General features: G+C 43.8%; 1 protein-coding gene across 7 annotated transcripts; it reads right to left on the reverse strand.

Annotated features, from left to right (window-relative positions):
• On the reverse strand, positions 19,957-481,345 carry LDB2 (LIM domain binding 2). 7 transcript variants are annotated; one of them, XM_005681920.3, is made up of 8 exons: positions 480,963-481,345; positions 309,748-309,850; positions 103,775-103,947; positions 93,614-93,736; positions 91,180-91,263; positions 31,526-31,649; positions 27,252-27,394; positions 19,957-21,319 (listed from the first exon to the last, which is right to left on the reverse strand). In XM_005681920.3, the coding sequence occupies exons 1-8, from the start codon at positions 481,092-481,094 to the stop codon at positions 21,089-21,091; spliced, it is 1,113 nt and encodes a 370-aa protein (XP_005681977.2). In that variant the 5' UTR covers positions 481,095-481,345; the 3' UTR covers positions 19,957-21,088. The 7 variants fall into 7 exon arrangements, with proteins under 7 accessions (XP_005681977.2, XP_005681975.2, XP_005681976.2 ...); XM_005681918.3 differs by having other exon boundaries at positions 27,246-27,394; XM_005681919.3 differs by having other exon boundaries at positions 27,252-27,397.

The raw sequence follows: 576,716 nt of genomic DNA on the forward strand, positions 1-576,716 counted from the left end.
ATATATAAAAAATAAAAACAAAAATTCTTGTATATATAAAAAAAATAAACTGGTCAACTTAAGTGTAACAATACACATTAAAATGCAAAAAAAAAATACAGAGGGATTTTGGTATGTTTTCTTTTCTTGTATAAAGAACTGGTGAAGTCACTGGACGAGTTGTGAATCAAAGAATCATCTGCATTTGCTCTGGTCCCACTTTCTCTTTACTCAGATTCTCTTAGTTCTCACCAGTTTGCCCTCTGCACCTTTTGACTTAGGTCAGTTGCCAGGGTGCGTGCTTTCCCTTGAGTACTTACATAACGTAAGACTGCAGACCAAACTCTTAGCTTCTGCATACTGTGATTAAAAAATAAGATTTTAAATACATGCACTTAATGGAAAACATTTCTGAAAAAGCTTCATCCCAGGAAGGGCTTCCACATGGCCCTGCCCATCTCAGTCTCTGAGAGCATCCATAGTTGCCTTTCTTCCTTCTGAGTCTGATGGCAGTGGGTTTATAGTCCCCTCTTCTCAGCAGCGAGAGAATCCTTTTGATTGGGGTGTGATCTGAAAACGGATTCCTTCTTTGAGCAGAAACTCAGAGGCTATTACATCAGCTGTAAAAATGATTGAATATGTTTCTTTTTCTCAGACGCGGTAGATGGTGTTTTATTGCTTAGCCAATCCAAGCCCACCATGATGGGGTTTACATTTTCCCCTCCTTGAGCCTCAGACTCTCCATCCTTGAGGAACCAAATATTGGTCCTCTGGCTTCTGATCCTCTCATCTCTAAGGGAGTCAGGTATCCATGGAGACAACGGAAGATTCATACTCAAAATAGACAACATTCATTTCTCTCTGAACAATACAACAGGAAAAAAGGTTGTGTTAGGTACCATCTGAATTCTTATAACGAATTATGACGGCCAGTTGCAGAATAGAATTGGAAGGGAAGAAGCCACCCCCGTAAACATTTTCTTGAGCATTTAAATGTAAAACTCATGGAATGACTGAGGTAATGCATTTATCATACAAGGGAGCATCAACTCTTCCTGAGCACTGGTGAATTTCTCCTACAACTGGGTCCTGCTGGACTTCAGTAGAACGGAGGTGCCTTTCATATTTTTGTGATAGTGACTCAGGCCGAGCCTGTCCTACTGCGTGTGACCTCACTCCCTAGCTGAGGAAGCTGAAGGTAGGGCCTAGCCCACTCTTTCATTTCGTGTTTTTCATGCCCCCCAAGGCCATCTAAGATTGTTTAGTCATTTTCTTTCTCCCTCAACTTGATTCCCTGGGAGCAATACTCTGAATGGTCTATCTGGAAGCCACATCCTTGGCTAGAGAAGAGCAGAACAGCTTGATTTGCAGCCCTACCAATATTTCACCTAGTTAAGAAGAAGTAAAGGTCCATACAGAGTGAAGTGAATCGAAAGAGAGGAACAAACGTCATACATTAATGCATGTATGTGGAGTCTAGAAAAATTGTGCAGATGATATTACCTGCAAAGCAGAAATAGAGACACAGAAGTAGAGAAAAAAATGTATGGATACCAAGGGGGAGAAAGAGAAGGTGGGATAAATTAGGAGATTGGGATGACATAGATACACACACTACTATGTATAAAATGGACAAGTAACGAGAACCTACTGTGTAGCACAGGAAACTCAATCAAATTCTCCGTGGTGACCTATGCGGGAAAGAAATCTCCAAAAGAAGGGATACATGTAGAGAAAGAGCTGATCCACTTTGCTGCTCAGCAGAAACTAACACATTGTAAAGCAGCTATTGCTGTTCACTTGCTCAGTCGTGTCTGACTCTTTGTGACCCCATGGACTGCAGTGCACCAGGCTTCCCGGTCCTTCACCATCTCTGAGAATTTGCTCAAACTCATGTCTATTGAGTCGGTGATGCCATCCAACCATCTCATCCTCTGTCGTCCCCTTCTCCTCCTGCCTTCAGCCTTTCCCAGCATCAGGGTCTTTTCTAATGAGTCAGTTCTTCACATCAGATGGCCAAAGTATTGGAGTTTCAGCTTCAGCATCAGTCCTTCCAATGAATATTCAGGACTGATTTCCTTTAAGATGGACTGGTTGGATCTCCTTGCAGTCCAAGGGCCTCTCAAGAGTCTTCTCCAACACCACAGTTCAAAAGCATCAATTCTTCGGCACTCAGCCTTTTTTATTGTCCAGCTCTCCATCCGTACATGATTATTGGACCTTTGTAGGCAAAGTAACGTCTCTGGTTTTTAATACGCTGTCTAGGTTTGTCAATAGCTTTTCCTCCAGGGAGCAAGCGTCTTTTAACTTTATGGCTGCAGTCACCATCCTCAGTAGTTTTGGAGCCCAAGAATTCCACAACTGGTTTTAGAAGCAACGGTTTAATTTCTTTAGTTCAAAATAGTGTGGGCATATTAACTACATTTTCTCTTTGACTCAATATTTATTTAGGAAAACTTTAAAAATTTTTAAGTGGTTAAGAATATTTGTCTAGGTTCCTGTTAAACATTTCTTATTATTATATTGCAATTAAAGCAAGCAACTCATACAAATTACTGCATTAGTAATTATCTTTTTTTGGATCTGTTATTTGAAACAATTTTGTGTATGTTGTTGTTGTTTAGTCCCTATGTCCTGTCCAATTCTTTTCAACCCCATGGAATGCAGCACTCCAGGATTCCCTGTCCTTTACTATCTCCTGAAGCCCAAGAAAATGAATCTGTCTAAAGATAAAAATGTATGTATTATTCCAATCTAATTACATTAATTTTCTGTTTCCAGTTTTTCTTGTTTAATCTCTGAAAAACTAAAGTGATATGTTGCCACTGTGCTTTAATCAAATTCTTAAGTTCTAATAGTCTTTTGCTTTATATTTTGATGCTTTATTGCTTGGAACATAATGGCGCTTTTAGTTAATATAAAATTTAATATTTTTTATCATAAATTTTAACTTGTCTAAAATTAACATGTATCTTGATTTCTTTTTGTTTATGTATAGTTGATAATTTCCCATCTGCTTAATTTAATCATTCTATGTCATTTTCTTCATATATGTGTTTTCTTAATGGCTGAATACTGATTTTTTTTTGCGTCTGTCTCTGTTTTGTGTTTTGCCTTTTAACGGGGAGTTTAAGCCAGTTAGGCTTATTATCATGGCCCTTAGTTTGACCTTATTCCTATTGCATTTTCTAAGTTTTATATGTTCTTATATGTAAAATACTAATACAAATAATTTATAATGTTAATTGTGGCAGATGTTTTATGTATGATATTTTATTTAATTTGCGACACAACTTTTTGAGTAGAAACTACTGACACGTCTGTTTTATAGATAAGACTACAGAAATCAGAGGAGTTTAGGCATTTGTAAGGTCATCCAGCCAGAGCATGCCACAGTCAGGATTTGCACCCAGGTCTGACCCTCCAGAGTTCAGACGTTTCACCACGCTTATACACATGTCCTTCTAAACACATGCATTAAAAAAAAAGATGTCTAGTCTTGGTATTTAGAGAAGAGAGCTTGTTTTTCAGCTCCCAATATTAGTACGATTTCTTGTTTTCTTCTAGTGTTTTGTAGTTTTAGCTTGAGTCTCTAATCCATCTGAAAATTTTATTTGCAGGCTAAGGTAAGGATGTAAAATTATGATTTAAAAATGTATAGCCAACAGTTTAAATATTAGTTTATTTCATGCTTTGCTCATAGATACAAAATGCCGTAAATGGAGATTCAGGCGTCGGTGTGTGTCTGAACCCTTGCCTGGTGTGCCTGCTACGGGGCTGAGGCTTCACCACCTTACACTCTGCTCTGGCGTCTCCGGGAGTCAGGTTCCCCCCATTGTTCATTTTCAAAAATGTTTCAGGCTGTACCTTCCAGTATTTGTTTTTGATGGAAGTAACATCAGTTGTCCTCTGTTTTAAGGGCAACTGCTAGGGGCAATTTTTAACTGGGTCTCGTTTTAAATCAGAAGTTATCCACAAACCTCTTTCCTAGGAATAGAAAACAGTAATGAACCTATCGACAGAACAGAAACAGCCTCACAGACACATGGAAAGGACTGGTGGCTGCCAAGGGGGCGGAGAAGTGAGAAGGATGGACTGAAAGTTTCGGCTTAGCAGATGCAGACTCTTATATTCAGAATGGATAAGCAACAGGTCCTTGTGTAAAGCACAAGGAACTCTATTCAAGATCCTGGGATAAACCACAGTGGAGAGTAATATACACATGGTGTCTAATCACTTTGCTGTGCAGCAGAAATTATCACAACATTGTAAATTGACTACACTTCAATAAAAAAATTGAAAGCAAAGCCACAAACCACAGTGTGAGACACAGTTATCTCTTGGTGGTGGTAATATAGGTGGTTTCAACTTTATTTTATTATTATTGTTACAATAATTATTATTACTGCTTATCAGTACTTTAAAAAATTTTCTACATGGACCAAGCTAATAAAATAATAGAAATATATTTAAAATATTAATATTGAGTATTAATATTTAAAACATTCCTTGAAACAAAATAAACAAATAAGCAATCTTGCTGGAGAGAAAAAATAATTCATCTGGATCTTTAAAAGTGATGTCAACTTTGTGCACCTATTTGAAAGAAAGGAGAGAATAAAGGATGCCTGGGCTTTGCCACTGTTGAGATTAAATTTGCTAACAGAGACAATCTTCTGTCTTTTAAAAGGTACTGTGTCTTTCCATTCAAAATTGCAGACTGAAGGACTTCCCCGATGGCTCAGTGGTAAAGAGTCCTGCTGCCAGTGCAAGAGTCAGGGGTTCGATCCCTGGTCCAGGAAGATCCGACGTGCCATGGAGCAACTGAGCCCCTGGGCCCATGTGCCACAACTACGGAGCCCACGTGACACAACTACGGAGCCCACGTGACACAACTACGGAGCCCGTGCTCTCGAGCCCGGGAACCACAAGCGCTGCAGCCCAACCTCCGCAGAGCATGTGCTCTCCAACAAGGGAAGCCGCCAGAATGAGGGTCGCGGGCGCCACAACTAGAGAGCAGCCTTCGCTCACTGCAACTAGGAGAAAGCCCACGAGCAGCAATGAAGACCCAGCGCCGCCAAAATTAAAAAAAACAAATTTGTATAAAAACATACTGCCTGGAGACTCTGTACCCTCATTATCTGAGTTCAGCAGTGACAGGTAAGCCGCACTGACCCTCCCGGGTGGCGACAGAAGGGCAGACTCCGTGGCTGACTTACACAAATGTCCACCCGGGAGATTTCTCCCCTCACTCCAGACAACAGCTTCCACTTTTGAATTTTTGCCAAGAATCTCCCAGGGTGCCCCTAGCAAAGGCAAACTCCCCAGACCCAGCTGCAGAGGTAACTGAAAGAATGTGCAAAGTAGCTACAGATGTTTCTAGCTGTTCTCTTGCCTTGAGCAAAACCACGGGTGAGTCCTTAAGACAGGCTAGGTTGGCCTCGTTTACACAGAAAGGGAGGTTTTCAGTGGGCCAGATGGGATAATTCTTTGCCTGCCTGTTGTATGTTCCTGATGTCATTTGTCTGAATGCTTTCTAATTGGCCAGATTCAACCTAGAGTCTGCCATAGAGTGAAGTATTGAATATTAGTGCATACATATGGAATCTAGAAAAATGGTGGTGATGAACCTATTTTCAGGGCAGGAATAGAGACACAGACCTAGAGAATGGGCTTGTGGAAGGAGAGGGTGGGGCGGATTGAGAGGGGAGCAATGACATAGATACAGTATCCTGTTGAATTAGATGCCAGTGGGAGGCTGCTCTATACCGAAGGGAGCTCAGCTTAGTGCTCTGTGATAACCCAGAGGAGTAGGAGGGAGGCTCAAAAGGCTCAAGAAGGCATACGACATACGTAAACATGCAGCGGATTCACTCTGCTCTATAGCAGAGACCAACACGATGTTGCAAAGCAATTATGCTCCAGTAAAAATAATAGTGCATGGTGGATTTTTTTCTGAACCAGGGGGGTTCTTCTGTAACTGAAGGAGGAGGGGATGGTGTGAGAGGCAGCTGTGTTCCTGGCTTGCCCGGCCAGGACTTTGGTTCCTGGAGAATTTTTCTGCATCTCACAGTCTCTGATGTTTGATTGTTCCTCATAGACAGCTTACATATGGCACTTATCTTGGTCTTATTTAGAATAAAAGTTCCAGGAGTTCCCTGGTGGCCCAGTGGTTGAGATTCTGGGCTTTCCCTGCCATGGCCCTGGTTCAATTCCTGGTTAGAAAACTGAGATCCTGCAAGCAGGCCTGGCCAAAAAAAAGAGAGTTCAAAGCCAAGGACATAGAAGAGAAAGCACAGGCTGGAAGCCAGTCACCTTGAGGGCTGGATCTTGGCTTTGTTGCTGTTTAGCTGGAATATCTTGGGCATCTTCCTTCATGTTTCTTCGCTTCAGCTTTCTTACCTGTAAAATGATAATATTAAGGGCTCCCCACCCAGGGGTGGGTGTATTAGAATCAATACATGCCAAATGTCTGGAATGAAAAAGACGCTAAATAAGTAGCAACGGTTGTGATTTTGCATATGTCTGTGTAGTTACAAAGCAAAGGAGAAGAAGAAAGATATAAGCATCTGAATGCAGAGTTCCAAAGAATAGCAAGGAGAGATAAGAAAGCCTTCTTTAGCGATCAATGCAAAGAAATACAGGAAAACAACAGAATGGGAAAGACTAGAGATCTCTTCAAGAAAATTAGAGATACCCAGGGAACATTTCATGCAAAGATGGGCTCGATAAAGGACAGAAATGGTCTGGACCTAACAGAAGCAGAAGATATTAAGAAGAGGTGGCAAGAATACACAGAAGAACTGTACAAAAAAGATCTTCACGACCCACATAATCATGGTGGTGTGATCACTCATCTAGAGCCAGACATCTTGGAATGTGAAGTCAAGTGGGCCTTAGAAAGCATCACTATGAACAAAGCTAGTGGAGGTGATGGAATTCCAGTTGAGCTATTTCAAATCCTGAAGGATGATGCTGTGAAAGTGCTGCACTCAATATGCCAGAAAATTTGGAAAACTCACCAGTGGCCACAGGACTGGAAAAGGTCAGTTTCCATTCCAATCCCAAAGAAAGGCAATGCCAAAGAATGTTCAAACTACCGCATAATTGCACTCATCTCACATGCTAGTAAAGTAATCCTCAAAATTCTGCAAGCCAGGCTTCAGCAATATGTGAACCGTGAACTCCCTGATGTTCAAGCTGGTTTTAGAAAAGGCAGAGGAACCAGAGATCAAATTGCCAACATCCGCTGGATCATGGAAAAAGCAAGAGAGTTCCAGAAAAACATCTATTTCTGCTTTATTGACTATGCCAAAGCCTTTGACTGTGTGGATCACAATAAACTGTGGAAAATTCTGAAAAAGATGGGAATACCAGACCACCTGACCTGCCTCTTGAGAAAACTGTATGCAGGCCAGGAAGCAACAGTTAGAACTGGACATGGAACAACAGACTGGTTCCAAATGGGAAAAGGAGTGCATCAAGGCTGTATATTGTCACCCTGCTTATTTAACTTCTATGCAGAGTACATCATGAGAAACGCTGGACTGGAAGAAGCACAAGCTGGAATCAAGATTGCCAGGAGAAATATCAACAACCTCAGATATGCAGATGACACCACCCTTATGGCAGAAAGTGAAGAGGAATGCAAAAGCCTCTTGATGAAAGTGAAAGAGGAGAGTGAAAAAATTGGCTTAAAGCTCAACATTCAGAAAACGAAGATCATGGCATCTGGTCCCATCACTTCATGGGAAATAGATAGGGAAACAGTGGAAACAGTGTCAGACTTTATTTTTTGGGGCTCCAAAATCACTGCAGATGGTGACTGCAGCCATGAAATTAAAAGATGTTTACTCCTTGGAAGAAAGTTATGACCAACCTAGATAGTATATTCAAAAGCAGAGACATTACTTTGCCGACTAAGGTCCGTCTAGTCAAGGCTATGGTTTTTCCAGTGGTCATGTATGGATGTGAGAGTTGGACTGTGAAGAAGGCTGAGCGCCGAAGAATTGATGCTTTTGAACTGTGGTGTTGGAGAAGACTCTTGAGAGTCCCTTGGACTGCAAGGAGATCCAACCAGTCCATTCTGAAGGAGATCAGCCCTGGGATTTCTTTGGAAGGAATGATGCTAAAGCGGAAGCTCCAGTACTTTGGCAACCTGATGCGAAGAGTTGACTCATTAGAAAAGGCTCTGATGTTGGAAGAGATTGGGGGCAGGAGGAGAAGGGGACGACCGAGGATGAGATGGCTGGATGGCATCATGGGCTCGATGGACGTGAGTCTGAGTGAACTCCGGGAGATGGTGATGGACAGGGAGGCCTGGCGTGCTGCAATTCATGGGGTCGCAAAGAGTCGGACATGACTGAGTGACTGAACTGAACTGAACTGAACTGTGTAGTTACAGGTGTGGGCAGGTTTGCCTGGGATGGAGGAGTTTCCCAGGAAGAGAGATGTTCAGTGTTACAACTGGGGTGGATCCAGGAAAGTGGATTTAGTCACTCTCTTGTGGGAGACAATTGCCAGGGTCCAGCCCCAGTGGATCCAGGGAATACGAAGTTGGGGACAGTGTCGGCGTCCTTGGAAAAATACATATTTAATTACAGATATAGAGAGAGATTAGAAATGGATAGTGCAGTAGGAGAATTAGTGGAGAAAAGGAGGCTGAATCTAGATGGGAATTCAGCCAGAGAAATGGGAGCAAGAAAGAAGCGACATGGGGGAATCAGTCTTTTTGGAAACTGATCCGATTTCTTTATTTTTGGGTTTGCTTATATACCTTTTGTTACATATAGGGATGAATATAGAGTCACGCGGGGGTCAGCAGTCCTGACCTTTATCAAAATCAGGTGCTTCACATAAAAAGGTCTTAGGGATTTTATGATCCTTTCTTTCTGATAACCAAAAAACTTATTTTTTCTAAGAGTGTTTTTTCTTAAACCAGGCACCACCCTCCAAATGAAGTTACATTCCTATAGGATGAGGGTGTAGTGAGTTACAATCAACAAAGGAATTTATTTAACCCAAGGTTAACGTGATTAATCTTAAAGGTTAATACTTATTTCTCCTATATGTTAGTTATATTCATTATAAGGGCAGGGAATATGGAGATTTAGCAGCAAACATCAGCCCAACAAATGAAAATCCTTTCACCAATGTTCCCCTTAAGATCTATTTAGTCTTAAGATAGTGATAAAGTTACATTTTTACATAGCAAGGACACAGTAATTTATAAAAGTACAGTGATCTACTACAAAAGAGAAAATTTACTAACTCAAAAAGTCTAGTATTGCTAACCTTAAAAACTACTATATTTCCTTTTCTATGTTCCAAATACATTGATTAATATATTCCCAGGTGCCTAAGGATATGGAGGCCTGGTGGTAATCATTAACTCAACAATGAGAAAAGCCCTATGCTAATTAAGACTTTCAAAATACTCCAAAACTCTCTGTGCTATTTATGGTTAAGAGGTAGTAAACAATCATGTGGCAGGAGTATGGATAATCCTGTCACACAAGCTAGTCTGTCAGCAGAAAGGTTTGACCTGAGACATCCTTGTCCCACCCAGAGCAGGGAATTAGCAGCAGTTATTGACACAACAAATGAAAAACCCTTCACCAATATAATTCCTAACCAACCCACTATACTAATAATTTGTAACTCCCCAAAAGAATTTGCCTTTAGTAAGTCTAAAACATCTCGTGCCTCTCAGATTGGGAGGCTGTAAACAATCACATGTGGCCGGACGAACCTGTACAGGCAGGCTAGATAACCTTCAGAGGAGTCCGTAAGCTGAAACACTCTTGTCATGCCCAGGAATTTTTATTGCCTTGGAGCTGCACGTTTACTCCTTCTCCAAGAGAAACGGTTATGGGGGAGAACATAAAACAGACTCTGGTTTTGGGGTAGATGCTCGGGAACAGGGGGTTTCCTGAGGCTTGATCACGCCTTTGCGTATGCCAAGCCCCCTTCCTCATGACTTTTGCCATGGGCGGAGTTCCTCACGCTGGCCCCCGGCAGACAATCATGATGAATTTTGTGTCAAGCATGCTAATCCGGTTCATGTCAATCTTTCCCTGAGTGAGGGCTCCTCAGAAGCTTTCCCAACACAAGGTCCAAGTTGCCATGATCAACAAATAGGGTTCGATCCCTTAGACAGTGCCTCAGTTTTCCAAAACTCCCTCTCTCTACCTTGGACTCCAAGGAGATCAAACCTGTTAATTCTAAAGGAAATCTGTCCTAAATATTAATTGGAAGGACTGATGCTGAAGCTGAAGCTCCAATATTCTGCCACCTGATGCAAAGAGGCGACTCGTTGGAAAAGACCCTGATGCTGGGAAAGATTTAAGGCAGGAGAAGAAGGGGGCAGCAAGAGGATAAGATGGTTGGATTGCATCACAGACTCAGTGGACATGAATTTGAGCAAACTCCGGGAGATAGTGGAGGACAGCAGAGCCTGTTGTGCTGCAGTCCAATGGGTCACAAAGAGGTGGTCAGACGTGACTTAGCGACTGAAAAACAATACTAACCAAATGTAAGTTTTTAAAGTTTCATTTTTGTGACAATCGACTTCAGTTAGGTCTCAGGAGTTCTATTAATTTCACATTCATTTGTGAATTTTTACAGTTTACACTTAAAGCATTAACACCTTCATTAGAACATAACAGAAGAATTTGCAACCCCCCAAAAGTGGACTTAACTCTCCCAACAAGAATGAAAAAGGAGAGAATGACTTATCTTTGGAAAAGGGCTCAAGATACAGCCTGTCAGCTCTGAAAGAGATTTCTCCCAAGAGATTCCTCCCAATAACTTCCTGCCAAACAGGTTTCCCTAACTCAGGAAGAAACACAGTCAGCCTGGAATAGCAAGGATTTCCTTTTCTGCAAATTCAATGAACTGCAGATCAAAAATATTTGGGAAAAAAGTTCCAGAAAGTTCCATAAAGCAAAATTTGAATTTGCCCACTGGCAACAATTTAACATAGCATTTACATTGTATTAGGTATTGTAAGTAATCTAGAAATGCTTTAAAGTATGCAGGAGGATGTGCGAAGATTGTATGAAAATTCCACGCTGTTTAATGTAAGGGGCTTGAGCATCCAGGATTTTGGTAAGGGAAGGTTGAGGGGGTGGGGGTGGGAGGTTAAAGGAAAGTAGGGGGGGCAGTTCTGGAACCAGTCACCTACAGATGATGAGGGGTGACTGTATTTTATGGAGATTCACTGAAGGCCATTGGAAAACAAGAAAATATTTCTTTCTCCAAGGATGGTAAAGTTCTGGAATGAATAGGAACTGAAAATAAAACAGGAACGAGCAAGGCCATAGCCATTGCTTCACTAGTTTCCTTAATTTATAGTTTTAATTATCTTTCCCTGATTCTCCTAGCTCAATGGCTTCCAGTGGAAAAACACACCTTTGTATACACACCAACAGTGCTGATACGGTAGGTTTTGTTTCAACGCAAAGTCCCCGGCATTCCCGATGATCAGAGGCACTGAGCTGACAGCAGTGATGGATCAAAGGAGGCGAAGCCAGAGAGCAGCTTCAGAGCAGCCACCAGACACTCAGATGCGCACGTGTGCATCAAGGCATCACCCCTCTGGGTGGAGTCTTTGCCACCAACACACAGTCACGGCACTTGTGTCTGCCCAGGGATTTCCTGTGGCTCACCAAAGAACAGACCTTGGCGGCAGGCGCTGATGCAAATCTGACCTTGCTGGATTTGACCTTGGGCAAGTGATTCAACCTCTCTGATCTTCTTGTACAAAACACCTGCATCCCTGCTTATGAGATGCAGGGCAAACATAGGAAGGGGGAATGAACGTGAGTGCCATTCTCATAACTGCTTGGAGTTTTATTCCTGATGCTTTGTGGACACTTTGTGTATACTCAGACTCACTTGGTTGGGTAGCATTTTATGCACTTGTCTTCTATCCCAGTTGTGAGCGCCTTGAAGGCAGGACCAGGTGAAGGAATCCCTTATAATGCCCAGCATCATGCTGGGCAAATAGCCAGTAAGTGAACTTCAACTTAATACACGCTCATCAACCTTCAACCCGCTTATTCTTCATGATTATGGAATTCTAATGGGGTGTAAAAAGGGAGTTGACCAGTCATAAATAATTGGCTTAATGCATTATGGTAATATTCCATTAGTGGATCATTATATTGAAATTAAAATCATGTTTTTAAAGAATAGTTAATGAGGTAGCTCATGATATAATATATGAAAAGGGTGGGATAGGTAATTATCTATTCTGTATATTACCAACATTGTAGTGTAGATGAACCTAGAAAAAAAAAAAAAACAGAATCAGAATATTAGCATTGGTTATATCAGGATAGGGGGATTACTCTATTTTCTTCTTGTCCCCATTTTCTCAAATGGTCTACATGAGCATGTGTTGTTTAACCATTAGAAAAAAAGCCTAGTAATTTTTTATGGCAGATGGAGGGGATATCCCACTACACAATGAATTTCTCAAGGAGGCTGCCAATCCTGCTTAAGAGAAATTGACCTTGTTGGCCTGGCTCTCATGGTGCCCATCCCCAAGTTGTATCAGTGTGAGCTGTGTTTTCCTGTTGTACTAAATGTTCATCTCAAAGTAAAAGGGAGATGGAGAAAGAGAGAGGATTTCCCTAAGGGACTGGGCCACTTATTTATAAATCCCTTGTTAGATGTCCCTGTGATTTCATTGCCCTCAAAGGATCTGCTTTGCTTTATTATCAGGTGAGTGACAATTTGTGGCTTCTGGTCAAACTCTCTGACACCCCCTGAAACATAAAGTCAGTGGCAGAAGGTGGATGCCAGGACCCTTCTCCCAGGCTGGACTCTTCTCTCTCCAAACCCCCCATCTATGGACTGTACACTTGACAATGAGTCTAACAGAGTGGGTCAGGGTCAAGGTGACATGATGGTGTCCTTCGTGAGCTCTGTGACCTTGGACAAACTGTTTAAGTGCTCTATACTCCATCTGCAAAATAGGGGGGAAATAACCTCATCTCATCACCAAAGATATTGCAAAGACTCAATGAGATCATGCTTATCTCATTTCTATCCTAATCCACCAAAGGTCAAACTACCACTGTGGTTCCTAAACCAGCCTGGTTTGGTGGAGCCCAGGCTTTTACCCCGAGGACCCAGTTTCAAAGCCCATCTTACCATTTATGAGCTGTGCAATCAACAGTGTTAACTAAACTGCTCACGCATCAATCTTCACATCTGCAAAATGGGCCCTTAATGCCTCCAAATGAGGATTTAAGGAGTAGAGAGAATGAGGAACACAGGCAGAGCAGCTAATGACTAAAGCTGGGCAGGTCGAGTGAGTCAGAAAAATGGTGTCAGGGTGACAGGCTGGAGCATCTAAGAAGGGCATCCATGACCAGACACCAGCCAAGTGTCACCATCCAGGAATTCAGAAGTGTGAGTCTATGGTTGTTAGATCCTGTTGGTTAAGAGAAGCAAGGAATTCTAGCGGATATACATGGAATCTAGAAAAATGGTACTGATGAGCTGATGTACAGGGCAGGAAAAGAGATGCAGACCTAGAGAATGGATTTTTGGACGTAAGCAGGGGAGAGGGTGGGATGAATTGAGGGGGTGGCATTGACGTATACGCACTGTGTACGCGTGTAAGCTCAGCTACTCGCTCATGCCAACTCTTCTGTGACCCCACAGACTGTAGCCTGCCAGTCTCCTCTGTTCATGGAATTTTCAAGGCAAGAATATTGGAGTGGGTTGCTATTTCCTACTCCACATGTATACACTACCATATGTAAAATGGGGCTTCCCTGGTGGCTCAGACAGGAAAAGAATCTGCCTACAATGCAGGAGACCTGGGTTCAGTCCCTGGGTAGGGAAGATCCCCTGGAGAAGGGAATGGCTACCCATTCCTGTATTCTTGCCCGGGAAATCCCATGGATGGAGGAGCCTGACAGGCTACAGTCCATGGGGTTGCAAAGAGTCAGACATGACTGAGGGACTGCTGCTGCTGCTGCTAAGTCGCTTCAGTCGTGTCCGACTCTGTGTGACCTCACAGACGGCAGCCCACCAGGCTCTGCCATCCCTGGGATTCTCCAGGCAAGGACACTGGAGTGGGTTGCCATTTCCTTCTCTAATGCATGAAAGTGAAAAGTGAAAGTGAAGTCGCTCAGTAAGTGTCCAACTCTTTGTGACCCCATGGACTGCAGCCTACCAGGCTCCTCCATCCATGGGATTTTCCAGGCAAGAGTACTGGAGTGGGGTGCCATTGCCTTCTCTGGACTGAGGGACTAACACTATATATAAGATAGACAGCTAGTGGGAAACTGCTGTACAACACAAGGAGCCCTGCCTGGTGTTCTGGGATGACTGCGAGGGATGGGAAGAGGAGGGTAGGAGGTGGGAGGTCCAGAAGGCAGGGGAGACACCTACACATTTAGCTGAATCGCACTGTTGTACAGCAGAAACAATATTATAAAACAATTATCCTCCAGTTTAAAAAAAATATTAATCCTTAAAAAACTGGAAATAGAACTGCCATATGACCCAGCAATCCCACTGCTGGGCATATACACCAAGGAAACCAGAATTGAAAGAGACACATGTACCCCAATGTTCATCGCAGCACTGTTTATAATAGCCAGGACATGGAAGCAACCTAGATGTCCATCGGCAGATGAATGGATGAGAAAGCTGTGGTACATATACACAATGGAGTATTACTCAGCCATTAAAAAGAATACATTTGAATCAGTTCTAGTGAGGTGAATGAAACTGGAGCCTATTATACAGAGTGAAGTAAGCCAGAAAGAAAAACACCAGTACAGTATACTAATGCATATATATGGGATTTAGAAAGATGGTAACGACAACCCTGTATGCAAGACAGCAAAAGAGACAGATGTATAGAACAGTCTTTTGGACTCTGTGGGCGAGGGCGAGGGTGGGATGATTTGGGAGAATGGCGTTGAAACATACATAATATCGTATGTGAAACGAATCGCCAGTCCAGGTTACATGCATGATACAGGATGCTCAGGGCTGGTGCACTGGGATGACCCAGAGGGATGGTAGAGGAAGGGAGGTTCAGGATGGGGAACATGTGTATACCCGTGGTGGATTCATGTTGATGTATGGAAAACCAATACAATATTGTAAAGTAATTAGCCTCCAATTATAATAAATAAACTTATATTAAACTAATAATAATAATAATAAATAAAAATATTAAAAGCCAAAACATTTGAATTTTTATTGAAAATTCATCCATTTTTCCCCTTTATTTTTAACTGAAGGATAATTACAATATTGTGTTGGTTTCTACCACACATCAACATGAATCAGCCATATCCATACATATATCCCCTCCCTCTTGAACCTCCCTCTCACTTCCCACCCCAACCCCTCTAGGTTGTCACAGAGCCCCAGTTTGAGTTCCCTGGGTCATACAGCAAATTCCCATTGGCTATTTTTTCTTCAGTCCAGTTTTATCACGCTTTTGTTGATCAATCTGTGCCCAATTTAAAAATAAACAACCAAAAAATACCCTTATCTAAAAGCAAACTTCAGGATGAGAATTAAGGAATCTCTGATGTCTCTGAGGACAAGGGTCTCTGAAGTGGTGGATTGATAGCACTTGCAATTTGAAGGTTTCCTCCAGAGGGGACTTCACGGTGTCACACAGAGGTGTGATCTTAATTTGGACTATTGATGCTTTTGAACTGTGGGGTTGGAGAAGACTCTTGAGAGTCCCTTGGACTGCAAGGAGATCCAACCAGTCCATTCTGAAGGAGATCAACCCTGGGATTTCTTTGGAAGGAATGATGCTAAAGCTGAAACTCCAGTACTTTGGCCACCTCATGCGAAGAGTTGACTCATTGGAAAAGCCCCTGATGCTGGGAGGGATTGGGGGCAGGAGGAGAAGGGGACAACAGAGGATGAGATGGCTGGATGGCATCACTGACTCGATGGATGTGAGTCTGAGTGAACTCCGGGAGTTGGTGATGGACAGGGAGGCCTGGCATGCTGCGATTCATGGGGTCGCAAAGAGTCGGACATGACTGAGCGACTGAACTGAACTGAACTGATGTTTTCTTTTTTTTAAAATTTTGACTATTTATATTCTTTATGTTAACTATTTCCCATTGACTGTTTACAAATGGCAGTGTATACGCTTCCACGCTATTCTTCCCGTTTGTCCACCCTTTCCTTCCTATCTCCTCCCTAGCCACACTATCCCTCTCCTTCCTCCACACTATCCATAAGTGTGTCCTCTACGTCTGCGTCCTCAAAGCTGCCCTGTGAGTAGACTCATCAGTACCAGCTTTCTAGATTCCACATATGAGTATTAATATGATATTTTGAAAACTCATCAGTTTTTAAATGTTAACAAATAACTAGAAGTTTTCCAGACATCTTTGTGCAGGCTGCCAGGGGTAGGTTGGGTTCCCAGTTGTTTGCTCACACCCTTGAGTCTGCAAGATGTAGAGTTTATTTCCCCACTCCACTGATGCTGGTTTGTCCTGGAGACTTGTGTTGGCCAGTGGATGCAGTGTGAGCAAGCGTGTGTCTGTGTGATTTGGCTTGACTTCTTTTACTTCTTTCAGAATCTGCCAAGAAAGTGTGTGCTCCGAAGACTGCCTGTTCTAGAGAGAGACCCGAGGGGCAGACCTGAGATACATTTGTTCCAGGGGATCCACAGTCCCATCCGGGAGAAAAATAAAATCTTTCTGGTCACTGGCTGCTGAGATTTGGAGGTTATTACAGAGCAAAACCCAACTGTGCACCACCATTGGGTTCCCATCATCATGAAACCACTCAGGCAAAGGACCTAGCAAGTGGCTGACACGTAGTGTGTACTTGAGAAATGGTTGCCCTTGGAATTATTCTGGGCCTGACAAATCATTAAAGTTAGGTTTAAGCCAGTGTTTTGTGGAATGTCTGTTTTGTGCCGACTTGCCCCCTGAGAAGCTTGAACACGCCCCTCTCTGCTACCTCGCATCTCTTATGTGCCCACAGGGGTAAATGTCACTTTGTGTTCTGCCATAGAATGACAGATTGCAAGATAAAGGGAAAATGCACGGTAAGCAGTGGTTTCATGATTTCTTGCTTGGGAGTTTTTAACTCTGTCTATTTCGGTATATATGATAGAGTTTAGATATTAAGGATTCAGATGGAAATGATTAAACCACTCAGTCCTAGAAAAGTCTAGCAGGACCGTGAAAGGTATTTAACAACAGAAACAAAAACTCGTCAGGACAGAGCCAAGGCAGAAGCAAGAACCAAGTACTCTTGGATCCCAGAGGGGACTACGGCCGCTGACCAGAGTTGGGGAGTCATCTCAGGGGCCAGGAGAACCAAACTGGGCCTTTAAGAGTGAATAGCTTTGGGGACGTTCCTGGTGGTCCAGTGGTTAAGAAGCCACCTGCCAAGGCAGGGAACATGGGTTTGATCCCTGATCTGGGAAGATCTCACATGCCAGGGAGCAACTAAGCCCAAGCACCTCAACTACTGAGCCTGCACGCCTGGAGCCCACACGCTGCAACAAGAGAAACCACTACAGGGAAAAGCCCACCCACCATGACAAAGGCCCAGGGCAGCCAAAAATAAATTGATTAAGAAAAAAAAGGATTGAGTAGCTCTGGTTATGTAAAAAGGTGGGGGTGGCATTCTAAGAGGGAGAAACATATGCAAAGACGTGTCTGACGTGAGCACTTAGTGTATTCAGACAACGGAAAGGAGTGTAGGTAGATGGTGGTAGGGCACCAGTGGGAAGAGGCTAAGGACACAACGTCAGGGAAGCAAGGACCAGCCTATGAACTGTGTTGGATGCCGTAGAGGTTTGTTTCCGAACAAGGCCGCCTGCAGTCTCTCCCCTTGTTGGAGGCACGTGCTACTTACCCACCACAGAGGGAAGTCTGGGCCTCTGCACCTTGATTCTGGGCTGCCTTGGTGGACAGCGCAGAGAAGGATGGTGTCTCAGTTCTAGGCACTGGCAGTTTGCTTCTTCTCCCCGGGAACCCAACCATCATTCTGTGAAAGCCTCATGGAGAGGCTGTATTCAACAGCCCTAAATTCCATCCTAATCGCCAGCTAGGTGATTGCGTCATCTTGAATGTCCAGCCCAGCCCAACCTCTGATGACACCATCCCCAACCAACGTCTCTGCCCCTAAGTGCAGACCGCCTGACCACTGAGCTCTCAGAATGTTAACTGATAATAATAAATTGCTTCTTCAGCCTCTGACTTTGGGGTCGATCATCTGTGCAGCAATAGATAAGTGGAACAGACGTCAAACAAATTGTCCCAGAAATCATCAGTGATGACTGCAGGTGGGTGACTTTAAAAAACGGATAAAAGAAAACCTGAAATGATGAGGTGGGCGGAGGATAAGCTGGCAGTCCTCTTGCTCTAGTGGGGAAGTTTCACTTACAGTAGCTGTTTCCCTCAATTTCCTTTGGTTGTGTTGCTACAGTACCACACATTTCCCTCCCCATGCTAATGTTCTAAGGAAACAGCGTGATGCTCTAGAGAGAAGCCAGGCTTTGTAGTCAAGGGAGCTGCAGAAACAAATTCCACCGACGTCACCGTGAGCTGAGAGATGGAGCAAGTCGCTTACTGAAGCAGACGGTTGGTCCCCTGCCCAGACGCCCTTTCTGGGACTAACCTACCCATGCCGAGATGCTAAGACTGTTGCCTTCCAGTTGATCTCTCCTCTGAAGGACAGCCCTTGGCTGATGGGGGCCCATCTTATTCTGAAGTTACTGTCTCCCAGACGCCCTTTCTGGGACTAACCTACCCATGCCGAGATGCTAAGACTGTTGCCTTCCAGTTGATCTCTCCTCTGAAGGACAGCCCTTGGCTGATGGGGGCCCATCTTATTCTGAAGTTACTGTCTCCCACACCCCCTCGGGGTGGCCCCAGCCAATGACTGACCAGTACAGGTGTACAGAAATCTTGCAGCTGAGTTGCGAGGGTTAGATAGCTCTGTGCCCCAAGCCTTCCCCTGCACCACGGACCAGGCTCAGGAAGTAAGCTTCCTGAGTTCGCAGCTTTCCTAGCTCTTTCCTCTTCTCCATCTTCCCCTCTCCACTCCCTTAAAGATTTTTTTTTTTTTTTAACTGAAGAAGACCCCCTTAGTAACTCTGTGCTCTGAATTCTGGTGCCAGGTTCTGCTTCTGGGAATCTCAACCTAAGAGACACACTCTCCCTTCTCTTGTCTTTTTCAAGCCCCTCTTTTCCAGAACTGGCTGAGATGATCTATTACTATGGCCTGGCACTTTATACACACCCAAATGAATGCTAACAGATTTCTTCTCTCATCTTCCTCATTCGAACAGAGTAGACAGATGCGACGAAAGTTCTTGAAACCCAAAGTCCTCAAATGAGTTTTCCATAATCTTTGTATTATAAGCTTTTTAGAAAAATAGGCAAGTGGGAGCACTGATTTATAAAAAAATGGGGAGATGAAGGCCTACTTGGTGGAGCTGTGAGGATTAGCTGAAAAAAAGGCTCCTCTGTCCATGGAATTCTCCAGGCAAGAATACTGGAGTGGGTTGCCATTCCCTTTTCCAGGGGATCTTCTTGACCCAGGGATAGAATCTGGGTATCCTGCATTACAGACAGATTCTTCACTGTCTGAGCTCTCAGGGAAGCCCGAAGTAATGTCTGTGGACCTTAAACTGAGATGTTTGGTACAGAGTAAGCACTCAGTGAGTGGAAGCTGCTGCCCTTGTAATTGACCAGCCATCGGGAGCCAGGCCAACCCTTGCTTTCCAATCCCTGTGTCTGTGGCCAGCAGAGTGCCCAGCACAGAGAAGGCATCCCTGTGTTTGCCCAAGTCAACTGCAGTGAGTGTGGAAGGAACTGTACTTTATAAAGATGAGCCGTTTCACAGTCCCGCTCCATGTGGGATTTGGGTCATAAATCCATGCTCAGTACTTCTCATCATCGTGGGCAGATTTCTCTCCCAGGATCACAGATACGCAGACTCATTTGCTTTGGTCGTTAACACAGTTTTATTATTGGCACACTTATCAGTAAAGCATACATAAAATACAGCTGTTTTATAACACACGAGCCACTGTGTCTTTACATGTATAGAGGAACATATTAATATGCGAATGGAAAAATTAGTTCTTTTATAAAGTTTCACATAAATACACTGGGATTGCCCCCAAAGAAAAGTCCCCATAAAAGAACCAGGTGAAGGCTTTACAAAATATTATACAGGAAATATACTATGAAGAGAAACAACAGTCAACTCAGATACACTAAAAAACAAGAAACCCAGAAGTTTCAGATTTATTAAACTGCCCACAAAATTAATGGATTACATGGCTTGAAAATATTTGGATCAACAGCAATTTTACAAACGAATACATTCTCAAGGGGCCAGGTGCCTTTCTTTACGTAAAAATCTGCCTTGGTGTCTCTGATGACAAAAAGACATTTCTTGTTTCTGCACTCGGGCTCGACTGAACCAACTCGGGCTCGAGGACCAATTGACATTAGCTTGGCCATAAATTACCCTGCTGGGCCCTCTTCGCTGTTACCCAAAGAAAGAAAAGGTGAAGGAGAGAGAGAGAAAAAAAAAAGGTACGTTTAAATTACTTTTCAAAAGCGGATTTTTTTTCCTTTTCTTTTTTTACTGAAACAAGAAACTCTCAGATGCAAGTCAAAAAGCAGAAAATATTTTACAATATTAAAAAGTCATCTGTAGTTGGATTCGGCATAGAATGGGATCCTGAGCACTGAGGGTTTACTGACAATCTGGCCTTCGTTGGATGGTTGGATGCGGGGTTGGCGAAAGGAAATTAACAAACATGGCTCAAACGGAGCCAGGAGAAGCGCTAGCATTTGCTCTTGTTTTAGTTATGATCAGTGCCAGTATCTGTGTTACCTGCGAAGGCCTCCAGGGAGGGGTCATGGAAGTTTATTTGGAACGGTCCTCTCAATTTAAAATAAAAAAAAAAAAGGAAGAAAGAAACTCAGATCATTGTGGTTTAGAAATCGGTATTTGCGTGGCAAAGTTTTAACGTCTTGCTCCTTCCTCTCCTGCAAGTAAGGATCTGAAATAGTGAGCGTGACCCACGGGGGCTATGGACAGTGGATTCTGGAGCCGGTCACTCTTACTGGGAAGCCTGGGGCGGGGGGTTCTCTGATTTGGTCTCTTGAGTGGCCGGAGGTTTACTGTTCCATGGGCTGCTGTTCCCCAGGGCGGGTGAATTGGTGAAGTCTTCCTCGTCGTCCATGCCGTTGGCCGCATCATACTGCGTGTTTTCTAATCTAGTGATTAGCCTTTCGTCCTCGTCCCCAAACTCACCTCCCATCAGAGTTGGCTCTCCTACCACCATCACATCCTGTGAACAGCAGCTGACATTATTACAGGGAACCTTGGGAGAGAGAAGCCCCTTAAAACACTAGCGGGAGGAGGCGCTGGGGGACCTGGGTCAGACACACCGTGTCCTGTACACCGGGGTCAAGTCTCAGTGTCGGGGGGGCCAAGACGCATATTGGATTTCTACAGGAAATAAACATCGCCTCCTGACGGGAAACAACCACGCGAGTTTATGTCCTTAGTGTGCAGCCTGACACCGGAGAACGAGCAATGCTAGCAATCTGCAGAAATAAAAAAATGGATTTTTCAAAATTAAAAAAATCCACGCTTTGCAACCTGCCGACACTGGGGACTCTTGAGAGGGCAGTGGGCGCTGTGCGAGGCCTCGGAAACGCCACCACTTTTACTGAGGGTCTCGGGACGGCTTTGCCAACTACTGAGAATAGTGGCCAACGCCGGGGAGGAGGCGGTTCTGCCGCCTTCACGCAACTCATTCCAAACGGCATCTTCTCTGTCCCAAGGACGGTATACGTTTTAATTGAAGACAGATCTCTCTTTTTTCCTACTCAGCCAGGCCCTTTTATGCAGCCAACATCCTTGACATTCTGCTACTTAATTATGGTAATTAATTTAGGTAAAGTTTTCGATAAAAACAATGTTCACACTGATTTGACAATTTGCATAGCTAATTAAGTCATTAGCAAAAACCTGCTGATTGCCAACAAGCCCTGAATTTACCATCTGTTATTCCATGGTGCCTGTCACCTATCCCCACACAGGCAACCCCACCACCAATCTGGGCAGTAAAGAGAACTAGTCTGTCCAGCTGGTGCCATTAAAGGAAGATGAAGAGAACTAATGATAATTATATCGATGAAGCTGGTCATCATCAGAGATGGAAGCGTGCAGGAAGAATCCATCTAATCACTCCTTTAAGTACAAACTGTCCTTCCATGCAAACAAGGAAGGCACCTCCTAGAGCTGGGAGCTTGGCAGAGGCCACTGCTGCAGAGGCTTGAGGACAGGGGAGAGAAAGCCTACCCAAGGCATGGCTCTGGCCTCTGTATTCCAAGGGGGCGCTATGGGCCCAGTGGCTGACCTGGGCACGGCACAGGGCATCCGTCAGGTGGATCCTGCTCTGCTAACTCTGAGCAACAATCTACTTAAGAGTGCTTGACTGCCCTCGACCTCGGCTGAAGCTGAAACATCAGGGCCAGCCAGATGCTTTTGGAGATGTAAGTAAGCATTTGCTGATACAGGTGCGAATTTGCCTTGACAACTGGGCAAACGCTCTTTCCACTGGGGCAAGAGAGGCTGCCTGGGGCAGTCTATGAGTGGAACACTGCCTGTGGTTGGGAGAAAGGTCCAGCTGTCCCTCCAGGACCCTTCTCAAATTTTGAAGGTGCCCACTGAACTAATCCCTTCGTGACCATCTGGTTTGTTTTGGAATGGAAAACCTTGTTTGTCTGATAGATCGATTCCCCTCAAATTAGAGGGAAGATAATCAATAGGTTTCACGATGTGTTTTCAGACTAATCACTCTTGTGAATTGATAACAAGGATGTTAAAGAGAAATGTCTCAGATGAAGTAAATGGCTCAAAGGTGACCTGAGTAGACTCAGCCATCGAGGTGCCGGCGGGGTATTCAACTGTGAGTCCCTAAGAACGTCCTTATGATGCCACCAGGAGCTAGATGTTACACTGATTTCTAAGAGCCTCACAAGGACTCTTGAAATGAGATGTAAAATAGACACAGACTTCGAGTGTCAAGAAAGCCGATGGGACGTTAAATGGAATGGGGCTTCCACCCGACCCCTTTGGGTGTTGGGGATACCAAAAGGGCCCCTTCATTGCAGGCCCTCAGGAGACTGTGCTTACAGTCAGGAGCAAAGGCAGGAGGCAAGGCCAGGTTAAGATGTGGCAAAGTGCCACACGAGGGTGAATCCCAGCTCGTGATCTGTGTGCAGTGCCCTTTGAAGGACTGGGAAAACACATGTATTTGGTGTCACAGGGCAGGAGAAGAATGTTAGAACCGACGCGTGCGTCTGCATTAGTACTGTGAGTCCAAGGTCAGCGAGAGAGGCTGGGGGAATGGGAGGAAGTAAGCACAATTTGGAAACAGAAGAAGCCGATTTAAACGTGATATTAGCCAAGAAGTTCCCAACACTCCAGATGCCTTCACTGTATCAGCAAACAACAGCCATTCCAGAGAAGTCCTCCGAAAATAGTGATTTGAATCTCTTCAAATGGGGCTCATACAGGCTCATAGTATGTTTGGGGTATCTCTGTTCCAGGAACAACTGGAAAAGATGCCCAGGCATAGATATTTTTGAGCATCTGAAATTTCAGAGAGATGCCACGTTTGCCTTACTGATTATAAAACATATCTTTAGCCAGATGCATAATTGTGGGTGTACGTATGTGAGTGTGTGTGCACACGTGTGCATGTGTGAGTGATGACTAGATGGCAAGTTATAATTAAACAGATGTGTGCTAAGGACTTTGTATGCACCTAGAGGCTTGAGGACAGTTACACAGTTATGCACAGGACTCTAGCTGGCTCTGCTAAACCTCCAGGCTAGCACATGGGCTCTCCACTCAGGTGGGCTTGCCTTGCTATCTTCACAAAATGGATGGAGACATAAGGCACGTTTTGCGTGCATGCTCAGTCGCTTCACTTGCGTCTGACTCTTTGCAACCCCATGGACTAGAGCCCACCAGGCTCCTCTGTCCATGGAATTCTCCAGGCAAGAATACTGGAGTGGGTTGCCATGCCCACCTCCAGGGGATCTTCCCAACCCAAGGATCAAAGCTTCATCTCTCTTGTCTCCCGCATAGTCAGCTGAGTTCTTTACCACTAGCACCACCTGGGAAGCCCAATGCACATTTGGGGCTTCTTCTAACGGGGTGTGTGGCATCGTTTTCCCCACACCCCCACATCTTTAAAAATCCCCCTGACCCCACATCATTCAACATCCACAGTGAGAGCTGAACTTCCTGCCTTGTCTTGTGGGACCCCCCCAAGGCGATATGGGTCCACCTGAGAGTAACCCGTGTGTCTCAACTCCCCACGAGGCAGACCCCTCTGCTCCTTGCTGGAGACCCTGGGATGCCACCAGCTGGTGCCCGTGTTACCTCTTCTCCCTAAGCCCCCGAGCAAGGACCACCAACCTCTGAGGACGGGGAGGGACTCCTTTCAGGGCCCCTCAATGCTTCTCCTTAAACTGGCCAGCAGGGGTCACTGCTGTGGACTGACACAGGTCTCCATCCCTCCCAGGGTTGAGGCTGCGGTTCAGGGTCGCTCCTAGCCCCTGCTCATGGAGTGAGAAGCAGAAGCCGAACATTAAACCTGAGCCCTTGCTGGACATACACGCTGCCGTCCTGCGCTGGGCGGACCACAGCCGTGGCCGCGGTAACACGCCCCCCTGTCCGTGCCTTCAGACAGGGCAGCTAAGGCCAACAAGCGGCATTTCTAGTTAAACAGGAAGGGGGTGTGGGTGATTCAGGACACACAGAAGGTGTGATCCTTACAAGCCAGTCAGTGCTTATCATCTGACATCCAACCAGCTGGGGGACCTGCTGAAATGGACACGTTTGCCTAAACTGGATGACTTCCCTGTTTCTCTCAGCCATTTGTAAGTTTCACTTAATGAAAACATCCTTCATTGCATGGTGAGGATACTGCTAACATTCTTCTTGCACTTTCTAATGGTGCCTTGCTTTTGTCAGAAGGGTCTTAACTCATTAAAGACCCACTCAACACAGGCATCTTCCAGCAAAATGCAATGGTTGGTTGGGAGGACAAGAATGTAATGGAGTAGAAAAAGTTAGGTGTTCTTTAAAAAACATTGCAATGCTTCTGACTAGGCCAGGTATGTGAAAATACACGGACAGGTAGCTGCTATTCTGTACCCCTGGCAGACATCACTAATGGATGGCCAACCACACCTAGTTCAGGCTCGGAATCTTTCTGGACACTCTACACTGTGAGTTGACCCCAGGAGACTGAGTTGGCAGGAGAGAAGCAACCTCTTCATCGTCCCTCCTTTAGACAGTGAGCTCGTCAATGACGGAGTTTGGGCATCTTTTGGTCTTTTTTTTTTTTTTTAATTTGTATCTTGGGATTATCACTGCCTGGTGTAGTATAGGGCACACAATAGGAGCTCAGAAAATGCCTGATGAACCACTCTGAATTCTTGCAGTCCTGTGCCTTTAAGTAGCTACGTCAGAGTTCCAGAAATCTCTGGAATGTACTTTCAATTGTTTATGGAAATTAACAACCTTTAGTTTCTAAAACTCTTGGATTAAATGAATGAATAGGCTACTTATGTATGCTTTGGGGGCTGGTTTATTTACATCTGGCCATTTCTTTTTCTATGCATTTTCCATTTAACTAAGCAGCGGTAGGTATAACTTATTGGCACCTTAATAAGAAGACTGCTTTTCTCCTTTGATTTCCACCCCCCTCACTCTTCAGGGATGAAAGCCCAGTTAAAAACAGAGGTGGCTCTGGTATTATCTAAAGACTGAAATTCCTAATGCTCTTAAAATTAAAACGACATCTATCCCACAGGCTGGCCACTCTCTCATGACCCTTTCTTTTCAAGGTACTGGGGAATGGCAACCGTATCCTCTGTCTGTGGAGGACAGGAGGAGAGGCCAGGTAATTCTCCGATACACTGATGGGGTTGGGTTTAGCCGAAGAGAACTGACCAATGGGACGTGGGGGCAAGTGGGTGGGGGGGCAGATTTGAAAGCCACACTTAGAAGTAAGCAGAGAACCTTCTGGAAAGGATGGTCCACTGTCACATGGACAGGAGACACAGCAGGATCAGAGCCTGAAGGAGAAGGACCACAGCCCAAGAGGGGAGACGAGTGAGAAAGAGGGGAAAGGTAAAACAAAACAAAACGAAACAAAAAAAACTGCATTGGAGGTGGAGGGAGCCTCCGAGAAAGGACACACTCTCAAAGACACAGGATCCAGAGGGCGCCTCTGAGGCACCACGAGAATCCCCGGGTTGGAAGGAAGGACAGTCGAGAGCCTGCTGGGGTGATGTACCAAGGGCCGCAGAGAAGGAAAACCCGCAGGCCACTGAAGAGGCAAGACGTGCTTCAAGGAACGTGGGAACTTATCGGTAAAAGCGGCAAGTGGTCTTTTTCTGGGATGAGGAATTCAATGTCCAGAAGGAATCAGGAAAAAGGGAGAGGACTGGGGAAGAAATCAAGAGGAGAGGAAGAAAGGTCCCATCTGCCAGGTTTGCCCTTCTGGGGACACCTTCGGCTTTCAGTCTCAGAGTTCAAAGAAGCCCCCTTCTGAGAGGCCCATTTCCTTTGTCAAGACCCAGAACTGAGAGAAAAGGGTCAAGACGTCAAGAGAGTTCAGACCAAACCTGGGGCTGAACCTCCCTCTAAGCTAATGAAACAAGGAAAGAGAAATCCAGTGAGCTGCACTGGCCTTGAGTTAATTACCTGAGTCTTAAAATAAGAGGAGATGCCCACGTCTCGGGGTGGGGGGGCAGTTTGGGGACAATCAAATGACAATCTGGAGTCTGAGTGCCCGGAGCTAGCTTTCCAGCGGAACACAGGGTCCCAGCGATGGTGCCCAGAGCCGCTTATCTGCCACAAGGCTCATCGCTCAGTGATATTTTAATTAAACCTTAGGTGACATATCTCCTGTCTGCGACTCTGATGGCATTTTCATTCCTGTCCCGCTGCAGCACAGACTCTGTGTATTGCTTTCTAGTTCCCAGTTTGCAGGGGCTGGTTTTCAGGACAGAGTCCTCCCCCTTCCCCCCAATTCCTGTCCCTGCCTTCCCCTTCCCCCACCCCACCTCCCGCCCCGCAGGGCCCAGAAGGTCTTTGCAGCTAAGAGTCTTTTCCGAGGGCCCCCCTGGAATTGGGAGACGGTAAAGGCAGGAATTGCCGCCTAAAAGGAAAGCGAGACTTACAGGTACCTGACTGGACAGACTCAGGTTGGCGGCCGTGGTCTTCTTCTTGCTGCTGGTGCTGTTGGCGGCGTTCCCCGCGCTGCTGTTGGAGGTGCTGCTTGTGGAGTTTTTCCTTTTCCTCCTTTTGGTTGTCGGTTGCCTTGTGGGTTCTGCTGCAATATGGAGAATGCAAAGAGGATCAGTTCCCGGGTGACCCACCAGGGTCCCTCCAGTGACGCCGCTTTTGTAAACTGAAAAGAGTAGGCTATTGACATTTTTTCCCCCATTTCTTTTAACTTGACAAAACCCAAAAGGAGAAAACTGATGCTCTAGTTTCAGCACGAAATGATGGAAACTCTTCTTTAACGTGTCTATAAAGCGATTTGCATTTAATTGTTCTTTCTGATTTCATCTCTATGTCGTGCACTCAGTTGTATCCCACTCTTTGCACATGGACTGTAGCCCGCCAGGCTCCTCTGTCCCTGGGACTCTCCAGGCAAGAACACTGGAGTGAGTTGCCATTTCCTACCCCAGGGGATCTTTCTGCCCCAGGGATTGAACCTGAGTCTCCCTCTTCTGCGTTGGCAGGTGGATTCTTTACCGCCAGCACCACCTTGGAAGCCCCTCTATATGTCTGGACTCTATCAGTAAGTCTTAGGGGTGAGTTATACCACTATCACAATTTGAACTTAAAATATTATTACCATTATGAATTTTGAGAAAAATATTTTATGGCCTACCTTCTTTTTATAATAAAAAGAGAGCTCTGAGAATCTGCCTGCAGTGCAGGAGACCTGGGTTTGATCCCTGGGTTGGAAAGATCCTCTGGAGAAGGAAATGGCAACCCACTCCAGTATTCTGGCCTGGAGAATTCCATGGAATGTACAGTCCATGGGGTTGCAAAGAGTTGGACACGACTGAGCGACTTTCAAACTATTCACACTAAGATTCCTAGGGAGACTCCAAGGCCTGAGAAAAGTGTGTTTGTGTGTGTATGTGTGTGTGCACACACACATATGTGCACTCAGTTGTGTCTGAGCCTTTGTGACCCCTTGGGCTGAAGCCCACCAGGCTCCTCTGGAATTTTCCAGAATACTGGAATACTGGAGTGGGTTGCTATTTCCTACTCCAGGGATCTTCCCCACCTGGAGATGAAACTTGTAACTCTTGCATTGGCGGGTGGATTCTTTACCACTAGCAGCGCCACCTGTATGAAATTAGTTAAATTAGGGACCCAGTGAGTAACAGCAGCACCTACTGGCCAAGTGTCATATTGCAGCCAAGGTCTATTACACCTTGAAATAAATGCTGGAGTGAAAAGAAGTGTCCATCCAACCAGCCATTGATGTGGAACTTATGGATTCCCAAGCTCAGGAGAAATGCCCATGGTTTGCACCCTGGTGTTTAAAGGATGCAGCTAACTTGAAAATTCCTGGGGGGAAATGTCTTAATATGCTATAATCAATATTTTAATGAAAGGAAACTAGACCTCTTCCAGAAGGTTTAGAAATAGAAAAAAAAAAATTTTTTTTTTTGAACATGAAGGATGAGGCAAGATCTTATTGGAAGTGTACAGACTTATGGAAATGTGTAGTAAGAAGAATTTCATTTATTTATTATGCATTATGAGCATGACTCAATGTTTTCATATTTCTGATATTTTCGGTCATTATTTTATATTCATAGCAACTCTATTAGTTAGGTGCTATATAATCTTTGTTTTGAGAATGAGAAACTTCCAGAAGCCTGTTCCAGGCACTTACTAAATGAATTGGAAATGGTATGTAAGAGCTAACCCTATTCTAGGTCCAACACTGATGGGAAGAGGGTAAGCTAGGGCTGTACTGGAACTAAGTGAGGTGACCTTTGGCATTTTCTTGAAACATTTTTGCTGCTTCTATTGGATGATGGGGTGAGCTTGTTTTAAGGCTCATTTCAAAGACTACTGGGTCCATCATGTTATTCCTGACTTTTGATGAAGAAGTAGAAGGTTTCTATTTATACACTATTTTTTCTTTCATAAATATTTTCGTCTTAATGTCTGAAGATATTCGTCGACAGAGGCCTAACATCCCTATCCATGGAGAATTATGGTGCTTATTCTGAAGGTTATGGAAACGGGAAACAGAATTGTTCCAACTTAGGCAGCTGGAGGTGAGTTGAGTGGTACAATCTAAAGTTAAGCGAATACCCCAGTTTCCCCTGACCAGCGTCTTCTTCCTTTGAGTTGAAATCTGCTGCTTTTTATTTAAAAAAGATAAATTGTATTTTTTAATGGAATTTTGGGAAAATATGCCTAAAATGTTTGCTCTGTGTTGCTCCTACTGCCTGTACGTAGCTGTAGGAATGCAGTCATGAACTGAAGACATAAAAACTTACTGTGACATAGGTCTCCACTGATTAGTCTTGCACTAACTCTGGCAAGCTCTACTTTAAATCTCAGGCCTATTATATCAAATGGGAATAACAAGAAATATCTCACACCTCACAATAACCCTAGTGAAGATTCAATAAAAAAATAAAGAAAGGTCTGAGAGACTGTGATTTGTGACTGTTTTCATACAGTGCTGTAAGCAGAGTGGCTTGGCCAGTGCCTGGCATCTTGTAGGGGCTCAATAAATAGTTGTTGAGTTAATGACTGAATTAATGTATAATATATGAATTATGGGGCTTCCCTGGTGGCTCAGATGGTAAAGAATCTGCCTGCAATGCAGGAGACCCCTGTTCAATCCCTGGGTCAGGAAGATCCCCTGGAGAAGGGAAAGGCAACCCACTCCAGTATTCTTGCCTGGAGAATTCCATGGACGGAGGAGCCTGGTGGGTGACAGTCCAAGGGGTCTCAAAGAGTTAGAGATGACTGAATGACTAACACACACACACACACACGTCATATGAATTATATGTGCATACATCAGGAAATAGACGTTTTCAAGATCTGTAGTGAGTTAAATTTTTTCCCCATAAAACCCTATTGATATTGAAAGAGAAAATAAGGCCAATTTAAGTACATTTAATATCTTTGAAAAATAATGTTCTAAATGTTGAAAATTCCCCTAAGATGGGGATGCAACTATTCTATGTAAAGTAATGCTCATTTCCCCAGCTTTCTAAACATGTACTTGATTATATTGACTATGTCCTCTTTATTTAAAACCCCTGGCCAATTACCAGTGGAAGGTGACCATTATATTTCATGATTCAGAAAGCTATGTGCCTCATGTTAATAATTACTCTTCATAAAAACAATTTTTAGCGAACGGATACATTTTGCTTTTATGATCAATGAGGCTCAGCACACGCCTGGGAGTGAAATGTATTAGATAGAAAGACAATTAATGATGACTTGAAGCAGTAATTTCAGAACCCCAGCAGGAGACTACAGTATCTAAACTGCATCCTAGGGAAGTGAGAGAAACGGGGTCTTTTATGTATTTTCATGATCAGAGTACCCTTTGATATTATGTATCTTTAAAAATAGGGCAAAACTTTCTCCCTCCTTCCTTCCCTTTTTTCTTCCATCTATTCCTTCCCCCCCCCTTCCTTGTTTTTTCTCTTCTGCCCATCCCCCCATTCTTCCTTTCTTCTTCCTTGTCCCCCTTTCTTTTAGTAATTTCTGCTGCTGCTGCTGCTAAGTCACTTCAGTCATGTCCGACTCTGTGTGACCCCATAGACGGCAGCCCACCAGGCTCCCCCATCCCTGGGATTCTCCAGGCAACAGCACTGGAGTGGGTTGCCATTTCCTTCTCCAGTGCATGAAAGGAAAAAGTGAAAGTGAAGTCGCTCAGTCATGTCCGACTCTTCACGACCCCATGGACTGTAGCCTACCAGGCTCCTCCGTCCATGAGATTTTCCAGGCAAGAGTACTGGAGTGGGGTGCCATTGCCTTCTCTGTAGTAATTTCTACCATTCCTCAAAGGACAAAGAAAACTAAAGTAAGCCATCAGGGGTCACCAGTCTTGTCCAGTGGAATGACCACTGGCCTGGGAGAGAGTGAACCTTGATTCTTATCTTGGCTTTACCAACATCTTCTCAGTAACATTAAAGAAATCAATTTCCTTCTGTGAGTTTCAGGTTCTCCTAAATCTAGCAAGTGAGGAGACTGTGGAGCATGGCCACCACATAGAGGAAGGATGCTTGCCCTTCACCAACTCAGTGTCTTCGGATCCAACACCAGGGTCAGAACATCCCTTATAAACTACTTTGCCTGATACGTTTATAATCGCTCCCTTTTCCTATCCCTTCATCCCCAGAAGAAGCCTCGGAAAAAGTACGTAGATGGAGAGTGAAGAGTGAGGTCGTACCTGGCGGTGCCACCATCCGCTGCCACTTCTGAAACAAGCAGGTCTTCAGGCAGTCCCGCGGACTGAGGTTGTAAGTTTTATGTCTGGACATCAGTTCTTGCATTGGCTCCAGTATTACACACAACTGTAAGGAGTTCAAAGACAGGTGTTTCACTGCTTGATAATATTATTTGCAATAAATAATATTAACAGTCAGAATCCATTTCGAAGCTTAAAGACACTTTTCTTCCCTCCTGCCCCCTCCAACACCATTTTAAATTTTTTTTCTGTATAAGTGTGGAGGAAAAGAAATATTACCAACACTTGATAATGCTCACTCTCTTTACTATCATTTATAATATCATATTACAGCTGAGTGTGATTTATATATACACACACACACATTTCCCCACATATTCTATACTGATGGTTGGGTGGATACATGCAGTACTATTCTGAAATGACATGATTTTCTCTGGTTAAAGAAAAAAGCTCCTTCATATTAGCACAGCATGCTCAGATTTCTACTCTAGCTTCTGTTGTTTTTCCCGTTTGCATAACCACACACTGTGAGTTACAATGGCAGTTTATGTAGATTTTGTGGCAGTGAAGGCATCATTCAAGCATTTGAGAACAAAGTGGTAACTTCAGGTACGTTTTTTAATCCTAATTTTTATAAAAAACCGTGATGAACATGACTTCATTTTTATCCATGGACTCATTTGTATTTTACACAAGATGTGAAAATTGGTAATGTATACTCCCACATATATTCAGTGTGGAGTTTTTGCTCTGGTTCTGTACGTAGTCACCCTTCTTGCTTCCTTGAGTTAGACCTTTCAGCTCTACTGCAGTCCAAGACATCTGATGACAAAGATTAATGAATGAAACAAGAAGGTAAATCCAGTTAGGATTGCCCTGGGCTTTTCTGAATTCCTTCTCAGCTGGAAGCTTATCAGAACACTGCTGCACTGAGAGGGCTGTTGCTAAGAAGGCAAAGACCACCACCTGGAACGACGCATCCACGGCTGTTGCAACAATAGCAATGTGAACATTGGCAATGCACCTGTGCATGCCTGCGAAGTCGCTTCGGTCGTGTTCGACTCTTCGTGACCCCAAGGCCTGCAGCCCGCCAGGCTCCTCTGTCCATGGGATTCTCCGGGCAAGAATACTGCAGTGGGTTGCCACGCCCTCCTCCAGGGGATCTTTCCCGCCCAGGGATTGAACCTGCAGCTCTTGCATCTCCTGCAGTGGCAGGCGGGTTCTCTACTACTAGCGCCACCCAGAAAGCCCTGGCAATGTACCTGCCTGTGTGAAAAGACATCATTTTATTATGAAAGACAGACATTCACTCTCTGCCTTCATCCGCCCATCTTTTTTACTACCCCTTTCCCTTCTGCCCTGTCTCATCTGAGTATTTCCCTAGAGGCCACACTTCTTATTGCCCACTGGGTTCCCTCAACCCGGAATTCTTCCCTCCTCTCTTCCTGGTTTATGCCCACTCATCCTTGAAGGCAGAATCCCTTCTTCTGTTTCGCCTTCCTCCCCAGGACTGTGCACTTCTTCCCATGTGGGCTGAGCTGAATACCTCTCTAGCTCTCCATAAGCACACAGCTCTTTCTGCTCTATGAACTTATTTACATTTTGTAACCACAGCTTCCAAGTCTCTTCTCCACTTGACTTTGAACTCTTTGAATGCTGAAATGAGACTATGCCTTTTATCTCTGTGTTCCTAGACTTGGCTCAAATGAATGGATGTATTGAAAGAGCGTTTCTCAGAAAGACTGGAGGACCTTTCTATGCCAATGTTCCTCAAAGTCTAAGGCACACTTCTATCAAAATCAGATGAGTTGATTGTTAAAAATGCAGACTTCTGGGCTCTGCCCTTTCTGTTTTATTGATTCTGGAGGTGGGTCCCTGAATCTGCATTTAAAAAAAGCATTCCCTCATCTAATTCTGATAAGTATTATCCAAAGCTGAGAGCACTGCCCTGCAAATGCTGGGTTTTAGCAGAGATAAATACAGAAGCAAGCCATGCACAGATCTCCAAGGGTTTTCTGCTCAAATTTCCCTCTCTTTTCACCACCCCCACCCCACTTTCCCTCTTCTCAAGTCTAAGCATGATAATAAAAATTGTCATCATCTAGAAAAATACCTTGGCCCTTCCTAGCTATCAATGATCTAAGCCAAAACCATTAACCCCACTCAAGGGCCAACTGTAATCTCCTTGCATTTGCAGTTTCTTCAGGAAAAGAGACTAAGATTTCAAAGCTTGAGCAACACAGGTACAGTGTGATTCAAAGAGTCAAAGTCACTAGTGCATCAGGCTGCAAAGTAACGAGATCTGGGTTAGTTCCGATCCATCTTCAATTTGCCTATCTTCTTGTTTACTTGAGAGTCCTTTTTGAAAACTTTTTGAAACAACAGACTGGTTCCAAATTGGGACAGGAGTACATCAAGGCTGTATATTGTCACCCTGCTTATTTAACTTATATGCAGAGTACATCATGAGAAATGCCTGGCTGGATGAAGCACAAGCTGGAATCAAGATTGCCAGGAGAAATATCAATAACCTCAGATATGTAGATGACACCACACTTATGGCAAAAAGTGAAGAAGAACTAAAGAGCCTCTTGATGAAAATCAAAGAGGAGAGTGAAAATGTTGACTTAAAACACAACATTCAAAAAACCAAGATCATGGCATCTGGTCCCATCACTTCATGGCAAATATATGGGAAAACAATGGAAACAGTAAGAAACTTTATTTTCTTGGGCTCCAAAATCACTGCAGATGGTGACTGTAGTCATGAAATTAAAAGATGCTTGCTTCTTGGAAGAAAAGTTATGACCAACCTAAACAGCATATTAAAAAGCAGAGACATTACTTTGCCAACAAAGGTCCATCTAGTCAAAGGTATGGTTTTTCCAGTGGTCCTGTATAGATGTGAGAGCTGGACTATAAAGAAAGCTTAGCGCTGAAGAATTGATACTTTTGAACTGTGGTGTTGAAGAGTCTTGAGAGTCCGTTGAACTACAAAGAGGTCAAACCAGTCCATCCTAAAGGAAATCAGTCCTGAACATTCATTGGAGGGACTGACGCTGAGGCTGAAACTCCAATACTTTGACCACCTGATGGAAAGAACTGACTCACTGGAGAAAACTCTGATGCTGGGAAAGATTGGAGGGAGGAGAAGGGGACGACAGAGGATGAGATGTTTAGATGGCATCACTGACTCGATGGACATGATTTGAGCAAGCTCCAAGAGTTGGTGATGGACAGGGAGGCCTGATGTGCTGCAGTCCATAGGGTCACAAAGAGTCAGATATGACTGAGTGACTGAACTGAACTGAAATGAACACCTAAAATGTTAATAAAGAAAAACCTGTGAAAGAGGGAGGGTTCCTATACATTTAAGTCCATATTCCAGTGTGTTTTCCTCTATTAAGAATTCTTTACTGGAAATCAAAATATGTGTGCAAATTACAGACACTCTCAGGTCTTCCCTTGTCACTCATAGCAAACACAGTGAAAGGTTCCACATCCTCTCTCCACACAGAGATAAGACTGCATTATCCATCAAAGAACTACTATTAGCTTCAGACAGGGTCAGAAGATATTTGGATCTATTATTAAGTTAGAACAGTTAAGAAAAGCTTTCAGAGAAATTCTAAGGACTGGGGAAACTTTTTCTTTTCATTAAAAAATGTTGTAAAGATTTTAAAACCATTTCCTTGTGGTCAGTTCCCATTCTCGAGAAACTGATTTACAGTGGTTATAAAATTTCATGGATGGAGTGGAAAAAACATGGACTTAAAAACGGAGAGGTCTAGCTATAATCTTATCCTTGGCTGAAACACGTAATAATGCTGGCACTCGGTTTCATCTGTAAAACCATACATATCTCGGATATCTGAAAAAGTTGAGATGATATGCCTTGACACGTAAGCTCAACAAACAGTAGATATTATGATCAAATATTAACAAGCACAGCACACGTTGCAAACAAAGCACATTTCTATTACGTTAAATCAGCAATTTATTGAGTTTCCTCCTAAATTTCAGGCACTCTGCTTAGGACATAACTATGAGAATGATTGGAGAAGGCAATGACACCTCACTCCAGTACTCTTGCCTGGAAAATCCCACGGACAGAGGAGCCTGGTAGGCTGCAGTCCATGGGGTCGTTAAGCGTAGGACATGGCTGAAGCGACTTAGCAGCAGCAGCAGCAGCATGAGGATAATACAATCTCGGTCCCCAAAATTCAGTCCCTTGAAAATGATTTTTAGTATATTAAGAACACTGTCCTATGTTTGCACTTCAAGCTGCTTAGAAAATCACATCTTCCTGAAGCAGATAGTTTCACGATTACAAATTAGATGGCAAATATTTTTATTATATGACCAGTTACCTATCTGGACCTAGAATGGGTTGTCAGCGTTGAACATGCTAAGAAATGGAAGAGTTGCATTTATCGTGAGAACTCAGGAGCTCATTTTCTTTCTTTCCCTCCCTTTCCTCCTGGGTTTTTGGGCAACACTTCTTTCAGGTGCTAATCCTCAGGATTTATCCCTTCCCCTTTCATGTAAAAATATCTTCCCATCGCTGTAACTCACCCCAAAGGAATTTGCATCTCTGAATACTAATCAGGAATCCCCAAAGCCATTTTTCTTCTAGCGGAGGAGTACCAGGCTGGAGAGGCAGCGCGGACCGCCCCTTATTCATGTATGCAAATGAGCCTCCCGCTCTGGGAGCCTAGCGGCGCCTCTGCCCGGCTGCGTGCTGTAGGTGGCAGAACTAACTCAGACAAAAGCCTCCCTCTCAGGCAGCAAGCCAGTGCATCTTGGCAACAGCAGAAGCCTGAGGCCTTATGGAATGAGATCGGGAAGATGGTTCGTTGAGTAGGTTGCGGCAGTCACTCGCTAAATCCTTCCGGAGCCAGGATTCCTATTCTCCTTGAGGTCTCAGACCCCCTTGAGTATCTGGTGAAGGCTATGCAGCCCGTCTTCCAAATTTTGCCCAAAATATTTGGAGGTTTATAAACTCTCTTATATTCCCATCCGTTGTCTGTAGGTAAAGAGTCCCCTGTTAGTAATATACACTTAGAGACTATATAAGAGACTATACAAGAAGAGACAGATTTCAAAGGTGCCTTTGCCCCCACCTTCCACCCCCCCCCCCCCCACACACACACGCACACACACACCCCACTCCAACCTCAAATGCATATTAATGGAACTGAGCAGAATAGCAAAGAATTCTCTGATTTTAAAGAACAACGTTATCTGCCAAGTTGTGTCTGCTATAAAGTTCCCAGTCCCGGTCCCTCTGCTTGGAAAGAAAAAATTCAGACAATGACATTTGCAACACTGCCTTAGCCTGCCTGAGTCTGGTCTCCACCTGCGAGGCTGCTGGAGGGGTGAAAGGATCTAAAATAGAAGCAGAGGCTAGGAAACAGACTCGACGCCAGCGCTCAGAAGAAGGCAACTTAAGAGCAGAGAGACTAGTTTCCCCTACAGAGATGACAATAAACTGATTTCTTGACCAATGAACGGCCACCCAGAATCTACCTCCATCCTCGAGCCAATGAACTTGTGCCTGGGATGCTGGCTACACCCCTGCCTCCTTTGCACTCCTTGTCCACAAACACAGCCCGCCTCAAACCCTTAACCGATTTGCTGGAGCTGGCTACCGCATACAGCTCCCTAGTTGCAGTTTCTCTGCTATTCCTAAATGCACTCAATTTCTGGTCTTTTGAGCTTGCCTCAGTTTACCTCTTTTTTGTTTTTTTTTTAAGGTTTCTCGAGGATACCAGGGGAAACCCAGGGCATTGTGTGAGGGAACAGGAATCAGCAAGGCCTGAGATCTCTCTGAACAGGAAGCCCTCAAACTGGTATTCATTGCTTGGTCCAGTTAAGATCCCAAAGAAAACCACTGGCCAGCCTGGCAAAGCTCTGAGGATGGCTTGGGCAGACTTAGTGAGAGTTTTAGGCTGGGCTTGAGCCCTCGATGCTTCCAATTTCATTTTCTGGGATTATGGCCACAACGATGACTTGCTGACGGAATGAATGAATGGGTGGATGGATGAAAGAATGTTGAACAGATATCGTGGCCAGATTTATAGCAAAGAGTCATTTGCTAGTGCCAGACAAATTAGGCATTGTCCTCTCGGCTTAGAGGTGATGAATTTGTCCATTTAATAGAAAACTGATCGCCCTGTCTGTGCAGAATGCTTTGCACATGTATACATGCATATATGCAATTACTACATGTCCTGGTTGAGCCAGGTGACCTTAGCTCAGCCCCAGACTCCTGCCTTTTCATAGTAACAAAGAGCCTGGCAAATCTAGTCAGCATGCCATTTTGTTCTGTTTAAATATAACAGTTCTCCCAGAGAAATTTGATTCTCTTTATCCGTACATAACTATACACCCATACTCTTTCTTTTGGCTTATCTCCTGATCTGAACCTGGGAACGGGTGGTGCTTATTGAGTTAAAAAATGAAATGAAATATTAGTCACTCAGTCATGTTGGACTCTTTGCAACCCCAATACTGTAGCCCACCAGGCTCTTCCATCCATGGGATTCTCTAGGCAAGAATACTGGAGTGGGTTGCCATTCCCTTCTCCAGGGGGATCTTCCTGACCCAGGGACTGAACCAGGATCTCCTGCATTGCAGAGAGATTCTTTACCGTCTGAGCCACCAGGGAATCCCTGGTGAGTTGGCGCTGGCTTAAAAATTTGATACCTTTGGATTGGCCTTTGGCTAACTCCCAAGAATGGGTCCTGACCACCAACATTTTAATTCAGTCTTTCTGGGTGATGGATGACATGCTCTGAGCTTGAACCTCCCACTCTTCATATATAGGTTCATCCAGGATCATGGTGATCACAGCAGCTCAGGCCATTGCTCATGTTGTTCTTGCCTTAAAGACCTTCTTCCCTCCTTCTCAGTCATCTTAATGGGATATTGGCAAGCTGCAGCCAGTGGGTTTACTGTGACCAAGCCTTTGTATTGTCCTGAGCTGCTCCTATGTTGCAACATCACTGCTGAATAAGTACAACAGAGTCTATGTGACCCATAAACTCCCAAAATATGTACTATCTGGCCATTCACAGAAAGGTTGCTAACTTCTGTCCTAAACCAATGCCACTCAAAGGAGGTGCTGTGTCCTCGAAGGGATAAGGAGCTCGAGGCAGAGCATAACTCAGTGCATTGCTTCCTTCATTAAGAAAGTCTTGTGTCAAAAAGTAAGTCAGATGAACTAAACAATGTATTCAATAAGGTGGTCGATTCACATTCTAGAGCGAGCTCCTCCTTTTGGTGTGGATCACTAAGAGTTTGCAGTCTGGCCCTGGTGGGCAAACCATATTCGATTCACACAGTATGACTGTTGAGGTTCTCCAGGGTCCAGCCCAGAGCTAATATCTGTCTCTGACCATCCTCACTCGCAAAGGACTCTTACATTTGCAGCGCTTATTACTAATCTGTGTACATCCCACAGTTTATATTTGCATTGGGAATTTTCCCGTCTTGTGGATTTTTTTCATTGCCTTATCTCTAGCAAGCCCTATTCTACTTTTCTCTCCCTTTTATTTAACATGGTATGAGGTATACTCAAATATTTGTTGAGTCACACCTTAATAATCACCGTGGAGTATCTAACCTATGTCTGTCTCTGGAGTATGCACCTGCCATATATTATATCATTAACCCTCACCACTTCCTGCTCCATTTTAACAGGTGACAAAACTCAAAGGCTCAAAGCCATTAAGTCACTCTTGATATTAAAGAGTGTGATTCTTATAATGTATCCAAGCTTATATAACCATCTGAAGGGTAGAAAAGAGGTTCATGGTCAAGTCTGCCTGACTCCAGCCCTGCACTCTTAACCCCTTACTGCTCTGCTGTCCACCTCTCTGACTACGAATGGCCTAAGTCTCTGCCAAGATACCAAGTTCCAAGGCTTTCTCTGTCTTTTATATTGTTCCTTGTTATTGTGCAAGGAATAATGCACATAGAGAGGTGTGTCTATACGGAGACAAGGGTGATACAGAGGGGTGCAGACTTTGGCGCCAGATTCATATGGATTCAAACCCACATGTCTGCCATTTACTACTAGCTGTGTGTTCTTGGCCAAGAATTTCAGCCTCTCTGAACTGCAGTTTCCTCATCTGTAAAATGGGGACACTGATGCTTATCTCTGAAGATTTGTAAGAATACATGTAAATCCTTAATGCAATGCCTAGACTGAGGTCGGTACTCAAGAGATGGAAATTGACATTATGATAAATACTGGCTGCATCTATGGTGCAGTCCCACTGAGCCAACAGATCAATGTGTGATGTGACTGGTTAGCTAGTTGGGGAAGTAAATCACCTTGTTTCCCTGAGACTTAGGAGCTCCAGATGCTCCAAGGGATGGTAATCAGGCCAATGGTACGTGGAAATTTAGTCGCTAATGTCTCTGATAATTGGGCTTCCCTGGTGGCTTAGACAGTAAAGAATCCATCTGCAATGCAGGAGACTCGGGTTCAATTCCTGGGTCTGGAAGATGCCCTAGAGAAGGGAATGGCCACCCACTCCAGGATGCTTAGGGCATCCCTGGTGACTCAGATGGTAGAGAATCTGCCTGCAGTGCAGGAGACCCAGGGCTCTGATAATAACCCATTTTTAGCAATAAATACAAAATGTTCAAATCCACAGACCAGAGTCCTTTTTTTCTTTTCTGTTTCCCCCAGTAACTTACTCTTCTGGGTAACTCTGAATTAGAAAAATATCAGCGGATGGGGGAGGGCTGGTTAAGAACAAGTTCTTATCTAAGGGTGAAGGAGCCTCTCCTAATTAAGAAACACAGCACAAAAAGAGATCTCATATAAACAATAGAAAAAAATATAACTTACAGAATCTAGAAGGAAACAAAACAAGCGGATAATTCCCTTAGAAACAGATAAGAATGAATAACAGGTACCCACAGGGGTAAAACCCGCTCTGCCTTCAAGGATGAAAACCAGGGGAGAGGGGGGAAAGGCTTTCCCTGAGAAGCTGCGCAATTCCAGAACATCAGATTATGATTCGGGTTTATTTCCTGATAGGATTAAAGGTAGATTGATTGTCAAATTCAAAACATCCTCTCTTTTTATCTGAAGATTCAACCAGGGGAGCCTTTGCCTTTTCTCAATTGTTTTGCAAATTGATTACTCAGGGAAGTTATCACGTCCCTCCGCCAGAGATGGACACCTCTCTGCACACTCTGCTCCGTCAGCGAAGGGGGTGCAGTGGACCCCCTCCGGTCGTGGAGGGATGCGAGGGACGGTCCTCTGCCGGAGCAAGGACTCACGCATGCGCATTTCAAAATCTGTGCCTTGACCTCAATTTTGAGGCCACGAGGAAGGTTGCCTCTACGTGACGACGGAGGCCACTGGTTTTCTGACCCACCAGGGGAGAAGCGCTGGGTTATTTTCCTGAGCTGCAGAGCCACGCTCAGGGCTGGTTTATGCTGTACCAGTCAGGCCCATGATGAGATGGGCCAAGATTTCGAATGTTTATTCTCTTTCCTTCCGACCCATGGACTGAATGCCCCCGCCCGGTCATTCGGCACAGGCACCCCTTCCACGTTGCTCTGGTCATTTGTCTTCTTGTCCTTAGATCCACCCCTTCCTCCCTGCTCTCCTGCAGAGGACAGACCCCTGCATATTATTTCCCAGCTGCCTTTATCAACTGGCCTCGGGTGAGGTTGGGCCAGTTGAAGGAACCAGGGCAGACTAGGGGGAAGTGGGTTGAGCTATTTGAGTGGGGCTGCCATAACCAGGGAAGGCAAACCGGGTGGCTTGAAACAACTGAAACTTATTCCTTCTCGGTTCTGGAGGACGAAAGTCTGAAATCAAGGTGCTAGCAGGGCTGTGCTCCCTCTGAGCTTTCTAGGGAAGAAGCTCTCCTCGCATCTTCCACCTTCCGCTGGCCCTGGCTAGCCTCGGTGCTCTTCAGCTTCAGGTTGCATCACCGCAACATCTGCTTCTGTCTTCGCCTCGCCTTCCCCCACCTTGTGTCTCTGTGTTCTTTCTTCTCCTTACAAAGGCAGTAGTCGTTGGGTGTCCAAACAGGCACATCCTGAGGTTAGAGATTAACATGGATATTGGAGGAACAGCACTCACGGTACGGCATGGGTAAAGGTAAGTAAGGGTGTTTCTTGTCCTTTCTGTGGTTCAGATGGCCTCTCCAGCAACTGTCACCAAGGTCCACGATGGTCCCAACTTCTACCAGGTGGCCTGCCAGGAAGCCTCTTGCCTTTCTTTCGAGGAGGGCAGTAAATAGACTCAACGGCTGTCTCATCTTCCCCTGGTGGCTTTTCTAGCTCTAACACTTCTATCAATAGCTTGCCGTATTATATCTCTATTAAATTGCCTGCTGTGAGTTTTGTTTTTTTGGATAGACTCCGATTGGCGTTCATGGTTTGTCAGACATTAGGCCATGTCTAAAAGGTGTGTTCTTGCCTGGAAAATTCCATGGACAGAGGAGCCCGGCGGGCTGCAGTCCGCGGGGCCCCTGAGTGGAACATGACTGAGTGACTGAGCACAGAAAGGTGTGTGGAAGCGTCCTGGGTAGGGGCTAGGCACACAGCTGTGTCTCTGGTTCAAATGGCAGCTACTTAGTAGTTGGATGACCTCGGGTGGGTTACTTAAGCTCTTGGTGTTTGAACTTCTCCATCGGCAAAGTCAGGGTAACAGTGGTATCTAATGGTATCTGATTAGCATGTTAGGAGAAACACGAAAATCCACATAAATTGTGTCCCTAGGTTCTAACATATGGAAAGTGTTCTCTATACATGTTCATTGTGATGGGGCTGATCACCAATCTGTGAGGCAGGGGCTTCATGGAAGACATCTGGAAACTTGTCAGAACACACCTAGTAAAATTTAATGGGCACTCCTTGCTCAGTATATTAGGCTGGCCGAAAAGTTTGTTTGGGTTTCTCTGTACTATCTTACAGAAAAACTTGAACAGACTTTTTGGCCAGCTCAGTGTATACACATATATACACACACAGGTTAATTATTAGATCTTGGTGATACAGGGATGTGTAAAACGCTCAGTCCGCATGCCTCTCCTGTAAATAACCTGCTTTGACCACTGAGCCTTTGCCACACGTATCATATTCATGTGTTCCAGCTCTAAATCTGAGAGCACAGGAGCTGGAATGTTTCCAAGGGAAAAAGATGGCACCAGCCTGGAACTACCCTATGATCATTAATAAATATCTAATGAGGGGTGTCGGTTACCTAGAGGGCTCTGAGCAAAATTTAGGTACATTTAAAAAAATTCTTGCTGAGCAATTATTGTGCCCTCAGATGAACCAGGGGGCCTCCCAGGTGGCTCAGTAGAATCACCTGCCAATGCAGGAGACTTTCCCTGCGTCAGAAAGATGTCCTGGAGAAGGAAATGGCAACCCACTCCAATATTCTTGTCAGGAGAATTCCATGGACAGAGGAGCCTGGTGGGCTACTGTCCACGGGGTCACAAAGAGTTGGACACGACTGAGCAACTGAACACGTACACATACACACAAGCCCTGAAAATAAAGGTCAGCGGCTCAGAATTCCTCTAAGAGCCTCTTTATTGTCTGTCACTACATTAGGGTTCCCCAGAAAAAGACACAGAACTAATAGGAGATAAGGGTGAGTGTGTGCATGTATTTTAAGGAACTGGCTCACGTGACTGTGGTGGTTAGCAAGTCTGAAATCCATAGTTTCCAGAGATGAAATCTTAGGCAGTAGTTAAAGCTTCAGTCTCGAGATGGAATTCCCTCTTCTCCAGGAAACTGCAGTTTTGTTTTTAAAAACTTCGACTGATTGGATGAAGCTCACCCAACAGTAATGTATTTCACTTAAAGTCACCTGAGGGCGGCTGTCGTTCAGTCGCTAAGCTGTGTCAGACCCTTTGTGACCCCGTGGACTGCAGCACGTCAGGCTTCCCTGTCCTTCGCTATCTCCTGGAGCCTGCTCAGACTCATGTCGATTGAGACAGTGATGCCATCCAACCATCTCATCCTCTGTTGCCCCCTCCTCCTGCCTTCAGTCTGAGGGCTAGATGATCACCAATGCCAACCAGACGCAAATAACTTTACAGCAAGCCCTAGATTAGCCTTTGATTAAAAACTGGTACCCTAGCTAACCTGAGCTGAAATGTGACCCCTTCAAATTCCTACACTGACATCTTAACCCCCACTGTGACTATATTTGGAGATAGGGCTTAAGGAGGTCAACAAGGTTCAATGAGCTCATAAGAGCGGGGTTCAAAACGGACATATTGGTGGCCTTGTAAGAGGAGGAAGAGACATCACAGATATCTTTCTCTCTCCACGTCCACCATGGACAATAAAGTGAGAGAAGTCCTCTGCAAACCAGGAAGAGAGCTTTCAGCAGCAAGACCTTGATCTTGGGCTTCCCAGATTCTAGAACTGTAAGAAAATAGATTTCTATTGTTCAAACCACGTAGTCTGTGGTATTTTGTTAAGGCAGCGTGACGGTCTTAGGTCTGCCTGAAAGACACAGAGAACTATCATAGCCTCCCCACTACCCTGCAAGAAGTGGAGACCTGGGAAAAGATAAAATAAAAATCATTTTATTTTAAAAAATAATACCCAGTACCAAGCAATGAGTGTAATGTCTGTGGATGGAATGACTCCTTGAATCCATGAATACCATTGAATGAAAAACAAAAAGGCAATCAGATATGAGGAAATGAGTCCGATAATTTTTTAGTCTATTTTTTATCAGAGTGCAGAAGCCCCACAATGTGTTAGTTTCTGCTGCAGCAAAGCGAATCAGCTACGTGCAAACCTATATCCCCTCTTTTTTGGATTTCCTTCCCATTTATGTCTCCACAGAGCACTGAGTTCCCTGAGCGATCCAGCAGGTTCTCATCAGTCATCTATTTTATACATAGCGTCAGCAGTGTATCTATGGGTCAGATCTTGCTTCATCCACTTGGTAGTTATAGTAACCGGGGTACCAGGGGTGTGGTGGTGAAACAGCAGATACAGCCTCCCTCCCTGGAAGCTTACTGTCTCGATGGGAGACAGATGATAAACAGGAATCCCAAACGGGCTGCACATTATAGAGGAGAGGGGCAGGTGACACCAGGAAAGATTGCCGGGAGGCACTAATATTTAAGTTGAGGTGAGTCAGGAGCCAGCCAAGTGAGAGAGAATGCAGCCAGGACAAAGGTTAAGGTGAGCATCTGAGGCTGAGGGAATGCACATGGGAATGCAAGAGAGGACACAGAATCAGAGACCGCGGAACGGCGGCATCTGGGCTGACACGTGTGAGCTGCAGTGCAGAGGCAGGCAGGGGCCAGACTCATCAAGGCCCCAGTTTCTGCCCCACAGACAAGCCGGGACGGGCAACTGATGTGGCCTCCACGAATGCCACTTGGCTGAACCCTGAACCACGATATGGTAAACATCACGCTGTTCTTTCACCCGTGATTCCTGAGCCTGAGGAGGGCCTCATAGACATTGGGATGTGGCTGGTAAAACAAAAGCACCAAATGTCCCCAAAGGGAATCACTGGCTGCTCGGGCTCCAGGCAGTGGAGACTGCCCGCGCCCCAACCCCCAACTGAGCCAATCCGTGTTGATTGCCGCACTGGGAGCATTTGCACTGGTCCATGCGGTTCCTCATTGGAAAGACTGATGCTGAAGCTGAAGCGCCAATATTTTGACCATCTGATGGGAAGAACTGACCCATTGCAAAAGTCCCTGATGCTTGGAAAGATTGAAGGCAGGAGAAGAAGGGGACGACAGAAGATGAGATGGTTGGATGGCATCACCAACTCGATGGACATGAGTTTGAGCAAGCTCTGGGAGTTGGTAATGGACAGGGAGGCCTGGCGTGCTGCAGTCCACGGGATCACAAAGAGTCGGACACGGCTGAGAGACTGAACTGACTGACGCAGTCCCTCATCGGAAGGACGTAGTTTTTGTCACATGTTGGTTATTTTTTCCTGGGAACTGAGAAACTGTGTAGTTGTGCTGAAGCAATGTTTACGCACTGGCATTTATGAATGAGTCCTTATAATCTCAATACTGTGGGTGGGAGAAGTCAGATTTGGTCCTTGGGAGTTGTCAGTCACAGGTTGCAAGGAACACAGCTATCTGCTTGTGCAGTTGAAAGCCCGCTGGAGCATTAACTGCGTGCATACCCTTCCCTCCTGCCCTGCTGTAAATGCCCAGGAGGCTGTTAAAGACAGTGTTGCATCGTGGGGTTTGGGGTAGCACTCCCACGGCCACTGTCTGGAAGGGCGGCTGGGCTCCCTCTGATCGGGTTGGGCATGCGGACTTGTCTCTCTCGGTTCTGGGCACCCAGAGCACAGCTGTCTGTGCAGTGCCTGCCTGCCTGCCTGGGAGCTTCTGCCAGGCAACAGAACCTGACGCAAAGGGGAGGAGTGATTTCTTAGCTGCCTGACTGCTCCTCAGGCACCTCCATCATCACTCCTGTGGAACCTTGAATCAGCAGCCATTTCCCTGCCCAATGATGAAGAGGGATGGGTGGAAACCAACATTCATGTTGACAGTGGCAATGGTTTATGAAAATGGAGCTGGAAGAGGCTGGAGTTCACTCACTCAGCACTTACGTATTGAAGGCATACTATGCGCCCCATGTTGCAGTAGGTGTTGGGAATGCAGTAAAGAGGAATAAAGAAAATCACTCCCCTTAAGTCAGTCAGTCAGCTCGGTCGTGTCTGACTCTTTGCAACCCCATGGACTGCAGCACGCCAGGCCTCCTGGTCTACCACCAACTCCCGGGGTTCACTCAAACTCATGTCCATTGAGTCAGTGGTGCCATCCAGCCATCTCATCCTCTGTCGTCCCCTTCTCCTCCTGCCCCTAATCCCTCCCAGCATCAGAGTCTTTTCCAAAGAGTCAACTCTTCGCATGAGGTGGCCAAAGTATTGGAGTTTCAGCTTCAACATCAGTCCTTCCAATGAACACCCGGGGCTGATCTCCTTCAGAATGGACTGGTTGGATCTCCTTGCAGTCCAAGGACTCTCAAGAGTCTTCTCCAACACCACAGTTCAAAAGCATCGATTCTTCAGTGTTCGGCTTTCTTTATAGTCCAACTCTCACATCTATACATGACTACTAGGAAAACCATAGCCTTGACTAGATGGACCTTAGTTGGCAAAGTAATGTCTCTGCTTTTTAATAGGCTGCCTAGGTTGGTCATAACTTTCCTTCCAAGGAGTAAGCGTCTTTTAATTTCATGGCTGCAATCACCATCTGCTGTGATTTTGGAGCCCACTCCTCTTAAGGAACTACATTCTAGTGAAGGAGATGGATACATTTTAAAAGCAAAAGATATATGTTAGTGAGGCGTACCAAAGAGGGAAAAAAATCAAGGAGGGTGGAAAATTTGGACATTTTGGCTAAAGTCACTGTGCTTGGAAGATTCATAGCTCTGCAGAGTCTAATGGCTCAAACTCTTGGGTGTGTGACTATGTCAGGTTGTGGCAAAGGGAATTAAAATTGCTAATCAGCTGATGTTGAGATGGAGAGAGTAGTCTGGATTATCTAGATGGGTCCAAATATTGAAAAAAATTTTTTTTTAATTTATTGGAGTATAGTTCCTTTGGGCTTCCCAGGTGGCACTAGATTAAGAACCCACCCGCCAATGCAGGAGACATAAGACATGCGAGTTCAACACCCTGGGAAGCTCTCCTGGAGAAGGAAATGGCAACCCATTCCAGTACTCTTGCCTGGAGAATCCCACGGTCAGAGGAGACTGGCGGGCTGCAGTCCGTGGGTCAGAGTCTGACACGACTGAGCGAACAAACCATCGCCACCCATTCTCTTCATTTGCATCTCTGCTCCTGCCCTGCAGATGGGCTCATCTGTACCGCTTTTCTAGATTCCACGTATATGCAGTAATATACCATGTTGGTTTTTCTCTTTCTCACTCCTTTATTCCTAGACTCTGACAGGATCGCAGCCAATAGCAGTCGCTCGATAAACATCTAACTGAAGACAGGGATTATTCCGAAGCCCACATTCCTTCTACCACCCTCCTCTGCTGTTGCGAAGTTACGTCTTCCTTGAGCACACCGGTTTTGAAATCAAGATTGATTTAAAAAGAATCCTGCCAAGAGCGCTCTCCTGGGGCCGTCCTTGGGCTCCCCGTGCCTCTGTGACCTCCCTGGAACCCACGGCTCCCAGCGGTATCTTTCGGAAGCAGCCTGGGAAGTGACGGTTTCCTGGTCTCCCGTCTCTCTTTGCTATTTGGCGTGAAGTTTCAGAATGACATTTCCTTCCTCTTAATTTCTCCAAAAGGCCAACAACACGTTATTCAGGAGTCCTGCGTCCAATCCTAACACCCGATGCATCTGATAGGCAAGCTGCTCACTTTTTCTATTTGTGCAGCGGAGACATCTTATCGCTCCTCCCGCACCTCGAGTTTCCATTATGAAATGCATCTCCTATCACTCTTCACCTGTGTCCTTGGCAGCGCCCTCAGGTTCATGTGCCTTCTCAAACACTATTCGTCTTGTTCAAGTTCTTCGGGGTCCAAAATAAATCATCGCCCTGTCGCCCAGAGTTGCACGTGCCCCACTGGAGTGCGGCTGAGTAGACAGGTGGACGTAGGCAAACCAGGGATGTGGTTTAGGAAAGCCATACTATTGGAATAACTTTTATCTGGGAGTCTTCTGTCCAAAAGTACCCCAAAAGAATGCAGTTTTGCATCACCTAAGGAAACATGCCAACGGATCGTTTTTCCTGCAGACAGTTGGCAGCTCAAACTATGAGGGAAAGCAGAAGAGTGCCTAAAGGTGAGCACGGCACAGTTTTCATTTAGGAATGACAGGCTCTAATAAAAGGTTGTTTTTAAGGTTTCATGCTGGCTTAGCGTGATCCTCTTGGGCACTAAAAATAAACAGATTATACAGAGCTAGGGTTCTGGGGAAAAAAATCAGCTTCCTTTACTACCCTCCTCTTTATCCGCCCAACTTTCCTTTTTAATTTGTTTCTTTTAATTTTCAGTATGCCAAAAATAAGGTTTTCAGAAGCATAACAAATTATGGATTTCAGGCATCACAATACTTTCTCCAGGTACACACACAATGCACACTTATGCACAGGCATACCCACACGCACACACATGCATACGCTGAAATATGGAATATGCACACATACAATGCACACTTAATGCAAACACACATGCACACACATGTACACATGTATGCGATACACACACACACACCTTCTTTTCGGTTTCTATACCACGGCTAAAGCACAAATGCAGTGTTTTTCACAGAACTGGTGCTATTTTTAGACTAAATTGTAGGAAGTCTGCAGCTCTAATAAATGGACAAGAAGCACAGAAGCCGAGCGCATGGTAATACACCAACGTGAAAGCTAGCCTGGCCTTCAGCCAATGAACTGTGGTTAGACGCTGTAGCAATGGAGTAAGAACACCGCTTACAAAGGACTGATTAATAAGCTGACAAACGTCCAGGCATTTATTTCCTATTCTTTAGTGCCAGCGAGATTCACAGTAGCATGTTTCCAACTTTATTAGTAAAATCTCCCAGCCTGATACTCTATGGCATGTTCATGGAGGGCTTCTTAAATCTGCTGCAAATTATCTGGAAAGGTGAACATTTGATAAACATTCCTTTTTCTCTGTCACCCTAGCAGAACTTGTGTGTTTCTCTGACTCCATGACAGGTGGCATCGAACAATACCGTTATGTTTTCCCAAACTTGACACGTGCGGAAATTTTTTCCGACAGAGGGATTAGCATCTGCTGGTAACTGACTCGTGGCCACTGAGTGCAACTTCCTGGGTCATGTTTGTTTCAGGGAAGTTCTGTCCTTCTTGGTGGCATCTGCCCACTCTGTGCTCACTTTGACTTTCTTTGGGGGTCGGCCACTTTTGGGGGCTTCCCAGGTGGAGGTAGTGCCAGTGCAGGAGATGTAAAAGGCAAGGATTGACCCCTGGGTCAGAAGATCCCCTGGAGGAGGGCATGGCAACCCACTCCAGGATTTCTGCCTGGAGAGTCCCATGGACAGAGGAGCCTGGAGGGCTACAGTCCATGAGGTTGCAAAAGAGTCGGACACGACTGAGCACTGAGCACCAGCTGGTTAATGGTTCCCAACCCCCTCTTTGGGATAAACTGATGATATTAGTCATCAGGGAAGATGGTGTAAAATGATGTAATGTAAAATTATGGGATGGAATGAGGGTGATCAACTTCTTCACCTGAGACAGCCCCAGATTTTAAAATCAGAAGTCCTGCATCCCAGGAAACTGCTCAGTCCCACTCAAAGTGGGGTGTTGGTTACCCTAGATGGTAGACTCACCAGCTTGAGTGAAGGAAACTCGGAGGGGCTAGGGTGTAGGGTCAGACCCAGTTCCAAATTCCAGTGGCCCCTGTCAGCTCTGTGACCCTGGGTGACCCGTTAACCTCTTCAAGCTGCTGTGTTATCAAAATGGGGTGAATGCCTAGTCTTAGTGTGCTGTGAGGTTTAAGTAACGTAAGATATTTAAGTTGTAGAACACCATGCCCTGGCCCATTCCCACTGCCACGGTCGTTTCTGAAGTTATAAAAGCATCACGTGGGCAAAAATAAAAATAACTGCTACCTCATCTCTTGAATGAGACAAGGCAAAATCTGCATATATAGGGAATAATGAACTGTATTTATCTAAAATAGATAGCTAATAAGGACCTGCCGTCTAACACAAAGGACTCTACTCGATATTCTGCAATGATCTATATGGGGAAAGAACCTAAAAAAGAGTGGATATATGTGTATGTATCACCAGTTCACTTTGCTTGAAACTAACACACACACACACAGAAAGAAATAAACTTTAGAGCCGGGGTTGAGGGGCTCTTAGGTGGTCTGTGATGGGCTCTTGGAAGTGGGTTCTAGAAACGTGACGGCTAATGACACAGTCAAATCCTGCCGTCCATGGTGGTCCCTTCCTCTTAACTCCCATGCGATTTCCCCAGGAAAGCAAGACTTCAACTGACAAGTCCGCCTCCTTCACCATCTCCTGGCTGGACAGATGGTGCTTGAATAAAAGACCCTGCCCTCCACTGAAATTCTATTTTGGGGCTACATAAAAATGACAATGACTGGGAAGTCACAATTTTTAATTAAATGTATTCAGAGAGAGTACAGATTAATGCCTCTAACCAAGAGAGTATTTAATGCTCAGAGGCCAGCTCATGCCTGCTGAAGCAAAAATCTCCCTAGCAGTGGAGCTTTTAAGAATTGCTATTTCCTGCCTTAATAATACTCAAAACCACATTCATAACAATATAATTAGCAACACAGTTCCTATCATACAGCACGTGAGGACTCTGCATTATTAATTACACCAACAGAGCCTTCGCGCAGAGAGCCAAGCTCTAATTTTAGCTTTCAAGGTAAATGAACCTAAACGTGGGGGTTAGGGGAGCCCCGCAGAGCAGGGTGCCCGGCGCATAGCTTCCGTCTCTCTGGAGATCACTAAATAACAGCGACTGCCCTGTCCACAGCGCCTTAGGGAATGACATAGGTTTTAAAGTCCAAGCTTGAGTGAATTTGGCTGCACTCCCAAATTTTGTACACGGGAAAATATGACGAATATCCGAGCAGTGCTTATTCTGTCTAAGGCTCCATCTTTAAATCCACAGGACATCATGATACTTGTCGACAGATGAGCTGAGCAGGAAGGCCTTCCTGAGGGTCTTAGAGACCAAGTCTTACCCCAGTGGGCTTGGCCCACTATTTCCAGCCCCTCCTTCAACACTCCGGGTGACTTTGTAAGACTCTCGCCTCTAGCACCAGAAGCACTCGGGTAAGGAAGGCGCGCGTTTTGTCATCTCTGGTTTTGCTAAAGGCCTGTGCCGCTCCTGAGAAAGGAAATAAAATGCTGAAACAGTTGTTTGTTTAGTTGCTATGCCGTGTCTCTTTTGTGAGCCCGTGGCCTGCAGCCTGCCAGGCTCCTCTGTCCATGGGATTCTCCAGGCGAGAATACTGGAGTGGGTTGCCCTGCCCTCCTCCAGGGCATCTTTCCAACACAAGGATTGAACCCGAGTCTCCTGTGTTGCAGATGGATTCTTTACCACTGAGCCATCAGGGAAGCCCATTGAAACAGAGTAGCTCTAACTTATATTCCTTGTGCAGCTTATAAGGGCACCCATTTCTATATATCTTCACAAATGTCTTACCCTTGAAAAAATAAGTTTGCCAATTGGATAGACACAAAATGATCGGAAATTGTTATTTTCATTTGCCATCATGGATTATGAAGAGCACAGCTCAGCTGAGATGGCAACATGGAGGAGCACGTTAGACGAAGAACGAACTAGGGCAGGATCAGATGATGCTTCTGGGGGGTGCCCTGGCTCTCCATCTGTCTGCAAGGTACCCGGCCGCCCTCATCAGCACCTTCCCCACACTGCTCTTTACCGTGAGATCTCTCTGCTCAGAATGCCCAGAGTAGGCATTCCTCCACCAGAATCTAGCCCTTTGGTGTTCTCTTACTCTTTGTGCCTCCATTAAAAAGGCAGTAACAATTTAAAAAGACTTTCCCAAGGATCTACCAGAGATTAGATGGACACTAGGCTAGCTTCTGAGGATGCTGAAAAAAATAAGCCCTGTTCTTTAACTCAGAGGATCTCAAAGCCCAGTGAGGAAGATGGACAAGTGAAAACAAAACCGCTGAATATAATTCATTGTGAAAAACAAGAACATAAAAGAGACCTCTGTAGAGTCATAAGGGGCTTATTCTCTCTAACCCACTCCTGCCTGACAATGCACAAGCAGGTTGAGGAAAAGCAGCATCTCCCACTGTAGCTTTATGTTCCCACCCAGCATGAAGAGGAGCATCCGGTCTGGGTCTGGGTCTTACTCACTGGGTGAAACTGCGGTGACCTGACTCCCAGCACTTCGGTCCCCCTTAACACTCAGGATGGGCGTGGCTGAGATGCCTTGGCTCGGAGAAGGGAGTTGCTCTCTTTTCTGTGTGAGGGTCGGAAAGGAATGCCCACAGGAATGGAGGTGCCGAATGGACTTGTGGGCACGGCAGGGGAAGGAAAGGGTGCGCTGAACTGACAGCGTAGCGCTGACGTCCGTGCACTGCCACGTGTAACATGGGGTTTCCGGGGCCTCGGGGGCAAAGACGCCGCCTGCCGTTGCAAGAGACAGAAGAGGCAAGGGTCGTGGGTCAGTAAGATCCCCTGGAGGAGGGCATGGCAACCCACTCCAGCATTCTCTCCTGGAGAATCCCATGGACAGAGGAGCCTCGAGGGCTACAGTCCACGGGGTTGGAAAAGAGTCAGACATGACTGAGCACTGAGTACCAGCTGGTTAATCATCTCCAACCCCCTCTTCGGGATAAACTGATGATATTAGTCATCAGGGAAGATGATGCAAAATGATGTGATGTAAAATTATGGGATGGAATGAGGGTGATCAACTTCTTCACCTGGGAGAACCTCAGATTTTAAAACCAGACTGTCTGTTGTGTGCGGTAACGCTATGCGAAGGGCTAAGGATACGAGAAACAGTTACTTCTCTGGAGGAAGTTACCTCTCAGGAAGACAGACTAGCGAACAACAATGAAGTTACACTGTGAGAAATAATACAGAAATAGGTTTAGGGTGTAGAATTGTTGGGAGCTTCCCAGGTGGTAAAGAATCTGCCAGCCAATGCCGGAGACTCAAAAGACAAAGATTTGATCCCTGGGTTGGGAAGATCCCCTGGAGGCGGAAATGGCAACCCAGTCCAATATGGTTGCCTGGAAAATCCCATGGACAGAGGAGCCTGGTGGGCTACAGTCCATGGGGTCGCAAAGAGCACGCCAGCATGCATTCATGTGTGAAATAGATGGCTAGTGGGAGCTCAGCTCTGTGATGACCTAGAGGGTTGGGATGTGGGGGGCGGCAGGCAGGCTCGAGAAGGAGGGGATACATGTATCATATAGTTGATTCACGTTGTTGGATAGCAGAAACCAGTGAAACATTGCAAAGCAATTATCCTCCAATTAACAAAAATAAAGGAGATCCCAACAAAGAAGGTCCATTGAGCTAGGTTTTGAATGTGAAAAGGAATTTTCCAGACAGAAAAGAGGGAAAATCACATGCAGACACATAGGACATCAGGCCATAATATTAACAGTATATTTGAAGAGCGTCTGACATGACTTAGTGGTGGGGAGCTGGGGGAGCAAGACTGACGGAAAATGAAGCCCAGGGCCTATAACAGGTGTATTATCAGTATTTACTATTATATATTTTGCAGATATTAACAAGTATTTGGCAAAAGAATTAAAAATATCCCAGGTTGAAGTCATTTGGAATAAAGTATTGAATGAATTACGAAGAAGGAAATTTTCTGCAGGAATTCTCAGAGCCATCAGCTGAATTCCCAAGAGAAGGTGACAGGCTTTCCCAAATTTATTACTAGGTTGAACCTTTTAAAGCAAAAATCAAATTTGCCATTTTTGTACATAAGAAACAGTCAAATAGTGGTAATTTTATATGATTCAAACTAGCATTTTACCACCCAGCTCTTTGATCAGGGACTTCTGTTTTGGAGAACAGTTTGCAAAATATGAATAGAAGTGTTTTCCCATCCGTTTTCCCTTATGAAAACGGAATATGTCATATTTTCCTTGCATACCATCCCTACTTCCAGACTAATTGCTGTTTAATAAAAACTTTTGAAATCAGGCTGTCTGATGGACTTTTCTCCAGGACAAGAAGATCTACCTATAAATAGCAGAAATGTTTCCAAGTCACCCCTTAGGTACTTGAGGGCGTAATATGCAAAAAGGAGACTCAGATCAACAGACAGCCCAAGGTCAACAGACTGGACTTAGTGTTTGCTGTATCACAGGCCTCACCCCTGAATATTCATTGGAAGAACTGATGCTGATGAGGAAGCTCCAATACTCTGGTCACCTGATGCGAAGAGCTGACTCATTGGAAAAGACCCTGATGCTGGGAAAGATTGAAGGAGGGAGGAGAAGAGGACAGAGGATGAGATGTTTAGATAGTATCACCGACTCAATGGACATGAGTTTGAGCAAACCCCAGGAGACAGTGAAGGACAGAGGAGTCTGGCAGGCTACCGTCCATGGGGTCACAAAGAGTCAGACATGACTCAGGATGGAACAACAACAAGAAAGGCCTCACCCCATCCTGAAGACCAGAGCCAAGTAACAGACTGAGAAACTGTGTGATCCACCTGGACCACACAAGCTGGGTGCTCAGGGGAGCTGGGCTGCTGGTCAGATGCCCAGGTGGCCTCCACCACTGGGCAGAGAAGACAGAACGTTTTAAAGATGCATTTGCCTCCAGTGACACAAAAATCCCTGCCCCCGGGTGAGAAGGCAGAGCAGCGATGTGAAGCACAGGCACCCGTGTGACCCCACACAGGCCTGGGTAAGGACGTGTGTCCTCATGGAAAAGGAGACGGTCCAAGGGTCTGTCCGGGCTCCTGTCCGCCAGCCTCTGGAATCACGGGCCACCGATGGCTCGGGTGACGGACAGTGGCTAGACGAGGGGGTGGCAAGGCAGCTGAACACCCTCCTGGGGGCTTGAGGGGGCGGCAGGAAGGCCTAGATGGTGAGCACAGGTCAGGAGTCAAACATGTCTGCTTGTTAATCCTGTGCCCCGGCTTATCGCTGTGTGGCCTTAGGCCAGTTCCTCAGTCTCTCTGTGCTCAAAATGCAGCCTGCTTCTCAGGGATGCTCTGGAATTTAAACAAGACGGCGCATGTAAGGCGCCAGGCCCAGTCCTGAGCTGGCGCGTAGCCGGTGCTGGGCCACCAATTGTGTTACTCCAGGCTTGTTTTGTTTTTTCTTCTGAAGTCATATTTATACATTGCCTTTTTGGAGATTTTTAAAAAGTTGATTTTTTTTCATTGTTATATGACATGAAAAATCATGTTCGCATGACCATGGGTATTTTTTTTTTTAAGGACAGAGAGACTATCTTCCTTTTGATTCCTAGAAATATCAGTTTTTTAAATTTTTTTTTCACCTGAATGACAATATAAGAAAACCCCAGGAGACTTTGTCAGGGACAATACAGTTTACTTTTCACTGAGTAACAACTAGTTTCTCTTGATCTTCCCTCTTTTAGAAGGAAAAGGGTAGATTTCCTTAGCTGCTTCTTCCTGCATGAAGACCTCGATACAGAAGCGCTGCAACCCGAGAAGGCATAACTCCGGGGGGAAAATGTATTTCAAGCAAAAATTCTTTTAAATCCATGACAGCCTGGTCTGTTTTTCCTTCTTTGCTTCTTTACTGAGAAAACTGAGTCTGTGACTGATAGCACAGAGGGTGTTGGGAATTCGGCATATCAGTGTCTGAGGTCAACACTAGCCATTCTTGGGATTTCCTGGTGGTCCAGGGGCTAAGACTCCATGTGCCCAATGCAGAGGGCCTGGGTTCGATCCCTGGTCGGGGAAGCACACGTCCCGTAACTGGAACAAGAAAAAGGTCCTGTGTGCCACAATTAAGACTGAGTGCAGCCTAATAAAAAAAATTTTTTTTAAAGAATAAAACAAAACAAAAACCCTCTAGTCCCTCTTCCTGTTTTCCGTGGTTATTGTGCTGTGCTTAGCTGCTCTGTCCTGTCCAACTCTGTGAAATCATAGACTGTAGCCCACCAGGCTCCTCTGTCCATGGGGATTCTCCAGGCAAGAATACTGGACTGGGTAGCCAGTTCCCTTCCCCAGGGGATCTCCCAATCCAGGAATTGAACCCAGGTCTCCTGCACTGCAGGTGGATTCTTTACCGACTCCGCCACCAGGGAAGCCCTTATGTGGTTACAGATCACAGCAGTTTGCAAAGAGCTTTTGTGGAGGGTGGATTACTGTTCCTAATGTTCCCCTAACCATCCAGAGAGGAGGGTCAACGAAGATCCCTCCTCCTTTTTAACGGCAGTCAAAGCAAGACGATGATGTTATGTGCAATGCCCTGACCAGTGGCAATCAGGACTGGAGTGGGATTCGAGTCCGGGTCTTTTCCTGTCTGTCCCTGGCTGCCCTCGGTTTCTGAAGCCCCTGCTCCACTGAGTTGCCTTCAGCATAGTGCAGGGAGTTACTTATTACAGAGGTCACCCCCACGGTAAGAAAGGAAGTCCAACTGTTGAGGGAGGAAGCCCTCTTTCATTTATATCATGTCGCTTATTCCCTTTAACATCAGGGCTGGGACAAGGGACTTGGGCATGGGCGATATAGCATCTTGGTAACTGAGGAGGCCGGGTATGAATGTGACTTTGTGGGCACCTCCCCGTGAGTCACCCCCAACCCTCGCACTTGCTGATCTCAAGTCCTGGGATGTCTCATCTGCTTTCTTAACACAGCAGCAGAAGAAAGAGGGGTTATTCTCTGATGGTCTTGGACTGCATTTCTAAGCAACAAACTCTGTTTTGCTTTCTCCCAGCATCAAGGAGGCATTAAGAATAAAGATGTGCCTGGATAAAGAAGATGTGTAAATGGAATATTACTCAGCCATTATAAGGAATGAAGCAACATGGAGGAACCTACAGATTGTCATGCTGGGTGAAGAAAATCAGAGAAGGACAGGCATCATATGATGTCACTTATACGTGGAATCTAAAAGAAATTCTGCAAATGAACACACTTACAAAACAGAAACTCACAGACTTAGAGAATAAACCTATGTTACTGGCAGGAAGGGTCAGGGGAGGGACAGTTAGGGAGTTTGGGATGGACATGTGCACACTGCTGCATTTAAAATGGATAATCAAAAAAAAAAAGATAATCGACAAGGACCTACTGCATAGCACAAGGCACTCTGCTCAATATTATGTAACAACCTAATTGGAAAAATAATTTGAAAAAAGAATAGATACATATGTATATATAACTGAATCACTTTATTGTATAACTGAAACACATTTTTAATCAGTTATGCTATAATGTAATATAAAATGTGAAAAAGAATGTATATGTATAATTCACAGGGATAAATTAGGAGTTTGGGGTTAACAGATACACACAGAAGCGAAAGTGAGAGTTGCTCAGTCGTGACCGACTCTTTGCAACCCCGTGGACTATACAGTCCAGAATTCTCTAGGCCAGAATACTGGAGTGTGTAGCTTTTCCCTTCTGCAGGGGATCTTCCCGACCCAGGGATCGAACCCAGGTTTCCTGCATTGCAGGCAGATTCCCAGCTGAACCACCAGAGAAGCCCAACAGATACAAACAGCTATACATAAAGTAGATAAAAAAACAAAGTGCTACTGTATAGCACAGGGAACTATATCCAACATCCTATAATAAACCACAGTAGAAAAGAATCTTCCAAAGAATACATATATCTATATAACTGGCTTACTTTTCTGTTCACCAGAAATGAACACAACATTGAAAACCAACTATATTCCAATTAAAAAGAAATGATGGAAGACTGACTTTGTGAGCTGGGCTGCTGAGCATTGCATATGACTAAGAAATGAAAAATCCCTGCTCTGCACCCAGAGCCTTCCAATCCTGCTGCCCGGACTGCTTCTCTTTGCTATTCACTAGAATGAAATCAGGCAAGTCTGAGAAGGAAAAGCTATCATAATAGCAAAGATTCAGTGAGAGAGGAGGCGTGCTATCCTGAAGCTTCGCTCAACGTGCCCTTTCCTTTTCCCTTTCCACCATTCCCATCCAGGTCGGCATGGATGTTTATCCCACCCATTTGAGAAGCAGCAGCCGTGCACACATACGGCATCAAAAGTGGATTTTCTAGAATCAGCCCGCTCAAAGCAGCTGTGCGGCCTTGAGCACAAAGACTTCTTGAAGCCTCAGTCGCAGTTTCCTCGTCTGAGAAGTACCAGCTTGTGAGACTGAGTCGGTTAATCACTCACTCATTCATTCATTTACTGCTTCACTCACTACCTGGGTACTGAGTACCTGCCACGCGCCAGACATTGTTATTTCTTTGCTCACTAAACATTTACTGAGCTACCTACTCTGTTTACTGGGCACCTACTGCATGCCAGGCATTATTATTATTAAACACTGCGGGGTGTATTTTTTATTTGACCGTCAAGACAACCCTGTGGCAGTTCCTTTCATTATCTTCATGTTACAGAGGATGAAATGGCAGCAAAGACAGGTGCAATAACTCAGGGTCACATCCCCAGTGAGCGGCTGAACTGGGATGGGAATTCACACTCAGTCGTCCTGTGCTGGTCCTGGGGGATAAAGCGCACCACTCGGTCCCTAATCTGAAGATGCTCACAGCTTAGTAGCGAGACAGGCGTGAAAGTGGTTGTGATATGTAGGCACGGGTTCACAACAGAGCTATGACATATGGAGGGAACTCAACCCATCTTAGAGGTGGAGGTCAAGGAAACCTTAACAGATAGGGGATTTCAAGTGAAATCTTGAAGGACGTGTGTACTTTCTCGATGAAGGAAAGGAGGGGAGGAGGGGCAAGGCATTTCGGGTAGAGAGAGACAGGGGTACAAAGCACAGAAAAAATCAGACGTGTTTGGGAAACTGTCAGGAGTTCAGCAGGGTTGGAATGCAGGATATTTACAAGAAAAAGGAGGGACATGAAGCTAAAAGGATGAGCAGGGGCTTTAATTTTCTCTGGTCACATACACAGACTGGAGCAGTCGCTGCCCTCCTCCACGCCGGTAACCATGGTGATGATAGTGGTGATGATGATAATAGATTAGATTTGCACAACACCTAGCAGTTTATGAAACACAACCACATACGTTACAGTATATCATTTGATCCCATGAAGAAGGCAACACAGGGAGTATTTTTAATCCCCCTGTTACACAAAAATAGTTTGACCTCTAGTTGCTTACAAAAGTTTGTCCCAGATGTACTCAGCCACGCCCAAAGGTAGTGATCAAACTGCTTTTTATTTGTTTGCTTTGCATTTGCAGTCTAAGAGTCTACTGTTATTTTTCTTATAAAGCAAGAGCAAAAAAAAAAAAATCAATCAGATCCACTAAAAGTTCAGAGTTAATGTTCACCAAATAACCACGTGCTCCCTTGAATCTCCTAATCCCTGCCCCACTCCCCCATCCCAACTTCCAGTTGAGCCAAAGTCACATGACTGATTCTGACCGATAGGCTGGGACAAGAAGTGAGGTGTCATTTCAGGTTAAAGTAGTTACTTCCTTTCTTTTAATTGCTTTTCACCTGACACACGGACATCTTATCTTCTAGATGTGATAGCTTCAAGATGGCAGAGAGTGGCCAGCTCAAGCTAGAAATAAGTCTTTATTGGGTCAAGCCAGCTGCAATTTTGGGTCTTATCTTTACTCTGACATAGCCTAACCTGTCCTTCCTACAACAGTTTTCCAGTGTTGGCATTTATTCCTTACCTTCTATTAGTCTTTATCTCAGGTTGACACATATCTCCTAGAGAACAGAGACAAATGGAAGTATTTGAGAAAACATGCTATTGCTAATCCCATAACAGGGTTCGCTGAGCTCACTTCTCTTTCTTGCTCAAAAGTCTTCAAAGATTTTCCACTGCTCCGGCTGATGTCTGAATTCCTGAGCCTGGCAGGTAAGATATTTTGTGATCTACTCATCTTTGTATTTTATTTCCCACCAGAATTTCCTCCCCAATTTAATTTCCTGCCTCAGTGCACCACGTAGATTCCCTGCATATGTCCTTCAAGGATTATTTACAGTCCTCCTTCTCCTACTGGATTATAAGTTCCTTGAAAGCAGAGCTGTGGTGATTGTTTGGAAAAAGAAATACTTCCCAGGAAGAACTTGGCACAAAAGGAATGTGCGTGGAACTGAATGCCTTGGAAAAATGAATCTGTGAGAAAGGACCACTTTGCTCGGGACACTTTAAGACTCCCAAAGCAGTCTAGCTGATTTTTAAAATAAGGTCGTTTAGGTACTGATGAACCTATTTGCAGGGCAGGAGTACAGACACAGACATAGAGAACAGACTTATTTATGGACATGGTGGTAGTAGGGGAAGGAGAGAGAGGGATGGATTGAGAGAGTAGCATTGAAATGGTGGCTCAGAGATTAAAGCATCTGCCTGGAATGTGGGAGACCCGAGTTCAATCCCTGGGTTGGGAAGATCCCCTGGAGAAGGAAATGGCAACCCACGCCAGTACTTTCGCCTGGCGAATCCCATGGAGGGAGGAGCCTGGTAGGCTACAGTCCATGTGGTCGCAAAGAGTCAGACTAAGCGACTTCACTTTCACTTTCACGTGTGAAATAGATAGCTAAAGGGAAGGTGCTGTACGACACAGGGGTCTCAGCCTGGTACTCTGTGACCATCTAGACGGGTGGGATGGGATAGGACGTGTGGATATCTATGGCTGATTCGTGTTAATGTATGGCAGAATACTACAAAATACTGTAAGGCAATTATCATTCAATTTAAAAAAAAAAAAAAGAAGAGAAGGAACCCATCCTCCTTTCCTCTCTTCCTTCCTTCCCCAGTTAGTCTGAGATCCGGGCAGGCTTTATATTCTCTGGGCCTCATCATAGAACTGAGGACTCTTGTCTTCTCCTGATACCTCCCAAGGCATGCAAAGACCTAGTGGATAAAGATATCTCAGTACAAAATAGATAAAATCATATTCAAGTACAAAAAGCATCCCTTGCACTCTGTTATTATAATGATAGCATGGCTGGTAACTTTCCTCCCAACTTCCCCCGTGGAGAACTGAAAAGGCACTCCACGTGAAGGTTCAGCATCATCAGAAGGCATACAAGATCAGCATAAACGTCTCATTCTAGATGAATCCACTTCAATTATATATTTAATTCAGCTGGGCACTCCCCAGTGAAGGCTTATTCTGTATTCACCTGCCAAAGTATTTCCAATAACCTCATGGGGACAAGGATTTGCCAAAATTCATGCAACCTTTCTTACATTAATGCAGAAGAACTTGAAGGTTATTAAGTCCATGCTTCTGACAGCCCCGGCAGTTACAAATAAAGCAGCTAATGAGAAGAAAAACTGCCTCTACTGCCTTATTTTCTAATCCCCAGCCATCTTTACGCAAGAGTGCTGTGACAAATGGTACTTTTCACCTTTTTAGCACGCCCCCTTCTCCGATTACAGATTTAGATGGATAGCATGACCACAAGAGTTAAACTCCCCGAAGCAAATGATTGCCTCTAGCACCCACCATATGCAATTCGGGTGAAATTTCCAAGTGCCAAATGAAATAATTGCAACAGGGAAGTCTAACTCAGCAAGTGAATTTATAAAAATTAAAAGGTCTGTGAGGTGATGCTCATGGACCCATTTGTCACATTTTTCCTCATTAAGATTTAATTGAAATGAACTCTGGTAACTGTAAGAAAAGTTTACATTCTTATTTTAGACTAGCCGATACAAGAAGGTAATTTTTTAAGCATCCAGTTTCCACTTGGGGTCAGCTCCATGCCCTGCTGTTTCACAATGGACACTTGCATGATCGTACCAGTGAAATTCAAAATATAAGAAATATCATTATCGCAACCCAAAATGCAGTCGAGTTTTGACATCTCAGGAGCCTGGGTGTCTGTGTTTGAAGGCACAATTAAAACAACTTCTGAACCAACTCGAAAATGTGAATTGGCCCCCTACCATGTAAAACTAATTTAAAGGAAATGGAGAGTCAAAATATTGTCAGCTAACATAATTACCTTATATAGACGAAGTCATTCATTTATCTGTACTTCAGTGTAATTGTAGAAGTGAGTGTTAGTGTAAAACACACTCTTATGTCCACATAAGGGGTGGGGGAGGGTTAGAATATGAGAGTATCCTTGTCTGGACCCTGCTAAGCTGCTGATGCGTGGAATGTCATTGAACAGCTTGCAAGTCGCGTGATAGTGCTGCCTACCAGGAATCTCAGCTCCACGCCGCTGTCTTTCCCACCAACACTGCTGATTGAAAAAATAAATTCCCAAATGGTCCATGTCAAGGTCACCATCCCCGCCCCCACTGCTAACCCACTGTCTGGGTGCCACACAGCTCAGGGCTGTCTGACACTGCTGCCACGCCGTCCTTTTTATACATGATATACTTTCTTTGGGTTTCTAGGTCTTTCTCCTGATTGCCTCCCTCCATCTCTGATGACTTCTCCTGGGTCTCCTTTCAGGGTTCTCTCCCTCCAGTGCCGGTCCTTCTCCAACTTTTCTGCTCCAAGTCTTCCTGCCTCCTTGCTCAAGACCTTCCCACTGGAGTGCGTTGGATAATGTCCCCCAAGGGAATGTAAGTTACTGCAGCCACTATGGAAAACAGTGTGGAGAGTCCCTAAAAAACTAAAACTTGAACTACCATATGATCCAGAAATCCCACTCCTGGGCATACATACCTAGGAAAAACTATAATTCAGAAAGATACATGCATCCCAGCGTTCACTGCAGCACTATTTATAATAGCCAACACATGGAAGTAACCTAAACGTCCATCGACAGATGAATGGATAAAGAAGATGTGGTGTATATATATATAAAATGCAATATTAGTCATCAAAAGGAAATGAAGCAATGCCATTTTCAGCAACGTGGATGAACCTAGAGATTATCATACTGAGTCAGAGAGAGATGAATACCATATGATATCACTTATATGTGGAATCAAAATATGATACAAATAAACTTATCTATGAAACAGCAACAGACTCACAGACAGAGAGAACAGACGTGCAGTTGCCACAGGGCAGGGGGCTAGAGAGGGATGGATTGGGAGCCTGGAGTTAGCAGCTGCAAACTACTATACGTAGAATGAATAGAAAGCAAGGCCCTCCTCTACAGCTCAATATCCCGTGATAAACTGTAATGGAAGATAATATAAAAAAGGATGTATGTGTATGTATAACTGAAACACTTGGCTGTACAGCAGAACTCAACACATTGTGAATCAACTATACCTTAATTTTTAAAAAAGAAATATTAATACACGCACATTTGTGTGAGATTCAATGGACATGAATTTGAGCAAACTCTAGGAGATCAGGGCTTCCCTGTTGCCTCAGATGGTAAAGCATCTGCCTGCAATGCAGGAGACCTGGGTTTGATCCCCGGGTTGAGAAGATCCCCTGGAGAAGGAAATGGCAACCCACTTCAGTACTCTTGCCTGGAATATTCCATGGACTGAGAAGCCTGGTAGGCTACCGTTTACCTACCAGGCTTCTCAGTCCATGCGGTCGCAAAGAGTCGGACGTGACTGAGTGACTTCACTTTCACTTTCGGGGAGATAGTGGAGGACAAAGGAGCCTTGCACGCTGGAGTCCATGGGGTTGCAAAGAGACACAGCTTAGCGTCCGAACAACAACTGAGTAAATGTCTCTCCACTCCACCGTGAGCGTATGAAAGCTTGAATACCACTTTCCCTGCTCATCTCTGTTTCCAGCACCCCACACCATGCCTGGCACCTAGCAGGCTTCCTAAACATTTGCTACCAGAGTCGATGAATGCTCAGCACATAATAAGTGATCAGGATATTCTGGTCATTAATGCTAAGCTTGGTGAGAGCAGCAACACACCTTCATTTTTATAATCCCCAGGTTTTGGAATACAGTGAGCATAAGAGATTATCTTGTGTATTATCAAAAGTAATAACTATTCTTTTGACTTCATCTAATAATCAGCATTTTAAGTATATCAAAGGTATTTTTCTCTATCATAAAACCAGTGACAGTAAAGACTGTTTATACACACAGTCATTGCCACAGCTAGAGATTGCCTAAAGCCACTGGGAAATTAATAAGGAAATAACAGTTTTCAGAGGGGTGAAAGACCTCTAATAAGAAAAAGCTAAGTGAACACATGTAGTTCAAAGTTGAATCAACTGTATGTAAATGTAGTTATTGAAAGCACGGTTATAACTACTTTTTAAAAAATGAGGCAGTCCCCTTATCAATTTCTAGCTATGCCTAATGAAGTAAGCATGCCTGGTACTTTTAAGAACGAAGGAATAACATAAGAATATTCCTTAGACTCAGATTGGGGGTAAGGCAAACTCTAGAGTTTTCTAGAAAATTCTACATCTAGAAAAACCAAAGTTAACCTTTATTACATTTTAAAAAAGTAACTTTATGTGCTAATATGATCATATCCAGAGATTATTCCAGAGAGTCACATTAAAACTGTGAAAATACTTCCTTTTCTTAAAGAATTTATAGAATTTTCATGAGTAGACAAATCTCCCTCAGGATTCCAGACATTGGTTTCTACGTGTGCCTCTGAACATTAGAATATTTTTGTATTAAAAACCTCTATGTCATGTTTTAAGAGGCTCTTTGGGTGTATGTACTGAATTACAAACCACAGTGTTATTAAAAACATTTAAAAACATCTGCTCAGAGAGTCTAAAACAACACAACAGAAAGACTAGAAGGCAGTCACAACACTTTAGACCTGATCTTGTGAAGGATGAAACCAAATATCTCCTTAAACACCGGCACCTGTGTATTCCCTGAGACCCCCCTGAGTCAGTGATGTTCTTTTGGAAGCTCTCCAGATTCCTTCCTCCTAGAATTCACAGACTCCCTGACAAAGAGTCTTGGTGGGTGGCAAAATGGACCGAATGCTCAATGGACGAAATGGTCCAAGAATTAACATCTGTGAGCTTTGGCTCCAGGCTCCCTGTTTCTTCCTGGGCTTCATCCTGCACAGTGATCTTCAAGGTTGTAATTGCCAGGTAGTCAGATGTTAAGAAGACTCCCAGCTTGTATTCAATCCCTTTTTGCCAATATACCTGTCTCAAATACCTTCTAATCCAAAACATCAAAAAACAAACATGCAAACAAAAAACCAACTCGTGACTCTCTGCACTCAGCCCCTACCCTGACACCCACCCTACACAAAATCTTCATCCAGTCCCTACTCAGTACAGGTGTCCAGCACCCAGCCTGTTTTGACAACCAGACACAGAGCGGATACCTCCTTCTCCCTCACACCTTTTATCCTATCTACTCACTAACTTTTCTTCCTCAGACCTTTCAGATGCACTCATTTCTCTGTGTTCTTCACCTTCAACAGCTTTGCACTGATTTAGGGTAAAATTTTGAACATCATAGGGGTCCAGCCTCAGGTTGAACCATGCTCTCTATTTGGCTGTTTGGGTTCCAGCCACATTCAAATTTTTTAGTCCCTGAAATATCACTATATAAAAGCCCCCTGCCCATACCGGGTTTTTACTCATTTTGGGAGAATTTCCCCTCCATTCCCCGCCTACCTCCAACCTCCATGACTTTTACTTTCTCTCTTCTGACATGTGATTTCTTTCCTAGACCTTACTGTGATTATAATTTTACATTCATGAGTTTTATTCATTCAGTGAGTATCATCCCCATATGTCAAACTGTACTGACCTCAGGACCAATTAAATAGACCAATTACCTAGAACAAATTTAAAAATTTATCAGGACGTTACCCCTCAAAAAAAAAAAAAAAAAAAAAGCCCCAAGCCCAGATTTTTTCATGGGGGAATTTGTCCAAGGTAGTTTCATAGAGAACTTCTGCAATAGCTCTAAAAGACAAGTAACTTCAATGCCACATAGATATTCCTGGAAAAAGAAAAAAGAGAAATATTTCCTAAACATTTATGAGGCCAGGTTACCAACAAGACTCGGCACTGAGGACAAACATCATAAAAGGAGAACTTTAGTTGGATTTTTTTAAGACTGATGCAGAAACTGTAAATAAATATTAACACATGGAACCTGGGACACACCAAAAGCATCTGTGGCAAGTGGAATTTGTTCCAAGAATGAAATGATATTTTACTAAGAAACTTATCAAGGAAAATAGGTTTGCACACAGAAGAACTGCCCTGAATCCACTCTCAGCTCTGCCACTGATTGCTTGTCTGATCTTATTCAAGTTATTTAACCTCTGTAAATGTGAGGGTTTGTTTTTCACTTTAGAGTGAAATTACTAATAATACTGAGTTCTAGACTGGGTAAGGATTAAGTGAGTTGATACATGTAAAGATCTTAAAATACCACTTTGGATAACAACTGCACCAAGTTAGTACCAATTACTTTTATTAATATATCTAATCGCAATAATAAAAAGAGAAAAATAATATCATCTCCTTGGACACTATAAATACATTAGATAAAATTCAATGTCCATCTGTCTCTTTAAAGAGCTCTTCATAAAATAAGAATAGATATTACTCTAACATGAGAAATATGTCTATCTCAAATCATAAGCCATCATCCTGCTTAATGGAAAAAATCTAGAAGCATTCCCATTAAAGTCAGACACAAGATAAGGATGTCAATTATCCTATTATTTAATACTTTTCTGATGGTACTAGCCAATATAATTAGAAAAAGAAAAGAAAATATAAAAATTGGACAAGGCTTTGTAAAATCACCATAATCTGCAAATGAGATAACTTAGCTGGAACACCCACCGAAGAAGACAAACTGAAAAAAAAGTTCCTGAAACTATTAAGAAGATTCTCTATGATGCTTAGGAATAAAATTAATATATAGAACTCAATAACTTTTATAAATACAGTGAAACCAATTAAACTATAAAATAAATGGAAAGACCATATTTATGATAATGAACCCAAAACAGACAGAGCCAAAACCAGATGCAGATGCAGTTATCAAGAGATGTAAGATAAAATACATGTCTGTATCTATATACAAAATACAAATACATGTGCACATACATGCAAAAAAAAAAAAACCCTCAATACTTTACCAGGGGACACAAAAAGGACGTTAATATTGGAAAGGCTATCCAAAATTATGGATAGAAAGACCAAAGGTCATAATGACAGCAATTTCTCCAATGTTAATTTAATTAACTCCAATGTAAATTTAGTTTCCGTCTAGTCAAAGCTATGTTTTTTCCAGTAGCCATGTATGGATGTGACAGTTGGATTACAAAGAAAGCTGAGAGCCAAAGAATTGATGCTTTTGAACTGTGGTGTTGGAGAAGACTCTTGAGAGTCCCTTGGACTGCAAGGAGATCCAACCAGTCCATCCTAAAGGAGATCAGTCCTGGGTGTTCATTAGAAGGACTGATGTTGAAGCTGAGACTCCAAAGTTTGGCCACCTGATGTGAAGAACTGATTCACTGGAAAAGACCCTAATGCTGGAAAAGACTGAAGGCAGGAGGAGAAGGGGACGACAAAGGATGAGATGGTTGGATGTCATCACTGACTCAATGGACACCTCCCTTATGGCCGAAAGCAAAGGGGAACTAAAGAATCTATTAATGAAGGTGAAAGAGGAGAATGAAAAAGCTGGTTTAAAACTCAACATTCAGAAAACTAAGATCATGGCATCTGGTCCCATCACTTCATGGTAAATAGATGATGAAACAATGCAAACAGTGACAGATTATTTTCTTGGGCTCCAAAATCAGTGCGGATGGTGACTGCAGCCATGAAATTAAAAGACACTACTTGCTCCTTGGAAGAAAAGCTATGACCAACCTAGAGAGCATATTAAAAAGAAGTCAGTCCTAACAGAAATCAACCCTGAATATTCAATGGAAAGACTCATCCTGAAACTGAAGCTCCAATACTTCCGCCATGTGGATCAAAGAGCCGATTCATTGGTAAAGACCCTGATGGTGGGAAGGATTGAAGGCAGGAGGAGAAGGGGAAGACAGAGGATGAGATGGTTGGATGGCATCAACAACACAATGGACACGAGTTTGAGCAAGCTCCAGGAGATGGTGAAGGACAGGGAAGCCTGGCATGCTGTAGTCCATGGGGTCACAAAGAGTTGGACATGACTGAGTGACTGAACAACAACAAATACACTTTTTAAGTTTAGATGAAAAATATAAAAACTTTAAGAATTCTATAAAGAAAAATAATGATATAATCTTAATTCTACTAGATGCTAAAGTATGTTGTAATGGAAAGGTAATTTTTAAAACTTCCTTTGGGGGGACTTCCTGGTGATCCAGGGGTTAAGACTCTGCTTTCACTGCAGGGGGTGAATTTTTGATCCCTAGTGGGGGAATTAAGACCCCACATACTGTGAGGCACAGCTTAAATAAATGAATAAATGTGGTTCGGGATAAAGAAGATAAAGACAGGTTAACAGAACAAAAATTAGAGTTCATAAGTAGGCTCAAATAGTTAGGGCAAAGAAGAAAATGCCAAATTGAAATTTCAAATCAGTGGAGAAAATATGCATTAACTAACAGAGAGTGTTTAGACAACTGACTAATTAAATGGTAAAGAAATCTGCCTAGGATCCTACATACAGGATACCCAGGTTCAATCCCTGAGTCAGTAAGATCCCTTGGAAAATGGAATGGCTACCCATTCCGGTATTCTTGCCTGGAGAACTCCAAGGACAGAGGAGCCTGGTGGGCTACAGTCCATGGAGTTGCAAAGAGTCAGACATGACTGAGTGATTAACATTTTCACTGTCACATTGTATACCCCCCAAATTCCATGTGGATCAATTATTTAAGCATGAAAAGTGAAAGTGAAAGTGAAGTCGCTCAGTCATGTCCAACTCTTAGCGACCCTGTGGACTGCAGCCTACCAGGCTCCTCCATCCATGGGATTTTCGTGGCAAGAGTACTGGAGTGGTTGCCATTGCCTTCTCCAACATGAAAAAGTCCTCCAACTTTTAAAAGTGGCATTAGAAAGCATAGACTATATTTTAATTACTACTAGCTCAGAGGACTAATGCTAAATACGAAACACAAAACAAAGGAATAGGGGAAATACTGCTTCATTTGACATGTCAAAAACATTAGGACAAAACAACTTTATAGAAAAATTTAAAAATCCCCCAAACTTGTAATGTAATTTCAATTATCATAAAAAGTGTAGACTTCTTTAAATTATAAGAAAGGAACAAGCCAAAAGAAAAAGGGGTAAATTATATGAACAAATAATTCACAAGAAAGGAAATACAAATGGCTCGTAAGTATATGAGAAGATAATAAATCTCTCTTGTAATAAGAGAAAGGCATATTACAATGAAAATGAGATACCATTTTTCACCTACAATATTGGAACATAGAAAAATTTGATAACCTTTAGTTGTTGAAAAGTGTGGAAAATAGTCATTTTATATGCTGCTGGGGAAATGGAAACTTGGGACAACCTCTATGTTGAACAGCTTGACAATATCTATCAAAATTGCAATGTACGTGTCTTTTGACCTGGAAATTTTACTTCCAAGAATTTCTTCTATGAATTTAGTCTTTTAGTTGCTCTTGATTAAAATCAAATATGAGAAGACATTTGCACATCATTGTTAATAATAGAAAAAGATTAGAAATAACCCAAATGTCCATCAACAAAGTACTTGCAAAATAAATTATATCTCTAAAGTGATATACCTCTTTAGACTATATCTCTGCTGCTTTTATAAACAGGACCACTGCTCAGCTCTTAAAACAGTATGAACATTATATTACCATTTGTGCATACACGCATGTGTGTGTCTGTGCGTGTTTAAAACAGTATATATTTAAAGTATATGCAGAGAATATTCCAGGAAGAAAATGCAAGAAACTGATAATGTTGGCTGCTTCTAGGGAGGTGAACTGAGAGGTTGAAACTAGGTGTAAAAGGTGTATATTTAAAAATATTTTTACATTTAAAAAATTTTACAATATATATGAATATATTATCTATTCAAAATATAAATAATTAAGTCTTTAATGAGGTAATGAGGACTAGTTAAAAGACTTACAATGCCTGACACAGGGTCAGCACGCAATAAATGGCTGTTACATTTGCTATTATTATGTTAAATAGCAATTGAAAAATGGTGGTGGAAAATGGAAAAATCATGGAGTCAAGTGATTGTCTATCTTGGATATGAGGTGCCCTGTCCCTAAGTATTTGGAGAAGGCAATGGCAACCCACTCCAGTACTCTTGCCTGGAAAATCCCATGGATGGGAGAGCCTGGTAGGATGCAGTCCATGGGGTCGCTAAGAGCTGGACATTCACTTTTCACTTTCATGCATTGGAGAAGGAAATGACAACCCACTTCACTGTCTTGCCTGAGAATCCCAGGGACTGGGGAGCCTGGTGGGCTGCCGTCTATGGGGTCGCACAGAGTCGGACACGACTGAAGCAACTTAGCAGCAGCAGCAGTCCCTAAGTATTAGAATGAACCATATGAAATAGCCAATATTTAACAGCATTTGACATGCAAAAATTACAATTTCATATAATTCAACCCCAAATTACTTTATTCTTTGTAAATTAGACTGTAGGTGATCATGAGAATCATGGAGACCATTAGTTCAATGATTCCTCACCATTGAAACTTACCTGGTTTCCAGTTTGGAGAGTGAGAATTCAGAGTGAGTTAGAATAATGGGGAAACTGAACTACATGGATTCATTTGGTTCCTGCATTTTGGATAGCGGTGGTGGTGAAGTCGCTCAGTCGTGTCTGACTCTTTGCGACCCTGTGGACTGTAGCCTACCAGGCTCCTCTGTCCATGGGATTCTCCAGGCAAGAATACTGGAGTGGGTTGCCATTTCCTTCTCCAGGGGATCTTCCCGACCCAGGGATCGAACCCAGGTCTCCCACATTGGAGGCAGACGCTTTAACCTCTGAGCCACCAGGGAAGCTTGATACTTTGGATAGTGAGTATCTTGAATTGGATAAGGAAGAATTTATTTAAACTTTTATTAAAAAAAAAAAAACTCATTGCTGCTGCTGCTGCCAAGTTGCTTCAGTTGTGTCTGACCCTGTGTGACCCCATAGACGGCAGCCCACCAGGCTCCCCCGTCCCTGGGAGTCTCCAGGCAAGAACACTGGAGTGGGTTGCCATTGCTTCTCCGAAAACTCATTGATTCCTGAATTAAGAGAACAAGTTTGGACATTGAGGGTTTCGATAGTCAATGAGGGGTACCTATTTTGCAGAAGAATCTCATAGCTTTCAAAGCATTTTATTATAAGTGACCTCACATATTTCTTAACCTATGCAGGTGTTATCCCAATGCCCATCCCATTTAACAAAAGGGGAACTGTTTCTGCTTTCAACTGCAAGCCAGTGCCAACCAATGCAACACAACTGGTGTTGAGGGACCTGACAAGAAACTAGACCTACTGTAGGACAGGGCGCCTGTTCAGTGGGAAGACTACAGGTCACGTCTCTTCTAAAGCAAACACTTGTCCTTCCTGCCTTCCATCTGTTAGTGAGCTATCAAAAGCCCGGAAGCTCAGAAGTTACGTGTCAGCGGTAGGAGCAGCATGGATGGCTCAGATGTGTCTGAGTCTTTGTGGCCCTATAGACTGTAGCCTGCCCGGCTCCTCTGTCTATGGAATTCTCCAGGCAAAAATACTGGCGTGGGTTGCCATTCCCTTCTCCAGGGGATCTTCCTGACCCAGGGACTGAACCTGGGTTTCCTGCCTTGCAGGCAGATTCTGGACCACCTGGACCACCAGGGAAGCCCGCAGGGGACAGTAACAGCACTGGTCAGGGTGGCTACCATTTTGCATATGTTTGTAAATTCTGTTAACCAACATCAAGAAAACTCTAATTTTTCTACCTAAGTTTCCCTCTCATGGTAAAACCACTGAAGAATATGATAGGTGACCACAAACTCCTTCTGTAGGTAAAACGTAGGCAGACTCCCAAAGGGACATCAAAAAGGGAAGAAGGAAGACAACCGCTTTGATCAATTCCTACGGCTACAGACATTTATTCTACAAAAGCCACATTGTGAAGCTTCTGGAGTTGAGGCTGTTCTTATGCCTGAAGTTTCCATAATGATCTAAGGCTGTATTGAACCCAAAAGGGGTCAGTTTATCCCTCCCAAATCTTGGGAACAGGCAGGAAGAGAGGAGGGGGAAATGAGTTGCCTTCTCAGGTAGACTTCTAGTCTTATCCTATGACTGACCTAGGAAAAGTTTTAAGGAAATCAGAAGCAACATAGATGAGATTCTCATGAGCACAGAAAAATTCAGTATCAAATAAGGAATCTGTTGGCTAGAGACCACAGTAGACCCAGGGATACAACAGGTGCTCAGAGAACATTTGTAGACTGGATGGGACCAGGGTAGACCCTGGTATACAATAGGTGCTCAGTAAACACTTGTAGACTGGATGGGACCAGAGTAGACCCAGGGATACAACAGAAAGTGAAAGTGAAGTCGCTCAGTTGTGTCCAACCCTTTGAGACCCCATGGACTGTAGCCCACCAGGCTCCTCCGTCCATGGGATTCTCCAGGCAGGAATACTGGAGTGGGTTGCCATTTCCTTCTCCGATACAATAGGGTCTCAGTAAACGTTTGTAGACTGAATAGGACCAGAGTAAACCCAGGGATACAACAGGGGCTCAGTAAACACTTGTAGATTGAATAGGACCAGAGTAACTCCAGTACTTTGGCCACCTCATGTGAAGAGTTGACTCATTGGAAAAGACCCTGATGCTGTGAGGGATTGGGGGGAGGAGGAAAAGGAGATGACAGAGGATGAGATGGCTGGATGGCATCACCGACTCAATGGACGTGAGTTTGAGTGAACTCCGGGAGTTGGTGGTGGGTAAGGAGGCCTGGTGTGCTGCAATTCATGGGGTCGCAAAGAGTCGGACACGACGGAGCGACTGAACTGAACTGAAACCAGGTATATAAAAGGGGCTCAGTAAACACTTGTAGATTGAATAGGACCCGAGTAAACCCAGGGATACAGTAGGGGCTTAGTAACCACTTGTAGATTGAATAGGACCAGAGTAAACCCAGGGATACAGTAGGGGTTCAGTACATGTTTGTGAACTGAATGGATGTGAATGCGTCCTGAAAATGGGGAACCAAGACAGAAAGCAAACCATAAACCATGCTATACTAATAAGACAGCAGACCTGGGCCAACCTGCAACCTCCTGAGTGTAGTTTCCTCATTTCCAGCACAGATTCTTTAACATTTTATTTGTTGTATGTGTTAATATTTCTACTCTGTGCTCCTCCTTTTTAGAAGGCTTGAGTAGAAGTCCTTGGAAGTCACGCTCATCTCCTGTGTTTTATAGATGAGGCACATTCATCAGATAAAGTTAATGACATCCCTCCCTCGCCATCCCGACAGGATTGTTGATAATTACAAATAAGAACATCAGATCCATGGAGGAAAATGCTGCAGGCGCTCAGTTGGTAGTGTCAGGATGGTAACAGCCTTCACACAAGTGTCCTTGATATTCCAAGGCAACACTTGGATTTGGGATTTTATAAGTGGTTTCCTCTTTAAAACTTCCAGCTGATCAAGAAGCAAGTTGAGGAGACTTACCGTTACAGCTCTCTATTCAGGGGTGAAGAGACAAGATAGCTGCTCTCAAAACACCTGCATTTCAGTGACAGGTATGAGGGGGGAACAGAAAAGTGAAACTGATGGTTATGCAGGACAATCCAACTGATGAAAACTGCTTCGAGGAAAAGAAGCCAGGTAAAGGGGCGACAGAAGATAACTAGGCGGGGAGTCCTCTTTAGATTGGCTGACCAGGTGAGACCTTTTGGAGGAGCAGACGCGTCCTGAGACCTGACTAATAGGGAGAAGTGAAAGTGTTAGTTGCTCAGTCGTGTCCAACCCTTTGAGACCCCATGGATTGCAGCCTGCCAGGTTCCTCTGTCTATGGAATTCTCCAGGCAAGAATACTGGAGTGGGGAGCCATTCCCTTCTCCAGGGGATCTTCCCGACTCAGAGATCAAACCCAGGTCTCCTGCATTGCAGGCATTCTTTACCATCTGAGCCACCAGGGAAGCCCAAGCAAAAATCTGGCTGAAGAACCCCAGGCAGTAGGGTTGATGATGATGACATTGACGACAATGGTATTTACTGAGGACTCATTACATTCCAGGCTTTATTCTAAGCACCAGTGCCATTTTATTCAACCTTCTCGATGACTCACTGAGGTAAGGGACTATTATTATCCCCATTTTCTTGATGGGAAAATCGAGGCACAGAAAGGACAGAGAGTTGCCTGTGGTTCTATAGCTAAATGATCTGATAGAGCAAGTTAGAGCCCCTGCTATGTGGGGAGGAACTTAGCAGGTTGGAAAAGCAAAAGTTAGGCCGGGGCACTGGAGCTAGCTCTGAGATGAACTTGGGAAGGGCAGATCCTATAGAGCCTTGCAGGCCAGTGTCTGTTCTGTGAAAGTGTTTGCCATCCAAGGCATCTGTTGATAGTTATCTGTTGACAGTCTGGCAAAACAGCCTGGAGATCTCAGCGGAAGTGGCTGACCTAATCTTCAACCCAGCTCATGTTAGCAGGTGATATTTCTGCAACATGAGAGTGGGTGGGGTACCAGGCCCACACAGGATCCCACCCAGCCTGGCAGTTTACCCACTGAATGACCTTAGATGAGCCCCAGAACGGGAAGAGTGTCAGTTTCTTCTGTAAAATGAGGCCATGCACACCCACCTCCCAAACCAGTTATGACGATTAAACAAAACTAGAGAGAGAAGAACAAAAAGGTGAAAGTGGTAGTCACTCAGTCATGTCTGATTCTTTAAGACCCTATGGACTATAGCCCGCCAGGCTCCTCTGTCCATGGAATTCTCCAGGCAAGAATACTGGAGTGAGTAGCCATTCCCTTCTCCAGGGGATCCTCCCAACCCAGGGATCGAACCGCGGTCTCCCGCATGGCAGGCAGATTCTCTACCATCTGAGCTACCCAGGCAAGTTTCTGTCTAGCGCCCACTGTAGGCACTCAACAATCCTAGTTCTCTGCCTTCCCTTTCTCCTTAATTATGGTGCACACCCTCCATCCACTCCCAAGCTGCTGGTGAAGATCAGGACTGGGGGGTTTAACCTCCCTGCCTTCCCTCCTTTCCACATGCTTGTTTATTCCCTGCCTCCTCTGCTTCCTGAACTCTGCTGGGGACAGACAGTGAGGTCCTGCAGCCTAACAACCACAACTGCTCTCTCTAAGGAATGGGCGTTTTCTGTGGGTAGTGACACGGTGCCCATGCAAAGTTGGACAACAACAGAGACCCCGGAGAAAGGTCTCGAGCCTCAGAGCGATGCAGGGAAACCCCTCTTCATATCCAGGCTCCCTCCCTGGATGTGTGCGTGTGCTCAGTCAACTCTTTGTGACCCCATGGACTGTAGCCCGCCAGGCTCCTCTGTCCATGGGATTCTCCTCGCAAGAGCACTCGAGTGGGGTGCCATGCCCTCCTCCAGGGGATCTTCCCGACCCAGGGATCAAACCCACGTCTCCTTCATCTCTTGCACTGGCAAGCAAGTTATTTACCACTGAGCCACCTGGGAAGTCAGCCCTGGCTGTGCTCTTAAGATAAATTCAAACAGCTCTCCTCTGGTTGCCTGTCCTACATTTTCCTGACATATCTGTGACCCATTCTAGACAATTAGAAGCTGAAGCTTCAATACTTTGGCCACCTGATGCGAAGAACTGACTCACTGGAAAAGACCCTGATGCTGGGAAAGATGGAAAGCAGGAGGAGAAGGGGGCGACAGAGAATGAGAGGGTTGGATGGCATCACCAACTCAGTGGACATGAGTTTGAGTGAACTCTGGGAGTTGGTGATGGGCAGGGAGGCCTGGCGTGCTGGTGCCCACGGGATCGCAAAGTGTTCAGACACGACTGAGACAGTTAGGAAGGCTGTTTCTCAGGACCCGGAACTCTGGGCTCTGTCCTGCATTTCACTTTGCAGTCCCTCATCCATTTCCGACTAGAATCTCACTGCCCACCTTCCTATCTCCTCTGATTTTCGGTGTCTTGTTAAATGACAATTTCTTTCTCTTTCTCTAGTACCTGAGACTGGGAAATTACTTTCTTTAATCCCAGCCCTATTCGTACCTTTAAGGCCAAGCATTTTAGAAGCATGCGTGGCTCTAAAATAGTTTTCAGTTAAGACTGCCCTGTTAAAATACTCTATGTGTGTGTGTGTGTGTGTTCCTTTAATGTTCTGGTAGCCATTGCCTATGCCTGACTTTAGGAATTCGTGTTTTCTGGACACTGGGCTCTCTCTGCTGCTGCTAAGTCACTTCAGTCGTGTCCGACTCCGTGTGACCCTGTAGACGGCAGCCCACCAGGCTCCCCCGTCCCTGGGATTCTCCAGGCAAGAACACTGGAGTGGGTTGCCATTTCCTTCTCTAATGCATGAAAGTGAAAAGTAAAAGTGAAGTCGCTCAGTCATGTCTGACTCTTTGCAATCCCATAGTCCACGGCCTACCAGGCTCCTCTGTCCATGGGATTTTCCAGGCAAGAGGACTGGAGCGGGGTTATGATTATTTTAGCTCTTTAAGAGTGAACTGCTTTAATCCCCTGATCACGCAGTCATGTGAGCTACTTTTCCATCTCAAAACGCAATTAAAAGTGCCCTTTGGGTGTTCCAAGTTTTAATCATTCCACGTGTGCAGCGTTCCCGGGCTCAGAAGGCCTTTCTTGGCCTCCTCTCGGATGGAACTTTCCTCCAAGGAGAAGAAGGTGGAGCAGCGGAAAGTAAGAATGAGGTGGGAGGCCAGACCCCTCAGTCTTAAGGCACCACCTCTCCTGCAGGGGCTAGAAGCCGGTCCCCCACAGCAGTGGGTGGGGTGGGACGAAGGCTTGGGGCCAAGCCAGGAAGCATTGCCTCCAGGACCAGCTTAGCAACGTTAGGCATGGACTGACTTTCATCTGTAAAATGTGTATAATAATTGCTGTCTCATCCTTTTGCTGAGAGCACAGAGCAGTTCCTGCCTCACTAATGGTGTTATGATGGTCCAGATGGTGCTGAAAGGTGTCTGAATCCGTTCCATGTCTGACGCTCTAGTCAGTGCTTGTCCAACTGTGGGTCACGTGCCCTTGACTTGTGACCACGTGCTCCATGAGTCAGACAACACCCGTACCCCTTCATAGCCTGGTCAGTGGGTTGAGTCCACTGCATGAACTTGGATGAACTTGGACGTCCTGGCGATGTCCAACTGCTGTAGTAATTTTAAAGCTTTTAATTCTCGTTTTCTGAACTTATCACAAACTGATGATGAACTGCAAGCCTGCAGTGATCCATGCTTTAGGCTGTGAGCCCTTAGAGGATCCATATGGTGCAGGTGCTGTGGGGAGCCCAGGAGATTTGCTGGGATGGTCGCCCCCCCCCCACCATACCCCCACACTTCAGTGCTTAGGAAGCCTGTGCTGCTGGTATGCCCACAAGAACAGTGAACAGTCTGCCCAGGTGCCAGCCCATCACCATGGTGACCGCCATAGTTCATCTTGGTCTCTGAGCAAGGATCCTGTTCCGCCCTCAGGTTTGGCTTGGCATGTAGACAGGAAAGGGGGTTGGATTGCCATCCTTTCTCGTGCCATAAAACCAAGGAAAACATCCTGGCTGGCAGTCAAGCCTCACAAAACAACAACTCTTGGCAGGATTTCAAAGGGCTGACTCCTGCCACAGTCACTCTCCCTCTAAAAAGCCACTTGGTGTCATTCAGTTGAAGGTCATTTTCCAAAGCAAATTGCCTAGTTCTTCCAGGCACTGGACGATACTCCTTTGGTATCAGTACAAGCTACATGCAGGCACCAGTGCTCTTTAGGGCCTAAGAATCACAAAAAAAGTTTCATTCACTTGGGAAATTAAAGGTACAGGGTCAGAAAACATTAACCAAAAACTCAACGCTTTCAAGGCCAGTTGAGGATACTGTGTTTTTGAAGGGATACACTTCTTTAACAACAACAAAAGGTTATAAATAGCATTGAAAACACCCAGCGATGACGGTGATATGTTTGTAATAACATTTCTATTGAAAAGGGAGTTTCAAATATTTGGCACATGCCTCAGACTCTCTCCTGCCCCCCTTCTTGGCAGCTGTCATTTGCAAATCCCTTCTCTTTTTTTTTTCCCCCTATCATCTGGCTTCAGAATGTCAGTGTAGAATTCAAGGCCGTGACCTTTGTACAGGAGATGATACATGGAATGGGAGTTCTTTGGCTTCCTGGTGTAGTCATTTCAAGTAACACGTGCTCTTCACATGCATTATCGTTTTAACCCTCGCCAGAGGTGTGATTCTTGCTAGTCACAGTGTACGTAATCACTCACAAGTGAGAAAACTGGAGATCTGAGAAATTAAGGCAGTCAATCAGTAGTGACCTTGGAGCCCTGACCCACCGCTCTGGACAACACAGGAGGGGAGTAGGGTTTATTATGCTCCTTCTGTATGCTGTGTGCACGCGTGCTCAGTCACTTTAGTCATGTCCGACTCTTTGTGACCCCGTGGACTATAGACCGCCAGGATCCTCTGCCCATGGGATGCTCCAGGCAAGGATCCTGGAGTGGGTTGCCACGTCCACTTCCTCCAGTGTATCTTCCTAACCCAAGGATCGAATCCAAATCTCCTGTGTTTGCCATATTGAAGGTGGGCAGAGGAGCCAGGTAGGCTGCAGTCCATGGGGCCACGAAGAGTCGGACACGACTGAGCGACTTCACTTTCACTTTTCACTTTCATGCATTGGAGAAGGAAATGGCAACCCACTCCAGTGTTCTTGCCTGGAGAATCCCAGGGACGGGGGAGCCTGGTGGGCTGCCATCTATGAGGTCGCACAGAGTCAGACATGACTGAAGCGACTCAGCAGCAGCAGCAGCAGCAGGTGGATTCTTTACCCACTGAGCCGCCTGTGCCAGGCTCTTATAGTTTGTAGCTGATCTAATCTTATAAATCGTAATTTGCTCCAACCTGTGAGACATTATTCTTCTTGATTTTCAGATGACGAGAGTGGGGTTCAGAGAATTTAAACTTGTTCAAGACTGATATAGGTCATAAGGGGACCAGGATCTGGACCCACATTGCTCTGAATCTGAAGCACATTTGTTTTACTCACTATGTGGCCTCAACAGTTCAGCCTCTTCAGAGAATAGCACTGAGAGCAGGACATGGCTAGGGCATTTAGAGGAATGGTATTAATGACAGCAACAACGTGCATATGACTCAGTTTTCAACATTTAGAGAAATGATTAATTTACCCTCACACTGGTATTTGCAGCTATTATAAATGGTTAATATGATGACTATGTAGAAACAGGCAAAAGTGTTTACCAAATAACATTAAGAAATCGTATGTGTACTGATTACATTTATGCAGAAATTATGCATATAGATGGATAAAGTGTAAGACCCACAAAGAAAATAGCTTTTGGCTGGGATACAGGACAATAAGATGCTTTAGCGTTATTCGTTGCTCAGTCATGTCCAACTCTTTGTGACCCCATGGACGGTGGCCCACCAGGCTCCTCTGTCCATGGCATTCTCCAGGCAAGAATATTGGAGTGTGTAGCCATTCCCTTCTCCAGGAGGTTTTCCTGACCCATGGATTGAACCCGAGTTTCCTGCATTGCAGGCAGATTCTTTACCATTTGAGCCACCAGAGAAGCTCAAGATGTTTTAAAGCTGCATTAAACAAAACAAAATGCTTAAAGAAGTGTGTGCATCCAGGCATCAGGAAAAGCTGGCCAAAGAAAATAGGCAAAAATAATCACCCACTAAGAAATGTGTCCTCCAGAATTTAAAGAAGATATTTCCAAAATGATGAGATGGCCATAATGGCACTTAGGGCAAAAATTACATACTGATTCAGAGCGGTTTTAAAGTAAAAGCTTGACATTGGGAAGTCTGAGTATTTTAAGTGGAGATTTTGTACACTAGAGTGATCCAAAGGCCATGTTTCTTTCATTTCCTCAATGCATTCAACTCTACTTCTTTTTAGATTTCATGGTAAAGTTCTAGGTAGCGACTTTGAAAATGAATCACACATTGTTTTTAGATGCTGTAGGGCAAGTGAATTCATCTGAGACCTATTATTTTGTGTGTGTGTATGTCATTCAAAATCCAGCTTTCCATTCACCAAATTCCCATCCACCAATCATTCATTCAAGAGGCATTTACTGGGTGCCTACCAATTTCCCTGGTGGCTCAGACAGTAAAGAATCCCCCTGCAATGCAGGAGACCTGGGTTCGATCCCTGGGTGAGGAAGATCCCCTGGAAAAGGGAATGGATACCCACTCCAGTATTCTTGCCTGGAGAATCCCATGGATAAAGGAGCCTGGTGGGCTACAGTCCATGGGGTCGCAAAGAGTCTGACACGACTGAGTGAATCACTTATCGTGATCTAGACCTTGTGAGGCCCTAGAAATACAAGACAGTCAACTTGTCCTCGGGTTCCTCTGAGTCTCACACAGGAAACAAGGAAAGACTAAACATGGAGACAAAGAGGCACATGGAGAGACGATTCCTATGCAGGATCTGCCGAGAGGTAAGAAGTATCATGTGTGCAGGACACCAGGGGCACAGGGCAGGGGCAGGTGCCCCCACTGAGAGTCAGAAAGAGATGCTCAGAAGAGGTGATGGACGGTGGGTCCTGAAAGATGCGGAGAAGCTAGACTGGGGAAATCGGATGGAAGGGGAGGGTAGGGACCACGGTCCAGGCAGTAAGCCACACTGTGCCAAGGCGTGTAGGTAAAAGAGCATGGCCAGTTTGGGGATGGGCAGGTGGTCTGTGTGGCTACAGGATGACACACGACGTGGGGAAGGGAGGTGGACCAAGGCTGGGAAACGCAAAGGCCCCACCGTGGAGGGCTTTGAGAGCCACAGTCAGGAGCAGAGCACCTGATGGGTGGACTAGAAACTGCACAAGCGCAGCTTAAGCCATCTGCTGAGGCCCACACGGGTGCATAGTAGGAGCAGTGGGACATTTGGGGATGATCTGAGGGCCCCAGCTGAGGTTGGGCAGTGTGAACTGTGAACAGACCTACCTAATACAGTGTCTTCAACTCCTCACAAAAGGGAATGTGCCTTATCCATCCTTATTAACACCACACCGCGTTCCTTTTGTGCCCGGGGCCTAGTAGATGCCATCCAAAACGTCTCTTGGCCAGATGATTGACTTAAAATCTAAACACAAAGCCAAATTACCCCACCTTGTCAAGGGATAAAGCGGTGTCATCCTGCGGTATCCAGTGGGCAGAGATTGTCTGTTTCTACTGTTGACAGCAGATGAGTGAAAATGGCACATCCCACTTACGGCCAAGGCAGAAATTCGCGGGGGTTTCCTTTAAATGCTTACGGACAGGGTTTCTGCATTACCAACCTTCATTCTTTTTATGGGATAGGAAATGAAACAGACGTCAGTTATTTCAGTTTCAATTTTAAAGTCTTATCTTTGAAGCTATTTAAAGAAAATAAATCCTCCACACAGTAAACATTCACATATAAGAAGTGCATATAAGAAATCTGGGATGGTGGCAATTTCAAACCCTGAGTTAGAAAGGGTTTTCACTTTGATGAAATGGAAAAAAAGAAGGATAGGACTTCTGGGTGTTCTGACCAACTGGAGCTCTTCTCGTAAGCTCTGAACACAGGGGGATCTGATGAATGACTTGGTCCCACCGAGAAGAAAGGACCAGAGACCCTACAAGAGCGTGCTTGCAAAGAGAAGGGAGCTCCACATGAATGTCTCTCTCTGGAAATCAGTTAAGGGGGGGTTACACGCCATTTCCCAAATAGGGAAACAGGCTCAGAAAGGTCAAGTAACTTTTCCAAGGTCACACAGCTAGCAAGCAGCAGTCCTCATATATATACTCTTGTCTGTCTGACCCTTACGCCCAAGTTAAACAAGCTTAAAATTTACATTCCAGTCATGTGAAGCCAACTTTTTGGAAAATACCCTGATGCTGGAAAAGATTGCGGGCAGGAGGGGAAGGGGGCAGCAGAGGATGAGGTGGTTGGATGGATCACCCATGCAATGGACATGAACTTGAGCAAACTCCGGGAGATAGAGGAGGACAGGGAGACCTGGTGGCGTGCTGCAGTCTAGGGGGTTCTCAAAGAGTCGGACACGACTTAGTGACTGAACAAGTGAAACTGCCTTGAGTCCATCCATACCCCCAGTTTTCTCCACCCTCCTCTGATGCTACTCCTGGATGGGACCACCTACTCATCTTTCAGAATCAATTCAAGAGCCGGTTCCTCCTTCGAAACTTGGCCTTCCACCCCCACTGTCCAAGAACCTCTCTGTTCTTTGTGCCTGGAGTCAGACTGTGGGTTCTAATTCCTTCTCAGCCACTCACCAGCCCTGCGACCTTGGGGAAGTACCTCCCTAAGCCTCAGTTTCCTCACCTGCAAAATAGGGCCAACAAGAATACCATAAAGTTGTTGTGAGCATTAAAAAATAAAATAACTCCTTGCCTAGAGCACAGCAGTGTGCCTGGCATGCAGGAAACACTTGGTGATGTTAGCTAGCATTTTGTGCATTGCTGTGGCCAGGCAGATGTCTCTCCCAGCAGAGTCTTTTTTCTTTCTCCCTTACTAGACAGTGATCTCCGTAAGGATGATGGCTACGTAGTGTCTCATAGATGCTTGTGGGAACAACCATGAATAATGGCCGAAGGAGGATCTGGCGTGGTGAGGGGGTGGGGAGTACTGATGAACTCCACAGGCAGGTCTCATTGACCTGGACCCCCCATGCCTCTCCAAGGGCGCCTGGCCTTCCGTGGACCAAGGTCTTCAGGAGATTGGAAGGACAGCCTGTCTGATGCTGTGTCCAGCAAACATGGCACAGAACACATGCCTGAAATCCCACCTGCTTCTCCCCATTCTATATCTAGTGTTCCCTCCCCAGAACACACTGGTTGAGGGGCGCCATCACCCCCAAGATAGTAAATTTCTCCACTTCCAGGAGACGGTGGACACCTTCCTGAAACACACCACCCAGTTTCCGGGACTGCTAACAACCGCTCACTCTGCAGGCCTGTTTCTAGCCCGGCCGCAGCCAGGAGAACTACCCCTGGGACACAAGGTCAGCAAGCCCTGGCCTCCTGGAGGTCAGCAGGGGCATCCTGGGCATCCAGGGGAAGCGAGGCCGCACATGGTCAGGACGCCATCCCTGCTCTGCCTCCTCAAGCCTCCGCTCTGCTCTGCGGGGACCAGCGAGCCGGCCAGTGTGCCCCCGGGCACCACGCCCCTCCGGCCTTGACGTGCTGGAGGTGGCCGAGGGAACGCAGGCAACCTGACAACTCAAATTAAAGGATAACAGCCGGTCTGTGGCCACTTCAAAAGCATCAGGTCAACAGAGTCCCTAGCAGCGCGCTGCCAGCTGCTCCAGCAACGTCATCTGTGTTCACATCTCCGGAGCTGGGCCCTGTGCTTTGCCAGCTCCTTCCGCTAACTGGGGAGCCGGCTCCTTGTAACCCCTCCCACAGGCCGCCCGGAGAGCGATTGGGAATTTCAGGCAAAGCTGGGTGATCATAACTGCTTACCTCCTGTATTGCTTAATTTTGTTTCCTGAAAGACAAAGCTTATTGAAATTTCAGATGCCTGAAGTATTTAAAAATCTCCTATATCCCTCCTTTCCAAAGCAGGGTGCATTGATGTTTAAAATTCTTCCTCTGATTTAGAAGGCCCTGGATTAGTGTTTGCCCAGATAAAATGTCTGACTTCTTCCGATGCTGGGTGTGGCTAGTGAAATTTCTGGCTAACTCTGTTGAAACAACTCTTCAGGTGACTTTCTGAGGCTGGAGCCAAAAGCCCATTTCCTCAGAAGGATGGGAGAGCTTTTAAAGTAGTTTTTATAAATAAAATTATTTTGTTTCCTCTTTTTTTTAAATTTTTTTTGCTGCCCGGCATGTGGAGTCTAGTTCTCTGACCAGGGATTGAGCCTGTACCGTTTGCACTGAAAGTGTGAAGTTGTAATCACTCTGGACCATCAAGGAAATCCCAGTAAATGTGTTTTCTTATTGCTCAACTATATTGCAAATATTAGGTGATAAGAGTACTAGGAAAATGTTAGAGCCTGGTTCTAAAATGAAGAAATTAAGCTTTATTTCTCATTCTTGGTGACCACTGACGAGGCCAGGTCTTGTCATGCAAGCCCTGTGCACTGGTTTTGCTCTGAGTTTGAGATTCTGCTCAGCCATGACCTGCCAAGTGGTCCTCAGCTGCCCCGAGGGGTTGTGGATGGGAGGTTGGCTTCTACGTTGACCATCTTCCCCGCGAGACCCACGGGTCCCTCCCCAGGCTCTTCTCAAGGGCCTTGCACACCCCTCCAAGCCAGCACACCTCTCCCTGCCAGTTTCGCCCACCAGCCTGTGACCACTACCCGAGGAAGGGGGCCACAGCTCCATGATGGAGGTCCATCGCCTGGCACACTGTCAGGAAGACAGAGTGGGCTCAGAAAGTGCCCTGAACCAATCAATAGGTGAATGAGGGGTCGGGTGAGTGGAGGCAAGAAAGGCAAATGGCCACCAAACGAGGATGCATGAGCTTGGGAAGCCAAGTGGTGTTAGGAGGACTGTGAGTGAGAGGAGAAAGCCAGATGCCATGTTGCTCCAAGGCTGGAGGACAAAGATGGACACATAGCGGGCGCTCGGTAAACTATGACAACAAACACTGACTGGGCACTTTCTGGCCGAGACCTTGGGCTAAGCCCTTTGTGTGGGTTACCTCTCTTAATCCTCACACTGGGCTTCCCAGGTGGCTCAGTGGTGAAGAATTCACCTGCAGTGCAGGAGAGGCCAGAGACACGGGTTTGATCCCTGAGTTGGGAAGATCCCCTGGAGGAAGAAATGGCAACCCACTCCAGTATCCTTGCCTGGGAAGTCCCATGGATGGAGGAACTTGGTGGGCTCTAGTCCTTGAGGTCAGAAAGAGCTGGACATGACTTAGCGACTAAACAACAACGAATCCTTACATTAAACCCTACAAGGACCTGACATAACTTTTGGTGAAGGAGATTAAGGATCCAGTGAGAAACACTGACTTCTCTGTCAAGGCAGGAAAGGCATGATCCAATTCCTATCCATATCATCATTCTATGAGACAATACTGTTTGCAGCACCATGGATGGACCCAGAGAGGGTTATCCTAAGTGAAGCAGGTCAGACAGACAAAACTAAATATCATAGGCTGTCACTCTTTTGTGGAATCTAAAAAAACATGGTGCAAATGAACTTATTTACAAAACAGAAACAGACTCACAGACATAGGACACAAACTTACAATGGCCAAAGGGGAAGGGGTTAGGTTTGAGATGAACAGACCCACACCACCGTATACAAAATAGATAAACAACAGGAACCCATTGCACAGCACACGGAACTATATTCAATATCTTGCAATAACCTAGAATGGAAAAGAATCTGAAAAAAAAATATATGCATATACCATATATATTTATGAATCACTTAGCTGTACACTTGAAACTAACACAAACTGTAAATCAACTATATGTCATTACAAAAATAATTTTTAAATTATCACTGTACATTCTTACTAGAAAGACAGTGTTTTGCCATGGAGCACATAGGTTCTAGAGTTCAAGTTCCAGTTCTGCCATTTGGGGGCATGAAGCTGGGTGGCTGATTTTCTTTCTGTCCCCTGTGCCAGCTCCTTTATGGGAAAGTGAAAGTGTGCATGGTTTCACACGGGCCATTGTGGAGTCCAGCTGCATCAGGACAGCCTGCAGGACTTCACTGTAGGCGGTAGCCTTGGAAATGCATCTCTCTGTTGCCCCAAACCATACATGGTTCCCTATGTCATTATCACCAGAGGGCTTGATGCCATTCCCTCTCTGCTGGTATGATGTCCTTACTCTTTGCAGTTCAGTTCAGTTCAGTCACTCAGTCGTGTCCGACTCTTTGCGACCCCATGAATCGCAGCACGCCAGGCCTCCCTGTCCATCACCATCTCCCGGAGTTCACTCAGACTCATGTCCATAGAGTCAGTGATGCCATCCAGCCATCTCATCCTCTGTCATCCCCTTCTCCTCCTGCCCTCATTCCCTCCCAGCATCAGGGGCTTTTCCAATGAGTCAACTCTTCGCATGAGGTGGCCAAAGTACTGGAGTTTCAGCTTTAGCATCATTCCTTCCAAAGAACACTTGGGGCTGATCTCCTTTAGAATTGACTGGTTGGATCTCCTTGCAGTCCAAGGGACTCTCAAGAGTCTTCTCCAACACCACAGTTCAAAAGCATCAGTTCTTCGGCACTCAGCTTTCTTCACAGTCCAACGCTCACATCCATACATGACCACTGGAAAAACCATAGCCTTGACTAGACAGACCTTTGTTGGCAAAGTAATGTCTCTGCTCTTGAATATGCTATCTAGGTTGGTCATAACTTTCCTTCCAAGGAGTAAGCGTCTTTTAATTTTATGGCTGCAATCACCATCTGCAGTGATTTTGGAGCCCCCAAAAAATAAAGTCTGACACTGTTTCCAGTGTTTCCCCATCTATTTCCCATGAAGTGATGGGACCAGATGCCATGATCTTCATTTTCTGAATGGTGAGCTTTAAGCCAACTTTTTCACTCTCCTCTTTCACTTTCATCAAGAGGCTTTTTAGTTCCTCTTCACTTTCTGCCATAAGCGTGGTGTCATTTGCATATCTGAGGATATTGATATTTCTCCTGGCAATCTTGATTCCAGCTTGTGCTTCTTCCAGCCCAGCATTTCTCATGATGTACTCTGCATAGAAGTTAAATAAGCAGGGTGACAATATACAGCCTTGATGCACTCCTTTTCCCATTTGGAACCAGTCTGTTGTTCCATGTCCAGTTCTAACTTTTGCTTCCTGACCTGCATATAGGTTTCTCAAGAGGCAGGTCAAGTGGTCTGGAATTCCCATCTGTTTCAGAATTTTCCACAGGTTATTGTGATCCACACAGTCAAAGGCTTTGGCATAGTCAATAAAGCAGAAATAGATGTTTTTCTGGAACTCTCTTGCTTTTTCCATGATCCAGCAGATGTTGGCCATTTGATCTCTGGTTCCTCTGCCTTTTCTAAAACCAGCTTGAACAGATGGAATTTCACGGTTTACGTACTGCTGAAGCCTGGCTTGGAGAATTTTGAGCATTACTTTACTAGCGTGTGAGATGAGTGCAATTGTGCAGTAGTTTGAGCATTCTTTGGCATTGCCTTTCTTTGGGATTGGAATGGAAACTGACCTTTTCCAGTCCTGTGGTCACTGCTGAGTTTTCCAAATTTGCTGGCATATTGAGTGCAGCACTTTAACAGCATCATCTTTCAGGATTTGAGATAGTTCAACTGGAATTCTATCACCTCCACTAGCTGTGTTCATAGTGATACTTTCTAAGGCCCACTTGACTTCACATTCCAGGACGTCTGGCTCTAGGTGAGTGATCATACCATCGTGATTATCTGGGTCATGAAGATCTTTTTTGTAGAGTTCTTCTGTGTATTCTTGCCACCTCTTCTTAATATCTTCTGCTTCTGTTAGGTCCATACCATTTCTTTCCTTTATTGAGACCATTTTTGCATGAAATGTTCCCTTGGTGTCTCTAATTTTCTACAAGAGATCTCTAGTCTTTCCCATCAAAAGACTGCAGATGTGGGGACCAGTGAACCTTGCTGATCCCACAGTGAAGGTCACCATTTTACTGATGACAACAGAGGAGCTGGGTGGATGGGGGAGGAGGGAAATTCAGCATTTATTGCTCTGTGTTAAATGCAGCTGAAATATGTAATAGTCTGTTCAAAATCTCATCAGAGACTGAGCGACCGAGTCTAGGATGGACACCAAAGTCCCAGATTCCTTGGAGGTGTCAGCTGAGGACATGTAGTATGGGACTTCTCTATCTGCCTAAGGAGAGGCATCGTTAGATGGGTCAAAGGAAATCTCTCCCAGCCCCTGACAAGACGCAATGCCGCGCGGTGTGGGGCTGCCTTCTGAAATCCTGTGGCTGGAACAGCACTGAATACCCCCATGTCCTACCCACTCTGTGCCAGCAGCCCTTACGGGAGCCGGTGCTGAATGCAGAGCCTGGAGGTTGGGGAGAACACAGCCTCATCTATCCCGCTGAGAGCTCTCTCCTCCTACCCAGCCTCCTGGGCAGACCCTGGTTTCCCTCTGAGCAGGAGCCAGGGGGCCGTTTAGTGGAGAGCGACCTGGCTGAGGGCATCCAAGATGGCAGGCGTGTTGGCGTGAAGTGGCGGGGAGTGAAGCTGACTCTGGGTCTTGCTGGATTTGGTTCTGGGGCATCTAAACTGAATAGAAGACTCTTTTTCCTTTACTCAGGACGGAGGCCCTGCTATCCTCATGTTTAATCCTTTCGGGGTTCCTGGTCCCGGTAGCCTGGCCAGCCAGTTGCTCTAAGACCTGGTTCTCAGCTAACTCTCTCCCTCTTCTCCTCGGCCGCTCCCTTCACATCTCAGCATCACCAAACTGCTCGGTGTCCCATTCCCTAACCTGTGCCCCTTCCGCTCCCTCTGATGGAAAAGGCCTTCCTCCTCCTTCCTTTGGCTTTTCCTTATTCATTCTTTCACACTCTATGCAGGCATCACCTCCTCCATGAAACCTTCTCTGGTTGATTCACCAGAGGTGTCTATCTTGTACTCCCGTAACTCAGTCTGGAGACTTCTATCACGATATTCACCCTTTCATATACAGGGATCTCTCTTTATAAACCCTCATAGGGGAGGGTTTCTTCGTAACGGGTGCCATGACGTTTGTCTTTGAATCTTCAGCATCTAGTTCAGCGCCCGTCACATTGCAATGAGGGCACAATTTGGAAACATTTGTGAAAATCATTCTTCATTTACAGAAGTATTACCAAAGCATTTCAACATGTAGAAGTATGCAAACGAGACTGAACCTAGAGGACAGCGAATGCAAAGTAAGATTCACAAGCCTGCCCTTGAGGATAAAGAAACAATCGTATATTATTTTCTAGCCTTCAGATTTGCTAATATCAACCATTTTACTATTTTTGAGCTGAACAGATCCTACAGCAGAGCTGTTGTCCTTCTTGTTTAATTGACATTTTTAAAAGCTTAAATGTGAATTTACTATGAATCTGATTCTTTCCACTTCTCAGAATCAAGTGCCAAATAAATGAACACGTTCCAATGCTTTCATCTAATAGTAAACATAAGTTTTCAGGTAGATAAAAAGGAAAAAAAACAATGGCATAAACACTCCAATAGGGCGGGCCCCTGGAGAAGCAGGGTGATGTGGAAGCCAGCAACTCAGAGGCAAAGGGATGTGGCCCGTGGCCACTGCCTTCCTGTTGGTTCTGGAAGGCAGTGCTGGCTTTATGAAGGAGACCGTATCCTCTGCTTGCAGCGTGATGACTGCCACTCCACACTGAAAACCAGCGCTGACATATAGACACCGTGCACGTGTATGTGCAAGGTCACTTCAGTCGTGTCTGACTCTGTGCAACCCTGTGGACCGCAGCCCGCCAGGCTCCTCTGTCCATGGGATTCTCCAGGCAAGAATACCGGCGTGGGTTGCCATGCCCTCCTCCAGGCGATCATATACATACCACCCCATGTAAAACAGACCATTAGTGGACCTCTGCTGTGCAGCACTCAGTGCTCAGTAATGCCCTAGAGGGGTGGGGGTGGGTGGGAGGGGGGCTCAAGAAGGAGGGGGTATATGTACACACACAACTGATTCACTTTGTTGCATAACAGAAATCAACGCAACATTGTAAAGCAATTATACTCTGATCAAAAAGTGAATTTAAAAATATAAGTAACACTGATTTATAAAAATGAGTATAGAATATTTAAAAAAGAAGCAGTGTGATGTTTGTTACCCTGACCAACTATGTTACTGTAGTTGTTACCGTAGACCAATATAAAGATGTTTGTTACCAGAGACCAACTCTGGAGGCTGCATTACGTGAGCAGAGAGTTTTCCCTAACATTTAATTTTTTAAAAATAAAAATTCACGCTGTATCTAAACCAGAAAACTGATTACATGTTACACAGAGAGTCCCCAACAAGCCTTAGAAATAAATGTCTGTGTTCCAGCACCGAGGTGAGTTTTTTCAGGGGACCCTCTCTGGAAGGCACACTGAACCTCCTTAGGAGTGAGGAGTCCCTGGACGTAGACACAGAGACTATGAACTCAGAAACAGTACATTGGCGACTTGAGATAATCAGGAGGGACACAGCACCGAGGAATTTGATGAGAGAGACATTGCCAGCCTTTGAATAATTCATTCCGGGAGTCACACAAACGTAGAGAAGATGCTCAACCCTGACAAAGTCTTGGTTCAATCTTTTAGCTTTTTGTTAGTTAAATCCAGTCATCCATTGATCACGCACACACATGCACAGACAGTGGTATAAGACATACACACTGTGCTACTGTTCACAACTGCCAAGGCCTGAGTACAGCCTAAATGTCTATCAGTAGATAAACGGATAAATAAGATGCAGTACGCATATACAGTGGAATATTGCTCAGCCACAGAAAAGAATGAAATAGTATCATTTGCAGCAACACAGATGGAGCTGGAGATGATCGTACTAAGTGAAGTATGTTAGAAGAAGAAAGACAATACTTCTCAGAATAGAAATAATATCACATACAGGTGGAATCTAAAATGAGACACAATGAACTTATTTACAAAACAGACTGACAGCTCTAGAGAACAGCCTTGTGGTTGCCAAAGGAGAGATGAATTGGGAGTTTTGGATCTGGAGATGCAAACTACCATACACAGAATGGATAAACGACAAACTCCTACTATACAGCACAGAGAACTGTATCAATATCCTGTGATAACTATAATGGGAAAGAATACGAAATGAAAGAGAATGTATACATATGTATAACTGAATCACTTTACTGTGCAGTAGAAATTAACACAACATTGTAAATGAACAATGCTTGAATAAGATACATTTTAAAAAGACATATGTATTGTGCTATATTATCTCATTTTAATTCCTTGATTCAAGATACACATAAATCTCTAAAACACTTTTTAAACTCAATGGGAAATATCTTCAGCCCATTGGTCTTACCCTGAGGTAGTTGAGGGTGAAATTTGTCAGCCCCATCCTGGTGATGTTTTTGGACAGCTGATCCAAGACCTGAGGATCTTGTGCCTAAACAGGAAAAAAAAATCAAATATTTTATCCCTGCAAGACAGTATCAAGGAAGTCCTGACTGTGCCACTGCTGCTAAGACATGCATCTTGTCAGTTTTTCTCAGAGGGTAGGTTGCTGCAGATAATTTGTTTTACATTTTGAAGAAACGTGCATATAACGCTCAAGGTCACCTTTGGTTCAATGGTGCAAGACTCATTGCCAGGGAGAACTGAACTGAGTCAGATGGGAGAAAGGACTTTACATCCTCTGTGAGAGGCCCTGTGTCTTCCAGAGGAGGGTTATTAAGCCCGATCAGGACACCTCCAGGTCCCTGGCACCCCCTTAACCCTGAGGGGAGGTGGGGTCTGGGTTTGGCAGAACCATGTTTTAGGGTTACCCAGGTGGTGCTAGCGGTAAAGAACCTGCCTGCCGATGCTAATCCAGAAGATGTGAGAGACTTGGGTTCAGTCCCTGGGTGGAGAAGATTCCCTGGAGAAGGAAATGACAACCTACTCCAGTTTTCTTGCCTGAAAATTACCATGGAGAGAGGAGCCTGGCCAGGCTACAGTCCATGGGGTCACAAAGAGTTGGACATGACTGGAGTGACTTAGCACACAGGTGCACATGCTTTAGGACTGGCCTTTGCTGGGTGTTATGATAATAGTGTTTTTAAAAAAAGATCTTCAAATTTCTTATTCTAATCTCTATTAATTATTTACTGACATTATTTATGGGGGAAGGACACATTTTTATTTTATTTTTGACCACATCATGAGGCATGGGGGATCTTTGTTCCTAGACTAGGGATCGAACCTGAGACCCCTGCAGTGGAAATGTGGATTCTTAACCACTGGACCACCAAGGAAATCTCATGACAGTGTTTGTAGCAGCTTGGCGTTGAGTCCTATATTTGAAAATTTTGGAACTGCCATGAAATATATTAATACATATATATTAAAAATGTCTAACTCTCCTCCCCATTAAGCTGAGGCTAGAAATAGATGTCCTCAACAACTTTCATCCAGAAGGACTGTAAAGGTATGCATTCTATTTTCAGAAATACCAGCCACATTAAAAATATCAAGATGTCATGTTTTATGGGCCAACCCCCATGTTCTGTTTGGCGAGAAAAGAAAATAAATTCTTTCTGGATTCCATTGTAAGGTGAGTCTCTTAGTCATTGCTCTTTCTTTCTGTTTGTTTTTCCTTCTTTCTTGATGGATATAAACTATTGTTAAACAGAGGAAGTCTTAAGTAAACATCTCCTTGCCTCCTGTTCTGCATTCATGAGACTATCTAGGTTATACCAACATCTTAATTTGTTCTTTTTCTGTACTTAATGCAACCAATTGGCTTTGTGTATATAAATTTAAAAAAAAATCGAATGTAGGTGAAAATAGCTTGCCACTTTTCATCTCAATTTCTGAAATGAGGGTCCTCTGTAGACATACATGCGTGCATGCTAAGTCACTTCAGTTGTGTCGGACTCTGCGACTCTATGGACTGTAGCCCACCAGGCTCCTCTGTCCATTGGATTCTCTAGGCAAGAATACTGGAGCGGGTTGTCATTCAGTACTGGAGTGGGTTGCAGTTACAACTGTAATTGTGTTCTCTTTTCACCACATAGGGTCTTAAAAATCAGGCTCAAATCTCATTTTGCTCCAAAGCATTTTCCCAGAAACTGCTGGATCGTGTATTCTGGAAGAAGCATTTATTAACTCAATGCCTGCTGATTCCTTCTTAAGGGACTGATCTGATGAGTTTCTCTCAAGTCTTACCATTAAAACATCTCTCTAGATTGGCATCGAATCCACCCTTGCACCTTCCTGATGTCCAACCCATTTGATATGATTTACAGCCAAATGCAATCAAGAGGAACCCAGGTCTTCCTCCGGTTTCCAGCGCCGTGGTTAGGAGGCGTGTGGACACACACCCGAGGTATGTGAGCCCCACATCTTGTCAGATGGTTCCAATAAAAACTGGAGACTGTTTTTCCTACTCCTTGTTTTGTTTCTCTCATTTATACACAACAAGTTTATTAGCCCAGGCCGAGTGGTACTTGATAACAAATGCATGGAATTTAAGAAAAGTACAGACTGTTTATTGAGGTAACCTCCATTTGGAGTTTAAAATAATAAAGTAGGAAAGGAAATAGTCTCACAACTTACCAAACTCAGAAACAAAGGAGGGAAAAAGGGGCCTGTGGATGAAAATGATTGAAGGGAAAACTCAAAATTTAGAGTTAATTGTCTAAAGTGTGAAAGTTTCTGGGAGCTTTTCCATAGTGAGAAAACAGAGCTTCTCTTTTCTGGGTGAGATGAGGAGGGGATGAAAGGGAAGAAAGTGAAATAGAAATTAAGGTACTTACGTGCATGGCTAGAATGCTTCTTGGGACTAACTCTCTGTATTGTCTAATGGTAAAGTGCCACGTTTTTATTCTCATGAGGTCGTCAAAGGTGAACTCCAAGATCAGTCTGCCTTCTGTACACACCTGGAAGGGACAAACAGGGGGCTCAATGGTTATGCACTTGGTGATCACGACGTTTTTGTAATTCACATGTCAGCCACTCAATGCGGTCTCCCTGACTCCTCTTGGGAGGTGCTCGATCTTAGCAAAAACGTGGCACAGGGAAGGTGTCAGCTCTGAAATTAATGGGGTCAAAGGTCAGCACAGCAGCTCACCAGCCATGAGCTACTGGTAACTCAACTAGTTTTGGCAGAAACTCCATGAGCCCCTATTTCTTCATTTGTAAATATGCAGACAAAACCCATCTTATAGCAATGCTATGTCAAACACTCCTGGTAAACTGTGTCCCCCATAACACTAACATGCTTTCACCTCCTTTTTCCTCCACTTTCATCATCCTTCTAGAATAAGCGTTTGAGCTCTGTTCTAATCTCGGTTATCCTACTCTGGGAGAAAGTACCTAATAAAAGTATTCCTGTGTAAGTATGAGTTACTTCAAGGCCATCCAGGCAGGAGGAGAAGGGGATGACAGAGGATGAGATGGTTGGACGGCATCACCGACTTGATGGACATGAGTTTGAGCGAGCTCCAGGAGTTGGTGATGGACAGGGAAGCCTGGCGTGCTGCAGGCTGTGGGGGCACAAGGAGCCAGACAGGACTGAGTGACTGAACTGAGCTGAACTGAAGCAGAGGAAATTTTCGTTTCCAAAGAGAAATGTCAGAGGGTGGTGCTTAACCCAAGGCTGTGGGTTATCAGTTATGGATGTTTGGAAAGAAAGGCATTTTAGAGTAAATTCCTTGAATCACATTCTATTAGATATGACGAATTCTCCTTGTATAAAGGGCCAGGCTTTGGGGAACCAAATTAATCTAAGATAAATGTATATTATTAATGAGATATAGTGAGTCTTATAGACTGATCAGTGACAGGGTAGCATTTTTATCTGCTCTTGAAAGTCAGATGATTTTTGGCATGCAGTTCATTTTTCTTTTTTTTTGGCAGCTTACAGGATCTTAGTTCCCTGACTAGGGATCGAACCTGGGCTCATGGCCGTGAAATGGCCAAGTCCTAACCACTGGGCTGTCAGAAAATTCCGCAGTTTCTATTTTATTCACATTTCTCCTCACTGTTGTGCTGTGTGCTGAGTTGCTCAGTCATGTCCAACTCTTGAGCAACTCACTGGACTGCAGCCCGCCAGGCTCCTCGGTCCATGAGACTTTTCAGGCAAGAATACTGAAGTGGGTTGCCATGTCCTTCTGCAGGGGATCTTTCCGACCCAGGGACTGAACTTGCATCTCCTGTGTCTCCTGCACTGTAGGCAGATTCTTTACCTACTAAGCCATTGGGGAAGTCTTTTTTCACTGTTAATGACTTTGAAATGAAAGAAAATGTGGGAAGGCTTACGCCGCTCATTCTGTCTCACCTCTAAGATGGGAAGCAGTGACCGTACATTGGTCCAGTTTAAACAATTGCAGCTCGATATTCAGCCCACGTTTGCCTAGAGAGGCAGTACAAAAATGGGAGGCTTTTGCACCAGAAAGTCCTAGATTCAAATCTTGACTCTGTTTTCCACTTATTTTGCAACAGATTCCCCAAGTTTCAGTTTCCTCATCTGCAGAATGAGGATCAGAATACCCTTAGGTAGGGATGTTGGGAAAGCATATGAAGTGCAGTTTTGTGTATAGATTGCCGAGTATTGTTGCTGTTTAGTTGCTAAGCCATGTCCAACTCTTCGTGACCCCATGGACTGTAGCCCGCCAGGCTCCTCTGTCCACGGACTTCTCCAGGCAAGAATCCTGGAGTGGGTTGCATTTCCTTCTCCAGGGGATCTTCTTGACCCAGGGATTGAACCCATGTCTGCTGCACTGGCAGGTGGATTCTTTACAGCTGAGACACCACCGAAGCCCGCCTGGTATTGCACTTGACAGTAAATGATAGTTTAAAGATGGAAGACGTGCAACCGAGGAACCCAGAGCCTTGGAGCAGGGGTTGTTGTAATGTCCTGTCTGAGACCTGGGGGCTTATGAGCAGGGCATCGCGGGCTCTTCTGGGAAGAGCTAAGCCTCCACCTAACCCTGAGATTCCCACTCACTTTCTTGATTCAACCAGAACAGCTTCAGTTTTATCTGTTTTAAGTAGTGGACCTCTGATCAAGCCTGTCTGGAGAAAGATTGTTTAGACTAAAAAAAATTACAACACTTTGGAAATCATTGCACTTACACTTAAAGAAAAAATAACAGTCAACTGAATAGGGAATACGATCATTTTAGAAATAGTCTAAACTATAGTCCATGAAGATAATGCGCAATGCAAATCGTTCTTTTGAGCTTCCCAAGGCAGCGGTAGTGGTAAAGAATCTGCCTGCCAGTGCAGGAGACATAAGAGACACGGGTTCAATCCCCGAGTCAGGAAGATCCCCTGGAGCAGGGCACAGCAACCCTCTCCAGTATTCTTGCCTGGAGAATCCCATGGACAGAGGAGCCTGGTGGGCTACAGTCCACAGGGTCACAAAGAGTTGGACATTACTGAAGTGACATAGCACAGCACATCAACCTTTTATGAAATCTTAATAATCACTTCAAATGTCTTTTCTAATGAGTCAGTTCTTCGCATCAGGTGGCCAAAGTATTGGAGTTTCAGCTTCGGCATCAGTCCTGCCAATGAATATTAGCATCAGTCCTTCCAATGAATATTAGCATCAGTCCTTCCAATGAATATTCAGGACTGATTTCCTTTAGGATGGACTGGTTGGATCTCCTTGCAGTCCAAGGGACTCATTTGAAAAGACCCTGATTCTGGGAAAGAATGAAGGTGGGAGGGGAAGGGGACAACAGAGGATGAGATGGTTGGATGGCATCACTGACTCAATGGACATGAGTTTGAGTAAAATCCGGGAGTTGGTGATGGACAGGGAGCCCTAGCATGCTGCAGTCCATGGGGTCTCAAACAGTCGGACAGGACTGAGCGACTGAACTGAACTGAATAATGACTTCCTTCTTTGGGAATTTTATACCCATAACCATCATTTGTTGAATTCCGACTATGCCCTAGGCACTGGGTTAGGTGCTTTTGAATCTCTCTAATTTAAAGAACTATTTTTTTTAAACAAGAAAAACACCAAGTGGAGAAGAGTTAGGAACCTGTTGACAGAGCACCACTTAAGAAAGATGCTTAAAAAAAAAGAAAGAAAGATGCTAATAACACCTGCCATTTCCATTTCATCAAAGGTCTCAGAAGCACTGTCAGATAATTATTGATAATCTGGGTGAAGGCCTCTGACTCAGATCCAGTTGGCACAAGCTGTGGGTAATTCCAGGCATTTGGGCTCCCTGCCCTCAAACTCCTCGACTGAGTGGTCTTCAGGGCCTCATTTCTGGATCTTTGCCATGAGAGTCGAGCACAGTGAAAAGGGGGAAGACTTCAGTGTCCCCACACCACTCCTCCAGAGCCTTGCCTATCAGCATCAGACTTAATTTACCAAGATTTTCCAAAGAGTTACATAGAGATTAAGCCACACAATTCTTCCCTGTGTGTTAATAGGACAGAAGCCACCGGCAGGGGAGGCTTTCCCAGAAGAGGGGTGACTATAGCCAGACATGGGCAGAGAAGTGTCTTGACAAGGCAGGACAGGGATATAGGGGTGCCATAATCCTGTTTCTTTTAAAGAGAGGGGGTTATTGGCTGTTTAAGCAAATATTAGCCCAGTTGAAATGTCATGCTTTTTTTAAATTACCTAATCTATTTGTTTTGTGTTTATGAGACACAAACCCAAGGCAGAGAGAGTTTCTGGTTTACTTCTACAGGAATAGAATTTCATAAAGGGAAGGCCTGGATGGACCTCTTCTGATGAATTACTCAGTTGGAGAATCTCTAAGGCCATGTTCAACTGTGTTCTTTGTTTACTGTGATGTAGCAAACCAGCTGAGGACTCTTTTTGCCATCAAACTGCTAAGGGCCTACGAAAAGAAACAATGCAACAGCCTTGGGCTCCTCCTTTCTCAGCTAAAACCAAGGACTCAGGTTTATCTGGGACATAGCATGGGCAAGAGAGGAATCCTGAGAATTGAATCTAAGTCACTTGTGTTGAGTGTTTTCTTTAAGGGAAACTAAATGACTGAAGTGGCCTGAAAGTCACTTAGTCGTGTCCGACTCTTTGTGACCCCATGGACTGTAGCCTGCAAGGCTCCTCTGTCCATGGAATTCTCCAGGCAAGGACACTGGAGTATGTATCCATTTCCTTCTCCAGGGGTCTTCCCAACTTGGGGATTGAACCCAGGTCTCTGGCATTGCAGGCGGATTCTTTAGCATCTGAGAAGCCCTGGTGACTTCTTTGAATGAAAGGATGGGAGACAATTTGATCAATGCTGACTTTCCCCAAGCAGTTCTCCCCACAGCCTCCTCCCAACCCCTGCCCCCCTCATGGAGGTCAAAGGAAACTAAAGGTTTTGTGATTTATTTTATTTTACATGCAACAATCAGAAAATGAAATAGAGATGCTTAAGAAAAAATGTATATACATATATATATTCCTTGTTTGGAATAGTTAAAAAAAATGAGCATAGCTTACGAAGAGGAATTAATGTTTCTTCTTTTCAGAAAAACTCTGCACATTCCTCGTAATCAATACAATTAATGTAGCTTTTATCTAAAGTTGGCCTTTTTTAAAAAAAAAAAAGCTGCCTTTCACTTGGAATCCAAATTCAAAAGGGTCCCCAATTAAGAAAACATTTTCTGTTGTGCTGAATTCATGTTACTGTGAGCTCTGACATTTTGTTTCTGTGGTAACCAAAATCAGCTGATTAGTTGGCATGGCAACAGAAAAGATGTAATCCCAGCAGACACACTCTAATCAATGCCCCCAGCACAGATGGTCTCCGGAGGATCAACAAGAAAGAGGCTGGCAGGCATTCAGTGCGTCACGTGTTGGCTTGAGAGTAGGCCAGGAACAAGAGAACTAAAAAAGAACATTTCTCAAACTAACCCGGAGCTTTTTAACCCTTTTCTTTCTTTGCATAATAGTAAGGCAATACTGACCATGTCGTTGTATAACAAAATGATTCTCATGCAGTTTTTATGAAATATAATATGTTTGTTAGATGGGAGTGTTCATTTAATTTTTCTTGGTCTTTATGCTTAGAACAGTATGCATGGACTAAGGCTTTTAGATTAACAGTTGCATAAAGCTCAGTGTATCTTACTTGGAAATGCTGCACATGTAAATCCATAGTGGTTTAATTGCTAAGTTGTGTCCAACTCTTTGTGATCGCATGGACACCTTTGCCCCTCAGGCTCTACTGTCCATGGAATTTCCCAGGCAAGAATACTGGAGTGGGTTACTATTTACTTCTCCAGGGGATCTTCCTGACTCAGGGATTGAACCCGGGTCTCCCGCATTGCAGGAAGATTCTTTACCTACTTAGCCACCAAGGAAGCTCATATGTAAATACACATATATACATTTATTAGAGTGATATACTCATTGATGATATAGTAATTCCATTAGAGTCAGGATGAGAGCATAAAGGGCTTTCCAGGTGGTGCTAATGATAAAGAACTTGCCTGCCAATGCAGCTGGATTTAAGAGGCACAGGTTCAATCCCTGGGTTGGAAAGATCCCCTGGAGTAGGGCATGGCAACCCACTCCAGTAGTCCTGTCTGGAAAATCCCATGGACAGAGTAGCCTGGGGAGCTATATTCCATGGGGTCACAGTCAGACACGACTGAGGGCTGAGCACACACCCAAGAGTATAACATAATAAGAATCGTGAACCAACTGTCAGAGACATCAGTGAGGGTTCATACTGGAAAAAAGTCAAAGTTACTCATGTTCGACTCTTTGCGGCCCCGTGGACTGTAGCTCGCCAGACTCCTCTGTCCATGGGATTCTCCAGGCAAGAATACTGGAGTGAGTATCCATTCCCTTCTCCAGGGGATCCTCTTAACCCAAGGATTGAACCCAGGTCTTCTGCATTACGGGTGGATTCTTTGCCGTCTGAGCCACCAGGGGAGTCCAGGAATACTGGAGAGGGTAGCCTATCCCTTCTCCAGGGCATCTTTCCAACCCAGGAATAGACCTGGGGTTTCCTGCATTGCAGACGGATTCTTTACCAGCTGAGCTACCAGGGAGACCCACACTGGTTGGTATTTCCACGGTACTTTTCCACAGTAGCAAATAATTTCACAGTTAATAATTGAGATAAGGAAAGACCATAGCCTGTGTTTATAGAAATGATAAGATGTCCAATAATGGCTGTAATTATGGTTCCAGTTTGTGAAACCCAAAATGATGCAACATGTATCTCAGAGAGGGTCCTTTCAGTATTGGCCAGAATTCACATCCTCAAATATAATTCAAGGGTCTTTAATTCTGAAAACCTTGGGGATTGCTCTTCTGATTATTAAGCTTTGTTTCCAGTTTTATTCAAAGTTGAATACAGAAAAGAAAGCTTTCAGAATATATGTGTAAAAACTCTCATTACAGCATCTATAGTGTTCCTAGGGTCAGGAAATTGCAAAACATGCTTTGTGGTCCTGAGGAATATTAAGTATTACTGTTGATTAAGGCTGTGGCTGATTTTTGATTCACCAGTTGACCACATTTTCATAAAAGCAACTCAGAAATGCAGAGTCAAACGCTATTTGGAGAATTAGAGTTTATTGATAGTCTAAATTAGAACAATGTGAAAATGCCTACACATAATGTGCTAAGTGATACCATGTACTAATAGCAGGCTCCCCTTTAAAAAAAAATAAAGCATCAGCTACCAAACTGTTTTTCTTTGTGATACTGAAAGGTCATTAGCTTTCTGATTTCTACTAAATCACCATATTATTTCATTACACAAAGATGAGTTATTTTTAATTAATATAAGAACAAAAGAAAAATTGGAAAGATTCTTTGGGTAGTATAATAATCACCCACGGAGCAAAAAAAAAAAAAAAAAAAAAAGAGAGAGAGAGAGAGAAAATGAAACGCTTTGGAATATTCTAAAAATAAATGTGCATAATTAGCATCTGGACGAAGGCCACACAGCTAAGCTACATTTCCCAGAAAGTGATATTTTTCATCACAGTATAGAAATATTCATTACCGGAGCTGGCAAATGTATTGCCACAGAGTAGAGTCAGATGGGTGATCTAAATAATTAAAGCTTGAAACCCAGAGAGCTGAGTTCAGGATAATGTCCCCGTGTGGGAGGGGGTGCCATGTGAGAGGGAGTGCTCCAGCAGGGAGGAGGAGGCAACGGAGGAGAACCTTGGTTTCTTAATTTGAATAGTAAAAAAAAAAACAAACACCTTATCAATTCATAGGAAGAATGGGATTCTTTTTGATTTAAAACCAATCTGGCATGCACAGCATGATATCTTCAGAGCAACTGACTATGTTCACTTCTGAAAAAAGTTTCGGTCTGAGAAAGAAATGGAGGAAATATATGAAAGGCTCCTTGCAATATGCATTTTTATTTTCAGTGGCTACAGGCTTGGGAAGTAGCTCCTTCATTACAGCCAAGCTTAATTATCACGGGTTTCTTTTTTCTCTGAAAGCATAAGGAACTGGTGCGTTTTTCTTGAATGACCTAAAAGTAACAGGAGCTCACTTGTGTCCGACTCTTTGCAGCCCCATGGACTGTAGCCCGCCGGGCTCCTCTGTCCGTGGGATTTTCCAGGCAAGAGTACTGGAACGGGGTGCCATCTCCTTCTCCAGGGGATCTTCCTGACCCAGGGATCGGACCCGTGTCTCCTATGTCTCTTGCATCAGCAGGCGGATTCTTTATCGCTAGCGCCACGTGGAAAGCCCAAAAGTAGCACCGTGTATGTGTGTGTGTTAGTTGCTCAGTCGCAGAATACTGGAGTGGGTTGCCATTCCCTTTTCCGGGGAAAGTAACACTAAGCCTACACAAAGGACACTGAGGCAACAGAAAAAGGCTTTCCCTGCAGCGCTCGGGCTTTATAATGCTAGAAATGGCTCCTGTATCCACAAGGTGATGTAAAAGTTTGGTGTCTTCAAAAATAAGTGAGTCATGGGCAGAGTAAACCATCACCCAGGTGACCATTCCTTTCCACAGAGCAAAACTCTCAAGACCAGCACGCTCCAACACATGCAGTGGGAATCTTCCTTATCCCAGACTGACAGCTTTTCTCTCCGCTCAATGGTTAAAAAGGGAAAGTGGGAAAAACCCTCCTCCTGTTCCACATTTAAAATGTCTGTGGATGATAATCAAGACACCATAAACTCAATGGCATTGGATGATTCGTTTTTGCATTTATATAAGCATTTTCTTTGCCTGTGGTTTTTAACACCCCTGTGGGCACCAGAAAGGTGAAATTGCACCAAGATCAAAGAATACTTTAAATAATAAATGTTTTATATCTACTCTTTCAGCAAAATAGTGTGTAAGTAGCAGACACATCTTCAGTTTTATAATTTAGGCTTCCACAATTAACCCTGATAATTCAGCTTCTCTTAACTATAAAGAGAAGGATGTCATTTGTGTTTTCGGCTAAAAGAAAGAACTGGTCTTGTTGATGTTACAAATTAGTTTCACACTGAGTCTTAGTCAAAATGCAGTGAACTAGTGTTCACTAAAATAAACTTCCATTTGCCAGATTCTTTGACTAAATATTTATTCTTACTAATTTTTCTGCTTGGGAGATGATATAAAGGGATTGTCTATAGTGTTCCTTTTATACTTTTGTATTCCTTAAAGATTATGACTAGTTGAATTGTGGTTTGTTGATTTTCCCCCTGCTTCTTAATATTTGAATTCAGCTTTAAAAACTTTAACTTCAGTAACAAAGCACAAATACTGACTTCACAATAATAGAAGAATGTTCTTTTAGTTGTAGGATATCCCTGAGTATCAAAACCAAAGTTCTATGTAATGTATATCATCATGGGCTAGAGTGAATTACACATAGTATCTTTCGAGTGGTGTATATTTGAAAGTTACTAATAGTCTTTAACACATTACTGACCAGAGACATATTAACACCACAGGCATTAGTTTCTAAAAAAAATCCCCCAGACAATAATGTGTTAAGGGGCTTGTCACAAGAAAGAGATTTGAAGCATGTGTAGCGGCTGGATGGCATCACCGACTCGATGTACATGAGTTTGGGTGAACTCTGGGAGTTGGTGATGGACAGGGAGGCCTGGTGTGCTGTGGTTCATGGGGTCGTAAAGAGTCAGAAACCACTGAGCAACTGAACTGAAGTGAGTGATGGATGGCGGTCTTCCCTGGTGGTGCAGACAGTAAAGAATCCGCCTGCAATGTGGGAGAGCTGGGTTCGATCCCTGGGTCAGGAAGATCCCCTGGAGGAGGGCATGGCAACCCACTCCAGTATTTTTGCATGGGAAATCCCATGGACAGAGGAGCTTGGGGGGCTACAGTCCATGGGGTCGCAAAGAGTTGGATACAACTGAGTGACTAAGCATAGTGATGGATGTTAACTAAACTTATTAGTAATCACCTCACAATATGTATATATATCAAATCAACATGTTATAAACGTAACACAAATACACTGTTACGTATAAGTGGTGTAAGTGTTAGTCGCTCAGTGGTGTCCGACACTCTGTGAATCCATGGACTGTAGCCCTCCAGACCCCTCAGTCCCCAGAATTCTCCAGGCAAGAATAATGGAGTGGGTTGTCATTCCCTTCTCCAGGGGATCTTCCCAACCCAGGGATAAAACCTGTGTCTCCCACCTAACAGGTAGAGTCTTTACCAGAGAAGTCTGTTAAATGTCAATTATATCTCAATTAAAAAAAAAAGAAAAAAACACCTAAATTGTAATTTTGTAGCCTAAGTTTGATAGGCAGCCAAAACTCTCTTCTCTTTCTTGAAGGTTTATCCTGTTTGACTTTCTTGGGGTCTGTATCAAATGAACAGGGCTCCCCCAGAGAGTCTTGCTGGGTTACAAACCAAAAAGATGACCTCACAGGGCTGCTCGTATCTGACATGTGAGAGGTCAGCTTAAAGTTCCAGAAGAAAACCCTAATCAGCATCCTGCAGCACACCCAGAGAAGAGCAAGCCTTGTCGCCGAGCCCAGCCCGTACCTTGGTAAACATGGGCTTCCCATGCTGGGTGACCATCACGCACTGGTCGCAGTCCACGGTGATGGATGAGTTGTGGTAGGACTCTTTCGAGTGTTTGAGAATGTAATACAGGTCGGTCACCCCTCCTTCAAACACAGTGCTAAAATAACGAGGGATGAGGGTCCTGCCGATAGCTGGAAGAGACACAAAGAGAAACAAACCATCAACACTAATGTCCGGATCGTCCCATATACCCCACGCCACGGCCAGACCTCCAACTGGATACAGATCATAGCAAGAGGCAAAGTTTTTCTCCTTACCAACTGCCATATCCCTTACAGCTTACAGCTAATAAAATCGAATCTATTCACGAAGAATCTATGCAGTCATCTCTCCAGATCTGGCATCCATCAATAATGTAAGAGTTAGTACTTTAAACATAAAGGGGGAAATGCTGATGACTTTTGACCTCATGGATATTCTCTAAGTTAAGATATTTTCAAAAAATAAAACATATCCAATCCACTTGGACTTTTCAATGGATTGCACGCCAGTTACTCAATCATGTTTTATCAGTAGTAGTAGTCATAATAATATAAGTTTTGATAATGTAATGCTTTGTGGGCTATGAATTATTTTGGGGCTTCACTCGCTCACTGGATCTTTAGCACAAAGTCAAAAGACTAGGGAACTGTAGGAAGCACAACGATTATCATAAAAGAAAAAGTTATTAGGAATGTTTGAAAGTCACGTGACTTATGAGGAGATAACTGGGGTCTCTAATGTCAAATCTGCAAACGCCCATAGGAGTTTGGGATGGACATGTACACACTGTTATATTTAAAACGAGTAACCAGCAAGGACCTACTGTATGGCACAGGGAACTCTGTTCAACGTTATGTGGCAGTCTGGATGGGAAGGGAGTTTGGGGGTGAATGGATATTATGTATATGTATGGTTGAATCCCTTTGCAGTTCACCTGAAACTATCACAATATTGTTAATCAGATATACTCCAATATAAAATAAAAACTTAAAAAAAATCTATCTACATTGAAACACTTTCCAACACCATGTCTCAAGCTGCTTTAATGAATGGATATCTTTAACAAGTGATCCCTATCTGTATACAAAGAAATCCATACCTACGTGAATGCACACTGCTCTATCTGCTTCTGGAGTTGAAAGAAAATCTCTTTCCAGAATCAAAGGGCCATCTTAAGAAAACTTGATACCTTCTACTTGGTCTAAATTGGTCTCTTTCATTCTGCGTGTCCTATCCTGTCCCATTTTAGTCTGAGGGATTCGTAAGTAGCTGGGTCTCTCTGATATATGATGCTTAGAAACAGCTAACAAGCCCTTGCTTTAGCAGAGATTTTAAATCCTCTTACACTGAAAATCCCAACTCATAATATCAGGAATTTTGCCTATGTGCAGATTTTGAGGCAAAGTACTAAAGCACTCTCAAGTGATTCAAGATTTTAATACATCTCTTACATTTACTATATAAGGCTTCCTGAAAGACAAAAATAATGTTTAAGATAAATACATTACCAAAGAGTGCTTTAGTAGGAAAGATCATTCAATCATCACTTGAATGTTTAAAAGTGTTTAATTTCATTTTAAAAGAATCAGTATTAATCCATTTTGTATGAATCTATATCTCTTTTGTACACGGATTTGGAAAAAATACTATAAAAAGAATACTCTGCCAAATGTTTTCTGAAGTGATCGCTAAAGAATCCCAATGTGAATGCCTAGTCTCTGAATAATTTATATAGTTGTTATTGCTTCATATTTACTGCAGTGAAATCAATCAACAAGTGTGTGCTGAATATTCCAGGATCTTTGGCAATTTCATCCTAAATAATCCTTATACATACACTTCCTAAATACTGCCTAATCCCCAATAGTGCATGTTTATCTGCTAAATATAAAATTCAAAGAAGAGTCATTTGAGTCCGTCATATCCTTAAACATATGCATAGCTGATATGTCATAAAGAAAACTTTGCTAATATGAAAAACCTTATTGTACTTTGCTAAACAGCTAAAATTAATTAAACGCATTTCAAATATTCCAAGTTAAAACTAATTACCATAAATCAGCTCTAGCAATTTGACATTTTGGGATCTGTACTGTGGAAAGTAAACACACACCATAAAAATATAGATGTAGGGTGAAAATATTTCACTACAATATCCAAGGAATTGTCACATTAAAAAGGTTGTGCAAATAAACATCATTGGATTAGCCACATTATCATTTATTCATGAATCATGCACAATTTAATTTCTCTGTAGTAGTGTTTGCTATATGTAAGCATTATTTTCATTCATAGTTTAAGGAAATTCAAATGGGAAAAACCTTCAAAATTCCTTAACTTTCAATTGAAATTTTTCAATCTTTTTTTGTGTGATGAAAGTCACATAAAACAAAGCGTACTATTTTAAAAGTATGCTTACTTTGCTGGGCAACTCTCACCATCACCCACCTCCTGAAGTTTTCACCTTCCTAAACTGAAACTCCGTCCCCTTTAAATACTAGCTCCCCCTCCCTGCCTCCTGACCCCCTGTTCCCTGGCATCTAACAATCTGCTTTCTGACTCTATGAATGTGACTACTCTAGGTGACGTGTATAAGGGGAATTATAGGGTATCTGTGTGCGTCTGGTATGGCCTCTCTGACTCCAGATAATGCACAGGCTCTATACTCAATAGACGTAGAGGGTGGCGACTTTGCTTCACTGAATCTGCTCCATCACTGAAGGAGATGATTGTTAAGGATACCTGAGGGTTGTTTTCAGTCCCGTGTCCTTTGTGGGACTACATCTACCATTTTCCCGCTGTCTGACCTGGACCGTCATGCACGAAGCTCTGTTATCCTCTGTGGTAGACTAGCTACTCTGATGACCCCACTGCATCACAGCAGTGGGGTTCACAACCTTCCATATGTAGCCTCCTCTTTTCAGATCGGCCTGGATCCTGTGATCTGCTTTCATAAATAGAAGGTGGCTTACTTCACTCTGTATAAGCTCTAGGTTCATCTACCTCATTAGAACTGAGTCAAGCCCATTCCTTTTTATGGCTGAGTAATATTCCACTGGAGCTTCCTAGGAGGCTAGTGGTAAAGAATCTGGCTGTCAATGCAGGAACACATAAGAGGTTCAGGTTCAATTCCTGGGTCGGGACAATCTCCTGGAGGAGGGCATGGCAACCCACTCCAGTATTCTTGTCTGGAGAATCCCCATGGACAGAGGAGCCTGGTGACTTCAGTCCACAGGGTTGCAAACAGTGGGACATGACTGAAGTGACTTAGCAATCACACATGCAATATTCCACTGTGTCTGTGCATCACAACTTCTTCATCCATCCATCTGTTGACGGACACCTAGGTTGCTTCCATGTCCTAGCTATTGTAAATCATGCTGCGGTGAACACTGGGGTACATGTGTCTTTTTCAATTACAGTTTTCTCAGGATATCTGCCCAGCCTTGGGAATGCTGGGTCATAGTGTAGTTTCATTCCTAGTTTTTCAAGCAATCTCTGCACCATTCTCCATAGTGGTTGTATCAATTTGCAGTCCCACCAACAGGGCAAGAGGGATCCCCTTTCTTAGCACTGTCTCCAGCATCTGGTTTTTGAAGATTACACAGAGTGAAATAAATCCAGAAGAAAAAGACAAATATCCTATATTAACGTATTTATATAGAGTCTAGAAAGAGGGTACTGATGAACCTACCCGCGGGGCAGAAATGGAAAGGCAGACACAGAGAACTGACTTGTGGACACAGTCGGGGAACCAGAGAGGGGGACGAATGGAGAGAGGGCACTGACGTGTGTGCAGTACCCTGTGTAAAACAGTCAGTGGAAACTTGCTGCATGATGCAGGGAGCTCAAATCCGAATTCTGTGACAACCTAGAGGGGTGGGAAATTAAAATACACTCGCTCCCTCGGAAGAAAAGCTATAAGCAATGTAGACGGCATGTTAAAAAGCTGCGACATTACTTTGTTGACAAAGGTCCATCTAGTCAAAGCTATGGTTTTTTCCAGTAGTCAAGTATGGATGTGAGAGTTGGACTATAAAGAAAGCTGAGCACCGAAGAATTGATGCTTTTGAACTGTGGTCTTGGAGAAGACTCTTGAGAGTCCCTTGGACTGCAAGGAGATCCAACCAGTCCATTCTAAAGGAAATCAGCCCTTAATATTCATTGGAAGGACTGATGCTGAAGCTGAAGCTCCAATACTTTGGTCACCTGATGCAAAGAGCTGACTCATTAGAAAAGGCCCTAATGCTGAGAAAGATTGAAGGCAGGGGGAGAAGGGAATGACAGAGGATGGAGATGGCTGGATGGAAATCACTGTCTCAAAGGACATGAGTTTGAGCAAGCTGTGGGAGATGGTGAAGGACAGGGAAGCCTGGCGTGCGGCAGTCCATGGGGGCGCAAAGAATCGGACATGACTGAGTGACTGAACAACAGAGAGGCGGGATGGAGTGGGGGGAGGGCGGGAGGTTCAAGGGGGAGGAGACATGCCTATACCTGTGGCTGATTCATGTTGACATATGGTAGAAACCAACACAATATTGTAAAGTGATTATCCTCCAATTAAAAATAAATAAATAAAAAAAATATATAAGGTGGCACAAGTAACCTTGTGTCTATTGGGGCCCAAACCTGGGAAGGCCTAGATGCTTCCACCTTGAGCTTAAGGGAAAAACCGGTTGCTATGTGCAAAGTCCAACTACTCTTAAAACTGCCATCCTGCAAGAAGCCCAACCTAGCCACGTGGAACAGTCGCACGAAGGGGAGTACAAAGGACAACATCCCCAGTTGAGCATCCAGCCAACAGCCAGCAGTAGCTTGCATGAGGAAGGACGTTCTGGACACTTGAGCCCCCAAAGAGCTGCCTTGAGCATGTCTCACATGGATCAGAAGCGAGCTGCCTTCCAGAGACTTTGCCCAAACTGCAGAATCATGGGTCAATAAAACAAGCATCTTGGGGCATTTCTAAATACAGCAAAGGTTAATCACAGCAGACTTTCAATCTCTTAGGCTACAAAGATGGGCGAATTGGAATTCTTCCCTGGAAGAGGATAGTTTTGCCACGAAAAGCATGTGAATTGTAGAAATTCTGTACAGAGGAAGCAGATCAGAGAGACTGACTCTGTGGACTGATGCGGGTCTCATCTTAGCTGGGACAGAAGCCAACTCCATCTCTTGGAGTTTTCGCTTATGCGAAATATGTACCCCTACTTTTTTGCTCGAGTTTGTGTTAGATTTCTGTGATTAGTGAACAGAGATATCTTGATTCATGTTGTCCTGTTTCAGCATGGAATAAAGAGCGGACACACAAAATAAAGAGAAAGTGATAAGAAAAAGTTGTCAAAGACTATACCTGTATTTTAATCGTTGCTCCTACAAACTTGGGTTTCCCTGACGGCTCAGTGGTAAACAATCCACCTGCCAATGCTGGAGACGCAGGTTCGATCTTTGGGTTGGGAAGATCCCTGGAGAAGGAGATGACAAGCCACTCTAATTTTCCTGCCTGGGAAATCCCTTGGACAGAGGAGCCTGGGGGGCCACGGCCCATGGGGCCGCAGAGCTGGACATGATTCAGCAACTAAAACACAGCAACAAACTTAGAGCCTTAAAGTCCACCTGTCTATCTACCCTCTATCATTTATCTATCATCTATTACTTATCTTATAGTTCTGACAGTCTGACGTGGGTCTTGCTGGGCCCAAATTAAGGTGTCAGCAGGGCTGTGCTCCTTTCTAGAGGCTCTAGGGGAGACTCACTTTTCCTGCTCTTCCAGCATCCACAGGCTCTCTCTTACTGCCTGACTGTGGCCACTTCCTCCATCTTCAGAGTCAGCAGTGGTGGGCGGGCTCTACGTGGTCTTATCCTCGCCTCCTCCTCTGCCTCCCTCTCCCACTGTGAAGGGCCCTCGTGAGTGCAGCGTGCCTGTACGTGTGCTCGGTTGCTTCAGGCGTGTCTGACTCCTTGCGACCCCACAGACTGTAGCCCGCCAGGCTCCTCTGCCCGTGGGACTCTCCAGGCACAAATACTGAAGTGGGCTGCCGTGGCCCCCTCCGTGGGGGTCTTCCTGAGCCAGGGATTGAACCCAGGTTTCCTGCATCTCCTTCCCTGCAGGCAGGTTCTTTACCCACTGAGTCACCTGGGAGGCCCCCCCCCCCCCCGAGCACACTGGGCCCACCCAAATAATCCAAGATCATTGCCCACCTCGAGATCCTTCATTTAATCGCATCTGCAAAGTTCATTTTGCCGAAAGGTAACGTCTTCATAGGTTCCAGGGGTTAGGACTGAACTTTTCTGGGAGGCTGTTATTCTGCCTGCCATCAAAGAGCTTCTGTTCTACAAGGGAGTGGAGTCAGAAACACAGCACACATATGCACAGCAGACGCAGCATTTAACGCGCAATGAATGGGAAGAGAAACCAGACAAAAGAATTGCATGTGTTTGAGGAGCCCGCTCGATAGCGCGTTCATTGATTTCCTCTATAAACCTGTACAGAGCAGGTGCAACGCTCCTTGGCAGGTGCTGGAAACAAAGATAGATTTTTGTCCTTGTCTCAACACCTCATTTCTAATAACAAATATCTAAGTATCTGTAACATAATGTAAAAATAAGGTTTAAAAATAGATTCGTGATTTTGAACTTTGCCGTTTTCTCCTGAATCCTGAATTTGATGTACGATTTTATTACTTTTGAGGCACTAAGATTAAAATGTCCTTTTAATTTAATAAATGGTGCATCCACACCACCAAGCCTAATATAAATGACTTTAAAGTGAACATTTCAGATTTAGACCCTGTGGACCCCTAATTCATCAGCCATACCAATTCTGAATCTATTTAAGTTGCATACTGTCCCACTCATAAGCTACACCTATGCTTTACATTGATACATTAATCCTTGGAATAAAAAATAATTTTAAGTATTGATATGATAAATCTACATTTGTGCCTCCATGAAAGGGATTGTATCTTTCAAATATACTTGAAAAGAGATTAAGATTCTAATAATTATAAAAGTGATTCTATTTTTCTAACACATTTAGGTCAAAGCTCCAAAAAACTGGAAAGAGGGAGTGTGGAGAGTCAGATAGCATGAGAAGATTTTCTGTGATATTATGTGAGTGGAATACTGTATATGTTATTTATCCATGTGTTTATGAAACAGAAAAGATCACAGATTAAATTATTCAGGAGTCTGAAATGTGTATAAAGAATGTTTAAACAATGCTCTACCTTGTAGGTAAACACGATTAGTTCAGAATAGCTAACAATTTGTGTGTGTGTGTGTGTGTGTGTCTGTGTGTGTGTGTGTATGCTATTTGCTAAGTTGTGTCTGACTCTGCAATCGCATGGACTATAGCCCACCAGTTCCTCAGTCCATAGGAATTCCCAGGCAAGAATACTGGAGTGAGTTGCCATTTCCTTCCTCAGGGAATCTTCCCAACCCAGGGACTGAACCCTGGTCTCCTGCATTGCAGACAGATTCTTTACCATCTGAGCCACCAGGAAAGCCCATTATCCAAAGGGAATTTGGTGCTGAGCTCTGAATTCCAGTTCCTCGGGAAGTTTTCCCTTGTTGTTCTGTTTGTCCCCAACTATTGGCCCCACTTCCCCAGAAATTCTTGCTGGGAAAATTGGAGGGCTGATGGAACTGTGGAGGCAAGATCTAGCTTCTCTTTTTTCTCATAAGGGTTACTTGTAGACATTGAGCTGTCTACAGGATACCTGTAGATATTAGCTGATTTCCCCCCTATTTAGAAACCAAATGGTACACATTGGTAGCTCTTAATCACTGAGAAGATATAAGCATCCGCCTTTTGGAGCAGTTTGTCTCTGCTAATAATTATGAAATGCTTTTCTTAAACTCTTGAGGATGTTTAGAAGGAATTCACATGAAGGAAATTGCAAGAAGAAAATAATCACATGAGAAAACGTTCAAACTAGTAACCAAAATACATATTAGAATAAAATTAAAAAGATTAATTTTTAATTAATCTCACCACCTGATGAGGCTGTGGTGAAATGAGCATACTCAGATACTTCTAGGGAAATCAATGTAACAATTACTCCTAGTGTGGGGAGTGTCTAACTCTCAGATAGCTTATTAGACGTGAGGCTAAGCTCTTGGTAAAGATCCTGGCCAAACTGAGGTTCTAGTGTTCAGATCTTACGTGCCCCCAAAACCATTGTCCATTGTGAAGACCTTTTGGTTCGGGGTCATCCCTTATATTCTAAATGCCTATAACTTCACCTTTCAAAGAAAATTCACTCCAAAAAATGTAAAAGGTTGAGGGAATTAAATGAAAATGGGGAATAAGAACAATGCATAACTAACAATATATTAGGACCACTTCACTCTTGACAATTATTTAACTAGTGATTTTCTACCTCATTGGAAAAGGAAATCATACTACCATACTGTGCATTAGTGCTTTTAATTAGGCATAGTTAATTATTATAAAGCAATTGATAACTATGATTTTTAAACTTTTTTTTTCATAAACATGACAATGGATAAACCGGTTGCCTAAATCTGAGTAGTTTTTGTAGAGTTGTTCTAAAGCTGCAGTACCTCAAAAATTCAAAAGGAAATTCTACGAGAGATACCACTACGTCATATGTACAAAATTCTACTCATAATACATGTGAAGATTCAGTCAACTTTAGACTTCTCTGAATTCAGAAATTAGTAAATGCATTATGCTAACATAATGGGAATGCTCCTAGTACTGAAATAAACAATACTGATGTTTTTATTTATGGTCCTTGTGACATCATACACAGTAGCTCAGCTGTGTGTGACTCTGCAGCCCCATGGACTGTGGCCCACGGGAGCCTCTGTCCATGGGATTCTCCAGGCAAGAATGCTGGAGTGGGTTGCCGGCTGCTCCTCCAGAGGAACTTCCTGTCCCTGGGATTGAACTTGCATATCCTGCGGCTTCCGCATTGACAGGAAGATTCTTTACTACTGAGCCACCAAATATAACTATATAATGAAAACGATGGAATTAAAACATGCTTGAACTTTGATGGCGGTGATACAGGATTAAGGCAGATTTCTTTGTCTTGATGAAGGTAAAGCAAGCCCAAATCACTTGACTTTCATAAATTATTTTCATTGTCATGTACCTTTAACTACTTTTTGTAAACAGAGAGATCTGATTTAAACAGTCTTCTTTCTTGCTATTTCAAAGATTCTTTCATTCAATATACGTTTATTAAGTACCTGCTATGGGCCCAACATTGTTCTAGGTGCTGGAGATAAATAGCAGACAAGTGGGAAGACAGAATAAAACTGGTAGGGAAGGAAGGCAGGCTGGTTTAGGTTGGCTGGTCTGCAACGCTGCAGTGGTGAGGTTTTGATGGAGCTGAGTCTAGGCTGGACAGGTCATGTGAGCATCTGGGAACGAAAAGGTCCTATAAGGCAAAAGCCCTAAGACAGAAATGAGCTGGAATTGAATGAGCCTGGTGTGTCCCAGGGTCAGAAAGAAGGAAGTGTGGCGGGACCACAGTCCCGGAGAGTGAGATGACAGGAGAGTTCAGAAAAGGAGGTGGGGCCAGACTATCCAGAAACTTCTTGGCTGCTGCAAAGACTGGCAGCTCAATCTCAGTGCAGATCAACAGCACTTTCAGGCTTTAGCCAATGATGTGATCAGACAGACTTACTCTGTTTTTCAATGTATTATATTATATTACGATCTGATGAAGTTGCTGCTTTTAAATGTGTCATCCATCTGTCAACACGGTTCCAAAATGCCACAAAATTTTTTGTTCCTCCCAGAAATCTAATAGGCATTTTTCTTCCGTTTTCTACCAGAAGACTTCTATTCGACACCACTTAGCAGAGATGCTGGAAGTACAGTGAAGACTGTGATAAATCTCATCCCGCTCTTAGGGAGCTTCTGGTCAAGTGATTCTTAGAGCTGTGAGTTCATTAATTAAGGACAAATATAATAGGATGCAACTCACGGCTTGTTCTTGTTCTCCATTGTTTATTCATTCTGGACACACAAATGGAACCCATACGTATTTGCTGAATGAGTGAGTGCAATCCATGAATGGATTTACAGTTTAAAAGTTCCAAGAATTTACGTGTAAGACTTCCCTCATTTCACCTTATTTAATTCACCCAGTGATTGGGCATAATCAGATAACTTTGGTCCGTGATTTTTTTTCAGCTATACCACAGAGTGTTTTTCTCACTTATGTGCCTCTCATGATGGGCAAAATTCTTTATTTCTTTGACCCACAGTTTTGATAACGACATTGTGCAAGGGAAGTCTACAGCCACTGTGCACCTCTCACCACGAATCAGTACCCTATAGGTATGAAATTGAAACCCTTGAGTAACTTCCAGATCAAATCCATGTCCTAGTTACTGTACCTAATGACACGAGCCAGTGTTGATGAGAAGAGTGAGGCGTCAGAGAAACCCCCGAGCTGAAGGATGAAAGTGAAAGTCACTCAGTTGTATCTGACTCTTTGCGACCCCATGGAATATACAGTCCATGGGATTCTCCAGGCCAGAATACTGGAGTGGGTAGCCTTTCCCTTCTCCAGGGGATCTTCCCAACCTGAGAACTGAACCTATGTCTCCCACATTGCAGGTGGATTCTTTATCAGCTGAGTCACAAGGGAAACCCAAGAATTCTGGAGTAAGTAGCTTATCCCTTCTCCAGCGGATCTTCCTGAGCCAGGAATCGAGCTGGGGCCTCTTGCATCGCAGGTGTATTCTTTACCAACTGAGCCATCATGGAAACGTAGACACCAATCAGACACAAGGGACTGGAGGGAGGCCAAGGAGACAGCATGTGTATAAGGAGCGTGTGCATTTCCCATGGTTTGGGCTGAGGCCTTTTTTTAATCTTTAAAAATTAAAAAAAATTAAAGTTTTCTCTTTAATGTAAGCTGTTTTAAAAATCTTTATTGATTTTGCTTCTGTTGTACATTTTGTGGCTGTGGGGCATATGGGATCTTAGTTCCCCGACCAGGGATTGAACTGGCACCCTCTGCATTGGAAGGCAAAGTCTTAACTATTGGGCCACAAAGGAAGTAGCAACCAGAACTTATATATTTGTACTTTAGAAGAGTTTGTCTGGATGAACAATTACATAACCATGACATTTTCTCACTCTTTCCTTAGGACAGTATGATATTCTTTTAGTTATCCAAATTTTATAAAGTAGTTTACATCTGGCAGATTTATTTCTGCTCTATTATTTTTATTTAAATATTTTCATAACTGATACAGATACTGTTTATTCTTCTAGATAAACTTTAAGATAATTTTGCAAGTCCTGTCCCTCTACCAAGAAAAACTGGAAGGAGGTTTGTTTAAATTAAATGTGCTAAAAAAAATTTGACATCTTTAGAATACCCAATCATCCCGTAAAAGAAGATAAAATGTCCATTTGTTTAAATCTTTATTTCCACCTCACAATAATTCTGTAGCTTTCTATAAGTAGATAGCTAACAGTGCTTGAATATTTTAGTTATGCTGAATGGTTAATGTAATTTTTTTCATTATTTTTCTGTTTGGAACACAGACACTTACTTGAATGCTCTTACTATTTTAATAGTCTTTTGGAAGATTGCTTTTTCTAGGTGAAGAAATCTATGTATTTCCTTCTTTTCAATATATTTATATCATTAATTTCTCATTTTACTACACTAGTTGGAATAGCTCTTCCAGGACAAAAGGGAAAATAATGAGGTAAGTAGTAGGCTTTCTTTTTTTCCCCTGATTTTTTTGAGCATTTCCTCTAAGAGTAAGGGAAGTACTTTTTGTTGATTTGAGATCTGATCGTTTAACTTACTATGGAAAGAGAAACAAATTATTTTTGTAACTCTTGTGTTTATGATTTTGTCCTTTTTAATCCTGATGAATGTCTAATTTGATCAAGTGCTTCCTCACTTATTATTGAGTTGGCTGTCTAAGTTCCTTTAGAAAATTACCTATTAATATATTTGCAGTTATTAAATAATTTTTGCACTTGGTATAAACCTTTTTCTTGTGCACACATATATTTTTAAATAAAGTTTTGTATAAATCCGTGATTTTATTAGTTTCTTTAACAAAGACCCATGAAAGCAGTGCTTTATATGAGGCGTTAGTCTAGGTACTAACTTAGAATGGTGGGGCAAGAGACCACCTCACATTTAGTCCAGGGACTCCGGTATTTTCTAATTCCAGTGCGTTTCTGAAGATCTTAAGAAGCACCCCTAGCTAGTTCCATACTTCAAAAATACTATTAAAAAAGAAAATGTTTAGCATGCTTCTCTGATTTGAGTAAAGTGAACTCAACTCATGGTGATACTGATTAGCTCCTGATTAGTGATTATGAATAACACTTAACATATGTGGGAAAAATATGATACCGTATACTAATAATTATTTAATAATGTAATAAGATTATCCATGATTATATTTCACACCCTCACTTTATAGCAGAAGAATCTGATGGCTAGAGAAGAATACTGCATAGCTACTTGGAGCCAGGGTAATATAAAGTAGAATGCTTATTCTTTTTTTTTTTTTTTTTTACTTTATTTTACTTTATAATACTGTATTGGTTTTGCCATACATTGACATGAATCCACCACGGGTGTACATGTGATCCCAAACATGAACCCCCCTCCCACCTCCCTCCCCACAACATCCCTCTGAGTCATCCCCGTGCACCAGCCCCAAGCATGCGGTATCCTGCATCGGACATAGGCTGCTTATTCTTTTTAACTGACCAAACCTTGTTTGTTTCTATGCCTGAATTTAATTTTTATTAATTTTTTAGTTACATGAGTGATCCACATGCAAAAAGTTAATACAGTGCGGTTGCAGAGACTCACTAACTGTTCACTAGATCTGATTTTTTTTTTCTAGGCGTAGAGTAGACCTCACTTCCTAAACTCCCTTATGGCTGGGAGGCTGCCTTATGATGGCGTTGAAACCAATGTCCAATGGATGTTTCTATTCTTTTCATTTTTTCCCACCAAGCAGACATCAAGGAAAACTATTCAACTTTCAGAAATAATGGATGAAATCATTCTATGTGTAACTGATAAGCTCTTTCCCAGCTGTAACAGCCAGGTGTTGAAGACCCAGGAGGGGATTCCATGGATCCCTGATAGCACACACTTTCTCCACAACTTCACCAGCACTGAATATTGTCAACTTTTGCATTTTTTCTGCCATTTAGATCACAAAGCATTTCCCTCACAATGTGATGACCCTCAACTATGCAGTTTTATGTATGTGTAGATGATGAAATTAAGTAATTAACCACAGACTTCCAACTCATGGGGTTAATGTTCCAAGTGAGTTATCCATATCTGACATTTTCAGATGGTTTGCCATTTTCTGGAACTTTTTTTTACCCCAAACCCCTTCATTTTACTAAAAGAAAAATAACTCCTCTAGGCTAGAGAAGCAAAAAAAAAAAAAAAAAATTCCATTCCTTGATTTTTCAAAGGTGCCAAACATCAAGAATTCTTATGAAATTATTTCAATATGATGATTTATTGGAACTGCTCAAGCTCAGACCCGTGGGGACACCATAAGTCATTCAATTCTGTGTTTTAATATCAGCACAGTTCAACTGAGTTAGAGGAAGGCTGCCAGAGAAACAGACATATGTGTATGATTTCAAACTTAATCGAAACCAGGGCTCGGCAACCTTTAGCAATGCCAAGAGTGGCGAAAGAGACCATTTCCTCTCTGTAGAGACAGGCAGACACGGGGAAACTGGGCCCGTCCCCAGGACTGGATATTACACAAGACGTTCCCTGTAAGGTGTTAAGTGGTCACTAAAATAGAAGCTAATAAAACATGACCCTTTAAAGTGGATTTTGAAGTCACGGGAAAGGTTTGTAGAATTAAAATAATAAACTGGCTGTCCCCACTGTTCTCCCAACTCCATTTCAGTCTCACCCATTCCCTTAATGTTTCCAGGCTCAGCACACCTTGAAACCATCATTCACGCAGCATCCTTTGCCTGTGACCCCCTAATCTTCCCTCTTCTGCTTCATCCTAAGGCCTAGGCAACCTTCAGTCTCAGCTCAAGGACCACATCCTATAGTGGAGCGTCCCTTTTCCCTTCTAGTTTTCCTCTCTGTCCTTAGTCCTCTTCTTTAAAATTATTACTATAATTTCGGCTGTGCCCGAGGTAAGTGAGATCTTATTTCTCAGACCAGGGATCAAACCTGTACCCCCTGCGGTGAAAGGGCAGAGTCCCAACCACTGGCTCGCCAGGGGAGCTCCTCTCCTTGGTACCCTTCAAGTGATTTTAAGCTTGAATGCTGTGGTCAAAGTTCTAAATTCATTGACTTTCTTGGTGACCTTGAACAAACCATTTATGCCCTTCACATCCCAGTTTCTTCATCTGTAGAAATGGGAGCAGCAGATCCACGCATTCAGTGAGCAGTTAGAGGTATTACTAGCATCATACGTGTAAAATATTTGGCACAGAGTTGGACTCTGTGAGCATTTAATGCATGTCATTGTTCCCATAACACTCCGTGTGTGCACGGACCATGCAGCTTTTACCCTGCAGCCCTGGCATCCTCCACTTTATTCTCTCTCCATCACTGACGGAGGTTCCCTGAAGGCAGAGAACATTTCTCCATCATCTTAGTATCACAGCACATTCGGGATGTGAATAGCTACTTAGGAGACGTTTGGCAAGTGGATGAAGGTAGATTTGGCATGTCTGCATAGAGAGGCTGCCAGCCCCAGCCTGGTTACGTGTACACGTGGGGTTTTAATGCAGAGGTGAAGCCACTTTCAGAGTTCAGGGCTGGAGGACCAACATCACAAGGAGAAGAAAGGAAGGTTTTAAGGTCCCATGTCTGGAATTTTCATATCTGGATGTTCTGGTCCAGATAATTAAGGATCAAAGATTAGTCATTTTGAAAGATTCATCTTGGGATTAAAGCTAATTTTGCATTTTATAAGTTTAAAAGTGTCTCAACTGAGACTCCTTAGTTTGAAGGGGCTTCCCCCTTACTGTATCTGTGGGACTGATTTACAAACATCCAAACTCCATAAACAAGAGCAGGCCTCTTTAAGAAAGACACTAAAGGGAAAGAACCCTGGAGAATGGGAACGACAACTCATTCCAGCCTTCTTGCCTGGACAATGCCATGGACAGAGGAGTCTCGTGGGCTACGGTCCACAGGGCTGCAAAGAGTTGGACATGACTGAAGCGACTTAGCATGCACGCATGAAAAGGGAAAGAAAGAGAGAAGGAAAGGAAGGAAAGAATGGAATGAAGGCAGAGAGAGAGAGAAAAAGAAAGACGGAAAGAAAGAAAGAAAGGCACCATCTGCAGGCCAAGTCGGCATTCCAGGGGCGTTTTACAGGGATGTAAAAATCCTTGGAAATGAGAAGCAGTAAAAGAGGTCAGCTTCGCATTCCACAGAAGTCCACTGGGGGCTGTGCTTCTGACCCTTAAACGGTGTCTACAAGCAAAGGAACAGCGATTCCGACAGTGAGTTCAATGTTGCGTAGGCTTTCTGGCAGCAGCGCTTAACAGCCCCACTGCACCCACCCGCATCTGGTGAAACCGCGTGGGTGCCAGCTGTTGGAGTCTGACACGCCGAGTGCAGGTTTCAGAGAAACCCGAGGATTCAGGCACGAGAAGGCAGCTTCTGAGTGCTCTGTGGGTTCTGGGATGGGTCTGGTTTGCCTGAGCCTTGGTACCCGGTTACCAGCATGATGCTAACATCTCTTGTGCGTTAAAAAGCAATTAAAAAAAAAAAAAAATCCCCTCACTACCCAGCATCATCCAATAGCCCCTCCCTGGCTGCCCAGCTCCTCTCAGTAAACAGACTGTGACTCGCCTCCCCTATCCCCAAGCTGAAAGGACGCTTTTGAGGGGAGGTGCCACCTCACAGGGAGGCGAGGGTCCTTGGACCGCAGGATCTGGAGCCGGGCCACTGCCTCCTGACAGGCACACGAGTCTGTCCTCACCCTCACTCCTCCCTTTCTCTTCTGTCACTATCAAGAACTGACAAAAAGGCCCAGGGACGCTCCTGGCCTTGTTGCTCCGAGGTCTCACTAGCCCTGACCTCGTTCGAGGAGTGGGCCATGAGGTCAAGAGTGTGCACTCAGAGCCTCCTGGCCTGAACTTGAATCCCATCTCCGCTGCTGTGTGACCTCGGGCAAGCTCAGTCACCCTGAACTCAGGTTCCTCATTTGTCAGATAAGGATGCGGACAGGGCCAGCCCCACAGGGGTGCTGTGCAGAGCACGTAAAAGCAACCACAGAATGTTCTCCCCTCTGGCTATTAAGTAATTATTAATCATATCCTAATTAATTTTCCTTCATAGAATTGATCACATGTAATATTTGTGTATTATCTGCTCCTTCGCTGGAATACAAGCTCCAAGAAGGGCGGAGCTGTGTCTGTTTGCTTCTGGCTGTATTGTCTCAGAACCCAGAGCAATATGGAACAAAGACTAGGAATTTACTATTTATAGAATGGCTGAATTTTGCATGGGTGAACAAAAAGACATCAGGCTTCCCAGACTGTGCTAGTGGTAAAAAAAAAAAAATCAAACCTGCCTGCTAATGCAGGATGAGACACAGGTTTGATCCCTGGGTTAGGAAGAACCCCTGGAGGAGGGCACGGCAACGCATTCCAGTATTCTTGCCTGGAGAATCCCATAGAGAGAGGAGCCTGGAGGGCTATAGTCCATGGGGTCACAAGGAGTTGGACTTGACTGAAGCAATTTAGCTTGCACACACGTTAAGACATTACTATCATTATTACTATTATTAGCATGCCATACCGATTAAATAGCATGGAGCATGCCTGCGTATTGAGGTTGTGTTCAACACACAGCGAATAAAGGCTAGAAAGAAAAAAGGAAGGAGGTGGTGGGCAAATGCAAGGAAGAGGAGCAAACACGTTCCCGAACAACTTCTGCATGGGAGGCAATGAGGCGAACGTGAGGCCAGCATTAGGGGAACGGGTGGGAGGGCCAGTGCCATTGAAATCCTTGGGTAAACACCCACATGTGAGCAGTGCTTGAGGACCAAGGAGACAAGGAGGACTCGTGTTGGGTGGGAGTTACTCCGGCTGCACAGGAGCGGCAGCAAGTTGGCTGCGTTTGGGATCTCGAGGCATCTCCTGAGCTATTTCCCAGGCTAGGCAATCAGGGGTGCAACTGCCTGCTTAGTAAAAGGTGCCCAGACCTTCCCATGAAGTGAGCTGGTGCTCGCCTCATCCTCTCCCTCATAGGTGGTTAGAGAAGAATCAGCTTGGGGTAGCATGAGAGACACAGCCATGAAACCAGATAGAACAGGGCCAAACCTACTTGCGCTGCTACAGGGAGCCACGGTGTAAGACAGTTAATGAGAATGGATCCATTTGCTCCTTGTCTCTGTAGACCCCTGCCCCTCCCCATCACGGTAGTTGTTCAGTTGCTGAGTTGTGTCTGGCTCTTCGCGACCCCATGGACTGCATGCAGACTGCCAGGCTCCACTGTCCTCCACTATTTCCCAGAGTTTGCTCAAATTCATGTTCATTGAGTCAGTGATGCTATCTAACTATCTCATCCTCTGCCATGCCCTTCTCCTTTTGCCTTCAATCGTTCACATCATCAAGGTCTTTTCCGTTGAGTTGACTCTTTGCATCATGTGGCCAAAGTACCGGACCTTCAGCTTTAGCATCAGTCCATGTCCCTACACATGTGTTATGTACCTTGGTGGCTGGTTATAAGCTAGTTCCATGGAGATAGTATTACTTACTTTCTAGATGACCTTAAGGATTAACTGAAATAGAAAAAGGCATTGACTATCTAGCTGAGCTCCCAGGACTCAATAGACTGTGGCAGGTAGGGGTACACAGTTGGGACCTCACACTCAGCAAGTCCTCAATAATTACTGAAAATGAGAACAAAGGTTGAAATCCAGATAGCTCATTAAAAATCATATAAATCTCTCACCATCAACATAATACTTTGGTCCCTTGATGCAAAGAGCCAACTCATTGGAAAAGACCCTGATGGTGGGAAAGATTGAAGGCAAAAAGAGAAGGGGGCGGCAGAGGATGAGAAGGTTAGGTAACAGACATGAATTTGAGCAAACTGCAGGAGAACAGGGGAGTGTGGTGTGTTGCAGTCTGTGGAGTCACAGAGAGTCAGACACGGCTTAGTGACTGAACAACAACAACCACCACAACCATCTACACACACACAAAAGATGATTCTAAGTGTTTTCACGAAAGGAACTTGCAAGACGGCTGCTTTTAAGGACAGAGGGGCTCAGGGTCTGTTCCCACCTTGCTCTCTCCTTTTCTAGCAAACGCAGAGCTAACTGCACTCACTGGTCTGCACTTCCAAACCTGTCCAAGATCCCAAAGATTAAAACCAGCAGAGCACAGTAACATGGGCACATTTTTCTTGCCTGCCTACCATTACTTTCTCAGTCTTTGGCAGCTCTTTGTATTCTTTTCATGGTTTACGTTGGAATGACAGCTGGCCGGAATGACAGAATGTACCTGGCTACTTTAATAGCATCTCTACAAAATTCTTCCTCCCTCCAGCTCCCCTTTTCTCCTTCCCCTCTTCCTCCCTCTCCCTTTCTTTCCTTTCCTCCAAGGTTTGTGTTTGCAGAATTTCACCCCCTTCCCCCAGAGGGACCATTTTAGCAGCATGGGTTTATGACTACTGTAAAGAAGAAAGTTTGAAAGGCAAAGTCAGAGACGTGATTCCCCAAGCTTTATAACAAACTCCTGTAAAACCTAACAAAAAACCACAGCCAGACATGAGCCGTGATGACAGAATGCAAGCCCATAAAGATGATGGAGATCAGACGGGACAGGCACTTTAGAGAAGCAAACACCTTCCTCGCAAACAGACAGAGCAGGCCTAACGCTGGAAAACCCTTCCCGGAAAGAAAAAAAAAAAAAAAAGAAGGTCTGAAGAAATAAGGACAAAAACATAAAATTCAAATGACAGCCCAGCCCAAGGAGATAAACCCAAGGCAGAAAGAATCCAATTTTACTAAATCAAACCGACATCTTTTCCTGACTTTAATTGACCTCAGTAAGCTGGATCCTAAACAAACATAAAATTAAGAAGTCGGTAGCATCCAGGGGGAGAAATGGACCATTCATGTGTAGACAATTGAAGTTTCGCTTTCTCGGAACTTTCTTGGTTCTGCACAGAAACGTGAACTCATTCACTCCATGGAGGTGGTGGTCGCAGTGCCCAGCGTGAGCTCGATTCAGGGTTCCTGAGCGTGCCCGTGGAAGGGTCAGAGCTGAGGCCTGGCTCCAGCCATCACGTATCAGTTCAGGCTTCCGTGGCGCTGTCATCATTGGAAAGAAATGTGCGCCGGAAGGGGAAGGGCAGCTAAGGGATGCAGCTTAGCAAGACGCCAAGGAAAGTTCTGTCCCCTGTTAACCTGGAAGCATTACCGTGGAGGAGGCGCCACAGTGACCTCTGTCACCCGAAGTCCCTTAGTCATCAAGGCATGCATGCTTTGAAAAAAATCTCCCCATAATCTGTCTGGTTTTCTTTTGCTGGACATTCTTGCTGACGCTTCTTCCTTCCTTTATTTTTTTTTCTGGGTAACTCTTCCTCTTCTTTAGCTTCTGACTTGGGAACTATTTCTTCCAAGGAGGAACTACTTCTCTGATTTCCACAGGTCAAGCTGCTTCGGTCTATTTCTTGCAAATTCTTTTGACAGCCTCCCCTTCTCTGTCATAGGATTTATCGTATCACAGTGGTTCTCCAACAGACTGCAACTTGGGGAGCTTGTTGAGATAAAGATTTCCAAACCTCACCTCCAAAAGCATTTGTTTCAGCAGGAGAGGGATGGGGCCAGGGTCTGGTATTTTTTAACAAGTATTCCAGATGCTTTGGTCACAGAGAATCCCTAGAGCATAATCAGAGACTCTGGTTTATCTAACTTCTCTCTGAGTCCTCTTCCTACGTCGGGTCCATGAGAACAGAAACCAAATCTGCGGAGGACTGATCTGAGCAATCGGCATTCAATAACAGCCACTCCCTGTTTTGTTTCTGTTCAGTTGCTAAGTCGTGTCTGACTCTCTGAGACCCCACGCATGGCAGCATGCAGGCTTCTCTGTTCATCACCAGCTCCCAGAGGCTGCTGAAACTCATGTCCATCGAGCCAGTGATGCCATCCAACCATCTCATCCTCTGCCGTCCCTTTCTCATCCTGCCTTCAATCTTTCCCCGCATCGGAGGCTTTTCCAATAAGTCGGCTGTTTGTATCAGGTAACCAAAGTATTGGAGCTTCAGCTTCAGCACCAGTCCTTCCAATGAATATGCAGGGTTGATTTCCTTTAGGATTCACTTTTTTGATTTTCTTGCAGTCCCAGGGACTCTCAAGAGTCTTCTCCAGCACCACAGTTTGAAAGCATCTATTCTTTGGCTCTCAGCCTTCTTTATGTTCCATCTCTCATAACTATACATGACTACTGGAAAAACCATAGCTTTGACTATATGGACCTTTGTCAGCAAAGTGACGTCTTTGCTTTTAAATAGGTTTACCATAGCTAGACTCCCTATATGTGTATGTAGGCATGTAGATGGCTGTGTATCTGTATATGTACATGTATACATCTGTATGTGCATATGTACACACACACACACACACACACACACACACACAGTCACAGAGTGAATATGGTATGGAGCTTTGTTTGGTAGGTTAGGTAGGTGGTAGGTAGGTTACCATTCCTCCGTTTGTTTGGTAGGTATGGTACGGAGCTGTGTCTGGCAGTCCTCCGTGTTTGACAGAGATGAGAATGATGTTGGCACGGAGCACTGAGGAGCAGAATCTCACAGCCTCTGGGCATGGAGCACTGAGGAGCAGAATCCCACAGCCTCTGGTTGTCATCACTGATTCTTCCATCATGTGTTGCCAAGAGAATGGACAGGATTCTCAGAAAGCAAAACCTTCACTTACTGGTGACTAGGTAAGAATGGCCACCTCTGTCCTGCCAGACACTCCACTGGGCTCCCCCTGCTGAGTCTTCCTGGGTGCAGACCCTGCCCAAGGAACCTCAGCACCACCCGGTGGGAGCGTTCCCCGGTGGCACTTCTGCTGAGAAAACAAATACTTCAGTTCCGAACAACCAAGACTGCGGTGGGGCCACGTGTCAAGATAATTCTAGGAAACATTGGAAAGACGAAGTCTCTTTTCTATCAGTCACACCCCCAAACTGTTATAAATCTGAGACTGCCCACACTCCACTTAACATGTTAGAATACAATTGAGTGCTGAGCTTTCCTCCAGGTTCATTATAGTGGGGACTTCGCTTGATGAATGTGCTGGAGATGAGGGACTTGCAGTAATCCAAGAAGGCAATTCCCAGAGCCAACAGGCCATTGTGAGCGTGTATGAATTGATAACCAGAGTGATCACTCGTGCAATTTCAGGCTGTGGAGATATGAACAATATCTCACTAGTGGATAATATCAGTTGTCAAGCATATGTTTTATAACCCCCAGGACTCCCTCTTGTTTTTGCAAGCTGCTGGTGGATATCTTCGATTTTTTTTTTTCCTAGCTGCATAAGACGTTGGAAAGGTTAGATTTCTTTTTTTCCCCTTCCTTGACCAGCGAGGTCAATAGTAGAAAAAATGTAAGCAGAAAAAAGTAGTGAAGACAGAAAAATAAAATTATGAAGAACCATTTCATCAGCCCTTTAAACACCACTGAAAACATTTCAAGTGCGTATTTTAGTATCTGTAGTTACTGTGACAAGAAACCTGCATATGTCAGAGGCACTTCTTTCTCTGCCTGAAAGATTATGAGGGTGAGATTTAATTGTCATGACATCTTTTAGCCCCAGTGTCTCAGGCTTCTGTAAGAAAGGAACCATGTCTGTTCACCTCCACATCTTGAATGCCCAAACCAGCACCCTCCACAGTTGCTAAATAATTGATGTGTTCATTCATCACCTTGGGTTTCTTTTTTTTTTTTTTTTAAATTTATTTATTTTAATTGGAGCCTAATTACTTTACAATATTGTAGGGTTTTCGCCATACATTGACATGAATCAGCCATGGGTGTACATGTGTCTCCCCTTCTGAAACCCCCTCCCACCTCCCTCCCCATCCCATCCCTTAGGGTCATCCCAGTGCACCAGCCCTGAGCACCCTGTCTCATGCATCAAACCTGGACTGGCGATCTATTTCACATATGATAATATACACGTTTCAATGCTACTCTCTCAAATCATCCCACCCTCGCCTCTCCCACAGAGTCCAAAAGACTGTTCTTTACATCTGTGTCTCTTTTGCTGTCTCACATATAGGGTCATCGTTACCATCTTTCTAAATTCCTTATATATGCGTTAGTATACAGTATTGGTGTTTTTCTTTCTGGCTTACTTCACTCTGTATAATAGGCTCCAGTTTCATCCATCTCATTAGAACTGGTTCAAATGCAGTCTTTTTAATGGCTGAGTAATATTCCATTGTGTATATGTACCACAGCCTTCTTATCCATTCATCTGCCGATGGACATCTAGGTTGCTTCCATGTCCTGGCTATTATAAACAGTGCTGCGATGAACACTGGGGTACACGTGTCACTTTCAATTCTGGTTTCCTTGGCGTCACCTTGGGTTTCTAAGAGTTGGAAGACAGGAACTGATCAGGTAGACTGGGATTAGGAAGCAACCCAGACAGATATGACCCAGGAAATGGGGTGATTCTCTGGGGATATGACCCAGGAAACAGGGTGAGTCTCTGGGGAAGGGGACAGTGAGAGATACGAGGCAAGGAGGAAGGAAGTTCTCTTAAGTCTGTGCTTCTGTCTCTGCTTTAAAAATAAAAGACTTAGAGAATAAAATGTAAGATAAAGACTTAGAGAATAAAATATAAAAGACTTAGAGAATGACCATATGGTTACCAGGACGGAAGAATCAAGAGGCAGGATAGCTAGGGAGTTGGGGATGGACATGCACACACTGCTATATTTAAAATGAATAACTAACAAAGTCCTGCTGTGCAACACAGGGAAGTTTGCTCAATGCTATTTGGCAGCCTGGATGGAGGGGAGTTTGGATACACAAACCTACACAGGATATTAACAAGCAGAGACATCACCTTGATGACAAAGGCGCATATCATCAAAGCGACGGCTTTTCCAGTGGTCATGTATGGATGTTAGAGCTGGACCATGAGAAAGTCTGAGTGCTGAAGAATTGATGCTTTCGAACTATGGTCCTGGAGAAGACTCTTGAGAGTCCCTTGGACTGCAAGGAGATCCAACCAGTCAACTCTAAAGGAAATCAACTGTGAATCTTCACTGGAAGGACTGATGGTGAAGCTCCAACTCTGTGGCCACCTGATGCGAAGAGCTGACTCATTGGAAAAGACCCTGATGCTGGGAAAGATTGAAGGCTGGAGAAGAAGGGGACGGCAGAGGATGAGATGGCTGTATGGCATCACCAACTCAACAGGCATGAATCTATGTAAACGTCAGGAGATAGTGAAGGACAGGGAAGCCTAGTGTGTTGTACTCTATGGGGTCACAAAGAGTTGGACATGACATACAACTGAATAAGAACAACAAATATATATGGCTGAGTCCCTCTGCTGTCCACCTGACACAACATTGTTAGCTGCAACCTAGCTGCAACATTGCTAACTGGCTATACTCTGATATAAAACAAAAAATTTAAAAAAAAAAAAAGAGGAAGGAAATTCTGGGTTGGCATTAAAAGACTCAAATGGTGTGGAAGAGGAAACCAATAGCTGCCTCAGACTAATACAAAAATACAGGCAGGGAATAGGTAAGGAGGGCTTTCTGAATCAACAGGGAATTGGCATTGCCAGGGAATGTTCTAGACTCTTGAGGGTTCTTCTTTGTGGAGGAATCTTCATTAAAGTGATACGCCTCACCTCTCTTTGCCTCTTTGCTTACTGCACCTGGGTGATAAGAAATCTTACCAAAGAGCTGACAGTTCAGAAGGCAAAATTAGGCATGTGTAGTCCTCGTCATTCTGCTTCCTTCTCTTGGATACAAGCTCTACAGGGAATGTGTGTTCCACTCAGCTTCTGTAGCGCCAGAATCTGCCCTCTAGGGTGACACGCAACGCTGGTGATGGCGTGAGTAAGTCTACTTGTTCTTGGACTTAATTTTAGGAAATCCATTTGCCTGGGGATATACGGTATGTTCTCCAAAGAGTATCTGTACCAGAATTATAAAGTCACCTGCATCTGGCATCTCCTTTGTTTTCTCAATTGGTTTAGAACTTTTAAGTGTTTAGAAAAAATGTGCCACTTATTGGAATCTCAATTCACTGGACAAATAGTTGGCAGGTAGCAAACATCTCAACCCAATTCAATTTCACAAATGCTTTTCACACACCTACTATGTGTACAGCCCCATGTTGCCTTTTGGAATGTTTACAGCAGTAACCAAGACAAGATTTCAGGCCAGGGTACCATACAACATTCTAGACTTGAGGCGGGGAGCAGATATCATGACCGCTGACTTAATGGCAAAACCCATTGCCCAGTGCCCCTGATTAGATATACAAGCTCTTTGATTGACCTAGGTTTCACATTACAAGGCGCATTTGCAGTCCCAAGTGTGTCTTGTAATGTGAGGCCCTTGAAATCAAGAACTCTGCCTTAGTCTTCACCTTGGTCTCAGTGTCTGGAACATGGATTAACCTAGAACATCATAATGGAATTGTTGGCTAGATGGATGGATGGATAAGTTCTACTGGTTATGGAAAGACTTGTGTTGTGAAGAAGGTAAAACTCATCTCCACCTCAAGTGATCAAAGTGACAAGTCAGAGAGAGAGAGAGAGAGTTTGAGCTCTTGTAACAGTTGCACACTAAATAAATCACACACATTTAGAAGATGTTTTTCAAAAATAGTAGAGTAGAGATTCTTTCTAGATGAAGAATCGTGTTTCAACAGTAAGATGCTTTGAAACAAAAATGAAGGCTGCTAGGTAGGTGGATAAAGAATGTGTGCAAAGATCTCCTGCTTCTTCCTTCCGTGAGTCTTTTCTTTTGGTCAGATGGTTAGGAAAGAATTAGTGGAACCATGACATTTGCTTGTTGATGGGGAAGATTATTTTTGATTCTCTAAATGACTGAGTCAAGTGTCAGTTGGAGAATGCCAACAGTGAATGCTTATTTAAATTCAGAGGAACCACAGATTGGATTGTATGTTTCAAGGGGAACAAATAAAGAGAAAAAACAAAAACAATGACTATCTGGCATATAGTGTGCCTTTGATATCTCTTGGCTGAATGACATAAGTGAAATACACACATGCTTAGAAAAAGAAAGCCCAGACAAGTAGAAACCGCAAAACACTGAGAGGAGGCAGTGGTTCAAGTTACAGGCAATAGCTTTGGGGTATCTTCTCCTGCACACCCAAAGTCCCCAGCATCTTCAGGAAGCCTTGGGAATTAAAGACAAAATAGCAAGAAGAGCAACAGCTGCTGGCTAACTTCCTAAGGCAGTTTTGAAAGAAAGCTTTCGAGTTCAGCTTTTGCTCTGCAGACAGAAGTTATGAAGGGTTTTGAACCTTGGAATGGATCTGTATTTAAATATTTCCCGGCTTTAAATTTCCATGACTGCTTTTGGTAACAGCCCAGTAATGCTTAATTTTCTCTGTTAATACGTGCATCAAATCACGGAGGAACTAAGAAGGAATTTTAATGGATCTGGTATGGGGTGAAAGCATGTTGTAGTTAGTGAGGAGAATGTACAAATCTCTGTGTGCAAAAGGAGTCATTTGTGTCATTTTCGAGACTTAATAAAAACCTCTACAAAAACAAGGTCAAATAAAAGCTATTGTCCTGAGTCTATAACCCTGTGTAATGATCTAAAGTCTGATAAACCTATCATTCTACCAATCTCCCATTTTAGCACGTTTATTTTTCGACGCCTACCTCTAGACAGTTCTAACCACCTCCCAAAGATGATAACTGCTCCACTCCCAAGCCAAATATATGACCAGAATGCAAGTTCCAAGAGGGAAGACTTGTACTTCTTATTCCTTCTGTATCTCTAGGGCCCAGACTATTTCCTGGCACAGGGCAGGGACTCAATAAATATTTGTTGAATAAATAAATAAATGATGATAGCTATGAATTTAGCAAAAACAACACTCACTGAAAGCAACCAGAGGAAAGCAAGGGGAAGAAAGCCATGCCAAATAATAAAAAGGACAAAATGTTCTGCAAAGAAATGCCATTTTATTGCTTTTAAACATGCTCTTTAAAATCAATGGCTATCAAGTGCTACCAATTAATGTGATACTTAGAGATATTAATACTTGCATAGATCAGTAAGGCCACATTTATAATTATCATGTTGCATATATACCTAGAAGTGGCTTAACGTACTGGAAATATTTTTTTAAGAGTTTAACACCCCAATCTAAAGAGTCTCTTGATGCAAATGAAAGAAAGTGAAAAAGTTAGCTTAAAACTCAACATTCAAAAAACTAAGATCATGACATCCGGTCTCATCACTACATCGCAAATAAGTGGGGAAACAATGGAAACAGTGACAGACTTTATTTTTGGAGGGTGGCTCCAAAATCACTGCAGATGGTGACTGCAGCCATGAAATTAAAAGACACTTGCTGCTTGGAAGGAAAGCTATGGCCAACCTAGAAAGCATTTTAAAAAGCAGAGACATTACTTTGCCAACAAAGGTCCATCAAGTCAAAGCTATGGTTTTTCAAGTAGTCATTTATGGATCTGAGAGGTGGACTATAAAGAAGGCTGAGTGTCAAAGAATTGATGCTTTTGAACTGTGGTGTTGGAGAAGACTCTTGGGAGTCCCTTGGACTGCAAGGAGATCCAACCAGTCCATCCCAAAGGAAATCAGTACTGAATATTCATTGGAAGGACTGATGCTGAAGCTGAAACTCCAATACTTGTGCCATCTGATGTGAAGAACTGACTCATTGGAAAAGACCCTGATGCTGGGAAAGATTGAAGGCAGGGGGAGAAGGGAACGACAGAGGATGAGATGATTAGATTGCATCACTGACTTGATAAACATGAGTTTGAGCAAGCTCTGGGAGCTGGTGATGGACAGGAAGACCTGGCATGCTGCAGTCCATGGGTTGCCAAGAGTCGGACACGACTGAGTGACTGAACTGAACCGAACACCCCAACCTCCTCTACCATGGCATATACAAAGGCAAAATTGGAAATAGTGACCAATTTTATTTTCTTGGGCTCCAAAATCACTGCAGTGGATGGTCACTTCAGCCATGAAATTAAAGGATGCTTGCTCCTTGGAAGGAAAGCTATGACAAACCTAGGCAGCATATTAAAAAGCAGAGACATTACTTTGCCAACAAAAGTCCATATAGTCAAAGCTATGATCTTTCCAGTAGTCATGTGTGGATGTGAGAGTTGGACCATAAGGAAGGCTGAGTGCTGAAGAACTGATGCTTTTGAAAGTGTTGGAGAAGACTCTTGACAGTCCCTTGAACTGCAAGGAGATCAAACCAGTTAATCCTAAAGGAAATCAAACATGAATATTCATTAGAAGGAATAATATTGAAGCTCCAATACTTTGGCCACCTGGTGCAAAGAGCCGACGCATTGGAAAAGACCCTTATGCTGGGTAAGACTGAAGGCAAGAGGAGAAGGAGATGGCAGAAGATGAGATGGTTAGATAGCTCCATTGACTCAATGGATATGAATCTGAGCAAACTCCAGGAGATAGCGGAGGACAGAGAGCCTGGTGTGATGTAGTCCGTGGGGTCATAAAGAGATAGACAGGATTTAGTGACTGAAGGATAACAGTCTTCTCTACAATTGCCAGACTTTCCTTTGTTTATTTTAAAGCAAATGGGTTTTAGTCTCGTGGAGAAAAGAACTTCACACTACATCAAATCAACAGGATCCTGAATTTGAGGTGTTTAAATGGATTATATTGCCGCTGGTAATGTGATGGTAGTAACTTAACTGTTGTTATCCAAACCCTTTCTGCCAGTTTTAGCTTCCCCAAAATATCAGTCCTACTGCTACCTAGAAGGCTGTTAATAGCTAACTAAATTTAAGTTCTTCTCAGGTGCTGGTCATTGGATTAAGTTTGTTTGTTTTAATTCAATTATTTCCCCTAATACTCTCAATGACATGACATCGTAGTTACGACTATTATCTGAATGTTATACATAAAGGGGCCCAGGCTCAGAGAGGAATGAGAGCCTAGAATGTCTGACCCCCAAATCGACCAATCAATAATGTTAACCCATCTCATGCCCCCTCTTTTATTGTGTAGGAAGGTTATGTGTCTCTCGTGTTTTTATTTAACTTTATGCACAAATGAAACCTCCCAGTACACCCAGAATGGTGTCAGCCGCATAACGGATGAAGAGTGAAAGTTTTGCTAGATTGATGCCACTGGAGAAGGAAACGGCAACCCACTCCAGTGTTCTTGTCTGGAGAATCCCAGGGACGGGGGAGCCTGGTGGGCTGCCATCTATGGGGTTGCACAGAGTCGGACACGACTGAAGTGACTTAGCAGCAGTAGCAGTGTGAATAAAGGGTGTGATAGTATAGTTGACTATTTTTTAAATATTAAAGAATCTATTTATTTGGAAAGCATCTCAAAGAGAATACAATAGTATCTTTTGGAGATGGCACAAATCTACAGGGATCTTAAAGATCGCCTAGTGTAACCATTTGCCAAAAGTGTCTGGCCAATTCACTAGTCTTTAAAATCTTTCAGTGGCTCTCCCATTGTTTGCAAGGCGAGGCTGTTGTCGTTCAGTTGCTAGGTCATGTCCAACTCTTTGTATCCCCATGGACTGTAGCATGCCAGGTTTTCCTGTCCTTCACTATCTCCTGGACTTTGCTCAAATTCAGGTCCACTGGGTCGGTGATGCTATCTAACCTTCTCACCCTCTGCCGCCTCCTTCTTCCTTTGCCTTCAATCTTACCCCACACCAGGGTCTTTTCCAGTGAGCTGGCTCTTCACATTAGGGTGAAGTGCAGACTCTTTAATATGATTTCCAAGGGTCTTTCATGACGGGGTCCCTGCTTATCTCTTTGATCTTATTTCTCACAAGTTCCCTTCATCCCCTGTTCCTCCTCATCCTCTCCTTCCTCCTCCTGTGTCCCTACTATTCACCCCACATCACAGAAAGATGCACAGTGTCTGGTCTAAAGTTCCACACCGGCTAGAACATCTAGTGCCTGGTCCCCATCCCCTTCTCCAAACCACTGCCTTCCAATCAGAATACACATCAGTTACCAGACCACCTAGAGAATGTGAGATTTAAGCCTCAGCAGCAATCCAAGCCCCTGGGTTTCATTTGCCCCATGGAACAACAGACTGGTTCCAAATAGGAAAAGGAGTACGTCAAGGCTGTATATCGTCACCCTGCTTATTTAACTTCTATGCAGAGTACATCATGAGAAACGCTGGACTGGAAGAAACACAAGCTGGAATCAAGACTGCCAGGAGAAATATCAATAACCTCAGATATGCAGATGACAGCACCCTTATGGTAGAAAGTGAAGAGGAACTAAGAAGCCTCTTGATGAAAGTGAAAGAGGAGAGTAAAAAAGTTGGCTTAAAGCTCAACATTCAGAAAACGAAGATCATGGCATCCAGTCCCATCACTTCATGGGAAATAGATGGGGAAGCAGTGGAAACAGTGTCAGACTTTATTTTTTTGGGCTCCAAAATCACTGTAGATGGTGACTGCAGCCACGAAATTAAAAGACGCTTACTCCTTGGAAGAAAAGTTATGAGTAACCTAGATAGTATATTCAAAAGCAGAGACATTACTTTGCCAACTAAGGTCCATCTAGTCAAGGCTATGGTTTTTCCAGTAGTCATGTATGGATGTGAGAGTTGGACTGTGAAGAAGGCTGAGCGTTGAAGAATTGATGCTTTTGAACTGTGGTCTTGGAGAAGACTCTTGAGAGTCCCTTGGACTGCAAGGAGATCCAACCAGTCCATTCTGAAGGAGATCAGCCCTGGGATTTCTTTGGAAGGAATGATTCTAAAGCTGAAACTCCAGTACTTTGGCCACCTCATGCAAAGAGTTGACTCATTGGAAAAGACCCTGATGCTGGGAGGGATTGGGGGCAGGAGAAGAAGGGGACGACAGAGGATGAGACGGCTGGATGTCATCACTGACTCGATGGACGCAAGTCTGAGTGAAACCCAGGAGTTGGTGATGGACAGGGATGCCTGGCGTGCTGCGATTCATGGGGTCGCAAAGAGTCGGACACGACTGAGTGACTGAACTGAACTGATCCTTTCTCTGTTTTGCATTAGAACAGGGTCACTGAACTTACTCTCAATGTACTGCCTTGGGAGACATGTCACCATAAACCCTAAAGTATGAAGTTGGTCAGGAGTGACCAGCTTATGTCGACAGCTTTGACAAGCCTTGATTTCAAAATTCTGCTAGCTCTGTGCCCCAATCCAGTGCTTGGAACCAAGGCAGATTCTCAGGAAAAGATCAAGCAAATACAGCTTGGACCCTTTTCCAGTGGCGCTCGGGGCAAAACTGCAGTTGGTTGCAGACTCTCACAAACATCTTTTCATGTCCTAGCTCTGTGACATGAGACAGGCTGTTTCTCCTCATGGGGCCAGTTTCCTCATCTATAAAATGGGAATGATAACAGCCCTCCTCTCGAGTGTAGTGAGTTTTCGATGAGGTCTTTGGAAGACAGACCATCAGTGGAGGTCCAGTTAACCATGTATTTAACGCACAGGAGCTTCAGTGCAAGGCCTCTCCTGCCTTCTACTCTGAACAGACGCCCACACCTGGAAGAAAACGCTGCAGAAAACAGGTCCCCTTGGATGGCCGCAAAGGGAGAACCAGATTACACACAGGACTCAGCAAGAACTGCAAGGAGGATGGGCACAGAGAGCGGCGTCTTAGCCTTGTTAAAGGCTGCTGCTGCTGTCTAAAGAGAGCTTCCCGGGTGGCGCTAGTGCTAAAGAACCCGCCTGCTAATGCAGGAGAACTCAGAGACACGAGTTCAATCTCTGGGTCGGGAGGATTCCCTGGAGGGGGGCATGGCAACCCACGCCAGTATTCTTGCCTGGAGAATCCCATGGACAGAAGAGCCTTCTAGGCTATACAGTCCATGGGTTTGCAAAGAGTCAGACACGACTGAGCCCCTGAGCACATGCTTTTAAAAGAAACTCTCCTGGGGAGGCTCTCCGAAATAAAAAAACACCCACTCTCCTCAATGTCTCCCTCCCTGAGGGCTGCGTATTTGTAGTCATGAGGGCTTCCTGGCAGCGAGACAAGCCCATGAGTCACGTTGAGAGCCCAGTGCCTAAAGGATTATTCCCTTCGGTGTCATGCCCACAGCACATAATTCCGCGTTCCATTTGCTACTTCATGTTTTTAAAGCTTCTGGAAAATAAATAATCATTGAGAGGACTAGAAATGGGTATGGATGTCGTGGGTGTGGTTCCTATTCCTAAGGCAATGTGCTTCTGGTCTCCCCCAGCCTAGCAGAAAATGGGTGGTTAATGTTTTCAGCATTAGGCGCATCCATCCATCCCATCCTTCCACACAAATGACTGCTCCACTAGGAACTCACTGGGACCTTCCTCTACCTTCTGGAAACAAGGGAAAAAAACCACAAAAACTAACATTCATCGTCATCATCATCACTACTGTTATCACTATCATGATTATTTTTAGCTGCTACTTATTATTACATATCAAGTCATTTACATGAATTATCTCCATTTGATTGATGGAGAAATCAGTGAAGATTTCTGGTGGAGAAAGATTAGATGAACTGTTCAAGTTCACGCAGATACTAAGTGTCCGAGAGTTAGGATTCCCAGTGCAGTAGGTTGCTTCCCAGGGGGCTCAGACAGTGAAGAACCTGCCCACAGCGCAGGAGACCCAGGTTTGATCCCTGGGTGGGGAAGATCCCCTGCAGAAGGGAATGGCAATCCACTCCAGTATTCTTGCCGGAGAATCCCATAGACAGAGGAGTCTGGCGCGGTCCCAAAGAGTCGTACACGACTGAGTGACTAACACACTTTTGCACAGGGTGCCTCCAAGATGGCACCCAGCTATCCTGGCCTTCTGGTATTTGAACCTGTGGGCAATCCTCTTCCCTTTAGTGTGGGCTGGATTTAGTGGCTTGCTTCTGGCAATACACCAGATTGTGGCAGAGGGGACGCGGCATCACTTCCGAGCTTAGGTGACTAAAGGACCATGACTTTCGTCACGGCTGGCCTGAATTGCCTGCTCACCCCGAGGAAGCCAGTGGCCAGGTGTGAGCTGCACTATGGCAGGACGTCTCTGGCTTGCAGACACCAAGGACGTAAATCTGCCAGTAGTCATGAGAGTGAGCCTGGAACAGATTCCCCCCAGTTGAGTGCTGAGATGAACGCAGGCCCAGCTGACATCTGGATTCAAGCTTTGTGAGGAACACTGGTCCAGAGGCACCCAGCAGAGACACACTGGGATCCCTAAACTACAGAGACTGTGGGATAATAAATGTTCACTCTTTCAACTGCTGTGTTTTGTGCTAATGGACTACACGTGTGCTACGTGCTAACTCGCTTCAATCTTGTCCGGCTCTTTGCAATCCTATGGACCATAGTCCGCCAGGCTCCTCTGTCCATGGGATTCGCCAGGCAAAAATACTGGAGTGGGTTGCCATGCCCTCCTCCAACTCAGGGACTGAACCCACATCTCTTATGCCTCCTGCATTGGCAGGTGGGTTCTTTACCATTAGCATCACCTTAGCAAAAGTCGAACTCTTACACCAACTTAGTTTGGTTGGAAAGGAAAGTGAAGTCCCTCAGTCGTGTCTGACTCTTTGAGACCCCATGGACTTACCAGGCTCCTCCATCCATGGGATTTTCCAGGCAAGAGTACTGGAGTGGACTGCAATTTCCTTCTCCAGGGGATCTTCCTGACCCAGGGATCGAACCCAGATCTCCCGCATTGCGGGCAGATGCTTTACCCTCTGAGCCACCAGGGAAGCTAGCATGGCTGGCCTCAAAGCTAAAGTGTTGGGCTCTTTCTCTGTGTCACTGTGTCCTTAGGACACCTGCCTTCGCATTGTAATGTTGCAAGTCAGTGCTCTGGGGACCTCATCCTAAGGATGACCCGCAATGGAGCAAAATACAGAAAGATTGGGAGTTGAGAAGGAGAGAAGAGAGAGTAGAGGGAAGCTGGTTAAGAAATCCCAAAGTCTGACCTTCTCACGCTCCACCATTGCTGGGCTCTAAGAAGGAGCTGAGGTGTGCACAGTTCAAGAACTGAGATACGCTGGGGCTACACTGTAGACAGGGCATCATATACAGTTGTAGTATATGGGCACTGCTCAGAGGCGGAAAAAAAAGTGAAAATGATGTGTTAGTCACCCAGTCATGTCCAACTTTTTTCGACCCATAGACTGTAGCCTGCCAGGCTGCCCTGTCCACGGAATTATCCAGACAAGAATACTGGAGTAGGCTGTCATTCCCTTCTCCAGGTGATCTTCCTGACCCAGGGATTGAACCAGGGTCTCCCACATTGCAGGCAGACTCTTTACCATCTGAGCCACCAGGGAAACCCATAGGTACTACAGTCGGCAAGAGTGAACTGAAATTGGCTATATCCTCCTGAAGGGGATTACCCTCCAACTCATACATGGGCTTCCATTGGCTGTGGTCATAACCATGTCTTATTAATAACAAGTGGACTAAGACAGGACTTGTGGAGCCTAGGAATAGCCCCAGGAAGCTGCATGGTGTCACTCAACAGGGTTTCTCTTTGTTTATCTTCCCTTTGAGTTTTCTTGTTGATTGGGAAAGTCTTTGTGAACATCCCAGGCAATCTCAAAGATGGTAATGATCTAACCAGAGGCAAGACAGAGGTGACTTTTGTTATTGGTGGTGGTGTTTCAGAAGCTTTACTTGGATCTGAAGCTTCAAAGCGGGAACTGGGTGGCATTCCTTTGCGGAGCCTGATAATAGCTGTAGGTGGGAGTCAATGAGAGAGGCCCACTGAGAGTACTCGAGGGTCACAAAGGGGACCGCTTTCAGAGCTCCCTGCACGGTATGTCTTTCCAGCGCCTGCAGACTCCTCCTCCAGGGCCAGAGTCCTGACGACTCTGTGTCCTTCCAAGAAGAGGGTCATGTTTTGTTTCCTTCAGGGGCAGAGAGGATCTGGAAATGTGTGAGGCTCTTCCTCTGGGGCACTGGCTTGGGGTGCAGGGCAAGTTGGGTTGTGCATTTGGACATAAGCTGGAGGAGGCAGGCCCATTGCAGGGTCTCAAGAAAACGCAGGGGCAGTGGTTAGACACAGAAAGACTGAAAAGTGTTGGATATCTGCAGCTGCTGCTCAGTAGCTCAGTCACATCTGACTCTTTGAGACCCCATGGGTGGTAGCCCACAGGCTCCTCTGTCGATGGGATTCTCCAGGAAAGAATACTGGAGCAGATTGCCATTCCCTTCTCCAGGGGATCTTCCCAACCTGGGGACTGAACTTATGTCTCCTGCATTGCAAACAGATTCCTTACTACTGAGCCATCTGGGCACTTCTATATCCTCCACCCAAGTTCTTCTCTCTACATCCTGAATCTATATTCAAGACCCACTTCAGCTCTCAGCCTTTAGGGGCTCTCACATAATGGACCTCACCAGCCATGTGGGACTCAAGGGGACTCCATTTCACTGCCCGGGGGTGACCTGAGTGACATCGCCTGCTTAGCAGCACCGCCAGGCATCGTCCCATGCTTCCTCAGGCCTCGGTGCTTACCCGTGCTGCTCCTCCCACCAGGACTGCTCTCTCTTCCATCTCCCTTTTATCCTCCTCACGATTATTTATCATTCTGGTGAACTCCTACACATACTTCAAAACCCAATTCACAGACCATTTCTTGCAGGACATCTTTCCTGACATCTGGTGACCTTCCCCCATCCCAGTATCCCCGGCTCTGTCAGAAGAGCCACTGTGTCCTCCCATAACAGCAGGTATTTCCTCTCACACAGCATGCATTGTGCTGTATTACAAGGATCTGTATTTATGATTGCTCTTTCCTATTCACTGAGAATTATAGCTGATAGCAGGCATTTCAGTATCCCAAATGCACACTCCAGGGGGTCAAAAATATTCTTTAAATGAATATATACATGTAACGGGAAAGCATGGGAGGAAGAGCAACCCCATGAAGAAGGTTGAAATGGTTTGTCCCTGAAATGTGCCTGCACGTGGAGGCACAGTGCTCTGCACTTTTTAATGAATTACTCCTGAAACCGTGTACAAGCCCCTGCGTCCTTGTCTTTTGAAGTAATGTGCTGCCTCCAGAGTTAATAGTTAGGAAATATGAAGATGTAGAAGCAAAGAATTGGTGTTGGGCTGGGGAACTGGCAGCAATTTAGACTAATTCTGCCACACAGCAGAATCACTGAACTCCAGGTTTCCTGAAGGACACAGATAAAGGCCTGACACACATTCTTAAGTTAGTTTTACAGGAAGCAGACCCCTCCTGAAGAAAATTGTTGACCACAGGAACATAGACTCTGGCTGCTTAAAACTAGAAGGTTAGTGATGCTTGAAATTCCACCTTGATGCCAACCAATCAGAGAACTGTCCACAAGCTGATTCCACCCTGCTCTCTAAATGCTGTAAGACTCCTCACTACATCCTTTGGGGTGGGTCACACAGTCTTAATGGCATTAGCCCACTGTGGCCTCCTGTGCCTGGCAAAGAGATAAAAGGTACTCTTTTCTACTTCATCCCAAACTCTGTCTCCATGTTTCTATTTGGAACCTGGTGAACAGAGGCTGAGTTTCAACATCTCTACACATTCCACTGAGGGTTCAGAGAACTGGCATCTGAGGACTGGCCCGATCACCCAGGCCCTGCAGACAGGAGGGCCAAGCAACTGATGTGAAATGAACACATGCCAGCAATTTACTGTTTGGATAATGTCCCTTCACTGTGCGTCTGTGCATGTATCACTAAAGAAACACACCTTGGTCCCCAGGTGGGTCATAAAAGCCCAGGGCAGCTTAGAAAGGTTCCTGAACGGGCCAGAAAGTCCCTGAGCTTTGGGTTAAACGCAAGGAAAGGAAGAGGAGGCTCTGTTCACAGTGTTTGGGGCTTAGTGAAATTGGACGCTACGTCTTGCCTGGCACCCTCTCCTTCTAACTTCTAAACCCTCATAAACTTCACAAGAATCAGAAACAGACGGTTGCATTCCTCTGATTCAAGTCATCAAAATATTGTATTGTAAGGATTATGTGAATTCCAGAGAACCTTACAGAAAAGCATTTCTTTATCTCATGCCCCCTAAACTCCAAATAGGATCCTCACAGCAGGGGAGAGTGTCATCTGACTTAGAATGTCTCGGGGCGGTTCGCCACGCCTTTAGCTACAATGGGAGCTCTGGCCCAAAGTAATTGATTCTAACCCAAATTAACAGCCAGCGAATTTGGTTCAGATTGATTTGCCATGCTCCATCTTCCTAATAATCATAGGAAGAGAAAAATAACTTCAGGGGAGGCCTTTCTCAACTTTCTCGCTTGACAAAATCCTACACATCCTGCAATGAGTCAAACATTTTTTTACCCTCTCCCCCAACATCAGAAAGAAAAAGAAAAAAACTCTCTCAAATGTGGCTACTCATGTTCCTATCCTTTCAAATGGCCATCACATGGAGCGTGAATAAATGTCAGCTCGTGGACTTCACTCAGAGGCTTGTAGGCAGTGCCTGAGTAAGACGGAGAAAAGGTTCTGGAGCCAGTGTAGGATCTCATGTACTAGCTTTAGTTGAGAGTATGAGATTGACTTGTGATGTTTGCTCTGGACACAGGTGGGTGGAGTGATGGGAAGCTTGCCGTGAGTGTACTGGTTAGTGCTGGAACGCAGTCATGCCCTGAAATGTTCCCGAAAACACGTGGGAATATTTATATCTACGTCAGCCATGCTTTCCAGTCCTGGTGTTGAAGGAAAAGGAAGGTGGAACAAAAAGCGATTCTTTTAGTGACATGTGCCCTTGCCCAAAACACAACAACGAAGTGTTCTGTGTGCTAACAACATAGCTCTTTAAAAAGTAAGACAAAATTCTGCATTTGTATAAAGCTTGATAAAAAAAAATTAAGGACAGAAAAGGTATGGATGTAACAGAAGCAGAAGATATTAAGAAGAGGTGGCAAAAATACACAGAAGAATTATACCAAAAAGATCTTCACAACTCAGATAATCACGATGGTGTGATCACTCATCTAGAGCCTGACATCCTGGAATGTGAAGTCAAGTGGGCCTTAGGAAGCATCACTATAAACAGAGCTAGAGGAGGTGATGGAATTCTAGTTGAGCTATTTCAAATCCTAAAAGATGATGCTGTGAAAGTGCTGCACTCAATATGCCAGCAAATTTGGAAAACTCAGCAGTGGCCACAGGACTGGGAAAGGTCAGTTTTTATTCCAACCCCCCCAAAAGGCAATGCTAAAGAATGTTCAAACTACCACACAATTGCAGTCATCTCACAAACTAGCAAAGTAATGCTCAAAATTCTCCAAGCCAGGCTTCAGCAGTATATGAACCGTGAACTTCCAGATGTTCAAGCTGGTTTTAGAAAAGGCAGAGGAGCCAGAGATCAAATTGCCAACACCTGTTGGATCATCGAAAAAGCAAGAGACTTTCAGAAAAACATCTATGTCTGCTTTATTGATTATACTAAAGCCTTTGACTGTGTGGATAACAATAAACTGTGGAAAGTTCTTTAAGAAATGAGAATACTAGACCACCTTAACTGCCTCCTGAGAAATCTGTATGTAGGTCAAGAAGCAACAGTTAGAATTGGACACGGAACAACAGACTGATTCTAAATTGGGAAAGGAGTATGTCGAGGCTGTATATTGTCACCCTGCTTATTTAACTTATATGCAGAGTACATCATGAGAAACGCTGGGCTGGAAGAAGTACAAGCTGGAATCAAGATTGCCGGGAGAAATATCAATAACCTCCAATATGCAGATGACACCACCCTTATGGCAGAAAGTGAGGAAGAACTAAAGAGCCTCTTGATGAAAGTGAAAGAGGAGAGTGAAAAAGTTAGCTTAAAACTTAACATTCAAAAAACGAAGATCATGGCATCTGGTTTCATCACTTCATGGCAAATAGATGGAGAAACAATGGAGACAGTGATAGAGTTTATTTTCTTGGATTCCAAAATCACTGCAGATGGTGACTGTGGTCATGAATTTAAAATATGCTTGCTTCTTGAAAGAAAAGCTATGACCAACCTAGATAGCATGTTAAAAATCAGAGACACTTTGCTGACAAAGTTCCATCTAGTCAAAGCAATGGTTTTTCCAGTAGTCATGTATGGATGTGAGAGTTGGACCATAAAGAAGGCTGAGCACCAAAGAACTTATGCTTTTGAACTGTGGTGTTTGGAGAAGACTCTTGAGAGTCCCTTGGACTACAAGGAGATCCAACCAGTCCATCCTAAAGGAAATCAGTCTTGAATATTCATTGGAAGGACTGATGCTGAAGCTCCAATACTTTGGCCACCTGATGTGAAGAGCCAACTCATTAGAAAAGACCTTGATGCTGGGAAAGATTGAAGGCTAGGAAAGAAGGGGATGACAGAGGATGAGATGGTTGGATGGCATCACTGACTGGATGGACATGAGTTTAAGCAAGCTCTGGGAGTTGGTGATGGACAGGGAAGCCTGGTGTGCTGCAGTCCATGGGTTTGCAAAAAGCCAGACACGACTGAAGGACTGAATGGACTGACTGAATGATAGAAAACTATTTCTGCACAGTCAGCAGAAGCACACAGTCATCACACGTGCACATACTTCACTTGGCGTGTCCAGCCCCTTCAGCTTTCTGCACCGAGACTGTTTTGGCATCTCCATTTTCTGCCAGGTTACACCTATCCTTGCCAGCATCAGGTTTCCCCCTTTTCCCTTCGGGTAACTTCTCTTCCTTCTTTGCAGGAACTGCTTTAGAATTAAATGTTCATGTCCTGCTTAAAATACCATGATTGTTTATGAAAAGTATCTGTAATAAAGCTGGACACAATTAAAAGAAAAAGAGAAATCTTGCCTCGTCTTTGCTGTATTATCATCTGACTCTGCTTTGCTCATTCAACTTTGTAGCAACCCTTCTGTTTTAATTGTTGTTCCTACTCGCCCATCAATTAGAAAACCAAGAAAGCCATTTGGAAATGTGTAGAAAAAGTAAATATGGTTTCAAATCTGGGCTCACGGGTTCTGCTATCAGTGAAATTCAAGAGCTTTGCTGCATGGGATTTATCATTCCCATATAGGGGGCTCTGGTTATCATTTGTCATGTCTTAGCTTCACAGATATGTTCCAGATAAACAGATGCTCTTACTAAGAAGTGGCTCCTTAAGACTGGAAGAAGAATGAAGGTGCTTAGTCATCCAGAACTTTTGTAGGGTTGAGGGTTGTTTTATATGGGAGCACATGTAGCATAAAGAGCCATTATAAATTATTAAAGTTCCCATTGACTTACACTGAAGGTCAAATCCTGAACATCGTGAGCATGTTATTCCCATTTCACAGATGAGAACACTGAGTCTCAGGGAGTGTTTAGGATCATACTACCATATCAAAGACAGAGCTGAGATCCCAGTCTGCCTGGGTCCACAGCAATGTAGACAATCCTCTGTCATTACCTGCTGCCCCAGCCATCCTACATTTGCTTCTTTTCTCCCAAAGTTACCAGATCAGAGAAATTGCAAGTGGAGAGACAGAGAGATCATGCTTAGCAGCCAAGAGGCCCATGGTAGCCAGCCCATGGGAGCAGGCTGTGGCCAGCCCACCAGTGTTACGTTTCTGGTAATCACTCTCTGATTATTTAGGAGATAAGCTGATCCCTGGACAATGCTGCTGCTGCAAAGTCACTTCAGTCATGTCCGACTCTGTGCAACCCCATAGATGGTGGCCCACCAGGCTCTGCCATCCCTAGGATTCTCCAGGCAAGAACACTGGAGTGGGTTGCCATTTCCTTCTCCAATGCATAAAAGTGAAACGTGAAAGTGAAGTCGCTCAGTCGTGTCTGACTCTTAGAGACTCCATGGACTGCAGCCTACCAGGCTCCTCCATCCATGGGATTTTCCAGGCAAAAGTACTGGAGTGGGGTGCCATTGCCTTCTCCATCCCTGGACAATAAGATGCTATAATTTATCTGATGATGCTTCCTGCTATATGACAACTTCTATTTGTGTATTTTGTTTTCAACTCTGTATCTTTATTCTTGGAGATTAATAAGACGAATCACTTTATTATAGCAAATCCTCTTACATTTTGACAAGGGGAGTGCAGAGTGGGGGTGGGGGGAAGCGGACAAGAGCGGCAGTTAGAACTGGGGAGAAGCCTAGACCCTACAATGATTTTAGAGAGAGATGACATTTCTCTTTAATTAATTTATAAATTATCTGTCAGCTCAAACAAGAACAAAAGGCTCTCAAGTAGCTTGGAGTATTACAGCTCATATATGTCAAAGTGGTTTAAACGGGATTTGCACAAAAGAGAGTGGAGAAGCCTTTTAGAAGGAAAAGCGATGTAATTGCACTAAGACTTCAGGAAGCACTATCTGGTTGCAGTCAAGTTTATTCCGCAAGTTGCACTCCCTGATAACAAAGAATTTCCAGATAGAAGTCCAGTTGGATCTGCTTTAATTGAAATCGGAAACCCCCTACTGATCACCAGCAATTTGGGTGCTGAGATTCCTCAAAACCACTTTGCTCTAGAATAAACAAAAGTGCCTTCTGCTTGTTGCTGTAAATCATCTGGGTTTGGAAACACTTTCACAGCCCAGCCCAGGCCAGGTAAAATATTCCCAGACTCTATATTTGTGGAGTTTAAATGCAGGAAGTTTCAGTCACAAAACCTGAGTTGTTTCTCAACCTCACATAAGGAATCCCAGTTCTCTGTGAGAAAGATTTGAATGCTCCATGGAAATTCTTTCCTGAGTAATTCCTTTTTGCAGCATCCCCTGCCATTACAGAAAGGAAGTTTGTTTGTTTGTTTTTTCCGCTAAAATTTTTTTAAACTTTTTATTTTGTACTGGGGTATAGCTGGTAAGCAGACAATGTTGTGGTAACTTCAGGTGAACAGCAAAGGGACTCAACGATACGCATACATGTACCCGTTCTCCCTGAAGGCTCAGATGGTGAAGAATCTGCCTACAATGCAGGACACCCAAGTTTGATCCCTGGGTCAGGAAGATCCTCTGGAGGAGGTCATGGCAACCCATCCCAGTACTCTTGCCTGGAGAATTCCATAAACAGAGGAGCCTGGAGGGCTACAGTCCATGAGCTCACAAAGAGTCAGACACAACTAACACTTCCTTATGGTCTAATACACATACACGCACACACATGCACACACACACACACACACACATATGTCCTTTTTAAGATTCTTTTCCATTATAGGTGATTACAGAATATTGAACAGAGTTCCCTGTGCTATACAGTAGGTCCTTTTTGGTTATCTGCTTTATATATAGCAGTGTACATATGTGAATCCCAGACTCCTAATTTATCTCCCGCTTTCCTCTTTGGGAGCCATAAGCATGTTTTCTATCTCTGTGAGTCTGGTTTGTAAATAAATTCATATAAGTGATGTCATATGGTATTTGTCTTTCCTTGATTTTCAAATTAACGTTCCCTGTTTCCGTGTCTTGGGAACCCCACGCACACTGCACTTTGAAAGTCTGCGTGTTCCCTCAGCTATCTGGCAAACATTAATCCACTGAGCTCCTCTGGCCAAGCACCTTGCTGGCTATCAGAGCACAGAGGCAGGCATGTTCTACTTTCTGCACGCAAGTCCATCATTTGATGCTCAACACACGTAAGGGAAGACTGTTTCAAGAAGACAAGGATGTGCGCTCTGTGACAGAAGCCAGCACAGGATGTTATGGGAGCAGAGACAATCTCCTGTTCGGAATTTGTAAGATAACCATTTAAATGCCTTATTCTTTTGTGATGTAAAAAACAGCAGTAAACTCAAGCTTGGATCTTCAACTTTGGAATGTTTCAGAGAAGAGTTTGAGAAAAACTTGAAAAAGACTGCAGAAGGAGGAAGAGACTAAAGAAGAATTATAATCCTCACTTAGTTTCACAGTTCTCACCCTGAATAATTCCACATAGAATTAGTTCTAGGGAAAAGGTTTCTAACATTGTCTGGCCAAACCAACCAAAGAAAAATAACAACACGAACCACCTCCCAAATTTCTGTTGCCATGTGAAATAGTTTAGAGGTTAAAAAGTTAATTGTGCTAAATTGGGTAAATAGAAATTTGGTGTAGGCACTCCTTGGCTTCAGAGAGAACTATAAGACAAAACTCAAGGGTAAGTGTAACATTCTAAATACAACCCTGGCAAAACAAAGCTTTTAATGAGAACAAGATAGCTATTATGATGGAAAAAAGAGAGAAATATACATAAAGTTAGAACCAAATAATTTTTTTTCAAATATTGAATGTAGCTTACATTTTACATTCAATTCACGCTTTCAACGAATGTGTAACTGGAGACTCAGAGGCGGTAGAACAGAAAGCACACAGAAAGGTGCTTTCAAGGTGCACACAGCCTGTTAAAATATCAGTAGGTGCAAAGATGACCGAACGCATCCATTATCCATCCGTCTCCAAAGGACGCTACAGTCGCCTCACTTTGTACAGTTAGTTAAACCTCAAGTTTTTATCTACGTATCTACCCATATAGTCATTAATTATTTGTTAACATCCATTACGTGCCAGCCTATTTTATACTTTCGTAGCACCCTATACTTTGGCCACCTAATGTGAAAAGCTAGCCCCCTGGGAAAGACCCTGATGTTGGGAAAGACTGAGGGCAGGAGGAGAAGGAAGTGGCAGAGGATGAGATGGTTGGATGGCATCACTGACTCAATGGACATGAGTTTGAACAAACTCCGGGAGATAGTGAAGGACAGGGAAGCCTGGCATGCTGCAGTCCACGGGGTCGCAAAGAGTTGGACACAACTTAGTGATTGAACAACAACAAATTTCTCTTTTACAAGTACTTATCACAATTGGAATATGCTAACTACTAGTATAATCAGCCATTTGGCATCTTAAGACTCTTTTATTCTATAAGGAATATGAGAGTTTAGCATCTCACCTTGTGGGTCTGCAAAAAATGCAGAATAAACAAAGAGATGAACACACAGAATAGTGAAGAAAAATCAGAGAGAACAGTAATATGGCCAAGTAAACGCAGTAATGGGAACTCTCTAGATGGTTAAGGGATTTTAAATAGTTAACTGAAATGATAAAAATCTCCTAAGTGTGCTGAGTTGTTAGAAAGGCTCCAGAGATGGTCCTGACTCTTTAAGGAGAAGGAAGAAGCCACAAGAACAATGCTAGGGATGTGCACTCATCCCTTTTCCTTCCCTATTGTTTCTCAGATCCCATGGGATAAAGGAAGATATTAGTAATATTTTTGGATTATTTACTACCAGTCAGGTGTTATTAAAACCACTTGTTATTTGTGAATTAATTTAATTCTAAAACAGAGTCTATGAAAATGATATTACTATGATCTCAGGCTACATATATTGAAGCTAACCAATAAAGAGGTGTAGTAACTTGGCTCAGATCTTGTAGCTGGCAATTGACAGACACAGGATTCAAACCTAAATGGTCTTGCTTCCAATGTTTCTCTGGACAGTGCAGATTCTACTTTAAAGGGCTCCTAATGAATGGCTTGTCTAACATTTTGTACCTAAGATGCGCATTTGAAACTGGTTCTTCTTAGGAAATATTGCCATTTTATTTAAAATTCAGCCATGACGTCTAGATAATAATATTGCTTTAAGCTGAGTCTATTTCCACTTGAGGCTCGGAGTGGTCTATGCAATGAAGCCAACCCACACTACATCACTGTTCTACCTGGTAGAGTCCAGCTATAGTTCTCAATATCAGGAAGTTAGCACAGAGCATAGTCGACACCATTGTCTTAAAGTGTGTGTGTGTGTGTGTGTGTTGCACACACAGGCGTGCATTTAGTTTACTTCCTATCCCAGCACTGCATATTTGGGGCAGACGGAATACCAGTCCCACACGACAAAGAAATCAAAATTATGATGCAGATCGCAATAAATCTAGAGAAAAGAAGATACAGATTAAAGTAATGAATAATCCTTATACCAGAGCGTGTGTGTGTGTCTAGATATGTGAACGGGTAGTGCAGGTGAGGGAACACGGAAAACTGATAGGAAAGTAATATTTAAAACAGTAACCAGAGAACAGAGAGCTTTCTTGGGGTTAAGACTATGCGCAACCAGAGAGTGAAGGGACGCGAGGTAATGAAATTTACGAACAGGCAATTCTCGAGTGGAAGGAAGGAAGAGTGCATCACGACCTGACTGCCAGAGCTAGTCTCAGCCCCGGAAATCAAATGGCCTCAGAAAAGAGAGTTTCTTAGAGGGAAAATCATAGCAGTTTCAGTACAGAGGAGAGCAAAGAGGTCGTCCCTACTCCATCAGGACACCTGGAAAGTCTGCATCGCCTAGCAAGACCAATACGACCGTAAACTACACAGTAACCTTGGAGATAACCCACAGAAAAATAATCTTTGTAAATAGAAGAGGGGAGAAAAGAGAGCAAAGAAGGTAAAAGATGAAAGAAAAATGCACTTCTAAGAAAAAGTAAATAAGAAGGAGAAAATGTCCCATACAAATTCATGAATTACAACAGCTTGTTAAGATTATGAATTTAGTAAATTAAAAATTCAGAAGCAAGATGAAAAAATTTCAGATGGAGATGAATTAAAAATTAAAAAGAAAATACAACAAAACAAAATAGATTCAAGGGATTAGATCTGACAGACAGAGTGCCTGAAGAACTATGGATGGAGGTTCATGACATTGTATGGGAGGCAGGGATCAAGATCATTTCCAAGAAAAAGAAAAGCAAAAATGCAAAACGGTGGTCTGAGGAGTCCTTAAAGATAGCTGAGAAAATAAAAGAAGCAAAGGCAAAGGAGAAAAGGAAAGATATACCCATCTGAATGCAGAGTTCCAAAGAATAGCAAGGAGAGATTTAAAAAGCCTTCCTCAGTGATCAATGCAAAGAGATAGAGGAAAACAATAGAATGGGAAAGACTAGAGATCTCTTTAAGAAAATTAGAGATCCCAAGGGAACATTTCATGGAAAGATGGGCACAATAAAGGACAGATATGTTATGGACCTAACAGAAGCAGAAGATATTAAGAAGAGGTGGTAAGAATACACAGAAGAACTGTACAAAAAAGATCTTCACAACCCAGATAATCACAAAGGTGTGATCACTCACCTAGAGCCAGACATCCTGGAATGTGAAGTCAAGTGGGCCTTAGGAAGCATCACTACAAACAAAGCTAGTGGAGGTGATGGAATTCCAGTTGAGATATTGCAAATCATAAAAGATGATGCTGTGAAAATGCTGCACTCAATATGTTAGCAAATTTGGAAAACTCAGCAGTGGCCACAGGACTGGAAAAGGTCAGTTTTCATTTCAGTCCCAAAGAAAGGCAATACCAAAGAATGTTCAAACTAATGCACATTTGCCATCATCTCACACACTAGCAAAGTAATGCTCAAATTCTCCAAGCCAGGTTTTAGCAATATGTGAACCGTGAACTTCCAGATGTTCAAGCTGGATTTAGAAAAGGCAGAGGAACAAGGAATCAAATTGCCAACATCGGTTGGATCATTGAAAAAGGAAGAGAGTTCCAGGAAAACATCCATTTCTATGCTTTATTGGCTATGCCAAAGCCTTTGACTGTGTGGATCACAATAAACTACGGAAAATGCTGAAAGAGATGGGAATACCAGACCACCTGACCTGTCTCCTGAGAAATCTGTATGTAAGTCAAGAAGTAACAGTTAGAACCAGACATGGAACAACAGATTGGTCCCAAATTGGAAAAGGAGTATGTCAAGGCTATATATTGTCACCCTGCTTATTTAACTTATATGCAGAGCACATCATGTGAAATGCTGGGCTGGAGGAAGCACAAGCTGGAATCAAGATTGCCGGGAGAAATATCAATAACCTCAGATATGCAGATGACACCACCCTCATGGCAGAAAGCCAAGAAGAACTAAAGAGCCTCTTGATGAAAGTGAAAGAGAAGAGTGAAAAAGTTGTCTTACAACTCAACATTCAAAAAACAAAGATCATGGCATCCAGTCGCCTCACTTCATGGCTATACATGGGGAAACAATGGAAACAGTGAGACTTTATTTTCTTGGGCTCCAAAATCACTGCAGATGGTGACTGCAGTCATGAAATTAAAAGAGGCTTGTTCCTTGGAAGAAAAGTTATGACCAACCTTGACAGCATATTAAAAAGAAGAGACATTACTTTGCTGACAAAGGGCCATCCAGTCAAAGCTTTGGTTTTTCCAGTAGCCACATATGGATGGGAGATTTGGGCTATAAAGAAAGCTGAGCACTGAAGAACTGATGCTTTTGAATTTTGGTGTTGGAGAAGACTCTTGAAAGTCCTTTGGACTGCAAGGAGATCCAACCAGTCAATCCTAAAGGAAAACAGTCCCGAATATTCATTGAAAGGACTGATGCTGAAACTGAAACTCCAATACTTTGGCCACCTGATGCAAAGAACTGACTCATTGGAAAAGACCCTGATGCTGGGAAAGATTGAAGGTAGGAGAAGAAGGGGACGACAGAGGATGAGATGGTTGGATGACATCACCGACTTGATGGATGTGAATTTGAGCACGCTCCAGGAGTTGGTGATAGATAGGGAAGCCTGGCATGCTACAGTTCATGGGGTCAAAAAAGAGTGGGACACGACTGAACAACTGAACTGATCGGGTGATAGATTCTCCCCAAAAACGTAGTATCAGAGGTTCTTTGAAAAACAAAAAATATAACTACCATATAATCATGCTATTGCACCCCTGGGAATATATCTTTGACAAGATATGTGCACTCTAATTTTCATTACAGTAGCCAAGACATGGAACCAACTTAAATGTCCATCAACAGATGGATGGGTAATGAAGGTATGGTATATATACATAACAGAATACTACTCAGTCCAACAAGGATGAAGCAATGCCATTTGCAGCAACGTGAATGGACCTGGAGATTATCATGCTAGATGAAGTAAGTCAGATAGACAAAGGCGAAATATCATATGATGTCACTTATACGTGGAATCTAAAAATAAAATGATACAAATGAACTTACTTTCAAAATGAAAGCAGACTCATAGACTTGGAAAACAAGTTTATGATTACCAAAGGGGAAAGGTTCAGGGGAGAGAGAAAGTAAGCGTTTGAGATTAACACACGATAACTGCTATATATCAACTAGATAAACAGAAAGGACCTGCCGCACAGCGCAGGGAACTCTACTCAAATTTCTATAATGACCGATATGGGAGAAGAATCGGAAAAGAAGGGATGTATCTGCATAAATGTGGTCCCTTTCCTCCTCGAGACCAGTGATTCTCCTCCACATGAGCAACCGCTTGGAAGGAGTTCCTACAAGGAAACCCAGGGACCTTTATTCCATACTGTAATAATGCGTTTAACCGTTGCCCCACCTAGACTGTGGGTTCCTGAAAAGCAGACATGCTCACTCTTCTCTGCATCCCCTTGGAAGAGTATAGTCAGCGGTCAGGCCTCTTCCCAAGTGGCGCTAGAGGTAAAGAATCTGCCTGCCAAACCAGGAGACCTGGGGATGATCCCTGGGCTGGGAAGATTCCCCTGGAGAAGGAAATAGCAACCTACTCTAGTATTCTTGTGGCTCAGCTGGTAAAGAATCCGCCTGCAATGCAGGAGACCTGGGTTGAGAAGATCCCCTGGAGAAGGGAAAGGTTACCCCACTCTAGTATTCTGGCCTAGAGAATTCCATGGACTGTATAGTCCATGGGGTTGCAGAGAGTTGGACATGACTGAGCAATTTTCAATTTCCTTTCCTTTTCTAGTATTCTTGCCTGGAGAGAAGCCTGGTGGGCCACAGACCTTGGGGTCCCAAAGAGTTGAACAGGACTGAGTGCACACACACACACGAAGAGATAATTGGTATCAAGATCAGCAGTCTTTCATTAAGGTTTAAGTCTGAATAAAAAGGAACACTTGGAGGGGGCAAGGTGGGAGAACTCTATCTTCTTTAGCTTTCCTAGAAGACAAGGATATTCTCCTGCTCGAACTGGAGACAGAGCCACCTCCAGGGGAATACCTTTCACCTCGAGGGGATCATAGATTTTTACACTTATTACAGCAATTTTCCGGTAGATGGCAGTAAGCCGTCTCGGTCTACTCAGTTTATTACAACAATTTTCAAACAGATGCAGATAAAAGTATCTTGAGGGAGAGACACTGCTTCCTAATTCCCATGGAGACTCCATGTGTATACCTGCAGCACCCAGGGCAGGAATTCAACATACCTATGTTCAAAATCTCACTCCTCTGATTGCTAGCTGTATGATCTTGGAAAAGTAATATAACTGCTTCAAGGTTCAAACTTCCTATCTATAAAAAGGCTTAACAGAAGTTCCTGTCTCATAGAGAGGGATCAAGGAGTTATTAAACAATACAAGTAAAACACTGAGCATGACTAACTGGCATAAAATAAGCCCTAAATGGTATTTTACATCATCCTCAGCAAATTAATATTACTGTTGTTGTTGTTAAATTGTTTTAAAACCTGCTTCCTTTGTATTTTCCAACCCAAGAAGGCAAATCAGTCTCAAAATAAGCAGAGTATGCAGATCATGCCTAAAAATATAGCAATTATTTCAAGCTGATTAGATATATTTTGTATTTTAAGCACTTCAAAGGGTGTTGTCTATTTCAAGTATTTGAACACAGGCATCTTAAAATAACTTCTGCATTTTGGTCTTTGGTGGAAAGTGATTAGTGATTTTTTTTTTTTTTAAAGCTGCCCAGTGATAAAACACATCTCACAAACAAAATGTAAGGAATTTATTTACTGTATTGCATGCTCAATCACTCAGTCGTGTCCAGCTCTTTGCAGCCCCATGGACTGTAGCCCACCGGGTTCCTCTATCCATGGAATTTTCCAGGCAAGATTTCTGGAGTGGTGCGCCATTTCCTCCTCCAGGGGATTTTCCCAACCCAGGGATTGAATTGGCGTCTCTTACATCTCCAGCACTGGCAGGCGGATTCTTCACCACAGTGGCCACCTGGGGAGCCCATTTATTATATTAGAGCATATCATTTCATCTGTCGACTCTTTCCTTACAGATAGCTCTGTGATGCCGTCTGAGAAATCACGTTTTAGCGCCTTGGCATAAAGAGCATCTTCCCTTGTTCTTTCTCTGGTATCTCCTCAACGACAAGCAACCTTTCCAAGCACCGCTTCTTGAGTAATTGTTTTTTGTCAATGTTTTGTCAACTTGTCAATTGCTTGCACACAGTTTATGAACATTCAAATAGCACAGCTGTCTACAGTCTGACGGAGAGGCTCATCCTTTTGGGATGCCTTTGAACATGGCAGCCCTGTTTGCGTGAGTTCTGTTCATGTCCAGGATGATAGAGAGAGAGTCCGTGGGAGATTTATTGCCACTCTTTTGGCAGATTCAGATTCTGACAGAGTTTCTTTGAATACAGAATGACGACCAGTGCAGAGACACGAATGGATGGGGCCTGTGCTTAGGTGCTTCATTTTCAGCTCCAGGTGTTTCCTTACGGACAGGTTGGCCAAGTGCCTTTGGCTCCTCCTGCCAGCAAGGTACCCGTTCTCACCACCAGCCTCATCATCAGCATTTCCCAGGAGCCGGTTTTTGTTTTATACTTTCTGATACAGCTCCTTTCTTTCATAATCCTACATTTTAGATCCCCATAATGTTCTCTTGATAAACTATATCTTTTCCATTCACCTTCCATATCAGATATTCAGAACAATTAACCTTCCTGACACTGGTTTTTTTTTCCCCCCTTTTCATTCTCACCATCACTCTGTTACCATTCTAAGTACATTCCAAAAATCTAATTTGCTTCCAGTGGTTTGCCTGATATAAAGGCATAAGTACAAACACTTAATTTGAGAAAAAAAAAACCTTACTAGTTTTGAAATAAAGCAACTTTCCATTCTATGTATCAGCTGTGTTCCATTTAGGCTGTGACCAAAGGGAGAAGGGTGGACAAGTGAAGGCCATGCAGAAAGTAGAGCATCTTTTAGGCAACAGACTAAACCCCAGTATTCAGACCCCGCCAATTCAGAACTAAGTGAGTTCACAGGGGTGGTCAAGGTTTCCTTTTACAATAGTTATAAAAAAAGGATCCGTTGGGTAGCTCCAAAGTATAAGCAGGGCTTCCCAGTTTGCACAAGGGTAAAGAACACGCCTGCCAACGCAGGAGGCACAGGAGATACAGGTTCAGTTCCTGGGCTGGGAAGATCCACTGGAGTGGGAAAGGTCTAGAAAATTCCACGGACAGAGGAGCCTGGTGGAGTCCATGGGGTCGCAAAGAGTTGGACATGACGGAAAGACTGCACATATGCACGAGTACCTGAGTAATCACCATGAGAACCGAACAGGGCGACTGTCAGAGAACCAGCTGCATTAAGAAGGGGACCCCATTCAGGCTGGAGCCAGGGCTCACACCTTTCAACCCTCTTTTAGCGATTCTACAGATAGATGGAGGTATCTCTGAAGGCTCTTTCCATCCCTGAATTTTGTTATTCTGTGAAGTAACCAAGCATCTGAGGACTCTAGGAGCATCAAAACAGAATATGTAAAATCAATAGGTTAGGGACTTCCTTGGTGGTCCAATGGCTAAGACTCTGAGCTCGCAACACACGGGGCCCGGATCTGATCCCTGGTCAGGGAACAAAATCCTACATGCCTGCTGAAACCAGAGACCCCGAGTGCCACAGCTAAGACTGAGAACAGCCAAATAAATAGATAAATATTGAAAAAATCAATAGGTTAATTACAAAATGCCTTCACCTTTTCATTACAGTGCATGTCCAAAGAATGGCTTCTAAATTACTATGACTTTCTCACGTCTTAATTTTTAAACAATAAGTATAATTTGGAAATCTCTCTACCCTTTCTATTTCCCTGGTTCTCACCTTGATTTAGAGACCTGTAAATTCTGTGTTAGGTCATTCTTCCCAGATCTTTACTCCATTTATATAATCGGTTATACAAACACATACTGTGCCATGCGATACTGCAGAATCTTCCAAAAGAATAGCTAGAGCAAACTTCCCCACACTGTGAGTCTTGGGCCTAGCAGTGTGACTTGCTTTGGCCAAAGGAATGTTGCTAGTCTGACATGGCCTCATGCATGTCTGTCATTGCCGTAAGGAGAATAGAGCCTGGGTAGCCACTGGCCCCTGAATGAACTTGCCCTACAGACTGCAGTCAGGCCCTGCCTCTCCTGGCAGAGGTGGTAGAGTTACCACTGACTTGCAGACCTAAGAGCAAGAAATAAATATTTGCTATTTTAAGCCACTGAGATCTGGGCTTTCTATGCAACGTTATCACAATGATAGCTGACCCTTCCCTGGCCTACCAAGTGAAAACAAACCAAACTCACTTGTATCTCCCTGTTCGGGTTCTTCCCCAGTTCACACCCTGGGGAGGTATTGTTTGCACTATAGACAATACTTCGGGCATTAAGAGAAGAAGGGGGAAATGGTGCAGCTGCTTTGGAAGAGTCTGACAGTTCCTCAACAGGTTAAACATGATTCAACAACACCACTACTAGGTACCTACTCAAGAGACACAAAAGCATATGCTGTCCACACATGAACTTGAACATGGGTACTCAGAGCAGCGTTACTCATAACAGCCCCAAAGAAAACAACCCAAATATCCGTCAGTTGAGGAGTGGCCTGTCCACTCAGTGGAAAAAGGTGTGGTCATAAAAAAGAATGAATTTCCAATATGCACTGTAGCATGGGTGAACCTTGAAGACAAGCTTAGGCAAAGAAAGAAGTCAGTTCCAAGGACCACATGCTGTATGCCCCATGAATGAAATGTCCAGAATCCATCAGGACAGAGAGGAGGTTAGAGGCTGCCAGGGGCTGGGAGAAGGGAGAAAGGAATATGACTGTCAATGGGTATGGGGTGTTGGGGTGTGAAGAAATGTTCTAAAATTGATTGTGATTATGGTTGTGCAGCTCAGTGGATATAGGAATAACCACTGAACTGTGTATTTTAAATAGGCAAATTGTACGACATGGTTAGGGCTTCCTGGTGGCTCAGAGGTGAAGAATTCGCCTGCCCATGCAGGAGAGGCACAAGTCTTGGGTTCAGTCCCTGGGTCTGGAAAATCACCTGGAGAAGGAAATGAAAACCCACTGCAGTATCCTTGCCTGAGAAAACCCACGGACAGAAGAGCCTGGCGGGCTATAGTCCATGGGGTCGCAGAGTCAGACGTGACTGCGCGACTGGCAAGCTATATGTGCTGTGCTGTGCTCAGTCACTCGGTCGTGTCCGACTCTTTGTGACCCCATGGACTGCAGTTCGCCAGGCTTCCCTGTCCATCACCAACTCCCGGAGCTTGCTCAGACTCATGTCCATAGAGTCAATGATGCCATCCAACCATCTCATCCTCTGTCATTCCCTTCTCCTCCTGCCCTTAATCTTTCCCAGCATCAGGGGCTTTTCCAATGAGTCAGTTCTTCACATCAGGTGGCCAAAGTATTGGAGCTTCAGCTTCAGCATCAGTCTTTCCAATGAATATTCAGGACTGATCTCCTTTAGGATAGACTGGTTGGATCTCCTTGCAGTCCAAGGGACTCTCAAGAGTCTTCTCCAACACCACAGTTCAAAAGCATCAATTCTTCAGCCCTTAGCTTTCTTTATGGTCCAACTCTCACATCCATACATGACCACTGGAAAAACCATAGCTTTGACTTGACAGACCTTTGTTGGCAAAGTAATGCCTCTGCTTTTCAATATGCTGTCTAGGCCTACACCCTAAACCCATTTGTACTGTTTTATTTCTCACAGTTTAACTTCATTATCGTTCACTAGTCTGTCTTCCTGAGAGATAACTTCCTCGAGAGAAGTAACTGTCTCTCGTATCCTTAGCCCTTCGCATAGCATCACCGCACACAACAGACGTTCAATATAGCTCCGCAATTCAAGCAGCTGATCCCAACTGTGGACACACGGGGACCTTAAAAGGCAGAGGCCTTGTTTTACGAATGGCGAAGTTCGGTCTCCGAGAGGACTAGGTAATTGCTGGAGGCCCCCAGCTAGTACGTGTGCCAATCAGGACTGAAGTTCAGAGCCCCAGCCTCAGATTCCAGCTCCTTTTCCTCCCTCATCAGCGGTGCAGACATTTCAGCTAGAGCTGATGAGACTTGAGAGTAGGTGGGAGAGCTTCCCAGCTGTTTATACCCCAGATTTTCTGGGAGGAAAAGAGCATCTCAGATGCATGCACTGCAGAACCTTAGGTGAGCAGGCACGGTTCCTGCCCTGTCCCATCTGTCTCACTTATCCAGCTTGGCAAGCCTTCTTACCAACTGGTGCCCAGAAAAACCGTAGAACCCCTCATGTGGTTACCTTTCATAGTGATTAATATCCGTAGCTTCCTTTCATGTGTCTGCCGGGCAAGTGAGAAAGATACTCCAGAGTCTGGTAAACACTATGCAATGCCTTTCACCTTGACACTGGAGCTTATAAGCTGATTTGCAGACTCTTAGGAATAAAGTACAGAACCCACACAAGCCCAACATTTTAATGCAAAGGGACTGTATCATATTTAATCACTCCTCTCAATTTTCCTCCTTTTTTTCTTCCTTAAAACTTCTCTTATTTTTTTAACTGAGAACTCCTCCAAATCACTTTAGTTTTTCTGAACCCCGCCATGGCTGGAGCCATTTCATTTATATTTATAGCTAAATTCCAACTGCATATACTCCACACATGATTAATTCACAGATGAAGGGCTCTGAAGTTTGAACATTCTCAGTAAGTACAAAGCAGGGCAGAGTTTAAAAATGGGAGCTGAAGCCAATAATTTGAATTTATTAAAAAAAAATTCAGAAATCACAGACAGTCTCTGGTTTAAAAATTTATGATCCCTTAGAAAACTACTTTTTTATGTAGAAAAGGAAAATATTAATCTTATGTTAACTAGGTGGTGGCAGGAAGCCAAGTCTCAGCTTCAAACTTTCTTTCTTTGTATCTTCCCTTAGCATTACCCTAGTGGGAACGTTACCCAGAATTCTCTGCTGTCAGATGACTGTAATGTTTGGCCTTCAGAGTGACCTGATACAAGAACTGCAGGTCTAGCTAGGTTTATACTGAGAATGAAAGACTTCCATTCCTCATGATGAAGTATACGTTTGACCAAAATGTTCCCTGTAAAATATACGACCAAACACTAATTGCATTCACATATTATAAACCTTTCACTTTCCTTAGGTTTCCGAAGACATGGACAGGTTGGCATAAATTTAAAAAAGAAGAAGAAGAAGAAGAAAAGAAAGAACATGTTTAGGTAAAATATACGACCAAAGACTAATTGGGCTGACGTGTTATAAGCTTTTCACTTTCCTTAGGTTTCCGATGACACAGACAGGTTGGCATACATTTTAAAAGAAGAAAAGAAACTGTTTAGGGACTTCCCTGGGAGTCCAGTGGCTAAGAATCCGCTTGCTAATGTAAGGGACATGGGTTCAATCCTGGTCCAGAAACTGAGATCCCACATGTCTTGGGGCAACTGAGCCGGTGCACCGCAAGCCTGAGGCCATGCTCTGCAACGAAAGAAACAACTGACCACAATGAAAACCCTATGGTCTTTTCTAGAGGAAGCCTTCGTGCAGCAGTGAAGACTCAGCACAGCCAAAAACAAATAACTTTAGAAACAAGCGTTTAACAGATTTCCCTTATGCAAAGGGCAGACGAAGCGTAACACATCTGCATTTGCTAGAGTAAGTCGTCTGCGACGTGCCTCCCTCACTCTGCTTTCATTGTATGTGCATTAAGACCTATGAAGGAATCATGGGAGCAGCTGCAGACCCACACTGCCCAGGTCCCAGCTCTGCCACTCACTAACACGTTTAAATTCTGTGCCTCAGTTTCCTCATCTGTAAAATGGGCTGCACTTACTGCAAAGGGCTTAGAACGGTGCTTTGCATATAGAAAACACTGAATCAGAATTCACCTCTTCTTTTTCTCATTACTGCTACTAGAACTTAAGAAAGCAGCATAAGATACAGAAAATTAAACTAATTAATGAATGCCGTGCCATCAAAGTGCCTGGGAGGTGAGGGTTATTTGCAACAGTACTTCAAGGGATTTATAAAGCTGCTGGCTGTAACAGAGAAAATATCTGTGGTAAAGAATACTTATCTTTTCCCTTTATCCTGTAGATGCCTGACTGGGAGTGTGTTGGGGGTCTCACTTTGTCCCCATTTCTGCTCCCAAGTGTGATTCTTGTCCTGGTTCTTTCTGAAATTGCTTGTTAACAGAGGCAAAAGCATGCTTCCTCTGATTGAAAGTTTGTCTTCTCTTTAATCAAGTGAAGGAATGTTTAGAAGTACAATCTCCAGAACCAACACATCTAATTTCCAGTCCTGGGGCCACCACTCTCGTATGCTGTGTGACCCTAGGCAAGTTTGCTGACCTCTCTGCATCAGATTCCCGTTTCTGTACAGCAGAGATGATGGTGGAACATACCCGATGAAGAAACGGGAAGCTTCAAAGAGATATACACACTAAGCACTCAGAACTGGGCCCGTGATAGAGCCGACTCTCAGCAGCACGCTTGCTGTTATTATTATCATAAACCTTCACATCTTGACAGTTTGCTTAGTGGAATTTTTTCATTCATCCAGTAAACATTCACTGAGGGTTAACCATATGTTGGGGTTCATGCTGTGTGCTGGGGTTGCAAAGAATCTAAATTCAGGACAATTTCTCTAAGATTATGTTTGGAAGGTGAAAAATATTTCCCAATTCTTTCACTAATAAAATTAGTCATTAGCACAATTTAAAAATAATATGTTCTAGAACTCTACTTATAACATTTAGTTTGTCTATGTTTTAAAATACAAACAAACAAACAAAAAGAACGCAAAAACCATACCAATGGGCTTCCCTGGTGGCTTATCTGGTAAAGAATCCACCTGCAATGCAGGAGACCTGGGCTCGATCCTTGGGAAGATCCCCTGGAGAAGGGAAAGGCTACCCACTCCAGTACTCTGGCCTGGAGAATTCCACGGACTGTATAGCCCGTGGGGTCGCAAAGAGTCGGACATGACTAAGAGACTTTCACTTTCACTTAAAATACCAAACCTGCCATGTATAGCAACAGTTGCTATCTTCCTTTTAGCATTGAGTTATGACATCTCTTTGCAAGTGGACACACCGAAAGATCCCAAGGTTTTCAGAGTCATTGCAAAGGTGGCTCCTTCTGATATCTGAATGCATATTTTCCTACAACATTGTCATGTAAATGTCCACACTCTTTATTCCTCCAAGACACAACACTTTCCACTCAATTCAAAGTTGTGCTTCCCAAATCAATATACAAAATCCCTTCTGGAAGTTCTAATTCCTTTGTTCTTATTTATGGGCCACCACATTCATGGGTAATTCATTTTTGCCAACTTTCCTCCCACATTTTTCCTGTGCTCCTATACCTTCCAAGGATCATAACTTCACTCTGTCAACTTAGTTGAAATCAGCTCACATGTTCTCTGGAGACATTGGGATAATTTTTCTTCCTGTGTTGTTACAAAGTTTCGAGAATGACTATGTTGTCTGGGGGGTTTCCCTGATGGCTCAGTGGTAAAGAATCCACCTGCAATGCAGGAGATTTAGGAGATGTGGGTTTGATCCCTGGGTCGGGAAGATCCTCTGGAGGAAGGCATGGCAACCCACTCCAGTATTCTTGCCTAGAGAGTCCCATGGACAGAGGAGCCTGGTGGGCTACAGGCCATTGGGTCTCAAAGAGTTGGACATGACTGAAGCACCCGAGCACACACCCACATGTTATCAAGGTCTTAGAAGGATACACATTTTCTTTTTAATTCCCCACCGGGCCTCAGACATTCATCCCTCCCATGACTTTAGATTCCACTCTGTGCCAGGCACTTGCCTTGTGGTGGTCCTGATGGGAAAGGTAAGATTAGCATTAGATGTGACGGCTCCTAAGACAAACGCCAACTTCACTGGGACGTGGTCCCAACCTCAATATGGGTGCTGATCAGTTGTGTATTTTAAGCAAAATTGTTTGCTATTACTTAAGTCAATAGCTTTCGTGAGTAAATCAAAATGTTTTAAGGTTTCCATAACTCTCTTGACTGTTGAAGAATTGATGTCTTCAAATTGTGGTGCTGGAGAAGACTCTTAAGAGTCCCTTGGATAGCAAGGAGGTCAAATCAGTCAATCCTGATGAAAGAAAATCAATCATGATTGATAAGAAAACCAATATTCAGGGTTGAAGAATATCAACCTAATTGATTAGGTTGATATTCTTCAACCCTGAATATTCATTGGAAGGTGATGTTGAAGCTGAAGCTCCAATACTTTGGCCACCTGATGCAAACAGCAGACATTAGAAAAGACCCTGATGCTGGGAAAGATTGAAGGCAGGAAGAGAGGGGTTGGCAGAGGGTGAGATGGTTAGAGAGCATCCCTGACTTGACGGACATGAATTTGAGCAAACTCTGGGAGATAATGGAGAACAGAGGAGCCTGGCAGGCTGCAGTCCATGGGATTTCAAGGAGTCAGACAGGACTTAGCAACTGATCAACAATACATACCCAAAGCATCTGAAACTAACGAACCTTGAAGAAATAAAATACCCTCGTCAGAACTTAAAAGCCACTTAGACTGGTTGATCCCAGGACCAAGAATAAGAACATCAAGTTTGAGCCCAAAGATATTGCTATGTTGCTGAGTGAGAAGCTGTGCACAACTCAATGTATAATGGCCAGGCTGGTATAATGGCCACCTCATCCCAATCACTTCCAGTGGGGAGCTTCTGAGGGTGGAGTGGACCTCACAGACACATATCTGGCAGAGATGCTGAGCTGCCAGACAAGGGTACCACTTGGGGAGTGTCCCCAAAGCCCTGCTCTCTGGGCTTTGGGAAAGAAGAAACAGCTTTAAGGAAGCCATACTCCAACACTCCAGGTGTGGAGCAAGAAGCCTCAGGAAGCCCCACTTTTCAAGGGAGCGGGCAACTCCTGTGGCACTTGATATTCAGGCGTTCACACAGCTCCCCCGAGGACACGGTTTTTATTTTTAGAGGAGCCTCCATTTGCTGACTGCCATGCAGGGAACACTCAGGAGGCGCTATTAGCAGTCACTTGTTTCAGTAAACATTGAATGTAACATATGCCTCTCAAGTAATGTGTATCCAAACATACAATTTACAAATAATTAACATCATGTTAATTAGTCACATTAATTTATGCCACTTTGTGGAATTATTTCCTCAGAGTGTTTAGGAACGCTGCCAGGAGCTTGAGCCAAACAGTGTGGAAATGTGCTTGAAGTTAACGCTTGGGAGTGGCTGTGAGGCACAGCTTGAGCTGCTAGCGCCCGGGCCCTGCAGCGGATCAGAAACGAACTGTCTCTCGGTCGTCCTGCCTCATGAAAACTCGGTCCTGCGGGCGCCCTCTCACCTTTCCTGACTCACACCTTCTTTTTCATTCTTAGGTTTTTGCTGATTGTGGCTGAGTGCCCCCTGTCCCCACCATCAAAAAAACAAACAAAAATGAAAAACAACACCAGCAGGTACACACAGGTGGGACTCAGCAAGCCCCGCTGGTGAGTCTTACACGTGGTGATGTTCTGCCTGCCAACTGGGGCTTGGTGATGAAAACATCAGCGCAAACCAAACCTGGGAATTAGGTCCTGTAAACAAAAGTTCTAAGACTGTGGCTTGGCAAAAGCAAAGTGTTAATATTCCAAATAAAGGGGCATCCCTGTAAAGTCTTCACCTGCCTTTGAAACACCGCCACCCTCACAAAGATCAGACCCCATTCTCCTCAAAAGGCTTAAAATCCAGAGAATAAGAGGGCTACAATCAGCTGAGGAATGAAAAAGGAAGGTTTTAAACAAAACAGATTTTGTAAAATTTTGCAAACAGAGTGCAAATAAGGCAGGGAACATGAACACACCAAACAATAATATTAAGTCAGGGAAATAGTGCTAAAGGACATGAGGGGATTGGGCTCATTTCCGGGGCTGAGTCATGGTGGGAGTAAGGCAGCTTCCTAATGTGGCTGGTCTGACATGATTCAGGGTCTTTGAAGCATGTCATGATTGCTCCTTCTCAGATCTGGCCATTCTTGTCAGTGACTCCAGCAGTGATTGTATCTAAGGTTTATTTCATTGGGGGAACTAAATTGGTAAGAGAAGATGGAATTTGGAACTCTTCCTTGAACTTCACAGTATTAATTCTGGAAAGCCCCAGACAAGCCTTGGAACGTCATTCTAAATGAATGACGCACAGCAATACTAAAATTCTATGACTGAGTTATACTCCCAGGGTCCAAATATGAGCACAAAGAACTTTACAAAAATTTAATGCAGACAAGCATTTGAGTGTGAGAATACTGACCAACATGTGAACATTATGGACAAGAGAAGGAACAGGAATCCAGGAAGCTCTCTTGAAACACTGTACGTTAGTGAAAACAAGGTCAACATGATGCCTGCTCCCTAAATCCCTGCTTTATCTCCTTAGTTGCAGAATAGGTCATTGCAAGCTGCCTTACTTCATTGAAACAGTGAGAAATTGAGAGTAAGTCAGCGACAAAACAATGGGGCATCTAGAGGGCCAATTAAGGAGCACGTAAGCTGTTGTTAATAGCACTCAGCATCATTCTGGTCCTCAGGGAGTTTAATAATCTAGCGGGAGAAGCAGATGTGTTCCTTTATATATATATATATATATATATATATATATATATATATATATATATATATATATAAAATATATAATTTTAATGCCAGTGAGGTACTGGGTTGGCAAAAAAATTCATTCAGGTTTTTCCGTAAGATGTAATGGAAAAATTGATATAAAATTTTTGGGTAGCCCAATATGCTATAAATGCAAAAAATTAGGCTCAAAAATGTACTGTGGGACCCAAAGGAAGCCATGATCCACTCAGAAAGTTAGAGACATTTAGCTCAGAGAAAGTTACTTTCTTGATATTTCACCTCTGCTGCCTAAAAAGATGCATTCTGAGCTTTCCATGTGGACACATGGATATGCAAAAATAGAGGGTATTTTTCCCCATGAGAAGCCCTCGATTCATTGGTATGAGAGCCACATTTAATCTATAACTTCCCCCAAAGTCTTGATTAATAACAATATATTTTAAGTGTTGCTTTTAAAATTTTATTTAGGGCCTATTTGATTCACTTTAACCTCGATTCAATTTGGTTCTCTTTAATATTTATCCAATAATGTTTCAGAATCCCAAAGAAGTGAATACATGAAAGTTGTTCCCTAATGTCCAGGAAACCATTGAGAATATAAAAGCAGCAAAAAATCATCCTAGGGTTTAAGGACGTTCAGAAACTTCAAAGAGATTTGAATGAAATCTGCACCTATTTTGCCCAATCTGAAATTGCGCTCGGCAGGAGAAGCGCTTCTCCCCATGTACAGATATCAGAAAATGCATTTGAAAAAAATAGATTCATATTTTAATTAAAAGGGGCCGTTCTGAGCCCAGCATGTGGAAGCGTGGCATTAATATTTGTGACACTAGCTACGGGGGATGGGGTTGCAAAGAGGGTCTTGCCTCAGCAGCAGGAAGTCAAAGTGGATCCTTCTTGAAACCCAAGTCTCGCAGACATTAAGGGATTTGTTCTGGCTTTAAAGTGCTCCCCAAGGACAAGGCATAGTGTTGGCAGGTCCAGAGAACCATTAGGAGGGCTACGGTGGGATCAAAGTTTACGCAGGATAGTGCTTCTACAGAACAAAAATGTGATGGATGTAGACGAGTGAGAGTCTGTGCATGGGTGTGTGTGTGCGTGTGTGTGTGTGTGTGAGCGACAGCCAATGACTCTGCCTATCAAGCAAACACGAGAATAAGTGTCAATTCCCAGTTACACAAATTTTAAAATGAGTATAATTTGCTCAACAGACTTCAGAAATGTGACGGTCTACTGAATACCGATGGTGTTTACTGGCATGATTTGTTCGATGGAGCATGACAGCCTTCCAACAGCCCCCTAGTTGGCATTTAACAAAAATGCACATATTCTGCCAACTTTCGGCAGCCACTCCTCAAAGCTGTGATGTGGACATCAGCCATCAGGGCTGGTAGCCAGTCCCGGCCCACTCAAGGCTGCCAGGCTTATTTATGAACATGCTTGTTTAAAATGGAACAGGTAAAAGAAAGTCACATTTGTGTGCATGAGACAATTTTTCTATGTCAAATGGACCATTTCCTTCTCATAAAGAAAATACTCATCGGTCTGTGTGTCAAACAGCTTTTACATGTAACCTGGCTCTCACGTGCTTGGCGTCACGTGGCCTTGACTTGTTTGTTAATGGAATGCCCTTACAAGCCCCGAGAGTTCAGTTCTGAGTCCCACGGGATGGGAAAGCAGAGAGTGTGGCATTTAGAGTCCCTATCACCCAGTGCCTTCTCTGGTCAGAGAGGAATAGGCCAGGAGAGGTAAGGGCAGGGCCTCTCAGCTTAGAATCTTACTGGGGTTGCATGTCCAACATGGCAGGCACCAGTGAGTCATCACAGGTGGCTGTTGAGGACTTGAAATGTGGCTGGGGAGACCAGGGAACTGAAATTTTTGTTTAAATTTAACTGATGCAGAGTTAAATTCAAAAATTTAAGCAGTGCAAAATACCTTTCCATCAAGCATGGCTATGATGCTGGAATGATCCATTTCCATCCATGTAGCTACTGTATCACACAAGATAATATAGTCATTTTGTAGCTGAGAGAGTGGGGCACATGTGTCATTTCTATGATGCTACCAAACATAGTGTGTTCATTCCTGTCAACACATTGATTCAGCTTGAATCGTTTTCCTTTGCAACAGACAGCATTATAATATGTTTATTTAAATATTTTATGCAGACAGCATAAATAACAGGTATTTCTACATAAATCATAATTGAGAGTTAAAATAATGGTGCTAGTTGTAAATCATTACATTAATTTCCAGTTAAAACAAATAAGTAGAGACAGATTTTAAAGTGCTAGGGGCAAATTACAAGCCACTTCTACAACCAGAAAAGTGAAGATAAAATAGACTAAAAAAAAAAAAAAAATCCCCCCCTTTAGACTAAAAGATGGAATACCACAAGTTTCACGGTATGTTGACTGTGATTTCCTGCAGCAGAAAAGAATAAAGCTGATTGTTGTGTAAAAGGGAAATGTAATAAAATGGACAATATAAAAAGACATTTTCAGCAAATATCAGCAGTTTTGAAAAGAGCTCCCCCCTCCAAAATGTGAACCAAAACCATTGCTATTAGAAAAGATGGTTCCTAGAAAATTTTAAATCACACATATAGTTTGCGTGCTCTATCAGCTAGACAGTGTCATGGGGCCAGTGCACACTCAGTCTTCAAAGTCTGTCCCAAATCTGCTTCCCTAGCCATCGTCATCCCACAGGCGTTGGTACGGGGAAGAGCTGGCTCCATGTTGGATCTGTTTCTTTTACTTTTGCTTCTGGATGCTTTTGTTCACTAGAAGGGTAATGTCCACACATAATGGCCTGCCTTAGGGAACCTTAGCCAAGTGCCTGAATGTTAAACCAAACTGCCTTTGTTCAAGACCCTGTCCACCAGTGAGTGGCTGCAGGAAGGAAGAAATAAACACATCTCTTCCCTGACGTTGGCCATTTCGGGAGATATTTGTAAGACTAACGGCCTTTTTACTTTACTTCCTCACCTTTTCTCCCTCTCTGTTCTATAAAAGAAAGTGGCATCCAGAGAGTGATGACGAGACGGTTATTTTGAGACATCAGTCTGCCCTCTTCTTGATCTGCCGGCTCTCCAAATAAAGTCGTATTCCTTGCCTCAACCCCTTGTCTCTCAGTTAATTGGCCAACAGGTAAAGAAACTGCCAAGAATTCACCTGCAACGCAGGAGACTTGGGTTACATCCCTGGGTTGGGAAGATCCCCTGGAGGATGGCATGGCAACCCACTCCAATATTCTTGCTTAGAGAATCCCATGGACAGAGAAGCCTGGTGGGCTACAGTCCATATGGTCCCAAAGAGTTGGACACAACTGAAGCAACTGAGCACGCACACATGCACATAACAAGCAGAGTGAGCTCAGACTTGGTAGCAGTGTGCCCCATCACCTCTCACTTGCCCCAAGCTGAACACCACCTCACTGGCCTTCTGGCTTCTCTCTTGCCTCCTTGTAACCCATTCTCCATATTGTGATCAATGAGATCTTTTAAAAATGGAAATCAGTTTTCTCATTCCCACCACACTCAGAAAACACACAAGACCCACGACAAAGCCTACAGGCCTTGAATAAGTGTCCAGTGTCATTTCTAACTGCCTTTCTCCCTGCATCCTCCAACCACACTGGCCTTCCTTCTGCTTCTTGGAAGGTATCCGGCTTGTTCCCATTTCAAGGCCTTCGGACCCACTGTCCCTTTGTCTGAAGCCCTCTTTCCCCAGCTCTGTATATACATCACTGATTAAGTAAATAAAAGGAATGTCAGGGGAAGAGTGAACTGGGTTAGACATTGGAATTTCCTCCATCCATTTTCTGTCATAGGCATTCATGCATTATTTCAACAAACAAACATTATTTAATTCCCGCACTTTGCCAGGCACTAGTTAGGAGTTGGGAAGCCAGATGTTTTTCTTAGAAAAATGTATCTCTATGGGGGGGGGGGGGAACGGCTTCTGTTTGTGTCTTCTGTTTTCCTAAATTTTAGGAAGACTAAATTTATCTACAGCAAAGTCATTCCAATGAGGTTATGTTATCAGTACATGGAACAAAACAAAACAAAACAAAACTAGGGCTCGTAAGCAGAATATGAAAAGTTAATGATGTTGCGAGTCTCAACCCAGGATGAAAACAGAAAACAGAAATTGCAATCTGATCAACGGATGGAAGATGTCAGCAGGGCAGGTTCCTCTTGAGCAGGGGCCGTGTCTTATTACATTTTGTGTCCTCCATGCCGGATCTGCGGTAGGAATTCAATAAATTCCTGCTAAATTGAAATCATCACTTACAATAGGCCTTAATAAGACTGTGAATTCCTTGAAGGCAGGAACTGTGGTGGTCGGTCTCTGCATCCTGGAGGCCTTCCTTTTAGGTACCCAGAGTCTCTGCAATTGTTTATCTGCATTGTGGCGAAAAGCTCAAGTCTTGAACCTATCAGGCAGGTGACAGGAGGTGTGAAAAGCAAGCCAGGTGTGAGACATCAGAGAGTGATGGGAATCGGGAAACTGGGGCAAGGCGCCCCATCTACAGGGCCCCAGTGTCACCGGATCTTCTGATTCTGTTTATTTCAAACACCTGCAATTTAGGCTTTTACTTGAAACCTCCAATTTCTCCAGCTGCCTGAAAACCGCATCTCATTAGCTCTCTTTACAGCAGAGAAGAGTAGGACACAGACGGGTTAAGCATCGTGTTGGCCCCAAAGTTCATTCGCTTATGCTTTGGAAGGGGGAAAGCTGGGGGGAGGGGATAGTTAGGGAGTTTGGGATGGACATGTATGCTCTGCTATATTCAAAAGGGATAACCAACAAGGACCTGCTGTACAGCGCAAGGAACTCTGCTCAACGTTATGTGGCAGCCTGGATGGGAAGAGAGTTTGGGGGAGAATGGATGCCTGTATATGTATGGCTGAGTCCCTTTGCTATGCACCTGAAACATTGTTTTTGAATTAGCTATACCCCAATACAAGATAAAGAAAATTAAAACAAAGAAAAAGCTTGTTCAGATTTCCCAAAAGAATCTTTTTGGCCAACCCAGTAATTCACCCAAGGTCAGTAAGTTGGTGTGGCAGGGGCTGAAAATCAAAGCCATTGATCTTTCCAATACACTGATTTTCCTTCTAACTTTCTAATTACAGACACCAGACTGGTTCTAAAACAAAGAGAGGAAAAAAAAATCTCTTTCTAAAAGGCCCACCAAATTGGCTTACATTTTAGGATGGGGTCATATTTTAAGCATGACCAAGAGCACCACCCAGACAACACCCTCCAAAGACATGTCCTCAATTATGTGAAGGTTCTGCTGTACCTTTCTCAAGTACAGCCAAAGAGTACACAGAAAGACCTAAGCTGTACAGAAAAGGTCTGAGATACACTTGGCAGTTTGATATTTCTCTCTTTGGTTTTTGCAGAGTTCATTTTGCAGACATGTGTTTCTGCTTAGAAATGCACAGAGGTGGATAAATCACTGGATTGGCGTCTCTGGAGCCAGCTCCATTAACTTTCCTGGCATGATCTCACCACTTGAGTCAACATGACTTAAGAGTTTATATAACATTTTATTAGGCTTTAATTCCATACTTTTCCTGAATTTCAATGTTCGTCTGTTGGTTAGAAAAGAAATGCTACTCGCGACTCAAAGACCGAAGTTTTCTACCTTTGTTATTAATTAATTTCTTTGGTTAATTTGAAGTAGTCAGGAGGGAGAGAGTTATGAACACTTCTAAAGAAAAAAATCATATATGTATTATATAATATTCATACACACATATATACATGTGTTTAGAATGTGACGATATAATCAGACTTCTGAGATGAGTAAATGGACAGAAGCTTAAAGTTCAATGTGAAAAATAAAACTGGGGTGGGAGATGGGAGGCAGGAGGGGGTTTCAAGAGGGAGGGGACATATGCATACCTATGGCTGATCCATGTTGATGTATGGCAGAAACCATTACAATACTGTAAAGTAATTAAAAATTTAAAAAATTTTAAAAAATGAAATAGGATTATTTTATTGTGATTGTATTCTTGGGTTTCCCTTGTGGTTGGTAAAGAATCTGCCTGCAATGCGGAAGACCTGAGTTCAGTCCCTGGGTTGGGAAGATCCCCTGGAGAAGGGAAAGGCTACCCACGCCAGTCTTCTGGGCTGGAGAATTCCATGGACTGGGTAGTCTACGGGGTCGCAAGGAGTCAGACACGACTGGGTGACTTTCCCGTCACTTCCCCTGTGTCAGATGGTTTCGTGACTCTGGTGATTATATTTGACTAACTTTGTCTTCTGACTCCTAACCTCTTTTTTTTAAACCAGACTTTTAGTAACTGTGTAGCTCAGAGTTTTCATTTAAGGAGAAAAGGAGATAGTGTGACCCAAACTATGCTTCCCCGGTGGCTCAGTCGATAAAGAATCTGCCTGTAGTGTGGGAGACCTGGGTTTGATACCTGGGTTGGGAAGATCCCCTGGAGGAGGGCATGGCAACCCACTCCAGGATTCTTGCCTGGAGAATCCCAAGGACAGAGGAGTCTGGTGGGCTACAGTCCATGGGGCTGCAAAGAGTTGGACACAACTGAGTGACTAAGCACACATGTGACCAGAACTAATTGGAAATGCATCTTTTGGACAGAATCATTAGACGAGTGGACCTCAACGCGTGAGAATTTTGCTCCCGGGGGGACAATTAACGATGTCTGAAGACATTTTTGGTGGTCAAGATTTGGCGGTGTTGCCACTGGCCTCCAGTGGGTAGATCAAACCACAAAACCGAGAAAGTGTGATACGAGAGTTTGCCCTGAAGAGAAAGAGATTATGGAGGTATCTTTCATCTCACAGGGAAAATGAAGCACTTGTTTCTCCAATTCCTCTGGTGAAGAAATCTTATTTTGTAGCTGATATGGGCAATGCCTCTCACAGTTGCAGAGAAGGCATTGAATTCCAGAAGCCTGAGCACAAGACCCATATTTTGCGCAGGCCATCGAGTGGTCTTAGGCGAAGCCTTTTAGCTCTTTGAAACTTCGCTTGTTTATGTATCAGTGGGGCTGCAGATGATAATGATAGCTGCCCATCTGATCTCACAAGATACTGGAGAAAATTCAATGAGATGATGCCTATCAGGCATGATCAGATGTCACCACTACCACCACCATCACCATCATTCAACATCCAGATGGACCACAAATGTCCATATTAAATTAACAGCTTCCTTTTTCATTCATTCTTTCTTTTTCATTTATTTATTCAGCAATTATTTACTGAATTACTTATGTAGCACCTGCTACAGGCTAGGCATCCTGAAGTTCAGGGGTTATAAATATGAGCAAAACATTCAAACCCTATTCCCTTGCTGCATCAATTCCTGTTCTCCAAGATCTTGTGATCACTGGACAGAACAAGAGAAATAAATACGGGAATGGATGCAGAAGAGTCCTGATGCCTCATCACATGGTCCCTTTCATAACTGGCGACCCTCAGAGAAAGATGCAACTGAGATCAAGAATGGCTGGAGAGATGTATGGGACTGGCTTAGGAAACAGGTCGCATCAGTTATTTGGAGTTTGGCCCAATCAGATTCAGGCACAGGCTCACTTTTTCCAGAAGAACCAGGAAGACAATCATTGTCCCAGAAAGGATTATAGAGAGCACTTCCACAGGACGGCAGGGCTCCTATGCAAATTTAATTCTCCTGAAGATCTGTGAATAGACTTCTGATTTTAAAGCCAAATGACACTCTATCCAGTCAGCCCATTCTAAAGGAAATCAGTCCTGAATATCCATTGGAAGGACTGATGCTGAAGCTGAAACTCCAATACTTTGGCCACCTGATGCAAAGAAGTGACTCATTTGAAAAGACCCTGATGCTGGGAAAGATTGAAGGCGGGAGGAGAAGGGGACGACAGAGGATGAGATGGTTGGATGGAATCAACAACTTGATGGACATGAGTTTGAGGAAGCTTCGGGAGTTGGTGATGGACAGGGAGGCCTGGCCTGCTGCAGTTCATGGGGCTGCAAAGAGTCGGACATGACTGAGAGACTGAACTGAACGGAACTGACCCCCTATCCTTCCCAGCCTTCCCTCCAACACCCGGGAAGCTTTACCTCCCAGCGTGGAGCATGAGGTGTGGCGCTGCACGCGGTGTGCTCGTGTGCGTTTGTGCATGTAGTGTGTCTGTTCCCACTGCTGGACAGTGACTGCGGTTGCTGTTCAGTCGCTAAGTCATGTCTGACTCTTTGTGACCCCATGGGCTGCAGCACGCCAGGCTCCTCGGTCCTCCACTATCTCCTGGAGTTTGCTCAAATTCATGTCCATTGAGTCATGCCAGACAGTGAATCAGGGAGCAAAAGGAAAGGAGAAACCAGTCTGGAGAAACAGCCTACCTGTGGCAAGCACCATCACCATGGCAATGGTTTTCAACTGCAGAAACGCATCAGAAGCTTTGGGAAAACTTTAAGGAAATACGGAGGCAAAGCACAGTGGTTAGGAAACAGTGAACGGGCTCAAACGCCAACTGCCACTGACCTTGTACGGACCTGGCAGCAGGTTGTTTAGCTTCTCCATGCTGCAGTTGCCTCATCTTTTATGCGGATAATATTGTGCATCCATAGGGCTGTTGGGAGGATTCAATGAGATAATCTATACAGAACAGAACGGTGCTGGCACCCAATAAGTGTTTACTGTGTAGTTGCTATTACTGTGTGGCTATCATTTTTAGCATTATCATCATCATCACCATCATCATTACAAGAGGCCCTGGGTTCTAGCCCAAAAGCATTCCATCACTTTTAAGGAATGAGGGACCGGGCATTAGCATTTTTTTCCAAAAGCTCCACCCATTTGAAAAATCACTGACTTAGTATGCAGTTGGCTTTCCATAGCGATTGAAAAATAAATAAGTGATGAAATGAAATACATCCAAATGCTGTGGAAGAGATCCAGAGTAGAAACTGAGTCAAGACAGAGTGAAAGCCAGAGAGATCCCTTGTCAGCAGGAAGACTGACCCTGCAGGATGTTGGCAGAAGGGCTCACAGAAACGTCTTCCCTTCGAACTTTAATTAATGTGGCAGGTGATGCTCATTCTTGGAAACTGTCCACACAGATTCCAGCCTTCAGCCAAGGGAAGCCCCTGATGAACTCTTGGTCTCCTTCCGGCCTTTCAATTATTTATTTCTCCTTTTTCTAAGGAAGAGGTAGAAGGGGAGAAGGTAACTGATTGCTAGAAAAGTCAAGATTTGTTCTGTGCAAATTCTTGTTGTGACTATCCTTCTGGGTCCACTTTACTCTGGAAGAGTTTGGTTGGCACCCCACCCAGGCCTTTCCTAACCACTAAGTCCACCCATTCCATAAACACACTGACTCTGGGCCTTCAGCACATCCCACAGGGGGATTAGATTCTTCTTGATCTCTGCCCCAAACACAGCACAGAAGATGCTCAACAATCGCTGTTGAAAGATGAAAACAATCCAAGCAAAACAGAGTATGGATCTTGGCTCCATAAGTCCTGGGGCTTCCCACGTGCCTCAGTGGGTAAGAATCCACCTGCCAAGGCAAGAGCTGCAGGAGATGTGAGCTCGAACCCTGGGTCAGGAAAATTCCACATGCCACAGCGCAACTAAGCCCGGGCACCGCAACTGCTGAGCCGGTGGTCTAGAGCCTGGGCCACAGCTAGGGAGCCCAGGTGCAGCAACTACTGACGCCCTTGCACTCAAGAGCCCATGCTCTGCAGCAAGAGAAACCACCGCGACGGAGAGCCGGTGCCCTGCAACTAGAGAGCAGCCCCTTCTCACTCTAACTAGAGAAAGCCTGCTCAGCAACGAAGACTCCGTGCCGTCAGAAATCAAAATAAATTTAAAAAATGATTTAAAAAAAAAAAAGCATTGGCCATAAACTTCTAGAGCCCCTATCCCTGACTGTTAGAAGCCCACCGTCTCCCACACCATGTCTTGCACCAATTAATATCTGGTGAGAATACATTATCCAGTCCTAGCAAACAGTGAGGAAGACGTTTAAAGTAGACTTCATGTCGCAGAGTTCTATTTTTGTTGAACAAGAGGATGATTCGAAACATCACAATAACAAACAGAGCAGAGGGCCTCGCCCACCAGGATCTGCTGCTAACTAGCTGGACCTCAGAAGAGAGCTTGAATTACCCGGAGCCTTCGCTTCTTGGAGCCAAGGAATAAAGAAAAGAAAGCTTTTCTTCTAGGAAGCCCAAAGTGTTTCCTTTTGTATGCCTTCCTTGATTCTCATAGTTCCACTTAAAAGAGAGAAAGGCAAAAATCCTATGATATTGCTTACATGTGAATTTATCTCTGAAATAGAATCTGCCTGCAATGCAGGAGAGCCCGGTTTGATTCCTGGGTCAGGAAGATCCCCTGCAGAAGGGATAGGCTACCCACTCCAATATTCTTGGTCTTCCCTGGTGGCTCAGCTGGGAAAGAATCTGCCTGCAATGCGGGAGACCTGGGTTCGATCCCTGGCTTGCGAAGATCCCCTGGAGAAGGGAAAGGCTGCCCACTCCAGTATTCTGGCCTGGAGAATTCTATGGACTATACAGTCCAAGGGGTGGCAAAGAGTCGGGCACGACTGAGCGACTTTCACTTTTCACTTCATGTGAAACAGGAACAGCGTTCCAGAGGCACAGCAGCACGGAAGCCCAGATGTTTGGTGTTAGCGCTTTTGTTGCCATTTGGTCACTGAGTCCTGGCCCACTGGTTTGCAATCCCGTGGGCCCTAGCCCACCTGGCTCCTCTGTCCACGGGATTTCCAGGCAAGAATACTGGAGTGGGGCGCAAAGAGTTGGACACAACTTGGAGCCTGAAAACGGCATTCTTGGCAGACAGGTAGGGGTTGGAAGGACAAAGTGGTATGAGGCTTACATAAAAGCGAGAGAAAAATGAGAATTCAAAAAGATTTGGGACATGAAATCAGGGCAGGGCAGCATGCCAGGAGTGGTGGGTCATTTGATGAGGTCAGGAACATGGAAATGAAGGTGGGAACAAAGACCCCCATGGCTGATCTGAACTAAGAAAGAGCTCTCGGGTTTCCATTTCATCTGTTACCAATGAGTTTTCTTCTTTTTTTTTTAAATCAAAAAAGACCACCCAATACCTCACCACTTTCACAGAAGAGATTAAAAAAAAAAAAAAAAAGTCTGCTATTCAAATCTGCATTCCTGCGGTGAAGGTCCTTTCCACAAGGCGTAAAACAATGGCCCATATTTAATTCTTTTCTGCCTTTCCCCATCCTTCAAGGGTCTTTATGGTAATAGATGCAGAATGGAGGCACACTTGTACTCTCCGCATGATTCCAGAAACTTCAGACTGGCTTCTCTGCAGAGATTCCCAATCTACTGTGCTGCGCCTGCCTTCTTCTTTTTTTTTTTTTAACAGCAGTGAGAGCTAAAATAGCGAGAATGCCCTCATCGAAAGGGTGCCCTAAGATAATCCACATAACTAGAATAGGCGCTGCCTTTTTTCATTGCATCTAAGGAGCTAATGCAATAATCACAGAGAGAACTAAGTGGGAGACAGCAGGATGCTTCTGTGTGCAGACAGACGGAGCCAGCAGAACAAGCAGATAAAGGAGCCTTGGGTGTGGGCACAGAGCCCAGGGGAAAGGAGTTCTTGGAGGGTCTGAAGTTCATAGGAGTCTCACCCTTTCCCCAGGGCATGGGGCTTTTATGACCTTAGACACTGGTGGCTCAGATGGTAAAGAATCTGCCTGCAATATGGGAGACCAAGTTTCAGTCCTTGGATGGAGAAGAACATCCCTTGGAGAAGGGAATGACAACCTACTCCAGTATTCTTGCCTGGAGAATTCCATGAACAGAAGAACCTGGCGGGCTATAGTCATGGGGTCACAAAAAGCGGGACACAGCTGAGTGACTGACATACACACACACTCCAGAGGGAAGCTCCAGGGATGTGCAGATTCTTGAAGTCTATTTCCATTGGCATTTCTGGCAGTTGAAAAACAGAAGTTTTGAGACCTACCTACACCTGAAAGCATGAGAGAGGATCGGGTGTGGGAGTTCGAGCCCTAAGAAAGGGCTGCTGCTGCTGCTAAGTCGCTTCAGTCGTGTCCGACTCTGTGCGACCCCATACGCGGCAGCCCACCAGGCTCCTGCGTCCTGGGATTCTCCAGGCAAGAACACTGGAGTGGGGTGCCATTTCCTTCTCCAATGTGTGAAAGTGAAAAGTGCAAGTGAAGTCGCTCAGTCGTGTCCAACTCTTCGCAACCTCATGGACTGCAGCCTTCCAGGCTCCTCTATCCATGGGATTTTCCAGGCAAGAGTACTGGAGTGGAGTGCCATTGCCTTCTCCATAAGAAAGGTCAGGGGAGGCTAAACGCCTTCCTGCTGGGTGACCAATACTTGGGCCACCTGATGCGAAGAGCTAACTCCTTGGAAAAGACCCTGATGCTGTGCCTGTGTGCCGGATAATCAAAGGGGGAATGAGGGCAGGCCCAGTAAAACAGTTCTGCAGTTCAGTTCAGCTCAGTTCAGTTGCTTCTCCTCCTGTCTTCGATCTTTCCCAGCATCAGAGTCTTTTCAAATGAGTCAGCTCTTCGCATCAGGTGGTCAAAGTATTGGAGTTTCAACTTCAACATCAGTCCCTCCAATGAACATCCAGGACTGATCTCCTTTAGGATGGACTGGTTGGATTTCCTTGCAGTCCAAGGGACTTTCAAGAGTCTTCTGCAACATCACAGTTCAAAAGCATCAATTCTTCTGTGCTCTGCTTTCTTTATAGTCCAACTCTCACATCCATACATGACCACTGGAGAAACCATAGCCTTGACTAGACGGACCTTTGTTGACAAAGTAATGTCTCTACAGGTGCTGGCTTAATGCCAGTGTTATCGAGCCACATGACAGGCTGATACATCTGAGAGAAGAAGGGTTAAGGCAAGGAAGAGACTTTATTCTGGGAGCTGGCTGACTGAGAAGATGGCAGGCTAGCGCCTCAAAAAACCATCTTGTCGGGGTATGGATGCCAGGTCCTTTGTGGAGTCAGAGAGAAAGAAGCAATGAGGAACTGAAGTCAAAAGGCAGAATAGAGAGGGAGAGGCAGTGGGAAAGTACACTGAAAGGGTCTCCAGGCTTGCAAAACATCTCCAAGGGAAGGGCCAGCCTTTGCAAGGGCTGTGTTGTTCAGTTGCTCAGTCATGTCCGACTCTTTGCGACCCCATGGACTGCAGCACGCCAGGCTTCCCCATCCTTCACCATCTCCTGGAGTTTACTCAAACTCATGTCCATTGAGTTAGTGATGCCATCCCTCTGTCGCCCCCTTCTCCTCCGGCCCTCAGTCTTTCCCAGCATCAGAGTCTTTTCCAAGGAGTCAGCCCTTCCCAGCTGGGCAGGGTCAGATCATCTCTCTATGAGCTGAACAAGGCACTTTAGTTTACAGTCGGGCAGACGGACAGTGTCCTCTGAGGCAGGCCATTATGTATGATGATAATAACAAAAGCAACGAAAAGGAAGTCAAAGAAACAGTTTCCAACACGGAGTCAGAACTCCTTCTCTGCAACACCAGGACTTAGGACCCTGTGTGTGGGGACTGCAGGAGGGAGGGGGCCGTGAGGGAACAAACCTCTGTCCACATAGGCCAGGCCAACCCAGGATCTCTGCTTGGAATATTTGCCAAGCCCAGAATGTGAACCCTCCCAGCACCCCCACCTCACCCACAGACTCTGAAGGAGAGTAAAGCAGCAGCTGCGTGTGGGGGACGGATGGAGGTGAGTAGAAAAGAGAGGACAATGCTTTCCTTGCCCAGTGCATCTTTCAGTCTGAACCAAGTCTGAGCTGCACAGCAGAGAATATCTAACTGGAGCTCAGGATATGGCTGTTACTCAACATTAGATGTTCCAGCAGGTGAACTGAAACTCAAAGTAGCCGAGTCATACCTGAGAGGGAGCAAACCAGCTTTCTCCAGGGACAAAAGGAGGAAAAAATCTGCAGTGGGTTAAATAGAAGCCCCACCCCACTCAGAAGTTAGGTCCACTTGGAACCTGTCATGTACAAATGTTAAGAGCTGGACCATCACGAAGGCTGAGCACCAAAGAACTGATATTTTCAAACTGTGGTGCTGGAGAAGCCTCTTGAGAAGCCCTTGGATTATAAGGAGATCAAACCAGTCAATCCTAAAGGAAATCAACCCTGAATATTCATTGGAAGGACTAATGCTGAAGTGGAAACTCCAACACTTTGGACCCCTCATGTGAAGAGCCTACTCATTGGAAAAGACCCTGATGCTGGGAAAGATTAAGGGCAGGAGGAGAAGGGGATGACAGGGGATGAGATGGTTGGATGGCATCATCGACTCGATGGACATGAGTTTGAGCAAACTCCGGGAGATAGTTAAGGACAGGGGAGCGTGGCGTGCTGCAGTCCACGGGATCGCAAAGAGTCAGATACAACTTAGTGACTGAACAACAACATGGAAAAAGGGGGCTGTTTGCAGATGTAATCTAGTTGAAAATGTAAGATTATCTTGGATTAGGGCGTACCCTAAATCCAATGATAAGTCCTTATGAGAGGTTAAGAAGGGAAAATGGACCCAGAGACACAGGGGAGGGGTCCATGTGAAGACAGGGGCAGGGAGAGGAGCGGTTTGTCTACGAGCCAAAGCTTGCCAGGAGCCACCAGGCTCGAGAAGGGACACCCAAAACAATCTCAGAACTTCAACCCAGCAGACGCCTTGATTTCGGCTTCTAGCCTCTAAAATCGGGAGAGTAAGTTCCTGTTGTTTTCAAGCAGCCAGGTTTGGGGTACTTTTGTATGGAAGCCACAGGAAACAAAGACACCCTGGGGTAAATTTGAAGAGACGCTGGGAAGACAAAGTAAGGGCTTGTTTTACCGTAATCCACATGAAAAGCTTGGGCCATGCAGGAGTTATGGGGTGGGGAGTGGTTACCTGTCTAGCTCTGGCTTAGGGAGTGCAGTAATGAAGAGAAAAAGCCTCGCCAAGAGCAGTCATAGCCCCAGACGGCTGCCCACGGCAATCAGCCAGCCAAGGGACAGAGCTGAGAAGGAGAGAAGGCCTCCCAGGCCTGGAGCTGACCCCCAGTTTGCAACTCCACAAGGGGGTCTTGAAGCCTCCCCGAGGCTCACTTTCTAGCCCTGGAAGAAACCAGGCAGTTCTGCTGAGGGTGGAATCCCTGCCAGCAGTGCTGGCCCCTCCTCTGCTGGTCCTCTGGGTGGGTCTCATTTCCTTCCTACCGCAGAGATGTCTGCTGAAGCTCAAGTTTCGGGCTTTACTGTGGCTTTACCGAGCACCCTACTGGTAGACGACCCTTTTATGGAGACAGGCTCTTACAGAGAAAATCCACAATATTTCACAAAACCTCCGAAGTAGAAAGACCCGTGGGTCTTCACACAGCAGCAACCTGGACACACGCCCGTCCAAAAGCAGCGCTGCAATCTCTCCCCCTTGACTCGATTTGAAAAACAGGCGGTGGTTGTTTTCTCACAGAGCCTCGTTGTGTGTTTTATTTTTTTTTAATGGGAGACAGGGGCAAAGAAAGGGACCTTATTCTATCCACAAGGGTTGGGTGGGGGCTCTTCCCTTTGAGTTGGGGGTTGGGGAGGTGTGGCTGGAGGGGTGGGCGTGGGCATAAGCTGGTTAGTTAGATCCTGAACTGCCATGTCTGGCTGTTGGACTAAGATTGCCACTCCAGGGTGTCTGGGAATGTCCCAGATCACTCAATCTCATCTCAGTTTTGTTCATAAAGTGAAGCACAGAGAGGGTGAGTGATTTGTCAAATGACACACAGAGACAGGAAGAGATAGCACTTGTGTCTCAGCCCAGAACTCTTCTGTCTCTAGGCTTGGTCTCCATGATCTCAGGGTGACCTTTGTTTAGTATCTGACAGTTGCAAAGGCATTTCCATCACACCATGGGGGCTTCCAACTGTGGCTGAGCAGCGATGGGAGGTCGGGTATTTTTCGGGCTCTGCAGTGTGCAAGCCTCGGGCTCCATGCTTTTCCTGGGTTTTTCCCTGCTGCCCTCCTGATAGCCCCCAGGAATCACTTCCATCTTAGGGTTGAGGGAGCTGAAGTCGAGTGTGAGCATGGGCTTAGTCTTGTCTGATTCTTTCCAATCCTTTGGACTGTATAGCCTGCCAGGCTCCTCTGTCCATGGGACTCCCTAGGTAAGAATCCTGGAGTACGTTGTCATTTCCTCTTCCAGACGATCTTCCCCACCCAGAGATCAAACCTGTGTCTCCTGCATTGCGGGAGGATCCTTTACCCATTGAGCCACTGGGAAAGTCCAAAGTCGAAAGAGGAGAAAGGATTTGGCTAGTTTCCAGCAGACCTGGGCTCTCCATCTTTTCCTGTAATGTTTACTTTAGTAACTACTGGCATTTTCTGCCCCCTTTATTTTTTTGTTGTTGTTGCTTTATTTTTATTTTTAGGTTGTCTTATGGGACACGTGGGATCTTAGTTCCTCTACCAGGGATGGAACCCATGTCCCCTGCACTGGAAGCGAGGAGTCTAAACCACTGGACCACCAGGCGGGTCCCTCCATTTGGTGTTCTTTCTGCTACACTTGCCACTTCGACCCCCACAGAGCAGGTCGGAGGCAGAAGAATTAATGAAGGTTTTGCAATCAGGTAGAGTTGGGTGTCAGGCTGGACTCTGTGCTCAGACAGCTCCCAGAGCTTTGTTCTTTCTCAGCTATAAGGCTAACTCATGGATGGCATCGGAGAGGGAAATGGCAACCTACTCCAGTGTTCTGGCTTGGAGAATCCCATGGACAGAGCAGCCTGGTAGGCCATGGTCCATGGGGTTGCAGAGAGTCAGACACGACTAAAGTGGCTAGGCACTCATGCACGCATGCATGGATGGCAAATAGATTTCCTCTTGGGGAACAACTGTCTAGACATAGAGGCCAAGCTCAGGCCTGGAGGCAAAAAAGGTGCCAGGATCAATGAGCAATGTCCGCCTGGACGTGGTTGAAGGGGAGAAGGTGCTTGTCCCCCACCCCCATGTCCCTGGACCGGCCCCAAACTCTGCTCCCTGGGTGCACTTTTATGTAATGGAAGCACCTGATGAGGCCAGGAGCTTCCTTCCCACCGGGGGGCCTCCTTCTGCACCACTGGCCCCAGGCAGGACAACGGCCCAGAAACCGGGCGGAGGAGGAGGCTACTTTGGTTCACCACCGAGGCTCATCGGCTCAGACGTTCCAGCAGGCAGATGCTGTGGCAGACAAGGGCCAGGCGAAGACATCTTTTCTGCCTTTGTTCTCCTAAAAGCACCTGAGGTTCAAGGACCCTGGAATCCCCTCATTCCCTGACTGCTTACCTTCCTTTACCTCTGGGTTTCTCTCCTGTTGACCTATCCTTAATGGCCTCCCTGGGCCGCTCAGATGGTAAAGAATCTGCCTGCAAGACCTAAGACTCAGGTCTAATCCCTGGGTCAGGAAGATCCCCTGGAAAAGGGAATAGCAACCCGCTCCAGGACTCTTGCTTGGAGGAGTCTATGGACAGAGGAGCCTGGAGGGCTACGGTCCACAGGGCTGCAAAGAGTCGGACATGACTGAGGGACGGAACAAACAACCACTATTCTTGCCCAGAGAATCCCATGGACAGAGGAGCCTGGCGGGCTACAGTCCACAGGGCTGCAAAGAGTCGGACAGGACTGAGGGACTAACACTTTCACTTCACTTCAGAGGGTTTTGGCACTTGGTGAAACCTTTCAAGGCCATCCCACCGATGCTCTCCTCTGAAGTTCCGCCCTAGTCCCGGTGCCTGACGATCCGTCACATGCCGCCATATGACATGGCTTGTGCTTCTGGTTATTTCGGGCTCCCTCCATATGGGTTTATGTAAATGCTGTGGCAGAAGGAACTTTGTACTCAGAGAGATTTGGGTATGCATCTTCTCAAAAATTATTTATCTGTCTATTTTTGGCTGCACTGGGTTTTCGTTGCCACGCGGGTTTTTCTCTAGATGCGGCGAGCCGGGGTCACTCTTGCGTTGTGGAGTGCGGGCATCTCATTGCAGTGGCTTCTCTTCTGGCAGAGCACAGGATCTCGGGTGCAAGGACTTCAGTCACTGTGACACACCGGGTTAGGTTCCCCGCAGCATCGGAATCTTCCCAAACCAGGAACCGAACCTGTGTCCCCTGCATTGGCAGGTGGGTTATTAATCACTGCATCCCCAGGGAAGTCCTGGGCAAGAATACTGCCCTGTTAAATTTTTGAGCTCTGCAACCAAGGGGCATGAGTCATAGCCTCTGGGTGCTTGCTCTCCTCCCCTGTGAACGGGGTGGTGATATCTGCTGTGTTAGGTTCTCCAGAGGACTGGGCAGAATTTCAGATGCAAACAGCCTCACCTAGCACAGACTAGGTGCTCAGAAATGGTCTTCAGTAATGATGTCTCTGCATGATGCTCCTGGGTGATCCCACCATACGTTGACAGTTGCCAAAACAACAAAAATACCGGCAGTGAAACTCATGATAGTATCAGATTCACATCGGATATTGGCAGAAGAGTAAACTATTCAGGGCAAAGAAGGTTCAATTCATTTAAAAGAATGAGATCAGGGACTTCCCTGATGGTCCAGTGGTTAAGAATCCGCCTCCCAATGCAGGGGACGCGAGTTCAATCCCTGGCTGGGGAAGTGGGATCCCACATGCCACGGGGTAACTAAGCCCTCCAGCCCAAACTGGAGAGAACCCACGTGCTTTAACAAAGATCTCCCATGCCACAATCAAGACCCAACACAGCGACATAAATAAGTATTTTAAAAAATTAAAGAAAAATAAAGAACTGAGGTCATGAAACCCATGAGGATTCCTCGAATGCTGGGATGGAAAGGACACAAGACCTGGACTCTGGTTCTGAGACTAGAGGATCAGACTGGCAAGATTCATTTTCTTTAACCTCGATTTCAGTACCTGGAAAATGAGGATGACAGCACCCACGTCACGGAGGCTTGAACTAATCACGCGGGATAAATCACACTTAGCATCCGGAACAGAGTCAACGGTGGTAAATTAAAGCTACAAAGGTGGCTGATTTTTCAGGCTCTCTCCCGGATGATTGACTTTGCTAAGGAAGCCTCAGTTTTCTCATCTCTACAGTGATAATCACAAGATTTGTCTTATCTCCTTCGAATGAGATACTTTGTCCTGCAAGTTTTGAGTGGAAAGCAAATTCTGGACACAGTTGAGTAAGAGCTTTGAGATGTCTTCTTGTCCATCTGATCTCTTTTCTTAGAAGATTTACGATTGGAATATAGTAAGAAATGGACACATGTGCTTCTGTTGATTAAACACTAATTCAGTATATTTATTTATTTACAAGGACTTCCCAGGTGGTGCTAGTGGTAAAGAACTCGCCTGCCAGTTCAGGAGACATGACAGATGTGGGTTCGATCCCTGGGCCAGGGAGATCATCTGAAGGAGGCCATGGCAGCTCACTCCAGTATCCTTGCCTGGAGAATCCCACAGACAGAGGAGCCTGGAGGTTTACAGTCCATGGGGCCACAAAGACTCGGACATGACTGAAGATGAACACTAATTTAAAGGTATTAATAGCCAGCACTTAGCAATTCTCTGCAGAGAACCTAGCGCTGTCTGAAAAACTGCATAGTTGCTCTTTCATTTACTCTCACAATACCTTGTAACCTGGGAGGTGTAATATTTTTTAATATCCACTTTGCAGCTGAAAAGTATAATATGCATCAAGTCCTCACTCTAGGCTAGGATTCAGGCTAAACATTTTTCAGGGATCATTTTACTTTTTGGAGCTGTGGTTCTGTGACCACTCATGCCCAAATTCTGGAGACAAACACCCTGAGTTTGAATTTGGGCTTCTCCATCCCAAGATATTCAATCTTTGGGTCCTTATCTACACAGTAGGCATAATAATAGTACTTACTTTACAGAATTGTTATAAAGACTAAATGAGTTAATACAAGGAAAGCTCTTAGAGAAGACACATGCTAAGTGCTCCACGAATGCTAGCTGTCATTGATGACTGTCTTTCAATGAGTAAAATATGGAACAACAGCAATCGGTAACTAAGCAGCAGATGACAAGAAGTGAGAAGCTCAGGCTCAGCCTGGAAGAACTGCTTCAGGAGACGCCCAGACACATCCTCCGGCCCTGGCTGTGATGTATGGTTCACATCAAGAAGCACCAGCTAGCCACCATATCACTTGTCCAACCCACCCAATTTATGAAGGAGGACAGGCTGAGATTCAGAGAAGGTGACGGGCTCGGGGTCATGCTGCAATCAGAACCGTGAGACCCAGCCCAGGCGTCTCCACGCCTCTGGACTTGCCCTGGGCACGCTCCTCCTGGGCCCAGGGCTCTCTATGGCCCATGAGCCCCAAACCCATGCATCCATGTCTATTTTCCCTGCTTTTCTCATGATCCTGTATCATCGCCAGAATACAACATGTTGCCCATTGTGAGCTAGAGTCCTTAAAAAAAAAAAAACAAAACCAAAAAAACCCTCTCTATAAAAGGTGTTATGCACTGAATGTTGGTGTTCTCACACCAAAAAATTCATATGTTGAAATCCTACCCTTGGGTGTGATGGTATCAGGATGTGGGGCCTTTGGGAGGTAATCAGATGATGAGAATGGTACCCTCATGAATGGAGAGTGCCTTGTAAGGGGATGAAAAGACCGAAGCTTTCGGGACTCCCTGGGAGTCATGGTTAGGACTCCGAACCTCCAGTGCGGGGGAGGTGCTAGTTCGATCCCTGGTCAGGGAACTAAGATCCCACATGCTGTAAAAAAACCAAAACAAACAAAAAGAGCGAGAAAGAAAGACTGACGCTTTCCCTCTGCCATATGAGGACATGCGGAGAAGATGGCCATCTCAGAAAAAAGAGGGTGAATGTTGACCAACTGGAGGGAGAGTCATCTATCAGGGTCCCCACAATTCTGTAAGCAAGATGTTGTTCTTGGACACAGAACTGAAGGTCAGGCTAACTATGTGATTTGACTAAGATCTCAAGGCCAAGAGGTGACAGAACTGGGATGCTAGCCCAGAATTCCCAGTTCTTGTCCTTTGCCCTCTGCTATGCTTCTCTGATAGCAATGACTCTGCCTCCCAGGTTGGTCCAGCCTATGGACACCAGTTTCCTTCGTATCTGCTGCCCACCCCCAAACATGCAGGGATGGTGGCAGCTGCCTTTAGGGTAGCCAGGCCACACACCTGGCTCATCCTAGGCTTTCAGTCACCTAAAATCTGGACCCTGATTCTTAAGCAAGTTCTTGCAGTCTAGACTTCTTCTCATTATCCCCTAAAAGATAAATGGAAGTATCTGTCTTTATCCTTTGTAATTAAAAATGCATTTTTTTGTCTATTGATAAATATAGCTGTATATTTGATCTTTACATGGATCCACAGAGGAAGGTTTGGAGAAGGCAATGGCTACCCATTCCAGCATTCTTGCCTGGAGAAATCCCAGGGACAGAGGAGCCTGGTGGGCTACAGTTCATGGAGTCAAATAGAATTGGACACGATTGAGCACAGAGGAAGGTTCATGATGTTCTCTCCTTTACAGAAGACATATGTGAGATTCAGAAAGATGAAGTGCATTGCATCAGTTGTCAAAGGCAGACAAGCCTAATAAGTGACAGAACCAGAATTCCAACCCAGCTATTCACAGACTTTCTAACGTTTACTACCTGCTACTGTCCTGGACCGCTGAGAGCTTTGTGAATCTTCATTTTCAGCACCCACACTTCAGCCCTTTTTCCCAGGTTTTTGTCATTACTAGTGTAATAAACCTGTCTCTGTGTCTTCAGATATAGCTTTTTGTTTGCTTGTTTTTGGCTGTGCTGGGTCTCCATTGTGGCGCAGGTTTAGCTGCCTTGAAGTATGCAGGATCTTAGTTCCCTGACCAGGGCTGGAACCTGTGTCCCCCGTACTAGAAGGCAGACTCTTTACCACTGGACTTCCAGGGAAGTCCCTGCCTTCTGGATCTTGGTCAGAGGTCAGCAAACTAGGGCCTAAGGTTCATGCCATATACTGGCTCATCACCTGTTTTTATAATGTTTTATTGGAATATAGCTGTGTACATTTATTTAAGGATCTTCAGGAAGCAACAGTTAGAACTGGACATGGAACAACAGACTGGTTCCAAATAGGAAAAGGAGTCCGTCAAGGCTGTATATTGTCACCCTGCCTATTTAACTTCTATGCAGAGTACATCATGAGAAACGCTGGGCTGGAAGAAGCACAAGCCAGAATCAAGATTGCCGGGAGAAATATCAATAACCTCAGACATGCAGATGACACCACCCTTATGGCAGAAGGCGAAGAGGAACTCAAAAGCCTCTTGATGAAAGTGAAAGAGGAGAGTGAAAAAATTGGCTTAAAGCTCAACATTCAGAAAACGAAGATCATGGCATCCGGTCCCATCACTTCATGGGAAATAGATGGGGAAACAGTGGAAACAGTGTCAGACTTTATTTTGGGGGGCTCCAAAATCACTGCAGATGGTGACTGCAGCCATGAAATTAAAAGACGCTTACTCCTTGGAAGAAAAGTTATGACCAACCCAGATAGTATATTCAAAAGCAGAGACATTACTTTGCCGACTAAGGTCCATCTAGTCAAGGCTATGGTTTTTCCAGTGGTCATGCATGGATGTGAGAGTTGGACTGTGAAGAAAGTTGAGTGCCGAAGAATTGAAGCTTTTGAACTGTGGTGTTGGAGAAGACTCTTGAGAGTCCCTTGGACTGCAAGGAGATCCAACCAGCCCATTCTGAAGGAGATCAACCCTGGGATTTCTTTGGAAGGAATGATGCTGAAGCTGAAACTCCAGTACTTTGGCCACCTCATGCGAAGAGTTGACTCATTGGAAAAGATTCTGATGCTGGGAGGGATTGGGGGTAGGAGGAGAAGGGGACGACAGAGGATGAGATGGCTGGATGGCATCACGGACTCGATGGACGTGAGTCTGAGTGAACTCCGGGAGTTGGTGATGGACAGGCAGGCCTGGTGTGCTGCGATTCATGGGGTCACAGAGTCGGACACGACTGAGTGACTGAACTGAACTGAACTGAAGCCTACTTACATTCAGTGATACCAGACATGAGTAGGTATGACAGAGACCCAACAGTCTGCAAAGCGGTATTTCCTCTCTGACTCTTCATGAAAAATTTTGCACCTACTCATCTAAGTCATTGATGAAGAAGCTTAACAGAAGCAGCCTGAGATCCGCCCTGTGCCCACCACTGGAATCCTTTGCAGATGGCTTGTGATCGGCACTCCTTAGAGTCAGAGCTTGTCCAGAGCCAGGACACAATTTAGTGACATATACCCACCAGGATCCTCTGTCTAGGGGATTTTTCCAGGAGGAATATTGGAATGGGTAGCCATTCCCTTCTCCAGGGGATCTTCCTGACCTAGGGATTGAACCTGAGTCTCCTGCAATGCAGGTAGATTCTTTATGGATGAACAATGGGGAAGCTCTAGTATATGCCAGTCCAAGAAAAATGGCAGCCCCATGAGTCAAGAGGCTCACTAGCATAAGCCACATGACCTCGAATGGCATTTATTTTGCAAATCTCTAATTTCAGGGGCAGACTGCCCTGTGACTTCGCACACAAAAGTTGTCAGTCTTTACCACTATGCTCTCTGCCGACCACCCTTCAGGGTGTTTCTCAAGGTGGAGTCACAGATAGTGGCCTCCCTGGGATCTGTGAGACTGCTACAGTAACTTGCCAATAACAACAGTTCAAATCCTGACTCTCAGGACTCACTGACTATTAAATAAAAACAGGCCAGTTCAAGTCCATGGTAAAACATCACCCAGTGCAATTAAAGACGGCAGACTCTGATCAGAGGAAGCTCCTCTCAGTTTAAATCCGAGGTCCACTGCTCTCCACATACAGACCTTAGGCAAATACTCTACCCTAGGCAACAGGAGTCTTATCTATAAAACGCAGGTAATGACAATACTCACTTAAAAAGGTTTTTGTGGCAATTAAATTTGTTAAAATATGTCACTCAGTAAGAGATCAAATCAGTCAATTCTAAAAGGAAATGACTGTTGCTGAAGCTCCAATATTTTGGCCACTTGATGCGAAGAGGCAACTCTTTGGAAAAGACCCTGATGCTGGGAAAAATTGAAGGCAAAAGGAAAGGGGGGCAGCAGAGGATGAGATGGTTAGATAGCATCACTGACTCAACGGACATGACTTTGAGCAAACCCCGGGAGATAGTGGAGGATAGAGGAGCCTGGTGTGCTGCAGTGCATGGGGTCACAAAGAGTCAGAAGTGACTTAGCAACTGAACAACAACAGAGAGAGAATGCTAGAAAAGTGAAGGATGCTCAGGCGTGTCCGACTCTGCGACCACACGGAGTGTAGCCCGCTAGGCTCCTCTGTCCATGCGAATTCTCCAGGCAAGAATCCTGGAGTGGGTTCCATGCTCTCCTCCAGGGGATCTTCCCAAACCAAAGGCTGTATGCAGATTCGCTATCGTTATTTATTGAGTGTGTTGACCATACAATTGTATTCTAAGAGCTGTGCGTGGATTACCTTGAACCTGTGACCCTGAATTGCGGTGTGTGGGCTCCTTTCCCAGAAGGAAGAGTTAGTCAGAGCTGGTGTGTGGGGGATGGTGCAGAACCCACAGCCTGTGTTATCTTTGTGATATTCAGAAATAGATCTTTCACTGGATGATATCGTTACTCAAATACTCAAAAAAAAATTTTTTTTTAAGTAGCATGCATACAGAAACAAGAGCTTTGAGTTTAAACCCAATTTTCTCAAATTTCTCTGAAAAATTCAGAGGACGGCTTATTAAAATCATAGGTTTACCCCCCGAGAGCACGTCAACCGTGAGAACATCACCTGTCAAATGGATGTCGGGAGGAAAATTCTGGCAAATCTCTATCTTGGGAACTTAGACTCACACTCCCTTTCAGTCGATCACGAGTTTCTTCATCTGCACAGAGCCAGGCTCCCAGGTTTGTAGTGAAAGAGAAACAAGATTTTCTGTGTACAACCTGCTGCCCAAAGTGGGGGCTCCTAGCACCCTGAGAGCCCTCGGCTCCCCTGTCGCTGTCCCAAGGCATCTGGGTTCCCTCAGCAGCCAGAACCCAAGCCTATTCTGGGCACAGGTCAGTCAAGCCCCCAGAGACGGAGACCAATGTACAATCAGAACCCTGGGCTTAACGTGTGCAAACGGATGAACATCCTGTGCTGACTCTGGGAGCTCGAGTGTCTAGCAGCCCAGACAGAGGGGCCCAGTCGCTGTCCCACGGCAGGCGGGGTCCACGCCACTAAGAAGTGCCCAAGAGCTCGGGGGATACCGTGCAGCCCAGAGGTCCTCCTGCGTGCCAGAAGCTATCGGCACAGAGGGACTCGGCAAGCAGACAGGTGTCTGGAGCCGTGGTTAGATGGCACCAGCCAGGTCAGGGGTCTCCCTGGTAATTCCATTGGTAAAGAATCCACCTGCAATGCAGGAGACCCCACTTTGATTCCTGGGTTGGGAAGATCTGCTGGCGAAGGGATAGGATACCCACTCCAGTATTCTTGGGCTTCCCTTGTGGCTCAGCTGGTAAAGAATCCGCCTGCAATGTGGGAGACCCGGGTTAGATCCCTGGGTTGGCAAGATCCCCTGGAGAAGGGAAAGGTTGCCCACTTCAGTATTCTGGCCTGGAGGATTCCATGGACTGTATAGTCCATGGTGTGGCAAAGAGTTGGACAAGACTGAGTGACTTTCACACACACACACACACACACACACACACACACACACACACACAGACAGCCAGGTTCAAGAAGTCAGTTGCTTTCCACACAGGACAAAAGTGGGCTACAGCTGGCTGGCTGTTGTTTTAACGACTCACCATTTTCTTAGTTTCTGTAGGAAAAATGATGCCTGGGATGCAATTTCCAGAGCTGCCTCCCAGCTCCCTGCCCGGGTGTGTGGAGAACACCAAGACTTTGGTGATAGTGACAAAAAACCAGCAGCAACTGTTTGCCAGTTACCCGGTGCCTTAAAGACGCTCCCTCATTCATTACTCAGAGCTACCCCTATGAGGAAGGTATCATTATCATCCCAGTTTTACAGCAAAAACAAAACAAAACAAAATAAAACTCAGAGATGTTAACCAACTGGCCTGTGATCACACAGCCTGTAAGTGACAGAACCCAGTTAGAAATCAGTTCTAGTTCAGAACCAGCAATCCTAGCCTCTATCTCTAGTGATTCCCAGGATAAGTGTGTCCCCCAAAACCAACATTCTCTTGTGGCCAAGTCAGAGCAGGAGAAGAGCAGAAGGGAAGGAAGCCTGGTGGAAGTTGCTTGAAGTCTGGCAATGTTGTCTAAGAAGATGCTGAGGCTGGCGGACAGCACCCCAGACAGGCAAGAGTTAACAGAAGGGCAACTGTGCCCCTGTTGACTTGCGTTCCAGTTTCTTTTTTCAACTATCCTACTGGGAAGGACTGTAAGCCTTTCCCGCTCCTTATTAAAAACAGAAAATCTGTTTAGGCAGCAGCTACAGAACAGACAGATAGATACACATGAGCAAAAAGGAGCCAGGCTACAGGCAGCCAGGATCCATGGAGGCGGGGTTTGCACCAGCCAGTCAACAGGCTGAGGACCTCCAGTTAAACCCCCTGCCTCTGGCAGGGTTAGGAAAATAAGAAACAATGGAGAAACAATAGCTCATTTCATTCTCTACAGTAACAAGAAGAGAATGAGTCCTTCAAGGGGGAAAAAAAAAAAAAAAACAACTACTGCCTTCTTTCTTTCCCTTCCTCCCTGCCTCTCTCCCTTGCTTCTTCTTCCAACTCATCACTGAAAATTCTGATTTGTGACCAACAAGGTTTTGATTCTGAAGTGAATGTGTTAGTCGCTCAGTCCTGTCTGACTCTTTACAACCCCATGGATTGTAGCCTACCAGGATCCTCTGTCCATGGGATTCTCCAGGCAAGAATACCAGAGCAGGTAGCCATTCCTTACTCCAGGGGATCTTCCCAACTCAGGGACTGAACCCACTACTTCTGCATTGCAGGCAGATTCTTTACCCGTCTGAGCCACCAGGGAAGCTGTGATTCTGAAGGACAGTGGTAATTACCATAATATTCCTTTTCAGGGATAAGGGCATGAATCTGTTTCACAGTTAATATCTTTGCTTACCATCTATAAATACAAACTCTTTATGGGATACCCTCTTCCTACAACACCAGTCCAACGTCTTCAGCATGTGTATAATCTGCTCAAAGATTGTGTTGAAAACACTTGTGGATACTTACTAACTAATCAGTGAGTGGATACTTATTAACTAATTGGTGAGTGAATGAATACATGAATATCAGAAGTCGACTAGACGGCCAAAGTCAAGGTTATTTCTGCAACACCTCCCCCATTACCACCGTTAGATTTTGGGGCTGTTGTTGCGTGTCACTTTTAGATTAGTTAGCAATAAGAAACACTCAGGTCTTCTCAAAACCTGTGCTCAGATGTTCAGTCATGTCCGATTCTTTGCTAACCCATGGACTGTAGCCCACCAGACTCCTCTGTTCACGGGATTTTCCAGGCAAGAATACTAAAGTGGGTAGCCATTTCACAACCTAAGGTCTTCTAAAAACCTTCTTTTCACACACGCCTTCTGTTTAAGAATTCATTTTAGGTAGCTCTGAAATTTGCTGCAGTAGGTTTTGTGAAGCCATCAGAATTTTGCAGAGGTTTTTGGTTTCCTTATGCTGCTGAGTGTTCTATTTTTCTTTGCTGTTGACGAGTAAGTCCTGGCATGAATAAACTGTTATATGGGAACGTCTGGCCGTATCTGGACACACTATGGTTGCCACAAGTGATTAGGGAGTAATTGGCGTCTAGAAGCCAGGGATGCTGCCAAACAGCCTACATCTCATAGGACCTCCTCCTTTTTCCAGCTTCCCAGGTGCTTCAGTGGGTAAAGAATCCACCTGCAATGCAGGAGATACAGGCAGACATGAGTTCGATCTCTGGGTTGGGGAGATCTCCTGGAGGAAGGGATGGTAACCTACTCTAGCATTCTTGCCTGGGGAATCTCATGGACAGAGGAGCCTGGTGGGTTACAGTCCACGGGAATGCCAAGAGTTGAACATGACTGAAGTCACTGAACATGCATTATCATCTCCTTCTTCACCCCCGAATATAAAACTATCCACACCAAAAAGCCCCTAGTGCTGAGGCTGAGAAACCAAATTACCCTGACAAAAGGACTTCTTGAAGAGGAAGGGAACCCTGAATATCAAAATGAGGACACCTCTTCCTCTTCTACATGCCTCCCCTCCTTGCAGAGAGGCCTGTTAAATTTTGTGGCACCTCTGCCCAGAGCACAGAGAGAGCACACAGGAAAATTAGAGCAAAGATCAATAACAGTATTAACGATAATGACCCACATCTGTGCATCACTTTACTGTTTACAGAGCACGCACCCACAGGTTAACTCAACTGCAGCTGCACTGCTGAGGAAGCTGGGAGGTTGCCCAAAGAAGATTCCCATTTCATGCATTTCCAGAGTTAATAGTTTAAAGCAAATTAGAAATAGCTTAAATGAAATACCTTTGGTCAAACAGGAAAGCAATTACATGATACTACATGATAGAAAATTGTAATAATCCATCACAGGTGTCTACTTCCAAATCTCATGCTGGTTGCAATTCTTGCTGGCATCTCTACTGATACCCAGTCATGGAGGTTGTCTTTAGTCTTTGAAATGTCAAAGATGAGAGCAGTCACCATGGGGAGGTGATTGGAAGAGGGAACCGAGGTGTTCCCAGTGGTAAGTTATTGTTCAGTCGCTAAGTCATGTTCGACTCTTTGCAACCCCATGGACCACAGCACACCAGGCTTCCCTGTCCTTCACCATCTCCAGGAGTTTGCTCAAACTCATGTCCATCAAGTCAGTGATGCCATCCAACCATCTCATCCTCTGTCATCCCCTTCTCCTGCCTTCAGTCTTTCCCCATCAGGGTCTTTTCTAATGAGTCATGTCTTCACATCAGGCAGCCAAAGTATTGGAGCTTCAGCATCAGTACTTCCAATGAATATGCAGTTTTCCCTTTAGGATTAACTGGTTTGATCTCCTTGTAGTTCAAGGGGCTCTCAAGAGTCTTCTCCAGCACCACAGTTTGAAAGCATCAATTCTTCAGTGCTCAGCTTTCTTTATAGTCCAACTCTCACATCCATACATGACTACTGGGAAAACCATAGCTTTGACTGTATAGACCTTTGTCGGCAAAGCAGTAAGTTAGAAGCACATATCTTTTGTTGTGTTCCCATGTAACGGGCTAGACTGGGACTTGGTTTATATAATATCCATACGTACTATATTGCTTTGGCCAAAAAGTTCATTCAGGCTTTTCTATACCATCTTATGAAAAATTTGAACAAACTGTCTGGCCAACCCATCTTATGAAAAATTTGAACAAACTGTCTGGCCAACCCAATAATTTCATTTCTGGGCTGTATTTTTGCAAGGTAGGGATTGTCACTCACTCATGTACATATGGGTAAGGAAACCAAGAAGCTGAGCAATCGCCTCACACAAGTAAACAATGAAGGCACACAAATAGGAACAACCTGTGATGCAGGCTTTGAACCTTGGTCTGCCTGGCACACCATCCCCACGGCCCGCCCCACCCCCACCACGCCCTCAATATCTGTAATAACGAATTGCATTTCTTGGGATCTGCAAATGTGTGGTACCTTGCACACAGGAGGGATTGAATTAGTATTTGTTGTTGCTGTCATTTTTCTGGATAAAATTGTAGAAGAAATGAAGATCTCATTTTTTGACAGCACACGTACACACACACACACACACACACACACACACACATACATCTTGTTCTTTGTCAACAGTAAAGGAACGGCGGGTGGCTTTTGTTTCCGTTCAGCACTATGATAGCAAAATACCTAATTTATGGATGAGGAACCCCAAAACGAAGTCCTCACTGGCATTCATGTCTACATATAAGGAAGCCCCGTGAACCGTGAAGCGATCAGATTGCGGCTAACTTGTGCCTACAATTCTGAGCATTGTCACAGCGCCTCCTCTGCACCATGGATGTACTCGTTTTTAAAAACTCTTCATTTTGAAATAATTGTTGGTTCATCTGGCATTGTAAGAAATAATACAGAGAGATCCAGAATATTCTTCCCTCTAATTCTCCCCGCCGGTCTCCCTGGCAGAGCCCAAGTATAGGAACAACTGCATCCAGGGAACTGACATTGGCCTTGATACCTCAGCCCCACCTGAGTCAGGTGCACAAACATTCACACGTGTGTGGGCGTGTGCGCATGTTTGTGTTCGGTCACTCGGTCATGTTCCACTCTTCAAAACTTCATGGAGTGTAGCCCACCAGGCTCCTCTGTCCATGGGATTTCCCAGGCAAGAATACTGGAGTGGGTTGCCATTCCCTCCTCCAGGAGACCTTCCCAACCCAGGGACTGAGCCTCCATCTCTTGAGTCTCCTGCATTGGCAGGCGGATTCTTTACCACTGAGTGTGACCTTAATCTTATGCAATTTTATCACATGCATACTTTTTAAATTTTGTAATATGGTAAGAGCTCTATGCAACTTCAATAAAAGTCAAATAGTGCAAAAACACTGATGAGTCACATTCCTAATATAGATACAGTAGTTCAAAAGATTCACTGAAGATGTTCTCTGCCAGGCACTTTCATAAAATAAAAAACATTAGGCAGGAAGAGAAAAGAAAAACCCAGCTCCTGCTGTCCTGGCACTTCTGGTCTCATGGGAAAGGCAGGAATGTAGATAATTATAGAACCCAGCAAGTGAAAAATAAAAGAAGTCTTTCAACTACAGTTGACTCCTGAACAACACAAGGGATAGGTGCGCTGATTCCCAGTGAAATTGAAAATCCACATAGAACTTTATGGTCAGCCTTCTGATTATGCAATCCTGCATTGGTGGGATGCAGTCAACCGGGGATCATGCAGTATGGCTATGCATATTTACTGAAAAAAATGCACACGTAAGTGGACCCATACAGTCCAATCGCATGTTGCTCAAGGGTCAACTGCTGCTGCAAAAATAATCAAGATGAATAAAATTATATATCTTGGTGGTTATTATCAAAATGTTGGCCCTGAGCCCAAAGTCACTCAAACCCTTAACACTATATACATCTTAATATATTAATAGTGCCCATGCAGTATATGTGGAACATTTAAAAATATGAGCTCTAATGATCTATCAAGATGAGGTCTGTGTATCTTTTCCCATTGCAACAATTTAATTCAATATGTTAAAACATAAAAATAAATCAAAGGCAGGCTTGACTTATTTATACAGAGATTTCCCCATTTTTTTAGTACAAGATTATTTAGAATCCCATCGAATACACGTATCTGTCTGTGCTTAATTAAACAAAGATGTTTGTCAGATTAGGAAGGACTATTTGGCATATTGGCAGATGCTCATTAAGCTTTTATTAATGATAGGAAGATGAACAGTATATTTCATACCCACACGAACACCTCTGTTGGGAGAAGTCAGTTTTTATAACTGAGTATCATCACATCCTGGGACTTCCCAGGTAGTGCTAGTGGTAATGAACCCACCTGCCAATGCAGGAGACTTAAGAGATGTGGTTCCATCCCTGAATTGGGACTATCCCCTGGAGGAGGGCATGCAACCCACCCCAGTGTTCTTGCCTGGAGAATCCCATAGACAGAGGAGCCTGGCGAGCTGCAGACCATGGGACTGCAAAGAGTCGGACTGGAGAGTATTTCATCTCTTTCTGTATCCCATCCCTCTATCCCTAGAGAGTGGAGAGGGGGTTGAAATGGTTTTACCTGGGAAGAACTGAAGTACCAGAAGGCAAACCCCCCAGGTGAGGATCACGTGCCCACTGGTGACACAGGCTAGATCAGAATCCCTGCTTTGTACAAGACTGCATGGCAGGTGTTGTTGGGACTTATACAGAAGAGGAAACTTCTATTGACCAGTGAGCATCATTCACCTCTTAGGACATAGGTGGGTTTCTCAGGTGGCGCAGTGGTAAAGAATCCACCTGCCCATATAGGAGATGCAAGAGACACGGTTTGACCCTGGGTCGGGAAGATCCCTTGGAGAAGGAAATGGCAATCCATTCCAGTAAGATGATGCTGTTAAAGTGCTGCACTCAATATGCCACCAAATTTGGAAAACTCACCAGTGGCCAAAGGACTGGAAAAGGACAGTTTTCACTCCAATCCCAAAGAAGGGCAGTGCCAAAGAATGCTCAAACTACTGCACAAAGGCACTCATCTCACACGCTAGCAAGTTAACGCTCAAAATCCTTCAAGCTAGGCTTCAACAGTATGTGAACTGAGAGCTTCCAGATGTACAAGCTGGACTTAGAAAAGGCAGAGGAACCAGAGTTCAAATTGCCAACATCCATCAGATCATAGAAAAAGCAAGAGAATTCCAAAATAACCCATTTACTTCTGTTTCACTGACTATGCTAAAGCCTTTGACTGTGTGAATCACAATAAACTGTAGAAAATTCTTCAAGAGATGGGAATACCAGACCATCTTACCTGCTTCCTGAGAAACCTGTACGCAGGTCAAGAAGCAACAGTTAGAACTGGACATGGAACAACATATTGGTTTCAAATTGTGAAAGGAGTAGGTCAAAGCTGCATATCATTTAACTTCTATGCAGAGTTCATCATGCAGTACGTTGGGCTGAATGAAACACAGGCTGGAATCAAGATTGCCAGGAGAAATATCAATAACCTCAGATATGCAAATAATGTCATCCTAATGGCAGAAAGCGAAGAGGAACTAAAGAGCCTCTTGATGAAGGTGAAAAAGGAGAGTGAAAAAGCTGGCCTAAAACACAGCATTCAAAAAACTAAGATCATGTCATCCAGTCCTAACACTTCATGCCAAATAGATGGGGAAGAAATGGAAACAGTGACAGACTTTACTTTCTTGAGCTTCAAGATCACTGTGGATATTGACTGCAGCCATGAAATTAAAAGATGCTTGCTCCTTGGAAGAAAAGCTATGATAAATCTAGACAGCATATTAAAAAGTAGAGATAACACTTTACCTACAAAAGTCTGTATAGTCAAAGCTATGGTTTTCCCAGTAGTCATGTACATTTGTGAGATTTGGACCGTAAAGAAGGCTTAACACCAAAGAATTGATGCTCTCAAACTGTGGTGCTGGAGAAGACTTGAGTGTCCCTTGGACTGCAAGGAGATCCAACCCATCCATCCTAAAGAAAATCACTCCTGAATATTCATTGGAAGGACTGATGCTGAAGTTGAAGCTTTAATATTTTGGCCACCTGGAGAAGATCTGACTCATTGGAAAAGACCCTGATAAGGAAAGATTGAGAACAGGAGGAGAAAGAGGTGACAAAGGATGAGATGGTTGGATGGCATCATCGACTCGATCGACATGAGTTTGAGAAAACTCCAGGAGTTGGGGAAGGACAGGGAAGGCTGGTGTGCTGCAGTCCATCAGATTGCAGAGAGTCAGACATGACTGAGGGACTGAACAGCAACCCATATTCTTGCCTGGAAACTTCCAAGGACAGAGGAACGTGGTGGGTCACAGTCCATTGGACATGACTGAACATGTGCCTTTCTTTGGAATTGGAATGAAAACTGACCATTTCCAGTCCTGTGGCCACTGCTGAGTTTTCCAAACTTGCTGGCATATTGAGTGCAGCACTTTGAGAGTCAGACATGACTGAGGGACTGAACAGCAACCCATATTCTTCCCTGGAAAATTCCAAGGACAGAGGAACGTGGTAGGTCACATCCATTGGACATGACTGAACATGTGCCTTTCTTTGGAAGTGGAATGAAAACTGACCTTTTCCAGTCCTGTGGCCAGTGCTGAGTTTTCCAAACTTGCTGGCATATTGAGTGCAGCATTTTCACAGCATCATCTTTAAGGATTTGAAAGAGCTCAACTGGAATGCCATCACATCCACTAGCTTTGTTTGTAGTGATGCTTTCTAAGGCCCACTTGACTTCACATTCCAAGATGTCTGGCTCTAGGTGAGTGATCACATCATCATGATTATCTGGGTTGTGAAGATCTTTTTTGTACAGTTCTTCTGTGTATTCTTGCCACCTCTTCTTAATATCTTCTGCTTCTGTTAGGTCCAGACCATTTCTGTCCTTTATCGAGCCCATCTTTGCATGAAATGTTCCCTTGGCATCTCTAATTTTCTTGAAGAGATCTCTAGTCTTTCCCATTCTATTGTTTTCCTCTATTTCTTTGCATGGATCGCTGAAGAAGGCTTTCTTATCTCTTCTTGCTATTCTTTGGAACTCTGCATTCAGATGCTTATATCTTTCCTTTTCTCCTTTGCTTTTCACCTCTCTTCTTTTCACAGCTATTTGTAAGGCCTCCCCAGACAGCCATTTTGCTTTTTTGCATTTCTTTTCCATGGGCATGATCTTGATCCCTGTCTCCTGTACAATGTCACGAACCTCATTCCATAGTTCATCAGGCACTCTATCTATCAGATCTAGACCCTTAAATCTATTTCTCACTTCCACTGTATAATCATAAGGGATTGATTCAGGTCATACCTGTATGGTCTAGCAGTTTTCCCTACTTTCTTCAATTTAAGTCTGAATTTGGCAATAAGGAGTTCATAATCTGAGCCACAGTCAGCTCCTGGTCTTGTTTTTGTTGACTGTAGAGCTTCTCCATCTTTGGCTGCAAAGAATATAATCAATCTGATTTTGGTGTTGACCATCTGGTGATGTCCATGTGTAGAGTCTTCTCTTGTGTTGTTGGAAGAGGGTGTTTGCTATGACCAGTGTATTTTCTTGGCAAAACTCTATTAGTCTTTGCCCTGCTTCATTGCGCATTCCAAGGCCAAATTTGCCTGTTACTCCAGGTGTTTCTTGACTTCCTACTTTTGCATTCCAGTCCCCTATAATGAAAAGGACATCTTTTTTGGGTGTTACTTCTAAAAGATCTTGTAGGTCTTCATAAAACCGTTCAACTTCAGTTTCTTCAGCATTACTGGTTGGGGCATAGACTTGGATAACTGTGATATTGAATGGTTTGCCTTGGAGACAAACAGAGATCATTCTGTCGTTTTTGAGATTGCATCCCAGTTCTGCATTTCGGACTCTTGTTGACCATGATGGCTGCTCCATTTCTTCTGAGGGATTCCTGCCCGCAGTAGTAGATATAGTGGTCATCTGAGTTAAATTCACCCATTCCAGTCCATTTTAGTTCTCTGATTCCTAGAATGTCGACGTTCACCCTTGTCATCTCTTGTTTGACCACTTCCAATTTGCCTTGATTCATGGAACTGACATTCCAGGTTCCTACGCAATATTGCTCTTTACAGCATCAGATCTTGCTTCTATCACCAGTCACATCCACAACTCTGTATTGGTTTTGCTTTGGTTCCATCCCTTCATTCTTTCTGGAGATATTTCTCCACTGATCTCCAGTAGCATACTGGGCACCTAATGACCTGGGGAGTTCCTCTTTTGGTATCCTATCATTTTGCCTTTTCATACTGTTCATGGGGTTCTCAAGGCAAGAGTATTGAAGTGGTTTGCCATTCTCTTCTCCAGTGGACCACATTCTGTCACTCATCTCACACTCTAGTAAACTAATGCTCAAAATTCTCCAAGCCAGGCTTCAGCAATACGTGAACCATGAACTCCCTGATGTTCAAGCTGGTTTTAGAAAAGGCAGAGGAACCAGAGATCAAATGGCCAACCTGTGCTGGATCATGGAAAAAGGAAGAGAGTTCCAGAAAAACATCTATTTCTGCTTTATTGACTATGCCAAAGTCTTTGACTGTGTGGATCACAATAAACTGTGGAAAATTCTGAAAGAGATGGGAATACCAGACCACCTGACCTGCCTCTTGAGAAATCTGTATGCAGGTCAGGAAGCAACAGTTAGAACTGGACATGGAACAACAGACTGGTTCCAAATAGGAAAAGGAGTACGTCAAGGCTCTATATTGTCACCCTGCTTATTTAACTTCTATGCAGAGTATATCATGAGAAATGCTGGACTGGAAGAAACACAAGCTGGAATCAAGATTGCCGGGAGAAATATCAAGAACCTCAGATATGCAGATGACACCACCCTTACGGCAGAAAGTGAAGAGGAGCTAAAAAGCCTCTTGATGAAAGTGAAAGAGGAGAGTGAAAAAGTTGGCTTAAAGCTCAACATTAAGAAAACGAAGATCATGGCATCTGGTCCCATCACTTCATGGGAAATAGATGGGGAAACAGTGTCAGACTTTATTTTTTGGGGCTCCAAAATCACTGCAGATGGTGACTGCAGCCATGAAATTAAAAGACACTTATTCCTTGGAAGATAAGTTATGAGCAACCTAGATAGTATATTCAAAAGCAGAGACATTACTTTGCCAACTAAGGTCCGTCTAGGCAAGGCTATGGTTTTTCCTGTGGTCAGGTATGGATGTGAGAGTTGGACTCTGAAGAAGGCTGAGCACCAAAGAATTGATGCTTTTGAACTGTGGTGTTGGAGAAGACTCTTGAGAGTCCCTTGGACTGCAAGGAGATCCAACCTGTCCATTCTGAAGGAGATCAACCCTGAGATTTCTTTGGAAAGAATGATGCTAAAGCTGAAGCTCCAGTACTTTGGTCACCTCATGCGAAGAGTTGACTCATTGGAAAAGACTCTGATGCTGCGGGGGATTGCGGGCAGGAGGAGAAGGGGATGACCGAGGATGAGATGGCTGGATGGCATCATGGACTCGATGCACGTGAGTCTGACTGAACTCCGGGAGATGGTGATGGACAGGCAGGCCTGGCGTGCTGCAGTTCATGGGGTCGCAAAGAGTCGGACACGACTGAGGGACTGAACTGAACTGAACATGTGCACACACACACACACACACACACACGGCAGATGAGCAATCTGCTAAGTTCTAGACGTGCAAATAGCCCTATGGAATTATCAGTAGCTTCGAGAACTGCACAGTCTAAATAATAAGCCAGGGACTTCCCTGGTGGTCCAGTAGTTAAGATGTTGCCTTCCAATACAATGGGTGTGTGTTTGATGCTTGGTTGGGGAGCTAAGATTCCACATGCCTCAGAAATAACCAAAACAAAACATAAAATAGGAACAATATTGTAACAAATTCAACAAATACTTTAAAATGGTCTACATTTAAAAAAAAATCTTAAAAAAAATCTTGGAAATAGGTTAAACAGGAAACTCAAAATAAGATGTCAGGAATAAGGTTTAAGCATATCAATACTTGTAATAAATATGGTTAAGCTCATCTATTAAAACTGTTAGATAGGATTTAAAGGAACCAATACAGTTGTATACTGGTTACAGGACAGAAGACAGTCGGAAAAAAGGCAGCGAAAAAAGATATGTAAACAGGTGCTAATGAAAGGAAATATAACAACAAAAAAACTTAATATTAAAAAATAAATAATAAGCCAGGAATGAGAAGCATTTCAAGGCAGGTACAAGAATGATATCATGCTTGATTTTATAAAAGCATGAGGTCTAAGCCATGACAGTTTAAGGAAACCACAGGGAGAGGGGGAACTTGAGAGCCTGGCCAGGAAAGGGTTCTTGCACGTGGTGGTGTCTCCGCATTTGGTGTTGAGTGTGCCCGGAGCTGGGTGCAAGACGGAAAGCAGGACAGAGACCTGCCTCTGGGGTTTGAATCAGAGAAGCTGAACTCTGCCTCTTGGCTCCTCTCTTATTAGCAGCGAGAGAGTTCCTTAAGCTCTTGGAGACTCAGTTTTCATCTGTAAGTGGAGACAGGGCAGTGGGCACGGGGTAAGGTCATGGAGAGGTCTGCACGTGCTAATACCTGTGATGCACTTGGCATATTCAATCAGCTCTGGAGGAAGATTGTCACTAGGTGTGAGGTTGCGGGGAGAGGAGATAGAGTATGCATGAGGGTCAGAAGCATGGGCAGAGTTCAAGGGGCCTGGCGTGGGGCAGTGGACCTGAACCTCTTTCCCAGGCTGTGAAGGGTCATCTGGCCTCATCCAGTTACGTGGAAACAAATGAACACATGTGCATAGAGTGTGGTCACAAAAGTTACTAACAACCAACTGAACAGAACGGAGAGAAGCACTGAAGTGTATGGGAGAGAACTGCAAAAGATAGATGGCAGGAGGGACGGCTGGACCCGGCAGGAAAGGTGAGTGAAGCTGAGAGACACTCGCTGGGAGAGCAGGGGAATGCGATCCACACGCCCCACATTCAGAGCTTCAGCCTAGCAGCCTGGTGACACTGGTCCCGGCCAGGCAGGACCCCTCCTCGGGAAAGGACCTGAGAACTGAGCAATCTGAGTTTCCAGTTGCTTCCATATAGCTCCAGAACATGACTTGTTTTTAGATCAAATATCTCGTTTTGTATAATTACGCACTCCCATAGTTTGTCATTGCAGTGGCGACTCCAGCTATGTTATTATATTTTTATATTTATTATATGATTAGCAGCAACCCACTCCAGTATTCTTGCCTGGAGAATCCCACGGACAGAGGAGCCTGGCGGGCTACGGTCCACAGGGGCGCAAAGAGTCGGGCGCGACTGAGCGGCAAACACACACCCACAAAGTTCATTATCCAAACTGAGAGGCTTTTGTTCTGGCAAATGTGAAAACAGCTGGGATGCCAGGAAAATGGAGAGAAACTGAAATATCCAGCCAAACCAGAGCGTGTGTTCCAATTTCATACAACCCACGTAAATAACTTTATAAATGATATTACATTTCTGCTTTTTTGCTCTATTATAGAAACACTGGGAAATGGCTGGAAATATTTTCACCATGTTTGGTGGGTATATTGGGGACCATGTGAATCAGAACGTGGATCTCTGAAGAATTTGCAGGGAGTGGTCTGGGAAATGCCTCGAAGCTATACACAGCCATTCACCCAGAGCATCTGAGACAATTATGAGCAGTCCTGAGAGCTGCCATGTGGGAGAGATGGGCCATCGTGTCTGGACAGCAGTGGACAGAGAAAGGAAAACAGTGATTTCGGAGCTCAGCCCCAAATCAGAAGTCCCCAGGCAGGATGGCCAAGCCTGCCAGACAGTGACCAAAGAGTCCAGAGAGGGCTTCTCAACTCTGTAGATTCTATAGCTCTACAGGCCACAGTGAAGGATGACATCTTTGTGGCCTTTGTCTTCACCACGGGAATGCGACAAAGGTCAGCTCAAGAGTTCACATTTGTTGAGCAATTATTTTGCACCAGGCCTGCTGGTAAACTCCGTTCCTTTTTCACAGCTGCACCGAAGTGTAATTGACATACAACAAACCAGACACGTTATTGACTTGGAGGGATTCTTAACCCCACGTGGGTATCAAGTGTCCAATTGAAGTGCTCCAAATGTATAGTGTGTGACGCGCAATGCTGGGTACTGGTAGGGTTTCAGCCGGGTCCAGGGGGGCACCTTGTCCCGGCCTTCAGGTTTTCCAAGTGGAGTGAGCCTCTTTAGAGTAATGCCCTGTGTCTCTCTTGGGCCCCCTTCTTACTCTGTCTCAGGAAATGTGGAATGAATTATTTGGTAAACTCTGCAGGAGATTTTGAGAAAATCCAGCTTGGCCTCAGCCTCTCTTCTATGGAACAGACCTGCAGAAAGGACCCATTCCCTGCTCCTCTGCCGTCTGCTTTCAGGAGGGCCTGGGAGAGAGATGGATAGAAGGATTAGGAAATGATAGCCCTGCTTACATGGGATGGGTAAGCGTCTTCTCTGAGGACCCTAGGAGAGAATCCAGTTGATTCATGGGCCTGAAGTCCCATTTTCTAAACTAGACTTCATCTTTTAAGGCATTAACACTAGCAATTTTTTATTTCCATCTTCTTGAAAGTGAAAGTCACTCATGTGACTTTTAGCTACCCCCTTGGACTGTAGCCTGCCAGGTCCTCTATCCATGGGACTCTCCAGGCAAGAATACTGGAGTTGGTTGCCATTCCATTCTCCAGGAGATCTCTCTGACCCAGAGGTCGAACCTGGGTCTCCTGCATTGCAGGTGGATTCTTTACCATCCATCTCCTTGAATTCTCTTTATTGTCAAACAAGTATAGAGATGAACATGATGTTTATTAGGCTTTTCCAAATCTCAGTGGTGGGAAATCTAAGAAATATAAAACAGGGTCTCTGAGCTTATCACCAGGTTGGGGCAGGAAAACATATACACACACACATACATACATACATACAAACTTAGAAAACTGAAAGATATGAAATAAAACATTGCGTTATTTCAGTGCCTTGCAGAAATGTAAAGGGCACTAAGGTGATTTTTTTAGACCTTTCCTCTTTCATCCTTTTCATTCATATGGCCAAGAACTGAAAAACAATGCACAAAACAAAGTGAGTTTAGGGGAGTGACTGCGGTTGAATGCTTCTTTTAATTGTGGATGCTATGACATTGTGTAGTAAAGAAATAACAGAGAGAAGGAGAGAGTTGAGGATGAAGGCGGGGGAGAGAGAAGGGCACTTTTCTAGGCTGAAAGAGAATAATGATGATGACAATTAATAATGCTGAGCATAACACTTCTCAAGCATTTGCTATGGCCACGCACTAATCTTCTACCTTCATGAACTCATTTAATCCTCACAACAATGCTGTAAGGTCGATACTATTGTCTTTCATGTCAATTTCAAAAAGGAGCCAAATGAGGCAGACAGAAGGCAGTCCACGTGACCTTCAAGGGGCAAGAAGTGAGTGTCCCCGGGCTGCCTTCAGTCCAGCCACATGCTTCTAAACCTTTACCTTCTGCAGCCATGGAGCAGGGTGGTCAGGCAAGGAAGTGCGAGAAGGAGGAGGGGCATGAGAGTGATCCAGAAGGAACAGCTGATGAGGATAAAAGACCAGAGGTGGGGCAGGCAAAGACCCTTTCCCAGGACACCAGCCAACCAGCCTGACCAGAGTGGAAGGTCGGCCCCTGCCACTCTGAGCCTGGCAGGCTACAGTCCACGGGGTGGCAGAGAGTCGGACACGACCGAGCAACTGAGCACAGCCCATCTTCTAAGGACACAGACCGTCCCTTCTCTACTTGCATGCTCTCTTTCTTGTCCCTTTCCCTCAATCAAAGCTGATCTTAACTTCCACCTTCTAGACTCAGTGACGTGGAGGCAGGGAAACACCATATCTGCCCCTGGTTTATTTTTCTTTTGCCAACTGTGTTCAAAAATCACCTCTAGGAATGAGGGCTGATATTCGGCTCCTTGGAACTTTACTGTGGGGGGCTTCCCTGGTGGTCCATGGTTCAGACTCTGCACTTTCAATGCAGGGGGCACAGGGTCCATCCCTGGTTGGGGAACTAAGATCCTACATGCCACATAGTTGGGCCAAATTAAAAAAAACAAAAACACTTTACTGTGTAAACAACTAAACTAGTCACCATTTGCAGGATCCAGACAACATGCTGGGAGGCTACACAAAGGACTTACTTGCCGACAACAGAGAGCACTTGGGAAGGTTTGTTTCTCGTTTAGAGGTAGGAGATGAGACTCAGAAAGGCTAGGGAGCGTGCCCAGTGCTGCACGCAAGTAGGTAGAGAGGCACGGATTGGAATCCTGGTCACTCCTCCAAAGCCATGCTCTTGTCCCTTATTGAACACTTAGCTTTTCTCCACTGTTTCCACAAGTAGCAGAGGATATAGAAGAGAGGGGGGAGGGCAAATGCAAAAGAAAAAAAAAAAGAGAGAGAGAGAGAAAGACCCTCATGCAATCCAATGTACTGGCCATCTCCTATTTTATTCCTTAGAATCAACAGTCCCTGACTATTTACAGCCAAAGAGGGCAGAAACAGCCACTCACAGTTCAGTTATGTAGTAAACCTGAGAACCTACCATTAAGATGAAAGGTCACAAGAAAATAGACCTTTGGTGGGCAGAATTCTTAGATGTGCCACAGGATGCTGGTCCCTGCTTATCAATACAGTACTAATCCAGGTGCAGCTGCAAAGAGATTCTGCAGATGTAACTGAAGTCCCAGTTAATCAGCCTAAGATATGGAGGGTATCCAAGTGGGCTTGACCCAATCTCACGAGCCTTTTAAAAACAGAATATTCTCTGGCTGGTCACAGAAAAGGAAAAAGCTAAGAGTCCCTGGGACAGCAAGGAGATCATACCAGTCCATCCTAAATGAAATCAACCCTGAATATTCATTGGAAGGACTGATGCTGAAGTGGAAGCTCCAATTCTTTGGCCACCTGATGCGAGAGCCAACTCATTGAAAAAGATCCTTTGCTGGGAAAGATTGAAGGCAGGAGGAGAAGGGGGCAACAGAGGATAAGATGGTTGGATGGCATCACCGACTCAATGGATACGAGGTTGAGCAAACTCCAAGAGATAGTGAAGGACAGGGAAGCCTGGTGTGCTGCAGTCCATTGCGTTGCAGAGTCAGACACAACTGAGCAACTGAACAGCAAAAAGCCCTAAAGCCACAAGAAGTCAAATTCTTCTAACAACCTGAATGAGCTAGGAGCCTAACCCAGCTGATACCTTGACTTGGGTCTTGTGAGACCCTAAGTTGAACCCATCTGATGGGTGTCTTATAAAACTAAGGTGTAATAGATGTGAAGGAAATAGCAACCCACTTCAGTATTCTTGCTTGGAAAATCCCATGGACGGAGGAGCGTGGTAGGCTACAGCCTATGGGGTCGAAAAGAGTTGGACACGACTGAGCGACTTCACTTCTACATTAAACCACTGTTTGTTGTAATTTGTTACACAGCAAAAATATAAATAAATAAAAGAATATATGAATTTCGCAGTGATAATATTCATTATTTATATGTACTCTGCTCCTCATTTTAATAAAATATGTGCATCCCGGTTCTGCAAACCTGAGAACTGGGGAAATCTTTCCTACTTTTAGCCATATTAAGTTTAACCATCTAGAAACATAGGAAACAGCTGCCTGTTTATAAATGAAGACTTACAGTAACATGCAGACTAATTTATTTCCCAGACGGTTTCTTTTCAAAAAGGTTTTAATGTCATTTTGAACATTGCTCGTCAAAATGTTTATTTTATATAGAGAGCAAGAAGACAATTGTGTAAGATAGTTGATGGGATTTGAGTCTTAAAGAAGTAAAAAGTGTTTGTTCCCACACCACAATGTTTTTTAATCTGTCAGGAAAAAAGAAAAGCCTTAGAAACAAGTTAAAAAGTAATAAGAAGTGAGGTCTCAGTTTAGGTTCTGTCAGCCCTGAAATCTGGCTATTTCGTGTCTCTGAGGATGAGAGTCAGAGATGGGAAAATGGGTGCAATGATGCAGAAGGGAAGGGAGGACCAGGATCTGCCTGGTGGCTCCTCCCTCACTGATCACCTGAAGCTCCGCCTTCTCACTGACCATTGAGCCTCATCATGAGACGGCTATCAGGACAGCCAATATTTTATAAAGCATTTAGAACAGCAACAACTGTGGACAGATGCTCAGTGGATGTCTATCCCTGCCCCTGTGGACAACCTCCTGGTGAGCTGGAGATGCTGCTTCCGGCTCCTGATGTTTCTTTCCCGTGGCAGCAGCTCAGCTAGCTCAAGACTCCAGGCACGCTCAGTGCGTCTCCACCCCACCTCCTTCAAAAGAAGTCAACACTGGTCAGAACAGTCATCGTTAAGAAGTCTACGAACAGCAAATGCTGGAGAGGGTGTGGAGAAAAGGAAACCCTCTTCCACTGTTGGTGGGAGTGTAAGTTGGCTCAGCCACTGTGGGAAACGGTATGGAGGTTCTTCGGAGACCAAAACCATAGTCACTGTATGACCCAGCGACCTCATTCCTGGGCACATATCCAGGCAAACTCTAATATGAAAAGATACACGTACTGCTATGCTCACAGCAGCACTATTCACAGTAGCCAGGACACGGAAACAATCTAAAGCCCATGGTCAGATCAATGGATAAAAGACACGTGGTGCATACAATGGAATATTACTCGGCCGTTAGAAAGAACGGGATACGCCATTTGCAGCAACATGGATGAGCCTAGAGACTGTCATACTAACGGAAGTAAGTCGGAAGGAGAAAGACGGATACCACGTGATATCACTTACATGCAGAGCATGGCACAGATAAACCTGTCTGAGACGCAGAAACAGAATTATGGACATGGAGAACAAAGAGATGGTCGCCAAAGGTGGGGAGGGGGCGCAGGGTGGGGACAGGATGGAGTGGGAGTCGGCGCTGGCAGATGTAAGCTTTTATATGTAGCGTGGATGAATGAAGTCCTACTGTACAGCACATTGAACTACGTTCAATATCCCATGAGAAACCATAGCGTTAAAGACTATAAAAAGTGCATGTGTATTTACGTATAATTGAATCACTTTGCTGTACCCCAGTAATTAACACGACATTGTAAATCAACTATACCTCAATGAAGAAACAAACAACAAACAAACAAAAGGAAGTCAGCTGATCCTCCAGGGACCAACTCAGCTTCTGTAGGAGGTTTGCAAAAGTCTAGCCTTACTGCACCTGGTTCTAGGGCTCAGAATAAGGAGCCCACTTGGACAATGTACCTCATGACAAGCCCTCCAATCTGACCTCTTAATCAGAAAGGTGATATTTCAGCCTATTCTTCAATGCTCTATTTTCCTATTTGTTTAGAACCAAGATGGGAAATAGGACACTTGTTATTGGATTTTCTGTCCTGAACTCCCAATCACTACCCCAAACACTGTAACTCATCTCTATTTTATTTTGAGGTTCGTGATTGAGCTACTATGCTTCTAGACCATTTGCCTTAGTGGGTGTTCAGTTTTAGTTGCAAATCTCTCTAATAAATTACATTAAGCAGTTTTTGTTTTTCTATCTAACAAACTCACCCAACCTGGAAGCTCTACATTCCAAAGATAAATGAGAAGTAAACTTAAATAAATGCTTACGGGGTCCAGGAGATAATAATATGTCACTTTAAATAATCCATTACAAAAGCAACAATGCATTTATCTCCAAATATATTTCTGTTTTGGAAAATTCCACTTGAGATAACTGTACAGCTGGACAATGTCACATAGGGCTACTTCCTGCCTCAATACTAATATTATGCTTTCCCCATCCCTAAGAGCTAACGTAAGTAGTTTCAAGTATAACTAATAGATTACAAAGGTATACTACGGTGAGGTTAAAAAAAAAACAAAAACAAAAAAACACTGAATTCTGGGGGCATGAGGACACTGAACCACTGATGAGCAATGGGATATTGACTGAATTGCTTGATATCATTTATAAACTTCAGTTAACTAACCTGCAAAGGCAGTTGGTTGGACTGTAATCTCCCAAGTGCCTCCTGGCTCTAATTAACAAAGAACACATGAGTAGAATTAATCAGAAAGGTGGGGAAGGGTCCCCTGGAGAAGAGGGTGAATATCACAGTCACTGGGAATTGTTCACATTAGGGAGGTGCCATGATAGAATAAAGCAGAATTATGGATGAGTGTATTAATTAACGTTAGCCACTGTAACAGAGAAAACCCCAGATTTCAGTGGTTTAGCACAACAGAAATGAGTTTCTTGCTCACTGAGGACCCCAACTCCTGTCTTGTGGCCCCATCACCCTCAGCCCTCTAGTTCATCAATTCCTTCCAGAGTTGAAGTGAAATTCAGTGAAGAAGGTACATCCCTTCCTACCATTCAGCTCGGAAATAACACACATCACTTCTCTCACATTCTGTTGGCAGCAATGGGTCATAAGGCCTTGCCTGCTAAGTAGCTTCAGCCCTGTCCAACTCTTTGGGACCCCATGGACTGTGGCCTGCCAGGCTCCTCTGTCCATGGGAGTTCCCAGGCAAGAATACTGGAGTGAGTTGCCATTTCCTTCTCCAGGGGATCTTCCCAACCCAGAGATGAAAGTCCCATCTCCTGCGGTGCGGGGAGCCAGCACGAGCAGATCCAGCGAGGCTCGCTTAAGGCCCGACTCGCCTGAGGTTAAGGGGCCCGACACTGCAGCTCCTGCATTGCAGCCGGGTTCCTTACCGCTGAGCTGCCAGGAAGGCCTTGCCTAGATATAAAGAAAGGGGGTAAGGAATTCTAGTTCCTGGTGGGGTATGCACTTTGCAGCAGGAACTCTCTTCCACAGAAACTGAGAGTCCATCTTCGGGAAACAACGGCTGCATCTTTCGCAGTTAACATGCGATGTGCTCGTCACAGATATAAACCTTCTATTCTTCATGGCAACTTGCCTGTTAGCAACTGATCTCTGCTTTATCTGCTTTTAATTATGCAACACAAATGTGCCAAATAAAACAGCACCATTCACGATGAAAAGCAAGCTCAGCTCAGCTGAAATGGAGCGTGTGTTTTGCTCCGTGTACCGTTTTCGTTTTCAATGCGTGTGAGCAGAAATACAAGGCAGATGACTACGAGGAGAGAAAACGTGACTGCTGGTAGGTCTGTCCAACTGTAATAAGAACGAACACATGAAGAATGGCTGGATTCAGGTAGAATTCAACTCATCAAGAATATTCTACGAAATATGTATATATTCCTTGATTGCCCATTCATCATAGTTTGGCTTATTGAGCTGCTGACAGAGTTATATTTCTTGTTTTGTGTGGGGGAAAAAACACTTTGAAAAAGTGTCATGTTATTATTTAAGGTAGCTGAACTTTCTTTTAAATTTGCTCTCCAAGGCAAAGAAAAGTGTGAATTGAGTCAATGCAGGTTTGAGTCCTGTAGAGGCAACTGAACCCTTGGGTTTGGGGTTTAATAACATCTCCACCATACATTATCACTGATAATTGAGAAAAGCTTATTAAAGATATGATTTCAGACTTCTAGGCCAACAACAAATATTAACTGAAGCAAAAGTTGAAAAAAAATTTTTTTTTCTGTAATGGGCCAAACAGCAAATACTTTGGGTTTCAAAGGCCATTTAGTTTCTGTCTCAACTCCTGGGACAGGATAAAAAAGAAAAAAGAACCTTGCTATTGTAGCAGGGAGGCAGAAAGCAGCCATAGATGAGATGGAAATAGACATGGCTGTGTTCCAATAAAACTTTATTTACAAAAACAGATGATGAACTGCCTCTGACTCCCCAGGCTATAACTTACTGGCCCCTAAAATAAAGACATGGTAGTAGAAAGTCCAAAGTGGAAAACATCCTCACTCGTGGCTGGCAGGCGGCCTGTCTTCCTCTTCCACTTTGGACTTAAATGTTCCTAGTTTGTTTGGAACTTCGTCTATAAAATAGATAATGCTTTTCCATCAGCAGATAAACAGATAAAGAAGATATGGTGTATATGTGCAGTGGAATATTACTCAGCCAGAAAAAAGAACAAACTCTTGCCTCTTGCAGTAACATGGGAAGACATGGAGAGCATTGTACAAGGTGAAATAAATCAGAGAGGCAAAGAACGATACTATATGATATTTCTTCTATTTAGAATCTAAAAAATACAACAAACCAGTAAATATAACACAAAAGAAGCAGACTCAGATACAGAGGAGAAACTAGTGGTTACCAGTAGGGAGAGGAAGGAGGATTACAGGTGCAGAGGATTAAGGGGGCTGCTCAGATTTTGCAAAGAACCGACCTGCCAACACAGGAGACGTAAGAGACTCGGGCTCGATCCCTGGGTTGAGAAGATCCCCTGGAGGAGGGAATGGTAACCCACTCCAGTATTTTTGCTGGAGAATCCTATCCTGTGGACAGAGGAGCCTGGCGGGCTACAGTCCATGGAGTTTCAAAGAGTCAGACAAGACTGAAGCAACTTAGCATACATGCACGCGCAGAGGATTAAGAGATGCAAATTATCAGACATAAAATAAGCTATAAGGACATACTGTACAACACAGGGAATACAGTCAATATTTCATAATAACTATAACTGGAGTGTAATCTAATTAATTAATACTGGAGTATAATTAATAATGGAGTATAATTAAACATTAGGAGTTACTATATTGTACACCTGTAACTTACATAATATTGTACAGCAATTATATTTCGATAGAAAAAAGATAAAATAGAAAATAAAACAGATACTGTCTCTATGGTAAACAGGTGATGAAAGGGAAGGACATTTGCCAGCTGCTAATGAACAAAGTTTGACACCCAGAAGACCAAGTTCTAATTTTGGTTGTGCCGGTATGGATGCGATCTCACTTGCCTCATTTAACTTCAATAGGCCTTTGTTTCTGCTTCCCTAAAATGAGGGAGTCGGGCGAGATTACCTGGAATACCCTTTACATCTCTCAGGTTCTTTTTAGACTGAAATGCTAACTGTGCTGGAGAAAACGTCAGACTTGGACCCAGAGGGCACAGTCCTACGTCTTGCCAGGTATGCCATCTGGGATGAGCTACTTCAACTCTCTAAGTCTAGCTTCTCCAACTGTTCGATGAGCCTAATACACTTTATCTGACAGGATGAAGTGGGATACACGATGTGAAGATGAGTGGCAGGGCCACACCCGGATCTTGATGGTCCAGTGTGGTGGTGTTGTTCCATCCCTAAGTTGTGTCTGACTCTTTGCAACCCCATGGAAAGCATGCCAGGCTCCCCTGTCCTTCACTATCTCCCGGAGTTTGCTCAGATTCACGTCCATTGAGTCAGTGAAGCTATCTAACCATCTCGTCCTCTGTTGTACCCTTTTTGAAGGCAGGAGAGCCTTTAGTGTTTCCCAGCATCAGGGTCTTTTCCAATGAGTCGGCTCTTCACATCAGGTGGCCAAAGTATTGGAACTTCAGCTTCAGCATCAGTCCTTCCAACGAATATAGAGGGTTGGACTGGTTTGACCTACTGGCGGTCCAAGGGACTCTCAAGAGACTTCTCCAGCACCACGGTTTGAAAGCATCAGTTCTTCAGTGCTCAGCTTTCTTTATGGTCCAACTCTCACATTTATACGTGACTGCTGGAAAAACCATAGTTTTGACTAATATGGACCTTTGTAACCAAAGTGATGTCTTAATTTTTTAATGCGCTGTCTAGGTTTGTCATAGCTTTTCTCCCAAGGAGCAAGTGTCTTTTAATTTCATGACTGCAATGTGAGTTGAATCCAAATCCATGGCTAATTTAAGGAAATTTCCTTCACTTCAGTTATCCTAATGTGACCATCAAAGCTGTCCCAATCCCTTAGAATCTAGAAGCATTTTCCTGGAAGTGATCATCAAAATCAAGTAATTAAAAAATGTAAATGCGGCTGATCAAGGCTAAACGCAAGCCCTCAAGGATGTAATTTCCATGGGGCAGAAAGTTCTAACGGAGGAGCAGCCGTGAATGGGGATGCCCCCAGTCCTTTCGCTAGACGCTCGGAGACCTAGAGTCTAGCTTCTCCCTTCCTTGCGGCTGTTCCTTCATCACAGCCCGAGCCCAGATCCCACAGCTTGAGAGCACTGAGCCACTCATGGGTGAAAGCTGATTACCTCCCTTGTGCCAGGCACTGTGCTGGCCTCCGAGGGCATTTTTCTCACTGTACATTTACAGCCTTTCTCTGCAGTTGGCATGACACTTCTCATTCTCACTGATGCTGAGAGGCTGAGGAGGCACGGGCTTAAATAACTTTCCAAAAACAAAGCCTGCAGGGAGGATTGTTCGATTCCACAGAGACTGTGCTTTTGTTCTTGGGCCCAAATCTCAAGAGAAGTTAAAAATCTTTGGGTGGATCTGAATAAGTGAGGCAGGATGTCTGAAGCCAAACTTCCCAGTGAACCTGAAAACCAGGGTCTGCTTCCCCAAACCACGGGACTCTCTTCTAGAAGACGGATAAGACAGGAAGACAATCAGAATGTAAGTCAGGAGGATCAGGCTGTTCTTGACCCTGGAGCAGAGCTATGCACACTGCACGTGAGCTCTACATGGTTTTGAATGAACAAATGGGTCAATGAAGGACTGGTTTATATTTACGTTGCCAGCACCATACTGGTCCATGGATGAAATAAATCTTGTGCTGCCTTTTCTGTTTTTGTTTTTAGCCCATGTCCTAGCTCTTTGCCACAAATCACATTTTTCTGTCCTTACTCATCCAGATTTCAGCCTTTGGAAGCCTGACCTTCTATTTTCTTTGGCCTCCTACCTTTCTTCCCCACTGTCCTTCATCTTCATCCCAATTGCTTTCAGAAAGAAAGCCTCAGATTTTCTTCTCTTCCCACCCCGCCCCCCCACTGGTAGAATATTGGGTGAGAGGAAGGACTTTTTGTTTTTATATACATTTAAATCCTATGACTTTATAAACTTAAAAAGAAACATGAGTTCATTAACGCAACACCATGTGCTTCTTATTAAGTGTCCTATTTTCAGGCGCGGGAATAATAATAATGAGGAAGATGGTGACTTAAGACATACATAAACTGAGTCTGGATTTCTTTAGAAACCAAACAATAACAGGCGCTATTGGGAAATATATCCACCCATGCCAAAAAATGCTCACTCATTCATTCAAGGAGTTTCTTTTTTCCCCCATTATTTCCTTTGTTCAGGGTGCTATACTGAGCCTGGATCAAAAAGGAGACCACGGAAAAAGTTAAAATGTGAGAATACGTGACTCTAGGAACTGACTCAGGCGTTTTCAGGATAGGCAAGTTAAGCATGGAATTAACCTTGTTCATCATAAACAAAAACATGGGGAATAAACAGTTGAGTGGGAGACCTTCTTCAATTCAACTCATATTGCAGATATAAATACTGGAAAGAGTCTCATGCTTGTTCAGCATCCAGTAAGTGTTAGGCACTGGGCTGAATGCGTTTATATTAAATTTTAGCTGCAGACTCAGACTTTATGAGACAGATTGTAAAAATGAGTCATCAAGACTAAACTGAATTATTCCAAGTTACAAGGTGTGGAAGGGCAAGAAAGGGGGTTTGAACTCCGGTCCTTGGGGCCCCGAAACCCCCTGTTGCTACCACAACCACTCTGCATCCAGGAGGGATCTCTGGGCTGCAGGAAAAGAGTGGTTCCCCGGGAGCCGAATACGGGAACTTGGTATGAGGACAAAGGAAATACCCACCGAACGAACGTCTTTTTCATCAAGTAGGTATTGGCTCAGAGATCCCCCATCCCACCAAATTCAGGCAGGTGTTTATGTAGCCGCCAGCTCTGCAGGGCAGCTGCCTCAGGCCCCACAGCCCTAGGAAGCCCTGCATCACTGCAGAGCTCGCAGGATCCTGGGGCTGCAGCAATCACCCAGCTGGCTGAAGGGTAGCACACCCCTTGCTGTCACTGAGTATTAGGACGGGCGCCTGCCTTTAGTAAGCATTTAGCATGGACCAGTCATGCGGAGCTTTGATAAGCTCTCTGCCTACATAATTTTGTTTCACCCCTATAACCCTTGGAGGAGGTACTATTATTCTCACTTTGAGTTTATTGTTAATAAATGAGGAAAAGGTTGCTTAGGAGCCTGCTTTCCAAGGTCCACAGTTTGATTGCTAGTGAAGTTAGGAGGTGAGCCTGGCTTTGCCTCCTACCAAAATCTGCACTCATTTTTCTTTTGAAGATGAGTGCTTTACAACACTATGTTGGATTCTGCCATACTTCCACATGAATCAGTCACAGGTATACACATGTCCCCTCCCTCTTGAACCTCCCTTCCACCTCCCACCCCATGCCACCCTTTAGGTTGTCACAGAGCATCAGTTTGAGCTCCCTGCATCAAATAGCGAATTCCCACTGGCTATCTATTTTACAAATGGGGCTGTATACGTTTCAATGCTGCTCTCCCAGTTCGTCCCATCTGCTCCTTCGCTCACTGTGTCCAAAAGTAAAACCTGCATTCTTAATCTTTAATCTCTAAACCTGGTAACTACATGCTACCAACTACTACTACCAACCCAGATGTTCACAAATGGTCTCTGCGGCTTTGGGGAGCAGAATTCCAGGTGGGACGTGACCTGGGACCAGGAGCAAAATGGAACCCACAGAGAACAGGAGAAGCCAAAGAGGGTCCAGACGAGACCAGAGGAATTCATAAAAATGTTTAGGGAAGGATTGGAGTTAAGGCACATGCTACTTTTGTGGAGGATGAGATGGTTGGATGGCATCCCTGACTCAATGGACATGAACTTGGGCAAACTCTGGGAGATCGTGAGAGACAGGGAGGCCTGGTGTGCTGCAGTCCACAAGGTCGCAAAGAGTTGGACATGGCTTGGCAACAGAACGACAACTGTGGCTTTGTCTATGCACACACACACACACACACACACACACACACACACACACACTGCAGTGGGCTGTAGATACAATTTCTCTTTACTAATATTTGTGTCTAAGAAGTTCTGAATTGGAAGAGCGCATTCAGACATTGACAAGGAGATGAGCATGGGTGAGGGCAGACCAGCCAACAGGTGCGGGCACCTTCCCAAGGCCAGGAAAAGCAAGTTGAGCAGCCCATGAGCTTGTTTGCCAAGAGTCCACGTGGGGCCTTTTCCAACCGCACAGGCTGCTCACTATGGACTCTGTGGATGGGGGCTAGATTAACCTGGTTTACGGATTTCTTTGGGGAAGAGGAGGAGAAGCAGACCAAGGAGGGACTCGATGAGAGGATCGAGTAAGTAACTACTCGAGTAATTACTTATGGGTAAGTAATTCCTGGGGAAATTATGAAGAAAGGAGAAGCCTCACTTTAGATCCATAAGAGGAAATCAAGGAAAATCGCATCCCTTTTGAGCAAGGCTGGAGAGAGTTTTCCCCATTACCCTCAGGGATGGTGGGAAGGCGCGATCACCTTGGTGCCATGGAGGAGACCCCACAGGAGGTGAAGGGCCACGTGAGAGTTAAGGCCGCTTAAACGCAGAGAGTGGCAGAGGCCGCGGGAGCTGCCGCCACTGCCCAAGCACTGGACGGGTAGGAAACTGTAGGTTCTTATTTTTCCTTTTATTCCATTTTCTTAAAAAAGCACAGATGAGCATTTTACTCTGTAGCTATAATAACTGTTACAGCACTCGATTAGAATACGAGATCTGATAATAATTTTAAAAAATGATAACGTAGTTTCGCTTCTCTCAGCATCTTTAGCGATTTGCCCAGGAGACAGAGTGTGGGGCCTTTTCAATCTGGTTGTGTTCAAAACAGAGAATGGGCTGCATTTCAATGAGGTATGTGCTCTATGTAAAGTTCTCTGCTCCAAGTCTGCAGGCGCAATGTTAGAATAACAGGGTCTCAGAGCCTAAACTCAGAATCTCTGCCCCCTCTTCTTGCCCCTAGCAATCCTTTATTCCTCCTAACATATACATCTTCAAGTCTTGATATGTTATTTTTGTGGCTTTTTAAAAATGAGAAACAATATATCAGATGTCTAGCTTTGGATTCTGCATCAGGCAAGGTCAAGTCACAGAAACAAAACCCACTTTAGGAATCCCAAGCAGAGGGGGTCCAGTACAGGCACTGTCTTCACAGATGACAGAGGAGCAGAGACAACAACTCAGGGGCAGAGAGTGATCTAGAAATTACCCACAGCAGGACTATAGCCCATCTGCTTCCCGTAAAAATACAAGAGTAAGATCTCTAAGGGAGGAGTGAAACAGGAGGGAAGGGGGCATGGCACAGTCTTTAAAAACATGGCATAGCCATAGGACGTGACAAAAGCTGGGAAGAACCAGTTAGGTCTGAGACGGTGGAAGATTTGACTTCCAGTGGACCTTGAGCCTCTTTATACGCTCACTGTAATACATTGGCTAAATGACAGTCCCAAGGTTAACCACAATAGGTCAAAAAGTGGACAGTGGCCCAATTCCTGGAAATCACCACCCCTTCCCTGGAAAAATTGGAATAATCCTCCCACCTGGCTTCCCAGGTGAAAGTGAAAGTCGCTCAGCTGTGTCCAACTCTTTGCGACCAAACTCTTTGGACTATACAGTCCATGGAATTCTCCAGGACAGAATACTGGAGTGGGTAGCCGTTCCCTTCTCCAGGGAATCTTCCCAACCCAGGGATTGAACCCAGGTCTCCCACACTGCAGGCAGATTCTTTAGCCACAAGGGAAGCCCCAGGTGGCACAGTGGTAAAGAACCTACCTGCCAATGCAGGAGACCCAAGAGACTTGGGTTTGATCCCTGGATCAGGAAGATCCTCTGGAGAAGGAAATGGCAATCCCCTCCACTATTCTTGCCTGGAGAATCCCATGGACAGAGGAGCCTAGTGAACTGCAGTCCATGGGGTCACAAAGAGTCGGACATGACTAAATACACACACACACACACACACACACACACACATCCCTACCCATTAGCCTTTGGAATTGCCTAGCGCATAAGAACTAACCACATCATATGCCGAGACCTCTCACCTTCTGATGTGACCCACACTTTGCCTGTGAAGTGTGTGTCTCTCTAAATCAAACCACTTCTCACCTATCACTTTGTCTCTAAATTCTTTCTGTGACAAGACATCAAGAACTTGAGCTTCACTACATTCTAAGACCTGGTGCATGGTCTCAGTTAAAAGATATGGGTTCAAGTCCCAGTTTGGATTCTGGCTGAGTTCAAGCCCTGGCATGTGGGTTTGAGTCCCATCTGAGATGCATGGATGGTTTTAGCCCACCTGAGCTCTGAGGCTACAAAGGAAGACAGGAGTTCTGGATGCAAGGTCTCCTGGTAGGAGCAGGAACCACTCGTGACCTGTGATATGGAGGGAAGGGCAATTCCAGAAGAACCAACTCATAGAAGAGATTCAGCCTCTGCCACAGACAATGTCTGCATCAGCCAGACATTGCAGTCACATATGCAGAATAGCCTGTGAGCCTCAAAGGCAAGCACCAGCCAGGAGTCTGGTGGTTGCCCCAGGTCTTAGATGTAATAGGTGCAAACTTGGTCGACCTGGGTTCAAATCCTGGCTCTCCCACTTATAAGATTTCTGACTCTTGTTAAATTACTATGTCTGGCTCAGTTTTCTCATCTACAATATGGGAGGAAAAAACTCATCCACGTAGGGACAGCACAAAGATGAAATACTGAAACATGGCTTAAGCCTCCCTGTACTCAGGAAATGAGTAGCTTCTTACTATAGTGCAGGCTTCTCTGGGTTGCAGATAAATTATGATGCATTCGGAGAGCTAATGGTTTCTATTTGTTCATCTCCCTAAATCACTCACTGTATATTGTACAACCTAATGGAATGGACTGTGTCTGGGGGGAAAGTTCTAAGAGCAGTTAGGCCTTGATGTTGTAAATATGAAAATCTATTTGCGGAGTTCATCTTCCTTAAAGCCATCCCTCCTGAGAAATTAACAGTAGAAAGCAGCTTCCAAAGGAGGCTGCAGAAGGGGCTAGCCCAAATTGGGTGAAACCCATCTGTGCAATTCATCAACTTCAGTTACCCAACCAAATAAACAAAGATGGTTGGGCTAACCTCCGTGGCCAAGTGCTCTTAAAACAAGGACAGGCTGTCTTCACTCTCTAACTCATCACAAGGTTGGGTGTTATAAACAATGCCACACCAGCTACTGCCAAGATTTCCTCATCAAGTATCAAAATGTGCTTGGAAGAGCTATGGTTTTTTGCACCTGCTGTGATCATCTTGGGAGCTGGGATGGATCCTCCTAAGTGAGGACAGCCTTCAGGCTCGGGGGAAAGAGGTAAAACAAATGTAGATGCTAGCAATGAAGTCTGATTAGAAACTTCAACCTGAGAATTGAGGCCTGAGAAACATGGGAGAGAGACAAAGTTATTGAGAGATCATATTGGGTTAAACTTCCTAAAATTTTACATAATGGGATTCTAGAGATGCTTTAAATATAGTTTAAAACCACTCTGTACTTGTCTAGAAAGAAGCTTGAGTCAGATGGCCAGTTTCCCCCAGGTGGAAAAGCAGTTATCTTAGATTTCCTCTTATGCCTCTTAAATATAAGCACCTTCACTGCCTGCTATTTATTAATCCATACAATAGGCAAATCATTTCCATTAAGGATTTCCAAGTCTTGAGGCATAACTGCAGGATAGGCATTGTTATCTATATCTTAGAGATGATAACACCAAGGTGAAAGAACTTAGGTGGGTCTGCTGCTGCTGCTGCTGCTGCTGCTAAGTTGCTTCAGTCGTGTCCAATTCTGTAAGACCCCACAGATGGCAGCCCACCAGGCTCCACCGTCCCTGGGATTCTCCAGGCAAGAACACTGGAGTGGGTTGCCATTTCCTTCTCCAGTGCATGAAAGTGAAAATTGAAAGTGAAGTCGCTCAGTCGTGTCCAACTCTTCGAGACCCCATGGACTGCAGCCTACCAGGCTCCTCCATCCATGGGATTTTCCAGGCAAGAGTACTAGAGTGGGTTGCCATTTCCTTCCCCATTAGGTGGGTCATCTAAGGTCAAACAGCTTTCACGTAGCAGAAGTGTGAATCCAACCCAGGCTGTTCGTCTCTAAGGCTCTAAGGTCCTTCCTCTTTCAGCTGGACCACGTGTGGAAGAAGAATGTCACCTGCCACATCAGCAAACAAAGGCCATCACTGCTGTCAACCCAGCAGCCACTGCAGCCACTCCCGGCTGTGCACCCTGAGGGGGTTCAGGATGGAGGAAAGCAGGATACTGAACCCAGATACTGAAGGTGCATATCAGAGCGATGATTTCGGTGAGCCCAGATTCTTACATTTTCCCCTACATAGCAAAGGGCTAAATTCATTAACTTCAGACATATGGTTTTCTTTAATTAGGCGTTAGCTTGAGGTGTTCCAACTATCGAGTATTTTGTTGAAAAAAAAAAAAACTATATATTCGGGTTCCTTCCTTACTTCTTTGGGACAGTCCCTCAGAGCAAGCCAAGAGGCTGTCATTTGGGCTAAGTATTCGGCTCAGCCATGTTTGACTCTTTGCGATCTCATGGACTGCAGCCCACCTGGCTCCTCTGTCCATGGGATTCTCCAGGCAGGAATACTGGAGTCAGTAGCTGTCCCTTTCTCCAAGGGATCTTCCCAGTTCAGGGATCAGACCCACATCTCCTGCATTGCAGGCAGATTCTTTCCTGTCTGAGCCACCAGTGAAGCCCTCTTCCGGGCTTACGCCCTCAGAAATTTTGAGGAATAAAACACAATTCTCAGCTTTCCGGTTGTGCATGCTTTTCCCAATGGACAATGCTATGTCTCTTCTGTGAGAAAATATTATTCAATCATTCATTCATTCCTTAAGCAAATAGCTAATGAAGGCTAACCGTGTATATGGAACTGTACTGGGCTCTGGAACATCAAGAATAAGCATGGGGTGAACAGCTGTGCAAATGTAAGTCACTGCAGTAAGTGCACGCTCCCTGTCCTGAAGGGAAGGAGACTCTTCTGCAACTAAGGATTGTGCATGCTTGCTGTTGTTCAGTCGCTTAGCTGTGTTTGATTCTTTGTGGCCCCATGGACTGCAGTACACCAGGCTCCTCTGTCCTCCACTATCCCCTGGAGTTTGCTTAAATTTGTGTCCATTGAGTCTGTGATGTTATCCCCGTTCGCAAATATAAGTATGTAAATGATGCTACCCATTGGGTAGTAGAGGAGACATTTTAACCACAAGATAGAAAGAAGGCAATGGGATCAGGGATATAAGAACACACACGCTAGGGTCCTTTATGTAGGAACAACACGATATCTGATTTCAAGACTGAGAACTCTGCGTGGCCCATCTGAGCTCAGTCTCAACTTGGTGAGTGGGCTTTGGCAGTATTTTGTTTCAGGCCTTCTTTGGGGAATAGAGGCAGTTCACCACCTTCATTTTTTCCCCAGTGATCATGTATGGATGTGAGCTGCTGCTGCTGCTGCTAAGTTGCTTCAGCCATGTCTGACTCTGTGCGATCCCATAGACAGCAGCCCACCAGGCTCCTCTGTCCCTGGGATTCTCCAGGCAAGAACCCTGGAGTGGGTTGCCATTGCCTTCTCCACGGATGTGAGAGTTGGACCATAAAGAAAGCTGAGTGCCAAAGAATTGATGCTTCAAACTGTGGTGCTAGAGAGGACTCCTGAGAGTCCCTTGGACAACAAGGAGATCAAACCAGTCAATCCTAAAGGAAATCAACCCTGAATGTTCATTAGAAGGACCAACACTGAAGCTGAAGCTCCAGTACTATGGCCACCTGATTCAAAGTGTGGACTCATCAGAAAAGACCCTGATGCTGGAAAAGACTGAAGGTAGGAGGAGAAGGGGACAACAGAGGATGAGATGGCATCACTGACTCAATGGGCATGAGTTTGAGCAAGCTCTGGGAGATAGTGAAGGACAGGGAAGCCTGGCATGCCGCAGTCCATGGGGTCACAAAGAGTCAGACATGACTGAGTGACTGAACCACAACCACTTTGTACACTCTGATCTTCCCATATTCTCATTCTAAAATGAAAGGGAGAAGTTAACCCATTTCCTTCTCGTGATGAAGATCATTGAAAGGCATTTAGGTGTCTGACAAATTCAGGTTTCCATTCCTTCTGTTAGGGACCCCCTCTCTCCTTAAGTTAAGGATCCTTTGAGAAGCTGCTTCCTGTCCTGAGCTTTGTCTCTTTTCCCTGCCTGCTAGTTATCAACACTGCTGTGGTTACAAAGAGTTAAGTTCCTGACCTTTTCTCTTTGATATTCCAGTGACCTTACCATGGCCTTGGTGACATTCTGAGAATCACAGGATCTAAGTATTCTAACTATTATGTGAAAGAATTACCCTTTGCTTCATCATGAGACCCAGAAACATGTATTTGGGGGGAGAAATCTTATAGGGAAAGAAGCCTTATGTGTTATCAAAACATCAAGATATCTCGGTGTCTATAAACTTCTGTAGTTACACATCCTAATTTGATAAAGCAGAAGTTGAATGTAAATACATTGACTCATGCCTGGAGGATATAAAGGAGAAAACAATCTTCCGTTAATTGCTGAGACCCTCAGAATTGCCACAGTTGATGTCTTCCTATCAATTCTCTTGCTAATACACAAATAAATAAAAAGCTGGGTACAATCTTGTCCTTAGGGATCTATCAAGTCTAAATCCAACAGCATCGAGGAAAGGGGTTACCTCTAACCCAGCCTCTGAACGTGGAGATACGCAGGAACTGGTGCTCTGAGCATGTAATATTTATAATGCTATACAACTTTAATTTTTTTCTTCTTTGCTGTGGAAAGACAGAAATCTACTTGTTTTTCCTCTCTCTCTCGGTAAAGCTCAGCACAGCAGGAGGAAGGGAAAAAAAGAACCTCGTCCATTTGGGATTTTCCACTGCCCCCATCAGTCTAGTTAGAGAGCATAGTGAGGACATAGAGCCAGAAAGAGGCACAGAGATGAAGATTTGTCAGTTGGTGCATTTCAGAGAGGTTTCCGGGTCCTCACGCCTGATGCTGAGCCTGTGCTAAGCTGGCGAGCATGTCTGAGTCCCTTTTGCATTCTTCGTGGATACACAAAGTGGTCCTGACATGCTAGTTGCTCAGTCATGTCTGCCTCTTTGGGACCCCATGGCCTGTAGCCTGCCAGGCTCTTCTGTCCGTGGAATTTTCCAGGCAAGAATACTGAAGTGAGTAGCCATTCCCTGCTCCAGGGGATCCTCCCAATCCAGGGATCAAACCCTGCATTTCAGGCAGATTCTTTACCATCTGAGCCACCAAGTTCTTACACAGACATATGAAAATATGAGACTGATGTCTGCCCTAGAAATCAAAGACAGCTGTTCCTCACTGTGAGCGCTGGCATCAGCTCTTCTCCTCCCTGGGGTAGAATTAGTATAAAAGTATGTGCTCTCCAAATTTCCTCTCCTCACCTCCAAGTCCCATTAATTTTTACACTGAGAATTAGGTAATTCTCTGGGCCAGACACCCTGTAATTCTCAAGGAAAGTGGGTAAATAGATTTCGGGGACCTTGACTTGGCTTACTGCAGGACACTGGCAGGGAGGCTGCCATCGCATGAGACACACAGGGAATGAGTCCCAGAGAAAAACCAAAGACCTGACTATCTAACGTGATTTTATTTGAGACTCATCAATCTGGGGACCTAAGGAATCTTTAGCGAGAAGAACTAGGGACCTTTTTGTGGCCTGCACCCCTTTGACACTGACAAAAATCTATAGTCACTGGACTTAGAAAAATTCACAGATATACTAATACAAATGTTTAAAAATTTGTATTCTATTTTTATAACACAAATCTTAGCTCATTAGTAATACATATGACAAAGCAGTTAGTGCTAAGACGGTGGGGTAGAAGGATGTGAGCTCATATGCTCTGGTGAGAACTCCAAGATTGCAACTTGCTGCTGAACAGGAGACTGTTGGATCCCACCCCCCAAATAAAGACATCCCACATCCAAGGGAAAAGGAGAAGCCCCAATAAGGTGGTAGGAGGGATGCAATCATGTTTAGAATCGAACCCCATATACACCAGAGACTCTCAGAGGCCTCAAAAAAACCCTTGTGTGCACCAGGGCCCAGAGATCCCACAGAGACTGAGTCAGACCTGCCTGCGTGTGTTTGCCTGTCTCCTGCAGAGGCACGGGTCAGCACTGGGCACGGGTCAGCACTGGGCACAGGTCAGCAGAGGCATGGGTCAGCAGTGGGCAAGGGTCAGCAGAGGGCATGGGTCAGCAGAGGCACGGGGTAGCAGTGGGCATGGCAGGGACAGGGGCTATGGGTGCAGCAGATCTGGGAGGCATGGCACATGGCGTAAGCCGTCTTGGAGGAGGTCGCCATTAGCCCCACTATAGACCCACAAACTGGAGAACAATTTTACCAAAGACATTCTCACACTGTTATGAAAGTTCTAGGACTCACAACAGATTTCTAACTCTTGGGATCCAACAAAGGGACTGAGAAACCCCAGGGAATTTGACTTTGGAGGCCAGTGTGATTTGATTACAGAACTTCCACAGGCCTGGGGAAACAGACTCTTGGAGGGCAAAAACAAAATGTTGTATGCACCAGAACCCAGGAGAAAGGAGCAGTGACCCCACAAGAGACTGAGCCAGACTTGCCTGGGAGTGTCCAGGGGTCTCCGGTGGAGGTGTGGGTTTACAGTGACCTGCTGCAGGGTCAGAGGCCTGAATAGAACAGTGCTGGCATAAGTCCTTTTGAAGGAGGTTGCCGTTACCCCTACCATAGTTTGGCCATGGCCAAACCATAGGGAGGGAACACGGCCCATCAACAGAAAATAGGATTAAAGATCTACTGAGCATGGCCCCACCATCACAATAAGACCCAGATTCCCCCACAGCTAGTCCCTCCCATCAGGAAGATTCCACAAGCCTCTCATCTTTCTCCATACGAGGGCAGACAGAATGAAAATCACAGTCACAGAAAACTGACCAAACTGATCACATGGACCACAGCCTGGTCTAACTCAATGGAACAATGAGCCATGCCGTGTGGGGCCACCCAGACAGATGGGGCATGGTGGAGAGTTCTGACAAAACACGGTCCACTGGAGCAGAAAATGGCAAGCCACTTCAGTATTCTTGCCTTGAGAACAGTATGAAAAGGAAAAACGGTATGACACTGTAAGATGAACTTCTCAGGTTGGTAGGTGCCCAATATGCTACTGGAGGAGTGGAGAAATAGCTCTAGAAAGAATGAAGAGATGGAGCCAAAGTGAAACGAAGCCCAGCTGTGGATGTGACTGTCGATGGAAGTAAAGTCTGATTCTGTAAAGACAATACTGCACAGGGACCTGGAATGTCAGGTCCATGAATCAAGGCGAATTGCAAGTGGTCAAACAGGAGATGGCAAGAGTGAACATCAACATTGTAGGAATCAGTGAACTCAAATAGATCGGAATGGGAGAATTTAATTCAGATGACCATTGTATCTACTACTGTGGGCAGGAATTCCTTAGAGGAAATGGAGTAGCCCTCAGAGTCAACAGAAGAGTCTGAAATGCAGTACTTCGGTGCAATCGCAAAAACGACAGAATGATCTCTGTTCCCGTCCAAGGCAAATCATTCAATATCACAGTAATGCAAGCCTATGCCCCAACCACTAATGCTGAAGAAGCTGAACTTGAACAGTTATATGATGACCTACAAGACCTTCTAGAAGAAACACCAAAAAAAAGGTAGCCCTTTCATCACAGGGGACTGGAATGCAAAAGTAGAAAATTAAGAGAGACCTAGAGTAACAGGCAAGTTTTGCCAAGAGAACATACTGGTCATAGTAAACACCCTCTTCCAACAACACAAGAGATGAATCTATGCATGTACATCATCAGATGGTCAATACTGAAATTAGATTGATTATATTTTTTGCTGCTGAAGAAGGAGAAACTCTATACAGTCACAAGGACAAGACTGGGAGCTGACTGTGTCTCTGACTATGAAGTCCTTATTGCAAAATTCAGACTTAAATTGAAGAAAGTAGGGAAAAACACTACACCATTTAGGTATGACCTAAATCAAATCCCTTACAATTATACAGTGGAAGTGACAGATTCAGGGGATTAGATCTGACAGACAAAGTGCCTGAAGAACTATGGATCGAGGCTTGTGACACTGTACAGGAGGCAGTGATCAAAACCATCCCCAAGGAAAAGAAAGGCAAAAAGGCAAAATGGTTGTCTGAGGAGGGCTTACAAATAGCTGAGAAAAGAAGAGAAGCAAATGGCAAAGGAGAAAAGGAAAGATGTACCCATCTGAATGCAGAGTTCCAGAGAATAGCAAGGAGAGATAAGAAAGCCTTCCTGAGTGATCAATGCAAAGAAATAGAGAAAAGCAATAAAATGGGAAATACTAGAGCTTTCTTCAGGAAAATTATAGATACCAAGGGAACATTTCATGCAAAGATGGGCTCGATAAAGGACAGAAATGGTAAGGACCTAACAGAAGCAGATTTTAAGAAGAGGTGGCAAGAATACACAGAAGAACTGTACAAAAAAGATCTTAATGACCCAGATAACCTAGATGGTGTGATCACTCATCTAGAGTCAGACATCCTGGCATGCAAAGTCAAGAGGGGCTTAGGAAGCATCACTACAAACAAAGCTAGGGGAGGTGATGGAATGCCAGCTGAGCCATTTCAAATCCTAAAAGATGCTGCTGTGAAAGTGCTGCACTCAATATGCCAGCAAATTTGGAAAACTCAGCAGTGGCCACAGAACTGGAAAAGGACAGTTTTCATTTCAATCCCAAAGAAAGGCAATGTCAAAGAATGCTCAAACTACGACACAATTGCACTCATCTCACATGCTAGTAAAGTAATGTTCAAAATTCTCCAAGCCAGGCTTCAACAGTACATGAACTGAGAACTTCCAGATGTTCAAGCTGGATTTAGAAAAGGCAAAGGAGCCAGAGATCAAATTGCCAACATCTGTTGGATCATAGAAAAAGGAAGTGATTTCCAGAAAAACATCTACTGCTGCTTCATTGATTACACTAAATCCTTTGACTATGTGGATCACAACAAACTATGGAAACCTTTTAAAGAGATGGGGATACCAGACCACCTTACCTGTCTCCAGCGAAACTTGTTTCAAGTCAAGGAGCAACAGTTAGAACTGGACATGGAACAACAGACTGGTTCCAAATTGGGAAAGGAGTACATCAAGGCTGTATATTGTCAACCTGCTTATTTAACTTCTATGCAGAGTACATCATGTGAAATGCCAGGCTGGATGAAGCACAAGCTGGAATCAAGATGCTGGGAGAAATATTATTAACTTCAGATATGCAGATGACACCACCCTTATGGCAGAAAACAAAGAGGAACTGAAAAGCCTCTTGATGAAAGTGAAAGAGGAGAGTGAAAAATCTAGTCAAAAGCTTATTCAAAAAACTAAGATCATGGCATCCGGTCTCATCACTTCATGACAAATAAATGGGAAACAATGGAAACAGTGACAGACTTTATTTTCTTGGGCTCCAAAATCATTGCAGATGGTGACTGCAGCCATGAAAAGACGCTTCTTGGAAGAAAAGCTGTGAAAAAACTAGACATCACATTAAAAAGCAGAGATATCACTTTGCCTACAAAGGTCCATCTATCAAAGCTGTGGTTTTTCCAGTAGTCAGGTATGGATGTGAGAGATGCGCCATAAAGTAACTGAGCACCAAAGAACTGATGCTTTTGAACTGTGTTGGAGAAGACTCCTGAGAGTCCCCTGGATTGAAAGGAGATCAAACCAGTCAATCCTAAAGGAAATTAGTCCTAAATATTCATTGAAAGGACTGATGCTGAAGCTGAAACTCCAGTACTTTGGCCACCTGATGTGAAGAACTGACTGGAAAAGACCCTGATGCTGGGAAAGACTGAAGGCATGAGAAGGGGACAGCAGAGGATCAGATGGTTGGATGGTATCACCCACTCAATGGACATGAGTTTGAGCAAGCTCTGTTAGTTGATGATGGACAGGGAAGCCTGGCGCGCTGCAGTCCATGGGGTCACAAAGAGTCGGACACAACTGAGAGACTCAACTGAACTGATTATGTGTTCAAGCCACTGATAGGCTCCTGAAGTTATAAGTTTTGGACCTTAAGTTATCAATCCATTCTAGCAAAATCTATGACATAATCAAAGCTAACTACTAAGCACCACTTGTAAAATAATAATAGGAAGAAGAATGAGTTGGGAAGGAGATTATGGGGGAAAAAATGGAAAAAGTAAGTATAGAAAGTCCTAAACAAGGAATTTTTTGTTCCCTACCAGAAAGCCATGAATTTCATGCACGGGTAAAAAATAAGAGTTATAATCATGAAGCTGAAGCTCCAATACTTCCACCATTTGATGTGAAGAGCCAACTCATTGAAAGACTCTGATGCTGGGAAAGATTGAGGGCAGGAAGTGAAGTGGGTGACAGAGGATGAGATGGTTGGATGGCATCACCGACTCAGAGGAGGGATTCTGGGAAACTCCAGGAGACAGTGGAGGACAGGGGAGCCTGCTATGCTGTAGTCCATGAAGTCAAACACGACTTAGCAATTGAACAACAAACAACGTTTGTTAAATGATCATATTCCTGGCATCGTCCTGAGTGTTAGCTGTACCAGTACTCTAAATCTTCTCAGGGTATAGATACTTCAAACATGTGAGCAGTATAGAATAGACAGAAAAAGGCTATGCATCTAGGCTGTATGATGCTAGACCCTCCAGGATAAATAAGTTGCTATCAGTGTTTGTGCTGGGTTTTGTCTTCATGTCGGAGCTTACAACACATATCCCATTAGAAGTTTTAAGCCAGGTGTGTCCTCCTAAGTTTTGGACGAACAGGAGAAATGTCTTGCAGAAGGTAACGCGTAAGCTATCACAGTAGATCATTGCCAGATGTCTAATTTAGTGTTTTGCTTTTTTCACAAGAAGCACCCTTCATTAGGGACTTCCCTGGTGGCTCAGACAGTAAAAGCATCTGCCTACAATGTCGGAAACCCAGGTTCGATCCCTGGGTCTGGAAGATGCCCTGGAGAAGGAAATGGCAATCCACTCCAGTACTCTTGCCTGGAGAATTCCATGGACAGAAGAGCCTGGTGGGCTGCAGTCCATGGGGTCACAAAGAGTCAACAAGACTGACTGACTTCACTGTCACCCTACATTAAAATAAACATGAACCACAATGATACTTCTCACTATGCAGTGAGTCTTCTCTCAGTCAGATGTTATAGCACTAGCTGTTATGGGTCCATGTTCTTCTTCTTCTTCTTTTTTTTTTTTTTTACTTTTTATTTTGTACTGGGGTGTAGCCAGCTGACTAACAATGTTGTTAGTTTCAGGTGGACAGGGGAGGGACTCAGACATACATATTGATGTATCCATTCTCCCCCAAACTCCCTTCCCATCTAGGCTGCCACATAACAGAGTATCCTGTACTATACAGTAGGTCCTTGTTGGTTTTCCACTTCAAATATAGCCATGTGTACATGTCAATCTATGGGTCCATGTTCTTAAAACAGAGAGACAAAGGCTGGAGATAAGGAGGTAGTGGATACAGAGAACATCTCTCCTGAGTTTCTTCTCAAAATCAGAGCAAAAGTGTGAATGTGAGAGTAAATATAGCAACATGTTTGTAAAATGCTGTTTTCACAAGTGACTATCGGGGTCAGAAATCCATTAAAATCCTTCCAGTAGGTTATCCCAAATGTGCAGACCAAATCCTGGCTAAAGAAGCTTCCTCACAGTGTGGGCATTGCGCTAAGCTCTGCAGCTTTGGGGCAGAATAAAAGAAAATGTATCACGGCTTAGACGGGTTATCCCAGGAGTGGTCCATGGAGCTGCAGTTTTTCAGCTTTTGCTGACTCAGTGACCAGCAGAATGATTCATTCTGTGTACGTATTGCGGGCGGCTCGAGGTAATTCCCGTCCATTTGCATCTCAGACTGCTGCCTTGGGAGGGAGAGAAAAGGCTGGTGTGTCACGTCACCTCCTATAATTGCACCTTGCCCTGGTTAGTGTCAGCATGGGAACACGAACCTCAGCAGAAAGATAGAAAATATGTATGCTTGTACGGGAACTGATGCAGTCATGTTCCGGGGGGGCGCCGGGGACCGTCAACATTCCAACCTCTCTACGGTGATCAGGGGTCCTCATGGAACTAGAGACACATCAGGAAAGGAGACAGGTTTAGTAAGAAAACAGTTCTCAAAGCCTTTGAAAGAATGGACAGCCTTATAAAACCTCACCAAATGGGAGGGAGGTTCAAAAGGGAGGGGTTACATGTATACCTATGTCTGACTCATGTTGAAGTTTGACAGAAAACAACAAGATTCTGTAAAGCAATTATCCTTCAATAAAGAAATAAATTAAAAAAAAAAAGAAACCCCAAAAACAAAAGAGCCTCACCAAAAGAAAAGTCAGACCAAAAATTCATAGTGCTTTAAACTGTATCTAGAATGTTGACTCATTGGAAAAGAGCCTGATGCTGGGAAAGATTGAAGGCAGGAGGAGAAGGGGATGACAGAGGATGAGATGGTTGGATGGCATCACCGACTCGATGGACATGAGCTTGAGCAAGCTCCAGGAGTTGGTGATGGACAGGGAAGCCTGGCATCCTGCAGTCCATGGGGCTGCAAATTCGAACATGACTGAGTGACTGAACAACAAAGAGTTTTTAGTATAAGCACGATCAGAAACAAGTAGATCAGAGACTGGCAAATGTTTTCTACAAAGGGCCAAACAGAAAATATTTCAGGCTGGCCACAAGGTCGCTATGAAGACGGCTCCAATCTGCCCTTGCAGGGGGAAGCAGGCACAGACAAACGCAATGACGGGGCAAGGCTGTGTGCCGATAAGGCTTCACGGACGGACACTGAACCGCGAGTTGCATATGACTTTCAAGTGTTAGGAAACTCTTTTCTTCTTTTGATATTTTTTCCCCAAGCACCTAAACGTACAAACTACCAGTCAGGTTTGAGCTCACTTCTCCAGTGAACCACAAGGCCAGCTTCTTCAGGAAGTGGGGAGGGGGTGTGGAAAAGGCCGTTACAGTCTCCACGGACATCACGGCAACCAAGTCCAGAGCGAGCTTCGAAGACTACCAAGCGTTGCATCTCCATCTTTAGTAACAACGAAGTGCAAGCTTTCAAAATATCTTTGCACCACGCCATGTGTCTGCCCCAGCAGATCGCTACCCTCCCCAAATATATTCATACATTTATCCTTTCCCCCCAGATATGTCACTTTCAGTTCAACCACCAGAAAGCCTTTGCTGAGCACAAACTATACACGTGGCTAATAGTGACCTGTGGCCTCTACCTGTGACTTCACAGGTGCTTTTTTCCACTTTTGGCTGCTGAGCAGAAGTTTCTAATTACATTTCCGGGATGCTCTGCACCTCAAGGCTAGATCTGTGTGGTTCCCTCAGCCTGGACTGATCCAGCCTCCTCCACCTGCAAATAACTAACCACTATCTACCTTTCCAAATCAGCTCGACGACTGGATGCTCGGGGAGGCCTCCCAGGCCCGCCAGCATCTCCCCCTGGACCAGAGCAGGAGGTTCTGCCTGCTCTCTCCTGCCTCATCCTGCGCATTCCTCAGAGCAGCTGGAAGGACTTTGGAAAAACAGAAATCAAATCAAGATACTTCTTTGCTTAAAACCTTCCTATGACTTCCTATTAAACTTAAAGTGATGGCACCCACTCCCCACCATGGCCTCTGAGGCTTCATGAGACCCAACCTCTGCCCACCTGTCTGATGCTATCAGCATCACCTCGCTTCTCCTCCTCCACTCTCGTCTCAAATCCACCACCTGTCCACCCGCCACAGGGACCCTGCACTTGCCTTCCTCCGCCTGAACCCTGACAGCTCTGGCGCTGGGTCTGTTTGCCTCCCTGCCTTTAGGACCTCCGCAGCGAGGCTTCCTGGTGCCCCCAGCCCAGTTCTGGGAATAGCCTGGTAGGAGAGGTAGACAGTGCTCCTGTTCTTATCCGTCAGACATTCTAGCAGGAGCAGACAGAGAGGAAACAAGAAAACACACAAGTAAGACTGACCTAAGCAGTGCCACGTAATGTAAAGAAAATAAAATGATGTGACCAAAATTCCCTTGCCATTGTAGTGCTGCTGCTGCTCAGTCGTGTCCGACTCTGTGCGACCCCAGAGACGGCAGCCCACCAGGCTCCTCCATCCCTGGGATTCTCCAGGCAAGAACACTGGAGTGGGTTGCCATTTCCTTCTCCAATGCAGGAAAGTGAAAAGCGAAAGTGAAGTCACTCAGCTGTGTCCGACTCGTAGCGACCCCATGGACTGCAGCCCACCAGGCTCCTCCGCCCATGGGGTTTTCCAGGCAAGAGCACTGGAGTGGGGCACCACTGCAGCACCTATAAAGGTCCTTGGAACACTGGAGGTGTTAAGTAAGTGTTAGTTAAAATTGGATTCCTCTTTGTGTATGCACCTTTTTTTATAAAAGAATTTATTTTATATTGGAGTGTAGTTGATACTGTGTTAGCTTCAGGTGTACAGCACAGAGATTCAGTTACACATACGCAAGTATCTATTGGTTTTCAAATTCTTCTCCCATGGAGGTGGTTATAGAACACTGAGGAGAGTTCCCTGGGCTCTGCAGTGTGTCGCTGATGGCTGTCTACTTTAGACACTCTCATGTGTGCTCTATTTTTAATGCTAACACAAAAAGGATTATAATCTATGTGTTGTCCTGTGCTCTACTTTTTGCTGTGGATGATATATCTTAGACAGTTTTTCTCATAAGCTCATACAGATCTAGCCTATTAGTTACTGCTTTCATCCAATTGAATCCTAGTGATAGATCATTTCTTGTTTTTTTTTTTCTCTCTCTTTTTTTTTGGTAATTTGAAACATCATGTCACTGAACATTATGAATGTATATCTTGATTTACTGGGCACCACATTAGTGAAGGACATTCCTAGGGGGCGAAATTATTGGGTCAAAAGAATATAAGCCATATAATTTTGATCAAAAATATTGCCATTTGAATGCCCATACGCTCCCAGTGTACAACAATAATGCTGCTTCCATATACTTCACAGGGCCCCTCTGTTGTCAGACTTTTAGTTTGCCAGTCTGATGGATGTCTGCTTGTTCCATTTGACTTGCATTTCTTTAATTATGAATTGATGCTTTTGAACTGTGGTGTTGGAGAAGACTCTTGAGAGTCCCTTGGACTGCAAAGAGATCCAACCAGTCCATCCGAAAGGAGATCAGCCCTGAATGTTTATTGGAAGGACTGATGTTGAAGCTAAAACTCCAAAGTTTGTCTACCTGATGCGAAGAGCTGACTTATTTGAAAAGACCCTGATGCTGGGAAAGACTGAAGGTGAGAGAAGAAGGCGATGACAGAGGATGAGATGGTTGGATGGCATCACCGACTCAATGGACATGAGTTTGAGTAAACTCTGGGAATTGATAATGGACAGGGAGGCCTGGCGTGCTTCAGTCCATGGGGTCGCAAATTGTCAGACACGACTGTGTGACTGAACTGAACTGAATTATGAACGAGCCTGAGCATCTTTCCATATGTTTATGGGCTATTTGCACTCCTTTCTGAACTGTCTTTTCATATATCCTTTGCCCTTTATTCTTAAGTTGTTCACCTTTTTCCTTATTCCTTTCTGTGGATTCTTTGTAAATTAATTTGATTTATGATTCATATTATGAAAGTTTCTTTCACATTTGTCATTTTTCCTTTCACATTTGTTTTTTGTTTATTTATTACTGTATTTTTATTTGCTCTATGAGAAAGTTTTTTTTTTTTTTGTATAAATGCAAACATGCTATATTCTTTCATGGTTCCTTGGCAATGATTGTTTTTTGTAGTAAGGATCTTAGTGTCTCATCACTAATGAAGTCATTGTCCTAGCCCATTGTCCTAGTCTAGTAGACAAAAAGCCACAGACTGGGCTTTAAACGGCAGAAACTTATTTCTTCCAGTTCTGCAGCCTAGGAGTCCAATACCAAGGCCCTGGCAGATTCAATGTCTGGTGAGAACCCCCTTTCTAATTCCTAGAGAGACATCTTCTCCCTGTGTCTTCATTTGGTGGAAAGGACATGGGCTCTGTCTCTTATTCCTCTTACAAGGGCACTAACTCAATTCATGAGGGCTGCACCCTTGTGACCTAATCAACTCCAAGTAATCCCTACCACCTAATTCCATCACACTGGGGGTTAGCTTTTAACACATGCATTTGGAAGGCCAAAAACCTTCAGTCTATAGTAGTTATGTTAAAAACAGAATTCCTACAGTTGGCAGTTAAAGGCACTGGACTTCCCTCATGGCTCAGACGGTAAAGCGTCTGTCTACAATGCGGGATCCCTGGGTCAGGAAGAATCCCTGGAGAAGGAAATGGCAACCTACTCCAGTACTCTTGCCTAGAAAATCCCACGGACGGAGGAGCCTGGTGTCCATGGGGTCGCAAAGAGTCGGACACGACTGATCAACTTCACTTTCACTTTCACAGAAAACTAAGGAAGTCTTTCCAGTCAACGATGAAATCTCCTTCTTGATGTCTCTGATGAAAAATTGGTCAGTTTCTCCTTCATCCACCATAGGTATTAAATTTCCTGTTTTAAGAGGCAGCTCTTTATAGTGTTAAACAACTTCTTATCCATTTGTTCAGATAAGAGGTAGAGGAATCGTGGCCCAGGCAGAGGAGCAGGGTACACAGAGGTCAAGCACAGGAGGTGACAGCATCTTTGGGGGCTGCTCATCCTTCAGCTTTGATGTGAGCTAGTTCCTCCTAATACGAAGCCCAATGCTGTCTCCTGCTGACTGATCATGACTTTGTAATAAAGTGAACCCATTTGAAATAACAGATTCTGCCAATCTTTTCAGTCCATGCTGCAAAAATCAAACCAACACTCCCTGATAAGGATCGTTACTAACTAATGGTGTAGTGAATCCTGATACAGATGTCACTCTACACTGATATTATCAAGTAACAGGTTTTTGTTGTTGTTATTGTTGTTGTTTTTTTTTAACAGTTCATGGGAATAGTTCATGTATGAGTTTGCCTGTAAAATTAAGTTCTGAATATCAATACCACTTTCCACTTAATTTCTTCATGTAATTAGATATACGGTGGCCTGGTATCAACATCCATTATGCAAAGGAACCTATGTTCTCCTGGAGAATGTTTGAGATGGAGAAGTCTATGGAACACCTAGAAATAGACACTGCACTAACGTGGTTCCTTGTCTAACAACTGGGAGAGAACCAAGGTAATAATTCCAACCTTCAGAAATAAAAGCTATAGATAAGAGGAACCATGAAGAAAAGGCCAAAGATAGACTTATAGCTTAAAATGATCATTATTCCCAAGAAAAACTTCAGTCTTTCATTGCTCACTTCTCTCTTCTCTGGGAGGAAAATCAGGAGAAATCCGAGAGGCTGGAATTCCCATGATGCACTCTATTCCCAAGGTGGCTGAAGCTGCATCCACTGGTAACACATGGATGCAAGGCTGCCAGATTCAGCAGATAAAGGGGACTCACCCTGCGGTCCAGTAATTAAGACTGTGCTTCCATTACAGGGGGCACTGGTTTGATCCCTGTTCAGGGAACTAGAATACCACATGCTATGCAGCATCCCATATATATGTGTATATATATATAATACACATATGTATGCAGGATTCAACAAGGAAAAATGCAAGACATGCAGTTGAATTAGAATTTCAGATAAACACTGACTAATTTTTAGAGTCAAAATGTCACAAATATTGCAAATGTGCCCTACATTTGACCTGGCAACCCTCATGGATGGTAAACTTGTTTTTATTTTGTGAACTCCACATTCTATAAAGATGGTCACTGGGATAACTCCAAATTTACAAGGTCTTTATATTCTCTGTTAAAAACACTTGGTTGCTGTGTAAGAAGACATTCTTGTCCTGAGAAGTTCCAAACGTCTTAGGGGAAAAAACCTAACCACATGTTTCATTTGTATATAAACATATTCTGATCTGAGGAACAATTACCACACGCTTTCCACCTGGAAACTTCCAGTGGACTAAAAACGATCACTGTATTTGTTCCGTTCCTAGCAGCAATTTGTATTCAATCACATCATGCATGCAAAGATGGTCATGAGTCAGAGAGCAACACGTTATGCTGGGGAGAAGCCAGACTATGTAGTGAGAAGTCCATGGAAACCTCTTATCAGTGACGAAGTGGGAAGTGGTTGTTGTATAGTCGCTAAACCATGTCCAACTCCATGGACTGTAGCACTCCAGGCTCCTGTGTCCATGGGATTTCCCAGGCAAGAACCCTGGAGTGGGTTGCCATTTCCTCCTCCAGGGGATCTTTCTGACCCAGGGATCCAACCCCGAGAATCCTCCATCTCCTGCATTGGCAGGCAGATTCTTTACCACTGAGTCACCTACAAAGCCCATACGAAGTGGAAAGACTTGAGGTGAAAACAAAGCCTCATTGAATTGTTAACTACAGCAATCATTTCTGACTTCCCCTGGACCAGTTTGAATACAGAAGCAATCTAGATAATGCCTTCATAAAAAAAGTTAAAGCCCTCTGCTGAATATATACGAATAAATGTCCTCATCAGCTTCCACCAAGTAAAGGGACAAATGAGTGAGAAAATCACAGCCAATATCGAACCATGCTAATATAAATAGTTCTCATTTCGCCTGAAGTGTGTTTTCTATATATTAACTCATTTGTTACTTAGAACAGTCCCATAAGGGAAGAACTCTTATTACTTCCACTTTACTGCAGAGAAGCCTAACTCACAGAAGAGTTAAATCATGACCCCAGGTTACCCCACCTGCAAGTGGCCTGGATGAAATTCAAACCAAGGCAGAGAATGGGATGGATGCTTGCTTTCTATGAGGCGGCTTGTTCCTCAGATTATCTGACAAGGGAAAGACAAAACAGAGTGACAAAACAGAATAGCCATGTGGAGCAAATCTAATGGCCTCTCCAGAGGTCTCATTCTGATTATATCAGAATCCACACTGGCAGCCTCAGCCTCCACGGTGAAGACCTAACTGCTCAGTAGACAGCCTGCCAGCTGACAAGCATCACGTTTCTCTGAGGACCAGCCTCACCACCCATTATGCTCCTGGGCGTGAAGCAAAGGGGATGACGAGAGGGGAGTGCATTAGACGTCTGAAACTCGCCCAGTAGCCACATGACACACCACCCTGAATTGCCTGAACAAGCCTGCATGCGTGGTTCTAACAGCACTGAAGCTTCCGCCTGTTCCCCTTCCTCCACGTCCTCTCTTTCAGGGTACTCTCAAGAGGTAAGAACAAAGTGAAGGTGAGAGACGCTTCTATTGTGTTTTAGGCATTGTTGGATTTTATCTTCTTTTCCAAGCAAGATCTGCTTCCTTGCCAGCAGACCCTGGGAGGCAGGTTAGCACCATCCTTTGCGTCTCTACTTCATTCTGGAGATGAAAGAAATGGCTGATGAGGTCTAGATGCCTTCTTGGTCTGCACGGGGACTGAGGTGTGAACCCAGTCCCAGAGGAGTTTTTGCACACACACATGCCCCCAAAGGAAGACTAGCAACGTGACTGTGGCTTCCTTCCTTCCTGTGACGTAAGAGGCTTGCTGAGTCTGCTCTTGACGACCTCCTAAGCCCTGTCCCTCTCACTGTGCCATACTCGATTTCTCCCAGTCCTTGGATGTCTAATGTGCCTTCTCCATGGTCTGATGCAAATAATTCTTCCATATGGAAAACTCCTTCCCTCCACTTATCCTGAATGTTTAAGTTTAAACACGGTACCTTCTAGAAAGCCATTCTCAATCACAAAAACATTCTGGATTCCTTTTTCTCCCTGTGTATTTTTTATTTGCTGAGTATCAGAGAACCCACATTCATTGGGCATCTTCTATGTGCTAAGCTCACCCATGTTTGACTCTTTGTTACCCAGGCCAGAATGGAGTAGCCTTTCCCTTCTCCAGGGGATCTTCCCAACCCAGGGATTGAACCAATGTCTCCTGCAGTGGCAGACGGATTCTTTACCATTGAGCCATAGGAGAAGCCCAGGTGCAGGTGCTGTGTAAACATGCTAGGGTAGAATGGGTGTGACGTGGGAAGGACAGAGATTTTCCTAGAGAATATTAGTGGTCTGTTTGTGTCTCAGTGAAGTGACTGTCATGGCCAGTTTACATTTTCTGGTCACCGGATGGGCAGAGGGCAGTTACACACGAGAAACTTTATGAGAAAGTTTTCCCATGAAAGGGAAGAAAATTTCCCTTTTGGTTAAATTAACCAGGGTTATTTCCTTTTGTTTGCAACCCCAAACTATAACCTATCCACATAGCTATCTTACTGTTATTACGATTATGACTGCTACTGTTATTACAATTATTAGAAAAGAGGGTTTAATTAGCATTATTATGATGATTATTTCTGATGCTATAACCAGAACAGAAATTTCCTATGTAAATTGGCAGTAGATACTAAATCAAAGGCAAGCCGCATACATCTCTATTCACTTTCACATTTATGCCCACACCTGCTCTCTCTCTCTCTCTCTACATATATATATATACACGTTTACATAGCTTGTATAATTTATAGGTAAAGACTAAATCCTGGATAAGGTTCAAAGCAAGAAAAAATTTACAAATAATATACTGGGCTTCTGATTTAATGTCTAGCTTCAAGGTCAATGACAGTCACATAAAGAAAAATCTCTGATCAAATATCAGAGGGCAGAGAGAGATTCATTAAGAGTTTGGGACTCACATATACATACAACTATATATGGGCTTTTCCAGTGGCTCAACAGTAAAGAATCCGCCTGCCAACGCAGGGGACATGGCTTCAGTTCCTGGTCTGGAAAGATTCCACATGCCTCAGAGGAAGTAAGTCCCTTCACCACAGTTACTGAAGCCTGAGAGCCCAAAGCCCATGCTCCATAACAGAAGAAGTCACTTCAACGAGAAACCCGTGCTCTGCACCTAGAGAGTAACCCCCTCTTGCCACAACTAGAAAAAAGCCTGTGCATCAAGGAAGACCCAGCACAGCCAAAAATAAATAAGTAAACAAACAGTTTTTTTTAAAAAAGACTAGAACCAGTCTTGTGACTTTTCTGCCTCCCCACAGCAGACTGAATCAACGTCCACACCCTTCACATCTTCCCTGTGTTAGAATCACACATCCATGTGGCATTTGACTTGCTGGGTCTCCTATTGGAGTTGAGTGGGGTATATTTTCCCACCCTTTAAGATTGGGCATGACCCTGTAACACCCTTGGCCAATAGATAGTGACTGAGAAATCTCGAGGACAGAGCAAGTTCCCCTCTCTCCTTGACCTCTGATAATGTGCTATGAGAACCACTGACCCAAAGCTGCTGTTCCAAGGAGGATGAGGCACATTAATGCCCAGTAGGTGGGCCTGGCTGAGCTGAGCCTGACATAGGGCTGCCCCACCCAACCGCAGACCCAGGAAGCAAAAAGTAAACAGTTGGTGCTTCAAGTCCCTGGATTTTGATGTTGCACAACAATAGGCTGATATAGCTGAACAATGTATCATTAGCCCTTAGTGTACATTATATGATTCCTTGAATGACCATAAATCTGCAAAGTTAACGTCAGGGTCTGGTCCACTGGTGTTTCCTGCGCTCTTTAGGACAGTGTGTAACACATCATATTTAATGGTCTAGGAGTCTATCGCATGAGCTTATTGTATTACTCCAGTCCTTTGTCACCGATAAGACATAAGTTTAAGAGAAATAAGCGACCCTACATTAAAAGTGGTAGACATAATACATATGGGATGTTCTTCCACTTTTCCCAGTAACTGTAGAATCCATTTTTTTTTAAGTGAACCAAATAAACAGGCGAATCTTATGAACAAAAGCTCTGGTGTCACGTTATGCACTGTTCGAGAAATTCCCTGGTGGTCCAAGAGTTAAGACTCTCACTGCAGTGAGAATGCAGGTTCAATCTCTGGTCGGAGAAGTTCCCCGTGCAACATGGTGTGGTCAAAAAACTAAACCAAAGCAAAGCTGTAGGACAAAATATTTACTGCATTTTTGAATGGTGGAGGGTCCAATAATGCCAGTCAAAATAATTCTGAATTTGTGTATTCCTTTATTCATGGAATAAGCCTTTTGACAGAAAACTGACTTTCTGCAAAGATCCTGATGCTGGGAAAGATTGAGGACAGGAGGAGAAGGGGACGACAGAGGATGAGATGATTGGATGGCATCACTGACTCAATGGACATGAGTTTGAGCAAACTCCAGGGAGATGGTGATGGACAGGGAAGCCTGGCGTGCTGCAGTTTATGGAGTCACGAAGAATCTCAAAGGACATGAATTAGAGACTGAACAGCAACAAAGCGCCGTATTATCTCCTTGAGGTAGGAAAAGCAAGCTCGTGGTTCTTGGCCTGAAGTCCTTTATACTGTCCTGGGAGACACAATTCCCTGGACATCTCAACTTTAGTGCATCAAGTATTTGGCTAGATAGAGGGTTCTCTCCAGGGGGGTATAAAAGAAGAAGCATCTAACTAGGACCTGGGGAAAATCAGGAGACCTCTTGAAGCAGGTTGAGCTGATTGAATTTTAAAGGATGAGAAAGAGACAGTTGAGTGAATAATAAAATTGGAAAAGATAAAATAAAATTGACAGCATCTCTTCTCAGAGACATCATGGCCAGCAGGGTAACAAGGATGGCTTGGTTAGGAAGCAGCTTATTCCTCCAAAGTTCGCAGGTTGAGCACAAGGTTGGTTCTGTCTGCCTTCACTGGCTATGATTCTATCTTCTCCATATCCCCCAGCCCTCTGGGAAAATGACTGTATCTTTTACTTTGGCAAGTTCTCTGGGATAGAGCAAAGTGTGCAAAGTGTGCATGTGTGTGCAGTTTCTCAGTTGTGTCCAGCTCTTTGTGACCCTGTGCACTGTAGCCCACCAGGCTTCTCTGTCCTTGGGATTCTCCACAAGAATACTGGGATAGGCTACCATTTCCTTCTCCAGGGGACCTTCCCAACCCAGGGACTGAAACTGAATCTCCAGCATCTGCTGTATCGGCAGGCAGATATATTACCACTGAGCCACCTGGGTTTGGACAAAATATTCACAATTTTTATTTATTTGCCCTCCATCATAAAATTACTGATAATCCTATTGTACTTATTATAGGGGGCAGAAGCTGCACGTGGAAGTCTAGGAACTAATTGGATGAGACAAAAATTTGATATTTTGTGAATTATCTCACAACTCAAAAGACAATGCTGTGTGTCATCTTATGTCACTGAGAATTTTCAACTTAACATTCGTGACATATAAGAGGACCACTATCTTTCTATTATTTACATTTGGCCAAATAACTGAGCATGATAATAAAATAAAATTCTAATTTTGTGCTCTAACCATTTAGAGGAAGGAAAAAACCCTATAATTAAAATATTATACAAAATGACCAATGGATGCAGGGATAATGTAAAATAAATCCTGGAATTTAATGAGCTTTTTAATCATCACCAGTTAAGACAATTGGTAGGGCCTGTTATTTTCAGTAGCAAGCTCAAATCATTTCACGTGATAATTTTGAGGGTTAATTGTCTCAGTTTATTCAATGCAATCTTCTCCACCAGCTTTATTTTTATCTGCCAGTACACCAATATGCTGTAATTAGCATAAATTAAACTAAATGAATTCTGTGGGTTACTAAATTATTTTACACCGGTCTTTTTTTATTTTCCTCTCCAAACATTTAAAGGTTAGGGATGGGTGAATGGTTTGATGGCAAATTCCAACATCCAGCTGCTCAGGTTCAGCTCAGAAGAAAAAAACAGTGCTTAAAAATGGAATGATTGATTTTTAGAAATCTTGAGTAGGAAAATACATCGTGAAAAATGTCATCACACAAGATGTTGTATCATTATACACTGACCTTCACAGAGGTCCACATGACTCGTGGCTGGAAAGTGGGGAACTCGACATGCAAACTTAGGTAATGTAGAATGAGAATGATTCAAGCGTGTGCCTCAAAAGAGCGATTTCCAGGGCTGACTGACATGTGGTGACCTTGGATGGCTACGGGAACTTTTGTGCTTAACAAAGTGAGTTTTGTCTAATTTAGAAACCTGGTTCCTTTAACTTTGCCCTATTGGTGGTAACCCATCTTTCACTGAGAACCTCAGCGCAGGTCCCCTTGACTTCCAGTCAACTTTAGAAAGTTCTACATAATGGTCAGCCACTGCTCGACCTTCTTACTGTCGACCTGACCACGTACCAGGACAACATTCCTCCAGGGCCGCTGAGCCTCCGCCCCACTGACATTTTCCTACCTTGGACCCTCCCTGCTCCCACTTTCTACCTCTGTCCTGCAGGAATTCCCCTATCATTTACTACGAACCGTGAACTCCCTGATGTTCAAGCTGGTTTTAGAAAAGGCAGATGAACCAGAGATCAAATTGCCAACATATGCTGGATCATGGAAAAAGCAAGAGAGTTCCAGAAAAACATCCATTTCTGCTTTATTGACTATGCCAAAGCCTTTGACTGTGTGGATCACGATAAACTGTGGAAAATTCTGAAACAGATGGGAATACCAGACCACCTAACCTGCCTCTTGAGAAATCTGTATGCAGGTCAGAAAGCAACAGTTAGAAGTGGACATGGAACAACAGACTGCTTCCAAATAGGAAAAGGAGTACGTCAAGGCTGTATATTGTCACCCTGCTTATTTAACTTCTATGCAGAGTACATCATGAGAAATGCTGGACTGGAAGAAGCACAAGCTGGAATCAAGATTGCCGGGAGAAATATCAAGAACCTCAGATATGCAGATGACACCATCCTTATGGCAGAAAGTGAAGAGGAGCTAAAAAGCCTCTTGATGAAAGTGAAAGAGGAGAGTGAAAAAGTTGGCTTAAAGCTCAACATTCAGAAAACGAAGATCATGGCATCTGGTCCCATCACTTCCTGGGAAATAGATGGGGAGACAGTGGAAACAGTGTCAGACTTTTTTTTTTTTTGGGCTCCAAAATCACTGCAGATGGTGACTGCAGCCATGAAATTAAAAGATGCTTACTCCTTGGAAGGAAAGTTATGATCAACCTAGATAGCATATTCAAAAGCAGAGACATTACTTTGCCGACTAAGGTCCGTCTAGTCAAGGCTATGGTTTTTCCAGTGGTCATGTATGGAGGTGAGAGTTGGACTGTGAAGAAGGCTGAGCGCCAAAGAATTGATGTGTTTGAACTGTGGTGTTGGAGAAGACTCTTGAGAGTCCCTTGGACTGCAAGGAGATCCAACCAGTCCATTCTAAAGGAGATCAGCCCTGGGATTTCTTTGGAAGGAATGATGCTAAAGCTGAAGCTCCAGTACTTTGGCCACCTCATGCGAAGAGTTGACTCATTGGAAAAGACTCTGATGCTGGGAGGGACTGGGGGCAGAAGGAGAAGGGGACAACAGAGGATGAGATGGCTGGATGGAATCATGGACTCGATGGATGTGAGTCTGAGTGAACTCCGGGAGATGGTGATGGACAGGGAGCCCTGGCGTGCTGCGATTCATGGGGTCGCAAAGAGTCGGACACGACTGAGCGACTGAACTGAACTGAACTGAACTGCCTACCACTTCCCTCCTCTGCAGCTCTCCCCCTTTTCATGCCGTCTCCCTCCTCAGTCAGCAGCGTTTACTGTGCACCTATTAGGTACCAGATTCTGGGCCTTGTGCTGGAGATCCATTACTGGACAAAATAGAAATGGTGCCTGTTTCACGAAGAGTAGAGTTGACAGGAAAGACAGTAATTACAGTAAGTCCCCTACGTATGAACCTTAAAGCCGTGGACTTTCAAAGAGCCGAACACGTGTTCACATGTCCCATCATGGAAGTCAGTTGACATGTCCGGCGCACATTGTCACACGTGTACGCGTCCTCAACCAGAGACTGTGCTTTTGTGTTCTTTACTGTACAGCGCTGTGTAGAGTATTGTGTCTTTATTTCAAGACAAGATGCCCAGAAACAGGCATAAAAGAAGCAGCAATGGAGCTGCCACCGTACTACCCACGCGTCACTGGATCGTTTGTTTAAGACGGTAGATAGGACTGAATCCACCAAGGAACCTGAACCTGCGTCATCACCATCAAGTAGAGCCAACTTGCCACTTGCCCTGGTCTTCTGTTGCTGACGATCCTTCAGCTCCACTATCTCCAACCTCCTACCCTCTCCCTTTCAGTGTCTCTTCTTGCCTGTTCACTCAATGCCAGCCCCTTAAATGCCAGCTGTTATACTGGACTTTTCAAGGTACTGTGGTATAGGATGACAAATGAGCTCTTTATTTTTTAGTTTGTTTTAATGTATTACTTGTGTGAAAAGTATTATAAACCTACGCAAGTATCGTACTATATAGCTGATCGTGTTAGCTAGGTACCTAGGCTCACTTTGTTGGATTTCCAAACAAAGTGGACTTATGCATGTGCTTTTGGGACAGAGCTCATTCATATGTAGGGCACTTGCTATATGGTAAAGCCATCAACATCCTCCACTCGGGACAGTAGAGACTGTAAGAAGGGGGGGGGCCTCTCCTCCCCCCTCAGGTCTCCTTTGTTCTCTCTGGAAGCTCTGTCCCTCCACCACACTTGCTTTCCTCCAGAATGGGAGGGTGAGACAGGCATGACCTTGGTCTCCATGGGAAGGGAACGTGTGAAAATAGCAACATGCTCTACAAAAACTCACTCTGCAGGCCACCTCTTCCTGCCCTAGCACCTCCAACATCTTGAAGGCAAGAGCTGGCCATTTGCTCCCAAACTACAGGTCTGGATTAAATGGCAGCTCTTCCTTAGAACACATGCTTGGTCCAGGTCCAGGCCCTTGTACAGAAGGCATTCCATGATATGCATGCAAAGTCACTTCAGTCCTGCCTGATGCTGTGTGACCATAGCCCACCAGGCTCCTCTGTCCATATGATTGAGGCAAGAATACTAGAATGGATTGCCCTGCCCTCCTCCAGGGGATCTTCCTGATCCAGAGATCAAACCCACATCTCTTATGTCTCCTGTTCTTTCAGGTGGCTTCTTTACCACTAGCACCACCTGGGAAGCCAGTTCTATGATAAGCAGCTATTATATCCATCACCAATTTCTCATTTACTTGACCAGTGCCTCCTGCATAAAGATGCTCAATAAATACTTCTTGAACAAACTAAATGAATAAATAATGTGTTAAATTAATGAATTGTTTTTAACATTATGATATCTACCAATAAGGTAGATGATGTTTGAGTAGAAACTTGTGACCACATGAAACTATTCTGGAGTGCACAAGAACAGAAGGAAGTTCTGAATTTATCATGAGTCTGCTTCAAGGCCAAAGGGAACTTGATCTACCAGTTGAGAACCAAATGTCCATCAATAAGGGGCCATGGTCCCAAACACCTGACTAGAATGCCCATTTCACGAGCATTCCATGGGGTCTATCTCATCCACTGCTGAATCTCTGTTACTTAGCACCAAAAGGTGCTCATAATACTTGCTGACCATATTAAATGAAGGAGCTAAAATAAACTTGGGACTTATAAGACATTTTTGTTTGTTAAGGGTTTCTGTGCAAGAAGGCATCAGCTAGTGGCCTGCAGATGTGTTCTGTTGGATCTTAAGCTTGTTTTTCTAAATTTTGAATTGTTTACCAACATGGAGAATTTGACAATAGGAAAATATCTGACATTTAAAAAAAATTTAACCCTTATATTTTTGAGAAAATATGAGAGAGAATCTAGAAATAGCGCTAGTGGGAATAAAGCCAGGAGCCATTTATTTAGAAAGCTCCCATCTTGTTTGAGTGGGGCGTAAACTCTCCACCTCATGGTGGGCCACACCTGGTTGGCCTCATGCATCCATACACTCCAGAGGTTTTTGGTTCTGTGACTCTGATCTAAACAAGTGTCTTAGAGGAGAAGCAAGAGAGATCATTCGTGATTAGGTGCCCTAAGGTGCTCTTTGATTCTTAATAATTTATAGTTTAAATCCTTTAGCTATTTTCTAACAGAGTTTAAAATGGAGAGTGATGAGATGGGAAGAAAAATCACTTTAAAAAGGCTCTCTGCCTTTACAAATAAAACTCAAAATACTCTCCAACCAGCCAAGTAAGCTGCAAACAGGGTGGGGTGCGTTAGCTTGTTCTCCACGTGCTCCCTGCTGGCCTGCGGGGAGGAGAAGGGGCAGCCGTGACTACACACAGTCTAGAAAACGCTAGAAGGACGCGTGGTTTAACAGTGAGATCCACCGACACCTCCAAAAGTGGAGTGGTTGCAGTCAGAGTCTGGCGTCCGAGAGTCAAATCCTTCTCCTTTGGGTTAGACCTGTCAGTAACGTAATGAAGTGAAAACTGTTGTGAGTCTGAAGAGAATCCAGGCTTCCTGAGAAATCTGGAGTCATTTATGTGTGGGTAGAACACTAGAAGATGGCATGAAAGATAATTACTAGCGATCCAGATGGAAAAAAACAGACACCCAAGTAGAAAGCAAGCTCAGAAAGCCATTCCCTAATAGTTGACAAGATGGTTTTCTTGAAGGCTCTTTTAAGAAAACAAGAAAAAACAAACAAACAAACAAACAAACAAACAAAAACAAAACTGTGTTTCCAAGGATATTTTATTGGATTTGAATTAGGACAAAAGTCTCAGCAACTTATCCTTAAGCAATATTCAAGCTGAGCTTTATCATGATGCCAAGAGTTGTTCTTGTTTAATTTTTTCCCTCTTTTTGTTTCTAATCCACTGTTTATTGGCCCAGAACCATCTCAACATAATAGGTTGAGTCAACAGGGAAAGACGCAAAACTGAGGGTGGAGAGCAGTGGGCTCAAGAAAGGGCCAAAAAGGCAACTGACTCTGCCCTTACTGCCAGAGGCTGGGCAACAATCTCACTGCACACAGCCGAGCATCTAGACTCCAGCAATCTTGTGAAGTATCCCTGGCTGTGTAGGTGCTTTCTGAAAAACCCTAAAAAATAAATTTCAAAACATGCATTTACCTATCCATTCATTCAACAATGTTACTGGGTACCAGGTCCCATGAAGGTCAATACTGAAGGTCTTACAACCTAGGAGAAGGTATATACATATAAACCAATACTCATATTGAAATATGATAACTGGTATGCTAGGATTATTTCCAGGGCACCTAAAGTACATGGAAACAAGGGAGTATTTAGCCAAGGGGAAACTTCTAGGAGCAGTTTACCAGGTAAAAAAGAAAGAAAAATGGTGCCCAAGAAATGATCATGGGTATCCCTGGTTTGTTCATCTTATATAATGTACTATGCTTAGTCGCTCAGTCATACCTGACTCTTTGAGACCCCATGGACTGAGAAGCAGGCTTCTCTGTCCACGGGGATTCTCCAGGCACGAATACTGGAGTGGGTTGCCATGCTCTCCTCCAGGGGATCTTCCCAACCCAGGGATCCAACCCAGGTCTCCCTCATTGCAGACAAGTTCTCTAGCATCTGAGCCACCAGGGAAGCTCATCTTATATAACAGGTATCTACTTTTTCTAGGCACCATGCTTGCCACTGTGCTAGGCTCTGGTGCTTGAAGGTGTTAAAAGCATACAGCTTCTTTGGGCAGTTTGAATAGCCCAGGGATGTTGAAATGAACAACCTTGAGTGGCGATGTGATGGGATGATGATGAATGGATAGGCAGGGGCACCTTCCCTTAATAAATAACTTTATTTATTAGAAATAAAAAGATGACAAGCCAGATAGGGTTTTAGAAAGATCTCTCTGAATGCTGTATAGAGAATGGACTGCAAAAGGCAGAGACTAGGGGCAAGAGACCAATTAAGAAGATGGTCCAGTCGTTCAGGTGAGAACAGATAAGGATTTGATTTCAAAATTCACCGTAAAGCTACAGTAATAAAGACAATATGGTTCTGGTATAAGGATAAACATATAGATCAACTGACTAGAATTGAAAGTACAGAAATAAATCTTCACATTTACTGTCAATGGACTTTAAATGAAGTAGTAGAGACAATTCAGTAGGGAAAGATGTATTTTCAACAAATGGTGATGGGTTAACTGGATATTCACATACAAAAGAATGAGTTTGAACCCTTAAATCATACCAAACATCATAATGAGCTCAAAATGAATCATAGACCCAAAACAGAAAAATTTAGAAGATAACATAAGATTTTGGTTTAAGCAAATATAAATCACAACAAGATCTTTTTGACCCACTTCCTAAAGTGATGAAAATAAAAACAAAAATAAGCAAATGAGACCCAATTAAAAGCTTGTGCAAAGAACACCATAAACTAGACTAAAAGTTAAAAGAACTCAGACTAGAATAAAATATTTGCAAGCAAAGCAACCGACAAGGGATTAATGTCCAAAATATACAAACAGCTCAGGCCGTTCAATATCAAATAAACAACCCAGTCAAAAAGTAGGTTGTTCACTCGCTAAGTTATGCCTGACTCTTTGTGACCCTATGGAAGCATCACGCTAGGCTTCCCTGTCCCTCACTGTCTCCCAGAATTTGCTCAAATTCATGTCCACTGAGTTAGTGATGTCATCCAACCATTTCATCCTCTGCTGCCCTCTTCTCCTTTGCCTTCTTTCTCCATATCAGGGTCTTTTCCAGTGAGTCAGCTCTTCACATCAGGTGGCCAAAGTATTGGAGCTTCAGCTTCAGCATCAGTCTCTCCAATGAATATTCAGGACTAATTTCCTTTAGGATGGACATGTTGGATCTCCTTGCAGTCTAAGGGACTCTCAAGAGTCTTCCCCAACACCACAGTTCAAATGCATCAATTCTTCGGTGCTCAGCTTTCTTCACAGTCCAACTCTTACATCCATACATGACTACTGGAAAAACCATAGCCTTGACTAGATGGATCTTTGTTGGCAAAGTAATGTCTCTGCTTTTCAATATGCTATCTAGGTTGATCATAACTTTCCTCCCAAGGAGTAAGTGTCTTTTAATTTCATGGCTGCAGTCACCATCTGCAGTGATTTGGGAATCCCTCCAAAATAAAGTCTGACACTGTTTCCACTGTTTCCCCATCTATTTCCCATGAAGTGATGGGACCAGATGCCATGATCTTCGTTTTCTGAATGTTGAGCTAATCATTAGAGGACTGTAAATCAAAAAAACCATGAGGTATCACTTCATACCAGTCAGAATGGCCATCATAAAAATGTCCACAAACAATAAATGACAGAGAGAATGTAGAGTAAAGGAAACCGCCTTACACTGTTGGTGGAAATGTAAATTGACACAACCACTTCGGAGACCAATATGAAAGTTCCTTGAAAAATTAAAAATAGAGCTACCAATAGCAACAATCCAACTATGGGGCATATATCCTGAGAAAGCCATAATTCAAAAAGATGCATACACCCCTATATTCATTATAGTACTATTTACAATAGCCTGGACATAGAAGCAGTCTAAATGTACATCAACATAGGAATGGATAAAGATGTGGTGTATATATATATATATAATGGCATATTACTCACTCAAAAAAAAAAAAAAAAAGGAACAAAATTGTAACCTTTGTAGAGAAGTGGCTAGAGCTAAAGACTGTCAAACAGAATGAAGTAAGTCAGAGAAAAATAAATATAGTACACTAATGCATAGATGTGGAATCTCTGGTACAGGTGGACTTATTTGCAAAGCAGAAATAGAGACACAGACAGAGAGAAAAGACATATAGACACCAAGAAGGGAGGAGGGATATGATGAACTGGGAGACTGGAATTGGCATGTACACTGCTCTGCATGAAAGGATCACTAATGGGAACTGACTATATACACAGCGTTCTGTGGTGGCCTAGATGGGAAGGAAATCCAAAGCAGAGGGGATGGCTGCACACATACAGCTGACTCGCTCTGCTGTAAAGCAGAAACTAGTTGTAAAGCAACCATATTCCAATAAAAATTTTTGCAAGTTAAAAGATTCTTTAAATATAATATCAAAAGTACATCCCACAAAAAATCAATGATTTGCACCTCGTCAGATTACAAATTTTTGAACTTCAAAAGAAATTATTTAAAAAGTGAAAAGACAACCCAGATACATGGAGAAAGTATCTTAAGTTGTATGTTCAACAAAGGACTTTTACCCTGAATATGTAAGTAACTCTTGTATCTCAACAATAGAAAAGACTAGTAACACATTTGATAATGGGCAAAAGATTGAGTACACACTTCTCCAAAGAAGATATGTGAATAGTGAGAGAGTCAGTTCCTAGGCAGGTAGGTAGGAAGTCCAGGGTCCCGGAGGAGGAGAGGGGCATCTGGGGCTCCAGAAAATGAGACAGGGGTCTGGAATTTTCAAGCAGGAGGAAAGGAAAAACGTCTTTTTTTTTTTTTTTTTTCTTTACACTCCTTAGTCTTAGTCACATAAAACGTCTTTTTCCTTTAAGCCTGGAACTGATGATTACTCAACAAACAACTCAGTTTAAACTCTGTACTAAGGATTATATAACAACAATGTATCCTGCTTGAGGACAGTTTCTCCTTCCTGAAAACTTTCTGGTTAGTCCTTTTATCTTAAAATTATTTTAGTGAAGAATCCCAGGGACGGGGGAGCCTGGTGGGCTGCCATCTATGGGGTCGCACAAAGTCAGACACGACTGAAGTGACTTAGCAATAGCAGCAGCAGTAAGATCTAGACAGGGATCAAGACCATCCCCATGGAAAAGAAATGCAAAAAAGCAAAATGCCTGTCTGAGGAGGCTTTACAAATAGCTGTGAAAAGAACAGAAGCGAAAAGCAAAGGAGAAAAGGACAGATATAAGCATATGAATGCAGAAGTGAAGTGAACCGAAGTCACTCAGTCGTGTCCGACTCTTTGCGACCCCATAGACTGTAGCCTCCCAGGCTCCTCTGTCCATGGGACTTTCCAGGCAATAGTACTGGAGTGGATTGCCATTTCCTTCTCCAGGGGATCTTCCTGACCCAGGGATTGAACTCGAGTCTCCCGCATTGTAGACAGACGCTTTACCATCTGAGCCACAAGGGAAGTCAGAGTTCCAAAGAATAGCAAGGAGAGATAAGAAAGCCTTCTTTAGTGATCAATGCAAAGAAATAGAGCAAAGCAACAGAATGGTAAAGACTAGAGATCTCTTCAAGAAAATTAGAGATACCAAGGGAACATTTCATGCAAACATGGGCTCGATAAAGGACAGAAATGGCATGGACCTAACACAAGGAGAAGATATTAAGAAGAGGTGGCAAGAATACACAGAAGAACTGTACAAAAAAGATCGTCACGACCCAGATAATCATGATGGTGTGATCACTCACCTAGAGCCAGACATCCTGGAATGTGAAGTCATGTGGGCATTAGAAAGTATCACTATGAACAAAGCTAGTGGAGGTGATGGAATTCCAGTTGAGCTATTTCAAATCCTGAGAGACAATGCTGTGAAAGTGCTGCACTCAATATGCCAGCAAATTTGGAAAACTCACCAGTGGCCACAGGACTGGAAAAGGTCAGTTTTCATTTCAATCCCAAAGAAAGGCAATGCCAAAGAATGCTCAAACTACTGCACAATTGCACTCATCTCACATGCTAGTAAAGTAATGCCCAACATTCTCCAAGCCAGGCTTCAGCAATATGCAAACTGTGAACTTCCAGATGTTCAAGCTGGATTTAGAAAAGGCACAGGAACCAGAGATCAAATTGCCAACATCCGATGGATCATCGAAAAAGCAACAGAGTTGCAGAAAAACATCTATTTCTGCTTTACTGACTATGCCAAAGCCTTTGACTGTGTGGATCAAAATAAACTGTGGAAAACTCTGAAACGGATGGGAATACCAGACCACCTGACCTGCCTCTTGAGAAACCTATATGCAGGTCAGGAAGGAACAGTTAGAACTGGACATGGGACAACAGACTGGTTCCAAATAGGAAAAAGAGTACGTCAAGGCTGTATATTGTCACCCTGCTTATTTAACTTATATGCAGAGTACATCATGAGAAAGGCTGGGCTGGAAGAAACACAAGCTGGAATCAAGATTGCCAGGAGAAATATCAATAACCTCAGATATGCAGATGACACCACCCTTATGGCAGAAAGTGAAGAGGAACTAAAAAGCCTCTTGATGAAAGTAAAAGGAGAGAGAAAAAGTTGGCTTAAAACTCAACATTCAGAAAACTAAGATTATGGCATCTGGTCCCATCACTTCATGGGAAATAGATGGGGAAACAGTGGAAACAGTGGCTGACTTTTTTTGGAGGGATTCCCAAATCACGGCAGATGGTGACTGCAGCCATGAAATTAAAAGATGCTTACTCTTTGGAAGGAAAGTTATGACCAATCTAGATAGCATACTGAAAAGCAGAGACATTACTTTGCCAACAAAGGTCCATTTAGTCAAGGCTCTGGTTTTTCCAGTAGTCATGTATGGATGTGAGAGTTGGACTGTGAAGAAAGCTGAGCACCGAAGAATTGATGCTTTCGAACTGTGGTGTTGGAGAAGACTCTTGAGAGTCCCTTGGACTGCAAAGAGATCCAACCAGTCCATTCTAAAGGAGATCAGTCCTGGGTGTTCATTGGAAGGACGGATGCTAAAGCTGAAACTCCAATACTTTGGCCCTCATGCGAAGAGTTGACCCATTGGAAAAGACTCTGATGGTGGGCGGAATTGGGGACAGGAGGAGAAGGGAATGACAGAGGATGTGATAGCTGGATGGCATCACTGACTCTGAGTTTGGACTCCGGGAGTTGGTGATGGACAGGGAGGCCTGGCGTGCTGCAATTCATGGGGTCACAAAGAGTCGGACACGACTTAGCGACTGAACTGAACTGAACTGAGTAAGATCTTTACAACCTTGAGATAGTCTTTTGATTTATTGTAATAACCAATTAAAAAGGATGTAATTCCCTTGCTAATACTAGCGAAGGAGGCACTCTCCACCTCCCTTTCTGATGTTTGTGTCAGAAGCTTTCTCTGTCCATTTTTATACTTTAATAAAGCTCTGCTACACAAAAGCTCTTGAGTGATCAGGCCTGGTTCCTGGTCCCGAAGCTAAATCTTCTTTGGAGATCAGGAATCTGACATCGTTCACCATAATCTATCAGTAGCCAATAAGCAGATGAAAGCAACATTCAGTCACTAGGGATATACATACCACACCCACTAGGATGAGTATAGTCAGAAAGAAAATCACAAATGTTGGAGAGAATGTAGAGCTATCAGAACCCTTACACTTTGCTCAGAGAAACATAAAGTGACGCAAAAACAGTCTGGCATTTTCTCAAAATGTCAAACATAAAATTACCATATGACCCAGTAATTCTACATTTATGCATCTATGTAAACATATATATATATATATATATATATATATATATATACACAAAGATTTATACACACATCTTCAGAGCATCATTATTTATAATAGTCAAAGAGTGGAAATGACCCCAAAGTCTACAACTGACGAATGAACTTACAAATCACAGTGTATCCACACAGTGAATTTATATAATGGAATGCTGTTTGGCAACAGAAATGAATGAAGTCTTGATATTAATACATCCTACAACATGAATGAATCCCCAAAGTATGGTTAAATGAAAGACGCTAGACACAAAAGACCACATACTGCACAATGCCATCTATAGAAAAATGTACAGGAAAAAAAGTAAACCTTTAGAGACAGAAAGGAAAAGGAGTACGTCAAGGCTGTATATTGTCACCCTGCTTATTTAACTTCTATGCAGAGTACATCATGAGAAACGCTGGGCTGGAAGAAGTACAAGCTGGAATCAAGACTGCCGGGGGAAATATCAATAACCTCAGATATGCAGATGACACCACCCTTATGGCAGAAAGTGAAGAGGAACTAAAAAACCTCTTGATGAAAGTGAAAGAGGAGAGCAAAAAAGTCAGCTTAAAGCTCAACATTCAGAAAACAAAGATCATGGCATCTGTTCCCATCACTTCATGGGAAATAGATGGGGAAACAGTGGAAAGAGTGGCTCTCTTTATTTTGGGGAGCTCCAAAATCACGGCAGATGGTGATTGCAGCCATGAAATTAAAAGACGCTTACTCCTTGGAAGAAAAGTTATGACCAACCTAGATAGCATATTGAAAAGCAGAGATATTACTTTGCCAACAAAAGTCTGTTTTGTCAAGGCTATGGTTTTTCCAGTGGTCATGTGTGGATGCGAGAGTTGGACTGCGAAGAAAGCTGAGTACTGAAGAATTGATGCTTTTGAACTGTGGTGTTGGAGAAGACTCTTGAGAGTCCCTTGGACTGCAAGGAGATGCAACCAGTCCATCCTAAAGGAGATCAGTCCTGGGTGTTCACTGGAAGGACTGTTGCTATAGCTGAAACTTCAATACTTTGGCCCTCATGCGAAGAGTTGACCCATTGAAAAAGACTCTGATGCTGGGCGGGATTGGGGGCAGGAGGAGAAGGGGACGACAGGGGATGAGATGGCTGGATGGCATCACCGACTTGATGCACATGAGTTTGAGTGAACTCCAGGAGTTGGTGATGGACAGGGAGGCCTGGCGTGTTGTGACTCATGGGGTTGCAAAGTGTCAGAAACTGCTGAGCAACTGAACTGAACTGAACTTATCTAAGAGGCAGCAATGCAGAGTGTATCCATTTCTTAAACGGTGGTATTATTGGGGGTGATGGAAGTGTTCTGAAACTGGATTTTGGTTCTGCTCAAACAGCTATGTAAGCATAATTTTAAAAATATTGAGTTGTATACTTAACATGGGTCAAGTTTATGGTATACATAAAATAAACAGTAAAGACGTTAAAAAAAGAAGATGAAGAATGGAGGAACGTGATGTGAACCAACAATAAAAAAAATAGCACCAGCAGAATTTGAACTTGGAAACAAAAGAGATATAAAAGTGTGTGGCAGGAAAAAAAAAATTCTAGGATTGAAAGATTGAAAACAAGGATGATACTGATGGATCAACTTAATTGAGCAACTGTTATGTTCCAGACACTGTTATGGGTCTAATATGAATCACTGCATGGTTTTTTAGAAACCTTATTTGGTTGGGACTATTATTACCCATGGGATTCCCAGGTGGGTCAGTGGTAAAGAATCTGCCTGCCTGAAGATGCAGGTTTGATCCCTGGATAGGGAAGATCCCTTAGAGGATGAAATGGCAACCCACTCCAGTAACCTTGACAGGAAAATCCCAAGGAGAGTGGAGCCTGCTGAACTACAGTACAAGGAGTTGCAAGAGCCAGACATGATTAAACACTGAGCCCATTATTATCCATGCTTTATATATGAAAAAACTCTGCCGAGGCATAGAGAGGTTAAGAGGTTTTCTGAAAGTCACACAGTAAGTGGTGATCCGGTGACACTATCTGTGACTAGAAGAAGGGTCAAGTTTGCAGGCCACCCAGGGAATTCCTTATAATGCTTGGTAACCCTTTATTTCCACAGGTTATCCACACAGTGATCTTGATCCACATGGCGGGGAACATGCACAGCTCTTCTTTTCTGGCTGTGGATTCTGGCCGGAGCAAATCTATCCCAGCTTTGCCATTGCCTTCTGTAGGGATGTTCACTTACATATTGATGACCCCTGCCTGAGATCATCAGAAATGCCAAATGGTAAGGCCAGGACAATAGCCAGAGAGAAATTAAGAGCAGTTAGGACTCATTCACTACTGAGAAGATATTTAAAAGGCAATTAACAACTTCCTCCTGACAAGCAGCCAGAAATTGCCATGGAAAAGTTCACAGGGTGGAACACGGCTTCCTCTGGGCAGGAAGCAGGAAGCCATCTCCTATCTGTCTCATGCTAAGAAGTTTCACCTTGAGAAACTGGCTTTTCTTTGGTGACTAGTCCAACCTGTGTACTAAGTTGCTGGAAGATGAACTGGAGAGGAATAAATACCAGGCTGCTGTGTTTCTTCAGCAGAAATTTTACTTGTGCAAGGAATGAACAAGCAAGCCTTGCCTGCCTGCTCACCCCAGGCATGTTTGAGATGGCCGTGTAGCTGGACTCCAACACACGGTCCAGGCACATCTCTCCAGGGAGGGCATCGTGGTGTGGGCAGTGCATAGCAGAAACCAGCTGACTCCCCAGAGGCCTTTTGTCCACTTCCACTGCCAGCCCATCTTTCTGTGTGTCTCTGGCTGAGCACCATCACCTTTCTAGGCAGAGAATGAGAAGACTGCGGCAGATGGATGCCAAGGTCTCTTCAAGCTCAAAAGTTCTTTTCCCAGTGTAGAGTCTGAAATAGACCAGCCTGTTAACTGGGGGGTGTCCTCGACGCTCCAGTGCAGGAAAAAATAACAGTATAAAGCCTGACTCTTCCCCTATGGTTAGAATAGTGTGTTGGTTTCCCGTGGCTGGCTGCTGTCACATATTACCACAAACTGGGTGGCTGGAGACAGATTTTTTCATTCCCAGCCATAGAGGCCACAAGTCCAAAATCCTGATCTCCTCAGGGCCAGTTCCTTCTGCGGACTCTGGGGAAGAATGCGTTTCAGGCCTTTCTCCAGCCTGTGGGGCTGCTGCAGACCTTGGGGCTCCTTGTCTCAGAGGCACATAGCTGGAACCTTCACCTCTGTCTTCACAGGGCTTCCCTGTGGTCCTCTCCTCTGTGTCTCAAACCTCCTGCTCTTTTCGCTCCTGGAAACACCTGTCATAGGATTTAGGACACTCACTAAATCCAGGAGTCCATCTTGAGATCTTTAATTACATCTGCAAAACCTCAAGGGGCCTCCCAGGTATCTCAAGCGGTAAAGAATCCGCCTGCAACTCAGGAGATGGAAGAGACGCAGGTTCGATCCCTGGGTGGGGAAGATCCCCTTGAGAAGGAAATGGCAACCCACTCCAGTATTCTTCCCTGGAGATTCCCATAGAGGAGCCTGGTGGGCTACAGTTCACAGGGTCGCAAAGAGTTGGACATAACTGAGCATGCACACATGCAACGACCTAATTTCCAAATCAGGTCACATGCACAGGTGCTGGGGCTTAGGCCTTGAGCATATCTTTTAGGGGGACAGAATCACTCTGCTGACAAATAGCTAACACTTAGTGAGATTTTATATGGACCCTATGTGTCTCAAGGGGCTTCAGAGGCATAACTGCATTTATTCCACACCACACAGAACTTGGTGGTGATGGTTCCTGCTCATCTGAGTCTGACTCTTTGTGATACCGTGGACCGTAGACCGCCAAGCTCCTCTGTCCTTGGGATTCTCCCGGCAAGAGCTCTGGAGTGGGTCGCCATTTCCTTCTCCAGGGGACCTTCCCGACCCAGGGATCGAACCGGAGTCTCCCGCATCTCCTGCCTTGGCAGGCAGACTCTTTATTACTGATCTACCTGGGAAGCCAATAAAAAGTCACACACATCTTATAAATGAGGTTGCTAAGAGAATGACTAACTGGCCCATGTCACTCAGAGAGGAGGGGGACAAAAGACACCACCCCCGAATCTGCCACTTTGTCATAGGGGTTGTTTTAACCTGGGGGCAGTTTAGGCCTAGCAGACTCAGGGGAAGTGTTTATTTTTAACCTCTCCCTTAAGTGCCTAAAATAAATTTAAATTGAGGGCTTTCATCAGGAAGAGAGCTAATACCAAAGATAATTTTTTATATCAGAAAGTCTTATCCACATGGCATAGAAAACAGTGGTTCACCAAACATCTCGCCTTCTTGAGAGTTCTGTGCCTTGCCTTTGAGACCCTGGGCCCTTGTCCCCTCCTCCTTAGCCCAGGGTGGTGTACAAGCCTCAGTCACCTGACTTCCAGGAGGAGCACATGTCTTTGTGCAGCCTCTGTGCATAGCAGATTAAACTGGTCTGAGTTACAAGACCAGCCAAAGAGCCAAGAGGGACAGAAGAAAAAAGTTTTCCAGAGCCCAGAGGGACAGAAGGAAAAAGTTTTCCTTTCCAAAATCCACTATTCAGAAAGGCATGTAGAATGCTTCTGGAGCACCCATGCAAACAAGGTCTCGATACTGCCTCCCACAGAGGCACAACAAGACAAAGTACCAATTTCATGTAGATTATAGGGAACATCAGATCTCATTCATTTGTTTCTTAGCAAACAACACAGGAGGCGCTTAACATATCCTTCTTGATTAAATAAATGCCTGCAATGCCACAGACTTTGTATTAGACACTGGGGTAGAGATGTCAACAAGACTGCAATAGGATCTGGCAAAAATCAGAAATGGCTTTCTAGGCATAAAAGAATGACATTTTGCCATTTGCAGCAACAGGGGTGGACTTGGAGGGCGTTATGCTAAGTGAAATGAGTCAGAGAGAGAAAGACAATGGCTATATGCCATCACTCACGTGTGGAACCTAAAGACATACAACAAACCAGTGACCGTAACACAAAAGAAGCAGTCTCACAGATACAGAGAAAACACTAGTGGTTACCGGTGGGACGAGGAAAGGTGGGGGGCAATACACGGCTGGGGAACTAAGAGATGCAAATTATTAGGTATAAGACAAAAGACGTATGGCACAACGTGGGGAATGCAGCCAACATTTTACAATAACTATAAAGACTGTAACCTTTAAACATTGTGAATCACCATACTGTACTCCTGTAACTTATATTCTAGGCAAGAACGCTGGAGTGGGTTGCCATTTCGTTCCCCAGGGGATCTTCCAAACCCAGGGATCAAACCCAGGTCTCCTGCATTGCAGGCAGATTCTTTACTATCTGAGCCACCAGGGAAGCCTGCTGTACAGCAACTATACTTCAATAAAAAATAAATTAAAAAAAAAAGAAAAAAGAAATGACTCAAGCTAGACCTTATTCTTTGAGAGTCCCCTGGACTGCAAGGAGATCAAACCAGTCAGTCCTAAAGGAACTGGAATTCAGGAGTCAGTCCACAATATTCATTGGAAGGACTGATACTGAAGCTGAAGCTCCAATACTTTGGCCACCTGATGCGAAGAACTGACTCACAGGAAAAGACCCTGATGCTGGGAAAGACTGAAGGCAGGAGGAGAATGAGATGGTTTGATGGCATCACCGGCGTGATGGACATGAGTTTGAGCAAGCTCCAGGAGTTGGTGATGGACAGGGAAGCCTGGTGTACTGCAGACCATGGGATCACAAAGACATGGGTTCGACCCCTGGGTTGGGAAGATCCCCTGGAGAAGGGCATGGCAACCCACTCCAGGATTCTTGCCTGGAGAATCCCATGGACAGAGGAGCCTGGCAGGCTACCGTCCATGGGATTGCAAAGAGGAACACAGCTGAGTGACTAACACTGGCTAACACTAACATATGGACTAATTAGAACTAAAGGCAAGTGAGAAGAAGCAGATCCAAGCAAAGTTCTCTGCCTTCCCCTCTTTGCTTACAAGTATATACTATAAGTTTCTTAACTATTCAAAGTCATGGATGGTTAGGTTAGTTTGGAAAAAAGAAAGGCTAAAGGTAAGACCAAATCATAGTTAATGACTTTAGTTGCTTCATTTTTTTGCCTGAACTGGTGGTAAATAATAATGATAACAATAGAGATGACGACTAACTTCATTTCTCTCTCTTTTCCACTTCCCTTTCCACTGGGACTAGAAATAGGTGATTAAGAGATGATGACTCAGCATAAGAAACAATAGCTCTGCTTATTCTACAAGTTGGAAAAGGCAGGCCTGGTTAATTGGGTGTTGATGGAGAAAACTGGATCGCTACCTTGAATACCAAGCATACCCTGACCCCACTGTGCACGTGAAATGCATTCTGTAAGGGGATGCAAATAGCTGCATATTGTCATTACTCACTGCCTAGCTTCCATTGGCAGGGAAGTTTCCCCAGGGGAAGAAAAATGATTCCAAACTATGATTAAAACTCATACTTTAAGAATCTTAATAATCATATCAAAAAGAATTCTGTGTTTTTCCAAGTCTATGTGTTTAGCTACCCTGCGGTCCTACAAGTGAACAAAGAATACATATGATTATCTGACATTCATTCACTACCTTGTGTCTATTATACCCAAATATATTACTCGATAATCACTTCCCCCTTTGATGAATGGACTGTGTTGCTTGATATTTTGCCCAAATTACTCTACCAGTGACACGGCATGTACATTTGTCCCCTTTAAATATTCCTGAAAGTGGTAATGGGGGCCCCAAGGCTCAAAGCACTCAGAAGATCCTTTTCGCTGTTGTTCAGTCCCTAAGTCCTGTCTGACTCTTTTCGACCCCATAGGCTGCAGCATCCCAGGCTCTATTTTACCCCCCAAATAGGACTGCCAAGATTAACTAAAATATCAAGTTCCTTTGCTTTAAGCAGGGATTTAGAAACAGTGATAACAGTGCTTATCTGCTACAATCAGAAGCTCTATCTTTCAACAGCAAACAATGGGAAAACAAGTTCATTGTTATGTAATAAATGCAGTTTGGTAGACAAAAATCATATGAAATGTGGAACCCAGTGGGGGATTAATAAAGATATCCAGGTAAGTTTAAAAATGCAAATAAATTAGCAACATCATTCTTTCTGAGAGGGAAAAAAAAAAAAGCAACTGATGCATGTGAGTTTCACTGGGGTCGGGGGGGGGGGGCAGTAGTTGGTAACGGTGCAGGTCATCTACCTCCTGGACAAATTTGTGTTCAGCCTGCTTTGGGTGCTGAGCATTGTCCCAGCTACCAGAGAAATAGAAGAAAGGGAGGGACACAGAACATGGATCGTGTCCTCAGGGGGTTGCCAATCTAGACGGGGAATTTTTTAATTATGTAACGATGCGTATGTATGTAACAGATATGATTTTACGTAGATGTACATGTGTGTATATTCTTCAACCCACTTAATCAGCTGTCTAATGCAATGAAAAGGAAAAACAAAGAAAGTTTAAGAGAATTTTCAAGATAAGATTGAGTCTAAGAATTTTAAATGGCTTTAAACCAAATGCTATTCTGACAACTTTTACTCTCACTGCTATCTTTAGACACGAGCCACATGGGCAAACATTGCGATTTGCATATTCAAGGCAGCCAGTCTGGATATGTGTAGTCATTGACCTAATGGCTGTGCTATAATTTCTCCAAGTATATCCTATAGCTCATCATCCCTTGAGGGGGAAGAAAAAATGAGGATGGGGAGGGAGGCATGACCAACTTAACTGGGAAATCATTGAATATTTTTTCTCCATCTTATAGATTCATAACAAACCCACATACGAAAACCTAGGTGAAGTATTGCATCAAAGAACCTGGTATAATTTATGAACACCAGACTTTCCCAGACTTGCCTCCTCACGGACAGAATTCCTTGTGTAGCACCTATTTATTGGCATTCCAGAACATTCTCTCAAAAATACTGCAGTAATAGATAGCAAACATGTATCTACTGCTCTTAAAAGAATATCTGTAGCCTGCTTGTACTGTTGATCCCAGAGACACCTTCCAGAGATTAAACTGTCATATCCTGCCGTGTGCATTTGCAGAAACTAATGTTTATATATTGGAGAAAACTGTGACTATTGAACCTCAAAGTAAGTAGGTGTGTTAGAGGGAATAACCTGCAGTGTGAAAGGTTATGAGTAAATGCAAAAGGAAAAAATAAAAAGATTTTATACACAGCAGCCAATCTGTAGTTAAAGAGGCTTTATGATCTGCTTGGTTTTCCTTATTCCTTTCTTCTCGACATAAACGTGGTCCAATTGTTTTAGTCCATTCTTTCATGATAGCTTTGTTAGTTTCAAGTTGCAGATGATTCCTTCAGAGAAAGCAGCACACATGGTCAGCTAAAGGAAGCCATGCCTTTCAACTACAAAACAAGCGCCTGCAGAGAAGCATGGGGAGCTCCATAGCTTGATAAGAATCTAGTCAAAAGATCAATAAAGTAAGCCAAAATAACCTTATTTCCACGATGTTAGTTCTACAGCGAGTGAGTATGACTTTGGCCTTTTGTTCTTTGATAAGGCCTTCTGTAGCACAAGAAAAATCACTTAAAAAAAAAAAAAATCTCCTTCTCACAGGGTCCTAAGTTTCAGCTTTGCAACATGAGTAAGCGCTAGAGCTCTAGTGTACAGCTCGGGGCCTGCAGTTAACAGAACTGAATCCTACATTTAAAAGTTTGCTGAGAACGTGGGTCTTATATGAAGCATTCTTATCCTCCCAAATGACTAAAAATAATAAAATATAAAGAGACAGGAGAAAGCATTTGGAGGTGACAGATATGTTTCTGGCATAGATTATAATGATGGTTTCATGGGCGTATCCTTTCCTCCAAAGTCATCAAATCGTATATATTAATTACATACAGCGTTCTAGATATCAATCATATCTCAATAAAGCAGCTTAAAAAAGGAAATAGATTGATGCAAAAAGATAGGGTATGCACCAAATATATATCTTTATACATAAAAATAAGTAAATTTTATGGATATACATATTCACCATTGGCCTTCCCAGGTGGCTCAGCAGTTAAAAATCTGCCTGCCAATGCAGGAGACACAGGAGATGCAGGTTCGATCCTTGGGTTGGGAGATTCCCTGGAGAAGGAAATGGCAACCCCTCCAATATTCTTGCTTGGGAAATCCCATGGACAGAGGAGCCTGATGGAATATAGGCCATAAGATCGCCAAGAGTCGGATTCAACTTAGCAACTGAGCACAGGTGCATTCTCCATTACTCATCCAATTGATCTGCTTGAAAACGCCATTGTGTCTCACAATTCCACCCTCCCTGCTCCCGACCTATCGACAGTTCAGTAAATTTAGTAAATTCTCTCCACTAAATAGATTTTCATGTTTACAGTTATTGTTACTGTGAGTAGTGTTTATTGTGGTCTTAAATGTGGTAATGCAAGTAATGGACTTGTAACAGCATCTGGCCCGTGTAAAGATCCCCTGCGTGCTGGCTGTAGTTATAATTTGCCAGCAATTTGAAATTCAGTTCCTCTTTCATGCCTCACAACATTATCAAGTAGATAGTATTGTTCGTCCCATTTTATGGATGAGAAAACTGAAGATCAGTGACACAAAACAGCTTGAAGCAAAAAGCAACCAGATCCTCAATTATTTTATGCATGATCCAAGGTCAATTTAAATATTTATTGTCTTATAACTCGTTAAACTCCAACTGTTACAATGAGAAAATTAAAGAGTGGAGGAGTTCAGCAGCTACTTCAAGGTCATATGGAGTCAAAAGTGGAGCCTGGGGTGATGGCCGGTTTTCTGTGTTAATGTGGTTAGTAATTCAAGCTAAGAGTAATTTAAGTGTCCTTGGGAAGTTCCTTCCTCAATGTGAGTAAAGGCCATCAGCAGTTGACTTTAAGTCGGGGAGACTGTCCTAGTCTGGATGGGCCGAATTGTATTAACTGAAAGTCCCGAAGAGCAGAAATCATAGCCCTCAAGGAAGAAGAAAGCCTACTTAGGGCTACAGCACCAGCTCACACCTGTCAGTGCCAGCCTGCCCTTCCCAGGGGGCCCACCCTGTAATTTTTGGAATTGCCAAGCCAGCCCCCACACTCACATGACAATTCCTTACAATGAATCTCCTAATGTGCATCTGCTACTGGTTCTGTTTCTCTAGTTGAAACACTTGAATTAAGACCCAAATCTCTGTATCCAGAGACAGTTCAGCTCTGAACTATTAGCATCATGGTAACCATCAAAACTCAGCTTATCCCGATCAAGGAGGTCTTGGCCTATTGACTTAATTATGAGGGCTTCCCTGGCGGCTCAGTAGTAAAGAATCCACTTGCCAGTGCAGGAGATGTGGGTTTGATCCTTTTTTTGATCAGAAAGATCCCCTGCAGAAGAAAATGGCAACGCACTCCAGTATTCTTGCCTGGAAAATTCCATGGACAGTGGAGCCTGGCAGGCTTCAGTTCATGGTGTTGCAAAGCCGGACACGACTGAGCGCACACACCACTGCCAACTGTTAAAACTCAGCTCGTCTTGGTCAAAGACGTCTTGGTTTTATCAGAACCCTACTGGCTTGATTAAGCAGCTTTAACGAGACCCACCAGGAGTAAGTAATACAACCGTTCTTTAACTTGTAGAAATGCTACCTTTCTTGTACTAGTAATAGTACACAAATAGTAAAGTAAATTAACATTTACTAAGGAAGTACCACTTTCCAGCAAATGATCAAGATCTTTGAAGTCATAATCTTATTTCATGAAGATAGAGAGGTGGGATCCTACTCAATACAAGGACAAATTTTCTAAGCATAAAATCAAACCTGGGCTGATTTGAGAGGTGGGAAGCTTTCCATCTGTCAAGGTCTGGAAACTCAGATTCAAGGCATTTTGCAAGTTAGGGAGGGAATCTGGCACTGAATGGTAGCTAAAGATGACAAACTGTAAGCTCCCTTATTGCAAAAACTCTGTCCTCTGGCCATTTACATACTAAGCCTGCATAACATTATTTTAAAATTGGTGATAAAACTGTCCTCAAAGACTGAGTACGTGCAGGCTTGAATTTCTGGCAAAATTAAATCAGTGAACCTTATCTCTACTTTAGTAGCCTCCCCCAATAAGGGTGTCTGCAAAGATCCATAAACAGGCACTGAACAAAAATGCAAATTAAACCAGAGTCAGTTCTCAATTATCCACATTGCTAGATAGAGTAAATGGACAGATAATCCAAATCAGCAATCAGCGGCAAACTTGTTTACATTTGATTTTTAAATCCTGCACTCTACTGCTCCATGATTAAGAGGTGACTTTTGCTGAAAAACAAAAAAAAATCCACTGCCTTGGTAGAATTTTGCTTCCCCTATTTTCAATTTTTTAATGTTTGAATTGAAATATTGTTACTTTACAATGTGCCAATCTCTGCTGCACAGCAAAGTGATTCAGTTATAGACATATAGACATTCTTTTTGTATATCCCTTTCCGTTACGGTTTCTATATAGTTCCCTGTGCTATACATTGCTGCTGCTGCTGCTGCTAAGTCGCTTCAGTCGTGTCCAACTCTGTGAGACCCCATAGACAGCAGCCCACCAGGCTCCCCCGTCCCTGGGATTCTCCAGGCAAGAACACTGGAGTGGGTTGCCATTTCCTTCTCCAGTGCTATACATTAGGACCTTGTTTTTTATCCATTCTAAATGTAACAGTTTACAACTTCAGACCCCCAGTCCAGCCCTCTCCCTCCTCTCAATTTCCCTGGAGACTGCAAGTCTGTTCTCTATACCTGTGGAGTGAGTAAGTGTCAGTTGCTCAGTCGAGTCCGACTCTTTGCGACCCCGTGGACTATATCCCACCAGGCTCCTCTGTCTATGGGATTCTCCAGGCAAGAACACTGCATTGCAGGCCGAGTCTCCCACCTGCTCCTCTACCCCTGGGAATCTCTGAGCAAGGATACTGGAGTGGGTTGCCACTTCCTTCTCCACTACCTCTATGAGTCTGCTTCTATTTTGTAGATAGGTTCCTTTGTGCCATATTTTAGATTCCACATGTAAGGGATATCATCTATTTGTCTTTCTGACTCACTTAGTGCAATAATCCCTGGTTGCATCCACGTTACTGCCAGTGGCATAATTTCATTCTTTTGTGGCTGAGTAATATTCCATTGCATATATCAACCATATCTTCTCTATCCATTTAGGCTGTTTCCATGTTTTGGCTGTTTTAAAACAGCACTGCTATGACCCAGGCATCTAACCCACATCTCTTATGTCTCCTGCATTGGCGGGCGGGTTCCTTTTTTTTTTAATTGAAGGATCATTGCTTTACAGTATTTTGTGATATTCTGTCATACATCAACAAGAATCAGCCATGGGTACACCCGCCCTCCTGAACTGCTCTCCCATCGCCTTCACCACACTGCCCTTCTAGATGGTCACAGAGTCCCTGTTTGAAGTCCCTGAGTCACACAGCAAATTCCCACTGGCTATCTATTTTACATGTGGTATTGTAAATTTCCATGTTACTCTCTCCATATACGTCACCCTCTCCCCCTGCCCCTCCCACCGTGTCCACAGGTCTAGTCTCTATATCTGTTTCTCCACTGCTGCCGTGAAAGTAATTTCACCAGTACCATCTTTCTAGATGCCGTATATACGTGTTAGTATATGATATTTTTCCTTTCTCTTTCTGACTTACTTTACTCTGTGTAATAGGCTCTAGATTGGTTCACTTCATTGGAAGCAACTCAAACACATTCCTGTTTATGGCTGCGTCGTATTCCACTCTATATGTGTACCACAGCTTCTTTATCCATTAGCACCACCTGGGAAGCCCAGTATATGGATTAGCAAACCTAAGCTGTGCAGCGTCTTACTTTGTCAGTGATAAGACACCTTACATCCTAAATACGGCTCACACCGAACCTATTCACCGGGGAAGATTTGTCATCTTACCTTGTCCCTGAAACTTTGGTTTGCTCCCTTGACATGGTTAGGCTGCAGGACAGTCAGTTTCTAGATGGTCTAAGCCAGAAGGCTAGAGAGTGAAGGCGCAGCGGCCTTAGAGGTAGCTTCAAAGAAGTTTGAGGAATTGAAGATAAAGTAGGAAATTCATTGCATTCATTTCCTGCATTGCAAACCATGGCTCAGCAAAGGGAGAAAAAGCTTACCTTCATTTCTGTTTTGTTTCAATAAATAGTTAAAACAACATAAACCAGTTCAAGACAGAATGAAATGCTGTGTCCTAGACTAGAAAGTGGAAGGCAGAGACGCTCATCTGAGTCTGCCAGTAATTACCTGAGACGGTAGGCAAATCACTCGGCTTCTCTGTTTCCCAGTTTCTGTATCATAGCAACAGCTACTACTTGTGGAAAGCTATCTTACGATGTCTTGGTAACTTTTTAAAAATCACTTTTGCAATTAACTCAACAACCTTATAAGTTAGGTGGGATGAGCAACCCCATTTTACAGACGGCAAAAGAAAGGCATAGAAAGTAATGTGTCCAAGGCAGGCGTATGTAGTGAGGTCAGATCAGATTCCAACCCACACGCTTAACCATCATGCTGCACTGCCTCTCTGTCAGAAAACGTGAGAGTTAAATTAGGTGTTCTCTCCGGATCCTTTAGCTCTTATATTCTGTGATTCTACAACAGAGCAAAATATCTACTAAATAAACAATTTGAAAGGGCTAGGCTCAGAGGGGATGTCCATTTCCAGAAATATGTCTCCTTCAAGACCCAGATGGAATATTATCTCCTCTGCCCCGAGGCGCATGGCACAGTGTAGCCTCTGTGAGATGAACACTGCCCTCAGTCTCAGCTGCGGCTCTCATCACACCACGTGCACTATCACCAGCTCGTCCTCCTTACCTATTTGGTTGCTGACTCTTCCAGATCAAGACTGCTCAATGCACGTACATGTTCTTGTCACTTCCTGAGCTGACAGACATTAGGAGCTTTATTCTAGAGGAACAGGAGGGGAAATCCAGAAATCTAAAATGATCCACAGGTGGTGACACCATGTGCCTTTGGAAGAATCAGAAGTCTGAGGTCTGTTTACTCCGCCTGAGAAATCAAAGACTCCGATTTCAATAAGGACCTGTCCTGCTCTGTCCTTTGCCACTGCTCGTCCACATGGAGGAGAAGCAGAATGGCTTCTTGGAGAATTCAAGGTTACCACTACCTAGTCACTGGCCTGCCCTTGAGTTATTAGTGATGGGAAGCAACTACTACATAAAATATCTAACAGACAGATATAGAAGGGAGGAGGGAGGCAGGGAGGTAGAGAGGGAGGAACAATATACAAACGAACAATGGCCAGACTCTATATAAAACTCACCCACAACCTGAAGCAACCTGCCTGGGAACCCAACCCTTCTCTACAATGAACAACCCAGGCAGTGAGCCTGCTACAAGCCAGACTTGCAGGAAGCCTGATTGCTCTTTCTAGTGACAGTCCAAGAAAGCGAAACAATAACTTCTAGAACAATCAGTTTAAACTGGCCAGGACTCAATTAAAACTGACTACTTGATTGCTGATTACATTTTGTCCCTGCTTCCAACTTAGGATCCAGCATGAGAAAGCCAAATAGGCACCCCCAACCACCTTGGGATGACCACCTCCAGCTTCCCTAGGGCACGAGCCTCTAATCAGGGCTGACAGGAAACCTTCTGTTTCCCACTAGAAAGCTTTCCCACTTCTCTGCTTGCCTTTGATTCTTTCCCAGAACTCAGGTGCTGGTGACTGATTCCGTTACTGGAGCAGGCTTTGAATCAACATCCTTTGCTTTCCTCATTTGGCTGATATATAGATATATTGGGTTGGCTGAATAGTTAATTTGGGTTTGTCCATAACAAATGATGGAAAAACCTGAATCAACTTTTGGCCTGACCATATACAGATATACGCTGGTGGTTTAGTCACTAGGCCAACTTTTTGCAACTCCATGGACTGTAGCCCACCAGGCTCCTTTGTCCCTGGGACTTTTCTGGGCAGAAATACTGGAGGGGGTTGCCATTTCCTTCTCCAGGGGATCTTCCCCACCCAGGGATTGAACCTGGGTCTCCTGCATTGCAGGTGGATTCTATACAACTGAGTCACAAGGGAAGCCCATATACATACATGTATGTACACACACATATAATTTTATTCATATATATATACGGATATATTTCTCACATAACCAATGAACTGTTGTTTGTCTAATATTTTTCTTTAAACATATTCTCTAGAAAATTTTAAATTTCTTTTTAAAGTGCACTTCCACACTTCTATCTTAAACAGTGATAAACTAGTAATTTTCTAATCAGTACTAAATGTTTGTTAAGTTAAATCTCTTGATTCAGTTACCACCTGAAAACATGTCACATACTGCCAATTATTTAGTGTATGTAGCTTAGTTGAGTAAACACTGAGTTCAGGGGTAAAAAGCCTTGTGTTTGAACTCAGTTCTAACACGCACCTGCTCTGTGGACCAGGACAAGTGATCTAACCTCTCTGAGTCTCACCTGAGTCAGCAGGATTCTCATCTGCTGAATTCCTACAATTCCAAACTAGTAGGGTGATGGTGAAGATGACATTCCAGGGCACCTATGAAAACACCAGGCAGAAGTGAATGCTCAATGAATACATGTATATTCTAACAAACACAAAATAACAGGAAGTTATGAAAAAACCGCAGCGTCAGAATGAAGTTCCTTGAATTTGTTCAAATCTAAATTAGTATGTGGAGTCCACCATTGGTCAACTACACAGCAGCCAGGAAATGTTCATTTAAATGAAGTAAAGTGCTGACAATGAGAAGCTATTTAAACCACATCAGATGAATCACATGATATTATGTACAAGGAAGGCTTTAAGCAGAAGGAGGACCAGCCTGAGGGTCATTTACAACCAAACTGTCATTACTGCTAACATGTGTTCAATGCCTATTTAAGGTGTTTTTGAATGTCGCTTAGAATTCAAGCAAATAAAGAAAAAATATTCATCAGATGACAAAACAGTCCTAAATCCATCCTTGGACACCTTCCAGAAAAGACTGGCTCTCTTTCAAAAGCCTTAAATAGCCCCTAACAGTAAGAAATCTGGAACACAGAAATTGCGTACATATATTATAGGTGTACACATGTAATTATTTTTTAACAATGTTCATGATAATGTGGGTCAGCTTGCTTTAGAAAAATAGCATAATAATGGTAGTTTCTCTGTGCTCAGTTGCTCCATTGTGTCCAACTCTTCGTGACCCCATGGATTATAGTTCACCAGGCTCCTCTCTCCACGGAATTCTCCAGGCAAGAATACTGGAGTGGACAGCCATTCCCTTCTCCAGGGGATCTTCCCGGCCCAGGGACCAAACCTACATCTCCTGTGTCGCCTGCATCGGCAGGCAGGCTCTTTCCCACTGCACCTGTAGTTGTTTGCTGGTAGGTTATTTCATAAGTAACTGCACAGATTGATGAATCAACCGAAATGCATTTAAACGACGGGCAAGGCTGCTCAGTTTTCTCTTGGGGGAACATAGATGCAGAACTACGAAGACAGATGCAACCAGGGGCACAGATTCCTAATTCATTGACTCAAAGAAGACTGCCAGGCCACCAGAAATTGGAACAAAAAGGGTGATGCTATAGACAGTGCCCGGGGGGAGGAAGAGCAGAAGTTCTATTCTGCAGAGAGAAAGAAACAGCCTTGGCAGTTTCCAGAGCAAGAAGCTGGCATCCCGGGGTGATACAGATAGAAAGCCAGGCCAGAGGCTGTCTCTGTTCACGCAGCCTGCATGCAGGTTGGCGTGCGAGCCACGTCCCTCTCCATGAACGTGGACCACCAGGATGTGGAAAAGCAGGCAGGGGTGGCTGGGAAAGCAGGCAGGGGTGGCTCAGGACCCCTCTGCCCCAGGCACTCCTCACCAATATTCTCAGTTCTTCAAACACAAGAGATACCTTTCTGCTTCTAAAGGAGAGACACCGGTACATCATCTCATGAAATCTGTTTTGCCCTACCAATACCCATGGTCTCTTATATTTCCTGCAGGCCAATTTTCTATCTAGAGTGCAGGTGCCATCTCTCATATGTCTTCCTGCACGAAGATGCTGTCTCCACCGCCAAGTTTTCTCTGGCTTCCCCATTCAAACAAAGCTGATAGTTTATTCCTTCCCCCCTACCCCACCCCCATATTTTGCCATGCTTCTTTTCCTTCTCTCTCCCCTTATCCCATCTTTTTTCCCCTTTCATTAAACGCCTTCATCCTCATGTACAGAAGTAAGCAATAAACACGACTTTCAGATGTCCATAGCGGGCTTGATTCCCCCAGGGGAAATCTTTGCTTTTTCTCCAGTGGGATTTCATAAGACAGGCATTTCCTGTCAGTGGCCCCTTCTATGGCCGAGATTCTTTAGAAATAAACTTTCCTGAGCTCCCATGTCATATACTTCTCTGTAAAATTTGGGCTAGGTAATAATAATAACAGTGGGGGCTCCTTCTCACATTAACATTTTCTTATTACATGTTCATGCAGTTTACTAAATAGGATTTGCTCTCATTTTGAAAAGCAAAACAAAGAAGTTAAAAAGGAAGATGCACCCTCACTGGGGGAATGAGGGTGTTTCACGTTAAGAAGAGAGGTATGTGAGTGTGCTCTGTTGCTAAGTTGTGTTCAGCTCTTTGCAACCCCACTGACTGAAGCGCACCAGGCTTCTCTGCCCATGGGCAAGAATCCTGGAGCGGGTTGCTATGCCCTCCTCCAGGGGATCTTGCTGACCCAGGGATCGAGCCTGAATTAAACAGTTCAGGATATTGTCAGACAGAGCATGAATATCAACATGAAGCAGGATTAAGTACTCAAAACCTAGCAAGGGAAGAAGGGAAGAAAGCATTATGATCACCTTCAAGTCAGTCAAATATATCTAAGTCACTTCAGTCGTGTCCGACTCTGTGCGACCCCATAGACGGCAGCCCACCAGGCTCCCCCATCCCTGGGACTCTCCAGGCAAGAACACTGGAGTGGGTTGCCATTTCCTTCTCCAATGCATGAAAGTGAAAAGTGAATGGGAAGTCGCTCAGTCGTGTCCAACCCTTAGCGACCCCATGGACTGCAGCCTACCAGGCTCCTCCGTCCATGGGATTTTCCAGGCAAGAGTACTGGAGTGGGGTGCCATTGCCTTCTCTGATATATATATATAATTAGAAGTCTATACATAGACTATACATACATTGATGGCATAATTAGTAATCAATGCTATATTTACAATGCGTCATTGTCACATAGCACGATAACTAATATAATGTGCCTATCCCTCGTATTCATGTAATTTCTAGCTGACACAACATGAAAATGCCCCAGTACCTCTGTCTCCAAGGGGTACTACGGAATGGCCTCCTTTGGAGGGCCACTGATCACATGATCACTGGCATCCCTGTTTCCCTCAACGGGTACAGTCAAGGCTTTGGGCAAGATGAGAGCACAATAAATATTTGCTAAAAAAAGGAGAGACTGTGATGATCTCACGGACAAGTTGAGGATAGAAGGAAGAATTCTCAAACAAGGCTCTGCAGGACTTTTTGCCTCAGCAGCGTGCATGCAAATAAAGCACTAAACTCCACCAAGAAATTAAAGCCACATTCAAAAAAAAAAATCAAATGAGATCCTTTTTTTATTGGAAAGACTTGTATTTAGATCGATGGTCTGTTAATGCGTGAAAGCTGGTCTGTCATCAGTAGCCAGATCCTAAAAATACAGAAAATTCCCTGAATTACACAGAAAAGGCAAAAGTCGTCAACTTGCTGAAAATTAAAGCATTTTCCTTTTCATACTGTATTTCAGATGATTTCAGCTTTCAAAGCAACTTCATCTTTCACGTTAAGAACACAAACACAAACCCTCTAGCCCTCTCTGCTCACGCTGTGAATTCTCTTTCTCATGTTAAAAGAGGTTTTTATAAGTCCAGCCTTGATATATCTCCTCATTTATTATAAGGCTACATTGTTTAAAGGTAACATGTATGTGTTTACAGAGGATCGGCCAAGGTAACAGAGCTGGGTTACATGGAATTCAGTCCACAATTCAAGTTGAAAACTTACCATTTTCTCTTTGAATGGCAACTAAAAGAAGAAAATGCAAAACCACCCGCTCAGTCAGGGAGCAGGATGGGGAGGAGGGGAATTAGCAAATCTCTGAAAAATAAAGCCGTATAATCTGCTATATTTCAGGCTCCCTTTATCCTCCAAATCCCCCATCTTTGTTTAAGCTACAAACGGACTCTATAAAAATCAGCTCACTGGCCTCCCCTATTATACACCTCCCTGCACAAATCAAATGAAGCTTTGGCTGAAAAGCTGATAAAAAAAAAAATACACTACCACTGACACATGAGCAAGCTGATGTATTTAAAAAGCGGTTATCATTTCTAATTCTTTCCCTTCTCTGCAGGGACTAGATCATCTTTCCAAGGAGCACACACAAATCTGGCATGGAGCACACTTTGCCTCTGCATTTGTTTTCGGTAGGGATTTTCTCAGATCACCACTGCACAAAGTGTTTCATCATTAGCATCGATTTTTAACACCTTGGGAGGAAAGTGAACAGTGGTTAGTGTAACTGTTTAATACCAGGGCATAACCAAGACTATCATCTAATATTTGCTCTCCTGATCGAGTTTTCTCCTGGAGAAGCAAATTCCTCTTGGGCTGAAAACCACGCTGGCAAGGTATCATCCAAGTACTTGAGGTCTAGGCTGTTTTATTTTTGCTTTTTTTTTTTTGCTGTTTATAATGAATTCCAATTTCTGAACAGCAACATTGGAATGTAACAGATCCCTCTTGGCTTTTTTTTTTTTTTGCTCCTGGCTTTTCCCCTGATTGCTGGCAAATTGAGCAGGGGCTGGGGGCGGTGGGAGATCCTAAGGTAGGCAGTGTCTGTCTCTTTTGTAGATTTGCTCTAAATCCGAGACCCCTACCCAGATCTCAGTGCCTGCTTCACACAGTGCCATAGTGTCAGAAATCTCTGCTTCACGGTCATTACCACGGTTACAAGTGTATACTGTCTAATCTTTGCTCCGTAACACTGAATTCCGTGAAAGCAGAGACTCTTACTCATCTTTGATACTCTGTGCCCAGCCTCATGAGCTGGGTGTGAGAAAGACTCAATAACTGTATCACTTAGCCCATTATAGATTTTTTCATAATAATGCTAGCTAATATTGACAGAGTATGTACACTCCAAACCAAGTACTTTACATACATTAATCCCACTTACTCCTCTCTCCAACTCCATAAAGCACTGACTAATATCATCCTGTTTTTCAGATGGAGGCTTAGAGGGGCTAAGTCATTTGCCCAGATACGAAAGCATGGGATAGAGTCAGCATTTAAATTCACACAGGTTGCCTTCAGAGCCCCAGGGCTGACCCCCTAGACTCCCACCAAGAAATCCTCAGCATAAGAGAGTCAAGTCTACATTTCAGGGTAAATAGTACTGAAACCTTGGCTCCAGGTACTAAGCTCTTTGTTCTGAGACATCCTTCAGGCATACAACTATCCTGTTCATGAAAAATTGTCACTGTTCTCATCCCCTCTGATTGTCAGGAGCACGGCAACCTGGAGCTCAAGTGATCCTCTGGGGTAGTAGGGAACGTCAGAAGCCAAGCTTAAAGTCCTGTCTGTTGGGCAAAGCTTTCCCAGTGCTCCCCCAGGGGAGCTGGAATTGGAGGGAGGGAGGGAAATTAGGGAGAAAACAAAAACAGGAGCTGCTCTTGGTCATCAAAAAGAATCAGACAGGGAGGAAAATGGCAGAAGGGAAGTAGAGGGAGTCAAATAAAGCAGGCTGCAGGGTTCACAGGTAGGACTCAGGCAGGCATTTGTTGAACCAGAGTGGGATGGAATGGAATAGAGTGGATTAGTGCAGAAGAGAATGGGTGGCGGTAGAATGAGGTGGAGCAGACTGATTTGAAGCGGACTAAAACAAGTGACCAACTTTGCACCTGGCGCATCTGTGGGCGTGTGCAGTCGCTCAGTTGTGTCCGACTCTTGCAGCCCCATGGGCTGTAGCCCAACAGGCTTGCTCTGTCCATGGGGTTTCCCAGGCAAGAATGCTGGAGTGGATCACCATTTCCTCCTCCAGAGATCTTCCTGACCCAAGGATTGAACCTGTGTCTCCCGCATCCCCTGTGTTGGCAGACAGATTCTTAACCACTGAGCCACCTGGGAAGCCCTTGACACATAGATTTACTCATTGCTGTGAACTGAATTGTGTCCCCCCAAATTCATATGTGGAAGCCCTAACCAGGGCTTCATCACCCTTGATGTGATGATATTTGAAGACCTTTAGGAGATAATTAGGATTAGAAGAGATCAACAGGGTGGGGCCCTCATAACAGGATTAGTGCCCTTATTAGAAGAGGCATTAGAAAACTTGCATGCCCTTTCCCCTCTGCTGGGTGTATGCAAAGGAGAGGTCATGTGAGCAAGAGGCAAGATGGTAGCCAGGAAGAGAGCTCAGAAATCAGAAGTCAGGAATCAGATTGCCTAGAACTTTGATCTTGAACTTGCTAACCTCTAGAACTGTGAGAACATTAATTTCTATTGTTGAAAGCACCCAGGCTGTAGTATTGGGTTGGCCAAAAAAATCAAAATCATTTGGACTTTTCCATAAGACAGCACAGTAAAACCCCAAAGAAAATTTTGGCCAACATGATATTTCACTGTGGCACCCCAAGTTGACCAAAACACTCACATTTTCCCAAAAGTCTTTGTGAGCCCCCTCAGCCTGCTTCCATTTCCAAAACCCTCATCCTGGCCTAGGCTGTCTTCAGCTTGCAACATTCGCTGAGAAGGTTTCTTTTGCCCATTGGGCCTGCTCACTTCCATTCTAAAGCAGTCAGTCTCAGGAAAGCAAACAAATACAAGAGGGAAGAGCTATGTGCATATAGCTGAATCCAGTTATTTTACAGCAGAAACGAATGCAACATCATAAAGCAATTAATCTCCGATTAAAAGATAAAGTTAAAAAAAAAAATCCAAAGCTACCTGAGGCAAATTCAAACTCCTTTTTCAAAACTCACTTGATGTAAGAGACAGAGGGAACCCCAAACCGGTGCTCTGTGAAAACCTAGAAGAGGGGGATGAGGAAGAAGGGGGGAGGGAGGGCTCCCGAGGGAAGGACATACGTATATCTGTGGTTGGTGCATGCTGATGTATAGCAAAAACCATCACAATGCTCTTAAGTAATTATCCTCTAATTAAAAAAAAAAACCTCACATAGGTGGCCTTTCAAGCTGTGGGTGGGATTTGCAGGGTGTTCTAACAGGAATTCAGAGGCCTTGCCTTGAAAGGTAGATCCAATTCTTCAAAGCAATTTAGTTTGAACTATTCAGCCTACCCGGCGGTGCAGTGGTAAAGAAACCGCCTGCCAATACAGGAGCCAAAGGGAGACACAGGTTTGATCCCTGGGTTGGGAAGATCCCCTGGAGGGGAAAATGGCAACCCAGTCTAGTATTCTTGCCTGGAGAAGTCCATGGACAGAGGAGCCTGGTGGGCTATAGTCCACGGGGTCGCAAAGGGTCAGACACCATAGAGCAAGCACTCATGGGTTTAGGCTATCAACCTTGAGTTGCTCAGATTCTCTCTCTCATTATGGATTTGAACCTGCTGCACAGAGAAAAAAAAGTCTCCTTCCACAAAGAATGTTGTTTCGGGACACCCGGCTTTAAGATTGTTACCTCCCAGCCATGCCTTTTGAAAGGATTTGATACTTGGCTGGAGCCTTTTTACATAAATGCAAATACAATTATTACTTATGCATTTCAATACATCCCCAAATGGTAAAGGACAATACCACAGCACTCACAATAACAATGCCTCCCTTTTCCTGCCCCGCCAAGCTCCAAATGTTACTTCATTAGTGTGGATTTGATCACAATGCTCTTTGCCACCATAGCTTCTATTCTGAAACCCAAGGAGGTCGCAAATGCTGTATAATATATAATTATTAACCTACATCAAGCAAATTGGAGTGGCTCAGTATACTGTTTTCCTACTAAACCTGGTCCCTCGTTAATAACCTTAATTATTGTGCATGGACAGAACAGGATTTGTAGAGTACAGAAGCCTGAAACTGCTGCAGCAAAGTCATTACCATCTGCGGCTACAGTTCTATACAGAAGTCAAACTGGAAAATGTGAGAAACTGCCTAACACAAGAGCTGTATTTTGATAGGAGAAAACTGGGAGGATGCTTTCTCATCTGTTCGGATGAACAAATATACACATCTGAAGAATCAGCTGTTAGGGACCAGAATGGAGGGGGGGGGTAGGTGGAGGCGGGGATAGGAATAAGGGATGCATTTTTCCCTGAAAAGGGGTTTGTCAACAAAGCAAAACCAATGTAAGCTAAAAATGAACACTCTGCCCTTGGAAAACCAAATTATGCAAATCCATCCACTTGTACCTAGCTCTTGTTTCTCTGCACTGGTGAACTTTTTCAGTCTGGGGACAAAGGCACAGGGGGACGTTTGTAATCCTCTGGGTTAGGTGCTGAGGTTACAGAAAATCACTGTCAAGGAAACTAGCCTGGACTGGAGCCAGATACACGAGATTTTTAAAAAACCACCGGAACAAAAAAAGTAAAACTGTGAAGTAGGACAAGCATCAAACTCAGGCCACTGCTTAGAGGAGCATTCAGATGCAATGGAACAGCATAGCAACAGCAAAAATTGGCCCCAAATCAAATGAATTTACCTGGAGGTATGTACATATTTCCTATGTTTAATATTCATGCTGGACTTCCCTGGTGGCTCAGTGGTTAAAAAAAGAGAAAAATCCACCTGCGATGGAGGAGACACGGGTTGATCCCTGGGTTGTGAAGATCCCCTGGAGGAGACGACAGCCCACTCCAGTAATTCTTCCCTGGGTAACTCCTTGCACAGAGGAGCCTGATGGGCTACAGTCCATGGGGTTGCAGAAGAGTCAGACACGACTTAGTGACTGAACAACAAGAACAATAATAAAGGCAGGTAGGGATGAAGAGGGGTGTGACCTAGTCCTTCATGATTATCGGGTGTCCTGGAGTGGCAGATGATGTGAGCAGCAAAATTCAAATGAACCTAAACAAATATCCAATTATTGTACAGGAAAACTTGGTGTCTGATTCCTGAGCTGTTCTGGAAGTTCTCGACAAACACAGGATGCACGAATACCATCTAGGAATTGGCTTGGAGGGGGGAATCTGGCTGTTGACAGATCAAGCAATGGCACTGAATTATAAACCCAAACATTGACACCTCAGGGTTTACTACATCTGCCTCAAAGGGAAGCTTTGGGATATGATGGAATAATAGAAGAGAAAGCCGTGTGAGATAGCAGCCATGGGTAAAAATTATTTGTGTGGCACCAGTGAACCCAGAATCTGCTTGCTTTCCAGCGATCCACTCTTACGACAAGCCTGGCCTTGTGACATAGCAGACTGGCCGAAGTACCGTGTCCTGATACGATGCTTACGCTGTCTTATCTATTGCACACAAACCACCCTAGTCATCAAGGCAGTAATTAACTTCATTTTGAAGTTGCCTAATTACCATGTTTATTCTTCACACTCTCATCACATATTGGCTTATTTTTTTTTAAAATATTGTTATTAGTGGTAACATAAAATAAATAAAATCTCCATGTCTGGGCAAAATGAAGCCGCAGCAGACAATTTGTTATGTGTCAGAGGCAGCCAGGCGCAGGGAAAGGAGAACAGAATTGGATTCAGGAGAAACAACCTGAGTTGAAATGTTGACTTGGCCTTTGTTTTCTCATCTGATAAATGAGACTAATGATACTGACCTTTACAGAGTTGTTGGGTGGATTAGAGAGATGAGATGCTTTCCGTGATACTGTAACCAAGTTTGTGGCCCAGAGGTTCTCCTTAAATGGCTGTAATGATAATGATGATGACTAATAAAAGCGGTTCGTTAGGTCAGATCTTTGAAGCAAGATGTGTGAAAACTCACACACTAGGGTGATTCATCCAACTACAGTATATTCAATCATGCTAATTAAGCCAATTAAGGAGTGAGTGAGCAAACAGATGAATGAATACAAGGAAGATGATGATTTAAGGAATATAGCTAACATTGCTCATCACTAAACAATTCAGGCCTTGAACCACTGGTCCCGAAAAACAGTGCCTGGTACTCAGAATTTGTTGGAGGGAGTTAAATAAAACATTTAAAAATATTCCCCAAAGGAATTTGCTGTATGTCTCTGGGAACTCAAACCGGGGCTCTGTGTCAAACTGGAGGAATAGGATGCGGTGGGAGGTGGGAGGTGGAAGGTGGGAGGGAGGTTCAAGAGCGAGAGGCATATGTATATCTATGGCTAATTCATGTTAATATACGGCAGAAACTAATATACTATTGTAAAGCAATTATCCTTCAATTAAAAATGAAGAAATTAAAAAGTATTCCCCAATGGGCAACTATACTCCAATAAAAATTAATTAAAAACAATAAAATTATTAATATTAAAAAAGTAAAAACAAAAAACATTTCCCAACGAACATTGTTACACTGCGGAGCACCCTTTCCTGGCCATTTGCCCTTACCTCATTCTACGTGGTCTTCCCTGCTGGCTCAGCTGGTAAAGAATCTGCCTGCAGTGCGGGAGACCTGGGTTCAATCCCTGGATTGGGAAGATCCCCTGGAGAAGGGAACGGCTACCCACTCCAGTATTCTGGCCTGGAGAACTCCATGGACTGTGTAGTCCTGAGGTCGCAAAAAGTTGGACATGAATAAGTGACTTTCACTTTCTGGAAGTATTTATCCCCATGCAGCCCTAGCCTACCCACCCACCTTACTTCTGTCATCAGGGGCCTTTCCTCTGGTATTGCCCACACTGTGCGATGCACCCTCTTCTCAGTTTGCCCCAAAGATAAGGAAGAGCTGGTCGCTCTTTTAAGGACTTAGCTGTGTAGTGAGCTGCTGTCATATGGGTACAAAAGAATGAGATGAGTTCATCATTCCCCCAATTTAAGGGCTGGTCAGGTACCTGGATTGCTGTGATCCACATGAAGGCTTTAGTGGCAGTCAATGAAGAAAAAGTAGATGTTTTTCTGGAATTCTCTTGCTTTCTCTATGGTCCAGCAAACATTGGCAATTTGATCTCGGGTTCCTCTGCCGTTTCTAAACCCAGCTTGTACATCTGGAAGTTCTCAGCTCACATACTGCTGAAGCCTAGCTTAAAGGATTGGTGATGGACAGGGAGGCCTGGCGTGCTGCAGTCCATGGGGTCACAAAGAGTCGGATACGACTCAGCAAATGAACTGAACTGAACTGAAGACCTGCAAAGAGCTGATTCATCACAAAAGATGCTGATCTGGTAAAGACTGAAGGCAAAAGAAGAAGGGGACGGCAGAGAATGACTCTGCATCAGTGACTAACGGGCACGAGTCTGAGTAAACTCTGGGAGATGGGGAAGGACAGGGAAGCCTGGCATGCTACAGTCCGTGGGGTTGCAAAGAGTCAGACGCAACTTAGCAACTGAACGACCACAACAGCATGCACCTGGGGGACACCAAACAACGACGCAGCTTACAGTCATTCCTGTCCTTTGCGCTCCAGGTCATTCTTCTCTGCTCTGACGTGGTGGAAGGTAGGGCATGGAGTTAAATGGTCCTGGAGGACCTGTGAGAAGACAGCCTCAAACTGACTCCCCAGATGAAGCGGCTGCTGTCCCCCACCCCGGGGGCCAGATACAGGGAGCCACCCCTCCCCTCTACCTTCCTTCCCTCCTTTTAAGAGATGGGCGGGTGTCCAGGGAGCTGGACCTAGGCAGGTGCGGGCAAGGGCCAGAGACTCCACAGCAGGAGGCCAGCCCCCACCTCCAGCTTCTCCCTCCCATCAGGCACCCTGAACCTCAGCTCTGGGCAGGAGGTGTCCCCACTACCCACCCGCCCTCTCTGGCCTCAGAACTGCGCACCTCTCACATGCATTGTTCTGGAACATTCCAACCTTCTCCGAGGACTTCACAGATCAAAGGCAATCAAATAAAATCCTTCCAGATGGAAAAGTTAATACTCCCCACACAGTATTCCAGAGTCTGTCCACACAGAAAGCCAGAGTCCGACTTTGACATCGTCTATTTGCCTATATGTTTTAAAGGCTCACTCCACCCTCAGCTTTGATGGGATGCTTATATCCATACTTGATCTTACGTAATATTTCTGCAGCACTTTGCATTGAATAAATGGGGCACTGAACAGGAGGGGATGTTCACACCTTTAGTAGAAGGTAAAAAGAAACACACAGAAGTAAGTATAAGAGGATCCGGGCAAGACACAGAATCTTCCTGAAGCCAAGATATCCACTGTGCAAGTTAGGGAACTTAATCTATACTTTACCTTTAAATTCTGAAACACTGACAGTGTGTTCTTCAGTTATTATTATTTTTTTTAAAGAAAACAAAACCAGCCAATGAACTAACAAACAAACCCCCAAACCTCTAAAATTTACCTCCTTTTGTCTTTAGGAAGTAATATAAAATAGGTCAGAAACTCACATCAACAGAGACCTCTACACAAAAATATTTGCTATCAAATATTTAAATTAAAAAAAAAAAAACCCGAACCAAAAATTGTTGGGTGTTTCTATGAGATCTTAATTTTGATTTAATCCCTTAAAACTGGAGTAACAAAAAAAATTTGTTAACCAGTTTATGCATCCATGGGTGCTAATTTGCTTCAGTCTTGTCCGACTCAATTCTTTCTAACACCATGGACTGTAGCTGGTCAGTGTCCTCCTTCTATGGGATTCTCCAGCCAAGCATACTGGAGTGGGTTACACACCCTCCTCTAAGGGATCTTCCTGTCTCAGGGATGAAGCCCACATCTCTGTCTGTCATGTCTCCTGAATTGGCAGGCAGGTTCTTTACTGCTAGTGCCACCTGGGAAGCCCCAACCAATTTATGCTTGGAGTCAATTTTAAATATAAACCTTGGCAATATAGACATTTTAATAAGAGTAAAAGTAGAAATTAAAGTGTAATTTTTGCAATAATAACTAGCGCAACTAGGAGTGCAGGAACATGGACTTCCCAATCTATTGCTGATAGGAGTGTAAACTGATACCAATTTTAAGGATCAAAATTTGGCCATATCTATTAAAAGTCTTTAAATATAAAAAAATTTTTAAAAGTCTATATTGCTTCTATCCAGCAATTTTTCTTTTGTGAATAAATTCCAAGGGGAAAAAAAAATCTAGGTTTATTCACAAAGATTTAGTGACAAGATATTTGGTAAGACAAACAGTACAAAAAAATTAAAACATGCTAAATAGTCAATAACAAACATCAGTTAATCATATGAAACTCACATATAAAATAGAATATTACACAGGCATTAAAAGGGATATCATAAACGAAAATTTTATGTTAAAAAGATGCTGATTGTTTATATTGAGCCAAGGGAAAGACAACTTACAAAAGTCCATGCCCTTACCATTCCAATGTTGTAAAGAGAAAGCATTTGAACATACATGACAAAGACTGGAAACATAAGCTAAATATTAAGTAATTAGGCACCGAGTTATAATAATTTCTATTTTTTTCTTTCTTTTTTCTTCTTTTTCTTTTTCTGTATTTCAGAATTGTCATCAATAAGCATAAATTGCTTATGGTTATTTTTTGAACAATTTATACTACCCAGAAAAGGATTTTAGAATAAGGATTTATGTCTTCCCATGATTCAATAATGCTTATAGACAGCTAGTTCCTGTAGTCATTTAAATGAGTTTATTTCTATCCCAGCTCACATTCAGTTTAATGGTTAAGATTAGCTGTTGACATATATACACTTGTTGTTTTTGTTCAATCAGCCAAGTCGTGTTGAGTCTGCACTCCCATGGACTGTAGCCCACCAAGCTCCTCTGTCCAAGGGGTTCTCCAGGCAAGAATGCTGGAGTGGTTGCCATTCCCTTCTCCAGGGGATCTTCCCAGACTAGGGATCAAATGCACGTCTCTTGCATTGACAGCAAGATTCTTTACCACTGAGCCACCAGGAAAACCCCAAACATACACTACTATTTACAAAATAAATAGCTAACTGTATAGGACAGGGAATGTTATTCCGTATCTGCTGTGACCTAAATGGGAAGGAAATCCAAAACGCAGAGGATATATATACACGCATGTATAGGATTTCCCAGGTGGTGCTAAAGAACTCACCTGCCAACGCAAGAGACTTAAGAGACACGGTTTCAACCCCTGGGTTGGGAAGATCCCCTGGAGGAGGACATGGCAGCCCACTTCAGTATTCTTGCCTGGGAAAGCTCATGGACAGAGGAGCCTGGTGGGCTGTAGTCTAGTGGGTTGCAAAGAGTCAGACACGACTGAAGCAACTTAGCACGCATACACACACATAACTGATCCACCTTGCTGTACAGGAGAAACAGAATATTGTAAATCAGCTACACTCCAGTTAAAAAGGAAGATTAGTCATTAAGTTCAGAGGTCTAGAGGGAGGATTTGGGGCTCCTTTTAGAATATCCTGCCCATGGTATCAATGGTCTGATGTGGCAAATTGTTTGGAAGCAATCTACAAATGGGACCTGTCGCTCAGAATGTATATCAGGGAAAACAAAGATTAGGGATTTCATAGGCTCTGTTGCTGGGTACACCACCGCCCCTCACCTAGCTTCTCACCAGAGGGAATGGCTCAATTTTCATCATCCTCAGACCAATGTACTGACAATGCTGCCATATTGTTAAAAATGAAGAAGAGGAAGAAGACACAGAGTGGAGGAGCAGGCAAGGGGGTGGTGCTTAAGGACGAAACATACACAGAGGAGCCAACACAGGAAATGATTTTCTTCAGCCTTCATGGAACTCATTGCTCAAGACTAGAAGCTCTCAGGTGGACTTTATGACTTTTGATATTTTTTCCTGCAGGACATAAAATTAATTTGTACCTTGCTGCACAAACCCACACTTACTTGTATCAAATGGAAAGGCACTTTCGTTTTCAGAAACTATCAATGAAAACTTTGTATGGCTACCAGCGTCCTCAGAGAAAACTGAAAATCTGTCTTGTATGTATTAAGTACAAGGAGACACAGAACATTTGGCAAATTAATGAACAAATGTTAGGAGTGTTAAGTATAGAACGAACGAATATGTGAAGAGATGAAGTTAACATTTGTGGTCCCATATTGAATAAATTCTTATCACGGATTGTTTACCCATAGGATATGCAAATCTTCTCCATGCAGGTTGGGACAGTTCTAGCAATTTGGGGTTCTTTGATGAAGGGGAGTAATTACATATTCTGAATCCAATTCTTCTAAACTGGAAAATCCTTATCACTTGGGGCATCTGTCCCCAAAATTTTGTGATAGAAGAAATTAAAAATTAATTTTTAAAAGGAGAGAGAGAGAGAAAGATAAAGAGATAGAGAGACTGAAAGAGACAGACTGCCTTCCAGTTTTCCCAAATGAAACTTTCCTATGGGGTCTCTTTAATTACACCAATCTAAGGGACCACCAAAGTAATCGTCCTTTAGAATGTTGAATTTTGCCCACTCCATCAGTTTCGGAAACTCCTTTGAGGATATTAATATTTTAAATGTTCTATCACAGGTAATTTTTTTGAAGAAGTTTTTTTTTTTTTTCAACAAGTGCAGAGCAGAAATGAAATTGTTATTGTTTTAAAATACACTAAAGCATAGCACTATTCATAAGAGGGAAAATACGGAAGATGCCAAGGTGTCCACCAGTGGATGAATGGATAAAGAAGGTGTACTGTAATATACATATATACGTGTATGGACTTCCTCGTGGTTCAGAGGGTAGAGAATCTGCAGGGGATCTGGGCTCAATCCCTGGGCTGGCAAGATATCCTGAAGAAAGGAATGGCTACCTATTCCAGTATTCTTCTTGCCTCGAGAATTCTATGGACAGAGGAACCTGGCGGGCTACAGTCCATGGAGTTACAAAAAGCTGGACATGACTGAGCAACTAACACTTTCAAAATAATATTACTCAGCAACAAAAAAGGAAATCTTACCATTGGCTACAACATGGATGAAAATAGAGGGCATTATGGTAAGTGGCAGAAAGTGAAGAAGAACTAAAGAACTCAATGAAAGTGAAAGAGGAGAGTGAAACAGCTGGCTTAAAGCTCGACATTCAGAAAACTAAGATCATGGCATCTGGTCCCATCACTTCATGGCAAATAGATGGGGAAACAGTGGCTGACTTTAATTTTCTGGGCTCCAAAATCACTGCAGATGGTGATTGCAGCCATGAAATTAAAAGACGCTTACTCCTTAGAAGGAAAGTTATAACCAACCTAGACAGCATATTAAAAAGCAGAGACATTACTTTGTCAACAAAGGTCTGTCTTTTCAAGGCTATGTTTTTTCCAGTGGTCATGTATGGATGTGAGAGTTGGACTACAAAGAAAGCTAAGTGCAGAAGAATTGATGCTTTTGAACTGTGGTGTTGGAGAAGACTCTTGAGAGTCCCTTGGACTGCAAGGAGATGCAATCAGTCCATCCTAAAGGAGATCAACCCTGGGTGTTCATGGGAAGGACTGATGTTGAAGCTGAAACTCCAATACTTTGGCCACCTCATGCAAAGAGCTGACTCATTGGAAAAGACCCTGATGCTGGGAAAGATTGAAGGCAGGAGGAGAAGGGGGTGATAGAGGATGAGATGGCTGGATGGCATCACCGACTCAATGGACATGGGTTTGGATGGACTGCGGGAGTTAGTGATGGACAGGGAGGCCTGGCGTGCTGTGGTCCATGGGGTTGCAAAGAGCCGGATATGACTGGGCGAATGAACTGAACTGAACTAGCGGTAAGTAAAATAAGTCAGAAAAAGACAAACACGGTGTAACTTCATATATATAGAATCTAAAAGACAAAGCAAACGAGCAAACAAAAGAAAACAGAAACAGACTCATAGATACAGAGAACAAATGTGTGGTCCCTAGCTCCGGGCGGCAATGGGTGAAATAGGTGAAGGGGATGAAAAAATATAAATGTCCAGTTACAGAATAAGTAAGTCATGGTGATGTAATGGTGATGTCATACACAGCCTAAGGAGTATGATTAATAACATTGCTATAACTTTGTGTGGTGACAGATGGTTACTATCCTTAGCATGGTGATTTATTTGTAACGTATAGAGCTATTAATTCACTATGTTATACACCTGAAACATATATGCTCTGTTTTTTATGAACATACTATTGCATGCCAAATATTCTTCAACAAAAAAAAACCCAAAAAATCCTATTTTTCAATTAAGTTGATTGCATTTTATATCTGAATACAAATTTTCCTGCCTTTAAACATTAAAATTAAAATGAACTGATGTGTTCATTACTTGGATTAAACGAGGAACATGAAATTAAAGATTCATGGGATACCGCGGTTCGACATGTGTGATTAGTGGAAACAAAACGTTTAAAATGTTAAAGTTGGAATTGGAGACAGGAAAGGGCTGGCAGAGATTTCACAGGACAGTCTCAATAAATATTTCTTGGTTTGGTCTCCTGAGCACTAAACCGGGACATCTAACATTTGAAAGAAATCAGCTTTGTTTTTGAGTCTCTAAAAAAGCAGTTTTCATCGTTTCTTCTGCTGGCAGACACCCAGCTGTTTAAATTCCTCTTTTGTCTTGTTGCCTTTGGTTATATTCCCTCTTACACTGCCCTAAACAGGTCACTTGTGAGCCCTGGAGGCTTGGAGGTGTCTCGAGCGACGCGTACTCTGCTATCAGCCGCTTAGCTACATCGCGCATCCTTTGTTCCTTGCCCACGGATCAGTCCCACCAGGGCGCCAGTAGTGTGAGCTGTTCTTTTGATTGTCCTTCCATATCCATTGCCTTTCCTGCTGCTCAAATCAGCACGCTAGGGACAGACTCCCGAGCTTTCGGCATCAGTCTGAGTTTTGTCTCATGCTAATGCTGTGCTTGTCTAAAACCACTGAGGGACCTCTCAGGCACAACCCCTCCTTGGGCTTGTCTCTGCCTTTGGAGAACTATATCCTGCAGGACACTTACTGATGTATACAAACAGGCACTTTTCCTCTATAGAAAGAGATGTCGTCGTCTGTCCATCTGTCCTAGAGGCATTTTTCATTCATAGTTTGATAGACATTTTAGTCCTATTGATGACTTGGACTATCTCTTTAATGTTATCTCTGTGCTGTATCTATACTTAAAAAAACCGTTATCTTCCTATTCCTAAATGTAACATTCCGTAATAAGTCTAAAATGCCTGGCACATCTGAGAAATGCCCAGTTATGCAAGACTCTCCCTATCAGGAAGGGCTGGACCTCAATTCAGTCCTTTAAAAAACGCATCATGGGAATTCCCTGGCAGGCCAGTGGATAGGACTCTGCCCTCTCGCTGCTGTGGGGCTGGGCTCAATAGCTGGTTGAGGAACTAGGATCCCACAAACCAGGCGGTATGGCCGAAAAAAAGAGAAAGACAAAAATAAAAGGAGTCCCATACTTAAAAAGCAAAAAGTATCAACTCTCTCAAATTATCAAGATCAAAAGCATACTTTGATAATTGATAGTAGACATACTCAAGTTTTTCTATTTCAGTTCGGATTCATATACAAAAACTCATGGGACTTCTGTCCCCTCCAGGGAAGGTGAGTTCACCTCTACTCTGAGACAGAACTTTTCACTTTGGAAAACTGATTTTCTTTTTTCCTTTTCAAGATCTTCCTTTTAAAGTCTGGTGGCTGGTCAGTGTGTTACTTTCATTACTAGTTCTAAATTATTCATTCAACTAGTTCTGGTTTATATCCAACTAGTTCTGGTTTATTCACCCAACAAATACTATGCTGTGCTGTGCTTAGTTACTCAGTCATGTTCCACCCTTTGTGACCCCGTGGACTGTAGCCTGCCAGGCTCCTCTGTCCATAGGATTCTCCAGGCAAGAATACTGGAGTGGGTTGCCATGCCCTCCTCCAGGGGATCTACCCAACCCAGGGATCAAACCCAGGTCTCCCGCACTGTGGGTGGATTTGTTATTTTCTGGCCACCAGGGAAGCCCAACAAATACTATCCTGCACGAACTGTGTCATCAGACGAAGCAGTGGATAATGGAGATGAAAAGATAAAGCAGCTACAGTCACCGTCTGAGGACATCGGCTGTGAGCTTCTAGCCGAACCTTGGGCAATAGGTGACTGAAGGCCACATAATGGAGGAAAGGGCCACATGACACCAGCACGTACAGAAGGGGGTGATCGACCCTCTGGAGGGAACTAGGGAGAGAGGCAGGCTCGAGGGGAGAGCACTGGTGCCCAGGCAGGAAAGACAAGAAACACATCCAAGCGGATCCTTTCTGTTGTGGTTCAGTGGCTCAGTCGTGTCCGACTCTTTGTGACCCCATGGACTGCAGCATGCCAGACTTCCCTGTCCATCACCAGCTTCAAATTCATGGCCATTGAGTCGGTGATGCCATCCAACCATCTCATGCTCTGTTGTCCCCTTCTCCTCCCACCTTTCATCTTTCCCAGCATCAGAGTCTTTTCCAGCGAGCTGGCTCTACCTATTAGATGGCCAATGGAGATTCAGCTTCAGCATCAGTCCTTCCAGTGAATATTCAGGACTGATCTCCTTTAGGATGGACTGGTTGCATCTCCAAGGGACCCTCAAGAGTCTTCTCCAACACCACGGCTCAAAAGCATCAATTCTTTGGCACTCAGCCTTCTTGATGGTCCAACTCTCACATGACTACTGGAAAAATCATAAATTTGGCTAGACAGATATTTGTTGGCAAAATGATGTACCTGCTGTTTGCCTGAGAGACACGTGTTCACGACACGTGACAACTCTGTGTTCACTTTAATTTGTCTCTTCTCCCAAGAGATTTTATTCATCCTTTCTAACTTGCTCAGAGAGGTTTAAGTTGATGTCACTCCTACAGAGATGGGTTTCAGCCTCCGATATTGCTCTCGCAGCATTCCTGACATTTTGCCCGCAACACTTACCGCAGTCGAAATGTATTCATAATGAGTGTTTCTTCCTTAGCTCTCTATACCTTGAGAATCTAAAGCCTGAATGATCTAGAATTGTCTTGGATCTAGATTATAAACCTCATGAGGGCAGGAACCAAGGCGGTCTCATGTACTGCATCTCCAGAGCAAAGCAGAGGGAGGGGCACCAAGGGACATGGTAACATGCTTAGTCAGCAAACACATGATGAGTAAGTGCACTGATTGCTACATGTCACAGCCTTGGGGTCTTTTAGCTCCAGATGGTGTCGCCTATAGCTTACAGGATTGAACTTGCAGAAGAAGCCACTTCTGCCAGGTCCTGAAGGGTCAGCAGAAGGAGGATTCCGAACCTTACAGACAGAGGACACGTGGCCAGAATCTTCCCTTCTCGATGAGCCGGTGCATTAAGGAGCAAGGCATAGGGACTTCCCTGGCGGGCCAGTGGTTAAGACTCTGCCTTCCAATGCAGGGGGTTCGGGTTCAGTCCCTGGTTGGGGAACTAAAATCCTATAGGATTATGACAAACAGGCCAAAACATAAGACAGAGGTAATATTGTAACAAATTCAATAAAGACTGTAAAAAAAAAAAAAAAAAAGCAGCAAAGGATAATAATGGAATCAGGTAGTTCTCATCACATTTTGTATAGGAAAACGTCTGCCTGCAATGCAGGAGACCTGGATTTGATCCCTGGGTCAGGAAGATCTCCTGGAGAAGGAAATGGCAACCCACTCTAGTATTCTTGCCTGGAAAATTCCATGGACAGAGGAGCCTGGTGAGCTACAGTTCATGGGGTAGAAGAGAGTCGGACACGACTGAGCAACTTCACTTTCTTTCTTTCATTTGCTCAAAAACCTGATAACCTTTTAAAAACCACAGAGAAACTCCTGAGAGCCAAGTCTCAGTTCGTTTGGGCTTCCCAGGTGCCTCAGTGGTAAAGAATCCACCTGCCAAGCAGGAGACAAAGGCTGGATCCCTGGGTCAGGAAGATCCCCTAGAGAAGGAAATAGCAACCCACTGCAGTATTCTTGTCTGTAAATCCCATGGAAAGGGGAGCCTGGCGGGCTACTACCTGTGGGGTCGCTGAAGGGTCGGACACGACTTAGTGAGCAAACACCTCCATCCCCTACTTTGCCTCGGTCAGGACGTGATTCTTCTACTCTCTTCCTTCCTCACTGTCCTTGCTCGCCTTGACCTCTGTCCACCTGAACTCTGCCCCCTGATGCTGTCATGCCTCTCAAGCCCTATAGCAGGAAATCACCTCTCTTCTTGGGCTTCACCTGGCACATAATACTTCTTTGATGATATTTGCCAGAAAGTGGTATATCATAGCTATACACTTGTCTCATTTCCCTGACGGGCAGACTTCTCAGATGACCCTCAAGATTCTCACCCCCTGGTGGGCACACCCTGCATTATCTCCCTCCACCTTCCACTCCATGTGTGAATAGCAATTATGATAGTGATGAGATGTTGCTCCATGATTATGACACATGAGATCACAGAGGGATTGTGCAGAGGTTATTTAAGTCCTTAAACAGATTAAGTTATCAGAAAAGAGACTCTTTTTGGTGGGCCTGACCTAATCAGGTGAATCCCTCATGTCAGAAGGGAGAGAGTCTCCTGATGATCTGAAAGACCAAGTCTCCATGTCGTGCAGGGGACACATTTAGGACCTCTAAATACTCTCTAATAACAGCCAGCAAGAATGGGGAACTTCAGTCCTACAACCACAAGAGAACTGAATTCAGCCAATAGTCCTGAGTCTCAGAAGGGGTCACAGTTACAACTGACGTCAGTTTCTATCCTATGAGACCCTGGGCAGAGGATCTGGTTAGCCAGGGCCTGGACTCCTGCCCCTCAGAAAAGGTGAAACAGCAAATGTGTATTTTAAGCTGCTAAGTTTGTGGTCATTTGATAGGCTGCAGCAGACAAATGAAACACCCGTTCGATTCTAATTTTTGGCACACTGTTGAATTCAAAGAATTTAGGGACATTTTATATTGTGCTTGGCTCTGAACTATTTTGAAGATGATCCAAAGAACAAAATTAAATTATACCTGGTCCCTATAAACCATGTTTATAAACCATGAAGAACTGTTAGCTGGACACTAAGTGGAATCTTGTGTTTTGTAAAGAGTCGAGAGATGTGAATTCGATCCTGGCTCTATCAACAAATAGCCAATTGCCTTGAATAAGTCAAAGCCAAGTCAACTTCTTGGTAGGTTATCTATCACTATTAAAATAGCTACTTGTATTCATTGGAGGTGCTGAAGCTGATGCTCCAATACTTTGGCCACCTGATGTGAAGAACTGACTAATTGGAAAAGACCCTGGTGATAGGAAAGATTGACGGCAGGAGGAGAAGGGGACGACAGAGGATGAGATGGTTGGATGACATCACTGACTCGATAGACACTGAGTTTGATGCAAGCTCCAGGAGTTGGTGATGGACGGGAGGCCTGGCCTGCTGCAGTCCACGGGGTCGCAAAGAGTCAGACACGACAGGGCGACTGAACTGAACTGCTGCTGTTGGTAAATCCTCATGCATCAGGGGCTGCATGTATTCCATTTACAAATACCACCCTGCCATAGCCAGATATACTTTATGTTCATTTTATAGATGAAAATAGTGAGGTTCGGAGAGATTGGGTATAATAACCAAGGTTATGGGTTACTGCATAAGGTCATAATTTGGAGGCTGTCTGTCTCACAGGTCTGGGCTATTAAAGTGAGGAGTTAACATAAGACCTTCTCCACGTGGGGCTTCCCTGATAGCTCATTTGGTAAACAATCCACCTGCAATGCAGGAGACGTTGGTTCAGTTCCTGGGTTAGGAAGATCTGCTGGAGAAGGGATAGGCTACCCACTGCAGTATTTTCGGGCTTCTGTTGTGGCTCAGCTGGTAAAGAATCTGCAATGTGGGAGACCTAGGTTCTATCCCTGGGTTGGAAAGGGAAGGCTACCCTCTCCAGTAGGGGCTTCCCTTGTGGCTCAGACAGTAAAGCGTCTGCCTGCAATGCGGGAGACCCAGGTTTGATCCCTGGGTTGGAAAGATTCCCAGGAGAAGGAAATGGCAGCTCACTCCAGTACTCTTGCCTGGAAAATTCCATGGATTGAGGAACCTGGTCGGCTAAAGTCCATGTGGTCACAAAGAGTCGGACATGACTGAGCTACTGAATGACCTCTCCAATTGGATCATTCTAGAGATACAGACATAATGTGATTTCCACAGCATAAGGCCCCGAGAAGACTCCTCCCTCACACCTAGAAATGAGTCACATCTGAGTTTCTGGCAGTGCAAACGTGTCCAGGTTTAGACAATGACACAAACCCAGTGCCCAGGCAGGGAGACTGCACAGATTTAAAGACCTGTTTACTGAGAACAGCGGAAAGGAAGTCAAGCATGAACTTTCTGAGCTTCAAAGATATTCTCAGGGCCCATTGGGGAATAAGCATAAATCTTCAAATTTATCCAAAGTTTAGCAAATTCACAATGACAAATGTAACAGTTCCTCTAAATTGAAGTTCATCTCTTGGCAGTTTTGGAGGCTTGGAGAAAATGCCAGCAACAAGGAGTTGGAAGGAAATAAATCTTTAGATTCCCTGAAAACATAGATAGTTATTATGGAAGACATATGGAGGATCCCATACTGTGCTGAAAAAGAAAATTTATAAATGTCAGCTTTGAGGCAGCAACGTTGGAAGGACTGAAGTGCTCCGCACTTAACTCTGATGAGCAAAATTATGCTGGAGGTATATGTTCCAATGAAGAAAGAATTCTTCTTAACCTGTGCTGTTTTTGGGAGGAGCGATGAGGATAGAGGAGAAGAAGACTCCAGAATTCAGAGCAAGAGGTTGGTTTTTTTGTTTTTGTTTTTAAATGGAAACAAGTAACATTTAACAGACTTAATTTTCTTGGGCTCTAAAATCACTATAGATAGTGACTGCAGCCATGAAATTAAAAGATGCTTCACCCTTGGAAGAAAAGCTAGGACAAACCTAGACATCATATTAAAAAGCAGAGACATCATTTTGCTGACAAAGGTCCATACAGTCAAAGCTATGGTTTTTCCAGTAGTCGTGTACGGATGTGATAGTTGGACCAAAAAGAAGCCTGAGCACCAAAGAATTGATGCTTTCAAACTGTAGTGTTGAAGAAGACTCTTGAAAGTCCCTTGGACAGCAAGGAGCCAAACTTGCCAATACTAAAGGAAATCAACCCTGAATACACATTGGAAGGACTGATGCTGAAGCTGAAGCTCCAATACTTTGACCACCTGATGCGAAGAGCTGACTCACTGGAAAAGACCTTGATGTTGGGAAAGATTGAGGGCAGGAGGAGAAGTGGACAACAGAGGATGAAATGGTTAGATAGCATCACCGACTCAATGGACCTGAGTTTGAGCAAACTCTGGGAGATGGTGAAGGACAGAGGAGCCTGGCATGCTGCAGTCCATGGGATCACAAAGAAATGGACAAAACCGAGCAATTGAACAACAACAGCAGCAGCAGCATTTTAAATTCTCTACTGTTTAAAAAAGATGCTGAGAAATGGGAATAAAAATGGACCTCAATATGGACACTGACAGCAAGTGAGTTCAGTTCATTTCTACAGTACAGGCAGTATAATACCTTTTTCCGGGCTCGTAGCAAGGATGGAATGAGGTACTGCCATCCAATCCCACTCAGCAAATATAAGCCATAGTCCCCCTCTTTCTCGCTTATAGCCACAGGCCCTGAGGGTGCAAAGGAGACCATGGTCCAGTCTTTTCCCTCCATGAGATTTCAGATGCTCCTGATTTATGAAATGCATTTATAAACTGCAAACCACGATCAGAACACTTGTCATTTGAACTCATCCACCAATGCAGGAGGTTACAGTTGGCCACATTTGAAAAACGTCAAGGCAAGAATCCATGAAGTATCTCTCTCTCTCTTTCTTTTTTAGCAAATTAGAAGATCAGAGCTAGAATTACTTTGGCATAAAAATTGGAATTGGTAACTGTCTTCTTTTTTAACTAAAACCACAGCTAATATTGGAAGATCTTGATTTTTTTCCCCTTTCCAAAGGGAAAGAAGTAATAAATAAAACTGGAATGTAAAACCAGGGAAAGTAGGAAGAGAAATGGTCTCATACACATTTCTGCTTTCCCTGGGGTTGGGTCTTCTCTTTGCTCCCTGGAGGTTCTGAGCAGGGATGGTGCCAATTAAGCAGTGCCCAGTCGGACTTCTCAGGTGGCACAGTGTGTGCAATGAATTCTCCTGCCAATGCAGGAGATGCAAGAGACATGGGTTGCATCCCTGGGTCAGGAAGATCCCTTGGAGTAGGAAATGGTAACCTGCTCCAGTATTCTTGCCTGAGAAATCCCATGGGCATAGAAACCCGGCGGGCTATATAGTACATGGGGTCACAAAGAATTGGATGTTAGAGCGTGCGTGTGTGTGTGTGTGTGCACGCACACATGCAAACACACACACACGCGCACACATGGTTGGCAACAAAGCCCAGAGTTGAGAATGGAGAAATACAGTTAGAAGCATCAACTGTCAACAGATGCAATGGGACCTCAGTAAATAAATTACGAACATCTACTGAGAAATACGTGACTTATCAGAACTTCCGTAACTAATGTCACTGCGGCAATGTTGAAGAGGAGTCTGGATTTAATAGATCTTTTAATATTTTCACAGCTGGGCCTGCTGGCATGGAGCTAGTGGGCCATTTTCTTAACTAAGGTATGGCACTGGTCTGACATTAGTTTAACAAGGTAATTATCAAGTGAAGAATAGCAGCCGCACTGCTGTGAACCTGAATAATAAAGCTCATAATTACTGATTTTGGGCCCATCTTTTTTAAAAAATAATAGAGCACTATGTACTAAAGCATTTTATAGGAAATACATTCAGGTACAGTGTCTAGAAGTACGGGGAACTATTAAAGATGTAATTAGCAGTTTATTTACATAATCAGTCAAACACCCTATATCATTTCTCTTATGGTCCTATTGAAAAGAAGCAAATCAGTGTGGGAACATTAAGTTAGGTCAGGAAGTTCCCCTGGAGAAGGGAATGGCTTACCCACTCCAGTATTCTTGCCTGGAGAACTCCAGGACAGAGGAGCCAGGTGGGTTACAGACCATGGGGTTGCAAAGAGTCGGACACGACTGAGCAATTACCACTAACATGCAGGCAACCTGGAAAAAGTTGATAATTATTATTATTTTAAAGCTTGAAAGTTGAAGTGTCCTAAATGCCTCAGCTGAAAACTGACTAAGTGCTTTTGACTTTATCAAATGCTAACACTCCTTCACACGTATGATGTGACAAGCATTTCCAAGGGAAGTGTTTCTGGGGCAAATACATCTCTCAGGTAACTAACTTCAATCTTCGGAATATTCAAAGTTTGCATTAATTCTGAAACAACACACAAATAGCCTTTTATTGAGAAACATCTTAAGTGGTTGATTTTTATCTGAAATATGAGAGCAACATGGAGATAGCATATATGTCTGTGAGGCAATATCCTCTCAAGCATTACTGACTAAGCTTCCCCATAATTTGATTTTAGAACTTCTGTCTTTCCACTGTCCTCAGTATAAGTAACCCATTCTCGCATAGCAAATGATGTGTTTTTCAAAGTTAAAAAAAAAAAGACAATCAAATTCCAAATCAGATTATTCAAAGGCAGGATTAAGTAAGATACATATATTTTGAGAAAAGTCTTTAAAAAGTAATGTAATGCTTTGATTGCTGTATATAATATGGGGACTTTGTCACATGAAAAGGGAGTGGCTTTATCACCAGGCTCCCAGGTGACCTTCTTCCTCCTTCTACAGATCTTCAGAATGATTATTAAAGTTGATTGCTGTCAATTTCAAGTCCTCCTGACTTATTGAAAACCCAAAGATAATGCTGCATCAGGGAAGTTCTCATCAAAGAATACATTAAAGGCAGCACCAACTGGGAAAGGACCAACTTCATAAAAATAAATAAGCACATTATAATGGTTATGTGAAGTGAATTCTCTTGGAATGAATAATAAAAGCAAAATACAAGTAGGCATTAAGTTCTGTAAGCTCCTAAATTTAAGTATTCCAAAACAACCACCTTGATTGAACAGTAAATAATGAAACACACCCCGATGGGTGATTTTGTCATGGAACCTCTATATTCATAATAAAATACACACGAACATTGTTTAATACAGTTGTAGAAGAATGCTAATTTAACCTGACTTCAACAAATGCTTTATTTTATCCCATTTGCATAAATAAGGTGCCCTCACAACCTGCAAACATAACACAATAGTGAAGAGGAAACTACACACTGGTTTGTGGGGGAGGGGGCTTCAAGATGGCTCATGTCACTAAATAAGAGCTTCACACACCTGTATTGTACCAAGGAAATACATTCCAGCTTAACACTGAGTTTTCAAAATGTTTTATGTTGAAAATAATATCAATGCTACATTTACATGTAGAATCTAAAAATGTGATGGTGAACATTAATAAGAACAGGTTTATAGGGCTTCCCCAGTGGTGCACTGGTTAAGAATCTACCTTGCAGTGCAGAGAACACTGGTCCGAGCCCTAGTCTGGGAAGATCCCACATGCTATGGAGCAACTAAGCCCACGCGCCACAGCTAGAGAAATGCCCTCATGCAACAGTGAAGACCCAGTGCAGCCACAAATTAATTCATCAGTTTTTTTTTAAAGAACAGGTTAATAAACAGAGGCGTAGAGCAGCAACAAGAAAAAAAATAAACGACCCGATCAAAAAATGGGCCAAAGAACTAAGTAGACATTTCTCCAAAGAAGACATACGGATGGCTAACACACACATGAAAAGATGGTCAACATCACTCATTATTAGAGACATGCAAATCAAAACCACAATGAGGTACCACTTCACACCAGTCAGAATGGCTGCGATCCAAAAATCTGCAAGCAATAAATGCTGGAGAGGGTGTGGAGAAAAGGGAACCCTCCTACACTGTTGGTGGGAATGCAAACTAGTACAGCCACTATGGAGAACAGTGGGGAGATTCCTTAAAAAACTGCAAATAGAACTATCTTATGACCCAGCAATCCCACTGCTGGGCATACCCACCGAGGAAACCAGAATTGAAAGGGACACATGTACCCCAATGTTCATCGCAGCACTGTTTATAATAGCCAGGACATGGAAACAACCTAGATGTCCATCAGCAGATGAATGGATAAGAAAGCTGTGGTACATATACACAATGGAGTATTACTCAGCCGTTAAAAAGAATTCATTTGAATCAGTTCTGATGAGATGGATGAAACTGGAGCCGATTATACAGAGTGAAGTAAGCCAGAAAGAAAAACACCAATACAGTATACTAACATATATATATGGAATTTAGGAAGATGGCAATGACGACCCTGTATGCAAGACAGCAAAAAAGACACAGATGTGTATAACGGACTTTTGGACTCAGAGGGAGAGGGAGAGGGTGGGATGATTTGGGAGAATGGCATTCTAACATGTATACTATCATGTAAGAATTGAATCGCCAGTCTATGTCTGACGCAGGATACAGCATGCTTGGGGCTGGTGCATGGGGATGACCCAGAGAGATGTTGTGGGGAGGGAGGTGGGAGGGGGGTTCATGTTTGGGAACGCATGTAAGAATTAAAGATTTTAAAATTTAAAAAATAAAAAACTAAAAAAAAATAAATAAACATCTGGATGAAAAAAAAAAAATCTAGCTAAGATCTGCTAATAGTCAAATCTTAGAAGCAATAGCTCACTAGACTTTCAGCTCCTCCCAGACAAGAACTTTTGCTCATCCATCTTCTTATCACAAGGGCACAGGTAGGTGACACGTGGAAAGTCCTTGAGAAAAGTTAAATAAATAAATAGGTATTTCAACTGCAACTGTGTCCAGAAAGATCCTTTCAATAAGGAGATTTAAGTACGGTTGTTGAGGACTACTTATTCTATGAAACTTGATGACACACTCAGACTTACCAGGAAGGTTAGCAGATTGTGTACTGAAATACTCCGCTAATCTATGGCCCAAACCATTAAAGGAAAAAACAAACAAACAATTGATCCTAGTATTTTAGGTTGGGTAGATATTTTTTTAAATTAATTTTTATTGGAGTTTAGTTATAATGTTGCATTGGTTTCTGCTTACAGCAAAGTGAATCAGCTATACCGATACATATATCCCTCTTTTTTGGATTTCCTTTCCATTTAGGTCACCATATATATCCCTCTTTTTTGGATTTCCTTTCCATTTAGGTCACCATAGAGCATTGAGGAGCATTCCCTAAGCTATACCATAGGTTTCTCATTAGTTATTTATTTTATACATAGTATCAGTTGTGTATATATGGAAATCCTAATCTTCAATTCATCCCAAGCCCCATTTCCCTCTGCTGGTATCATGTCTGTTCTCTACATCTGTGTCTCTATTTCTCTTTTGCAAATAAGATCATCTATATCATTTTTCTTCACCTATCATATTACTTTGCCAACAAAGGACCATTTAGTCAAGGCTATGGTTTTTCCAGTGGTCATGTATGGATGTGAGAGTTGGACTGTGAAGAAGGCTGAGTGCCAAAGAATTGATGCTTTTGAACTGTGGTGTTGGAGAGGATTCTTGAGAGTTCTTCAGACTGCAGGAAGATCCAACCAGTCCATTCTAAAGGAGATGAGTCCTGGGTATTCTTTGGAGGGAATGATGCTGAAGCTGAAACTCCAGTACTTTGGCCACCTCATGAGAAGAGTTGACTCACTGGAAAAGACCCTGATGCTGGGAGGGATTGGGGGCAGGAGGAGACGGGGACAACAGAGGATGAGATGGCTGGATGGCATTACCAACTCGATGGACATGAGTTTGAGTGAACTCTGGGAGTTGGTGATGGACAGGGAGGCCTGGCGTGCTGTGATTCATGGGGTTGCAAAGAGTTGGACAGGACTGAGCGACTGAACTGAACTAATATCATTTTTCTGGATTCCACATGCGTGTGTTAATATGTGATATTTGTTTTTCTCACTCTGACTTCGTTCACTCTGTATGACTGTCTCTAGGTCCATCCTGATGTCTGCACATGGCACAGTTAGGTTCCCTTATGTGGCTGAGTAATATTCCATTGGGTATGTGTACCGCATCTTTTTTATGGGTAGATATGATTTTCATTTGTTGTTTAAAATGTTAAGTCTAAGTCTCAGTTCTGTTTATGGACAAACTTCCAAATTGCTCTGTGACATTTCTGTTACTCTACAATACAAAATGAGTCACTACAGCTAGAGATTGTGATAGAAGAAATGTATTAAAACATGAGAAAAATTGTATGTGCAGTTAACGTGCCTGTGGGTTAAATAATCAGTTCCCATGGATCATATTGATACTATTTATGGACTTTCTGGTGGCTCAGCAGTTAAAAAGTTCGACTGCAATGCAGGAGCCCATGGGTTTGATCCCTAAGTTAGGGAGGTACCCTGGAGAAGGAAAGGGCAACCTGCTCCAGTATTCTTGCTTGGGAAATCCCAGGGATAGAGGGGCCTGGCAAGCTATAGTCCATGCGGTTGCAAAGAATCAGACACAACTGAGCAACCGAGCAGGCGCACACCCTTGCTCTATCATCTGTCTAATCCACAAACATTTATTGAAAACTTAATCTTTGCAAGATATCCTGGTAGCGTGCTTTCTGTCATGGCTTCAAAGAACCAAAGGTTTTAGAAGGTTGGAAAGACCCCTTTACCAGTTTGAGTCTTTCTCTCCTGGAAGCAGATCTGATTACCTTCTTTATGCCCCAAGGACTTTGTTAGCCTTACCCTTCCATTGTGAGGATATTATTGCACTGGACTTAATTGCTTACCTCCATTTCCCTTGTTAAACTGTAAGCTCCTTTCAGGCAGGTGATAGTACTCCTGTGTGCTCAGTACCTGCTCAAGTGCAGCAGTCAACTGTGGAAGGCCTGCAATGTGGACTTTGGATTCAAAATCAGGCAGGCTTTAGCCTACTGCCCCCCACCCACCACCACCCTACACCATGCTCCCACTGCTGAGGTGTTTTATTCTTTAGGTAAGACTCACGAGATGGAGAAGGCAATGGCACCCCACTCCAGTACTCTTGCCTGGAAAATCCCATGGATGGAGGAGCCTGGTAGACTGCAGTCCATGGGGTCGCTACGAGTCGGACATGACTGAGCGACTTCCCTTTCACTTTCCACTTTCATGCACTGGAGAAGGAAATGGCAACCCACGCCAGTATTCTTGCCTGGAGAATCCCAGGGACGGGGGAGCCTGGTGGGCTGCCATCTATGGGGTCACACAGAGTCGGACACAACTGACGTGACTTAGCAGCAGCAGCAAGACTCATGAGAACAGCTGCTGAATGTAAGCAGAGGCAAGACTCTTGTGCATAACAGGGCCAAGTAACACTCTTAGAGATTTTCCCATATAATGTATAGTGTTCACACTCCATTGGAACTGCTCTGGAATTGTCTAGATTTCATATTTGAGCGTGAACTGGGGTCCTTTGGTAGGGCTGCCAGCTTTAAAAAAGAAAGACACGGGGCTTCTAGTTAACTCAGATTGTTAGATTAACAACAAGTGATTTTGTAGTATTGATTATGTCCCATGTATTGCATTTGTATACTTAGATTTTATCTAGCGACACTACCTTCAAGATGAGGAGTAAATTGGATGGGAAGAGGGCCAGGTAAGATGTTTCTTAATTGAGTAGAACATTTATCTTCTCCAGCTCCCTGACAATAAATGCCAGTAGCATCACCTATCATTGTGACAGTGAAAAGTTGGCTACATTCATCCTGTTACCCACCATGAGGTAGTGCCATACTTTGAAAACCATAGGGAAGCAAATGGGAATAGGAATATACCCATGAAAGAGTCAAGAACTGTACATAGAAGTACTCCATAGATATCATAGCCACACAGTCTCAACAGTGAGACATCCTTGTCCATTTCTTGGCTAGAACCTCATTTAGACCTCTCAACCAAGCTCTTGAGAATAGTTATAAGTCTGACTTGCTTAAGCTGTATAATATTGTCAGTGAATTTTGTCCCCATAAGGAAAGATCCAACACTCCTCCCAGATTTCCTAACTGCTTGGCTTATAAAGGGAAAATAAAGTCACCAGATCCAAAAGGTCAATTACAAATGTGAGGATAATTATGCTTTCAACTTAAATAGTACTTTATGTAACACATTTTTCTGCCCATTACGTCATTTGATCGTTAGTGTGGTATTTATTAGCCGATGAGTGAATGGGAGATATGCTGAATCTATTGCTATGGCCAATTTGCATTTCTTGATATCATCAGTTTGAAACCACAGATGAGGAAAGATTCAGGCTCATCTTTCCCTCCAGAAGTCTGTTTGTTCCTTCATCAGTTGTAGGCTTTCTCTCAGGTCTTTTTTAAAAATATATAACTATTCCTAGATTTTGCATTAACATTACGAGAATATTTTCTCTTTGTGCTACTTAGCAGATTGTGTTAATTTAAGGCAAGAGCTTTTCATTAAATGAAATTAAAAGTCAATGAAAAAAATAGTGATGAACTGCCTTCCTCTCAAGACTAACTACCCCATGATGACAACGCGTGGTGAAAAGCAAGAATTCAGTGCATTCGGAATGCGTGAATCAATGAATGAGTGAAGAGAAAAATGATCTTAAATGAATGCCTGCTTAAGTAAATGAACTTAATTTGCTCCAAATCTTGCCAGCCCAATAAAGACTTCTGTTGAAAAGGATAACTCACTAGAATTGCAATTTCAAATACTAGACCTTTCCAGAAACCCTATAGTGCAGCTCCATCAGAGAATAGCATTTTCCTGAGTTACCTGAAGCAAAGACAATGATGTCATTATGTAATGGAAGTGCCACAATCATCCAGTAATGAACCATCAGGGCCCACTCTGAAGAAGTGTATTCCTTCTTCTCGGATTAAATTTTGAATGCATAGTTCCCTTTCTTCCATCTGGTCCTCAGCAAACAAGATATAGAACCCCAAAGTGCCTAGAACAGGATGGCACTCCTTGACCTCCGAGCAAAATAAGGGGTGGAGACTTTACCTTCTATGGACAAGGGGCATCATTGTAATAGTTTGGCACTTGTTTGTTTAAGTCACCATCTTCTATTAGTATCAACTTTTCTCCCAGTTGGTCATTAAATTCTCAAGGTTTCCCTGTGGCAGACAAAGTTGATCAAGCTTTGCCCAGAGCCAGAGATTTTCCTACTGTGTGTTAAATGATGAAAAAAAATAAAGGGAACTATCCTTTATATGTACGCCAAAGTGAAAGTGAAAAAGTTTCTCAGTAGTGTCCAACTTTTTGCAATCCCGTGGACTGTATAGTCCATGGAATTCTCCAGGCCAGAATACTTGAGTGGGTAGCTGTTCCCTTCTCCAGGGGATCTTCCCAACCCAGGAATTGAACTGGGGTCTCCTGCATTGCAGACAAATTCTTTACCAGCTGAGCTGCCAGGGAAGTAGTATCACTGCCAGGTGACTGGCATATCATAGGTTCAACTCATTCTCTTATTCATCCACCCATTCATTCATCCAAGCAAGAAACATTTGCTGTGCCTTTTTCATGGACAGCACTAAGCTAAGGTACGTGTTCTGTTCAGTTCAGTTCAGTCGCTCAGTCGTGTCTGACTCTTTTCGACCCCATGAACTGCAGCACGCCAGGCCCCCCTGTCCATCACCGGGGACATCACCGGGGAGACGTGATCGAAGATTAAGGTGTGTGTTACTTAATCTTATTTAATCCCTGGTGGCTCAGTTGGTAAACAATCTGCCTGCAATGCAGGAGGCCTTGGTTCAATTCCTGGGTTGGGAAGACCCTCTGGAGAAGGGATAGGCTACCCACTCCAGTATTCTTGGGCTTCCCTTATAGCTCAGCAGGTAAAGAATCCACTGGCAATGCGGGAGACATAGTTCCATCCCTGGGTTGGGAAGATTTCCCTGGGGAAGGGATAGGCTACCCACTCCTGTATTCTGGCCTGGAGAATTCCATGGACTGTATAGTCTATGGGGTTAAAAAGAGTTGGACACGACTGAGCAACTCTCACTTTCAACTCACTCTCAGTCTTCACAAGGACCCTATGATGTTGGATTCTGATCACCTTGACGTTATGTATAAAGAAACTGAGGTTCACTACCTCACACACCTAATTTCACACAGCTCTGGTGGAGCCGAAGCTCAAAAGGACCTAGAGTCAGGGATTTTGAACTCTACCTCCTTAAATGAAAAAAGAAAGAAAGAAAGAAAGAAAAGGAATGAAGAATTTTCAGAAGAACAAAATCACTTCACAGAGGAAGAACCCCTGGACTAATTGGCACATGCCTCTCAAGGAAGCTACGGGTCTCTAAATGCTAGCTACACAATCCTGTGACAAATTCTGTTTTCTTGGGCTCCAAAATCACTGCAGATGATGACTGCAGCCACGAAATTAAAAGATGCTTGCTCCTTGGAAGAAAAGTATGACAAACCTACTCAGTTTATTAAAAAACAGAGATGTCATTTTATTGACAAAGCTCCATATAGTCAAAGCTATGGTGTTTCCAGTAGTCGTGTACGGATATGAGAGTTGGACCATACAGAAGGCTGAGCACCAAAGAACTGATGCTTTCAAATTGTGGTGCTGGAGAAGACTCTTGAGAGTTCCTTGGACAGCCAGGAGATGAAATTAGGCAGTCCTAAAGGAAATCAACCCTGAATATTCATTGGAAGGACTGATGCTGGAGCTGAAACTCCAATAGTTTGGCCACCTGATGCAAAGAGTCGACTCACTGGAAAAGACCCTGATGCTGGGAAAGACTGAGGGCAGGAAGAGAAAGGGGGTGACAGAGGATGGGGGGGTGACAGAGGATGAAGTATATATAGAGAATATAGAATATATAGAATCTAGAAAAATGGTGTTGATGAACCTGTTTGCAGGGAAGGGATGGAGACAGACACAGAGAATGGACTTGCGGATACAGCGCGGGAGGGAGAGGGTTGGACAAACGGAGAACGTACGCTCTCAGGTGTAAGATGGATAGCTAGTGAGAAGCTGCTGTGCAGAGCAGGGAGCCCGACCTTGCACTTTCTGATGACCTGGAGGGATGGGATGGGGAGAGGGGAGGGAGCTTAGGGAGGGAGGCGATGTGTGTGTAATTATGGCTGATGCACACTGCTGTATGGCAGAAGCCAACACAACGTTGTAAAAAAATTTTAATAAAATATTCTTTAGTTGAAGAATAAAAACAAGAAAGAAAATATATAGGTGTACTATTAAAAAAACATACCCATGCTCACATCCTAATAGTTATTAAGTGTGGTCTCAAAACGCTAATTCAAGGAATCATTTTCCCAGAAACATATTTTTAATCGTGTAAGGTGATATTGCAGGGAGAAAAAGAAAGTGGGGGGAAATGTTTTCAGAATTCCGATATAGCAAGCAGAATAAAAACACAGCTGGACAAGGTGAACCAATATAAACCAGAAAAAAAAAAAATAGCAACCAGAGATAGGCAAGCTCCTCGGGCCTCATAGAATTTCTCTACCTTAAGGGCACACATCCAAATACACCGCAGAGAAAGCACATATTACAATGACGAAACTGAAGAACTGCATCAATATCGCAGCGCCATCAGAATTTTCAGAATAAAAGGGAAACAGGAAAAAAAAATGTAAAAGAGAGGTAAGATGTGTGGAAACTGCTCCACGGAGGGGCCGATGCGCAGGTCTTCAAACATCTAGTGGGATCTGACGACTAAGGAAACAGCACAGAGAGTGATGGCATGTCCCCAAACAACTTTCTGCTTTTGGATGGTAAAATAAATGAACCCCCAGAAGCCACAGAGGAAACAAAAATAGTCTTCGGGCTCATGTGACTATAAAGGTGTGCGGGCCTGCCAGAAACCTTTACTCTGGAAGGAACGTGGGACTCAGCATAATATAGGTTGCAAGACGGCAAATTACTGGGACCCGTCACCCTCAAATTACGAACAATATTTAAAGGATTAGCGACAACTGCGTTATCTGAGTTGCCCTCGATCTCAATCTAGAGGCCGAAGTACGCTCATCGGAATTCAACTGAAAAACAACAGCTGTTTATGGAGCTGTTTTCTGTATGCTGGAAACTCTGCTAAGAAATTTACATGCGTCATCTCATCAAGCCCTCACTTTGCAAAGGAGGCCGCTGATGCTTCAAAAGTGACTTGGACCAAATCACACAGGTAGTAAAAGACAGGTTGGCTCAGTGGTAAAGAATCCGCCTGCCAAGGCAGGAGACGCTGGGGACGTGGGTTTGATCCCTGTACTGGGAAGATTCCCCTGGAAAAGGAAATGACAACCCACTCCAGTATTCTTGCCTGGAAAATTCCATGGACAGGGGAGCCTGGCAGGCTACAGCCCACGGGGCCCCAGAGTCGGACATGACAGGGCATCCAGGCATGATGTCTGTCCAAATGAGTTGAAGCTGGGATCAAGCAGTTTGACAGCAATCAAGCAAAAGACAAAGGTGGGTCTGGATCCAGGTATCAGACCCAGAACTCCTGCCTGAACCACACACCTCTCCCTAAAAATAATGAGGGGGATAAAATGTTTTTTTTAAATTGGGGGCCAATGAGAAGTGCCCACAAATAAGATGGCATTTTACTATTTGTATCAGCCCTCCCCACCAAATTTCCAGAGCAAGGCCAACCTGGACATAGTGCAGAGTTGGGAGTCTTCAGCCCCCAAAGGCCAGAGCCCACACACACCCAGTCACTCTTCACTCCCTCTCCCACTTCACTCACCAGTGAGGACTGGGTTTTCTGCAGTGGAAAGCCTGGGAGGAGGTGGTCACTACAATGCTGCATTTCAGTAGGAATTGCCCAGCAAAGCTGTCTGTGGGCTCCCTGCTGCCCAGCAAGCTCTAGGTACTTGATAAGGACTTGACCACAGCAAGCCTCTCCAATGCACAGAAACTGCACTGGCGCCCAGGCTGTGTACTGTTATCAGTAACAATAGTGGGGACTTCCCTGGCAGTCCAGTGATTAAGAATCCGCCTTCCAATGCAGGGGACATGGGTTTGATCTCTGGTCTGGGAACTAAGACCCCACATATCACGGGGCAACTAAGCCCACAGGCTTCCACTACTGAGCCACCACTCTCCGGAGCTCACGCGCCACATCTAGAGAAGCCCGCACGCCACAATGAAAGATGCTGGATGTCGCAGTTAAGACCTGATGCACCCAAAGAAACAAATAAAGTGAAAGTGCTCGTGGCTCAGTCAGGTCCGACCCTTTGCGACCCCGCCAGGCTCTTCGTCCGTGGAATGCTCCAGCCAAGAAAACTGGCGTGGGTTAGCAATTCTTTCTCCAGGTGATCTTCCCAACCCAGGGATGGAACCCAGGTCTCCTGCACTGCAGGCAGATTTTTTACCCTTTGAGCCACAAAAGAAGCCCTAAATAAATAAATAAATATTAAAAAGAATAATAGTGCTGACTGCCACGTTGTTCAAATGCTCCAAGGATCTTTGATCACCTTTCATCATGAGCCAGTGATGGTAGTATTGAGTCCATTTTACAGATGAGGAAATAGAGGTTCTCTTTAATAATCAAGGCATAAGTTAAGACCCAAGAATGTTCACATTGAACTCTCGTGTGCTTTCTATTGTTGAATATATCCAACTGCCTCCCAGCCTCTCCACTGTCTCCATGGAACACAGGAGAACTTTCTCCATGTGTCTCTCCCAGCAGAGAACCCTTTCCTGGATGAACTGGGAATCACGTATTTCCTATAGATGAAGAATATAGCCATCGTGACCCTGGACGTTAGCCTAGGTCTCTTTAGGGGGTTAACCAGTGTCTTTACCAAAAGTGTCTGTGCTGGTCACCAGGAGCTGGGGAGACTGTGCCCACAGTTTGGCTCTGTGCCCAGAAAAGGTGCAAAGGGAAACCAACCCTTGCTTGATGCTGACGATGAGCAGGCAACCTAAGAGGTCACTTCCATACAAGATGGAGGAGAAAATCACGCACCACCTTAAAATTGCAAAACGAGCATGCAGAGGGCTCTGCCATCCCCTTCCTCTTCTCACTTGTCTTCTCCGTCAAATAAGACACATTATTATTTGCGACTGCTGTTTTCAGAAGTGTGTGAATTGACATGCACTTCTTCCCCCTTTGTGGTGGGAGATGAAAGGATAGTATGGGGCGGGGCGGGGTGCCCTGACTCTGACTTTGGAGGTGGTCGGCCTGAGGCCTCATGACTCACCAGCTGGGGCTCTGGGGGCCGAGGAAGGGTCCACTTCCAGAAGAGTCACTCTTCAGCTCTCCTGATCTTTAACTATGAACTTGCTGAGCGAGAGGGAATCTCTTCTGCCTGGCCCTCTTTCCCATTCGAGAGTCCACCTCACCCAAAGAGAAACCACCTCCCTGGACTGTGGGTTTCTCCAGCTGCTGGGAAAATACCTTCACGATGGCTCACGAGGCAGCGGCAGGCGCATAACCTTAGGCACTGCACAGCCCGATGGCAGACGTTTTCCAGTAACTGTTCCTCTGGGTCCTCTCCTCATCAACTACACCCCAGTCTTCTAGGAAGATAGCAGCAGTCTCCATTGGCAGTCCTGATCATACCCGACCTGGGGAGGGAGCCCACTCCCATCAGGAGAGTAGGGGCCCGGGTGGATGGAGCAACAGGGGCTTTCTTAAAAGGCAGAGCAATGGGACTTGGCCGGCAGGCCAGTGGTTAGGACTCTTCACTTCCAAAGCAGGAGACAGGGGTTTGATCCCTGGTCGGAGAACTAAGATCCTGGAGGCCACACAGCCAAAAAATAAATAACAAATGGAAGAGTAGTGTATCTTCCCAAACATAATTACTTCCTGAATTATTATATGATTAGGTGTGCCCCTCCCAGTGCAGTTCAGTTCACTTGTTCAGTCGTGACCGACTTTGAGACCCCATGGACTGCAACACACCAGGCTGTCCGTCACCAACTACCAGAGCTTGCTCAAACTCATATCCATCCAGTCGGTGATGCCACTCAACCATTTCATTCCCCTCCCAACTGTGCAACTTAAAATAGAGCCAACCACACCCTAAAACTTATTTGAAAACCAAGCAGAGCACTTTGGTTTGAGTTCTCCCCATTTAAAGAAGTGCAAAGACCTCGGTCAAGGGATGGTTTTGCCAGCATTCTGTTTGGTGGTATAAAATTTTCCCCTTAAATGTCATTCATATAGTCATTCAATGAGTATTTATTGGGCACTTGTCTTGTGCCAGTTTCTGTATTAACTTGATAACTCAGCAATAAATAAAACAAAGCCCTGGTGCACAGAGAGAGAAAACATTCTAATACAGGATGACAAGCAACAAATAAACAAGTAAACACATATTATAGGATTTACGGTAGCATCAAGATACGGTCTATTAGAGCTGAGAGACCCTCTGAAAACACAGAGATAGGGAGGGAGAAGGAAAAGTTTTTTTCTAATAAGGGTTAAGTAAACCTCACCTGGAATATTCCTTGGTACTTAGAACGAAAGTAATTTGCAGAAATGTCTTACATATATAAATGTAATAGCCAAGTCCTACTTTCTCCTTCAGAAATACACAGCTCTCAGCTCCCTGCAAGGTGTGAAAAAAAGGCTGCAGCCCCCAGCACGGGGCCAGCGTGCGTTTTCCCTGCCCAGCCGGCACAGTGTGCCTGGACCGCCAATGGGTTAAGGTAGCTGCGAGATGCTTGGAGCGCTGCATAAACAGCGCGTGTCAGACACTCCAAGCATCCTTCATCTTCCCTATCTCCCAGTCCTCAGCTGTCAATCAGCTGTCACTAGGCCGCACATCAGCAAGCGTGCACACATCACCCGACTGTCAGCAAAGCAGCTGATGAGACTCGCTCCAGACTGTCAATCATCTTTGTTTCTCTCTGCCGCTCGGGAAATATTTTGGCTCAGAGAAACAAAGAAGCCTGGGCAACAATGGCTCGTTGTCAGGCAGGCACTCCTGTATGTGGATATAAGATCTTCAACGAGCCCTGATCATGCCTCACCCCCCCGCAGATGATGTTGGGGTCAGGGGTGGATAGATGGAAGATTGAGAATCTGTTTTATTAGTAATTCTAGTTCCTCGAGCAGAGCCTGATGGATTCACACACACACAAATAAGCACAGGAACGTGAAACAATGATAACTTGAAGTTATCTGAGCTTATGCCTCAGAAAAAAAATAAGGCTCGGAGGATGGATGACTGCTAGGTTTGCAATTATTCATCATTGATCAGGCAGACTTTTGGGGAGAGAGAAACTGTTAGATTGCTGAGTTCATTCATCTCCCAGGGAATTCTGAGATAGTAGCTTTGACTCTCCCACTCTCTGGGGTGTGAGGAGGTTGCGAGCACCCACGCACAGAAAAGCTAGTGAACTCATTAGGACCCCCAGTGAAGTGGGTCTGCTGGCACTTGCAACAAGCGTCCTTATGTCGAATGTAAAGACATTCCGGAACAGCCCCTTGTCTGGCACAGTAGCTGCCCCTCTCATACAAAACATGTATTGATCATGTTCCCCACCTCTAGAAGCCTGCAATATACAAATCTAAAGAGACGCTCCTGGCTCTGAGCTTCCGTCGAGCAAGCTGTCCTGCTCCCCACGAGTTTGCCACTTTTTCAAAATCACCATGCATGTATTGGCATAATTAATCAACTTATCTCGCAATAGATCCAAATACTAAGTTATCTGAAGCCCTGTAACATTAAGAAAAAAAATACACTTATTGTACGCTAATTGCTTTGCAATACATTTAGAAGCCGTTAGATCTTTTCATGGTGTTCATCAAGACTGCTATTATCTATCAATTACCCAATGATCTGAACCAACCCGTTTGTACATACTGTGGCTGCTCCCATTATCAGCCCCGTGTTTGTGACATTTGGGATGTTTTACCCTCTGACAGACAGATCCTTTCCTACTGCACAACGCCGATTTCTGAAAACGCATCTCTTCTGATCTAACCGGACATTAATTGCTTTTGTGCTGATGTATCTATGCCTCTCAGTCTTCCAGCATAACTAGCAAATCTCATCTCTGACAAGTTGGCTGAACCTAATCAGGACAGATCAGCTGTTACCCAAGGTGCCACGGGCTGTAATTTGTGGTTCTTTACAGAGTTATCACTCGCCGGAAAGACAAGGAACTATAAATTCTGTCAACAGGAATCCCAAAGTGTGTGTTCCAAGCAGCTGGGGCCTCCCCCGCCCGCAAGAAAACATAGCACTTGTCAAATAAATACTTGAGATAATTGATAAGAGGGGATTAGAAGGATTCGGCTGATGCCGTGACTGTAAGACTTTTTTTTTAAAGGAAACTTCAGAAGCAAAACGGTACGTGTGAAGTATGAGTTGTCAAGGATAAAGAAGGTTTGCAGGGAAGTGAGGGGTAACAACTGTCCACAGTTCAGCTCCCACCTATCATTGGGGAACTTGGTTCACATCTGCCTCACTCTCGAAACAGGCAAATGCCTAGACATCCTAAGCTGCAAAGGAAACATCTCGCCACCTCTGAGTCAGGCTGCCGCCCGGTGACAATGCCTTGATCAGAGGCAGGAGGGCAGGGAATACTGCCAGCCTGTCAGCACCGTTCTATTCTCTGAAGACCCCTGTGGTTTTCTTTCGGGCGCAAAAAAAAAAAAGAGGAAATATTAGAGAAAATAAACTGCTTTCTTACTGTATCGCTTTGGTCCATCTTCCAAACAAAATGAAAGGGTTAATGTGGCATCATCTTCAAAAAACTCGGTGGCAAACGCGTCCCACCAGAGGTTGTCGCTGTCCTGCAAAGAGACAGATCATTTATTTAGCAGGCAAGAGCAGAACATAGCTCAGAGAGGAGCTGAGAAAGGGAAAAAGGCCGAAAAACTCAGTTACCCAGTTACCGGTGGCTTGGGACTCGGCATATGTGTGTGGGTGTTCTGGAAGGAGTGTGGGTGGGTGTGTGGTCACTCTTCAAATTAATTGCCTCAAATGGGGACCAAATTCCAATTCGACAAACAAGTTAATGCAAAGCAAGTGAAAATTAATTCTGGGGGACATATTTGGGGAGATTTAATAAACGTATTTTGGAATACTGAGAAAGTTTTTAAGAAAAGGGTTTGCACGTAATGTAAAATGTACTCAGCCTTTTTTCTCTTTCTTTCACTTTGCTCTTTTAAGAGCCCGACTTTACAAACAGAAACCACAATATTACAACCAGGTTAAGGAGACTACATTTTTTTAAAGATAATTTATTTAAAGAAAAAGAAAAGATTGTGTGTGGCTTGTGGCATTCCTCTATGTAAATATCCCTATGAAAGACACAGGTATTGCTGCCTGGATTTATGTAGAAAGATGAGTGTGTGCACAGGCTGACGTCACATACATGTGGAGTATTCTCGGGGACTGGTTTAAGATGACAGGCAATCACTAGCTCGTTATTAGATCAGTCATTAAAACCAGAACAGTTCAGCAGAAGGCAAACCATCCATAGGAACTCTGCTTGTTTGTCTTGGGTCGAGAGTTTCCTTTGTTCATCCAGAAAATACTTTGAACTTGACCCAGTTGAAGACCGTTAATGTCACTGCAAATCTTCAAGGGCAAGAGAAGGGCTTCCCTAACAGGGAACCGGGGGGAAAGTGTTGTGTTTTAAAGGGGGGGGGGGTCCAACCTGTGCCTCATTCTCTGTATAGTGCTTGATTTACTCCCAAATTATTTTTTAATTTTAATTTTTGTTAATCCATTTTTATTGAAGGATAGTTGCTTCACAATACCGTGTTAGTTTCTGCTGTACAGCAAAGTGAATCAGCTACACATATAGATATATCTTCTCTTCTTAGGATTTCCTTTCCATTTAAGTTGCCACAGAGAACTGAGTAAAGTTCCCTGTGCTATACGGTAGGTTCTCATTAGTTATCTATTTTGTACCTAGTATGAATAATATGTACATATACACATGTATATATAGACATATATGAGTGCTGAATAGTTGATACTTTCAATTGTGCTGCTGGAGAAGACTCTTGAAAGTCCCTTGGACAGCAAGAAGATCAAACCAGTCAACCCTAAAGGAAATCAACCCTGAATATTTATTAGAAAGACTGATGCTGAGGCTGAAGCTCCAATAATTTGGCCACTTGATGCAAAGGGCTGGCTCATTGGAAAAGACACTGATGCAGGGAAATATTGAAGGCAGGAGGAGAAGGGGATGACACAAGATGAGAGTTGGATGGCATCACTGACTCAATGGACATGAGTCTGAGCAAACTCAGGAGATAGTGAAGGACAGGAAAGCCTGGCATGTTGTAGTCCATGGGCTCACAAAGAGTCGGACACAGTTTAGTGCCTGAACACCAACCGCAACATGAGGCTTCCCAGGTGGCTTGGTGGTAAAGAATCTGCCTGTCAATGCAGGAGATGTTGGTTCAATGACTGGGTCAGGAAGATCCCCTGGAGGAGGAAAGAGCAACCCCTTTCAGTATTCTTGCCTGGAAAATCCCATGGGCAGAGGAGCCTGGTGGGCTATGGTCTGAGGGGTTGAAAATAGTTGGACAAGACTGAGTGTACACACACACGCACATGTATATATGTACTTTTGCCACCTGATGTGAAAAGCCAACTCATTGGAAAAGATCCTGATGCTGGGAAAGATTGAAGGCAAAAGGAGAAGGGAGCAACAGAGGATGAGATGGTTAGATGGCATCACTGACTCAAGGGAGATAGTGGAGGAGAGAGAAGCCTGGCGTGCTGCAGTCCACGGGGTCGCAAAGAGTTGGACACAACTGAGCAACTGAACGCCAGTATGCGTCAATCCCAACCTCCCAGTTCCTCCCACCCCACCCCCTGCCCACCTCATTTTTCTGCATCTTTGGGAAAGCAAGGACTAGGGTTCAGGAAGAGGGAAGGGTGATGGGAAGGGTCATATTTTGTCTCAGTCTGGTTTCTTTGCAAGCCCTTCACTCTACTGCTCCATGGTCAGGACTCATGCTCAGGAGGAGGTTCAGACCATACAGTAGGGCGGGTGGTATTATTAACACATCATTGGTGGGTCCGTCCTGTGCACAGCCCTCAGAGCAGGCACATCCTGACACAAGCTATGTGAACTTGAACAGCTTATTTTACCCCCATGAGCCTATTTCCTTACTTGGAAATTAAGGATAATGATAATGACAACAGTAATACATATCTCAACCAGAAGATACAACAGTTGTATTAATAATCTTGCACAGAAGATGTGGCATTTCAGTAAGTCAGTGGCTGTAACATGCCTAGCAGAGTGCTGGGAGCACAGTGAAGATCAACGCAATGCCCCTTTCACCTATCTACCATCTTTAATATCAATTCTAAAGGATGAAGCATTTCATGTTCGGAAGAACTCTACATCAAAACTGTTTCCAAATTGAGTACGTTTCCAAATCACTTTGTCTGTAACCCATTTCTTGGCAACAATATCTGTCTGTGACATAGTGGAAACTTATGAATGGATAAAGCGTTGTGGTACATACATATATGTGATGGAATATTACTCAGCCATGAAAAGGAACATACTTGAGTCAGTTCTAGTGAGGTGGATAAACCTAGAGCCTGTTATACAGAGTGAAGTAAGTCAGACAGAGAAAAACAAATTTCATAAATGAACACAAATATAAGGAATCTATAAAAATGGGACGGATGAACCTATTTGCAGGGCAGGACTAGAGACACAGACCTAGAGAACAGACTTTGGACACAATGGGACGAATTGAGAGAGCAGCCTTGAGATATATACACTCCTGCATGCTAAGTCGCTTCAGTCATGTCCAACTCTTTGCAACCCTATGGACTGTAACCCACCAGGCTCCTCTGTCCATGGGGTTGTCCATGCAAGAACCCTGGAGTGGGTTGCCATGCCCTCCTGCAGGGGATCTTCCCAACCTTAGGATTGAACCCATGTCTCTTTTGTCTCGTCCATTGACAGGCAGGTTCTTTATCACTAGCACCACCTGGAAGCCCGTATAAATGCTGCTGCTGCTGCTGCTGCTAAGTCAAATCTGTGTGACCCCAGAGAGGACAGCCCACCAGGCTCCCCTGTCCCTGGGATTCTCCAGGCAAGAACACTGGAGTGTGTTGCCATTTCCTTCTCCAATGCATGAAAGTGAAGAGAGAAAGTGAAGTCGCTCAGTCGTGTCCGACTCTCAGCGACCCCATGGACTGCATGCAGCCTTCCAGGCTCCTCCATCGGTGGGATTTTCCAGGCAAGAGTACTGGAGTGGGGTGCCATTGCCTTCTCCGCATATAAATGCTACCATCTGTAAAATAGACAGTCAGCAGGAAGCTGCTGTATGGGCACAGGGAACTCACCCCGGTGCTCTGTGACAACCCAGAGGGGTGGGATGCAGGGGAGTGGGGGGAAGTTCAAGAGGGAGGGGACATAACACTTGCGTACTGGTGGCTGATTCACGATGCTGTATGGCAGAAGCCAACACAACATTGCAAAACAATTATCTTTCAATTAAAAAAAAAAGAAAGAAATTAACCCACTCTCTTTCCCTTGCTAATTGTTCAAAGACCCAGTGACTAAACCAGTTCCTCCAGCTCCATCCTCCTGTCATCTCACTCTGGGTTTCTAGCCCTTTTGCTAGAAAGTAGACCAGTGGAAGGTAAAAGCCCAGGGGGCACCCAGGCTGATCTGAAGTCACTAGGAAAAAAGAAAGAATCTAGGCTGTCAGGAGGCGGGAGGACTGTCTATGAGCAGCCATATCGTTTCTGCAGGACCCAGACAAGGGAGTGCTGGCAGAAGTCAACGGGAGAGTGAAGACCCCAGAGGTGGGGGATGACGTTTGATTCAAACCAACTGTGATGGAACATGAGATGACTCAGTGTCTCGGGAAATGTCAGGACAGCTTTGGTAGGAGAAGGCTACATTGAATAACTATACACACATACACAAAATCAATCAGCTTTGGTCACAGATCTTGGGAGAACATTCCAAAAAAAAAAAAAAAAACGTAGTTTCACAGGACCAGACACATCACAGGTACATAATAGAATATACACACATGTGGGCTGATAGAATAAAGGAATAGATAAGAAATGGGACTTCTTTTTTGTGCCATCAAAGACAACCCAACTCAAGAAAGTCACGTACACGTTTCTGTGAGGTTTAGATGGCCGATCCTACTTTAGCTGTCAGTCAATATTTTTAAACTGGCACCAAAAAAATGTTTGGACACTATTTTTAAGCTCTAGTTGTCAACTGCCCTCCCAACACACATTTAGAAAGTTTTTAAATGAGTCCTTAGTTATGAGAGAAAAATTCTGATGGAAAGGGGGAATTAAAAAGTACTATTTTTAGGAAAAAATTAGTAAATGTCAAATACAATCCAGGCTTAGCTTGGCTTTTTTTCTGAAGGAAGCGGATCATGGAAAGAACATACATAGCCGCGGTAGGTAGAGGGGGTAGGGGGTAGGGGCAGGGGCACTGGGTTAGTAGTACCACCTGTAACTCAGTAGTTTCTAAGTATTTTTTTTCTATGAACTGAACCATCTTATATTCACAGCTGCCCTAGTTGTTCCCAAGGGGCAGAACAAGCAGTCTTTAGAGAGAATTTATACCTTTGACCTCTATGTTACATTGGCTTCAACACGTAAATTCTGCCTCTTATTCACTGATGACCTAAGTCAAAACCTCAACTTCCTTGCTTCTATTTATTCATTTGCAAACCGGGAACAATTATTGCAGTGGACTGTGGAGCCCAGGGAGTAACTGTCTGGCGCATAATTGTTGCTCAGTAAATGGCAGCTATTAATATTTATTATGGTCTTCTTTGACCTTAAGATATCTGTGAGTAGAGAATCTGAATTTTGAAAAACTTAAACTTCTCAGTCAAGATCATCAGCTAGAAAGTGGTGAAACCAAACTTCCCATACTGTGCTTTCCCTGGGCCACACACACACAACAACGTGGGAACTTTAGCTTCACCACTTTCTAGCTGATGAAAGTCTGCTAATTCTAGCCTTTTAGCCTTTTTTTTTTTTTTAATGGATTTAATCTTTTTAGAGTAGTTTTAGGTTCACAGCAAAATTAAGAGGAAAGTACAGAAGATTCCCACACCTCCTTGCTCACATACATGCAGAGCCTTGCTCACTATAGTAGTTCAATTCAGTTGTTCAGTCGAGTCCGACTCTTTGTAACCCCAAGAATTGCAGCATGCCAGGCCTCCCTGTCCGTCACCAACTCCTAGAGTTCACTCAAACTCATGTGGATTTGTATAATTGATGAACTGACCAGCCCATATTTTTTACCAAACAGTTCTGTTCAAAAAGTGATTTTCACCTTAGATTGAAGACAACAAGCAAGAGTAGAAGAGGCTGGCATTGGCTGCAGGAAATTTTGCTTGAGCAGATCTCCAGTTCTTCCAGATTTTGCCCCCTTCTCCCACCTTCATGTGTTTTTTTTTTTTTTTTTTCTGAAGATAAGCCTCCTCTTTAAACACCCCCTCCTGGCTAGTATAGTTCCTGGGATCAGTGAGGCAATTTTATGGAAGAAATCTGCATAGTAGCTAGGCCAGGAGTCCAAGGAGCAGCTGAAATACAACTATAAAAACCCATGCTGAACCAAATGTGAAATTTCTAGCAGAAAATCTAGCCATGTGACAGGTGGGATCTCAGTTCTCAGCCACAGAGCTGAGCTAACAACCTCACGAGCTGTGGGCAATGGTAAAAAAACCAGCGCTTCCATATTCGATTTCTAGATGTCAGTCATCTAGATGGCGTGAGCCTTGCAGACAAAGGCAACAGGGCTCTGCTTGACCACATGTGAAAGAGACCAAGGAAAGGTAACAGAAAGTGACTGATCATGATTCTGCCTTTCTACCCACAGGCTAGCACTTCTGTCTCCTGATTGCAAACATGCTGCCTCCATCAGCAGAGAAATGAATGATCCAGGAAGTTCCATTTGGAGCAGGCTGCATGGCCAAGTCCAGTCAGCTGACCAGCAAGAGGCTGCATGTAGAAAATGTCCAAGGGCCTTTTAGCAGCAAGGATTCCACAGAGGAGCTCGCAAAGCCTGGTTTCCCCTAAGAGGTGAGGGCAGGCAGGATGCTGCCAACTCTCCATGAAGGCAACCCCTCAATTCCAACCAATATGGAGATTAACCAGGAAGGGCCTTGAGACTCACCAGAGGGTCAAGATCAACCTCTCAAGATTCAGCAGTAAAGGTTATGACAGATACCCTTAAAAACAAACCAAGAGCCGGAGGTTTTGTTCTGGGGTGTGTGGGGGTGGCCGCACACACCAGGTACTGCCGATACAATAGATACAATATTTGGTGGATATGTTGTAAAACACATCCTATCCAGGTGTGTTCAGTTCCTTAGAAACCTGTCCGACTCTTTGAGACTCAGTCATAGCCCGCCAGGCTTCTCTGTCCATGGGATTATCCAGGCAAGAACAACTGGAGTAGGTAGCCATCCCTTTCTCCAGGAGATCTTCCCGATCCAGGGACTGAACCCACATCTTCTGCCTCTCCTGCATTGCAGGCAGATTCTCTATTGTCGAACCATCAGGCAATCCAGAGAAAAGCCATTATTATCCTTCTGGGGACCAGCATAGTGAGGAGTTGGCCTGTGTGGAGTCAAAGGACCCAGCAGCTTATCTTTTCAAACCAAGGGCCTCTTGTTAACCATTTCCTGGCCCCCCTAATCTTTGCATATATTGTGCTTTTGGACGGGCATGTCCAGCAAAGACCAAGTCTCAGTCCTTGGATTCCCTTTTCCCTGTCTTCTGTGCTAGAAAAGCTCGACACCTTACCCAGTTAAGAGTGTGGATCAAATTATAATTGAACCACTGCCTTGAAATATACTGGCTTGGCCAAAATGTTCGCTCAAGCTTTTCCTTCGGATGGTACAGAAAAACCAGAACGTACTTTTGGGGCAACCCAATACGTTTATCTAACCTTGTGACTGCCGTACTAGATACCTAAGGAAAAGTGAAAGTGAAGTTGCTCAGTCATGTCCGACTCTTTGCAACCCCATGGACTGTAGCCTACCAGGCTCCTCAGTTCATGGAATTTTCCAGGCAAGAGTACTGGAGTGGGTTGCCATTTCCTTCTCCAGGGGATCTTCCCAACCCAGGGATGGAACCCGGGTCTCCCACACTGCAGGCAGATGCTTTACCATCTGAGCCACCAGGGAAAACAAAGGACCTGGTATTAAGAGTCTCTCCATCCTCAACAGGTCTCCCATCTACAGTTAAGGAGTAGAAGAAACAGAGAGGCCATACCCGCATTGTGAGTAAGACTCTTCCTCGAAGACTGGAGGGAATCTTGAATCTAAACTCCATGGCGAGGGGCCTAGGACCTCATACAAGAGGGCCTTTCTGCATCACATCACTGCTGCCTCCCTTGTTATCAGTGGACGCACCACCCACATGTGTGACAAGCTCATACAGAGGCAGGAAGGACTTCTCACTCATGCTGCTGCTCCATTGAACCACCTGTGGGCATTTTTCTTGCTCTTTTCAGTGAAATGTTTGTTAAGTGAATACACTTCATTGATTGTAATGCAAATAACAGATTTTTATTTTATCAATTTTTAAAAACAGAAAATAGAGGATAATATGATGAAGACCCATGGGCCCATTATCCAGGTGGTTTGATAATTTAAATAATAGTTTGATAATTAATCATTATTAAAATAATTTTTTTCCTTTTTAAAAGGAATGAAAAGTTATAAATAAAAACTGATATTCCAGGTATCCACAGCCAGCTCTGTTTTTCTCTCCCTTCCCCCAGTTCAGTTCAGTTCAGTCGCTCAGTCATGTGCGACTCTGCGACCCCATGAATCGCAGCACACCAGGCCTCCCTGTCCATCACCAACTCCCGGAGTTCACTCAGACTCACGTCCATCGAGTCCGTGATGCCATCCAACCATCTCACCCTGGGTCATCCCCTTCTCCTCCTGCCCCCAATCCCTCCCAGCATCAGAGTCTTTTCCAATGAGTCAACTCTTCGCATGAGGTGGCCAAAGTAGTGGAGCTTCAGCTTTAGCATCATTCCTTCCAAAGAAATCCCAGGGTTGATCTCCTTCAGAATGGACTGGTTGGATCTCCTTGCAGTCCAAGGGACTCTCAAGAGTCTTTTCCAACACCACAGTTCAAATGCATCAATTCTTCAGCGCTCAGCCTTCTTCACAGTTCAACTCTCACATCCATACATGACCACAGGAAAAATCATACATAGCCTTGACTAGATAGACTTTAGTCGGCAAAGTAATATCTCTGCTTTTGAATATACTATCTAGGTTGGTCATAACTTTTCTTCCAAGGAGTAAGCGTCTTTTAATTTCATGGCTGCAGTCACAATCTGCAGTGATTTTGGAGCCCAAAAAATAACGTCTGACACTGTTTCTACTGTTTCCCCATCTATTTCCCATGAAGTGATGGGACCAGATGCCATGATCTTCGTTTTCTGAATGTTGAGCTTTAAGCCAACTTCTTCACTCTCCTCTTTCACTTTCATCAGGAGGCTTTTTAGCTCTCTTCACTTTCTGCCATAAGGGTGGTATCATCTACATATCTGAGGTTATCGATATTTCTCCCGGCAATCTTGATTCCAGCTTGTGTTTATTCCAGTCCAGCGTTCTCATGATGTACTCTGCATAGAAGTTAAATAAGCAGGGTGACAATATACAGCCTTGACATACTTCTTTTCCTATTTGGAACCAGCCTGTTGTTCCATGTCCAGTTCTAACTGTTGCTTTCTGACCTACATACAGATTTCTCAAGAGGCAGGTTAGGTGATCTGGTATTCCCATCTGTTTCAGAATTTTCCACAGTTTATTGTGATCCACACAGTCAAAGGCTTTGGCATAGTCAATAAAGCAGAAATAGATGTTTTTTCTGGAACTCTCTCGCTTTTTCCATGATCCAGGGGATGTTGGCAATTTGATCTCTGGTTCCTCTGCCTTTTCTAAGGCTCCCATAAACAACCGTCTCATGCAAATCATATAGCCCTTCATAGTCCATCTTTTGTGTGAAAGTGAAAGTCGCCCAGTGATTTCCGACTCTTTGCAACCCTATGAACTATATAGTCCATGAAATTCTCCAGGTCAGAATACTGGAGTGGGTAACCTTTCCCTTCTCCAGGGAATCTTCCCAACCCAGGGATCGAACCCAGGTCTCCTGCATTGCATGTGGGTTCTCTACCAGCTGAGCTACCAGGGAAGCCCATCCGTTGTGTATATATATGCATATATATACATAATACATAACTCCATTCACATGCAGTCCTGTTTTCTGTTTTTAATATTTCATTTAAATGATGTCATACATTATGTTTCCTTTTGTAAACTTGCTTTTTTTCAACACTGTGTTTTGGAGACCTCTCTATTTTATATATTAGAGTCTCTTCTTTTCTTATATAAGCTACATGGTAGCACCCTGAATGAACAGAATATATTTTATTTAAGCATTTTGCTACTAATGACCTCTAGACAGTTTCTAATATTTTGCCATCACAGCAATGCTGCAGGCAGTATCTTTGCGCGTCCCGTTGTGCTAGTGCGTAAGAACATCTCCGGGGTGAAGTGGCCACACCTAGGCGTAGAGTGTGTGCTTTCCCATTAGTAGATCCCTGCGCTTCCCGATTGGACACTTGTGGTCTGAACTCGCACAGGTAGAGTTGAAGCAAAGAGCATTTCTAAGTGATGCATTTCAGTGGCATCTAACAGCAGTATTACCATAATCACTAAACAGAGTCCGGCTCTGCTAGGAGAAGGATGAGCATCCAAACATCCAAAGAAGATGCGGTGATCAAAAAGCAGCACTTATAAAACTTTGCTTATCATTCTCTTAAAGGCAGAGTGTATCAGAGGGCTTCATTAGCCAAAAGGAGGGTTTCTTGCCACAACACAAGAAAGGAAGCACAGTTGCCAGGATCTTCCAAAATGGCTCATGAGACAGGATGAGTGAGGACCAAAGGCCCCAACATGTGGGCACAAAAGTGGGGAATGGGGCGGGGGGCACCTAATTCCATATGCCCTACCACCCGGCTTCTCATGGAGGTCACACCTCCCTTTTCCAAACAGAGAGGGCCTTTCAGAAATTGCTGTTGCTTAGCATCTGAGCAGGGCTTATTTACTAGTTAGTGAATATTAAAAAGTAAAGAGTGGATTCTTTTCCCTAAGCTGGAAAGTCACAATAGCAGAGTGCAGCCTTCAGGTAAAGAAAGACGAAATTAACTCAGCCTGAGCTCAGGCATGGAGCCTGGTGCTGACAATCCCTGTACATTTTAATTAGGTAAAAATACCAGTGGCGCTTCTCCACTCTAAATAATCCCCCATATGCATTTCCGCGACGAAAGCCCCCGGTCCTTCTGTCTCATCTCACAGGTGAGCCCACGTAGCCCCAGCAGCCAGATCATATACCGGGAGGAGAGATGCACTCGGGTCAAACAGCAGAAGAGTGTCTTAATTAGATTCAAAAATCCACAATCGCGTTTTGCTCCCATCCCGGATCGGAGTCCACTGCCGTCCGTGTCTCTCTCCGCCAAAAACAGGATCCGGGTGCCAGGGTTGCCCCCCGGGCAACTCTAACTTCAGTACTGACAGGTTATGTGGGATTTTTGCCAGAGTAATTATTTTTCAATTCAACAATAATGAGAAATTACCATGGCAACCACTTGTCACGTGGCACACATACACCCCCTCCAAAGAATGAACTATACATAAAGCTGTTGCTTGAAAATTGTAGGGTTTTTTTTTTTTTTTGCATTTTGTTTTTTATGAAAATAAACAGGTCAAAGTGGAGAAAAGGGTATGAAGGGGTCTGGAAACAGGGGGAAGAGGAGGGCAACGGCTTTCTTCTGTACCCTGAGACTCTAGAAAATGATGATCTCTCATCCCGCAGCCCTACCGTCTTGCACAGAGGCACACACAGACAGCACACTATTCATTTGCCTCTGACCACTGCGGTCACTCCCATCGGACACATGTCAGCTAGCTTCTCTCATGTGACTCCACAACCGAAGCGGACACACGCTTGGCCAGACTTGCTTTCTCTAAATGTCTCTGCCCGTCACAGGCATGTTTTGAGACAGAAGACCTTGACAATCCCAAATCTCCTGCCTTTCCCTTTATAGAGGAGGCCCCCCTCGGACTGAAGAGGGGTGCATGTCTTTCATTTTCTCCATCAATAAGGTCTTGCTTCCATCAGTTTCTCCAAGCGTAGGAGTCTTGTATCAAACCATGTTTATGTCAAATTAGCTACATTTAATAAGATGGTCGTACAGAGTGAGGTAAGTCAGAAAGAAAAAAAACCAACCAATGTTATATATTAACATATGTACATGGAATCTTGAAAGATGGTACAGATGAACCTATTTGCAGGACAGGAATAAAGACACAGCTACAGAGAACAAAGTATGGACACCAAGGAGGGAAAGCAGTGGGTGGGATGAACTGGGAGATTGGGATTGACCTTTAGACACGGTGGATACTACATAGATAACCAATGAGAACCTTCTGGATAGCACAGGGAAGTCTCTACAGTGCTCTGTGGTGACTCAAATGGGAAGGAAATCCAAATCAGGGGACATATGTATATATACAGCTGATTCACTTGACTGTACAGCAGAAAATCACACATCATTGTGAAGCAACTGTACTCCAAAAAAAAAAAAAATTTAAAATAACAATAAACAGTTCCATCGCAGTTATTGCAAGCTGGCCACCATTCTGAGCCAACTGAAAAACATAAATTCCTTGAAACCTCACAGTGAGCCTAGCAGATAAGTCTTACTATTCATTCCGTTTTACAGATGAGAAAACTGAGGCACAGAGAAGCTAAATATCTGTTTAAGATTGCAAAGCTGATGAGTAACGGAGAGATTTCAAACTCGGGCTCTTGAGTTGAGGCTCATATAACCACTCTGCTACTCAGCTATTCCTTTGTCCAGAATACTGTTCTTCAAAATTTCTACTGTCTTCTTAATTGTTTCCATATCCAATTAATGCACTGAATGTTTGAGGCTTCATCTTGTGAACAGACAGCCCAAAGCGAGGTTTTCCACCACATCTATGGAATTCTACACTGAAGCAGAGATAAAGGCAGTAAGATCACTTGCTCTCACCAGCTGCTAATTGCGCAAGCAAGTAATGGACACACAGAATTTTAAATCCCTCCTTTTTATTTAATGTTATGGATTTTTAAAAACTCTCATGTCCCTGGGGTTGTAGTTTTGATTTGCTTTTTCTCTCATGGTCAACTAGGATTTGTTTATTCTCAATTAAATTGTATTTTATTTACCAGTAAACGTTAGTTATCATTTTAACAGAGAAATTCTAAAACGGCAGCATGTTACCAAGAGAGTAAATCGCATGTCAGGGTTTCACTCACAATTCAAGGCTTCCTTTTTAGAAAGTACCTCCTGCATTTCACTTGGGAAAGATATGTATTAAAACAGTCAGAGAGACAGAACTTGGCATCTGGCAGAAATGATTCTATAGCTGTAGCTACATCAATGCCTCCCCTCGCCCCAAACACCTGGAAAATCCATGTATTTCAATCTCCATCCTTGACCTACAAAAGCATTAATTAATCGTAAAGAGTCCAAAGAGAAAGGCTATTTACAATAATCTAAAAATAATGAGTAAAATGTATACAGTTGAGGTACCAAAAATAAGCTTTGTACTTCTTGCAACTATTATGAAATCCTGGTGGTTCAGACGGTAAAGAAGCTGCCTGCAATGCCAGAGACCGGGGTTCAGTCCCTGGGTCAGGTATTCTTGCCTGGAAAATTCCATGGACAGATGACCTTGGTAAGCTACAGTCCATGGGGTCACAAAGAGTCAGACATGTCTGAGCGATTAACACTTTCACTTCACTTTTCTTTAATTGTTTTTAATAATCTTTTTTAATTAATTTATTTATTTTAATTGGAGACTAATTACTTTACAATATTGTGGTGATTTTTGCCATACGTTAACATGAATCAGCCGTGGGTGTACATGTGTTCCCCATCCTGAACCCCCCTCCCCCCTCCCTCTCCATCCCATCCCTCAGGGTCATCCCAGTGCACCAGCCCTGAGCGCCCTGTCTCATGCATTGAAATTCCTATCAGCTTTATGAGGGCAGGATCACTAGCTGTATCTGCGCATTTGCTATCATCTGGCAGGCAAGCAACAGATAAGCACTCGATTACTTGATTATTTAAATTGTTTCTTTTAACAAACAAATACTGGTTTAATTTAAAGCCAGCATATTCTCAAAACCCCAAAGAAGCACCATCGTATCTTCATGATGGCTGGACATATCTATTCTCTTTTTTGGTTCACGTGTCTGTTATTAATAGATGGGGTGTGTTAAATCTTCAAAGAGTGACAATGCGAGGGCTTAAGAGTTTCACAAGGAATTACATTCTAGTCCTCACAGTATCCCTATCAAGTTGGTACTTTTACTATCACAATTTAAATGGGGAAACTGAAAGCCCAGGAGGTTAAGATATATCCCCACTGGACTTCTCTGATGATCCAGTGTCTAAGACTCTGAACTCCCAATGCCCAAAGCTGGGGGCCTGGGTTCGATCCCTGGTCAGGGAACTAGACTCCACGTGGCCCGACTAAAAGTTTACCTGCTTCAACTTAAGATCCTGCCTGCCTCAACCAAGACCTGGTGCAGTCAAGTAAATAAAAATAAATAATCAAATATTTTAAAAGATATGTACCCAAGGCCAGAGACTGAGGAAGAGGCAGCCCTGGGATTTAATGCCTGGACACTGTGATTCTTAAATGTGTGTTTCTATCTGCAAAGCCTCATTGCCTTGTTCTCATCTCTATTATTCTGGTGTGAAGGACTAGTGTTTTCATCATAATTAAATTTTCTCTATTAGACGCCAACCTGGAAACGTGCACTCTGACATATCAAAAATCATACACTAGAGACCCTGAGCAAGCTCATTTTGCCGATGACGTCATGAAGAATTACTCTGGAAGCCTGGGTCTCGCTGGGGACAGATTGGGCGGTGAGCTCACATTACATCACACCCTCTAGGTGTGAGAGGTCCTGAGTGGCAGGGCGATCTGATGAGGCAGCGAGTCGTGTATCTTGAGAAAGGCACACCACAAAACCAGGCACAGATTTTCTGTCCCAACCTAAACATGGCAGACAGCAAGAGAACATTTCTGGAAAAGCCTGCAAGATGCAAAAGCTTGTTTTCGTGACCTGCCCAATTGCATGGGAATCAAATGACAGGGATCACTCCTAGAGTCCCCGCTGAAAACTGGAAGCTCGTGCTGGGACCGGAGCGAGGAAAGAAAACTGGTGTTTTCCCCTCTCCTTCCTTGGGAACAGGGGAAAAAAAAGGACTTTTGTTCACAAAGATGAACATAATCTCAAAACTCAGAAGGAGGACATTAGGTTTCTCTGGACCGTGGTCGAAGGCCTCCACGCTGTTCTCAGTTTACCCATCTGTTTATTAGGGCCTTAGAGCCCTTAGAGGCTGTGTCTGATCACAGCTCCCAGCTTCTCCTTGGGGCTCCTCTAAGTCCACCTGCCTCGCCGACTTCCCCATCTGTTAACCAAAGCCAGACCCGCCCCTATTTTCTCCACAATCCAAACCTGTTCTCCCCACTCTTGTCCAACTCAGTAACGTCACTCCAGATTGCTGTTCTCAATATCAATCTGCTTTTAGCCCAAACTTTTAGGACAGGTTCTTTTTTTTCTCTCTCTCTTTCATCCAGGATACTCTGATTGAAGTCGATGACAAACGGAACAAAATAGGACATATTCTTGATCCCTCTCTTTTCTGAAGCCCACACCTCCAATCCATCAGCAGTTCCCATGCATCTGTTTCCAGCCTATAACAGGGCCCATTCACTGTTCTCGTCCTCCACCCCTGCTCCTCACCTGGATCTCCAGTCCCTCCAGCCTGCACAGCAGTGCTGGCTTCCTAATCCTTCTTTCTGCCAAAAGCCTGTTTCCCTGTACAGTAAGTCCCCTACATACAAATGAGTTCCATCCCGAGAGCGCATTCCGAAGTCCACTTTGTAAGTGCAACAAAGTTAGCTGAGGCACCCGACTAACCCAGTGGGTGATATAGTACTGTCTAGAAATAGGTTTCCAATACTTTCCACACAAACAACACACAAGAGACAAACACAAACAATAAAGGAAACATCGTTCATCTTACAGTACAGAAAAGTACAGGAGTACCAGCTACGTCACCGCTGCAGTCATGCTTGCTTGCGGACACCCTGGGCTTGAAGCAAAGACACCGAGCACTGTCCTCTATACAGGACTGCCCGGAACAGTGAAGCACACAGAAGTGCACCCACCTGCAGGGGAGCACGCACGTGACAATGTGCGCCAGACACGAGGACTAACTTACACGGTCGGAGACACAAGCACGTGTTCGGATCTTTGAAAGTTCAAAATTTGAAGGTTCGTAGGTAAGGGATTTACTGGACCTGTGCTCTACAAAGAAGCCTGATATTTGAAAGACGCCCACGAGATAACATCACTTCCTGCTGAAAGCCTCTCGTGGAGTCCCGTGGCAGCTTATCGCCGTAGCGCACCCTGCCCTGCACGCCTGGGACTTGGTCCTTCCCCCTGGGCTCGGTTCGCCTCACTGAACGCGGCTCACAGATCTGGGCTCTTGCCGCAGAAATGTTCCTTCTGACCCGGGACCACACTCTTGGCCACCACAGAGCCCTCTGCTATCGCTCTTCCATCCACAAGAGGACACCTTTCCTCTACTTGACGTGTCTTTCTCTTCCTCGTCATTCAAATCTCAAGTCCTGTGTCACTTAAGAATCTGCCTGCCAATGCAGGAGACGCGAGTTCGACCCCTAGGTCGGGAAGATCCCCTGGAGAAGAAAATGGCAAGGCACTCCAGTATTCTTTCCTGGAGAATCCCATGGACAGAGGAGCCTGGGTGAATATGGTCCATGGGGTCGCAAAAGAGTCAGACACAACTGAGCAGCTAAACAACAGCAGCAACAATCCATAGGAGCTAACCTTAAAAAACCCAAATCTGTCAGTGGTTTTCTCTGCGAAGTCCTTATTATTTGCTTGTGTCTATTTGCTTGTTGTCTTCCTAGCTACTGGAAAACGTAAGCTCCTTGGGAGAATGGAATCCTGTTGCCCACTTTGCTGTAGAGCATGACACCTAGTGCTCTGCCTGGGGGCTCAGCTGGTGAATCTGTCTGCAATGCAGGAGATCCAGGTTCGATCCAGGGTCGGGAAGATCTCCTGGAGAAGGACATGGCAACCCACTCCACTATTCTTGCCCACAGAATTCCATGGACAGAGGAGCCTGGTGGGCTACAGCCCATGGGTTTGCAAAGAGTTGGACATGACTGAGCAACTAACGCTGGTACCTAGTAGGTGCTTAATAGCTGACAGCTTGAATAAATGAATATATGAAAAAAAATGTGTTAAGCAAGAAAAGAGAAAAATCTATCAAAGAAATCAATTGCTTGAATTTCCAAAGGGCAACTATTCCCAGACCCAGGCTTGTCACAACCCAGTTGGCTTCAACAACATAATAGAGTCCTAGAAACTTACCAGAATCTTTATTCCCTTTAATTTTTAAAATAAATATATGCCATGAATTAAAAGCATTAAAAAGCATTCATGCCCTTTGACTAGGTAATTCTATTTCTGGGAACCCATCCAAAGAACATAATCCAAAAATATGTAAATGCTTTATATGCAAAAGTATTCACCATAGGAGCCTTCGTAATAGAAAAATAACCAAAACCTAGGAACGATATGCTGCCTTACGAGGGACAAATGATACCAGAAATCACGATTTGGCCACTAGAAAAAAATTAGGAATCTTTAAACGTAATGTTTGCTTATGGTTTATAATAATACAGAGGTATGCTTAGGTTATAATGTAAAATAGAGACAGGACGATGGATACACAGAGCTGTGTGGCCGAATGGAGGTGACAAAGATGCAGCAGTGGGCCTGGGGCCTGAGTCTGTGAAAGAGACGGCCTTGCTTGGGAGAAGGGGAAGGGTGACCACTGGTAAGTAGTGTTGACTTTTCATATGTAAAATTAAATTTGATTCCACTTCACATTATCAATAATTTGGCCACCTGATGCAAAGAGCCAACTCACTGGGAAAGATCCTGATGCTGGGAAAGACTGAGGGCAGGAAGAGACAGGGGTGACAGAGGATGAAAGGGTTGGATGGCATCACCGAATCAATGGACATGAGTTTGAGCAAACTTCGGGAGACAGTGAAGGACAGGGAGGCCTGGCGTGCCGCAGTCCATGGGATTGCAAAGAGCTGGATATGATTTAGTGATGAACAACAACAACACATAATCAAATATAAATTCCAGATGGATCAACCATATAAAAAGAAAAACAAAGTTTTCAAACCATTAGAAGCAAAGAAAGACTATTTTGTATGACCTCACAACACGGGGGGGAAATTGGTAAACAAACACAAAGACAAACCGTATGAGAAGCAGGCAATCCATTTGAATCCATCAACATTTCCTGCGACGAACATTTCATGGGACAAAAGACGTTATAAACAGGCCACAATGTAAGTATGACCTGGATGAAGATTAGCCACTAGAATACACAACGAACTGTCAGAGATCAAGAATCAATAAAATATAAAAGAGGAAAAAAGTTATGAAAGTACCATTCCCAGAAAATAAATAAAGCAATGAAAAGCTGTTCTATTTCGCTTGTAGCCAAGAAAAGGTAAATTAAATCTAAGTCCTTGAACATCCATGAGATTGTAAAAAAAAAAAAAAAAAGTTAAAAAATTGAACAATACCACACGTCCCTGGAGAGCTGTGGAAATAGGAATTCTCATACACTGAGATCGCTTCTCAGGGTCTGAAAGCCCCAACGCATGAAGTGGACAGATGTCTGCATCCCCGCCCGCTCAGCACGTACGGCCCTCCTGGATGGACTTGCCCTTCACCCTTCCATCTCTTCACTTGCAAAACTCGTCTCACACCACCCTTCCACTAATTTCCAACTATCTTGACTCATTCAACCTCCACCAACTCTGGCCACCATCCTGAAACTCACCAGGATTTCCAAACTATAGAAAAGTCTCTGTTTTCTAGGCTGAGAAACAAAATTTTCAATGACTGTGAGCCTCATGCTGACAGAACCTGTAGTACAATACTTTGATTTTGTTTCTCATGATGTCTCGTTACTGCAGTCACGTCTCAATGACTCTCAAGTCCATGGATGTGAAGTGAAAGTCGCTCAGTCGTGTCTGACTCTTTGCGACCCCATGGATTATACACTCCATGGAATTCTCCAGGCCAGAATACTGGAGTGGGTAGCCTTTCCCTTCTCCAGGGGATCTTCCCAACCCAGGGATCGAACCCAGGTCTCCTGTATTGCAGGTAGATTCTTTACCAGCTGAGCCCCAAAAATGCCAGAGAATACTGGAGTGGGTAGCCTATCCCTTTTCCAGGGAATCTTCCTAACCCAGGGATTGAACCAAGGTCTCCTGCATTGCAGGTGGATTCAACTGAGCCACAAGGAAAGTCCATGAATAGAGCATCAAATACTCTGGGTTGGTCTGTGCTTTCCATTGCTTACCTCGCACACATTTATTATATGTTTGATTATGAACCAAACACTGTGCATTATCTGTTTCAGGCTTTGGAGCACGATCAGATACCTACTATTATTCGCCTTTTACAAATGAACAACAACAAAAAAGCTCAGAAAGGTCACTCAGCCTTCCCAGTCACACAGATGGTATATGTCCGTATCAGTGATCAAAGCCATGCTGCAGTTCCAGAACTCATTTCTTTTCACTGATATGAGAGAAAATATCAGTGGTAAGTCACATGTAAGACTCGTGCGTGAATGTCCATTGCTTCACCATTCACAATCAGCCAGAAATGGAAACCATCCAAATGTCCATCAGCTCATGAATGGATAAACAGAGTGGTATCGCCATATAATGGAATACTATTAGCAATGAAAGGATTTAAATATTGCTAAGTGCTTGAATATGGACCACAAAAACATTATACAAAGAGAAAGAAGCCAGACACAAAATGCCACATATTGAATGATTCCATTTGGATGAAATATCCATAATCCCAGCTCTGCTACTCACTAGCTGTGTGATCTCAGGCAAGTTATATAAGCTCTCTGTGCTTCTGCTTCATTGAGTGTAAAATAGATATAATAATTCATCATTCTCATCGGGAAGATTACACTAGATAATACATGGACCGATGACTGGAGTAATACCCAATAATGGGCACTATTACTAAGTGGTAGAGAAAGTCCCAAGGTCAGGGTTGGGTGGATATTAAATAATAAATATCAGCAGTGTATCTTACATAAGAGACCACACACTTTACAACCTGACCTCCAGGGGCTGGATTCCAATGCCAGCGTGTCTATGCTCTATAACTCTAGGCAGGTTATTCAATCTCTGCTGCCTTTGCTGTGAAGATGAGAATGAGGATGGTCTCGGCACCTTGTAGTGCTGTTGTGAAGATTAAACACACTGATACATTGATGTGCTTGGGCTTCCCTAGTGGCTCGGTGGTGAAGAATCTGCCTGCAATGCAGATGTGGGAGATGCAGGCTTGATCCCTGGGTCGGGAAGATGCCCTGGAGAAGGAACTAACAACCGGCTCCAGTATTCTTGCCTGGGAAATCTCATGGACAGAGGAGCCTGGCAGGCTGTAGTCCATGGGGTCACAAAGAGTTGGACAAGACTGAGCAACTGAGGCATGCACACTGATGAGCTTAGCGCAGTGCCTGGCGCACGAGACGTGTTTTAGCTTTGTTATTTTTTACCTCTCGTTCTCTCATTATTGTTTCTGCCATCAGTGTTAGGTGGCATTAAAGACACCCAAGATAGAGATCTCTAGCTTCAGAAAATGTGTTATCCAATAACCCAGCTGTCCCGGCATCGCCACTGACCGCGTGTGCACACAAGAATACCCTTCTCTGGCTGTCTCCCTCTTCAGCCTGCCAAGTCTGCAAGGGTGGGATCGATCCTTTGTTTTTCACCATCTCCCTGGTGCCTTGCACAATGCCTGCCTGGGAAAGAGCAAGTGTGTGCTATCCACCAAAGTGAGTTTTCAATGCAGATTGAAGGGAGAGCAGCTCTTGCCTTGCACGCCAGCCTCAAATCTACACTTGCATGTGGTTCAGGCTAATTTGCATCTCGGCATCTCAGAAGGCTCTGCATTTAGCCACTCAGTTTGCTCCCTTGTCAACAGGATATCACAACTTGCAAGGCAAAAGGGAGCTTTAGGGAACAGTGACTTGCCTGCCAGCACCCTGATTTGGGGCCTTCAGGATCTTTCATTTTCTCCTTCCATCTCCATGGAAGATAGAAAACTGGGTTCTAATTCTGATGCCAGTAATTCTTCGTTGGGTGACTTCACACAAGTACAAATCAAAGAATCTTAAGTCTTCCAAATGTCCCTGGAGGATGTGCTCGGACCTCCCTTTTTCTGTCTGTCAAATATGAGGATCTAAGGATCCTTCCAAAGGCATCCTGCCAGAACACTCACTTCCTCAGGGATTTGTTTTTCACCAAATGAACCTGCCCACCTTCTCTACTCTTGCTTTCAGGGAAAACATTTTTGGGGTATCACGGTCACGGCTATAGTAAAGGCAACATCGTCACCAAAGGGTGTATAAAGGGAAGATTTCCACCACCTCCCAGGGTCCCAGAATAGTCCCCATAAGGATGGCAAATGGATTTTAACCCAAGTGGCCTCTGATGAATGGGTTACTGTTCACGAGGACTCTGAATCCATTCTCACATGCAACAGATATTTATTGAGAACTTACTGTGGGCTAGACAATGTCCGAGGCATTCATGAGAAAGCAGTGAACAAAAAGGACGTAAATCTCTGTCCTTGGAGAGCATAAACCGCTGCTGCTGTTCGTTGTTTAGTTGTATCCAAATCTTTGAGACCCCGTGGACTGCAGCATGCCAGGCTCCCCTGTCCTTCACCATCTCCCAGAGTTTGTTCAAATTCATGTATATGTATATGTATCTGTATATCCAGCAGTGGATGACCCGCAATAAGCAAGATAAATAAGTGACTAGTGCACAGAAGGAAAATGAGAAAGCAGGAAATGGGAACAGAGTGTGAGGTGAGGAAGGGGCCGTGAGACTTTAGAGGGGGCAATCATGCATAGGCTTGCTGGCATGTCCCTCTCTTTTAATGAAATTGGGTTATAGCATGAGTTTCCACGGTACCACAAAGTGAATCAATTCTGTGTATATCCCTCCCGTTTGGACCTCCCTGCCACCCCCATCCCGCTCTCTGGGTCATCAGAGAGCACCAAGCTGAGGCCCCTGTGCCAAACAGCAGGGTCCCCCTCGCCATTCTCCCAGTTCTTCCCACCCTGCCCTCACGCCTGAGTCCCCCGTGTTCATTCTCTCCGTCTGCGTCTCTATTCCTGCCTTACAGATAGGTTCATCTGGGCCAGTTTTCTAGATTCCATGTATATGCATTTATTACTGTTGCTCAGTCATGAGTCGTGTCCACCTCTTTGTGATCCCATGGACTGCAGCACACCAGGCTTCCCTGTCCTTCACTATCTCCCTGAGTTTGCTCCAACTCATGTCCATTGAGTTACTGATGCCATCCCACCATCTCATCCTCTGCATTAATATACAAATATTGTATTTCTCTTTCTGACTTACTTCACTCTCTATGAGAGACCCTAGGTCCACCCACATCTCTACTAATGACCCAACTTCATTCCTTTTCATGGCTGAGTAATATTCCACTGAATGGCCATCATCACAAAATCTACAAACGATAAATGCTGGAGAGGTACAGAGAAAAGGGAACCCTCTTGTTCTGTTGGTGGGAATGTAAGTGGATACAGTCACCAGGGAAGGTCTCTTCACAGGCAAGTTTATTAACCTCAGCGCTACTGACCCTGGGCTGGAAGCTCCTAGTTGGGGAGGGGGCTGTCCTGTGCATTGTAGGGTGTTTGACAGCATCCCTGGTCCCTACCCAAGAGATGCCAACATGCCCCTCAACGTGACAACCAACACTGTCTCCAGACGTTGCCAGATGTCCTCCAGATTCAATACCACTGGTTTAGAGTAAAAACCTGAAGGAAGAGTGAGAAAGAGCCATGCAGAGGTCTAGAAGGATCCCGGGTCAGGCACTGGAGACAGAGGGGTGAAAAAGATTGATTCTCCCTTCTCCCCTCATCACAGCCAACTTACATCAAACAAATATCTTCTCACGTACACTTGTTCTTAAGAGAGTTCTCTCTTTCTTTTTTTAAATAAGTAAAAGAAGATAAGACAGAGTAAAATAAAAAAAACTACAAAGATATATTATGCAACACAGGGAATACAGCCAATATTTTATAACTATAAAGAGAGTATGAACTTCCTAGGAGGTGCTGGTGGTAAAGAACCCGCCTGACAGTGCAGGAGACACAGGAGACATGGGTTCCACCCTGGGTTAGGAAGATCCTCTGGAGGAGGGCATGGCAGCCCTCTCCAGTATTCTTGCCTGGGCTACGGTAACCGGGGTCTCAACAGAGTCAGACATGATTTAGAAACAAAGCATGCATCACATAAATGTAGTATAACTTTTTAAAATTATAAACCACTATACTGTACACCAGTAATATACAATATCGTATATCAACTATACTTCAATAAAAAATTATAATTAAAAAAAAAAGAGAGAGAGGTCTTGGTCCACAGAAGTGAGGAGACAGAAGTGCCCCACCCATGAGGTCAGGAGACGGTGCTGTGTTTAAGAAACTAAAAGGGAGGCATTGTAGCCAAGGGCTGAGAGCAGGAGAGAGGCCGAAGAGAAGCCTGGTGAGGGCCCAGGATCTCTTCCTCCAAGCAAGAGCTCCTGCAGCTACTGCTGCTAAGCTGCTCAGTCGTGCCCAACTCTGTGAGACCCCATAGACGGCAGCCCACTAGGCTCCCCCATCCTTGGGATTCTCCATGGGAGAGTACTGGAGTGGGGTGCCATTGCCTTCTCCAATGCATGAAAGTAAAAAGTGAAAGTGAAGTCGCTCAGTCGTGTCTGACTCTTAGCGACCCCATGAACTGCAGCTTACTAGGTTCCTCCGTCCATGGGATTCTCCAGGCAAGAGTACTGGAGTGGGGTGCCATTGCCTTCTCTGGCAAGACCTCCTAGGAAAGTTTTAAGCAGGAAAGAGTCACAATCAATTTAGATTCCAAGAACCTCCTATGAAAAGACCAATGACTGTCACTCCTGAATCGCTGTGTGGCCCTGGGTGAATTCCTTTGCTACACGGGGCCTCAGTTTTCTCATCTGTGAAATTGGGATTGGGGGCAACATGAGTAGCTGCTTCACAGGTTTGCTGTGAGGTATTATTAAAGAAGAGAATCTAAGCAAAGCATTTAGAACCCTGTCTAGAAGGCAATGCACACTTGATCATAATCTTAGCCTTGATGAAGAGCACGCTCCTTAAACAAATAAAAGCTCTTCTTTGCTTCCCTTTCTCTTGGAAGCTTACCAAGACCCAGTGAAATTTATTGTAGGTATAGCTTTCTTTTTTTAAAATTTTTTTGGCCATGCTGAGTGGCATGTGGGATCTTGGTTCCCAGAGCTGGGACTGAACCCATGCCCCCTGCATTGGCAGCAGTCTTAACCACTGGACCACCAGGGGATTCTCAGGTTTAGCTTTCACACGCATCCCCCCCCATCCCTGCCCTTCCCTGGCCCCCACCCCTGCCCTCGGGCCTCTGCCCCTAGGACCCTGTGTTTCTGCTTCTATGGCACCACCTACTTGCCAGCTTCTCTGCACACCTGGGCTGCAAATTTTCTATCAGTAGTTTTTATTGGGGCAAATACTTCCATTTGAAAACCAATGTTAAAGAGACCTTCTATTTCCGTAAATACTGTAAGGCCTCCTATAAGTATGACTCTCAGTTCTACCTTGAGAACGGGTTCTAAACCAATCAACTGTCACCTCGGGGGGTCATCAAACCACCCCCTCCCCCACCTAATGACAGTATCCTACTGTCTTTCCATTTTTGGCCGCACTTTGCAACTTGTGAGATCATTGTTCCCTGACCAGGGATCAAACCTGCACCCCCAGCGGTGGAAGCACAGCACACAACCGCTGGATGACCAGGGAATTTCCTTTACTGCTTGTTATCAGCCATATAGTGTTTACATGATGCTTCTACCTATAAATTATTTTCCCCCAATTCACGGTCCAGAGTATTTCCACCAGTGGACAACTGAAAGAGTTGTCCTTCCCAACCCTCCTGCCCCCACCCCCTCTGCTCCCCCACTATCTGCAGCAGCAGTAATTCCATCCCTCTTAACTTGGATACCAGCACCCTCATAGAGCCTAACACCGAGGAGAGAGTGACTCCTCTCTAACCCAGTCAGCATCCTCTGGAGGGGCTGATGCAAACTCAGTGATGTCACATGCTGTATCTCATGTGATTCTTATACCAAGACAGTAATACTAATAACACATGTGTTCTGTATATGAGCAAGCCAACAATGTGCTCCAAGTTTCCCAGAAAGCAAATATCAAAACCGTTTGGTACATACGAATCTTCTAACTTCCAGCGGCTAGACTTGTATTTTAAATAAAATCGGTATTTGCCAAAACTTTAAAATGTTTAGACTCAAAATATGCAGCGTAAGTACATACGCAAAAGTACTGCCCATGTGTTCTTGGGCTTGTTGTCACCAACAGCACCATGGTGATAGTAGCAAAAAGCTAAATACCTAGCAATCACTGAACACTTTATCTGGACGGGCAGTGTGCTGGGCACTTTACAAAAACTTGTTGTCATCAATAGCATCTGGTAATAGTAACAAAAATACCTAGCAATCACTGAACACTTCATCTGGACAGGAAGTGTGCTGGGCACTTTACAAAACTTGCTGTTGTTCAGTCGCTAAGTCATGTCTGACTCTTTGCGACCCTGTGGATTGCAGCACATCAGGCTCCTCTGTCCTTCAGTATCTTCCAGAGTTTGCTCAAATTCACGTCCATTGAGTCAGAGATGCTATCTAACCATCTCATCCTCTACTTCCGTCTCCTCCTTTTTGCCTTTTTTTCCCCAGGATCAGGGGGCTTTCCAATGAATCAGCTCTTTGCATCAGATTGTCAGAGTATTAGAGCTTCAGCTTCATCATCAGTCCTTCCAATGAATATTCCAGGTTGATTTCCTTTGGGATTGACTGGTTTGATCTCCTTGCTGTCCCAGGGACTCTCAAAGCATCAACTCTTCAGCACTCAGCCTTCTCTATGGTCCAACTGTCACATCTGTACATGACTACTACAAAACCAATCCATTAAATTCTTACAACATTCCTGAGATAGGTATCATTGTTCCCAACCGACCGATGAAGGAAGTAAGACTTTTGACCAAGCCCACTTCATCAGTGAATGATCAAGGTAAAATTCAAATCTAGGCAGTTGTGACGTTAATTTTATGTGTCAATTTGAATGGGCACTGAGTGCCCAGATATTTGGCTACACTCTATTCTGGGTGTTTCTGTAAAGGTGATTCTGGATGAGACTGAGTAAAGCAGATTGCTCTCCTGATGGGTGGGCCCTGTCCAACCAGTTGAAGACATAAATGGAACGGAAAGGCTAAGAGGGAATTTCACCAGCCTGAGCTCGGCCATCAGTCACCGCCTGCTCTCGGACTGGAGCTTGAATTGTTGGCTACCCTGTTTCTCAGGCCTTTAGACTCAGACAAGAGCCTTCCTGGTTTAGCTTTCCTTCGTCTTCCGCCTGTCAATTCACCATGCAGATCTTGGGGCTTGTCAGCCTCCATAGCTGCATGAGCCAATTTCCTGTAATAAATCTCTTTCTATGCATACATATATCCTATTGGTTCTGTGTCTCTGGAGACCCCTGACTAATATGCTGGTATGCACCTAAGCCCTGGTATGTTTCCATTCTCTGTATTAAGTAGAAATAGGATTCCTTTTATTCCAGGTGGCGAAGAAGCATTAATTATCAATAGGTTGCAGCAAGGGACTCACTAACACATTTCACTAGATGTAATTTGCTTTGTTCCAACATCTCAGAAGCAGGTTTTCCCCCTGCTCGCTTATATTTTAGAAAATCACATTGTAGAAGGGATCTGAGAAATGGTTTTGGATTTCTAGGAGCGTGGTGGTCATTGACGCTCTGACACACCCTGCATGGATGACCGTGGAAAAGTCAGATGACCTCTCTAAGGAGGAAGAATGTGGGTGATATACACCTAGGCCCCCCATAAGCCGTGAGGCTTAAAACAGATCAGGAATTGATTATTTCTAATTTCATTCATCCCCAAATCACACACACACACACAAAAGTTAGCAAGCAGGGGGGACTGCTGGCTTCAGGAGCAACGCACCATGAAAAATAGATACTAATTCCATTTCATCTGATTCTTGTCCAGTCATCTTAACTGAAGGCTAAAAATGATTCTGCAGTAATAAAGGGAATTATAATGCACAGTTGTGGAAGCTTGGAGAGCAGTTCCAGCACTGAAGCAAGCAATTACACATTGCAACAAATTAAAAACTCAGAGAAAAAGAGGGGAGGGAGAGGAAGGAAACCGAAGAGCACTCGAATCCCTCAAGAAACACTATTTAATAAAGCAAACTCTATTTTCCATAGAATTCCAATCAAGGGGCATTTCGGCCACATGGAAGCAATTAAAGACATCTATGATTTAATGAAAACGCGAAAACTGAGGACAAATAAAACAACTTCATAACATGAGGCTACTTCTCAAACCCCTGCCACCACACTGTAGGACGGAGAATGGCCGAAAGCTGGTACCAGTGACACAAACCTCAGATCAGCCTGCGTCACAGGCCCCCAAAGTGCAGTCTGCCATTTGCTGGAACACAAAGGAAACAGAGCTTTAAGCAAAACAAAGACCAAGCATAACTGCACCAAGCCTCCTCTGCGGGTGGCCTTTGAGACCAGGGCTCTCAGGAGGAGAAAATGCATGTGCGGTCTGGCTCCACACCACCCCCCACAGTCCCCCTCCCCCCTGCCCCGCTCTGGCCTTGGTGCACAGCTGGCCCCATTCCTTAGCAGAATGTGATCATCCTTGAGGCTCCCCTTCGCCAGCCATAAACACCCAACGTAATTTTGATTTTAAGCCATTTCCCTTACACAAAAGCATACATAAGTCACTTTCCTGTGAACTGGAGCTCTTTTGGCTTCAGGCGATGAAAAAGGAGACAAGTTTATCTCACTGACACCATTCCCTCTCCCGGAGCCCCTGGACCTTGCTCTGTGGCTTTTTCCCTCGGCTCCCAACATCTTACGCTAATACCTGTTTCCAGTCTTGTTTCTGGATGTTCCCTCTGCCTATGGGGCTGGTCTTCCAGCTCTCCAAACTTGAATCCTCCACTTATTCTACACATTATCATGTCTGATTTTTTTTTTTTTGAGCACTTATCACCATTCAGAATCTCTGCTATTAACTCATCAGTGTACTTTCTGATTTAACCTGCCCCCCTTGACCAATGTCTCCTCTAGATCATAAACCATGAGGAAGCAGAAGTGTTGATCATTTATCTCTTTGCCACCATATTCCCCACTCCCAGCACAGTCCCTGGCAGACAGCAGGCACTTAATAACATCAGTACAATGAATGCATAAAATGGTGTGCTGTTTGGAGTTTCTGAATTTGGGGAAGCACAGCTTTAGCCAAGAAGCATCTAATTTCTTCATTCATATGCATCCATTCTTTCATTTTTTTTTTAACCTCTTAATGTGTTTATTTTTAACTTTTTGACATTAAGTTTCCCTCTCAACAAAAAAGTATTGGTTGTCCCATCCCCTCCCCCATCCCCACCGGCCAGATAAGTCCCTGCTCTGAGGGCACTTGTTGCCCCTGAAATCTGGAAATAAATATCGAAAGAAACAGCATCAAGTGTTCATGTTGAGTGATGGCACAAAGTGGGCCCCAGAAATCTGTCAGGCAGAGCATTACTGGGTCTGGACAGCCTCGAGGTGTTGTGGAGAATGTGGGGGCTTGTTGCTGTGGTCACTTGTCCCTGGGCGCAGGGGCCGCGCCAAGTCCCACCCAGTGGCAGGCTAAGTGGAGGCCGCCTACAACTTGTCCAGGAAGTTGTCCAAGGCTGGGATGCCTTCCTTCAGGCCTTTGCGCTTGCGTGTCTCCGCCACCACCTGACTGGGGCGGCTGGTGTTGTCAAAGGGGTCACCGGGGAGGATCTGCCAGTGGTCGAACACACACTGGGGGAAGGCCTGGCCACCCGTGTTGGACCTCAGGTCAGCGGTGAAGCCAAAGGACTCATTGACAGGGAGGTAGGCCTTCACAACAAACATGGGAGTGCCGGCCACCTGGGTCTCCTCAAAGACGTGGCCCCGCTTTCTGTTCAGGACACCGTAGATGCCACCAACCACTTGTTCCGGACACTGGATCTCCACAAGATAGATGGGCTCCATGAGCCGGGGCTGGGCAGTCAGCACACTGATATACAGGCAGCGCCGAGCTGTGGGGATGATCTGGCCACCCCCACGGTGGATGGCATCAGCGTGCAGCGTCACATCATGGACGTCAAAGCGCGCGCCCCGCATATTCTCCTCGCACAGCGCCCCCTCCTTGGTGGCCCACTGGAAGCCAGCCACCACACTGTCCTTGATTTCATTGAGGTACTGTACACCCTTGGTGATGTCCGTGAGGATGTTGGGGCCCGTGCCATCAGGGCCGAAGCACCAGATCTTACGGGCCTCAGCCACGTCCCACTCGTACTTCTCAGCCAGGCAGCGGGCCCGCTGCTTGAGCTCCTGGCAGGCGGACACCTCGCCCTTGTCCATGTCCTCAGCCAGGCCATCAGGGAAGGGCCGCGCCTTCATGTAAAGCCTATTGTGCTTGTTGGGGGACTTGGACAGGCAGTGCATCCATCCTTTCAATATCTGTTGAGTACAAGTATGTTCCAGGAACTAGGGATACAGCGAGGAATTAAATCTGGGTCTTTGCCCACAAGGAGTTAGGAATGGAGATGAAGAGAAGGAAGAGGAGGCAGGCTACCGCAGCAGGACGTGAGGAGGAGAACATGTCAGGGCACCAAGAAGGGGCTGGCACTCGGCCAGGGGTAATGTCACCTGGCCTGAGGAATGGAATTTCAGAGGTCCTTGCTGTGAAGTAGGTTTGTTGTTGTTCAGCTGCTCAGCTGTGTCCAACTCTTCGCAGCTCCCTGGACTGCAGCAATTCAGGCTCTCCTGTCCTTCACCATCTCCCAAACTTTGCTCAAACTCACACGCTTTGAATCGGTGATGCCCTCCAACCACCTCATCCTCTGTCGTCCCCTTCTCCTCCTGCCCTCAATCTCCCAGTATCAGGGTCTTTTCCAATGAGTCAGTTTTTCGCATCAGGTGGCCAAAGTATTGGAGCTTCATCTTCAGCATCAGTCCTTCCAATGAACACCTAGGACTGATTTCCTTTAGGATTGACTGGTTGGATCTCCCTGGAGTCCAGGGGCCTCTCAAGAGTCTTCTCCAACACCACAGTTTGAAAGCATCAATTCTTTGGCACTCGGCCTTCTTTATGGTCCACCTCTCACATCTATACATGACCACTGGAAAAACCATAGTTTTGACTCTACGGACCTATGTCAGAAAAGTGATGTCTCTGCTTTTTAATAATGAAAAAGTGTAAAGTAGTATTAAGTAGGTGGGCATGTTAATTTCTTGTGATTGCTGTAACCAATGTCCACACGCTGGTAGCTTAAGACAGTGGAAACTTGTTCTTCCACAGTTCTCAAGTCCAGAATTCTTGAATCAAGGTGTCAACAGACTTGGTTCCTTCCAAACCATCAGGAAGCATCTGCTCCATGTTTCTCTCCTAGATTCTGAAGGTGGCCAGCAACCCTTGGCATCCTTGGTTTGCAGGCACATCACTCTGATTTCTGCCTCTGCCTTCACACGGCCATCTCCCTGTGTGTCTGTCTCTGCGTCTCAGGAGGACACCAGACGCTGGGATGTAAACCCACCCGAATCCAGTGTGACCTTGTCTTAACTAGGTACATCTTCTGAGACCCTATTGCCAAAAGCTCATGTTCTGAGATTCCGGGATTTGGGGAAGATGAGTTCAAGGAGAACACAGTCTTCAACCCAGGGCTGTTGGCTACACCTTCCTTAGCCTTTGATTCTGGGCAAGAGAATGCCTTTCATGAGCACCGTTTGTCTGATGGATTTAGTGTGACAGAATTTCACTCTCCGCTGAGCACACGGGTCTGCCAAAGTGTGAGGGGTGACCCACATTCTTCTTCTGCCTCTGATGGAGTCAACCTACTGGACGGAAGAGGGGCAAAGTAGGTCAGGGGCTGCATGCCACCTCGGCGATGCGTCCCCCTCGCAGCCTCCCTCAGCCGAGGGCTCCGTCGCCTCCACCTCTGCTTCATCTCTCGGTCTGGGTTTGGCCAAGGGGGAGGGGGCTTTTGGGGGACATTCGGCAGGAGGAGTCACTGTGAAGCCCTCGGGGACGCTGAGGAAACTGCCACCGATTAGCGCTCCTTCTGTGTGGCCGCTGAGATTCCAGCCTGGCCTCTCTGCTGTCCCTCCTGGTATAAACATGGCCTGGCTCCCAAGCTATTGCTTCTGTCTTCCTGCTCCATTTCCTTTCCAAGTCATCACCTTCGCTCTTCTCAGGGATGGAGACTGAGGTCTCTGAAACCCAAAGAGAAGGCCCCAGTCTGGAGACAGCTAACTGGTTCCCTCACTGGAGAGGATCACAGCCACTTCGAGGCAACCCGCGTCCCAGACGTGCCCCTGAACAGCCCCAAAGTGAGGCTCAGTAGAGAGATGACACGCAGGAATCCAACAGCCCACAGTCCAAATCTGAGCCCTGATCTTCATTAAGCATCTCGCTCTGGAGCAACGGCTTAACCTTCCTAGTGGCCACTGCCTCATGGATGTCAATTCCTACCAAATGGGGGTTAAAGTATATATTACATTTTAAAATAATGATGCATACAGCACAGGTCAAGATACAGTGGGGCTTCCCTGGTGGCTCAGAGGTGAAAATGCCTGCCTGCAATGAGAGAGACCTGGATTCGATCCCTGGGTCAGGAAGATCCCCTGGAGAAGGAAATGGCAACCCACTCCAGTATTCTTGCCTGGAGAATCCCATGGACAGAGGAGCCTGGTGGGCTATAGTCCACGGGGTCGCAAAGAGTCGGACACAACTCAGCAACTTCACTTTCTTTAAGACACAGGGGATGTACTCAATAAACGTTTTTTGAATTGCATGAAGAAAATCGAAAGATCTGATATAGAGCTAATAAAGTTACAGGAGAGAGAAAATATACTGGATTGAGGTCTAGAAAGAAATACCTGTATTTTCGCGGATATACAGGTTCAGTTTTCCTCCATGGCTGGTGCCTCCCCATTCTTCAAGTGACTTAAATGTTACCTTCGCAGAGAGGCCTTGCCAAACCAGGTTTACCTGAAAGAGGACACCTCTCCTCTAGACTCAGTCCATCTTTCTCATCCCCTTCATACAAATGATGGTATCTGTTTTATTTGCTCCTGTGTTTATTGTCTGTCTCTGGCTCTAGCTTTTTCCCTAATCCCGGGGCCTCGCATAGGGCAACACGTCCAGTGGACATTTGTCAAAAGAATGAACAAGGAAATAAATTAAATCCTGGGACAGCAAATGGAGATCCTGCCTTCGTTTCATCGTTTCAACTGTTTTAAAAAGACATGGGAGAGAACTGCACAATTTGCAGAAGAAAATGAAAGAAGGCAGAGGAATTTCACATTTAATTTCTACTTGCGGGATTATTCGCAGCAGGTTAAGAATAGTAGGAAACGTGTATTAATATATAATCTAGAATAAATTCAACTGATGCCTGAAATTCTGAGACACTTCTGGCTGTTTGTTTAGTAATTGAACTGAAGTGGGGGGAGAGAAGGAAGTGACAGCAATATTAACTTGCCCCAGTCACCCCTTTTCCTTGGCTACTCAGCACCTGAATGTCCTAAATATGTCTCTTGAAAAAAAAAAATGGCCTTCAAACATTTGAGGACACAGTCATGACCCCCACGGCCCTTCCTCGTCTCCAAACTAATCACCTTGAGACTTCCAACTCTTTCTCAAAGGACAGAGCTTCATTTCCTCTCATCCTCCAGGGTGGTGGGGCTGAAGTCAAAGAGATATGTAACTTGCCCCCCAGCCGCCTTCCTATGTGCTAACAGTCTGTGTGAAAGAAACAGGCAGGTAAACGCAGGCCATCTGTGCTTCGAAAGTGCGTTTAGATTTCCATAAAGCCATAAAAGGTTTCAGATGACACATTTGCTTTAAAAACGACGGATTCTTAAATGAGAGCGATTTCAAGAAGCCCAGGCATCCTGTGGTGCACTTGCGGAGGGAAAGCAAATTGCATGACCGCGGCTCATCTGAGCAGCGGTGAGGAATCCTGCCAGCAGTGGCCCAGGTTCAAATCCCTGGGCCACCTAAGCCAAGTTCTGCAAAGAGACTCCTCTCCAGCTCACTACCCCCCACAGCTAGATGGCCAGGCTAACTCATCCGTCCCGATGCGTTTCCCTGAAAAAACGGAACACAAAGAAAGATATAAAATGAGCTTTGTGAAAGCCATACATTTGTCCTAAATGTTCCCTCCTCTGAGTTACAGGGACACTATGAGATGGGGATGAAAAAGCTTTAGCCTGGGAGTCAGGTTCTTTAGGTCTGATTTTACAATGGGAAGGACCCACAGCTGTGAGCTAATTCAAGTCTCTCATTTCCCATCTGAGGTCATTGACACTGAAGCCACCTTCATTATGTATTGATTCATGTGATCTTGAATGAGTTGCTAGGACTTGCTGGCCTCAGTTTCCTAATCTGTAAAGTGGAGATGATGATCATATTATTTCAAAAGACTCTTGAGGGCTCCTTCAACAGCAAGGAGAGCAAACCAGTCAATCCTAAAGGATATCAACCCCGAATATTCACTGGAAGAATTGATGCTGAAGCTGAAGCTCCAATAACTCGGCCACCTGATGGAAAGAGTTGACTCACTGGAAAAGACCCTGATGCTGGGAAAGATGGAGGGCAGGAGGAGAAGGGGACAACAGAGGATGAGATGGTTGGAGGGCATCACTGACTCAATGGATATGAATTTGAACAAACTCCAGGAGATAGTGGAGGGCAGGGGAGCGTGGCGTGATGCAGACCATAAGGTTGCAAAGAGTCGGACATGACTTAGTGACTGAACAACAGCAAAAACAAATAGCTGTCACGATTCAGTGACATTGGAAAATGTATGTAACGTGCTTGATAGGGAGAAAGCACTCCATAATAGCCAGCTATTATTATTTTTCATTCAAATAGTGATTGTCTTTGTGCTATGTGTCAAACACTGCTTCAAGTAATGAGGATACAGCAAGAAATGAGATAATCCCTGACTTTATCCTCCTGAAGGCTTCTGGGAAGACAGACGTTAAAACATAAATTCACAGACACTGTTGATTATAGTTAGATGAGCACTGGGGCTTAAGATCACACAGCTAGTTGCTGGTTCACATGAAATTAGAATTTAGGTCAAAGAGCTCATAGATTTCTAATTTTCATGAGTGTCACTGTGACCATCTCACCCTTGCCAGCTGTACCACGAGGGAAGCTTAGTGAGAAATAATGCATGCAGGCTAAGTCATCGCTTCAGTCATGTCTGACACTTGCGATCCCATGGACTGAAGCCAGCCAGGTTCCTCTGTCCGTGGGATTCTCCAGGCAAGAACACTGGAGTGGGTTGTCATGCCCTCCTCCAGCTGATCTTCCCAATCTAGGGATCGAACTCGGGTCTCCTACACCCCCTGCATTGGCAGGCAGGTTCTTTACCACTAGCGCCACCTGGAAAGCCCAGGCGATATAACAGCAGGTGCATTAAGAACAGTTCCCTCTCCTAACTGTTGATGAGTCTGCAATGGAGTGCTAACTCAGCTTGGCCACTTACTTAGTGTCCGATGTTGGCAAGCAACTTAACATCTGTGTTTTAACTTCCTCATCTGTAGAATGGAGGCAATAACATTACCTATCTCACGAACTTAAATTCTCTATGTAGACAAGGAAGAAATAAGGACGAATGGAATTTACTGAATAATTACTGCTTGCCAGGTCACAGTTCCCGGGCCCTCCCTTTAAGTAAGATATGGATCATTTGGAACGAAGTCTATGGCCCAGCATGCAAAAGCAGACAAACTCTTTGGAGATGAGAGAGAAAAACATAAATACTGGTTTCAGAACTAAGCAGGATTATACTGTTTTAACCAAACTGGATTGTACTCTTGACAAACTATGGAACCTTTGATCGAGCTGTGAAACTCTCCAAGCCTCAGTTTCCTCATCTGTAGACTGGGGCTGGTAATTTCCACCTTGCAAATCTGGCTTGAGAATTAAATAAGAAAGAGGACATGAAGCACTTAGCATAAGGATGCAGGCAGTAAGTGTTCCATAAATGCTAGCAATTCCTAAGAAGAGAGGGAGTTAAAATAAAGGCGTTCAAGACACAAATTATGTCTCATCTCTGCTTAAATGCCCCCAGGAACTTCTCAATCGATGCAGAGGAAAAGGCAGCCGTTAGAATAGCCCACAAACCCCAAACAGCAAGCTGCCTGCCTCCCTCTGTCCTCCCCACTCACACTCCTTTCTGCAGTCACTCCACTCAGGCCAGCCCCATGCCTTAGACACACTAAGTCCAGGCCACCTCAATACCTTTAAACCAGAGCCTTCATGTAAAAGGCAGAGTAGCCCAATGATCTAGAATATGGGACTGAGGATCAGAAGCCTGGATTTGAATCCCAGCTTGGCCACTCACTTAGTGTTCAGTGTTGCCGATTTAACCTGCCATCTGCGTTTCAACTCCTTCACCCGTAAAATGGAAATAAGAATATCACCTATCGCTTAGAACTTTACCTCTCTCTGCAGGCAAGAAAGAAACAACAAAAGCAATTTAGTGAACAATTACTAGCTGCTAGTCTGCCTAGCTGATATATGATATCAGCACTCTGCACACTTCGTATGTAACCCTCATAAAATTTCAAGACAAAACACCACTCGTCCCATTTTACAGATAAGGAAACTGAGGCCAAGAGCATTAAAGCACACCCAGGACTCAGGTCCAAGCCTGGCTGGCTCCAGAAGGTTCTACTCTCCATGCAGATTTGGGGTTCTGCTCTCCATGGAGTGCCAAATTGGTTCATACTGCCTCAATATGGGTTCAGATCCCAAAGTCTGAGGGATCTGAATACGAGGGACACACATTTGTCTAGTGTTCCTCTAGGCCTGGGTTTTCCATCTTCTACTTGTCCAGCAGGCACATGTGAGCCAGACACACCATCTCCTCTCCTCTCACGCACAGCAGAGGTCAAGCAGGCAGCCCCACCCAGAGAGGAAGGGACTCAGCCCCCGTGGAACCTGCTTAATGAGGCACTATCTCATACACACGTGGGGTGGAGACCCCAAAACACTTACCATGTGACTTAAGCCCCCAAACATTTATCGAGCACTCAACCCTAACCCGAAAGGAGATCAGTCCTGGGTGTTCACTGGAAGGACTGATGTTGAAGCTGAAACTCCAAAACTTTTGCCACCTGATGCGAAGAGCTGACTCATTGGAAAAGACCCTGAAGCTGGGAAAGACTGAGGGCGGGAGGAGAAGGGGATGACAGAGGATGAGATGGCTGGATGGCATCACCGACTCAATGGACATGAGTTTGGGTAAACTCTGGGAGTTGGTGATGGACAAGGAGGCCTGGCGTGGTCCAGTCCATGAGGTCGCGAAGAGTCGGACACAACTGAGTGAGGAACGTAACTGAACAACCTCATGACACATGCTGCTGCTGCTGCTGCTAAGTCGCTTCAGTCGTGTCCGACTCTAGCGACCCCATGGACTGCAGCCTACCAGGCTCCTCCGTCCATGGGATTTTCCAGGCAAAAGTACTGGAGTGGGGTGCCATTGCCTTCTCCGTCACAACACGTGAGTGAATGAATAAAGTAAAAGAGCAAAGCACGTCTCTGACAGTGTTAAATCTTCGTATTTTTCCTTCCTCCCCGGCCAAGTATCCATCACCTCCTGCCTGAACAGGCAGGAGGTGAGGGAGGGCCTTGCGCCTGTTCAAGGCTGCTGTGCCAATCACTGACTCAGAAAGTGTTCAGCAGGGAGGCCAGGCTGCTGGAAGCACAGGGCACCAGGGCCCAGCATCTAGGTAGGCTCTGCGTGGGACGTGCTTGTCACCCACCCTGGAGCAGCTGGAAGAACGGGGGAAGAGGCAGAGCTGGATGGGAGCCTCTAAACAAAGCCCTATTCCAATTTGGCTTGAAACAAAGTCACAGCAAAGAGCGTCTATGTGCCTCTACCTGGGACTGGGAGAAACCAAGAGGTTAAATCCACTTCAATAACAAAGAGGGCACAGTAGGCAAGAGCTCTTCTTCATCGGAACCCAATCAGTGGATCCCCATGCCTTCACAGTCATGGATCTGAAAGTGGATTTTTTTTTTTTTTAAACTTGTCTTTAAGGCCCTTGTGATTAAAAATGTGAATCTAAGCAGATCACCAGCAGATGGGGAGATACTCTTCAGGCCTTGTGCCTCGACCAGCGCTTGCAGCAAACATGCCTTAAGATCTGCCTTTTGCCAGCCGCTTGACATTAGGTTGTGCTTTTTTTTTTAATTGGAGGATAATCACTTTACCATGCTGTGCTATTTTCTGCTGTACAATGAAGTGAATCAGCTCTATGTAGACATATATCCCCTCCCTCCTGGGCCTCCCACCCTCACCTCCACCCCCAAACCCCACCACTCAAGGTTATCTCAGAGCTCCGAGCTGAGCTCTGGACCATACAGCAGTCTCCCACTAGCTATCTATTTCACACGCGGTGGTGTGTATAAGTTAGTGCACTCTCTTGATTTGTCCCACCCTCCCCGTCCCCTCAAGCCCTTCACTTCGTGTCTACAAGTCCTTTTTCTACATCTCGTCTCTATTCCTGCCCTGGAAATACATCCATGTGTGCCATTTATGGAGGTTCCTTAAAAACTAAGAAGTGGAATACCCAGCAATGCCAGTCTTGGTCATATACCCTGAGAACATCATGATTCACAGGGACACATGTGCCCCAATGCTTGCTGCAGCACCATCTACAATAGCAAGGACGTGGAAAGAACACAAATGCCCCAAAACAGCTGAGTGGATAAAGAAGATGTGGTACAAACATACAAAGGAATATTACTCAACTGTTTAAAAACGCACAAAATTTGTCATTTGTAGAGATGTGCATGAACCTAGAGTCTGTCATACAGAGTGAAGAAAGTCAGAAAGAGAAAAACAATTATCGTATATTGATATAAAGTTTATCAATCACTAATGTATACTGTGGTGCTGGAGAAAACTCTTGAGGGTCCCTTGGACAGCAAGGAGATCAATTGAGTCAATCCTAAAGGAACTCAACCCTGAATATTCACTGGAAGGGCTTCTGCTGAAACTGAAGCTCCAATAATTTGGCCACCCGATGTGAAGAGTCGACTCACTGGGAAAAACCCTGATGCTGGGAAAGATTGAAGGCAGGAGAAGGGGCGGCAGAGGATGAGATGGTTGGATGGCATCACCGACTCAACGGACATGAATTTGAGCAAACTCTGGGAGATACTGGAGGACAAAGGAGCCTGGTGTGCTGCAGTTCATGGGGTCACAGAGTCAGACGCAAATTACCGACTGAACAACAAAATGCCACAGTACCTCCACTCCAGGAACAGTAGCAGGGACGGGGATGATGAGATGACTGCTGACAATGATAATAGTTACTGTCAGCTGAGTGGTTGCTGTTACTTAACAGGGGCCAAGCACCAGTGCCAAATACTTCACACGCTTTGTGTCATTGAATCCAGTCAACAACAGTGTGAGGCTCGTCCTCTATCATCCCATTTTACAGATGAAGTCACCGAGGCTTGGAGAGACAGCCCACCATAAAGACCTGCCTTGATAATCACTGCCATGTCTCTCTAATTTGCTCCACTGCCTGGACCTCAGTTTTGGACCTGCAGAATTGTGGGGTTTGGCACCAGCAGAAGTGATTTCCAAAGAAGTGTATCATGCCAGCCTTCCAGTCTTGCAGACCCCTACCCAGCCTTAGAGGGACACAAGGTGCATTTCCCTTTCTAGGGTCCCAGAGGCTGGTCCCTGCCTTCGGATCGGCAACAACAACCACCTCAGAATTTTTGCTTCTTTCCTCCATGACGAGGAGTGGCTCAGGACCCAGGAACTGCTTCAGAGGCACAGGTGGCCAGAGGCTGTGCAAAACAAGAACACTGTTTCCTTAAGCCCACGCCTGATCCTTCTCTCTACCTGTCAAAGCCTTGAACAGAACCCCCTACTCAGAAAACAAAAGTTCAAATTCCTCAGTGTGCTATCCAAGGCTCTCTGGGGTCTCATCTCAATCTGTCAGGGAAGCCCATCAATCTTTCCTTCGGATTCCTCCCAACGCCTCTATCCCAGCCTGCTGTATGCTTCACACACTTCTGCACTGGTTTTTATTCTCCCCAAAGCAGTGACAGAAACATCCATTTCCCCCCACAACTTTCTTTGCTTTTACACTAAAGCAGTGTTGAAGGTCTGGCTCCCTGGGCATAGACTGCCACGCCCCTCGGCCCCGTCATCCTCAGATACACTCCAGTCCCCTATGCTGTCTAATTCTCTGCAGTAAATGGGTGCTGTGATCTGAATGTCCTCCCAAACTCATATATTAAAACCTAATGCCCAATATCATGGAGGCAGGGCCTTTGAGAGTTGCTTAGGTCATGACGATGGAGTCCTCGTGAATGGGTTTAGTCAAAATGAAAAGACAGTACTTTGCAACTGGGAGAGAGCCCTCCCCAGGACCTGGCCATGCTAGCACCCTGATCGTGATCTTCCAGCCTCCAGTGTCGTGAAAAGTAAACTTCTTTTGTTTTAGGCCACTAGGCTTATGGAAGAAAAGTGATGACCAACCTAGATAGTATATTCAAAAGCAGAGACATTACTTTGCCGACTAAGGTCCGTCTAGTCAAGGCTATGGTTTTTCCTGTGGTCATGTATGGATGTGAGAGTTGGACTGTGAAGAAGGCTGCACGCCGAAGAATTGATGCGTTTGAACTGTGGTGTTGGAGAAGACTCTTGAGAGTCCCTTGGATTGCAAGGAGATCCAACCAGTCCATTCTGAAGGAGATCAACCCTGGGATTTCTTTGGAAGGAATGATGCTGAAGCTGAAGCTCCAGTACTTTGGCCACCTCATGCAAAGAGTTGACTCATTGGAAAAGACTCTGATGCTGGAAGGGACTGGGGACAGAAGGAGAAGGGGACAACAGAGGATGAGATGGCTGGATGGCATCACGGACTCGATGGACGTGAGTCTGAGTGAACTCCGGGAGATGGTGATGGACAGGCAGGCCTGGTGTGCTGTGATTCACGGGGTGGCAAAGAGTCAGACACGACTGAGCAATTGAACTGAACTGAACTAAGGCTTATGGTATTTTGTTACAGCTGCCCAAGTGGACAATTGAGGGAAAGGGTTATTATCCAGTTGTTAATATCATAGAAAGATCCTAAGACCCAATAGTGAATGAAATAAGCATTATGTAAAGTTATACATGTACATATGCAATGATCTTGATTTTGCACAAATATATTTATTTTTTAAAAGCCTGGAAGAAATTCTCTGGGTGGCTAAATTAAAGGTGACACAAAGAAAATGTCTGTTGGCATGAAAAACACGGCTGCATCCAAGACTCCCAAGGACCCCAGGCCGTAGATGTCCCCAGTGTTCGGAGTGTGTCAGGACCAGAGAAAGTGCAAACCAAATGCAACTTTCTTTCAGCCACTTCCTGGGTCTCAGTTCCACCACGGGCCATAGCGGAGCAAAAGAGGGCAGGGCCAGCTCCCAGGAGAACCCGTCGTGCTCTGCTGAGACACGAAGGGCCGTGTGGTGAGAGGGGACACGTCACCATAATACACAGCAGCAGGGGCCCAGGCCAGATCCACAGACAGACAGGCCAGAAAGCTGCGTACAAGCATCACCTATGTCGGTTCCGGCGGCGGGGCTGCCCCTGGACCAGGTAAAGGCAAAGACAACAGTGTTCTGCAGTGTTCCTCTGATGATAAGGAACTAGCCAAGCATGTGAGGCGGTCCCTGCCAAAGGCGGGATGGATGAACAAGACAGCGTGGAAAACACGCTTGCTGGCTGGCTTTTTGGAACACTCCCTGGCCTCCGCCCTCCACTCCCACCCCAGAAGAGAGAGAGAATGGCCTGGCTCCTCTGTCCTTTCTCAAGAAATCCACATTTCAGGGTCGGTTCCTGGAACCACACTAGATATTTTTGCTTATCCTGAAAGGTTAAAAACTCTGAATGACCCCTAAAGGAGCTTTCATTTGTCTCCTCAAGTTTTGAAAGCAAAACTCAAGGGACTTTCCCCAACATGAATTATGCAGAAGCTATGATATAATGAGATTCCACTTGCTGCTAAGGGACTCGCCTTTGAAAAATGTAATCAGATATTTATTTCCTGAAATTAACAACCACTAAGAGGGAGCTCTGATTTCTGGAACAAATATCTTAGGAAGGAAGTTTCAACATATACGTTTTAACTGAATTTCTTCTCAGCCAGAATGCAATTGACAGAAGCCTGTCTTCATCATGACCCACAGGCTTCTATAACTCGTAAGTCGGCCAGTCTACCAAGTAGGACTTTTCTAGGTTCTTAATACTCTTATCAACCACCCAGGTTTCCAGGGAGACTCATGAGTGGAGCTGCAAATGCTGCAGTCGGCATCATTATCCACCACGAAAGTTTGGAGCATCTGCCCTCCTACATGTATTTATTTGTTTATTGTCTGTCTTACCCCCAACTAGAATGTGAGCTCAACAAAGCAGACATTTTTGTCTGTAACCTTCAGCTTCCCAGCACTTGTGGGCCTCTAATACATACCTGCTGACTATTGAAGGGGACCAAATACGGCACCCCAAAATATGACCCTTTGGCACAAGGATTATTTAGAACTGAAGGCAACTGAGAAGAAGCGGATATAGGAAAGCTTTCTGCCCTCCTCCTATCTGCTTAAAAGTCAGACCTACCTGTGGTTGAGAATCTGCCTTCCAGTGCAGGGGATATGGGTTCGATCCGTGCTTGGGGAACTAAGATCCCACATGCCTTGGGGCAACTAAGCCTGCACTGTAACCACTGAGACCATGTGCCAAAACACAAGATCCCCCATGCCACAACAAAGAGCCGGCACAGCCAAGAATAAATACATAGACAGAAGGACATAAATGTGTGAAGGTTTCCCCCTCTCCTGTCTTCCAGAAAGGACAGAACTTAAGCACCAAATACAACTCTAGACCCTTATTAGTACTCGAGGAATCTACGTAATAAGCTGCTAACTGGCTCTTCTCTTCCATGAGTTCCCATATATTGTTGTTGTTCAGTCACTCAGTCACGTCTGACTCTTTGCGAGCCCATGAACTGCAGCATGCCAGGCCTTCTCGTCCTTCACCATCTCCGTATATTTCAGTTCAGTTCAGTTCAGTCGCTCAGTCGTGTCCGACTCTTTGCGACCCCAAGAATTGCAGCACGCCAGGCCTCCTTGTCCATCACCAACTCCTGGAGTTCACTCAAACTCACGTCCATCGAGTCGGTGACGCCATCCAGCCATCTCATCCTCTGTCGTCCCTTTTTCCTCATGCCCCCAATGCCTCCCAACATCAGGGTCTTTTCCAATGAGTCAAGTCTTTGCATGAGGTGGCCAAAGTACTGGAGTTTCAGCTTTAGCATCATTCCTTCCAAAGAACACCCCAGGCTAATCTCCTTTAGAATGGACTGGTTGATCTCCATATATTTACCTTCCCATAATTTTCTGCTCCCAAAAAATCAAAGTTCTTTTCCTTTGTCTTGTCAATTCTCTACAAATGTATGCTCTGTATTAAGATACTATGTAAGCCCAAGTTCTAACCACCTCTTTGAGTTAGTCCTCCCTGAATGGTCCTGTGTGTATGCAGGGTACACACTGAATAAATTCCTACTTTTCTCTCATCAGTCTTTCTCTAGTAAATCTGTTCCATTTGCAAGGCCTTTGCCTGACAACCTAAAATAAATAAAGGAAAAATATAGTTCTCCTCCCCTACAGGTTGACCCTCTCATGTATTGAGGAACTGGAGCCTGGGGATGCAAACAGGTCCCACCAGGAATAAATTTTTGGTCTCTCTGGCTAGACGACCGTGCACATATAAACACACACTCAAACAGAGAAATAATGCTTAGCAGTGCTTAGAAAATTTAGATGGGGAAGAAATATGCTTGGTTTGGTAAAAAATTCTCTGCGTATTTTTGTAAGGTTTGTATTGGTAAGATCATACATCTTGGGGAGAATATTTTTGGTTTGCATACTGTTAACCTTCACTTGACTTCTCTAGTGGCTCAGTGGTAAAGAACCTGCCCATCAGTGCAGGAGACATGGGTTCAATCCCTAAGTCGGGAAGATCCCCTGGAGAAGAAAATGGCAATCCACTCCAGTATTCTTGCCTGGGAAATCCCATGGATAGAGGAGCCTGGTGGGCTACAGTCCATAGGGTCAAAATGAGTCAGACACAGTGAACAACTGAACACGCATGCACACACACACCAGAAAAACTGGAGGCCCCTGCCTCTCCTCCCACACCAACTGGACCCCAAGTCCTGCAGGCCCTGGGTCCTACGTGATCCCATCCCTGGTGGATGCAGACTGATGCCCAGGACCCCTCCTTCTCGGCTGTCTTGCCTCAGAGGTGGGGTTGTCTTACAGGTGCTGAAAGGGAGGGAACCCACTGTTGATATTTAAATCAAGTAAGTCACAAGACAGAAATGAAAGTCTTCTGTGTAAGAGAGCTTGATCGTTTTCAAGGCTGCTGTGGAGGACAGAAGAAGTGCCCGGTGGGGAAGCGGCATTCAATCACATGTTCCCTCTTTTAGTCCATAAGTATGTATGGAACAGCTATGCTACGTGAGGGACTGTGCTAAGAGCTGGGGACACAGCGGGAACCTAAAGACACGGCCCCTGCCTCAAAAAGTATCTGGTCCAATACTGTAAAGCAAATATCTTGCAATAAAAAAAAAAAAAAATTTAACACCTGAAAAAAAGTCTGGTCAAGAGGGAACACAGAAGGGCAAATAGGTACTAATCTTGGGGTGCAACAGGACCTTATTGCAAGCAAAGCAGAGGATGCCGCAGAAGCAAAATACGGGCAAGCCTTCCTTCAAACCCTACTTTTGCCACTTAGGAGGCCTATGACACCGGCAGGCCATCAGCCACTGTCAAGCTGTGATCTCAAGACTCAAAAAGGGGAATGCTTTCACTGCCGTGCAAGACTGCTGCAAGGGCTCAGCGTGCTTCCGTGTACAAAGTGCTCAGCAAAGTTCAAGACCTACTGCAAGCACTCACCGCATCGTAAACATTCATATCAGACAAGGGGATGTCAGGACCTGCCTTCAGATTTGCTTCCCGCCATTTAGGATTGGGTGCGTGGGTGGCTCAGTGGTAGAATTCTCGCCTGCCACGCGGGAGGCCCCGGGTTGTTTGCCGGCCCATACAGCCACAGTGACCCCTCTTTAGGGCTTTCCAGATGGCGCAAGTAGTAAAGAATCCACCTGCCAATGCAGGAGATGCAAGAGACATAGGTTCGATCCCTGAGTTGGGAAGATCCACTGGAGGAGGAAATGGCAAACGACTCCAGTAATCTTGTCTGAAAACTCTATGGTCAGAGGAGCCTGGAGGGCTACAGCCCATGGGATCACAAGGAGTCGGACACGACTGAGCACATAGGCACGAGGTCAAGGTCATTTAGGACTGAGTGTAACTAAGCTCGGATACGGATGTTTCATCACCCTTCTTCCTCGCCCTTGGGGTGCTGCCTTCCTTGGCTCCTGATTGGAGTTCCCTGTACAGTGAGGGCTTCCCAGGTGGCACTAGTGGCAAAGAACCTGTTTGCTAATGCAGGATATGTAGTCCGAACCCTGGGTCAGGAAGATCTACTGGACAAGGAAATGGCAACCCACTCCAGTGTTCTTGCGGAGAATCCCATGGCCAGAGAAGCTACTGTCCATGGGGCCGCAAAGAGTCGCACACGACAGAAGTGGCTAAGCACATGTGCTCGTACAGTGTCTGGACACCGGAGTGGGGATCAGGAATGGAGACCCAGACAGACGTGTGCCAGCTGGCTTCAACACGTCCCAAGAGGTTCCCCAACAGCCTTTCTCCTGTGCTGAGCGTGCTTAAGGAGCTGTGTGCGAGCCTGTTAACGTGAGATTATAATTTTACCATGGGGGCATGATCCAAGGAATGGCTGAGGAGATTTCAGAGGTGAGAATGGAAAAGGGGTCCTACAGGGAACCTGTAGTCAGGTCCCTCCACCTCAAGCAACCCAAATTGATGCGAAATCAAAGTCAGAGGAAAGTGCTTGCTCCGCTACTTTTTTTTTAAAAAGACTTATTTACTTATTTGGCTACACCAGGTCTCAGCTGCAGCCTGCAGAATCTTCATGGTGGCATGCGGGATCTCTAGCTACAGCATGTGGGATCTAGCTCCCTGACCAGGGATGGAACCGGGGTCGTCTGTAATGAGAGTGCCAAGTCTTGGCCACTGGACCACCAGGGAAGTCCCTGTGCTAATTCTTCAAATGCTGAGCCTTCCTGTCCCTGGGAGATCTATGGAATGAGCTCTATTCTAGTCTCCAAGAAACCAGGAGACCCCAAGGGGCACCTTGGATCCTAAACTAGTCTTCCCCAAACTACCCTCTCTCCCGCCCCCACACACACCCTGGTTCAGGGTCAGCTTCCCGCTCTCTTCTGTAATTCAGACGCTCAGCACAGTGCCCGGCACGATGGCAGATGCAGGCTAAGCACTAGTGGATGGATGGGTGAGTGGGCACAGGAATGAGTGTGTGAGCAAAGGGAAGAAGCACCTGGGATCTGGCGCTGTCTGGTGTCAAACGACAAGAACAGTCAGTCCTGAAGCCCGGGCACATGCATAGGATGGATGTCATCCTGACACTACTGGCTGCAAAGGGGCCCCGCTGTGCAATTAACTCTTTCCCTCCTGGCCTGGGATGGGGGGGGGGAAGCCCACAGAAGCAGAGCCTTTATGCTAACAGGAGGTGGGGTCCAAAGAGCAGCCAGACTGGGTTTCATTTTGAAACGTACTGTAAGATTTTTTTCTTTCATTTTTCTGCTGTTCCAGCCACTGCAGCAGCAGATTTACGCTCCTAATTATGTTTGGCTTTGGTTAAATTAGTTTGCATTCCCTGAGCATACATTGGCTGGGGGGAGGGGCAGCAGGCAGGGGAAGGAGGTGGCCGCAGAAGATGCCAGGAGGCGGGGAGGATCTTCTTGGAGGAAGATGCTCACTCACAGCAACAGGCCAATCAACCAAGCATCAGGCAGCCAGCCCCACTGCACAGGGGCCCAGGGGTCCCAAAGGGGCAGAGCAAGTGGTGTTCCACCTAGAGCCCCATTCATTCATTCATTCCTTCACCCTGCCGGTATTTACTGAGAGCCCACGATGAGTCAGACGTCAAACTAGGAGATGGAGGAAACTGCAGTGAACTCTATAAATCAAGACTCCCTGACCTCCTAAGCTTATTCTAGGAGGGAAGTGAGACAAGACTCCAGCAAAAAGTTAAGCAAACCTTTTCAACACTAGGAAACCACTGTGTTAATAACAAGTGATAGGAAAGGACAGCCCTATTTTGTTTTTATTTACAGTAGCAGTTTCAACCAGCAATAAAACACTAATAAACAACTACTATTAATTTGCTTACTCAATGTTTACTACAGTCTAGACAGTCTTTGTGACTGTCTGGCTCCCTGCCGGGCTCCCATGTCCACGGAATTTTCCTGGTAAGGATATTGGAGTGGGTTACCATTTCCTACTCCAAGACATTCACGGAAAGTTTCATCTAATCCTCATAAAAACCCAGTGAGATGGGTACAGTTATTCCTGTTTTACAGATGAGGAAACCGAGGCTCAGAGAGGTCTATACCTTATCTGCTGGAAGACACACATCTGTGTGACCTCAAATGCAATGTTGCCCCCTGATGTCATTTTCAAAGATGTACAATCAAGAATAACAGCCAGTGATTAAAGCCCCCACTAAAGAGCAGGCAGCAGCCTGGCCGCACAGCTCTCCTGTCAGCGCTTACCAGCCATGTCCTACAGGCTGACAGCCTCACTGACTTGACTTACCTGCTACATGACATAACTAGGAAGGGGTGAAGGCAGCATTCAGACTTATGGCTGTGTGACCCTGCAATCTTTTGGCCTCCCTAGAACATAACACAAAGCAGTCTGATGGCACGAACCTGTATTTTCCTTGATAACCAGGAGGAAAGTTTCAGGTGTTAGAACGTCCTCGAGTCCCCATCCACTGACTCACTCACTGGAGAAGAACGCATGAGATGATGGCCCTTTGAGCTGTCTTTCTGTCCCAGCTAATCCAGATCTAAACTCAGCACTCTTACAAAGTTACTTTCGGGAATGAACCAGAAACAAAAATGCCTTGAACCCAAAGCAATGTGGCCATCGTGAAAGGGGTCTCTTGTTAAATTGCACATCCTTTGTAGAGACATAAGCAGGCAACTTAGCACTCAGCACTGTGTGTAAATGAGAGCTGTGCACACCTTCACGCCAGCCTTTTCTTAGCATCCTTACTGCTCAGCGGACTTCTCTTCTCTGTGGAAACCCCACTGCCTGGCTCCTGAAATCCATTTACATAACTACCTGTCATCATCAGCTGCTGGGGTAGCTCTCTCTGATGGATGGCCAAGCAGACACCTCACATACCACCACAGGGAAGGGCAGTGCAGAATTTTCATGACAAAACCTGTTCTTTGTGCTTTAATACCTTGCCTGTTTTTCACACTTGCAGGGAAAGCAAACCTGAAAGGGGGATTGTCCAATCAAGATTGTTTTAAACAAAATGCCATGACAAATAGAAGCAGCTGGTTTTGATTTATAAACACTGTAATCATCCCCAGGCCTTAGGTTTTCTTTTTTTTTTTTTTTTTTTTTTACAACATCCAGATCAGAACCAACTTAATTTTGAAAAATAGCTAACGAAGGAATTTGTTGTAGTACTTTCCTCCTTCTTGCTGTTGCAGAGGGGATTGGGAGTTGCATACGGATAAGCCGACACTTCATTGAAGATTACAAACGGACCCTTTAGGTATCCTGAAGTGCTCACCTGTAATAACTTGTGTACATTCATTTCACCAACCAACGTGGGCATTTCAGACAGTCACATGGAACAGTATCCACTTGCATGGCTAAAAGCTGAGGCTGCAAACATTTTTACATGTAATGTGTCTGAGTCTTTTTATATTTTTTTTATTACCAGAGGCAATAAAAATTTTTTTTTAATTTTTGTTTTTTGTTTTTTATTGAAGTTTAGCTGATTGACAATATTGTCTTAGTTTCAGGTGTATAGCAAAGTGATTCAGTTATATACATATATATGTATATACATATATATTCTTTTCATATTCTTTCCCCTTATCAGTTCAATTCAGCTCAGTTGCTCTGTTGTGTCTGACTCTTTGAGACCCCATGAGTTGCAGCATGCCAGGCCTCCCTGTCTATCACCAACTCCCGGAGTTCACTCAGACTCACGTCCATCGAGTCAGTGATGCCATCCAGCCATCTCATCCTCTGTCGTCCCCTTCTCCTCCTGCCCCCAGTCCCTCCCAGCATCAGAGTCTTTTCCAATGAGTCAACTTTTTGCATGAGGTGGCCAAAGTACTGGAGTTTCAGCTTTAGCATCATTCCTTCCAATGAACACCCAGGACTGATCTCCTTTAGGATGGACTGGTTGGATCTCCTTGCAGTCCAAGGGACTCTCAAGAGTCTTCTCCAACATCACAATTCAAAAGCATCACAAAATACTGATTATAGCTTCCTGTGCTATACAGTAGGTCCTTGTTTATCTATTTTGTTGGGTTAGACAAAAAATTCATATGAGTTTTTCATAAGATGTTTTGGGAAAACCCAAATAGACTTTTTCGGCCAACAAAATACATACAGTAGTGTGTATATGTGCATCTCAAACTTCTAATTTATCCCTCCCAACTCTCCGCCTTTGGTAACCATACGTTTGTTTTCTATGTCTCAGGTCTGTTTCTGTTTTGTATATAAGTGCTCTTGTATCTTTTTCTTCTTTTTAGATTCCACATATAAGTGATGTCATATGGTATTTGTCCTTCTCTGTCTAGCCCACTTCACTCAGTTTGACACTTTCTGGGTCCACCCATGTTGCTGCAAACGGCATCACTCCATTCTTTTTTTCGTGGCTGAGTAGTACTCCATTGTTCCTATACATATATCTCACATCTTCCTTATCCATTCTGCTGCCAATGAATATTTAGTTTGTTTGCATGTCCAGGCCATGGTAAATAGTGCTGCAATAAACACTAGGGTGTAAGAATCTTAAGAGACTTATGTAGATGAATTCCCAATATTGGAGGAGGAAAGTCAGTTGAACAGTCTTGATACTATAGTTTCTTATACTCCCACACTAATGAGAAACATACATGCTAAATAAGAAACAAAATAGGCATGGATTTGAGAATTTCATGTATTTTGAGACCATTATGGTCACCCTGGGCTTTTCATCCACTAAACTTTAATGAGTATTTACTGAATAACAGGAGCGTATACTACCCTTGGAACGCACGTCTTAGCAAGAACAATAAGGCGATTCAATGACTTTTACTTAGCAAATACCTACTGCATGCCAGGCTCTGACTGCTTTATCACTATTTAATCCTCAGCCTGGTGGGCTGCCATCTATAGGGTCACAGAGAGTCGGACACGACTAAAGTGACTTAGCAACAGCAGCAGCAGCAACAGCCCTATGAGATAGGTACTGATTTGCACCTTACATTTTTTTTTCCTTTAAATCTGATCTGACTTGAGTCCCAGCCATGAGCTTCTATTTCTCTCTAACATGTAGGAAAGAAATATTCATAACATCACACAGGATGAATTTCTCAGAACTATTTCACATTCTAAAGTGGATTGAAAGTGTCATGGAGTTGAAAACTGCTCCTGGTCTAGCAAGTCCCTTTCCCCAAAACCAATTATAATTACTCTTTCTGACCAACATCTCATTTCCTTTCAAAAGATGCATCGTGATTCTGGGAAAGACAGAGCCCGCAGACATTCCCTGCCAATCTAGGCAGAGAAATCTGGAAACCTAGCATTACTCCTGGTCATCATATTCCTGTTCCCTCCTGGTTACTGTGACCATCAATTCAACTTAAAATTCTCTCTGCTTAGGGGCTTCCTGGTGGTCCAATGGCTAAGAACACACCAGCCATGGGTGTTGATCCCTGGTGTGGAAATTAAGATCCCACATGCTATGGAGCACCTCAGCCCACCCACTGCAACTTCTAAAGCCTGCAAGTTTTGGAGTTCTCATACCACAACTAGAGAAAGCCTCCATCCTGCTATGGAGAGCCCGTGTGTGGCACTGAAGACCCAGAGTACAGTCAAAAACAATAAACAAGTAAATGTTGTTGTTTAGTCACCAAATAGTGTCTGACTATTTTAGCCAACTCATTAGAAAAGACCCTGACACAGAGAAAGATTGAAGGCAGGTGGAGAAGGAGATGACAAAGGATGAGATGGTTTGATGGCGTCACTGACTCAATAGACATGAGTCTGAGCAAGCTCTGGGAGATGGTGAAGGAAGGGAAGTCTGTTGTGCTGCAGTCCATGGGGTCACAAAGAGTCAGAAACAACTGAGTGACTGAACAACAAAAACGTCCAACTTGTTGTGACCCCATGGACTGCAGCCCGCTAGGCTCCTCTGGCCATGGGATTCTCCAGGCAAGAATACTGGAGTGAGTTGCCATTTCCTCCTTCAGGGGATTTTTTTCCTACCTAGGGACTGAACACCCCGTCGAAGCCAAATAAATACATAAAATTATATATAAAAACCTACAGCAGAGGAAAACACTCTTTTAAAAAAAGTTCTCTCTGCTTAGCACTGCAGGCAGGATTTATGAAAACTCTTGCAAGAAGCTTTGTTGAGAGAAAAGCAAGAAAGAATGCTACAGCACATTCTATGACTGTACTTTGAAGGCATTTTCCCCTTGCTCTGGTAGAAATAAACATGGTTTTCAGGGTTTAAATCTCAGCTCTGCCCCATACTTGCTGTGTGAATGTGAGTGAGTTACTTAATGTCTCTGGGCTGTCACCTCATCTGTAGAAAATGTACTCCAAAGATTTTTACCAAAATGAAGTAAAATTAAATTATGGGGTTACAACATAAGTATAATGCTCCATCACGGCCACTTCATAAACATTGGGTGTTCCTTCTCTTCCTCCTCTTTCCGTGTGTATTAACCTATTTTGTCTTTCCAGGACAATCTGCTACTGTAAGTTCTATGTATTAATGGGTAAGTGTCCTGTTTTGTGTTTTAAAAAGACATTCTCTGAAGTCCTAGGAGGGATGTTCTGTTCCTATTTTATTTATTTATTTATTTTTAATAGAAGGCTGGTTGCTTTACAATATTGGTTTGATTTCTGCCATACAGGAGCATGAATCAGCCATAGGTGTACATATGTCCTCTGATCCTATTTTATGGGTTTACCAGGCTGGGCTGATTCCCACCCAGGACACCCATTCTGTCCCATTTTGCTGCCTCCGAGGGGGGCTAACATTTATCTTCTCATTTATTTGCTAGGGAGTGAAATACTTCCCATAAGTGCAGGAGGGACACGCCCGCCTCTCTGAGGGGTCTTGAAAAGCAAGCCTTCCTCACCCCAAAGGAACAGCGCCCCTGTGGCCGATGTGTGTCACTGTGACAGGTTTTAGGGCTATTTGAGTAGAGGGTGGAGATGGCTATTTTCTCTGCATGGTTCAAGCGTTTGATTTTCCAAATCAGGAAACTTCATTTCTAAATGTGCTCGATAGAATCTTTAGGCTTCCTTCAGATGACAAAAGGGAAGCAGCTGAAAATTGGCACGCACTTTGCCTTTAATTTGAGCTTTTGTTCCCGTTTTCCTGGTCCTTGTGGTTTAGGAGATTAAATGCTGCTCCTGCCCTGCCATCCCCACTCCTGCCCCCCGCCCCCTCCCAAGAGCAAAAACATTATCAAAGCGCCCTCTAACCAGGCAGGGCAGGATGAGCCTGGTGACTTTAGAGCTTCGATTCTGAATCTTCTGGCTTCTGCAGGCGTACATCAAATCCTCAGAGTTCCTTCAGGTGGTGTTTTGTGCTTAATTATACGTAAAGGTTCTGTGGGTGGAATTCCATTTGAAGCCCAAATGACCCAGCCATCAGTTTGTAAGGAGCCATCAAGCTTCTTACTTTTCATCACTTGAGTCTTTACCCAGGATGTGATTTTCTTCAGGTTAAGGGGATTTTTGCTTGTAAGCACTCATAAATGCACGCAAAAAGTAGCATGTCTTACTCATGGAAGTAAAGACATCCGAATAGATCTCAATCTTCTGAGTAAATAATTCACAAATGATTACGAAGAGATTTGTAATGGCTGCTCTTCTTGACCTGTGTTTGCAGATTAGGTCACTCTGTCGGGGCAGACAGGATATGCAACATGCTTTTGGAGCAAGACTGTGTGAAGTATCAGTGTGAACCAGTGTGGAGGAGGACCACCAGTGGACTGGAGATGCAGAGGGGTGGGGCTCAACGGAGGAGGCGAGTCATACTCCCATTTTACAGACGTGGAAGCTCACTGAGGCCTTGAAAAGCTCCACAGGATGATGAGAGCACCAACAGCACTTGTCTGGGACCTGAGCCTCCTTTCCTCACAGTCTCAATAAATTCTTAGTTGCAACAGCCAAACACCATAGCTGCCTCTTTCAATAAATATGACCATATCCAAAATCCCCCAGAAAACTTTCGGGAGAAGAGTCTTAGCAAAAAGCAGCAGAGAAAACAGCCCTTTTAGAGCCCACTAAAGACCTTAAAGCCCACGGCAAGCAAAACAAACATGTGGCCTCCAGTGGATTAGGCAGGGTGACGTTGATGCCCTGGGCAGACTTGACATGGTTTGGCTTTAATCCCTTGAAATGCCAAACTGAAGTCTGCACATGCTGAAGGTACCTTGGGTGGCAGAAAGAGGGAGTGGGGAGATGCCCTATCTAAAGGAAGAAGTGAAAAGAAACTGCTAATTTCAGGACGACCGTCTCAAGTTGGCTGCCACTCCTTATAGACGTCAATCTGCTCAACAAACCCTCTCTTTTATGGAAAATGCGCATCTCATCTTCTCATATCTTCTGTAATGCCCCTCCACGTTCCTTGTCCTCCTTGCTTTCAGGATATTGACTAAGAGTTCAGGGTTCTAAAGCAGACATTCTGGGCTGTCCTAGGTGTCCTACTGGGCTGTGTGGTCCTAGGCCTGTTACTTAACTTCTCTGTGCCTCAGTCGTTTCATTGGCCAAATGTAAATAATAGGAGCATTTACCTAACTGGACTGACAGCATCAATAATGAGTTACTATAGGTAAAGAACTTAAAACACATACTAAATGTACAATGATCTGAGCTAGATCAAACCAGTCAATCCTAAAGGAAATCAACCCTGAATATACATTGGAAAGTCTGATGCTGAAGCTGAAGCTGCAATACTTTGGCCACCTGATGTGAAGAGCTGACTCACTGGAAAAGACCCTGATGCTGGGAAAGACTGAAGCCAGGAGGAGAAGGGGCTGACAGAGGATCAGATGGTTGGATGGCATCATTGACTCAATGGACATGAGTTTAAGCAAACTCTGGGAGATGGTGAAGAACAGGGAAGCCTGGCGTGCTGAAGTCCATGGAGTTGCATAGAGTTGGACATGATTGAGCAACTGAACAGCAACGAAAGGAAGTGGCAACCCACTCCAGTATTCTTGCCTGGAGCATCCCATGGACAGAGGAGCCTGGCGAGCTACAGTCCATGGGGTCGCAAAGAGTCGGACACGACTGAGCAAGTTCACTTTTTTTTACTATCTGACTTTTCAGATACTTCAATATGTTAGGAAACACTATGAACCTTCCCCAATGAGTGTGACTGGGAAACTGAATAGCTGTTAGACTTTCCTGGGCTCTAGTGTTCTCTTGGATAGTTAGGAACAATAATAATAACAGTAATAATACTACTAATATTTTTTGAGAACCTCTAAGCATCCTGGTTAATACTGTAGTCCCATGTGCCAGGCTTCCTATTCACATATTAGCAGCAGCACTTAAAAGCTGTCCAATCTTAGGCGAATTGATTTAATTGTATCTTAGTTTCCTTAGTTGTAAAGTGGGATTAATTATGCTCCCTCATCACAGGGTTATTATGAGAATTCAATGTGTGTATAGAGATGACTCCGTGGTTGGTGCAAAGTGAACTGCTCAACATGGTACCCTTGAGGTTTCTTGAAGGCTTTGCGGCCGTTATTTCTCTACATAGCAAATATGATCATGTGTGGTCGTAACTGCTATCATTTTATAGAGTAACTGGCCCAGAACTCACAGTAAGAAGACAACAGAGTCAGAACCATCTGGGAGGAGGTCCAAGACTCAAGATCTTGGAAAGAAGCAACTCCTAGGACCCTGAGTGATGAGATTTTGGGAATGGGAGGAAGGTCCAGGGGCAGCATCAAAACTACCCTTGGTTGAAACTCTGCAATTTTACAAACACTTTCCTGGTTGTTATTAGTAATTGCCAGGAAAACTTGGTAGACAGACCACCTCTGATAAAACCGTAAATACCGCTCTCTCCCCACATATCCTAGGGACCAGTGCCCAGTAGACTTTTCTCCGTCCAGCATTCTCTGTAAAGACAGAATCTGCTCCTGAATGTCCAGTTTCCCCCTAGAACATAGAAGGATCCCAGCACACTTTTCTTCCTCTGCTTCTGCCCTGGGATGCTGGACACTGTAGTCTATACAGCAGATTCTTATTCCTTATCTATTTTATATAGCAGTGTGCACATGTCAAACCCAGTCTCCCAATTTATCCCGCCCCTCCTTTTCCTCCCTGGTAAACATAAGATTCTTTTTTACATCTGTTTTGTATATAAATTAATTAGTACCATATTTTAGATTCTGCATATAAGCAGTATGAATTGACCACGTTCTCTTGTGAACTCGGTACTACGGTGTACACCCCTTGCTTAGTCCTTGGCATACAGGTAGGGTTGTCAGATAAAACATGAGATGTTGGATTAAACTGGAATTTCAGACAAATTAAGATTTATTTTTGTCTAAGTATCCCATGCAACATTTGAGATGTGCATATGCTAAAAAAGTACTCGATGTTTATCTGAAATTCAATTTTAACTGGCCATTCGGTATTTTTTATTTGTGAAATCTGGCAGCCCTACAAAGAATATAAATTGTGTTTCATTGGCTTGCTTTGTTTAAATAGTATTACACACAGCGTATGAATAGTGTATGAGTAAATTAAACGCCCTGTGTATGAATAAATTAAAATAGAAAGATTGAGGTCCAGAAGAGGAAGTGGCTGGACTTCTGGGGTCCAAATTAGAATGGCAGACCTCAGAAATGAATTCAGGCTTCCAGAACCTGTCAGAAAATAATTGTGGAAAACTTTGAGATGGACCAGAAGGATTCAGGGGTTTCCTGTCCATCCAGGTTCTCTCCATCTCTGAGTTATTCTAACTCTGTTGTTCTTATTTAGCCACCAAGTTGTGTCCGACTCTTTGCAACCCCACGGACAGCAGTATGCCCGGCTCCCCTGTCCTTCACTATGTCCAGGAGTTTGCTCAGACTCATGTCCATTGAGTCGAGATTCTTATCTAACCATTTTATCCTCTGCTATCCCCTTCTCCTGTCCTCAGGTTTCCCCAGTATCAGGGCCTTTCCAGTGAGTTGGCTTTTCACATCAGGTAGCCAAAGCATTGGCATTTCAGCTTCACTTGCATGAGGTTACTTATTGTGCTATGGACAGACCCAGCTCCACATCTGTGTATAAGCTGGCATCAGCGTTCCTTCAGCACACTTAAACATGTAGTTCTTTCAAATCTTCTTTGAACTGGTCATAACATCTCACCAGTTCCCTCATTTACTAATGAGTTAAATTAATCTTTACCATTATTATTTGGCATGCATATTTCATATTTATAAGATTCACTATTTTACCTGTTATAAAAAGTTATTCTTCTGCAGTGACATTCTTCTCTGGACAGTGAGTCTGGAAAGAAGCTTAAATGGTCATTTCTTTCGTCACACCCTCTCCTTTTCACCCTGCGTCCACGCCTCCATTTTCTACGTCTGTGTCTCCATCCCTTCCCTGCAAATAGGCTCATCAGCACCATTTTTCCAGATCCCACATACATGCGCTAATGTACGATTTGTGCTTTTCTCTTTCTGACTTACTTCCCTCTGTGTAACAGGCTTTAGGTTCATGCGCCTCACTAGAACGGAAAGTAGCAAGACTGACATATACACGCCATCAGGTGTGGAACAGAGAGCTGGTGAGAAGCTGCAGCGTAACACGCGGAGCACAGAGCCCGGCTCCTGTGATGACCTAAGGGGGTGGGATGTGCAAAGGGAGGGAGGTGATACGTGTAAGATTATGGCTGATTTAAAGAGGAGCTAAAGAGCCTCCTGATGAAGGTGAGAGAGTGAAAAAGCTGCCTTAAAACTCATGCAAAAAACGAAGATCGTGGCATCCGCTCCCATCCCTTCATGGCAAATAGATGGGGAAACAATGAAAACAATGACAGACTTTATTTTCTTGGGCTCCAAAATCATTGTGGGTGGTGACTGCAGCCATGAAATTAAAAGACGTTTGCTCTTTGAAAGAGAAGCTATGACAAACTGAGACAGCATATTAAAAAGTAGAGACATTACTTTGCCTACAAAGGTCCAGCTAGTCAAAGCTATGGCTTTTCCAGTGATCATGTACAGATGTGAGAGCTGGATGATAAAAAAGGCTGAGCGCCAAAGAATTGAGTCCTTCAAAATGTGGTGTTAGAGAAGACTCTTGAGAGTCCCTTGGACTGCAAGGAGATCAAACAGTACATCCTAAAGGAGATCAACTCTGAATATTCATTGGAAAGACTGATGCTGAACCTGAAGCTCCAGTACTTTGGCCACCTGATGCGAAGAGCTAACTTATTGGAAAAGACCCCTGATGCTGGGAAAGATTGAAGACAGGAGGAGAAGGGGACAACAGAGAATGAGATGGTTGGATGGCATCACCGACTCAGTGGACATTGAGTTTGGGCAAACTCGGCGAGATAGTGAAGGACAGGGGAGCCTAGCTGCTGCAGTCCATGGGACTGCAAAGAGTCGGACACGACTTAGTGACTCAACAACAACAACGGCTACTTTGCATTGTTTCATGGCAGAAATCAATGTAACATTATAAAGCAATTTTTCCCCAATTAAAAATAAATTTAAAAAAAATGATAATTCTTACAAGGGGACTAGGTGGAGAGGAACAGAAGAGAATGCATCTTGAAAAGTAAATCTGATGGCATCATTCCCCGGAAAACTTCTTCCCGGCTTTGGAGACATGGCCCCAAGGATGAAGCCAAAACTCCCCATCCTGGGGGCGGTGCTCTGTGTCCCCCCACCCCTGGCCTTTGTGTGCGGCAGGACTCTCTCCCACCCCCATTATGAGACTGCCTCCAGTTCTCCCGACCCCTGTCAGCCTGATTTAGATGGATGCCCATCCTGGGGGCTCCACAGCCATCACACTTTTCTCAGTGCATTGCAATGCCTGCTTAACTGTCTGTAGCCTGCGTTCGATGGCACTTTGTGAGGGGAGGGTCCAGAACCTGCTTTGGTTGGTTTACTTGTACATCACCAGTTCCAGGCAGAGGGGCTTGACTCACAGACACTCAAAAATAAAAAAATAAAAATAACAATGCTAAGTGAATAAATGGCGCTAAGAGCGTAATAGAATCACTGACACACAGAAGAGAAGTAAGCTGAGGGAATGAGAAACACAGGACGAAGACAAGCAGATTCACATCAGCTTTATTTCCCTAGAAAAAACACTTCAGGGGACAAATCACTAATCCCCTTGTCCCCAGCCACCCCAGGTACTGATCCACTCTCACCCAAGTATTCCCTTCTATGTGACTGCTAAGTCACTTCAGTTGTGTCCAACTCTGTGCGACCCCATAGACGGCAGCCCACCAGGCTTCCCCGTCCCTGGGATTCTCCAGGCAAGAACACTGGAGTGGATTGCCATTTCCTTCTCTCTATCTGACTACACAGAACTAATTACTACATTAGTTGACATCATAGCATAGCAATTTTTGTTACTCTTCCTATGAAACTGAATTATAAAATTGTGCACCTAAAATTTATGTGTTTTCTAGTATTTCTTTAAAAAAAAATTTCCCTATTTGAAAGGATGAAAGAAAAAATACATTTCTGAACCTCAAGTGGCCACAATCTGGAAAAAAGCCAATCCATTTAGGAAAGGTGCTCCCGGGGAAAATGTAAACTCCTAAGTCTTGTCTAATGTGTCATCCCATCCCTTTCTTCAGTTACCAATTAAAAGCTTCCATAGAATGTCAGATTCCTGCAATGCCTCACCATTCCCCAGAGATAACCTGATTTCCAGCCCTCTCTTTCCAAAGTGTGCCCTCTCTGGAGGCTGTGCATTCCATTTGTAAGAGTCCCTTCCTGGACAGCCTCATGCTGGTGAATTAGCTAGATGGTGTTTACTGCAGAGATCTGAGTCTCAGAGAACATTAAGGATGGCTCTTCTCTACCATCCACTGCCCCCACCACCAACCATGCCATTTCCTCTGTGGATACAAGCTGATTCCTTTCTATGGAGAAAGAGAGCTGCAACCAGATGTTGGAGGCTCTCTCCGACCTGTTCTTCTCTCTGGACAAGTCACAGCACATGCCTAGTGATCAGTGGTCATTCAACAGCTACTGTCCCCTGTTCCTATATCAACGAACAAAACCTGGGCCCAAAGAACCCTCTCCCCCAAACAGTCAAAGGGTAAGCTGGAGTCACGATGTGTGTTTGGTCCTTCTGGAGGGGAACTTGGGGTGATACCCAGCTGTGGGGAGCAGTAGATGGTAGGGTACGTGTGCATCCCATTGGCAGCTCTCACCGGTAACTTGCACTCCCTGTGACTCTAACACCCACCTTTCAGAACACAAGGCAGGTCTGTTTCAAGAGGCACACTCAAGTACAGAAAGAATTCTATCAACGAACAACAGTTAAAAGATCCTGAGGGCTTATCACATGCCCAGCACCCTGTTAAGTGCTCTCTCTGCATCCTCTTATCCTCTCCTGGCCAGGCGTATATGGCAGGAACAACTGTCATCCTCATTTGAGAAATGAAGAAAGTGTCACAAAGATGTTTTGAAACTTCCCCATGGTCTTATAACAAGACGGTGGCAGCAACACTGTTCTATCAAACCAAATGATGGGACCCCCGACTCTGGAGAAGGGAACAGCCACCCACTCCAAAATTCTCGCCTGGAGAATTCCAGGGACAGAGGAGCAAAGAGTCAGACACAATTTCTTTCCAACTCTTAACAATTAAGCTGTTGTATTTGTTTGGAAATTTGGTGCTACAGATTTTATTTCTGCCATCTTATTGATCTCCTGATAATACTCTGAAGTAGTCAATTCCCTCAAAAAGAATAAGGAATGTGAGGAACTTGCCCCAGGCCTCATGGCTGCTAGAAAATGAAGGAGTGGCTTTGAATAGAGGTTTGCCTGTGGCCAGTTGCTGGTGGAACTGCAATGGGCATGGATGGGAAGGGTGGACAAGGACTCCAAGGAAGAGGGTCCAGGGCTGGTGTGAACTCCTGATGTCCAAGAGCATCAGCTCAGGCCAAGGTTTTAAGGGGAAAATCTCTGAGCTTCAGGAACCTTAAATAAGATCATCTTTGCATGCTTTCCTGAGACTGAAACTGAGTCATGAAACAGTCAGGAGGCAGTCACTTGGCCTAAAGGTCCCCTTCACCAATGGCATTGGGAAAAAATACATTTTGTGTCTCATGGCTTAAAGGAAAGGCAGTGTAAGACTGGTATCCTAGAGAGATGGTTTGAAGCACTTATATCTCAGGGACTTCCCTGGCAGCTCAGTGGTTGGGACTCTGCAATTTCACTACTGGGGTTTGATCCCTGGTCAGGGAACCAAGATCCTGCAAGTCACACAGCAGCGCAGTCCCAAAACATCAGCTTTGAAGCAGTTACATCTGAGGATCCTGCCTGTTGGATCACACCAGGAATAAAAGGAATTACTGTGTGTTGACCCCACGCCCAAGGTAAGAGAAACCCAAGTGAGATGGTAGGTGCTGCAAGAGGGCATCAGAGGGCAGACACACTGAAACCATACCCACAGAAAACTAGTCAATCTAATCACACTAGGACCACAGCCTTGTCTAACTCAATGAAACCAAGCCATGCCTGCAGGGCAACCCAAGAAGGGCGGGTCATGGTGGAGAGGTCTGACAGAATGTGGTCCACTGGAGAAGGGAATGGCAAGCCACTTCAGTATTCTTGCCTTGAGAACCCCATGAACAGTACGAAAAGGCCAAATGATAGGATACCAAAATAGGAATTCCCCAGGTCATTAGGTGCCCAATATGTTACTGGAGATCAGTGGAGAAATAACTCCAGAAAGAATGAAGGGATGCAGCCAAAGCAAAAACAATACCCAGTTGTGGATGTGACTGGTGAGAGAAGCAAGATCTGATGCTGTAAAGAGCAATATTGCATAGGAACCTGGAATGTCAGGTCCATGAATCAAGGTAAATTGGAAGTGGTCAAACAAGAGATGGCAAGAGTGAACGTCGACATTCTAGGAATCAGCAAACTAAAATGGACTGGAATAGGTGAATTTAACTCAGATGACCATTACATCTACTACTGCGGGCACGAATCCCTCAGAAGAAATGGAGTAGCCATCGTGGTCAACAAAAGAGTCCGAAATGCAGTACTTGGATGCAATCTCAAAAATGACAGAATGATCTCTGTTCGTCTCCAAGGCAAACCATTCAATATCACAGTAATCCAAGTCTATGCCCCAACCAGTAATGCTGAAGAACTGAAGTTGAACGGTTTTATGAAGACCTACTAGACCTTTTAGAACTAACACCCAAAAAAGATATCCTTTTCATTATAGGGGACTGGAATGCAAAAGCAGGAAGTCAAGAAACACCTGGGGTAACAGGCAAATTTAGCCTTGGAATGCGGAATGAAGCAGGGCAAAGATTAATAGAGTTTTGTCAAGAAAATGCACTGGTCATAGCAAACACCCTCTTCCAACAACACAAGAGAAGACTCTACACATGGACATCACCAGATGGTCAACAGTGAAATCAGATTGATTATATTTTATGCAGCCAAAGATGGAGAAGCTCTATACAGTCAACAAAAACAAGACCGGGAGCTGACTGTGGCTCAGATCATGAACTCCTTATTGCCAAATTCAGACTTAAACTGAAGAAAGTAGGGGAAACCATTAGACCATTCAGGTATGACCTAAATCAAATCCCTTATGATTATACAGTGGAAGTCAGAAATAGATTTAAGGGCCTAGATCTGATAGATAAGAGTGCCTGATGACCTATGGAATGAGGTTCGTGACATTGTACAGGAGACAGGGATCAAGATCATGTCCATGGAAAAGAAATCCAAAAAGCAAAATGGCTGTCTGGGGAGGCCTTGCAAATACCTGTGAAAAGAAGAGAGGCGAAAAGCAAAGGAGAAAAGGAAAGATATAAGCATCTGAATGCAGAGTTCCAAAGAACAGCAAGAAGAGATAAGAAAGGCTTCTTCAGCGATCAATGCAAAGAAATAGAGGAAAACAACAGAATGGGAAAGACTAGAGATCTCTTCAAGAAAAGTAGAGAGGCCAAGGGAACATTTCATGCAAGGATGGGCTAGATAAAGGACAGAAATTGCATGGACCTAACAGAAGCAGAAGATATTAAGAAGAGGTGGCAAGAATACATGGAAGAACTGTACAAAAAAGATCTTCATGACCCAGATAATCATGATGATGTGATCACTAATCTAGAGCAAGACATCTTGGAAAGTGAAGTCAAGTGGGCCTTAGAAATCATCACTACGAACAAAGCTAGTGGAGGTGATGGCATTCCAGTTGAGCTGTTTCAAATCCTGAAAGATGATGCTGTGAAAGTGCTGCACTCAATATGCCAGCAAATTTGGAAAACTCAGCAGTGGCCACAGGACTAGAAAAGGTCAGTTTTCATTCCAATCCCAAAGGCAATGCCAAAGAATGCTCAAACTACTGCACAATTGCACTCATCTCACATGCTAGTAAAGTAATGCTCAAAATTCTCCAAGCCAGGCTTCAGCAATATGTGAACCGTGAACTCCCTGATGTTCAAGCTGGTTTTAGAAAAGGCAGAGGAACCAGAGATCAAATGGCCAACATCCGCTGGATCATGGAAAAAGCAAGAGAGTTCCAGAAAAACATCTATTTCTGCCTTCTTGACTATGCCAAAGCCTTTGACTGTGTGGATCACAATAGACTGTGGAAAATTCTGAAAGAGATGGGAATACCAGACCACCTAACCTGCCTCTTGTGAAATCTGTATGCAGGTCAGGAAGCAACAGTTAGAACTGGACATGCATGAAACAACAGACTGGTTCCAAATAGGAAAAGGAGTACGTCAAGGCTGTATATTGTCACCCTGCTTATTTAACTTCTATGCAGAGTACATCATGAGAAATGCTGGACTGGAAGAAGCACAAGCTGGAATCAAGATTGCCGGGAGAAATATCAGTCACTTCAGATATGCAGGTGACACCACCCTTATGGCAGAAAGTGAAGAGGAACTAAAAAGCCTCTTGATGAAAGTGAAAGAGGAGAGTGAAAAAGTTGGCTTAAAGCTCAACATTCAGAAAACGAAGATCATGGTATCTGGTCCCATCACTTCATGGGAAATAGATGGGGAAACAGTGGAAACAGTGTCAGACTTTATTTTTTGGGCTCCAAAATCACTGCAGATGGTGATTGCAGCCATGAAATTAAAAGACACTTACTCCTTGGAAGAAAAGTTATGACCAACCTAGATAGCATATTCAAAAGCAGAGACATTACTTTGCCGACAAAAATCCGTCTAGTCAAGGCTCTGGTTTTTCCTGTGGTCATGTATGGATGTGAGAGTTGGACTGTGAAGAAGGCTGAGCACCAAAGAATTGATGCGTTTGAACTGTCGTGTTGGAGAAGACTCTTGAGAGTCCCTTGGACTGCAAGGAGATCCAACCAGTCCATTCTGAAGGAGATCAGTCCTGGGTGTTCATTGGAAGGAATGATGCTAAAGCTGAAGCTCCAGTACTTTGGCCACCTCATGCGAAGAGTTGACTCATTGGAAAAGACTCTGATGCTGGGAGGGATTGGGGGCAGGAGGAGAAGGGGACGACCCAGGATGAGATGGCTGGATGGCATCACGGACTCGATGGACGTGAGTCTGAGTGAACTCCAGGAGTTGGTGATGGACAGGGAGGCCTGGCGTGCTGCAATTCATGGGGTCGCAGAGTCGGACACAACTGAGCGACTGAACTGAACTGAAACTGAGGAAAACCACTTAGTCTTGATTCAAAAATCACTGAACCCTTTCACTCATGACCCATCTCCAATCCCGTTTTCGGTTTAAAAGTTTCTAAGTCTACATTAAGTCACTGACTCAGATAATTGAAATCAATTTCTTGGGAATCATATAGAAGAATATGATGGCTCTTGATAATCTAGAAGAAAGCTGACTTTCCAGGAAAGGAGAATTTGGGGGAAGAGTTGGAGCAAGTGTAAATTTGTATCATTAAAAAAAAAAATAGTTCAGAGTTAAAATTATAAAGGAGGGTTTGACCTCAGGGCAAAGTTCCTTCTTATTTTTAAATTAAATCAAACCAGTACACATTTAGCTAGGTGTGTAAATCTACCAAATTGCTATGGTTCTGAAGCCCTCACGTATAACTAATAATGTTTCAACCCCAGGGTCACGAAAAATAGGACAAAAATGGAAGAAGGACTGGGCTGAAGTTGAAAGTCTGGATTATGACTCTGTGGTTAAGTCTTATTGTTTCTTGACTCAACTGCATTGCAACTTCCTCATCTGTAAAAAGGAAATAACCCTGCTTATTTTAGGTTTGTTCATGTCCTAAATGAGATGAAGAGAGCAGTCACTTTCTTAGCACAGTGCTGGGCATAGGGCAGTTGCTTAAGAAATACTTCGTTGTTAAGATACAATGCTTGCTGTTCTTTTGATGTCTCTTACTAAGTAATACAGGTCTGAAATAGTTTTTGAATCAGTCACACAGAATCAACAGTCTGCTAACCTTTGAGAATTGTCAAGGTTACTGGAGGAAGCAAGTAGACTCCTGAAGACTGAATTGATTTCATCACTTGATTGAGTACACCTAGAATATAATTACAAGTTGCATCTTGGAGACAGTTGGCAAATTTTTATTGATCTATGTAAATGTGAAAATTGAGAAGATATATATTTTATAGAGTTAAATGTTACATATTTTACATAATGTATAGTATACCTACATGAATACATACATATAGACATGTATGTGTATGTACACACACAGAGGCAGAGTAAGAGGGTATGTGTGCTTAGACACTTCAGTAGTGTCTGGCTCTTTGTGACCCTATGGACTGTAGCTCAACAGTCTCCTCTGTTCAGACAACACTACTGGAGTGGATTGCCATTTCTTCCTCCAGGGGATCTTTCCGACCCAGGGATGGAACCCACACCTCCTGTATCTCTTGCACTGCAGGTGGATTCTTTACCCACTGAGCCACCTGGGAAGCCCACAGGGAAAGAAAGGGTGAAACAAAGGGAAAGAGAAAGATAAACAGACCTTTGCAAATGCTCTGCCCAGGAGTGGACAAGATGTCAAATAACAAGTACGGAAGAACCAAGTTCCCCAAGTTACCCTTTGCACCTCACTGCTGACTCAGATTTATTGAGGTTGATTCTGCACACACAAACACTACTTCATTGTTTCATTTATGCAATAAAAGCAGTGATTGGTCTTCAAAGAGGTGTGCTCCCAATAATAAAGGATGATTCGAAAGCAGGAAGAGAAAGCTCAATGACCACCCTTAACCTTGGGAATAATGTAGAAGCATACCGGGGCCAGGGCAGCAGCAGGAAGCAATAGAAACCGCTGAGGACTGTGGGAAACTGGAGCTCCCCATGGAAAGAAGGCGGCCTCCACGCGACTCTGGCCATGTGGGAGGAGACTCAGGTCTTCGTTGAGTCTTTCTGTTTTGTTTTCTTTTGTTTTGTTTGTTGTTCATGTTTTTCTTTGTTCTTTCTACTTTTTGTTTAGAAGCTGTAAACCTAGAAGTATTAGTCAGCTCTGGCTATCATAACAAAGTATGTCGATGTGGAGGCTTCATAGAAATGGATTTTCTCATGGTTCTGGAGGCTGGAACTCCAAAGTCAGGGCTCCGGCTTGGTCCAACTGAGGTGAGGGCTCTTTCCCTGGCTTGTCGACGACCACCCACTGTGTCCTCACATGGTGAAGATGGAAGGGGAGATCTCTGGAGAGTCTTCTAGAAGGACACTAATCTCACCATGAGGGGCCCCTTTTTCCACCTCATCTAAGCCTAATTGCCCCCCCAAGGTCCCATCTCTGAGTACCATCAAATTGGCATTAAGACTTCAACATATTAATTTAGGAGAGGGGGAGACACGTTTAGTCCATAATACTGTATTTGAATATTTCTAAACACTGGCTAGACCAACAAAATTCATTCTACATCAGCAAATGCCTGTCTGACTCAAAGCCACTGATGCTTTTGAATTGTAGTACTGGATTTTTGAGAGTCCTTCGGACTGCAAGGAGATTAAACCAGTCAATCCTAAAGGAAATCAACCCTGAATATTCATTAAAAGGACTGATGCTGAAGCTGAAGCTCCAATATTTTGGCTGCCTCATGCAAAGAGCTGACTCACTGGAAAAGACCCTGATGCTGGGGAAGATTGAGGGCAAAAGGAGAAGGGGATGACAGAGAATGAGATGGCTGGATGGCATCACTGGCTCAATGGACATGAATTTGAGCAAACGCCAGGAGATAGTGGAGGACAGAGGAGCCTGGTGTGCTACAGTCCATGGGGTCATGAAGAGTTGGACACGACTTAGTGACTGAACAACAAAATTCCACCATCCAAGCTTCTCCATGTTGTATCACTGGAATTACAATACTCACACATGCACACACACACACACACACACACACACACACACACACCCCGCAGTCATACACCACCCACTTTGGGAATTTTGTCAAACCCATATGCAGGGAGTCCACCCTTTCCTGAAGAGGGAGAGATGGAAAATAATGTGGAGACTCAGGACCAGCTAGTTTCCTTGATTGGAGTGGAGCAAAAACCCAGGTATGGCGAGAGACGAGATGAGGGATGGGGGTGAGGTGGGCTGGAAATTCACATTCACTTTGATTCAGGCTGATTCAAGAGGCAATTGGGAGCCATTGCCTCATTCTCAAGAGGGAAAATGGTGTGGCAGCAATTAAGGCAATGTTCAACTATATGTAGGATCAACTAGAATCAGAAAAGCCTACAGAGAGAAAAGGCAGGAGGAATATTGTGCCAGACAATATTCTTAGGGCTGTGCTATGAGGAAGAATTATTCCAGGCTCTGTTCATGTGTGCTGATTTCCAGCATGGAAACTGCCCTCCTGACGCTCAGACACTTCTCTGCCCCAACAACCTGCTTCACATTGCCTGCGATGCGGTCACCAGGTGTCACAGCCTCTGTGAAGCTCTCAAGATGATTATTATCGCTGTCATCATCTTCCCCAAACACATACTATGGGATCTGTTTTCTTTAGATCTCTCCATAATCTTCTTTGTAACCCCACAAGGGACATTACCATTTTGATTTGTCAGGATAAGAAACTGAGCCATAGTAAAGAAAAATAAATTTCCTAATATTTCCCATTGGCCTAGCCATGACTTGAACCCAGAGATGGCGAATTTTAGTCCCTGAGCAGCAGGTGAATCTCTTCAGCCTTGACCCCTTCTATTTCTTTGGCCCAAAGATGTCCCGACCATCTCTGGCTCAAGGAGAACATTGCCTCTATGTCTTTGGTAGCACTCATCATGTATAATAACCATCTGATTCCACATCCTTGTCTCCCCTGGAGACTCTGATCTCCTTGAGGACCAAGAGCAGAGCATCTCCATCTTTGTGTCTTCTGTAGCTCACAATACACATTCAGTACCCAACAGAAGAAGGTGTGAATACATGGTCATCAGACTGGTCTGAGTTCTGTACACCAAGAGGGATCTCAGGACACAGATGGTCTGTGCAGCTCCCCCTGCTTTAAGGGAAGAGACTGTGGCAGAGGAACCACATTATGGGTCATTTTCACCCCCAATTTATATGAAAACTCTTTCTATAGCAGTTTATCAGGACTCGGGAGAAAAGACAGCTAAGTCTTGTATCCAAACTCTGGATCCTCAAGGACATGGGAAGCCTTTGAGAATCTTGCACAGCTGTTGGAGCTTGCAGCTCTTTGGTGTGGAGAGGAAGCCCTGCGTGGAGTTTCCTAACTTGGGGTCAGCAGACAAATTGCCTGGATTGTACTCCCAGCCTCCTCCTCTATGACTTGAGTCATTAGAATAAGCGGCTTCACCTTTCCTGGCCCCCAGTTTCTCATCTATAAGAGTGCTAATCTTGAAAATATGTGGGTTATTTTCAAATGCCGTTGATACTGATTTCTAACATAATTCCACAGTGAAAAGAGAACAGAGTCTGCATGATTTCAATACCTTTTGATCATGAAATTTTTGCGCCTTGTTGTATGTCTCTGGATATGTTCCAGTGTCTCCTAGTTTACAGTCTATGGGAACTTGGATAGAATTTGTATCCTGCTGTTGTATGAAAATTGGATAAATCTTAATTATGTTGAATTGGTTCATAGTGCTTTTCAGGTTTACTATATCCTTCCACGTTTATGTCTCTTCATTCTACTAATTTTTGAGAGTTTGATATTGAAACTCTAACTAAAAAGCCTAATATATCTACTTAAAAAATAATAAAAATACATAGTGAAACTATATGTAACTTGGTTCTGTATTTTCCAAGTCTCCTGTAAGTGTGTTATCATATTTCAAAAAATAAAATACCATAATAATAATCATATCACAATTTTAAAAAGAAAAAAAGGACAAAAAAGAGTGTTAGTAACAGGACTATACCATAGTACTGCTTTGAAGAACAAACGAGTCAACATATGAAACACATTTAATAAATGCTTCATACAAGTCAATTATCACTAGCATGTTACTATTTCAAATTTTCTCAGTGCAACAAGGATTGGCAGTTCAAAAAACTAGTTTTGGGCCTGAATTTGTCCCATCCTGGGATGGCACCGACGAGTCCCTCTTACATGGGGCTGTGGCCCTGTTTTAAGTTTTCACCCCTGCAATGTAAACCTAAGATATGTGTGTCATTTCATCATTCCATCTGCAGACCAGGAGTGAATTCCTGCCTGCGTACTTCATGGGGTTAAAATGTATTGTGATCATGTCTTGAAAGAATGTAAACAGTTATGGTCTTATTCATTATTATATCCACAAGTAGAGAATGTTTCAAGAGCCATATGGCCTTAATTAATCATGGATAATACTCAAAGTCATCCTTCTAACCAGGAATAATGCTGGATGCTAAAAATAATCTCTACACAAAGATGAAATACAGCAAAAAAAAAAAAAAAAAGTCTCTTAGTGTATCAGAAACAGCCTTCTGCAAGGACGGGAAGCATACTTCCACTCATACTTTGCTTGCTTTCTTCACCCTCTTTCTTCTTGCTCTCTCACCATTCCTGCCTTGCCTAGCATAAATTTCCCTGAGGAATAGTAGCTCTTGGTGAATCACGACAGATTATTGGCTGCTTACAGCTAATGAGCTATTTCATTTGCTACACTGTAGAAAACCACCCAATCTTTCATCCTGATTCTCATGGCGGACCAAGCTAGAGAGGAACAGAACGCCCCCAACCTCCACTGCTGTATTCTTTAAATATTGCATTTAGAGAAATGCGGACAGCTAAAAATATAAGACACAAAGATCAGCTTTCTCTTCTCCCACATCCAGTCTTGTTTTACCCACGTCTTTCCAAATATTCACTTATCTGTCACCCTAGCACAAAAGAAATTGCTGAAGAATTGAATATATAGCAAAAAACTAAAGACTACTCAGAAACTATACGCCTTATCAATGGGGAACTTTCCTCCAGAATTTAGATATTTCAGTGAACCTATATAAAGGTAAGGTAGGCTTTCTCCAAAGCATATTTCTTCTCCCAGTTCCATATGTCAAATGAGTTTCTATGCTTAAAAAAGTGAGAAAACAGGTAACTTTAAATATCCAATGTAGTTGGTATAGTCATTTAAAAAGAAAAATGAAAAGGAAGAAAGAGCAGAAGATTCAGGAAGAGGAAGAAGAGGAAGAGAAGTAAAAGGAAGGAAGAAAAGAAAAGAGAAGGGAAAAAAAAAAAAAACCCTCAAGATCCCCAAGCTAGTGGACATCTCTTTCCTTAGAAACGCTCCTCTAGAAAACTCCTGTATCTTTAATTACAGCCAAATACCAGCGGAAACTTCTCTTTGTCTTTGGATCTCAAATATGGCTCTGGCTAGAGATCCCCAAAAGAGTCATAGATAGAATTTTATTAGTTTCAGCAACACAGAGACATGGCGGTTCAGCAAAAAGGCAGAGAGAAGCAAGAAAGCCCTGACTGGAGGCAGATTTTATGAGTAACCAGCGGAACCTGGGAGTCTAAACTATAGTGCAGTTGCTTCTTTTGAGATTTTATTTCAGAGACAGAACATGAGATGATTATGAACACTTCATCTTTCAGTATCCTTTAAAGCTGCTGCCAACAGAACTTTCAAACAAGAGACTTAAGACTCAGTTTTGATGTAGCAACTGCTATGCCAGAAGCCAAGGTCTATGGAACCCCCCAAAACAAAGGCTATCAGTATTTGGAGGCTTTGACCATGGAGATTAGTGAGAAGGTGAAGAAGAATATTTGCATACAATCTGCTAGTTTCAGGAAGACAGACTCTCTCCCCCAGTTGCCAGCATACTTTGTGAAGCATTTGAATGGTGTATTTTCCGTGTCTGTAGCGCAGGCCCTTGAAGCCACAGATGTAGCCAGTCCTAGTTGGCATCTCTGGCCAGCTCTCCCCAGAAAACCCGTGCTCTTTCTGCAGTATGGGATTGTCCCTCGGATGTGACTGTCCATCTAACACTAAACTGACAAATCCCTTTTTGCATCGTGTCACCCCGATTCAAGTTCTTCTCCACAGAATATAAGCCCATGAAACGTGTCTTTTCCAGGTCAGGATTTTTTTTCCAATGGATGGGTTTCTCTTTCTCTCTTGGGTTTCTACATGTTCAGGCTGAGATCACTCGGATACTAGAGGACAGCAGAACCACAGATGGAACGACCCGGGGTCTCTGAATCCTCATGTCCAGCATGGAGCGGCACTGAACCTGCTGTAATACAGAAACTGGCATTTTGAGGTTGCTTGATGTGAGAGTTGGACTGTGAAGAAGGCTGAGCACCGAAGAATTGATGCTCTTGAACTGTGGTGTTGGAGAAGACTCTTGAGAGTCCCTTGGACTGCAAGGAGATCCAACCACTCCATTCTGAAGGAGATCAGCCCTGGGATTTCTTTGCAAGGAATGATGCTAAAGCTGAAACTCCAATGCTTTGGCCACTTCATGAGAACAGTTGTTTCACTGGAAAAGACTCTGATGTTGGGAGGGATTGGGGGCAGGAGGAGAAGGGGACGACAGAGGATGAGATGGCTGGATGGCATCACTGACTCGATGGACGTGAGTCTGAGTGAACTCTGGGAGTTGGTGATGGACAGGGAGGCCTTGTGTGCTGCGATTCATGGGGTCGCAAAGAGTCGGGCACAACTGAGCGACTGAACTGAACTGAACTGGGGTTCCCTGGTGGCTCAGATGGGTAAAGAATCTGCCTGCAATGCAGGAGACCTGGGTTCAATGCCTGGGTCAGGAAGATCACCTGGAGAAGGAAATGGCAATCCACACCAGTATCCTTGCCTGGAGAATTCCTCGGACAGAGGAGCTTGGCAGGTAACAGTCCACGGTGTCACAAAGAGTCGGACACAGCTAAGAGACTTTCACTTTTCTTTCACTTTGTTACAGCAGCTCGTCTCATGCTAACTAATGCACTATTTGTGTATATAAACTTGAACTGCATTTTTGTTTAGCATGAAGGTTTAACTCAGCTCATATAATAAAAAATGTAAGGCAAATCCATTCAAGAAGCAGACATTATTGAGCACCAGTGCTAAAGGCTGATGAAGAATCAGGGTGAGCAGCTGCTGAAAAGGTCTCTAGCGTTCTCCAAGACAGAGAGGAGCTGAAGGCAGGTTAGGCACAGCTGCAGACAGCTATGCACTAAGACCTTCAACTCCCCACTTCTGAAAGAGGCTGCAGCCATCACCATTATTAGGGAGTGGGTCTCTGTCTCTCTCCTGTGGGATTTACGAAGACTCTTTGAGCACAGAGCAGTGATCAAGGTCAGTGCCTTGCAGGCACAATGACAACAAGCCTTGTACCTGAACGGTGTAGGTTCTCAGCTTTGGGAAATGATCTTAAATCTCTATTGGCCTGTCAAAAAAAAAAAAAAAAGAACTACATGGGAATCGCTGATAAACTGGTATTGATTTTCACAGATCACCCTTGTCAAAAGGATTTATTGATGTGTCAATGCGTGTTGCTGAGAGGATCATAGCAGGATGGCTTTGAAGGATTTATAAGAAATCTAGAGGCTTTAATACACTCGGCGGTAAATAACTAACAAGTATTGCACGTATCGATTCTTGTCATGTGGTCAATGCAATCTTTAGCCCACTAATTGTCAGTATTGACAAACAGTTCATGATCTAAATGAGCAGCTGGACACCCGCTCCAAGCAGAACATTTCCAAATGGAGTTTTCCCTGCTATTCTCAGCCTGATGTTCATGGAGCAGCCTTGCAGGTAATCGGCTCTAAGTAGAGGGAAATGTGTGGTAATTAATTCTTCCTTGCTGTCAAATGTCCCCAAGGGAGAGGGGAGGGAGGGGAGTCTGGTGGCAGCACACCAGGCTGGAACCCAGTTCCCTGACACATGCACAGCACTATCCTTCAAGGCTCATCTCAAATGCCTCTTCTTAAAAGTTGCTGTTTAGACACCAAATCACGTCCAACTTTTTGTGACCCCATGGACTGTAGCCCACCAGATTCCTCTGTCCATAGGATTTCCCAGGCAAGAATACTGGAGAGGGTTGCCATTTCCTTCTCCAGGGGATCTTCCTGACCCAGGGATCAAACCCATGTATCCTGTACTGGCAGGCAGATTCTTTACTACTGAGCTCCCTGGGAAGCCCACTTCTTAAGGGAAACCTTCCCAAATCATGCCACCCAGCAGGCGTTTCTACCGCTTCAGCCCTATGACAGTTCCAGGAAATTAATCACACACTTTCTATGTTGAGCTTTATTGTTGTTGCTCAGCTGCTCAGTCCTGTTTGACTCTTTGTGACGCCATGGACTGCAGCACACCAGGCTCCCCTGTCCTTTACTACCTCCCAGAGTTTGCTCAAACTCATGTCCACCAAGTTGGGGATGCCATCCAACCATCTCCTCTGCCACCCCCTTCTCCTCTTGCCCTCAGTTTTTCCCAGCATCAGGGTCTTTTCTAGTGAGTCAGCTCTTCACATCAGGTGGCCAAAGTACTGGAGTTTCAACTTCAGCATCAGTCCTTCCAATGAATATTTAAGGGGAATTTTACTACCTACGCTAAATTTTTCTATTACGACTACATCTTAGTTTTCCAATCCTGTATGAGCCTTTTAAATTTGGAAAGAATACATGGGACCCCATGATAGATCTCACTGAGGTGATGAATGCTATTAATGGTTGCTCTGGAAAAATTTACAGTCAAATGAGAAAGGTTTCCAGGGGCTACACAGCAGGTCTAAGGAATCCATGAGCTCCCCAAACAGATGAACCCAGGTTCAAATCCCAGTTTTACTACCTGCACTGCAGAGGTCTGGCCTCAAGTAAGCGTCTCAGTCTGTCATTGTAACCAACCTCATCTCAAGACTAATCAATTACAGCACAGGTTTGTTGTAAGGATTAAGTGGACTGATTCATGGGATGTGCTGTGCACGGGATATCTACTCCAAAAAGTCATTGGTGTCATTTAAGGTTTCTATGTTCATTTCTCCTTTCATGTTGCAAACATCTATTGAGCCCTTAGCAGGAGTCACATGTAGACCCATTACTATGCCCCCAGGTTCATCCATCCTACCAAGCCGAGCCCCCTTATTTATGACAGGTCCTCAGTACATGGTTTTTAATAGATTGATGGGGATTTCTACCACTGGGTAAAACAACCTTTAAATTATCCCACTGTATTATTTTTACTCAAGTATTCAAATAGTACTGTTGACTAAACTTTTCAGTGGTGTATTACAAGTCTCTATCATATACTACTTAAACTTGAGAAAAGTCCTTTAGAGAAAGGGCATTTATCAGATCATATTTTCTGCAATGATAATTGGATACAATCTGTTATTTTTGTAAAATTACATCACATTTTAAATAGAGCTAATCCATCCCTAAATGCACACTTCTCTCCCTTAGACATATAAGTTAAGTTTAACAGAGTAACCATTTCATTTATATTATAATACAAACACATGTGCCGACGTATATCTAGGGCTGCTGTAAAAGATTTTATTCTCCATTGGGGAAGAGTGCTATAAAAACGCAGTTATGAAAACCCAGTACAAAGAGCAAGGCTATCTATATACATGTATATTTGATCTGTAAAGGAGCTTTTCTTGAATTTGGAAGACTGGCTAATGAACACAAAAATATTATAATATTTTAGTTAATAAAATTATCAGAACTCATTCACAGTCTTATAGAAATCTTCCCAATTATTTTTCTTCTAGGCCCCCAATCTTGCCCCAATATGCCTGTATCATTATTTTGCTCATGGGGAAATTTGGGATTATCACACCCAGTCTTAAACTCTATCCCCTGGATAAAGTCTTCTGTCCCAACTTTTATAATTTCTCGCCACATTTCCTGACAATTGAGGTTTAGCACATTGACATTAGCGAGGCATAGAGTCCCCGTGACTGACACTCCATTGTCAGATGCAGCTTCTACAGACGTGGTACCCCATCTGATCTTACAAACGTCTCTGGGGCCAATTATCACCAGCCATTTGGGTGAGTGACAGGATGTCAGGGGAAAGTTTTCCAGATCACACTCATTCCCTCTCTCCTTTTCCTTCTCTCTGAACCCAGGAAGGGCTCCTTTTTATACCCTAAAAAGCACTGGCATTGATTCTTCAGCTGCAGCTAAAGTTCTAACATAGGCTTCCTTGCTTTGTTCCCCCAAGTCTAAACTTGATCATCAGCTCTCCAGAGGGGCTACAACCCTTTTTGGACCCAGAGTTTAAACTCTCGCAGGGTTTAAACTCAAGAGTGCTGACCCTCAAGGGAAAAACAGTATATAGTTGAGACCAGAACCAGTGAATTGTATATGAATATATACAATGAATACACTTTATTGAATATAGTGAGTCGAATATATATATAGCTGGGTTGTTCTGTTGCCAAGTCATGTCCAGTGCTTTCGGCAACCCCACAGACTATAGCTCGCAAGGCTTCTCTATCCATGAGATTTCCCAGGCAAGAATATTGAAGTAGGTTTCCATTTCCTTCTCCAGGGGATCTTCCTTATCCAGGGATTGAACCTGCGTCTCCTGCATTGGCAGGCAGATTCTTTACCCCGGAGTCACCAGGGAAGCCCCTACATAAATATATGTATACATGTAAACATATGTATGTAAATATGTTTACATACATATATATTTACATGGATAGCTACATACATATACTATTATAGCTACATATATATATATGTGTGTGTATTTGTATAAAATCATGGAGAAAATCCTTAAGAAAGAGTAACTATTCTGAAGTCTTTGAAAACTTAGTTGATAGTGAGCTAGGATTAGAAAGATTAATTCAAGAGAAGAAGAGCATAAAACTACTACAATATTTCATATTTCATTATTAGGAAAATGCACCACAATAATAGCTTTCACCAGAAGATTTCTTCCAATGAACACTAAATATTATGCCAACATTTCCTCATTAATCTTCTTTATAATCTAGCAAGGCAGTGAAGAAGTAAAAATTGATATTCAGATTCTGCCAGTGGGATCTAGAGGGTAGAAGGGGATATTGATGAGACGCTTCTGAGGCTAGATGTACCTCAATTTACTCATTTGTAAGATAAGAATATTCACATCATTTAACATACGAGATGGTTGTGAGGATTACGTGAGTTAGGACCCAGAAAGTGGTTGAGACGAGATCCCAACACATAGTGAACGTTCAGGAAACATGCGTGATATTTACACTGCTGTTGGAATGCATAGTGCAAGTGAAAGCAAGTCACCTCCACATTTCCTCTGGACACGTAACACCCAAGAGAGAAATAAACATCTCGGTTTCGCTCACCAGCACCTACTGAATAATGCTGCTGCAGAATAGACCAAACACCTGTAAAGAGAGTGCTCTGCATTTACAGAGCACTTCTCATTCACAAAGTAATTTTAGATACGTTGGCTTCTATGACCCTTACAACCAACCAGGGAGGTCAGGAAGACAAGGTTATTTCATGTAATAAGTGAGAAAGCAAAGAACCAGAGGGGATAAATGATATACCCAAGGTCACCAGCCAGTTAGTGTGTGTGTGCTAAGTCACTTCAGTCTGACTCTTTGTGACCATATGGACTACAGCCCGCCAGGCTCCTCTGTCCATGGAATACTCCAGGCAAGAATATTGGAGTGGGTTACCATTTCTTTCAAGACAAATGCAAAACCAATTTCATTACTGTGGAGTCCTTTCCACATGCAATGGATATGTCTACAGGATTTTCTTCCTACCCATACTGATCTTTATAATAGCACTAATTTATTTTCTTCTGGAAAATTAACTTCTGCCAACATGCAGAGACCTGATTGAATAGTAAACACACCACCCACAGAAAGTAAGAGAGTCCTATAGGCTCTTCCTCGTCCTGACCTGGTGCAGTCTGTGTCAACAGGGAAACCTAGATTCAGTTCTGGATTCTCTCTCCTATGACTTTGAGGCTTGAAGAGCAGGACATAAGGTTGGGAGAAAGGATGGTCTCAACCCAGTGATGGCAAGCAGTTATGATCCTGACGTTTCTGCTGCTGTATCCCGTGGTGTCCTCTGGTTCTCAACTCTCCCAAATTCCTCAAACTTCCTGTCCATCCTCAGAGAAACCCCTGTAATACATTGTCTTCTTCGGTTCACAAGAGTCACATTCTATTTTCTGTAAGAGCCTGAGCTAATGCAACACTACTGTCCCTTTCTTTCCCTTATCCATCCCACCAACAGACACACATATTTACAATTATCCAGTGCCTGCTGCCATGCTAGGAATGGTTTGGAATACAATTGGGCATCACTTCATGGGAAATAGATGGGGAAACAGTGGAAACAGTGTCAGACTTTATTTTTTTGGGCTCCAAAATCACTGCAGATGGTGACTGCAGCCATGAAATTAAAAGACGCTTAGTCCTTGGAAGAAAATTTATGACCAACCTAGGTAGCATATTCAAAAGCAGAGACATTACTTTGCCGAGTAAGGTCTGTCTAGCCAAGGCTATGGTTTTTCCTGTGGTCATGTATGGATGTGAGAGTTGGACTGTGAAGAAGGCTGAGCACCAAAGAATTGATGCGTTTGAACTGTCGTGTTGGAGAAGACTCTTGAGAGTCCCTTGGACTGCAAGGAGATCCAACCACTCCATTCTGAAGGAGATCAACCCTGGGATTTCTTTGGAAGGAGTGATGCTAAAGCTGAAGCTCCAGTACTTTGGCCACCTCATGCGAAGAGTTGACTCATTGGAAAAGACTCTGATGCTGGGAGGGATTGGGGGCAGGAGGAGAAGGGGATGACCGAGGATGAGATGGCTGGATGGCATCACTGACTCGATGGACGTGAGTCTGGGTGAACTCCGGGAGATGGTGATGGACAGGGAGGCTTGGCGTGCTGCGATTCATGGGGTCGCAAAGAGTCGGACACGACTGAGTGACTGAACTGAACTGACCTGAACTGGGGAAAAAAGGCAAGCACCTAAGAGAGAGTTAAAAAAAAAAAAAAAAAAGATAAAATGAAGTACCACAGTCAGGGATACAAAGTGAAGGGCATCAGAAAAATATGCAGATCAAGCTAAGCAGAGAAATAAAGAAGGCTTCCCGGGGGAGGGGCTTCATCTAGGTCCTAAAAAATGAACAGATTTTGCAACCCGTTCAAATATTTACAGTCTAATATTAGGAAGAAAAAAAAAATAACTGGTGCTCCATTCAAAAGCAAATTTATTTTCCTTCTAAGAGGCAATGAGTGATTGATGGAGAAGCAGAACATTTGTGGAAATATGATTCTATATATTCAGATCGTTCAAATGTGTTACTTAGCATTTGTTCATATTGAGCCTGAAAATTACCACAGAGCAGGAGGATGTGAACTTTAACAAACATTTTTAATTGTAAATAAAGAGCAAAGTATTGTGTTTTTCATTGCCTTCAGGATGACAGTGTAAAATCCTCCTGGGTTTAGAACCAGGTTTCCAACTGAAAGCTATAGTAGCACTATACTGGTTAGTATCCTAAGTAGAATAATGATTTCAGATTAAAAAGCAAGTCTGTAGTATCCCTCACACTAGTGACATTATTAGGGGTGAAGAGACATAGACTAGCCTCTTTTAGATGTTTCTCCTAGTTTAAAAAGATTTACACTATCCAAAATAGTTCACTGAAGTCTACAGTAGCCCTGATTTTTTAAATTGAGGTTAAATAAATCCAAATGGTTCTACTTAAGACCACGTGGTACTTACTGATATCTAGCATCCCTTCCAGCAAATCCTCTGTTTCCTCAAAGCTATGTTGCAAGATCCTCCTTCCACAGGACCTTTGCACAGACTGTAGTTTCTGCCCAACCACCCTGTTCCCTCCCCTTCTCTTCTTAACTGTGTATGCCATCCTTCAAGCCTCAAGCCCAAGCATCATTCTTCTAAAGAACTGCTTTACCCTGCCCTCTAGTGCTAGATACCACTTGTCCTCCAATAGATCACTTTGCTTTTCCTTCATAAGGTGAAAAAGTTATGATTATATACTGTTGATCTGTTGTGTGTGACAATTATTTGATTAATGATTCTCCCTGCAGGTTTTGGAAGAGCATTGACTATGTGTTATTTCCATGGTGTCAGCTTCAGTGAATGAATGGCTAAGTGAACATAGCTCTTTCTTCTTCTTCGTTTAATAGTTAAGCGGTATCTGACTGTTTTGTGACCCCATGGACTGTAGCCCACCAGGCTTCTCTGTCCATGGAATTCTCCAGGCCAGAATACTAGAGTGGGTAGCCTTTCCCTTCTCTGGGGGATTTTCCCAACTCAGGAATCAAACACAGGTCTCCTGCATTGCAGGCAGATTCTTTACCCACTGAACCACCAGGAAAGCCCATAGTGTGTGTATCTATTCATTCCAAACTCCTAATTTGTCCTTCCCCTTCCCCCTTTGGTAAGTATAAGTTTGTTTTCAATGTTTGTGAGGCTATTTCTGTTTTATAATTTCATTTGTATCATTTTTTTTAGATTGGACATGTAAGTGATGTCATGTCTTTCTCTTTCTGATTTACTTCACTTAGTATGATAACCTCTAAGTTTCGTCCATGGTGTCACAAATGGCATTATTTCATTCTTTTTTATGCCTGGGTAGTATTCCATCATATCATTTTGCCTTTTCATACTGTTCATGGGCTGAGCGCTGAAGAATTGACGCTTTTGAACTGCGGAGCTGGAGAAGACTCTTAAGAGTCTCTTGGACAGCAAGAAGATCAAACCAGTCAATCCTAAAGAAAATCAACTGTGAATATTCATTGGAAGGACTTGTGCCGGAGCTGAAGCTATAATACTTTGGCCACCTGATGTGAAGAGCCAACTCATTAGAAAAGACCCTGATGCTGGGAACGATTGAGAGCAGGAGGAGAAGGGGACGACAGAGGATGAGATGGTTGGATGACATCATTGGCTCAAAGGACATGAGTCTGAGCAAACTCTGGGAGATAGTGAAGGACAGGGAAGCCTGGCGTGCTGCAGTTCACGGGGTCACAAAGAGTTGGACATGACTTAGTGACTGAACACCAGTATTGCATCATACAAATATACAGCACCTTCTTGACCCATTCCTTGGCCAATGGCATTTAGGTTGCTTCCAAGTCCTGGCTTTTGCATGATGAACATGGAGCATCTGTGTATCTTTTCAGATTAGTCTTTTCTGGATACATACTTAGGATTGAGATTGCTAGATCACACAGTAACTCTATCTTTAGTCTTTTAAGGAACCTCCTGTTCATACTTTCCTTTTCTGGCACCTGCCACCCTAATTCTTACTGGTTTCTACCTGCGTCGCCTACGAGACTGCGAGTTCCTTACAAGAAGGGGCAGGCCTTACCCACCTTGGAGTTTACATTTTCGGGCATGGTGCCTGGTGCACCTTCTGTAAACTCTTGTTCAACTGAGAGGCTGCAAATCGTCCTTTGGGGAAAGGACTGATATTTCGGCAGATTCAATTCGAAATCTTGAACTTGACAGAAGTGAATCTGGCTGTTTCATTTTCTCCCCAGCTCAGCTTCCTACTCTCTTCTGACATGGAGATGTAATCCGTTTTCTCAAGTCTTCTACTTGATTTGATGGTACAGGTGTGAAGAATGTGCTGTTCAACCTCTTGTTCATATGGCTAATAACAATGTTTAAGAACAGTGGACCTGTCACTAAATGCCACTCTAGCAAATGTCATGTCTTTCTGCTCTTTGTTTACGATTCTTTATCTCTCTTAGGTCCCATGGGGATATTCATTTCCAAGCCCAATCTGAATTATTTTTGCAAGTCAGATTTTAGGAGACCTAAAGACCCAGCACAAAGGCCTGGTCACAATCTAAAAGAATTGTTACCTAAACCAGCATTCAAATTGTCATTTATTGCTCTAGAATACTAAAACACATTTACATAGCACTTTCTGTGTACAAGACGCTGTTCCAAGGACTTTATATATACTGGTATTAACTTTTTTTAATCCTCAAGTAATCCTCCTGTGAGGTGGTTATTATCCCCATTTTATGGATGAAGAAGGTGAGGCACATGGAAATTTAGGGGAAATATTCTTGCTCCAGAATTTGTACCATGCTCTACTGCCTGTGTGCTGATGCTTGGTTGTGTCTGACTGTGACCCTATGGACCAGGCTCCTCTGTCCATGGAATTTTTCAGGCAAGAATACTGGAGCAGGTTGCCACTTTCCTCTTCCATGTTCCCAACCCAGGGAGCAACTCTGCGTCTCTTGCATCTCCTACACTGGCAAGCTGGGAATACTGCCACACTTATCACTGTGCCACCTGGGAATACTGCCTCTAGGAAACTGCTTACTTAAACTCTCTGCAGCAACTCAAGAGTTCTGTTTTCCATCGCTGCATTCAAAAGTTACCCCAAAATTTGGTGGCTTAAAACAACAGCCATTTTATGAAATTTCATGATTTTACGGTCAGTGACTTAGCTGGGTGATTCTCTGTTCCATGGAGGATCAAACTGGTCCAAAGAGGGTGGTATTGGGCTGGAGTCAGGTCCATCTACCTGAATATCACACTGTTTGAACCAGTACTGAAAGGTCCTTGAGACTTCATCACCTGCCTGGCCCCCAGATGGGGACCGCTGGAAGGTGGTTTCTGCTGAGTCCTCTCCATCTCCTTGAAGTGCCAGGGCCTCTCTCAGGGTCCCTGAGCTGGGTAGTCACATGTCTCCAGGGAGACTCAGAACAGGGACCAGGGTGGAAACTACCATTCACCTGCAGACCAGGTCTAGCTGGCACCACGTCTGCTGTGGGTGCCTGTTCAAGGCAGGCACAGGCCAGCCTGGATTCAAGCAGAGGGCAAACAGACCCTGCCTCTTGACAAGAGAACCATCAGCAAATGTGTGGCCACCTTCATCTACACAGCATCCCCGAAAGGGTTGACTTTTAGAAGGTTAAGCCAAAATACAATATTGTATATTTTGGTCTTTATTTTTTTACTTTTTCAAAAAGTCATTATTCATGGGAGGGAAAGGGAGTAGGGTAGAACCAGAGCCAGGAGTTCTTTAATCAGGTTTCTCTACCCATGTTTTCTCATACCCATCCTAGAGAGCAATGCTGGCTCATTATGGTAAGGGTTCAAGCTCCGCTATAAGGAACCAGTGCACAGTGCTCAGAGCGGTTAGGAAACGTGACATTGAGGACTTGGGATTAAACTGGAAAAATGTGGGTTTTCTTTTGATTTAACTAAACTAAATCGTCCTCCCTGGTGGCTCTGAGAGTAAAGAATCTGCCTACAATGCAGGAGACCAGGGTTCAATCTCTGGGTTGGGAAAATCCTTTGGAGAAGGGCATGGCAACCCACTCCAGTGTTCTTATCTGGAGAATCCCATGGATGGAGGAGCCTGGGGGGCTACAGTCCATGGGGTTGCAGAATCAGACATGACAGAGCAGCTAAGCCTAGCATAGCAAAGGGTAACTTCTTATGGTTTCATGGGCTCACTGACTGGAATGAAGAGAAGACGCAATGTGTTGCACACCATTTACCAAGAGGGTTCCTTGAATTTGCTAAGAGCTGGGGGATGAACCACCCCCCTCCTTTGTACCTTTGTCTTCCCATTAGTAAAGTGAATGGTTAGTATTTTCCAAAGTGTTCTTTTTTTTTTGCTTTTTAAATTTTTATTGGAGTACAGTTGCTTGACAGTGTTGTATTACTTTCTGTGGTTCAGCAAAGTGAGTCAGTCATGCAGATACATATACCCCTCTGGTTGGATTTCCTTCTCATTTAGGTCACAGCAGAGTACTGAGTAGAGTTCTCCGTGCTATCTGGTGGACTCTCATGAGTTATCTGTTTTGTGCACAGTAGTGTATATATGCCAGTCTCACTCTCCCAGTTCGTCTCACTCTCCCCTCTCCTTCCTTGGGGTGTCCATGCATTTGTCCTCTACATCTTTGTCTCTATCCCTGCTTTTCAGACAGGCCCCTCTGTACCATTTTTCACCCTCTTACACTGTTGGTAGGAATGTAGATTGGTGAAGCCACTATGGGGAACAGCATGCAGGTTCCTTAAAGAAACTAAAGACAGAACTACCATACGACCCAGCAATTCTGCTTCTGGGGCATAAACCAGGAAGAAACTGTAATTCCAAAACATACATGCACTCCAACATTCATTGCAGCACCGTCTACAATAGCCAGGACATGGAAGCAACGCAAACATGCCTCAGCAGAAGAATGGATAAAATAGATATGACACACATATACAATAGGATGTTACTTAACCATAACATGGGAGGAAACTCTGTCATTTTCAGGAACATGGGTGGACCTAGAGACAATCCTACACAGTGAAGTAAGTCAGACAGAGAACGATAAATATCATGCATTCTCTTGAGAAACCTGTATGCAAGCCAGGAAGCAACAGTTAGAACTGGACATGTGACAACAGACTGCTTCCAAATAGGAAAAGGAGTATGTCAAGGCTGTATATCGTCACCCTGCTTATTTCACTTCTATGCAGAGCACATCATGAGAAATGCTGGGCTGGAAGAAACACAAGCTGGAATCAAGATTGCCAGGAGAAACATCAATAACCTCAGATATGCAGATGACACCACCCTTATGGCAGAAAGTGAAGAAGAACTAAAGAGCCTCTTGATGAAAGTGAAAGTGGAGAGTGAAAAAGTTGACTTAAAGCTCAACATTCAGAAAACAAAGATCATGGCATCTGGTGCCATCACTTCATGGCAAATAGATGGGGAAACAGTGGAAACAGTGGCTGACTTTATTTTTCTGGGCTCCAAAACCACTGCAGATGGTGATTGCAGCCATGGAATTAAAAGATGCTTACTCCTTGGAAGGAAAGTTATGACCAACCTAGACAGCATATTGAAAAGCAGAGACATTACTTTGCCGACAAAAATCCGTCTAGTCAAGGCTATGGTTTTTCCAGTGGTCATGTATGGATGTGAGAGTTGGACTGTGAAGAAAGCTGAGCGCCAGAGAATTGATGCTTTTGAACTGTGGTGTTGGAGAAGACTCTTGAGAGTTCCTCAGACTGCAAGGAGATCAAACCAGTCAATCCTAAAGGAGATCAGTCCTGGGTGTTCATTGGGAGGACTGATGCTGAAGCTGAAACTCCAGTACTTTGTCCACTTGATGCGAAGAGCTGACTCATTGGAAAAGACCCTGATGCTGGGAAAGATTGAGGCCAGGAGGAGAAGGGGATGACAGAGGATGAGATGGTTCGATGGCATCACCGACTCGATGGTCATGGGTTTGGGTGGACTCTGGGAGTTGGTGATGGACAGGGAGGCCTGGTGTGCTGCGGTCCATGGGGTCGCAAAGGGTCGGACATGACTGAGCGACTGAACTGACTGAATGCACATATGTGTAATCTACAAACTCGTGTTCTTGATCTCGATCTGTGAAGGCACAACCAATACTTTTTAAAATGATGCAGCATAAAAATAGAAAACAGAAGGCATCTTATGCAAGGAGGCAGATACTGGATCTCTGGCTTCAGTTGTGGTTGCCTATCCGCATGATGTGTGTGTGGGATGCTGCCCCCTAAACATATTTCTTCCCATAGGCAGCAGACAGAAAAGTTTGAAAGCCACTGGGCTAGCTGATCTTCATGATTCCTTCCAGATCAAAAAGAGAGGATTCTAGGAGGCATCATTTCAACCATGATTTTGTATAAAACAGAGGCTATATCTCCACTTTCTTTGAACAAGACCTTGAATAAAATGACTATTTGTTCTAACACACTTGATGTATTTATCATCTCATATATTATTGTTCAAACTCAAAGAACATTCTCTACCTTAGGTCAAATTTTTATCAAAAAAAAAAAAAAAAACCAAAACTTTCTTGCACCCAACCTTCCTGCCCTCAGGACAAAAATCTCTGCACAGCAAGTATTCCCAAACCCCAGCTCATAAATTCTGTATTCATTTCAGGCAATATTTTTGAAATGAAATTTTACTACCTCAAAAGCATCAGAACTATCCTTCCAATTTGGGATACAGCATGCACAATTCAATTTTTATTCAATGTAAATGATGTCTAGAAATTAAACCTCAAGAAAATATCTTAAAACACAAGTGTGAGCAATACTACATCAATTCTTAATTAATGCAGAGGATACAACCTACAGAATTAAAGAAATGATTTAGGGACACACATATCAGATCTGCAGACTGGGGAAAGTGAATGAACCGCAAGCTTCCTTTGATGCTGAAATTCCATGATTCAGCAGTCTGCGAACATTGACAGCCACAGGCTCTGAAGTCCTGAGTACACATGAACTGTGGATTGCCCTGATTCGTTGCATTTGGTAGGCTGGGATAGCGACCTAGTCATTTTTCTTCTCACGAATATTAAAAAAAAAAAATGCAGGCTCTTCCCTATATATTCAGCTAACAAGCAAGATACTTTTTTACTCTAAATATAAAGTTACTTTATTTTAGAAAATATTGATTTCCTAAACATCTGATGCGAAGAGCTGACTCATTGGAAAAGACCCTGATGCTAGGAAAGATCGAAGGCAAAAGGAGAAGGGGGTGGCACAGAATGAGGTGGTTAGATAGCATCATCGACTCAATGGGCATGAATCTGAGCAAACTCCGGAAGATAGTGGAGGACAGGGAAGCCTGACATGCTGCAGTCCATGGGGTTGCAAAGAGTCAGACATGACTGAGCAACAGAACAACAACAATGAACATCTAGAAACTGGCATTTGGGTAAATAGTCCATGAAGAGTTAAGTTAAAATGAGCTTTCAGGGGAAATGTTGGCTTGAAAAATTCTAGAAATGAAGTGACAAATATTTTTAAAATTCTTTTCGGGAAAATTTTCTGATTTCAACGTTCACATAATAATATATTTATAGGGCGCTTTACTTTTATAAAAGCACTTATTTTCACTTACTCAAAAATATTTATTGGGTGCCTGCTTTGTGCAAGGCTCTGCCCTGGGCAGTAGAGAACCAGACAAGGCCCCCTGGAGTTTAAAGCTTAGTGGATGGGGGTGACAAGAAGACAGAATGGAACCAGATCATTGCAGACTATGATAAGTGTTATGAAGGGGGAGGGTGGCGTGAACAGCTTGTGAAGGTTAGACATGACTTCAGACGCACAGGTCAAGGGAATCTCTCAGGAAGTGACATTTGAGCCCAGACCTGATAGGCAGGAAAGAATGCACCCCCCAAAAACACAAGGGCAGAGTTTTCCTGGCAGTGAACTTACTGGGACAAAGATCTCCAAGAGGAAACAGGCCTAGCATGTTCTCCAGGAGAGATGGGCAAGCACAGAATAAAGACTCTCGCATACCCAGCACTTTCTTTCCACAGGATATATGCATTTAAAGACCTCATTCTTAATCCTCCCAACTCCACCCACTGCCTGCTTGCTTAGTCACTCAGCCATGTCCAGCTCATTGCGACCCCATAGACTGTAGCCCGCCAGGCTCCTCTGTCCATGGAATTCTCCAAGCAAGAATTCTGGAGTGGATAGCCATTCCCCTCTCCAGGGGATCTTCCCAACCCAGGGATCAAACCTAGATCACCTATACGGCAGGCAGATTCTTTCCCAGAATCTGAGCCACCAGGGAAGCCCAATTTCAAGCCCTATTTGTCCCATATTTTGAGGAGTGGGGAAGAGGGAACTGAGAAAAAAACACATTTTTTTCTGCATAGTACATACTCAAAACAGGTTTTTTTGCTTTTGTTTTTGGCTGTGCTGGGGTTTCGTCGCTGACTGGAGCAGAGGGGCTACTCTCTAGCTGCAGTGTGTGAACTAGTCTGATAGTTCTGAAATCTGATTTTTAAAGTCCCTTTAGGACAAAGATCAGACTGATCATGCGTGATTGTATAAGGAATTGTTTTTTCCTTTCCCTTGAGCCTGATTTCTCCAGATGCCAAGTTTCCATTAGCAATGATCTTGTCATGCTCTAAATATTTAGGTTTTGTTTTAATTTCTTAATCATTATTTGACAATTTAAAAATGGACTGACTAACCACCAAATGCTTTACAGCTGCAAAAGAGAAAGAAAACAACAAAAAAACCTCTTTTTGTCCAAAGAGGATGCTCACGTCTGGAAGTGAGAGTTGTTGGTGTCGCTCAGTCATGTCTGACTCTTTGCGACCCCAAGGACTGGAGCGTGCCAGGCTCCTCTGTCCATGGGATTCTCCAGGCAAGAATACTGAAGCAGGTTTCCACACTCTCCTCCAGGGATCTTCCTGACCCAGGGACTGAACTTGGGTCTCCTGCATTGCAGGTAGATTCTTTACCATCCGAGCCACCTTTGTTAACAGAAGATGCCTGAGGCTAGACCTGATTTTCTCCAAAATATTTTAGCAACTCAGCACCTCATCCCTCCTCCTCCATCAGCACTCCCTGCACTGTGGGGACAGCAAAGGGCTGGAGGCGGTTAAAGAGACACTCGTAGGGCGCTTCCTGGAGAAGGCGCTGATTTAGCTCTCCTGAGGGTTTTAGTGCTTCAGGACCATGACTGCTGCTTTGGTTCTGGCTTTTCAAAAAGTCTGAACACAGACCACAGCCTTTTGCATCGACTATTTGAAAGAATTTTATCTTTGGTACCCGAGAATTGAAACCATTCCAATGTTTCCAACAAACAAACAAAAATAATGATAAGGAAATTATATCTGAAAAAAAAAATCACTGAGCAAATCCCCTAAGCTCTTTAAACCTCATTCTCTACAGTGAAACTCAGGGCCACTCTTATTAAATAATGAAACGTAACTGCCGGAAGGAAAGCATCCTAGAATTCGAGTGTGTTCTGAGGCTTCCGACATGTTCTTCTCTCTCTCTGGAAAGTTCTGGTCACTTTCTCCATCTGATAAGTCTGTAAAGAGCCTTCAGATAAGGTGGTTTTGGTCCCAAAGAGACCCGGACTGAAATCTCTCCTACTTCAAGAGCTCTTTTGTCAAACGATTGTAAACGAAAGATTAAACGAGGTCATCTGGGTCCTGTTCGACTCTTTGTGACCCCGTGAACTGCAGCCCTTCAGGCTCCTCTGTCCATGGAACTTTCCAGGCAAGAATACTGGAGTGGGTTGCCATTCCCTTCTCCAGGGGGATCTTCCTGATCCAAGATTCAAAACCAGGTCTTCTGAAATGCAGGTAAATTCTTTGCCATCTGAGCCACCAGGGAAGCCCAGTCTGTTCCATGAATATTAAGAACCATTTTTACAGTAGATGTTCTTGTCAAAAAAATTTTATTGAGGTATAGTTGATGTACAGTATTATAAAAATTTCAAGTGTACAACATACTGATTTACAATTTTTATAGGTTATTCTCCATTTAAAGTTTTCATAATATACTCTTGAGAGTCCCTTGGACTTCAACGAGATCCAACCAGTCCATCCTAAAGGATATCAGTCCTGAATATTCATTGGAAGGACTGATGCTAAAGCTGAAACTCCAATACTTTGGCCACCGGATGTGAAGTGCTGACTTATTTGAAAATACCCTGATGCTGGGAAAGATTGAGGGCAGGAGGTGAAGGGGACAACAGAGGATGAGATGGTTGGATGGCATCACAGACTCAATGGACATGAGTTCGGGTGAACTCCGGGAGTTGGTGATGGACAGGGAGGCCTGGGGTGCTGTGGTCCATGGGGTCGCAAAGAGTCAGACACGACTGAGTGACTGAACTGAATACACTGGCTGTCTTCCCTGGTCAGAGATGCTTTTTTATCTGGTATAAGAAGGCTTGGTAGTTGGTAAGTGAATGGAACATTGGTTGAAGCTGAGACAGCGTGGCCTGCTAGCACTGAGCATGCACATCAACCATATGTTTCTCAAAAGGAAGGAAACAGGTCACCCAGCCTTGGCAAGTGGGAGATGCCTTGCAATCACCAACTGGATTTTTTTTCAGGTCTGATCTTCTTATACCCTCTAGACACAATCTTAGTTCTCTGTGCTGTGATCCCAAGTGAACAACTAGATTTCTTGGGCACATACAATCTATCAGGCAGTATTCTCTATGTTTCACAACAGCCCATTGCAACAGGTGTTGGTGTCTTTGTGGAGATCACACAGCTGGTAGCCTCAGTGATGACCGTGACACTGTACGGTCCAGCTCCAGAGTCCACGGGGCCTCGCTAGCCCACGGCCCCTGCACTCTCTCCATCGGGATCCTTCACACCCTGTTCTGCACCCAGCTGGTCTGTCTTCCTGGACAGCTGAGCCCCACCGGGTGAGGATCACCTTGGATTTTGATAGGCAACAGGCACTCAGTCCATTTGGAGACTATTTCCAAACCCTCATTTCCACGGATCAGAGAATGAGGTCAAGAGAGGGTTAGTGAACTGCCCAATGGGCACAGCGGACGCTAGAATGCGATCTCCTCTCTCTGCCACTTTGTAGCCATTTCATCAAGCCACACTGGTTTCCCTGCTTAATATCATCTTCCTACTCATTTGACACCTTGTCTCTGAAGTCACAGCCCCCACCTCCATCCCCATCAGGTCTAAAATCAGTTTCTCTGAATCTGATTTAAATCTATAATACAATGAGAATTTAAAGTATTTTTTTAAACTGAATACTAAAAGCATCCAGATAGAAGACACGATACAGAAGCCCAGGTCAGCTGAGCTGCTATCTGTACCCCCCAACCCCCAGTACTTGGCTTCGTAATTATCCCTCTGACTGAGGTTCTGTAAAGCCGCATCCTTGAACTTGAAAAGAAAAACAAATAAATACACAACTAGCTCCGCTGATGAGCAAGGTACTGCAGCTGCTGAAAAATCTCTGACATCTAACGCACCGTCACATCGTCATCCGTGATGTTTGTTTCTTCTTCCAGCCGAGATGAAGAGAGAACGGGATTGTGCTTCCAGCGTACAGTCTTACCTAATTATGCCAGCTGATCACTTAAAAGTAATGTTTGCACACAGATCGGGAAGACGCTTACAAGAACCAGCTGGTTGATAAAGGCTATAAGTGAGGATTTGATTCCTTTTCAAAGACGTGTTAACTATTTACATCTATTTTTAAACACCGCATCACAACACCAGTTACTGGGTGGCACCGTCAAGGGATGCTGTACTTGAGTTCCAAACTTAGAGATGAGCGTACTGCTCACCATGTAAAAAGCAAGATGCTATCGTTCACTGCTTTACTGAATACATCTGAATGAGGGCTGACCACTGCCTTCCGGTTTTTAGACACAAATGAAAGCCTAATGAGGATTAGGGCTTCCCTGGTGGCTCAGCCGATAAAGAATCCACCTGCAACGCAGGAGACCTGGGTTTGATCCCTGGGTTGGGAAGATCTCCTGAAGAAGGAAACAGCAACCCACTCTGGTATTCTGGCCTGGAGAATTCCATAGTCCACGGAGTCACAAAGAGTCAGACACAACTGAGCGACTACATTTCCTTCTAATGAGAATTAATCTCATCCCGTGGACACATGTACTTTCTTACAAAGCAGAAGGGTACAAGCTAATCACCGCCAGCTTCTGGACATGGAAGACTAGTTAGAATACTGACAAACAAGCCATCGCACATCATTACTTCATGGGCAAGTTGAGGTGAGTTCCTGTCCTAGAAGCTACCATAGTTAATCCACATAACACTGTTTTATTTCATCCACAAAACCACCAAGTGTGGTATTATCGCCATCATTTTTTTAATTTGAGGAATCTGAAGTGCGTCTCTGTCCAAGAGGCAACGTGAAATGTGAACGGAAACCTGTGTGGTCTCAACTTTGTCCGAGCCTCGAAGTCTCAGTCCCTTCTTCGTCTCTCTCCCTACTCTCACAGCCCAGAGTTTTGCCACCTTGAATCCATCCAGTGTTTAAAGCGTTCCAGAGCATGCGCATATGACTGAAGGCGGATCTTACCTCAACAGACAGAGGACATCTCAGTCTGATAACCGCACGAGCGAGACGGGAAGGAAAGTGTTGCCCCGCAGAGTAAGACATGCCAATGGGACCTCGCCGGCACCGACAGACCAGGCACAGTGCGATGCATGGGGGATGGGGCATCCCTGGTGGCTGAGAAGGTAAAGACCCTGCCTGCAATTCAGGAGCCCTGCATTGATCCCTGGGTCAGGAAGATCCCCTGGAGAAGGCAGTGGCAACCCACTCCAGTATTCTTGCCTGGAGAATCCCATGGACAGAGGAGCCTGGTGGGCTGTAGTCCACAGGGTCCCAAAGAGCTGGACACAACTGAGTGAATAACACACACACAGACAGACACAGACACACACCCCAGAGAAGTATTTGCGGCTCAGTAGGAGCTGAGATACTATGTCTGGGAAGTTCGGAGAGGGCAGGCTTCCTGGAGAAGGTGGCTGTAGAGACAGCCTTGAAGAATGATGAGTTCACTAGACAGGTAGTGTGGAAAGGACACTCCAGACAGAAAGAAAAAAACTTTGTGGCATAATGAGATGTCAGGACTTGAAGTATGCAACTCCAGTTATTTTATCTGAAGTATGAACCCTATATGTGGTCATTCATTGAGTGAAGATTTACACCAGAAAGAAAAAATAAGAGTGAAAAAACAACTAGCTCTGAGATAGCAGCTAGGGTTCTCCAGATTAGTGATGCCAAGTGTGAAAAGCACTCAAAGACCTTGATCTTCCCTGAGACTTTAAACCTCCAAGGCAAGTGTGGTACTTTGAACATCTATTGGCCGTGTCCTGTCTGCGATCCACCTAGGTCTTCGGGTGACCATATAGTATCCAAAATAAGACCAATGCAAGACCTTGAGGATGATGCAATGTTCGCCAAAGCAAGACCTTGAGATGAAGAGGTATTCATGTCTGAAGATGAGGATGATACACGAGGCAGTTCTAGTTCTGGCCTTGTAGTGAGATGGAGGAACCACATTTCTCTAGGAAAATAGGAAAACGCCCTGAGCCCAGCTCCACAATTTTAGGCAAGGGCCTTCACCCTCTGCTATTTGTTTTTTTCACATCTACATCATGGAGTTGTCATGAGAATTACATGATATACGAGCTTCGTTATATAGCCAAATTATTTCCCACAGAGATTAATAAATAGCAATTTTCTTTTCATTTTCTCTAGAATGCCTTAATATAATTAAAGCACTCCAAATTTAGTTTACTTATGAATCACCCATAGAACTGATTTTAGACATGTATATGTATGAAGCTCACATATATATTCATTATAATTATTATTTATATATAAATCACTGACATCTATAATGTTAGTTTAGCTCTAATGTTCTAGCTAATCTATTTATGGATTATCATTTAATAAAGAAATATGTACAAAGAAGATAGATAGAGTGAGCTAGCTATAACATTAAGAGAAAAACAATACTCAGAAATGAGCAAATTGACTTTAATCATATTTATGATTAAATAAAGGTCATCAGAGCACATCTATTTCCAATAGTGCAGTATCTATAAGCTTCCAGCCTTAATTTCAGTATAAACAAAAGAAAAAGGATAAAAATTAAACTCAGTTTAGGTGATCCTGGCCTTTTAAAATAAACAAGTCCCTATTACATTTATAGATGACACTGATTTACAATTACTACTTCCACAAATCTGTGAATTTTGAAACTTCTACCCCACCCCTAAAATATGAATATTCAGCAGCAAATGGATGGATTACATTCTTATGAAAAGGCCATCACCTTTCTGGTGAGCAGCAATCCCTTCTGCCTCCCTCTGGTGAGCAGGGCTCCTCCCGCAGAGGGTTCTTCAAGAAGCCTTTCCTACAGCTGCCAAAACTGAACTCTACTGCACACCTTGAAGCAGGAAAATTCTCTGTCTAAGCCCGTTTCTGATTCATGAGCTTATTCATTTGACTGCAAATGCTTGAGAAAAATCTGCTTTTTTCAACAAGCATAAACATTCTGGGAAGAGTCAGGACAATAGGAGGAAAAAGAGAAGAGATAAAAACACGTACACACACACAGACACACACACACAGAAAAAGTACTGCATTAAATGCCAATGGCAAAAGTTAGGGAGGTTTGAAGCCTGACATTTGAACTGCAAGGACTTGACTGGTGACTCAAGATTGATTAAATACAGAACTAGGCTTGATGGGTGGAATGGTTCAATCATAATCCTGACCTGGAGAAGGGACCTACAGGAAGGTTCCTGGGGGCGAGAGTCACCCAAGAAAGCACAAACCCATTCACAGAAAAGGCATTTAGAGAATTCTCATTTGCTATTCATTTTTACATCCTGCCATATTTAAAGGAGGACCCATAAAATAAAAACAGCAACCCCCACCACCAGGAACCAGAATCCAGATCTGGAGGTGTGCTTAAAGAATCTCCTTAGAGGAACGGTCCTTCCCCCTGGTCCACAGAGAAGGCAGCTCCACTCCGGGTGAAAGTGTTTGTCCCTCAATCCTGTCTGACTCTCTGCGACCCCATGGACTGCAGCCCACCAAGCTCCTCTGCTCATGAATATTGGAGTGGGTAGCCATTCCCTTCTCCCAGGGATCTTCCCAACCCAGGGATCCAACCTGGGTTCAAGCTAGGGAAACTTCAAATAGCTGGAGGGCAGCATAGAAATGGCCAGTGTGGAGAGGCTGTTGGGGGGCTGATGTTTTCAAAGGGAATTTGGAGTTATAAAACATGCAAGAAATAATTATCTTCACTCTTCAACATATTCAGAATTTTTCTACCTTACTTGGGAAGGAAAAAAAAAAAAAAGAAAATAGAATGAACACCAGGATAATAGGTTAAGAAAAGTCTATAATTCTCACATGCTTGGCAACAGGTCTGCAAGGCTTTCAATTTAGTTCATAAGATTTGCTAAGCAGATTAATGCTGAAGATTCTTCATTTTTGAAAGAGGTAAAAAAAGAAAAGAGAAAGAATCCGGAATATGAATAGATCATGAAAATGCTCTTGTCTGCACACAATTCAATATTCACATTTCACCTGAACTGCAAAATCAAGATTATTTTGTTCTTATTCTAAAACTTTGCACGTATGTCTGACCTTAGATAACAGGTGGAGGAGCAGACAGAAATCACAAAGATTCAGGGAAAAGCCCAGATTTATCAGCATCTGGGGTGTAACCCTGTCCATGTGACATGCCATGGTTGGTCCAGACCTCAAGACCCTTCAGTGACTTTCCTGTCTCTTAAGTCCTAAGTTAGACACACTCTCCCATCAGGCAGAAATGCCTGGGTTTCTTCCCTTTGACTATTGACTTACAGTCTCTTCCTGGAATCTTTCCGTTGCCCCAGTCCCCACTTTGGCCAAATTATTTCCTTTCCTTCCCATCCCAAGATTTTAGTTCCTCCTCTTTCCAAGGATGGTTCCAGCTCTCTGTCTGCTCTCCAATCTTTCCCTTCTAGGAATCCCTCCACAAGTCTTAGTTCTTATAGACAGTTTTTCTTTTTAAACCCATCTCCTTTTATTTTTATTTTTCCAATTTATTAGGCTGCCTTGGGTCTTAGTTGAAGCAAGTGGGATCTTCATGCCAGATCTTTCTAGGAGCACACAGGCTTCTCTCTAGTTGTGGCCTGCGGGCTCAGTAGTTGTGACTCTCAGGCTTACTTGCTTTACAGAATGTGGGATCTTAATTCCCAGCGGTGGTGGAGGTGATTTAGTTGCTAAGTCATGTCCGAAACTTGCAACCCCATGTAGCCCGCTGGTCTCCTCTGTCCATGGGCTATTCCAGGCAAGAATACTGGAGTGGGTTGCCATTTCTTTCTCTGGGGACCTTCCTAATCCTGAGTTCCATATCTGAGTCTCCTGCATTGCAGGACAGATTCCTACCCACTGGACCACCAGGGAAGTCCCCTTATAGACACTTTTATATCATCATTTTGTAGGTTATCCGTGCTGAGCCATCACCTTGCGGGCATATGTGCAAAGTCACTTCAATTGTGTCTGACTCTTCGTGACCCGTGGACTAATATAGCTTGACAGGCTCTTCTGTCCATGGGATCCCCCAGGCAAAAATACTGGAGTGGATTAACATGTCCTCCTTCTGGGGATCTTCCCGACCCAGGGATCAAACTCACATCTCTTACGTCTCCTGCATCGGCAGGTGGGTTGTTTACTACCGGCACCACCTCAGAAGCCCAAGACATCACCTTAAGAGAAAATCATTCCCAAACTTCTAATCAAACACTCCAGCCTGCCTGCACCCTGCGCCTGCAAGAGACAGGCCTGCATATTAATACTCCCTTCTGTAAATTCCTTTCCTCAAGCCAAGCTGATGGACACACTTTTTTTTTTTTCTCAGCCCCTGCACTTGCCTGCCTTTAGGATTTTGCCCCTATTTCCCCCTAGTCTTAGATACACCACTCTCTGTACCTTTCTGGATCCCTCTGGGCAGGCAAACTTGCAGCCCTCACTCTGTAACCTGCCTGTTGAGGTACAGTCACGTGGTCGTATCAAGGGTGCCGTCTACATGCGTGACTTCATCACGGGGTAGAAAAATCAACACTTCAGAATCCCTTGAAGGTTTTTCCTGCATCTCAGACTCTGGATAGAACATGATAGATATCGAGAGGTAGTAGTACCGGGTTGGACAAAAAGTTCGTTCATTTTTTTTTTTTTTCATAAAATGTTATGGAAAAACTCAAACTTTTTGGTCAACCCAATATATTGACGGCGGAAAAAAACAACAACAAACAAACCTAGAAACTTCCATTTTAGGGTTGTGGCAGGACTATGTGCCTTCTTAAAAAAGTCTATCTGAAGAGATAGAGAAGGAATAAAGGAGGTGCAACTTCAGGGATGAAAGGAAGCAGAAGAGGTGAGACAGGTGAGATCATTTCATAGATTTTTGGAAGTTAGAAATTGAATGGAAACACAGTAATATCTTCACTAAAAGTGGAGACACCTGGGATATGGCAGCCTGCAGAGAGAGATACCAGACGGATGTCTATCGTACAGATCCTCAGAGAGGCTCAGAAGTTGGATGTGTGCACGAAAAAGGCTGGTGAAGCCTAGAACTGGAAATGGGCTCTGCTTACGGAGCACTTACAAGATCAGGTCCCCCTCCATCCTCCCTTCTACCTACTCAGAACTGCTAACCGCCTCCCACCAACAGTAGATCTCATTCACCTAAGCAAGGAGCTGGAGAGTTCTTGTTTGGAGAAATTTAAAGGATCTGGAAAACAAGCTCAAGAAACTCAGGTGGGTGTTACCAATGAAAATGCCTGCTGGCTACCCAATCCCTCAGTGGTGAGACCCACAAGGCAAAAAGATTTACCTGCCCTCAGAGCTTGTGGGCTTCCCTGGTGGCTCAGTGGTAAAGAATCTGCCTGCCCATGCAGGAGACATAAGAGATGCCGGTTTGATCACCGGGTAAGGAAGATCCCCTGGAGGAGGGTATGGCAACCCACTCCAGTATTCTTGCCTGGAAAACTCCATGGACAGAGCCACCTGGCAGGCTACAGTCAATGGGTCACAGAGTTGGGCACAACTGAAGTGACTTAGCCCCGCAGAGCTTGTAATGAGCTTTGGGGGCAGAACATTTTGAATATCAAAGGGTAACCAAGGAGTCACAGAGTTGAGCAAAGCTTCCAACATGAAGCAGAAATGAACACCAAAAAAATGAGGAGAAAACCCAAAGGAAAGAGACAATGCAGGAAGGAGAAGAAAACTGTTTTTAAAAGTACTGTTTAATTTTTAAAACCATGTGTCTATAGGCTGTTTGAATAAAATATGGGTCAAGATGAAAATAGAATGCATTCTTGGGAGGATAACAGACATGGGTTTAAAATATGATTCCTATGTTTAAAACCTATGTGTAACATTAAAAAATAATTGAGGTTCTCTGACCTGAGTTCTTGCATCTATGAAATTACTCTGGTAATATCCCAACTCATGAGTTGTTCTGAGGATTAACAGGAGCGATGAAATGCAGAGTGTACTCTCTGCAAAACAAATGATAGGCATCGAGAGAAGTTTTTATTTCCACGAGTTCTCACCATTTTTGGAGTGCTAAACCCCTAGGAGAACTTGATGAAAGCTCTGCATCCTCTCAGTGGAAAAACAAATGCATCTATCTGTACAGATAAGAGTTTACACGTAATTTCAGAGGCCTCTCAGATTCTCTGAGGCTCAAAGAAAAGGACCCCTCCGCAGGTTAAATAATTGATCTAAATGAAGTCTTTAAGGGCATGTGTGTTCCTTTTCATTTCTTTTAAATCAATTTCAATGCTCAGCAAAAGAGGCAACTCAGTGAATGGGATAAGAACTGGATCTAATCGTGTCTGTGTCAAACAGAAATGATTTGGCACAAAGAACATGAGAAGGGTCCACGGACCTGAGGAGAACCAGCCGGAACTCCCAGGGACCATTCTTCCATTCGGTCCATGAAAGGAAGATGGCTGATCCAATTAGCCTTTGCTGACCTCAGACCTGACGAGGCTTATTATTTCCTTCGGCGACAGGGCCTAGGGTAGGGGCTCCTAATGGTTCTGGCAGAGCGAGATTCTAGAAGACCTCGTTTCCTCTCTCAGAAAGACCCGTGGCTCTCCTGGAAATGCTGAGCAGTCTTTTCGCAGAAGGGACTGATGGCCTTCATGGAATCTATTACCGAGCAATCAAGCAGTCATTAAGCATTTATGCAATGGGGTTGAATAAAAAGATACAGAACGTGGGGGCTGCCTGACCTGGTTTTAGAGCCTGGCTCCATTAGTTCTAAGCAGGATGGCCTTGGGCAGCTTAGCCTCTCTGAGCCTGTTTTTCCGTTTTGAGTGCAAAGGCCTCAAGGAAAGACTGCTGGTGGGCTGCCGCCTATGGGGTCGCACAGAGTCGGACACGACTGAAGTGACTTAGCAGCAGCAGCAGCAGCAGTACCTTCCTCTGGAGGAGAGAAAGCAGTCAGGAGACTGGTATGGCTGGAGCACACAGAGAGAGGGAGAGAGAGGAAGTCACCGTGACCGTGAGCGCCAATACTTTGGGCACCCGACGTGAAGAGCTGCCTCAATGGAAAAGACCCTGATGCTGGAAAAGATTGAGGGCAAGAGGAAAAGGGGACAACAGAGGATGAGATGGTTGGATGGCATCACCCACTCAATGGACATGAATTAGAGCAAACGCCGGGAGATAGTGAAGGACAGGGGAGCCCAGCTTGCTGCAATCCAGGGATCGCAGAGTCAGACAAGACTTAGCAACTGAACAACAGCAAGAGAGGAGCCGGGTCCTATAGATCTCAGTGCTGTGCTGTGCTGTGAGAAGTTGCTTCAGCTGTGTCCAACTCTGTGCATCCCTATGGACTGTAGCCTGCCAGGCTCCTCTGTCCATGGGATTCTCCAGGCGAGAATACTGGAGTGGATTGCCATTACCTTCTCCGGGGGATCTTCCCGACCCAGGGATTGAACTAGCATGTCTTATGTCCAACCTGCATTGGCAGGCGGGTTCTTTACCACTAGCGTCACCTGGGAAGCCCACAGATCTCAGAGGGAAGGGCAAAGACTGGAGATTTTCTTCACAGTAATTAATATGGCTCAGTGGTAAAGAATTTGCCTGCCAATGCAGGAGACACAAGAGAAGCGAGTTCGATCTCTGGATCAGGAAGAATTCCTGGAGAAGGAAATGGCCACCCACTCCAGTATTCTTGCCTGGAGAACCCCAAGGAGAGAGGAGCCTGGTGGGCTACAACCACAGGGTCACGTAGAATCAGGCTAAGCATGCACGCCTGCCTCGGCCTCGAAGTAATATGAAAAGCCATTGGAAGGTACCAAAGAGAAAACAGACATGATCTGACCTATGTCTTCAAACGCTTACTCTGGCTACCGTGTGGAAAGGATGGTGGGCAGAAGCAGACATCCCCTTGGTGGCAGCTACAATCATCCTCATCCAGAGGCCAGAGGCAGGGATGAAGGCAGTGACGACAGTGGGACCCAACCCAGGAAAAGTCAGACTCAGGAGAGTGTGTCCCTGAGTGTTCTAGAAGGAAAGAAACAAGCAAGGAATCCTGGTAGCTGCGGACAATGTCGCAAGAGAGGTTTCTACTATAAAGGACTTGACAGAGCAAAGGTGTAAGCTGGCCCCTTCTTCCTCACTAACTGGCCCCCTGCTCAGCATGCGACTGCCTAGGAAGAAAAAAAACAACAGCCCATATATTCTAGTCTCACCAGCAACAAGTAAGCCCGTGTGGCCAATGGGTTAAAGTACATCATGCATCCTTGGCAGATGTCCTTGGAGAAGGGGGCATGCCCTCCCCTTTTGCCTTCCTCTCCGCATCTTGATGAGGATGACCAGAGCTAGAACAGCTGTCTCAGGTGGAGTAGGACCTGTGTGTTGAGGTTGGCAGCTCTCAGGAAAGAAACCTGGGTCCTCACCTATCCTGGTGAGTCTACACCAGCCCCGGACTGCCCACATTCCTGTGGACAATAACTAAACTTTCAACTTGTTTTAAACACTATAATTTGGCATATTATTCTATCCCTCACAGTTGCCCTAATCCGAACTGAATCAAAGGGTAATAAAAATAACAACAGCTAATTTTTTTGTTTGATAAGAGAACCTTTTTCACATAAATGCTCCATCATTTTTTTTTAATGTATATATTTATTTTTGGTTGCACCACACCTCATGTGGTGAGGATCTCAGTTCCTTGACCAGGGATCAAATCTACAGTTTCTGAATTGGGAGCGTAGTCTTAACCACTGGGAAGGGAATTTCCAATGACAAGTTTTAATATGTTTGTTGAATGCTTGCTGGGTTCCAGGTAATCTGCAAAGTACTTGACATCACATACCATGTTCTTTTGTCTTTACGATCCCAAGACAGACGTACTATTACTGTCTCCATTTTAAAAAAAGAAAGCTAGTGCAGTGAGAGCTTTCATAATCTGTCTACAATCACTTGCCCAGCTTATAATTAGGAGAGCCAGGGCAGCTATAATTTGACCAATAAAGGGGGAGGACAAACGGATGAAAACATACAGGGAAAGGAGGATATCTTAGTTATTCTTATCTGATGGCGCTGCATTCTGACATCTTTAATGACACTGAAATGTAATGGAACTCAGGTTATATTCCTTCAGCTAGACTAAAAACTAGTTTTTAAACTATGCCATTCTTTAAAGAAAATGTTTATGACTTTGGCTTTTGCTAAGCATGCTGCCACTAACTCTAGTTTTACCGTGTAAGGTCAAAATTCATAGTGAAACAAAATAATATGCCTTAAGGCTTGAAATTGATTAGAATAGAAATAAGGAGCTGATTTTGAATTTTTGAGCAGCATTTTAATTATCTAACTACAAAGCTCTGAGAAAGACTATTGCCCAGACGCAGATGATAAGAACTGAGGGTCTCGGTCGATGTCATGGACACTGCTGACAAAAGGGAACATAAGTGACCTAGGATGGCAATGAGGTTGAGAGCCTCTCTCCTTCCCAGGGAGCCAAGCTTCAAGACCATTGGAGGAATTCAGAAAAAGTCTGTAAGGTGAGGGACTCAGGAAAACTTACCTAACTGAGCACCTACTGTATGATTTCAAACTTGAATGTTTCTGTTTCACTGCTAAGAAAGGTGAAACAGTGATGAAAGATCAGACAGGCTAAACCTCAGACTGGGGTTTATTAATCCATGCTGCATGAATGAATAAACTTTGCAAGAGGTCACAAACCTAAATGTTTAGCTTGTAATGTGTTTTGGGGGGGAAAAATGAAGAAAATGTCAAATTTTTACCACCAGGATTTCCGGACTCTCTTGCAAAATTAGATCTAGTACCACTGGGCCATTAGGCGAACATGATGTGGCTTCATTAGAATAGAATAGTGATTGTTGCCTTCACACAGGGCAGTGGTAGGCAGTCTGTGACAGAATGCTATCAGAACACTGTTGTCTTAACCCCTAAAGGCACCAGCTCTAGAAGGTAAGATCCCTAAGAGAAGGATTTGCCTTGTCCACTACCCTACTTCCCGTGTCTACACAGCAAGTGGCAAACGGGATTACTGACTGAATGAGTAAATGAATACATGTGTGTTCAGTTACTAAGTCGTGTCTGACGCTTTGCGACCCCACGGACTGCAGTACACCAGGTATCCCTGCCCTTCCCTGTCTCCTGGAGTTTGCTCTAATTCTCGTCCATTGAGTCAGTGATGCTATCTAACCATCTCATCCTCTGCCCCCTCTTCTTCTTTTGCCTTCAATCTTTCCCAGCATCAGGGTCTTTTTCAATGAGTAGGTTTATATTCTCCCTGAATTTCAGAAGAGGAAGTTGAAATTCAGAAAGGCTAAGTGACTCACCCAAAATCACAGTAGAGATGGAATTTAAACCTTAGGCCCATCGGCTTGGCTTCTATATCACAGTGACAATGAATAAAGAGGCACTTCTTTCTAGCATCTCCTGCATCTAACAACTGGAGCAGGAAATGGCCACCCACCCCAGTATTCTTGCTGGGAAATCCCATGGACAGAGGAGCCTGGTGTACAGTCCGGGGAGTCACAGTCTGACACGATTTAGTTACTAAACCATCACCACCACGTTTAAGAATATGATCCTTGATTTTCACAATCAAGGTCACATGTATATAGCCATGAAATACCTAGATTGCAAGTTTACAACTTGAGATTTGAAAACGTATTTACCTATGCATGTAGCCACCATCCTATCACAATGTGAATCTTAATATAACCCTAGAAACTTCCCTTTCAGTCAATCTTATCATCACTCCAAAGGTCGCCTGTGTTCTTCTCAATTGTCATGGATAGACTCCCCTAATTTTGAATTTCATATAAAGGGGATTATAATTCATACTCTTTTTTTAAGACTAGATTGTTTTTATTTTTATTTTTTTAAGAATTTTATTATTTTACATTTTCATTTTGACTTTATTTTACTTTACAATAATTCATGTCAATGTATGGCAAAACCATACTCTTTTTTTTTCTGGCTTCTTTCATGTAACATAACATTTTAAGATTCTCTGGTGCCATAACCTGATTTCACGAGCACACCAGTGGCTCCCTTTGGCCGTTAAAGATACAAGACCCACGTCACTGAAGCCTGCAGCATGAGCTGTGCACCATGACTTCGGAAGCACACTTGGAATCTGAGTGCACGTCTTGGTGAGTATTTGCAGAAGGGCACTCACTGCAAAGCCCCCAGTGCACACTCAAGTCACACCCTGGCCTCCACCATCTCCCTGCCATACCAAGCAGGTAACTTTCAGGGGGAGGACTGTAATCTGTTCTCTGCTGATGCTAATAAATGGTTCAGCTGTCTGGGCACTGAGTGAAGAAAAAAAGCAAAAACATAGTTCATGCATTTTGGGAGAACTTAGCCCAAAAGTCTGACAGGCATGGCTGTATCAGTGACTTGGCCTCAAAAAGCTTCATTTACCTTGGTTGGTTTTTTGTTTTTAATTTTTTTTTTAATTTTACTTATTTATTTTTAAAAGTCTTTATTGAATCTGTTGCAGTATTACTTCTGTTTTATGTTTTGAGTTTTTGGCCGCAAGGCACACAGGATCTTAGTTCCCCAATCAGGGATCAAACCCGGTACTGGAAGGTGAGGTCTTACCCAATGGACTGTCAGGGAAATCCCTTTCGTTTTCACTGAAATGCAGTTGGTTGACAATGTTGTGGTAGTTTCAGGTGTACAGCAATGTGATTCAGAATATGTATTCTGTTTTTTACATTCACTTCCATTGCAGGTTATAACAAGATATTCGGTAGAGTTGGAATTGTGCTGTGAGTGAGAAAGTCCCATACCGGAGCCAAGTAACTTTCCCAAGTGTGTCCTGCAGGCAGGATTCAAAAATGCCATGCTGACCACCAGAGCGGATGGAAGACAGAGAGAACTACACGCTTCTTGAGCTTCTTATGTTCCAGACACTGACCACTCACGCTTCTGTGGTTGCTGGGCCATGCCTCCAGGGGCTGCAAATAACCTTCATTATACATAGGGGAAACTGAGGCTGAGTCGACAAAGTCATTTTCCTGAGTTAAGGAACGTGTCACGATCTGCTCAGGTTAAGGAATTTGTCAGGTATTAGTTGGGGGTGGGCAGCTAATTAATGGTAGAACAGATATTTAAAATGAATCGAGCCTCTGTTCTTTATACTAAATGTACAAACTGAAAAAGAGACTGTTTCTGAGAGTTATCTATGTCCCAGACTCTGTGCTATGAGCCTCACGTCCATTTTCTTATTTAAATATGAAGAAGTTATTAGACTTGATTTGTAGATAAGGAAACCTCTCTTCTGAACCTAGCTCCTTATGAACAGGTCCACTAATAAATAGTAGGCACACACACACACTTTTTTGAAAGTGGTCAACATTTTCTTTTAATTAATTACTTTAATTAAAATTAAAAGACACTTGCTTTCTTGGAAGGAAAGTTGTGGCAAACCCTGACAGTATTAAAAAGCAGAGACATCACTTTGCTGACAACAGCGTGTATAGCCACAGCTATGGTTTCTCCAGTAGTCATGTACAGATGTGAGTGTTGGACCATCAAGAAGGCTGAGTGCCAAAGAATTTTTGAATCGTGGTACTGGAGAAGACTCTTGAGAGTCCCTTGGACAGCAAGGAGATAAAACGAGTCAATCCTAAAGGAAATCAACACTGAACATTCATTGGAAGGACTGATGCTGAAGTCCAGTCCTCTGGCCACCTGATGCAAAGGGCTGATTCATTAGAAAAGACCCTGATGCTGGGAAAGATTGAAGACAGAAGAATGGAACAACAGAGGATGAGATGGTTGGATGGCATCACCAACTCAATAGAAATGAGTTTGAGCAAATTCCAGGAGATCAGGAAGGACAGGGAAGCCTGGCGTGCTGCAGTCCACAGGGTCACAAAGAGTTAGCCATGACGTAGTGACTGAACAACGAACAAACGTTTTCTTGGAGCTCACTAATTCTCTGGATTGAAAGGGATATCAAAGGTCCCCTAAACCTTTGTATATTTAATACTTTATATTACCTTTTCAATTTATAAAGTACTTGCAAAATCATCTCTTTTATCTTTGCAGCAGTCCTATCATAAAGGAAATATTATAGATCCAGCAATCCTATTACTGGGCATATATCCTGACAAAACTATAACTGGAGAAGATACACACACTCTCAGGCTCATGGAGGCACTGTTTACAAAAGCCGAGTCATGGAAGCAACTTAATGTCTGTCAACAGATGAATGGATAAGAAAGATATGGTATGTATATATAACGGAATGTTGAAAGAAAGTGAAGTCGCTCAGTCGTGTCCCACTCTTTGCGACCCCATGTGCTATAAGTCCATCAGGCTCCTCAGTCCGTGGAATTTTCCAGGCAAAAGTACTGGATTGGGTTGCCATTTCTCAGCCATAAAAAATAATGAAATAATGCCATCGGCAGCAACATGGATGGATTTTGCGATTATCATACTTAAGGAAGAGAAAGACAAATGCCATATCCTATCTTTTATGTGAAATCTAAAATATGACACCAATGAACCTGTTTATGAAACAGAAACAGACTTCCACCAGAGAGAACAGACTTGCGGTTGCCAAGGGGGAGGAGGCTAGGGTAGATAAGGATTAGGAGGCTGGGATTAGCAGATGCAAGCGCATAGAATGGATAAGCAGCAAGGTCCTACTGTACAGCACTGGGAACTATATTCAGTACCCTGTGGATAAACCATTATGGAAACGATTATGAAAAATATGTATACGTGTAACTGAGTCACTCAGCTACATGCAGAAATGAACACAACACTGTAACTCAAGTATACTTCAATAATTTTTTTTTTTAAAGAAAGACAATAAAATTACTTCACATTTGAGGAGTTAAGGATTTAAGAAGTTAAGCAACTTGCTCCAACTCATCAGCCAATAATAATGGAGAAGTTAGGCACGGGACCCAGTGAATCCTCAGCACCAAGTGGTAAACTTGAGAGGGACATGACTATAAGTGACAAAGTGTAACCTAAGTTTATATATGTACTGTGTATGATCACAGTGACGTAAATATACACACACCACACATTCTATTATGAATGAGACTGGTTACAAGTTAATGCAAAAAATGCAATTTTCATCTTTCCCAGCCATTGAACGTTTCTAGGAAAATCCCCATGGACAGAGGAGCCTGGTGGGCTACAGTGCATGGGGTCACAAAAAGTCAGACACGACAGAGCAACTAAGCACATAACATGTAAGAGAGGAAAATTTATAGAAGGCCCACACTGGGGAGAGAAAAGGGTCGAAGAGCTAACCCCACCTACCATGTGGCTTGAGTAGCACATCTACTAACCTTGCAGGAAGGTACTTTGGGATTTTGAGTGGTAGGATAGAACAGTGGTTCAGAGAAGGCAATGGCAATCCACTCCAGTACTCTTGCCTGGAAAATCCCATGGAGCCTGGTAGGCTGCAGTCCATGGTGTTGCAAAGAGTCGGACACGACTGAGCGACTTCACTTTCCCTTTTCACTTTCATGCATTGGAGAAGGAAATGGCAACCCACTCCAGCGTTCTTGCCTGGAGAATCCCAGGGATGGGGGAGCCTGGTGGGCTGCCGTCTATGGGGTCGCACAGAGTCGGACACGACTGAAGCGACTTAGCAGCAGCAGCAGCAGCAGCAGCACTGAGCAGTGGTTAGATCATGACCCCTGACCTCCACCTCAGACAAACATGCCCAACTCACAAAGACTACCAAATGGATTATAGCACTTGGCAGAGTAGAGATGATAAAGACACACAGACACACTATGCGAAGCTCTTAATATGTCCACTCTTCTTGTCTGAAAATGGACAAAGACATCTCCTTCTCTTCCACCTGAGGAAGTGGTACGTTAGCTCACTTTTCAGCTCCCAGCTCCCTGACCAACCCCTCAAAGACCCAGCCAGGAAGGAACTGGTCCCAGGAATACTGCCTCAGTGAAGAGGATCCAGAGGTATGCTGGGCTGCAGCAGTGGTCCCTGGCTTTGGTGTGCACCCTCAAACCCAGGCTCCATGAGACAGACTGCATCTCATGCAAACTCATAAACCTGTGAAATTGTGTTTTGATTGGGTACACCACATATGCCCTGTCTTATCTACCCAAGTCCCTAAGGAAAATTATAGAATACCATTTTTTTTTTCTTAGCTCTCATAGAAAGATTCTGTTATTACATTTTTTAAAATTCAGGGCAGGCATAACCATAGCTCTAGCCCTGACATTTCTGAACAGCCCTGAATTTCCAGGGAAAGCCTAGCTAACACAACCAGTATACTGAAGTCTGTTTTAGAACATAGAGAATGTGAGTGGAGTCCTAATATCCCAGGGAAAAAAATAATTATTTCCCCCTCAATATCTAAAGCAGATGAACCAAATATTTAAATTAGATGATGACATGATTTATTCAAACTCTCCCATTTGCTGAAACTTCTTTTTCAAAGGCATTATCTATCATGTGTGCAACTATCTCACAGGTGTTTGATAATCCTTTAGAACACGTTGCCTGTGAGTAAGATTCTAATTCTCACGTAGTTACCTTTGAGTAATACTTTTCCATTCTGACCACAAGCAACACCCACTGAAAATACCCACTGTGTTGTATATTACATATTCTAATCTAGATTTAACAAGGGCTTTTTTTTTTCTCCCTTTACCCTTCTTGAAGACAGGATGGAATATGTGAAAACTGTTTTGTCAGTTCTGAAGCCCTGCACAAATATCAGTTGTTGGGCTAGAAAATCAACTTTATATTTATCCTTGAATCAAACAATCTCAAAAAAAAAAAAAAATCAAGAGTTAAGAGGAAACTAGGAGGTCACAGAATCCAACCTCCTGTTTTCAAGTGGGCCCCCACAAATGAAAACCAGATGACATTTTCAACAGACCACTTTCAAATTAAATGTCAGCTGCATACGATGCAACTCAAAACATCATAAACTCTTAGAACACAAAGCTCTTCCCCATTTTCTCCAAGAGGCCATCAAGGACCACATGGAATTCATATATGCATCCTGGAAGTCTATAAAAGGGGATCGCTCTGTACCTCTTGGGGAACTCGTCTATTTTCATGGCTTTGGTGAGCACGCTTTAAAGCTGTAATCTTTCCACGTGCTTTTGAAGAGTCACCTTTGTAATTCTACTGCACATATTATTTTTTGCTCCTGGTCAACAGATATAAAGCATAATAAAGCAATCTAAGCCCAGAATTCCGATTGCTGGTTGAGAATTTAAACCTTTGGCTGCCAGATACCTCCAAAGTGCAAATTAGAGTGGTTTCTTGACCTTGAAGATGCATGTTCAATGAAAGACAAAAGAAAAAAAAAATCACACAATGGGTGGGACAGAGAATGTCAGAAAGATAAAGAGAGAAACAGCAAAAAGGAGCTGACCCAGCAGCAAAAAAAACTAACTTACAAAATATACCTTTATCCAGTGCAGCTTTTCATCAATTAACAAAATTATGTTCTACATAGCTATTTAAAATATATAAACAAGTTGACCTACATTTGTACACTTCCACTAAAGCATATTTAAAGTTGTATAATATACACATTGACTAAGATACTCAAAAATATTCTGAATATGCACATCACTGACTTTTGAGTGGAAATTTAAAATTTACAAAAAAAAAAAAACACAACACCTTTCACAAACATCATCATGTTTGACACTCCACACAGCAGCCCTCGGGTAGTGAATATTATTAAGACATCCATCTGGGGACTTCCCTGGTGGTCCAGTGGTAAAGACTTCGTCTTTCAATGCAGGAGGTGCAGGTTCAGTCCCTGATTAGGGAGTTAAGATTCCACATGCCTTGCAGCCCAAAACACAAAAACATAAAACAAAAGAAATACTGCAACAAATTCAATAAGGACTTTTAAAAGATTGTCCACAACAACAGCAAAATATCTTAAAAATAAAAAATCCATCTTAGTGACAAGACACAGAGCTTGAACTCTGGAGACCACGGCTTGGATTCGTTTTTTTTGTTTTTTTGTTTTTTTTAATTTTATTTATTTGTTTTTGGCTGTGCTGAGTCTCTGTTGCTGCATGTGTGCTTTCTCTAGTTGGGGACAGTGGGGGCTACTCCAGACTTGCGGTGTGCAGGATCCTCACTGAAGTGGCTTCTCTCGCAGTAGAGTGTGGGCTCTAGGGGTTGAGGGCTTCAGCAGTTGCAGCATGTAGCTTCAGTAGTTCTACATACCAGGCTCTAGAGCACAGGCTCAGTAACTGTGGCTCACGGGCTTAGCCACTCTGTGGCATGTGAGATCTTCCCAGACCAGGGATTGCCTTGCGCCTCCTGCACTGGCAGGGGAATTCCTTAGCACTGAGCCACCAAGGAAGGCCCTGGATTCATATTTTTAAAACCATACCAATTTCTCTCTCCGAAGGACAGCTGGGCATAGAGTTAGACTCCCAAGCTGAAATCTAAGCTCTCAGCTCTCATCACCCAGTTTTCCTTACCTGCCATACAGCTGTTGTGAGGAGTACGTGAACAGATGTATATCAAGCTCAGGAAACCTAGCAGAGTAAGTTTACTATAAAAGGAAACAGTGATCATTACACGTCAACAAAAAGGAAATAGGAAAGAAAAAAGAAAGTCTACCATAATTACACCACACAAACAGCATATTTTTCTTCTTTGCTGTCCTTTTCCCTTCCCTCACTGTTAGCATATTTGCAACCATTCAGTTTATACAAATCTGTACTCTATTTCTCAATAGAGCATAAACATTTTCTCACAAACACCATGTTCAATATCTACACCTGGTAAACTTATAAGTGATCATTTCCTTAGTTTTTAAGCACCGAGGTTGTTTCCAATTTTAGCTTTAAAAATAATGGTGCAATAAATGTCTTCCTGAATTTAGCATTTTCCACACACTGGGCTATTTCCTAAGAATGAATGTTTCATATACGTGCTTCTTCAGAGTTCGAATCACGTCTTTCCTCTTTATTGTTAAGTCCCCAGAGACTAGCGGAGAGTCTGGTTCAAGAACTACCTGACGAATGAATGAATGACTTCAACACGTTATACATTAAACACTGGGTGTAAGTGTAAAATATCGTCCACGAAAATGTAGATGCCAAGTATTAACAACTGTAGAATAGTTTCATTCCATACATTACTGAAGGCATTATCAAATGGCATACTTTTATTACCAAAATCTTCGAAAAAACTTTTTTATAATTTTATCATTAATTTTTATTCTGGGCTGTGCTGGGTCCTTGTTGCCATGTGGGCCTTTTTCTAGTGGCAGCTAGCGGGCGGCTACTCTTGGTTGACTGGCTTCTCTTGCTATGGAGCACGGCCTCTAGGGTGTTTAGGCGTCCGTAGTTGCAGTTCACAGTCTCTAGAACACAGGCCCAGTGGTTGCGGCATGAAAGCTTAGTTGACTGCCACATGTGGGAACTTCCCAGACCAGGGATGGAACCTGTGTCTCTTGCACTGACAGGCAGATTCTTTACCACTAAGCCACCAGGGAAGCCCGATAAAATTGTGTTTACAATTTTTTTATTATTAATTTTTGGCCCCACCGTACAGCTTGTGGAATCTTATTTCCCTGACTAGGGATTGAACTCAGGCCCCAGCAGTAAAAGCATCAAGGACAAACCACGAGACCACCAGGGAATTCTGCCCCCACCCCCACCCAATGCCCAATATTTTATTTCTTCAAAAACCAAGGTGCTGGCCTCTTCTATGAGGACCGATTAATAGTGGGTCAGCTAGCAACAGGTCTAGAGATTAAAGTAAATCCTTTCTTCCTCTCCGTTTCCCTGGCTGCCTCATTTCAAATTCTTTGGCCGATGACATCCTTTCACTAAAAGGACATCCTTTTGCTCAAGCTTTATTTACATTTCTGGAGTTCCACATCTGGAAAAGAGACCTTAAAACTTGACTTCACAAGGACCCATGTGGCTCCCTCCTGGCCCTTTATACAGTAAAGATATTAAGAGTTTGTCTTTTACTTTTCTCGTAAGTTTTTTTTTTTCCTAATTCTGCTTTTTTATTGTGTAATTAGGATAAGTCCTCGAGGCACAGAAGTTTTTCATTTTTGAGAAATCAAACTGATTGACTCGTTGCATTCAAGAAAATATTCCTCCTGCCTTGGAATAGGAACACAGACATAGAGAACAGACATGGGCAAGGCGTCGGGGGAAGGAGAGGGTGGGATGAACTGGCAGAGTCGGTTTGATATATACATGCTACAGTATGTAAAATAGAGGGCTAGTGGGAAGCTGCTGTATAGCAGAGGGAGCTTAGCTCATTGCTCTGCGATGACCTAGAGGGATGGGATGGGGAGGTCGAGTGTCGGGGGAGGTCCAAGAGGGAGGGGATATATGTGCATATTCATAGCTGATTCTCTATAAACTACCTTTATCCAATGACGTAGGTGCTTTCACCCACCTTCCCAGGTGGCACAGTGGTCAAGAATCTGCCTGCCAATGTAGGAGATGCGAGAGATACAGGTTCGATCCCCGGGTCGGGAAGATCCCCTGGAGGAGGAAACGGCAACCCACTCCAGTATCCGTGCCTGAAGAGTTCCACGGACAGAGGACCTGACTATAGTCCATGGAGTTGCAAAGAACTGGACATGGCTAAGCACACACACACATACACACACACATACACTCACACACATAGCTGATTCACGTTGCTGTACAGCAGACACTAACACATTGTAAAACACAACATACTCAAAAAACAAAATTTAAGAAAGAAAAGAAACCATTCCTCTGGTCTTTCTAAACTTGAATCTTGATGGTGAGGACTCCCTGACAGTGATTCAAAATGCTCCTTCCCTAATCTTATTGCCGAGCGTCTCTTCTCATCCTCCAGAATCTCTGAAAACATTGCTTTTCCCTGACGTCTACTGCCTAATGTCTTCTCCGCCTGCATTCCTTTAATTTCAGACTTAATACTGGATTAAACATTCAAAGCAAATGGAATGCGGCCTGTGGCTAAAGGTGCAAGGGGGAAAACCACGTCACGTCGTGTCTGCTAATGGTGGGTCAAGAGCAAATACCTATAAGCAGATGCAGGGGAATCCATGGGCCACGGGGGGCCAGTTCACTCTGGCTCTTTAAGAGTTTCTAGAGCACATGGCCATTCTAACTGGTGTAAGGTGATACCTCATTGTAGTTTTGATTTGCATTTCTCTAATCATGAGCAATGTTGAGCATCTTCCCAGGTATTTGTTGACCGTCTGTATCTGAGTCAGGGAGGTAGATGAACCAGCGCCTGTTATAAGGAGTGAAGTAAGTCAGAAAGAGAGAAACAGATACAGTCTATTAGCCCAAATATATGGAATTTAGAAAAATGGTACTGATGAACTCATCTGCAAGGCAAGAATAGGGACGCAGACACAGAGAAACTTGTGAACACAGCAGGGAAAGACAGGGTGGGACAAACTGAAAGAGTAACATTGAAACACAGACATTACCATGTGTCAAACAGATAGCTAGTGGGAATCTGCTGTATAAATATAGGGAGCTCAAGCCACTGTTCTGTGACAACCTAGAGGAGTGGGATGGGGTGTGAGGGGAGAGGGAGGCTCAAGAGGAAGGAAATAGTTGTATATTTATGGCTGATTCATGTTGTTGTGTGGCAGAAACCAACATAACATTGTAAAGCAATTGTCCTCCAATTAAAAATAAATTTTAAAAAATTGAGTCTATACAATAGACCCATCCAGTGAATGTTTCTGGCCAGCCCTAGCCGAGAGGTGCTTTCCTAGGATTTGGGGTCTCAACTGCACCATGCTGTAAAATCCAAGAGATGGGTTGGTACCAGGTCAGTGGTATTTGTTCTTGAAGCTCTAGAGGGCCTCGTGGGAGGAAAGTGGGGTACCTGGGATGAGCAGATCCCCTAGTTTCAAGTTCACACGCCAAGCCTCCATGAGGAAGAGCAGCTTCGGTAACCACAGCCACACTGAGCTTGAGACCCTGACTGCATGTGAGGATGCTATGGCCACAGCTGTTCCCTTTGAGCATGGGTGGATGAGTAAGCCTTGTCAGTAACAGCTTTCTCTATCAAAGGAGTCCAGACAGCAGTGAGTAGGGGTCACTTTTCTCCCTCGTGTCCCTTTAGCACAAGGCACAAGGGCCTGAGACATGTCAAGTGCTCAGTGAATATTTGTTGTGGTTGTCAGTATTCAAGATCATATAGGCTGTTTGCAAAATGCACGATTACCTGTCATTCTGCTTTCACTGTTTCTTCTCCCAGCAGCATTCTATGCTGCTATAGATATATAACGATAGTTATATGTAGAAACAAGGAAATCAATAATATTAGCTTAAGGATTTATGTAAATTTACCACGGGCCAAGCGCTGAGCTAGGTGACTTATATATCCTGTCTCTTTCAGTTCTTAACTTTCCGGCCAGGTAGGTATTGGTAATTCTAGTTTATGAGGTCACTGATGAGGCAACTGAGTGCCCGAGGAGTCAGTTTGCCCCAGAAGAGATGAGCCAATACTAAGGAACAAGACTGGCTTTTAAGGCTTGTCTTTCTGATCTCAACTCTCATGCTTGTTCTACAGCACCGCACTGTCCCACTACTGACATTCTGCCTATTGTCTAGTACACACGGTTTGCCAAGTTAGTTTGATGAGAAATCTCATGTAACAGGCAAGTCCATCAGCATGGCTCATCAGTTTTAACAATTTCAAACAGCTAGTAGCCCAGTAGTGGAAGGTTTTATAAACAGAAGGTGAAGTATGCTCTTCCTTGTGCTGTGGATATACACAAGACCAAAGCCTCTAACAGAACTGGTTGCATTTTAACTTATTGGCAGTAGGGCTAAAGATTCTCTGTTTTTTATGGCCTACATGCATAGAAATCAGACTTTTTGAAGGATGTTTTGTTACCTTCTGCGGTAGTTTGTGAGAGTGTTTCTAGAGCTATAACAGTACTGAATATGTAAATTTTGGAAACATGTTAAAAATACTGAAGAGCCACCACGTGTAAGCCTTGCTCAGAGCAGGTAGAAGGGATCCTGCTCTTGCAGTTGGTAGATCCTCAGAGCTCTTTACTAACTCCACCATGCTATCTACATGACAAGGGAGCCCTTCTTTGTATTAAGATGCTAAAGCCACATCGCATGGACAATGCAAATGAGTGAGCGAACAGTGCTTTGTCATAAAAATATATAATTTATTTCAGCAGTTTCTGTGAATTTTTGATATCAAAGTGTCTTTATGATGCTGACAGTCATCAAGCCGATGTTTGTCAAAGTACATTTCCCAGATGTCTAAATAAAACAGTTTTTGCTTTGATGAGTTTTATACTGAGAGCTGGAGAAAAGACTGCACTCTATTTGAATTTTTCTACGTGTGTAGTATATGTCATGTCTTTTTTTCAATTTGCCTCTCACCCAAAATTTGAATAGTTAACATTCTATTAATTGTTGAATCCCCGTTTACAAAAATAACTCTTACAAATGTTTTTATAAGAAGATAAGGGAAGGAATAATGATATGACAGGCAGGAAAGTGTTTTAAAAATAACAGATTCAACTGATAAATGGGCAAAAGCAAAAACACAATTCAGAAGCAAGAAAATGTAAAGATTAACAACATATAGAAAAAAAATTACCCTCATTAGTAATTCTCATAATGCAGATGAGACTATTAATGCCAAATGGGTTTTGTCAATTAAGTCAGCAAAGCTTTCTTTTAACGATATTTAACAGAGGCCTGGGTGTGGTCAAATGGCCAAGCCCATCTGTAATAGTAGAGCTAATTACATGACCTTATGGGGAATTCAAAATTGTCACACCGTATGAAGAGTTTCAGGAATCTCCACACTGACTGTAACTCCCTTGAGGATTCGATCTAAATTATGAGAAAAAAATCCTTTTAACTGAAGCTATTCACTATAGTGCCATTAAAATAATAGCAATTGTTAAAACTCTAACAAGGGGACTCAGCCATACATATCCCTTCACTGTCTACCTGCAGCTATCACAACATTGTTAAAGACCTATACTGCAATATAAAATAAAAAGTTAAAAAAACAAACAAAAAGGATCATTGACAAGGAAGAATATCCTCTACCCCTTTCACTCTAGCTGCTGTGAACTTTAAGTCTTTGGAGGTTCAGTTGATTTTTCAACAGAGGCTTTTTTTTTTTTGCAGGTAATTGGAACTTGGAATTGGACCCACATATAATTACTCTAAATAAAATAAATACAATTGACTGCAAAAGAAGAAAAATTAGCAATAAATGGAATCATCTTAATGACTGAAAAAACTACTCAGCAAGTGTGAGAAACATTTTCTGAGAAGTTCTTTAAAAGCAGTATTTTTAAACATTTGTTATAACAAATGCAAATGAAGAAAGCAAAACATAAGTGTATAGTACAAGCACCGTCCCCTTGTGAAAAACTAGAAGAAAAATGCTGAAAAAAAATAAGCCCAATACTTAACTGTCAAGGTCTTTGAGTGATGAGATGCTAGATGGCACTTATATTTTAAATCTAGGTTCTTGTCTCTCCTTTCTTATACTCTATAAGAAGATACTACATTAAAATGAAGTACAAAGTAAATTATAGAAAGCAGAAGAGATGGAAAAGAATTATGTAAAGGGTCTGAGTGACAAGTCACCACTAAAAGCTTAACATTTCATTCAAAACTAAGGCTCCATAACATGGTTCCACACACAGAGATTACCCAGTCTGGAGAAGCCCATGTATATACAAGACAATCAAATTAATGGCTTTTTTACCAGAGCTAATTTGAAATTTTAATATGCTAAAACAATGTCAAGAATCTTGGTATTCAAATATTTGGCAAGACTTTCTGCAAAGACAGTAGATGTATTCCATGTGTTTCCAGAGAAATAAAAATGTACGCATGGGTGGAAGTTGCTAGAAGGCAGAGTCCAGATTACCATGGGAAAGAATTATTCACCTTTAGAGACATCCCACCAAGGAGTGGGTGGCCTAATCCTCCTTAACTTGAACAGGATTGTAACAGAGGCTGCAGGGCCATGTGCTAGAATGTAGGAAAAATCATTTCCTTCCTAAGCCTTCTCCTTCCTCCATCTCACTAATCCCCAGCTCAGTAAATGCACCAATACACACATGGGTGCTGAAGATACATATTGAGACCTTCTCTTCCCTGTGCCAACCACATTCAGTCCATCAGCAAAATCCATCTCAAATTCAGCCACTTCTCCCAACCCCCCTGCCACACTCTGGTCCAAGCCAGCATCTTACTTTCGAGAACGGAGGAGCCCCCTAACTATCTACACTCTTTCCCTATTCCCTGAAATTCACTCTTGGTACAACTGCCAGAATGATATATCTACAGATTAAGTCGGTTTAAACCCCTCCCACTTGTAGCTTTCCGAAGAATTCCCACACCACAATTAAGTCCCAGATCAAAACTCCTTTCCCCAGTGTACGGGGCCTAATGAAATCTGGCCTGCAAGTGTCTCTTCAACCTAATCTTGGGCCATGTGCTTCAGCTGTTTTGTCTGGCTCACTGTCTTTCTCTCTCCCTTTCCTCTGTATTTGCCCTTGGCCACCACTTAGAATGCTCCCTGCCAGATGTCCATAGGGCTGGCTTACGCACAGACATCTTTGCCTAAATATAAGTATCAGCTCGCCAGGAAGGACTTCCCTGACACCGCATCTCAAGTTGTCCCTAATATCTTCTCTCCCATCAGTCTCTTTTCTTTCTTCTTCTTATTGCTGAGATCATGACTTGATACTTTCTTATTGATTTCACCCAGTGCAAGCTCCATAACAGAGGGACCTTATCAACTGTACTCATTTTGTTTCATTCAAAATGCTTCGTATAAAGCAAGTGTTTAGCTAATACAGATGGAATGACTGTTTGATATCATTTTTGTCATTGTTGTTTAGTCACAAAGTCATGTCTGACTCTTGTGATCCCATGGACTGTAGCCCGCCAGGCTCCTCCATCCATGGGATTTCCCAGACAAGAATATCAGAATGGGTTGCCATTTTTTTTCTCCAGGGGATCTCTCTCCCCAGCTCAGAGATCAAACCTGATTCTTCTGTATTGCAGGTGGATTCTTTACTTCTAAGCCACCAGAGAAGCCTAGATACACTTTACCAAGAATCCCACAACAGGAAAAGCAACACAAAGTCACTAGGCTCTAAGGAGCCCAGTGGCTCACTGTGAAGCCTTTTCAGAGAGTTGTGTGACTTCCTGCAAGCCCTCTGGCCCTACTGATGATGTACTGATGCATTTTTAACTCCACGAAATAGAGCCATTTAACATAAGAGTGACTGATGGATACTTAAGTGACATTTGATGACACAAATATTTCCTGATTGTCAAAAATAACACATTCTTGATGTGTAGCTATTGAAGCAGAGCTATCAAGAATGTGAGGACACTTGTCCCTAATTTCCTTCTTCTCATTCTTTGACTATTTCATGGATCCTGTTTCCTACTGGCGAGTCAGCACCCTGAAGGTAGGCACTACCTACCTACCTACCCTGAAGCTCTTAGCCCCATACCTGCTCCATGTTATATTTGATCCCACCTAATAAACAAGCCAGTCACATAGCGGGCATGTGCAAACGGGTGAGTGATCTCCAAAAAGTGTGAAAACCATCCTTGTAACAATGTTCTCCAAGAGTGTAGGGCCCTTTCAGCCTAAAAACTGCAAGAAATATGAATGAACTTTGATTCCACTCACCCAGCTGTTCCATTAGGCACGAGGGTAACTAGGAAGGACCAAAGAATGTTCAAACAACTACACAGTTGTACTTATCTAACACTCTAGCAAAGTAATGCTCAAAATTCTGCAAGTCAGGCTTCAATGGGATATGAACTGTGAACTTCCAAGTGTTCAAGCTGGATTTTGAAAAGGCACAGGAACCAGAGATCAAATTGTCAACATCCATTCAGTTCAGTTCAGTTCAGTTCAGTCTCTTAGTCGTGTCCGACTCTTTGAAACCCCATGACTTGCAGCACACCAGGCCTCCCTGTCCATCACCAACTCCCGGAGTTCACTCAGACTCATGTCCATCCAGCCATCTCATCCTCTGTCATCCCCTTCTCCTCCTGCCCCCAATACCTCCCAGCATCAGAGTCTTTTCCAGTGAGTCAACTCTTCTCATGAGATGGCCAAAGTATCGGAGTTTCAGCTTTAGCATCAGTCCTTCCAAAGAACACCCAGGACTGATCTCCTTTAGAATGGACTGGTTGGATCTCCTTGCACTCCAAGGGACTCTCAAGAGTCTTCTCCAACACCACACTTCAAAAGCATCAATTCTTCAGTGCTCAGCTTTCTTCACAGTCCAACTCTCACATCCATACATGACCACTGGAAAAACCATAGCCTTGACTAGATGGACCTTTGTTGGCAAAGTAATGTCTCTGCTTTTGAATATGCTATCTAGGTTGGTCATAACTTTCCTTCCAAGGAGTAAGCGTCTTTTAATTTCATGGCTGCAGTCACCATCTGCAGTGATTTTGGAGCCCCCAAAATAAAGTCTGACACTGTTTCCACTGTCTCCCCATCTATTTCCCATGAAGTGATGGGACCAGGTGCCATGATGTTTTCTGAATGTTGAGCTTTAACAAGAGAATTCCAGAAAAACATATACTTCTGCTTCATTGACTATGCCAAAGCCTGTGACTGTGTGGATCACAACAAACTGTGAAAAATTCTGAAAGAGATGGGAATACCAGACCATCTTACCTACCTACTGAGAAATCTGTATGCAGATCAAGAAGCAACAGTTAGAACTGGAAATGGAAACAACAGACTGGTTCCAAATCGGGAAAGGAGTACTTCAAGGCTGTATATTGTCACCATGCTTATTTAACTTATATGCAGAGTACATTCTGCAAAATGCTGGGCTGGATGAAGCATAAGCTGAAATCAAGATAGCTGGGAGAAATATCAATAACTTAAGATATGCAGATGACAACACCCTTACGGCAGAAAGAGAAGAGCAACTATAGAGCCTCTTGATGAAAGTGAAAAAGGGGAGTGAAAAAGTTGGCTTAAAACTCAACATTCAGAAAACAAAGATCATGCCATCCAGTCCCATCACTCCATGGCAAACAGACGGGGAAACAATGGAAACAGTGAGAGATTTATTTGGTGGGGGCAGATTCCAAAATCACTGAAAAAGACCCTGATGCTGGGAAAGATTGAAGACGGGAGGAGAAGGGGACGACAGAGGATGAAATGGTTGGGATGGCATCACGGACTCAATGGACATGAGTTTGAGCAAACCCCGGGAGTTGGTGCAGGGGGAAGCTTGGCATGCTGCAGTCCATGGGGCCGCAAAGAGTCAGACATGGTGGAGTGACTGAGCTGAACTGACTGAACTACCTAGGACCGTGGGTGGCAGGCGAGGTTTTGCAGGTGGGGAACACGAAGGCTGTGCTAGAAAGGATGAAGACCTTTGGAGCTCTGCCTGGGGTGAGGGCAAGGGGCCATTTCAGTTGCGAGTGGCCAGTTTCTTGCACAGAAAACTACCTAGCCATGGGCACCGGGTGGTAATGAAAAGATCACAGCCTTTGAAGCCCCATGGGCCTGTCTGAATCACAGCTCTACACCTACTAACTGGGCTCTATGGACAAGCTATTTATTTTAGCTGAGGTTCAACTTCTCCTGTGTGCGAAAATATCATGGTAATACCTAAGTCACAGGAATATCCAGAAGATTAAGTCAACTGATGTAAGAAAAAGCTTCTAAAAGCATCCAGTAGATGCTTAATTTACATGAGCTTATTTCCTCCCTTCCTTGAGCACAGAGGAGGATGCTGTTTTCACTGCATAGATTTCAGATGTCAAATTTCCCACACTGCAGAAATTTCAAAAGTCTGAGTATCCAAATGAAAACCACCCTGTTACCCCAAATCACCATTTCCTTCATGTTCCCACTCCAAGAACTAGTTCTAGAAGGAGAACTCCTTTTGACAATGCTTTCTTGGGCTCAGCATGAAAAGATGAGAGCGAGGTCCCAGCAAGTTTCTGGAATAGATGGAAGTAAGACAATGGAACCATTACAGGTCAAGCACCAGAGAGTGAGTTCAGGTTGGGACGTGGAGAACTTAAGGTGTCTGTTCAACATCCAAAGAGACATTTTCAGGAAGTGATTGGAAGAACATGTAGGTCTCAAATTCTGGAGTGAGTTCATGTCTGCAGATAGGTGCGATGGTACAGCTGTCTGTTAAAACCATAAGCTTGTGTGTGTGTGTGTGTGTGTGTGTGTGTGTGTGTGTTGGAGAAAATATGTGTCAAGTGAGAAAAAAATTTCAGAATGACTATTCTAAGAAATACCCTCATTATGCAGGAGTAGAAGCAGTGGGGACTGATGAATGATATTCTTGGAGGGGAGCTGATATTTAACAGTTGCCAATCTCCATGGCGTGAATACTCTAGATAGCCAATTCCAAGCTATCAACACGACTCGGAGGGGCTCACAAAGTTCCTGAAGAATTAACCACTGACTTTCACAAGCGAGTATGAGCCACACAAGGCAGGAGGGGGAGGATAAAAAGGACTGAACACGAAAACGGCCAGGGGAGTCGAAGAAGAGCGAGGAGGACGGTACCCTGAAAGTCGAGGGTCTTGAGCCTCTCAGTACGGACTATTGCAATCACAAAAGAGAGATCCAGGAAACAAACACAAAAGTATCCTTTTGCTAATAGGTGGGTGAGGCATATCCTTGAGAGGTACAAACAGCAAAGGGGGAAAGGGGAAGCCCAGCTTCAGTGGCTTGGCAGGGAACAAATAGAAAGGGATTAGAGACAAGTCTAGAAAAGCCTTTCAAGATTCTGGCTTAGGAAAGGCAGGGGAGACATAAAGTGAGGCTGACAGTGGGTGCAGGGTCTGTCTGAGTGCAACCCAAGAGGTATGAGCTCCTAGAGAGAGTACGGCAGTCAGAAGATGGTTGAGGACGATTGCCACCCATGTCGACTGGCCAAGGAGAAGGTAGGGTGGTAAAGAGCACCGCCACGTGCTAGAGAGAGGAAGAGAGTTCAGGGAACGTTCTGTCTGCTCTGCTGTCATCTTCTCCAGCAGGAAGGAAATCAGGACGACCAGGCTTGGCTGCTGAGATCAGAGACAGTGGGGAGAAGTCCCGACTCTATCACGAGATCTCAGGCAAGACTCACCTCCACAGCTTTAAAATGCAGATGATAATAACCTCATCTCATGGGGTTGTTATGAAGATGCAGTTATCTAGAACTTGTAAAGGACCTGTCAAAGCACCCTGCCTAGGGTGGACCCCAGATCCGTTTTAGTTTGCTTCCTCCCTTTCCGCGGGCAGTAAGGCATTTACACTAATATTACAAAGATATCCTGTGCTCTTTCCTCATCAGGGAGGAAGGAAATGTGCCTTCTGCTGGGTAAATCATGCCGTTTCCAGGGCATAAGGGATAAACAGGATGGGCTTGCCTCCCTCCTCACACACCACAACAGCGTAGTGAGGCGGGGACATTCACATACGTGGGCTGAGCCAGACACAGCCACATGGAGGGGAATCCATTCATAAAACACTTGAGGGTCATCTGGGCAAAAGATGTTACATGGACGTCTGTGGTCGTTACCCAGTACATGTTCTGTTGGTATGAATCACGAGAGGTTATGAAGTCGGTATAACTTCAGAAGATCATACCTAGGAAATTAACTTGCTCCAGCTTTTCCTGCTTTGACATTAGCTTTTATGATCTCATTTCTTATACGAACTCAATACTAGAGTAATATTTGCTTTAAACCCCTTAAATAGTTCCCTGGGGGCTGAAAACTCAACCATATTTATTTTCCTACAGTAAATATAAGAAAGTTAGGCAGTTACAAAAGTGTAAAAGTCAGTCACTAATATTTAAATCAAATAAGCTGATCCAAATATTTTAAGTAACAGTGGTTACTGCACCCTGGATTTCATATAAATATTGAATTAGGCTTATTTATATTAGTTAGTCAGAATTTGGAAAATGGAAAACGGAAAGGTCACTTTAAGTTTAGTGAAAACTTGGGCCCAGAGTTCCATAACAGGATAGGTAGGCATCATTTCTCAGGAGGGGGAAACCAAAAGCAAGCACTGGAGCTTCCAGAAAACACTGTCGTTGTTTTTTCAAGTACATAGGCGCTGTTATTCTTCCTGCGGCACATGGAATGGGAAGATTTCCTCTTGTGAATGATTCTGTAAGGTTTAAGAAGCCAGATTTCCATAATTGTTAAAAGTCATCAATTTTGTTAACACATTCATAACTATATCCTATTTGTAAAAAGATGTAATGTCAAATAAATCAAAAGTCACAATTGATATAACTTCCTGTTGTCGGTTCTCCCATCCATCTAAAATAACAATTATTATCATTTGGTGATATAATTTTGGAGTTAATCCTTCCAGATATTGTTGATTTTCCTGCACCTTTAAATATATTTGACATCTATGTATATGATTTATATTCAAAATAGTTATGCATTACATATAAGTGTATATATATATATAACTGTTATACAATTATATATATATATTTAAAACTGTTTTTGATTGGGTACAGTAATTTATCCATAATACACTCTATGTTTTCTGAAACGTGCCATTTTTTTTACAATAAACTATATCTTTCAGGACTTTCTGTCAATGCATTCTATTAATATATCATTCCATGCAATGTCACGTTTTACAATGTACAGAGGCTCATTATTATTTAGGTTTTGTCCTATTCCTGAAGAAATATTTGCAATATATATATATAATATATATATTAGTTTATAGGGCTTCCCTGGAGGCTTAGCTGGAAAAGAATCCACCTGCAATGCGGGGGACCTGGGTTTGATTCCTTGTTTGGGAAGATCTCCTGGGGAAGGGAAAGGCTACCCACTCCAGTGTTCTGGCCTGGAGGAGTCCACGGACTGTATAGTCCATGGGGTCGCAAGGAGTGGGACACGACTGAACCCCTTTCACTGCATAATCACTATTCCCTATATAAACATAAAGGTGCTATGTGGGCTCAGTCACTTCAGTCATGTCCAACTCTGCGACACCAGGGACTGGAGCCCACCAGGCTCCTCTGTCCATGGAATTTTCCAGGCAAGAATACTGGAGTTGCCCTTTCCTCCTCCAGAGAATCTTCCCAACCCAGGGACTGAACCCATGTCCCTTGTATCTCCTGCATCAGCAGGCATATTCTTTACCAGTAGCGCCACCTGAGAAACCCAAACATAAACATATGTATATATGCATGTATATGCGTGTATATGCATGTATATATGTGTGTATATGTATGTATATGTGTGTATATGCATTTATATATGTGTATGTACATATATACACATATGTATACATCTCACTTCTAAAATCAATAAGAAAAAGACAACCCACTAGACAAATTGGCATAGGGATTAGCCAGTTTGCAGAAGAAAATACAGATAAAAATATGCTCCTTCTCAGTATTACCTAGGGTAGCAGTCCTGAGAAAGTCCCCAAGATCATTTCAGGGGAAACGTGAGATCGAAACTCTTTTTGTCATATTTTCCCTTATTTGTCTTTTCCCTTGTGCTGACATTTGCAATGATAGCATATAGCAATGGTGGAAAAAACTTGGAACCTTCACACAAAATCAAAGCACAGCATCAAACTAGACAGGAAGAACTGTACTCTTTACCAACTTGCCCTTGGAGTTAAAAACATATATTTTTTGATGAAGGAATAAAAATTATAAATTGTATTATATCTCTACCATTGAACAGCAGCCTCTCTATTTTTCTGTGCAACAAAATGAGACAGATGAATACTATCTCTAGGAGGAACACTTGTGTGATTGTGGTAAGCTCAACTAGTGGCTCATTTCGTTCAATTCTATTTCAGGTGAAAGAGCAACTGAAAACTAGTTATTTAGAAGCCTATTTGGCAGAGATTTTCTCCAAGAACAGAGTGAACTGATCACTTTAAACAAAACGACTGATATTTGTTGCCAACGACAAACTTTGAACTTTTGAGCAAAAGTTAAATTACAGTAAACATATCTGCCACTGTGAGCTTGATAGCTTTCCATTAGTAAAGACTCTTCTGATGAGATTGATGGTGATATTAACAAACGTGATTTTTTTGCTATTGCATAATGAGAAGTGAACCAATTTGGAAGATTTGCAAAATGCAGTGAACCAATATTTTCCAAATAACCAATGCATGACATAAATTCACGAGTGGGTACAACATTCAGAGTGCAAAACAGACTGATGAATTTTAATATTAAAAAGATGCAAAGTTCAATGATATGGTTTCAGAGTCTACATTGAAATCTATCTTTAAAGAAACTATTAGGTTGCAAAACTATTAGGTTGGCCAGAAAGTTCTTTCAGGTTTTCCATAAGGTAGTATGGATGAACCCAAACAAACTTCTTGGCCAACCCAATACCACTTGTAGAGTTTTGGTATGGGAACAAATTATTATTTCAAAAGGCTATGAGCATATCCCCCTTTTCCCAACCACAAATTTATGTGACACTGATCGTCTCCATATTTCCCTTCAACTGAAACAACCTATCAGCTGACTGAACAAAGCGGCTGATGTAAGAAATCACCTATTCCATTAAGCAAACACCAAGAGATTTGCAAACATGCAAAGAGAGGCCCATCTTCTCACTTCTAATTTGTTCGAGAAAGTGTAATTCTTCTATTTAAAAGCTGTCGTCCATGTCAACTTCCCTGGTGGTCCAGTGGTTGAGACTCTGCACTTTGAGTGCAGGGGACATGAGTTCAATCTGTGGTTAGGGAGCTAAGATTTCACATGCTTCTTGGTCAAAAATAATAATAATAATAATAATAATAATAAAGGGCTTTCCTGGTGACTCAGACTGTAAAGAATTTGCCTGCAATGCAGGAGACCAGAGTTCTATCCCTGGGTTGGGAAAATCCTCTAGAGAAGGGGATGGCTACCCATGCTAACATTCTTGCCTGGACAATTCCATGGACAGAGGAGCCTGGCAGGCTACAGTCCACGGGGTTGCACAAAGCTGGACATGACTGAGCGACCAACATTTCTCACGTTAATTTAAAAAATGTCATCATGTTAACATGTAATAGGTTTACTATTGCCACTTTTAGATAAAAATTATTTTTTTAATTTCTCAGCTTTAATTTATCACATGGTAAATCTTGATAGCTATCACCCACAGATACAAAATCTCCTAGGGGCCCTCAAACATTTTGAAGAGTATCAGGAAGCCCTGAGAACAAAAATCTGGAGAACTTCTGATCAAGAAAGTGAAGGTTAAATTTAGAAACCAGTTTTTGACCCATCAGCTTAGCTAAAATTGTCCAAATTAATAATAATAAACATCAGTAAGGGTAGAGAAAGTGAATATTCTCATACTCTGATTGCTAAACGGATTATAAATTGGTACAGTTACTTTAAAGGTCAATTAGGCCAGGTCTATTTTAGAGGTTGGCAAACTTTTTCTATGAAGAGCAAAAAGCAGGGGGAGCCTTATTTATATTTAACAGCTTATTTATATTTTTAAATTTATTTTATTGAAGTACAGTTGATTTATAATGTTGTGCTAATATCTACTACTACTACTGCTACTACTACTAAGTCACTTCAGTCGTGTCTGACTCTGTGCGACCCCATAGACGGCAGCCCACCAGGCTCCCTTGTCCTTGGGATTCTCCAGGCAAGAACACTGGAGTGGGCTGCCATTTCCTTCTCCAATGCATGAAAGTGAAAAGGGAAAGTGAAGTCGCTCAGTCATGTCTGACTGTTAGCGACCCCATGGACTGCAGCCCACCAGGCTCCTCCGTCCATGGGGTTTTCCAGGCAAGAGTGCAGGAGTGGGCTGCCATTGCAGCCCGTGCTATACAGCAAAGTAATTTGGTGATGCATATTATATATATATACACACACATTCATTTACATTTTCTTTTTCATTATGGTTTATCACAGGATATTGAACATATTTCCATGTTCTATATGGTAGGATTCGGCTGTTTTTCTGTCCTAGGTATAGCAGTTTGCTAACCCAAACTCCTAATTCACTCCTCTCCCACCTTGCTCTGTCTTGGCACCTTGGCAATCCCAAGTCTGTTCTCTGTGGCTGTGAGTCTGTTTCTGTTTTGGGAATAAGTTCATTTCTGTCATATTTTAGATTCCACGTATAAGTGATATCGTATGGTGTCTCTCTTTCTGATTTCACCTAGTGTGATAATCTCCAGGTCCATCCATGTTGCTATAAATGGCATTGTTTCATCTTCTATGGCTGAGCAATATTCCGTGTGTGTGTGTGTGTGTGTGTGTGTAGCATATATATATATATAGCCATTCAGTTGCCCAGTCACGTCCGACTCTTTGTGACCCCATGGACTGTGGCACACCAGGCTTCCCTGTCATTCACTATTTCCCTGAGAATTTGCTCAAACTCATGTCCATTGATTCAATGATGCCATTCCACCATCGCATCCTCTGTCACCCCCTTCTCCTCCTGCCTTCGATCTTTCCAGCACCAGAGTCTTTTCCAATAAGTTGGCTCTTCGAATCAGATGGCCAAAGTATTGGGGCTTCAGCTTCAGCATCAATCCTTCCAATGAATATTCAGGGTTGATTTCCTTTAGGACTGACTGGCTTGAGATATATATATATATACATATCATATACCATAATTCTTATCCATTCATCTGTCAAAGGACATTTAGGTTGCTTCCATATCCTGGCTATTGTAAACAGTGCTGCAATGAACATAAGGTGCATGTATCTTTTCAAATTATAGGGTTTTTTTCCCCACATATATGCCCAGGAGTAGGACTGCAGCATTATATGGCAACTCTTTTTAGTTATTTGAGGAATCTCCATACTGTTTTTCATAGTGGCTGCATCAATTTACATCCCATCAAGAGTGTAGAAGGGTTCCCCTTTCTCCATACGCTTTCTAGCATTTGCCGTTTGTAGACTCATTAAAGACTTTTTAAATTTAAAATGTATATACTCATGCTTCAGTTACTCTGCTCTGCAGTACCTTTAAAGAAATGCTCACATTTTTGTACTGTTTCAGTTCAGTTCAGTTCAATCGCTCAGTCATGTCTGACTCTTTTCGACCCCATGAATTGTAGCACGCCAGGCCTCCCTGTCCATCACCAACTCCCAGAGTTCACTCAGACTCACGTCCATCGAGTTGGTGATGCCATCCAGCCATCTCATCCTGGGTAGTCCCCTTTTCCTCCTGCCCCCAATCCCTCCCAGCATCAGAGTCTTTTCCAATGAGTCAGCTCTTCGCATGAGGTGGCCTAAGTACTGGAGCTTCAGCTTTAGCATCATTCTTTCCAAAGAACACCCAGGACTAATCTCCTTTAGAATGGACTGGTTGGATCCCTTATGTGCTAAATACTGCCCTAATCACTTTACACATTTATCCCATTTAATTCACACAACAGTTCTACAAAGTAAATCCTGTTGGTTTCTTTATTTTCTGGATGAGGAAAATGAGGCCTAGAACGGTTATGTAACACCTAAGGTTGCACAGCTAATCCATGGATGTTTGCCGAAACATTATTTTGCAGAGCAAGAAAACAGAAATGACTTAAATATTTACAGACGTTAAACATGATGTCTGTTCTGGTCGGTGTCTCCCCTTAATAGACCTTCCAAAATAGAGTGGAATGAAATTTCTGATTTCATTTCTTGGTTTATTCAAATTTTCTGAGTACATTTGAAGTCCCAAGCTCTCCTTAAACATTGTACTGACTGCCAGGCCATCATAATCCCGGTTCTTCTTAATCCGAGGGAAACATTATCCCTGGAAATTATGGCGTCTACTGTTTCCTAGCCTAGCTTCTCAAGAAGGCAATGGCAACCCACTCCAGTGTTCTTGCCTGGAGAATCCCAGAGATGGGGGAGCCTGGTGGGCTGCTGTCTATGGGGTCGCACAGAGTCGGACACGACTGAAGCGACTTAGCAGCAGCAGCAGCAGCAGCAGCAGCAACCTCGCTTCTATATCCTGGTCGACCAGCAGTTCTTTAAGGATTAAGAATGAATGGCTCTTGGGGACCTCCCTAGTGGTCTAATAGTTGAGACTATGCCTCCCAATGCAGGGGGTAAGGTTAGATCCCTGGTCAGGCGGCTACAATCCCATATGCCTTGTGGCCAAAAAGACCAAATCATAAATCAGAAACAATACGGTAATGCATTCAATAAAGCCTTTAAGAATGGTCCACATCCCCCAATCTTAAAAGAATGAATCACTCTTGGGCTCCCTTTTCATTCTTTGGCATCTGTCACTCTCTATCAACTCCACTGTTACTATCCCTCTTTTTTTCTGTAATTTTATTGAGGTGTAGATAATTTATAACATTGAAACTGCTGCCACTCTTGCCCAAGCCACCATCATTGCTTTTCTGAGCTGAAAAGTCTCCAGGTTGACGTACCTGATCCTATCTTTTCAGTCGCCAAGTCATGTCTGACTCTGCAGACCCCATGAACTACAGCACGCCAGGCTCCTCTGTCCTTCACTATCTCAGAGTTTGCTCAAATCCCTGTCCTTTGAGTCAGTGATGCTATCTAACAGTTTAATCCTCTGTGGTCCCATTCTCCTCCTTCCCTCCATCTTTTCCAGCATCAGGGTCTTTTCCAACGAGCTAGCTTTTCGCATCAGGTGGCCAAAGTACTGGAGCCTATTTTACCCGCCTGCAGCCTTGTTTCCTCCACAGGGTCCAGAGTGAGCTTTACAAAGTTCAATTCAGATCAAAACCTCCACTCAGCAGCTTCTAGCAGCTAGTCATTACATAGAATTGCAAATCCTCACCAGGGCCTTCAAAGCTTGACTTCCTGAATTCATCTCCTATTGAGGTCCTGCCTAACTCTGCTTTGGGTACCCAGGGGGCTTGCCATTCCCCTCACAAAGAAATTTCTTCTGTAGAGCCTTTGCACAGGCTGTTCCCTCTGCCTGGATGCTCTTCCCTGCAATGTTGGCAAGGCCCATTCTTCTGTCTTACAGAAGTCTCTGCTGCAAAGGTCCCTGCTCATCCTACCTAATCAAATAGACCACCTCCACCAGCTCCTTCATCCTCTCTTCCTGTCCTCAGTTTTGTCTTCTTCAAATCACCTATCAGAACCTAACATGTCTAGTTTTTATGCTTGTTTACAACCGCTCTCTCTTCAGCCCAGTCTAAAATAGTGCATGGGACATACTGCTCAATACTTATATTGATAGAATGAGCCTCAACTTTCTTACTTCTAAAATGGAGATACTACTGTCCCTTACAGGACTGTTATTAATAGCAATTACTGCTTATTTCATTATGAAAATATAGCAAGTGATGCCAGGCACACTGCTAAATAGCCTGCCTGCATTATCTCACATAATCCCGACAACAACTCACTGGACTGATATTGTCATTATCGCCCACTTTGCAGATGAGGAAACTGGGGCACAGAGGGCATGAGTCACGTGCCAGGTTCCCAGCTCTGCATGAATCACGGAGGGAATAGTCAAAGCCAGGAAGGAGCTGCCTCCGGAGCTAAAGGGAATGAGGGACGGCAACAGGCTGAGAGCTCAGTGCTCTCTATAAATGCGAGAAATTACTGTTCACATCACCACGGGCAACGACGGCACTGGGCAGGATGCTAAAAGGGCCCCGGGGATGGAGGTGGTCCTCTTCTGGGGGAGCTGAGTCTCAGTGGGTCAGCGAGACTCAGAGGGACCGCTCAGGTGAAAAAAGGACTTCCCTCCACCAGGGACTTTCTTAAACACACCCTAGGAAGGGTGTTTGTTGAGTCCGTTCTCTGATCAGATAACAATTTGACACTCACTCTTCCATTTTCTGCTGGCAGCAGACCCAGTCTGTGACTTTTTATCACCCATCAGTTATCTGTGTGGCCTGGAAGGAACTCCGGGTAAGGTACAGGAAAAAGGTGGGGGTATTGTTGGGGCTTCCTGCTGGCCAGCGCACTGGCCTATTGTTGGGTTTATTTTTTTAGACTATCACATCACAGTGATTTAGGCAACATCCTTTTTCCATCCTGGACCTGATACAATATTTATTGAATTCTACAAACTGCGTCAATAGACAATTCTTTCTGTATCATTGCCCACGTTTTTCCTTTTTTGAAATCCATTAAAAGATTTTGCTAATTGCCCCGTGATCAACCAACCCTTCAAACTTGAAATCATAAATTTTTTAAAGGGGCTTCCAGTAGAGCCTTGCTAACCTACTATGTATTTTTTAAACAAAGAAAACAGCATTTTTTTGAGATTCCAATGTGTCAGGCACAAGGCGATGCATCATCTGATGAACATCCTGCCACACCCTGCAACCATGAATATTTCCCATTTTACAGATGAGGAAACTGAGTTAAGAAAAGAGATGGGATGGCCCTTCTCACTAAGTCATAGACGTGTCCTGTGATCCCTGGAGGTCTGACTACAGATCTCTATGCTTCAGATAAGAGAAGTGACTTGCCCTTGAAATATTTTGCTACTTTAGTTTGAGATCAATGGGGTTCTAGGAGTAAGGACTACACAGAGTAAGGATCCTATTCTCCCTGTCTATATACATACAACATACTGGTTGTATGTGTGGGTGACTCACCCAGGTACCAGAACGAATTAACCAGAAATGAAACCGAGTTTTGAAAGCCATGAGCAGTATGGCAACATTGAAGCTGCCACAATGCTTCATTTCTTTCTTCTCCTCCTGATTATTTTGATTTGATTACAGAATGAGCCTTTACAAGCAAATCAGCATCGTGAGAACTGTTCTTTGCATCCTCAATACGCTCACATCCCTTTTCTCTCCGACTGTCACTTTGGATTCTTGAGCCGCGCAGAATCGCAGACTCTAGAGACTAAGTACAGAGAGTGTGCAGAGCTGGGAGGGGCTGTCTTCATTTCATTCAAAATAGGAAACTGAGGTCCAGAGGAGAGGGTGCCTTTTTCTGGGCCACATAGTGACTTGGTGGCAGAGGAGTTACTCGAAAAGAAAAGCAACCTTTGTTGAAAACCTGCCTTGGGTTAGACACATTGCATAATAAAATAACAATAATCATAACAATATTAAAAATAATAACAGTGAATATGTATCAAGTTCTTGGGCTTCCCAGGTGGCACTACCGGTAAAGAACCCACCTGACAATGCAGGAGACGTAAGAGACACGGGTTTGATTCTTAGGTAGGGAGATCTCCTGGAGGAGGGCAGGACCACCCACTTTAGAATTCTTGCCTGGAGAGTCCCAAAGACAGAGGAGCCTGGCAGGTCACCGTCCATGGAGTCGCAAAGAGTTGGACACAATTGAAGCAACAGTACATAGGCAAGTACATCAGGCTCTTAACATCTGTCAAGTACTATGCAAAATGCTTAAGGCAATTTTTTAAAAAAGAATTTAGTCCTCTCCACCTTGGAGACAAGTACTCTAATTATCCCCACTGCTAAGTCACTTCAGTCGTGTCTGACTCTGTGCGACCCCATAGATGGCAGCCCACCAGGCTCCCCCGTCCCTGGGGTTCTCCAGGCAAGAACACTGGAGTGGGTTGCCATTTCCTTCTCCAATGCATGAAAGTGAAAAGTGAAAGTGAAGTCACTCAGTCGTGCCCGACTTCTCAACTCCATGGACTGCAGCCCACCAGGCTCCTCTGTCCATGGGACTTTCCAGGCAAGAGTACTGGAGTGGGTCGCCACTGGCTTCTCCAATTATCCCCACTAGGCAGGTGAGAAAACCTCTGAGAGAGACCACTCAGTCATAAGATAAGATTCAAAGGCCCAGGCCTGTCTGGCAACATGGTCCTTGCTGTGCTATAAACATGGGGGAATCCACATGGAATGAAACTCTCCAAAGCCCTAATTGAGCCACAGAGGACCTTCTTCACTATAGATTTCTTCTGAGACAAACGCTGAGAAAGATAGATGGATCTAGGGAGGCCAAGAAGTAACATTTTTCACCATCCCCACAGGGACCTTCCTTTCCCTACTGTTTCCTGTAACATTTAAACACAAACGGTGGCAAGTAGGCAGACTTCCTTGATGGCTCAGTGGTTAAGACTCAGGGTTTCCAATGCAGGGGGTATGGGTTCAACTCCTGGTCAGGGAACTAAGATCCCACATTCCAGGTGACATGGTAAAAAAAAAATTTTTTTAATGCAAATGGGACTTATTAATTTAAAAAAAAGCTGGGGGGGGGGACCATGAAAGCCTTTTCAACTAAATTTGAAGCCTTGATCATTTAGGCACAAGGAGACCCACTGTTACAAAGAAAATCCTCTCCTATGAGCAGATATATGATTCTCCCAGCTCAGAGGATATCTATTGGATGTGCGTGCATGCTAAGTCTCTTCAGTCCTGTCCGACTCTGTGCAACACGATGGACCACAGCCTGCCAGGCTCCTCTGTCCATGCGATTCTCCAGGCAAGAATACTGAGTACAATACCATGCCCTCCTCCAGGGAATCCTACCAACCCAGGGATCCAACCTGAGTCACTTGCGTCTCCTGCATTGGCAGGCAGGTTCTTTATCTCTAGCGCCACCTAGGAAGCGTGTCTATTAGATGGGTCAGTCGTGTCTGACTTTTTGCAACCCCAAGGACTATGTAGTCCATGGAATTCTCCAGGCCAGAATACCGGAGTCGGTAGCCTTTCCCGTCTCCAGCAGATCTTCCCAACCCAGGAAGAGGACCAGGGTCTCCTGCATTGCAGGCGAATTCTCTACCAGCTGAGCCACCAGGGAAGGCCATCTATTAGAAAGAGACCCCAAAATCTCAATCAAAATGATCCATCTCTGCTCAACCTGAAAGGAAACAACACCTGCTCATCCCTGAATAGAGATGGCCGGTGTGGTGCAGTGGTTTTTAAACACCTACATCCTCATAAACAAGACCTAAAGGCTATCATTCATCAGCTATGTGACCTCAAGCAAGTCACTCAATGTCTCTGGTCCCATTTGTTCATCTGGAAAAGCACACGTGGAGTGAAAAAAATCACTGGTCCCTCCCATCCAAACGCTCTATGGTTCCTTGACAGAGTATGCTAAAATGAGCTCATTGAAAAGGGCACTGGTTTCATGAGCAGCCTATCCAGTGAGAGGCTTTATAATGTTGAAGCAATATTGGCAGCGATCCCACATCTGTAGACCAAATCACTCTTGGTGAATTTATTTCATATCCAGCAATAGATTGACCTTGGCAACACAGGTGTTCTTTACCACTTGGATCCATATCTTGCCAGTAGAGAAAACTGGATATCCCAGGATATGGCATAACTGATGCTGCAAAAAATCAGTCTAAAATAATTTCCCCCCCAAAAAAGCAGCTGTTAGTCTTGAAACAAGGGTTTTTAGCTTAAAGGTAATGAGCATGTTAACCAAACAGAACCACCCATCCCGTGCATTAACCTTCATTAGGGTAAGGAGGTTTCTCTCTTATGTGAGTACGAGTCTATAAAGAACATACATATTAAAAATAACTGCTGGACTGTTCATAAAATTGCTTGTCCTGCAACTGAATTCTTACTGTTATCTTTTTTCTACTGTTAAGGAAACTCAAGCACTGACTCACTAAGTTGACCAAAAGAGAGAAAAACTGTGGAGACTGAATCATGGAAACTACAGCGAGTCCACACTAGGCCAACTGTACCCTGAATCACCGTGAGTCAGTCTCTCGGCCTCAGCACCACTGACACTTGGGGCTTGACGACTCTCTGTTGTGGGTGCTGTCTTGTACGTAGTCTGATGTTTATCAGCATCCCTGGTCTCTACCCATTAGATGTCAATAGCTCCGCACTCTAGCTGTGACACCTGAAAATCTTCTTGGTGAGGCAAACTCAGCCCCCAGTCAAAGCCAGAGACACAGATGTTCGAAGAATTCAGGGTGGGTGACGACGCTTCAGCTGCCCTCAGGACATCGAGCTCAGGCTCCGATGACTCCACTTTTAACTTTCTGGGTACGACTCTCCTTCTAATCATGCTGAACCTCTGTTTTAATATTCTCAAATCTTTTCCTCACAGGTTATAAAGTCACAGACAGCTTTGGGTGGCTTCCAGATGGTACTTCAGTCCCAAGCGTGATTGATATTTCTGCCACAGGGTAGCAGCAGACACTTCCCAGGCTCACCATGCAGCGCCTTGCCTCCCTTGAACATATCTGTTCCTCTGCCTACAATGCTGTTCCTGTTTAACCATCCTTCTAAACCCATACACCTGCTGTGAATACATGTTCTTGAGAACTCTACCTGGGAAGCTGCTGCATTACACTGGGAGCTCAGCCTGTTGCTCTGTGCTGACCTCGAAAGGGTGGGATGGGGTTGGGGTGGGAGGGGGTGTATGCATACGTATGGCCGATTCATGTTGTACAGTAGAAACTGTCACAACACTGTAAAGCAATCATCCTCCAATTAAAAAAAAAAAAAATGAATTGAACTGACTCCCTGTTCAGTTGCCACAGCAACGGACTACATCGAGCTCCCCCACTGCCTGAGACCTCAGTTTCCTCATCTGTAGGCTGGGCACATTGAAGCCTCACTCGCATGTCCACTATGAGAAGTAAAGGACTTTAGGTGCCTGCCACCTAACAAGTCCTCAATGAAAAGTTCCTTTATCTGGTTGTTCTTACCAATCTTCGAAAATGGCTTGACAAGAATGGACCCACTGTCTGGACACTACAATCTTCACACATTTAATATACAGAAGTGGACCTGCAAACCTTCAAGTCTTTTTTTTTTTTTTTTTTTGAGAAATTCCATTTTCCTCACTTTGGATCATTATATTTTTCCTTTAAGTACTTGGAGCTACGAATACAAGTTGGATTCCAGGGTAACTATAGAAACAGCCCTATCTTGCGTGAATCAAAGAGCCTCCAGCTCTGGCCTTGGGTGAGTTCTCTCAGAACAGTGCTATCTGCAGCCCACACTCTTTGCCACCAACAGGAGTTTTTTTCCAAAGGCTTCCCGTTTCCCACGGGAATATAAGGAAACGGGAATTATTAAAGCAAGCGATAACAGGAGAGACAGGAACAATGCCCCAGTCCTCCGCCCCCAAGTCCAGCAAACTCGAAGTTCTTTGTGTTAACACTCAGAAGGATGCCAAGCCCAGCAGAGATTGGTGACCAGCAAAAGGAAGAGGCTCGGGAAAGGGAAGAGGATACACAGGGTCACGGGCAGCTGAGCTGAGGGGCCATTCGTCACCAGCCCTTCCCAGGCAGCCTGCACGCTTCCAGTCACAGAGGGCACCAGCCCTGGCCGGCCAAGGACAGTGCGGCGAGGAAAAAAAAAAAAAAAAAAACCTTGGCTTTGCTTCATTCGTTAAGTGAACAGATGCCTTCAGAGTATTGATGTACGGACTAACGATTCCAACATTCAGCGTGCTGAGAGCTTACATGCTTAAAGGGCAAGAGTTACACATCAACAAGTTATTAATTTAACTCCTCTTTGAAAAGGTGCCAGAGGGAGAGAAGGAAGGACCCAGGGAGCGTGTCATGTTTACGCCTGTGTAACTTCAGCCCCTACTTTCTGAGCCGGTGGATCTGAAACATCAGGGCATTCTGAAAGCCAGGCTCAGCAGCTTATTACCATGCAGATCCCCTGGCCCCCTGCTCAGCTGTTCTGCCTCCTGAGGTCTTGGTCTGGACCAGAGAAGCTTTATTCTTCCAGATCACCCGCCAAATCTGGTCACATGACCGTGTTCTGCCCAGTTGGATAACGGAAGTGACATGCCCCGCCCCAGCCCTGGCTCTCACACCCCTCGTACCATCTGCACACCCCATGGTTGTTGGCTGGTTGCATGCAGAGGACCCAAGGGAATCCTTGGGCAGGGGAGGCAGTAGAGCTGCTCAAAGATGGGGGTCCTGGAACCATCAAGTGGATCAGATTCCCATCCTTCTTCCCACCAGCCCTGCGGACTGTCACAGGAGTGAGAGAGAGAAAAAAAAAATTTTTTTTAATGAAGGCACTGAATTTTGAAGGTTTTCTTAGTGTAGTTAGTCTCACTTGATGAATCTACATTACTCTTTTCTACTCTACATTTTTAAAAATTACTTGTTTTTATTTGGATGTATCCTTGGAAGAAAAGTTATGACCAACCTAGATAGTATATTCAAAAGCCAAGACATCACTTTGCCGACTAAGGTCCGTCTAGTCAAGGCTATGGTTTTTCCTGTGGTCATGTATGGATGTGAGAGTTGGACTGTGAAGAAGGCTGAGTGCCGAAGAATTGATGCTTTTGAACTGTGGTGCTGGAGAAGACTCTTGAGAGTCCCTTGGACTGCAAGGAGATCCAACCAGTCCATTCTGAAGGAGATCAACCCTGGGATTTCTTTGGAAGGAATGATGCTAAAGCTGAAGCTCCAGTACTTTGGCCACCTCATGTGAAGAGTTGACTCATTGGAAAAGACTCTGATGCTGGGAGGGATTTGGGGCAGGAGGAGAAGGGGACGACCGAGGATGAGATGGCTGGATGGCATCACAGACTCGATGGACGTGAGTCTGAGTGAACTCCAGGAGTTGGTGATGGACAGGGAGGCCTGGCGTGCTGCGATTCATGGGGTCGCAAAGAGTCGGACATGACTGAGTGACTGAACTGAAAGGCTTAGTTGCAGCATGCAAGATCTTTAGTTGCGGCATGCAGGATCTAGTTCCCCGACTAGGGATTGAACCCAGGCCCCATGTATTGAGAGCACAGAATCTTAGCCACACTAGGGAAGTCCTTATTCTATAGTTTCATTAAATTTTCATTCTAAAGATCCGAGTCACAGTTTTTAAGGGCAAAACTGGTAAACACAGAAGAAAGTCGAGGAGTGATTCATCACATTAAACTTCAATCCCACTCTCAGATATGAGAATGGACACTCCTTCAAATATAAGAGGTCTCTTGGACTTTCACTGCACATCCAAGATTATGCCTTAAACCTCTACTCGTGTTGGAGCCAAACTAATACAGCAAATGTTAGACTCAAGCAAAATGTATGGACTAAAGACTAAGGTAGGTAATTACGCAGAGAGGAGTAAAGGCCCCTCTCAGGAGATACAAAGCAAACAGGAGTACAAAGAAATCTGCCACAAAGACAGAAACTGGGGAACCGTAACCATCTCTTTAAAAATGGCCCATGCCTACGGGACTTTCCTGGTGGTCCAGTGGTTAAGATTTTGCCTTCCAATGCAGGGCGTGTGAACAGGGAGCTGAGATCCAACACCAAAAAAAACAGAAACAATACTGTAACAAATTCAATAAAGACTAAAAATAGTCCACATCAAAAAAAAAAATATATCTTTAAAAAAATAGTCCATACTTTGAGCTCACTTGGCCATCTTGAGACCCCTTTGCCTTCGCTACTGCCTCCCACCCCACCCTCCCCAACCTCTCCCCCACGATCCCCCTCCCCTCCCCCGCCCTGAGCAGTATTTAGAAACTGCTGCTGCCTGCCCTGTTGCAGGAGTTTCCGCACAGCAACTGCGTTGATTATTCTGATGTCAAGGGACCTGGGACTGGCCTGGTGGTGGGCTCAGCTCCACACACCCTGCTGGACATGCAGCCAGGGAGTCTCCACTACCAGCCCCCAGGGTGGTGAAGAGACTGCAGCCTCCAAGAGAAGGGCTGTTCCCATCTAGTAAATGTGTCCTCCTCACCCATCAAACCAGTCAATTCTAAAGGAAATCAACTCAACCCTGAAAATTCACTGGAAGGACTGAAGCTGAAGCGCCAATACTTTGGCCGCCTGATGCAAAGAACTGACCCATTGGAAAAGACCCTGATGCTGGGAAAGACTGAAGGCAGGAGGAGAAGGGGATGACAGAGGATGAGATGGTTGGACGGCATCACTGACTTGATGGACATGAGTATGAGCAAACTCTGGGAGATGGTGAAGGACAGGGAAGCCTCGCATGTTGCAGCCCATGGGGTGGCAGAGTCGGACGCAATTTAGCAACTGAACAACAATAACAACTGTGAAACAAAGACTTCAGATGGAGGAAGAATCCCTCCAAATCCCCTCTTCCCCTTTGGCCCAAGTCAGCCTCACACCAAAAGAGCAGTTGACTAAGGATTCATGCATCAGCATTCCACCACGTGGCAGTCTCCAGTCACACTGGAGGTGATCCAGTTTGACTTTGGAAAAGGGAAGGGCCGGGGCATGCATCCCAGAGAACTGAAGGATGGAATCTTCCACTCATGCTTCCAGCCACACTGGCCTTCTCACTGCCCCCCCGACACTCCAGACTCATCCCCACCTTTGTGCCGGCTGCTCTCTGCTTGAAGTATTCTTCCCCCAGACCTCCCCGGGGTCCGGGCCTCTGCTTCCTGCAGGTGGCCTCTGCTCAGAGACTTCCCCTATTCACCCTTCCCAAGTCAGCTGCCCCACCCCAGTCTCTCCAACCACTCGTCCCATTTTATTTTCCTCCAAAGGCCTTATCACCACATGGAAGTATGATAATTGTTGTTCTAGCCAAACAGGATATCTACCGGGGACTGGGTGATAAGAGCTGCCGAGAAAGCAAAGTGACTGTGCAGAATTTTTTAGTTTTTTTCTAAGTGCCATTTAAAAACAATCAATACACAAAACAGCATCAATATGGAAAATACACTTGAAGCAAGGTTAATGAAAACACAGATTATAAAGTAGCACACTTTACTATGACACAAGGATTGGGGTATAATCGGCCAACACAAAACTTTTAGGGGATGCAATAATAAGCGATAGCTCTCTTTCACTCTTCAAAATTCTGTGCACTACTTTGTATTATTTTATCAGGCTTAAGAATACATTTGAAAATAAATACATACATACATCAATTAAATCTAATAAATGAAGATCACTGCAACATTTGGAGAGACCATAGAGGCTGTCTAGTCTAATACCCTGTATTTGCAGATGAAGAAACTGAGCTTCAAAGGGAAGTGAATTGCTCAAGGTCATACTCAAGGTTAGTCAATGAGGAGACAGAATTAAATGCAGAACTTGGACTCTAGGCCCAATGCCTTCTTCACTGCCCTGTGTTTCACAGTTTCAAAGGAGTCTTTTAAGAAGGAACACATCCTTCATCAGAGGATGAAGACCAACATTGTCATAAGCATGCAGAGTGTAACACAGAAGCATTTCTTGTTCACATGGGGCACTGCCTGCCCAAGACCTTCCACCTCCATGCTTGTCTTTAGCCCGGTCCCTTCACCTCTTTGAAGCCCTGTTTCCTCTCATGGGATGACGATGGTCATGATGGTGATGATAAGGATAAGGGTGAAGAAGAGGATGGTGACGTTATGGGTGATACTGATGTTGGTGATGATAACTGGTACCACCATTGATCGGGCACCATGCTCCATGCCTCACTGTTTCATTTAATTCATAATCACACTAAGATGTGGGCATAGCTATCATTATATTATTATGGTTGTTGTTGTTATTATTATACTTTCATTAGGTGCAGAAGCTGAGGCCTGGAGAGGTTAATGAACGTCCTCAAAGACACTCATAAGTATGAATATGATCTTAACTGGAAATTAATCTCAGGCAAGACAGCTCCAGAGATAGACTTCCGGTACACAGATGGCAAAAATCCTAAAAAATAATTCACAAATGACTGAAGTTTGGGGAAAGGTGGATCATGCTCTGCTGACCCCTCTGAAATGGAGGTGCTGATATTGACCAAGCTTCTTCAGAGAGGGGGCTGCTGCGGGCTTCATGTTGTAGCCCCTCAAAACCCGGGTGTTGACATCTTCACCGCACAACGTGGTGGTATTTGGAGGTACTTTGGGAAGGTGATCAGGACAAGAGGGCAGAGCTCCCACAATAGGATTAGTGTCCTCACTGGCTTCCCTTGTAGCTCAGCTGGTAAAGAATCTGCCTGCAATGCAGGAGACCTGGGTTCGATTCCTGGGTTGGGACAATCCCTTTGGAGAAGGAAATAGCAACTCACTCCAGTATTCTTGCCTGGAGAATCCCGGTGGACAGAGGAGCCTGGCAGGCTATGTCCATGGGGTCACAAGAGTCGGACACAACTTAGCAACTAAACCACCACCACCACCTCACTGGAAGAAAGAGACCAAACTAGAGCCTGCTCTGTCAATTGTGTGAAGCTACAACAAGAAGGCAGCTAACCACAGTCAGGAAGAGTGTCTCATCAGACACCAGGCCTGCCAATGTCTTGATGCTGACTGCCCAGACTCCAGATCTGTGAAAAATAAATATGTTGCTGAAGTCACATACTCTGTAGTATTTTTGTCATAGGCGCCCAAACTATAAAGAGAAAGCGAAATCTTAGGTATGATGGGGCTTCTAAAACTACCATGGGGGACTTCCCTGGTGATCCTGTGGTTAAGAATCCACCTTCCAATGCAGGAGACTCTGGTTCAATCCCTGGACAGGGAGCCAAGATTCCACATGCCTTGGGACAATCACGCCTGTGTGCCACAACAAAAGATCCCTCATGCTGCAACTAAGTTCCGACACAGCCAAAAGAATAAATACTTTGAGAAATAAATAGAAAAATAAAACTACCACGTTATATGAACACTATGTAACAGTATAAATCCTCCTCGTTCTCACAAAGGCCTGATAAGATAGCTATTGTCATTGTGCATGCGTGCTAAGTCACTTCAGTTGTGTCCAACCCTTTGTGACTTAGGAACTATAGCCCACCAGGCTCCTCTGCCCATGGGACTCTCCAGGCAAAAATACTAGAGTGGGTCACCACGCCCTCCTCCAGGGGAATCTTCTCAACCCAGGGATAGAATCCACATCTCTTAAGCCTCCTGCATTGATAGATGGGTTCTTTAGCACTAGCACCACCTGGGAAGCCCATTGTCACGATCACTTTGCATCTTGAAATCAAGAGATGAAGAAACAGACTGTTGGGTAACCTGATCATGGGACGGTTGACCTGAAATCCAAATGCAGACAGTCTTGTCCTAAGGCTGAATCTTAACCACTACACTGTGAGTGTTTCTATTAATAAAACATCATTCTTACTGAGACCGGAACTTCCTAAGTCACAAGGGTACAGTCCAAGCGCTTCATCCGTCGAGTGTGGAGCCTGTCATAACTGATACAAAGGCATTCCCTTCCCCAGTGATACCTTCGATCACCCTCCATCTTAGCAATCTGAAGACACAGCTTTTTGGTTCCAAATTTAGAAGGGGTCTAGAAGATTAATGTGGAGATTCTAGAACAACACGCAGCAAGTTCTTTGAGTCTGTTTCCCTACCTGCAACCTTTTCTCAACCATACATCTCAGTCTTTAGGGACTTGTCCATTCAGACAGTGACAGGAGCTGATGTGAGCGGGAATGCCAACCAGCAACAACACTGGAAATGAGTGGGGCTGCTCCCCCACCATCCCTAGATGCTAAGCAAGTCACTGGATTTCATACAAGACAGCTGTTGGGGCAGGTCCATACATTCAGAGGAAAGGAGGAGGTGCAGAAGATGTGGTGGATTCAAGGTGCTGAGAAAATGAACCATGCCCGTATCAGTATGAAGGACATGCTGAGAAAGACCAGGCTCCACACAGACAGGCATCAAACATTCACCATAGCAAAAGGACTGGAAGTCTCACAACCAGATTCAGAGATAGTCAGAATCAGAAGGAAGCCAGCATGTCACATTAGTCCAACTTTCTAATCCTGGGTAAGAAAAATGACCTAGGAGATGAGCAGCTCCTGAAAAATCACATAGCTGGTTGGGGGCTTGACATCTTACGGATGTGAAGGATGGTGTGTGCCAATGGAAGGTGGCCACACATAAGGGCATCGTTCTCAGTGGGTCACTACTTCCTCTTGTTGTTGTTCAGTCGCCAAGTCATGTCCAACTCTTGGCAACCCCATGGACTGCAGCACACCAGGCTTCCCTGTCCTTCACCATCTCCCAGAGTTTGCCCAAGTTCATGTCCACTGAGTCATGATACCATCGAACCATCTCATCCTCTGTTGCCCTCATCTCCTACCTTCAGTCTTTCCTAGCATCAGGGTCTTTTCCAATGAGTCTGTTCTTTGCATCAGGTGGCCAAAGTATTGGAGCTTCAGCTTCAGCATCAGTCCTTCCAGTGAGTATTCAGGGTTCATTTCCTTTAGGATGGACTGGGTGGATCTCCTTGCAGCCCCAGGGACTCTCAAGAGTCTTCTCCAGCACCACAGTTTGAAGGCATCAATTCTTCGGTGCCCTGCCTTCATCATGGTCCAACTCACATCCGTGGGTCACTCCTACTCCCCTTAAAACGACTCCTCCACCAAGCACAAAGACCCCTTCTGTTCTGGCCACACTACCTCTGCTGCCCACCTCCCTCCTTGTGTCCACTTGGTATCCACAACCCTGACCCCCCCAGGTTCCCATCTCAGGGCCTTTCCACACCCCACTTTCCCAGCCTTCACTCGAGCGTACACACGCTTCGCTCGGCAGTGGGCTGAAGGCAGCACAGATCAGTGCTCTTGGTGTAACATCTGCAGGAATTTTGTGAAACAGTGGCTTATTTCCAGTTAAATACGTTATATTAAAAATGACTGTACTGAATGCTCTCAACTTCCAAGTTATTTCTTTCCATGTTGCTGTTACTGAGCTTTTGGGATTATTCATGTGTTCTCTTCCCACATGATGGATACCCCACCATCATGTGGGCAGCTCTTCCCAATGCCACGTTTAATGACTGCACATTGGTAACTTTAAATTGGCCACAGTGGGAGTATTTACACCACTGAAATCAGTCAGTGCTATAAATCAGGACTTGGGGGTTTTTTTGCTTTGTTGATTGTCTAAACTTACAAAAGTGATCGATAAATCACTGGCAGTGCAGATTAAGCATGTGCTTCTTGTTGGAAGCCATTACACCATGAATAGTACATTTGAGGAAATATCCTTCCAGAATCTAAAAACCCCTCTTCCGTTGTGGCTCAGCTGGTAAGGATTCTGCCTGCAATGTGGGGGATCTGGGTTTGATCCCTGGGTTGGGAAGACCCCCTGGAGAAGGGAAAGGCTACCCACTGCAATATTCCGGCCTGGAGAGTTGCATGAACTATATAGTCCATGGGGTCACAAAGAGTCGGGCATGACTGAGTGACTTTCACTCACTCTTATTCAGAAGAGAAGTAACTCATGCCACTGAGGAAAGAGAAATTCAGATATTCATCTCTGTTGTTTCACTTTCTTCTTATTCATTAGTGTGAAAGAAAGTATGTCAACTTTCATATCAAAACCACTCTTGTCAATTAAAATTATAGTTTGGCTATGAATACAAGAGTTCAGCACACACCAGTGAAAGCATTTGGGAGAATTAATTGGTTCTATGGAATCTATGACAAAGAGCATTGTATATTTTATTATTATTCATAAACTGGGAACTATAAATATTTCTATCAGTTAAATTTATAATAAACATACATATATATACATATGCCTCCTTTTTTCTTCTTTTTTTTTTTTTTAGAAAACTAGTCATTGGAAACAAACTAAATGTCCATCAACAGTGGAATGCATAAAGCTGTGGTACATATATACAATGGCATATTCAGTTCAGTTCAGTTCAGCCGCTCAGTCGTGTCCGACTCTGTGCAACCGCATGGACAGCAGCCCACCAGCTTCCCCCGTCCCTGGGATTCTCCAGGCAAGAACACTGGAGTGGGTTGCCATTTCCTTCTCCAATGCATGAAAGTGAAAAGTGAAAGTGAAATCACTCAGTCGTGTCCGACTCTTAGCAACCCCATGGACTGCAGCCCACCAGGCTCCTCCATCCATGGGATTTTCCAGGCAAGAGTACTGGAGTGGGGTGCCATTGCCTTCTCCGGATATACATTACTATGTATGTATAAATAACTAATGAGAACCTGCTGTATAGCACAGAGCTCAGTGCTCTGCAGTGACCTAAATGGGAAGGAAATCCAAAAAAGAGGGGAGATTTGTAGCTGGTTCACTTTTATATAAAGCAGAAACTAACACAACATTGTAAAGCAACTATATGTCAATAAGTTTTTTTAAAAGAAGAAAACTGGTCATTAAACAGCAACCCACACATCAGGCTGTCACTCCTACACTTTCTCTGGGTCCTGCTCAAACGCTACCTTCTAGAAGAGGTCTTCACTGATCACATTAGCTGTACCCACCACAGCTATCCCCAGGGGCCCCACGTTGTCTCCACAGTATTTATCACTACTTACTACTGTATTATGCATGGATCTGCTTACTTGCTTGCCATCTGGTTTCCCCACTGAACTCAGAGTTATAAAACAGCAAACAACACACTTTGTTCTGTGGACATTGCTTCTTTCCCCCCACTGGTGGTGGTTTAGTTGCTCAGTCTTGTCCGACTCTTGTGACTCCATGGACTGTAGCCCACCAGCTCCTCTGTCCATGGAATTCTCCAAGCAAGAATACTGCAGTGGGTTGCCATGTCCTTCTCCAGGGGATCTTCCTGACCCAGGAGTCAAACCCAGGTCTCCTGCATTGCAGGCAGATTCTTTCACCCCCCCACCCATGCACTGAGAATAGATGTCTGGCATACAGCAGGCACTTAACCAATATTTTTGAAAAAAATGAATGAATTCAAAAGGTCTTCTCAGATTCTTAAGTAAATTCATGGTGTCGTTGGTTACAAGTAAATGTAGATAGGGCTACTCAGATGGCATCATGGTAAAGAATCCACCTGCCAGGGCAGGAGACACAAGAGACACAGGTTTGCTCCCTGAGTGGGGAAGACCTTCTGGAGAAGGACATGGCAACCCTCTCCAGTATTCTTGCTTGGAGAATTCCATAGGCAGGGCAGCCTGGCAGGCTACAGACCATGGGGTCGCGAAAGAGCTGGACACGACTGAGCGACTGAGCACACAGATGCAGATAAGCACTCCAGACCCCTCTCGTTGTGTTACAGCCAAGAGGATCCTTTGCAAGTAGACTGCAAATCAGTATAAGGAAAGAAAAAGATTTTACAGCTTCTGATCACCGTTGTGAAACTAGCATCTACTACTTTACGGTCAGTATTGTTCAGCAAAAGATGACACAGCCTACACATGTGTTTCTTATGACTTCTGTAAGAAAGCACGGAAAGCAGATGACCCATCGTATTGGAAGCAAAATTGCCCAGATCACCTGTGGGGTAACTTGCCACATTCTAAGTGTTCCACCAGCAGCGGAACAAGTGGCCAAGGAGGGCAATCAGGCCAGTGAGATGCTTGCTCGCTGTTTAGGGAGAGTCAGATGAGTCAAGAGGTAGGTTGGTAAAAATGCCATGAAGGAGGCTGGCCCATGTGCCTAAAGGGCGCCTGTAGGCCTCTGGGGATGTTTAGCCCAACAATGAGAAACACCTAGAAGTGTGGGCTAATTCAACTCCCAACATTTGGAGAGTGGAGGACTGTCTTACGAAAGACTGAACTTGGTCTCTACAAGCTTAGAAAATGACTCATGATTGAAGGCACCTAAGACTTCAGTTTAATCTTTTCTATTCCTCTCAACACTTGGAACCTCAGACAACAGGTTGAATTGCCTCAAAAAGAGGTGGGCTTCTCCAGATGGGAAGTGCGAGAGCAGAGGAGCGGAATGGGGTAAGGCTGATGGAAAAGAGAATCTGACATCCAGCACGTGGTTAACCCTGGTGATGTCAACAGTCTCTTCACCGGGAGACCTTGTGACGAAACCCCGTCTTTGTTCTGCTTTCAATACTTCACCTCATGCCTTAAAAAGATAAACAGAAACCAGGTTGTTTTAGTTCTAAAAAAGTTTTCTAAAAAAAGAATGAAAAAGCAAACGAAAGGATAATTTAATATTATTTTATATCATATTCTTTAGTCTATGTTTAGTCTTTAAACTTAATATTCTGGAAACACAGCAGTGGTGGCAGGAAGGTAATTTTAAGTGATTTTATTGAGGTATAATTGACAAGCCATAAAAATGCACATGTTTTCATTTTTAGTATATTTACCAAGTTGGACATTCACCCTCATAACCGTTTCCAGCTTACTTCTCTTCTGCCCGTGGCAGAGACTCCTGTTTCCACCCCATCCCACCCACATAATCGTATAATACATAGTCATTGGTGACAGACTTATTCAGCATAATATTTTTGAGGTTCATCCTTGCCAATAGTATATATTAGATTTATTAGATTCCATTCCTTTTTATGGCTTCAAAATATTCCATTGTATGAATATATCACATTTCATTTATCCATTCACCAGTTCACAGACATTTGGGCTTTTTATGTTTTTGAGTCTTATGAACAATGATAGCATCATTTTAAAATATCTCCAACTCCCCACGTAAACCAGACAGAGTTGGGCAATACCAAAAACCCATGGAAAACACAACAAAATTAAATAACAAGACCAAAAGCGCTTTGGTTATGGATCATGGTAAAGCACAGGTTAGCGAATATGAAGGTCTCAAAGTCCAGTTTTATATCCTACTTAATGAAAAAATGTTTAGAACATATTTTAAGCTGAAAAAAGGAGGTTGCAAAATACTGCTTGCAGTAAAATCCCAAATATTTCTATCTGTAATAATCTGTAATTAATTATTACATTAATTCTAGGGTGCTCACTTTTTTCTAGTATCAATGGCCCTGGGCTCTGAAGTCTCAATGCGTGTGTTAGAATAAGATTTTAACTTATCGTTTCTGTCAAGCCATCACTGTCATTGTACATGTGCCAATATCAAAAACAGGAACATCAAGATTTTCAGATTGGGTGTGAATGACTTGGGAGAAAATGAACGACCAAAAGGATCACTTTTGAACCTCTCAGAATCAAATGGTTCAAGATCAGAACCAGGGAGACTGTGCATCCAGCAAGGCGAGCTAGGTTTCTGAACACTGAATTAAAAATAAGGCAAGTTCTGTGTCACTGAAGGACTGATGCTGAAGCTGAAGCTCCAGTACTTTGACCACTTGATGGGAAGAGCCGACTCACTGGAGAAGACTTGATGCTGGGAAGGACTGAGGGCAGGAGGAGAAAGGAGGCGACAGAGGATGAGACGGTTGGACGGCATCACCGACTCAATGGACGTGCATTTAAGCAAGCTCCGGGAGATGGTGATGGACAGGGAAGCCTGGTATGTTGCAGTCCATGGGGTCGCAAAGAATCAGACAAGGCTAAACAATAACAGCAACGTGCTGCAAAGTCTGCTCAGAGCTCAGCACCAGTGGCCTTTTTTCAAACCAGTTATTTTGAAGTGTGCTGTCTCACCAGCATTCCTGATGGCCCAGAGACAATACAACATGGAAACCCATGGACAGCTGTGAGTCAAAGAACAAAATGCCAGACTCTGAATATGAACAGTCTTAGGAACATCTAACCAATGTATTTCATTTATATTCCTGTTTATGTACGCATGAGTGAGGTTGGATTTAACAAGGCAAAGTCTGAAAGAGCTTTCTCAATGAGGGTATAATGAAAGTTTTATGTGATAAGAAAAGGTGACATGAACTCCAAGACACAGCAGGTAGAAGAGAGCACGGGTGACCCCAGGACATTAGTGTTTTCAGAATCAGGGCAAGGAGAAGCAGAAGAAAGCCAGGACTCATCTGATGGCCCAGAAAATGTGCCCCCAAAATACCCAACAGGTATTCACTGGAAAGTGAGGCAGACCCATTTGAAAATACCCGCTGGAAATGATAGGGAAAACACCAGAACACTGAAAGCAAAAATGTCTATTAACACTATGCAAGGAAGAGGGTTGTGACTAAAGTCAGGGTTTCCGGGCTGGTGGCAAAATTCTGACCTTCTAGCCAGATAATCTCATTTTAACACCTTATGCTTTACAAAATTAATGGGCTGATTTTAAAAGAAATTTTTAGATATTACCATGGTTACTTGATAAAAAGCAGATTCTGTGCTCTCCTCCAGATCTACCGTATCAAAGAACTGGAAACCAAAGCTGAGAAATACTAAAGACTGTGCAAGTATATGGAGGAAAACATTATGATTCATTTACTTTAAGTTATTTTTGAAAATTGACTGCATTCTAGAGAGAATTAGATGTTTAGTCAGTACTAATATCTCTTCAAATTTTATAAAGGAAAACTTTGTTCAATAAGTGTCTCCATCTAGAGCTACCTCCTAATCTAGACTGAGATTGGGGAGGCCTGTGTTCTTGGTGGTGACTCAGAACTTACCACCATAAGGATCAGGGAGGCCTCACAGAGGGGAGACATCCTGCCATGTAAGCCCACAGCCTAGGACAGGCCATCCCCAGGGAAGACAGTCAAAGGCAGAGTCTAGCTTTTGGAGTGATGCTTCTTATGAAAGCAGCTCACACTGTAGCCACGCCCTCATCCACATAAAGAGCTCGTTGTTATGTTCTGTCGCCAAGTCCTGTCCAACTGTTTGTGACCCCATGAATTGCAGCATGCCAGGCTTCCCTGTCCTTCACTGTCTCCCTGAGTTTCAAACTCACGTCCAGTGAGTTGGCGATGCTACATAACCATCTCATCCTCTGCCTCTCTCTTCTCCTTTTGCCTTCCATCTTTCCCAGGTACAGGGTCTTTTCCAGTGAGTCGGCTCCTCACATCAGGTGGCCAAAGGATTGGAGCTTCAGCTTCATCAGTCCTTCCAATGAATATTCAGGGTTGATTTCCTTTAGGATTGACTGGTTTGAGCTCCTTGCTGTCCAAGGGACTCTCAAGAGTCTTCCCCAGCACCACAATTTTCAAAAGCATCAATTCTTTGGTGCTCAGCCTTCTTTAAGGTTCAGCTCTCACATCCATACGTGGCTACAAGTCCCCAAAATACCTCACATCCTCCTCCTCTAGTTCCAATTTGAGACACTGAGAACCCTTAGTATTAGATAAGGGTTGCATTATAGGAGGACTTCGCAGGTACATAAGGGTTGCACTGAGGCTTCATCTGGCCTCAATGAGGGAGGCCAGATGCACAGAAGCAGTGGGCTGGGGCTATGATCCACATCTTTGCTGCAATCCTGCCACCCTCCTAATGGGCCTTCCCACAACCAGTTCAAAGCCACAAAATCACCTTGCATGACTGTGCTTTAGAGGCACTGACCATTTGGGTAAACTGACTATGGAGACAGAAATTCTTAAGTGTGCTTCCTGCAATAACTCCATAAACATTTAGCATTCAAGATCTATTTCTTTCTCTGAAACACCTATGGAGTTGATTGATAATTTATGCAAGGATGATATTCTGCTACATTTAAATCTAGGGTGCATACCTCTGCCCTAACACCACCTCTAATTTTCCATACCTCATTTTCCTTGAAGGAGTCAAAATGAGGCAGATACAAGAGAGCCACACTAGCTAAAGCCTGAAGTTGAAAAGATAAAGAGCTGCTAGGGTCACCTGAACGCCACCATATTGCTCCTGCTCTGTATAGTATTTTTCTCTACTAATAGACGATTAAATGTAAATCCTAACGTACATTCTATTTTACATGCAATGTGGGTTAGTTACTGTTGCTATGGAAACCTTCACTTTTGCATTGACTGATTTTAATTCTGTGACATTTGCTGACTTTAGTACAATGTAAAGTTTATAAATATAACATACAGGTTTGTAAAGGGTTTTTTCGAAGTATTCAATTTGCATAGATAATTCCATCACAAATCTCTAGCTACTTTAAGGGAAAAGGCATTAAACGGATGCCAACTAGCAGTAATCAGCAAACAACAGGCTATTTCCAGAAATAACTATTTGTATCGATCCTTGAAAATCTCCTTTCACTCACCAAATGCCCCATGCGTTGTATAAATCTTCTAACCACTGATTTTAGTGATAATTTCCCAGTGTGGAATGAATAAAGTAATTCTGTTTATTGAAAACACTTTCAAATGCTACCTCCTTTTACCTTTAACATTAACCTAAAGAGAGACAGGCCAGATATAGTTTAAAGAAATGACCTTGCTTTAGGGGACAGTTCCAATTCAGGGCAAACAATTCTTTGACTTCCACCTGGACATTCAAGGTGTCATTCCAACAAACATCCTATTTTCGTTCTCCTTCCTAGCCTTAACCATTTTTGCATCTTTGAAACCTAGTATAGTCCCCTTATGTGGAATAAATGCATACTCTGTAAATGACCCTAAATTTTTTGATTCTTTGATTATTGCACTTAACATGTTTAGAAACTGAGATCCATAATCATTATGCAAAAGTCAGAAGTCATCTAGCAACTAATTTAAAAATTAAATACGTACATAAGAACTGACTGAACGTTCATGATGGATACTCAATACTTTTGAGGTAGTCCCATACGCATGGGTGAAAATCCACCTCAATGCTATCGACTCATAGAGAAATAAATTATTTTGTGAGTTTACCCAGGGGATGTCTGGATTCAGGCTGTGTTATTGTTTAGTTGCTAAGTCGTGTCCAACTCTTTTGCAACCCCATGGACTGCAGCCCACCAGGCTCCTCTGTCCATGGAATTGTCCAGGCAAGAATACTGGAGTAGGTTGCCATTTCCTCCTCCAGGGGATTTTCCTGACCCAGGGATTGAACCCGTGACTCCTGCCTAGCAGGCGGATTCTTTACCACTGAGCCACAGGGAAGGCCTCTAGAAATATAAAAGAGAGCAGATATCGGAAGCATTATAAATGGTTTCGTGAAAGTCTGCACATTTAAGAAAAGGAACAAATTTAACTAATATTTATTGAGCTTTCGTGTTGAGTCAAACACTGCTTGGCAAACTCAGGGCAGTCAAGTTTCTACAGTTGTACCTGGCGAAGGGAAGTGGAGATGAAAGAAAACCGTGACACTGTAATTAAGGCTGACGGGGAAGAGGCAGACAGGCTGGCAAAATGGCAAATGGGCTTAAGAGAATCACAAGGGCTTTTCAAAGATGAGAGGCACTTGAGAGAAAACAGGGCCACTAATAACCAAGAAGAAACAGGGAAATAATGAGACTCAGAAATGGGGACGAGAAGAAATCCTTGCTTAAAAAAAGAAAAAAAAAAACGCGAATGTTGAACAAACTGATAAGTGATGAAGATGCTATGAAATTAGATGCTCATCAAAAGTAGGCAAAGGGAAGGGGCTTGGGAAATGCACACCTCAGGGGAGGCAGAGAAGGCTACAGAGGAATTCAACAAAACTGATGGACATGGCAGACGCTGTTACTGCTATTTCACGTGGATTCTGGAAACAGAGAGTGAACACCATTGAACTGCACACTGATTTGGGGCTTGAAGACACAGATGTGCGCTATTGGCAAGAATGAGCAGAGATAACGTCTGGAAAGGGTCCATACTCTTATTCCCAGGGCCTCAGAGTTAGGCTCAAGACCTCCCCTAAAGCCTTCCATCGGCAATGCATTGCCAACCATTGTCCCTCCACATTCATCTGACCCCTTTATGGGCTCCAAGGTGATCCAATTCATTATTATTATTTGCCTGAAAACCTGTAATATCCTTCTCTAACTTGTCTTCTTGCAGCTGCTATTAAATCCCCCCCAAGTCATTCTGCATTCAGCAACCTGAGTGATGTTTTCAAAATACCGTTAGAATGACTGTATTCTGGGGGCATGGGATCCAAGCATGGAACACCGTGAGAACAGAACGGTGCCTCTTTTAAGGATGCAACTCTCAGGCTTCCCTGGGGGTCCAGTGGTAAAGAATCCGCCTGCCAAGGCAGGGGGCCTGGGTTCAGTCTCCGGTCCAGGAAGATCCCACATGCCTCGGGACAACTAGACCATGTGCCATATCTACTGGAGCACCCCCCCCCCCCACACACACACACACTCTCGTGCTCCACAACAAGAGAAGCTACCACTGAGAGGCCCGAGCACCACAATGAACAGTAACCCCCGCTCGCCGCAACTAGAGAAGGCTCACGAGTGCAGCAACGAGACCCAGGGCTGCCAAAAACAACAACCAAACAAATCTAAAAATAAAAGCAGGCACTCTCTGCACGCCTGCAGAGACTTCCCCGAGCAGAGCGCAGCCGATCACATCCTACCCTGCCCCAGACTGACACCTCAGGCCTCTGTTTCCTCCAACTGGAATGCTCTTTCTCTTCCTCAACACATCCACATCCTCGAATCCCTTATGAGACCAGTTCAGATCCAACCTTTTCCATGATACGTGCTCAGACTTTCTACTGCATTCATTATATTCTAATGGCAGTAGACCATTTTAGCACTACCTTTAAAATTCTAATTCTACAGTGATACGCATGCAGTCTCTGGATGATTTCAATACCTTTAGACCATGAAGCTTTTGTACCTTGTTTTACGTCACTGGGTATTTTTCGGTGTCTCCTGGTTTATAGTCTATGGGAACTTGAATGGAATAGAACTTGCTATTGTGTGAAAACTGTATTAATCTTAACTATGTTGAATTGGTTCATGGTGATTTTCAGGTCTACTATATCCTTCTACTTTTTTGTATATCTCTTCTGTGAATTTTTGTTTTTGATATTGAAACTCCAACTAAAAATCTTACTTTACTTAAAAAATAACTGTAGTATATAGTGGGACTATATGTAATCTTGCTCTGTATTTTCCAAGTCCCCTGTAAAGGTGTTATCATACATTCATAATTTTTAAAAGAAAAAAGAAAGAAAAAAATAAAGCAATTACAAATTAAAAAACATTCTTTATGTGTTCAGTTGATGTATCATGAGTATCCATCAGATTTTAGGTCCTATGTTAGACTAAATTTTTTTAAATAAATAGTCTTATTTGTACATCTGGGCAATTTCCATACTGCAGAAAAGGCAATTTGCCAGGGAAATAGGAGGAGGGTCTGAAATTCCAAACACTTTGCCAAGCCCTGAGGGGCACGTGTCTGCCAGGAAGACCAGAAAGTTTTCCTTTTGCACAGAGGCTTACCCAGTGAGAAGACCTTTTTTAATAATTCATGTAAACATAACATATAGGCCACTAGGCCTAGGAGGACAGGCCCTGTGCTCATCGGTGTGGACCTCAGTTATTAATAAAAAGTGAACGTGTTAGCTGCTCAGTCATATCCGACTCTTTGGACCCCATGGATGTAGCCCATCAGGGTCCTCTGTCCATGTAACTCTCCAGGGAAGAATACTGGAGTGGGTAGCCTTTCCCTTCTCCAGGAGATCCTCCCAACCCAGGGATCGAACCCAGGTCTCCCACATTGCAGGCAGATTCTTTACCATCTGAGCCACCAGGGAAGCCCCCAGTTATTAACAGTTGTGTTTAAACTTCTGGGCCTGCTTCTTTTCTCATAGCCTTGATCCAGTCAAGAAAGGTCTCCAGCATCACTTCTGCACAGGGCCCTATGTTCCATGTTGCTGATACAATGATGAGCCATGCATGGTCCCTGATCTCAACAAGGCCAGGATCATGTGGACTCATGGTAGATTCTCTTTGTACATATGCTGGTTCCCACTGAAGACCCGAAGTCATCACCAACGGAAAGGTTTTAGCTGTGCCTCATCTTATGACCCGGAGAAGGCAATGGCACCCCACTCCAGTACTCTTGCCTGGAAAATCCCATGGGCAGAGGAACCTGGTGGGCTGCAGACCATGGGGTCTTGAAGAGTCAGACATGACTGAGTGACTTCACTTTCACTTTTCACTTTCATGCATTGGAGAAGGAAGTGGCAACCCACTCCAGTGTTCTTGCCTGGAGAATCCCAGGGATGGGGGAGCCTGGTAGGCTGCCGTCTATGGGGTTGCACAGAGTCAGACACGACTGAAGCGACTTAGCAGCAGCAGCAGCATCTTATGACCTGAGGCTTGCTTGAACCTGCAGGGGCCTCAGTTTTCCCACCTGTAAAGTGGGGCACCACCTGCAGAGTTAGAATTGAGGGTGAAGATCACCTCTGGGCTTGGGTGCACCCAGGATCAAGCCATAGTGAGACTCTTGCCTGCTGTGAAGCCCTGGGCTAATTACAAAGCCCCTCTCAGCCTCAGTTCCCTCATCTGGAAAATGGGGGTAATAACCCTACTGACTACACTGCTGTGCAGCTTAATTGAGGCAGTAAGGTTAAAGCACTCAGCTGGGAGGCTAACAGGCAGAGACACTCAGCAAACACGCGTCGTGATCATCACTGTTCCTGATCTTGAGTTTTTGAGATATTGCTTTTTTCTCATCCAGCTCCCTGCCTTCAGTTTTACGAATTCCTGGGATTTCTTTGGAAGGAATGATGCTAAAGCTGAAACTCCAGTACTTTGGCCACCTCATGTGAAGAGATGACTCATTGGAAAAGACTCTGATGCTGGGAGGGATTGGGGGCAGGAGGAGAAGGGGAAGACAGAGGATGAAATGGCCACTAGGCCTAGGAGGCATCACTGACTCGATGGACGTAAGTCTGAGTGAACTCCAGGAGTTGGTGATGGACAGGGAGGCCTGGCATGCTGCGATACATGGGGTCGCAGAGAATCGGACACAACTGAGCAACTGAACTGAACTAAATCACTCGAGGCTTTGTGTGATCTGTTTTCTTCGTAAATGTCTCTTAATATTGTCTAGCTCATAGTGGGAGGAGGCAGATTTTTATTTAATTAAGATTCATTAAATGAGAAAAAAAATTACAAACATTAATACGGTGAACTCCTTGGTAAGGATGAAATTTTCTACCCTATATACAATTTCTCATGGCCGAGGCCCCCCCACAAAGGATTATTTTTGCACATCTTGACTTCTAAGTAGTCTTAGAGGAGTCCCCTTTTCTTTCCTCCTCACCCAAGGTCTAGGTTATAGCAGATTAAAGGACCTGGCTGCAGCCATCACAGGGGGCATGAATGCCTCATGACTGATCTCCCTGTCTTGGGATGTTTAAGCAGCTTAGTCAGCATCACTGACTCAATGGACATGAGTTTGAGCAAACTCCAGGAGATGTTGAAGGACAGGGAAGCCTGGCATGCTGCAGTCCATGGGGTCGCAAAGAGACAGACACAACTGAGCGACTGAACAACAGCAAAGCAGCTTAGCTCTTCTACAGATCATCGGATACAGAGAGTCGTCTTAAAGTTAGCAGTGCCCTAGATTAAAACATAAATATTAAGACCATAAGTGTTCTTACTACAAAAAGAAAAAAAAATAAAAAGGAAGCTTTTGGAGGTGATAGGTATGTTTATGGCAACCCACTCCAGTATTCTTGCCTAGAGAATTCCACGGATAGACCATGAGGGTCACAAAGAGTTGGACACAACTGAGCAACTAACTTAACAACAGCAAAAGATATGTTTATGGAATAGATTATAGTGCTGGTTTCACAAATACACACTTACCTCCAAACAGCAATGAAAAGTATGAATATTTAGGTCACCACTGACGCTATAACATAAGCAACTTGGCGTGTGAACGGCCGTGTGTGTCTCAGCACCTGAGTCTCTGCTAGGATGACCTCCTCCTCACTGCTCTCAACAGACCAGGCTTGCCCCTCCTAAGCAGACATTCAGCTGACTGGCTTCCCCATTAGGCTGTGTGCATCCTGAGGGCAGGGCTTGCTGGTACAGCTCTGCCACTCAGCCCATAATAACTCAGTTGGTGACAGAGGGTTCAATGAGCCAATGCAGTCCCGTCCTACACACCCAGGGTGTCATGAATGTTCCTTTTTAAATGGTTTAAAAGTGAAACAGCGTCCAACTCTTTGCCACTCCATGGACTATCAGTCCATGGAATTCTCCAGGCCAGAATACTGGAGTGGGTAGCTCTTGCCTTCTCCAGGGGATCTTCCCAACCCAGGGGAAGAACCCAGGTCTCCCACATTGCAGGCAGTTTCTTTACCAGCTGAGCCACCAGGGAAGCCCAAAATTGTTTTAAAATCAAAGCAAAACTAAAAGTAACAGCAGAGTCCTTTCTTCTCTCTTTTTCCCCCCGACCCTGTTTTAAAAAAAAAAAAAAAGTCACAGGAACTATAGAATTAGGAATGGAAACCATTCCCCAGCCTTCTCTCCCCACCTTCCCCAATCTCCTGTTGTACCAGCAGTATCTGGTGGCCCTTCAAAGAGGCCTTGGGAGGCCTGATGATATTATATATGGCTGGGCTCCCTGGAAATACAGTGGAGCAAATTAAGGCAGAGTTTTCAGTGTCTGACTATAAATGTCTTGACATATTTTTCCTTCAGATGAACGCCTGGAAATATAATAAACTATACTTTAATGTTTATTTGTTTCAAGTACAGTATATTTTTCAACAGACAAATGTGAAGTTTTGAGTCTGGAAAAAAAATAGGTTTAAATCACCCTCATAGCAAGCGATTTTTAAAATAGTACACACAACTACTCATTTCAAAGCAGTTTAATGCACTTAGCCGACAGGCGTTAACAGTCTTTTCGGAATAACCTAACACCTCAAGCTTTATTTTCCAGTCTTGATTCAGATGAATTTTAACCTTTCTTAAAAAAAAAAAAAAAGACATCAAAAAACTAACGGGTACTGAGAGCCCCAGTGAACTCGGTACTTTGGGGATATCCTGCATTCGCATTTTGAGGTTCTTTTATGATGACCGGAAAAAACAATCCCTGGACCTTCTTTCATGTGCAGGTTTTAAGACAATGGTGTCCAGGGGGTGAGGAGGGCAGAGTGGAGCTCAGCCCCAGCCTGTGTGTGCAGAAAAGCAAGAAAAGTCTTGTGGTGACTCAGCAAGATCCCCCCAGTGAGGGAGGCGGGGAGCAGAGGGTGGGAGGCTCAGTGGGAAGCGTCAGCAACACGCGATACACCTCCTTTGTATGTTTCATGGGGGAGATTAAACACAGAAGCAAAGAGTCCACCTAATGGGAATCCGAGTAAGAACAGCGGGAGAAGGATGCCTTGGGGTTCATATCTCCTGGAATCTGGGACTGTCAGAAGAGGAAACAGGATCCGGAAAGGGGAAGATTCATCTGAGGTCACAGGCTCAAGTTTAGGGAGGAAAGACAACGTGAGAAGAGGCTAAAAAAGAAACATTCTGGAAACGAACAATATTTGGCCCTCTGTGGCATGAAGTTGCAGATAGGGAAGGGCAGGGCCACCACAGCCCCTCCCAGGACCACCTGGTCCTGGCCGTGTCCCTCCTCCGTCTCATCGAGGTTCCAAGATGTTCCTTTGATGTTGACCTCTGGCTCTGCCCATCCTCCACCAAGGAAACTGAGGCTCAGAGACTCATATGGCATGGCCTGGCAGGGGTGGCGAGACTGGGGGGGGGGGGCAAGGATTTCAACCTTCTGCACCTTCTCTCTCCCCAGGCAGCCTCTTCACTGGACTCCCTGCTGCCTCCCTCTGGGGTCCTGGTGCCAAGCTGGCTGCCAGGTAATGTGGGGGGGGGGCGGGGAGAGGGGGGGTGCCTTTCCCAGGGGCCACAGCTCATCACTTCCGATTTTCCAATTCTGTCAAGGCAGGAGGAAAAGCCAAGGTTGGCGACCTTGGGGGCCCACCAGCTGCTAAAAGTTTAGTAGACCCACCGCAGCCTCACTGGCGGGCAATCAAGTGTCCCCAGGCAAGTTACATAACCTTGGCTTACGGTAATTTTGCGTCTTAAAAAATGCCATGAGAATCTATCCTTTACTTCAGACACACTAGGCTAAAAATAGCTAGCCGGCCAGTAAGTGCGTGTCATTTCTCCCCATCCGCTGATCCATGCCCCTCAGCGGACAAACATGCTCCCAGACAGACCACCAGTCCGCCCTGCATGAAGTGGCCAGAGTGATCCTGCCAATGGGCGCAGCACACGGTTTCACCACCCAGGCCAAAAGGTACCTTTGATCAGTTCCCTTTGCCCGGTGGTAGAAGCTGGGGTTGGTGGAGTCCTTCCTACATAGTAGTGATGTGATGGACCAGCTGGTCTAAAAGCTTAAAGCTCTCCCATCCCGTGAAATTCCCTAGAACATAACCTAGCAGGGGAGGACTACTCTTGCATCCTTTTCCAAATGAGGAAACCAAAGCACTGAGAAATTAAATGATCATGCTGGGGTCCTGCTCATATCACCATGCTGAAGTCCAATAGACAGTCTTCAAAGGATAGAGACCAGGGCCTCACTGGATATAACAAAGCTTCACAATCGGCCCTCACTTCCTCTCCAGATCTATTTCCTACCATAGTCCAGCCCCACCCTACACATACATATGTACTCATACATACATCCCAGGGCTTCCCAGGTGGTACTAGTGGTGAAGAATCTGTCTGCCAGTGAAGGAGATAAAAGAGACGTGGGTCTGATCCCTGGGTCAGGAAGATCCTCTGCAGAAGGAAATGGCAACCCACTCCAGTATTCTTGCCTGTAAAATTCCATGGACAGAGAAGTCTGGCGTGCTGCAATCCACGGGGTCACAAAGAGTCAGACACAACCGAGACTGAACACAGCACGTATACCCTAGACCTTAAGCCCTAGGTGTGCTCACATCCGCACCCTTCCTCAAACAGACCATCGCCTTTGGAGACTTGCTTTCTATGCCTGTGCCTTTCTTTCAGCCAAAAGCAGCCTTCTCACCACTATTCTCAAATTAGCGAAATTCCCATTTATCCCTCCCAAGATCCTCCTGCCCTGCCAATCCCTACTGTGGCCTCACTCGGACCTTTCAAGTCACGCATGCTGCCCTCTCCACCTCCAGACCAGTAATACCACATACAGTAGACTTCAACATCCTGCAAACAAATCAGCATCATCACGGTGATAAACACCGAGAGACCGCAGGCACTGTGAGCATCACTATATAAGAGTTAGCTCACCCGAGTCTCATAAAAACCCTATGACATAGACTGTATCACCATCCCACCTTATCCATGAGCACAGAGGGGTGAATTAACTCCCTCCAGGCCACACGAACAGTAAGGAGGGAAACAAGTCTGCTGGACTCCAGAAGTGAATCCACAGTGTTCATGCTGTGGTAGGGGACATAGTCTAGTGGCTGCTCTGTCCTAGAGCGTATGCCTGTAAAGCTTATCTATAAAATGCAGGTGTGTTAGCTGCTCAGTCGTGTCCGACTCTCTGTGACCCTGTGGAGTGTAGCTCGCCAGGCTCCTCTGTCCATGGGATTGTCCAGGCATGAATACTGGAGTGGGTAGGCATTTCCTTCTCCAGGGGATCTTCCCAAACCAGGGATCAAACCCAGCTCTCCTGCATTGCAGGCATATTCTCTATCATCTGAGCCACCTGGGAAGCCCGTAAAAGGCATATCACACGTAAAAACAGTGATAACTCAGAACCTAGTTACAAAATGGTGACCACTGTGAAATCTGCCTTTAAAAAATGACTGCCACTGGTCACCAAGTCTGTCAATTGCCAAGATGCATAAAACACGAACAAGGTCGTACCTGACCCCAAGGATCTCTTCGATTCAGTGAGGAAAATAAGGTAACATTACATACATCTCATAACATTGCCCACTTTATGAAATATCACTTTTGCCCTTGAATTGAACATTTGTCCTTCAAACAGTCTCATAAATTAACTGGCTGTATGCCACAGTGCTGGTTCTAGATCAGCACTAGCTCTTAACATGAATTCAACCTCCCTCTTCCCAGTAGGAATTTTGCAAAAATCTTTTGATTTACAGGTATTGCACAAGGTTGTGCTGACTGCCTTTGGACTCAATACAAGAGAAAGAAAAACACGGGGAAAAGGATCTGCTCTCAAGCTAAGAGGGAAAAGCTTTCTTAAAAGGAGACAGGGAGCCCTGGGTGCAAGCTTTCTAACTAGTATTAAATCATCATGGTAATCACCATAGTCATCATGGCTAACTTCCTTATATCAGAAGCCCTCCATCTTACTAGGGACAAGATTGATTATTAAGAATACTGTTTCCTTGAGTTCAAATCTAGGTGCAAAGAAGCCAGAAAATTTTTTTAAATATGTCTTCATGTTCAGTCTTAAAACAGAAACATTTGTGTAAATAATTCAGACAACTCAAAATCATATTTTAAGATTTAAGAACACAGTGAAACACTCATAATTTTAATTAACAGAGCTGGATTCAAAGGGGTGCTTGGTATGTCCCTAAACATATAAAGACTGATGCATATATGTGTCTGCACTAGACTGATATGCTAAATTGTTCACAGCAATTTTTGCGTGATAGAACTAAAGACAATTTTTCTCTACCTCTTTGTGCATTGTTATACTTTACAGATATTCTGTTCCTCACACACCAAGTTCTTATAATCAGAAAAAGTAGATCTATGTCTTAAAACATATTCAACTTTAAATAAATTGGCAAGGAAGACAGCCATTAATTTCAAAGCAATAAAGCTTAGTCATGTATCTTTCAACATCAATAGCATCATGCTTTTGGACAAATTGGAAAACTGGAAAGGAAGAAAGGGATTTGAAAAGCAGACGTGTTTATAGAGCTGAAGTGCAACTTAGTGATCAGTCGGAGTGTTTGATATGGTCACTTCCTGAGTGGTACCTGGGTAGCCAGTGTCATGCTTTAGAAAACTGAGACTACTTCTGAATCCTCAGCACATCATCATTCAGGTAAGCACATCCTGGGTCTGGTTTCAGAAAACCCACAATCTCCACAATCAGACGTTGGTCTAGATGATCACTCGGATCTAATTCCAGCCCTGAAATTCTGGGATTCAGCCAACTGAGAAGTCATAGTCTCTGTCTACTGTTCTGTTTAAGAACCTTTTAAAGGCAGGTGATATGCACCAACTGCTTGGTTTTAATTTCAACCAGAAGTTTCAGCCAACTGTAGGATAATCATGGCCAATGTTATAAGGCATAGCGGGGCGTGTGTGCGTGTGTGTGTGTGTGTGTGTGTGTGTGTGTGTGTGTGTGTACTGCCAAATAGTTAGCCTTGTTTATTTGTCTAACTTTTGCTTATCTACATAGATTTTGAGTCTCAAGATCAAATCCTAATGAGTCCTAAGAAATGAACCATATTTGGAAGTAAAATTTAACAAGCACTACTCTTTTAGAAAAAATAACATATAGGGACTTCCCTAAAGAGAGGTTCAGTGGTTAAGAATCCACTCTTCTGTTGCAGTTAGATCCCTGGTGAGGGAACAGAGATCATCCCACATGTTGTGTGGTACAGCCAAAAATAAAACAAAAATAAATAAAATAAAAATTTGCCCTTCCCTGCAATAAAGAAAGTCAATAGATAACCAACAGAAATTGGAATAAAAAATTGAAGACCTATAAAAAATATAAAATAAATATAAATTCAAATTACATTTTAGTTCATATATATATAATTAGAATACAAAACAATGTAATGTTTAAGCTGGGCTTCCCTGGTGGCTCAGATGGTAAAGAATCTGCCTGCAATGCAGGGAGACCTGGGTTTGATCCCGGGTCAGGAAGATCCCTTGGAGAAGGGAATGGCTACCCACTCCAGTATTCTTGCCTGGAGATTCCCATGGATAGAGGAGCCTGGCGGGTGACAGTCTACGGGGTGGCAAAGGGCTGGACACAACTGAGCCAGTTCCACTCACTAATGTTAGAGCTATGCAAGCTATTTCTCTCGAAAGTTAATTACAAATGATTATTAATGGGGAATTCTACATAAAAATCACAGGCGGCCTAGTCAGTGAAATGACGTGTAGGAAGGTATGCATGCGTACATTAAGGAATTCAGTAGGAAAAGTCAGGGAGATTGGACCCTGAAATTGATGAGACAAATCGGCACATGACCACGTGCGGTCTCACGCACAAGGAAAGTGGAGGCAGGCAGTTTTACTTCCCATCACCATGACCCCTCTGGCCAGAAAGATACCCGCACGTGGTATCTTTTAGATACGGTTTACAGCAACACCATTTCCACCCGTGTACATCGCCCCGTGTTAAGGAGGAAGCTGTAAGGTGTCCCGGTGGATCGGCTGGCTGGGCTGTTACCAGTCCAGACACGCAGATGGGGCTGTAGGCTTCGCCCAGTGCCTGACATTACTCCCTCGCAGAAGTCTGGGCCAGGCTGCATTTGGAGAAAGTGTGCCTCTTTAGACAGAACGACCAGTCAAGGCCAGCAGGTGTGCGCTCTCCAGCCCTCCTCGGGGCCCCTGCTGAGATGGCCCAGCAGAGGCACTGCGGAAGGGGAATATTTCAGTGTCCTGTTGACCCCGCTGAGTCCCTAGCTAGAGCAAACCCTGAACACAGATTGTTTTCCAACAGAAAGGGGTGCATATGTGTCCCATGCAAAGGTCATTTCTTAATCTTGACACTTGGTATGTCGAACCCAGGTCTCCTGCATTGCGGGCAGACGCTTTACCCTCTGAGCCACCAGGGAAGCCCTCGGTATGTCTAAGAGATACTTATAACTCAGACTTTGAGGGAAATCATGGCCACTGGAAACTGTGTGATAATTCTCACTAGTGAACGATGGTACCATTACGTGTTATAAGAACCCCAAGCCCACAAATCCTATAACATATCACTGCAAGTTTCATTTACTAAATTGAAATCTGCTTATGTAAGCCAAGTAAGACATGTTTTTAAAGATACCTTTATGACCACCAGAGGGGACAGGGGAGGGTGAGGAGTATGGGATTAACAGATACATACCATTTTACATAAAACAGATTAACAACAAAGATTTACCGTATAGCACAGTATTCTGGCCTGGAGAATTCCATGGACTGTACGGACCATGGGGTCGCAAAGAGTCAGACACGACTGAGAGACTTTCACTTTCACTTCTCTTTCACAGTGAACTATATTCAATATCTTGTTGTAACTTACGAAGGAAAAGAATATGAAAAAAGATAGATAAATAGATAGTAGATATAGATGCTTCCCAGGTGGCTCAGTGGTAAACAACCTGCCTGCCAACACAGGAGACCCAGGTTCAGTCCCTAAGTTGGGAAGATCTCCTGGATAAGGAAATGACAACTCACTCCAGTGTTCTTGCCTGGGAAATCCCATGGATGGAGGAGCCTTGTGGGGTGGGGGAGAGTGGAGTGGTTGGAGTCCATGGGGTAAGAAAAGAGCCAGACATGATTTAGTGACTAGCATGACCACGGATAGATACAGGTATGCACATATAACTGAATCACTCTCCTGTATGCCTGAAACTAACACAGTCTGTAAAGCAACTATACATTAATAAAATATAAGCAAATACTATTAGAAAATCAACGTTTTGCATGACTTATATGACTTATTTTGCAAATGGGACAGAGAACCAGGGCAGCATAATCATCATCACCATCCCCCTTCCTACCGTCATCATCACAGTTCCCACTTATTGAGCACTTACTGTATACCAGGCATTTTTACACACGTTAGCCATTCACTTGCCAACTTAAAACTCAGGCTAAGAAAACAAGGGTTCAGCACAGTTAAATGACCTCCCTAAGATCACACAGCAAACAAGAGGGAGAGTCAGGGTTTGGCTCAAATCTGATTTATTGTAAGCCATTCATCAGTACAGATCTTTACATTCCACGCATGCTAAAGGGAAAAGACAAAAAAAGTTGTGTATGTTTCCCAACCAGGAGTTTCATACGTACACAAACACAATCTGATTGGGTTCAGGATGTCTCTCTCTCGTCTCCTCTTTGACTCTGTCATATACACATGCCCACGTTGCACGGAAACATACCCAAACACATCACACAGGTCCTAGTTAGGCTCAGTGGTAAAGAATCTGCCTGCCAAGCAGGAAATGCAAGTGACACAGGTTCAATCCCTGGGTCAGCTTCCTGGAGGAGGAAACAGCAACCAACTCCAGGATTCTTGCCTAGAAAATCCCATGGACAGAGGGGCCTGGAGGGCTACAGTCCATTGGGTCACAAAGAGTTGAACATAACTGAACACACACATAACATACACTAATATGTTCCCATATTTTCTGTTATGCTAAACACCTGAAAAAAGCTAATTCATGGCCCTGAAAGCACTTTCTCAACTCACAAAGTGCTCCAGGAAATGTAAGGTGTTATCACAATTCACATCATAATTCATGGCTGTGAGCCCTCCAGTAGATCCAAGGAGAGGAAATGTAGAAAGAGCAAATGAGAAAAGTATAAATGCTTTTCATCAGAAGTCAGGAGATTCCCAACAGATTCATACCACCCAGAGGGCAAAGTTCTCAGTTCAACACTGCCTGCCTTCACAGAAGAAATTCTTTTCAGGCTGCTTTTTTTTCCCCCTGGCAGATATAGCAGAACATTCTGTGAATTTTCACCCAGCTATTAGGTGCACAGATTCTTCTCCAGCTGGAGCTACAGATTATTGTTGGGAAGACTGAAGGTAATATCCAGTGTCAGTATAGAAAGCCCTTGATGTCATTGTCCAGCCACTCAGTCGTGTCCAACTTTTTGGGACCCCATGGACTGCAGCCCGCCAGGCTTCCCTGTCCTTCACCATCTCCCAGAGCTTGCTCAAATTCACGTCCAGTGAGTCAGTGACGCCATCCAACCATCTCGTCCTCTGTCGTCCCCTTCTCCTGCCTTCAGTCTTTCCCAGCATCAGGGTCTTTTCCAATGAGTCGGCTCTTTGCATCAGGTGGCCAAAGTACTGGAGCTTCAGCACTCGTCTAGCCAGTGACTATGCAGGGTTGATCTCCTTTAGGATTGACTGGTTTGATCTCTTTGCTGTCCAAGGGATTCTCAAGAGTCTTCTCCAGCACCACAGTTCAAAAGCACAATATAATTTCCTTTATTCAATAGATGAACTTTGCATATCAACTATGTGCAATGAGGCATTGGGCAGACAATTATAAAGGAGATGGCTGAGCCTTTTGTCCTCACATGGTACACATTTTATTGAGGATAAGCAGACACTTAAATAAACTACAAGCAAGAAAATACCAGCTTGCCATAATTCCTTCATAAAAAGTGATCAGGGCATGGGATAGAAAGTGAGTGAGGTTGTATGTCTGGCGAGAGGCAATTTTAACTGAGGTGATTAAGGGAGTCTCTCTGTGACAGGGGTTGACCTGAAAAGGCCCTACTAAGTGCTAGGAATCTCTTTCATGGTCATTATTTTCTTTGGGACATTGAATCAATTACCTGCAAATCAGGCCAACACCATGCCAAATTCCAATTCATTTAGATTTCCCAATACTCACACATTCAAAAAAGTAGATCATGGCATTTGGTCCCATCACTTCATGGCAAATAGATGGGAAAAAATGGACAGAATTTACTTTCTTGGGCTCCAAAATCACTGCAGATGGTTGACTGCAGCCATGAAGTTAAAAGATGATTGCTCCTTAGGAAAAAAGCTAAGACAAATCTAGACAGCATATTAAAAAGCAGAGACATCACTTTGCTTACAAAGGTCCATATTGTCAAAGCTATGGTTTTTCCAGCAGTCATGTATGGATGTGAGAGTTGGACCATAAAGAAGGCTGAGTGCCTAAGAATTGATGCTTTTGAATTGTGGTGCTACAGAAGACTCTTGAGAGTCCCTTGGACAGCAAGGAGATCCAACCAGTCAATCCTAAAGGAAATCAACCCTGAATATTCATTGGAAGGACTGATGCTGAAGCTGAAGCTCCAGTACTTTGGCCACCTGATGCAAAGAGTTGACTCATTGGAAAAGACTTTGATGCTGGGAAAGACTGAAGGCAGGAGGAGAAGGGGCAGCAGAGAATGAGATGGTTGGGTGGCATCACCAACTGGATGGACATGAGTTTGAGGAAGCTCCAGGAGTTGGTGATGGACCAGGAAGCCTGGCATGCTGCAGTCCATGGGGTTGCAAAGAGTCAGACAATACTTATATAAGTGTTATCAAAAAGGAATCTGTATGTGTATTCTCCTGCTAAGGGCGAGGGTGTTGAGGTACAGACAAGCTTGGCATGCTAATGGATCCAACTAAGTCTCTTTTGGCTGGAATTTGCTGAACATCCATCAGGAAGCAGCAGATCAACAGAGTCTTCAAGCAAGAGAGTGGATTTTAGAGCTTATTCCAGTGGGAGGGGAGCTGGAGAGTGATGTGCTCTGATTTCTGCTTCAAAAATATCACCTTGGCTGCTTATGGGAAAACAGATTATGTATTAGGAAGAGGGAGCAGAGAGGATAGGAGATCATTCAAATTCAAAAGAAAGCACGGGGACCTGTGGTGTCCCCAGAACAGGGGTGGTTCCCCTTCTTCACAGGAATCTACAACTGTGGATGAGATGGTTGGATGGCATCATTGATTCAATGGACATGAGCTTGAACAAACTCTGAGAGATAGTGAAGGACTGGGAAGCCTGGTGTGCTGCAGTCCATGGGGTGGCAAAGAGTCAGACATGACTGAGTGGCTAAACAACAACCACATCGTTAATGCTCAGCATTGTTTTTAATTGGAAGGCTGAAACTTCAAACTAGATTGGTTCATAGTGGTGCTGGAGAAGACTTTTGAGAGTTCCCTGGACTGCAAAGAGACTAAACCAGTCAATCCTAAAGGAAACAAACCCGGAATATTCATTGGAAAGACTGATGCTGACGCTGAAGCTCCAATACCGTGACCACCTCCTGTGAAGAGCTGACTCATTGGAAGAGACCCTGATGCTGGGAAAGATTGAAGGCAGGAGGAGAAGGGGGCGACAGAGGATGAGATGGTTGGATGGCATCACTGACTCAATGGACATGAGTTTGAGTAAACTGTGGTATATGGTGAAGGACAGGGAGGCCTGGTGTGCTGGAGTCCATGAGGTCACAAAGAATCAGACACGACCAAGCGACTAAATAGTAAGAACAAAAACTGTCAGTGAAGCGAGGGCAAGGGGTGGCTGTCAGGGTTCCATCAGCGGGTAGGAAGCCTTCACCAGCAGACTTAGGGTAGTCGAAAGATCCAGACCTGGAGACACCCATGCACAGACTTGGTCTTCACCTCTCTGAGCCTCAGCTTCCTTATTCGTTAAAGGAGAACCAGAACACGGGCATCTGGGGCTGGCGAGTGCATCACAGGAAGAGATCCATCTTATCGCTAGTCACGGGCAGGCATTTACTGTAAAGACAGTAGCCTCGCAGAGAGCTAAAGGAGGCTGCAGGGTTAGGAAAGCAACCTTGTGTTCCACGAGGAACTCTGATGTGGACAGACTGTCTCTTAGCATCAAACTAGGACAACGAGAGACCAACACAAGTTGGAAGGGCTCTTCTCTCTTTGCCTTTCTTTTTCCTACGATTCTTAGTTGATTACCTGCAAAGGAAGCCAATATCATGCCAGATTCTAATTTACTCTCCTAATCTGGTATCCCACCAAAGTTGGGTTAGTTTTCTCCTCATCCCACTGATGTTTAAAATAATTAAACCACCGTCTCCCACAGAGCAGACCTGAGACAAGTCAAGCGCTGAATGGAAACCTAAGTATTTTAAGCTGAAAAAAAATTAAACTCTTAGATAACTAAACATAGTATCCCACAACAATTCCAGTGACTCTTCAGATAAGATCACTTCAATGAATACTGAAACTATCCATTCTTCAGTAGATAGATGTGATTGCGGTCTCTTTTTTGAGAACCGGGGTATATGCTCCAGCTCTGACTCCATCCTTTGGAATTTCACAAGGGCCCTTTTGAAATGAGTCAGATATTTGAGAGGCAAGTAATCCAACCAGGTTAGTTAGATGGGGTCAACTTTCCAGCCACTGCCAAAGTCAATCTATCCAAGGAAAAAATGTATTCAACCAATACATTTCCACAGGCAAAACTAGAATCCTCACTAGTATTTCTTATCTCAGAGAAGTGACGCGGTTAAGAGGATAACTTCTAAAACTAAACTACCATCCGTGCGAACTTCGATAATCTACGTAACCCTTAGTTTTTCCTCATCAGTAAGGCTTCAGAGGTTAGAAGTTCCAATTACAGGTGGTAATTATGACGGCGACGTGAGTTGACCTACAGAACGTACTGAGCACCTTGGCCCTCAGATAGGGAACCCTCCATAGATATTAGTTACTATCATCATGACTACTTTTCAGAAAGCTGTGCATCTTTCAACAGTCAAAGGCACAATGTCTTAACCCAACAGTGCAGTTCAGTCGCTCAGTCCGACTCTTTGCGACCCCATGGACTGCAGCACGCCAGGCTTCCCTGTCCATCACCAACTCCTGGAGCTTGCTCAAACTCATGTCCATTGCGTTGGTGATGCCATCCAACCATCTCACAGGGGGCTTCACTGTAAGAGTTGGTTTTGTATTCTGCCCTTGGTTACCAAATGGTAAGCTTCTAAACACAGAAAATGTCTTAATAGTCTTTGCATTTCCAGACTTTGATACTGTCATTGCCTGAAGTAGGAAAATTCTTGAAGGACTGGCTGAAGTTTGTCTCAAGTATTAATAGTTGCCTGTGTTCAGATGCACGTGGCCAGAATTTAAATGTAAAAAGAAAACCTAAGTTCAATTGATAAGAAAAAAGGAAAGAAAGCGAAAGAAAGGAAGAGAGGGAGGGAGAGAGGAAAGAACAGAAAGAAAGAGGAAGGAAGAAGAAAAAGGAAAGAGGAAAATAGATTGTTTAGGAAATCACAAAGATATATGTAATACCTACCTTAGCTGAAAATGTTTTTAAAGCCTCGTTTTCTGCTACCTTCAAAAAGATTGTTTTTCCAGATCAATTATACTCCATGACCCACCAACTGAATCCAAATAAGTAAGTTTATGAATCTTGTTCTGGAGAATATCTGGCATTGTTTGTTTTATGTTGCGTTTGCTTGCTCAGAAAGGGGGTGTTCCGTGTTCCACATGAAAATGAGTTAATGTGGACAAACGTAATAAAAGGAGATTTATAGCCCTATCTCCATACAATTTAAATTAATTTCTTTCTGAAACCCAAACAAAAAGCTAAATGCTTAAAGGATGCATACTGTTTAAATCCTATATCATAATTTACACACCAAAAGGGGAGAGATTTAAGTATGCATTGATTTTAGGCTGATAAGAATCTGTGTTGAATGGTGTTGAGAGATTTTTTTTTTCTTCTTGGCCTCCTACGAATAGTTAGTTTGCAGCAATTTTTAATTAAAAACAGTTCCCATAGTAAGAAAATGGAAAAAAAAAAAAAAAAGGCTTCAGGAAAATAAAATCGGTACAAGAGTCCTGCGATTTGTTTTCTGAGGCCTTGTAGAGATCTTGAAAAATAAGAGAGGTTGGGAGTTCTCATTTAAAAAAAAAAACAACTCAGTTTTGGTTTCATTTAACATTTTCAAAATAGCTTTCCTTACCACTACTAACCCACCCTCGGCCCCCCACTCCTCACCACCCCTCTTCGAAAAACTTGGAAAGTTCTGTGGTTAACACTGAAAATCATTCATATGCCTCAGAGTAACAGCACCATTTTTCTTTCTAAATTTCTAAGAGGAAAAAAAGAAAAAAAATCCAAGTTTATCACAAAGCAGTTTTCATTTTTTTTTCCCACCTATCCAAAATACCTAATCTCATTTTAACTAGGCTCCATCTGAACATCAATGATACTCAGCTAGCCCATGAATAAACATGATGTTACAAGGGAAACTCTGTGACTAAAGTATATAAAAATGCAGCTGAAAGAAAAGCCTGCGAGCCCTCCACCCCCTTCCACCCCCTCCCCGGGGAGTTGGAGAGTGGAGCTGAGGCGGGGCTAAAGCAGCAGATTTAAATTTCAAGGTCTTCAAACATTTTCGACATTCATATTAAATCCTGTAAAACTAAACACCGTAATTCTAAGAAAACCCTTGTGTGCTCGGTGGCTTCCCATTGTAATCACCGTCTTCTCTTTGGGAGTGGAATGTGTAATACTGATAAAAGGGGAAAAGCCCTCAAAACAAAAGAAACACATCATGGTACCCACACTTTCCTGATGCTTGTGGCATTTATCAAAATCAACAGACTGCCAACATGAAAAAAAAACTATATACTCACAAACCTCTTCACTGGAACAGACACATTTTTGGTCTTTGAATGAGGAAATAGGGTATAGAAAAGTTACCTACAGTAACCAAAATTTTTATAACTTGATTAAAGTTCCTTAAATTCTATAAAATCCGACATTACTGAAATCCTTTCACTAAAAATGAAGGTCACTATGATGATCTTACATTTTACCTGTACATACTTTTTTTATCTTGCAGCACAGACCTCAGGAAATAAAAATAACACTGCTTCTTCTATCATTATTGAAGCTTGTTACAGAATAAATTCTGAAATCTTTAGGACATAGTTTTATGTCCTATCTGATTATACTCTGTGTGCAGCGTTAAACAAAAAATTATGCAGTTCTGTTCTTCCAAAAACACATTTGAGACAGCAAGATCGTTCAAATAGTAAATGAATTTGCGAAGACCTCAGGTCAATTCATGGTAACATACACAATGGAAAACAGCGTAGCCCTCTTCCCACTGGCTGGGATACAGATCAACACTGAGAAGAAACTCCAAGAGTTTCTCTTATTTTCAGCTAAGAAGAGGGGGGAAACATCCATGCATTTCTTTATGAAATTCCACTGAGATTCTGGTGTTGCAAAAAAATTTTTATTTCCCAGAATAGCTGGCAGCATTGAAAACATATTTATGTTGTGTTCGTTTGCTTTGTAAAGCGTTTATATTCCTTTAAAAAGAAATGAGGTCCCATAATTTCTTAGACACTTGCTTTCCTTGGCCACAGAGATTACAGATCTTAATTGCCTCATGATGAAATAAATGTGGAGAGGCGGAGATGCGCAGTTTTAGGGCACTGGGAAGTTGGTCCCTAAAGCAGCTTCAGGAGGTACCAGCACCCCCAAAGGCATCAGAATTGTCCTTCTCAAGAATGATGCCAATTTCAGTGACACTGGGCTTCCCTGGTGGCTCAGAAGGTCAAGAATCAATGACACAGCTAAACTCTCTCTCCTCTGTCATTTACTGCTGCGTGATCGCGTGTTCACAGACGTTTCTTGTGCACCTACTTTGTCGCAGCAACTGCTTGCTTCCAGCGCCGGCCTTAAACGAGACTGCCAGGGTCTCTCTCTGCAGTCTTTTCTCCACTATGGCTCTGCTTTCACATTACCATTTGCAATTCTGAACTAAATACCCTGAGCCAAGAAATAATGTCTTTGCTCATTACTCTGGTTTACAACACTTTGTTCATACTGAAGGAAACTAAACCCTGGACTTCGAAAGAATCTGGATTTTCAAATTAAAGGGGCCTTGCAGGGGATTTGCTGATGAGGAAACAAGATCCAAGCCAACAAGTTAGTAAGTGAAGAAACAAGTTTGAAACAGGATTAACTCCCAATCCTGGGTTCTTTAAGACTACCCAGCTCCTGAAGGGCTCTGACTGGATTTAATTGGAAGAAATGCATCAATCCCAGAAAAGAATGTTCTGGGGGGGGGAGGGCAAGAAAAAGCAGGAAGGTAGGTGGGCGCCATGCTTCTTCTTCACGACTTTCTTTCCTTTCCATAAAGAAGGACGTTTCCAGGAAATTTCTGCCAACTTGGTTACAATTTTTTTCATCGCAAATGGGATGTGCTACAATTTCTTTCTAGGCAAGTGTACATTCAAAAAGGAATGGAGAGTCGAGCGTGTTACCTAGGCGTGTGTGTGTGAGTGCAAGTGTGTGTGTACATGTGTAAGGAGTCGATGAAATAACACCAAGTAATGTAGAAGCAGGAACCAGAAGAGAGAAAGAAAGAGGGGTCAGCCTCTCTTGCCCAAAATGGATGGATGCACAGGTTACATTCTAAAAGTGATCCAGCAACCATCTACTTGATTTCTGCACGTGATTATAAACTGATAACTCTTGCTGGATATTACTGTACTTTATTCCAGCCCATCTCTCTCTAGGGTTCAGAATAACTTCATCATAAATAATCATCCTTGGTAAAGGCACAATGCAACTTTTTCAAGAAAAGTTATTCTTTTCTAAACCCTTTTTTTTTCCATTATAAACTTTGATCAGTCGAATACTGAATGTTAAGATTTCTGTATCTTAGGAGTACTTATTTGATTCTCTCCTTTTTTTCATTATGACATGAAAGCAAACTTATGGCCTCGGGTTCATGACATCCTTTACTGCTTGGCAAAGCAAAACGGAAGCGTCAGAGTAATTATTTGGATAATTACTTTAAAAATCTAACTAAGGGAAGAAATGTTTAAGGTAGGCTCTAGAACATTCAGTTCTACAAACAGTTTTCTGTGCTTTTTTCTCAGCCAGAGAGGTTTTAAAACATCTTTAAGATCTGTCATAGATAGATTTCCTTTTCTAGTTTCTCGAGCTATGAAGCAGCTTTTCTACTTAAAAGTAATACCCCAGGATCCAAAAGTTAAGAATTCCCGAGTTTAGCTCTCACAAAAGATAATGTGCCATTTTTAAGAAACAGGCCATGAATGAGGGGCTTTCAAAGGTTTCCTCTCAAATGTGAAACAAATGTAGGCACCTTATTGCATCCTACAGAGTTTTATGAGGACCAGCGTAGAGAAGTCTTCCAGATAAGTATGCTAGCTCAGAACTGGCCAGGTGATAATTAAGGGACACAGGAGAACACAGACACGTCTGAGAAATCTGCCTGCTCCCCTAACAGAGAAGGTTGTTGGGAGGAAAACCTCCTCTTATAACTCCACAAAAACTTTCTAAGATATAAGATGGACACGGGTTGTTTTTAAATTCTGCTGCTCTTCAACAATCGATCCATCAAGGCCCCTGGTCTCTTTATTAAAAAAAACTAATCATATTTCAAGGCATTTTTTTACCCCAAATCTGTGTTGCCATTATGTGTGCCTGAACTAGAAGACATTCTCTATCCTCCTAATTTAGAAAGCAGGCTGTGACAACCAACAGTTTGGGTAAGAGTTGAAGATTCCAATACACAGTCGCAAAGATCGAAATGAACATTGAAATATACAAACTATAACATACATACTCAACAACACATATATCATTTATATCCAAAGGCTCACCACCCTTTGCACAAGAGTTTACACTTGTGCCAAAGCTACTGGCTCTTGGGGAGAGCAATAGTATCAAGTATATGTAAGATCTATGATGTATTAACACATAAAGAAAACAGCAGTGATAAAGACAGCTCAGCTACTTTTTTTTTTTTTTAATCAGTCCTAGCCCAGCAGTTAGCCAGTCAGAAAGCGGGTCACATCTTGATAGCTACATTAAATGCATTAAAGATCAGGAGTTCTCTATGGCTCTGTTGACAAGTCAAGAAAATGTATTTTATTTTCTCATACAACCTTAACTGACTCCCTCTTTGGAAATGAGAGTCAGTCTTCTACCTAAAATTCTACCAATGCTAGTCCCCAAAAGCTCTTTGCCAGCGACCCTCCAGGTATCCATACTCTGCAGAAAGGACAAAATTCCCAGAGATTTCTACTTTCTAAAGTGACTCTGTGACAAACTCCTTCTCAGAACACTTCAACACAAAGCCCGAACTTAAAGGCAAAGGGGCAGCCTAGCTGTAGGACCTGTCAGCTCAGCCAGGAAGGAGGAAAAGACAGCGGGCGTTAAATATTTAAATCGCAGGAGGCAGTCTGGAGTTTTTGCATTTACAAAGTTCTCAAAGTCCTGTCTCTCCTGGCTCCCAGAGTTGCTAGTGAGGAGGTGAGGCTCCTCTCTCAGGCACCAGATCACAAAATTTGCCAAAAACTCAAGCTGATTTGATTTCTGAGCCAGCTCTGGTGGAAGGGAGAGCCCAGGAGATACCCCTACCCTCCCTGGGAGAGAGTCAAGAACCCCTTGCCCCCAGCAAGTGGTTTCTGAATTTAACAGGGAAATAGACAATCACGTCCCTCCAGGGCCAGTTCTGAAAAGTACCACGGGTGGCTCTACTGCCCTTTTCACCTCAATCCTGATGACTTTGAAAAGCAAACACAGGTCAAAGCAGACTTCCTCTGGGATTTGCTATTTTTTTAAAAAAATATTTTGCTGGATGCCAATGAGCATGGAATCTCTTAGAAGTCTATCTCAAGAAACACTAAGAGGGGACCGACCCGGAGCCTGCAAGACGCTAGAGTTCTGGGAAAGCAGCATTTCTGGAGACCCGACAGGCGAATCAAGTGCTGGGTTGTCTATCTCAAGATTCCAGCAGAAACTGTCCCCACCTTCCAAGAGTTGATGTGCAAGAAACCCAGCGTTCAAACTCGTGGCTTCATCCTGGCGCTCATTTCCACGTACGCGGTAGGATCTAGCGGGACACTTCCCGCAGGATGCAGCCAGCCACGCAGGGAAAGCTCGGGCACAGTTTGGGGGAAGAAAAAAAAAAAAAAAAAAGACAGCAACACACACCCAAGGTTGAAGTCCTTACCTCTGTGCGGGACTGCAGCCTCTTGTTCATTTCATAGATTCGGTATTCTGGTTGAACCATATAGGGTGTGTGTCTCCTATAGAACGGTCCGAAAGGAGAAGAATAGAAGGGGTCATGTGGTGTGCTGGACATCTTGCCTGCTTGTCGAAAATCAAGCCAAACAGAGTATCAGTAACGTCCATGCAGAGCACATGGGCTGTGTTCTTCCCACTACAAAGTAGCCGCACGCACACGCTCGCACACACGCGCGCGCGCGCATACACACACGCACGCACACACACACACACTCACACACAGAGGCAGGCAGGCAGGCTGAACACAGTGGCTGGGAACTGCCGTGGGAGCCTCTATAGCGAGAGACCAGAGAGCCGGAGGCAGGGAGGAGGGAGGTGGGAGGAGGGAGGTGGGAGGAGGGAGGGGAGGGAGAGCCGGAGAGCTGGAGCTTCAGAGAGGGAGGGAGGCTGGGAGAGAGGAAGGGAGGGAGGGAGAGGGGAGTTGGATGGCTTTAGGCATCACTGCTTGTTTTTAAAGAAGCAGTTTGTGGAGAGGTCATTTCCTGTCCACACCGTAGACTAGTTCAAAAAATATCCTTCTCCTCGCAGTCTGACAGAGGTCTAAGGTTTGGTGGGATTTTATTTTATTTTTCCCTTTCCCCTCCAGCCAGGACCCTTCACAACCTGATGGCTGGGCTTGTTAGCATATAGGTGGTTTAACTGCTCCCAGCTGAGCCACTCAGCCCCCCACCACGACCATTGTCATGGATCAGAGAGGTGATGGCTATAAAACACAGAACAGGGGGTGTCCGGGTCCCCCAGAGCTGAGCTGGTGGTGCACTCCCAGGCAGGTTTCCCTCTGCACTAAGCTCCCTCTGTAGTTTTGGTTTTCCTTGCTGTTTGAGAGCTTGGCAGAGTCTTTGCATTTCAATCCGTCCCTTGGAGCCCCCTACTCCCGTCTGTCACCCTTCTTCCCAGCCCACTCCCTCTCCCGGGGCCTAGATTCAGGTCACTGAAACATTTTGAGGTTCAAAATAATGATTATTTGGAATGTGGAATGCCCAAGAAACACCCATGGTGCAATGGTCTTCTTTCCCTAGGAGACAGAATAAAGGAAACAAAATCTCCCAAAGCAGACCTCCAAGTAAGATGGGAAAAGCAAGACAGAGAAAACTCCTGCAAAAAATGTCCATGGAAAATTCAGTTGAGTAGGAAATTGCGAATAATTGAATGGTTTATCCCCAAATAACATGTCCAACTCTGATGGAGGCAAGGCCTTTATTTTCTAAGATGGGTTATGTCCATGAATCTTTTCTCAATCATGGTATATGATAACTGGAAGAAAGCCTGCACCACCCACGGGAGGGGAGATGATGTCTAAAGTGATTAAATAATCTATATGACAATCAAATTCTGCTGGAACCAATGATAACCAGACATCTACCCCTTAAACAAAGTCCAGATATAAAAGCACCGAAAGTATGAATGTTTTGAGCCAGTATCTAGCTAGGTCAGTGGTATTAAAGAAAGCAAGCAGAGACCTCCAAAAAGCTTGATGCATGTAAGATTTGAATGTAAATGCATGCAAATGAGACATTTCTTCTTTTTAGTAAGCAGGTTAATTGACTTTCTGCCCCAGCCATGGCTTGGGGTATCTTCAAGTCACTAGCCAACAGGGGATAGGTATTGCTAATTCTCCAATTTACACTCTTAAGAATACTCAGGCATCAAAATGCCTCCAAACTGCAGTCTTGATTTGTCCTTCTCCATAAGTGCATAAAATATTTGCAGAGTCCACCTCAAAGTTACAGTGCAACCCAATACAGTAACTGTCTCTTGCCAGGGCGAGATTAGGGAAGGCCTTACGTGCAGTAAGGCTGCTTGGAAGGCTTCCTTCCAGAGGACCCCAGGGCAGGCCAGCATGCTGGGTTTCAGGTTTCATTACAAATCCAAAAGCTGGACCAAATTTGCTGCAAGGTTTGTCAAAACACACAACCTTCTAAAGACAGAATTTCAAACAAATTTGGCTTGATTTATGTTTTGGAATGATGGCCACTGCAAAACCTAACCGTTGCCTGTGTTTAAATTCCCCAACTCAAGGCGGCCCACGAGTTCAGTGCCGCCCAAGTGTGTGTTTACGTGGCTGTCTCGGTTGGAGAATTAAAGTAACACCGAGCAGGCCGGTGCAGTCCCATACTGATCAAAACTGGGAAAAGCTCAACAATCCATTTAGGGAATCCCTTTCCGAATAAGGTGGAGTTTTGCTCTCATTATTTCTTATAGACGGTTCCAAACGGTTATTGGAAATATTTCTTCCTGTTAATACCTAAAGATTCCAAGTTCGGAAATATCTGATACTGTTCACGCATCCACAATTCTCTTCTGACTTGGGGTTCATCCTTATTACAAGCCGAAGGTTGATTATAGAAAAGGAAGTAAGCTTGCCCACGTTTTCCCCTTCAGTGTTTTCTCCACTGTCGGTGGGGTAATGCCCAAGCTTGTTAAAACTTTCTCTCTCTCTCTGCCTCTCCATCTCTTTCTGTCTATCTCTGTCTCTCTGTGTCTCTGTCAAACACACACACACACACACACACACACACACACACAGAGTTTGTTTGTTCATTTGCTATACTCAATCTGCCTGTGGTTACAATCTCATTTCATGCTGGCAAGCATTGGCCCTTTAGTCCCTTGCTTCTGAAAACTCCTACTCACCCTCCTCTCCAGTTAAAGTGGCCCCGCTCTGTGAACCTTTTCTTTTTTTCATTGTCCATTCACTGATGCGTTCATTCCACACATACTTCATTGGCATTGGCACAACTGGAACACTGGCCAGAGAACATCTCAACCCTGGTTCTACCGCTTACCTGTCTTATGAACTTGACCAAGTGCCTGATCTCTGTATGCCTTGGGAACCTTATTCCTAAATTGGGAAAAATAAGAGTAGCAATCCATAAGACTGCTGCAATGGATTAGATGAGATGATGCACCAGAATGGATTAGAGCCCACACATATGAGTGCTCAAAAATATTGCTATTAGGTACATAACATATGCATAGGTGCTGCTGCTGCTGCTGCTAAGTCACTTCAGTCGTGTCCGACTCTGTGCCACCCCATAGACAGCAGCCCACCAGGCTCCCCCGTCCCTGGGATTCTCCAGACAAGGACACTGGAGTGGGTTGCCATTTCCTTCTCTGTGCTAGGAAACATAATTTCAAATTGTAATGTATGCTATGAAAGAAAAAAAATGAAAGAGATAAGAAATACTCAATAATTTCCCCCTTTGTGTAAACTGTATTTTCTATTTTCTTCTATTGGAGGATTTATACATAGATGTAGTAATTGCTATTTTTTATGAAGTCCTTACTATGTGGCAGGCACTGTGCTGACTGGTTTATGCAAACATTCTTTGCTAATCTCACAACAAACCTATGTGATTGATGGAACTGCTGTCCCTATTTTACAGATATGGAGACTAGGACTTGGAGAGGCTAAGAAACTCCTTCAAGATCAAATAATTGATGACAGTGTCAAGACTCATACCAGTCTGCCTGAGTCTTAAGCATTTTGCTACTTTGAACCTCGGTCCCTCCTGCTCCTCTTTAAAGCCTCTCTGTTCTTTATCCCCAGCGGCGAGCAGAGTACTGAGCCCTTGGGTAGGTACCCAAGCCATGCGTACAGAATTAATTAGGAAAAAAGGGCAAGCGCATGAAATGGCTCTCATCACCGGTATTTTATTTTTTGTCCTGCTCAGTGTCAGATACCCATTGTCCCCACCACCCCACTTCTACCCTGAAGCCTTGCCAAACTACTTCTGCTTTTTCCATCGTCCTTATCTTCCAGCACATACTCTCAAAGTCACACCGTTAGATGTTTATTCCTTTGCGTGATCAAGTTACCTGCCTGGGTTTGCCACTTCCCTGCTTCTTTTGTTTCTCTGGTTTTTCTTACTCTTTTCTTAAAATTTTTATTTGATATTGGGATATATTTGATTTACAAGGTGGTGTTAGTTTCAGATGTACAGCAGAGGGATTTAGCTATACAGATGCATATGTCGGCATTGTTTAGTTATTCAGTTGTGTCCAACTCTTTCTGCAGTCCCAAGGACTGCAGCCTGCCAGGCTCCTCTGTCCATGGGATTTCCCAGGCAAGAATACTGGAAGTGGGTTGTTATTTCCTTCTCCAAGGGATCTTCCCAACCCAGGGATTGAACCCTCATCTTCTGCTTGGCAAGCGGCTTCTTCACCACTGAGCCGCCAGGGGTTCCCACATGTGCATATCTCTGTTCTGTTTCAGAATCTTTTCCCATATAGGTTATTCCACAGTCCTGAGCAGAGTTCCACATGTTACACAGTAGGTCCTTGTTGAGTATCTGTTATACACATATGTATATATTTGTGTGTCTCTGTTAATCCCAACCTTCTTATTTATCCCTCCCCCACCACTAAGGGACCAGCTATGACTCATCTTATTCTGTCACAGGGTTAAGCCTGAGAAGTGAAAGAAATGTGCTCATTTGAAGCCTGTAAATCAACTCTTTTGGGAAACCATAAAGAAATTCAAGAAGCAATGTTTGTGTACCATAAAAGAGTGAACACGTCTAACCCCAGCGCAACAGTTCTGTTACCCCTCAAATTGAACCATGCTAGTTTGCATATAATTTTGCATGCTGAGTGTTGAATATGCCCCCAAAGTCCTCTCAACAGACATTCAGGATGCCCTAAAACCTGGCCTGACCTTTGAGTTTGCGGCTTCATCTTACTATAGTCCCCCTAGGTTTAACCCACAGTTTATTTTTCCTTTCACTTGAAATACTTGCCAACAGCTTACAAAAACAAAGAATTTCATGTAAAATCTAGATTTTCATCTTCTCCTGAAAAGAAGCTCTGCACCCCTTGGCCCCGTCTCTGCCAGCAGGGCAGCGTGCAGTGGGACCGTTAGCACCTGTCCATCCTCCAGGGTTTCCATCACTCCCCAGCCGTCACCAGCCTGTGTCCCTAATTTCCATTTGCCTGTCTGACTCATCTAGATACTGAAGTCATTTTCCCTTTCCTTAATCTATCCAGTTGCAAGGGCTTCAGTTCCTCCTGCTAAGCTGTGTTTGCTTTAGAAAGCCAGCTTTCCTCTTTTGTTGCCTCTCTGCCTTTCCTTGCCTATATCTGTGCCTTTTACTTTCTCTTTCTGCCTCTTCATTCCATAAGCATTTAGCTAACATATACATGCAAAATACAGCTGAAATGTGACAGGCAGATAAAATAAACAAAGACATGAATATTCTCTTAGAGGATGCACTTTGGAACTTCAGTGACTTGGCTTGAATCTTGCATTTAGCTGTGTGATCCTAGTCACTTAACTTCTCTGTGCCTCAGTTTCCTAACCTGTGAAATGGGCTAATAGCAATCCTATGGTTTTTATGAGAATTAAATAAGTCAATAAAAGTGCAAAATTAAACCATACTATTTTGCATATAATTTTGCATATTGAGTATTGAATCACCCCTAAAAGTTCTCTGAACAGACATTTAGGATGCAATAAATTGACTGGAAGAGTGCTTGGCACTTGGTAAGTGTTCATAGTTGCTACTGCTATTATTAGAAAAAGTAACAGGGATTACTCAACCTCAGAAATACATGTAAAATGACACTGGAGTGTGAAGGACAGGCTCAGATAGGAAGTAGGCATTAACACTAGAGATAAGGCAGAAATAAATCTAAGGCATCTTAAGGTAGGTATCTTCAAACTTCATCAAAGAAAAGCTAAATAATGTACAAAGAGCCTTCAAGGAAGGAGGAATCTATTCAAACTGGTAAAGTCAAAGAAGGCTTCACAGAGAAGTTGGCATCTGTGTTTATCCTTGAAGGATGTGTCAGAGAGACAAAGGTGAGAGTCTTCAGAAAGTCATGACAAGCAGAGGGGACACTAAAGAAATGAAGATATTTGACATCAAGAAAAGTCAAGAAACTTTGCAAAAGTAGAAATAGTGAAAAATGTTGATGCTCTCTAGAAGGCCTTAGGTACCATTTTAAGAAGTTTGCAGTCTCTTGCATGGATCCTGGGGAGCCAATCAATGACAAGATAAGCCGTCGGTTTGAATGAGAGGACATACAGATATGAGGAGGGTGACAGGGACTCAGACCCAAGACCTGAAGGAGGCTCTGGGAGGTTAATTTCAGCCCCAGGAATCCCTAAAACAGTTACTAAGTAATTTCTCTCTGGAACAGAGGAAACAATACCCCAAAGGGATGCTGAAAAACTTCTCTCCTTACTTTTGGGTATCACCTGAAATTAAGATGATTGATGACTTAACAGAACTCCTAAAGGCCGACTTCTCATCTGGATCAGTTGTCCTGATTCAGGCATTTAAAATTTATAAGTGGAGTCTGCAACTCAGGAGAGCCTTGCTGACGGTCCCAAAGATCTTGGAAATCTGTCTCAACCTCGAAACTTTGGAGACATCTTGGATTTCCTTTTTTTGTGATGTCTACAGTCATTCTCTACCGTTCGCTTGCCTAAACTAAATTCACTAAGTATTTGCAGTGGCTAAGAAGGCTTCCCTGGTGGCTCAGACAGTAAAGAATCTGCCTGCAATACAGGAGACCTGGGTTTGATCCCTGGGTTGGGAAGATCCCCTGGAGAAGGGAATGGCAACCCACTCCAGTATTCTTGCCTGGAGAATTCCACGGACAGAAGAGCCTGGTGGGCTACAGTTCATGCGGTCAGAAAGAGTTGGACAGGACTGAGCTACTAAGCACAGCAGAGCATAGCACAAGAAGGCTGTAGCTGCTGAGAACAGCTCAATGGTAAAACCCAGCCCCACAGCATCGACCACCCAGTATTCACTTCATCATTCTGTAAGTCCATGGAATGACATCCATGACCAATTACCCAAATGTCCTATCCATGGGCCATCACTTTCTATCACTGAATTCTGTTGCTTTGGTCTCTGTCATTATTTGTAATCATGTCTGTATTGGCTATTTCCTTTCCTCTTGCTTGTGTCTGCCCTGAAATCATAAATTCCATGAGTACTGGTGATATGTCGGTTTTAGCCACCCATGTGCGCTCAGAATTCAGCATGCTGCCTGCTTGTGGGTGCTCAGTGTATTTTTGTAAAATAAATAGGTAAACACTTATCAGAATGAATCCGAGGAGCTATCCTAGCAATTTACATCCCTTAATTCTAGGCCAGTTTATCCATAATATATAGATAAAAAGCTATTATAGAGGGATGTGTAAAAGCTATTATTCATCCATTCATTTACTCACTCGGAAAGCATCTAGTGGGCATTTATTACAAGTCAGTTACTATGCTAGGTCCCGGCCAAACAAAAATGGGCAAATTTGATAGCTGAAGAAACTCCATTTTCAGAAGCCTCTACCCCATAAGGTTCTCTGTCATCATCTTAAATTGTTCACTGTCCAAAAGACCTCAGAGTTGCTGTTGAGGCTTCTGTGATCTACTACTGACCCATGCCAGACCATGTGGTCAAATGTCAAAGACGTTGCCCTCTGGATTCAGTCTTGCACTTCCTCATGGTGTGAATTAGATTTCACACAATTATTAAATCGCTGAAGTTAGCTTCAGTTTTCTTTATTCGTAAAGTAGAAATAACAGCACTAATTTCATGGGGCCATTATGGGAATTTAGGAAGAATACTTGCTACTCAGTAACTAACCCTTACACAAGTTTTACGAAGCTTGAGGCATTGTTCCTTGTACTTACAAATACTAACTAATTCAATCCTTGCAACAAGGATTCCTCTTATTTGATAGATGAGAAAGCATAGACATAGAGAGGCTGAGTAACTAGTCCAGGGTAACCCACATGGTGGTGGGTAGGGTGGGACTGAACCCTGGCATTCTGGTCCTCGCTGTTGAGGCTTTCAGCCAATATCATCCACAGCCTCCTGTCCATCTGCACCCTAGGTTGTGAACTGTTTGAAAACAGAGAGCAGACCTTTTCTAGTATATGGTAAAACTTCCCTGGTGGTTCAGACGGTAAAGCATCTGTCTGCAAAGCATCTGTCTGCAATGCAGAAGACTTGGGTTCCATCCGTGGGTCAGGAAGATCCCCTGGAGAAGGAAATGGCAGCCCACTCCAGTACTCTTGCCTGGAAAATCCCATGGATGGAGGAGCCTGGTGGGCTACAGTCCATGGGGTCACAAAGAGTTGGACACAACTGAGCGACTTCCCTTTCACTTTCAGTATATGGTAGCACAGACAGGCAACATACTTTGCCATGAAAAAATGAAAACGTAAATGTGAACGTGAACACAGTGGATAATTTGGGACTCTGTTGTTTAGTCATTACGTCATGTCTGACTCTCTGTGACCCCGGGGACTGTACTCTGCCAGGCCTCTGTGTCCCTGGAATTTTCCAGGCAAGAATACTAGAGCAGGCTGCCATTTCCTACCTCAAGAGGTCTTCCCAACCCAAGAATCAAATTCGCATCTCTTGCTTCTCCTGCGTTGCAGGCGGATTCTTTACCACCGGTACCACCTGGGTGGCAGGTATTTCACACGTGCCTGAATGACAGCCTGCACTGGTGAAATCTCTATTACACAGACTCTTTTCTAACATACTAAGAATTATTATCCAGGATATCAAGTTTGCCCTCTGTTTTCCCAGACCTTACTTTCAGTGCCACTTCCCTGCCCCCCAAAGCATCTGTGCCCCCCTTCACCGCCCTAACTGCCAGAACCCCATTTGCTTTTCCAGATCTCAGCCATGGACCTGTGCCCTCGACCCATGGGCTTCCCAGAGAGACTGCAGGTTGGCTGCCAACACCCTGAAGACAGCAAGGCTGCCCAGCCCCCCAAGGCCTGCCAAGGACACATTTCTACCTGCAACGTGGACCTGGAGAGTCATTCTAGAACAAAGAAACCCCAGAGGCCTGAACTTACTCAGAATTGACTTCTGAGTCCTTCTATTATCGGGACTGACATTTGAAGTGTGAGTATGTTTTTCTTTCATAAAAGCCCTACTCTAATCCAAGATCAAACGATTTATTTTGGAAAATAACTGCACATAATGGTACATTTTCCAGCCCCGGCCAGGTCTCCCCTGTCATTTGCCATCGCCTTTGAAGCGCTTAACAGCCGAGGTAACTTGGGGTGGCAACTGGGCTCCTGAAAGCGGCACTGTGTGTCTCTGCCATTTGCTGGGGACGCATCACTTACCCCTGCTTTTATCATCACACTTTTTGCTTTTATCTGCTTTGTTTCCCAAGTGGATTGTCATTGCCTAGCTTTCTACGCTTCGTTTCTAAGGGTTGGGGAGGATGTTCTTATGTGAATGGCCTTTAACTCATCCCATTGTTCCCCCAGAGTTGATACTTGCATTTTTTCTCATTTTTCTCTAATGTAACAATCCTCACATGGGTATTCTCATTCTTTCCCCCTCCCCCAGGCCTATGAAGGTATAACTGATCAATAATAATCGTATCTCTTTAAGCAGTGCAATGCGGAAATTGGACATGTGTATACATTGTGAAATTATTCCCACAATCAAGTTAATTAACACATTTATCACCTCACACCTTTTGGTTGGTGTTAATGATTATAGACCTTTTTGCATGCCCACATTTATCCACAACAACATTCTAAATATAAAATTGTCTTAAGGCAAAGGGTACGGTCCTTATAAACCTTTAGTGACATGTTAGTAACTCAGTTGGTAAAGAATCCACCTGCAATGTAAGAGACCCCAGATTGATTCCTGGATCAGGAAGATCTGCTGGAGAAGGGAAGGCTATCCACTCCTGTATTCTTGGGCTTCCCTTGTGGCCCAGCTGGTAAAGAATCTGCCTGCAATGAGGAAGACCTGGGTTCAATCCCTGGATTGAGCAGCAGAAGGGAAAGGCTGCTCACTGCAGGGTTCTGGCCTGGAGAATCCCATGGACTGTATAGTTCATGGGGTCGCAAAGACCGAGCGACTTTCACTTCACTACCAAATTGCCCTATAAATGAATAGAAGGGATAGAGTGCTACCAGCAGTTTCTAATTCTGACTTATTATGGAGGTAAGCACGATAGATGCTTGTAAAGGAAGTTCATACAGGTCTTCAAAGTATGAAGGAAAAAGAGACGTGTACCTGGCTTTCTCTGTTGTTTACACTCTACAGAAGGACCCAGCAGGTCACCTCTGGGTCAGCTCCCCCGCCCAGCTTTCACACATCCACGGGATGGTGGTAACGGGACATCCTCTATACAGGACTGTGGCTGGCAGACAAATCCCTGACTCTTTCACAATCATAAGAATACAGAACAGTGACTATCTGTCATTCATCCTTTAGGCTTGGTTGTAAATCTCACTTCTTTAGAGGGAATTTCTCAACTCCCCAATCTATATTTCAGCTTTTTATTGGTCTCATTAACAAGACTAAGAGGCCCTGAGTGCTCTGCGTAGAAACTAGTGCCCTCAGAGTACTTTATACTTAACACATCATGACAAACTAGGTCTGGGTACAATGACTGTGCTCAGTAGCTCAGTCATGTCCAACTCTGTGACCCTGTGGACTCTAGTCTGCCAGGCTCCTCTGTCCGTGGAATTTTCCAGGCAAAAATATTGGGCTGTGTTGCCACTTTCTGCTGCAGGGAATCTTCCTGACCCAGAGATCAAACCCATGTCTCCTACACTTCCTGCATTGTAGGAAGATTCTTTACCCGCTGGCCAATTGGGAAGCCCAATTGATTATTCGTATGTTGTAAATATTTCAAAATCTATAGCATATCGTGAGAAGTGTTATCATTTACAAACTAATTTCAAAGTGAATTGATTTTGAGAGTCCCTTGGACAGCAAGGAGGTCCAACCAGTCCATCCTAAAGGAAATCAGTCCTGAATATTCATTGGAAGGACTGATGCTGAAGCTGGAACTCTAATACTTTGGCCACCTAATACAAAGAACTGACTCATTTGAAAAGACTTTGATGCTGGGAAAGATTGAAGGTAAGAGGAGAAGAGGATGACAGAGGATGAGATGGTTGGATGGCATCACCGACTCAATGGACATGAGTTTGAGTAGGCTCTGGGAGTTGGTGATGGACAGGAAGGCCTGGCGTGCTGCAGTCCATGGGGTTGCAAAGAGTCGGACACAACTGAATGACTGAACTGAGCTGCACTGATAGCATATTGTGAGAGGTGTCATCATTTACAAAATAATTTCAAAGTGAATCAATGTTTTATATACACAATGAACTGTATGCTCAGTTCAGTTGAATAAACATCTGTTGGCACCACAATGCATTAGGTACTAGTTGAGTATCAAAGACTGAGATGGTTAATTTTATGTCAACTTGACTGGACTAAAGGGTGCACAGATATTTGGTCAAACATTATTCTGGGTGCGTCAGTAAAGGTGTTTCTGGATGAGATTAATATTTGAATTCAAAGACTGGGTGAAGCGACACTGATGTATGTGTCTGCTTCTGTGCTAGTACCACACTGTTTTAGCTACTGTAGCTTTGTAGTATAGTCTGAATTTTGGGAACGTGATTCCTCGAGCTGTCCTAATGACTGGAAATAAAGTCACTGTTGTGGTTGTTGCTGTTCAGTCACTAAGTCATATCATGTCAGACTCTGTGACCCCATGAACTGCAGCATGCTATGCTTTCCTGTCCTTCAGTATCTCCTGGAGTTTGCTCAGATTTATGTGCACTGACTCAGTGATGCCATCCAACCATCTCATCTTCTACCATCCCTTTCTCCTCTTGCCCTCAATCTTCCCCAGCATCAGGGTCTTTTTCAATGAGTCAGCTCTTTGCATCAGGTGGCCGAGGTAGAGGAGCTTGAGCTTAGGCATCAGTCCTCCCAATGAATATTCAGAGTTGGTTTCTTTAGGATTGACTGGTCTGATCTCCTTGCAGTCCAAGGGACTCTCAAGAGTCTTTACCAGCACCACAAACTGAAAGCATCAAGTCATTAGACTTAAATATATTAACGACTCTATTTCCATAATTTAGAGAATAACGATGGTCCATGACATGATCTTTCAAGAGAGATTTGTAACATCACCTTTGGATGCTCCTGTGCATGCGTGCTAAGTTGCTTCAGTCGTGTCCTACTCTTTGTGACCCAATGGACTGTAGCCCACCATGCTTCTCTGTCTGTGGGATTCTCCAGGCTAGAATACTGGAGTGGGTTGCATGCCCTCTTCTAAGGGGTCTTCCTGACCCAGGGATTGAACCTGTGTCTCTTATATCTCCCATATTGTCAGGCACATTCTTTCCCACTTGTACCACCTGGGAAGCCCTGGATGCCCCTAATCACCCACTTGAGTATCTGGGCGACTATGCATATAATACTTTTAAACATTTTTTTTTTCAAACTAACAAATAAATTGAGATTGGTTGGTTGCTTTCAGTGTTACCGGACAAAGGGAAGAAAGAAAAAGATGAGCTCAAGGGCTCAGATTCTCCATTCAAGTGCCATGTAAATGATCTAAAGCCTTCTATGTGTGTCCCAAAGGAGAGGCTTATCTCCTATAGCTGCAGGACTGAGACTGCAGAAAACCAAACCCAAAGTCTCATCCAATGACCAGCCAATAACAATCTGAGAGGTTCAGCCTTGTAGATGGATTACTGTTAACATGAGGACCCTGACTGGGAAGAAATGGAATCCTGAAAGTTGGGACGGGGATGTGTGGGAAGACCTTGAGGATGCTGGGGACTTTGTGCCCCTAAATTCTGATGAGTCTTCTTCACTAGGTCAAGAGGTTTCTTCATCTCCATGGGGACTGCTTCTCCATCCCTGGCTGAGGGGGTAACCTTGCGTGGTCTGGGGAAACAGTAATGACCAGCCTTGAGGCAGTTGTGTGAGACAGCCCTGATTCTCCTCAGAACCAACCCCCACCGCTATGCCATGCTTCTAGACCCATAACGAGACTCAAGTCCGCAAGTTCCTCAAGGTGAGGCGCAAAGCATGACCCATGAAGAAGCACACAAAACTGAAAAGAACTACTTGAGCGTCCTTGTCTCTATTAATTTTTATTGGAGTATAGTTGCTTTACAATGCTGTGTTAGTTTCAACTGTAAGCAAAGTGAATCAGCTAAGCATATACCTATTTCCCCTCTTTTGTGGATCTCCTTCTCACTTAGGTCACCACAAAGCACTGAGTAGAGTTCCCTGCCCTACTTAGGTTCTCGTTCGTTATCTATTTTATACACAGGATCAATGGTGTATATATGTCAGTACCAATCTCCCAATTCATCCCATCCCCCTTTGCCCCCTTGGTGTCTATATGATTGTTCTCTGCATCTGTATCTGTTTTGCAAATAAGATCAGCTATACCATTTTTCTAGATTCCACATGAATATGTTAATACATGATATTTTTCTCTTTCAGACTTACTTTGCTCTGTATGACAAGATCCATCCACACCTCTGCAAATGGCAGAATCCCATTCCTTTTTATGGCCGGGTAATATTCCACTGTGTGTGTATATGTATATACACACCACATCTACTTTATCCATTCCTCTATTGATGCACATTTAGCTTACCTCCATGTCCTGGCTATTATAAATAGCACTGCTTGAGTTCTCTAACTTATATAGACACAATCTGAGGGATACGAGTGGGAATGGGTATTAAGGGTGTGGACTGTTGGTGGAAGAATCATAAAGTTAGATCAGGCCAGGCATTGAGATGGGCTCACTGATCTGGGATTCTGTGTCCCTTCAGGGAGTTAGAAGGGACTCTAACAGTTTTGTTGGTTGGTTGGCTGGCTGAAATGTGGACATGGAAAAGGTGACCAATGGTGGGCAAACTAGAAATGCTGGATCTTCCTGAATTTAGTGTAGATAAAGAGATATATAGGTTTAGGGAAACTGGTGTGTTCAATTGGATTTGTCACGTAAGACCTACCCACTCACCTTGTGAGGGTCCAGAAGACACACATTTCACAATTACTGTGAGAAGTAAAGTTTGGCGGGGGGGCAGCTCTAGCACCCTTGAAGTTCTCTTTGATCACTTTTCTATTTAGACTAGACCTCACAGTGTGAACCACAGTCCCTGAATCAGGAAATCTAAACGCACTGAGAGTAACTGGACTCCAGGATGTTATGGCCAAATGGAACTATTCAACTACCAGAGGCGAGATGGGTCTGGTTACCATCATGGGCAGAGGCATCAAAACACCAATCAGAAGAGTTTAATTCACCCAGCCTGTAATGTTGGCTATTGATCACGTGGTTCCTAGCAGTGACATGGAAACCTACTAAATTCTTATTTGCCCTGAATAAACAGCAAAGTTCAAGGTGAAATGAACAGAACTATCAATTGAGTCATAAAAATAGAGACTCACAGCCCCTTTATTAATTCCCAGACTAGAGCCAGTCGACAGGCCTGGAATCCCTAAGATTGGTCCTTTCGAGGAAGGCTCCCGGTACACTGCCAAAATTTATATTGTTAATCATTCTTCCACACCTCCCCAAAAGGATCTGTGAGTTTTTATTGTGGTAATTGTGCATTATAGAAGAGGAAATAATCAGACTTTTAGGGGACTACTGAACTGAAGTAATTACAAGGAACCCAAAACATTACCAAAATCCGATAGCTAGTGGCTATTGCTGTTGCTGTTGTTGAGTTGTGTCTGACTCTCTGTGACCCCATGCACTGCAGCATGCCAGGCTTCCCTGTCCTTTCCTATCATGGATTCTTTTCCAGCTGAGCTACCAGCTGTAAGCCACTGTCTCCCGGAGTTTGCTCAGATTCATGTCCATTGAGTCAGTGATGCAATCTAATCATCTCATCCTCTGTCTTCCCCTTCTCCTTTTGCCTTTCATCTTTCCCAGCATGAGTTGGTTTCTTGCATCAAGAGGCCAAAGTATTGGAGCTTCAGCATCAGTCCTTCCAATGAATATTCAGGGTTGATTTCTTTTAGGATTGACTGGTTTAATCTCTTTGCTGTCCAAGGGACTCTCAAGAGTCTTCTTCAGCACCGTAATTCAAAAGCATCAAATCTTCAGTGCTCAGCCTTCTCTGTGGTCCAACTCTCACATCTGTACATGACTACTTGAAAAACCATAGCTTTGACTATACTAGTTAGCGTACATTCTTATTTAGGTCATGTGATCAATGAAATGTTAGCTCAGGTTCATCTCATGGTAGAACCATGGGTCTCCAATCCATACCTCAGTTTTGGAATGCATAATTGAAATAGACTTGCTCAGCTACCAGCAAAATTCCTACTTCATTTCCCTGACTTGTGGATGGAGGGCTATCATAATGGGAAAGACCAAGTGGAAGTCATAGAACAGCCTCTGCCTAGGAAAATAGTAAAAATGAAAGAAATGCGACATTCTTGGAGATTAGAGCCACCATCAAGGACCAGAAAGAAATAAGGATGGGGATTCCCAACACATCCCCATTTCACTTGCTCATTTGGTCTGTGCAGAAGACAGATGGGTCTTGGGGAATAACAATGGCTTATTGTAAGGTTCCCTGGGTGGTGACTGCAACTGTAACCGCTGGGCAGTTGGGCTTCCCAGGTGGCAGTAGTGGTAAAGAAACCGCCTGCCAATGCATGAGACGTAAGAGATTCAGGTTCAAACCCCAGATTGGGAAGATCCCCTGGAGGAGGGCATGACAACCCACTCCAGTATTCTTGCCTGGAGAATTCCATGGACAGAGGAGCTGTCTAACTCTCAAGCCTGAGAGAAGGACATATGCAAAGTCACAGAAGGAAAAATCAGCAGAGGGCAATGAGAAACTTCAAATGCCTGAAGAATGAGCACAGCAAAAGAACGCAAGCCAAAAATTAAGGAGGCAGAGGAGACAACATTATTCACATACAGTTTCTGGCATGAAATAACAGAAATGATAGAAAAATGATATTATTTAAAATCATATACTGCTTTCTGGTTTCATTGACTTAAAAATAAATACAGGATGTCTTGTTGGTGATGGATGATTCAATTCAATGACCCAGGCTATAATCAGATGCCTTCAGTGTTTAGGGGCTTCCTGCATATCTCAATTGGTAAAGAATCCGTGAGCAATGCAGGAGACCCTGGTTTGATTCCTGGGTTGGGAAGATCCGCTGGAGAAGGGATAGGCTACCCATTCCAGTATACCTGGGCTTCCCTGGTGGCTCAGCTGGGAAAGAATCTGCCTGCAATGCGGGATACCTGGGTTTGATCCCTGGGTTGGAAAGACCCCCTGGAGAAGGGAAAGGCTACCCACTCCAGTATTCTGGCCTGGAGAATTCCATGGACTGTATAGTCCATGGAGTCGCAAAGAGTTGGACATGACTTTCGCTTTTAGAGTTGAGCACTGAGGGTCGCAAGATGACTGCCCTTAAGGAACTTAAGGTTGCTGGGTGATGCACAATGGAATTACTGAATGGTCAGGATAGCATTGGAGGGCACTGGGAGGCTGGAGTAATTCAATCCAGTCCCTGGGAACTAGGGAGTCTTCCCATAATTGTGAGCACAACTCTGTGCGTCTTTTCATATTGGAAGCATGATATACACTCTTACTCATTTCTTGTACTGAAACGCCAGCTCCCTTTCCCTGGAAGAGCTGCACAAGAACTGGCCAAGCGTTGCAGAAAGGAATCAAGTGAGACATCACCTGAAAAAGCAGACAAAAATCTCATAGCTGTTTCTCATATTATGCATGCCTGAGTGTGTGCTAAGTCACTTTGGTCATGTCTGACTCATTGCAAACTTAGGGACTATAGCCTATCAGGCTCCTCTGTCCATGGGCTGCTCCAGGCAACAATACTGGTGTGGGTCACCATGCCCTCCTCCAGGGGATCTTCCTGACCCAGGGATCAAACCCACGTCTCTTATGTCTCCTGCATTGGCAGGTAGATCCTTTGCCACTGGTGCCACCTGGGAAGCCTTATGTTACATACGCTAGATTTAAATAAGACTGAAGGATCCCTTTAAAGCTATTTAATAGTTTTCTAATTATAACTGTAGTGATGGTCATTACAGTACTTCTTTTGTTTTTGTTTAAAGGGTTGTATACTCTTCTCTGTATTATACTGTTTTCGTTTTGAAGTATAGTTGATTTACTGTGCTGTGCTAGTTTCAGGAATACAGCAAAGCAGTTCAGTTACACGTACGTAACAAATACATACATTCTTTTTCAGATTTTTTCCATTATAGGTCATTCCAAGATACTATAGTTCCCTGTACTATATAGTAGGTCCTTGTTATTTATCATCTCACATAGAACATTTTAAATATTAAGAAAATTAAAGAACAATAAAGAGGAAATTGGAAACCAGTAATTCTACCACCCAGAGAAATAATCACTAACACTTTGACATATTTTTTTCCTGGGATTGTTTATGTATCTGTAGATGATATTTATATATGACTGAGATAGGGCTTCCCTGGTAGCTCAGCTGGTAAAGAATCCTCCTGCAGTGCAGGAGACCTCAGTTTGATTGCTGGGTTGGGAAGATCCCCTGGAGAAGGGCATGGCAACCCACTCCAGTATTCTTGCCTGGAGAAGCTACATGGACAGAGGAGCCCAGGGACAGACTAAACACTGGTGAGCTACAATCTATGTGGTCTCAAAGAGTCAGATGTGACTGAGCAACTAAGCACAGCAGAGCACAGCATAATTGAGATAAGATTATATATAAAATTTTATATCTTTTTCACATATATATGACCGTTTTTGTATATCATTAATATTATTTTCTTATTCACTAATCTTATAATATTCTAGTTTATGGGGTTATCATGATTGATTGAAACATTTTCTTATTACTGGATTTTTAGGAAATTTCCAATCACTTGCTTTTTGAATAATACTGAGATGAGTATTCATTGTAAATCTTCAACCTTTATACGGTTTCCTTTAGTCTAGGTCCTCTGAGATGCAGACACAAGACAGGATTAGAAATGTAGGAGATTTATTAGGGGAATCGCCTGAGGGAGAATGAGGAGGGAGCTGGTAGGAGGCAGGAAGAGCTATGCCAACAAGAGGCAGGTCTAACTCCTGCAGAGGAGAGAGGAGGGAGGACGGTTGACTGGAAGAGCCTTAGTCTGAAGTGCAGTTCTAAGAAAATTCCAGAAGTTCAATGGACCTTGCCTGCGAACGTGCTCAGTAGTATCCAACTTTTTGCGACCCCATAGACTGTGTAGCCTGGAGGCTCCCCTGTCCATGGGATTTTCCCGGCAAGAGTATGGGTGGTGGTGATGGTAGTGGTTTAGTCGCTAAGTCGCATCCGCCTCTTGCGACGCCAAGGATTGTAGCCTGCCAAGCTCCTCTGACCATGGGATGCTCCAGGCAAGAATATGGGACTGGGTTGCCATTTCCTCCTCCAAGGAGTCTTCTTGACCCAGCGATCAAAGCCTTGCCTGCATTGGCCAGTGGATTCTTTACCACGAGCCGCCTGGGAAGCCCCACAATGGACCTAACTGAAGCCACAGTTCAGCAGAGAAGTCCCCCATCTCCTTGCAGGAGCATCCTACGTATGCATCTCTGCTGCTCTCAGCCATTGGCTGGCGCCCACGGTCAGGGGCGGGGCCTGGCTGGGCAGCAATGGCGGATCTCAGTGCAGGGCCGCTGGGCCTGTCAATCAGTTCTGCTCCTGGCATTCAGAGAGCTGAGAGGCTGAGGACATCGTCATGGCTGCCATGGGAGACAGTCCCATGAACAGGATTCTACAATCTAGAAGTAGACCCAATTTCAAGCTTTCTGCATAATATTAAAAATTATTTTCCTATTTGATAGACATTCTGCAGTTATGAGTACAAAATATTTTTTTGTTAAAAAAAAAAACCCTCCACAACCTAATTTTAGGACCATGTCTTCCTTCTCAGAGACCCCCTTTACAGTTGGGTTTTTGACACCTCTCAGCAAAGTTCTTGCCATCATCGTCTGACCATTCTCTCTTCTTTTAGACATTTTGTTTATATTCCCAGGTTCACATTCTGAAGTACTGCCCGTCAAGACTTCAACTTCTCTCTGTTGGGAGGTGGAGGCAGGGCACACCATTCAACCTGTAATGTTGGGATACTGTAGAAAATTTTCCCAGTGAACAGGAAGGAAATAATAACATTAGTTTTAAGTAAAAGCTAAATGTATTCCATTTAAAGTATTCTTTATTCTAAGATTATATCTCCCTATCATGCTTTTGAACTGTGGTGTTGGAGAAGACTCTTGAGAGTCCCTTGGACTGCAAGGAGATCCAACCAGTCCATTCTAGGGGAGATCAGTCCTGGGTATTCTTTGGAAGGAATGATGCTAAAGCTGAAATTCCAATACTTTGGCCACCTCATGCAAAGAGTCAACTCATTGGGAAAGACTCTGATGCTGGGAGGGATTGAGGGCAGGAGGAGAAGGGGATGACAGAGGATGAGATGGCTGGATGGCATCACTGACTCGATGGACAAGAGTTTGAGTGAACTCCGGGAGTTGGTGATGGACAGGGAGGCCTGGCATGCTGCAGTTCATGGGGTAGCACAATTCAAGAGTTGGACAAGACTGAGCGACTGAAATGAACTGATCTGATCTGAACTGATCCTTTCAGTATTAAAACATTATTTGTTTTAGTAAATGATAGTGAGAATAAATAGTATAGGACTCTTTTTTTCAGAGGAAAGAAATGAAATGCTGACCAATTTTACAAACATGTTTGAAATTCTACTTATTCAAAAAAGAATGAACTCCAAAATCTGCTGCTTACATGACCTTATTAGGAAAACAAATTGCCTTAGTGTCTAAGAAAAATGTATTCTCTGTTTAATTTATACCTGAACATTAACTAATGCCAAACTAGGAGTTTTAAAGGATTAAAGATAAAACAAATAATTATCTCGTTTATTTCTTAGTAATATAATTTTGGAAAACTCTTCCTAAAATTATTATATACAAATTTTTAGTGATAAAGATGGGCTTGAGAAATCTTTACTATTTTGGGGATTCATTTTGTAACACATAGACACAGCTTTTGAAAACTAGGTTCTAAGTTCAAATTATTTCAAGACTTGATTATCATAGTTGTCAGGACTGAAGAATTGCTTTGGAAAAGCACACATCATGCAATGTGTATTTGGGAAGACGTTTATGGTTATTGATAACAGATGCACACATTCATACTTTAAATGGCATTCTTGATAATGTCATAGTTGGAGTTGGGCAGATCAGCCATCTTATTATTTTTAAACCCTAAGTATTTATCTTGATCTGTGGATTCAATAAGGTGACAGTGTAAATTCCATGAAATATTACTAAAGCTAAACTCCTTTCCTATTTTTGGTTAACATTAGAAAATCACAGAAGGGCCCAGTGGTGGAAGATAAACTTAGTGGTAAAGGTGGGATGAGAACAGGTAGTTTGCATATTTTCAAAATCTCTCTCCACCACAAGCATTTTAATTGCTGGTGAAAAAAATAGCCATTTTTACAGTGGACTTCACAGGTGTCATCTTAATCAAGGGACCACAGTTAGCATTAAGAGTAATAAGGCTCACTGACATCATGTACCACTTGATACGATATACTGAGAAGGGCATATCACTTCTACGAAGTTCTTACCAAAAAGTGGAAAACCTTAGACAAATTACAAGAAAATATTAGTTAGACTTAAACTGAAGGACATTTTACCAAATGAGTGATCACTAGTCTTTAAAGCTGAAAAACAAAGACTGGGAACCATTAGAGATTGAAGAAGACTAAGGAGACGTAACAACTAAATTAATATGTGATCCTGAACTGGATCTGGATATATTTTTTAAAAAAATTCTTTAGTAGTGAATCTGGAAAAATTCAGATTAGGTCTGTAGAATAGGTGATGGTATTTTATCAGTGTAGTTTCCTGGTTTAGATCACTGCAATATGATTCTCTAAGATGTTAATATTAGGTGAAGCTGGGTAGAGCATATATAAGAATTCTCTGCCTTATTTTTGCAACTTTTCTGTAAGTGTATATTTTTTAATTAAAAAGAATAAATATAATAATAGAATTTGAATCCTTACTTTCCAATACCTGGCAGAATTTTTGCCTCATCCACATAAGAGACCTTGCTATGTAAAGGCCTCAAACTGTATTTCTGCTCCAAACTATGCTTCTGTGCACCTATGTTTTTGCATTAGCTACTTTTACCAACAGAAATTCACTCCAACACATTTGAATGCATCCTGGGTGTAAAGGCCACTGATGCCCACAATTGTTGAACTGAATGCCATCATTACCAACCTGCTTCTCCTTCTAAGTGATTGAGTTCAGTTCAGTTCAGTCGCTCAGTCATGTCTGACTCCTTGCATCCCCATGGACTGCAGCACGCCAGGCTTCCCTGTTCATCACCAACTCCCAGAGCTTACTGCAACTCGTGTCTGTTGAGTCGGTGATGCCATCCAATCATCTCATCTTCTGTCGTCCCCTTATCCTCCCACCTTCAATCTTTCCCAGCATCAGTGTCTTTTCAAATGACCCAGTGCTTTGCATCAGGGGGCCAAAGTATTGGAGTTTCAGCTTCAGCATCAGTCTTTCCAATGAAAACTCAGGACTGATTTCCTTTAGGATGGACTGGCTGGATCTTCTTGCAGTCCAAGGGACTCTCAACTCTCAAGAGTTTTCTCCAACACCACAGTTCAAAAGAATCAATGCTTTGGTGCTCAGTTTTCTTTATAGTCCAACTCTCACATCCATACATGACTAACACTTTCACAGCATCATCTTTTAGCATTTGAAACAGCTCAACTGGAATTCCATCATTTCCACTAGCTTTGTTTGTAGTGATGCTTCCTAAGGCCCACTTGACTTTGCAGTCCAGGATGTCTGGCTCTAGGTGAGTGATCACACCATCGTGATGATCTGGGTCGTGAAGTGTTTTTTTGTATAGTTCTGTGTATTCTTGCCATCTCTTGTTAATATCATCTGCTTCTGTTAGGTCCATATGATTTCTGTCCTTTATTTTGCTCATCTTTGCATGAAATTTTCCCTTGGTATTTCTAATTTTCTTCAAGAGATCTCCAATCTTTCCCATTCTATTGATTTTCTCTATTTCTTTGCACTGATCACTGAGGAAGGCTTTCTTATCTCTTGTTGCTATTCTCAGGAACTCTGCATTCAAATGGGTATATTTTTCCTTTTCTCCTTTGCTTTTGGCTTCTCTTCTTTTACAGCTATTTGTAAGGCCTCCTCAGACAACCATTTTGCCTTTTTGCATTTCTTTTTCTTGGGGGTGATCTTGATCCCTGCTTCCTGTACAATGTCCTCTGTTCATAGTTCTTCAGGCACTTTATCAGATCTAATCCCTTGAATCTATTTCTCACTTCCACTGTATAATCATAAGGGATTTGAATTAGGTCATCCTGAATGGTCTAGTGGTTTTCCCTACTTTCTTCAATTTAAGTCTGAATTTGGCAATCAGGAGTTCATGATCTGAGCTACAGCCAGCTCCCAGTCTTGTTTTTGTTGACTGTAGAGCTTCTCCATCTTTGGCTACAAAGAATATAATCAATCTGATTTTGGTGTTGACCATCTGGTGATGTCCATGTGTGGTCTTCTCTTGTGTTGTTGGAAAAGGGTGTTTGCTATGACCACTGTGTTCTCTTGGCAAAACTCTATTAGCCTTTGCCCTGCTTCATTTTGGACTCCAAGGCCAAATTTGCCTGTTATTCCAGGTATTTCTTGACTTTCTACTTTTGCGTTCCCGTCCTCCATAATGAAAAGAACATCTTTTTTGAGGTGTTAGTTCTAGAAGCTCTTGAAGTTCTTCATAGAACCGTTCAACTTCAGCTTCTCCAGCATTACTGGTTGGGGCATAGACTTGGATTACCGTGATATTGAATGGTTTGCCTTGGAAATGAACAGAGATCATTCTGTCATTTTTGAGATTGCATCCAAGTACTGCATTTCAGACTCTTTTGTTGACTATGATAGCTATTCCGTTTCTTCTAAGGGCTTCCTGCCCAGAGAAGTAGATATAATGGTCATCTGAGTTAAATTCACCCATTCCAGTCCATTTTAGTTCATTGATTCCTAAAATGTCAATGTTCACTTTTGCCATCTTCTGTTTGACCACTTCCAATTTGCCTTGATTCATGGACCTAACATTCCAGCTTCCTATGGAATATTGCTCTTTACAGCATCGCACCTTGCTTCCATCGCCAGTCACATTCACTACTCATTGTTGCTTTTGCTTTGACTCGATCTCTTCAATTTTTCTGGAATTATTTCTCCACTGATCTCCAGTAATATATTGGGCACCTACTGACCTGGGGAGTTTATCTTTCAGTGTCCTATCTTCCTGCCTTTTCATACTGTTCCTGGGGCTCTCAAGGCAAGAATACTGAAGTGGTTTGCCATTCCCTTCTCCAGTGGACCACGTTTTGTCATAACTCTCCACCATGACTAATTCATCTTGGGTGGCCCTAGATGGAATGGCTCATAATTTCATTGAGTTAGACAAGGCTGTGGTCCATGTGATCAGATTGGTTTATTTTCTGTGATTGTGGTTTTCATTCTGTCTGCCTTCTGATGGAGAAGAATATGAGGCCTATGGAAATTGAACTTCTAAAATGTTCCCTCAGATGTATGGTGAGCCCTAATTGAACTTGCCAAAAACCCATAGATGAAGGGCAGGTCCTATATTCTGACATTTCTTTTGAAGTTGAGCAAATACATTCCAAGACATCAAATAATTTGCACCCTTTTGAGTAACTGACTCAGGCTTGTCTGTTTCACACTAAAGGAACATTTGCTCTGGCTCTTCTCCTTAGCCACATCCTTAAATTTAGTAGCTATAAAAGTATCTTTCTTTAACAAATTCATCATGGTGCCCGAGCTGAGTTGTCTAAATCAGCATCAATGTTGAAGTCTGTGCAGAAGACTGGGCTGACTGTTATTACTCAAGAGTGTTCTTTTTAAGTAGGTCATTGTGATGGTTAATTTTGTCTTTCAGCTTGCCTAGGAGACAGGATACCCAGATATATAATTAAACATTATTCTCTGTGTTTCTGTAAGGCTGTTTTTAATCGAGATTAACGTTTATGCTGGTGGACTTTGAGTAAGGCAGATTGCCCTCTGTAATGACAGGGTGGGCCCTGTCCAATCAGTTGAAGACCTCAATAGAACAAGAGATTGGCCGAGGCGGCTCAGTGGTAAAGAATCTACTTGTCAGTGCAGGAGACGTGGGTTCAGTCCCTGGGTGGGGAAAATCTGCTGGAGGAGGACAGGGCAACCCACTTCAGTATTCTTGCCTGGAGAATCCCATGGACAGAGGAGCCTCAGTTCAGTTCATTTCAGTCACTCAGTCGTGTCCGACTCTCTGCGACCCCATGAATCGCAGCATGCCAGGCCTCCCTGTCCATCACCAACTCCCGGAGTTCACTCAGACTCATGTCCATCGACTCAGTGATACCATCCAGTCAACTCATCCTCTGTCATCCCCTTCTCCTCCTGCCCCCAATCCCTCCCAGCATCAGAGTCTTTTCCAATGAGTCAGTTCTTTGCATGAGGTGGTCAAAGTACTGGAGTTTCAGCTTTAGCATCATTCCTTCCAAAGAAATCCCAGGGCTGATCTTCAGAATGGACTGATTGGATCTCCTTGCAGCCCAAGGGACTCTCCAGAGGAGCCTGGTGGGCTACAATTCATGGAGCTGCAAAAGAGTTGGCCACATCTGAAGTGACTTAGCACACACGTGTGCAAGTGAGAGAGAATCCTCCAGTAGCCTTTGGACTACATCTGCAACAGCACCTCTTTCTGCCTGAGCGGGATCTATATCCGTCTATCTCTGCATGTGAACAAGCTATGTCACTTCAGCTGTGTCTGACTCTTTGCAATCCTAATGACCGCAGCCCACCAGGCTCCTCTGTCCATGGGATTCTCCAGGCAAGAATACCGGAGTGGGTAGCCATGCCCTCCTCCAGGGGATCTTTCCAACCCAGGGGTAGAAACTGAGCCCCATGTCTCTTCAGTCTCCTCCGTTGGCAGGCAGGTTCTTCACCACTGGCACCAGTGGGGAGGCCCATCTCTAACTCTACATCTGTCTACACTTGCAGATGTCCCGCCGGGTCTCTGGAGAACCAAGTTCTGATAGAGGCTAATAGAGTTGTCTTATGCGTTCTTGTTTGTTCTCTCCTTTTTGTGGTGTGCTGTGTCGTATGTGGGATCTCAGGTCCCCAACCAGGGATCAAACTTGTGCCCCCTGCAGCGGAATCATAGGGTGTTAACCACCGCATCCCCAGGGAACTCCATCCTAAGTGTTCTTTATATAAATGGGTTCCTTTGTCATTTGCCTCTTGCCCACCACAGTCATTTGGGGGAGAGGCCAGAGGGCAGTACAGTTGGAGTATCTGCAAGTTTATCTATAATTACCTCAATGATACTGGTACACATTCCACTGATTAACTTTGAAGCTTCTACTTTAAAAATGGAAAATACATTTCTACATGCAAGGAAATGGCTGAAATATTGACTAACAGGCTTTAAATGTAGACTCCTCCTGGTGTACTGGTCATTTATTGGCTAAACACCCACGTAGCACTAGCAACATTTAACAAACATACGAAAAAACTGTAGGTTGTCACTTACTTTTCCTCTCCCAGGATGGGTATGGGTTACTTCTCTCCCAGTCACGGAGTAATTTTAACTTTGCCCCTGGTATATTTACTACAGTAGCGTGTTTCTTAAGACAATTAAACAATTTTGGCAGCCCTTTTTAGTCTCCCCATAAATGGTAACAGTGTTTTCATAGAATTCCCTTTTTGTCAACCTTCAATAGTCAACGTGGTCAATGACCCAGATCTCAGATCACATTCCCTTGAGAGGCACATATTCTTCTGAGCTTAAAATCTTAAAGACATTTCTCTTTTGCCATTGAGGTCCTCTTACCAGATTCTTTGTTTCAGCTTCTGCTATATTACCATCTAAGAATCCCAGTTATTTTGCTTGATGGGAATTTTGATGCATCAGTTTCAGTAGCTTAAAAAATAAGTTTATTGGCTACTGGAACCTAATTTGATTACTCATTTTTTCCCCCAACATGGTTCTTATAAAGAGGTTGAAGCCATACAATTTTGCTATTTAGAGGATTCAGCTGAAGGTAATGGTCAAGTTGAATAATTCAGGATCAAAGGGTTTGGGACTTCCCTGGTGGTACAGTGCTTAAGAATCCACCTGCCAGGGAAGAGGAAATGATTCTGATCCCTGGCCCGGGAAGATTCCACCGACCACTGGGAAGCTAAGCCGGTGTGGTACAACCACTGATTCTGCATGCTGCAGCCACTGAAGCCTGCGTGCCTAAGCCTGTGGTCTGCAGCAAGAGAAGCCACTGCAATGAGAAGCCTGTGCACTGCAAGGAAGAGCAGCCTCTGCTCACTGCGACTAGAGAGAGCCTGCGTGTAGCCGTGAAGACCTAGTGCAACCAAACATAGGTAAACAATTTTTTAAAAAGAAAAATCAAAGCCTTATATCATGAAACTTTTTCTATTTTCTTTACTCACCTCCCTTTTACTTACACTCTGCTCACGAGCATGTGGCTGGCGACAGCTTGACTCCCAGGTCCCTGGTGGTTCAGCTGGTAGAGAACTTGCCTCCAATATGGAAGACCTGGGTTTGATCCCTGGGTCAGGAAGATCCCCTTGGAGAAGGGAATGGCTGCCCACTCCAGTATTCTTGCCTGGAGAATTCCATGGACAGGGGAGCGTGGAGGGCTACAGTCCACGGGATTGCAAAGTATCATTCGCGACTGAGCAACTAACACACTTTATTTTATTAAGGGAAGGGTGTGCCAGGGCAAGCCTGCCTGGCAGACGGTGTTCTGATTGCTGTCTCATCCATGGTTCCTCTGGCCTTTATGTGCCAGTCTCTCCTGAGGTGGCTGAATCTCAGCCTTTCTCATTCCATTGCCTTGGGAATACTGAAAAAATGCTGAAAGCCTAGACTTGCTGGGTCAGAGCCTTGGAGAAGTCACCAGAAGCCCCTCACAGGGTCCCTGCTGCCTGTGAGCTTTGCATGGCACCCCAGTCCTGCGTATGTGCTAAGTGGCTTCAGTCACGTCCAACTCTTGTGCAATTCTACGGACTGCAGCTCTCCAGGCTCCTTTGTCCACGGGATTCTCCAGGCAAGAGTACTGGAGTGGCCCACCCTGCCCTCCTGCAGGGGATCATGGGGTTGAACCCATGTCTCTTACATCGAACTTGCATTGGCAAGCAGGTTCTTTACCACCTGGGAACCCAGTACTGGGGACACAGCTTTTCTCACTTGCTATTGGAAACAATCTCTGAAAGTCATCTATAAAATTCCATGTAAGATCCGCCTTTTTGAAATGAGACATTTCTGGCCTCTTTCTTTTACCAGATACAGTCTCTTCTCCTGGACACTTCCTCCTCTGTAAGCAGTTCATGAAGGTGTTCTTCACGGGAAAGGATGTGAACTGGGCCGCTTGCACTGTGACTGCCCCAACTCTGCCTGCCTCCCTCTAGTGGCAGCTTTGGGAATGGCAGGTACACAAATGCAAATTCTAATTCCCACCACATAGTGCCCTTGTTTAAAATCTTCCAATCTTTATATCACTTAGAATAAAGCCTCATTATTTACCAGACTCTGCAAGGCTAAGCACCATCTGGATTCCTTTACCTCAATGACCACTTCTACTTTTTTTGTTCTCTCAATACTTCCGCCTTCATTCTGACTTCAAATATTACAGACTAGCACAGAGTACATCATGCAAAATGCTGGGCTGGATGAAGCGCCAGCGGAAATCAAGGTTGCTGGGAGAAACAGCAACAGCCTCAGATATGCAGATGATACCACTGTAATGGCAGAAAGTGAAGAGGAACAAAAGAGCCTCTTGACGAGGGTGAAAGATGAGAGTGAAAAAGCTGACTTCAAACTCAACATTCAAAAAACAAAGATCATGTCATCTATTCCCGTCGTTTCATGGCAAACAGACGGGGAGCAAATGGAAAGTGACCGACTTTGTTTTCTTGGGCTCCAAAATCAGTATGGACGGTGATCACAGCCGTGAGATTAAAAGATGCTTGCTCCTTGGAAGAAAAGCTATAACAAACCTAGGTAGCATATTCAAAACCAGAGACACCACTTTGCCAATAAAGGTCCGTATCGTCAAAGCTGTGGTTTGTCCAGTAGTCATGTACGGATGTGAGAACTGGACTGTTGAGAAGGCTGAGCGTCAAAGAATTGATGCTTTTGAACTGTGGTGCTGGAGAAGACTCTTGGGAGTCTCTTGAACAGCAAGGAGACCAAACCGGTCAATCCTAAAGGAGATCAGCCCTGAATACTCATTGGAAGGACTGATGCTGAAGCTGAAGCTCCAATACTTTGGCAACCTGATGCGAAGAGCTGACTCATTGGAAAAGACCCTGATGCTGGGAAAGATTGAAGGTGGGAGGAGAAGGGGACGACAGAGCATGAGATAGTTGGATGGCATCACCAACTCAATGGATGTGAGTTTCAGTAAACTCCGGGAAATAGTGGAGGACCGGGAAGTGAGCACGCTGTAGTCCATGTAGTCGCAAAGGGTCAGACATGACTTAGTGACTGAACTACAACCACAACTACCCTTTGAGGCCTTCCCTCTAAGGGTGGCATGTGGTGCTAGCAGTAAAGAATCTGCCTGTCAATGCAGGAGATATAAGAGATGTGGGTTTGATCCCTGAGACGGGAAGATCTCCTGGAGGAGGAAATGGCAACCCGTTCCAGTATCCTTGCTGGGGTTGCAAGAGAATCAGACATGACTGACTAAGCACCGCAAACATCACAGCCGCCCTTAGAATTTCTGTCCTGCTTGCTTTTTGCCCTCTGGGGGCGTCTTTCTCAGATTCCTTAAGCCCAGCTTCTTCGCATCACTCGGATTTCAGCTTAGATACGACGACCTCAGAGAAATCTTCCCTAATTGGTTGCCCAGTCTTTCTCCATCACGTGGTCATATTTTATTAAGCTGAATTTTCATGGTAGTCATTGATACTTGACATTTTCTTGTTCAGTCTTGTATTACCTCTTTTGCAACTTAGATGTAAGCTTCATACAAGCACAGTGATTATTTTTTTTTAGCTGTGTTCCCAGAATTGATAGTAGTGCCTGGAACAGAGCAGAGAAAGGCTCCAGTATGCATTTATTAATGAATCAATCTTGCTACTCTCCATCCAATATCTGCAGCAGAGAATTAATCAATTGTGGTGATTTTTTTTTCCCCACTGCATATTATAGCATCAAAACGACAGTTTGCTAGAGATTCTGAGTTCACCCCACATGCAGAGGTAAATTCCAGATAAAGAGCTACGTGTAGACATATAGAGATGATATTCAAAGGTGAAAATTTTTATAACATGGCAATAGGAAAAAATATTTCAATGACAAAAGTATTCCGGAGTCAAATATAAGACTCAGAAGCTGGTACAGAAGCAGTTGTCAAGTCTGGCAATAAAATGTTAAATGTTTGCATGGCACAGTAAACCAAGATAAACAGTAAGTGAAACATTCGATGAAAATATCCGCAACATAAATAATGAAGGATTAATAACCTTAAGTTTTAGTTCTCACAAATCAATAAGAAAAAGAAAAGAATATAGAAACTAGAGATTAGATTTTCACAAACAATTCACATTATACAGATGGCCAATGATAATGGGGAAAGGCATTTAACCTTACTTAAAATCAAGAAAATGGAAATCAGCAGAGAATTTTTTTTTTCCTACTAGATTAGTGAAACAAGAAAAGATTCAATGCTGTTGTGAATATGGAGAAATGGCCAAAGTTATGAGGCAAAAAAGAGTGAAAGTGTTAGTCATTCGTGTCCAACTCTTTGCAAACCCATGGACTGTGGCCCGCCAGGCTCCTCTCTCCATGGGATTTCCCAGGCAGGAATAGTGAAGTGGGCGACATTTCCTTCTCCAGGGGATCTTCCTGACTCAGGGATCAAACCCAGGTTTTCTGCATTGCAGGTAGATTCTTCACTATCTGATTAACCAGGAAAGCCATCATGGAAAAGAGTATAAATGTGTAGCGCCTTTTGAAAGGCAATTTGCTGGACGTGAGTCTAAGTGAACTCCAGGAGTTGGTGATGGGCAGGGAGGCCTGGCGTGCTGCAATTCATGGGGTCGCAAAGAGTCGGACACGACTGAGTGACTGAACTGAACGGAACCAAAATATATACTGCATGTGACAATAACTTCATACTTATGAATTTATAATAATTGACATTTCTTTGAGTGAGACGGAGATTAAGTACTTTTCATGTTAATTACTCATCTCTATATTATCCTGTTCTGAACCTGCTAGTTTATGGCTGTGACCTGCTTTGCTACCATCAGATTGTTAGCTGAGAAAGATTTGGAGGTTCAGAGAAACACAAAAAGGGCATAAAAATTTACTTCTTCGCACACTGATTACTGAACTCCTTTCCCTTTTCCATTTCAGTGCTGGAGCCGGTTCTACTGAAAGAATCACATAATGACAACCGTTTCTCAGCAGTGGTCCCATCCTAGAAGCCTGCATCCCTCATAACTTATTAAAAAGGATGAAATGATTGTAGTCACATGCTCAAGAATTGTAATCCATCATGCATGTTTTAATTCAATGAGTAAACATTTTTGACAGGGCTTCCTTGGAGGCTCAGTTGGTGAAGAGTCTGCCTACAATGCAGGAGACCTGGGTTCAATACCTGAGTCGAAAAGATCCCCTGGAGAAGGGAATGGTAATCCACGTCAGTGTTCTTGCCTGGAGGATCTCCTGGAGAGAGGAGCCTGGTGGGCTACAGTCCATGGGATCACAAAGAGTCAGACACATCTGAGTGACTAACGCTTTCACTTTCTTTACCTTTGCCAGGTACTGATTTAACCATCGTTCTTCAGCCCTTTTGCTCTCTCTTGTAAAACATGTACAAGTCCTTCAGAAGCAATGGCAGAGGAACGGAGGTGAGTGACCAGGGACCACAAAAGAGATGCCTAAGTGAGCATGCAGTGATATCTGAGCCAGAAGGAGACTTCTGTTATTAAACATTTTTAAAGCAGAACCTCAAAAACTCTAAAATCCTTCATGTATTGTTCAGTTAAAGAAATAAAAATTAACAAGATGCTATGTGTAGAATGTTTCCACTTTCACAAAAAAGTATAAATATATATGTACTTTTATACATATTTATGAATATACATGCATATTTACAGCAGTGAATCTGACCAGAAAATGTTCTGGATACCCCACATTAATTTTCTTAAATGGTGGCAGTTCAGACTACTTTCATTTCTCTTTTTCTTATTTTGGTTTTCTAAATTTTCTGCTACCAACACAGAGTACCTCAATAATCTCAAAAATGAAAAAAAAATAAATCCCTTATCATGAGCATGAGTAGTTAAAGTGAGTTCTATTAAAAACGTTTTCTTAAAATTCTTTGTCACTTCCTAAAATTATTCATAATTTTTATGTTTGAAATTCATAATTTTATGTTAAGTCTCTTAGCTGCTCTAAGCTTTAGTTTCTTCACTTGAAAAGAGCAATAATAAGTCATGCATGTGTGTGCGCTAAGTTGCTTCAGTCGCGTCCAACACTTTGAGACCCCATAGACTGCAGCCCGCCAGGCTCCTCCGTCCATGGATTCTCCAGGCAGGAACACTGGAGTGGGCTGCCAGGCCCTCCTCCAGGGGATCGTACCCACCCAGGGGTCGAACCCTCACGTCTTGCATCTCCTGCACTGGAGGTCAGTTTCATTACCACCAGCGCCACCTGGGAAGCCCCAGTAAGTGATAGCTACTCCCATAGACTCTTCGCTTGAATTCAATAGTATCAAGTAAGACAAGCCCTTAGAACAAAGCTGCAGGTTTAGTAAATACTCTTGAGTGTTAGTTCATTTCCTTTTCTTCTGCTCCTCTTACATGGCAAATGTTAAAGTCACATAAACATTAGAGCGTCTCTAAAAGCCCTAACAATATACCCAGGAGTTTCCAGAAGAGTCCGTTTCAAATATTCCATCCTATCGTCAGACAGTGTTTGTTGACTTTTATTTCAGATTCATGATTTTCATTAGGCTCATGAATTTTTGCTCATCTTATCACAATATCTAATAGTTTTGAGCACTTACTATGTCTATCCAATCTTCTGAAATGAGAAAAAATAGCTTTGAGAGCGTGACACATGGCTGCCTGAAGCTTTCAGCCTCGTTCATAGCCAAAGCCTCTTATACAGTTAACTGGAATGTTATCTGCCTTCCTTAATGGATAGGCAGCCTTCGTTAATTGGAATGGTAAAACTGCTCTTCAATGAATATGTATTTTTCAATCCCAGTGACACTAGGAATTAAATATAAAAAGGAAAAGTCCTAAATGCACTTTATAAAGTAAGTATGACATTGATACTGAAAATTCATAAAATTATTCAGAAAGTTCAAAAAAGAAAAATAAGTATTCACACTAAAAATTTTCAATGAAATATTAGCAAACAGTCCATTAAAACTATACATTAAAAACATGTGTCCCTTTTTTGAGGAATGTAAAAGTGGTTCATTACTAAGAGTTATCTTTATAAAATTCATCAAATTAAAACACCTGAGAGACAAATCATGATTATATACCAGAGATGCAGAAAGAACATTGCCAAAATCCATTTACAGATTTTAAACATTGATATCTTAAATTTTAAAAAATGATCAAGGAAGAATTATTAGATATTTCCTTATCATATGTAAAAATTATTTTTGTTGTTATTCAGTTGCTCAGTCATGCCCGATTCTTTATGACCCCGTAGACTGTGTTTCCCAAGCAAGAACACTGGAGTGGGTTACCATTTCCTTCTGCAGGGGTTTTTCCCAACCCAGGAATCAAACCCACGTCTCCTGAATTGGGAAGCAGATTCTTTACCAATGAGTCACCAAGGAAGCAAAAATTACATACATAACCTTAATAATAAAGCCAGAGATATTCACTAAAATTAGCCTTCAAACGTGTGATATCCATCACCTTCATATAAATGCATTCATGTAATCCATTGTATGTAACATTTGCAATGACTAATACTTCCCACAAAATATTACATAGCGATGCATTTCACTCTTCTTATTCCTGAGGAGTGGAAGAGTCTGATTTTGTTGCTAAGGTCGTGTGTGCTATTTTTACATTAGTTATATAATAAAGCAGAATATTAATATAACAGAGGCATTAAGATAAAACGTGAGAGTAAAGTGCTAGTCACTCAGTCCTGTCTCTTTTGTGACCCCAAGGACTGCAGCCCGCCAAGCTCCTCTGTCCATGGAATTCTCCAGGCAAGAATACTGGGGTGAACATCCATTCCCTTCTCTAGGGGAATGGCTTTATATAGTTAATATCCATTAATATCTTAAATAAAATTCCCAAAGACCCAAAAGTAGACTTAAACTCTACTGTTCCTATATAGAGAGGCTATTTTTGCCTGTCAACTTACAAAGATAATACAATCCCAGTAGAAATATCAGATTTTTTTTTTCTCAAACAATACAAGTGGATTACAGATTCCATTTGAAACTATAAACAGGCAAGAATAGCCAGAAAAACCCTGGAACTGAGGAACTCCATGGATGATAATCCTATCATATATGGAAACACACTACCAAGATTTGGTATATCTAAAATTGGTGCATAGACAGGCAAATCAATGAAGCAAGAGAGAAAACAAAGAAACAGACAAAAATTACAGCTACAAATTTAGTATGTGATACAGATATCTTCTCAAATGAGTGGAGGAGAGATCGACTTTTTGATAAGTAATATCAGGATCATTGGATAATCAGATGAAAAAGATAAAAATGTATCAATTTCTTCCACCATATACCAGAATAGATTTCAAATGGATAAGATATTTAAGTGTGAAAAGATTAAAACCCAAGCACTAAACAAAACCATGCGTGAACTCCACTACAATGTAGGGTTAGAAAAATGTTCTTATTATTCAAAATCCAAAAGAACTATAAATAAATGTCAAACTATGAAAAGAAAAAAAAAGTTTTCATGTTAAAGATGCCAAAAGCAAAAGGGAAAAAAGTCAAGTTGGGAAAATATTAACTGCTTGGTTGTGATGGTTTAGTTGCTAAGTCATGTCCGACTATTGAGATTTCATGGACTGTAGCCCTCCAGGCTCCTCTGTCCATGGGATTTTTCCAGGCAGAATATTGGAGTGGTTTTCCATTTCCTTCTCCAGGGGATCTTCCCGACTCAGGCAATGAACCTATGTCTACTGCACTGCAGGCAGATTCTTTACCATCTGAGCTACCAGGGAAGAATCATTAATGCCTTGTAGAACAACAAATATATATTTATAAATATTGCTGACATACATTTGTTGTTGTTGAATTGCTCAGTCATGTCTGACTCCTTGCAACTCCATGGACTACCACATGCGAGGCTTCCCTGTCCTCCACCATCTCCCCGAGTTTGCTCAGATTCACATGCATTGAGTCAGTGATGCCATCCAACCATCTCATCTTCTGTTGTCCCCTTCTCCGGCCTTCAATCTTTCCCAGCATCAGGGTCCTTTCCAATAAGTCAGCTCTTTGCATTAGGTGGCCAAAGTATTGGAACTTCAGCTTCAGCATGAGTCCTTCCAACGAATATTCAGGATTGATTTCCTTTAGGATGGACTGGCTGGATCTCCTTGCAGTCTAAGAGACTCTCAAGAGTCTTCTCCAACACCACAGTTCAAAAGCGTCAATTCTCCAGTGCCCAACCTTATTTATGGTAGAACTCTCACATCCATATATGACTACTAGAAAAGCCATAGTTTTGACTATATGGACCTTTATCAGAAAAGTAATGTCTCTGCTTTTTGATATGCTGTCTAGGTTGGTCAAAACTTTTCTTCCAAGGAGCAAGTGTCTTTTAATTTCATGGCTGCAGTCACCATCTGCAGTGATTTTAGAGCTCAAGAAAGTTAAGTCTGTCACTGTTTCCATTGTTTCCCCATCTATTTGCCATGAAGTGATGGGACTGGATGCCATGATCTTCATTTTTTGAAAGATGGGTTTTAAGCCAGCTTTTTCACTCTCCTCTTTCACCTTCATCAAGAGGTTCTTTAGTTCCTCTCCACTTTCTGCCATAAGGGTGGTGTCATCTGCATATCTGAGGTTATTGCTATTTCTCCTGGCAATCTTGATTCCAGCTGTGCTTCATCCAGCCCAGCATTTTACATGGTGTACTCTGCATATAAGTTAAATAAGCAGGGTGACAATATATAGCCTTGACGTACTCCTTTCCCAATTTTGAACCAGTCAGCTAACATACATAGAATTACAAAAAAAAAAAAAATTGTAAATACCTACAATTTACAGAAAACAAGCTAGAGAATAAACAAATGATTCACAGAAAAATAAACATAAATAACTTGATCATGTTGCTGTTCAGTTGCAAAGTCACATCCGACTCTTTGTGACCCAGTGAACTGCAACATGCCAGGCTCCTCTGTCCTCTGCTATATCCCAGAGTTTGCTTATATTCATGTCCATTGAGTTGGTGATGCTATCTAATTATCTCATCCTCTTGCCATCCCTTTCCCTTCCTGCCCTCAGTCTCTCCCAGCATCAGAGTGATTTCCAATGAGTCGGCTCTTCACATCAGGTGATCCAAGGTATTGGAGCTTTAGCTTCAGCATCAGTCCTTCCAATGAATATTCAGGGTTGGTTTTCTTTAGGATTGACTCGATCATGTGAATGTTCAATTTCACTCATGAAAGAAGAGATCTGCTTCAGATTGATTGAGATGTCTTTTCTTGACTACTAGGCAGCAAATTCAAACTTTCTTCTGAGTTTTTTGGTAAAAATCCTCTGGTGGTGGTTTAGTAGCTAAGTCGTGTCCAACTCTGTGATCCCAGGACTGTAGCCCACCAGGCCCCTCTATCCATGAGTTTCCTGGGCAGGAAAACTGGAGTGGGTTGTCATTCCCTTCTCCAGGGGATCTTCCCAACCCAGGAATTGAACCCAGGTCTCCTGTACTGCAGGCAAATTCTTTCCTGGACTGAGATACCAGGGAAGAACCTGTAGACGAGCCTTTTCAGGCAAATAAGCACTTTCATATATTGCTTATGAAAATAGGAAACGGTACTATTCTTAGAGAAGAGGATTTGGCAACATCTAAGAAAATTTTATGTGCATTTAAACTTTGACTTTAACAACCCAGTTTTCAGAAATGTATCCCATAGATACACTGGCAAGATAAAGGAAGGAAGGACAATATTATGATTTCAAGGGTATTTATTGCAGAACTAATTGTAACAGCAAAACCAGGAAAAAGACCCAATGTCCATCAGCAGGATACTGATTGAAGAAATTTGCATGTATTCATACGATGCCGTAACATGCAGCTTTATAGACTCACAAGGAATAATCTATCTGCATGCTACTACGGAGTGAGAGCCAGGATATACCATGGGAAAAGGCAAGGTAGGCAAAGTATGTGAATGGTGTCCTGTTTTTAATCAGAGGGAATATGAATGGATGTATATATCTTCTAATATTAATAAAGAGCAAATGCTGGAAGAAGAAATAGAAGAAAATGAGGACCTACGAGGGATTTTTGTAGATTTGACTCTCAAGCCATGCAAATAATTTACATAATTTAAGACGAAATTTAACTTTTAAAAATCAGTAAGGAAGAACGCATAGTGAAATGAAACAGATGAACTTCGCTGGGTGTCCAATTTGTGTCAAACCCACAAGAGAGAAAGCATTCCAAGTGACTGTAAATACAGTAATTTGACTTTTCATCCCTAAGGAGATAAAGAACTACACCTCCCACCCCCGTCGCCTATAGCAACGTTATTTTGACACTGTTGCATTTGCTTTGAGAAATAATGCAATTGCGTAATTATGTGAATTGTAATTTTATCATAACTGTGAAGGAAGGACTATGAAATGAATGACTCATTTTATTCAAAAGAAACTAATAGTAGAAAAGAGAGAGGAAAGCAATCTTTAGGTTAAAATAAGTTTAAAATCCTTATCAAACTATGGTAATATATGAATATTATTAAATTCTGACTCACGCTAACAAAATGTTTTTAAAGAAATGATTTTATGAGATAATCTGAAATTTAATAAGACTGGACACTTGATACTAGTAATTTATTGCTAATTTGTTCATGTATAATAATAAAATAGGGCTATGTTTTTAAAGGTGCTTTTAACTTTTTTTTCAGTTTTAGAATGATTTATTTTAGAGCAATAGGAGTTGAAGGGCTTTCTTGATGGCTCAGACTGTAAGCAACCTGCTTGCAATGCGGGAGATCTGAGTTCAAGAGCTGGGTCGGGAAGATCCGCTGAAGAAAGGAATGGCTACCCACTCCAGTATTCTTGCCTGGAGAATTCCATGGACAGAAGAGCCTGGCAGGCTTACATACAGTCCCTGGGGTTTCAAAGAACAAAACTTTCAAAAAGCTTCCCCAAATCAATACAAATATTAATGGCAGTGTATAAATAAGGGACATGAGCAAGTTATTAAAGCAAGAGGATCCCTACTGGTGGAAAAGCATATGAAAACACGCCTAAATTTATGACTAAGAAGATGTTAAAGTGAAAGTCATGAAGTATGAATTCTTATCAATAAGCTATGCAGTATTCAACACATTTCAAATTCTGAATGTTTATGAGTATGAGCTTTTACCATTTTAACGTATATATGGGCACATTTATATATAAAATGCCTTGACACTGAGGATTAGCTCATACTAATAACCAAGGGGGAAGTGGGTGGAAGTATGGATGAAATAAATTGGCCATTAGCTGATGATCTTTGAAACTGAGGGATGAATTCCTGCAAATGTATTATTTTATCTATTCAATTTTTGTGTATGTTTAAAATTTTCCCAAAATAGAAAGAATTAAGTCATCATTACTTTGCAGAAATAAATAAATGATTTGCTTGATTTATAAAGGAAGCATAAATTTATAAGAATGAAGCTAAAATCCTAAGGGACAATTAGATTTTGTGAATCTGTCACTTTAATAAATTGAATATGAATTATTTAAGGTGAAATACAACTCTTGAGTAGTGTTTTCTGTGCATAAGAGCCAATCTCAGGGACATGAAAATACACAGATAAGCTGTGCCCTGGAGGAAGGCAACTTGAACTTTGAAATTCCTTCTCACTGGGAACCTGAATTTAAAAATATAAAGTATTTAGAACAATGCCTGGTACGTGGGTAACACTCAGAAAATTTAGGAATCATGATTATCATCAGCCTGGGCATTGGAAAGAGAAAGGACCTAGTTCAAATTTTGACCTCTCCATTTATGATCTGGGGATTAGTTATTTGGTTCCATTTTAATAAGTTCATATATTTTATACATACATACATACGTATATATATTTATGTGTGTGTGTATATATATATATATATATATAGAGAGAGAGAGAGAGAGAGAGAGATAGTATTTAACAGAAAATTTCTTCTGTGTGCTAGCCCCCCAAAACTAGGACATTGCTCTTAAGGAGTTAAAAATCTGCAGTCTAAAGTAACTATTTCTTCAAAATTGCTAAAATTGCTCTTCCAATAAGCATGGATCATAATACTTTCACTGAATCAGTTTGCAAATGAAGTAAAATAGGTTCCAAGCATCTAAACAGAAAAATCCCCAAAGTGGGGGGAAAAAAATCTGTTTGCAGCATCCATTTAGTTGAAACTAGCTTTAAAGGATATTGAAGTGCTAAGTTTTCTTCTTGGCTCACCATGCTGACTGCCGATGTTGATTTGCTCTCTGAAGGGACCTGCTTTCAACAAACTTCTGGTGCTTCCTAGTAATCCAAAAGGGGTTGGATTAATTCATAAAGTGCAATTTGGATTTGTAAATCAAGCCCTAGCACGTTTTGTTAATGCAACCTGATCCCCAGAAGACAGGTACCATTCATCTTTCATTCATGCATTTCCTTCAGTAATTAGTTCTGACGCTTACTATGTGCAAGGCATTGAGCTAGGACTTGGGACAATCACAAAACACAGACACAAAGGAACTTATATTCCAGCATGAGCAGACAAACAGTAAATAGTGTACTTAATCAATGAATGAATTAAGTTAGATGGTGAAATGTGCCCTGGGGAAAAAAAATCAAAGAGCAGAGAAATATAAACACAGTGTTTAGTAATATTTATTGATTGGTTTCTTTATCTTTGACTATTACTAGTAAATTGTTGGCTACACTTCTTAAGTGAAATCAACCCTGAATATTCACTGAAAGGACCGATGCTGAAGCTGAAGCTCCAATATTTTGGCCACCTGATGTGAGGAGCCAGCTCATTGGAAAAGACCCTGATGCTGGGAAAGATTGAGGGCAAAAGGAGAAGGGGGCGACAGAGGATGAGATGGTTGGATGACATCATTGACTCTGTGAACATGAGTTTGACCAAACTCCCTGAGATAGTGAAGGGCAGGGAAGCCTGGTGTGCTGCAGTCTGTGGGGTTGCAGAGTTGGTCACGACTTAGCAACTTAACAACAATGAACAACACCATTTCTCTGAAAGCCCCAGATCCTTTTCCTTTGTCTGGGCTCTTCTTAACTCTTTATTACTTTTTGTTAAATTGGTATATACGTTCCTGGGTCCAGCCACTCTTTGGAGTTTTCACTTCTTCTCTTTAAAGTCTCCATATACACCTAGAATTAACCTTTTCTCCTGTTAATCTCTTTTCTTTCCATTTAATTCACAGACCCCAGACACTGTACCTAATACAGAAAAGGAGAGGTTTTTGTTTTTGTTTTTTTTTTTTTTGTCCCCTCTCTTATATTTGCAAACTCATTTGCATTGGAATCTCCTGGAAATTTTGAAAAATTAGTGCCTAAGTCTCACCTTGATGGACATGTATGTAGGTAGGGGCTGGAAGGTAATATTTTGTGAACCTCTTATATCTGGCTTCTGGCCTCTGTGTGCAAACAAGATGAGAGAATCCAAGGTCACCACTTTGTACGGAAGCAACAGATGATGGTCTTGTCTCTGTTTTAGCACTTCCAGTTGGTTTCCTTCTTTGAGCCTATTGCACAGTTTCCCAGAGGTGGGAACCTGCCTTTTATTTATTGGTTCCTCTGAGCAGGTGCCACAATTACCCTTTCAACCATTAATGAGCAAAAAGGGCCTGAAGAGGAGGCAGCTGGCACCATCTAATGGCCTGCTTCCACTGCAACTTGGTTAGCCTCGCTGGGCAGAGCAGGGAAATAATACAGAGAGCACATCGCAGCTGTTTATTGCATGTCTGTTCTTTGTATGCTGCTAGATGGAGAACCTAAAGCCTGCTGTCATGGTTCTGAAGGCCACTTAACGGGCCAGAGAGCAGAGTAAACATGGCATCAGGGCCTCTCAAATGACAAACGTCAAGCTTTAGTCTAGAACCACATGCTGAGGACTTGACACAGGACTTACAGAGTCCACTTTGGGCTGGGAGGGCAGTTTCTGGGACAACCTTTCATGCTAAGAACTACACACAGAGCTGAAAATCTCCCTCTATCAAATCCTTCCTGGGCTTGCCATTGCTCAAAAGACGAAGTCCAAATTCCTTAATTTGGCAGCTAAGGCCCCGCACGTTCCGTCCCCATGCGTTTATGTGTCTCTGCCTTTAGACACGTGGGTTCCAGGCTCACTGTGCCTGCCTCACTCTCCCTCCTTTGGTTGACAGACTCTACTGTTCCCTCCAGAGCCAGCTCGTTCATCACTTCCTCATGCCACCTGGATTCCCCATCAGAATTTATATCCCCGCATAAATCCTCCATGACCCCTATACCATTCCATTCATTGGTTTACATGCCTTTCTCTCCTACGAGGCTGTGAGATCTTTAATGGCAAGGCTATGACATATAGTATTTACCTTTGAAACTCCCAGAGCTAAAAACATGGTTCGGTTCGGTTCGGTTCAGTTCAGTCACTCAGTCATGTCCGACTCTTTGTGACCCCATGAACCACAGCACACCAGGCCTCCCTGTCCATCACCAACTCCTGGAGTTTACCCAAACTCATGTTCATTGAGTCAGTAATGCCATCTAACCATCTCATCCTCTGTCATCATAGATACTTAAAAAAAAAAAAAACTTTTCAAAATAAATGACACTACCTATGAAGTGTTGAATGTGAACCTGAGCCTTCTAGATCTATTAATAGCTTCTTATTATTAATAACAATAATTTGAATCTCTCAGGAAACTCAGACAGGGGCTCTGTATCAACCTAGAGGCATGGGATGGTGAGGGAGATGGGAGGGAGGCTCACGAGGGAGGGGATATATGTATACCTATGGCTGATTTATGTTGAGGTTTGACAGAAAACAGCAAAATTCTGTAAAGCAATTATCCTTCAGCTAAAAAATAAATAAATAAAAGTCAGCATTGGAGGAATAAGGAAAATTACACTATCAGGAAACAATCGTAATGTAGATTTTGTGGGCCGTTGGTTTGGTTTCTTTTTCTTTCTTTTTAATTGGAGTATACTTGATTGACAATGTTGCATTAGTTTCAGATGTAGAGCATAGTGATTCAGTTTTATATCTATATATATCTATATATCAGTTCAGTTCAGTTCAGTCGCTCAGTCGTGTCTGACTCTTTGCGACCCCATGAATCGCAGCACGCCAGGCCTCCCTGTCCATGATATATGTATATGAAGTGAAAGTGTTAATCCCTCAGTCATGTCCAAATCTTTGTGACCCCATGAACTGTAGCCCACCAGGCTCCTCTGTCCATGGAATTCTCCAGGCAAGAATACTGGAGTGGGTCGCCAATCCCTTCTCCAGGGGATCTTCCTGACCCAGGGATGGAACTCATGTCCCCCTCATTGCAGGTAGATTCTTTACTGTCTGAGCCACCAGGGAAACCCAGTTTTCAAATCCTTTTCCATTAAATGTTATTATAAAATACTGAATATAGTTCCCTGTGCTGTAAGTGGGTCCTTGTTGTTATCTACTTATAGGCAGTGGTATATATCTGTTCATCTCAAACTCCCAGTTTATCTCTCCTGCTCTGCCACCCTACCACCTTCCCCGTTGGTTATCTTAAGTTCATTCTTTTTTTTAATGCGTGAGAGTCTATTTCTATTTTGTAAATATGTTCATTTGTATCATTTCTTTTAGGCTATACATATATGTGATATAATATGATATTTGTCTTTCTCTGATCTGGTTTCTTTAATAAGTCAGGGATAGCATAGGGTTCTCTTTGAATAAAAGAGACTTACATGTATATTGCAATCAAATGCATTGTGTAAGCCTGTTATAAATGTATCTATGAAATGATTGGGAAATCTGAGTATAGGGAACGTTACATAATATTAAGTTATTATTGTTTGTTCGGTATGAAAGCATTATTTTGATTATGTGTGAAACGTCGTTGTTTATGGGCAGATTCATGCTGAAGCTGAAGGACTGATGCTGAAGCTGAAGCTCCAATACTTTGGCCACTTGGTGCAAGGAGCCAGCTCTGGAAAAGACCCTGATGCTGGGGAAGACTGAAGGCAGGAGGAGAAGGGAGTGACAGAGGATGAGAGGGTTAGATAGCATCACCAACTCAGTGGACATGAGTTTGAGCGAAGTCTGGGAGATAGTGGATGAATGACAGAAGCCTGGTGTGCTGAAGCCCATGGGCTTGTAAAGAGTCCGGCAAGGCTTAGCGACTGAACAGCAGCAACAAGGGCAGACTAAAGAGGTGTGAAGGGTTTTCTCTAAAATACTACAGCAGAATAAGCAAATAGTTACATACATACAAATAAAGCATTGCTGGGTTGTGTGGTATAATCAAAGTATATGTTTAATCTTTGTCCTCTGTTCCTGGCACTGAGTGCCTAGAACACTTCGGACTTCCTGAGTGGTGGGACTGTTTTTTGTTTTCACAAAGAGCCCCTTTCAGCTGCACCTGGGTTTATATTATTGAGGTGATTCATGGTGGTACCCTAGCTAGCTTCAGGATGGGGTTATATCACCCAAGGAACTAACCGTATGATTAGAAAGTTGGAACTTCCCGCCCCACCCTCAAATTTTGGGGAGGGGAAAGGGTTGGAAATTGAGTTCAGTTCCCAATAGCCATTGAGTTGATCAATCCTGTTTACCCAGTGAAACTGTATGTAAAACCCGAGAACATCAGAGCTTAGGCAGCTTCGGGCTGGTGAACACCCTGCGGGGCCGGAAGGGTGGCACACTTGGAGTGGGCAGGGGTGCTCTGCGCCACCTGTTTGCTCCCACTTGATCCTATGTCCCATTTCCATCTGGATGTCACTGGGGCTTCATTCATCATAATAACATGGCACCTTCCTATTCTGTTTGTCCTTTTGGTGACTTATCAGACCTGATGGGGGCTGGTATGGGAACCTCTGAGGCTGCAGTCAGACAGGCAGAAGTTTAAGAAATAGCGATCCCATTGGCAGCTGGCGTGTGAAACAGGGGCAGTGCCATGGGACCAATCCCTGGACTTGTGAAGTCTGAGCTAACTAGAGGGAGTTAGTGTCAGAACGGAGTTGCAGGACACCCGGTTGGTACTGGAGACCTGATTGTAGCTGGAAATAATCACAGGGAACTTATGGCAAGATGTTGACAATGGTTGGGTTTGTGTGGGATGGTGCTTGGTAATTCCATGGCGGTTCCAAAGTGGTTGTCTGAGGAGGCTTTATAAATAGCCAAGGAAAGAAGAGAAGCAAAAGGCAAGGGAGAAAGGGGAAGATATACACAACTGAATGCGGGCTTCCAGAGACTAGCAAGGCGAGATGAGGAGGCCTTCTTAAATGAATGATGCAAAGAAATAGAGGGAAACAATAGAATGAAAAGACTAGAGAGCTCGTCAAGAAAACTGGAGGTATCAAGGGAACTTCATGCCAAAATGGGTATAATAAAGGACAGAAACTGTAAGGACCTAACAGACACAGAAGAGATTAAGAAGAGGTGGCAAGAACACACAGAAGAACTATACACAAAAGGTCTTAATGACTTGGATAACCATGATGGTGTCATCAGTCACCTAGAGTCAGACATCCTGGAGTGTAAAGTCAAGTGGGCCTTAGGAAGCATTACTGAAAACAAAGCTAGTGGAGGTGATGGGATTCCAGCTGAGCTATTTCAAATCCTAAAAGATGATGCTGTTAAAATGCTGCACTCAATATGCCAGCAAGTTTGGAAAACTCAGCAGTGGCCACAGGACTGAAAAAGGACAGTTTTCACTTCAGCCCCAAAGATTACAATACCAAAGGGTGTTTAAACTATCATAAAATTGCCCTCATTTTGCATGCTAGTAAGGCTATGCTCAAAATCCTTCAAGATAGGCTTAAGTAGTATGTGAACCAAGAACTTCCAGATGTACAAGCTGGGAGGCAGAGGAACCAGAGATCAAATTGCCAACAGTTGTTGGATCATGAAGAAAGCAAGGGAATATCAGAAAAAAAACATCTACATCCGCTTCATTGATTACGCTAAAGCATTTCACTCTGAGGATCACAACAAACTGTGGACAATTTTTAGAGAAATGAGAATACCAGACCACTTTCCCTGTCTCCTGAGAAACCTGTATGCAGGGCAAAGGACAACAGTTAGAACCGGACATGGAACAACCAACTGTTTCAAAATTGGGAAAGGAGCACGTTGAGACTGTATATTGTCACCCTGCTTATTTAACTTGCATGCAGAGTACATCATGCGAAATGCCAGGCTGATGAAGCACAAGCTAGAATCCAGAATTCCAGGAGAAATATCAACAACCTCAGATATGCAGATGATACCATTCTAATGGCAGAAAGTGAAGAGGGACTAAAGAGCCTATTGATGAGGGTGAAAGAGGAGAGTGAAAAAGCTGGCTTAAAACTCAACATTCAAAATACTAAGATCATGGTATCTGGTTCCAACACTTCATAGCAAATAGAAGGGGAAAAATTGGAAGCAGTGACAGATTTTATTTTGCTGGGCTCCAAAATCACTGTGGGTACTGACTGCAGACATGAAATTTAAAAATTCTTGCTCCTTGGAAGAAAAGCTATGACAAACCTAGACAGTGTATTAGAAAGCAGAGACATCTCTTTGCTGATAGACAGCCTTATAGTCAAAGCTATGTTTTTTCCAGTAGTCATGTATGAATGTGAAAGCCAGATCATAAAGAAGGCTGACCACTGAAGAACTGATGTCTTTGAATTGTGGTGCTGGAGAACTCTTGGGAGTGCCTTGGACTGCAAGGAGATCAAACCAGTCAGTCCTAAAGAAAATGAACTCTGAATAATCATTCAAAGATCTACTGCTGAAGCTGAAGCTCTAATAATTTGACTACTTGATGCAAAGAGCCTACTCATTGGAAAAGATCTTGATGCTGGGAAAGAGTAAAGGCAAAAAGATAAAGAGGTGGCAGAGGATGAGATGGTAAGATAGTATCACCAACTCAATGGACTTGAGTTTGCACAAACTCTGGGAGATAGTAGAGGACAGAGGAGCCTGGTGTGCTTCAGTCCATGGGGTCACAAATAGTGGGACATGACTTAGTGACTGAAAAACAATAATATCTCATGGTAGTTGATTATACTTTTCTTCTACTCTTGTGTGTTTCAAAACTTTTCTAACAAGAGCATTAAAAAATCTAAAAAATGCTCTTTCTAGATTCATTTATCTGTTCAAAGAGAGTATTTGTACAATGTAGACATCCTAGTAATACATGATGCTATCTCATAATGATTATGATTTGCATCTGTTTATGACTGATGATGTTGAACATCTTTGCGTGTGCTTATTGGACATCTGTGTACCTACTTTTTCAAAGCAACATTCCAAGGCATTTTCCTGTAGGACATGAGAACCTCTGTGCACAAACGGTCTTATGGAAGAAAGTTCACGGCAGCTTCATCCACAATAGCAAAAAAATTTTTTAAATCTGCAGACAAATGGGTAAGAAAGCAGTGGTACATATACAAATGGAATATTACTCAGCCATTAAAAAGAATACATTTGAACCAGGTCTAATGAGGTGGTTGAAACTGGACCCTATTATACAAAGTGAAGTAAGTCAGAAAGAAAAACACCAATGCGGTATACTAACACACATATATGGAATTTAGAAAGATGGTAATGATGACCCTATATGCGAGACAGCAAAAGAGACACAGATGTAAAGAACAGACTTTTGGACTCTGAGGGAGAAGGTAAGGGTGGGATGATTTGAGAGAATAGCATTAAAACATGTATATTATCATATGTGAGACAGATAGCCAGTCCAGGTTCAATGCATGAGACAGGGTGCTCAGGGCTGGCACACTGGGATGACCCTGAGGGATGGGATGGGGAGGGAGGTGGGAGAAAGGTTCAGAATGGAAAACACATGTACACCCATGGCTGATTCATGTCAAAGTATGCCACAAGCCACTACAATATTGTAAAGTAATTAGCCTCCAATTAAAATTTAAAAAAAATTTTAAAAACCACCCAAAGTCTACCAGCAGATGAAGAAATAGTGGCATGTTGGGTGATGGAATATTACTCAGCATTGAAAAAGAAACTGTTAATATACAACATGGGAGAAGGCAATGGCACCCCACTCCAGTACATAAATGAGTCTTAAAAACCCTGTATTGAATAAAAGGACCCAGATACAAAAGGATGCATATTGAGTAATTTTGTTAAGAATTTCGAGTTCAGGCAAAATTAGTCTGTGGATATAGGAGTGAGAACAATGGTTGTCAGGGGAGATGAATGAACAAGGGTAGGAGGGAACTTCCTAAGGTGATAGCAATGTTCTATTATCTTGTGTGGGCTATTGGTTACACAGGTGTATACATTTGTCAAAACTCATCAAATTCTACATAAGATCTGTGTGCTTTACCCTATATAATTATACCTCAATTTCAAGAAAGAGAGAGAAAAAAAAATCCAACATAAAGGAATGTGTTGCTAGCAGTAGAATTTCAGAGATTAGCGAGACAGGCATTTTATGTCGGAAGGCCACACCTTCCGGGTCTCTCTGCCAGGTGTGTGTCCGGTATGGAAGAACGTGGGACCCCCTTAGAAATCTGAATTCTGCTTCGCTGAATTCTGCATCAGTGCAGAGCAGCAGGTCACCTCTGAGATCTGAATGAGATCTGAACTCCTCTTGATGCAGTCAAGACCCAGAATTCTTACTCTGATACCATGGAAACCACACAAGCTTTCTCTGTAGGCTGCACAAGTGACCTCTCCATTGCCGTCACCGGCAGAGATACTATTAGCTATAAGCGGGCTGCATTTGACTGCAAGGATCACAGTGAATAGGCATATGATACTCCTCAATGTGCTAAGTCACTTGAGTCGTGTGAGACTCTTTGCAACCCTATAGATTACAGGGAGCCAGTAGGCTCCTCTGTCCACGGGATTCTCCAGGCAAGAATACTGGAGTGGGTTGCTCTGCCCTCCTCCAGGGGATCTTCCCTGCCCAGGCATCAAGGCGTACCTCTTATGTCTCCTGCATTGGCAGGTGGGTTCTTTACCACTGGCGCCACCTGGGAAGCCCACGTTACCTCGTAATACTAAGAGCTTATCCCACTAAATTCAAGGTTCTTATTTCTCACGTCAATGTACCTGTGAGATTCCTCTGGGAACAGGGACAAGAGGTCATTAACAAGAACGGCTAGGTGAGAACTGGGCTTGTTTCCTCAATTTTGAGATGGCTATATATATATTCGGGGATTTAATGCCCTAGAAATATATGACGTTAGTAACATTTGTTTAGAACACAGCAAAATGTATTCATCCTTCCTAGGACTGCTGGGCCTGCCATATCAAGGGACCTCAGATTCGGGGCTTAAACAACAGAAACTTATTTTCTCACAGTTCTGGAGGCTGGAAGTCCACAGTCAAGATGTGAGCAGGTCTGGTTTCTTCTGAGGCCTCTCTCCTTGACGTAAATACGGCTGTCTTCTCCCCGTGTACGCATGTGGTCTTGCTGCTGTGTGTGTCTATTAACCTCCTCTTCTTATAAGGACACCATTCACATTGGATTAAAGCCCACCCATAGTGCCTAATTTTAACTTCATTAGCTCTTAAAAGACTCTGTCTCTTCCCATCGTCACCTTTTAAGATACTGAGAGTTAGGAATTCAACATATGAATTTTGGGGCATACAATTTAGCCTATAAAATCAGAGGAAGTAGGCATTCGCCCCACCTTGCTCATAAGACAGGCAAATCTCAAGAAATTAAGGGACGAGGTCAAGACTGGGAAGTAGGAAGGACGGGTGTGGTGGACAACGTCCCTTGGGCCTTATCATTTGAATGCTGCCAGGCTGACTTCAAACTGCTGATTCCTGAACTTCATCCACAGGGGACTCTCTCTGAAGCTTGGAAGGCCACTTTGCCTGACTCTCAGAAAGAGGCACTCCAAATTAGCAACCCAAGGTGTAGTCCTCAATCCGCTACTGATGGGAGCAGGTGTAGAAATACCCCAGCGCCCTCGCCCTTGATTGGGAACCTCTGAGATAAGCATCGATGCAGCCTTTCTCGTTTGCCCGGAGAGATTAAGCTTGCGCTGGTCTCTGTGGTGGCTGGCTTGATGGCATGCCAGAGTTGGCTGCCTTCCTTTCTCCGTGTCATGTCCCCAACGAGTGTACCCTTTACCTGCCAAGTAAATTCCTTGACCTTGAGTCCTTGGGTCAGAATCTGGTTCTAGGGAACTCAAGCTAAGACCTTGAGTTTCAAACCTAAAGCTTTCTATTTCAAGATCTGTTCTAGCGCACTATAAATTACAGGTCAAGCTACTCGGAATTGTGTCATTTGACCATTTTTGACCTATAAAAATGGCATAATTATGCAGTTCAACTGAATCATAGTGGAGGTGTTTGTATAGCGTATGCATATAAATAACCACACAAAAACGCATGCAGAGAGAAAAACAGGCATATGTGCGTGTAAAATAAACATAAAATACGCTTTATAATAGAAGAAGGCCGCTGTCTCTGTCTTTTTAAAACACAGGTCTTTGTGTGTCTCCTCTTCTTTTAATCCTTCAGTAATTATATCACCACCACAGCAGAACTCAAGCTCCATGAAATGATACTGATATCCCACTATTTTCTGGCTCCAGGCCTTTTTCTCCTGTCTGATCTCAGCCCTCTTTGTTTTGTCCTCATATCACTAACCTGCGTAGAATTACACAAAAAATGAAAGAGGAAACGGTGTGCTATTTTGCAAGTTTTTACACTTCCCCACTGGTAAATCCTCTTTCCTCTTTAACAAATCACCAGCCAGAAGCTTTTTCCTGGGTCCCTTTTCCCACACTGAATGCATCCAGCCCTCCCGGGACCACCTCTCTGTCTTGGAGATGAATCCACAGTTGCATTAATAATACTGAACTGCAGTATTTTTACTTGCTTGACCATCTCCTCTCTCAGAAGACAAACTCCTGAGGTCAATGCTTGGTTTTGACCGCTTGTATGTCCAACATCTCTCATAGTACCTGGTGAATGGTAGGAACTTATTAAGTGATGTTAAGAGATGTCAGAACTTGAACTTTGTCATCTAGGCTTTAGTAAAACATCTTACAGAAATACACGAACAATGTCCACTTTTTAGGTTGCGTAGAGACGATCAGCTCAGAAGGCAAACTTAAAGATGTGTAACCTTCTGGATAAATGAGTAGGAGTATAGGATTAATAGATACAGACTACTATACAAAAAATAGATAAGTAATAAGAATTTACTAGAGAGCACATGGAACTATAATCAATGTCTTGTAATAATCTATAATGGAAAGAATTGGATCACTGCAGATGGTGACTGCAGCCATGAAATTAAAAGACGCTTACTCCTTGGAAGAAAAGTTATGACCAACCTAGATAGCATATTCAAAAGCAGAGACATTACTTTGCCAACTAAGGTCCATCTAGTCAAGGCTATGGTTTTTCCTGTGGTCATGTATGGATGTGAGAGTTGGACTGTGAAGAAGGCTGAGTGCTGAAGAATTGATGTGTTTGACTGTGGTGTTGGAGAAGACTCTTGAGTGTCCCTTGGACTGCAAGGAGATCCAACCAGTCCATTCTGAAGGAGATCAACCCTGGGATTTCATTGGAAGGAATGATGCTAAAGCTGAAGCTCCAGTACTTTGGCCACCTCATGTGAAGAGCTGACTCATTGGAAAAGACTCTGATGCTGGGAGGGATTGGGGCCAGGAGGAGAAGGGGACGACCGAGGATGAGATGGCTGGATGGCATCACAGACTCGATGGATATGAGTCTGAGTGAACTCCGGGAGATGGTGATGGACAGGGAGGCCTGGCGTGCTGCGATTCATGGGGTCACAAAGAGTCGGACATGACTGAATGACTGAACTGAACTGATATCAGATTCTTACATATATATCAGAAATAAGAATATATATATAAAAGAATCTGATATATATATATATATCTCCAAATCATTTGTGGTATACCTGTCATTGTTCCATGATCCAGCACATGTTGGCAATTTGATCTCTGATTCCTCTGACTTTTCTAAAACCAGCTTGAACATCAGAAAGTTCACGGTTCACGTATTGCTGAAGCCTGGCTTGGAGAATTTTGAGCATGACTTTACTAGCATGTGAGATGAGTGCAATTGTGTGGTAGTTTGAGCATTCTTTGGCATTGCCTTTCTTTGGAATTGGAATGAAAACTGACCATTTCCAGTCCTGTGGCCACTGCTGAGTTTTCCAAATTTGCTAGCATATTGAGTGCAGCACTTTCACAGCATCATCTTTCAGGATATGAAAGAGCTCAACTGGAATGCCATCACCTCCACTAGCTTTGTTCGTAGTGATGCTTTCTAAGGCCCACTTGACTTCACATTCCAAGATGTCTGGCTCTAGATGAGTGATTACACCATCATGATTATCTGGGTCGTGAAGATCTTTTTTGTATAGTCTTCTGTGTATTCTAGCCACCTCTTCTTAATATCTTCTGCTTCTGTTAGGTCCAGACCATTTCTGTCCTTTTTTGAGCCCATCTTTGCATGAAATGTTCCCTTGGTATCTCTAGTTTTCTTGAAGAGATCTCTAGTCTTTCCCATTCTGTTGTTTCCCTCTACTTCTTTGCACTGATCACTGAAGAAGGCTTTCTTATCGTTTCTTGCTATTCTTTGGAACTCTGCATTCAGATGCTTATATCTCTCCTTTTCTCCTTGGCTTTTCACTTCTCCTCTTTTCACAGCTATTTGTAAGGCCTCCCCAGACAGCCATTTTGCTTTTTTGCATTTCTTTTCCATGGGGATGGTCTTGATCCCTGTCTCCTGTACAATGTCACAAACCTCATTCCATAAGTCATCAGGCACTCTATCTATCAGATCTAGGCCCTTAAATCTATTTCTGACTTCCACTGTATAATCATAAGGGATTTGTTTTAGGTCATACCTAAATGGTCTAGTGGTTTTCCCTACTTTCTTCAATTTGAGTCTGAATTTGGTAATAAGGAGTTGATGATCTGAGCCACAGTCAGCTCCTGGTCTTGTTTTTGTTGACTGTATAGAGCTTCTCTATCTTTGGCTGCAAAGAATACAATCAATCTGATTTTGGTGTTGACCATCTGGTGATGTCCGTGTGTAGAGTCTTCTCTTGTGTTGTTGGAAGAGGGTGTTTGCTATGACCAGTGCATTTTCTTGGCGAAACTCTATTAGTCTTTTCCCTGCTTCATTGCACATTCCAAGGCCAAATTTTCCTGTCACTCCAGGTGTTTCTTGACTTCCTACTTTTGCATTCCAGTCCCTTATGATGAAAAGGCCATCTTTTTTGGGTGTTAGTTCTTTTTGGGTGTGGAAAATTCTGAAAGAGATAGGAATACCAGACCACCTGACCTGCCTCTTGAGAAACCTATATGCAGGTCAGGAAGCAACAGTTAGAACTGGACATGGAACAACAGACTGGTTCCAAATAGGAAAAGGAGTACGTCAAGGCTGTATATTGTCACCCTGCTTATTTAACTTCTATGCAGAGTACATCATGAAAAATGCTGGACTGGAAGAAACACAAGCTGGGATCAAGGTTGCCGGGAGAAATATCAATAACCTCAGATATGCAGATGACACCACCCTTATGGCAGAAAGTGAAGAGGAACTAAAAAGCCTCTTGATAAAAGTGACAGTGGAGAGTGAAAAAGTTGGCTTAAAGCTCAACATTCAGAAAATGAAGATCATGGCATCCGGTCCCATCACTTCATGGGAAATAGATGGGGAAACACTGGAAACAGTGTCAGACTTTATTTTTGGGGGCTCCAAAATCACTGCAGATGGTGACCACAGCCATGAAATTAAAAGACACTTACTCCTTGGAAGAAAAGTTATGACCAACCTAGATAGCATATTCAAAAGCAGAGACATTACTTTGCCAACTAAGGTCCATCTAGTCAAGGCTATGGTTTTTCCTGTGGTCATGTATGGATGTGAGAGTTGGACTGCGAAGAAGGCTGAGTGCTGAAGAATTGATGTGTTTGACTGTGGTGTTGGAGAAGACTCTTGAGTGTCCCTTGGACTGCAAGGAGATCCAACCAGTCCATTCTGAAGGAGATCAACCCTGGGATTTCATTGGAAGGAATGATGCTAAAGCTGAAACTCCAGTACTTTGGCCACCTCATGTGAAGAGTTGACTCATTGGAAAAGACTTTGATGCTGGGAGGGATTGGGCGCAGGAGAAGGGGACAACAGAGGATGAGATGGCTGGATGGCATCACTGACTCGATGGATGTAATTTTGAGTGAACTCCGGGAGTTGGTGATGGACAGGGAGGCCTGGCATGCTGCAATTCATGGGGTCTCAAAAATCGGACACGACTGAGCGACTGAACTGAAGTGAACTGTCATTGTTCAGTTGCTAAGTCATGTCCAGCTGTTTGCAATTCCATGGACTACAGCGCACCAGGTTCCCATGTCCTTCACCATCTCTAGAGTTTGCTCACATCCATGCATTGGGTCAGTGATACAGTCTAACCGTCTCATCCTCTGTTATCCCTTTCCCCTCTTGCCTTCTTTCTCTCCCAGGATCAGGGTCTTTTCCAATGAGTCAGCATTTGCGTCACTTTGCCAAAGTACTGGAGCTTCAGGTTTAGTATCAGTCCTTCCAGTGAATATTCAGGGTTGATTTCCTTTAGGATTGACTGGTTTGATCTCTTTGCAGTACAAGGGACTCTCAAGAGTCTTCACCAGCCCCACAATTTGAAAGCATCACTGAAGCTAACACAATATTGTAAATCAACTGCTTGTTTTTCAGCCACCCGGTCAGCCACCCAGTCATGTCTGGCTCTTTTTGACCCCATGGACTGCAGCCCGCCTGGCCTCCCTGTCCCTCAGCTACCTCCTGAAGTTTGCCCATGTTCATGTCCATTGCATCGGTGATGCCATCCAGCCATTTCATCAACTATAAAGAGGGCTTTGAGGAATTACTTAATCTATCTTTCTTTTCCCTGGATTAGCTGTTTAATTCTGTGCTTCACAAAGTTTTTATATGTAAATAAATATTATATTTTTAGAAAAGAGGAGGTGATGATGGGAAGTCTTGGATCTACTCATTGGATCTACTCATAATGGATCTACTCATTGAGGAACCTCTCAGGACCTGTGATATGCTAATATATAGACAAAATCTCTAAGAGGAGGTATGAATGACCATATACTAAACTTGTGTGATCATAAAGTTCTTTAATCACATGAGATCCTGAAGACAAGCGTATTATGAGATATACTTTGGGAAATGATAATTTTGTAATCAAAATAGATGTATATTTGCCTAATTTTGAGAATCAATAGACTCAAATTCTTGTTTTCTTCAAGATATTATTTTTATATTTAACTTTAATACCAATTGGGACTTCCCTGGTGGCTCAGATGGTAAAGCGTCTGTCTACTATGCAGGAGACCGGGTTCAATCCCTGGGTTGGGAAGATCCCCTGGAGAAGGAAATGGCAATCCACTCCAGTACTATTGCCTGGAAAGTCCCATGGACAGAGGAGCCTGGTGGGCTACAGTCCACAGGGTCGCAAAGAGTTGGACACAACTGAGTGACTTCACTTTTAATACCAATTACATTTTTTTTAAGTGACTTGAATTTCAACTCTTACAATGTAAGCTATATCAGTCAATACGTATTTATTGAGAACTTACTTTGCAAAACTGGGCAGTTCTAGCTAGCAGGCTTCTGAAGGTACACGTCAGCATGTATGTCGAAATCAATATGTCCTGTCTTACGCTGAAGTCTTACGTTCACTCACCCTTCTGAATTTTATATTCAAGAATTGCAATATTTCTTTCTTATTATATAATTTGAACTCTCTTTTCAGTGCAGTTTCTACTGGACAGAGATCTAAGAGTTTGTCAGCTCAGTATCCTCACTGTAAATGAGAAGAGTGAGACAGAGGAGAAAGCCTGATCCAAAATTACAGAGCAGTTACAGGTGCAGGTGGGCTCCAGCTTAAGGCCAATCACCCACCTTATTTTCATTCCACCAGCCTGGCTCCCTTTGTTCCACTCTGAGCTCTCAATGACTTGACTCAAATCTTTAGGTTAGAGAGTCCATATCCCTTGAGCCTGAAAGATTCTTGGTAGAATGTAAAGAATTGCTTGTGGTCCCAACACCCAAAACTTTAATCCACAGAAAGTGGCTGGAATGGAAACAAGGCTGGCTTTAAATCTCATCTCTGCCACTAACTAAACAGTGTGAATGGGACAAGTTCCTTAAACCCTGGGCCTCAGTTTACTCGCCTCTTGAATGGGGACAAAGCTACTGACAACTTCTGCAATAATAATGCAGTTGTGAGTGTTTGCTTAGTTGCTCAGTGGTGTCTGGCTCTTTGCAACCTTTTGGAATGTAGCCCACCAGGCTCCTCTCTCCATGGGCTTCTCCAGGCAAGAATGCTGGAATGGATTGCCATTTCCTCCTCCAAGGGAAACTTCCTGTCAGGGACTGAACCCAAGCCTCCTCTGTTACCTGTGTTGCAGGCGGATTCTACCTGCTGAGCCATCAGGAAAGCCCAATAATGAGGTTACAGGAACTGGGAATGAAACACTTGGCTTTAAGTGCAGCTCAGTAAGTAGTGCTGGAACTAAACATCCTTCAGATCATTAAATGAATTCACTAGGTTTAGTCTCATCCCTGGTGACACATAGGATCTCAGCAAAGTTGGTCAGTACTTGGCCAGCAGGTTACTTCTCTTCTCAACAGAACCCTTTCCTGGAGCTACTCTGGGAGAAGAGGGGAAAGAGACTGCAAACAAGATGCAAATTAACATCTAACAATCTGTCCCATTACAGTCTGCAGTCACTCATTGTTTCACTTTATCGCTGTGTGCTTGCCTTATTTTTAAGCCCTTTGAGAACAGGAAATATGTTGTGTTCCTTTTTGTATTATCCAAGCATAATACATAAAGCTGCTCTTAATACAGAGCCTTGCGTATCCTAAGCACCTATCGCCTATAGGCTAGAAGGAGGAATAAATAAATGAATGAATGAGACGGACAGCATCTCCACCCCAGTGCGGGCCTTCTCTAGCCTCATCTCCTCTGCGTCTGCCTGTGGTCTCACGCACCAGGCCCCCTCCCCTCCCTTTAACCATCTGCTTCTGTCTTCTACCGGGCAGTTTTGTTTTTCTCCTACCAGCACTGAATCAACACTTGCTACAAAACGAGGCAGCCAAGCGACACTTAGGCAAAGAATTATCTCCAGCATCTTAGCAGATCCCAGCTAAATAAAGCACATCATACATTTGACAAAAATGCAAGATTGTGTCTATCTCTCAAGTCGGAGTGAATAGAAGGGCCTTGAGACATGAAGAAGAGGAGAAAAAAAAAAACTATTTGATACTTACACACTGCAGACCATTAGGCCAGAAACTAGAAAATGAGGGTGATCTGTTAGTGAGGAATGTGTCACACCAGGAGTGCCTGCTGTCCATGGAACACCTACCTTCAGACCCAACTCCTAGGCTATGAGGAAGGCTGCCAGCCCCTGCCATCTGAGTCTCACCGCTGACACCTGGGTGCGGCTTTCTCTACTTTACGTTTATGACCACGTCTCCAATAACTAGCCTCTGGGACTTGGCTCTGAAGACACATGTCTGTAATTTCTCTTCCCATCTTCCGGGAAGTGAAGGTTAGGCGGGGTCACTGTCAGGGGAACTGTATCAGGGCAGTCCTTTAGAAAGACGATATAGGACACACATTGCTGTTTACGGGCTGGCTGGCAGCACACAGAACGAGTCCCTCTTTATACAGTCCTGCCTACCGAATTTCGTCCCTGAGTTGGGTTCACTCACCTGCCGTGTATGCATGGCCGACTGTCATATACCTGTGTAACTTTCTAGTTGCTCTGACTCTGTACTTAAGACCCAGCAAGTCCTCTCTCTGCCATCCAGGCTTTCACATAGCAGCCTGAAGTATCCGCCTGGGAGACCTCTGAATTGCCTTGTCTCTGTGGGATTTCAGATTTGGGGGAACTTGAATTCAAAGTGCAGGTCCAACCCTAATGGCTGAGGTGTATAACATGTGGAAACTGGCTGAGCATCCTTTCCTGGGGCAGGGGGAAGGGAGGACGGGGAATCATCTTGTCCGTGCCTGCATGCTAAGTTGCTCAGTTGTGTCTGACTCTTTTCGACACTATGGACAGTAGCCTGCCAGGTTCCTGTGTCCCTGGGATACTCCAGGCAAGACTGCTGGAGTGAGTTGCCATGCCCTCCTCAATTATGTCCAGACAAAATAATTTGTGATATAATGGAATGGTTGGAAACAAGCGAAATGTCCCACAAGGGCTGATTATAAAAATTATGTTGCACCCACACCTGGGGAGCTTCTTCTCCATTTCTGATTTTCCCTTTGATGTGGAGGGTGCTCACAAGGACAGTCTCCATCCTTCTTGGTCCTCTGTTCGAGCTTCCATGGGAAAGGAGGGATGATTCTCTAACTGGTGATTAGGGGAGAATACACAGGACAGACCGAGGAGCCCTCTCTTACGAATGAGATGTTCATAGGGGTCCATCTCCACAGAGGCAGAACCTGCCTGTCCAGCACTGCCTGGGGCTGGGTAGGAGACTCTGCGTTGTTCTGGGGTTCAATGTCATGAAGGCTGTGTGCGTGCTTGCTAAGTTGCTTCAGTTCAGTTCAGTTCAGTTCAGTCACTCAGTCATTCTGACTCTGCGACCCCATGAATCGCAGCACGCCAGGCCTCCCTGTCCACTACCAACTCCCGGAGTTCACTCAGACTCACGTCCATCGAGTCTGCGATGCCATCCAGCCATCTCATCCTCGGTCGTCCCCTTCTCCTCCTGCCCTCAATCCCTCCCAGCATCAGAGTCTTTTCCAATGAGTCAACTCTTCGCATGAGGTGGCCAAAGTACTGGAGCTTCAGCTTTAGCATCATTCCCTCCAAAGAACGCCCAGGGCTGATCTCCTTTAGAATGGACTGGTTGGATCTCCTTTCAGTCCAAGGGACTCTCAAGTTTCTTCTCCAACACCACAGTCCAAAAGCATCAATTCTTTGGCGCTCAGCCTTCTTCACAGTCCAACTCTCACATCCATACATGACCACTGGGAAAATCATAGCTGTGACTAGGTGGACCTTTGTTGGCAAAGTAATGTCTCTGCTTTTGAATATGCTGTCTAGGTTGGTCATAACTTTCCTTCCAAGGAGTAAGCGTCTTTTAATTTCATGGCTGCAGTCACCATCTGCAGTGATTTTGGACCCCTCAAAAATAAAGTCTGACACTGTTTCCAGTGTTTCCCCATCTATTTCCCATGAAGTGATGGGACCAGATGCCATGATCTTTGTTTTCTGAATGTTGAGCTTTAAGCCAACTTTTTCACTCTCCTCTTTCACTTTCATCAAGAGGCTTTTTAGTTCCTCTTCACTTTCTGCCATAAGGGTGGTGTCATCTGCATATCTGAGGTGACTGATATTTCTCTCGGCAATCCTGATTCCAGCTTGTGCTCCTTCCAGCCCAGCGTTTCTCATGATGTACTCTGCATAGAAGTTAAATAAGCAGGGTGACAATATACAGCCTTGATATACTCCTTTTCCTATTTGGAGCCAGTCTGTTGTTCCATGTCCAGTTCTAACTGTTGCTTCCTGGCCTGCATACAGATTTCTCAAGAGGCAGGTCAGGTGGTCTGGTATTCCCATCTCTCTCAGAATTTTCCACAGTTTAGTGTGATCCACACAGTCAAAGGCTTTGACATAGTCAACAAAGCAGTAATGTCCAATTCTTTGTGACCCTATGGACTGTAGCCCACCAGGCTCCTCTGTTCACGGGATTCTCCAGGCAGGAATAGAGGAGTGGGTAGCCATGCCCTCTCCAGGGGATCTTCCTGACCTGGGATCGAGCCCACATCTTCTGCATTGACAGGCAGGTGCTTTAACACCAGTGCCACCCAGGAAGCCCTTAAGGAAGGCTGCTGCTGCTGCTGCTGAGTCGCTTCAGTCGAGTCCGACTCTGTGCTGCACCATAGACGGCAGCCCACCAGGCTCCCCTGCCCCTGGGATTCTCTACCCATCTTCAACTGTTGGCCACCTTGCCCGATAGCAGCCCCATGGGCGTGGAGGTGACACTTACGTCTCAAATAGCTCACAGCTCAGGTAGGAAAGATATTGTCTCTTTTGCAGGTGTTCCCAAAGCTCTAACATAATACCACGGAATAACATGCAAGAAGCTTAAAACAATAGGTATATGTTTATTTATACATGTTAATAGATACAGAATGATAGAATGACATCATTATACGCTGTTATAGAAAAGAAATATGAAGTAGAATGTGTGCTGAGATTTTGGTTTTGTTTAAAGTACATATATTTACTTGCATATAACATTTCACAGTAGATCAAAAACCTGAAATGGCAGCATGAACCTTTAATAGCAGTTATCCTGGAGTGATAGAATAATGAATGTTTTAAAAATACTCTTTTTTTAGATTACATGTACTTTTAAGAAGTCTGCAATAAAAGTATATTCCTATTTTATTGATTAAAAGTGCCACAGTTATTTATTTCCTAAAAAATAGAAGCCATTCTCAAAATCATCAGAACACAACTGTTTCACAATTACCTTTTCATGAGCTCATCGCCTGGTTTGTTAGCGAAAGTCAGAAGCAATTGTATATTTGGTTGGGGACCATCTGGTGTCACTGACTTGCAATGGGCAAGTTTCCACAGGCCTTAAATCCCTTTGAGTTTCAGAACAGTCAAGAGGGAAGAAAAAAAGCTACTTCAAAATCTGAATAATTCTACATGCTCAGTATGTGTCAAATAAAAAAAAGGGAGAGGGTGATTAATAAATAGAGCCCAAGAAAATATAGGATCATCTAACTAGAAAGAAACTTAGACCTGCTCGAGTTTATTGGATGGAAGCCCTGGGCCCTTCCTTGCCTGTTTCCCTACGGCAGATGTTGGTAATTGATAGCTGCCTCTTTAATGCGGGAGACCTAGGTTCGATCCCTGGGTTGGGAAGATCCCCTGGAGAAGGAAATGGCACCCCAATCCAGTATTCTTGCCTGGAGAATCCCATGGACAGAGGAGCCTGGTGGGCTACAGTCCACGGGGTCGCAAAGAGTCAGACACAACTGAGCGACTTCACTTCACTTCACTTCTCTCAATGCCAATGTTTGTCCCAGTCAAATCGCGCAGTCCGAGAAAGCACAATGCATTTATCAGCCATGGCAGGGCCTGAGGCACTGTGAGCCCATCTCTTCAGTGACTGCACCCCTGAATTCACAGATGAGGAAACTGAAGCAAGAGTCAGTTCAGTGATTTAGGGAGAAGCTCACTGCTGACAACAGAGAGCAAAAGTGTTAGCGGCTCAGTCCAGTCCGACTCTTTGTGACCCCAGGACCCCCTCTCTCCACAGGAATTCCCAGGCAAGAATACTAGAATGAGTCGCCATTCCTGTCTCCAGAGGATCTTCCTGACCCAGGGATCGAACCCAGGTCTCCTGTATCGCAGGTGGATTCTTTACCATCTTAGCCACCAGGAGAGTCTTGATAACAGAACAAGATGCCGAATCTTCAGCTCACCCAGTGACAATGCTTTCACTGAGCCCTCTGCATGAGCAAGTTGCTGTCTTAGGCCTTGTGGAGCTGCCTCGGTGAATAGGGCATTTATCTGCCCTGGAGAAGTTTACAATGTACCCAAGGGAGTCTTTGACGCATGACAGAAGGTAATAAAATCATGTAGAACAGGAAAAAAAAATGACGTATAATGAGAGAACATTGGAAAGAGGAAAAGAAACTAATGTGATTGAAAGGATTCAGAAGCCCAAGGATCAATCCACTATACTGTGAAAAATGCACACTACAAATATGAGTCTAGCTCATCAATAGGTGTTCAAAAAGCACCAATAGAATCAGCTAGTAGATGAATATTAAAAAGGATATAATCTATAAGAATATATATAATGTATTTAGGCTGCAAGATAAATATCCAGAATAAAAACACTACAATGAGCATGTATATTCATGAAAAAGAGTAACTACTATCAAACTAAGAATAATTGTTTTCAAATTTTCTTAGTGTTTGCTGTTGTTTGTCCTTGCTAACAAGTAAGTTAGTGAGTTAAAGAAAAATAATCAAAAATTAAGAAAACCTTTACACTAACTTATTTCTTATCCTTTATGAATTAGAAAAGACTGTTCATTCACTTTTGGCAGTATAATAGCTCAGCATTTACTTTAATTACTTATTGGTTTTAAAATATTATTTAGAATGTTCCTATTACTATAATATCTCTAAGGATATGCCATTATAAAGTTTTGAAGCCTTAGAGGTGTTGAAAATACAATATAAATATGTTTGGGTGACCAAAGAAAAATGTGGGAAAATATTTATTAAATGGATGAACCACAAGGATTAAAAACTCTTAATACATAAACAGCTTCTATAAATCAATAAGAAAAAAAGGTATGTTTTTTTCCCTAAATAGCATGAAAATCATAAATGAAAAAACAGAAAAGGCCATGATCATAAAAGGAACGTCATTTCTGTATTAATCAACTAAATGGAAATAAAACAATGAGATGTAATTTTAATCAGATTTTCAAAGATTGAAAATTGTCTCATGTTGATAAAGGGGTATGGAGATACCATTTCACATAACTGAGGGATTTGGCAACATGTATCAAACTTTAAATGTGCAAACTCTTTGATCCAATAACTTCACTTCTAAAGTTATCCAAAGGAATCAATAAAGATTATGTGAAAAGATGCTTAGTAGTAATTGTGAAAATAATAATGAAACAGTAGCTAATATTTATTGAAATAGCTACTAGTCACTATGATATTCAGTTTCCATTCATGACCTGTTTTAGTTCCTAAACATCTTTGAGATAGATATTGGTATTATCCCCATTTTATAATTGAGAAAACTGTTTCTTAGAGAAGTTGAGAAATTTAACAAACTTCCTTGGGGACTGTGAATAAAAAGTCATTGCACCATTCTTTATAATAGCAGAAACTTGAGCACAACCCAAAAGATTTGATGGTTAGTTTAATAAATTAAGGTGCATTTAGACAATAGGATGATACTACTGAAAAGAATGAAGTGGATATCTATATATTGACATGAAGAGGGAACCATAATACATTATTGAGTGTAAAAAGGAGATTACAGATGCTATATATTTGTTTAATATACATAAGCATTTCATTTATGTACTTCAAACTGTTCACAACAATTATCTTTAAGGGGAAAGATTATGAAATCTATAATTTAATTATAAAATAATTTATAATAAATTATAAAATTATAAAATGTGTATTATTTTAATTACAATAACTAGCATGTGATACTACTGATATTCTCCTGGGAGAACGCCCCCTTTCTCTGCGTCCTATACCAAATGTGAAATATGACAAAACAGTAATGAAAACAGGGCCCAAAATAACATCACCATTACTATGAAGTTTGTATCAGAGGCTCCAGCCTTCCCCATCCCCTACCCTGGGACACAGGTTTTAAGGCTAGGATTATTGCATGTGAGGAGTTAAGCCAAGATCACATCTTTCTCCTTTTATACTTACCAATGAGACTAAGTCATTTTTTGCCCTCAGCTGGCATAGAAAGAGTAACGGGCCAGAATGAGATGAAGGTGATGATGGGCAAGTAAGATCAGGTGGAGAAGTGTCCCCCCTCTTCCAAAGATTACCTACCTAGGGTGGGCTGAGTGAGTGTCCCCAGATATATTCAAATCTTAAATTCCCAGAACCTATACAAGGGCTTTTCAGATACGATTAAGTTAAGGATCTTGAGATGGGGAGATGATCCTAGAATATCCCACATGTGCCTTAAATGTAATCACGTGTCCTGGGGAGGTAGAGGGAGGTTAGAGACAGAAAAAGCCACGTGTCAACAGACACAGTGGGAGAGAGAGAGAGAGCTGAGGATGGGGTAGTGTGATCTGAGGATGGGGTACAGCAGCCTGAGGATGGGGTACAGCAGCCTGAGGATGGGGTACAATGGTCTGAGGATGGGGCACAGCAGCCTGAGGATGGGGCACAGCAGCCTGAGGATGGGGTACAGCAGTCTGAGGATGGGGTACTGTGATCTGAAGATGGGGTACAGCAGCCTGAGGATGGGGTATAGCAGCCTGAGGATGGGTACAGCAGCCTGCGGATGGGACACAGTGATCTGAGGATGGGGTACACTGATCTGAGGGTGGGGTACAGTGGTTGAGGATGGGGTGCAGCGGTCTGAGGATGGGGCATAGTGATCTGAGGATGGGGTACAGTGATCTGAGGATGGAGCACAGCACCCTGAGGATGGGGTACAGCGGTCTGAGGATGGGGTACTGTGATCTGAGAATGGGGTACTGTGATCTGAGGGTGGGGTACAGCGGTCTGAGGATGGGGTACAATGGTCTGAGGATGGGGTACAGCAGTCTGAAGATGGGGTACTGTGATCTGAGGATGGGGTACTGTGATCTGAGGATGGGGTACAGCAGCCTGAGGATGGGTTACTGTGATCTGAGGATGGGGTACAGCAGTCTGAAGATGGGGTACAGTGGTCTGAGGATGGGGTACAATGGCCTAAGGATGGGGTACAGCAGCTTGAGGATGAGGTATAGCAGTCTGAGGATAGGGTACTGTGATCTGAGGATGGGGTACAATGGTCTGAGGATAGGGTACTGTGATCTGAGGATGGGGTACAATGGTCTGAGGATGGGGTACTGAGATCTGAGGATGGGGTACAGCAGCCTGAGGATGGAGCACAGTGATCTGAGGATGGGGTACTGTGATCTGAGGATGGGGTATAATGGTCTGAGGATGGGGTACTGAGATCTGAGGATGGGGTACAATGGCCTAAGGATGGGGTACAGCAGCCTGAGGATGAGGTACAGCAGTCTGAGGATGGGGTATAGTAGTCTGAGGTTAGGGTACAGTGGGCTTAAGGACTGAGGACGCGGCCTGGGGTCAAAGACTGCAGAGGCCGCTGGAAGCTGGAAAAGCCAAGGCAACGGGTTCTCCCCTCAGATCCTTCTCAAGGATCTTGCCCTGCCAGCAACTTGGCTTGTGCTGAGCAGACTTCTGACTCCCAGAACCGTAAGCCAACATGTATGTCTGTGGTGCCTAAGTCGCTTAAGCCTGTGTTGTTACAGCGGCAACAGGAAACTGATACATGCTAAAAATTAAAAACAAAGTATTCAGGGAGCTCTGAAACTGTAATTTGGCATAAAATAACCAACATCCTGTCTCTTTCTTACAAATATTCCTTATGCTTAAAGAAGGGATTTCCTTCTCTCAAATACAGTGAGGTATTTACCTGACTGAGTGGATAATGGAAAGAGCATATCAGTAAGTTGTCCAGATACTATAAACCCCCAAAGTTGAACATTTTACTATGTTGCTCTCAGCTTCTCTTAAAAGAATCATATACTCTAAGTCTTCTTCCATATATCACCCTGCACAGATTTGAGTCTTCATTTTGTTTGTAATTGAGGCTCATACATGTGATTGTGTAAAGTAGAACCTGTGTGCTCAAATGTCCATAATGTATTGAGACGTAATATCAACTCAGTTATCAACTATTTCAAATTCCCCCAGAACCTCTGTGGCGTCTGAATTCTCTGGCCAGATCATTCCGATTGTTTTGTCTTCTTCACTCTTGAAATCCTGATACATCACCCTACTCCTGCTTCTATGCTGTGGTTAGCTAGAGCCAGCACTTCTTAATTGCTATTTCTAAGGTACAACAAAACAGGAAATCAGAAAACCAAGCTTCTTATGATATTTTCGGAAATAAAAAAGAACTCAGCTTTCTAAGATGCTGTCTTGTGAGTAAAGTGCTTCTATCTGAGTAGAAAACATGTGCTTGGTTATGCAAAGGTGCAGTGGAGCAATTATCAGTATCTGAAAGGATCTGTTTGTCTGTCTGCCAGGCTATAAGCACTCTGAAGGCAAGAGCTGTATCAGCAATAAATCTCAAAGTAGTAAATATTTAATACGTTCCTACTACGTATTAGGAGCTTCCCAGGTGGCTCCGTGGTAAAAAATCCGCCAGGTAATACAGGAAACTCAGGTTCGATTCTTGGGTTGGGAAGATCACTTCCAGAAGGGAGTGGCAACCCACTCTAGTATTCTTGCCTGGAGAATTACATGGACAGAAGAGCTTGGTGGGCTACAGTCTATGGGATCTCAAAGAGTTGGACATGACTTAGAGACTGAAGAACAACAACTATGTATCAAGCATTGTATAAAATGCTTAGAAATCTCATTTAATACAGACACACACCCCCACTTCCTACGGTAGTTACTCCATTCTTATTTGACAGAAATGGAAACTGAGATCAAGAGATGAAGTGACCCATCTGGAACTAATAGGGAAATGATACCTTGTTGTGGGCACTACCCCACACTGGGGTCCCTGTGAAAAATACAATTCCTAGCACTTAGTAGGTGCTCAGCAAATGGTGTTGGAGATGAACACACCGCATGACTCCAACCTCCTCTTCTTGGAGCGTATTCAGGAGAGTGCATGGCCGGTAATATCCAACTCAAATGTTCGTGAAATGAAAACCTTGAATCATGCCTGTCACCGCATGCCTCTCCTTCCGATGGTGCAATGAAAGGGCAGAGCATTCACCGCGGATTCCCGGGAACAGAAACCACTAACAAATGTATCTTGTTAGTCTGCTGGCAGGAGCAAGATTCTTATCAGGAATGTTGTATTTCTGAAGACACCAGAATAATTTCCTCCTAATAAATTTCCATCTTATTCAGAGAAGCTAAGATTCTGCCAGGAGCTCAGAGCCTCCTGGGGGCAGGGCTGCGACAACTTTCACGGGCGGATTAGATGCGCGTGCACGGCTCTGAAAGGCAGGCAGAAACTCAGCCATCAAGGCACATGGGACATTGAAAACAGCTCAGAAGCACACGCGGCGTTGGTCTGGGTTCCCAGCACCCTTCTCAAAGGACCTGAAATGTGGTGAATGGACTTTCTTCCCTTCCAGCAGAGGAGGAACTGAGTCTGTCTGCCTGATCTTTCTTGCGAAAAGAAAAAGAAACATTTTCCTGTATCTTTTTTGAGATTTGATTTATTGAAGTTTGAAACACTGTTAATACTGCATTTTTATTTAATTTTCTATTTTTTTCCATAAATTCCCATTTACACTAGCACTTCCTCCTGCTGGAGGAAATTTCTAAAGGTCCTAATGGATTAATTCTTGCAAAGATTGTATGATAGTTTTAATTGTTAAATGCAGATGCCATTTCTTTAAATAAATAAATTCAGTCTCTCCCTTATCTCCTATGTTTTCAGTCTCCCCCCTCCAATTTTCTAATAAATAGAAGTTGAGTCTTAGATTCCTTTTCCTCTTTTTACTGATTCCAAACTATATTTAAACCCTAAATTCTTTTCTCTGTTCCCCAGGGATCACCAAGCAGCCTCCTCTGAACAACACGAAGGCAATGAAGAGAAATGGGGTGGAATTTTTTCTTCTTAAAAAAAAAAAAATACCATTCCAGCCAGCAAACTAATTCCATTTGTGATTTAGAGAGACTTGGCACCTTCCCCCTAGAACCCCCTTGGGGAAAAGGATGAATGGCCATCTCAGCGTTGCATGAAAATTAGTATCAGGCCACAAATTATTTGACCCTATTAGAGTTTTCTTTTAAGTAAATTAAGGTTATATATCACCATCTTCCAAGAGGTTTGGGTGCTTCGAATCCTCCAAGTTAAGAGAATTTTCAAGATTTCCTGAAATCCAATAGTAAATATGATTCAAAGACATGGATGTTACAAACACAGCTTCCTTTTTGTGGCAGCCTCACTTTAAAAAGAATAATAGAAATGAGATGATGAATCTTATAGCCAAAGGATTTTCAGCAAAGAAAAGAGATCATACAGTCAGCAAATTATGCATCAAGAGTCCACCACCAATTCCCTAATCCATCAGGTCACCAGGAAATTTAGGAGAATACTCGTGTGTGTGTGTGTGTGTGTGTGTGTGTGTGTGTGTGTGTGCATGCACAAGCAATCCAAAGGCAGTTAATATTTCCTCCAGCCAGACGCGTTCGCATTAATGTTCTGTCTATTTCTTCAGTAATCATGTTTAAGCCCAATTTTATTGTGTTTTCTACATCTCCCAAGTAGCAAGTTGATATTAAACTCCAGTGTTCATGCACTATTGAGGAATCTATACATTACTGCCCAGCATGGAGACTACACCTTTGACAATATCCTCTTAATTTCAGAAAAAAATTTTACTAGTTTAGGTGGAAAACCTACTTTATGGATAGTCCCCCACCCTCTGCAATGATTCCTTTCCGGGGTCATCTTCACTCCATTTCCCAGGATTCCAGGCCCCGCCCCCTCCCCGTTTTCCTTTTGAAAGTTTCATCAAGAACTGTCGCCTTCTGCTTACAGTTCCAGCTTCACTTACAAAAGGAGGTTTGTCCCTACAGCTGCTCTCGTTCCCCCTCCGCCCCCCACACCAGTAGTAAATATGATCGATAGTATTTATTGATTATTTTAAAGGAAGAGAGACGGGACAGAAGAATCAAGTGGTTTTTTCCCTGCCTTTACTCCACTCCACCCACATCACCATTTCAAAAGCCCATCCATCGCAGGCTACTGGCCTAAGTCCACCCTGGATGACATCAGGGGAAGAGCCCTGTACTGGGACTAAAGAGAATTAAGTCCAGCATCCTGTTCTGTCGCCAACAGGCAGAACTAAACTTACTGGGACCTCACGAGCAACTGTACACAGGGCTTAGACCTCCGGGGCATCAGTTATTTTCATTCCCAGGATGCTTCATGGGGTGGATACGGGTACTAACTCCATATCCGACCAGGAAACAGAGTCTCAGATTTTCTCAAGGGAGTCTCTGAGACTTGAATCCAGGCATCAGGACCCAGTGCTGCTGCCTGCAAGTGGACCTCACCAGCCCTAGTGTCTGTCTGTGAAGTGAGAATGTTGACCATTCAACCTCGTTTCCACATTTCCTGGCAGTTCTAAGAGTTTGTAAAATGCTCTGTCTCTCTAGTTTTAAGTCACTTTTTAGAGGGCTTCCCTGGTGGCTCAGATGGTAAAGAATCCAACTGCAGTGCAAGAGACCTAGGTCCGATCCCTGGGTTGGGAAGATCCCCTAGAGGATGAAATGGCAACCCATGCCATGAACAGAGGCTCCTGGAGGGCTACAGTCCATTTGGCTGCAAAGAGTTAGACACGACTGAACAACTAACACACAAGTTTGTGAAATTCTCTCTTTAGTTTTAAGTCAAATTTTAAGGAGGAAGCCAAAGATCCAGTCATGCTGTGAGAAACAGCTCCACGCCCAGGGTCTACAGTGAAGTTCCCAGAGGTTTTGTGTATATATTCTCAAGCCTAAGACTTTAACACAAATCCCAAGCAAAATGTAGGATTAAGAAAAGTGCCCAGTGCCAGCTGACAGTATGCATGGTGAGATTACAGATGTTTTCATTCTTAATTTCTGTCTGCTGAAAAAACACATACCACATTTGTAAAATCTTACTTTTTCTAAATGTCTTCCATCAGAGAACTGTGTATAAATAGCATCTGCTCATTTTTCTAAAATATCATTGTTTCAACACCTAGAAAAATAAAGCTCCAGAAAGATATATAGCATGTTGTAGACATTTTCTCTGGGTAGTCAGGAGCTTGAAAGTCTTTTATTCATTTATTTATTTATTTATTTTTGGTTGTTGTACTTAATTTTTCCATGAATTTGTATGACTTTCATAAAAAGAATAAAGAACAATAAACTGAATAAAATTTTTTAAAAACCACAAAGAAGAAATCTGCTCCTTTTCCCCATGTCTTAAATTCCTACAATTTCAAATTGAGGAAGAAAGCAAGATGTGGAGCAGTGGGTGGGAGAGAAATTTCCCTGAGATTTAAACCAAAATGCACAGATTCCTAAGGTGTTTAATTGAGCAATGTTGTGATGGGGAGAGAAAGTCTTGGAAATTTTCCCCAGGATTTTTCTCCAAGACAGCTGATGGCCTGAAAATGAGATTATAGAGTCTTTTTTTCTTTTAATTACACACTGCAGCTTCACAATCCCTTCTTCAGAACTCTGAAATCCCAAGTACTCTGAAAATTTGGAAGGCTTCTTTAAAACTCATATGGCTGCATATCTAACCACTATTGAGTGTCTTCATCCCACTTAGGGTGGTTATTAGTATGTTTTCTTGCAGAAATAGTCAGGTTAGGATACTAAGTCCTCATAACTTCTGCTGTTATCATTTGCGTGTTGTTTAGCTGCTAAGTCATGTCTGACTCTTTTGAGACTCCATGGACTGTTGCCCGCCAGGCTCCTCTCTGTATGGGATTCTCCAGGCAAGAATACTGGAGTGGGAAGTCATTTCTGTCTCCAGGGGATCTTCCTGAACCTGGCCTCCTGCATTGCAGGCGGATTCTTCACTGTCTGAGCCACCAGGGTTCAATGCTCTTTAAACCTTACAAGAGAAAGTAGCTCCATCAGGTACCTTCCATTCTCTCTCTTGACTTTTCTGCTAAGGATATTCCTCATGACACAAATGATATGGACTTGTTGAAGAAAAATGATGCACAATCTTGGGAGGATGGGACCTAGGGGGAGAACTTCTGTGACCAAAGCAAAATTTTAAGACCAGTGGAAAATAATTGTCAGATGAATAAACCACTTGTTTTCTATCTTTGCTCAGAAAATAGCCCTACCTTTCAAATCAGAACTGTCCTCCTATGTTCTTACTTTAAATGTACTTTTCTTTGATTGGTGATATTTTTCAAGGTGTTGATACACATAGAGGATGACAGAGTTGAGTGTATTTTTATAGATGGGTGCTCTAACCTTCATAAACATTCCAGGCGATTACAGTCACTAGGATGCCAGATCACAGATCAAAAAGCAAAATCACCTTAAGCCTCCTAACTTGGGTAAATGACTCTCTTTTATCAAATATTTATTTTTCTAACCTTGCAACACAAATAATGTAGTAGAAGAAAGATGTTTCGGAGGTGGTACCAATATAGAACAGGCTGTTCAAGGAGAAATAAGGCGTACATCTTGCAGTTGACATCTTTAACGAAACTGAGCAAATTCCTGGGCATTTTGTCCTGTCAGATCACCCATCAAAGTAATATTCAGTCACACATCAAGCCAGGACTGGCCTCCTGCTTACCTCAATGAGCCTTCTGTAAGTCAAGGTAAGAGTAAGTAAAGATCCAGTTTAAATTATTAAAAATCAGCCAAGGGGATTATTCTGAGCTGAATGTTAATGTCTCCTCAAAATTCTTATATTGAAATTCTAACCCCCATAGTAATGTCATTTGAAGGCAGGGCCTCTGAGGGTAATTAAGTTTAGATGAGGTTATAAGGGTGGGGCTCCCGTAATGGGATTAGTGTCCATATAGGAAAAGAAGGGAGGAGAGACAGAATCCTCTTTTTTCATCATATGAGGGCAAAAAGGCAGCCCTTAGCAAGAGAGCTCTTACTAGGAAGCAGATCAATCGGTCCCTTAATCTTGGATTTCTTGGACCCAAGAATTAGGAGAAAGAAAGTCTATTTTGTAAGCCAACCAGTTTATGGACTTCTGTTGGAGAAGCTCAGGTTGACTTAGACAGGGTTTATGCCTTCAGAAGAAGATTCACATGCTGACCTTTCCCAGAGCAAAATTCGGTGAAATGACTTCTTGAGAGCTAATTGCCTTGTTTTTTCCTTTGATGCCAAACTTTGCAAAAGCGAACAAAACAAAACCTAGAAAACAAGCAAGCAACTGAATATTACCTCTTAGCTCTACCAATAGGTCTCCAGATTGGTTAGTTTTCTTTTGACTCAGAATATGTGAGCCCCAGGGCTTGGTTTAAATACAAGGAAGGAACTGTGAAGAGGAAAGAATTGAAGGGACAGGAGAAGGCAACTGAGGCATCTTCAGTTCAGTTCAGTTCAGTTGCTCAGTCGTTCTGACTCTTCGTGACCCCATGAATCGCAGCACGCCAGGCCTCCCTGTCCATCACCATCTCCCGGAGTTCACTCAGACTCACGTCCATCGAGTCTGTGATGCCATCCAGCCATCTCATCCTCTGTCATCCCCTTCTCCTCCTGCCCCCAATCCCTCCCAAAATCAGTCTTTTCCAATGAGTCAACTCTTCTCATGAGGTGGCCAAAGTACTGGAGTTTCTGCTTTAGCATCATTCCTTCCAAAGAAATCCCAGGGTTGATCTCCTTCAGAATGGACTGGTTGGATCTCCTTGCAGTCCAAGGGACTCTCAAGAGTCTTCTCCAATACCACAGTTCAAAAGCATCAATTCTTTGGCGCTCAGCCTTCTTCACAGTCCAACTCTCACATCCATACATGACCACAGGAAAAACCAGAGCCTTGACTAGATGAAGCTTAGTCGGCAAAGTAATGTCTCTGCTTTGGAATATACTATCTAAATTGGTCATAACTTTTCTTCCAAGGAGTAAGTGTCTTTTAATTTCATGGCTGCAGTCACCATCTGCAGTGATTTTGGAGCCCAAAAACATAAACTCTGACACTGTTTCCACTGTTTCCCCATCTATTTCCCATGAAGTGATGGGACCGGATGCCATGATCTTTGTTTTCTGAATGTTGAGCTTTAAGCCAACTTTTTCACTCTCCTCTTTCACTTTCATCAAGAGGCTTTTTAGTTCCTCCTCACTTTCTGCCATAAGGGTGGTGTCATCTGCATATCTGAGGTTATTGATATTTCTCCTGGCAATCTTGATTCCAGCTTGTGCTTCTTCCAGTCCAGCGTTTCTCATGATGAACTCTGCATAGAAGTTAAATAAGCAGGGTGACAATATACAGTCTTGACGTACTCCATTTCCTATTCGGAACCAGTCTGTTGTTCCATGTTCAGTTCTAACTATTGCTTCCTGACCTGCATACAGATTCCACAAGAGGCAAGTCAGGTGGTCTAGAATTCCCATCTCTTTCAGAATTTTCCACAGTTTATTGAGATCCACACAGCCAAAGGCTTTGGCATAGTCAATAAAGCAGAAATAGATGTTTTTCTGGAACTCTCTTGCTTTTTCCGTGATCCAGCGGGTGTTGGCAATTTGATCTCTGGTTCCTCTGCCTTTTCTAAAACCAGCTTGAACATCAGGGATTTCATGGTTCACGTATTGCTGAAGCCTGGATTTCAGAATTTTGAGCATTACTTTACTAGCCTGTGAGATGAGTGCAATTGTGCAGTAGTTTGAGCATTCTTTGGCATTGCCTTTCTTTGGGATTGGAATGAAAACTGACCTTTTCCAGTCCTGTGGCCACTGCTGAGTTTTCCAAACTTGCTGGCATATTGAGTGCAGCACTTTCACAGCATCATCTTTCAGGATTTGAAACAGCTCCACTGGAATGCCATCACCGCCACTAGCTTTGTTCATAGTGATGCTTTCTAAGGCCAACTTGACTTCACTTTTCAAGATGTCTGGCTCTAGATTAGTGATCACACCATCATGATTATCTGGGTCGTGAAGATCTTTTTTGTACAGTTCTTCTGTGCATTCTTGCCATCTCTTCTTAATATCTTCTGCTTCTGTTAGGTCCAGACCATTTCTGTCCTTTATCGAGCCCATCTTTGCATGAAATGTTCCCTTGGTATCTCTCATTTTCTTGAAGAGATCTCTAGTCTTTCCCATTCTGTTGTTTTCCTCTATTTCTTTGCATGGATCGCTGAAGAAGGCTTTCTTATCTCTTCTTGCTCTTCTTTGGAACTCTGCATTCAGATGCTTATATCTTTCCTTTTCTCCTTGGCTTTTTGCCTCTCTTCTTTTCACAGCTATTTGTAAGCCCTCCCCAGACAGCCATTTTACTTTTTTGCATTTCTTTTTCTGGGGATGGTCTTGATCCCTGTCACCTGTACAATGTCACGAACCTCATTCCATAAGTCATCAGGCACTCTATCTATTAGATCTAGGCCCTTAAATCTATTTCTGACTTCCACTGTATAATCATAAGGGATTTGATTTAGGTCATACCTGAATGGTCTAGCGATTTTCCCTACTTTCTTCAATTTAAGTCTGAATTTGGCAATAAGGAGTTCATGATCTGAGCCACAGTCAGCTCCTGGTCTTGTTTTTGTTGACTGTATAGAGCTTCTCCATCTTTGGCTGCAAAGAATATAATCAATGTGATTTCAGTGTTGACCATCTGGTGATATCCATGTGTACAGTCTTCTCTTGTGTTGTTGGAAGAGGGTGTTTGCTATGACCAGTGCATTTTCTTGACAAAACTCTGTTAGTCTTTGCCCTGCTTCATTCTGCATTCCAAGGCCAAATCTGCCTGTTACTCCAGGTGTTTCTTGACTTCCTACTTTTGCATTCCAGTCCCCTATAATGAAAAGGACATCTTTTTTGGGTGTTACTTCTAAAAGATCTTGTAGGTCTTCATAAAACTGTTCAACTTCAGTTTCTTCAGTGTTACTGGTTGGGGCACAGACTTGGATAACTGTAATATTGAATGGTTTGCCTTGGAGACAAACAGAGATCATTCTGTCATTTTTGAGATTGCATCCAAGTACTGCATTTCAGACTCTTGTTGACCATGATGGCTACTCCATTTCTTCTGAGGGATTCCTGCCCGCAGTAGTAGATATAACGGTCATCTGAGTTAAATTCACCCATTCCACTCCATTTTAATTCACTGATTCCTAGAATGTCGACATTCACTCTTGCCATCTCTTGTTTGACCACTTCCAATTACCTTGATTCATGGACCTGACATTCCAGATTCCTATGCAATATTGCTCTTTACAGCATCGGACCTTGCTTCTATCACCAGTCACATAGGAGAAGGAGTTTCTAAGAAGAGGAGGTAATGGATTTCCCTGGTGGTCCAGTGGTTAAGACTCCATCAGGGGACATGGGTTCCATCCTTGGTCAGGGAACTAAGATTCCATGTGCCTCGGGGAAACCAAGCCCCCATGCCACAATTTTGGAACCCACACACAGCAACAAAGAACTCATGTGCCAAAAAGAAAGGTTCCTTTGGACACAGTCACAAATAAATGAACATTAAAAAAATAATAAAAGCCATCTTCTTTAAAAATGAAGAGAAGATAAGAGCAGGGCCATTGATATCAAGAGCATCAGGAGTATCTGGGATAAATCCCGGCTCTGAGACCTGAAGACTGCGTGTCCTTGAGTTGGTTATTCACACCCTCTGAGCAGCTTTCCCATCTTTGAAATGAAAGTATTCATTGCCCGTCGATACAAGGGTTAAATAAGATCATATATGTAACATAACAAGCAAAGTGCCAGGCACATAGGTGAGAACTCAATAATTTGCAGTTTCATTATTTCCCCTAGTACCCCTTCCCCCATACCTCCTGCTTTGCACTTTTAAGATTAAAGGAATGACAAACCATAGTCTCAGGCTTCCATTTGTGGGTGAGCAGAGCTAATCTCTCCACGATTCTCGCAGAAAGCCTCACAATTAAAAACTAAAATAAAATGTTCACACTCCAGATTTTATTTTAACCAGCCCACAAAATTTTTTATCCATCTTTGCTTTTCAGAAACCCTGCAGCTGATGGCAGGGAAGTCAGCAGAGCCGCCTTTAGATGTCTCAGGTTCTTGAATTTTCTGCTGCTCATTAGAATTCCACCTCACCTATCGCCTGATCCCACAGGCCCCTGACAGCAAAGCCTGCCGAGCCGAGCCTGCTCTGGTTTTATTCATTTGTTCATCAAACATTTATTGAGCATCTTCTACAAGCCAGGCTCCACGTTAGGCTCCAGACCAGCAGTGGATAAGACAACATTTGTATTCTCACAGCGGGCAGGGGAGTCAGACATACAAAAAAACACAGTGAAGAAGAGGCAGGGATTGTTTATCAGGAAGCAGAGAGGAGAGGGCTACAGATGATGCTCTTCAAAGGATGGGAGGGTCAATAGGAAAGAGGCTTTAGGATGGAACATCCTATGTGATTCATCAGAGAAGCAAGACTTGCCAGAAACCTCTCCCCTCAGTCAAGGAGAGTCCCAAGAAAACGCCCCCTGTGTTTTCTCTCTCCTTTATTCTCGTCCATTATCACTCCCCCTACTTTCTTACAGTCACTGCCATATCTTTAGCATCTTAGAACAATGTCTGGCACGTGCAGATGCTTGTCATGGTCTGAACTGTGTCTTTCCCTGCCCTATCCCCAAATCACATGTTGAAATCCTGTATGCTGTGTGCTCAGTTGCTAAGTCGTGTCTGGCTCTTTGGTGACCCCGGGAATGTAGCCCACCAGGCTCCTCTGTCCATGGAGTTCCCCAGGCAACAATACCGGAGCGGGTAGCTATTCCCTTCTCCAGGATATCTTCCTGACCCAGGGATCGAACCCATGTGTCTTGTGTTTCGTGTACTGGCAGGCAGGTTCTTTGCCACTGGCACCACCTGGGAAGCCCTGATGAAGTCTTAACCCCTCAGGATGGCAGAAAGTACTTGGAGATAGGATTTTTATCAAGGTTATTAAGGACAAATAAGCTCATCAAGAGAGACCCTAAGACAATCTGACTGGTGTCCTTATATGAAGAGGAGATTAGGACACAGGGAGAAGATGACCCCCTACATGCCAAGGAAAGAGGCCTCGGGAGGAAGCAACCCTTCCCACACCTTGATCATGGACTTATAGCCTCCAGAGTTGTGAGGAAATAAACTTCCACTGGTCTGTGGTATTTTGCTATAGCAGCCCTAGCAATCTCATAAAATGTTCAAACCGTGTTTGTTGAGTAATGTTTGTGTTATTGTAACTGAGTTAGTTGGACCGTAAAGAAGACTGAGCACCGAAGAATTGATGCTTTCAGACTGTGGTGCTGGAGAAGACCCTTGCGAGTCCCTTGGACTGCAAGGAGATCAAACCAGTCCATCCTAAAGGAAATCAACCTTGAGTATTCACTGGAAGGACTGATGCTGAAGCTGAAGCTCCAATACTGTGGCCACCTGATGCGAAGAACTGACTCACTGGAAAAGACCCTGATGCCAGGAAAGATTGAGGCAGGAGGAGAAGGAGACGACAGAGGATGAGATGGTTGGATGACATCACTGAATCAATGGACATGAGTCTGAGCAAACTCCAGGAGATACGAAGGACAGGGAAGCCTGGTGTATCGCAGTCCATGGGGTTGCAGAGAGTCGGACATGACTGAGTGACTAAACAATGGCAAATATACATAAACTTGAGTCCTCATTTAAGTCAGGAGTTACAGGGTGAGCTACATGAAAAAGCTCTCGGGATAATGTGAATCTTTGCTTCACCTGTACAGTTCCAGAACCCCGCAGAAAAGCGGTGCTGGCCCTAGAGAGTCAGGGTGCATGTCCAAGGAATGAATTCAGGGAGCCTGCACACAGGCATCTTCCCAGCAAGGAACGATCAGCCACTTGCTTGTAAACCTGAGTCACCACATCTGAGAAATGGGCATGATTGTATGACCTCTGGCTTTCCTGCGTGGTGCTGGGCAGGGAAGAAATGAAACAACAGATAACTCACTGCCTGCACAGACCCTGAGCCAGGGGCCGCTCTAAGTCTTGCAGCAGTCCTGGGAGGCAGACCCTCAAACTACAGAGGAAAATGGAGTCCCTGAGAAGTCAAATGGCTTGCTCCAGGTCACACAGCAGGATACAGGAGGGCTGGGGTGTGAACGCAGGCCGGTGGGTTCATAAGTACAGCCTGCAGGACGTACCGGCAGCTCATTGTCCTTGCTGTCCCTCCCTGCCGCTGTCCCTCCATCGCAAGGTGGCCGAAAAGTGCCAAATGAAAGATGCAACAGATGTCAGAGAGCAGAGCCTAAAGGCAGCTTTTCTGAGTGAATAACAAACATACTAAAAGGCTAGCAAACAGCAACGGGGCATCCCACAAGCGAGAGGAGAGTAGCTGTCTCTACTGGGAGGTGACAACAGAGCGCGGTCTTCACATACAAGCCGAGGAAAGCAACAAGGAACTCTGCCTTGCCCATGAAATGGAGCCCGCTGTTCACAAGCTCCTCAGGAGAATGAGCTGTGACCATCACTGCTGTTCAGTGTGAAAAATGTTCCCCAGCTCCCTTAACTGGGCCCTAAACTCCCGCCGTGTTCGCTTTGCCTATTTACCACTTTCCGTACTCTTCTTCCTTTTAGGAAGGCAGATTGCTCTCTCTCCCTCCCTCTCTTTCTCTCTCCTGCTAATCCAGGCTCCCAGGATTTCATCCCCAAGAAGTTAGTCAAAGGCATTTTCCCCAATAAATCAAGTCTCCCTTAAGATGAATTCCAAGGCCAGCTGTTCTAATCCCGAGTGCGTCACCTGCTCTGCAAGCGCTTTTACGACAGCTATTGTCTGCACGTGAACGTTATCTGCTTTGTTACGTGAGCCTTGGCTTCAGCTTAAACTCTCAGAAGAAAGATCAAATGGGTTCGTCTTGAGAATATGATCGAATTGCTCCTTCCTTTTCTGGAAATACAGACGAGCTCGGGCTGTGGCTGTATCTGGAAGGCCAGCCAGCACTTCTCATAGAAGCCAGGGTGCCGTCTGCCAGGCACAGTGACCAGCAGGACAGTGTAGGGGTCAGTGCCCAGGGTTGAGATGACAAAACAAGAGCTGAGCCACCCCCTCTGCCCGCTACCCTGGAAAGATATCAAGTGGAGGTCTACCTCTAATAGGGGCTTCCAAGGGAGTGTGCATGCGTGCTAAGTTGCTTCAGTCATGTCTGACTCTTTGCCACCCCATGGACTGTGGTTGCCATGCCCTTTTCCAGGGCCAAGGAAGCCCGCCTTCCCACGGAACACTAGACAGTGAAGGTGAAGGACAGCATCTTCAGTGGAGGTCTTTAACAGGGGGATGCAGCCAGGACTCTTAAAACCATGCCACCTGTATATATAGATTATGGAATATTACTCAGCCATAAAAAGAAGGAAAGATGCCACCGCAGCAGCATGGACGGACCTAGAAATTATCATACTAAAGGGAAGGAAGCCAGACAGAGAAAGATAAATATCTTATGATATCATTTGTATATGAATCTACAAAAAAAATGATACAAATGAATTTATTTACAAACCAGAAACAGACTCACAGACATAGAAAGCAACCTTACGGTTATCAAAGGGGAAAGAGGGCGATAAATTAGGAAAATGGGATTCACAAATACACACGACTGCATGTAAAAATAAACAACAAGGATTTCCTGTTTAGCATAGGTTACTACATTCAATATAGTAACTTCCCTTAGGGCTTCCCTTGTAGCTCAGTTGGGAAAGAATCTGCCTGCAATGCAGGAGACCTGGGTTCGATTCCTGGGTCGGGAAGATCCCCTGAAGAAGGAAATGACAAGCCACTCTAGTATTCTTGCCTGGGGAATCTCATGGACAGAGAAGCATGGTGGGTTATAGTCCATGGGGTTGCAAGACTTGGGTATGACTTAGCAACTAAACCACTGAGCCACTATATTCAACATCTTGTAATAACCTATAATGGAAAAGAATCTGAAAGAGAATAGATATACCTACATATATGTATATCTGAGTTACTTTGCTATATACCTGGAACACTGCAAGTCAACTATATTTCAATTTTTAAAAGTCATTAACTAATAAATAAATAAAATCACACCATCATGGTCCTTAGACTCAACCCAGTTTCTTACAATAAAGACCAATGAAGATTGAAGAAGATAAGGATATACCTATGGCTAAGAAGGAAAACACCTTATCAGAACTGTGATGAGCTCAGACTAAGAAGTTCTTTTTCATGAAAGAACCTTTCATTAAAGACTAGCATTTTAGTCTAGTCTCCATTTTTTCCTCTGTTCATGGAATCACATATATATATTTTTTTCCTTCAGAGTTGAAAAGAACCTTAGAAATGTAAACCGTTCATAATATTTTGCAGAAGAAAGTAAGCCCAGAGAGGTAAGTGACTTAGCCAAGGTCACTCAGCTAGAAAAGGGCCAGGCCAGGATCTGGTGTCCTGACTCAGCTCGGGTCTCTCAGATTTGAGAATTTCCAGACTCAGCTTCCTAGAAAAAAAAAAAAACCTCCTCCAATGAGGAGGTATAAATCCCCCTCCCTCCAAATGACAGGATCCTGTTTCCCTTGATCGGGCTTCCCTGGTGGCTTAGACGGTAATGAATCTGCCTGCAATTTGTGGGTCGGGAAGATCGTCTGGAGAAGGGAATGGCTACCCACTCTAACTTCAGAGTAAATGCTCACCTTTGTTTGCTAGAGGGACTGGGGTTCAGAGAATTCTAGAGACCTGCAGCAGGGCTCCGGGAGGGTGCATGAAGAGGCCAGATGTCAACCGCAAGGAGACTTACTCCAAACCAACCCCAGGCTGAATATCATCCCCCGCCCACTTCTGCCCGGTTTTCCCTGTCACCTTTTGCATCCTTTCTTGTAGCTGCTTGAGGTCTTTCAATGTTGGCACTTGCAAGACCCTGAAAATGAGCACCTCCTTACATTTTTTTGTCCTGGGTGCCTCCCCAGCCTCCCCCAAGTCCTTCTTGCCATTGCACCCCTTATCCATTCTACAGGAAGAAAGGTCTTTGCAGAATTTAGTTCCATGCCCTGTTTAAATACATCACTTCTCCCCTTGGTCCCGAGGTAGAGTCCACATTCCTTCACTCAGTGCATGAGTTCATTGAGGAGCCCCTGGAGAGGACAGGAGGTCTCTGCTGCAGTGGCCCATCTTCACTCCCTTGCAGCTCCAAGGACACCCCTGGTTCCCAGGAAGCTTGATCACAGCTCATCCCTCATTCTCTGTTCCTCACGCTTCTGTGAACCTCTCTAGATGGCCTTTCCTTCTGACATGCCTGGCAAAAGCTAGCAGCATCACTCCTCCCCCCAGCTTTCAATTTTCTTCTGAGTATCTGGTAGATAGGGGTTCCCTAACAAGAACAACAAGAAAAGACCTCATCCTAAGAGATAAATGGGGAAAGTGGGGGTGGGTGCCATCCTTTATCTCACCGAGTACCAAATAACTGTCTCCCACAATCTGCTCTTGACCTCTGTCTACAATTTCATTCAGCTTTTCAGTCATTATCTTAATAGGCATCTACCTGTCATTTACCAAAATGCAGTTAAGTGGGGTGATCATTTTTCTGAAGATAAAAATGACATCTCTCTCTTTTCTTTTTCTTTCTCTTAAAGGTGAAGTTTGTCCATTATTTTAACTCAAGCTCTTTGGGGCTCTCTAGGATGGTTCCATGTTCTGGCTTTGTAAAACTTGGGGAGGCAGAGAGCTAAACCATCAACTAGAGAATCTGATCACTGCAGACCTAGACTCCTGGTAGTTCAGTGCAAATGAAAACAACAACTTTCTTTTAGTTTTAATTGTCTGTGTAATTGCCTTACCTCAGAGAGACAGAGGCTCAGAATCTCAAGAAAGGTGGATTTCTTTTCTTCAATCAACAACATTTATTATATGCCAACTGTATGAAGCATCTCGACATTAAGTCTTGAAGGGTACCCAGGAGGAGCATTATAGATGCTGTTAATGAACCTCTAAACAACCTAACTACAGAATCAAGTTCATTGGAATGCTTGATAAGTGCCAGGCAGTACACCAGTTGCAAGGATTCAATATGGGGAATTAGGAGGTAGTAAGCAAGAATAAAAGCAAGCCAGAAATGTGTGTATGGTGGAGTAGTATCATATTTTGCTATACTGACATAAAGGTGGCAGGAGTTTGGGGGAGGAACAGTCAAAATGCAGACGTTGTCAGCCAACACTTACTGGAAATTTACTCTATGCCAAGTCTTACCTCTTAGACTTTCACCCACCAATCATCACAGCTCAAATGCCACTTCTTCCATGAAGGATTCTGAGCCCTTAGTTCAGTTCAGTTCAGTTCAGTTCAGTTCAGTTCAGTCGCTCAATCGTGTCCGACTCTTTGCGACCCCTTGAATCGCAGCACGCCAGGCATCCCTGTCCATCACCATCTCCTGGAGTTCACTCAGACTCACGTCATCGAGTCCGTGATGCCATCCAGCCATCTCATCCTCGGTCGTCCCCTTCTCCTCCTGCCCCCAATCCCTCCCAGCATCAAAGTCTTTTCCAATGAGTCAACTCTTTGCATGAGGTGGCCAAAGTACTGGAGTTTCAGCTTTAGCATCATTCCTTCCAAAGAAATCCCAGGGTTGATCTCCTTCAGAATGGACTGGTTGGATCTCCTTGCAGTCCAAGGGACTCTCAAGAGTCTTCTCCAACACCACAGTTTAAAAGCATCAATTCTTCGGTGCTCAGCCTTCTTCACAGTCCAACTCTCACATCCATACATGACCACAGGAAAAACCATAGCCTTGACTAGATGGACCTTAGTCAGCAAAGTAATGTCTCTGCTTTGGAATATACTATCTAAATTGGTCATAACTTTTCTTCCAAGGAGTAAGCGTCTTTTAATTTCATGGCTGCAGTCACCATCTGCAGTGATTTTGGAGCCCCCCAAAATAAAGTCTGACACTGTTTCCACTGTTTCCCCATCTATTTGCCATGAAGTGATGGGACCGGATGCCATGATCTTCGTTTTCTGAATGGTGAGCTTTAAGCCAACTTTTTCACTCTCCTCTCACCACCTTAGACAAAAGGAATCATCTGCTACTTGACGTTTCCAGGAAAAACAGCTATTTGGCATTATCATCATCCTGTCCTGTGTGGAGATGAGTTATTTGCAAGTCTGATTCAGCCTCTAGCTCTTTCTTCAGGTTCAGAAAGCTTGCTTTACTCATGTCTTTATCACTGAGACCATTCATCCCCATGACTTGTACAGAATAGTTTTCAGCTCAGTTCAGTCAGTCTTGTCCAGCTTTTTGCAACCCCATGGACTGCAGCACACCAAGCCTCCCTGTCCATCAACAGCTTCAGGAACTTACTCAAACCCATGTCCATTGAGTCAGTGATGTCATCCAACCTTCTCATCCTCTGTCATCCCCTTCTCCTCCTGCCTTCAATCTTTCCCAGAATCAGGGTCTTTTCAAATGAATGAGCTCTTCACGTCAGGTGACCAAATTATTGGAGCTTCAGCTTCAACATCAGTCTTTCCAATGAACACTCAGGACAGGATTGACTGATTAGATTCCCTTGAGGTCCAAAGGACTCTGAAGAGTTTTCCCCAATGCCACAGTTCAAAAGCATCAGTTCTTCACCACTCAGCCTTTTTTATAGTCCAACTCTCACATCCATACATGACTACAGGAAAAACCATAGCTTTGACTAGATGGACCTTTATTGGCAAAGCAATGTCTCTACTTTTGAATATGCTGTCTAGGTTGGTCATAGCTTTTCTTCCAAGGAGCATGTGTCTTTTAATTTCATGGCTTCAGTCACCATCTGCAGTGATTTTGGAGCCCAAAAACTAAAGTCTCTCACTGTTTCCATTGTTTCCCCATCTATCTGCCATGAAGTGATGGGACAAGATGTCATGATCTTAGTTTTCTGAATGTTGAGTTCTAAATCAATTTTTTCACTCTCCTCTTTCACTTCCATCAAGAGGTTCTTTAGATCTTCTTTGCTTTCTGCCATAAGGGTGGTGTCATCTGTATATTGGACATTATTGATATTTCTCCCGGCAATCTTGATTCCAGCTTGTGCTTCATCCAGCCCATCATTTCACATGATACACTCTGCATATAAGTTAAATAAGCAGGGTGACAATATACAGCCTTGACATACTCCTTTCCTGACTTGGAACCAGTGTTCCATGTCCAATTCTAACTGTTTCTTCTTGACCTGCATGCAGATTTCTCATGAGGCAGGTCACGTGGTCTGGTATTCCCATCTCTTGAAGAATTTTCCACAAAGTGTTGTTTTCCACACAATCAAAGGCTTTGGCATAGTCAATAAAGCAGAAGTACATGCTTTTCTGGAACTTCCTTGTTTTTTTGATGATCCAATGGATGTTGGCAATTTGAACTCTGGTTCCTCTGCCTTTTCTAAATCCAGCTTGTACATCCGTAATTTCACAGCTCACATACTGTTGAAGCCTGGCTTGGAGAATTTTGAGCATTACTTTTACTAGTGTGTGAGATGAATGCAGTTATATAGTGGTTTGAACATTCTTTGGCATTGGGAAACTGACATTTTCCAGTCCTGTGGCTGCTGTTGAGTTTTCCAAATTTACTGGCATATTGAGGGCAGCACTTTCACAGCATCATCTTTTAGGATTTGAAATAGCTCAACTGGAATTCCATCATCTCCGCTAGCTTTGTTTGTAGTGATGCTCCCTAAGGCCCACTTGACTTTGCATTCCAGGAGGTCTGGCTCTAGGTGATTGATCACACCTTCATGGTTATCTGGGTCATGAAGATCTTTTTTGTATAGTTCTTCTGTGTATTCTTGCCTCCTCTTCTTAATATCTTCTGCTTCTGTTAGGTCCATACCGTTTCCGTCCTTTCCTGAGCCCATGTTTGCATGAAATGTTCCCTTGATATCTCTCACTTTCTTGAAGCGATCTCTAGTCCTTCCCATTCTATTGTTTCCTGTATTTCTTTGCATGGATCGCTGAGGAAGGCTTTCTTGTTTCTGGACATGCACTCATCTTCTCCTGTGAGAACTCCAAAATTACAACTCGCTGTTGAACAGCCATCGACAGGACAATGTTGGCTCATACCCCCAAAAAGATATCCCAGGTCCAAGGGCAAAGGAGAAGCCTCAACAAGATGGTGGGAGGGGTAAAATCACATTTAGAATCAAGCCCCATACCCACCAGAGATGCTCGGAGGGCTCAAACAAACTTTGTGTGCATCAGGACCCAGAGACTGAGCCAGAAGTGTGTTTCACTGTCTCCTGTGGGGATACGGGTCAGCAGTGGACTGCCGCAGGGGTGGGGCTCTGGGTGCAGCAGACCTCGGTATGGCATAAGCCCTCTTGGAGGAGGTCACCATTAACCCCACCATAGAGCTGCCAGAAGTTCCACAGGACTGGGAAACAGACTCTTGGAGGGCACAGACAAAATCTTGTGCACACCAGGACCCAGAAGAAAGGAGAAGTGACCCCACAAGAGACTGATCCAGACTTGCCCATGAGCGTCCAGGAGTCTCTGGTGGAGGTGTGGGTTGGAGGTGGCCTGTTGCAGGGTAGGGGCACTGAGTTCAGCAGTGCTTGCTTGCATGGGACCTTTTGAAGGAGGTCACCATTATCTTCATTACCTCCACAACAGTTTGGCCTCAGGTAAAACAACAGGGAGGGAACACAGCCCCTCCATTCATAGAAAATTGGATTAAAGATTTACTGAGCATGGCCCCACCTATCAGAACAAGACCCAGTTTCCCCCTCAAGTCAGTCTCTCTCATCAGGATGCTTCCATAAACCTCTTATCCTTATCCATCAGAGGGTAGGCAGAATGAAAACCACAAGCACAAAAAATTAACCAAACTGATCACATGGACCACAGCCTTGCCTAACTCAATGAAACTTTGAGCTATGCTGTGTGGCATGGAGGTCATGGTGGAGAGTTCTGACAAAACGTGGTCCACTGGAGAAGGGAATGGCAAACCACTTCAGTATTTTTGCCTTGAGAACCTCATGAACGATATGAAAAGGCAAAAATATAGGACACTGAAAGATGAACTCCTCAGGTTGGTAGGTGCCCAATATGCTACTGGAGATCAGTGGAGAAATAACTCCAGAAAGAATGAAGAGATGGAGCCAGAGTAAAAACGACACCCAGTTGTGGATGTGACTGGTGATGGAAGTAAAGTCCATTGCTGTAAAGAGCAATATTGCATAGGAACCCGGAATGTTAGGTCCATGAATCAAGGCAAATTGAAAGTGGTCAGACAGGAGATGGCAAGAGGGAACATTAACAGTTTAGGACGAACTAAAATGGACTGGAATGGGTGAATTTAACTCAGATGACCATTATATCGACTGCTGTGGGCAAGAATCCCTTAGAAGAAATGGAATAGCCCTCATAATCAGCAAAAGAGCCTGAAATGCAGTAGTTGGATGCAATCTCAAAAATGACAGAATGATCTCTGTTCATTTCCAGGGCAAACAGTTCAATATCACAGTAATCCAAGTCTATACTCCAACCAGTAATGCTGAAGAAGTTGAACGGTTCTGTGAAGACCTATAAAACCTAGAACTAACACTCAAAAAAGATGTCCTTTTCATTATAGGGGATTGGAATGCAACAGTAGGAAGTCAAGAGATACTGGAGTAACAGGCAAATTTGGCCTTAAAGTCCAAAATGAAGCAGGGCATAGGCTAACAGAGTTTTTCCAAGAGAATACACTGGTCATAGCAAACACCCTCTTCCAACAACACAAGAGAAGATTCTACATGTGGACATCACCAGATGGTCAATACCAAAATCAGATTGTTTATATTCTTTGCAGCCAAAAATGGAGAAGCTCTATACGGTCAGCAGAAACAAGACTGGGAGCTGACTGTAGCTCAGATCATGAACTCCTTATTGCCAAGTAAGTAAAGTAAGTAAAGTCGCTCAGTCGTGTCCGACTCCTTGCGACCCCATGGACTATACCCTACCAGGCGTCTCCCTCCATGGGATTCTCCAAGCAAGAGTACTGGAGTGGGTTGCCATTTCCTTCTCCAGGGGATCTTCCCAACCCAGGGATCGAACCTGGGTCTCCCGTATTCCAGGAAGACGCTTTAACCTCTGAGCCACCAGGGAAGCCCAAATTCAGGCTTAAATTGAAGAAAGTAGGGAAAACCACCACACCGTTCAGTTCAGTTCAGTTCAGTTCAGTTCAATCGCTCAGTCATGTCTGACTCTTTGCAACCCCAACACCATTCAGGTATGACATAAATCAAATCCCTTATGATTATACAGTGGAAGTGACAAACAGATTCAAGGGATTAGACAGAGTGCTTGAAGAACTATGAACGGAGGTTCATGACATCGTACAGGAGGCAGTGATCAAGACCATCCCCAAGAAAAAGAAATGCAAAAAGGCAAAATGGTTGTTGGAGAAGGTCTTACAAATAGCTGAGAAAAGAAGAGAAGCTAAAGGCAAAGGAGAAAAAGAAAGATACACCCATTTGAATGCAGAGTTCCAGAGAATAGTAAGAAGTGATAAGACAGCCTTCCTCAGTGATCAATGCAAAGAAATACAGAATAGTTTTAATAGCTTTTAATACTTTTCAAGTTACTCTCGGGGCTCATGGCTTTAACCTCCTTCTATTTCCTCAAAGAGACTTGGAACATCTCTGCTCTGCTTTTTTAGAGGTTACTTTCATATTTGAGCCCTAAGGGCCATTTTATTTCCCCTCTTTCCAAATTTGTGAGGTATCACATCACAGATCACAGATATGATAAAAATAAGAAATAAAAAGTATTTGTTGACTGTGAAAATGTGTTATCGGGGCTGAAACCTCAACATGGTGATTGGAAGGTGTTGAGTTGGAATGCAAGGACATTCTAGTAGAGAATGGTGAATTATAAGAAAATGAACATGAATTTGAAAACTTTGCCATCTCTGGGTTGTTCCCTGAATCAATTATGACACCTCTGGGTCTTTGGTCCATAATGGCCGTTGGGGAGTCGGGGGCGGGGGGTGGGGACTGAGATGCCTTGGTCAGTTTTTCCGGCTGCCTATTTTTTATCCTTCTTTTAATATTTTAATATCTAACATGAAATGGTGGGAAGGACACTGAGAGAAAAAAAATGATAATAAGGAAGCAAAGAAGGAAAGATGAAAGGGAGAGAGGAAGGCAAGAAGAAAGGACTATACATTTGCTATCCAAATCCTGCATTCGAATCCTGGCTCGGCCGCTGACCACCTACAATACTGAGACAAAATGTTTTTCTTGCTGTTCCAAACCTTATGTTTCTCCTTCAGGAGAACATGACTACTTCCCAAGATGGTAACTTACAGGACTGACCGAGAGAATATGTATACAAAAAGTCTAGAACACGGATTACATAAAATGTCAGTCAAATCACTCTGGAAACCTACCTGAAATGAACCAGCAGAGTGAAGTTTTCCCAGGCACAGGTGGTCTTCCGCCCACACACACACATGACACCATCACAACACTGACCATGTCCTACTATTCTTTTTCCAGGTCCTTGTCTCTTACTAGGCTAGAAATTCCTCCACGGCAGTCACCAACCCATATTCATTCATGAACTCCTAGACCTGAGATGGCCTCTTACACAAAGGCGGTCTTTCCAAATATTTGCAAAATGAATGAATGAATGTTATCAAAAATCTCCAGACCTAACTAACTCAGAAAATAAAGACGTCATTATCATTCCTATTATAAAACCTCTCTCTCACACTGGGTAATCCTTTTACTTTCCGAAGCCCTGGCACATATGGCACCTCGGATTTGCACTCTACAATCCCCTGATGTTTTTACTGCTTACCTCACCTGGGCAGGTTTTTGCTGATTATCTATTATGTACAATCACCCAAGAAGAGTCTCATGTATATAGGACCTGTCATATCTATTTGTTTCTTCCTTCTTTTACAGAAAGGAAGCGTAGAAGAGTGGTGTCCTGACTCCTAACTGATGTCAAAAACTACATTTCCTCCCACAACTTTTGGTTTTTGATTCTTATCTGTCATCAATTATAATTTTATGGCAGAAATTATTTAGTTTTCTATGTATTTGTGAAGATTTTAAGAGTTATAAACTGGCTTCTCTTATGTGTGCGCAGAAAAAAAAAAAGTAAGAGGATTTATGGGAAGGGAATGAATAGGACAAAAAAAAAAAAAAAAAAAAAAGATCTCTAAAGGAATTCAGAGTTTAAACTGGCTCTAAATCCTTCATGCTGAAGGCCAGAGCAGACTTCAGGGTTTAAAATTAATGTATAACTTTTTCAGAGCCCTTTTCTTTGTTTTAACTTAAAGGATGCAATGTAGCAAGGTCAATGGACTTTCCCATTAATATTATTAATGTTAGTTTAATGAAATGCACAGATTTGTAAGTGCAGTATTTTTTTTTTTTTCAAATTTTGGCTGTTCTGGATCTTTGTTGCAGCACATGGACTTTCTATAGTTGTGGTGTACCAGGAGATTCTCTTGCCAACGAGCATGGAATCTAGAGCATGTGGACTCAGTAGCTGTGGCAGGCAGGCTTTCTAGCTGCAGCATGTTACTTCCTTGATCAGGGATGAAACCTGCATCCCCTGCATTGGAAGGCTAATTCTCAACCACTGGACCACCAGGAGAGGCCCTTAAAAAATGCAGTTTTATGAGTTTTACAAATGTCTGTGTATACCCTTAATAACCCCATTGCAATCAACATATAGAACATCTTCACGTCCTCAGAATTTTCCTCTCTGACCTTTTTTGGATCCTCTCTTACATCCTGTTTCCCAAATCAAGGGATCTAAATAGTTTGACTCCATGGATTATTTCTTAGAATCTGATGAAAGCTGTAAATCTTTCTGCACTGAGTCAGGGAGGGGGGAATATGTAAACTCATCACAGATTAAGGACCCCAGGGGAGTTTTATTAATTCTTTTATCTGTTCATTCAAAAATCTTTATTGAGCACTAACTAGGTGCTTGGGAGCGGGGTTGGGCAGACAGTGGGAAAGAAAGATAGCATCATTCTTGTCTCCTGGATTCACAGCAAGGGGAAAGGCAAGAAATAAGAAAGCAAACCAATAAAGAGAGAATTTCCTACTGTGACGAATGCAACGATGGCAACTGTCAACCCAGGTGTAGTGATAAAGGACAGCATGCTGAGGCCCTTCTATAGATTCAGGGAAGGCCTCTCTGAGATGGGAACTGTTTGGTGGAGACCTAGACGTGAAAGGAAGCTGGCCGTGCAAAGAGGTCCAACTGTTTGATTGCTGCCGTATCTGAATTATCTGTTTCTTCCCCTTTATCCACTCAAGGCTAGAAGCTGCATGCTTAGTCGTGTCAGACATTGCAACCCCATGGACTGTAGCTCTGCAGACTCTTCTGTCCATGGAGTTTTCCGGGCAAGAATGCAGGAGTGAGTTGCTATTTCTTTTTCCAGGGAATCTTCCCAACCCAGGGATGGAACTCAGCATCTCTTGCATGTCCTGCATTGGCAGGCGGATTCTTCAGCACAAGCACCACCTAGGAAGTCTATCCACACAAATTCTATCCTAAAATATAGAATGGTAATTTCACTCACTTACAAAGCAGTCCCAGTGTTAAAAGAACATTTATATTTTCACATGGCTTTACTTTTAATTCCTATGAAACTAGTTTTCTGTCAGTGCTTTCCTCGAGGAGTTTTACAGTATCTGGTCTTATATTTACATCTTTATTCCATTTTGAGTTTATTTTTGTGTATGATGTTAGAGAATGTTCAATTTCATTTTTTTAAATGTGTAGCTGTCCACCACTATTTATTGAAAAGACTGTCTTTTCTCCATTGTATATTTTTGTTTCTTTGTTATATATTAGTAGACCATAAGTGCATGTGTTTACTTTAAGAAAATTGAATTTTTAATTTAAAAACTACCAAAAAAGAAATCACAAAGCCCAGATGGTTTTATTGTAAAATTCTTTCAAAAGTTAAAAGAAGGATAAACAACAATTGTAAATAATTTCTTTCATAAATTGTGGAAGAAATAAATCTCAATTTATTTTATAAAGCTAGTATTAACAAAACCAGAGACAGTACAAAGCAAAAAACTGCTGATCAGTATTCCTCATGCACACAAGCACAAAAATTCTTAACAAAATACTAGCAAAGAGAATTAAACAATATATAAAAATAATTATACAACCTGACTAAACTGGGGTTTATTCCAGCAATAAAGTTCAGTTCAGTCTCTCAGTCGTGTCCAACTCTTTGTGATGCCATGAATCGCAGCACGCCAGGCCTCCCATCCATTGCCAACTCCTGGAGTTCACTCAGACTCACGTCCATCGAGTCCGTGATGCCATCCAGCCATCTCATCCTCGGTCGTCCCCTTCTCCTCCTGCCCCCAATCCCTCCCAGCATCACAGTCTTTTCCAATGAGTCAACTCTTCGCATGAGGTGGCCAAAATACTGGAGCTTCAGCTTTAGCATCATTTCTTCCAAAGAAATCCCAGGGTTGATCTCCTTCAGAATGGACTGGTTGGATCTCCTTGCAGTCCAAGGGACTCTCAAGAGTTTTCTCCAACACCACAGTTCAAACGCATCAGTTCTTTGGCGCTCAGCCTTCTTCACAGTCCAACTCTCACATCCATACATGACCACAGGAAAAACCATAGCCTTGACTGGACGGACCTTAGTAGGCAAAGTAATGTCTCTGCTTTTGAATATGCTATCTAGGTTGGTCGTAACTTTTCTTCCAAGGAGTAAGCATCTTTTAATTTCATGGCTGCAGTCACAATCTGCAGTGATTTTGGAGCCCAAAAAAATAAAGTCTGACAATGTTTCCCCATCTATTTGCCATGAAGTGATGGGACCGGATGCCATGATCTTCGTTTTCTGAATGTTGAGCTTTAAGCCAACTTTTTCACTCTCCTCTTTCAGTTTCATCAAGAGGCTTTTTAGCTCCTCTTCACTTTCTGCCATAAGGGTGGTGTCATCTGCATATCTGAGGCGATTGATATTTCTCCCGGCAATCTTGATTCCAGCTTGTGCTTCTTCCAGCCAAGCGTTTGTCATGATGTACTCTGCATATAAGTTAAATAAGCAAGGTGACAATATACAGCCTTGATGGACTCCTTTTCCTATTTGGAACCAGTCTGTTGTTCCATGTCCAGTTCTAACTATTGCTTCCTGACCTCCATACAGATTTCTCAAGAGGCAGGTTAGGTGGTCTGGTATTCCCATCTCTTTCAGAATTTTCCGCAGTTTATTGGGATCCACACAGTCAAAGGCTTTGGCATAGTCAAGAAAGCAGAAATAGATGTTTTTTCTGGAACTCTCTTGCTTTTTACATGATCCAGCGGGTGTTGGTAATTTGATCTCTGATTCCTCTGCCTTTTCTGAATCCAGCTTGAATATCAGAAAGTTCACAGTTCATGTATTGCTGAAGCCAGGCTTGGAGAATTTTGAGCATTACTTTACTAGCATGTGAGATGAGTGCAATTGTGCAGTAGTTTGAGCATTCTTTGGCATTGCTTTTCTTTGGAATTGGAATGAAAACTGACCTTTTCCAGTCCTGTGGCCACTGCTGAGTTTTCCAAATTTGCTGGCATATTGAGTACAGCACTTTCACAGCATCATCTTTCAGGATCTGGAACAGATCAACTGGAATGCCATCACCTCCACTAGCTTTGTTCGTAGTGATGCTTTCTAAGGCCCACTTGACTTCACATTCCAAGATGTCTGGCTCTAGATTAGTGATCACATCATCATGATTATCTGGGTCGTGAAGATCTTTTTTGTGCAGTTCTTCTGTGTATTCTTGCCACCTCTTCTTAATATCTTCTGCTTCTGTTAGGTCCAGACCATTTCTGTCCTTTATCGAGCCCATCTTTGCATGAAATATTCCCTTGGTATCTCTAATTTTCTTAAAGAGATCTCTAGTCTTTGCCATTCTGTTGTTTTCCTCTATTTCTTTGCATGGATCGCTGAAGAAGGCTTTCTTATCTCTTCTTGCTCTTCTTTGGAACTCTGCATTCAGATGCTTATATCTTTCCTTTTCTCCTTGGCTTTTCGCTTCTCTTCTTTTCACAGCTATTTGTAAGCCCTCCCCAGACAGCCATTTTGCTTTTTTGCATTTCTTTTCCATGGGGATGGTCTTGATCCCTGTCTCCTGTACAATGTCACGTACCTCATTCCATAGTTCATCAGGCACTCTATCTATCAGATCTAGGCCCTTAAATCTATTTCTCACTTCCACTGTATAATCATAAGGGCTTTGATTGAGATCATATCTGAATGGTCTAGCGGTTTTCCCTACTTTCTTCAATTTCAGTCTGAATTTGGCAATAAGGAGTTCATGATCTGAGCCACAGTCAGCTCCCAGTCTTGTTTTTGTTGACTGTATAGAGCTTCTCCATCTTTGGCTGCAAAGAATATAATCAATCTGATTTTGGTGTTGACCATCTGGTGATGTCCATGTGTAGAGTCTTCTCTTGTGTTGTTGGAAGAGGGTGTTTGCTATGACCAGTGCATTTTCTTGGCAAAACTCTATTAGTCTTTGCCCTGCTTCATTCTGCATTCCAAGGCCAAATTTGCCTGTTACTCCCAGTGTTCCTTGACTTCCTACTTTTGCATTCCAGTCCCCTATAATGAAAAGGATATCTTTTTTGGGTGTTACTTCTAAAAGATCTTGTAGGTCTTCATAAAACCTTTCAACTTCAGTTTCTTTAGCATTACTGGTTGGGGCATAGACTTGGATTACTCTGATATTGAATGGTTTGCCTTGGAGACGAACAGAGATCATTCTGTCGTTTTTGAGATTGCATCCAAGTACTGCATTTCAGACTCTTCTGTTGACCATGATGGCTACTCCATTTCTTCTGAGGGATTCCTGCCCGCAGTGGTAGATATAATGGTCATCTGAGTTAAATGCACCCATTCCAGTCCATTTTAGTTCACTGATTCCTAGAATGTCGACGTTCACCCTTGCCATCTCTTGTTTGACCACTTCCAATTTGCCTTGATTCATGGACCTGACTTTCCAGCTTCCTATGCAATATTGCTCTTTACAAGGTTGATTCAATACTTTCAAATCAATCAATGTAATCTACCACACTAACAAGTCAAAGAAGAAAAAAAATCACATTATCCTATCTGTTGATGCAGGAAAAATACTCAACAAATTTCAACATCTTTTCATGATAATACACTTAGAAACTTATGATAGAGAGGAACTCCCTCAATTGATAAGGGACATCTTAGGTGTGGGAAAAACAAAACAAAACTATTATCATTATACTTAAAGGTGAAAAGCTGAATGATTTTTCCTTAAACTCAGGAAGACAAGGATCTTTGTTCTCACTACTCTTTTCAACAAAATAGTAGAACTTACTCAGTGTCACAGAAAAATAAAATAAAGGGCACATGGTTTATCTGGAAAGCAATAGAACTTTCTATTTGAAAATAATATAATTTTCTATATAGAAGAACCCCAGGACTTAATTTAAAAATTTCCTAGAACCAATAAGTGATCAGTCTGATCACAGGACAAAAAATAAGCATATAAAACCAATTATGTAGCTATTTAATACCAACGAACATGCGGATACCAAAATAAAAAATACAACTCCACTTATATTAAATAAAAAATTAAGGAAATATTTAGATGTAAATCTAACAAAGCATGGGCAAAATTCGCATGATGAAAATTACGCTGCTGATGAACGAAATCAAAGCACTGAATAAATGGGGAGACGTCCTATATTCATGGATTGGAAGACAATATAGTAGAGATGCCAATTCTTCTCAAACCCGTATACAGGCTTAACAGAATTCTTGTCAGAGTTTCAGCAGGATGTTTGTAGATATAGATGCAGATTATTCTAAAATGTATATGGGAAAATAAAGGAACTACAATAGCTGAAATAAGTTTGAAAAATGGAAACATTAGACTTGATTTCAAAACAACTATAGAGTTAGAGTAATCAAGACTGTGTGATAAGGATGGGAATGAAAATGGACAGAAAGATCAATAGATCAGAATAGAAGATCCAGAAATAGACCTACACAATTATAATCAACTGATCTTTTTGGGGAAAAAAAATGCCAGAGGAAAAATAGCCTCTCTAACAGATGATTCTGGAGCAGTTGAAAATGTATAGGCATAAAAATTAACCTCTACCTAAATTTCAGATCTTATACAGAAAATTAACTCAAAGATGGTTGTGGTATTACATGTAAAACCATAAAACATATAGAAAAAAATTAGGAGAAAATATTTGGAATTTAAGGCTAGAAGGAAAACTGATTAATTTGGACTTCATCAAACTTAAAAACTTTAGCTGTATGAAAGACCCTGTTTACAGAATGAAAAGGCCAGCCACATTTGAAAGAAAATATTTGCAAGCCATATATCTGAAGAGGGGCTAGCATTTAGAATATACAAAGAGCTCTCAAGCTTGATACACACACATGCAGAAAGCATATAATCTAGTTTCAAACAGGCAGGATACAAGAAAGAATCTTCACGAGAAGAGATGTTGTGTTGAATTGTGTCTGGTGCTTTGTGACCCCATGGACTGCAACATGCCAGGCTCCCCTATCCTTCACTATCTGTCTCCCAGAGATTGCTCACACTCATGCCCACTGACTAGGTGATGCCATCCAATCATCTCATCCTCTGTCATCCCTTTCTCCTCCTGCTCTCAATCTTTCCCAGCATCAGGTTCTTTTACGATGAGTTGATTCTTTTTTTTTCATTGTTTTTTGCATCAGGTGGCCAAAGTATTGGAGTTTCAGCATCAGTCCTTCCAAAGAATATTCAGGGTTGATTTCCTTTAGGATTGACAGGCTTGGTCAGCTTAGCTTAGCCATGGCCATATTCCTAACACACAGAAACTGTGATATAAAATGTGTTCTTTTCATGTACTAAGTTGTGGTAATTTGTTACACAATAATAGATAAGTAATGCAGGTAGAAACTTGATTGGAATATCCTTCCTTCAGATAACAATTATAAGGCCTAGAAAAAATGTTCTTTAAAATCACTATGAAATGAGTTAAATATATTTCAAACACTGATATCTACAAAATATGTTGTTGTTGTTTTTTACTGTGGATGCATTTTATTATTTTTTGATTATAAATTTATTTATTTTAATTGGAGGCTAATTACTTTACAGTATTGTATTGGTTTTGCCAAACATCAACATGAATCTGCCACGGCTATACATGTGTTCCCCATCCTGAACCTCCCTCCCCGTACCATCTTTCTAGGTCATCCCAGTGCACCAGCCCCAAGCATCCTGTATCATGCATCGAACCTGGACTGGTGATTCATTTCATATATGATATTATACATGTTTCAATGCCATTCTCCCAAATCATCCCACCCTCTCCCTCTCCCACAGAGTCCAAAAGACTGTTCTACACATCTGTGTCTCTTTTGCTGTCTTGCATACAGGGTTATCGTTACCATTTTTCTAAATTCCATATATATGCATTAGTATATTGTATTGCTGTATTTCTTTCTGGCTACTTCACTCTGTATAATAGCCTCCAGTTTCATCCACCTCATTGGAACAGTTTCAAATGTCTTATTTTTAATGACTGAGTAATACTCCATTGTGTATACATACCACAGCTTTCTTATCCATTCGTCTGCTGATGGACATCTAGGTTGCTTCCATGTCCTGGCTATTATAAACAGTGCTGTGATGAACACTGGGGTAACACGTGTCTCTTTCAATTCTGGTTTACGTGGTGTGTATGCCTAGCGGTGGATTTGCTAGGTTGTATGGCAGTTCAATTTCCAGTTTTTTAAGAAATCTCCACACTGTTCTCCATAGTGGCTGTACTAGTTTGCATTCCCACCAACAGTGCAAGAAGGTTCCCTTTTCTCCATACCCTCTCCAGCATTTATTGTTTGGAGACTTTTGATAGCAGCCATTCTGACCAGCATGACAGGGTACCTCATTGTGCTTTTGATTTGCATTTCTCTGAAAACGAGTGATGTGAAGCATCTTTTCAAGTGTTTGTTAGCTATCTGTATGTCTTCTTTGGAGAAATGTCTGTTTAATTCAAGATCCAATGCTGTAAAGACCAATATTGCATAGGAACCTGGAATGTCAGGTCCATGAATCAAGGCAAATTGGAAGTGGTCAAACAAGAGATGGCAAGGGTGAACGTCGACATTCTAGGAATCAGTGAACTAAAATGGACTGGAATGGGTGAATTTAATTCAGATGACCATTATATCTACTACTGTGGGCAGGAATCCCTCAGGAGAAATGGAGTAAGAATCACGGTCAACAAAAGAGTCCAAAATGCAGTACTTGGATGCAATCTCAAAAATGACAGAATGATCTCTGTTCGTTTCCAAGGCAAACCATTCAATATCACAGTTATCCAAGTCTATGCAACAATCAGTAATGCTAAAGAAACTGAAGTTGAAAGGTTTTATGAAGACCTATAAGACCTTTTAGAACTAACACCCAAAAAGATGTCCTTTTCATTATAGGGGACTGGAATGCAAAAGTAGGAAGTCAAGACACAGCTGGAGTAACAGGCAAATTTGGCCTTGGAATGCGCAATGAAGCAGGGCAAAGACTAATAGAGTTTTGCCAAGAAAATGCACTGGTCATAGCAAACACCTTTTTCCAATAACGCAAGAGAAGACTCTACACATGGACATCACCAGATGGTCAACACCAAAATCAGATAGATTATATTCTTTGCAGCAAAAGATGGAGAAGCTCTATACAGTCAACAAAAGCAAGACTGGGAGCTGACTGTGGCTCAGATCATGAACTCCTTATCACCAAATTCAGACTGAAATTGAAGAAAGTAGGGAAAACCGCTAGACCATTCAGGTATGACCTCAATCAAAGCCCTTATGATTATACAGTGGAAGTGAGAAATAGATTTAAGGGCCTAGATCTGATAGATAGAGTGCCTGATGAACTATGGAATGAGGTACGTGACATTGTACAGGAGACAGGAATCAAGACCATCCCCATGGAAAAGATGTGCAAAAAAGCAAAATGG

This window comes from Capra hircus, chromosome 6, assembly GCF_001704415.2.
Source record: "Capra hircus breed San Clemente chromosome 6, ASM170441v1, whole genome shotgun sequence".
NCBI classification, from domain to species: Eukaryota; Metazoa; Chordata; class Mammalia; order Artiodactyla; family Bovidae; genus Capra; species Capra hircus.

What these genes read in the sequence shown, in the direction of transcription:
- LDB2 (XM_005681917.3), bottom strand. Translation starts at nt 481,094, where the DNA reads ATGTCCAGCACACCACATGACCCCTTCTATTCTTCTCCTTTCGGACCG. An exon ending in GGCTGCAGTCCCGCACAGAG is followed by an intron (nt 309,851 to 480,962) that starts GTAAGGACTTCA and finishes GTCTCTTTGCAG; the next exon opens with GACAGCGACAACCTCTGGTG. An exon ending in GAAGCATTCTAGCCATGCAC is followed by an intron (nt 91,264 to 93,613) that starts GTAAGTACCTTA and finishes TTTCCTGTTTAG; the next exon opens with GCACAAGATCCTCAGGTCTT.